The sequence below is a fragment of the Moschus berezovskii genome, chromosome 4 (genome assembly GCF_049115385.1).
Source record: "Moschus berezovskii isolate FMDL1 chromosome 4, NW_MosBer_1.0, whole genome shotgun sequence".
NCBI classification, from domain to species: domain Eukaryota; kingdom Metazoa; phylum Chordata; class Mammalia; order Artiodactyla; family Moschidae; genus Moschus; species Moschus berezovskii.
Genome location: NC_142463.1, coordinates 92,710,202 through 93,189,971, shown reverse-complemented (window position 1 = coordinate 93,189,971; position 479,770 = coordinate 92,710,202). Strand labels below are relative to the sequence as shown.

The 479,770-nt window shown below is 39.1% G+C and overlaps 2 protein-coding genes, 1 long non-coding RNA gene and 1 pseudogene across 13 annotated transcripts; 2 read left to right on the top strand and 2 right to left on the bottom strand.

Moving 5' to 3' along the window:
• Window positions 1-3,864: 3,864 nt before the first annotated feature.
• Window positions 3,865-86,942, top strand: PHTF1 (putative homeodomain transcription factor 1). 8 transcript variants are annotated; one of them, XM_088835594.1, is made up of 22 exons: window positions 3,868-4,369; window positions 4,677-4,751; window positions 5,370-5,426; window positions 35,108-35,177; window positions 35,620-35,778; window positions 50,516-50,672; window positions 51,876-52,010; window positions 53,291-53,450; window positions 57,931-58,104; window positions 58,204-58,293; window positions 59,923-60,144; window positions 63,270-63,398; window positions 63,921-64,193; window positions 65,167-65,298; window positions 65,800-65,886; window positions 73,778-73,933; window positions 75,305-75,400; window positions 76,103-76,228; window positions 76,768-78,775; window positions 83,391-84,130; window positions 84,348-84,405; window positions 86,809-86,942. In XM_088835594.1, exons 2-19 carry the CDS (start codon window positions 4,707-4,709, stop codon window positions 76,786-76,788), a joined length of 2,289 nt encoding a protein of 762 aa, XP_088691720.1. In that variant the 5' UTR covers window positions 3,868-4,369; window positions 4,677-4,706; the 3' UTR covers window positions 76,789-78,775; window positions 83,391-84,130; window positions 84,348-84,405; window positions 86,809-86,942. The 8 variants fall into 8 exon arrangements, with proteins under 8 accessions (XP_055258948.1, XP_088691726.1, XP_088691725.1 ...); XM_088835596.1 differs by lacking the exon at window positions 84,348-84,405 and having other exon boundaries at window positions 83,391-83,491; window positions 83,957-84,130; window positions 86,809-86,937; XM_088835597.1 differs by lacking the exon at window positions 84,348-84,405 and having other exon boundaries at window positions 83,391-83,503; window positions 84,069-84,130; window positions 86,809-86,937.
• Window positions 45,521-46,107, bottom strand: LOC129541218 (large ribosomal subunit protein eL29 pseudogene; annotated as a pseudogene).
• Window positions 85,204-348,603, bottom strand: MAGI3 (membrane associated guanylate kinase, WW and PDZ domain containing 3). Of its 4 annotated transcripts, none has more exons than XM_055402964.2 (22): window positions 348,136-348,603; window positions 196,839-196,955; window positions 181,873-181,992; window positions 173,375-173,584; window positions 166,765-166,942; window positions 159,693-159,772; window positions 145,465-145,522; window positions 141,373-141,467; window positions 137,836-138,024; window positions 133,995-134,600; window positions 132,765-132,796; window positions 130,610-130,766; window positions 128,736-128,827; window positions 118,563-118,755; window positions 115,622-115,810; window positions 110,064-110,249; window positions 99,390-99,492; window positions 98,499-98,625; window positions 97,401-97,544; window positions 89,674-89,812; window positions 88,772-88,862; window positions 88,037-88,172 (listed from the first exon to the last, which is right to left on the bottom strand). In XM_055402964.2, exons 1-21 carry the CDS (start codon window positions 348,449-348,451, stop codon window positions 88,813-88,815), a joined length of 3,381 nt encoding a protein of 1,126 aa, XP_055258939.2. In that variant the 5' UTR covers window positions 348,452-348,603; the 3' UTR covers window positions 88,037-88,172; window positions 88,772-88,812. The 4 variants fall into 4 exon arrangements, with proteins under 4 accessions (XP_055258936.2, XP_055258937.2, XP_055258939.2 ...); XM_055402965.2 differs by having other exon boundaries at window positions 166,765-166,939; XM_055402961.2 differs by lacking the exon at window positions 88,772-88,862 and having other exon boundaries at window positions 85,204-88,172.
• A 20,228-nt stretch (window positions 348,604-368,831) lies between these two features.
• LOC129540510 (uncharacterized) lies at window positions 368,832-391,465 on the top strand. The gene is made up of 7 exons (XR_008682670.2): window positions 368,832-371,557; window positions 372,133-372,211; window positions 384,700-384,842; window positions 384,945-384,992; window positions 387,091-388,648; window positions 389,280-389,428; window positions 390,690-391,465. It is a non-coding gene; the product is annotated as an uncharacterized LOC129540510 (long non-coding RNA).
• Window positions 391,466-479,770: the final 88,305 nt, after the last annotated feature.

The following is a 479,770-nucleotide window of genomic DNA, read 5'->3' as shown; positions in this document are numbered from 1 at the left end:
CTTGCAGAATGTGGCTATAAGTTTTAGTATTTTGTGGAGCAGAGGGATATTTTTTAAATGTGCTTATGGAAAAGGATCCAGTAAATGAGTATTCCTAACTTAGTAATTAGAATGATTTTATGGTATTCACTAATCAGGAGAAAAGTCTTCCCCTTGCCCCAGAAGTCATACTGTAACTACCAGGATGTACTCGGAGTAGAATTATGATTCAAAGAAGTAGCCCAAATTCATAAAGCAATAATAATAAAAACTACAGATTTGCTTTCCCCTCCAAAGTTTTAACTCTTTACAAATGAATTCCTCAGCTTAATTGTACTTTTAATTTGCTAATTTAATACTTAGGATTTGTTTCACTGGTACTTGTACTTCAAATTAAAGACATTTGGAAGGTCCCCTTTCCCCTTAGAGACAGCTGGAATAACGACTAATATTAAAAGCTCTTGTAGGGGGGGAAAGGAGCTTATCAAATAAAATTATTTACTAAACCTTAGGAAAAGATGTTTTGCATCAGTCTTAATAGGCAAAAAGTTCATGCTTAGTGACTGGAGAGATTTTTGCTTATAGCTTTTCCCTCTATAAATACTGTCTAGAATGAAAGCTAATTTAGGAACAAGACTAACATTCAAAAAACCCTTAGTGCATATATTTTTAATTATTATTAGCTCATTATTAGATCATTTATTTTCATCTGTATTTGCCATTAAAATTTATTTGCATTTATATCTTTAGAATAATTGAGTTTGTGTCTGTTTTATCATTGCTACAAGTTTTATAAAAAGAACCTTTCACTAGTACATGCCAGAGGTTCATATTTCTGCTAAGTATTATTTTTTTAAAAACAGATTGTCGCTGTATTTATTGGTCATGAGGTAAGTAGAGGAAATGTACAAGACAGATGTTTTTCTTTAGCACATGGACCTATCCTCATCCTGAAAGTTTGTTGCTTTAAAAGCAAGTATCTCTCCATAAATATTATGGCCTTCCATTTTCTTCATACATCTTTTAGGATTCACTTGTGCATGTAGTTGAGACCAATGTCTCTTAATATAGCACTTTTCAATTCTCTCTAAAAAACTTCTGTACTACTTCTATCACATGTTGTAAATTTTCATGTAATAGTGTTTTCTGTGACTAAACTCCATTTTGATTGGCAGCTAAGACTTTTTTTTTCCTGTGGCTTTAATTTATCTAAGAGGTCTTTGCATATAGATGAAATGTATAATTTGCCTGGCGGACTATTTGCGTTTTGTGGCCTTAGTTTGTTTATTGACATTAATGAGTGTTTTAAAAAGGTTTTTAATGAATAGTCTTAAATCTAAATTTGTGTGAATAATAATCCTTTTAACACAGTGCTTTTTTGTAGCTGTCTAAGTGTGTTAAATTGTTAAGCTATTTCTTTGTAAAATAGGACAATGGAATGCATAGTTTTTTTTTTTTCCTGTAAAGTATTTTTTTAATAAACAAAGTCTGATTTGTCCTTTACTGATGTTTCATGACAAAATGAATATCACATATGAATTTCTAGCTACCTGGAACCTGTTTTTAAAGTATTTATCCCTCTCTTATCTGTTTTTTATCTGTTTTCTATCATTTGTACTATTTTAGATCTTGACTTTTCTAAGGAAAAGGTTATAGATGCCAGGGTAAAATTTCATCCATATCAAGAGGCAGTTTGTGGGGAAGAAGGAAAACTATGCTTGGCATTGTGGCAGTTAACCCTGTTACCGCAAAAATGTTTTATATCTGAGAAAACAGTCTTAAATTTTTGATCTGAGGATGTTGATATTTTTGAAAGTACACGCAGGCAGTGTTAATTAATGAACATGCTCTCACAGACGTTTCAGATGTCATTGCTGTATTAAGTGACATAACTCAGTGGTTTTTTTTTCCTCATCAGTTCTTATTTGTGTGAACTTCTCATTAAGGTACCTTTCCTAAGCACTGATAGCCCTTGCTTATGATTAGGAAAGGAAAAGGAAAGGAACTGATGTTTTTTGAGTAACTGTTGAGGAGAAGGGGACGACAGAGGATGATGAGATGGTTGGATGGCATCACCAACTCAATGGACATGGGTTTGGGTGGACTCCAGGAGTTGGTGATGGACAGGGAGGCCTGGCGTGCTGCGGTTCATGGGGTCGCAGAGAGTCGGACACTGAACTGAATATTTAATCCTCACAGCCTTGAGTAGGAAGGTAACAATACACTCTCCATAATACAGGTGAGAAAACAGGCTGTTGGACTGAATAAATTACCTGAAGTTACATAGTGGGAGCAGGCATTTGAATGCAGTTGTGGGCTCAAAGCCCATGGTTTGTTCAGTAAGAGCCTTAGGGAGCATTGTAACTTTGTACATGGGGCTCCTGAAAGACATTTGGTACTTACTAGTTTTCCCTGACTGCAGTTCTTCCAGGAACTCCCCCTAAAGCCTCTTTGTAAAATGCTTAGTTAGTGTAACTTACATCTTGGGCTTCCCTGGTGGCTCAGAGGTTAAAGCGTCTGCCTCCAATGCTGGAGACCCGGGTCCGATCCCTGAGTCGGGAAGATCCCCTGGAGAAGGAAATGGTAATTCCCACTCCGGTATTCTTGCCTGGAGAATCCCGTGGACAGAGAAGCCTGGTAGGCTACAGTCCACGGGGTCGCAAAGAGTCGGACACGACTGAGTGACTTCACTTTTCAACATCTTAAAGCAAATATTTAGATATACAAAAAATGACTTTTTGATTAGTCATTCTTCCCGTGCTTTTCTTTAATCAGCCATTCCTCTTGAAACCCAACAGAACTTTTAGCTGTAAGGATGGGAAAAGCTGTCAAGAAGCAAAAGCAGAAAGGAAACCACTGCCAATGTGTGGAATATAAAAATAATCTGGGTAAAATGATTGTAAATTATTCTGTGGGAGTTACTTTTATCTTGGTCGATTTTCCTCATCGGTAAAACAGGGATAGTAACTTCCATTTATGTCGATTTGCTAGCTAATCCGAAATTAGCTAGCAAACATTTACAACTGCCCATTTTAGGCTTTCTAGACTGGTCTAATCATTATCTCATTAGCTTTAAACGGACCCAAATGCTGGCCAAGCAAGGACACTGCTTCAGTTGAGGTTAGAATAACCGTTAGAGGTCAGTGTTCCATTAACGGCCAAATATATATATATATATATAGGAGAGGAAAGCAGCTTACTTAAAACCTTAACCTATTCTTACATATTCATTTGAGGTCGCAACCGTTCCTTTCTTCTGACCTCTGTCAGCCTGCTTGAATTCTTAACCTACAGACAGTTCTTCCCTCGCTACCTGCCAGTATCCTAACTGGGAAAGTGTCTCGGAACTGTCGTAAGCCTTGGCTCCTCTCTTCCTTCATTTACCCTTGAGCACTCAGAAAGCTGAAGTCTCAGAGCGGTTGAGAGGCGGGAGAGATTTAATAAGCCGCAGCTTGCCAGGCCTTTCGTTCCAGATCAGCGTAAATTCACGAAAACATTTGTTCCTTCAGCAAAAGTTGAGAAACTGTAGGCCAGGCTCGTGCCAGACCCTAGTTTCTTACCTCATGGAGCCCCCAGCCCACTGAGGAAGGCCGACAGTAAATAATGAAGCACAACGAAATATAAAACACAAGGAAAGACGAGTGTTGCAAAGAAACGAACAGGGAACTACTGAAATATCTGGACCGACCTCCTTTAGACGGATGGCTGGGAAGTCATTTCTGAAGGGTGATCTGAGGGAGCTTTTCAGAGTCGGCACCACCGCGGTGTGGCTCCCCAGCCCCTCGGTCCGAAGCCTGGCCGAGGCTCCGCGGGAAGGCCCCGGGTCGGGGGTGGAGCCAACTTCACAGCAAACCCCGGAAAGCGGAAGCTGCGGCCCGGCTGCACCGTGGTCTGCGGAGCTGCTGCTTCCCAGGTCTGGGTCGGCTGAGTCACGGCCCGGCCCGGCCTAGCGAGGACGCGTGCCCGCCGCCCCAAAGCAGCTGCCGCCCGGACCTTGGGGCCTCTGCACTTGCCTTTTCCGGCCGGGCACAAAACCCTCGGCCGTTAGCGACTGACAGTCTAGCGAATACCCCCTTCACTTTTTTATCGCCCTCCTTCCTCAGTTCATTGTTTGGTTCTTTTAGGGTCAGTCCGATGACCCTGTAGGTCGGGCTTGGAGGGCGCCGGCTCTCTGGCGGCAGACTGCCCTCGTCTGGGCGCTGGGCAGCCGGCTGCCTCCGAGGCTGGGGCGGCCTCCGCGGTCTCCATGGTAACGGCCCGGCCGGCGTCTCTGCCTCGGGGGAAAGATGCGGCCTGCGGGGTCCGCCGCCTCGCCCCCGGCCTCACGGGCGGGCCGGGGCCACTGAGAAGGAAGGTCCCGGCCGCCGGACGGCGGGGCATTGGTCACCAGGTGAGTGCCGGACCTTGGGGAGAGGAGGAGGGAGGGTGCGGGTCAACTGCAGTGACCTCCCCTCCTGCTTTCCTGCATCCCTAAACACACCCGCACAAAGTCTCTCAGGCTCCGGTCGCCGCTGCGCCAGAGGGTTTTTGTTTTTGGGGTTTTTTTTGTATTTTTTTTTTCCCCTGGCAAACAGCCGGAGAACGAGACGGTCAGCAGCTTATGGAGAGGCTGAGAGAAGCGTTTTTTGACTTCTATCCAAACTGGGAAAGTACCTTTAAACTACTGGACTCACCGACTGGTTTTCCTTCGTTTTCAGTGAAATCCCGTTCTCTGGCTGGAGACACAGATGGCCTCAAATGAGAGAGATGCTATATCGTGGTACCAAAAGAAGGTAATATCAGTGTATTTTTATTTGTAAAGCATGCTTCCTGCAGAAAGCTCCCACAAAGAATACCTATCATGTTAGTTTTTAATGAGTTTGGTAGTGCAGTGTATTCTTACATGGTATCTCAAATGGAAAACCTAGTACAAGGTCACTAGGTCTTCTGAATTCAGTTCCAGGTCCCCGCATGAGATTTTCAACCTCCCATCTCCATACTACATTCACAGTGTCACAGCAGTGCTATGAGAGTTTGCTTATCATCAAATTGCTGTTTTTTTAGACGTAAAACTTTTATCTGCACAGCTCAGACTGTTACTGTCAGCAGTCTTAATGAGCTGCCCATTACCTTTTATTTCTATTTAGTTTTCTACTGATATTTTTTCTTAAGTGGAAATATCTTTTAAGCTTGATATTTAATTTGAAAAATTTTGGACATTGCTTCCAGCTAAGTTTGGAATTTTGAAAGAAATAGTCCTTGGAAATAATAATTTATCCTAGCCTCAGAAAAGCACAGACATTTCCCAAATATCATATAGACACTTTAAATAGTTTCATGACTTTTGTGAGACTTGGCCTAAATAAAAGGATTTCGTTTCCATCATTTAAGTAGCCTGCATCTTATTTCAGATTGGAGCATATGATCAGCAGATATGGGAAAAGTCAATCGAACAGACTCAGATTAAGGTAAACTGATTTCTTTGATTTTTTTTCCACTTTGTTTCTCTGCATTAATGTGTTGTGAGTACTGGATTGTACTTACTTTTTTTAAAAAAACCTGCACTTATCCACTAAGGTACTCTTTGTTCTTTGACGTTTATAAGGAAAACAACAGTACCAGTGGGATGATAAATGACGATCAACATTTGGCCTCCGTATGAGAGAAACAGAAAGGGGTAGTTGGTCTATGATTAATTTGAAATCAAATATCCAGTATAAATGGCACTATGGCTCTTTAACTGGCAGTAGTTAAGAGTTCAGAGAAGGCAATGGTGAGCCACTCCAGTACTCTTGCCTAGAAAATCCCATGGATGGAGGAGCCTGGTAGGCTGCAGTCCGTGGGGTCGCTAGGGGTCGGACACGACTGAGCGACTTCACTTTCTCTTTTCACTTTCACACATTGGAGAAGGAAATGGCAACCCACTCCAGTGTTCTTGCCTGGAGAATCCCGGGGACGGGGGACCCTGGTGGGCTTCTGTCTATGGGGTCACACAGAGTCGGACACGACTGAAGTGACGCAGCAGCAGCAGTTAAGAGTTAGTTGTGGTCATACAAGGCCCATTTGCTAGAGCTTCAAGGTTTTCAAGAGAAGCTGTGAAAATGAACTATGCAGGTTTTTTAGAGCGTCTCCTCCTCTTTGCCTCTCTCCTCCCTCTTCTCCTTTACCCTTGCCTTTCATCCCCCACCCCTCCCACTCCCTCTTCCTCTGCAAGTCAAATAAAATCCATTTGTTACCTGAATCACTTTTTCAATTACTGGTTTAGAGTATGATCTTAAGTATTTCAGGTTCTTAAACGTTTTTCTACACTACTTTTGGATCTGAGCAGTTTCTTGGAGTTATTTCATGCTAACCAAACAACCAAAATTGATGTGTAATTCAAATGCCAGTTTATTAATTTATAATAGGGGAAGGAAGGGTTAAAGAATCTAATGTTCCCAAACCAGGGCTGTGGGATCAGTATGTGTTGCGGGAGTCGGGGGGTTGGCGGGGGTGGGGGTGTTGCACATTAGCCATGGAATTGCTGCTTGGTAGCCATATGTAATTGCATAGTCTTGAGAGATGTGGAACAGCCTAAAGACCATCCTGCCCTTAAAGAATGTCTATTGACCTTAATATTTAGATCTATAGATTTAGGGTCTTACCTCCTTGGAAAGTACTGAATAATGGCTGGCAGATTCTTGTTTTTGGACCTTTCTTTTTAAAAGATCTTTCCTCAGACCCTGTGTTAACATTAAAAAAATATTTATGTCTGTGTGTTACGTTGCTTCAGTCGTGTCTGATTCTTTGCAACCCTATGAACTGTAGCCCACCAGGCTCCTCTGTCCATGGGATTCTCTAGGCAAGAATACTGGAGTGGGTTGCCATGCCCTACTCTAGGGGATCTTCCCAACCGAGGGATCAAACCCACGCCTCTTAGGTCTCCTGCATTGGCAGGCAGGTTCTTTACCATTAGCACCACCTGGGAAGCCCAGTACAACTTAATAGTTTGTTCTGTTTATCTCCAAGTCAGATTGGTTGGGCTGGGACATTTAAATCTCAGCTGAAATACTTTTAGGGTGTGTTCTTTTTATAAGCCAATCAACTAAGAAGTTATTAGATGGTACTTGGTTAACTTTTTCACAATTCTGTACCATTTCTGATGTTTTATATTAATAGGAGATGGGGTTAGTATGAGTAAATCCCCCAGTTTTATATTGTAACTCTCAAATCCTGTCCTGTTGTTCTTTTGTGAGCTCCAAAAAGTGAGGGTAGTAAGTCTGGTATAATGGAAAGCGCCCAGTACTAGGGGTTGGATTTCCTTTTGTGAGCTGTCTCTAGTTTTGTGATCTTGAAAAAGCCCTGTAGTTTGACTGATTTTGGTTTATTTATGCTTGAAAAGATTTTACCTCCTGCTATACAGTTTGTTTGTTTCGGAGAAGGCAATGGCAAGCCACTCCAGTACTCTTGCCTAGAAAATCCCATGGATGGAGGAGCCTGGTTGGCTGTAGTCCGTGGGGTCGCTAAGGGTCGGACACGACTGAGCGACTTCACTTTCACTTTTCACTTTCACACATTGGAGAAGGAAATGGCAACCCACTCCAGTGTTCTTGCCTGGAGAATCCCAGGGACGGGGGAGCCTGGTGGGCTTCTGTCTATGGGGTCACACAGAGTCGGACACGACTGAAGTGACTTAGCAGCAGTAGCAGCATACAGTTTGTTTCGGAGAAGGCAATGGCAAGCCACTCCAGTACTCTTGCTTAGAAAATCGCATGGACAGAGGAGCCTGGTAGGCTGCAGTCCATGGGGTCGCTACTAGTCAGACACTGAGCGACTTAACTTTCACTTTTCACTTTCACACATTGGAGAAGGAAATGACAACCCATTCTTGCCTGGAGAATCCCAGGGACGGTGGAGCCTGGTCAGCTGCCATCTATGGGGTCGCACAGAGTTGGACACGACTGAAGCGACTTAGCAGCAGCATACAATTTCTTTACCTACCTCTTTCCTCTGCCTGATTTAAATATTTCCACAGCTCTTATTTCCATGCCATTTTATTATACATACCCTCCTTTTGGTACACTGTATCCTGTGTTATTTGTTAACTTGTGTGTTTTCATGGACCTCAAGGACAGGAATTGCATTTGTATCCGATTTTTTAGAACATCTTGATTCATACTAGGAACTTGGTGTTTCTGTATTCGATTAAAGCTCACCTATTAGGTATATTTTTAATCATTGTTTTCTCATAAGGTAATCTTAACACCTCCTTAGTTTAGCAGTGGAAAGAATAAAATTAAAGAGAACTCTAAAATTTACCGTTAAGGGACCAAGGCCTCCCAGGTGCTAACAATACAGTCAACAAGACACACATGGTTCTTGCCTTCATGAATTTCACAATCTAATGGTAGTGGGAGAAAAGCCAACTTTTTAAGTATGTATAAGTCTTAGATGAAAACTGACAATAGTATAGGTTACAAAGAAGTATTTAATGCAATTTAAAACAGATTACACAAATATAATGATTTTTGAAAACAAAGATAAAGGAAAAAATTTGAAAACAAAAAATAACATCAGATGACAGTATAATAAAATTAGCAATTATATAATAAAAATATAATTCAAAGTTATAAAAAACATAAATTAAAAAATCTTAACTTATAAAAAGTGGTAGGCACTGTACTACAAACATTTATTGAGCTACTATGTTTAAAGCACTTTGCTCAGTGCTGATTACAAGGAGAAAAAGTATTTACAAACAGAAGTATAACAATTGTATAAGGGAAGAAGAGGTAGCCAAATCTTGTTGGAGTATAAGGTATGTAAATGAGATGATAGATCATAAGTCAGTTTGGAGCTGAGTTCACTGTTCTGAGAACTTTAGACACTATATTATAGAAAATGAAAAAAATTGTATGGTTTTGAGTAGAGGAAGCATATCATACCTGTTTTTTTGGAGGATAGAAATAAAAATGTAGTTATAACAAAATTTGTAGAGGGCTTCCAAAGCAATGCTTGATGAAATTATGTCACTCTAAATGTCTATATTAACAAAAACAATGCCTGGATTGATTAGGAAGAGTCACAATGATTCAAGCTAATATGAAAAGAATCAGAAATAAAATAAGTCAAAATAAAGGGAAAGAAATATCAAAAATAAAACTAAAACAAATATTTATGTATTCTTCATTTAACAAACATTTGTTAGCAGCTATCTATCATGTGTAGGCAATAGGCTAGGCAATATGTCTGTATAATGATGAACAGAAACATTCAACTTTTTTTTCATGGAGCTTATGGTAATGTGGAAGACAAAACAATAGTAAAATTAATCCTAGTAATGAATAAAAATTGCTTTGTGATAAATGCTAAGAGAGAAAGCTATTTTCAAGCTGTTATAACAGGGAAATGGACCTAGTCAAAGAAGCCTTCCCTGAAGAATTGATGTGTCAAATGAGATCTGAAGGATAAATAGCAGTTAATTAGGTCAAGAACAAATACACTAATCCTACACAAATTCTTGAAGCCGAGGAGAAAGTGTGCTTCCCAACTCATTTTAGGAGACCAGTATTACCCTGATTACAAAGACAGCACCAGAGAATTGTTGTAACTATACTACAAAGCTACAGTAATCCAAACAGTATGGTATTGGCACAAACAGACAAATAGATCAGTGGAATAAAATAGAACATCCAGAAATGAACCTACACTTATATGAGCAATTAATCTACAACAGAGGAGGCAAGAATATGCAATGAGGGAAGGACAGTCTCTTCAATAAATGGTATTGGGAAAGCTGAAAAACTACATGCAAAGACTCAAGCTGGACTACTCTCTCACATGATGCACAAAAATAAATTCAAAATAGATTTAAAACTTAAATGTAAGACCTAGAACTATAAAACTTCCAGAAGAAAACATAGGCTGTACAGTCTTTGACATTGGTCATAATAATATTTTTTTGGATATGTATCTTCAGTTAAGAGAAATAAAAGCAAAAATAAACAGGGCTACAACAAACTAAAAGAATTCTGCACAGTAAAGAAAACTATCAATAAAATGAAAAGAAATAAAAATCCCACCTATTGAATGGGAGAAGATACTTACAAATGGTTTATCCAAATATACAAAAAATTCATACCAGTCAACATCAAAGAAAGAAACCTATTAAAAAATGGACAGAGGATCTGAGTAGACATTTGCCAAAGAAGACATACAGATGATCAACAGACACATGAAAAGATGTTCAATGTATTAATCATAAGGGAAATCCAAACCACAGAGAAATATCACCTCACATGGCAGAAGAGCTATTATCAAAAAGACAATAAATTACAGTTGTTGGTGAAGATGTGGAGAAAAGGGAACCTTTTTGCACTATTGGTGGAAATGTATTAGTGCAGCCACTATGGAAAACAGTATGAAGATTCCTTAAAAAATTAGAACAACCATGTGGCCTAGCAATTCTACTGTTGGGTAGAAACAAAAACACTAATTATAAAAAATATATGCACTCCTATGTTCATAGTAGCTTTGTTTACAATAGCCAAGATAATGGAAGCAACATAAGTGCTCATCAACAGATGGATGGATAAAGATGTGGTATCTATATACAATGGAAAATTACTCAGTCATGTAAGAATGAAATCTTGCTGTTTGTGACAACATGAATGGCCGAGAGGATGTTATTAGTGAAATAGTCAAGAGAAAGACAAAAACTCTATGATTTCTATTAATATGTGGAATCTAAAAAATAGATGAACAAGCAAAACAAAAAATGCTATAGATGTAGGTAGAGTAAACAGGTATTGCCACAGAGGGATTACAAAGGGAAAGAAATAGGTGAGGGAGATTAAGAGGTACAATCTTCCAGTTGCAGAATGAATGAGTCACTAGTATGAAATGTAGTGTGGGGAATATGGTCGGTAATTATGTAAGATCTTTGCACGGAAAGATGATAATTAGACTTGGTGATCATCCTGAACTGTATAAAGATATGAAATTACTATGTTGTATAACATACTGTTTTAGGTCAATTATATTTCAAAAACAAACCCAGAGAAAAAGGGATCAGGTATGTGATTACCAGAGGTAGGGAGTTGGGGGAGGGGGAATTGGATGAAGGCAGTCAGAAGATACAAACTTCCAATTATAAGATAAATTAGTTCAGTTCAGCAGCTCAGTCATGTCCGACTCTTTGCGACCCCATGAATCACAGCACGCCAGGCCTCCCTGTCCATCACCAACTCCCAGAGTTCACTCAAACTCATGTCCATAGAGTTGGTGATGCCATCCAGCCATCTCATTCTCTGTCCCCCTTCTCCTCCCGCCCCCAGTCCTTAGTACTAGGAATGAAATGTTCAACATGATAAACATAAGTAATGCTTCTATATGTTATATTTGAAAGTTGTTAACAGAGTAAATCCTAAGAGTTTGCATCACAAGGAAAAAAATTTTTCTATTTTTAAAATTTTATATCTATGAGATGGTAGATGTTCACTAAATTTATTGTGATAATCATTTCATAATGTATGTAAGTCATATTATTATGCTCTGTATCGTAAACTTAATACAGTGTTGTAAGGCCTGGTGGGCTTCCGTCTGTGGGGTCACACAGAGTTGGACACGACTGAAGTGACTTAGCAGCAGCAGCAGCAGCATGTCGATTATATCTCAGTAAAACTGGAAGAAAAAAGTCCTACCTGAGACATAATACGGAGTTTTTGATAACTATCATACTGATTTATTAAAAAAAAAAAAAGAAAATTTGTCCTAAACATGCATTGGCCCAAAAATGTAAAAATTAGCAAACCAAATTCAATAACATACAAAATGGATTATCTACTGTGACCAAGTAGGATATCTGAGAAATGGATCATTAGTTTAAAATTTGAAGATGATATACCAAATAGGAAAAGGAGTACGTCAAGGTATATTGTCACCCTGCTTATTTAACTTATATGCAGAGTACACCATGAGGAACGCTAGGCTGGAAGAAGCACAAGCTGGAATCAAGATTGCCGGGAGAAATATCAATAGCCTCAGATATGCAGATGATACCACCCTCATGGCAGAAAGTGAAGAGGAACTAAAAAGCCTCTTGATGAAAGTGAAAGAGGAGAGTGAAAAGGTTGGCTTGAAGCTCAACATTCAGAAAACAAAGATCATGGCATCTGGTCCCATCACTTTATGGGAAATAGATGGGGAAACAGTGGAAACAGTGTCAGACTTTATTTTTTGGGGCTCCAAAATCACTGCAGATGGTGACTGCAGCCATGAAATGAAAAGACGCTTACTCCTTGGAAGGAAAGTTATGACCAACCTTGATAGTGTGTTGAAAAGCAGAGACATTACTTTGCCAACCAAGGTCCGTCTAGTCAAGGCTATGGTTTTTCCCATGGTCATGTATGGATGTGAGAGTTGGACTGTGAAGAAAGCTGATCGCCGAAGAATTGATGCTTTTGAACTGTGGTGTTGGAGAAGACTCTTGAGAGTCCCTTATACTGCAAGGAGATCCAACCAGTCCATTCTAAAGGAGATCAGTCCTGGGTGTTCATTGGAAGGACTGATGCTAAAGCTGAAACTCCAATACTTTGGCCACCTCATGCGATGAGTTGACTCACTGGAAAAAACTGATGCTGGGAGTGATTGAGGGCATGAGGAGAAGGGGACGACAGAAGGAGATGGCTGGATGGCATCACCGACTCGACGGAGGTGGGTTTGAGTGAACTCCGGGAGTTGGTGATGGACAGGGAGGCCTGGCGTGCTGTGATTCATGGGGTCGCAAAGAATCAGACACGACTGAGCGACTGAACTGAAGACATTACTAACAATAAATGAGTTTAGCAAGCCTTCTAGATTTAAAATCAATATACAAAAATTATTTGTGTATCTGTATACCAGCAATGAGTGTTCCAAAAATGAGATTAAGAAAACAGTTTATTCACAGTAGTATCAAAAATAGTAAAATACTTAAGAGTAAGTTTAACATAGCATATATAAGACCTGTACACTGAAAACTACAGAACATTGCTAAGAAAAATTAAAGATCTGAAGAAATGGAGTAACATTTCATGTTTGGGATCTGAAAGGCCTAACATTGTTAAGATGGCAATCCTCTCCACATATATTAATATCTATAGATTCATTATAATCCCTTTAAAATTCCAGCTGTCTTCTTTTTCTTTTGGTAAAAATTGATAAGCTAATTCTAAGGTTGATCAGGAAGGCAAAAGACCTAGAACATTCAAGGTAACTTTAAGAAGAACAGAATTTGAAGGTTTACTGCATCCCAAGGGCTTCCCTTGTGGTTCAGCTGGTAAAGAATCTACCTGCAATGCTGGAGACCTGGGTTTGATCCCTGGGTTGGGAAGATCCCCTGGAGAAGGGAAAGGCTGCTCACTTCAGTATTCTGGCCTGGAGAATTCCATGGACTCTAGTCCATGGGGTCACAAAGAGTTGGAAATTACTGAGCAACTTTCACTTCACTGGATCCAAGATTTACTGCTGCTGTTGCCGCTGCTGAGTCACTTCAGTCATGTCCTACTCTGTGCGACCCCATAGACAGCAGCCCACCAGGCTTGCCCGTCCCTGGGATTCTCCAGGCAAGAACACTGGAGTGGGTTGCCATTTCCTTCTCCAATGCATGAAAGTGAAAAGTGAAAGTGAAGATGTTCAGTTGTATCCGACTCTTAGCGACCCCATGGACTGCAGCCTACCAGGCTCCTCTGTCCATGGGACTCTCCAGGCAAGAGTACTGGAGTGGCCAAGACTTACTGTAAAGCTGTAAATAATTCAGATAGTATAGTATTAACATGAGTAATAGCCCAATGGAATAGAATAGAAAATCTAGAAATAAATCCTTAAGTTTTGATAAATTGATTTTGGCAAAGATGCCAAAACAATTCAATGAGAAATGATAGTCTTTTCAACAAATGGTGCTGGTACAATTGGATATCCACATATATAAAAATAAACTTTTAATTCTTACTTCACACTGTATACAAAAATTAATTAAAAAGGATCGTGGGGTTTAGTGTAAGAACTGAAAGTCTGACCTAAAAGAAAACATAGAAGATCGTTCTTACCTTAAGATAGGCAAAGATTTCTTAGAAAAACGGTTATGAAAGAAAAAATTTGATAAATTTGGCTTCATCAAAAATTAAAACCTTTCTTCAAAATATCCCATTTTAAAAAATGAAAGAGCAAGCCATGGACTGTGAGAAAATATTTTCAAATTGTAATATGTGGAGCATTTGTGCCTATGATACATAACTCCTACAACTCAGAAGACAAAAAACCCAGTTTAACAATGGGCTGCTGCTGCTGCTGCTGCTAAGTCACTTCAGTCGTGTCCGACTCTGTGTGACCCCATAGACGGAAGCCCACCAGGCTCCCCTGTCCCTGGGATTCTCCAGGCAAGAACACTGGAGTGGGTTGCCATTTCCTTCTCCAATGTGTGAAAGTGAAAAGTGAAAGTGAAGTCGTTCAGTCGTGTCCGACCCTTAGCGACCCCACAGACTGCAGCCTACCAGGCTCCTCCATCCATGGGATTTTCTAGGCAAGAGTACTGGAGTGGCTTGCCATTGCCTTCTCCGTTAACAATGGGCAGAAGATTTTAATAGATATATCACTAAAGACAATAGCTGAAATGATTGGGCCTGTCCAAAGATGCTCAACATTACTAGCGAAGTATGAATTAAAACCACAGTGAGATAATATTATACCCCTATTTGTTGTGTACAATCGCTCAGTTATGTCCGACTCTTTGCAACCCTATGGATTGCAGCATGCCAGGCTTCCCTGTCCTTCAGTATCATACAGAGTTTGCTCAAAGTCATGTCCATTGAGTCGATGATGCCATCCAGCCATCTTATCCTCTGTCACTCCCTTCTCTTCCTACCTTCAATCTTTCCTAACCTGAGGGTCTTTTCTGACAAGTCGGCTTTTCACATCATGTGGCCAAAGGGTTAGAGCTTTTGCATCAGTCCTTCCAATGAACATTCAGGACTGATTTCCTTTAGGATTGGCTGGTTTCATCTCCTTACTGTCCAAGGGACTCTCAAGAGTCTTCTCCAGCACCGCAGTTGTAAAGCATCAATTCTTTGTCATTCAGCCTTCTTTATGGTCCAGCTCTCACATCCATACATGACTACTGGAAAAACCATAGCTTTGACTATTGACCTTTGTTGGCAAAGTGATATCTTTGCTTTTTAATATGCCGTTTAGGTTTGCCATAACTTTTCTTCCAAGGAGCAAATGTCTTAATTTCATGGCTTCAGTCACCGTCCACAGTGATTTTGGAGCCCAAGAAAATAAAGTCTGACACTGTTTCCCCATCTATTTTCCATGAGGTGATGGGACTGGATGTCATGATCTTACTTTTTGAATGTTGAGTTTTAAGCCAGCTTTTTCACCCTCGTCTTTCACCTTCATCAAGGGGTTCTTTAGTTCATTTTCGCTTTCTGCCATTAGGGTCGTGTCATCTGAGGTTATTGATACTTCTGGCAATCTTGATTCCAGCTTGTGCTTCATCCAACCCTGCATTTCACGTGATGTACTCTGCATGTAAGTTAAATAAGCAGGGTGACAATATACAGCCTTGATGTACTCCTTTCACAATATTGAATCAGTTCATTGTTTCATGTCCGGTTCTAACTGTTGCTTCTTGACCTGCATACAGGTTTCTCAGGAGTCAGGTAAGATGGTCTGGTATTCCTACCTCTTTAAGAATTTTCCACAGTTTATTGTGATTCACACAGTCAAGGGCTTTAGCATAGCCAATGAAGCAGAAGTAGATGTTTTTCTGGAGTTCGCTTTCTTTTTCTGTGATCTGATGGTTGTTGGTGATTTGATCTCTGATTTCCTCTGCCTTTTCTAAATCCACCTTGTACATCTGGAAGTTCTTGGTTCAGGTATTGTCAAAGCCTAGCTTGACAAATTTTGAACATTACTTTGCTAGCATGTGAAATGAGTGCAATTGTGTGGTACTTTGAACGTTCTTTGCCATTGCCCTTCTTTGGGATTGGAATGAAAACTGACCTTTTCCAGTCTTGTGGCCAAGGCTGAGTTTTCCAAATTTGCTGGCACGTTGAATGTAGCACTTTAACAGCATCATCTTTTAGGATTTGAAATAGCTCAGCTGGAATCCCATCACTTCCAGTAGCTTTGTTCATAGTAATGCTTACTAAGGCCCACTTGGATGTCTGGCTCTAGGTGACTGATAACGCTATCGTGGTTATCCAGGTCATTAAAACCTTTGGTGTACAGTTCTTCTGTGTATTCTTGCCACCTCTTCTTAATACCTTCTGCTTCTGTTAGGTCCATACTGTTTCTGTCCTTTGTTGTGTCCATCTTTGCCTGAAATGTTCCCTTGGAATCTCTCATTTTCTTGAAGGGACCTCTAGTCTTTCCCATTCTGTTGTGTTCCTCTATTTCTTTGCATTGTTCACTTCACCTGTTATAATGACTAAAATTAAAAAGACTAACTTTACCAGGTGTTGGCCAGGACATGGAGCAACTAGAATTATCATGCACTGCTGGTGGGAACGGAAAGTGGAAACTAGTTTGATGGTTTCTTAAAAATTTAAATACGTACTTCTTATATGACCCAGCATTTCCATATAGTTACCTATGCGAGAGAAATAAAAACATAGGAACGTATTCAAATATTCATAGCAATACTATTCCTAATTACCAAAAAACTAGAAAAAAGTCCAAATGTCTGTCAACTTGTGAGTAGATAAATAAATGTATTATATCCATACAATGGAATATGACTCAGCAGTAAAAATTGTTGACACATGCTACAACATGATGCACCTCAAAAATGTTATGTACGTAAAAGGGGCCAGACACAAAAGACTGTATTCTGTGATTCAGTTTACATGAAATTTCTGAAAAGGCAAATCTGTAGAAATAGAAAGCAGACAGGTGTTTTCCTATTGCTGGGGGATAGGAATACAGATTTATTGCCATTCTTATTTTTCAGGTGATGGAAATGTTCTAAAATATGAACATTATAATGGTTGCACAACTCTCTAAATTTACCAGAAATCTACCAAGTTAATTACTAAAACTACACCTAAATATGAATGAGTTTTGCACAGTATTAATTATACCTCAATATGGCTATTTTCTTAAATCACACCAATAGAAAAGAAACAGAGATCATAATGTAGTACACAAGAATTCATTTATATGTCCAATGAAATTTGTCTTCTAAAATTTTTAATTAAGAGAATATGTTAAATCTAAGATTATTTTCAGTGATGAAGCTCAAATTGGTCCCCCTCCCCCACCAAAAGAATAAAACAAGAATGGTCTCTATTACTACTTAACATGCTGTCTGAGATATTTGTTAAGATTAGCAAAGCATTCTAATTACTATTATCTTTGCTTTTAAAATATTTTAAATTTTTCCTTTATTTTTCTAATTAATTTTGGAATATAAAAAAATCAGTATTTGAAAATATGATTTTACACCTAGAAAATTTTAAATGGCTAATCATAAACACAGAGGTGATTTCAGCTGTATTTGTAACATTTTATTTCTTGAGCGGGAATGGTAGGTACATGACAGATATGACTCTTCATTAAAGATGACAGTTGAAATATGTACATTAATCTCTATCTGGTTTCTTCTGAAACTCCTCTAAAATTACAGTAAATAAGAAAAAAATCAGCCCTCAAGAACTGAAAGAAATGTAAGTTTAAACTTCCTGTTTTAGAACACCTGTGTTTAGTGATTACTAGTGGGGAGAGGGAAGAAGAGAGGGGCAAACAATCATCTATAAAATAAGCTGCAAGGATTTATTGTACAACCCGAAGAATATAGCAAAATAACTATAGATGGCGTATAGCCTTTAAAAATTGTGAATCATTATATTGTATATCTGTAATTTATATAATATTATACATCAACTGTTGTTCAGTTTAAAAGTTAAGGGAAGAAAGTCCCTGTATTTAATTTCTGAAAGACTCAGGAATTAGATGCATCAGGTCTAACTGCAGGTGTAAGGTATTACAGAACTGAAAGTAGAATTGCTTGAGCATATGTATTAGGGGCAATAGACCTATCCTCAGATCCTCCTCCTAATTCTCCACAACTTCATAGCCACCCTTATCTTCCATTGACAAAAGATTGAAGTTTGCTTTATGGAGAGGCTGAACCAGAGAAGTTCCAGATTCTGGAATACCATACACAAATGAAAATGAGGTGAAATAATGGACTAGTAAAGGAGATCAAGTAAAAGGCTGTGGCCACGTTTATAATCTCTAAACAAAAGACTGGAATTTCTTTTGCATGAGCTGACCGAAAAGTTTTAAAGATATTGGAAGTGAAATGTCTGGCTATCCTCTACAGTGAGGCCATTGTTCAACAAGAGCTTCCCCTGTCCCCCCTCCACTGCGAACTGAATGGGTATTCAGCATGATAGTGCCTTGCTCTTAAGTGTAAATGGATAATTGAAAATGCTCAAATATTTGAGACCTAAAAAAAGATGGAAACATTTTTTAAAGTGATACAGGAATTTTAAGAATACTATTTTAAAAGATACAATTAATATATTTAAAATACTGGATACTGTTTTTTTTTTCAAAGTCTATAAATGAAAAAGAGAACCAGAAAATAAAAGTAACAAAAATAAATTCAGTAGAAAAGTTGGAAGATAAACTTGAGGCCATTTCCTAGAAAAATAGTATGAAAGAATAGGGAAAAGGAATATTAAAAAATGAGTACAGTTCATGCAGGAAGCCTAATATCCAACTCGTATGTGTTCCAGGAGAAAGAAATACAAGGAGGAGAAGTAATTATCAAATAAATAATATTTTAAAAAACTTCCCAGGACTGAAATAAACACATTTACAGATCAAAAGGATCTTTTGAGTAATCAGCATTATTATGAAATTTCAGAACTAAATTTAGAGAAATTCAATTCGTTCTGCTTCCTGTGTTTCTCTTGTGAGTCTCCCTTATTCACACAAAACACCACTTCTGGTCACCAAATGTGTGGAAGTCTTTTCCCACACCAGGCAATTCTCTGTGACACCAGCTGGGTGTCCTGCAGTTCAACCCAGTTGTGACTCTGTGTACCTGGAAATAGTGTCAGCTCCTACAGGTAAAGGCCTTGGTCCCACAGGACTGCTCCTGTCCCACTTGGGATGCCAGCTGCAAGAAGTAGGTCCCCAACTTCTGTCCAGTTTGGCTATAAGCAGGGGTTCTCATAACCTTCTCTTCGGGTTTGATTAATTTCCTAGGGTGGTTCACACAACTCAGGGAAACACTTCCTCAAACAATTATCAGTTTATTAAATAATATGATAAAGGGTACAGATGAATAGCTAGATGAAGGGATACTTAGGGTGTGAGGTCTGGGAGAGTCCTGAGCATAGGAGCTTCTGTCCCTGTGGAGTCTGGGGTATGTTACCCTACTGGTGTGTATGTTCACTAACCTGGAAGCTCTCTGAACCCTATACAGACTATTGAGGTTTTTATGGAGGCTTCACCTAGTTGACATGACATTAGCATGGTAGTGATATAATCTTTGTATCGGAGGTTATTGATATTTCTCCTGGCAATCTTGATTCCAGCTTGTGATTCTTCCAGCCCAGCATTTTGCATGATGTGCTTTGCATATAAGTTAAATAAGCAAGGTGACAATATACAGCCTGATATACTCCTTTCGCAATTTTAAACCAGTCCATTGTTCCGTATCCAGTTCTAACTGTTGCTTCTTGACCTGCATACAGGTTTTTCAGGAGACAGATAATGTGGTTTGTTATTCTCATCTCTTTAAGAATTTTCCACAGTTTGTTGTGATCCACACAGTCAAAGGCTTTTGTGTAGTCAGTGAAGCAGAAGTAGATGTTTTTCTGGAATTCCCTGATTTCTCCATGATCCAATAAATGTTGGCAATTTGAACTCTGGTTCCTCTGCCTTTTCTAAATCCAGCTTGTACATCTTCAAGTTCTTGGTTTATATACTGGTGAAGCCTATGTTGAATGATTTTGAGCATAACCTTACTAGCATGTGAAATGAGTGCAGTTGTACAGTAGTTTGTACATTCTTTGGCACTGCCCTTCTTTGGGGTTGGAATACAAATGACCTTTTCTAGTCCTTGGCCACTGCTGAGTTTTCCAAATTTGCTGGCATATTGAGTACAGCCTTTAATAGCATCATCTTTTAGGGTTGGAAATAGCTCAGCTGGAATTCCATCACCTCCACTAGCTTTGTTTGTAATAATGCTTCCTGAGGCTCACTTGGCTTCACATTCCAGGATGTCACACTCTAGATGAGTGACCACACCATCATGGTTATCTGGGTCATTATGACCTTTTTTGTATAGTCCTTCTGTGTATTCTTGCCATCTCTTCTTAATCTCTTCTGTTTCTATTAGGTCCTTGCCATTTCTGTCCTTTATTGTGCCCATCTTTGCATGGTATCTCTTTCCCTTGGTATCTCCAATTTTCTTAGAGAGATCTCTAGTCTTTCCCATTGGAGAAGGCAATGGCAAGCCACTCCAGTACTCTTGCCTAGAAAATCCCATGGATGGAGGAGCCTGGTAGGCTGCAGTCCGTGGGGTTGCTAAGGGTCAGACACGACTGAGCGACTTCACTTTCACTTTTCACTTTCACACATTGGAGAAGGAAATGGCAACCCACTCCAGTGTTCTTGCCTGGAGAATCCCAGGGACGGGGGAGCCTGGTGGGCTTCCGTCTATGGGGTCACACAGAGTCGGACAGGACTGAAGTGACTTAGCAGCAGCAGCAGCAGCAGTCTTTCCCATTATATTGTTTCCCTCTATTTCTTTGCACTGTTCACATAAGGCTTTCTTATCTCTCCTTGCTATTCTTTGGAACTCTGCATTTAGTTGGGTATATCTTTCCCTTTCTTGTTTGCCTTTTTGCTTCTCTTCTTTTCTCAGCTATTTGGAAGCCCTCCTTAAACAACCACTTTGCCTTGTTGCATTTCTTTTTCTTGGGGATGATTTTGATCACCACCTCCTGTATAGTGTTACAAACCTTCATCCATAGTTCTTCACACAGTCTGTCTATCAGATGTAATTGCTTGAATTAGATTGCTTGTCTAATTGCTTGTCACTTCCACTGTATAATCATAAGGGATTTGATTTAGGTCATATCTGAATGGTCTGGTGATTTTCCCTGGTTTCTTCAATTTAAGTCTAAATTTGGCAATAAGGAGCTTATGATCATCCTACAGTCAGCCCCAGGTGTTGTTTTTGCTGACTATTTAAAGCTTCTCCATGTTTGACTGCAAAACATATGATCAGTCTGATTTTGATATTGACTGTCTGGTGATGTTCATGTGTAGAGTCATCTCTTGTGTTGTTGGAAAAGGATGTTTGCTATGACCAGTGTATTCTCTTGGCAAAACTCTATTAGCCTTTGCACTGCTTCGTTTTGTACTTCAAGGCCAAACTTGCCTTGTTACTCCCCTAAGTATCTCTTGACTTCCTACTTTGGCATTCCAATCCCCTATGATAAAAAGGCCATCTTTTTATTGTATGTCTTCATAGAACCATTTAACTTCATATCTTTGGCATAAGCGCTTGGGGCATAGACTTACTGTCTATGTGATGTCGAACAGTTTGCCTTGGAAACACACCAAGATCATTCTGTTGTTTTGGAGATTGCAGCTAAGTATTGCATTTTGGACTCTTTCGTTGACTGTGAGGGCTATTCCATTCATTCTATGGTATTCTTGCTCACAATAGTAGATATAATGGTCATCTGAATTAAATTTGCCCATTCCTGTCCATTTTAGTTCACTGATTCCTAAAATATTGATGTTCACTCTTTCCATCTCCTGTTTGACCACATCCAACATACCTTGATTCATGGAATTAACACTCCATGGTCCTACGTAATACCATTCTTTACAGCGTTGGACTTTACTTTCACCACCAGACACATCCACAACAGGGCATTATTTCCGCTAACCATTATGCAAAAGTAAATCAAAGTGACAGTGAAACATCACCTCTTACCTGCTAAAATTTTCCGAGAAATCAAAAGATAATTAACATTGGTGAGGATACAGAGAAATGGGAGGTCTTGTATACTTTGTTGGAAATATAAATTGATAACAGCTGTTAGGGAAGAATATGGAGGCTCTGCAGAAACTTTTTTTTTTTCCTGCAAAAACTGAAAAATAGAACTACCTTATGATCTAATAATCCCTATCTCTGGATATTTATCCAAATAAAATTGCTTTCTTAAAGTTAAATCATGTTGTTGTTTTTTTTTTAAATATTTATTTGACTGCACTGGGTCTTACTTGAGGCATGTGAGATCTTTGTCACTGCATGTGGGCTCTCTAGTTGTGGCATGCAAGCTCTGGAATGAAATATGTTTTATTTATACCACTGGCAAAAACAAGTGTCATAAACATTTAGGCATGAACTTTGAAGTTAGACTTAAATATGTATTAAGTTTTCTGATTGTTCAATCCCTTCTCTTTAAGAAGACTGTTATGTCTACACCTTTTGTCATGTGACCCTCAGTGCCTTCCTGTGGTAGGGGAGCCCTTCCTTGCCCCACAGATTTCCAGCTTGGCCAGAGGACTGTGTTTTTCCCTCTGTTGGCCAGCCCTATGCCTTCTCTTTCCTATTCATTGAGCAGTTAGAGTGCTTGAGTTGGGGTTTGGAATTCTTCTGTGACCTCATCTTCATACTGATCCCATATTTTGAATTACCAAGACTTCTGGATTTTACTGTCTAGTATTTTGACTATGAATACTTTTCCCAGGTCATGCTTTTGATTGCCTGGACTGACCTGTTGTCTCCACTCATTTGTTTCACAAGCTATTGCCTGCAGCCAGAATGCCTGGAACACTGCAGGCTTCATGCTTTACATGTTCATTGTCTGTGTTTAAGTCAGCTTTTGTGCAGCAGCGACTGAATTGAGTATTGGCACACAGGTGGTATAGCTCACAAACCTTAAAATACCATCTGCCCTTTAGAGACAGAGTCTGTCCACTCCTGATCTAGGTTACTGGAGTCACTTTTTTAACTTTCTGTTTTCTCTGCTCCTTTTTCCCCCTCTCAACCCTCAGTAATTACTGAAGCCGGTTTATTGTTAATTTGTTTTTGTTTTTAACAGAAATATGATCATTTTTCTCATGTTTAAAACCGTTCTCTGACTTCCTTGTATCTTTACAGTAAGTGCACACTCAACATGATTATAATCTTCAAAATCTGGCTTCTCCCTACCTCCCTAGTTTCTCTCTGATACCTGAACGCCTTTTCACTTCGACTCTGCTTTAGGCTTTCTTGAATTTTATTTAGTTTTTGTCATGCTATCTTGTTTCTGGGTCTTCTCATAAACTTTTATTTTTTTATGAGTAATTTTATTTATTTATTTTTGACTGTGCTGGGTCTTTGTTGCTGCAAGGGCTTTTCTCCTAAGTTGCAGTGAGCGGGGGCTACTCTGTAGTTGTGATGTGCAGGCTTCTCGTTACGATGGCTTCTCTTGTTGTGGAGCACAGGCTCTAGGATGGCACATGGGCTCAGGAGTTGTGGCTCCTGGGCTCTAGAGCACAGGCTTAATAGTTGTGATGCACAGGCTAAGTTGCTTGGCGGCATGTGGGATCTTCCCAGACCAGGAATCAAACCCTGGTCTCCTGCATTGGCAGGTGGCTTCTTTACCACTGAGCCACCAGGGAAGCTTTCATATACTTAATTTCACCTTTTGCTACAGCTCATGTCCTTTCTTTGCAAATTTTTATACACTCTTCCAAGTCTTGGGTCAGGTATTATCTTCTTTTAGAAATCTTTGCCTTCTTAAATCTGAGTTAGATGTCCTTTACACTTATTCCTATTATGATGTACTTGCCTTGTAATCGTTGTTTTGTTGTTCATCATCTGTTGTAAACCAGATGACTTCCCTCTTTGTGCCTGACTACTATACAGTAGTATAGAATCAGTGGCAATAAAGCGAACATTTCAGCACACTTGAGAGAGTTGTGTAGCAGGGTTTCACTTGTCTTTTATCCCTTGTTAAATATGGAGTCCAAAGGTACGCATCAGTATTTGAGTGCTTTAGTTCCTCTGCCTAGAAGTAGGAACTATACTAGTCAGGTGGTTCGGAGCTTTGATGATGGTACACTGCTCTGTGGGGTACAAACAACAGAGTGGGCTAAATACAGCTGTACCTCGGTTCTGCAGAAAGTTTCCAGACCACTGCTCTAGAAGCTAGTGCAAGGGCATCTAGTTTACTCCTGTAATTGTTTCCTGGGCTGTGAGGTTGTGGCCCTGGGTTGTGGCCAAGAGGGACATTCACTCACAGCTCCCAAGGTTTAGTCCCATTGAACCTTTCAGAGGCTTGCGGATCTCTTCCTACATTGATTAGGAATGCATTTTGTACTGTATCGTGAGGGGCAGGATGTGCAGTGGTTATTAGGGAGAATGAATGTGTTAGTCTCAGTGCCTTGCTTTTCCTCATCTATAAAGTGAAGATAATAAAGCCCCCTATCTCACAGGACAGTTGTGATGACTAAGTGAATTAAATTAATATAAGTTTATGTAATAGGGGCTTCCCAAGGGGCGCTAGTGGTAAAGAACCAACCTGCCAATACAGGAGACATAAGAGATATGGTTTCAAAGTTTATGTAAAGTGCTTAGAATAGTGCCTGGCAAATGTTGCTTCTTCACATACATACTATAGAATGTGTAGGATCAAGCTGACAGATCCTAAAACAAAAGCATGACATAAGTGTTTTTTATTCTTCCTCAGCACAATCACATATGGAAGTATCTAGTGACTTTCTCATCTGACTCAAGAATGGTGGTCATCAATTACTTTTTTTGGACCATGAAACATGCAATTTTGGAGCCCAAGAAAATAGTCTATCACTGTTTCCATTTTTCCCCATCTGTTTGCCATGAAGTGATGGTATCGGATGCCATTATCTTAGTTCTTTGAATGTTGAGTTTTAAGCCAGCTTTTTCACTCTCCTCTTTCACCCTCATCAAGAGGCTCTTTAGTTTTCTTCACTTTCTGACATTAGGATAATGTCATCTGCATATCTGAGGTTATTGATATTTCTCCCAGCATGCTGCAGTCCAGGGGGTCGCAAAGAGTTGGATATGACTGAGTGACTGAACATCAACAATGAAGCATGTGGGATCTTAGCTTCCCAACCAGGGATCAAACCCACATCCCCTGCATTGGAAGTGAAGTCTAAACCACTAGACCACCAAGGAAGTCCTGGTCATCAATTTCTTAATGACTTTTGTCCTCTTCTTTTTGTTGTTCAGTTACTGAGTTGTGTCTGACTCTGCACCCCGTGGATTCCAGCATGCTAGACTTCCCTGTCCTTCACCTTTTCCCGGAGTTGGCCCAAACTCATGTCATTGAGTTGATGATACCATCCAATCATCTTATCCTCTGACACCCCCTTCCACTCTTGCCCTCAAATCTCTTCTAGCTTCAGGGTCTTTTCCATTGAGTCAGCTTTTTACCTCAGGTGGCCAAAATATTGGAGTTTCAGCTTCAGCATCAGTCCTTCCAATGAATACTCAGGGTTGATTTTCTTTCGGATTGACTAGTTTGATCTTGCAGTCCAAGGGACTTGCAAGAGTCTTCTCCAGCACCACAATTTGAAAACAATCCTTCGGTGCTTAGCCTTCTACATGGTCCAACTGTCACACCCATACAAGGCTACTGGAAAAATCATAGCTTTGACTATATGGACCTTTGTCTGCAAAGAGATGTCTCTGCTTTTTAATATGCTGTCTAGGTTTGTTACAGCTTTTCTTTCAAGCATCTTTTAATTTTGTGGCTGCAGTCACTGTCCGCAGTGATTTTGGAGCCCAAGAAGATAAAATCTGACACTGTTCCCACTTTTTGTCCATCTGTTCGCCATGAAGTGATGGGACCAGATTCCATGATCTTAGTTTTTTGAATGTTGAGTTTTAAGCCAGCCCTTTCACTCTCCTCTTTCACTTTCATCAAGAGGCTCTTTAGTTCCTCTTTGCTTTCTGCCATTAGAGTGGTATCAACTGCATATCTGAGATTGTTGATATTTCTCTTGTCAGTCTTGATTCCAGCTTGCGAATTATCCAGCCTGGCATTTCGCATGGTGTACTCTGCATAGAAGTTAAACGAGCAGGGTGACAATATGCAGCCTTGTTGTACTCCTTTCCCAATTTTGAGCCAGTTCATTGTTCCATGCCAGTTCTTACTGTTGCTTCTTGCGTACAGTTTCTCAGGAGACAGGCCAGGTGGTCTGGTATTCCCATCTCTTTAAGAATTTTCCAGTTTGTTGTGATCCATACAGTCACAGGCTTTTGTGTAGTCAATGAAGCAGAAGTAGATGTTTTCCTGGAAGTCCCTTGCTTTCTCTGTGATCCAGCAGATGCTGGCAATTTGATCTCTGGTTCCTCTGCCATCTAAATCCAGCTTGTACATCTGCAAGTTCTCGGTTTACTGTTGAAGCCTAGGTTGAAGAATTTTGAGCATAACCTTCCTAGCATGTGAAATGAACTGTTCAGTAGTTTGAACATTCTTTGTCATTTCCCTTCTTTGGGATTGGAATGAAAACTGACTTTTTCCAGTCCTGTGGCTAATGCTGAATTTTTCAAATTTACAGCACTTTCACAGCATCATCTTTTAGGATTTGAAATAGCTCAGCTGGAATTCTATCACCTCCACTAATTTTGTTTGTAGTAATTCTTCCTAAGGCCTACTTGACTTCACAATCCAGGATATCTGCTCTAGGTGAGGGACCACACCATCATGGTTATCTAGGTCATTAAGACCTTTTTTGTATAGTTCTTCTGTGTATTCTTGCCATCTATTCTTAATCTCTTCTGTTTCTGTTAGGTCCTTGCCATTTCTGTCCTTTATTGTGCCCATCTTTGCATGAAATGTTCTTTTGGTATCTCCAATCTTCTTGAAGAGATCTCTAGTCTTTCCCATTCTATTGTTTTCTTCTGTTTCTTTGCATTGGTCACTTAAGGCTTTCTTATCTCTCCTTACTATTCTCTGAAACTCTGCATTCATTTCAGTATATTTTTCCCTTTCTCTTTTCCTTTCACTTCTCTTCTTTTCTCAACTATTTGTAAGGCCTCCTCAGATAGCCACTTTGCCTTGTTGAGTTTCTTCTTTCTTGGGATGTTTTTGGTCACTGCCTCCTGTACAGTGTTAGAAACCTCCATCCATAGTTCTCCAGGCACTTTGTCTACCGGCTCTCATCCCTTAAATAGATTTGTCACTTCCACTGTATAATCTTAAGGGATTTGATTTAGGTCGTACCTGAATGGCCTAGTGGTTTTCCCTGCTTTCTTCAATTTACGTCTGAATTTGGCAATAAGGAGCCCATGATCTGAGGTACAGTCAACTCCAGATCTTGCTTTTGCTTACTATATAGAGTTACTCCATCTTTGGTTGCAAAGAATATGATCAGTCTGATTTTGATATTGACTGTCCGGTGATGTTCATGTGTAGAGTTGTCTCTTGTGTTGTTGGAAAAGGGTATTCTCTCTGACCAGTGTATTCTTTTGGCAAAACTCTGTTAGCCTTTGCCCTGCTTCATTTTGTACTCCAAAGCTGAACTTACCCGTTACTTCAAGTATATCTTGACTGTCTGCTTTTGCATTCCAATCTCTTGTAATGAAAAGGACATCTTTTTTTGGTGTTGGTTTTAGAAGGTCTTGTAGTTCTTCATGGGACCATTCAACCTCAGCTTCTTTGGCATCAGTGGTTGGGGCATAGACTTGGATTACTGTGATGTTGAATGGTTGCCTTGGAAACAAACCAAGATCACTCTGTTGTTTTTGAAATTGAACCCAAGTACTGCATTTCTGACTCTTGTTGACTATGAAGGTTAACCCCTTTCTTCGAATGGATTCGTGCCCACAGTAGTGGATACAATGGTTATCTGAATTAAATTTGTCCTTCCCATCCATTTTAGTGCACTGATTCCTAAGGTATCAATGTCCACTCTGTCTCTTGCTTGACCATGTCCAATTTACCTTGATTTGTGGACCTGACATTCCAGCTTCCTGTGCAGTATCATTCTTTATAGCATTGGATTTTCCTCTCAGCACCAGACACATCCACAAGTGAGCATCATTTCCGCTTTGGCCAAGCCTCTTCTTTCTGGAGCTATTTCTCCATTCTTCCCCAGTAGCATATTGGACACCTTCTGACCTGGGCAGCTCATCTTCCAGTGTCATATCTTTCTACCTTTTCACACTGTTAATGGGATTTTCAAGGTAAGAATACCAAAGTGGTTTGCCTTTCTCTTCTCCGGAGGACCATGTTTTGTCAGAACTCTTCACCATGACCCATCTGTCTTGGGTGGCCCTGCATGGCATGGCTCATAGCTTCATTGAGTTACACAAGGCTCTGATCCATATGATCATTTTGGTTAGCTTTCTGTGATTGTGGTTTTCATTCTGAAGACTGTGGGATTATAGTCTTGCTTCTTCTGTCTGTTCTCTGATGGATGAGGATAAGAGGCTTCCTGATGGGAGGAACTGGCTGTGGGGAAAACTGAGTCTTGCTCTGGTGGGCAGGGCCATGCTCAGTAAATCTTTAATCCAAATCCAATTTTTCCTCCTAGGAATGAAAAAGTGGTGAGGGAGGTTCAGGGAACATTTTCCTGAGGAACCCTCAAACATTCGGCTTTATTATCTATTTTCTCTTCTGCGCTGTACACACTCTGAAGATGAAGCCATGCTTTGACCTCCTTATTGCTCTTTGCTGAGCTCAAGGAGAGTGTCTGACATAGAGAAGAAGCATGTTGCGTTTGTTGACTAAGAGAATGAATGAATGTGTTTCCACTGTGAAGTAAGGTTTTCATAATTTGGTATTTACCTCTAGTTAATGCTAATTCTGATTCTATAACATTGTAGGTAAAAGTCTAGAAAGCAAGAAAGTAGAAAATTTAATTTGGCTCTAAAGTTAAGGCACTTTAAGCATCTTTAGTTAGAATAGTACTGATGCAAATATCCACAAGGCCTATGTCTGGTAGAATACAATACAATGATATTTTTACTTTTAAAATTTTCATTTCTGATTTCAAATGTAGCACAAGATCATTGTTATTCCCATGAATATTATGCATATTTCAAAAAATTAGTGCACATGTTTTTCCTAAAGGGCTATTTTTGTCCCTGAAATGTCTAATTTTCAAAATTTGATTCCTTCTTAGATTTAACTTTGTTGCATTTAGAGTTCTAAACCCTTTTTTTCTTTTGATAAAATCTACAGTTTTTAGTTAATTGGATAGAAATATAGGATTCACTTAAAAAAATTGTTTGGCTGCATCTATTCAGTTAAACAGAACTAAAGAATATTGGCTCAATATCTAAAATCGAGAAACATCAAATTATTCTAGCCTTTTATTTTTATAATAATTTTAATGGCTAAATATCTAAAAAACTTAATCAGAAACTAGCATATATGAATGTTGATTGAGCATAAAATTAAAATTCATCTTTTAAAAATCGTTTTACTTATTTAAAAATTTTTTATTTTGTATTGGGGTGTAGCCAGTTCACAAACAATGTTGTGATAGTTTCAGGTGAACAACAAAAGGACTCAGCCATACATATGCATGTATCCATTCTCCCCTAAACTACCCTCCCATCCAGGTTGCCAAATAACATTGAGCAGAGTTCCAACTGCTGTACAGTAGTCCTTTTTGGTTACCTATTTTAAATATAGCAGTGTGTTTATGTCTATCCCAAACTCCCTAACTATCCCTTCTTCCCATCCTTTGCCCCTGCCCCCCTGCAACCATAAGTTCATTCTCTAAGTCTGTGAGTCTCCTTCTGTTTTTAAGTTCATTTGTATCATTTCTTTTTAGATTCCATAATATTTCTCCTTCTCTGTCTGACTTATTTCCCTCAGTATGGCACTGTCTAGGTTCATCCACATTGCTTCAGATGACATTAGTCCCTTCTTTTTAATGGTTGAGTAATAGTCCATTCTGTATATGTACCACATCTGCTTTATCCAGTCCTCTGAGACAATTTTCCTTATTAGTACTAATGAAATAAAACTGTTAGGCAAACCAGGATTTTGAAACACAAAAGATAATTTACAAATTTGCTTGTGAGTCATCATATACAGCAAAGTTATCATGACTTTCAGATCCTGAGTCTTTCCTGCAAAACCATTTTTTATGTGTTAATAAAATAAAACATGTTCAGTAAATATGAATATACAGGTTTCCCCCATTATCCAAAAGTAGAGCTTTCCTATGAAACTTTTTGTAAGCCAAAGTAACATAGATGAAGTCATTATCTTAGGACGTATCTTGCCATCAGTTGCATAAAATACACTGGGATAGACCGTAGATGCTCACAGACACAGTTCAAAGCTATGGGGGCTTGATGCTGAGAGGCTGAGTGTAGTTCCTGGGGAAGGAGCTTGGACGATGATGAACATTGAGACCACAGGTCCCCACTTGTCAGCAAGGCCCGTTGTACAGTAGAAAGTCAAGAATGAGCAACCTATGCCCCACGGTAGGGGGACATCCTCAAGGAGCCCCCAGTGTGACTGAATTCACAACATATCGACCATATACTCAGACAGAGTTGGTCAACTTGGGTAAGCAGTTTCAGCAAAAAAGAAGGGGAAACCTTGGCAGCATGGCTTTTGCAACCCTGGGATACAGGGGTGGATGGTATCATTTGTTCCAGGGATGAGACAGAGCAGTTAGCATCTATAACTACTCACCCCTTGTTGAGACAAAGGTTGCAGAGTGCTTGTGCATCTAACCAAACACACCCTGATAGAATGGATTACGCTGCCATCCACACCATGTGGGCAAACATGGGAGAACTCCCAGATACTGACTCAAGTGATGAGAGAACTGGGCATGAAGCAGTTGATGTTTAACCTAAATACCCGAGGCTCAGATGACAAGCATCTTATGGGTACCATGTGAAATGCTATTTTGAACAATGCCTGCTCACCTCTTTTGGATCTCTGTTATTCTGCACCCTATGTGGGGTGCCCCATCTATGAGGCCACCTTGATGGTGGCTACCTTGGGAGAAATAGAGGGTGGTGGCAGGCCAAAGGTTTTAGGAGTGTGAAGATCTGGAATGGGGACCAATCTGGTAAAGACTCTGTCCGGGTGATGTAAATGCAGACGTGGGCCGATTTACTGGCAGCGGGAATTGATGGAAATAAAATTGATAAACGGCCCAATGCTATACTCCTAGAGGGGCTTCCCAGGTGGTGCTCATGGTAAAGAACCTGCCTGCCAGTGCAGGAGACATAAGAGGCACAGGTCCGATCCCTGAGTCAGGAAGACCACTTGGAGGAGAGCATGGCACCCCACTCCAGTATTCTTGCCTGGAGAGTCCGATGGACAGAGGAGCCTGGTGGGCTACAGTCCATGGGGTTGCAAAGAATCAGACATGACTGAATTGACTTAGCATGTACTCCTAGAGGTATGGGAGCAACTGAGACCCGAGCAGAAGTTTACCAAATGGGAGATGCATACGATGCCCTTTTCCACTTTGAATTGGGCTCAGGCCAACATGCCTACCCACAGTGCCCATGCGGGGATGGGAGGCCCCATGTGGAACTTGCTATTCACTGGTCACTGGCTAGCATACAGAGAGCAGTGGCCCTGGTGGACACCGTGCCGAAAGCAGGCTTGTTTATGGCAAGCCAGAACAGCTTCCGGCCATAGTGCACACACTGACGGCTGTGGCAGCCAGATGGTTAAGGTGAAAGCTGTGTCTTTACCTCTAGAAATCGGCTGACTCCCTGTGCAGGTGTATACTGTGTATGTGTCCCTGATCCTGGAATATATTTTGGGGATAAGATGTTCTGCAAGTCTTAATGTTATAGGCCTCTGTGGGGGAGTTTCATCTCTAAATGCCTGTGGTGAAGACTGTTGTGAGGGGCTATACAAAGCATCCTCCACAGTTACTGCCAGCGCCTTGGAGGGTGACAGCTGTGAGACAGTATCATCTACCAGGTGGCTATGAAGAAACAGGCGCCACCATTGTCGAGCTGGCAAAAGTGGACATTGTACAACCCGCGTATAGTCCAGTCGGTTTAACTCCCCCATGTGGCCTGTTCGGAAGCCTGGTGCTCATGGGGAATGACTGTGGATCACAGAGAACTACATAAGGTGGTGCCACCTATGCATGCCGCTTTGACACTTAGCACTGTGTAGTGGACTCAGCTAATGCTTTTTTCTCTATAGCTATAACAGCTGAGAGCCAGTGTCACTTTGCATTCACTGGGGAGGGATGCCAGTGGACGTTCCAGGTCCTTCCCCAAGGGTACCTGCATAGCCCAACTATATGCCACAGGCTGGTTACAGAAGACTTGGTGAAATGGAAGCGTCCAGCATCAGTGAAATTGTTATGTTGATGTTGTGTTTACTGTAAAGGCTATGTCCTGTGATGTAGATTTGAAACAGTATATTATAAAAGCTGTGTCCTCTGTGTGTCCTCAGATTTAAAAAATGTAATAATGTGGGTGAACTGTGAACAGCACAGAAATCCCCTCCTTGAAGGGGTGGGCCTGATGCCAGTGGGGGCTTTTGCAGGTAACATGAGTTCCAGGTTGTATCCTGGGTGACGAGTGCTATTTGTTGTAGCCTATACTGCTGTTATGGGATGTGGATCCAAGGGTCAGCGTTAACTCACCAAGGGAATATCATGGAAGATGGACTGTGCTTATATTGTGAGGCAAGAGACCCTGAAGGGATGGAATGTAGGGAAGGAGCAGTTAGCCAAGATGGCGGTGGTCTGGTGCTCTTGCCCTGCGACCTCTCACCCCACATTCTGTAAACAATGACATCACATGGTTATGTAATAGCTGAGATCATTTATAGCACTGTGCATGTACATCAGGATATACTCGCTTGGCCACGGGGCCACTTTTGTTCTGTGTGCCTATATAAGCTCACCTGAAAAGCCCTTGCAGCTTCATTTTGGCTGTGTCTGCTGGGTCAGCCATCAGATAATACAGCATGGCTGTGTTACGGCTGCCTTGGAAGCCCAGAGAGAATAAATGTGTCTGTAATTCCTACGGCTCCTCAAGTTTCCTTCCAGCTTCTCCACTCACATCTTGCCCACCCTGGGTTCAGCGAACAGTGTGAGAAGTGGGACACTTGGTTTTCCCACTTTAATAAATGTTTCTAGCTGTCTAAACCAGAAACACTTGCTTCTACATTCTCCTTAATCCTCCCCTCCACTTAATCCGTGGTGAAATATGGCAAAGTTTAGCTTCAAAAGCAACAACAAACCAACCCTGGAATCAATTCACATCTCTCTACTACACTTACTACTGTGTCCTGTCTGGACTTCATTAGGACTCTAGTGAAGGATAGTTTTGCCTTAGAGTTCACACTCCTCTGTTGGGCTGCAGCCCACAGTCCTCCAAGGTCTGTGCTCAGTGCAGCTTCCAGACCAAAGAAAGAGCTTGGAGTCAGCGACAGAGCCATCACTGGCTTAATGGATAGGGGAGATTGCCTGTCTGAAGCAAGGTCCTGGAGTGACACCCCAGCATGTGCGGTGGCTGGCATGGCAAGCAGGACAGGGTGGCAGTCTCTGCTTCAAAATGAAAAATTCAATAGAAGAATTTGAAGAAATTTCTAGAAAGCAGAACAAAAAGACAGAAGAGGTAGAAAATAGAAAAGTTAAAAGTCTTAGAAGAAATTTAAATATAAATTATAAGAAAATGTCCGTAAAACTGAAAGACATGTATTTCTATATGGAAGGGATTCTCAGCACAGTAGATGATAAAAGACTCGTATCAAGGCATATCATTATGTGATAAAGTACATGGTTTATCATGAATGTTACTTCTGTCAAAAAAGGACATCATTCTGAACACGATGGATAAAGTGAAGGTTAAGAGGAAAGAATTTACATTCAAAGGATCAGGAATCAGAATGGCATTGGAGTTTGCAACAGCAACATTGGAAGCTAGAAAACCATGGGACAGTGTCTTAATTCCTGAGGGAAAATGATTAACAACTCAGAATTCTACATATAATGTAGTTTTATTTTATTTTTATTGATTTTGGCTGCACTGAGTCTTCATTGCTGTGTGCAGGCTTCTCATTGCTATGGCTTCTCTTGTTGCAGAGCACAGGCTCTAGGGTGTGTGGACTCAGTAGTTGTGGCACAAGGGCTTAAATTGCACCACGGCATGTGGAATCTCTCCGGACCAGGGGTCGAACCCATGCCTCCTGCATTGGCAGGCAGATTCCTAACCACTGGACCACCAGGGGAATCCTCTAGTGTAACTTCTAATCAAGTATAACGGTAGAGTAAAATTTTCAGACATGCAAGGATTGAGAACATGATCTTCTGTGACCCCTTTTCTCAGGAAGCTGCTAAAGGAATGCACCCCAAGAACATGGATAGAGCAGTGACTCACTGCAGAGACGGGGAAGGGGATTATCAGGAGTGAGAAGTTCTGGGATGATAGACGTGCAGCAGGCCCAGACAGCAACTCGTCCAATTGTAGCAGCAAGACAGAGGTCCTGGGGAGGGGGTTTCCAGGAATTTTTTTCTTTAGGGAAAAAAAAGACTTCGATTAATTTTCTGGCATTTGAGTATTTGGAAACTGATAAATTATTTTCACTGACATCATAGAATAAATGGAAAAATACAGCACACAAGGAATCATTCATAAACAATCAATTACTGATTTGCCAAAAATTAATTGACTGTATTGTGAAGATAAATGTTTTTGGTTGAAAGTTAGGTTGTAGGAGTTAGTGCTGTGTAAGAGAGCTTAATTTTCATATATTAGGAGTGCATAGATTATTTTTAAAATCAATAAATTGAAAAATAGCAGTATAAACATATTATTTAGACCTATGTAAGTAAGCAACAAGAAAAAGGGCTAAAAAAAAGATGAAAGCTATTTGTTTTTAATGAATGAAATTGGGAGAAGTGGGTAAGGTGGGTTAGGGGACTACCTGTTTTTCACTTACTGACCTTTTGGTACTGTTTGATTATTTTTAAAGATACTGATACTTTACTTGATAAAACTTAAACAAATACTAATGACAGATTCCTTTAAGGAGCATTAGGATTAACTGTACCCCGTAAAAGGGAGTCAGAAATAGAGAAAACAAATGTAAGCTTATCTTTTGTTTTAAAGGTGATTCTTAAAACTTTATTTCTGTTTTTTTGCTTGTTTGTTTTATTCTAGGGCTTCAAAAACAAACCAAAAAAGATGGGTCACATAAAGGCAGACTTGATTGACGTTGACTTAATCAGAGGTGAGTTCTAAAGTTGGCTTGTTTCTTTTGGGTATATCATTATGTTATTTCCTTGGAGTGCTAAAGATTCTTCCTAATTCCCAAAAGTAGTGTTCTTCCCTCATCATTCAGGCTTTAGCATTCTTTCCCCTTTGCTTAATACTGTGTGGCTATGTAAATTGCAAGGTTTCTGTGAGGGTGAAAGAGAGATGAACTTGGAGACCTACTGCTGTGTAATGAAGAAAAATATATTGTATATCATTCAAAGGAGGCTGGCTTATTTTGAGCTCCTGTCCCAGTGACTGAGGCAAGAGGTTAGTGTATGTTTGGAACATCTAAGTGGATTCTTTTTAACTGAACAAGTTATGTGCTGATTTTTGCTCTCACTTGTTTTTAGTGTAGTGTTACAAGTGGGCGTTAGTGTATGAAAATGTTTGATATTTTGTTTTATGTGTATTTAAAGGCTCAACATTTGCCAAAGCCAAACCTGAAATTCCATGGACATCTCTGACTCGGAAGGGGCTTGTTCGAGTTGTGTTTTTTCCACTTTTCAGCAATTGGTGGATTCAAGTTACCTCTTTAAGAATCTTTGTTTGGCTGCTACTGCTTTACCTCATGCAAGGTAATTGGAGAAGTTTGGATAAACTATGAGTTTCTTTTTGCTGCTGATGCTATTAGGTCATGCAGACCTTACTGTTCTTATATTTACCCTTTCATTTGATGGTTTCATGTACAAAAAATTGAAGGGATATTCACTATTTGGAGATCATCTTAAATTTATTTGTTCAGAGAGAGCAGATATGACTGTCTAACTCTTCTCTTCGATTTCTTTCCACCTGTCTCATTGACCAGACCTTTGTAATTTTTCTTCTGACTGAGCTTTGAATCCTCAAGGTTAGATCCCAGATTCTTTTCTCTAGGTACTCTCATCAAGCCTTGTTCCTTTAACAAGGTGATTCTCAAAATAATATTTTCAGACTGACCTCTGCTGAACTTAAGGCTTGTAAAGTGAAAGTGAAGTTTCTCAGTTGTGTCCGACTCTTTGTGACCCCATGGACTATAGCCTACCAGGCTCCTCTGTCCATGGGATTTTCCAGGCAAGAGTACTGGAGTGGGTTGCCATTTCCTTCTCCAGAGGATCTTCCCAACCCAGGGATTGAACTCAGGTCTCCCCCATTATAGACAGACACTTTACCATCTGAGCCAGCAGGGAAGACATAGGCTTGTAAAGCCAACTGCCTGTTTGACATTTCCGTATAAAGATTTAATAAGTATCTTGAACTTGAGTTCTATTCGGATATAATTGAATTTTAATTTTTTACAATCTTTTATTTTGTATACACTGAACTGGACATGGAATAACAGATTGGTTCCAAATAGGAAAAGGAGTACGTCAAGGCTGTATATTGTCACCGTGCTTATATAACTTATATGCAGAGTACATCATGAGAAACGCTGGGCTGGAGGAAACACAGGCAGGAATCAAGATTGCCAGGAGAAATATCAATAACCTCAGATATGCAGATGATACCACCCTTATGGCAGAAAGTAAAGAACTAAAGAGCCTCTTGATGAAAGTGAAAGAGGAGAGTAAAAAAGTTGGCTTAAAGTTCAGCATTCAGAAAACTAAGATCATGGCATCCGGTCCCATCACTTCATGGCAAATAGATGGGGAAACAGTGGCTGACTTTATTTTTGGGGGCTCCAAAATCACTGCAGATGGTGATTGCAGCCATGAAATTAAAAGACGCTTACTCCTTGGAAGGAAAGTTATGACCAACCTAGACAACATATTAAAAAGCAGAGACATTACTTTGTCAACAAAGGTCCGTCTAGTCAAGGCTATGGTTTTTCCAGTAGTCATGTATGGATGTGAGAGTTGGACTATAAAGAAAGCTGAGCACCAAAGAATTGATGCTTTTGAACTGTGGTGTTGGAGAAGACTCTTGAGAGTCCCTTGGACTGCAAGGAGATCCAACCAGTCCATCCTAAAGGAGATCAGTCCTGGGTGTTCAATGGAAGGACTGATGTTGAAGCTGAAACTCCAATACTTTGGCCACCTGATATGAAGAGCTGACTCATTTGAAAAGACCCTGATGCTGGGAAAGATTGAGGGCAGGAGGAGAAGGGGACGACAGAGGATGAGATGGTTGGATGGCATCACCCACTCATGGACATGGATTTGGGTAGACTCTGGGAGTTGGTGGTGGACTGGGAGGCCTGGCGTGCTGCGGTTCATGGGGTCACAAAGGGTCAGACTGAGTGACTGAACTGAACTGATTCTTCTTTAGGTCTTCCCCCATTTCATTAAATGATTCCATCACCCACCTAACTTTCAAGTGAAAAATTAAGTCTTCCTATTCTACCCTAATGGCTCAGAGGGTAAAGAATCTACCTTCGGTGCAGGAGACCTGGGTTCTATCTCTGGGTTGGGAAGATCCCCTGGAGAAGGGAATGGCTACCCACTCTAGTATTCTTGCCTGAAGAATTCCATGGACAGAGGAGCCTGGTGGGCTGCAATCATGGGGTTGCACAGAGTCAGACACAACTGAGCAACTAACGCTTTCACTCCCTTTTACTCTGTCATCAACTCTCACATCCCATCTGTAACCATGCCTGTAAGTCTGACCTCCGGAATATGCTTTGAGCACCTAACACAGTTTCTGCTGCTGTACCACAGCCCCAGCATTCCTTTGCCTTGATCACTGGAACAGTGTCTATTTTGAGTTTTCTTTCTACCCATCATTCTTCTCCCAACAGTTAGAGAAATCTTTTGAAATGGAAACTATATCACATTTCTCTGCTTAAAACCCTGTAGTGACTTCTCATTGCTCTTAGAATAGAAGCCCAAACCTCCCCACCAGGGCTTCCAGTGCCCTACGTGGTTGCTCCTCTGCTGACCTCTTGGATGCCATGTCTTAGCACTTTCTTCCTTGCTCACTGAAGGCAAGAGGCCTTTTTCTTTTCCTCACCCAGGGCTTTTCTTTCTGATTGAAATAATTGTAAGGCTTTTCACATGACTGTCTTTTCTTTCATCTTTAAGATCTGCACTCAGATGTAGCTTTCATAAGCTTGCTGTGTTTGTACTTTCTAAATAGTCCTGCCACCCCTCAGTCCCTGTCACAGGGGACTACGTATCACACATCACTACCTGATGTTTTATCTCTCTTCACTGTGTGTAGGGACCCAGCGTATGCTCTTCACTATGCTCTATTGCTTACCAGAAACACTTCCTGAAAGAGGGTAGTATAGATATAGTTATTCCTGAGCAGATAGACGTGAATTAGAACAAAGAGTAGGTGGAAGGGGAAGGTTGGGTTAGGGTGATAGAATTTGGGGTGATTTTATTTTCTTTTATCTGCATCAGTTTTTTAAATTGTCTTTAGAAATATAATTGCTGCATAATGTTCCATCATGTGGACACATCATCATTTCAAACTATTGAGTTGACTAAAAAGCTTTCTTGGGTTTTCTGTCAAGATGTTATGGAAAAACTTGAACAAACTTTTTGGCCAACCCAATATTTTAAAGTCTGTATGAGTCTATCATAAGGATTTACCATAAACACTTTTTATAACTATTTAATATTCCATTATATAAAAGTACCATAATTCACAATAAGCCTTCTCATATAGCTAACATTTAGGTTGTTTTTAGTTTTTTCCTATTAATTAATGCCATCATGAACAAAATGTTTCATATATATTTGGAGTTTATTCTCTGAAATAGAATTAACAGATCAAAGACCTTAAACATATTAAGGTTTTTAGTGCATATAGTGAAACTGCTGGTGACAGTTCTTTTGGAAAGTAGTAGATTGTATTTTACCACAATCTTATAAGATTATCATAATTTAAAAAATTGTTACCTAATTTGATATACAAAAGTTAGTATTTTGCTTGTTTAATTTGCATTTCTTTGGTTATTTGTAAGGATGACATTAAATATTTTTCCACATGTTTGTTATTAAAGAATTTCCTTTCTTGTTGAGATAAATTATATATATTAAATTTTCGTGTATGCTGGGTCCATTTCTGGACCATATATTCTGCACCATCAATCTGGTTATTTTCATATCAGTGCCATATTTCTTTAATTACTGTTGCTATTTAATATGCAGTAACATTGAGCGGGACAAGTATTCCTCAATTACTCTTTTATTCAACATTTTCTCTTAGGTGTTCTTACTTGCTTACTCTTTGCAAAATAATTTAGAATATTTTATCATGATCAAAGACCAAAAAAAAATTGAAATTTGGACTGGAACTCCCCATACCCCACTCCAAAATGTAGATATATATTTGGAGGGAATAGAGAGAAAATTGATATTTTTCTCCTTTTAGTCAAGTCTATTATATGGTTTTGTAAAGTTTTGTAGGAATTTATTTTTTTCTTATAAAGCTTGCTTAGATCTTGTTAAGCTCATTTTTTTTTCCATATGGTAGAATACACATAAAATTTACCATCTAACATTTTTAAGTGTACAATTCAGTGATATTAAGTGCATTCACATTACTCATCTGCCATCACCACCATCCATCTCCAGAGCTTTTTTCATTTTTCCACATTGAAACTCTGTACCCTTAAATCAGTAACTCTCCACTTCCTCCTATCCCCAGCCCCAGACAACTACCATTCTGCTTTCTGACTATGAATTTGACTACTCTACCTACCTCATATATATAGAATCATACTGTATATCACTTAGCATAATGTCTTCAGGATTTATCCATTTGTAGCATGTGCCAGTATTTCTTTCCTTTTTGAGGGTGAATAGTAACCGACTGTGTGTATAGACCACATTTTGTTTATGTGTGTCATCCATCAGAGGATGCTTGAAAGTGAAAGTTGCTCAGTCATGTCCGACTCTTTGTGACCCCATGAACTATACAGTCCATGGAATTCTCCAAGCCAGAATACTGGAGTGGGTAGCCTTTCCCTTCTCCAGGGGATCTGCCCAACCCAGGGATCGAACCCAGGTCTCCTGCATTGCAGGCGGATTCTTTACCAGCTGAGCCACAGATCAGATCAGATCAGTCGCTCAGTCGTGTCCCACTCTCCGCGACCCCATGAATCACAGCACGCCAGGCCTCCCTATCCATCACCAACTCCCGGAGTACACGCAAACTCATGTCCACAGAGTCGGTGATGCCACCCAGCCATCTCATTCTCTGTCGTCCCCTTCTCCTCCCGCCCCCAATCTTTCCCAGCATCAGAGTCTTTTCCAGTGAGTCAACTCGTCGCATGAGGTGGCCAAAGTATTGCAGTTTCAGCTTTAGCATCAGTCCTTCCAATGAACACCCAGGATTGATCTCCTTTAGAATGGACTGGTTGGATCTCCTTGCAGTATAAGGGACTCTCAAGAGTCTTCTCCAACACCACAGTTCAAAAGCATCGATTCTTCGGCGATCTGCTTTCTTCACAGTCCAACTCTCACATCCATACATGACCACAGGAAAAACCATTGCCTTGACTAGATGGACCTTGGTTGGCAAAGTAATGTCTCTGCTTTTCAATATACTATCAAGGTTGGTCATAACTTTCCTTCCAAGGAGCAAGCGTCTTTTAATTTCATGGCTGCAGTCAGCATCTGCAGTGATTTTGGAGCCCAAAAAAATAAAGTCTGACACTGTTTCCACTGTTTGTCCATCTATTTCCCATGAAGTGATGGGACCAGATGCCATGATCTTTGTTTTCTGAATGTTGAGCTTCAAGCCAACCTTTTCACTCTCCTCTTTCACTTTCATCAAGAGGCTTTTGAGTTCCTCTTCACTTTCTGCCATAAGGGTAGTGTCATCTGCATATCTGAGGTTATTGATATTTCTCCCGGCAATCTTGATTCCAGCCTGTGCTTCTTCCAGCCCAGCGTTCCTCATGATGTACTCTGCATATAAGTTAAATAAGCAGGGTGCAAGGGAAGCCCAAAACTACTGGAATGGGTAGCCTGTCTCTTCTCCAGCGGATCTTCCTGACCCAGGAAACGAACCAGGGTCTCCTGCAATGCAGGCGGATTCTTTACCAACTGAGCTATTAGGGAAATTCCATATTAAAGGAAAATAGTTTGTTTTTATTCTTGTTGTTGCTGCTTTAGGTATGAGGCTTTTTATTTGCTTATGTATTTTAACTAATATTTGCTGTTATAATTGCAAGATTTTAGTTTGTATTAAAATTGTTATAACCAGCTGTTTTCTATACTCTCATTTTTTCTAATAGTTTTTCAGTGCTTCTCTCAGATTTTCTAATTATTCAGCCAAATTGTTAGTGTTATGAAAAGTTGGTCTTTTACCATACATTTTATTTACTTTCATAGAATTAGTCTACATATTTAGCGCAGTGTTAACAGTAAGAGTGGTCACCCTGTTTTGTTTCTGCTCAGAATGTCTTCATTAATATGATGCATGTTGATTTTGCTTGTATGTTCTTTAGTATATGTGCTGCCAAAGTGAGTACTACTTATATATTCTTTAGCATATTAAGAGCATATTTTTACATTCCTAGTATTTTAGTAAAGATTGACATTTAAGATTAATTACAAATCAGGAACAGATGTTTAACTTTATGGAACGCTTTTTCACTTCTAGTATTGGACCAGACTTCACATGTTAAAGGCACAGTCCTTCCCAAGATACCAGCCTTACTTTGGGGATCCCTGGCAACCCACTCCAGTTTTCTTGCCTGGAGAATCCCGGGGGCGGAGGAGCGTTGTAGGCTGCCATCTATGGGGTCGCACAGAGTCGGACATGACTGAAGCGATTTAGCAGCAGCAGCAGGGCTATTCTTACTCTGATCAGCCTTTCAGGGTCCCCCACTCATTCCCTCAGGTTTGATAATTCACCAGAATAACTCAAAGCATTCAGGAAAGTGCTGTATTTACAGTTTTATTATAGCAGAAGGATACAAATTAGGAGAAATGTACAGGGCAAAGTCTGGGCAGGCTCCAATCAGGAAGTTTTTGTCATCCTTAGGGTTGTGTTACCTTCTATTCCTGATGGATAGCAATATGCACAAGGTATGACCAACCAGAGAAACTCACCCAAGCTTTGGAATTCAGAGTTTTCATTGAGGGTTTATTATGTAGGCCTCGTTGATTGAGTCACTGGCCATGGAATTAAACTCAGTCTTTAGCTCCTGTTCCCTCCCCAAAGATCATGCTGATATAATGTAGCTCAGAGCCCCAGCCCTCTAATTACATAGTTGGTATTTCTGGTGTGGCTACTCCTATTCTTAGTCATTTTATTGGCATATATTACCTGGTGTGGTCCAAGGGACCCACCATGAAAACAAAGGTACTTTCCAACACTTGAGAAATTCTAAGAGTTTAAGGGTTACCTCCCAGGAATCAGGGACAAAGACCTTTTACACAGTTGGTAACTGAGATGACATGTATGCACATGATCAAAACTACATCCTATTAAAATATTAAATTTCATAGATTCTGTCTCAGTCAGCAATTCCTTAAGTGCCTAACATGTCTGTGCCAAGTACTCTTTTAGGCTCTGAGAAAGATTTCCTACTCTCCTTCTAGCATAAACCCTATGTGGTCTTGGTGAATTATTCTTTTGCTATATTGTCAAATTTACATTGAAGTATTTTAATCATTCATTCAGCAAATAATTGCGTGTGTACTCTGTGCCACATACTATCTTGGTATGGCAGCGAACAAAATAGACAAATATCCTTGCCTTCGTGGTACTTAACATTTTATTTTTTATTTTTTTTTAAAATTTTACAACACTGTAAATAAAATATAGCACAATATAAAATAAAAATAAGTAACAGAACTTTGGGGCTTTACACAGAGTTAGAGTTCCTATCAGAGGGATAACAGCACCACAGCTGTACTGAATCCACATGAAGGAGGCACACGAATGACTGGATTACAAGAGTTACAGGAATGAGAGCTGCTCACTTCCCCGAAACTACAGCTCACAGAAAGCCAACAAAGGCACGAGATACAGACCATTTACTTATGAATGTGTAAAATTCAAGAAAGTCCACGTTATTCCTACAACATGTTGAAAGTGCTTCAGAATTCACACAATACTAATTTTCTTATGGTTCTGGTTAAATTATATATACCAGTTTATAACAAATGGTAAAATCTGTAACTCTGTTCAAAGTTTTAAAAGATTACTTAAGAATGGTTTCTTGTATTTCTATGCCACCTTTATAGTTCTGGTTTCACATTTCTTAATTAGTAAATTCAGTGTGCAGGTTCTATCCCAGGCTAATTTATACACTTCTGGAAGGAACGGCCTCTTAAATCCACAGAGTGTTGAGTTGGGGAGCCCCCAACCACATCAGATTCATTTCACATATGATAATATACATGTTTCAATCCGTTCTCCTAATTATCCCACCCTCGCCCTCTCCCACAGAGTCCGAAATACTGCTCCACACATCCGAGTCTCTGCTGTTGTCTCGTATACAGGATTATTGTTATCCTCTTGCTATATTCCATATATATGTGTTAATATACTGTATTGGTGTTTTTCTTTCTGGCTTACTTCACTCTGTATAATAGGCTCCAGTTTCATCCACCTCATTAGAACTAATTCAAATGTATTCTTTTTAATTGCTTAGTAGTACTCCACTGTGTAAATGTACCACAGCTTTCTTATCCATTCGTCTGCTGATGGACATCTAGGTTGCTTCCATGTCCTGGCTATTATAAACAGTGCTGCAATGAACATTGGAGTACATGTGTCTCTTTCAATTCTGGTTTCCTCGGTGTGTATGCCCATGAGTGCGATTGCTGGGTCGTATGGCAGTTCTATTTCCAGTTTTTTGAGGAATCTCCACACTGTTCTCCATAGTGGCTGTAGTAGTTTGCATTCCCACCAACAGTGTAAAAGGGTTCCCTTTTCTCCACACCCTCTCCAGCATTTATTGCTTGTAGACTTTTGGATAGCAGCCATTCTGACTGGCGTGAAATGGTACCTCATTGTGGTTTTAATTTGCATTTCTCTGATTATGAGTGATGTTGAGCATCTTTTCATGTGTTTGTTAGCCATCTGTATGTCTTCTCTGGAGAAATGTCTGTTTAGTTCTTTGGCCTATTTTTTGATTGGGTCATTTATTTTTCTGGAATTGAGCTGTAGGAGTTGCTTGTATATTTTGGAGATTAATCCTTTATCAGTTGCTTCATTTGCTATTATTTTCTCCCATTCTGAAGGCTATCTTTTCACCTTGCTTATAGTTTCCTTTGCTGTGCAGAAGCTTTTAATTTTAATTATTTGTTTATTTTTGCTTTTATTTCCAATATTCTAGGAGGTGAGTCATGTTTTGCCTATGTTCTCCTCTAGGAGTTTTATAGTTTCTGGTCGTACATTTAGATCTTTTAATCCATTTCGAGTTAATTTTTGTGTATGGTGTTAGGGAGTGTCCTAGTTTCATTCTTTTACAAGTGGTTGACCAGTTTTCCCAGCACCACTTGTTAAAGAGATTGTCTTTTCTCCATTTTATATTCTTGCCTCCCTTGTCAAAGATAAGGTATCCATAGGTGCATGGATTTATCTCTGGGCTTTCTATTTTGTTCCGTTGATCTTTATTTCTGTCTTTATGCCAGTACCATACTGTCTTGATGACTGTGGCTTTGTAGTAGAGCCTGAAGTCCGGCAGGTTGATTCCCCCAGTTCCATTCTTCTTTCTCAAGATTGCTTTGGCTATGTGAGGCTTTTTGTATTTCCATACAAATTGTGAAATTATTTGGTACTTAACATTTTAGAGGTAAATTTGTATCCATGTTCACAAGTCTGCAAGGTCTGTAGTTTATTGTTTTCTTGTTGCTGTTACGTTTGTTCGGTATCAGGGTATTGTTGTTCAGTCGCTCAGTCATGTCTGACTCTTTGCAGCCCCATGGACTGCAGCATGCCAGGCTTCCCTGTCCTTGACTATCTCCCGGCATTTGCTCAAACTCACGTTACTGAGTCAATAATGCCATTCAACCATCTCCTCGTCTGCCTCCCCTTTCTGCTGCCCTCAGCGTTTCCTAGCATCAGGGTCTTTAGCAGCAAATAGTCTCTTCACATCATATGGCCAAAGTATTGGAGCTTCAGCTTCAACTCTTCACATCCTATGGCCAAAGTACTGGAGCTTCAGTTTCAGCATCAGTCCTTCTAATGAATATTCACTGATTTCTGTTAGGATGACTGGTATTATCTCCTTATTGTCCATGGGACTCTGAAGAGCCTTCTCCAACACCACAGTTCAAAAGCATCAGTTCTTCAGTGCTCAGCCTTCTTTATGGTCCAACTCTTACATCCATACATGACTACTGGAAAAACCAGAGCTTTGACTAGATGGACCTTTGTCTTCAAAGTGAGTGATGTCTCTACTTTTTATTTTATTTTATTTATCTGTGTCAGATTTATTTGTACAAATAGCACATGAGGACACCAGCCCCACGCAGACAGCAGCCCAGGGGGTCACACCAGTCCTTCTGTCCTCACACTGGCAGATGAAGGTCTCTACTCTGGAGCTTTGGTGGGGGCCTGGGCACCCTTGGCAGCTGGAGCTGCAGCTGTAGGTGGCTTGGCCTTGGTTGGAGCCTTGGCCTGGGACTTTGGCCGGCAGAACATGAGACCCTTGGCGATGCAAGCACGAGCACATTTCCCAAACTTGGGGTGAGTGATGTAGGCAAGTCGGTTGAGCTTGCGGCTGCCACCTGTTGGCATCTTGGACTTGATTTCCTTGGGCTTCACGAGGGCCTTGATAGCCTCAGCACGTGCACTCATGGTCTTGGCATTGTTGGCCTGCATCTTCTTCAGGCTCTTCTTGTTCTTGGCAAAGCGCATGTTCCTCAGGAACTTGGGGTCTACCCCCTTAAGAGATTCATATCGTTGTGATCGGAGTTTCTTGATGCCATTTCTATGCCATTTTTGGGACTGGTTGTGCGTGGTGTAGTTCTTGGACTTGGCCATGTCTGCACCAGAGCCCGCAGATGCCGAAGTGCGTGGGACTGGAAGAGAAAGAGGAAGTGTCTCTGCTTTTTAATACGCTGTCTAGGTTTGTCATAGCTCTTCTTCCAAGGAGCAAGTATCTTTTAATTTCATGGCAGCAGTCACCATCACAGTGATTTTGGGGCCCAAGACAATAGTCTGTCACTGTTTCCATCTTTTCCCCATCTGTTTGCCATGAAGTGATGGAACCAGATGCCATGATCGTAATTTTTTGGATGTTGAGTTTTAAGCCAGCTTTTTCAGTCTTCTCTTTTACCTTCTTCAAGAGGTTCTTTAATTCCTATTTGCTTTCTGCCATTCAGTTCAGTTCAGTCACTCAGTCCTGTCCAACTCTGCGACCCCGTGAATCACAGGGTGGTGTCATATACATATCTGAGGTTATTGATATTTCTTCCAGCTGTCTTGATTCCAGCTTGTGTTTCATCCAGCCTGGCATTTCACATGATGTACTATGCATATAAGTTAAATAATCAGGGTGACAATATGCAGCATTGATGTACTCCTTTCCCAATTTTGGACCAGTTTTTTTGTTCCATGTTTGGTTCTAACTGTTGCTTCTTGATCTACATACACATTTCTCAGGAGGCAGATAAGGTGGTCTGGTATTCCCATCTCTTGAAGAATTTTCCACAGTTTGTTGTGATTCACACAAAGGCTTTAACGTAATCAGTGAAGCAAAAAGTTTTTCTGGAATTCTCTTGCTTTTTCTGTGATCCAGTGGATGTTGGCAATTTAATCTCTGGTTCCTCTACCTTTTCTTAATCCAATTTGTACATCTGAAAATTGCCTATTCATGTACTGTTGAAGCCTGACTTGAAGGATTTTGAACATTTACTTGCTAGCATGTGAAATGAGTGCAATTGTGTGGTAGTTTGAATATTATTTGGCATTGCCCTTCTTTGGGATTGGGGTGAAAACTGACCTTTTCCAGTCCTGTGGTCACTGCTGAGTTTTCCAAATTTGCTGGCATATTGAGTGCAGCACTTTCACAGTATCATCTTTTAGGATTTGAAATAGCTCAGCTGGAATTCCATCACCTCCACTAGTTTTGTAATGCTGCCTAAGTCCCACTTGACTCACACTCCAGGATGTTTGGCTCTAGGTAAATAATCATACCATCATAGTTATCTGGGTCATTAAGACCTTTTTTGTACAGTTTTTCTATGTATTCTTGCCACCTCTTTTTAATATCTCATGCTTCTGTTAGGTCCATACTGTTTCTACCCTTTATTGTGCCCATCTTTGCATGAAATATCCCCTTGTTATCTCTAATTTTCTTAAAGAGATATCTAGTCTTTCCCATTCTATTGTTTTCCCCTATTTCTTTGCACTGTTCACTTAAGAAGGCTTTCTTATCTCTTGTTGATTTTCTTTGAAACTCTACATTCAAATGGGTGTATCTTTCCTTTTCTCCTTTACCTTTAGCTTCTCTTCTTTTCTCAGCTATTTGTAAGGCCTCCTCAGACAACCATTTTGCCTTTTTGCATTTCTTTTTCTTGGGGATGTTTTGGTCACCACAATGTTGTGAACCTCCATCCATAGTTCTTCATGGACTCTATCAGATCCTATCCTTTGAATCTGTTTGTCACTTCCATTCTATAATCAGAAAGGATTTGATTTAGGTCATACCTGAATGCCCTAGTGGCTTTCCCCTACTTTCTTTAATTTAAGTCTGAATTTTGCAATAAAGAGCTCATGATCTGAGCCACAGTCAGCTCCAGGTCTTGTTTTTGCTGACTGTATACAGCTTCTCAATTTTCGACTGCAAAGAATATAATCAATCTGATTTTGCTACTGACCATCTGGTGATGTCCATGTGTAGAGTCATCTCTTGTGTTGTTGGAAGAGGTTGTTTGCTATGACCAGTGCATTCTCTTAGCAAAACTATTAGCCTTTGCCCTATTTCATTTTGTACTCCAAGGCCAAACTTGCCTGTTACTCCAGGTATGTCTTGACTTCCTACTTTTGCATTCCAATCCCCTATGATGAAAAGGACATCTTTTTTTTGCTGTTAGTTCTAGAAGGTCTTGTAGATCTTCATGGAACCACTCTTCTTCTTCGGCATTAGTGGCTGGGGCATAGACTTAGATTACTGTGATGTTGAATGGTTTGCCTTGAAAATGAACTGAGGTGATTCTGTCGTTTTTGAGACTGTATCCAAGTACTGCATTTTGAACTCTTTTGTTGACTATGAGGGCCACTCTATTCCTCTAAGGATTTCTTGCCCACAATAGTAGATATAATGGTCATTGGAATTAAATTTGCCCATTCCTGTCCATTTTAGTTCACTGATTCCTAAAATGTCGATTTTCACACTTTTTTTTTTGATGTATAATAAGTAGAATATATTTAAAGTATACAATGCAATGCAAGTGACATATATATACACCTGTGAAAATATAATCAAGGTATATAATAAATCAAGGTAATGAGCAAATCCACCATTCCCCAAAGTTTCATTTGCCCATTTATAATTCATCCCTTTCCTCTGTCTCCTTTGTTCTCTCCTAGAAATCACTTATCAGCTTTCTACTAATACAGATTAGTTTGTGCTTTCTAGAATTTTATATAAGTAGTATAGAATTTGTGCTCTTCTTTTTGATTGACTTACTAGGAAAATTATTTTGAAATTCACTCATGTTGTTGTATGCATCAGTACTTGATTACCATTGCTGAGTAGCACTCCATTTTCTGAATAGGACATAGTTTGCTTATATTTTCACCTGTTGATGGATATTTGAATTTTTTTCAGTATGGGACTATTACAGATATAACGGCTATGAATATTCAGATACAAATATTTGTGTGCACATATGCTTTCATTTTTCTTGGTTAATACCTAAGAGAGTAATGACTTGATCTAAAGGCACTCCCAACATTCCATGTTTTTCCTTACTCCCAAGTAATGAACCTGGGCACTTTGCCTATTGTATAGAAACCTTGCAGTTTTCTAGGTTCATTTAATACCCCTACCCTTTACAATACAGTTGCCATATGCATTATAAGTACATATGTTATAAACCCCACAAGATAACAATTTTTGTTTTAAATCAGCCTATACATTTTAAGTAGAGTAAAATGAAAAATTGTCTTTAATTTTACCAAGGTATTTACCATTTGCGATACTCTTCATTCCTTCTTGAGGGTCCACATTTTAAGGAATAGAAGTAATGCAGGCCTTTGGTGAGAAATCCTTAGTTTTTTTATCTGAAATATTTTTGTTTTACTGTTGCTTAACGGTTATTTTGTCCGGGCAGAGAGTGGAGGTTGGAACATATATTGCTGCTGTTATTTTCCAGCACTGCTGTGATGTCTCAGTGTCTTCAGCCCTTCACTCCTTTGATGTTCACTCTTGCCATCTCCTGATTGACTATTTCCAATTTACCTTGATTTACGGACCTAACATTCCAGGTTCCTATGCAATATTGGTCTTTACAGCATCGAACGTTACTTTCACCACCTGACACATCCACCACTGGGCGTCATTTCCGCTTTGGCTCAGCCTCTTCGTTCCTTCTGGAGCTGTTTCTCTCTTCTTCTCCATTGGCATATTGGACACCTACTGACCTGGGAGGGTCATCTTTCAGAATGATATATTTTTGCCTTTTCATACTGTTGATGGGGTTTTCAAGGCAAGAATGCTCTTCAGGGTATTAGGGAATGAAATTAATTTTCTCCACATAGAAAAGTTCGTATAGCACAAAAATCATCTTTATGTGCAGGTCTGGAAGAACTAATCTGTAAACTTGTATCTGGAAGTTTTGGGAGATAATTTGTAATATTCTTCTGTTTCTTTCATTTTTTATATCTTTGGACACTTCATACATACAGAGAGGCAATGTAGCATAGCAGTTAACAGTAAGGACTCTAGGAATTCCCTGTTGGTCAAGTGGTTAGGGCTCCACGCTTCCACTGCAGGGGCCTGGGTTCTGTCACTGGTCTGGGAACTAAGATCTCACATGTCACACTGTGCAAACCCCACCCCCACCCCCAACCTCCCAAAAAAGACTCTGGAGCCTAGCTGCCTGGGTTCAAATCTTAGATCTACTAATTGCTACATATAACTCTGGGCCTTGGAAAATACTATTCCTCTGAGCAGAGCAACAGTACAAAGGATTATATGGCAGCTAGTTGGTGGAAATATCTAGAAATACCTAGACTATCATATTGCCAGAAAGGCATATCCTCTGGACATATCATTCTTCACTTGCTCTGTGATCTAGGGCTTCAGGTTTTCACCCAGCTAATGTGCAGGTGGATTGTATTGAAGGAAATTATGTGTTTTCACCTGTGTACTTTTTACATGATAGATTTTTGGAGAAATAATCTGTATGGTTATTAGAATTGATTTTAAAGATGAGCCCTAATGGTTTCCATTTTGAAACCTTTTCTTTTCAGTGATAGCACTCGTGTTATATTTTATGATGCCTATTGTGAATGTAAGTGAAGTCCTCGGACCCTTGTGCCTTATGTTACTCATGGGAACTGTCCACTGTCAAATTGTGTCTACTCAGATAACAAGGCCATCAGGGAACAATGGAAATCGGAGAAGAAGGTGAGATAAGAAGTTACACTTAAGGTTGTGTATTTTCTAGGAGAGGCCTTATAGAACAAAATCTTGGAGTAAATTAATAAAAAATCTTCCTCTTTTGCATATATTTTTCATTAATTTTTTTTGGCTAGAAGAAATGAGTGCTTTACTATTTTACTTTTCTCCCTGATGCTAAGAAGCTTTGTCATAAACTTTTAATTGGGAGGGGGTCATTCAGTACAGTTGTTTAAAAGGAAAATTCCTATGCTATATTATTCCTTACTAAAGTCATTAAATAATGACTTTGGTAAAGCATTCTTCACAATTCAGTCTTAAAATTTGGTGAAAATTCACTGTATACAAGGATCTTAGTATGTCTGATTAATGGTATTAATGTTCTTACCTTTTTTCAATAGTAAAAAGAATTGATTTCTTCATGTTCTGAACTTTTAATAAAGATTTAACTTTTCTACACATTGGATTCATGTCATGTCATTCATGTCATGTCTTTACTGATTATGTGCTGTGTGTGGGTTTTGGAACTGTTAAACATTTTTAAAGTGTATATGATATTATCTTCCACAAGTCATCTTTCCTCAGAGTATTGTTTTTGTTCCCCCAAGGAGTTACTATATAAGATTTTTTCATTTGGTGCAAAGAATTTCTACATATTTATACTTATTTTTGAATGTTATTTTCTAAACATGTTTTTTTTTCTCCCCAGAAAAGAATATTCCTTGAAAATTCAGTTTAATTGATTTAATGTTTTCTAAAGAAATTAAATATTTTGCTGTGTCTCATTGGTATTTACAGGATATATCTTTTCACTGCATAGGATATCCAAAAAAATGATCACTTGCTATTATTTCGTGTTTCCCTGATTAAATGTGCCAAATGGGTAGATTTCTGACATCCATATTTAAAGAAAATTGTTCTTTTTTCTTTTTTAGTGTTTCTTGAAAAGACTGTTGGTCATATATAAGAAAATTTTCCTGCTAGTAATGTTTTTGAATAGCAGTTCTGTTTCTTTAATGAATGAACAAAATGATACCCTTTGGTATCTTTGGAATCTGTTTTTGCCCTTAAATCAGAAATGTTCATGCATAAGTTATCCTCATTATGAGAAATTCATTGTACTTAATTTCAGGTGGTAAATGGTAGGGATATTCTAAGCAGAAATAGAAAAGGTCTTGAATAATCTGAAGTTGTTGAAATATTTTTTTGTAGAAAATTACGAAAAACTGTGAATGGTGATGGGAGCCGAGAAAATGGAAATAACTCCTCTGATAAAGCCAGAGGAGTGGAAACTTTGGAATCTGCACCCCTTAATGGTAGTTTTTGGAGGACTCTCTTTGGCAACAGGTGGGAAGTCTTATTAATACTTCCCACTTATTAATACTTCCCAATTTTCACATTTTCACCAAATTAATACTTATTAATACTTCCAATAAAATGGAAGGTTTGCTTGTTTTTGTGTTCATTTTAGTGTTTGCATAGTATATAACCTGATTAGGTTTTAGGAGTATGCAGTGTAAGCATATTAGCAGAGTGGTGTGATTTTTAAAAGTTCTAGAATGGTTTTCTTATTCACAGTGTCACCAGTGTTTGCCGTATTACCCATAAGTCCAGTTATCTACCATGAAAGTGTCATTCTGTTTGATCTGTAATGGCTTTTTAGACCACAAGATTATGGAAATATAAATACTCTCAAAGATTAAATATTTTAAGCCATATTGGCAAATATCTTGAGAGAAAGAAGAATTTTTAAGAGATGAGGTATTTTTCAGTGTGAGAGCTGATTCCTCTTTAGATGTGGGAGGCAGGGCAGGAGGCTGCTGTCAATGGGCTGTAGGACAGAAAGGGAGATGAATCTAAGACAACTACAACCTCCTTCATGATTTTGTAGGTCATGACAGTGGTACTGCGACTCGAAGAAATACTTATTTTTGTCATATATTAATGTTTGTGATTCAAAAGTAAAGTGTTCTGCAGCTTCATTTTTGAAGACAAATTGTGTCCACATATTTTTCTAAAGATAAGTTGACACTCTTTCGTTGAAGCATTTGAGTTCTTTGTGCTGAAGGTTGTGCTGGGCACTGCACTTTCAGACTCTTCTCAGTGATTTACCATCTTATTAGGAAAGTAAAACTAGCAGGTATGAGGCAGTCACAACAATGTAAAAATATCATAAATGGTATCTTGCTGACTAAAGGCCACACAGTTCAGCAGATGGAATGATTATTCTGGGGTGAAACAGTAGGCAGGAGTCATGGAAGAGCCGAGAGTTACTGGGCTTTGAAGGACAGAAGAGGGAAAGACACCCTGTGAAGTGGCACAAACAGGAAATGTGAGGGAGGGGTTGGCTTTGTGTTTGATTGTAAGACTGTGAACCTACTTCCTTGCAAAACCAAAAAGAACAGGATTCCTCTCAATTAACTGACCCAAGTATTTGGAGACTAGAGAGAGAACTATATTCTGGCTTCCTACACCCTTAGGAAAGCTGGAGAGCCTGAAAAACACGATTTCTGAATCTTCTTGATTTCCAGATTAACATATTCTACTCCTCAGAAGAAAAGTGGTTTCATGAAAGATATTACTTTCAGAAAACTAATTATTAATCATTTTTTTCCTTTAAAAAATAGGATGAAAAGAGTTAAATTAATATGTAACAGAGGGACAGAAACTGACTATGATTCAGGTTGTCTGCATCCTATCATCAAGAAGAGACAGTGTCGACCAGAGATCAGAATGTGGCAAACAAGAGAGAAAGCAAAATTTTCCGATGGAGAAAAGGGCCGTAGGGTAAGATTTAGATGAGTATAAATATTACCTGGTCCTTTTCTTGTGTAAAATTTTTTATTCTTCAGTTCAGTTGCTCAGTCGTGTCCGACTCTTTGCGACCCCATGAATCACAGCACGCCAGGCCTCCGTGTCCACCACCAACTCCCGGAGTTCATTCAGACTCATGTCCATCGAGTTGGTGATGCCATCCAGCCATCTCATTCTCTGTCGTCCCCTTCTCCTCCTGCCCCCAATCCCTCCCAGCATCAGAGTCTTTTCCAGTGAGTCAACTCTTCGCATGAGGTGGCCAAAGTATTGGAATTTCAGCTTTAGCGTCAGTCCTTCCAATGAACACCCAGGACTGATCTCCTTTAGAATGGACTGGTTGGATCTCCTTGCAGACCAAGGGACTCTCAAGAGTCTTCTCCAACACCACAGTTCAAAAGCATCAATTCTTCGGCGATCAGCTTTCTTCACAGTCCAACTCTCACATCCATACATGACCACAGGAAAAACCATAGCCTTGACTAGATGGACCTTTGTTGGCAAAGTAATGTCTCTGCTTTTTAATATGCTATCTAGACTCTGCTAAAAGCACACAATAGCTTCTAACAGATTTGTGTCATTTGAAATGTAAAACCAAAGGACATGAAAAGGAGAACACCGTGAAGTATAATATGCAGATTTTATCTTATTCTTCCAATTTCTAGGGCCAGAGCTTGTTGTTGTATCTGCCCCTGGTCCAGACTTAGGAGGAGGATGGTAGATTCAATGAACAGATTGGTATAGAGGCTGCCATATCATCTTCCAGAGAGGCAGGGATAGTGTGTGTTAAGGTTTGGGAAAATATTTTTATGTTTAGATAGAGCTATTATTCTGCTTTATGTCTAAAAATAACTATACTTTTATGTTATAGTCATGAAATATTTTCTTATTTGTTAGACTGTGGCATTTATGAATTATAAAAAGAGCTAATTTTTTTGAGCCATTACTGCAATCAGGCACTATTCTAAGTGATTTACATGTAGTAACAATGGCAAGCCACTCCAGTACTCTTGCCTAGAAAATCCCATGGATGGAGGAGCCTGGTAGGCTGCAGTCTGTGGGATCGCTAAGGGTCGGACATGACTGAACGACTTCACTTTCACTTTCACACATAGGAGAAGGAAATGGCAACTCACTCCAGTGTTCTTGCCTGGAGAATCCCAGGGACGGGGGAGCCTGGTGGGCTTCCATCTATGGGGTCACACAGAGTCGGACACGACTGAAGTGACTTAGCAGCAGCAGCAGCAGCAACTCACTTAATTGTTTCAGCAGCTCTGTGAGATAGATGCTTTTATTTTATTTTTTTAATGTTTTAATTGAAGGATAATTGCTTTACAGAATATTGTGGTTTTCTGTCATACATCAGCAAGAATCAACTATAGGTACACACATGTCCCCTCCCTCCTATCTCACTCCCCATCCCACCTCTACAGATTGTCACAGAGCCTTTGTTTGAGTTCCCCGAGTCATACAGCAAATTCCCATTGGTTATCTATTTTACGTGTGGTATTGTAAATTTCTGTGTTACTCTATCCATACATCTCGCCTTCTCCTTCCTCTCCTCCCCCTATGTCCATAGGTCTGTTCTCTATGTCTGTTTCTCCATTCCTGCCCTGAAAATAAATCATCAGTGCCATCTCTTCAGATTCCATATATATGTGTCAGTATACAATATTTGTATTTCTCTTCTTGACTTACTTCACTCTGTATAATAGGTCTCGGTTTGCCCACCTCAGTAGAATGGATTCAAATGCATTCCTTTTTATGGAAGGAACTCCTCAGGAAGGCTGAGTAGTATTCCATTGTATATATGTACCACAGCATTTTTATCCATTCATCTGTCAATGGACATCTAGGTTGCTTGCATGTTCTAGTTATTGTAGATAGTGCTGCAATGAACATTGGGGTACACGTGTCTTTTTCTAATTTTGGTTTCTTCAGGGTATATGCCTTGGAGTGGGATTGCTGGGTCATATGGTGGTTTTATTCCTGGCTTTTTAAGGAACCTCCATACTGCCTTCCATAGTGGCTGTGTAAGTTTACATTTCCACCAGCAATACAAGAGTGTTCTTTTTCCCCCACACCCTCTCCAGCATTTATTTTATAGACTTTTTGGTGATGGCCATTCTGACTGTTATTAGGTGGTATCTCATTGTAGTTTTGATTTGCATTTCTCTAATAATGAGTGACGTTGAGCATCTTTTCATGTGCTTGTTAGCCATCTGTATGTCCTTTGGAGAAATGTCTCTTCAGATGCCTTTCCCACTTTCTGATTGGGTTCTTTGCTTTTCTAGTATTGAGCTGTATAAGCTGCTTATATATTTTGGGAATTCTTTGTCAGTTGTTTCCCTTGCTGTTATTTTCTCCCATTCTGAGGGTTGTCTTTTCACCTTGTTTGTAGTTTCCTTTGCTGTGCAAAAGCTTTTAAGTTTAATTAGGTCCCACTTGTTTATTCTTGTTTTTATTTCCAATAATCTAGGAGGTGGGTCATAGAAGATCTTGCTTTGATTTATGTCATCGAGTGTTCTGCCTGTGTTTTCCTCTAAGAGTTTAATAGTTTCTGGTCTTACATTTAGGTCTTGAATCCATTTTGAGTTTATCTTTGTGTATGGTGTTAGGTAGTCTTTTTCATTCTTTTGCACATAGATGTCCAGATATCTCACTTATTGCCCCGTTGTATATTCTTGGCTCCTTTGTCAAAAATAAGGTACCCGTAGCTGTGTGGGTTTATCTCTGGGTTCTCTGTCTTTTTCCATTGGTCTATATTTCTGTTTTTGTGTCAGTCCTATACTGTCTTGATGACTGTAGCTTTGTGGTGTAGCCTGAAGTCAGGAAGGTTGATTCCTCCAGCTGCATTCTTCTTTCTCAAGACTGCTTTGGCTACTCAGGGTCTTTTGTGTTTCCATATGAATTGTAAAATTTTTTGTTCTAGTTCATGAAAAATGGCATTGGTAATTTTGATAGGGATCACATTGAATCTGTAGATTGCATTTGGTAGTAAAGTCATTTTCACAATATTGATTCTTCTACCCAGGAACATGGAACATCTCTTCATCTGTTTATATAGTCTTTGATTTCTTTAATCAGTGTCTTATAGTTTTCTGTATACAGGTCTTTTGTCTCTTTAGATAGGTTTATTCCTAGATATTTTATTCTTTTTGTTGCAATGGTGAATAGTATTGATTCCTTAATTTCTCTTTCTGATTTTTCATTGTTAGTTTATAGGAATGCAGTGATTTCTGTGTATTGACTGTATCCTGTGACTTTCCTGAATTCACTGGTTAGCTCTAGTAATTTTCTGATAGTTTCTTTTGGGTTTTCTATGTGTAGTATCATGTCGTCTGCAGACTTTGAGAGTTTTACTTCTTTTCTGATCTGTATTCTTTTATTTCTTTTTCTCCTTTAATTGCTGTAGCTAGGACTTCTAAAACTATGTTGAATAATAGTGGTGAGAGTGGACATCCTTGTCTTGTTTCTGATCTTAGAGGGATTTATTTATTTATTGTCATCACCTTTCTGATGAGGAACTTGAGGCCCAGAGAGATTTAATTACTTACCTAAAGTAATAGATGGGGAAACAGTGGAAACATTGTCAGACTTTATTTTTTTGGGCTCCAAAATCACTGCGGATGCTGATTGCAGCCATGAAATTAAAAGACGCTTGCTCCTTGGAAGGAAAATTATGACCAACCTAGATAGTATATTAAAGAGCAGAGACATTACTTTGCCAACAAAGGTCCGTCTAGTCAAGGCTATGGTTTTTCCCGTGGTCATGTATGGATGTGAGAGTTGGACTGTGAAGAAAGCTGATGGCCGAAGAATTGATGCTTTTGAATTGTGGTGCTGGAGAAGACTCTTGAGAGTCCCTTGGACTGCAAGGAGATCCAACCAGTCCATTCTGAAGGAGATTGATCCTGGGTGTTCATTGGAAGGACTGATGCTAAAGCTGAAATTCCAATACTTTGGCCACCTCATGCGAAAAGTTGACTCACTGGAAAAGACTCTGATGCTGGGAGGGGTTGGGGGCGGGAGGAGAAGGGGACGACAGAGAATGAGATGGCTGGATGGCATCACCGACTCAATGGACATGAGTTTGAGTGTACTCTGGGAGTTGGTGATGGACAGGGAGGCCTGGTGTGCTGTGATTCATGGGGTCGCAAAGAGTCAGTCACGACTGAGCGACTGAACTGAACAGAACTGAAAGTTACATAGCTAATAAGTAGAAGACCTGTGATTCAGACTTGACTTTGACTCAAGCCTCTGCTTCTAACCTCTACATTATTTAAATTATTTAGTTTCAAGAAAGCTTAATATTTTTCTTTATTAAGACCAACGAATATGTAGGTTTGTTCAGCTTTGACTTAGTTTACTTTTACTGCTTCTTAGTTTTTATACACACAGCTTACTAGAGTCTTCTGGGCGATCCCGTGTGAGGACATTGCCGTTCTCTTTGTAGGAGTCTTTTAGGCGTTTGGGTAATGGGATTTCAGATGATCTGTCAAGTGAGGATGACGGCGATGCCCAGACACAGATGATGATACTGCGGAGGAGTGTGGAAGGGGCCTCAAGTGACAACGGTTGTGAAATTAAGAGTAGAAAATCAATACTTTCAAGACACCTAAACACTCAGGTAATTTTTATTTTAGTTTATTAAAGTATAGGCATTAATTCCCAAGTAACAAAGTATTTAACGTATTTTCCTGTCATTTGTGGTCTTGATTTTTGGCAGGTAAAAAAGACCACTTCCAAGTGGTGCCCTGTTGTGCGGGATTCAGATAGTCTGGCTGAATCAGAGTTTGAATCAGCAGCCTTCAGTCAGGTAATGTATCCTTTTTCAAGGCTTATTCTTGAATGTAGTAAGTTTATCCATTCCTTTTTTTTTTATTGGATGCAGAGGAGGGGGCTAGCAAATATACACGTAACTTTAGGACAGCCAATTAAAAAAAAAAATGGAATGGGTAAAGGGCTTCCCTGGTGTCTCAGATGGTAAAGAATTTGCCTGCAATGCAGGAGACCTGGATTTGATCCCTGGGTCGGGAAAATCCCCTGGAGAAGGGAATGGGTACTCAAGCATTCCAGTATTCTTGCCTGGAGAATTCCATGGACAGAGCTGCTTGGGAGGCCATAGGGTCGCAGAGAGTCAGAAATGACTGAGTGACTAACACTTTCACTTTCACTTTTTCCTCTGCCTCCAACTGTCTACCTATTTAGCAGCTTTTTTTTTTAATCTGTCAGCTTTTATATGACTAGTCACACAAGAAAAAGAATGAGCTTTTTGTCTTTGATCTGATCATAAAAGTATCATAGATGATGCCCATAAAGAGATTCCTGAATCCCTAGATGATGAGAGCCAGAATACTGAAGTAGGTAACCATTTCCTTCTCCACGGGTCTTCCCAACCCAGAGATCTAACCAGGTCTCCCGTATTGCACACAGATTCTTTACTGTCTGAGCCACCAGGGAAACCCACTTAATATTCACTTGGAATATGGAGTTTATTCTTAAGCATTGTTTCTGTGTAAGTGGCATTGATGCTGATGAGGACAGATATTTGAGAAATGAGAGATGGGAGCAGTAAATCTGCTTATCATGAAAGCTAATGGACATATTGTACATTTGCTGTGTTGGGCTTAGTCATGTCTGACTCTTTGGAACCCCATGGACTATTCTGGCTCCGTGGGGTTTCTCCACACAAGAATACTGGAGTGAGTTGCCATGTCCTCCTCCAGGGGATCTTCCCAATCCAGGGATCGAACCCTAGTCTCCCACATTGCAGTTGGATTCTTTACCATCTGAGCCACCAGGGAAGCCCATTATACATTTGGGACATTATAATTCAGAGATGAGGGGAGGAGATGGTGGGAACTTTTGTTTTGATTGGCAAGGTTGTTGGGTTGTGGAAAAACTTTCATATTTATGCTTATACTGCAGGAGAGCTACAATGTCCATCCTTTCCTCTGCTTGATTACCCTTTTCCCTTTTTGGCTGGGTTCCCAGATGTAATTGTATCTATGGTCAAGCTCACAATATTTAGAATAGAAGACACTTTGGGTGTGCCAGTAGGCTCAGACACACCTACTCCCAGAGTCGGCCCTCAGGATGTGTTTGCCGGAGTCACTCCCACCCCAGGACACCTCAGCTGAACAATCCCATGACTTAGCAATACTTCTCAGAGAGAGAAGTATTTATAGTCTGTTAAGAGTCATCAGAGTTCAAGTTTAAATATGAAAGTATATTATTGTTATGTGAAGTCTTGTCAACAAAAGCATGGTGATCAGTTTATGAGAGCATGTCAGTCATCACCATCAGTTCAGTTCAGTCACTCAGTTGTGTCCAACTTTGCAACCCCATGAATCATAGATGCCTTGTTTTCATTTTATTTCAGATACATAGTTGTTTTTAAAAATGAATGAAAAAATTTTTTTTGGTTTTTGTTTTACCCTTAAAGGGCTCTAGGTCTGGCATGAGTGGTGGCTCTCGAAGCCTCAACATGTTGAGAAGAGACTCAGAGAGCACCCGCCACGACTCGGAGACAGAGGACATGTTATGGGATGACCTGCTGCATGGCCCTGAGTGCCGGTCATCTGTCACCAGCGACAGTGAGGGGGCACATGTGAACTCCCTTCACTCAGGGACCAAACGGGACCCCAAAGAGGATGTTTTCCAGCAGGTCTGTAAAGGTGATGATAGTAATAGCTAATATTTACTGTGTACTTACCATGTGCCAGGCACCGTATTATCTCTTTTAATTCTATAATAACCCTATCAGATGGACCCTTATTATCCCTAATTTAGAGATGAAGAAATTGAGTGTAATTTGTAAGTGAAGATGTTGGGCTCAGTACTCAGAAGAAAGCACTCTAATTCCCCTAACCTGTTTCTTCCTAATACCTTTTCTTATTTTCCTTAGAATGAGCCTTAATATTTATTTTATATGAGCAGGGTTGCAGTAACCTCATATTGTATTTTCAGATATATCACAGCATTTTATGTGAATTACTAGGAGATGGCATTGCTTTCTTCTATCATAATGTATAAAGCAAGTGATGCTTTTAATTTCAGGTTCTTTTAGTATCATGAAATCAGATAGCCTGGAAATGGGGATTCTTAGGTTATTTCAACCTTCCAATCAGTCTAGGAATTCATTCTTCAGAAATGTTTTTAATTTCTGTCATGTAGTAACAATAGTTCCTACTTCTTAGAAATATTGTGATATATCTAATGAGATAATTTAAAGTGTTTAGTACAACCTTGGCAAAGAGTAAGCAGCCAGTACGTGTTAGCTTGGTTATTACTGTTTCCGTCAGACAATTGGTTACTCTCTAGTTAAATACTTGTGGAGTTGCAATGATTATTTCATGAGCTTGTCCCACTGCTCGCTGGACTGAATGATTAAAAAATGGTTTTCATATCAGCCCTTCCTACATTTAATGCCAGTAATCATGACTCTTCTTAGTTTTGTTTTTTCTTTTTCTTAGTTTTATTTTTTCTTTTATTTTTTTCCACAATGACTTAATAAATAGTGGATGTTGGATATTCATTTGTTTAATTATTGAATTTTCTTGATTCTAAGGTATCTTAGATTTAGGTTATACATAGTAATGAAAAACATTCTGCTTCATTAAATGTATACAGTTTTCATAAACTACCTGGAAACAACATACACTTTATCACTAAAGTTTTAAACTTTTCCCTCCAATTTTGCTATCAAAATTTGAATCTAAATATTCTTTCTATTCAGTCTGAAGACTCATCTAAATTACATTAGCCTTTGGTAGTAATGCATAGCATCATGATGATTTCCACCTTTGTACTTTTGGGATTTATGGTATAATTTTAAGGCATATGTAAGAATAACTAGGTTAAGGTAAAACTCACTGTGTTAAATAGAGTACATCATTTCCCAGTTCCCCACCTAACATGTTCTTCTTTTAGTTCCCATATTTCTAAATGCCACCACTAACCATCCAAGTCAGAAACCTTGGGGCCATTCTTGATGCCACCACTGCCCCACCTCAATGCGCCCCCCAACCCCCACCGCCATCCCCTGTATCTAATCTGTCATCACATTTTCTTGATTCTGGTGTATAATATCTGATCTGCTCATCTGTGTCCACCCTGCTTAGTGGATGGCTCTCATCTGGATCCTTACAACAGCTTCTCGAGTCTCGTTCCCTTTTGCTTCATTTTCCACACTACAGCCGGAATGATGCTTCTAAAATACAAATCTGGGACCTCCTGGTGATCCAGTGGTTAAGAATCTGCCTTGCAATGCAAAGAACAGGGGTTCAGTCCCTGGTCAGGGAACTAAGATCCCACATGCCTTGGGGCAGCTAAGCCTGTGCACCACAGCTAGAGAATCCACAGGCTCTGGAGCCCATACACCACAGCTACAGAGCCTGTGCACTGCAACTATGACCCAACTCAGCCAGATAATTAAATAAAATAATTTTAAAAAATACTAACATTGTTTTTAAAGGTACAGATCTGATGCCATTCCCCTTACAATGCTTTAATTGCTTTCTTTTTCCTTTTGGATTGTTTGCTTCTGTTTATTTGCTCTGATACAGTCTCACATGGTATAGTTCAACTCAGCTGAACTTCTTCCAGTTTCCTCATGTACTTCTGGGTCTTTCCACAAACTGATTTATTTGCCTGAAACACACTTTTCTCCATTACTCATTCCTTTGGGTCACTCCCTTTTGTCTTTCAGGTCTTGGCTCAGTTGATACTTTGTTCAGTTCAGTTCAGTTGCTCAGTCATGTCCGACTCTTTGCAACCCCATGAATCACAGCACGCCAGGCCTCCCTGTCCATTAGGAAGTCTTTTAAATATACTCCTAAAGCATTCTTCCCTTCCCTTATCACACTATGCATTAACTTTATTTCATCATGTCTCCTTTATAAGTCTGTAAACTTCTTGATGTCAAGAACCTTGTGTCTTGTTCTCCATTATATCTATAGTTCCTGTTAATAGTGGCTGCTTAATAAATATTTTTTGGCTAAATCAGTTAATAGATCCATAAATGCTCATCAGCATTATACTAAGCATTGTTGTAGGAGAAGAAATATGCCAAATGATCTTTTTTAAAAAAACTTATGTATTAGTTGGGGGACAAGATGATTTTATGGAAAACAAGTAGAGGACACTATAAAAGCAGCAGCATATAATTAGATGCAGATTTATCTGCTATAGACTGTACCGGCTTTTGATTGATTCAGAGAAGGGCAATATGAGAGAGACTTGTGGCCATCAGAGAGGACATGTTGATAAAATGGACTTGAGTTGGGAGTTGAAGAACAAGACATGACATGGCAGAGGAAAGTGCTGGGCTGTTTTCATAGTGACCTTCTTCCCTTGTGCTTTCTGTGCTTTTCCATGTCCTGATTAGACCAGGGAAAGGCTTACCTCCTTACCATGCCTGTGATATCTAAGGCCTGTTAGTGCCTCTCCTACCTAACCTCCTCCTGCCCCTGGTCTAGTCATGGTGCTAGGGGAATACGCCACTTCCATATGCTTAGAGAGGGGAAGAGCAACTTCGGAGATCATGGAATCCTGCTTCCCATCATCACAGAAGACAGACAACCTCTCTTCAGGTAAGAAATTGGCTTAGTGAAGAGAAAGGACCAGAAGCCAGCACCGTGGAGGTGGTAGTTGGAGTGATGGGCGTTGTGAGGGAGAGAACAGAATGACAAGGCAGAGCACTGGCTAATGTGGCCTGGGAGCTGGACAAAGGGAAAATATTCTAAAGGAGGAAAGAAAGAGTGGATGGAAATATTTATTTTTTCTTCTCAGAACCATTTATTCTGGCTTCAGAACTCAAGTCCTGCCTCTGATCGAGTTAGTGCAATAATCTGGGAAGGGAATGAGTGCAAAAAGATGGATATGTCTGTCTTGGAAATAAGTGGCATCATCATGAGCAGGGTAAGGTTTAATAAGTTTTCAGAGTTTTCAAAAGATCTGTTTTATAATCAACAGCTATTTCATTGCAGAAGGAAATGGCAACCCACTCCAATATTCTTGCCTAGGAAATCCCATGGACAGAGGATCCTGGTGGACTGCAGTCCATGGGATCACAAAGAGTCGGGCACAACTAAACACACACGCACACACAGACAGCTATTTCAGATTGTATTTAATGGTCAAAACATTGACTCTGTTTTTGAGACATGAGTATGTGTACCTTAAATTTTGTAGCCAGTTTTCACTTGGTAGTGTGTTTTTTAATTTGTTACAAAGGTCTCTGTGAGCCTGATGAATTATTCAGGTAGACTTTACAAATATTTCTTATTTAATCCTAAAAGTCATAAATCTGTACATCATTTTTATTTGTATTTCTTTCAGAACAGATTTAGTTTATAATAATCTAAATAGTATTTGACAAATACTGCTTCACAACTCCATATAGCTTTGCAATAATGATAGCTGTTTTAAATTAATTTCCAGGTTAATGCATATCAGCAAGGAGTAGGTTATCAGATGCTGGGAAATGTTGTCACCATTGGATTAGCATTTTTCCCTTTTTTACACCGACTGTTCCGTGAGAAGAGCCTCGACCAGCTAAAGTCCATCTCAGCTGAGGAGATCTTGACTCTCTTTTGTGGGGCACCACCTGTTACACCTATTATTATTTTGTCTATAATTAACTTTTTTGAGCGACTGTGTCTTACCTGGATGTTTTTTTTCATGATGTGTGTGGCAGAGAGAACATATAAACAGGTCAGTAGAAAACTGAGTAGAATTTCTCACCTCTTTTTTTGTATATGATATTCTGTTGAGTTGCTTTTGTTGTCTTGATTTGTTCTGTCTCCAGAAGCTAACATGGGCAGTGGAGTCTTGATAAGCGGACTCTTGGTATTTGTGGGTTTAACACTTCTGATATTGATTATTTACAAATGACATGCTGTAATCTGAAATTTTACTGAGCCTGTATGTAGGAGTAAGTGGCTGAGCTCTCACCTGCTCCTTGATGTGCCTCGATGTGTTTTATATATGTAGAGTGTGTGGTAATTCCAAGGTGAAAATGTTTCTGAAAAATGGCCAAGTGAGAAATAAATTTATTGAAATTGGATAATAGTTTGGGATTGAGTGCTTATTATATTGGTGATATATGCAAAAAAAATACAGTTTTTGAATGGAAATGTAATTTGTGAGTAAGCTAGAATTTTGTATAAATGTTTGAATTTGTGAAGGTGGGGATTCACAGCAGTCTCCAAGGTGTATTGTTTAAAAATGTCCAGAGTGTACTATATCAGGAGAATGTGTACATGCGTGTTCAGTTGTGTCCAATTCTTTGCGACCCTTTGGACTGTAGCCCAAGCTACAAGCTCCTCTGTCCATGGGATAATTTAGGCAAGAATACTGGAATGGGTTGCTATGCCCTCCTCCAGGGCATCTTCCTGACCCAGGGTTTGAACCCGTGTTTTCTGTGTCTCCTGCATTGCAGGTGGATTCCTTGCCTACTGAGCCTTTGGGGAAACCCCCATGAAGAAGTCACTAAGACAGGAAGTGAAAAAATATTGTTAATAGCTCATTAATCTGTTGCTACAGAAAGCACATTATACATAATGATCAGAGCTTGATTCTTTTAATATTTTTTATGTGCTGGGAATATTTTACAATTATGTAAGTATGCACAGTGTGACACATATATACATTTCACTTTGTGATTTTTTTTTTTAACCTCCTCTAGAGATTTTTATTTGCAAAACTCTTCAGCCATATTACTTCTGCCAGGAAAGCTAGGAAATATGAAATACCTCATTTCAGACTTAAAAAGGTGGAGAACATTAAGATATGGTTATCACTGCGTTCCTTTCTAAAGGTGAGTTTTAACCAACCATGGAATATCTGCAATAATACGCAGAAAAGATGCTCATTGAAATTTCTGGTGGCAAATATTCACTAGGCTGGGTAGTCCTATGTTCTGGACAGATTATATCAGTGACTGACATCTGGCTCACCTGTTTGACACCAGATTGGGAATGATCTATCTGCAGAGTTGGTAGAGCTAATTAAATAAGGGTTTGGAAAGGGAAAAGAAATTTTAAACTCTTAGGGCAGAGTGGTAAGCTGAATGTTGCATCTTTTTCTGACTTCTGGGAAAACATTCCCGCTGAAAATGTGTTAGTAAATCAATCACACCCTTAACTTGAATGGCATGAGTCTCAGAGCTTAATTAAAGCTGAAGATGTCCAAAATATATTAAAATCCTGTGTCAGAAACTTCTTATAAACGTTCGTTTTCACAGCAACATAGTAAGATTGGGTCCCCTAATCTGTCTCTGGCAGGGACCTAAAACGCTAACCTGTGTCTCACTCTCTAGAGACGGGGCCCACAGCGATCAGTGGATGTGGTTGTGTCTTCCGTCTTCCTACTGACACTTTCCATTGCTTTCATTTGTTGTGCCCAGGTAAGAGTTTCAGATCTATTTCAGTGGAAAGTAGAAAATAGAACTCGCTTTCTGTTTTAAACTAGTTCACTGTATTTAAGTGAATACACTGACACACACACACACATATGCAACAGATGTTTGTTTCTGACAGCTCTGGGAACTGGGGAGTCCAAGGTCAAGGTGCCAGGATGGTTATGTTGAAGTATTGGGTTGGGCCAAAAAATTTGTTTGGAGTTTTCTGTAAGATGGTACAGAAAAACCATACTTTTTGGCCAACCCTGTGTGTGTGTGTATTTACTGTCTAAATTTCTTTCGCTATTTTGAATACTTGTTAATTTTTATGACTTTTGAAATTAGAATAAGAGTAATTTTTAGTCATTTAATTCTCTAAGATATTGGTAATTTAATTTTAATTGGAAGTTTTTGATTGGTAATAAAGCTATATATCATGATGGATACAAAATAGTGATTTTTCTAACATCATCATTTCTTCAAATTTTATTGTCACTCTAAAGTAGACTTTTCCCCATTTAATCATTCATTCATTTATTATGTTATAGATTCCTATGTTATTTTTATCCAATGGATTATAAACTATTACTATACTGTTTTGATGCATAATTGTCCCAGATTTGGCCAGTCAGTTCAGTTCAGTTCAGTCGCTCAGTCGTGTCTGACTCTCCGCGACCCCATGAATCACAGCACGCCAGGCCTCCTTGTCCATCACCAACTCCCGGAGTACACTCAAACTCATGTCCACAGAGTCGGTGATGCCGTCCAGCCATCTCATTCTTGGTCGTCTCCTTCTCCTCTCGCCCCCAACCTTTCCCAGCATCAGAGTCTTTTCCAGTGAGTCAACTCGTCGCATGAGGTGGCCAAAGTATTGCAGTTTCAGCTTTAGCATCAGTCCCTCCAATGAACATCCAGGATTGATCTCCCTTAGAATGGACTGGTTGGATCTCCTTGCAGTATAAGGGACTCTCAAGAGTCTTCTCCAACACCATAGTTCAAAAGCATCGATTCTTCGGCGATCAGCCTTCTTTACAGTCCAACTCCCACATCCATACATGACGATGGGAAAAACCATTGCCTTGACTAGACGGACCGGGAGACCCTCAAAGTGCCTTCCTATGTTCTTTGGAGAGGTCCTTAAATATTTTTTGTTTCTATTTCTGTGTTTTCTTTTTTATAAGAATTTACAGCCTTATTCTATACTTTTCCACTTACTGAGTTTTAATTCTGCGACAGTCAGAGAACATGCTCTGAATGTTTTCAGTCCTTTGATATATGTACAGACTTGTTTTATTATCCAGTACATGGTCAGTTTCATTAAATCTTCCATCAGCTCTTTGAAAGAATTTGTATTCCGTTGTTTTGGAGAGCAGTTTTCCCTCTCTATAAATTAGCCCAAGTTTATTAGTTGTAAAGCTGAAATTTCCCATATTCTTACTCATCTTTTTGGTTTGCTTATTTTATAAACCATTGAAAGAAGTGTGGTCATGTCTGCTCTGATGGTGGATTTATCTTTTTCTCCTTTTGTTTCTGTCAATTTTTGCTTTGTATGTTTTTAAGCAGTATAATTGGGTGCATGCAGACTTAGAATTGATATCCATCTCCTTGGTGGATTGACTTTTATGTAATTTATAGTCTTTTTTTTTCTCAATCCAGGATCACATATTCATTTAGCTGTCATCTCTCATCTGTCATTTAGCTCTTTAATCTCCTTTAATCCTGAACAGTGTCAAGCTTTGTTTATCTTTCATGAACTGATAAAATGTCTCTGTCTCTAATGTATCTTAAAATCTACTCTATTTGATTTTAACTATACTGTCTTTTGATTAGTTTTTGTATGCTATGTCTTTGTTTTCTACCCCTTTTCATTTATTTTTTCTTCATATTTTAGTTGCCTTTTATAGTCAGCATATTGATTGCTTCTTTTTTTTGCTGTTATTCTATCAAAGTGCTTTAATAGCTTTAGTGATATCTTTTTGTCAATGTTGAAAATGTATTTCATTTATTTTGGTAACAAATCTGAGTTTGCTACAAAATATTTTCTCTTTCTGAACTCTCTCTTTTTTATTAAAATTGAAGTATAGTTGATTTACAATGTATTGTTAGTTAAGTGATTCAGTTATACATATTTATACATGTTTATATGTAACTATATATTTTCTTTGCAGATTCTTTTCCCTTATATGGGCTTCCTTGGTAGGTCAGATGGTAAAATATCCACCTGCAATGTGGAGATCTGGGTTTGATCTCTGGGCTGGGAAGATCCCCTGGAGGAGGGCATGGCAACCCACTCCAGTATTCTTGCCTGGAGAATCCCCATGGACAGAGGAACCTGGCGGGCTACAATCTGTCGGGTCACAAAGAGTCGAACATGACTGAGCAACTAAGCACATCAGTTCAGTTCAGTTCAGTCGCTTAGTTGTGTCCGACTGTTTGTGACCCCATGAATCACAGCACGCCAGGCCTCCCTGTCCATCACCAGCTCCTGGAGTTCACTCAAATTCATGTCCACAGAGTCGGTGATGCCATCCAGCCATCTTATTCTCTGTCGTCCCCTTCTTCTCCCGCCCCCAACCTTTCCTAGCATCAGAGTCTTTTCCAATGAGTCAACTCGTCGCATGAGGTGGCCAAAGTATTGGAGTTTCAGTTTTAGCATCAGTCCTTCCAATGAACACCCAGGATTGATCTCCTTTAGAATGGACTGGTTGCACATAGGTTATTATAAATATTGAGTATAGTTCCCTGTGATATATATACCACATCTTCTTTATCTATTTGTCTGTTGATGGACATTTATATTGCTTCTATGTCTTGACTGTTGTAAATAGTGCTGCAATGAACATTGGGATACATATATATTTTTCAATTATAGTTTTGTCGGGATATTTGCCCAGGAGTAGGATTGGAGGGTCTTATGTTGTAACTCTGTGTTTAGTTTCTTAAGAAACCTTCATATTCTCCCTGGTGATAGTACCAATTTACATTCCCACCAGCAGTATAGGAGGGTTCCTTTTTCTCTACACCCTCTTCAACATTTATTATTTGTAGACTTTTTGATGATGGTCATTCTGACTGAAGTGAGGTGATACTTTATTGTAGATTTTTTTTGCATTTCTCTAATAATTAGCAGTGTTGAGCATCTTCTCATCTGCCTTTTGGTCATCTGTGTGTCCTTTTTTGGAGAACTGTCTATTTAGATCTTCTGTCCATTTTTTAATTGGGCTAATTTGGGTGTTTTTGTTATTGAGTTGTATGAGCTGTTTGTATATTTTGGGAATAAAGCCCTGTTGGTCTCATCATTTATAAACATTTTCTCCCATTCTGTAATTTGTCTTTTTGTTTTATTTGTGGTATCCTTTGTTGTGCAAAAGCTTTTGAGTTTAATTTGGTCCCATTTGTTTGCTTTTGTTTTTATTTCCATTACTCTAGAAGATGGATCCAAAAAGATATTGCTGTGATTTATATAAAAGAGTGTTCTGCCTGTGTTTTCCTCAGGAACTTTATATCATAGTATCCAGTTTTACATTTGGGTCTTTAATCCATTTTATTTTTGTATAAGGTGTTAGAGCAATTTTATAATTTTGTCCTTTTACACTTAGCTGTCCGTTTTCCCAGCACCATTTATCAAAGAGACTGTTTTTTCTCCATCGTATGTTCTTGCCTCCTTTGTCATAGATTAATTGATTATAGGTCTGTGGGTTTATTTCTGGGATTTCTATCCTGTTCCATTGATCTGTTTTTGTGCCAGTACCATACTGTTTTGATTACTGTAATTTTCTATTGTAGTCAGAAGTCAGGGAGCCTGTTTCCTCCAGCTTTGTTTTTCTTTCTCCAGATTGCTTTGGCTATCGACATATTTTGTGTTTCTATACAAATTAAAAACATTTTTTTAAAATTTTAGTTCTTTGAAAAATTTCATTGGTAATTTGATAGAGATTACATTGAATCTGTAGATTGTCTTGGGTCGTATGGTTATGTTAACAATGTTAATCCTTCCAGTCCAAGAAACCAGTATATATATGTTTATATCCATCTGCTGTGTCATCTTCAGTTTCTTTTATCAGTGTCTTATGGTTTTTGGAGTACAAGTATTTAGCCGCTTCCTGACGAGTTGACTCATTGGAAAAGACTCTGATGCTGGGAAGGATTGGGGGTGGGAGGAGAAGGGGACGACAGAGAATGAGATGGCTGGATGGCATCACCAACTCGATGGACATGAGTTTGAGTGAACTCCGGGAGTTGGTGATGGACAGGGAGGCCTGGCGTGCTGTGATTCATGGGGTTGCAAAGAGTCGGACACTACTGAGCGACTGAACTGAATTGAACTGGTGGCCCAAGGTTAAAGCGTCTGCCTGCAATGCGGGAGACCTGGGTTCGATCACTGGGTCGGGAAGATCCCCTGGAGAAGGAAATGGCAACCTACTCCAGTATTTTTGCCTGGAAAATCCCATGGATGGAGGAGCCTGGTGGGCCACAGTCCATAGGGTCGCAAAGAGTTGGACACGACTGAGCGACTTCACTTTCACTTAAGTAGGTTTATTCCTAGGCTTTTGGGTATGATGGTAAATAGGATTGCTTCCTTGGTTTCTCTTTCTTATCTTTTGTTGTTAGTGTATAGAAATGCAACAGATTTCTGTATGTTAATTTTGTATTCTGCAACTTTACCAAATTCACTGATGAGCTTCAATCGTTTTCTGATGGCATCTTTAGGATTTTCAATGTACAGTATCATATTGTCTGCAAACCATGACAGTTTTATTTCTTCCTTTCCAATTTGGATTCCTTTTATTTCTTTTTCTTCTCTGAAGACTGTAGCTAGGACTTCCAAAATTCTGTTGAATGGAAGAAGTGAAGTTGGGCATCCTTGTCTTGTTCTTGATCTTAGAGGAAATGCTTTCAACTTTTCACTGTTGAGTATGGGTAGCTGTGGGTTTGTGATATGTGGCCTTTAGTACATTGAGATATGTTCCCTCTATGTCAGTTTGATGGGAGTTTTTAATCATTAATGGATGTTAAATGTTGTCAAAATTTTTTTCTGCATCTATTGAGATAATCATACAGTCTTTATTCTTCAATTTGTTAATGTGTAGTGTATCACACTGATGGATTTGTAGATATTGAAAAATCCTTGCATCTCTGAGATAAATCCCACTTGATCATGGTGTATGATCCTTTTACAGTATTGTTGGATTCAGTTTGCTATTATTTTGTTGAGGATTTTTGCATCTATATTCATCAGTGTTATAGGCTTACAATTTTCTTTTTTTGTGTGATTTCTTTGTCTGGTCTTGGTATCAGAGTGATGGTGGCTTCATGTAATAAGTTTGGAATTGTTTCTTCCTCTGTAGTTTTTGGGAATAATTTCAGAAGGATAGGTGTTATCTCTTTTCTAAGTGTTTGGTGGAATTCACCTGTGAATCTCTCTGGTCTGGGAGTTTTAAAATCATAGATTCAATTTCAGTATTTGTGAATGATCTATTCATGTTTTCTATTTTTCCTTGGATCAGTCTTGAGAGATTGTACCTTTCTAAGAATTTGTCCATTTCTTCTAAGTTGTCTGTTTTATTGATATATAATTGCTTGTAGTGGTTTCTCATTTCTAATTAATTGATTTGGTCCCTCTCCCTTTTTTTCCTGATAAGTCTGGTTAAATATTTATCAGTTTTGTTTATCTTTTCAAAGAACAACCTTTTAGTTTTATTGATCTTTTCTGTTGTTTTCTTAGTCTCTGTTTCATTTATCTCTGCTCTGATCTTTTTATTTTCTTCTACTGCCTTTGAGTTTTGTTTGCTGTTTCTCTAGTTGCTTTATGCATAAGGTTAGGTTGTTTGAGATTTTTCTTCTCTCCAAAGGTAAGCTCGTGTCCCTCTAAAGAACTGATTTTATGTGTCTGATAGGTTTTGGATGGAGAAGGAAATGGCAACCCACTCAAGTGTTCTTGCCTGGAGAATCACAGGGATGGGGGAGCCTTGTGGGCTTCCGTCCATGGGGTCGCACAGAGTCGGACACGACTGAAGTGACTTAGCAGTAGCAGGTTTTGGATAATCGTGTTTTCATTTTCTTATGTCTCTAGGTATTTAAAATTTTTTTTCTCTTTGATTTCTTCAGTAATCCATTGGTGGTGGTGGTGGTGGTGGTTTTTATATTGGTGAGAACTCAGTCACATAGCTATACCTGGTTACAATCAAGATTGAGGAATGGATTCTAGCCTGTTCAAATTGAAAAGGTGGGGGCCCTGTTTGAAAAAGTAGGAAAAAAGTGCTGTTAATGATACCACAATATAAAGCTTTTACTTTTCTTCTGTGGTCTCTCTCTCTCTCTCAATTTGTCAGTGTTTTTTTTGTTTAATTTTTTTTAAATTGTAGTGTAATTGCTTTATAGTGTTGTGTTAGTTTCTGCTGTACAGCAGTGTGAATCAGCTGTATGTCTACATACATTCCACATTGGTTGTTTAGTAGCATGTTGTATAGCCTGCATGTGATTTTTTTTTTCATGTAGTTGATTTCTAATCTTATAATGTTGTGGTTGGAAAAGATACTTGATATAATTTCAAGTTTCTTAAATTTTCCGGGGCCTGCTTCATGCCCACTGGTGGGTAGAGTGGTTGCTGGCCCTCTGGTGGGTCAGGCTGTGTCACAGGGCGTGTCTCAAGGTGGCTGTGGGCTCAGGAAGTGTTTAGGCAGCCTATCTTTTGCTGAGTGGGACTGTGTTCCACCCTCTTGGTTGTTTGGCCTGAGGTGTCTCAACACTGGAGCTTATAGGCTTGTTGGGTGGGGCCAGGTGTTGGTGCCAAGATCCCAAGCAAGATGTTTACCTCCAGTCAGAGTTCACATCTCTGTGAATACTCCCTGCCAGGTTTTATGACCCCAGGGAGAGCCACACCACTCCCTACTTCCACCAGAGCCCCTCCAGCGGCAGCTGGTAGGTCTGGCCCACACTCCTGCAGAGTCACTGCTTTTGCTCTCAGTCCCCTTGTGTGTACCCTCCATGAGTGGAATTTCTGTTTCTCCCAGTCCTGAGGAGCTCCTGCAATCAAGCCCCACTGGCCTTCAAAGCCAAATGTTCTGTGGATTCCTCCTTGCAATGCCAGATGCCTAGGCTGGGGAGCCTGGGGGTGGGCTCAGAGCTCTCACTCTTTTGGGAGAACTTCTGTGATATAATTATTCTCCAGTTTGTGGGTCACTCACCCAAGGGGTATGGAATTTGATTATAATTACGATTGTGAGTGTGCCCCTTCTGTCATCGTACGGTGGTTTCTTCTTTATGTCTTTGAATGTGGAATAGCTTTTGATAGGGTCCAGTCTTTTTACTGATGGTTGTTCAGCAGTTATTGTGATTTTGGTGTGCTTGTGAGAGGAGATGAACTCAAGTTTCTTTTACTCTGTCACGTTAGCTCTAGTCCTCCTTGTTTTGAAAAAAAAAAAAAAACTTTTACCTGAAAACTTGACACATAATAGGCATTTGATAACTGGTGGCTGCTACTGTTATTCAGATCCTAAAGTGGGGTGAAGAACTGATCCTCAGGATTTTCTAGTCATGTAAGTGGAATGGGCAGCAGGTTTTAGGGGGCTCTGCTAGTCAAATGCAAATTTAATACTTTGAAAAATGGCCACCATATAATTGTGCGGTGGGCACACTTGTGGTTCAAGAGCTTGGAAATGCATTTGTCTTATTTCACTTATGTTTTCTTCCTTTGTTATTTCCAGATGCTTGCTGTCCCTTATGCAAAGAAGAAAATGTAGGGAAGCTTAGAGAAATACATAATACTTTATGCATATTAAAACTGCTCTGAGTATTAAAATGGTGGTATCTTGTAAATGTTTTTAAATCGGTAAAGGAGTAATTATAGTAATTAATATAAGTGAAAAACTTAACTTTTTTTTGGTCCTTTTCATAGGTACTCCGTGGACATAAAACTTTCCTAAATGATGCTTATAATTGGGAGTTTTTGATCTGGGAATCAGCTTTACTACTTTTCTTACTGCGCTTAGCCTCATTGGGGTCTGAAACCAATAAGAAATACAGCAATGTCTCAATATTACTTACTGAACAGGTATTGACTGGTCCTTGGTAGTTTGATTCAGTGGTTAGAAATGGTATAATAAGATTTGTGCAGAAGATTCAGGGTTGAGTCTAGATTCTGACACTTTCTAGCTATGTAACCTTATACCTTACAAGTCACTCTGCAACCATATAGTTGTTTCCTATATAAAATGAGGATAGTATCTTCCCCACCTGCTCCCAGGACTGGGTGCTGTGCTTCGTCGCTCAGTTGTGTCTGACTGTTTACGACTCCATGGACTGTAGCCTGCCAGGCTCTTCTGTCCATGGGGATTCTCCATGCAACTTTATAGTATAAAGATTATTTTTGGTAGTGGTAATGGAGCATGCTTTTAATCTCATGTTCTGTGTCAAGTATTAGCTCTTTAGAGTACCTGTCATTTAAGTATGTTTAGTAAGCTTCTTCGGAGAAGGCAATGGCAAGCCACTCCAGTACTCTTGCCTAGAAAATCCCATGGACGGAGGAGCCTGGTAGGCTGCAGTCCATGGGGTCGCTACAAGTCAGACATGACTGAGCGACTTCACTTTCCCTTTTCACTTTCACACATTGAAGAAGGAAATGGCAACCCACTCCAGTGTTCTTGCCTGGAGAATCCCAGGGACGGGGGAGCCTGATGGGCTGCCATCTATGGGGTCACACAGAGTCGGACACGACTGAAGTGACTTAGCAGCAGCAGCAGCAGCAGTAAGCTTCTTGACTTTCTTTTCTGTCAGTCATAGAATATATTCAGTGTTTGAAAAATACTTGCTCATTGGTATGTGAGTAGATATGACAATTGAGAAATGTTTCTTATGAATATAAAGTAGTATAGAGTTGGTTTTTGTTTTTAATTTCATGTTTATCCATAAGTTTTAAATTAAAATATCTGATATCATTAGGTTTTTTGGGGGGATGGGGTGGGGCAGAACTTAGAATTATAGTGAAAAATTCTTACCGTAAGGGAAGAAACAAGGAATTAGTAAGTTAAAAGTAGCTATCCTATCTTCTTCCATTCCATGAATGTTTGATAAGGATGTTAGATTTTGGGGGGGATACCAAGATGAATAAGATATAGTTTTTGAACTCAAGGAGTTTACATCTTCTTAAAATTAATATAAAATTTTCATTGTTTCAATAAGTTGCTTCATCATTATTTTTTCTTCACTAAATAGCCTTTTTTTCCCCATATGTGACTGATTAGGGATGGGGCTTGGGTATGTGACATATGCGCTCTGTGAAAATAGCTACTAGAATTTCAAATTTTACTTTAATTGAAAATATTGCCTTCCAAATCTGCCATATTGAATGTAATATGTATATATATACACATCATATACATATCTTTTACATGCCATTTGCCCTAATCTGTATTCCTTCCCTTAGATTAATTTATATCTTAAAATGGAAAAAAAGCCGAATAAGAAAGAACAGCTTACCCTAGTAAACAATGTGTTAAAGCTATCCACCAAGTTGTTAAAAGTAAGTAATGCCCTGTGATGCATTTTTATCACCATTTAATTAAATCAATGCTGCACTTGTTGGAGAGGACCTTAGTAACAGATAAATGCTGTGTAGATTCAAAATACAGATTTGATAGTTGGGGTTAATGACTCTATGAGAAAAGTTTCCCAACTTATTACCCAAGTTCTAATGATTACTGTTATCTGTCACGTTTAAAAATTACATTAAAAAATCACAAATTGCATATTGCTTGAATCCACCTTTGAAAACTTAGCTAGTAGAAAACTAGGTGAGAGCCCATTCCAGGTGTTTGTTTATTTACATTATTATTTTTAAGTTTTAAATCATTATCTTAAATTGATGTATAGCTGATTTATAGTGTTTCACGTGTACAGCACAGTGATTCAGTTATATATATACATATGTCCTTTTTCTGATTCTTTTCTATTGTGGGTTATTGCAAGATATTGAATATAGTTCCCAGGGCTATACAGTAGGTCCTTATTGTTTATCCACTTTATATGCAGTACTTTATCTGTTAATTCCAAATTTACCCCTCCCCCTCTTTCCCCTCATTACAGGTTTTTTGAAGGTAGCTATTGAACGTCAGGAAAGAGGTCTAAGCAGTCATCCTCACCCAAGACTCAAAAAACAGTCTGATAATCACTGATGACTATTGTGGAACCATGTATTTCATCTCAGTTCTTTCATGTTTTTTAGGAGCTGGACACACCATTTAGACTCTATGGACTGACAATGAATCCCTTAATCTACAATATCACACGAGTAGTTATCCTTTCTGCAGTGTCAGGTGTTATAAGTGATCTTCTAGGATTTAATATAAGAGTAAGTGAGATTACCACTCTGTAGCATCTGCCTTAGTCTTAAAACTTACTAGTATGTATAATAATCTTTAACTTTCCCGGTGTGTATGTGTGTGAGAGAGAGAAAGGGGAGAGGTAGTGGGGGAAGGTGGGATGGAGGGAGAGAGTGGCTGGCATGGAAATAATTCTTCAGGTAGAGAAATAAGCATTTGAAATAGACATTCAGCTTAGATTTTCTCATTTTATACAAGCACAATAGACTGTGCTCTTGAATGGAACAAAAAGTCAAGTTTGAATCTCAAGTCAGTTTAATAGCATGGGCTGGGGTGGCCTCTGAGCTAGGGCAGAATGAAGGAAAACTAGAAACCCCCATGAGCTGCAGTATATCAGTCTTGATCTTGGAATTTTTTAATGTTTTTCTCTATGATGTTCTATGGTTGCTATTGCCAGAGTTGATACTTTTTTCTTATGTAAATGGTTCTTGGTTTACATGTAAGTGTACCTATCAACCCCACCTATTTGTCTTAAAACTAACTGATTTTGGTGATTTTCTTTTCTTAGCTATGGAAAATTAAGTCATAAGCTGAGTCATGTGCCTGGACTCTCTCCCCTTGCTGGCATCAGTGCTTACCCCATTAAGGAAAGAGATGACTGCAAAACCATGAGACACCCACCTGCTTGTTCATACGCAGAGGTGCCCTCAGCTCTCCTAATCTAATGAATCGTGTTTTCAGAGGAACAGAGCCTTTTCCAACTGGGTGTGCATGCTAAAAACCTGTATTTTCATGGTTTTCAAATAGTATGAATAGTCAGGAGACTGAAGACTGTTGTGTTATAGTAACTTAAGGACAACTTTTTAAGTTAGGAAGTTTATTCTGGGCATTTCAATGCTGTGACAGTTATATTTACTGGAAATAGTCTTTTGGGTAACTATGGTAGATGCCCAAAGCATGAAGCAAAATCCTATATTGGAAATATGCAAATTCAGTACTTTTCTATTACAGTCTATAAAATTGGATATTTCATTTCTCTAACAAAGAGAAATCAAGTTTAAATTTAAACTATTTTAGGTTGAACCTGAATAAAAGAACTTTATTGGAGAATTTCAGTTTCTAGGCTTTTTTGTTGTTGAAAGAAAAAATAACCTTTAAACTGTGATTTTCTGTGAAACTATGGAGAAATTTTCAATTAGTTTATAATTTTCAAGTTAATCCTATTAACTGTATAGTTGTTGGTGAAACAGAGTCATGCATATAGCATGTACTTCAGCATAAGACATTTTTCTATGCACACTTGTCCATGTTCACCATACAATATGTCTTCCATTTTGAATTATCTGAGCTGTGTTTCCCATCACAATACTGAGTGAAGTGTTCAGCTTGTTGTGCAACTCAGTGAGTGTATTTAACCCTCAGTACAGTCTCAGGTCTTCAGTGTCTGTGCTGAGCCAAGCTGTGCCATTGATGATTTGGGTTCTCTTATCAGCATCGCCTGTCACACTTACATACATACACATATGTTAATGAAAACTAATAATCTCCATATAATTCCTGCTCATTAAGTTACCCACTTTGAAGAATCTCTTGAAGCAAATAGAAAGCCCACAGATCTTAATGATAAGATTTTGTGAATATTTGAATGGGAATAATTAAGAAACTTTATTATTACATGTGAAGTATGTACATGCAAAATCAGTGTATCATTTATACATATCCTTATATGGCAGGAAGATTTTTGAGGTTTAAAGATGAATTTCTCGAGTCCAGGGATTAAGTTTCAGACCTTTCTGGGTTTATATCCTTGGCTCTGCTACTCATTAGCTTCATAGTCCAAGGCAAGTTACTTAACATTTTGCACCTCAATTTCCTTACCAGTGTAATGGGGATGATAACTACCTAATAGGGTTGTTAAGGTCAAATGAGGTTATCGTGTAAGGTACTTAGCATAAAGTACTTAACCCTTGGTAAATCCACAGTAAACATTTGTAATTATTATTTCAGTTCAGTTCAGTTCAGTTGCTCAGTCATGTCCGACTCTTTGCGACCCCATGAATCACAGCACGCCAGGCCTCCCTGTTCATCACCAACTCCCGGAGTTCACTCAAACTCATGTCCATCGAGTCGGTGATGCCATCCAGCCATCTCATTCTCTGTCATCCCCTTCTCCTCCCGCCCCCAATCCTTCCCAGCATCAGAGTCTTTTCCAGTGAGTCAGCTCGTCTCATGAGGTGGCCAAAGTATTGGAGTTTCAGCTTTAGCATCAGTCCTTCCAATAAACCCTTTAAAAATCTTTTGCTGACAGATTTCCTAACTGTGAAGATAGAAACATAGAGGGCAAGATGACTGAACTACAAGTGGATTACCAAAAGTTTGCAGCCATTCTAAATACTGTGTGAGAGTTACAGTTTGTTTGTTTTTTTTTTAAGTAAAACCCCTTTATAGTGATTTACCTTTGGAAGGAATTGATCTGTAAAAGCACTTGAGTGTTTTGACAGGTGACTCATACAAATCATAAGGAACAAGAACAAATATCTCGAAGCCAGGATTGAGCAGCTCTGTGCAGATTTCAGGTGAAGAAAACAGATGCCTTTATCTTTTTTCTCCTATAAAAACACTGTTCTATTTTTATTTGAATTTTTTACTCATTGAATTCTTTAGCCTAAATGCAGTATTTAGGATTGTTTACTCCTGTGAGTTATTTCAGTTATGGTTTGAAGGTTTATAATTGGTTTAAGTGATTTTTCAGGTGGGTAAATTTTTCTGTATGTATACTTGCTCATGTCAGAAACTTGAAAATCATTTTTTTTTATCTGCACTGGGTCTTCATTGTGGCACGCAGGCTCTTCACTGAAGTGCTCCAGCTTTCTCTAGCTAGCAGCTTGCAGGTTGTCTAGTTGTGGCATGTGGGCTCAGTAGTTTCAGTGCAAGGGCTTAGTTGCCCCATGGCATTTGGGATCTTAGTTCCCTGACCAGGGATCAAAACCACATCCCGTACATTGGAAGGTGGATTCTTAACCACTGGACCACCAGGGAAGTCCTGGGAATCATTTTTGACTCTTGCCTTTCTCATACCTCACATCCAGTCCCCAAGTCTTTGAATAATTATCTTTTAGATGTTTTTCTGATCAGTCCATTCTTTTCCATCCCCGTTTTTACCACCCCCATCTAAGTTAATATCTCCTGTTTTTGAACAGGATTCTGCTTTTCTGCTCTTAAATATACATGGCATCCCTCTTTCCCATACCCACCTATTCATCTCAAAAACTAATGTGTATCTTTTGAAATGCAAGTTTCATCATTTAGAATCTACTAATGGCTAAGTATTTCTTTGTAGGTAAAAATCTGAAATCGTTTTAGCAAGGTATATAGGCCTTCCTTGTTGAGAAATATTTTTGAATCTTTATGTTTGAAAGATTTTTGCTGGGCAGAAAATTCCAGTTTTAGAAATGTTGTTACTCTACTGCCTCCTGAGTTGCATTGCTTCTGACAAGAAGTCTGTTGTCATTCTCATCTTTGTTCTTCTGTGTATAATGTCTCTCTCTTTTTTAAACTCTGGCTACTTTTAAGGTTTATATCTTTTTCATTGAATTTGTGCTGTTATAATGTGTATTGCTGTGTTTTTTTTTTGTGTGTGTGTGTGCGTGTGTGCTTGGGATTTGTTGTACTTATTGGGTCTCTTGATTTATAGTTTTCATAAAATTTGGGAAATTTTTAGCTGTTTTTTAAGAAAAATTTTTTAATTGGTGGATAATTGCTTTACAATTTTATGTTGGTTTCTGCTGTATAACAACGTGAATCAGTCATATATGTATATCCCTTCCTTCCCCCAGCCCTCCAGGTCATCGCAGAACACCAGGCTGGGTTGCTGTGTTATTAAAATGTTTCTGCACCCCATTCTCCCACCTGCTTCTGAGATTCCACCTCACAGATGTATCAGGCTGCTTGAGGTTGTCCTGCAGCTTACTGGTCATTGTCCCAGGCTTCTGTCTTCAGTTTTGGGTAGTTTCTGTTGCTGTGCCTTCAACCTCAATAATCTGTTGTAATTTTGCTGTTAATCCTACATGGTGTATTTTGTCTACAGAAGTTTGATACTGTTTTTTATATCTTTTATGTCCATCTTTAACATGCTCTTTCTTTTCTCTACATTGTTTTCATAACATTTATAATAGAAATAGTAAATAAGAACTTTAAAACAGCTATCTATGTCATTCTATGTTTTTAAATTGATTTCTTTTTCTTCTCATTTTGGGTCATTTTTCCTGCTTCTTTACATGCTTCCGTTCCGTTCCGTTCTGTCGCTCAGTCGTGACCGACTCTTTGCGACCCCGTGGACTGTAGCCTACCAGGCTTCTCCGTCCATGGGATTCTCCAGGCAAGAATACTGGAGTGGGTTACCGTTTCTAGTAATTTCTTATTGATGTAAATTTTACATTGTTGGGTGTTGGGGTTTTGTGTGTGTGCCTTCTTTATTCTTGAGCTTTGTTTTAGAATGTAGTTAAATTACTCAAATAGTTTGATTATTTTAAGGCTTGCTTTTAAGCTTTTGTTAGGAGGGCCAGAGCAGCCTTAAACCTGGTGCTGCTTTTTTCTACAACTGATGCAACATCTTTCTGAGCACTCTACATGATGCCCTCTTCATGATGGGGTTTTCTCAGTTTGACTGTAGGAACAGGAACTATTCCCAGCTCAAGAATTTTTGGCCTGATTCTTTTTGGTGGTCCTTCCCTGTTAAGTATTTCCTTGTGCTGATGCATACTCACCTGAAGACTTGAACTCTCAGGACATTTTTTTGAGCTCTCTCCTCTTTATGCAGCTGTCTTCTCTCTGGTACTCTGCCTGCTAATTCTAGCTGTTCTGGCCTCCCCGAATTCTTAACTCTCGCCTCCTTAACTCAGCAGGACTGCTTGACTGGATTTGGGTTCCCCTTCCTGCACTGAAGCCTGGAAACTGTCTTCAAGTAATCTGGGGTAGTCATGGGGCTCACCTCATTTAATTCTACTAACCTCTTACTGTCTCTTGTCCATTATCTGACACCCATTTTTTCATGTGTATTTTTCCTTTTTTTTTTTTTTAAGTTGTCTAAGCTGAAGCTCCAATACTTTTGGCCACCTCATGCGACTAGTTGACTCACTGGAAAAGACTCTGATGCTGGGAAAGGTTGGGAGCGGGAGGAGAAGGGGACGACAGAGAATGAGATGGCTGGATGGCATCACCGACTCTGTGGACATGGGTTTGAATGAACTCCGGGAGTTGGTGATGAACAGGGAGGCCTGGCGTGCTGTGATTCATGGGGTCGCAAAGAGTCGGACACGACTGAGCGCCTGAACTGAACCGAACTGAACTGAAGGTGGGAGTGTAAATGTTTTCCCCACCTTAGTAAATGGAACAAAGTTTACTCAATTGTTTAAGTTCAGAGTTTACTCAGTTGTTCAAAGACTTAGGGTTTATTCTTGGTTCCTCTGTTTCCCTTCATATCTAATTTACCACCCAGTCATGTCAGTTCTGTATTTTCATAGCTAATAGACTAAGCCTTCTTCGTGGTCACCTGGATTACTATGCTGACCCACTGTTCCCTTCCCGTTCTTGCCTCCTACAGTTGGTTCTCTACAGCCATGTGAATGAGCTTAAAAATATGGAGACTTTATCAGTCCTACTTAAACTCTTCCTGGCATTCCTGTGCTGGCCTCCGAGGCCCTTCATTCCAGGCCTGCCGCCCTTTCCAGCTTTACCTCCTCAGTATGTGACAATCACAATCCCTATGTTCCTTCATTACACTGAGTTCTTTTTGTTCCAGACTGTGCCTGGAATATGTTTTCTTAAATTCTCCCCTAAACGGCTTCCCAGCTGTCAGCTCCTTAGCAGGACCTTCTCTTAGTTAAAGTAGTTCCCGTCTTATCCTTGTTGTCAGTTATACAGCTCTGTTCATCCTTCATGGCATTTATCAAAATCTCATTATTTTGCTTCTCTTTTGCCACTTGTTTCTGTCCTTCCTCATTGAGTGTAAGTCCCTTAAGGCAGGGATTTTTTGTTGTTGTTTTTCACTCCTCGGTCCCCAGAATGCAGAGTACCTGACTCTATAATAGGTATATAATGTAAATGTGTAGAATGAATAGACTTCAAGTAATTTACCATTTATGCAGTTTTTGTTTTTTCTGTTAGGATAGAAGAGTTGTACTCTTTGTGCTTCATTTATTCCTGTATGGTAATTTCTAGAAACTTGGACTTTTGATCCACCAAAAGGAGTAAAACTTTAACATTTACCTGTTACTGAGAAATTAAACCAAGATGTAAAAACAGAACTAGATTATGCCATTCATACATTTGATTGAAATAATAACCATAGATGGATAAGAAAAATACCGGATTAATTACTTTTATAATTTGTTTTAGGAAAGTCTCTCTCCTAAAATTGCCATGGAGGTATAACTTCAAACTTCCTAAATATGTACATTATGCTTCATGTATAATATAATCACTTTGAAAAGTTGAATAACCAAATACTTTCTTAATTGGGGTATGGTTTTCTTGACTTTCAGAGACAAGTAGAAAAATTCTAAATATCAGGATGTCCTACAAAGTAAAGGTTATGGGTGGATCTGTGTTTTTATTTTTGGTTCATTGTATCTAGAGGTAGGGCTTCCCAGGTGGTGCTACTGGTAAAGAACCCACCTGCCAATGCAGGAGACATAAGAGATGTTGGTTTGATCCCTGGGTCAGGAAAATCCCCTGGAGGGCATGGAATCCCACTCCAGTATTCTTGTCTGGAAAATTCCATGGACAGAGGAGCTTGGTGGACTACAGTCTATAGGGTCACAAAAGGTTGGTCACGACTAAAATGACTTAAGCAGGCATCTAGAGGTAAGCGTACCTGTGCACTGTACAAACAACTCTCTTTCAAATTAATAAAACTCATTTTAGAAATGTTTTAGATGTATACACTCTATAATAGGGCAAATGGGTCTAACTCTTCAAACATAGTGTATGATTTGGGATTATCAGGAAGTAAATTCATTATCAAGAAGTAAACTCCAGGAGATGGTGAGGGGCAGGGAGGCTTGGCGTGCTGCAGTCATGGGGTCACAGAGTTAGACACAACTGAACAACAACAAAATTCTTTAAACTTAATCTCGTCTATACAGGTATTGACTAGTTTGGTCATTTAAAGTAATCCTTTGCTTCTTGCAGTTATTGGTGTGCATCTTGAATAATGAAGTTTGAGTTTCACAAATGTACAATAATTCCATACCTTTCCTGCAGTACATCCTGAGCCTATATGCTGTAATAAGGTATTACTCAAGGTAACAATTATTGTTTTATATTAAGGACAAAATAAGTCTCTTGTGTTTTCACTAGTAGTTCGCTTGGCTTTAATACAAACATTGTATAATAGACAAATACCCACGAGATTCTTTGGAAAAATATAGGTTCAGGCTAAATTAAAGCACTTGGCTATGTTTTTGTGTTTTAATGTATATATGAGAAAGGTTCAGAGTTCTTTAGCAGATAAATTCTACTCTTCATAAGCCTTCATACTCCTCTCTTACACTTAAGGTTCTACTTGTACAGAAACATTGAAAACATATCCAAGTTAGTGAGTATCTTAAAGCTAATTCAGTTAACTGAAGCAAAGATTATAGAGTTGATGTCATAATTATGGTGTGCTTTAAACCAGTCATTGTACTGCTGATAAACCTTAATAGCATGAAAAATAAAGAGCTGCCTAAATAAGTAAATCTGTTATTGTTTAAAAGTACAAGCAGTTCTCAGCATTGGAGCATGCCAGGATGATGTAAGAAGTTGCTCTGATGAATTCTTCATGCCAAACTGAATCATCACATTTTGACTGAAGTCTGTTTACACCAGTGTTCCTTAGTTCTCGGAGCTCACTTGGGACCAGACTTCAGCCTAAGCACATCTCTGTGGAGGTCAGTAGTTAAGACTGTCACACAGTTTAATTTGGATATTCCTTGCTTTCTTAAAACCCCATTCTCTTTGAATGTTGGACACAGTAATCGTGAAACTCTTCATTAGTCCATGTTGAAAAGCGTTTGACTTTTTCTACATGAAAACATCTATTAAAAACGGAAATGATCAAGATGTGCTCATGTAGAAATAAAAAAATCACATGCTTTTCTATTTCAGAAGTCTTGGACACAGGAGTTGACTCTGTGCAGAGGCTACTTGGTCCAAAAATTTTGATGTGAGTTAGAAGACAACAATATTACAGGCTGTTACTGATTTCTCTAGGAAGACAATGTGATAGCATCCCAGAACATTTTTGCTGTTGTGGTCAGTCCACTAAAACAACAAAACGATTTTGGTGCACTCTGTGGGCTTTGCTAAGACACACATCTCCATGATGGAGCTTGGAAGCCAGAGGTTTAGGGTTTATTTTCAATATGAGTCGATGTAATGGTAGGTTCAGGAATTAACTTTTCTCCTCAGGAGTATTCAGTTAACCATGGTCTTGAACTAGGTTTTAGGCATTATTCACATCAAGAATTTCAGTGAAGTCAAGTCAAAACACTTCACTCTATAAGTAAGTACAACCTGTAGTAAACAAAATGGTTTAAAAATAATGTGAAATGCCACACAACCTGATGAAATAGCATTTGTGATCTTGTGGTAACTGGACTTACATTGCTATATCCATTAGAAATGTCTAATAATTTCTCATAACATAAGTACTTTTCTCTCCCTGGTAGTGTAAGAAAGGATTGGGGGTGGGGTAACAAATTATTTATACAAAACCATTTTCCTTACAATGAAAGGTATGAAGTAGGTTCAATGATATTCAACTCAAACTAATTTTAAACTTTAAATGTATTTATAGATAAAAGCATAGCTATACAGGTAAAGTCATCATTGTAAGAGTCTGCCTGATTGTAGGACTTTGAATGTTTGTTACTCACAGGGATAAAAATCTGAGGACTCAGACCATGATAAGAATTAGCTCCACAAGCAGAAAAACAGTAAAAAAGAAATGCAAGTCATGAACTGATTTTTGTTTTTTTAATATCTATATAAAAAATAACGAGCGATTTACAGATCTCTTTCTCTAATCAGAACCTCAAGTGTATATATAAAGGTACTGTACAATATATAAACATTTACAACCAGTACATCCATATTTTGCTTAGCATTCCAAGGCCACATTGCTAAGTCAGTACAGAATCAGTACAGTGACCGGTTACTTAGAGAGGAAAGAGCCACATCGGACTGACAACAGATGACGAAAGTTATGTCACAGTTAACAATAAAAATAGGATTTTTATCACTAATTGTGGACTATAGGGAAAATAAATCATTTCTGTGGTACTAAATTCTTAGCATTTATCAAGCCTTCTAATTTGCCTCTATTCAAGTAGTTACAATAGGTAGGTAAATATAGTTCTGGATGAAAAGGGGGTTTCAAAAAATCTCATTCTGGGCAGAATGTCTTATCTACAGGGGCTTCAGTTGTTATAGTAAAGGTTTTCACAGTCAGATTCTGAGAGGGAAGGACCTGAACATGATGTGTTCACAATAACGAGATGGACCGCGGGTGACAGAACAGCAGCGTTCAAATACTCCAGAGAATGGTTTTATTCTCAGAACGTTCCTTTATTTATAGATGCTACCGGATGCTAGTTTTGGGGGCTGAAAAACCCGGATCTGTTGTATGGAGCTAAAAACTGTTAACCACCTTCCAATAAACATCTTTAGTTAGAGCTTAAAAAAGAATTCTGAAAATTTGTACAAGCTAAGCAGATGTTTACTCTGTTTTTAAATAAGTTAATCTAGCTAGAAATTAAATAAGATCTCGTAATGTCTACCACCACATTTGTCCTCAGTTGCTGAGCTAGTCTCAGGTAAGTTCTGCTTCTACACACCTGAACTCATACAGCTGCTGCCAGATGGTCCTTCATCTGGCAACAGACTGTGAAACTGGTTTTGTGATTTAAGTCTCTCTTCAAATATATATTATGTATTAATGACTAAATGACTTAGCATTAATAGTTCAATCAAAATATCCAGAAACACAAATTTGGATTTCAGAAATTACAAATAGCAGTAAGTGATATTTCCACACGCCTCTTGGTGGTTTCATAATAAAGTAACAAATAGAAGAGTGATCTGAGATGGTTTATCAATTAGGGTTGGATAACACAGCAGGAGGTGAACTCTTAAGTACTTTCTCATTTGAACATTCATCTGTAAGTAACATCTTTAACAGTTATTTTAAATGCCTTACCCAGCCAAATTACAATAAACAAAATCATAAGAAAGTCAGTATTTGACTACATTTTTTTTTCCTTTCCAGTAGTGATATTTGGGAGTTTTGTTTTTAAACGGGGACATCATCAGTAGCTGTTAGGAAAGATAACTGCCATCTTTAATAATGAGTTAACAAGCTCTTCTTCTGCAAGGGCTCAAATATTTCTGTCTGTAAACATGCAACATGCTATTGAGAATATCAACTTCCGAGCCAAACCTACTTTTTTCATTACTGTGGAAATAGCTGAGTGAGAAGGATAAAATAGACATGATACAGTAGATAACTTGGCACAAATATAAAATGAGTTGTAACCACGTTATGAATGTCAACATGTCATTTGTTCAGACACTCATGAGGACAAGCTGGGTGTCCTGAGCAGAGTGTGTCCGATGAGCACTGGGATTCCGCTCCCTCCTGAGCGCAAAGGGGGACAGTGGGCTCTGAGCAATCCTACCGGCCCTTCATGCAGCCTAGGTAACCTGATGCTCAAATTAAAATGTCCTTATATCTGTTTCAGAATTTCTGGAAAAAGATTTTGGTGGGGGTGGGGGTAAATGCTGCTTTTTCGTAAGAAAAGACTGCAGCTTGTTTTTCTTTGTTTTACACTAAAGGTCACAGCCGCTTCTCAGCCACACCAGTGGTGCCTGTGGTTCTGCTTGCACTTGGTACCTTCCAGGGCCCTGGAGTTATTGGTGTTTTCTTAGCGGGAGAACCACTTTCAGGTTTGACCCCTCCGCTCTCTTTGTTTTTGTCAGCCGCCTCAAGTTCTTTTCTTTTGTGATCTTCCATTTTGCTTAAAACCATTCTTTCATCAGGTTCCTGCTTTAGCTTCTTCTCTGATATTCTGACATTTTCTCCTGTTTTATCTTTACTAGAACTCATCTGTCCGGAGGTTGCTTTTTTGCCTTTTTCATTTTCTGGTATTGCCCTACTAGCAATGTTGTTAGTCTTTTTGGATGGAAGAGACCTTTCATCCACTCGCTTGCTTTTTTTCTCTGGAGACCTGGTTCTGTTTTTTCCAGGCTGACTCTGATTTGTATCTCTCCCGAAAACACCTGATCTTTCTTTTGCATCTGAGATCTGCTCAGCATTGTCGCTAGCATGGCCCCCTGCTCTTCGACTCGCATTTGACTGGTCTTTGCTGCCTTCAGTTTTTTGCTGCTTCTTCGGGCTTGAAGACCGTCCCCTGCTTTTTCCACAATGATCCTGTCCAGAAGCTGTCCCGATGCCGAACTGACTGCTTTTATTCTCGCCTTTCCTGGGGCTGAGTGAGCGATCTCTGGGTCTTCTTTTGGGGTCTTTTTTTAGAGGACTGGGAATCTTTTCTGCATGTTCTTCCAGATATTGACTGGCTGACTTCTTGGGACTAGCAGACCTGCCTCTTGGTGTGATGCCATTTTCCGCTTTCAAGAAATTTTTCGTATCACTGTGCCCATGACTGTTGGGTGGATCCCTTTTATTCACATTTTTATGAAGAAGAGACTTATGTTTTATATCAGACTGATTTTCATTTAAGGTGCTTTTCTTTTCAGGCACAGTGTCCTTTAATTCTTCTGCCTTTTCACATATCTGAACGCTCATCAATGATTCTTCAGTTACTGGCACATGAGACTCTTCAAATATGGAAGCAGAGTGTGAAGATGGGTGACATGGTGACTGTTCATCATAAATCACATTGGAAGATGCAGGGTTATTAATATCCCAATCACCTAAAAAAAGTGATTTTGAGTAGAACATTATTAAATTTTAGAACTATAAATAGGAACAATTAAGTTTTAAACTTTGATAGCCATTTGAATTTTACTGACTGCTTAAACAGACTATTTTATAAAGTTCATGTATATTATATCTCTCTCTATTAAGGCAGATGTATACAGACAACTGTACATGAAAGGTAGGTTGTTATAGCTAAAGTAATAGCATTCGTTTTTCTAATTACTTTTCATAAATGCGATAATATATGATGTGTAAATTCTTTATAAGTAGTAAAAGCCCAATAAAAAGCTTAAAAGAAATAATAAAATTGGACCAAATTATCTGGTCCAAGCAGCTTACTAATTTAGCTATTATTGATGGATATAGCTTAAAGATTTGCCAAAATCCACTAATAAAGGAAACCAAACTATGGTAACCAGAATGGAGTTCATGGGCATTTGTAAATAATTCTCTTGCATTAAGCTGTTAAATTTAATGTCAAAAGAAAACTGAAAAGTGCAGAAGATAGAAGTAGATGTATTTAATAGCATCATTTTTAATTAAAAAGAAAAATAAAAAAGAAGGAAGTGATTTACAAGACATGCAAATTTACCAAATCTTTTTAAGGAAAGACCAAGAAAAGCCCTGAAAGCCTTAATGTTGCTCAGGTTTCACGTAGGAGCACAGACCGGAAGGAGCCAAACCTGAAGAAGGAAGAGAAAAAGCCTAGGACTGTGTAAAAAAAAATACATCACAGTGCAGTTAGCAAAGATGTCACCGGGGACGTATGATTTACAAGCAGATGATGGAAGGGAATACAGTCAGAGAATTATAGACTGGAAGGGGACTATAGGAGATGATGTCTACACTTAACCCACAAAAGTTCTACGGGGGGAAGGAAAGAAGCTGGAAGGGACAAGGATTAAGTGGTGTGGTACTGTAAACTAGTGCACTCAGCTGAAAAATGGTGATTTTCAAATACTGTGATATTTCAGAAACATACAGTAAATCCAAGGAAGTTTAATATCAGTACAGGACTACAGAAATGGTCCCAGTCCAAATCTTTCTCTCCAGGTAGTGCTATAGGTAACTTGTTTTTGACAAATGACCAGAAAAGCCTAAGGTTCTTATGCTGTTCCTTAAGAAAGAAACTCATCTTACTATAAGGAAAAAAGTAACATTTGAAGAGATTTCAAATGTTTTTCATGACATTAAAATCCTTTGCCCCTCATGTTCTTATTTTCTCCAGGCACACTTCTCTGCAAAAGCAACTATGTTTTCTGTTGAAAGTAGCTTAACATATATTCTGTTGTAATAAAAGTCCTGTATGAGGTCACTTATTTTGTAATATTATAATTTATAGTAACTATGCTATGTAACTAACTTTAGATGGTTCTTGTGGTTACCTCTGAATTAGCTGTTAATAGTAAAATATCTGTCCCTTTCAAATAGATGTTTCCTTCTGCTGCCCACTCCCCGACACCCTCTCAGATACAGGCAAGCTACTTTACTCACCATGGTCAGGTATCAAGCCAGTTCCTGGTCTCAACAGCAGAAGAACTTTATTTCCACCAGCCTGAATGAGCTCAATTGCTCTAGTATGTGTGATGCCTTGTGTGGGTTCCCCATTGATTTCAACAATCTGGTCACCAACCTAGGCAGGAAATATTCACAGAAACAACAAATGAAATGATACATCCTCCTTCACTCCTGTTCTGTCATCCCTAGAGCCACCCAGCTCTGCTGAAGAGCTCTCATTTGTAAAATATTTAACTTGTGCATGGTGCTGTAATGCTCGATTTGAGGAGTTGAACAGGTGGTAGCAACAGGAAGAGACAATGTCTGGTTTTATTTACACAATGAAGGTTTACACGACTAGTAAGCAGGATCTGGGCATCTTGAAATCAAGAATCGAATTCCAAGTTTTCAACCAAAGCTTAAGTGGTGGGAGAGGTGAAGACTCTGACCCACGCATGGTCCCACAGAGCTACCTCTGATTAATCTGCCTGTGAAGGGTACTTTCCAACTTTAGCTGAATATCCTAAAACCTAGGAAAGTGGCTTCTCATCTTGGAAGCCTCTCCCGGCCTCCAGGAAGAACTGCCCACACCTCCCTTTGTGTTGCCACTATGCCCTGTACACATATGAGGCATTACATAAATGACTCGTTTCTAGATTAAAACTAAGAAAATTCAGCTTGGAGAAATCCATCCTAATATGAATACTTATTTAAAACCAATTGCTGGCTTACACTAAATGACTTCCGTGTACAGTGATTTCCCTAGAAAACAAAAGCTCAGATCAGCATAAATGCCTCCAGTACCATTGCTATTTACTAGAAATGTCTGTAGTTATTTGAAAAGCACAAATGACTGAAATATAACTTTTTCAAAGGACCCGCTTAAAGACAGTGATGGTAATGATTTTAAAATATAGTTGATTTTAAACTGTTACTTCAAGGTGACAAGCAACTGAAGTGTTCAGTTCAGTTCCGTTCAGTCGCTCAGTCATGTCCAACTCTTTGCGACCCCATGAATCAATCACAGCACGCCAGGCCTCCCTGTCCATCACCAACTCCCGGAGTTCACTCAAACTCATGTCCATCGAGTCGGTGATGCCATCCAGCCATCTCATTCTCTGTCATCCCCGTCTCCTCCCACTCCCAATCCCTCCCAGCATCAGACTCTTTTCCAGTGAGTCAACTCGTCCCATGAGGTGGCCAAAGTATTGGAGTTTCAGCTTTAGCATCAGTCCTTCCAGTGAACACCCAGAATTGATCTCCTTCAGAATGGACTGGTTGGACCTCCTTGCAGTCCAAGGGACTCTCAAGAGTATTCTTCAGCACCATGGTTCAAAAGCATCGATTCTTCGGCGATCAGCTTTCTTCACAGTCCAACTCTCACATCCATACATGACTACAGGAAAAACCATAGCCTTGACTAGACGGACCTTGGTTGGCAAAGTAATGTCTCTGCTTTTTAATATGCTATCTAGGTTGGTCATAACTTTCTTTCCAAGGAGTAAGCATCTTTTAATTTCCTGGCTGAAGGGTACTGGTCTCAAAACAAAATCTGAACAATTAACAATTACTGAAATTCCAAAAAGCAATTCAAATATTTGCAAGAGCTAACTAAAACAATGCAGAAATAACAGAAGAGGAGGCAGTGATTAAATAACAAAGGTGGGTAGGACAGCTCTGTACCCACAGCTGGGGCAGAGCACAGTGACTTAGAAGCTGGGTTTTGGAGCCATTATAATGTCTGTGGTTCACTCCTATTTTCCTCTCTGTTAGGTGGGGATAACATTTGTACCTACCTACTCCTGCGGTTTTGGGGAGGATTTAATGAGATAAAAATATGGTTATACAACAAGCACAAATGTTAATTTTCAAGTGATCTACTTTTTGGTTTTAAAAAAAAATATTTAAAGTGTATTAGGATGAAGATTTAACTGTAGACTGCAGCCCATTCTTATACAATGCAAAAAATATTTCAAATAAGACTACAGAATAGTTTTATTGCAATTTATAAAATAATGATAAATGGAAGATCTCACAAGACAGATGGATTTAACATACAAAGTAGAAAAAAAAGCCAGCCAAAGATGATAATAAGCATAATAAGATGAAGAAAAGTAATAAACATAATTCATAAAATTCTTCTATCTAGAATAGGTATATAAGTGAAAAAGTCAGTATCCAGATTTCCTTTAATAAGTGATTAGAGAAAAATCATTTTCATGAGGAAACACAGATGATGAATTAGCACCAGATAATTAGGGAAATAATTCCTCTGATAATTAAGGAAATGAAAATTAAAAGTAGATACTATTTGGAGCATGCTTTGGGTACATATTGTAAAAACATGATTGAGGTTATAATTAATTTCAATTATATTCTTTGGCTTAAATGCTCTGTCCAAACCTGCATATTCCTTATTCTTTCAGCATAAGTAAACTGCCATAAAACTTGTAATTGAACAGCTTTGCCACCAGATGTCATCTGTGTTTAAATTAGGGTGAAGGAGAGGAGGCCCTCACAAGGGGGAAGAGTTCTAAACTGGACTATACAAAGCTAACGATAGAAAAATCACATCTTTGAGAGGGAAATGTAACCATGTAAGTTTGTTACTTAAAAAAATTTTAATGTGATAATATAAAAAGTGAGGAATACACCTGTTGATAAAAAAATTCAAGGTCAGGTTTTCGTATTATTGAAAAATAGAATTGTGGGGGATACAGGAGAGAAAAGGAGAGAAATGAAGAGAGGAAAACATTAGGGTAGGAAAAAAAGTGTTCTTTCAAAAGCTACTTTAAGGCAGTCTTGCAATTTTTAAAACATCCACTAAAATGTATTAAAATGACAAAATATTTTTAACACATTGCTCACATTATCTTGCAATCCATTAAGAAACTGTATGCCTCCCAAAGAAATTGAGTCCAGCGACATGAGCCGTGGCCTGACACAAAGGCCCACAGACCCAGCTGAGCGACAGCAGACCTGGGTCCCCTGTGGCTGTGACTTAATCTCCCTGAGCCTCAGTTTTAATCTGCAAGTGGGGGTAATGCCACCTACCTCACAGTTTCTGTGAGACTAAAACTAATACAAGTGAAAACATGTGGTCTGGAAAACAGCATTCATATTATCTAAATCTGTTTCTGTTCTATGTTAAATATTTCCATCTATTCCCTAATATGAACTTTTTCCATTCAGCTATTTCTCATTCCCTTAGCCCAGAACCTTTTTTATTCTCTCTAAATCTTAATAAGGTTTAAGGACCAGCTGAAGACTCACAAAATTTACAGATCCTTTCAACATCTTTCCATCTGTATCAATAGTTAACATTTTCTTGTTTTAAGGAATTACACTATTAAACTTTATGAAGGAACAAGCAAACAGTGTAAGTCCTGTCTACCCAGTGATAAGTTCTGGGAGTTAAATATTAAATTCTCTCATTATCTAGAAATACAAACTGTACACTCAATTCTTTCAACAAATATGTCTGGCACATCTACTATCAATGTTCAAGGCACTGCCTCAGGTGCTGAAGATACTGGAATAATAGGTACAGGATACAAAGCAGTGTCAGCCTAACAGAAAAGATGCAGGGGAAGAGGAGAGAGGCCAGAAGGGAAGGCAGGCAGGATGTCCAGGTGGCTCCATGGGCCAGTGTCAGCTGGAGGTAAACGCACATCCTTTGGGGAAGTGGTCACCCAAGTAAGTTGTTCTTTACAACAAGGCTCCCGTGATCCTTATACCAAGTCAAGATTTTGATAATTTAGTAGCCAGAAAAATAGTTCTCTGCAAAGCTGACTTATTAGAGTTCAGAATAAACCCAGGCATAGCAGTAATAGCTTGTTTTCGTTTTCAAATTTCAGAGCTTTTTATATTAAAGCTGATTTAATCACAGAATTCTAAAGCCTCTGTTCATTATAAAGAACAACATGTTGTAGAAGTAGACTTTGAATCCTTGAAGGCCTCCTTGCTTGCCTTTTATTTAGTGAGATTGGTGTATCTGAGGGTTGAAACCAATATTTCAATTATATCCTAGTTTTTGGCTTAATTGGATTGTGATATAATACTCACTGGAAAAGACTCTGATGCTGGGAAGGATTGGCGGGAGGAGAAGGGGACAACAGAATGAGATGGCTGGATGGCATCACCAACTCGATGGACATGAGTCTGAGTGAACTCCGGGAGTTAGTGATGGACAGAGAGGTCTGGCGTGCTGTGATTCATGGGGTCGCAAAGAGTCGGACACGACTGAGCGACTGAACTGAACTGATACAATGGGAGGTTTGTTTTTTTTTTTTTTAAAAAAAAAAAAAAACACTCCAGATTTAAACAACTAAATGCTTATTTTTACAAAGGCAGGGAGTTGAGAAAAAGGATGAAGAAAACCAGAAAAAACATGCCATCCCCATAAACAGTGCCTCAAACTGCTGTTACTTACACTTTAAGGAAGTTTGCCTGAGCCATGTATTTCACATGTAGATCTACACTTTGCAGGTTAAAAAACTGAGGTTCAGAGATGTTATCCAACTATGCACAGCTGTAAGGTGGCAGAACTAGTGTTTGATCCTTGTCCTGCCTGATTTCCAAACCCTTATTCTCCCCACTTTATTAAACTGTATAAGAAAGTGAGATACTAGAGCTTCCCTAGTAGCTAGGATGGTAAAGCATCCGCCTGCAGTGCAGGAGACCCAGGTTTGATTCCTGGGTCAGAAAGATCCCCGAAGAAGGCAATGGTAACCCACTCCAGTATTCTTGCCTGGAGAATTCCATGGACAGAAGGGCCTGGTGGGCTATGTCCACAGAGTTGCAAAGAGTCAGACACGACTGAGTGACTAACACACAGAAGAAAGTGAACTGCGGAGAGAGCCAGCAGCTCAGCTTTGGCCACGCCAAGACTGGCCATCAGCCCTCTCATTGCCGTCAACACCCTCCAGCTCTGCTGCTGCTCTGCATTCTCACTCTCCTCGTCTTTTCTACCTTCTCCAGTTCACTAATTACAGGCCTTATACAGAGTCCTGCCCCAGCCCACAACTCTCCAAATCCTCTCCTTTAGTGAGCTCACCCATGGAAAAGGCGTCAGTCGTCACTTCTGTCTGGGAAATGACAACCTGGGACTTTACCTCTTGTCCTAATTGCCAGGTAAATATTTACCCCTGCTTAACCGGCTGGTCCTTCAACATGACTACAGCTTAGTACGCTATCAGTCTTCGCCAAACCCTTTCTACAGTACAGACAGGGCGAAGCCTCTAAGCCATCCTTTACTCTTTCTTTTCCTTCATCCTTCACTCATGTACCTGTCAGTCATCTAAACTGGTCTTTTCTTCATTAACAGTTGATCCCACAAGCATCATTTAACCTCCATCCAAAGTATTGGGTCAGCCAAAAAGTTTGCTTGGGTTTTTCTGCGAGATGTTATGGAAAAACCAGAACATTCTGGCCAACGCAGTATTACCATCCAAGCTACACTCCCACCACCACCACTGGACGCCTAAACTTAGCTAAGCTATCCCCTCATCCTTCGGACTCCCCCAGAGACTGATTTTATCGGTGTATTGCTCTGAAAGGAACTCTTGTGTTAAAAACTTCTGTGACTTTCTGGTGTCTTGGACCTACATATCGGTGACTGATTCTACTTTCATATTCTCATTTTCTTCTGCTCCCCTGTGTATTTCCTAAATAGGTGAACTTGACCACTTGCAGTCCGCTGTATATGACATGTACTTCCTTTTGCGCATTTCTTCAGCCTGGAATGTTTTCTTACTCTCTCCCTATTAAAATCCTCTCAAACTGTCCAATGCCACCTATTCTATGAAATTTTCTCTACTTGTACTCAGCTTTCTTTGAACTTAAAAAAGTCTAGTCCTTTAGAGAAAGGATGGTATCTTGTTTTGGGGATTACTCTTTCTCCTAACTCACTGAGTAGCATATATAAATTCTTGGGTAAAGCAAACACTTAATACATGTTTACAGAATGAGCCCTGGGAGTGGAGCAGCGATATGGATAATGGAACACTGCAACCACCCAGAAGACTTTTCTGATTGTTATTAGAATATACCATCTAATAATCTGCGAGGGAGGGTCATTTGCCTTTCTAATTAGCTTCAGGTCCATTCAGTTCAGTTCAGTCGCTCAGTCATGTCCGACTCTTTGGCTTCAGTTCAGTTCAGTTCAGTTCAGTCGCTCAGTCGTATCCGACTCTCTGCGACCCCATGAATCACAGCACGCCAGGCCTCCCTATCCATCACCAACTCCCTGAGTTCACTCAAACTCATGTCCACAGAGTCGGTGATACCATCCAGCCATCTCATTCTCGGTCGTCCCCTTCTCCTCCCGCCCCCAACCTTTCCCAGCATCAGAGTCTTTTCCAGTGAGTCAACTCGTCGCATGAGGTGGCCAAAGTATTGCAGTTTCAGCCTCAGCATCCAGTCCTTCCAATGAACACCCAGGATCCATCTCCCTTAGAATGGACTGGTTGGATCTCCTTGTGGTACAAGGGACTCTCAAGAGTCTTCTCCAACACCACAGTTCAAAAGCATCAATTCTTCGGCGATCAGCTTTCTTCACAGTCCAACTCTCACATCCATACATGACCACGGGAAAGACCATAGCCTTGACTAGACGGACCTTGGTTGGCAAAGTAATGTCTCTGCTTTTTAATATATTATCAAGGTTGGTCATAACTTTCCTTCCAAGGAGTAAGCGTCTTTTAATTTCATGGCTGCAATCAGCATCTGCAGTGATTTTGGAGCCCAAAAAAATAAAGTCTGACACTGTTTCCACTGTTTTTCCATCTATTTCCCATGAAGTGATGGGACCAGATGCCATGATCTTTGTTTTCTGAATGTTGAGCTTCAAGCCAACCTTTTCACTCTCCTCTTTGGCTTACTTAGTTTAAAAAAGAAAAAGGAGACAGAAAAGAAAAATTCCTCTTTTCCTGATGCCTACCGGTAGTAGAAGGAGGAAGTCCAAAGCTCTCTTGAAGTCACAGAAGGCTTTTAACACAAGTTCCCCTCTAGAGCAATACACTGATAAAATCAGTCTCTGGGTGTGTAAGGATGAATGAGGGGATAGATAGGAGGAAGGTTGTCCAGATTTTAAAATGTTTACTTATAACCTATCTGAATACCAGTGAATTAACTATTTCTTTAAAAATTGAGGCCAGTAAATATCTTCTATGTAAGATTCCTCTAAGTAATAACTGGAGAAGGAAGGAAAGTATCTTTTTGCAGATCCATTAAACAATCCTTCCTGAAATGTCATGAACAAAAGTACAGTGTTTCAGAGAGTCCTACAAATGATGATAAAGGTCAGAAGAGTCATGCTCGTCAATTTTTGGCTACATCTAGAAGTAGCTAAGAGAGAAAGAAAAAATCCTGGGACTCTTGTTTCTTGGAAGAAGTAGATGATTCTTTTTCATCCTGGCTTTCCCAGGATGAAAGTATACTTTATTTTTTAATCCCTTTGCCCTTGAATGTTGACTATGTAAGTAAAATTGATTTTTTCTTACCAAAGTCAAGCCGGTGCAACCAGCCTAACTGCAGTAGAGAAGAGCACCCTGCAAAGAGGAAATGAAATCACGACAAGCATCTGCCTTTCAGGTTTTAGTGATGGAAAGACTTGCTTCATAGATTCAGGAGGTTTCTGCATTCCTTTTAATCAACTATTTTCAGAAGTTTCCAGTCTGGAAACTGCCAGACTGGGAAAGGGTTGCAGACAGAAGCCTACTCACGTGAATTCTGCCGTCTTTGATGGCAGGACCATCCTCGGCAAGACGAAGGATGAACAGCCCCATGTTGTACTCCTTCCCACCCCTGAGGCTGAATCCAAAGCCCCGGGGGCCCCGCTCCAGCTCCACTGGGTAACAACCGAGGCCCTAGAGAGAAAAGTGTAAGAAAAACATGTCTGCATGGACTGCTTTATTTACAGTTTGAAGAAGGACTACTTTTATGGCTGGAAGAAATGATTTATACTCTGAATATGCACTTTTATTTAAAAAAATTGAAGCATAGTTATTTTATGATGTTGTTAGTTTCAAGTATACAGTAAAGTGATTCAGTTATGCATACACACACATACATATAAAACTGTTCTTTTTCATGTTCCTTTCCATTGTAGGTTATTGAGTATAATTCCCTATGCTATACAGTAGGTCCCTATTTACCTATTTTATATGTAATAGCATGTATGAGTTACCTTAAACTCCAAATTTATCCTTCACTCTCTGCCCCACTATCCCCTTTGGTAATCAGTCGTAAGTTTGTTTTCTATGTCTGCGGGTCTATTTTTGCTTTGAAAATAAGTTCATTTGTATCTATTTTTTGATTCCACATATAAGTGATACCATATGATATCAATATGCATTTCTGTATTATAAAGAAGGGATGTAAACTGTTTGAAGGGCTACTTGATTTCTGTAAATACAGCCTAAATAAATTTGAAGGTTACATGTTTTCTCTACTAGTTGGTCAATATACAACAGAACAGAAAACAGAATCTTGTGAAGTGTTTCCTTTAAGTAGATTTTGACTAATTTCCCTGAAAAAAGAAAACAACAAAAAACCCCCAATCCTACTTTGATTAGCTAAAACACTGCTATTTCTCAGTACTTAACTAAGGGTTCAAGTTTCTCCAGTAGAAGGTAAACTTCTCTTTCTCCCTTTCCTTTCTCTCATGGACACCAACAGAATGCCAAAAACAAAGTAGGTCCTTAGGAATGATCAAATTTGGGAACAAATTCATCTGGACTGATCTTCAATTAAAATTCATCAGTGTCAGTGACTCAGCAACAGAAAAGACCAGTCTGCATCTGGGGGGAAATCTCTTTTACCTGATTGTGCCGACCGCCTACGACTGAAATCGTCGCGGTGTCAGGTTGTGCAAGGTGCTTGTGGTCAGACCACGAGTGTCTGTAGGAAATGGAGATGTCTTTTCCAATTTCACCTTCTGTGGCACTTCTACAGGAGAGAGAAATCAAGTCATTCTTAGAACTGAGAAAAAGAAAAACAGCCTAAACGTAAAGGTAGATCAATTTATTTTCCTTTAAAAGCTGAACCTGACCATTCTACCTCTGACAAACTGCTATAAAGACAGACTGTCTGAAGCAGAAAGATGCCAGGCAAAAACTGGCCATTAACTGTAGCATGGCTTCTAGTCTCTCAGCATCTCCATGCTGGGTTTTTTTGTTTTGTTGTAAGGGTGTCTTAGCACAGTTTACATCAAGGAAAACTGCACTCAAGTCACTGAACCGGAGGGCAGATAAGCTGACCTTGTCACAGTGAAAAATGGCTCTCCTGCAGCACCAATGCCCGTGAAGATGCTGAATTTCTGGAAATTTAGTTTTTGTTTCATGGCTAATATTTTCAACAAAAGAGGAAAAAAATAATGCACAAGTACTGCTCAGGTAAGTCCCAGAAGACGGTAATCCATGTGGGTCTAGGCTTCTCTTCCAAAACTGTAAGGACCAAGGGCAGCAGAGTAGGGGCTACTGTCACATCATTCTAATCCCCACTTGTCAGGAGAATGGATGGTTACCCTGCACTCTGGGCCAAAGCTGGGAAGAGGGAGGAAGGGACAGAGGGATTGGAGGATGGAGGTTTCATCTTGACCTTACTGGCTGGCTTCTGCATAACTGTGTGGAGATGGGTGTGGGTGGGCAGGTAATGAAAAGCTGGGGAGACAAGGAGAAAAAAAACCCAAAACCTGAGAAGAGCAGCCCTACCTGTCCCCAGGTATGTGGTTGGCCTGTGACTGTCCCACAGGCCTGTGCTGCAGGGCTGGGCTTTGCCTGGCGGAGTTTGTTCCTGATGGTGGACCAAGATGCTCTGTTCAAAGGCAAAAATGAGAGAAATAAGAATTTGTACATAAAAATGTGGAGGCTGAGAAGATCTGTGAAAGTGAGACAATAACAAGTTCCCAATGGTAGGGACTGTTGTCTGCAACTGAAATGTTACTGTCTTTTCCCCTGTGGCTTCTGATGAATGTTTATGTTTGGAGAAAACAGGAATCATTCTTACTGCACCTGCTTTCCCTCTTTCACCATTGTTTTGGTCGCCTTTCCACCCAACATGAAAACAGAAGTGAACACACTCCGTTATTATTAAGAGGATGGAGCTCCAGGAACTGTCTTGTAACCTATTTATGGGTTTCTGAGGCTCACTGCTCATAACTGGTAAACTGCCCTAAGTGACAGACAGGTCTTAAGAATGCTGGAACACAGAGGCCAGTCTGGAAACTGCACACATATCCTTAACCTGCACCTTCAATACAGCAGTAGTCATTTCACCTGACTCTAGTGTCAGAGACAAACTTAGAAAATCATCCTGAGTGTTGACAAATGTTTATAAAGATTTTACTGATTCTGTTTTCTCAGAGCACAAATGAAATGAAAAAAAGAAACATTTGTTTCTGTATCATCCTCAACAGCTCCAGAACTCCTGTTGTTCCTTGACAGATTTCATAACTGAGTAACTGCTTGCATCTTGAATTAGATGCCAATTCATGGGAGATGATAGTTAAAAGACACTCTTCAGATTGTTCTGCTTGCACTTTTAAAGCTGAAACTTTCTAATGTTTTATCGCACCAAAATTTCAATTCATAGGATATTTAAAGTATCAGAGAGAAAAAGACTTCCTTGGTGGCACAGTGGGTAAGAATCCACCTCCCACTGCAGGGAACAAGGGTTTGATCCCTGGTCCGAGAAGATTCTACATGCCGCGGGGCAGCTGAGCCCCTTGTAACACACTACTGAAGCCTGTGCACCCAGAAGCCTGTGCTCTTCCACAAGAGAAGCCACAGCAATGAGAAGCCCAGGCACCGCAACTAAAGAGTAGCCCCTGCTTGCAGCAACTAGAAAAAGCCTGTACAACACAATGAAGACCCAGTGCAGTCAAAAGTAACAATTAATTTTTAAAAGAGGGAGAACACAGATTAATGATTAAGACCATGAACTTTAGAGCAAGACTGATGGGATTTTAGCCAGATCCCATTATTTGCTAGCTGTGTGCTCTTGAACACATAACTTCTCTGTGATTCTAATCATCTTATCTATAAACAGGAATTACAGCTACCTCATAGGGTTATTAAGTTACTATATGCTAGAACAGTGCCTGGTATATCATATTACTATAAAAATGCTTCTATTAAAATGATCATTATGACTATCATCATAATCATCAAAATGATTTGGGCTATATTTCTCATTTGGGGCTATATTTCTCTCAAGATGTACACTCTGAAATACTGACCTAACTTCAGCAAAAATGTCCCATGTAGGGGCCATTTTTAGGTTAGAATATGTAGAAACTGATAAAATCTGAATCTCAGAATATAATGAAAACAGAGAAAGGCTGATGTGAAAGACAAGGAATAGAATGGTTAGGAAGCAATTTCTAATGAGAAAACTGGGACTTCAGGGTCACTAAGTGCATTGCTCTTTTATGGCTTGGATTAAGTTGTTTCTCTTCAAAGTTCTTGGGACTAAAAACATAGATAAATAATTTATTCTTATTTAAGAACTTCTTGTAAATGAAAGCACTCTGAAAACACAGGCCAGAGTATAAACAGTGGTGGGAGGACAGTGATGGTATCTGACTAAGCTGTGGCAGCCCCGGAGGGTTTCTGATACTCTGACTCTGCCCGCTGGGCTTGTGTGTCTACATGGGTTTCAACACCATGTACCAGATGTATAGGTGGAGGCCCAACTTTGCAGAACTCATCCAGAGTGTTGTCTTTCCTCTGTAAAGTGAAATGATCCAGGAAGGGAGAGTGGAACATGAATTCTTTTAATTTTTGGCAGGGGTGTGCCCTGGAAACTTGTCTGCTGTGCGTTTATTCACTATCATGTATTTAATTTCCCTAATTACCTTAACAAATTACTTACACTGGCCTCCTTAACTCCCAGTCTCATCTTTATTCCGCCTCCTGGACTCCAGTCCCGGCACAGACACCGAAACATGCCACGGCCTTGCTTAGGAACGTATGGCAACTTTTTATTGCTTCTAAGGTACTATCCAAATCTGTCACCTGGCACTCCTGGCTTCCCAGTTCATCTCCTGTTCAAAAATGTCATGTCCTCTGTGAAATCTTACCTGGCTCCCTATGCCCACTTTTCACAGCAGTTACCACATTAGTCAGAGTTGAGTCAAATACCTGTCTCCCCTGCTAGACTGCGGACTCCTCGACTGCAGGAGTCACCCCTCATTCACATCCCTGTGCCCATTAAAAAGTCCAGAAGTCCTTTCACCTTTTGTTTACTGGGTATGTCAATTTCTAGTCACCTGTCTCTAAACTTGAGTACTCATTGTAGAGTTGAATTCTGTCATTGTAAATTCATGGCTACTATCAAGGCAATAGAATCTGCTGGGAAATATTACATCTATCAACGAGATGACTGGAAGATACCTGTACCTTTGTATTAATTAGCCCAACTTAGATAATTTTTTTGGCTTCACTATCTTGGCTAGAGGAATGAGTATATAACTTCAGAGCAGGACAGTATAAATAAGCTGATAAATTTCAAATTTTCCTCTACCTTCTCCTAAGGATAAGAGATGTCACTGCTAGGCAAAAAGCACCACAAATTGATGCTTATTCTTACAGTTACATGTTTTTTGCTATCCTCTTCAAGGTTAAATAGACTTTCTATCAGTATTTCTTTTAATTTTTAATCCTTCAAACCATCCTATATAATATCCCCAATTTACATATAAAAGATAGTCTACTTCTCAAATATTTATTCCACTGTATCAAACAGGCCTATTTTCCTCTGAATTTTATCTGAAAATTCTTCAAATAGTAAAGCAATTGGTTAAGTACATCTTTACCTCAATGAGAATTAAACTTTTTCTAGAGTCTCCTCATGTGCCTACTTAAGAGGAAGTGTATTATCATAGGGCTTCCCAGGTGGATAAACACACAATTCCACAGTTAAAACTATAGCAACAAACATTATAATATATTGGCCATCATTTTACCAAGAATAAATAAGAACCTTATGAGACAAGGTTCTTATGTATATGTGTGTGTGTGTGTGTGTACAGAAGAACCTTTTGAGAGGGTCTTATATGTATGTGTGTATATATACACACAGATTCTTAAAAATTATATATATATTATATACATAGAGATAATAATAAACCAGCAGAATAGGATAGAGAGCACGTTTAAAGAGGAAGCTAATATACAGAATAGATAGCTCCACAAATCAATGAGGAAGTACTACTGTCTAATAGCTAGCACTAGAAAAACTGGCTCACTCTAAGAATAAAAAATAAAACTGGATCCCTCCTAAAACTATATATAAAGTTAGGCTCCAGATGGATTAAAAACCTAAATGCAAAATTAGAAATCTAATAGATGATAATTAAGAGAAAGTCTCTGTGATATGGGGTAGGGAGCAATAACTTATTTTAAGCAAAACTTCAAAAGTATAAGCCATGAAGTAAAAATTGACTAATTTGGTGACATCTAAATTAAGAATCTGTATAATAAAGGGAGCCATAGTTAAAGTTAACATACAGATGACAGGAAAAGGTATTTGTACTTTCTAAAACTAAATTTGGCTAATGCCTATCTAACTCATAAGGAATCTCTAAATGCCAACAAGAAAAAGACAGCAGCTCCACAAGAAAAACGAGTAAAGGTTCTGAAGAGGCAGTTCACAAGAAGAAAAACAGATGCTCGAATTCATGGGTAAGCAGAGAAATGCAAATTATCTACCAATGAAGTAACACTCTCCATACTGTACCCTAGCCAACTTGAAAGCTGGATAAGGCCAAGTATTGGGGGAGGAGATGTGAAGATAAGGAATCCTCAGTGTTCTGTTGGTGGATACGTGAATGCTGCAGCAATTACAGAAGAAAATCTGATAGTACAGTACCTGGTCAAAGTAAGCAATTTCTTTGATCAATTTCACTTCAATAAATTCTTACACAGTTTTATAAAATACATATATGAAAGTATATGAGGATATTTTGTGATAATGTGGAGTCGGAAACAATGTGGATTGGGGAGTAGACAAGTACTGAGTGGTAAATATACAGTACAGAAAATGGTCAAGTAGTTAAAAGCAATCAATATGTTTACCCAGCAACTTGGATAAATCCTGAAGGCACATAATGCTCTGATAACAAAAGAACAAGCAACCAAAGCAAAGATCAATGAATTTAGACTACATCAATATTAAACTTCTGTGCATCAGAATACAATATCAAGAAAGTGAAAAGCCACAAAATGGGAGAAAAGACTCGCAAACAGTATATCTGATAAGGGTCTAAAATCAGAATATAAGCCTTATAATTCAACAATAAAAGAGACAACCCAATTAAAAGTGAGCAAAGGATTTGAATAGATATTTCTCTGAAGAAAGATATGCAAGTGACCAACAGCATATGAAAAGACAATCTCATTAGTCACCAGGGAAATACAAATCAAAACTACTACTACTACTTCACACTCACTAGAATGGCTTACACACACACACAAAAGAAAATGGTGAGGATGTGGAGAAACTGGAAGCTTCATACATCACTGGTGGGATTATAAAACAATGCAGGTGTTGGGGAAAACAGTTTGGTAGTTCCTCAAAAAGCGAAGCATGAGTTACTATATGACCTAACAATTCTACACCTAGGTATGTACTCAAGAAAAATGAAAGCATATATCTGTACAAAAACCTGTACACCATCGTTCATAGCAGCGTTTTTCACAGTAGAGAAAAACCCGTGTCTATCAAATAATGAATAAATAAGCAAAATGTATATACACATAATGAGATGTTATTCTTTAGTCATAAAAAGGACATAAGTGTGTATGTTAGTCACTCACTCATGTCCAACTCTTTGCAGCCCCATGGACTTTAGCCTGTCAGGCTACTCTGTCCATGGAATTCTCCAGGCAAGAATATTGGAGTGGGTAGCCATTTCCCTCTCCAGGGGATCTTCCTGTTCCAGGGACTGAACCTGTGTCTCCTGCACTGCAGGCAGAGTCTTTACTGTCTGAACCATAGGGAAGCCCAAAACAGACATGCTACAACACAGATGAACCATGAAAACATTTTGCTAAGTGAAAGAAGCCAGACACAAAAGGTCACATAGTATATAATTCCATTTACATGAAATGTCTAGCAAATCCTTAGAGAAAGAAGTAGTGGTTTCTTAAAAAGGGTGATAAAATGTTCTGGAATTGGTGGTGATGTTTGCACAACCTTATGAAAATACTAAAAACCACTGACTTATACTTCAAAATAATGAATTTTATAGTACATGAATTATGTTTCTGAGAGAGTCATTTCCTAGGCAGGTTGATAAGAAGTCTAGGGGACCCCACGAGAGAGGGGTCTGGAGTTCTCAAGGAGGAAGAAAGGACAAACTTTTTTTTTCCTTCTACATTCCTTAGGATTATATAACAATAATGTATCCTGCTTGAGGAAGATGAAGGAAACAAGTTCCATTTTTCCAGGTAGTTGTCTTTTATCAATTTATGGTGAATGGTTATGGAGAGTCGGGGAGCAGTAACACATGGGAAGCTACAAAGCTCTGAGGTATTGATCTGAATGTGTGATTTCTAAGAACAGCTGGTGAGCTATAAATATGCATCTGACTCTTTAGTGAAGTTAATAGACTTTATATGGAATACAAAGAGAAACTTGGACTGCTTACAAACTCCATGAACGGGATTTTATGGACAGAAGGGACACTTTCTATTTCTTTACCTAGAAAAGTAATTAAGAGATTCTGAATGTTCCCATAGTTTAGTAAAACTTACAGAGAATAATGGAATAAGGTGTAATCACTGAAAAGTGATTTTACATGTCAAACGTGATTGTATATTTTAAGAAGCTAGACGCTTACTCCTTGGAAGGAACGTTATGACCAACTTGGACACCATATTAAAAAGCAGAGACATTACTTTGTCAACAAAGGTCTGTCTAGTCAAGGCTATGGTTTTTCCAGAGGTCATGTATGGATGTGAGAGTTGGACTCTGAAGAAAGCTGAGCACCAAAGAATTGATGCTTTTGAACTATGGTGTTGGAGAAGACTCTTGAGAGTCCCTTGGACTGCAAGGAGATCCAACCAGTCCATTCTAAAGGAGATCAGTCCTGGGTGTTCATTGGAAGGAGTGATGCTGAAACTCCAATACTTTGGCCACCTCATGCGAAGAGTTGACTCATTGGAAAAGACTCTGATGCTGGGAGGGATTGGGGGCAGGAGGAGAAGAGGACGACAGAGGATGAGATGGCTGGATGGCATCACTGACTCGATGGACATGAGTTTGTGTGAACTCCAGGAGTTGGTGATGGACAGGGAGGCCTGGTGTGCTGCAACTCATGGGGTCGCAGAGAGTCGGACATGACTGAGCGACTGAATTGAACTGACACCTACATTTGAAATACACCTTAAAGCATGGATCTCCACCCTTCTAATTTTCCTAAATTTTGACTGGCATTACATAAGAAGTCTTAAGATTTCCCAGTACACAGGCACAGGTTTAGAAGTATCTGGACCAGAGTGTCAAAGTTAATCTTTTTTTTTTTTTTTTTTACCATATCCAGAGGCTTGTGAGATCTTAGTTCTTCACCAGGCATTGAACACACGCCCACAGCACTGCAAGTACAGAGTCCTAACCAATGCACTGCCAGGGAATTCCAAAATTAATTTTTAAAAGAAAGAAAAATGACCGAGTAATTTTGGACAACCTTTTAGAGAAAACACCATCAAAATAAAGGGTAATTTTGAAAAAAAAAATACTAATATCATTCAGCAGTAGAAAGACCACTTTTTTCTCTATCTCAGGGCTACTTGAAGTGTGGTCTGTTAGTCAGCAATAAGATGTGTACTGACAGAGTAAAAATTTAGAAAAATCTGTAACAAACTGACAACAATTTTCTCATTCTAATTATTTACTTTTTTATTATATTTTACAAAAATGCTGGTCTATGATGAACTGGAAAAAAAAACACTGATGCTTCTATATGAGGTTTGAGAAATACTGATCTATACTACTGCTGGTTCCACTGCTTCTAGCAGTATCTATCACTATTGCATGCCAAGCATGGTGATATAAATGTACTACATACATCATTCTCAGAACAACTCTGAAATGTCATTTCCTGTGGCACTGAGACCTGTTTTTCTTTGTGGGTCACAGAACAAATTTAAGGCTAAAAAAGCAGGCTATAGAGATCATGGTAAAGAAACTAAGATAAATCTTACCAAACTCTTATTAACAATAAGCTTCATTCAAAAATTTTTATTGAGCATGAACTATGTGGCTAACACATTTCTGGCTCTTGGGATTTAGCACCAGCTATGATAAAATCTCTGGGTCTTCCCTGGTGTCTTTTTCTGGGCTCCAAAATCACTGCAGATGGTGATTGTAGCCATGAAATTAAAAGATGCTTACTCCTTGGAAGGAAAGTTATGACCAACCTAGATAGCATATTAAAAAGCAGAGATGTTACTTTGTCAACAAAGGTCCATCTAGTCAAGGCTATGGTTTTTCCAGTGGTCATGTATGGATGTGAGACTATAAAGAAAGCTGATCACAGAAGAATTGATGCTTTTGAACTGTGGTGTTGGAGAAGATGCTTGAGAGTCCCTCGGACTGCAAGGAGATCCAACCAGTCCATCCTAAAGGAGATGGGTACTAGGTGTTCATTGGAAGGACTGATGTTGAAGGTGAAACTCCAATACTTTGGCCACCTCATGCAGAGAGCTGACTCATTTGAAAAGACCCTGATATTGGGAAAGATTGAGGGCAGGAGGAGAAGGGGACAACGGAGGATGAGATGGTTGGATGGCATCACCGACACAATGGACATGGGTTTGGCTGGACTCCGGGAGTTGGTGATGGACAGGGAGGCCTGGAGTGCTGCGGTTCATGGGGTTGCAAAGAGTCAGACAAATCTGAGCGACTGAACTAAAAAAAAAAAAAACTGAACTGAACTTCCCTGTTGGTCCAGCGGTAAAAGAATCTGCCCAGTTTTGATCCCTGGGTTGGAAAGAACCCCTGGAGAGGGGAATGGCAGCCCATTCCAGTATTCTCACCTGAAAAATCCCATGGACAGTGAAAATTGCAGGGTTACAGTCCATAGTGTGGCAAAGAGTTGGATGTGACGGCCATAAGTCCATATTCTGTCTGTGAGTCTCTTTCTGTTTTGTAAGAGTTAGTGACTAAACCACCACCACCACGACAAAATCTCTCACTTCACAAATCTTATGACTACATTCTAGTAGGGGAGATGACAATAAAGAAGTAAACTCATAGTTCAATAACCTCAGGTTGAGATAAGTACAATGAAGAAAAGTAAAGCTGAGAAAGGGAAGAGAGGAAGACTGGGGCAGATAAAGAGAGGTTTATTTTAGATCCTGTGATTACAAGGGGAAAGCATAGCAGTTACGAGCACAGATTCTGGAGAGAATGCCTGATTCAAATACTTGTTCCGTCACTAGTTTTATGACCATGGACAAGTTCTCTAACGGCTCTGTGGCTCGCTCTCTCATCCATAGAATAGGAAATTAATAGTGCTGACCTAGCATTAGTGTGAGGATTAAGAGTCAGCAGACGTAAGGTACTCAGGACAATATCTGCTACATAGTAAGTGTTTCCTAAACACTATTATTTCCGCAGGCAGTGAGACTTAGGGGAGACCAGAATGAGGAACTGGATGAGCCCCTTAGGGTATTTATGCAGATTATGTATATTTTCACCTTTAATCTTCACAGTGATCTTGAAATAGATATTATTCCCATTGCATAGAGAAAAAAAAACCGAAGGTTAGAAATGTTAAGTGACATGTTTAAGGCCTGCCAACTAGCTAATGGGTGTCAGTGAACTCTGTCAGTCAAAAGCCTTACTTCTTCTATTGGGTGTATCTTGCCTCTACTAGGTATTGGCTTGGAACTGAAAATATCCTTAATTTTGCTCATTCATCCATTTACTCATTACTTCTTTCAAAAAATATTTACTGAGTACTGATCAAGTATCAGGGCTTCCCTGGTGGCTCAGCTGGTAAGGAATCCACCTGCAATGAGGGAGACGGCAAGTATCACAGCCCACTGGTAATATTTTCTTTGTCTTCAAAGAGCAGACCCTTTTATTTGGGATGTAGTGATGTAGGAAGAGCACTCAACGAATTGCAGAAAAAAGGAATGCAATGGGGGATGGGGAAAACCCATGTACCCAGAGACTAATGAGGCCCAGTTCAAAAGAGGATTCGGGGACTTCCCCTGACAGCCCAGTGGTTAAGGTTGAAACTGCACTTCCACTGCAAGCGGTGTGGGTTTGATCCCTGGCCAGGCATTAAGATCCCACATGCCACAGAGTTCAGCAAAAAGAAAAGAGGATTTAGCAAAAAGACAGAGAGGATTTGGGAAGAACCGGGAGGAAAATTTAAAAGGCAGGCTGGGAGCAGAATCATGAAATGCTTTTTGTGCAGAGAGTGGGGAAGCACTGGAGCTTCCAGGCAAACTGCTTCCAGAGCAGCCAGGCAAACTCTTGTCCACAGAGAAATCCCCTACAGAATCCCAGACAGAAGGGAGATTAATGTAACACTTTAGAGACAAATGTATGTTAGTGGTGCAGGAGGAAGGGAAAAGAAAGAAGAATCAAGAATTTAAAAACCTGAAAACTGATAGCTTAGAGGATCACTGCTGGCGGGAGGGATGGCGTGGGACATGAACACGCATTACAGTATAAGGAATTTTAACATGAAAGACTGACTTCATAAGTTTGTTGCTTTTGGCCTCTTGTTAGTTTTACAAAATTAGGAAAAACAATTATGCATTATGTAATGGTTACCTTGTAATTCATAAATAAAGAACATGAACTGGTTGCTAATCAAAATGGTTCCATAATTACAAATACTTAATGATCAAAGTCAGCCTTATAGCAAGGCAAGACATTAAGTGTGTCTTATGCCCTATTTACCGGCCATTCCTACATATTCCTGATCCTGCATTATTTATAAAGCAGCTTCCAAAATGAAACCCTGCCTGCAAGGCAAGGCACACTATGACATGGGCCTGACACGAAAGGTTTGCTATCAACAGTGACTTTCTTTGAACTCTTTAGAGGATTTTCTCTCACTCAAGCAGAGACTTAAGACATTATTTTAAAAAAATAAGATCTGAAAAGTACTGCCCATGTCTTTCACTCTGGGTGCTTGCTCCTCCAGCATGTAAATAAATGGCCACCACTCGCTAGCTGGATTATTTTTCTTGAGCTACTGACAACTTTATAATAAACTGTCTTTTAAATTCATTAAATGGAAAAGGCAAAAAATGAGATTCCAGCACGTATAAATGGTTCTATCACTGCAGTGGCTCTGGTACTTCTGCAGGCTCTATGTCCCTCAGATCAGTTTGGGGAAGGCAGGTGTAACAGTTCCTTACCTTCTTCAGCAATGACCGTTAGTGTGACAGTGACACCAGCATCCTTGATCAGCTGAACAATGTTATCATGGGACAACTCAACAATGGGCTGCCCATTCACTGCAGAGATATGATCTCCAACTTTCAGCTTTCCACAGCGATCAGCTGGACTTCCTTCTATGACTCGGCCAATTTTATGAGGAATAACTATGAAGAAAAAAAGTTCCCAGGTTTTTCAATTATTTAACATATCTCTTAGTATTGGATTTATCATCAGCATCAAAAATTCAACCTAATAACAAAGAAAATCCTTCAAAGATATATCAGAAAAACCACAAGTGATCATCCTGTCCAAATGCAACTATCTGCATATTATCTTCCATTCTTTGTCAACATGCAGATACTCTTTACACAGCTGCAATCATGGCATATAAACCTCTTTGCTTTTCTCCACTTACCAGAAACCTTTTCCAAATTTTATATTGTCATCCTAATCATCCCATTTAAAGGCTACTGACCTCAGTGATATTTATGAAAATATCTCATGTTTCTTGTCTGTCATTGGCTGTTTAGGCTGCAACATGCTTTTGGGTATTTTAGAAACTGCTACAATGAGATCATCTTTGGTTCAGTTGAAGGGGCATTTACTCCCACAAGAAATCTTGTAAATAAATGCAGTTCAAAATCAAGTTCAGGACTCAGAATGGTCATAAATCCAGTTACAGTGAAAAGACTGATCATTAAAATGAATCATACTTACTTCTAGAACAAAATTTATTCCTCTTATTTGTGCCTCTAGATTTTTTTAATTAGAAAAGCTGAGTGGAATTAAAACATTAAGTGTTTAACGTTAAGATTATTTGGTTTATGAATAAAATCCTACCCTGAAAGCACAAAGCTGCTCTAAGACATCTGGAAAGACACTCTGTGCAATTCTATTATATCTCTAGTTTAATGCTGAAGGCTTTCTGAGAGTAACTATTAAGACTCTTCACTGTTATTATGCCTTAAAATGAGTTCTCAGACGTTCAGGAAATCTTGTGAAAATACCTTTCACCATTTAATAAGGGGCATTCATATTAAGAAACAAGTGTTCCTTCCATGCTCTCTAGAATTTCTTTGCCTACATTTATCTGGCACTTGGGCTCCTGCTAAATGTGGATTATCATCAATAAGGATAATTTAATATTTTTAAATGGCACTGTGATTATGTTTAATTTCTATAGCAAAATGGGCTCCTTACTAGTATTTCTGAATTATATCTAGGTGTATGTTAGGGCCATTTTAATAGAATTTCATTTGGACTGGAAGTTATTCTTGGCCATGATTTATGCCCCATGGACAGTAAGTGCCATTCCTTGGCTCTTCTAGGATATGCAATGGGAGATTATACCTTAAAAAAGAGGAAGTCAATGAGGAAGCAAGTGCCTTTTAGCTCTGAATTATATCAAGCACTCAACACCATTTTCCTCATTGTTGTGCTTAGTCGCTCAGTCATGTCCGACTCTTTGCGACCCCATAGGCTGTAGCCCTCCAGGCTCATCTTGTCCACGGACATTTTCAGGCAAGGACACTGGAGTGGACTGCCATTTTCCTCCTTCAGGGTATCTTCCAGACCCAGGGATTGAAACTGCGTCTCCTGCATCTCCTGCATTGATTGGCAGGCAGATTCTTTACCGCTAGCACCACGGACTTAGGTTTGATCCCTGGGTTGGGAAGATCCCCTGCAGGAGGGCATGGCAACCCGCTCTAGTATTCTTGCCTGGAGAATCCAACGGACAGAGGAGCCTGGAGGGCTACAGTCCGTGGGGTCTCAAAGAGTTGGACAGGACTAAGCACAGCACAAGCAGCACGGGCTGTGTCCTGTGCCAGGAGACGTGAGCTGACGCCCAGCTAGGACAACAGGCAGCACATCAGAAATACATGGAGAATCACACAGGGGCCCGGTGGTGACCTTCTAAATTAATATCTTAGTAACTCTCCTTCTTAGAAGAGATTTACTTGTAAACAATGTTCACTCCAGATCCCCTAAGAAGAAAATCATTCAACTCCCTGGCACACTGAAAGGGGTTTGTTCAGATTTGGGAGAGCATCAAACAAGAAAAACCTCTGATGCCTCAGTTGTTCCTTTCTCATCACGTGAGTAATGTGGTCAAAAGGAAATTGGCAAATCTTGGTGCAGAATTTCCTGAAGGGTTAGTCATAGAGGTAAGGAGAGATAAAAGTAGTCAGATTGTTATTGTCGTGGCATTTATAGCAGCACCACCAAAACAGTTAAAGATAAACAGACCAGTAGAAACATAACTTCTGAACATTCTTAAATTGGGAAGTTCTCAACGTAACTGCTTAGAGTACTTACCAGGTGGCACTAGTGGTAAAGAACCCGCCTGCCAGTGCAGGAGACATAAGAGATGCGGGTTCTATCTCTGGGTCAGGAAGATCCCCTGGAGAAGGAAATGGCAACCCACTCCAGTACTCCTGCCTGGAGAATCCCATGGACAGAGAAGTCTGGTGGGCTACAGTCCATAGGGTCGTAAAGAGTCAGACACGACTGAAGCGACTTAGCATGCACACACGCTTAGAGTACACATGGCTAAGGAAAAATCTGAAGTCCTGCCTTACTGCTGGTATACAAAGTCTATAGGTATTTGCATGAAGTCAATTTCTCCATCTTCATTCATTTTTGGCCTAAATATGTCTCACAGGCTGGCTTGTTCCGGGGCTGAGATGACTTTGGTGCTTTTAAAATATTACTTTTCAGGAAAATAAAGGACAATAGCTGAAAATGTCCCCTTCTAAAAGAAATCCTTTGCAACCAGAACTGAAAAGTATGAAAAGTGGAATGTTAAATCCTCTGAAGTGCTGGCCATGCAAAAACTAGTCAGGTCCTTTCCATCTTCAACACAGGTGTTTGTTGAGTACTCCACTCATGCAACCCTACACAAACTGGTCGAGGACAACAAGGATGCTGGGCCTGGATCCCTGACCTTTGAAGAAGTCAATGGTACAAAATTTTATAACTGGTATTAAAGATGCTAGTGGGAACTCTTCCTGTGACAAATGTCAGCAGAAAATACATTTCAGCAGCAGTAGAAGGAAAAAAACCAACAATCTACACTGTGCAGAATACCAAACTGTACCAAGGCAAGATCCATAAAGAAGGATCTATTCTGACAGACAGGTTTCTGGCCTTTTCATCTGTGCTAACTCTTTTTTTAAAACTAATCTGTCACTGTTATGCAGTGAACTGCACACTGCAACTGCTTGGTCTCTGAGGGAAAGCTCCTCATGTAATCTTACCCCAGGATCCTTCTAGCTATGAGATAAACGGAGTTCCAAGAAGAATGTTTGCAGGGCTGAGAATTTTGTGAGATTATTAACTAGCATGTCACGAAATTACGAATTCTGGTTTTGTAACATGACTGAAAATCTCAAGTACTTTATATAAAATTCATTTGACAACCTAAGCCTAATTTACCATTCAGGCTGATAATTAATGAGCTACAAACACTCATTTCCTGTCACGCATTAGCTGTTACCTCAATCTTACATTTTAATTGGGCTTTCTTTCCCATCTCATTACTCAAATATTGATAAACTTTTTAACGTTTCTTTAGAGAAAAAAAAAAGGTCAATAGACAGTGACAGTTGCAATGACAATGGCAGAAACTACAACAAGTAACAGCAGCCAACATTTATTGAAGGTCCAGGCAAAGGGCTTCATATGCATTATCTCTTTTAATCCTCACAAACATATGAGACAGGAAGTGTTAACATCCTCATTTCACAAGGGAAGCTGGAGCACTTGGAGGGTAAGTAATGTGCCCAAGATCTGACAGATATTAAAAGACATAAGCAGGTCTAGAAGCCATGTTTGTCTGATTATAAAGCCCAGCACTTAATGACACTATGTTATACAGAGACCCAGCATCTATGGTATGTAAAACCATCAAGATTATAAAAAGAAATTTAAACAAAGAAGTATAAAAAGATTTGAATTTTAAATATAAACAAATAAATATAATTACACAAATAAGATGATATATTTAAAACAGATAATGTATTAAAGTATAATATAAATTTCAAGTATAAAAACAGGTTAAACTATTTAAGTAATATATTTTATTGAATTCCTCTGTATCTCCTAGTTTTATGGTGAACACTAGACTCTCCTAATTTTTGTAGTGCTGGAGGAGGAATATGCTCAATATGGAAAGTGGTTAGCATCTATCATGCTGAGTAATAATCTTTCACTACTTTTGTTCATCTGAAAGCCCAGGATTATTGCATGGTATTAGAATCAGAATATGATTATCTAAAATGGTCATTTGTTTTTCTAGATATTGATTTCCAATGATATAACATAAAGTCCACCTAACAGCTCCTTTCTCTCATTTTTCTGACACAGGCCACATAATCATTCTCACAGCATCAGTAACAGTTCCAGTTCCAAGCATTACCATAGCAACGGCTTTTGGAAAATGGAAACTAGTATCAGTGAGCAGTGACCTGATACCACAGTAATAATTCATCCATGTCACAGAATCTTCTTCCTTTACACACTTGCATTGATTTTAGCAAGATTTTTGCAAATTGGTTTGGCTCACAATACTTCCCTGAAAGTGTTTTCATTTTTCACTAAGGTTTTAGTGACCATTTAGTCTAAAAGGATCTTGCTACTCAAGATAAAATCAAATCCCCTGGCAAAGCTAAGAGTGCATTTTCATGTGGTCAAAGATTTTCATCACTTGACTTGGAAAAATAAAGCTACCAGACAAGCATGACACATAAATATTAGTTTGCTGGTTCTCATCTTGTATTCATTTGTATTTTATATTTAAAGATGCTTATTACTTAGAAACATAAAGATACAGCAAATATTTAATTTGCTGATTCATAACAGCCCTGGACATAGAAGATGTGATTCCTCCTTTGTTGAAGAAATTAATATACATATTCATCATTCTCAGATGACATTCTACTAAATTGGGTTCAGGATATTTGGATTAATTTTTCAAGGTCTTGACAGAACTTTTACCTTTGACGAAGCATATAAGGTAAGACTGCCTCTTATCATTTAAGGTCAATATATAGTTGCAATAAGGCAATTATGATTAAATAACATGAAAGGACTATTTAAGACACATCTGGGTCAAGGTTTTTCTATTTTGCTTCTTCTTAACTGCTTCTAGCATTTCATTTATTTCTGTATATATGATTTCTCCCAATCTGGAAGAAAAAAAACAAAAACCCCTATACCTCCACAATTAAAAAAAAAATTCAGCATTGTCCTTTCACTACATCAATTAGGTCACAGCCCTGATAATACTGTCACAATATACGGTGGATGCAAACTGAGCTACTAAGATTTATTTTATAGACTCTGAGATAGATAAATAAACCAGAAGCCTAGAAGAGTGATTCAAATTACCTAATTCTGAAAATAAAAATATTCAGCGTTTAAAAAAAAAGGCACTTTATACATGATCCCTAGGTAGTTTCATGAACCCCAGTGGGTGACTCAGAAAACTAGAATTAGAGGGAGGGACACCAGGACACCAGGACAAAGGGGCCCTTACCTCCTGGAGGTGGCTTGCTCTTGGAAGTGAGAATGACAAATCCAAATCCTTCATTTTCTTTTCGTTGCAAGACAACATCATAGGGCTCCTGGGGAGCAGGCCTGGCCAGGACTTCTGCTCGGTTCAAGCGGGGAGATCCATTCTGCGTTGAAAGGAAGGCTTGAGAGCTGTCATCCTCAGGTTGTTTCTCTGTAATAAACAAGATCAATTTTGGTATTTCTGGAACATCGTAACTTTTGATAACTAAAGTGTTTTGTGATAAGCTCTTCACAAGAGCACTTTCTTCTAACATAAAGAAAAGCAGTGCCTCTGCCCAAGTGACTCTGGACACCATCTGAGTGCAGAGGTAGGCAGCAGCCCATCCAGTGGACTTCTTGAATGCTCATTAAGTACATAGTTGGAAAACTACAAAATGTTATCTCACTCAAGGAGGTTTTTCAAAGCTTCTGTGAAATTTGATGGTAAAAAATTTTTTTTCTTGAAATTATTTTAATTACAGCAAGGTTTTGAACGTGGACAAGCAAGTTTTTAAAAAGTTGATAATGAATAACAATATAGTAAACTTCCTCTTAAAAATAGCTTTAAATATAATTTAGTGGGACTTCCCTGGCAGTCCTCCAATATTCTTGCCTGGAAAATTCCCTGGACAGAGGAGCCTCGCTGGCTACAGTCCATGGGGTCACAAAGAGCTGGACACAACTGAGCACCGCACCCCCACCCCCCCGCCCCAACACACACACATACTGAATCCTGGCGGTCCAGTGGTTAAGACTCCACACTCCCAATGCAGGGGACCTGGTTTCACTCCCTGGTCAGGTGACTAGATCCTACATGCCACAACTAAGATTCAGTGCAGCTAAATAAATAAACATTTAATAAAAATAAATAATTTAGTGCAGTGACTGACACTCATGACATCTGGGAGGTCACTGCATCAGGACACAGATACTTCCCATTATAGCTTGAGAACACCTTGCCACTTACACAGATTTATCTTTTACAATGTGTTTTACAACTGCAGTTTTCTGATGGGTAATACGAGATGAATTAACCATCAGCAGTTCTCAGGCATACAACAAGTTGTCCACATGAATGGCAAACTCTCCTAGATACAGATCAGGTCACATGGAATTCCTAGCAAATGGGCAGTTAACCTACACCCTTTTCTTCTATTTAAGAGTAACATCAGAATTTGAGAAAAAATGACAAAAGTTAGTCATAACTGATTTTATAAAAAAGGGCAAATTTTGTGCCATAATTTAATACAAAACATCATAAACAACCACCACAACATGCTGTTATTGATGAACATGCATTTATAAGGTCTCTTTGTATCAAAGTCTATGGGATTCTGAGGATTTGTTTTTGAACCTCAACAAAAGTGTCAACAACTTCCAATAATTAACAACAACAACAAAAAGGTTCTTTTTGATATAATGCACGGTTAGAGTGAATTAGCTAAAATGTCTCCAATAATATCAAACTACTATGAAACGTCTTTGTGATGCTTTTCAGGAGGGAGCTAATCTCTATTTGTACAGCATCCCATTGTTTCCTCTTCGGAGTTATGTTCTGACACCAGCACAACCAAAAGGAAGCAACAGCGTTAGAATCTGCATGCATCTCAGAATGCCTGATATTTATGAAGAGAGGTGGGCTTTTACTTTGGATGCTACAAGCAAAAACACAGGGCCTCATTTTTAAGAGTAACGTAAATATTCATCAAGTCACAGATTTTTTGACTGCCCACTCTGTGCCATGTAGTCATTCTTCTAGGTACTGGGTATGCAGCATAGAACTAAATGGAGCATATAACTAATATACATTGAAACATGTATATTATCATATGTGAAACGAATCGCCAGTTCAGGGTCAATGCATGTTACAGGATGCTTGGGGCTGGTATGCGGGGATGACCCAGAGGGAGGATAAGGGGAGGAGGGAGGTGGGAGGGGAGTTCGGGAGGGGGAACTCATGTACACCCGGGGCGGATTCATGTCAATGTATGGCAAAACCAACCAATATAATATTATAAAATAATTAGCCTCCAATAAAAATTTAAAAAAAAAGAAAGAACTAAATGGATGAAAATTCCAACCTTCATGAAGCTTACATTCTTGTGGTGCTACAGGGTTGTCTTTAAAACATTTTTAAGTGACAAGAATTCACTTTTTAAAATTTCTACATAATACTCACAGAGCTATTGAACATAAAAATACAGGAGATTATCATATCTTAGTGTAATGGTTTAGACCTCAGGCTTTGTAATTAAATCATTTGTTTCAATCCTGGTCCTACTACCTACCAGCTATGTGTTTCTCAACCTTTCTGTGAGTAACTAGAATAATGACAGTGTTTACCATCATAGTGTTGCAAAGAGTAAGTAAAAGAATCCATGTCTGAGACTCAATAAATGTCATACTAAAACTTCTGAAGTAGAAACATTTTGTCCTCTGAATATTTAGAATTTTATCAGGATCCAAAATTGTTTGATATTCAGTTAACGGGATCTCTTAGTATGACTAAACAACTTTGTATTTGTTCTTCAGAAAACAGATTTAACCTGATATTCTAACTACAACATCACACTGGCAAAATTCATTGATATACTAATATAATCTTAATGTAGAGACCCAAAATTTATTTCTCTTTTTTGATAGTAGTAGCAGTATTTATGAATCCTTTCAACCTTACATGGCCTTCCACATGCAAGGATCACACTAAATAAGTTATCTCATACACTATTTTTGTTGTTGTCATTGTTTTAGTTACCTAAGTGGATTTAGTTAAAGAAACATTTCACAGACACAGTGTGGGCCGTCGCAGAGTAGTGCAGCCTCTCATACACTATTAAACATAATAAAATAATCTGAAAAAAAAAAGTGGACTAAATCTCTTTGTTTCTTTTTTAACTTATCAGAGCAAGAACAGGTTCACATACCACCGTAGAAGATCTTTCTTCTGACAGTTAATAACACGTGGCCATTTCGAGCAGCGGTTGTCATTAGGTCTAGGACTTGTTTGTGTGATTTCCCTTTAACAGGAATTCCATCAATGCACATCAGCTCATCAGCTGCACGGAGCCGACCATCTTTCTCAGCTGCGCCCAGAGGAATGATGGCTCCAATGTATATCTGATAAGATATAAAGTGTGGGTTGCTCTATATAGTCTACTAAGACTTACTAAGATTCTTAACTACTAAGTCAAGGACTTTCTGACTCAAAACTATGCATACCAACAAATTTTTGGAGTTCAACCTGAAAACAGTCATAGAAATTGACCTTTCTCTAAAATGGCACTTCAAATAACCACACCATGGTAATCTCTTCTGGATTCTTTGGGTTGGGCACAAGGAAGACAGGAAATACAAAGTAATTCAATAACTTAGAAAGGACCACTATCACTTCCATTACTACAACAGAACAAAAATATTAAACTCAGAAAAGGCAATTCTGTGGAGTAGCTACTAAAAGTAATGTCCATTGAGTGTCATCATGAAAGGTTTTTTTTGGGGGTATACTGTTCATAGCAACTGGGATAATTCTTACAATACTCCCATTACATAAGGCTATCAGTTCAAGTTCAGTATACACAAAAGAGAAATATTGCTTGTTCCTAAATTCTAAAGCAGTATATATTTTAAGGGAACAGAGTGACCTAAGATTCACTTGCAACTAGGTGAACAGATCTTGGTCATTTTCTTTGCCGGCAATTAGAATCCTATAATTGGTAATCCTAAGTATTTGGACTAGTTCCAGAGCTGTTATAACCTGACATTCAAGAGAAGATACAGTGTAAACATTTCTTCTAAGATCAGGAGCAAGACAAAGATACCCACTCTCAATACCTTTATTCAACATACTTTTCAAAGTCCTAGCTATAGCAATCAGATGAGAAAAAGAAATAAAAGGAAGACAAATTGGTAAGAAAGAAGTAAAACTCACTGTTTGCAGATGATGTGACTATATGTGGAAAATCCTAAAGACATCACCAGAAAATTCCTAGAGTTCATCAATGATTTTGCTAAAGTTGCAGGATACAAAAAAAAAAAAAAATCTACAGAAATCTGTCGTATTTCTATACACTAAATTAAGGAAATAATCCTATTTACCACTGCATCAAAAAGAATAAAATACATAGAAATAAACCCACTTAACAAGGTAAAAGACCTGTACTTGGAAAACTATAAGTCACTAATGAAAGAAATTAAAGATTACACAATCAGCTGGACAGATATACATGTTATTGGGCTGGAAGAATTAACATTGGTAAAATGACTGTTACCCAAGGCAATCTACAGATTGAATGCAATCCCTATCAAAATGTCAAGGGATTTTTCACAGAACTAGAACAAAAAAATGTAAAATTTGTATGGAAACAGAAAAAAAACACAAATAGCCAAAATAATCTTGAGAAAGAAGAAGAGAGCTGGAGGAATTGCTGTCCTTGACTTTAGACTATAATACATAGCTACGGTAATCAAAACAATATGGTACTGGTACAAAAAAGAATATATAAATCAATGCAACAGAATAGAGAGCACAGAAATAAATCCACACACTTGTGGTCGATTAATCTACAACACAGGAGGCAAGAACATACAATGGAGAAAAGACAGTCTCTTCAATAACTGGTGCTGGGACAACTGGATAGTTACATAAAAAGAATGAAGGTTAGAACATTCTCTAACACCATATACAAAAATAAATTCAAAATGGATTAAAGACCTAACTGTAGGACCAGATACTATAAAGCTTTCTAGAGGAAAACATAGGCAGAACACTCTTTGACATGAATTTTAGCAACATCTTTTTTGGATCTGTCTCCTAGAGTAATGACAATAAAGACAAAAATAAATGGGACATAAATAAACTTAAAAGCTTTTTCATGGCAAATGAACCATAAACAAAATAAAGACAACTCTCAGAATGGGAGAAAATGTTTGGAAACAAAGCGATTGAAAAGGGTTTAATCTCCAAAATATATAAACAGCTCATGCAGCTTAATTTAAAAAATATATATATATCAAAAAATGGGTGGAAGAACTACATAGACATTTCTCCAAAGAAGACATACAGATGGCCAAGAGGCATATACATAATGATCAAAGGATCAATCCAAGAAGAAGATATAACAATTATAAATATTTATGCACCCAACATAGGAGCACCGCAATATGTAAGACAATTACTAACAAGTATGAAAGGGGAAATTAACAATAACACAATAATAGTGGGAGATTTTAACACCCCACTTACATCTATGGATAGATCAACTAAACAGAAAATTAACAAGGAAACACAATCTTTAAATGATACAATAGATCAGTTAGACCTAATAGATATCTATAGGACATTTCACCCCAAAACAATGAATTTCACCTTTTTCTCAAGAGCACACGGAACCTTTTCCAGGATAGATCACATCCTGGTTCATAAATCTAGCCTAGGTAAATTCAAAAAAATTGAAATCATTCCAAGCATCTTTTCTGACCACAATGCAGTAAGATTAGATCTCAATTACAGGAGAATAACTATTAAAAATGCCAACATATGGAGACTGAACAACACGCTGCTGAATAATGAACAAATTATAGAAGAAATCAAAAGAGACATCAAAATATGCATAGAAATGAATGAAAATGAAAACACAACAACCCAAAACCTCTGGGACACTGTAAAAGCAGTGCTAAGGGGTAGGTTCATAGCAATACAGGCACACCTCAAGAAACAAGAAAAAAGTCAGCTCAACATCACTTATTATTAGAGAAATGCAAATCAAAACTACAATGAGGTATCACCTCACACTGGTCCAAATGGCCATTATCAAAAAATCTACAAACAATAAATGCTGAAGAGGATGTGGAGAAAAGGGACCCCCCTTCACTGTTGGTGGAAATGCAAATTGGTACAGCCACTATGGAGAACAGTATGGAAGTTCCTTAAAAAACTAAAAACAGAGCTCTCATATGATCCAGCAAGCCCACTCCTGGGCATAAACCTGAAAAAAAAAAAACAACTCAAAAAGACGCATGCACCCCAATGAATACTGTATCACTATTTACAACAGCCAGGACATGGAAGCAACCTAAATGTCTGTCAACAGACAAATGCATAAAGAAGATGTGGTAAATATATACAGTGGAATATTACTCAGCCATAAAAAATGAAACAATGCCATTTGCAGCAACATGAATGGACCTAAAGACTGTCATACTGAATGAAGTAAGTCAGACAGAGAAGGACTAATACCATATGATATTTCTTATGTGTGGAATGGAAAAAAAATAGTACAAATGAACTTATTGACAAGACAGAAGTGTGTGCGTGTGTGTTCAGCCCTTTGAGTTGTATCTGACTCTTTGAAACCCCATAGACCGTAGCCCACCAGCTTCCTCTGTCTATGGGATTTTCCTGGTAAGAATACTGGGGTGGGTTGCCAAGTCTTCCTCCAGAGGATCTTCCTGACCCAAGAACTGAACCTGCGTCTCCTGCACTGCAAGTGGATTGTTTACTGCTGAGCCATCATGGAAGCCCATAAAACAGGAATAGAGCCACAGATATAGAAAATAAACATATTGTTACTGGGGGAAAGGTGAGGAGGATAAATTGAGAGATTGGGATTGACATATACACACTACTATAGGGACCTCTGCTCTACACTCTGTAATTTCCTATATGGTAAAAGAGTTTAAAAAAGAGTAGACGTGTGTGTGTGTGCATGTGCGCACATGTGCACTTATAAAACTGATTCACTTTGCTGTACATCTGAAAATAACACAATACTGAAAATCAACTATACTTCAATAAAAAGATTTTTTAAATAACAAAAGAAAGACCAAATAGGTAAATATGTCTCAGAAATCACAATGATATAAAGAGAAATGCATTAAACTAAAACTAAAAAAATTAAAAGCTTCTGCACAGCAAAGGAAACCATAAATAAAATGAAAAGACAACCTATGAATGGGGAGGAAATTTTTGCAAATGATGAGTCCACAGGGGATTAATTCCCAAAATATAAAAAAGCTCATACAGCTTAATATCCAAAAACACACAAATGACCCAATTAAAAAATGGGCAGATGTGAACAGACATTTTTCCAAAGGGAATATGCAGATGGCCAACGGTCATATGAAATGTTGCTCAATATCACTGATCACCAAGGAAATCAAAACCATAACGAAGTATAACCTCATACTTGTCAGAAATGTTATCATCAAAAAAATCTACAAATAACAAATGTTGGTAAGGGTGTGGAGGAAAGGGATCTCTTGTATACTGTTGGTGAGAATGTAAATTGGTGCAGTCACTGTCAAAAACAGGATGGAGGTTTCTCAAAAAACTAAAAAAAGTGGCATACACACACATATACATACACTAGAATACTACACAGGCGTATAAAGAATGAATTTTTGCCACTTGAAACAATATGGATGGAACTGACTCAATAAGAGCAGCAAAAAGAAAAAAAAAAAAAGACGAAAATAGCAAAAATAGCCCAAGGTACCTATGGAATGACTTCAAGCAGAGTAACATTCATATTATAGGAGTACCAAAAGGAGAAAAGAGAAAGGAGCAGAAAACTTAACTTGAAGAAATAAGGTCTGAAAACTTCCTTAACCTGGGAAAAGAGACAGAATCGCAGATTCTGGAAGCCCAAAGAGTTCCCAAAAAGATCCACACAGAGACACATTGTAATTGAAATGTCAAAAGTTAAAGAGAGAATTTTAAAAACAGCAAGAGAAAAACAACTTGTTATATACAAAAGAAAGTAAAAGTTTTGCTCAGTCCTGTCTGATTCTTTGCAACTCCGTGGACTATACAGGCCAGAATACTGGAGTAGGTAGCCTATCCCTTCTCCATCAGATCTTCCTGAATTAGGAATCGAACTGTGGTCTCCTGCATTGCAGGTGAATTCTTTACCAATTGAGGTTATCAGGGAAGCCAAAAATTTCAGAACATCATAAATAATATCATTAAATGCATACTGTGTGCTGTTCTTAGTTGCTCAGTCATGTCCAACTCTTTGTGACCCCATAGACTATAGCCCACCAGGCTCCTCTGTCCATGGGGATTCTTCAGGCAAGAATACTGAAGTGGGTTGCCATTCCCTCCTCCAGGGGATCTTCCCACCCCCGGGATCAAACCCAGGTCTCCTGCATTGCAGGCAGATTCTTTACCGTCTGAGCCACCAGGGAAGCCTTTGTTACATAGCAGAACTCTTATAAGACTATGAGCAGATTCTTCAGTAGAAACTTTGCAGGTCAGAAAGGAGTGGAATGATATATTCTAAGTGCTGAAAGGAAAAATATGTCCAACCAAGAATACTCTATACAGCAAAATCATCATTCAGAACTGAAGGAGATGAGAGTTTTCCAGACAAGCAAACATCAAAGAAGTTCATCACTAATAAACTAGTCTTATGAGAAATGTAAAAGGGACTTCTTTAGTTGAAAAGAAAAGGCACTGAGTAGTAATAAGAAAACATATGAAAGTATAAATCTCATGGGCAAGATAAATACAATTTACAAAACTAGTATAAAAAGGTTAAAAGAAAAAAGTAGTAAAAATAACTGTAACTAGAATAATCAGTGAAGAGATACACAAAATAAAAAGATGTCAAATGTGATGTCAAAAATATAAAATGTGGTGGAAGAAGTAAAAATGTAGCTTTAGAATGCATTCAAACTTAAGTTGCTATCAACTTAAATTAGACTGATACATGTATATAAACTGTTATATTTGAGTCTCAGGGTAACCTCAAACAAAAACCTATTGTAGATACACAAAATATAATAAAAATAGAATCTAAGTATAATACTAAGCCATCAAACTGCAAGGGAAGAAAGGAAGAGAAGAACAGAGAAGAACTACAAAACAGCCAGAGAACAAAGAACAAAATGACAGTAAATACATACCTGTCAATAATTACTTTAAATGCAAAAGACTAAATTCTCCAATGAAAACACTTAGAGTGGCCAAATGTACAAACAAGACCCATCTATATGCTGCCTATAACAGACTAACTTCAGATGTAAGGAGCCACAAAGTCTGAAAGTAGAGGCATGAAAAAAGCTGTTCCATGCAAACAGAAACCAAAAGAAAGCTAAGCAGCTATACCTACATCAGACAAAATAGACTTTAAAACAAAAACTGTAATAAAAGACAAAAAGGGCATTATATCGGAGAAGGCAATGGCAAGCCACTCCAGTACTATTGCCTAGAAAATCCCATGGATGGAGGAGCCTGGTAGGCTGCAGTCTGTGGGGTCGCTAAGGGTCGGACACGACTGAGCGACTTCACTTTCACTTTTCACTTTCCACTTTCACACATTGGAGAAGGAAATGGCAACCCACTCCAGTGTTCTTGCCTGGAGAATCCCAGGGACGGGGGAGCCTGGTGGGCTTCCGTCTATGGGGTCACACAGAGTCGGACACGACTGAAGTGACTTAGCAGCAGCAGCAGCAGCAGGGCATTATATAATGATAAAGGAGTCAATTGAACAAGAGGATATAACATTTGTAAATGTTTATGCATCCAACATAGAAGCACTTAAATATATAAAGCAAATATTAACAAGACCTAAGGGGAGAAATTTACAGCAATACAATAATAGTAAGGAATTTTAATAACCCTATTTACATCAATGGATAGATCATACAGACAAAACCAATCAGGAAACATGGGTCTTAAATGACACATTAGAATGAACAACCTTTATATATAGATAGATAGACAGATTATACATTCAGAACATTCAGAATATTCTATGTATATTCCATACATATTCACAACATTTTATCCAAAGTAGCATATTATATACATTCTTCTCAAGTGCACATGGAACACTCTTCAGGATAGATCACATGTTAAGGTATAAAACAAGTTTCAATAAATTTAAGAAGACTGAAATTATATAAAACGTCTTTTCCAACCACAGTATATAAAACTAAAAATCAGAAGAAGAAAATTGGGAAAATCACAAAATGTGAAGATTAAACTACATATTAATGAACAACCAATGAGTCAATGAATAAATCAAGAGAAAATTAAAAAAAATACCTTGAGACAAATGAAAATGGATATACAACTTGCAAAATCTCTGGGATGCAGCAAAAGTAGTTCTAAGAGGGAAGTTCATAGTAATATAAGTCTGCCTCAAAATAAGAAAAATCTCAAACAAATAGCTTTACATCTAAAGGAATTAGAAAAAGAATGAAAGAAGTCCAAAATTAGTAGAAGGAAGGAAATACAATGATCAGAGCAGAAATAAATGAGATAGAGACTAACAAGACAATAGAAAGGATCAATGAAACTAAGAGCAGGCTATTTGAAAAAATAAACAAAACTGACAAACTCTTAGCCAGATTCACTAGACAAACCAGACAAACTCTTAGCTAGAAAAAAAGAGGGCTCAAAAATAAAATCAGAAGAGAAGTTACCTTTGATACCACAGAAATACAAAGAATCGTAAGAAACTACTATGATCAATTATATGCCAAAAATTGGGCAACCTAGAAAAAAATCGATAAATTCTTAGAAACATGCAATCTTTCAAGAGTAAGTCATGAAAAGTAGAAAATCTGAACAGGCCAATTACTAGTAAGGAGGTTGAATCAGTAATTAAAAATATCCCAGCACATGAAAGTCCGGGACCTGATGAATATAGATTCAAAAATCTGCAACAAAACATTAGCAAATTAAATTTAAAAATACATTAAATGGACCCATACACCATGATCAAGTGGAATTTACTCCAGGGATGCAAGAATATTTCAACATCCACAAATCAGTCAATGTGATACACCAAATTAACAAAATGAAGAATAAAAATATGATCATCTCAACAGATACAGAAAAAGCATTTAACGAACTTCAGCATCCATTTATAATAATTCTCAACAAAGGGAGTACAGGAAACATGCCTCAACATTATAAAGGCCACATATGACAAGCTCAGGCTTACCAGGTGGCTCAGTACTAAAGAATCTCCCTGTCAGTGTAGGAGATGTGGGTTCAGTTTCTGGGTCAGGAAGATCCCCTGGAGGAGGAAATGGCAACCCACTCCAGTATTCTTGCCTGGAAAATCCCACAGACAGAGGAGCCTGGTGGGCTACAGTGCACAGGGTTGCAAGGAGTTGGACATGACTTAGACATTAAACAACAACCAACAACAATGACAAGCTCACAGCTAACATCATACTCAAAGGTGAAATGCTGAAAGCTTTCCTTCTAAGATCAGTAACAAGGCAAGGATGCCCACTTCCACCGCTTTTACTGAATAGAGTACTGGAAGTCTAAGCCATAGCAATTAGGGAAAGTAAACAAGGAAACACACATATCACACCTTCTTTATACATACACACACCTACACACCCACTTACACATGCAATGGAATAGTACTCAGCCAGATCACATGTTAAGCCACAAATCAAGCCTCAATAAATTCAAGAAAATTGAAATTATATCACATATATCCAACCATAATGGTATAAAACTAGAAATCAATTACAAGAAGAAAAGTGGGAAAAATCACAATGTAATTTTAATCACAAAGATTAAACTACATTAGAAAGAACAAAATCTTTGCAAGGCAACATAATGTCTTGAGGACATTATGCTACGTCAAAGAGTCAGATGAAGACAAATGCTGTACCTCACTTATATCTGAAATCTAAAAAACAAACAAAACAAGACTCAGAAAGAACAGAATGGTGGTTGACAGTGGGGAGGGGATTGGGAAGATGGAGGAGCCTGGTAGGCTGCAGTCCGTGGGGTCGCTAAAGGTCGGACACGACTGAGCGACTTCACTTTCACTTTTCACTTTCACACATTGGAGAAGGAAATGGCAACCCACTCCAGTGTTCTTGCCTGGAGAATCCCAGGGACGGGGGAGCCTGGTGGGCTTCCGTCTATGGGGTCACACAGAGTCGGACACGACTGAAGTGACTTAGCAGCAGCAGCAGCAGCAGGTACAAACTTATAAAATAAACAAGTCACAGGGATGCAGTACTATAGCATGGGGACTATCACCAATAATACTGCAGTGCATGATACAAAGTTGCCAAGGGAATAACTCTTAAAGGTTCTTATCACAGAAAAAAAATCTGTCACTTTGTATGATGACGGATGGTAACTAAGCTTGTTGTCATGATCATTTTGCAGTGTATACTAACATTGAATCATTATGTTGCACATCTGAAACAAATATGTTATATATACATCAATCATAGCTCAATTCAAAAGAAAGGAAAAGAAACAATCAAGGGACTTCATATTTGCCCTACATAGGGCAACCTACCTTAAGCTTTATTTGTCTCTGATAATTATTTTAACTGTAACCAATATGACTAATTAGAACACATTTATACTCTACAAATCAAATGTTCTAGTCAGAATAGAAAGAAGCCTATAATTTTAAAAGAATATTATTATTCACCTAACTTCCAAACATGATAATGTAGTCATTCATATTATACAAAAAAGCTTTAAAATATGTTCTTAAACTCTAAGAAGCACATTACTTCTTTGTCAAACTAAGGGCAAAACAAAAATAAACCCATTATATTTGTTCTCTAAGTATGAGTGAGAATCCTATATAAATAAATTTCTAGATTTAAATGCCTTGCAAATATAACCTGTTATTATGCTCTAATTTACAGCTGACTTATTCAGCTTTTACCTACAGTTTTAGCCTCAGCTATTCCAAGTTAGGGCTTCCCTGGTGGCTCAGATGGTAAAGAATCTATTCTCAATACAGGAGACCGGGGTTCAATTCCTGGGTCAGGAAGATCCCCCGAAGGAGGAAATGGCAACCCACTCCAGTACTACTGCCTGGAGAATCCCATGGACAGAGGAGCCTGGAGGGCTACAGTTAGTCCATGGGGTCACAAAACAACTAAGCAACTAACACTTTCACATATCAAGTTAACTGAGGTATTATGACACCACTAGAAATGCAATTCTTCCTCATATTAATGAAACTGTTAGAGAAAACAAAATCTTTTAAAAAACCAAACAAAGTAGAAAGCAAAACAAAAGCACCATATTCTACCAAATCTCTATTAAAAGTTTTAACAGAAATAGCCAAATGACAATGTTTTAAACTTACAGATTGGTCAGGTCCATCTCCTCCCAGTACTCTGAAGCCAAACCCCGATTCCTGTTTCCGAAGAAAAACATCCAAATCTTTGGTGTTTGGAGCTAAGGAAAACCAGAAAATAATAAATACAAACAATCATACACAATATACACTTTGGTTTATTTTAAAAGTTTCAGTTCAGTTCAGTCGCTCAGTCGTGTCCGACTCTCCGCGACCCCATGAGTCACAGCATGCCAGGCCTCCCTGTTCATCACCAACTCCCGGAGTTCACTCAAACTCATGTCCACAGAGTCGGTGATGCCATCCAGCCATCTCAGTCTCTGTCGTCCCCTTCTCCTCCCGCCCTCAACGTTTCCCAGCATCAGAGTCTTTTCCAGTGAGTCAACTCGTCGCATGAGGTGGCCAAAGTATTGCAGTTTCAGCTTTAGCATCAGTCCTTCCAATGAACACCCAGGATTGATCTCCTTTAGAATAGAAAAACTCAACCATAAATCTTTGTTTTGTGCTGTAACTCAAGCTGAATCAAGACTGCTTAGGAATATTTATTCCCATTTCCATACACAGTATTATACGGCCATTAATTCTTGATACTTTCAAATCAATGTTTCATCTTCCGAAATATGGTCTGGGACTAGCAAGATAAACTGTGACTGGTTAAATAAGTATGAAATCAATTATATATATATTTCTACTTGTTGTGCATCTTTTCCAAGGTAGTGAAGTTGCTCAGTCATGTCTGACTCTTTGCGACCCCATGGACCGTAGCCCACCAGGCTCCTCCATCCATGGGATTTTCTGGCAAGAGCACCGGAGTGGATTGCCATTTCCTTCTCCAGGGGATCTTCCTAACCCAGGGATCGAGCCCGGGGCTCCCACATTGTAGGCAGACACTTTACCATCTGAGCCACCAGGGAAGATGCTTAGATCTATTTCTAAAAATAAATACATTTCAAAAGTTTAACCACTTAAATCTATAATTGTGCTTCAGAAAAAAACTATCATTAGTTGGTAAATTAGTACGAAAATGAATTTCTGCCTCATGCACACTCTCTTGTCATCATCTGTCCACTGGACTCCTCTAAGGAGTCTAGTCTACTCTCTGGTTTCCTCCTCAGATTACATACCCTTCTGATTCATCATCCTTTGTATTCCTGCCAAAAAATATTTTTAAATCACAAGCCCAATAACTTCATCCCTATAGTTAAGACCATTCTGTGGCTCTTTGTCATGTATATCATTGTCTCCAGCTTCCTCAGACTGGCATAATCCGCTCTCCACCAGCTGCTCCTGCCCTTCCCTCTGGTGTCCACTGCCGACCACACCCAGCTAAACTGAAACTAACTGCACAATTAAGGCCATGCAGTGTGCAAATGCTATCCTTCTCTCCCTTTTATCTGTCTCATAAGCAACTACCTCTTTGTCTTACAGCTTAACTTCCTACATGAAGCAGTATATGATACTTCCTACTACCCACAGCAGTAACACCGACCATTTTCTACTTTGGATCCCAATTCATCCAGCCTATCCTTCTATTACCGTACCCATTAGGGGCTTACTTGTATATGTATTTGACTATTTCTTTGTCTTTTCCATTTAGGTTTAACCATCTCTTTGGATGCAGGGTCGATGTAACCTATTACCTCTGTACTCCCATTACCTACTATGATGTTGGGTAGACATTTCAAAAACAGAGTTCAAAACATGGTTTTGAAGAAAACAAATGAATGAATGTTGAGTATAAATGGAAGAAACCCAGAGCTACATTAAAATGGAAATGAATAACTTCAACATGTTGGTTTCTAGAGATGGAAAAAATCAAGTTTTTAAGAAAATTCAAATTAATGTTGTTGCATGCTTTCCTGAAATATTCCACAGCTACTTACGTTTATCTTCATATAAAGTCTTAGATTTCAGGTAGACCTCAGAAGGATCCAGCTTCGGGGATCCTGACCTGATAATGCTGGGTGGAAAAGGCATAGGCTGGGGAACAGGCTCATTTATGGCCTCCAAACTTTCTGAAGTTTCCTTTTTATCTGTTTTCTGAAATGGAAAAGGGCCTTACTTAGTATCTCAAAAAGCCAGATGGTTGATTAGTGCAAAAAACTGTTGTCTGAACCAGTATGTCAACTGGTAACAGTTGCGTAAGCAGCAGGGTCAAAGCCACAGCATATTTGCAGCCTTAGAGGAGTTCACTTTCACAGTCATGTGTATTTGGTTAAAATATATTTCACTTAAATTAGAACATGTTTATAATGATGTCAATCAAAGGGCCTTAAGTAGTCCCATGTTAAGGAATTTTGCCTTTTTCTCCACCACCAAGACACAAACTGACTCTGAGAAGACATATAAGACAGCACTTCTAAGCAAAGCAGGAGGGAGACTCAGAGAGTACCTCCATTTAATTCTTGATAACCTCACCTCCCCACTCACTGAATTAATTTCCAGTGAAGATGTTTAAGGAATATTCTTTCTAAGAAAATGAAATACGAAGTGTTTAATTTAGGTTGTAATAATGACACTGCGAAAACCTGCATGATCAATTCAAATATATCATGAAAATGCTCCATGCCTAGGAATCAGATAAGGGGTATATTCATATGCTCCCATTCAAATAGAACTTGCCCAGAAGAATAGCTCAGTAAAATGACTTCTTTAATAAAATTTAAAAGTGAAATCCAATAAATAGCTTCAGAAAATAAATATTATGGCTTAGAGAACAGCTTGTTATCCTGAATTATGGTTAGGAGAGGGAGATTATAGACATTTGTGATAAAATAATTAAAGTGACTACAATGTAGGAGCAGCAGCTTGTCAGGGAGAACTGAGGGGACAGTGGCCATAAAGTGTGTGCCAGGAGGGACCCTTCACTGACCAGGACCCAGTCAGATGCCTAGGAGATAAGAGTGGTCTTTTCCTCTTTCTTCCCCTTGTCCTAGGATTCTGTCAGAAGCAGTGAGAGGTCATCAGAAACTTTTGTCAATTATAAAGCATTAGGGTCCCCATGGCTGCACTGGCATCCATTATGAAACACAGGGTAGCATAGGAGTTAAAAACAATTACTAGAGGGACCAGAGGAATGAAGAAAAATGCAGCATAATTTTAACTGAACAGGTAAAAAGAATTTCTGTTCACACTGGACCTAAATGGTACAGTCTATAAAAATGCTGAGTGTTTCTTTCCTTCTGACCCATAAAATGGCAAATTTGCAGAGGATCGTTTTCAGCGGGCTATAAAGAATTAATCTATTTTGTATCTGATGATCTTTTGTTTAGCAGCCTATGGTTTATGGTTATGGAATACCATCTTTTAACTATAAGATGATATATTCCAAGTCAAGCAAACTAGAGCTAATAGGATTATATACCTAATTATCTTTATATACATATAATTGTAAACTTAAATATTTAAGTAGCTCCACGTGCACCGAGCACAGCTTCTTTCATACCATTATCTGGTACACCCTTTGTTTAGGTCTTAGTCTTTACACAGGTCATAAACAGGCTAGTCAGTCATTCAGAACACCACAAAAAAACTGTTCCAAGTCTGACAGCCTCTTGTTCTGATAACAAGCAAACTGAGCAGAGAGGCCGCAACTGCTCTAGCTCTAACGTCCGGTTGGCTACACGTGGGTAAAGACAGTTCCCGTGTACTTGTGGGAAACCACTACATCTTCTCATTGTAGCAAGACATCTGCCCAAATTGTAGCTACTCCTTCCCCTTGCTCCTCTGAAACACAAAGAAAGCCAAAGGACCCATCAGTAGGCACCTCAGTGGGTCCACGTTTTACTATGTAGATCAGACTACTACAGGTCTCTAACATTTCTCCAACAGAAATACTTAACCAGCAGAGCACACTTCCTCTATAGATGACTTTTCTAACTTGCACACTTCCCTGAGTTTCTGTTCCAAGCCCAGGGCAGTCTGTCTTCTGACTCCTCCTGGTCTGTAAACACCCACCCCATGAGCAGCCCTCATGGAGGGAAACGCGGCATCTCTCTCCGTGTGCTGGAAAGAATTTGAGGACAACTGCATACTCACCAATTTGGCAGTTTTAGTTGGTGAAGGAGGACCTTAAAAAAAATGAGCCACATTTTAAAAACAGAGGAAGGATTCCCAGACTACAAATACTGCTAATGTTTATGAAAAAACTAGCTTCGACTTTTAGTAGGCTAGTATATCATGTCCAACATGTTCTACGTGCCAGGCATTATACATACATTTCATTTTTTATGACAATCCTAAGGCATACATGTTTTTGCCATTTTATAATGTAAAGCAAGATTCAAATAGATTAACATTACTTTCTTGTACTGTGGAATCAACCAGCAACGAGGCAGGAAACTGACATTCAACCTGTTTGACACAGAACCCTAGACACATCTGTTGGAACTCTGGATAACTCTCCAGCCCCCACAAAGAGATCTGCACTTACTCTGAGCACATTATCACCCAGAGAAGAAACAAAAACAGTTCAAAGAAATGAGAATCGAAGTTAAATTGTTCATTTGCCTCAAAAATGAAAACTAATAGCCAGTGAGATACATGTGAAGGGCTAAATTTTATTCTTTAAAATACTAGTCATTCATTGGTATGGATTTAAGAAAGCCCGTTAAAATATAACTTTTTGATTAGTCCTTGGAATTGCATTATGTCTGGGAGCAGTTCAAGTCAGTTGATGACCTTGGAAAATAAAATTATATTTCTCTCACATGAGCACTGTGGAGTTTAATTAACATTTACTGACAGATATTAAAGCTTAAGATAAAAGCTTTACGAGCACAAGCTATCATGACTGCTTTTACAGAACAGATTAACACATCATCCAACATTTTTACTTATTCACAGAGATGCTAGCTCTTTCAAAACATCCTTGGTACATTACAGAGGTCCAGATGAAGTACCACAGATTGAAAGAGTCCATTTCTATTACTGCCATCAACAGAGAAAATAAAATTAAGAGGCTATATTTCATGTGAAGTAGGACAATGCTATGACTCTGTCTAATCGTTAAAGTTATAAATCAGATTTTAAAAAGAACACAGAGGGAAAGAAATCCATAATGGACACAAATGAAACCACTAATAACTAAAAAAAAAAAAAAAAAACCTGCTACAAAAGATACTGCTTATGGAAGCAGTCAGACAGAACTTAAGGAAAATAATCACCAGTTAAGTCTTCTGGGAAAGAGATATTCTGACCTGGAAGGAAGGACAATTCACAGATATAAATGCATGAACAATGATGACTTTTCCTTGTGCTTTTACTCACCTCCTCTTAAGATAAGTAATGGTACATCTGCACCTACTGGAAACTGCTTTAGCACCTCTACCACTTGGAGATGTGTTAAATTCTGCACATTTTGATGGTAAATCTCCTTAATTATATCCCCTTTCTGTAGGCCTTGACACCACTGACTATCCAATATCATTTTCACCTTCTGTCCAGTTGGGCTGTCAGCAATTGCAAACCCAAAGCCTTTAGGGCCCTTGATCAGAGGGATAGTCACTAGCTCTGGCTGGGAGCTGCTTGACGATGCCATAGATGCTCTCTGTTCACTCAGATCTGATGCTCCATTAAAACGATCACTGATCAAGCTGTGTCCCGATTTTCCATTCTGGTCCAGCACCACGGCTCCTGACTTAAAATCCTGAGTATTCATGCAAGTCTCTCCTTTAGTTAATGACTGTCCATTGATCACAGGAGTAGCAGCAACAATGTCCACAACAGGATCTTCATTGTCATCAGGAAGCGGATACCCACGACATAGAGTGAGGTTTACATACTGATTGACAGGTACCAATTGAAACATCTGGACAACATCTGCATGGGTGTGACCAAGGACACAGTTGCCATTGATGTCTACAATAACATCACCTGGTAAAACATAAATCACATTAAAAATGTTAAAGCCATCAAATAAATTGATCTTTTGTTGGGGGAGATAAAAATAACTGAAATTTAGCATCTAAATTTGATTTCTGGAAACCTCTTACTGTTCATTAACTACTGAAAAAATAGATTTTGAACACTGACATGTCATTCTCCCTTCGGTGACTCCTCCCTAAAAAGAATATATAAACGTGTGTGTGTGTGTGTGACTCTTTGCGATCCCATGGACTGCCTGTCAGGCTTCTCTGTCCATGGAATTCTCCAGGCAAGAATTTTGGAATGGGTTGCCATTTCCTACTCCAGGGGGTCTTTCCAACCCAGTGACTGAACCCATGTCTCCTGCAATGGCAGGTGGATTCTTTACCACTTGAGCCACCTGGGAAGCCATATAAATGTATGCTTAGTGGCAAACAGTTACAACCTCAGGCTCAAGTGAATCTTAAAAAAAAAAATTCATATTATCCTTGTAAGTATATCCTCTGAGTAACACCTAAGTGGGCACACAAAGCTAGGTACACTGCAGTAGGTGTTCAGTACATAGACAAGCGGTGCACAACTCCACTGGCTACTTATACAAACAGACAAAACAGACATTCTTTAAATACATCTTATTTCATGATTTTTAAGTAGCCATTGATTACAATGTACTTAAAAATTCATTGTAGTTTGAACCATTGTTCAAGGTTAAAGATTAGAATAATAACTTATGAATGTATTTTCTTTTCACACCTTTCTTTTTTGGAGAGACTTTCAACTTAGTGCAATTTAGTTTTATCAAAAGGAGAAATAAGCAATAAAAAAATTCAATACAAGTAAAGAATATATTATTTAAGAAGCTGAAAATTCAGCTGAATTAATCCTTATAAAAGCTGGTTTTACTTTCTTGATTTTACATCATTACGACCACATTGGTTGTAGGATCTTTGCCACTTGTGTATTTTTTTTAAATGCAGTTTTGATTTTTTAAATTTGTCCTCTGATGTCTCATCCATTTGCTGCTTTTATTTGAATATGATTATTTAAAAGGTTATTGCCAAATAAAGGTGCTTCAATTTGTTCTGATTGTATGAAGGCTTTAAAAAATCAATATGAACGCTCTTTAAAAACAAATGTTGCTGTTGCTACTGCTGCTGCTAAGTCACTTCAGTCGTGTCTGACTCTGTGCGACCCCAGAGACAGCAGCCCACCAGGCTCCCCCATCCCTGGGATTCTCCAGGCAAGAACACTGGAGTGGGTTGCCATTTCCTTCTCCAATGCATGAAAGTGAAAAGCGAAAGTGAAGTCGCCCAGTCGTGTCCGACTCTTAGGGACCCCAGGGACTGCAGCCTACCAGGCTCCTCCGTCAATGGAATTTTACAGGCAAGAGTACTAGCCTGTGGAAATTCATTTCAAAATTCAAGAAGATAAAGACATTAATTAGAAACAAAGCTTTGACTTTTCCTCCCCTAGTCAAATTTCTCTGAATTTTTATGGAAGTATCATATTGCTTTACAAATTAATAACACCTTTCAGTTCAGTTCAGTCGCTCAGTCGTGTCCAACTCTTTGCGACCCCATGAATCGCAGCATACCAGGCCTCCCTGTCCATCACCAACTCCCGGAGTTAATAACACCTTTAGACAAATCTAAATCTTCATCATAAAATCCTGACAGCATATACAATAGTTTTGAGATGTGTTTTATGGACAAAAATATTTAAAAAGTAAAAACTGAGGACTTAGGACAAAACCTTAATTTTAATCTCCAGAGTTTGTTGATTTTATAAAGTTAGAAATTTAGAAAAAGTTAAAAAAATTAAAAATTAGAAAAATAATTTTCTTTATAAATATAACTTTTAATTAGTTTAAGTTTTCTAGCTTAAATTTCTATCACCTAATTTGGGAAGCATAATATGAGAGATTCCATGTTCTAACTGAAAATAAGTTGATACCTGCCATCAAAAGTAATATGACAATTGAATCATCCAAATGGAGAATGTATTTACACATAGTATGTGAAATAACAGAGAATTAGAAAAGCCTAGCAAATAGTGCTTCTGCCTCCAATGCGGAGACCTGGGTTCGATCCCTGGGTCGGGAAGATCCCCTGGAGAAGGAAACGGTAACCCACTCCAGTATTCTTGCCTGGAGAATCCCATGGATGGAGAACCCTGGTAGGCTACAGTCCACGGGGTCGCATAGAGTCGGACACGACTGAGCGATGGAACAGAACAGAACAGCAAATAGTGTAAGAAGCAACCTCAGTGGATTATTAAAATCTTTCTGGAAAAAAAGTATTTAAACCTTCCTCATAATCAGTAACTAGTCTTAAACTTCCTTTAACCTATAGCCACAAACAATCGCGCACATAAAAACATGTAACAATCACCAAGTAAAGATGTTGAGAAAACTATATAAAAGACAAATTTATACAGCTCTGTAAAAATAATAACCTGATTGTCTATAATTCTTTTATTCCCATTTTTTCTTTTCCTTCTTTTTGTATTCTTTTTTCTTTTTTTAGCTTTATTGTCTATAATTGTTAACATAGTGGCTTAACTTTACTAATAGCCACTAAGAAAGCAAAAAACAAAGGAAAAGGGTCCAACCTGGTGAAAAAATGTGGGATATACCAATTTGTTCAGTATCACTGTAAACATCACAATGAATCACTTTTCAAAAAAGATTACGGGTAAATGTTAAATAACTCCAAAAGTACCCTACATAATCAGAGAAAATCAGACAATCAAATAATTTTCTGAGATGGTTAATAAATCCTTAGCTTAGTATAGCCAAAGGGTTATCTCAAACTATACAACTACTCAAAATATTAATAAATGACCCTCCCTCAAAACTACCATGTACTTAATTTAGAAGATAAACTATTTTAATATAGGAATCTACCTCTTGGTTGTATAATTTCTCTCTCTCTCTCTACACACACACACACACATATACAAACACAAAATACAGTATGATAATATACTTATATAGCTATCATATATTTGATATATATGTTTTATATATATACATATATAAAATATTTTCACTATAATTTTTGTTATATTATCACAACTCTTTAAGTACTTTTTTAAAAAAATTTTTTGCCATGTCATGTGACACATGTGGGATCTTAGTTCCCCAACCAGCGATGGAACTCGTGCCCCCTGCAGTGGAAGTAGAGTCTTAAACATTGGACCGCCAGGGAAGACCCCTTTTAAGTGTTTCTGAAAAACCTGTTACCTGGTGCAATTTTCCCATCCTGAGCTGCAGGACCATCTTTCAGCACGTTTTTCACTTGTAGGAACTCATCAGGCCTATCCCCACCAATAATGGTAAAACCAAATCCCATTGTGCTTTTTTTCAATGACGCTCGAACAAGGATGCCTTTTAGCTGGGATGGATCTCGAGTGAAGTGCGATTTTTCTGTATCTGCACAAAAATGAGAAGCAAGAATAATTACAGTGAATATACTCCTCAAAGCTAATTTCCAAGATAATCTATATAATTTAAATACAGCAAACCATAACAGAAAGAAAAGAAGAGAGAATCCAATTTTATCAAATAGTTGGAATTTAAATTCATGTATTAAATCACTGGGAAAAAAACTTAGCTAATGAATCACTTCTCTTTTATAGGACTCTTCTATTTCATTTGAAAGGTATAAAAACATATTTCACCTCCTTCTCATTGCCTTGTCTGTACTTACTTTTTCTAATCGCAAAGAGTCCTTTAGATAGAAGTCAGAATGACACACATGAAGGATAACCTTTATTATTAAAATCCTGAAAGCCTTGGGCACTCCCTCAGATGTATATTTCATTTGAATAAGCAGCTACTGGAGCTCTATGTAGAAAACACTATACTAGGAAGATGAAGGCAACTTTCACAAACTTATAAAAGAGAATACATTGAGAACTTTTTATAACCCATGACTCAGGCTTTCTGCAGCCTTTAACTTCTATCTGATGAGTGGAGTGAACCCCTGCACTAAGTAAATAGCTTCATGCTTCTTTCCCTTATACCTGTGTTTAGTGGAAACTTCAGGAAGACAAAAAGCACAGTTCTACTGAAAAGCCTATTTTTAGAGGTTTCCTCAGATGATCCTAGCACTAAAAGTGATCCACATTTGCAAGTAATACCTGTCTTCTCTTTCCCAGAAAGTCTGCTCCACCTGGCTGCCATTAGGGCACTTATGAAAACTGTGGGGATCAAACTGTACAGATTCATAACTTAAAAAGCACTGTTTAAGTTAGCTTTTCAAAATATGGTTTAAATTTTTCTGACAAATCTCTTTTTTAACAGCTTTATTGAGACATAATCCACATATGACAGAATTATACAAGCCAATGACCTGGTAACCATCACCACAACCTAACTTTAGCACAGTTTCTCTCTCCCCAAACACACACCAAAGAAATCTGGGTGCTGATTAGCAGTCACTTCTCATTTCTCCCTAACCTGGCCTCACATCCTAACCTCAATCATTAGGCCACTTTCTGTCTATAGACGTGCCCAATCTGGACATTTAATATAAACGGAATTATATAATACGTGGTCTTTTGAATGGTTTATTTCACTTAGCATAATTTTTTGAGGTTCATCTGTGTTGTAGCATGTACTTTATTCTTTTTATTACCAAATAATATTTCACTATACAGATATATCACATTTTATTTACTCACTGATTTGTTGGCATGTTTATACTTTTTGGATATTATGAGTAAAGTTGCTGTGAACACTAATGTACAAGATTTTGTGTAGGCAAATACGTTCATTCCTTTTAGGTACATACTGGGAATGGAAATGTAGCAGTTACCATGAGCATATTAATATTATAACTATTTAATGTTCTGAAGGATTGCCAAACTTTTCCAAAGTGGCTGCATCATTTTACATTGCACCACCAATGCATGAGGGTTCTGACTGCTTCACATCCTTGCCAGCACTTGTCACTGTCTGCTTTTTTTTTTAGTTACAGCCATCCTAGTAGGCATAGAGTGGTCTCTCACTGTGGTTTTGATGCTCATTTCCCTAATGACTCAAATTCACAAGGCTGACTTGCTTCATATTGAGACCACACTAATATCAAGCCCAGAGTTATCTTTGTGTGTCTGCTGCTGCCCCTTTTAGCATGCATTAAAGCTTACTGGGTTTCAGAAAAGAGCAGTCCTTAGGGCTGCTCCGTATGGTTGCATGGCTTGTGCCGTATGCACACGGCTACTGCAGCAGTAGGGCTGTCCTGGAAATATTGACAAAGGCAGGTTTGGGCCAGGAGTAGGTCTGCTTTCTTTGCTATGTTCTTCCCAGATTTACTGATCTCTTATAAATACAAGCACTTGACATTTAAAAAAAAAAAAGTCAGCTATTTCGGGCTTCTTCTCATGGCTACCTATCCTTGCAATGTCATTTCTTGTTTCTACTATGCTCTGGTCATTCATATCTATTCTCTGACCCCTGGACCACCATTTCATGCTGCTATGATTTTATATATCCTGTTCCATCCACTCGGTATGCCATCTTGCTCCTCTAAAATTTTTATCTGCCTGATTTAGTTCTTACTGACACTTGAAGACCCAGTTCAAATATATGTCCTCTGTTTGAAAGTCCCCCTGCCCCTCAACTTCCTCCTTTAAAGCAAAGGCAATTAAAAACAATGAAAACTATCATTTTTTGGCCACCATGTGCCAGACATGTATGTGTAAGCACTTTACATGTATTAACTTGCATACTCAGAACCACCTTAAGAGGTAGGTACTACTACCATTCATATTTTGTATTAATAGATGAGAAAACTAACATTTAAAAAACTCATCCAAGGTTACACAGCTGGGATTCAACCTTGCTCCATCTCCCTGTACATTTAACTACTAACACAGGATGGCATCTATCAGCCTATATTATAACCATTGGTTTCCTGTTTTAGACTATAAACTTAAAGGGTAAGACCTGTCTTACTCTTAATCATTTTTTAATACCAGGTACCAAGGAAAGCACTGGGCATATAGAAGGTGCTCAAAAATATGTATTGATATAAAAATATTTGATAAATGTAAAACTTAAGGGAAGGGTCTACGTTTTTGAAGAGGGGCGATAAGAAAAAGCTGTTTCATCAGCAGCTGAGTGAAGAATCTCCCAGATTATGGTGATCTACCTCTCATTAACGACGCAGAAGAGGGGCAATGAGGAGGGGTGAGCGGGCTGGAACACCCTGGACATCTTTCACAGAACACACATGGCTAGGCTCATCAAACTCTCAGGACCTATGCATTTTAAAAATGTTCCTCAAATGATTCTGATATTACTAATACCCTATTATCCCAGTTGAGAATCAATGATGTAGGCAAACCATAGAGTGGATTTGCTTAGGATCTGTTCATATCGGTTAATAAAGAATCCTGAACGGTCCCTGATGTTAAATCTAAGCAATTAACTTGGGAGAAGCTCATAATGAATCAAAGATCTAATAGTGACTTGGCCTTAAACATTAGAAAACAATCCAATTTACAAATTAAAACCTTGCACCCATAACAAACTTATTCAATCCCTTCTCCCAACAATTTCACACTTTCTAGATAAGCAGCAAGAGAAAAAAAATCTCAACATTTTCAAAATGGCTAGATGTTTTTATTAAGATGATCCATATCTTTACAATGATAAAAATTAGACAGTCTCTGTTGATTTTCAAAGCCCCAGCAATTCAAAGTTCAAACTCACTTTTATTATTTCAGCATATAAATGTCACAAGTTATTCTCAGAAGACAGAGGTAAAAGTTCTACCTGGTTTTGCAGATCCAGTATCAGTCTGTCCTAACTGCTTTTTCCTTTTGGCTTCCTCCACTGGATTTTCAAACTGGGTTTTCTGGTTAAGGTGACTATAAAATGCAGACAAATATGCATTTCAGTTTAATATGAAAGAGTTACATATTTTAAAACAGACTCTCGTATCATTCCATCATCACACGTTAAGGGACAAACACGTATCCTTATGCTCTGGAACCCAGAGATGCTGACAAGTCATGGAGGAAGGGCTTTTCAGCAGCTACAGAATGACCCACAGAAGATGCCTAGAAGTCAAAGTTGCTGAAATGTTTCATACAGCTTCTCTATAATCGTTTCTAATATTGCTAACAACAGTTTTCAAAACTATAAATGAAGCCCTCATATATGATATAGCTAGAACTATTGGCAATTAATCAGTTAAGTTTTTTTTTTAAGGCAGTTAATAGCAGTAGGGTTTTCAGTTTCTCTGAAGTGAAGCAGCCGTGAAGACACTTATGAAGAAATCTGAGTACAGACGTCTTCTAGAATTTTACTATTATTTTTCCAAATGACTCACCCACATCAATTTACATCAAAAAAGCAAAATGACTTGCTTTTATCAAACTGTTATTACAGACCAACTCTTTTATAGTTAAATTTGTTCAAAATTATATAATAACTAATTACATAATTGTAAGTTCAACTCTTTTTGACAATTTAGGAACAATCATAACTAACTCTTTGAAAGCATTAAAGTCTGTGGTGGAAATCACAAAAGTATGAGGAGACGAGAGGCAGGCCATTAGATGACAGTATGTAATACACTATGGTAAGAGTATGTTTTACAGAAGGAACTGAACATTGGTTATTCTGGCAAGCCAGTTAACTGTAAGTTGATTAAGAATGCAACTGCTATACGAAAGATGTTTAAGACTGCAAATACAGAAACAAGAGGGAATTATATTCTAGTACTTCTACACTACAAATACATTGCAGCCAATTGAAATTCATTTTCCAGCAGAATCCATTTTAAAAAGTGACATTACTAAATATCAACAATTAAACATTAAATCATGAGAATTTCTGATTATGACTGTCTTTAGATAAGCTGGATATTACAAAATCTATACATAAATAGTCACACAACTTAGATATTTTCTTTGTCACTTGTGACCATTAATGGGGATGGAGGAGGGGTCGACAGGGAGGGGAAAAAAAACCCTTACAGCAAGGTATGCTAGCTTCCGAGTATGCTTCTCTATGCCTTTTAGGCTTCTAGTGGATTATTAACCCTGCAACAGATGTAGGTATTCAGTTTCAGAGCTCTAAATATAGCAAGTTCTACGTGACATTCTTTGGGTTCTGATTTCACTAAAACTCAAGTATGCTTCTGCTTCTTACTATGAGGAAGGACCTTATCAGCTGAGTTAACTGTTTAACCTTCCATGAAAATGAATATCTTTGGTGTTAAGTTAGGTCCCATTTTTAAAGTTATTTATTACATACTGATAATTTACGTATTCTTGAAAAAACAAAACTAGAAACTGACACTTCGAAAAGAATAAACCTATTCAGTAAGAACCTTGGCTTACTTGATCGTCATCAGTTAGAATGACTCACTTTGCCGCCCAGGCATTAATGCATAAAAAGGAGTAATTTATATTTATACTCTTTGTAATGTGTGGGAGAAGAGAGTAGAAGAATGCAAATGAGTAATCCTTTTCTTGAAAAGTCTTTGACAAAAGAGTGTAAGGTTTTAGAAAAAAGAGTAATTGCCTCTGTCACCTTAGACTACCCAGGTTAAAAAGCCAACCAAAAACAAAACAGTAAAAACATTCTCCTTTTCCTTTAGTTGCTTATTCCCATAGTATTATTAACAAGTAACAAATTTTGTTTTCTGTAAAACTAGCTATGGGGACAGAAGGGAACATAATAGATTATCAGAAAAAGTAAAGAAGAGTAGCAAACAAGCCTGATTAAATAGATAATATATAATTTGAAATTTCAGCTGTATTAAAATTTTGTGTAAATATATGAATTTTAAGAATTCATCTCAACAAATAAAATCATTATCCTTCATGAAAAGTTAAGATATAAAAAGCAGATGTATATTTTGACTGTGTCACCAAACTGTAGGAAGGCAATTAAAGAATACATTAAGGCAACATTTCTAAAGATATGAGCATTCTTATGGAAGGCCTGCCATTAAATTTGGGGAACAATTTTATTTCCAAAAATAAATTAATCCATTTCAGAATCTCATTTTCTAAAATAAATGCTTACCCCCAAAACCTGCCATTGCAGTTGGTGTTACTACTATAAGGCTCTTGCCAAGAGCAATCATTGCACCATCTGGTTTGACAAACTAAGAGAGCCAGAGAGTAGCCATTCAAGTAACAGCTTTTTATCTCCATCAGTAAACTCACTGCAGATTACTATAGTTGAGATTCAAAGCCTAACTAATCTGGGAATCAAGCCACACTTCAGAACTCGGCTGATTCCATACTAATGTGCATCTTGAGTACAGCCTGCTCTTTCTTAATCTAATAAATTACCCTCCAGTAAAATGAGCTCGTCTGGGAACTATCATACAAAATCAGATCGCTGCCACTGCTGTTGCTTCTAATCAGGCTGTTTCACATGCCTCCATGACAGCTGGGAGCAGGTCACTTCAGGACTGCCCTAAAGTTGCTTCAGTATTAGTACATCCTTGTTTAATGAGAACCAGATCATTTAGTGCAAGATTTTATAACAGGCAAATGAATTTCACCTCTTGACCATGCATTCAAATTTGTTGGAATGGATACTAAGAGAATGAGAATCATTATCTCAGAAATGTTCAGCAGTGTTAATGGCAAATAATAGTTGATGGAAGCCCAATTTGAACAGACTAACTATTAGGGGGAAATTTACCACAAATTCTTTTCCGCTAGCTTTCAAATATTCCTTTGATTTGAAAATTTATTTTTCTTTTAACTAAATATACTTTAGAAAAAAGTTACAAAAGAGCTACTGTATACGTCTCACATCATTGTATCAGAAAGATATGAAATAAAATTAACATATCTTTCAATGGAACTGTTAAGTTATAGATCTAAGGGTCAAACTGAGTTATTTTTCTTAGGGTATAAGCTAGACTTTAAGAAATCATTCCAAAAATCTCTCTAAGCACAGTGACTCAAGTAACAGCCTACACACTAGTATAAGAACTAGCATTATAACAGGAATCAGTTACTCACTTTAGGGAAGTGACATTCATTTATGCCAACAAATGATGAAAAACTAATTAGCAATCATAAAAATAGAAGATGCTCATGTTCACCATTTTTCCAGGTAATAATATTTTCCCTTCACTACCTTGGCAGATGGTGCAGACTCCTACTTCCCAAGTTAATAGTAACCTCTCTGATGTAACTATTTGCCTGGTAGTAGATGAGGTCAAAATTCTATCTATATCATCTGGAAAGAAAGCAATCCCAATGATCATAACAATGTAGCAATTAGATAAATGAAGAAAAGGGAAAGAAAAATCAGAAGTTGATGTTATCCTACTTTCTCTGGCTAACATAGGCAGGTGTTTGATCCTCTATTCCAACACAGATTTATGTTTAAATTTAACTATAACAGCTATGTCAGAAGCAACTTTCACCTCCAAAAAGAAAACTAAGTGTTCCTTGATTAACTCCTTAAAAAAGAGAACAGCTGTAATCATGTACTTCAAAACTTTGGATCACTATGATACAATGCCCTTAAAGTCCTTTCATTGCCTTCAGAATCACGCAGGTGTGGTGCCAAAAGTGACCTTACTAGTTCACCTTTAGTTTTCTATCCACTACTTCTCTTTCAAGAGGCCATAGTAGTACTGATGACATCTCCAGCTGTTACTCATCTGAGCAACTTCCCCTTGGCTCTCTATACTTACTTCAAAGCCAACTTCTAGGGAGCACAGACTCAATGAAGTAAATGCCCACTGTCCCTACTTTCTCATTCCCCTGGTGGCAAAACCTGAAAGCGGGATTGCAGAAGCCTAAGGTACTTCATTCATTCCCTAAAATTGTGCAATGAAAGGGAAACATTTTGGGAAAGCATAAACTGAGGTAACAAACTTACTCTACATAGTACGTCCCATATTGAGGGTCCTCTATTTTCTCCCAGCCGTAAGGAAGTTCTGCAAATTGAAAAAAAAAAAAGAAGAATTGAGCAAAATGCCAGTTTCAAAACCAACAAGAAAAGAATTTACCAAGTGAATTCCTGTCTTTTATTTCATTACACTGATATTTGGGAGACAGTAAGGTAAGAACTCACTTTCAAAATACAAACACAGTTTGACTTGAGTGGCTTCTTCAATAACTAGTAAATGTGTCAGCAAGTAATTAGAAGCAGAGAACAAAAGACAACATTAAATTCAAAGGTGTTTATTCAAATCATGAGTCATAAAAATGCTAGGTATTTAAAAAATCACCTGGTATAGTTACTTCATTTAAATAGCTTTATAGCACTGATGGGAGACACATCCTTCAAGCCAATAACAAGCAGCAGCTACTCGTTAATTTTTTCACTATGATGCAAAGGAATTGTCAATTATTTGTTATCACATTCTAACCCACTTCTCCCCCAGGAAAGTCCAGTCTTGGATTTAAACCATTTCAAGTGGGTAATTTAGATTTGCTTACAATCTAAGAAAATACCTACTTTCTCTTGAAATAACAAGATCTAAGTGTCTGAAGGAAAACTGCACAGTGCCTTGTGTAGAATCTCTATTTGTGTATGGTCACAAAGAACTATCTTACATAGAATTATTATGTATTATTACAAGTAAAATGACCAATAAAATATAACCAGAGAAATTAAAGGTAGTTGAATTTCTGATAGCTAAAAAAAAAAAAATTCTGGTCTTTTCAAGATAAACTGACCCTGTCAAGAAAGAATCCTCTTTCCCTCCCACTCTGTCTGTTTTCCAAGGTAAGGCTGCTGAAGAATCTTTTTATTAGTCAGACACGGTTTAAGCTGGCAGGAGTGTTCCTAGCAGGTGGTTTTTATTGCTATCAATTATACACAGGAGCTCAGCAAGAAGGAAGTTTTTAAAAAATCTACAGTTGTACTCTTATGATGACCACTGTTTGATTTTCAATTTCTTGTAGACTGTGTTTCTGCTATACTGAAACACAGAGACATGTGCATACATATACAAATGACACATGCTAGGCAGCAAACAGGCTTAGAAAATGTCAAAGAACCTATTAATTTCATATCATTAAGCTGCAGTACAATGTATCCACTTTGTAAGAAAAAATCCCATTGAACCTGATAAACAGTACAGACCATTACGCTCTAATAAAAAGTATTATTCCACATCCAGGACAAAGGAAGAGAATAGATGACCAACATCTGAATGAAAAGCTCTGAATCATCTCCACCCCTTTTTCTCCAGCATAGTTCTCTGCCTATGTATATAATATTAACTGCTGGTTTTGAAGTCTGGTGAGCTTTTGCGGTTTTCCTTTGAAAAAATCTGGTTGAAACGTCGAGATGGAAAAGATGAGAATAGATGACCAACAAAGGTCCGTCTAGTCAAGGCTATGGTTTTTCCCGTGGTCATGTATGGATGTGAGAGTTGGACTGTGAAGAAGGCTGATCGCCAAAGAATTGATGCTTTTGAACTGTGGTGCTGGAGAAGACTCTTGAGAGTCCCTTGGACTGCAAGGAGATCCAACCAGTCCATTCTAAAGGAGATTGATCCTGGGTGTTCATTGGAAGGACTGATGCTAAAGCTGAAACTGCAATACTTTGGCCACCTCATGCGACGAGTTGACTCACTGGAAAAGGCTCTGATGCTAGGAAAGGTTGGGGGTGGGAGGAGAAGGGGACGACAGAGAATGAGATGGCTGGATGGCATCACCGATCTGTGGACATGAGTTTGAGTGAACTCCGGGAGATGGTGATGGACAGGGAGGCCTGGCGTGCTGTGATTCATGGGGTTGCGGAGAGTCGGACACGACTGAGCGACTGAATTGAACTGAACTGAACTGAACTACTATGTGAAAACAGAGCAAAACAACTGAGAAGAACTGGGATATACTTCAGTTCACTTTGATCCTCCACAGCTACAAGGCAAACAATCATCAATTAAGCACAATATTTTATGACTCATGTGAGCAGAAAAAAGAACAAAGAGCACCACCCATCACCCAGTTCCACAAGGGTTAAGTTGCAACCACTGCATCCTGAAAGTAATTCGGGATGAAAAATGAAACAGGATGAGGCACTCTGTGCTTTGGATAAACGGATCTTAGATAATTAGCTGCATTATTGAAGGAAGAATTTCAATGACCCCAGTGACTTTTCTTCCCATACACAGAAAAGTACTAAGACCATTAACTTGAGATATCTATCGTTCTTCGTGATTAGCAGTAATCTTTTATTAAAATGCATGCTTGACTACATAGATATTCTAACCAAAAAATTCATATACATCCTGGCTCCTCTCCTAGCTCTTGGAACAGATCCTCGGAGGTACTGAGTAACTGTCTCCTGGGGCATGGTCCTTGGTTAGACCCTAAATAAGAAAGCTCACAACTCTCATTCATGTTGTGTGTTTTTCTTCAAGTTAATACCAAGCAACTGCTACATGAATAAAAGTATTTGTTGGATTGTATGAATAATGAAACGGTGAAAAATGCTCTATAATAATATTACCAAAGCAATATCATGGAGACTTTCCTATGAGAGAGAGATAACTCAATTGTGCCATGTAAGGATGAATTCTACAATGGTACCACACCTGGATTTATGCTCTGTAAGAATTTTGGAGAATTTAAGCAACTATAAATTCAAGGGATTAGCTTAAAAAGCAGAGACATTACTTTGCCAACAAAGGTCTGTCTAGTCAAAGCTATGGTTTTTCCAGTAGTCATGTATGGATGTGAGAGTTGGACTATAAAGAAAGCTGAGTGCTGAAGAACTGATGCTTTTGAACTGTGGTGCTGGAGAAGACTCTTGAGAGTCCCTTGGACACCACGGAGATCCAACCAATCCATTCTAAAGGAAATCAGTCCTGAATATTCATTGGAAGGACTGATGCTGCAAGTTGAAACTCCAACACTTTGGCCACCTGATGCAAAGAACTGACTCAACTGAAAAGACTCTGATGCTGGGAAAGATTGAGGACAGGAGGAGAAGGGGATGACAGAGGATGAGATGGTTGAATGGCATCACTAACTCAATGGACATGAGTTTGAGTAGACTCCGGGAGCTGGTGATGGACAGAGAGGCCTGGTGTGCTGCAGTCCATGGGGTCGCAAAGTCGGACACAACTGAGCGACTGAACTGAACTGAATTAAGGAACTAATGAGATAGTTGAAATATTCCATTTGCTCCCTGAAAAATTCACTAAGAAGGATGTATTAATGCCTAATAAGAATAAAAGATCAACATAAATATATTTCAGTGTTAATGTGGAAGTTGAGTCAGCATTTTAGTTAGCACTTAAAGAAGCAACTAACAGATAAAGTACAGTCCTTTGTTTAGGAGAGTAAACAAATTGGTAATTTATCTTCTGGATTACTCTTAGCAATCACTTTAAACCTTCACATGTGATAACATCAGAAAGGTTTTTGCATGGTAGATTCATGCAGTTAAAGAAGTGATTATTACTTGCCCACTTAAACCAAAGGTAATAAAACCTAGACTAAAATATCTAGCAATTTTCTTTCCTTTTTTCCCCTTTCTTCCTCCTCTTCCTCCCCTCTCCTTCCTTATGCAAAAATAAAAATTAGAAACATAGTTCTTGACATTAAGGAGTTCATAGTCAAAAAGTGAAGACAGAAAAGAGAAACAATATAATGAAATAGAAAGTGTGAAGGTGTTAGCTGCTCAGTTGTGTCCAACTCTGCAACCCCATGCCTGCCAGGCTTCTCTATCCATGGGATTTTCCAGGCAAGAATGCTGGTCTGGGTTTCCATTTCCTTCTCCAGGGGATCTTCCCAACCCAGGAATCGAACCTGGGTCTCCTGCATTGCAAACAGACTCTTTACTGTCTGAGCTATCAGGGAAGCATAATAATGAAACAAACAAGCTTTTGAGGGAGTGCTGAGGAACAACACCAATTGCTTGGTAAAACAGTTACCAGAAAAGTATTCTAGAAGATGGTGACATATGAGCAGTCTTAAAGAAAGAGTTGGGATTGGTGAGAGGGAGGCCATTTCACTGATCAAAGAGCACTGAGGGATTAAAAATGGCTGGCATTTTCAGTAATTACAAATAATTTGATAGGACTAGAGTGATGTATACATGCCAGGGGCTTGTCTTATAATAGGAACCAAAACACATTTCTGGAGTGCTGGGTTAAGGAGTTTGGCCTTTATTTTGATAATGATGAAACTGATTAAACTGGACTGTGACATGATTAAATTATATTTGGGGAAGTTATGGGTAACAGTAATAAGAAATGAAATAGATGGAGAGGAGTGAAAATAAAGGCAGGTAAATAAGAAAGTCATTAACAGCCTAGATAAGAAATTATAAAGGCTGGAGCTAAGGCACTGGTAGTGGGAATATAGAGAAAGAATGGATAATAGAGACAAGCAAGTTGAAGCAACAGAACTTAATGACTAGCATGAAGATTGTCAGGGGGAGGAGGTCAAGATGATACCCAGGTTAATGGCTGTTTAAGCATAAATATGATACATTATAAAATATTTATTGGATACCTATGGAAACAGCTGTGAGAAGAGGAAAGAAGTGTTAATTTGGATTTAGAGGCCCTTAGGAGACAGATATCTGGAGGAGGAAATGGCAACCCACTCCAGTATTCTTGCCTGGAGAATCCCATGGAGAGAGGAGCCTAGCGGGCTACAGTCCATGGGGTGGCAAAGAGCTGGACATGACTGAAGTGACTGAGACAGCACAGGAGACAGATAATAAGAAAAAAAAAATGATGAGCACCACTGGACACTTAGGAGATGGCATATTTTTTAAAGTCAGAATTGATAGAACTTGATACTTAGCTGCAATGAAGAAGATAGGGTGAAGAAAAAGTTGAGGATGATAATCAGTTTCAGGTTCACAGAACTGGGAGGATGTAAGGTCAGTTGGGGATGGCAGGAAGTGCAAGCATACAAAAGATTTAACTCAGTGTAGAAGGCGTTGCATTTGAGGGGCTATGCAACATCCTTGTAGAGATACCTAACAATTTCTTGGAAATATGAACCTGGTCAAAAAAGAAACAGAGGAAGATAAAAGATCTGGGAGACACTGCAATTAAAGCTGTGGCAGTGGACAAAATTACTAAGGGAAGTCGTGAATAGAAAAGATGGAGAATAGAAGCTTAGGAGCATTAACAATTTAAGGAGCAGAGTAAGAAAGAATAGGGAATGGAGTCAAGACAGACGAGGAGAGCATGGTCAACACGAACAGATGCTTCATAAAGCTGTCAGGACTGGAGAGAAGGGCTAAAAAGAGTCCACTAAATCTGGCAATCAGGCAGGTGGTTACGGGTAACATTAAGAAAAGCAGTTTCACTAGAAAGGTAGAGGGCAAAATTCAGCATGCTGTAGTATTAAAGAGTAAGTTGTGGAGTCCTTCAGAAATAGCCTTCTTGTTTTGTTTTGGAAACTCAGCTGTTAAAAAAAAAAAAGCAGTTTGAGAATTCTGGAGGAAAAGATAGGAAAGACCTAACCATATTTTCCTATTTTAAAAGCTAAAGCACCCCCCCCCCCCGCCCCGCCAAAAGTTGACTCAAAAAGCAAAACTATTTCTGGCATATCAAGCCGCTGATTAGTTCTAAGCCCCATGAACTTATCATTCCTCTTCTCCAAATAGCATTCTTCTTATTTAAATACATAAATTATAATTGTTTTCTCATTGTGGAGCTCTATTCAACTGATAATTTTCTTTTACCATTCTCTAAACTCTATAAAAGTATCAACATGAACACATTTTAGTAAAAATGTCTTTAGTAAAAAATTTAATCTTTCTTTCATCATAAGAGAAAAGTAGTGAGTTGAAAGTAAAATGGATTCCTGATGTTGAATTTTTAAGATAACCATTTAATTAACACATTAATTATTTTGACTGGAAGACAAACATGTACACTCATTAAACCATCAGATATGGTATAAAAACACAGGTTATGAATAGCAGAAGATTGGGGAGAAAGGGGCAAGTTTTAGGAACTGTAAAGTTTTTCTAGATCTTAAATGTTCAGCAGAAGGCAAACAATATCTTAAACTATAAAAACTTACATTTAACATAATGTTATTACTATCCTCTTTACTAGCATCTACTCTGTGCAAGGTACTATGGAGACTACAATGTGAGTTAGATATAGTCTATTCTGCAAATAGCTTATTGTGGGGCTATTTCTCCCCTATTCAGGGAAGAGACCAAGTATATAGCAAATGTGGTAATGACTGGCTGGGCATAAAACAAACAGGCTCCAGGTTCCAAATTTTGAGGTCCCCAAAGGGAAATACAGGTTACTATGTAGCTCAGTTGGTAAAGAATCTGACTGCAATGCAGGAGACCCAGGTTCAATTCCTGGGATGAGAAGATCCCCTGGAGAAGGAAATGGCAACCCATTCCAGTAATCTTGCCTGGAGAATCCCATGGACAAAGGAGCTTGGCAGGCTACAGTCTATGGGATCGCAAGAGTCGGACACGACTTAGCAACTAAACTGCCACCACAGGGAAACAGAGGTGATGTTGCAAAGGCATATCCAGTAATAGGGTGGGCAAGTAACTCTTGGATTAAAACGCTTTGAACATCCCTGGAATACTGAGTGCCATTTTGGTTGCTCTATCTTAAGAACTGAAGCGGTTTGCCATTCCCTTCTCCAGTGGACCATGTTCTGTCAGACCTCTCCACCATGACCCATCCATCTTGGGTGGCCCCATACGGCATGGCTTAGTTTCAGTGAGTTAGACAAGCTGTGGTCCATGTGATCAGACTGGCTAGTTGTCTGTGATCATGAGTGCAGAAGAAATGATGCTTTTGAACTGTGGTGTTAGAGAAGACTCTTGAGAGTCCCTTGGACTGCAAGGAGATTCAATCATTCCATCCTAAAGGAAATCAGTCCTGGGTGTTCATTGAAAGGACTGATGTTAAAGCTGAAACTCCCAATATTTTTGCCACCTGATGTGAAGAACTGACTCATTTGAGAAGACCGTGATGCTGGGAGAGACTGAAGGCAGGAGAAGGGGATGACAGAGGATGAGATGGTTAGATGGCATCACCGACTCGATGGACATGAGTTTGGGTAAACTGGGAGTTGGTGATGGACAGGGAGGCCTGGTATGCTGCGGTTCCGGGGTTGCAAAGAGTTGGACACAACTGAGCGACGGAACTAAACCGATCTTAAGAACGATACAATTAAGATCACCATGTAATGTATTCTCCACTTTTGAGAGTGAAAGGAGACACTATTATTGATTACACTGAGACAATAAGAATAAGAAGGATTAGTCTTTCACCTACCAAACATACAGTCACCCATAATGCAAAGAGCTTTAGGGGAGCACACTTTTGCAAAGAATCATTTTCAATTTCCTGAACCCCTCTACTTCGTTCTCCAAGGAAGAAAGAATGTCTTATTTGACACGTGAGTTTTAGAGAATGAATTCAATGTGTTTGGCTCAGGGACTTTTGGGTCCTCTTGCGGTTTCAGATGCTAGCCTGCCTGCAGAGAAGGTGCTATCTGGTCTTTTGCCATATCTGCCTTGTGGGAGGAGCCAAACAACTGAACACAGAGGCTGGAGATTGAGTGTTTAAGTCTCCCTCTGGTAGGGGTAAAATATTAGTAAGCCCAATATAGGTATGGCGCTAAAGCCACGTTCACTCATCAGATGGTATTCTAATCTCATCTTTGATTCCTATGTCTTATTTCTCTATTGACTCCTCACTAATGGATGAAGATAGATTTTTTCTTTTCTTTTCCTGGCCATGAGCCATGTGGGATCCCAACCTGCCACACCAGGGATTGAACGCTTGCCCTCTGCATTGGAAGTGTGGAGTCTTAACCACTGGGCCACCAGGGAAGTCCCAAGACAGAATTATTATTTTTTGCTTCCCCCAGAACCCTAAGGAGATTAAACATTATTTTCAAGAAGGATGCCTGAAGGATACAGTGGCTCCTTTCCTTTTTTTTCCCTTCTTTTCCTCCTCCTTTCCTTCCAAACATTTAAGTCTCAACTGAAGGGATATATAGATAAGACAGAATTACTGCTCTTACAGAGTATAGGTATTTAGTAACAATGCAATGTTGGAGGTGCTGCAATAGAAACATGCTGTGCACAGAGGCAAGAACACCTAATTCTGACCTGGAAGAGAACAACGGAGGAGGCTACAAAAATTATACATTTGAGCTTAAAAGGATAAACAGATACAAGCCAAGTGGACACAGGGAACAAAGTTGGTTCCTGGCATAAGAAATGGGCCTGTGGCAAAGATAAAAATATGTCATATTTATGGTATGAAAATACTTTGAGAAAGAAATAAAGAATACAGTTCAGTTATGAAAAGTCCTCAATACTTTCCCAAGGAGTCGAGACTTTATTTATTCTGCTGACAGTAGGGAGCCATTAACTAAAATGGCCATTAACCTGAGCAAGGGAGAGGTATGAAGGCAGTTATATTTTAGAAAGATTAATGGATAATATAGCTAAACTTTTTTGATCATGTAGTCTTATCAATAAAAAAATCTGACCATGTACTTCCAAGAGATTTACATATTCATGTACACAGATATACTAATCTATTGACATATACATAATAAAGCATATACAAAATGGACATGTAAAAAGAAGATAAAGACTAAATAAACAAGTATCCCAATTTTACCTCAACGAGGTTGAAAAGAGCTCTTATGAGGTGTATGAGAAATGTCAGCTCTGCCATTTTCTGTTACCTGGGCTTGCATATCTGTATTACCTTTACTCACCAGTGTCTGTAGAAATCCTTTGAAGCCACATTTTAATTTGTGCAAATTAAAAACCATGTAACAAGGTCTATAAATCCACTTAACTGTGCACAAGTAAACTGAAAAACTTTACAGGGCTCCTGCCAAAAGCAAAGGAGTCGCCTTCATTCTTCCTTTAAGACGCTGAGCAGTGTACATGATAATCTGACAAACAGAATGAAGTAGAATACCACTGCCAATCTGTATGTAAAATGGTAGAGAAGTTTATTTTTTCCCTATAAAACCATGATACTGACATTTTCTTCCTGTACCCAAACAGTTGGAACGCCACATTTTACAGACCACGGCATAAAAGATACATTGGAGGAGAACTGTAGGATAAAAAGACCAGAATAATCCAAATGTGAGGTAGTTAGAGGAAGGGAGAGGATGATATTAAAAAAAAAAAAAAAGCATGAATAGAGAATAGGGACACAGGGACCTACATGAAAAAGCAAACATAGCAAAATGATCATTATAATACATGTATTCACTGAAAAACTCAGTTTTTCTATATGTTGGGAAATTTTCATAATAATATATTGCCAAAATGTAGAAAAAAGAAAGAACAGCAGGGATTGGAAACTATATAGGGGGCAGAGCAAGAGGAGAAGCAGCCGCAAATATGACTCAAAGGATTTTGCCCAGATGATTATAAGGATGGTACCTAAGAGAGAAAGCAAAATGTGGGGACTGCGGGAGAAAAGATGCTAAATTCAGTTTTAAATATGTTTCTCAGAAGTGCCAGTAGGGCAATCAAGAAGAAAGTCTCAAAAGTAGTAGGAAATACAGAAACAGGATTCAGAACAGAGGACAACACTCGAGATTTAGATGAGGAGACTCGTGACAGCAAGTCGATAGTTAAGGCTACGAAAATAAATACATTCTACAAGGGAAGACAGGAGAAGGCAGAGAACTGGATTGAAGCCATCAGTTGGTAGGAAATGAATGAAAGGGTGAAAGGGTTAGTCGCTCAGTCATGTCCGACTCTTTGCAACCCAATGGACTGTAGCCAGCAGGTTCTTCTGTCCATGGAATTCTCCAGGCAAGAATACTGGAGTAGGTTGCCGTTCCCTTCTCCAGGGGATCTTTCTGACCCAGGAATCAAACCTGGGTCTCCCGCCTTGCAGGCAGATTCTTTATCATCTAAGCCACCAAGGAAGCCCTAGAAAAAGAAAAGGAATGGAGCCTGGCAAAAGAGACATTCTGAAAAGACTAAAACCACATTCATAATCTTTAAAAAGTCCAATTCTATAATATTACATATTCTAGATTACCTTCACAATGGCCGATTTCACCTTAAGAAACTTACTGTGAAAAGCCTTAGGGAAGGACAAGGGAAGTGTGTTATAAAAAGTTATTTTAAACATTATTTGAGGTATAATTTCTTTTCACCACAATGCACAGAACTTAAGTGCTCATGCAATGATTAAAATATCAATTTACATGCTTGTTCAAGTACAAAGAATGAGCTTTGGCAACTGCAGGTGCCTATATAACCATCACTCCAAACAAGATGGATAGGATGTCCATCATTCCAGAGAATTTATTTCAATTCACCATTCTCCCCTCCTTCCCCATCATTTCCTGACTTCTATAGATTAATATAGATTAATTTTCATGTTCTCAGACTTTAAATAATGGATAATTGAGTACCCATTCTTTTGTATCTGGCTTCTTTCATTCAACATGTTTCTGAGGTTCATCCATATTGTTGAATGTTATCGACAGCTTTTTCTTTGTATTGATGAGTACTATTTCATTGCACGAATAAACCACAAACTGTTTATCCATTATCCTGTTGAATATTTGGGATGTTTTGAGGTTGGAACTATTATGAATAAGGCTGTCATTATCATTCAGGTGAAGTCTTCGGGGGAATATTATGTTTTCATTTTTCTTGATATAACACCTCATAGGAAAGTGCCAAAATTTCTCCAGTGTTTACATAATTTTACATCCCTACCAACATGTACAAATCTATATGCTCTACAATCTCACCAAAGTTTTGTATTTCAGCGTATTTGACTTCAGCCCTTCTAGAGGGTGTGAATAAATCATAGAGACAATTAATGATAAGCACATTTTTAATTTTTTTTTTAAATTGTGGTATAGTTGATGTACATACCTCTTCATGTTCTTATTAGGTATTCCCTGTCTTTTGTAAACCATCTGTTCAAATTCTTTGGCCATTTTAAAAAGCAACTTTATTGAGGTATAATTTATACATCATATAAAACTCCACTGTTTTAAAAAATGTAACATTCATTGACTTTAATAATTTACTGAGTTTTGCAGCTTTCTACCACAATCCAGTTTCAGAAAATTTCCATGACCCCAATATGGTTCCTTGTGCTGCGTGCTCAGTCGCTCAGTCATATCCAACTCTTGCCACCCCGTGGACTGTAGCCCACCAGGCTCCTGAGTCCATGAAATCTTTCAGGCAAGAATATTGGAGTGAGTTGCCAATTCTTACTCCAGGGGATCTTCCCGACACAGGTATCGAACCTGAGTCTCTTGAGTCTCCTACACTGGTAGGCAGATTCATTACCACTGTGCCATCCAGGAAGCCTATCCCTTGTGCTATTTACAATTAATCTCTATCCCCTTCCTTAGCCCTGGATAACCACTCATCTGCTTCAGCTCTATAGATTTGCCTGTTATAGACATTTCATATGAATGAAATCATGCAATAGCTAATCTTTTGTGTCTAGTTTCTTTCACTTGGCATAACATTTTTTGAGGTTCATTCATGTCATAGTATACACAGTATTTACTTTCTTTTTCTTGCTGAATAATATTCCATTCATTGTTTGATGGACAACTGAGTTGTTTCCACATTTTAGCTATCAGGAATAGTGCTACTATGAAAATTTACATTCAAGTGCTTGTGTGGACATACATTTTCATTCCTTGTGGATAGATATCTAGGAGTGGAAATGTTAGGTGATACAGCAATTTATATTTAACCTTTCAAGAAGCTGCCAAACTCTTCAAAGCAGTTGTACTATTTTACATTCTGCCCAGAAATATGCAACAGTTATAGTTTTTCTCCATCTTTGCTAATCTTAAAGTCCTGAAGATACCCTCCTGTATTTTATTCTAAAAGCTTTAGGCTTCTAGCTATTGTGACTAGATCACTGAGCCATCTGAAATTAATTTTTGTATATGGAGTAAAGGTATAGTTGAAGTTCATTTCTCCTTCTGAATAGCCAGTTGTTTCAGTACCATTTGTTAGAGATTTTCCTCCTCTCGTTGAACTGACTTGGCACTTAGGCTGCAAATTAAGTGATCACATATGTGTGCATCTATTTCTGGATTCTCTCACCCTGTTCCACTGATCCATTTGTCTATCCTATGGACAGATAACACTCTTGATTACTGTAGCTTTACAGAATGCCTTCAAAGCTGGTAGCCTAAGTCCTTTATCTTCGTCCTTTTTCAAGACTGTTGGCTAACTAAAGCCTTTGTACACTATGTCCATATATACATACATATATACATATTTTAAAGTAACTTAATTTTTTAAGTTTATTTTTGGCTGAGCTGGGTCTTTGCTGCTGCACAGGCTCTTCTCTAGTTGCGGACAGTGCAGCAGCTCTCCGCTACTCTCCAGTTGCGATGTGCAGGCTTCTCATTGTGGTGGCTCCTCTTGAAGAGCACAGTCTCCAGGAGGTGAGGGCTTTGGTAGCTGCAGCTCCTCATCTCGAGAGCACAGGCTCAATAGTTGTGATGCATGGACTTAGCTGCTCTGTGGCATGTGGGATCTTCCAGGATTAGCGATTGAACCTGTGTCTCCTGCATTGGCAGGCAGATTCTTTACCACTAAGCCACCAGAGAAGCCTTTTCATATATATTTTAGAATCAGTTTGTCAGTTTCTTAAAAACAGACTTTTAGAATTTTGATTGGGATTGTATAGAACCTAGGTATCAATTTAAGGAGAATGAATATTATTATTAATAACATGATTATTAATAATATGTGTCATTCTATCTATATTGTATATCAATAAACACAGTATATCGCATCAATTATTTTAGGTCTTCATTGATTTATTTCAGTGATGTTTTATAGTTTTTAGGGTAGAGGACTTGAACATCCTTCAGTAGATTTACTCCAAGGAATCCTTTTATATAATTATAAATAAATTTTAAACATTTCATTTTCTAATTACTTATTCCTAGAAAAAGTCTCTCATGCTGAAAACATATGTATAAATTCTGCTTAAATTTTTTTCATAGATTGAAATTTAATCTTTAGGAGGACTACCTGAATCTCATCCTAATCCACCCATTTTTTTTTTTAAACTAAGGTAAATGATTTCTGAGAGTCATACAAAAGGAATGCAAATTTTATTCATAAATGAATAAACTACATTCAAGAAGGCATAGCAAACATTTTGGTTGGGGTAAATTCTATACTTATTTGTAAGACCATACCATTAAACAGAACCTATAATATATAAGATACAAGCATGATCATACATAAGATATATATCATATCACATATATATCACATATGATATATATCTTATATATGATATTATATATTTTATATCATATATAAGATATAAGCATTATTATTATAAAGATTCTCAGAGAAATAATTTTTCTTGCGTGTGGGGTGTAGGGTATACAGAAACTCTCACTGAGTTTCTATTGCTGCTCTAAATGGCTAAGGATTATAGATACTGGCATATCTATCTTGTTGTTGTTGCTGTTGCTAAGTCACTTCAGTCGTGTCCGACTCTGTGCGACCCCATGGACGGCAGCCCACTAGGCTCCGCCATCCCTGGGATTCTCCAGGCAAGAACACTGGAGTGGGTTGCCATTTCCTTCTCCAACGTGTGAAAGTGAAAAGTGAAAGTGAAGTTGCTCAGTCTTGTCCGACTAGTAGCGACCCCATGGACTGTAGCCCACCAGGCTCCTCTGTCCATGGGATTTTCTAGGCAAGAGTACTGGAGTGGCTTGCCATTGCCTTCTCCGATATCTATCTTAGTGATACTTAATTAAATATATTTTTGAGGGAGTAGCAGGCATTATGAGGTTACTCTGTGATTCAGAATGTACCTAACTTACTAAAATTTTTATTTAGAATTTTTAAAGTTTGTTTTAAAAACAAATGTCTAAAAAATGGCAAATTTATTTTTAATCAAGATTTTCTTTAAAGGATTTACTTGTGTATTTCTCAAAAATGAAAGACTCATAAAATTAGATGCAATAACAAAATGACCAGAATCAGCTGAGAATGATTGATATCTACCCACTGCTTATGGGCATATGCACACTGTGGTTTGTTTAGGGTTTTGGAAAATTCATTATCTAAGCAGGAAGAGCAAGAAGGGATAGAGAATAATACAGCATAAACAGCTTCTAAATCTCTACCTCCATCTTCACAGTCTTCAGGGGCTTTGGCTTTCTTACAGAGACGAGGATCCAACCAGGTGGTTGTCTTGGTATTGTGGCTGTAGAACAAAGACTTCAATTAGAAACAGTAAAGTAAAGGGGGAGAAAAGTATTTCAAAAGCAAAGATAGAAAGTGAATAAAAGGCATATGATGTTTGAACATTTATCTCCTCTAGGCTTCATTTGGATACCTCTGATTCAATAGTCCTGTTGTTCTCAGACTATTACTTCAAAATAGTCATAAAGGAAAGGTGATGCTGGAGGCACTAATTGAGAATGAAGGCTCTAAAGAAGGGATAAAATGCTAAGTGCATAATAACATGTTTATCTAAGCAGTCAAAAATGTTTCAAAGTGGGGGCACATGGCCCCATACTGTGCCAGAAAGCTGCCCTTGAAAGCCCTGCTTTCTTGCTGGCTGAATTCCTTCCTCTTTCCAAAAAACACTATATTTCTTAGGTGCCTGTGATGTGTGGGCACTGTGTTGGGGATTGGGAATAAAGAGATGAACAATCAGATAGAGCCTCTTCCTTCACTGGGATTCTCTGAGAGTGAAATAATGTAAAAAGTTTTAAAGTATCTGTTTCTGCAACATGCAAGTAAAAATCATAGGTATAGTAAAACTCAACTCTACAAAACTAAGTTTTCAACAGTGAAATGAAAGCCGTGTCCGACTCTTTGTGACCCCATGGACTATACAGTCCATGGAATTCTCCAGGCCAGAATACTGGCGTCGGGTAGCCTTTCCCTTCTCCAGGGGATCTTCCCAACCCAGGGATCAAACCCAGGTCTCCCACATAGCAGGCAGATTCTTTACCAGCTGAGCCACCAGGGAAGCCCAAGAATACAGGAGTGGGTAGCCTGTCCCTTCTCCAGCAGATCTTCCCGATCCAGGAATTGAACTGGTGTCTCTTGTGTTGCAGGCGGATTCTCTACCAACTGAGCTATCAGGGAAGCCCTCTCAACAGTCTGGACCACATATTTAACAGGAAAAAAAAAAGAACAAAAAGATCCTTCTCATCCCTTTTGAAGTAGGGCACAATGCTTTTGAAAAGCGACGTCTTTTCATTTCATTATAGGCCACGATCAGTTAGCTTCAGACCCAGGTCACCATGCAGTAAATACTAATGCTAAAACAAAGCTATAACACTGCTGAGTAGACAGAGTTATACTTTGAGTATCTGAAATACGAGGATATTAAAGAAAGAAAAATCCTGGGAGAAAATATATAGGAAGGCAATAAAATACAAATTAAAGCTATCATCAAACCAGAGGAAGAAGAACATGTGATCAAAGGAGAGACTAACTCACTAATCTCTATGTTGACCATTCTTAGGAAATGAAGCCAGTGGTTTCAAGGAATTAATCACACCTCCTGTCCCTGGGATTCTCCAGGCAAGAACACTGGAGTGGGTTGCCATTTCCTTCTCCAATGCATGAAAGTGAAAAGGGAAAGTGAAGTAGCTAGTCGTGTCTGACTCTTTGTGACCCAAAGGACTGAAGCCTACCAGGTTCCTCCGTTCATGGGATTTTCCAGGCAAGAGTATTGGAGTGGGGTGCCACACCTCCTATACCTTTCCTAACTCCGGAGCTACTTACAGAGCTAGCTATGCAGTCACTTCCCACACATTGCCAAGTCAGATACTAGTTGGTAGACTGTGGAATACTTTTTTGGTATGCTGAAAATAGATAATCTTAGTAAGAGAAATCAGGATTGTTGGTGTTACCCATTCTGTCAAAGAGATAATTTCCCCAAACCAAAACCAGTAAAATCAGTTTCAGCAAAATGAAAATGATCAGGACTAAGTTGCCTACGAGTATGTAGATTGTTCAGTTCAGTCATAAGTCGCGTCAGACTCTTTGCAACCACGTGAATCACAGCACGCCAGGCCTCCCTGTCCATCACCAACTCCCGGAGTTCACTCAAACTCATGTCCATTGAGTCGGTGATGCCATCCAGCCATCTCATTCTCTGTCATCCCCTTCCCCTCCTGCCCCCAATCCCTCCCAGCATCAGAGTCTTTTCCAGTGAGTCAACTCTTCACATGAGGTGGCCAAAGTATTGGAGTTTCAGCTTCAGCATCAGTCCTTCCAATGAACACCCAGGATTGATCTCCTTTACAATGGACTGGTTGGATCTCCTTGCAGTCCAAGGGACTCTTAAGAGTCTTCTCCAACACCACAGTTCAAAAGCATCAATTCTTCAGCACTCAGCTTTCTTCACAGTCCAACTCTCACATCCATACATGACCACGGGAAAAACCATAGCTTTGACTAGATGGACCTTGGTTGGCAAAGTAATATCTTTGCTTTTTAATATGCTATCTAGGTTGGTCATAACTCTCCTTCCAAGGAGTAAGCGTCTTTTAATTTCATGGCTGCAATCACCATCTGCAGTGATTTGGGAGCCCCCAAAAATAAAGTCTGACACTGTTTCCACTGTTTCCCCATCTATTTCCCATGAAGTGATGGGACCAGATGCCATGATCTTACTTTTCTAAATGTTGAGCTTCAAGCCAACTTTTTCACTCTCCTCTTCCACTTTCATCAAGAGGCTCTTTAGTTTCTCTTCACTTTCTGCCATAAGGGTGGTGTCATCTCCATATCTGAGGTTACTGATATTTCTCCCGGCAATCCTGATTCCAGCCTGTGCATCTTCGAGCCCAGCGTTCCGCATGATGTACTCTGCATGTAGTTAAATAAGCAGGGTGACAATATACAGCCTTGACGTATTCCTTTTCCTATCTGGAACCAGTCTGTTGTTCCATGTCCAGTTCTAACTGTTGCTTCCTGACCTGCATACAGGTTTCTCAAGAGGCAGGTCAGGTGGTCTGGTATTCCCATCTCTTTCAGAATGTTCCACAGTTTATTGTGATCCACACAGTCAAAGGCTTTGGCACAGTCAATAAAGCAGAAAATAGATGTTTTTCTGGAACTCTCTTGCTTTTTCCATGATCCAGCAGATGCTGGCAATTTGATCTCTGGTTCCTCTGCCTTTTCTAAAACCTGCTTGAACATCTGGAAGCTCACAGTTCACATATTGCTGAAGCCTGGCTTGGAGAATTTTGAGCATGACTTTACTAGCATGTGAGATGAGTGCAATTGTGCAGTAGTTTGAGCATTCTTTGGCATTGCCTTTCTTTGGGACTGGAATGAAGACTGACCTTTTCCAGTCCTGTGGCCACTGCTGAGTTTTCCAAATTTGCTGGCATATTGAGTGCAGCACTTTCACAGCATCATCTTTCAGGATTTGAAATAGCCCAACTGGAATTCCATCACCTCCACTAGCTTTGTTCGTAGTGATGCTTTCTAAGGCCCACTTGACTTCATATTCCAAGATGTCTGGCTCCAGGTGAGTGATCACACTATCATGATTATCTTGGTCGTGAAGATCTTTTTTGTACAGTTCTTCTGTGTATTCTTGCCACCTCTTCTTAATATCTTCTGCTTCTGTTAGGTCCATACCATTTCTGTCCTTTATCGAGCCCATCTTTGCATGAAATGTTCCCCTGGTATCTCTAATTTTCTTGAAGAGATCTCTAGTCTTTCCTATTCTGTTGTTTTCCTCTATTTCTTTGCATTGATCGCTGAGGAAGGCTTTCTTATGTCTCCTTGCTATTCTTTGGAACTCTGCATTCAGATGCTTATATCTTTCCTTTTCTCCTTTGCTTTTCGTCTCTCTTCTTTTCACAGCTATTTGGAAGGCCTCCTCAGACAGCCATTTTGCTTTTTTGCATTTCTTTTCCATGGGGATGGTCTTGATCCCTGTCTCCTGTACAATGTCATGAACCTCCATCCAGAGTTCATCAGGCACTCTATCTATATCAGATCTAGTCCCTTAAATCTATTTCTCACTTCCACTGTATAATCATAAGGGATTTGATTTAGGTCATATCTGAATGGTCGAGTGGTTTTCCCTACTTTCTTCAATTTCAGTCTGAATTTGGCAATAAGGAGTTCATGATCTGACCCACAGTTAGCTCCTGGTCTTGTTTTTGCTAACTGTATACAGCTTCTCCATCTTTGGCTACAAAGAATATAATCAATCTGATTTCATGTGTAGAGTTTTCTCTTGTGTTGTTGGAAGAGGGTGTTTGCTATGACCAGTGCGTTCTCTTGGAAAAACTCTATTAGCCTTTGCCCTGCTTCATTCTGTACTCGAAGGCCAAATTTGCCTGTTACTCCAGCTGTTTCTTGACTTCCTACTTTGGCATTCCAGTACCCTATAATGAAAAGGACATCTTTTTCCACCTATAATGTATACCTATAATGCTATAAAGAGCAATACTGCATAGGAACCTGGAATGTTAGGTCCATGAATCAAGGCAAATTGGAAGTGGTCAAAAGGGGATGGTAAGAGTGAACGTGGACATTCTAGGAATCAGTGAACTAAAATGGACTGGAATGGGCAAATTTAACTCAGATGACCATTATATCTACTCCTGTGGGCAGGAATCCCTTAGAAGAAATGGAGTAGCCATCAAGGTCAACAAAAGAGTCCGAAATGCAGTACTGGGATGCAATCTCAAAAACGACAGAATGATCTCTGTTCGTTTCCAAGGCAAACCATTCAATATTATAGTAATCCAAGCCTATGCCCCAACAAGTAATGCTGACGAAGCCGAAGTTGAACGGTTCTATGAAGACCTACAAGACCTTCTAGAACTAACACCCATAAAATAGCTAGATTGCTAGAGAAAAAAAAAAATCATAGACATATCTAGCTATACCAATTTCAAAATTGCTACTTAAGAAAAGCTTAACTTTAGTTCCAAAGACCCAAACTTGGTATTGCTACATCAGCAGATGGAGGTGATCCGCTAGGATTTTACTCATTATTCTCCAAAGAAAGGAAACACTCATGGGGCTTATACTCAAAACAAAATAGCTAAAGACTATCAGTTCAGTTCAGTTCAGTTCAGTCGCTCAGTCATGTCCGACTCTCCGCGACCCCATGAATCACAGCACGCCAGGCCTCCCTGTCCATCACCAACTCCCAGAGTTCACTCAAACTCATGTCCATCAAGTCGGTGATGCCATCCAGCCATCTCATTCTCTGTCGTCCCCTTCTCCTCCCGCCCCCAACCTTTCCCAGCATCAGAGTCTTTTCCAGTGAGTCAACTCGTCGCATGAGGTGGCCAAAGTATTGCAGTTTCAGCTTTAGCATCATTCCTTCCAATGAACACCCAGGATTGATCTCCCTTAGAATGGACTGGTTGGATCTTCTTGCAGTCCAAGGGACTCTCAAGAGTCTTCTCCAACACCACAGTTCAAAAGCATCAATTCTTCGGCAATCAGCTTTCTTCACAGTCCAACTCTCACATCCATACATGACCACGGGAAAAACCATAGCCTTGACTAGACGGACCAAGACTATAGACCTATATTAATAGTCTCTCTTTGCAAACTCATGATTTAACAGCAGCAGTAACACAGACCAATCGCATTAGCTACAGCAAACAAGAGAGCTTTATCTAGCAGCATATAATATTCAAGTATATTCTAGATATTAACCCTTTATCAGGTATATGGTGTGCAAATACTTTCTATCTCATGGGTGGCTTTTTCACTCTGTTGATTGCTTCTCTTTGCTGCACAGAAGTTTAAAAGTTTGAAATAGTTCCACATGTCTATTTTTGCTTTTGTTGCCTGTGCTCTGGTATCACGTCCAAGAAGGCCTTGCCAAATTGAATGTCATGAAGCTTTTCCCCTATGTCTTCTATTGCTTCAGATATTACATTGAGGCCTTTAATAAATTTTAATAACGATTACTGATAAAAACATTTATTTTATAAATTCTCCCCTCTGCCCCCAGAAAGTACTAACTTACCTGTTTGCAGGATGAAGTACTGTCAGATTCAATATCTCATAATGTGCTTCTAAAGACATCTTAGCCTCTTTCAGTGACTCTACATTCTACTTGGGGGTTTAGTTCTAAAGTTAATATGAAAGTGAAAAATCTAAATTACCCTTAAAAAAAAAGTCCTTAAATTGTCCACAGAGAAGAGCATATCTGATTTTGTCCATTTTTGTATAATCCTGATCATTAATACCTATATAAATGTATAATGTAATCAATAAAGTACCACATATGGTAAAAAAAGAAAAAAGAACACTGTACATAAAATATACATCTTTTAAACAATACATTCTCACTTGGTATAGTACAATGCTCACTGTATGGGAAAGCTGTGGAATTTGGAACATATTGAGTCAACTGGTGTAAGTCTCCCACCTCTAATTCCTTTCTGAGTACATACATATTTTTGGAGTATAATTCAGCCCCAGTATTTTAATTGTTATTTAACTGTTATAGTGTATTACCTTACTGCATTCATATTCTGCCTCTGGGCAAAGAACTTTAAAGAGAATTATATCTGCATGGCAACATAAAAATACTTCATATTGTATATTTGCAAATTATTTGTATAATATTTGTTTTCAGGTACAAATATAAAATCTTATATTGATCAAATACATATTGTATCTTATAAACCAAAAAATGTATTTATACTTGTATTAATAATGCATTTGCATAGAATAGTTTTATTTTTTGTGAATTTATATTGTACCAATTGCTCTGAGGATCAGTGATATTTTCCTCCTATATTATTTAACTATATCACCTGAATACATCAAACTGAAAGTCTAGGTCTGAAAATATTTAACTAAGAATAAACATGGCCTCCTTCCAAACGATGATAATTTGTGAAATGCTCATTAAGATGGACAATCGATCCAAAAGTTTTCAAAAAAAAAAAAGGCAAAGCAAAATACCCTTCATTCCTTGCATTTTTCATTATTAGTGATAAATCTTTTAATTCTCCTATCTTCATAAAACTAGACATCAAATACATTATTCCTTTATCCATATCAAATAAAAATGAAATATCCTCCAGGGAAACAGATTAAGAATCAGCTGTAATTTGTATGAAAAAAATTTTTTAAAGAAAGAAAAAAGAAATGGAAGTCTTGTAAAATTAGGTTACAAAAATTGAAAGGCAAGTCACACAGTGACAGGGCACGTTAGGAAAGACACAAACATTTGCTTACTCAATGAAGTAGATCATCCCTGTATCAGTGTAGGCCATTTCCCAGTTTTTGGGCAGCGGTTCCAGATTTTCATCTCGCATCATATAATTTCTAAAGTCCATGGAACTGTTTGTTTGGTTGTAACTTGGGACGGTCTTTATCCAATCAGACGGCTCAGTATGCCTCTCTCTATTTTCTGCTATTCAAACAGAAGAGTGTGAAAAGGAGATAGAAGTTACACTCTCTTCAAACAGTCCTATTTGTAACAAAATGCCCAAATATATACTGGAAATTTCCTTGTCTGCTATGTCCATATTCTGTTGAAGACAGAATTTTCTAACTGTTGAAAAAACAAATATACTAATTTTTTTTCATTTGCAAGTGACATTAACTCTGTTCAGCACCTGTGAAACTAGTCTGGGAAAGAAGCAAAAAACAACACTAGAATCAATTCTGTATATACTAAATACATAAATAAATATATCAATAAATATTATACTAACAAAAAGAAAAAAAAAAAACTAAAAAAACAAAAACATTACACTAACAATAATAGCCGTAGCAGCACCTTTACAGTTCATATGTCAGGCTCTATTTTAACTGTTTTATATATATTAACTCATAATCCTCATAGTAAACCTGTGCATATATATTATCACTATTGCCATTTCAAGATGAAGAAACTAAGGCCCAGTAAAGTTAAGTTAATTCAGGTTACACAGCTAATAAACAGCAAAGCCAGGATTTGAATTTAAATGGCCCACAGCCTTAACTGCTGTATGTATCAAGCTGCCTTGTGCACATTTAATACAGGCCTTTAAAATAATACTAGTTTTTAAAAATTAAACTCAATAGACTTCCTGTTGTTGAATTTAATTGTATATTGGTGATATTAAAATCCTTTGAGAGTCCCAAAGTTCACAATGTAGGTAAGAATACTAAAATTCGGTTACTCTCTAGGGAGTTCACAATTCATGTACATAAAACTTGTTTCTAGAACTTAAAAGATAATATAACTGTCATAATTCCACACTGCAGGCAATGCCTCAGAATCAGAGATCCTTAGAACAGGCCCTAGATATCACTATGTGCCATCCTTATAGTACTTCCACTCCAACCATCCTTTATTCAACCAAGTTCTATAAAGCCTTAATCTTACTACCTTTCCCTGTTTCTCAGCCCCATCCTTGCCCTACTTACCCAACTTAAATTCAGTGATCTACCATTATAATTGCTCCCTTGTAAAAAAACTCCTGAGGCCTTTTGCCCCACCTTACTTTTATCATACTGCTTGACTTAACTATAATTCTATTGAAATCTTACTCTCTACCTACTTTTCACCAGTGTATGTAGCTGAACGCAGGTGACACTAACTAGTTCACTTTTAACTCATGATCATTAACTTCAAGAGGGCATTTAATGATGCATGACAACCATAGGACATTTCTTTAGTCCATTCACTCTGACTCTCCTAGATAGCTTTCATATCTTCCTTCTTAAATCTTCTGCCTTATCGGGAATTTCATTTGATGACCCTGTTTCCTATTTCACCAAGAAAATATAAGAGAAAGAGAACTACAAATTCCCACCATCATATATTTACATAGTAACTGTGCCCATTTTACTCTAACTTCTGTTACTATGAAAGAACTCTGTGTTTCTAGCAGATAGACTCATCCCCTCTTGCCTACAGCAGTTCATTCTCCCTCTCTCATATATCACCAATCTTTCTTACCTAGTAGACTATATTCATCCACATAAAAACAACGTATTTCTCCATTCTATGAAAGGATATTAAACAGTTCTTTCCCTGCTTCCCAGCAACCCCATTCCATTTCTCTCCTTTTTACACCAAAACTCCTTGAAAGAGTTTATACTTGCTACCTCCACTTCCACTCTTCCATTTGCCACCGGAACTCCAACAAGGCTTTTGATCTCTCATCAATAAAACTGCTCTTATCAAGGTCACCACTTATGTCTACATAGCTATACCCAATGATCAATTCTCAGTGCCCATCTAGCTTGAGCTATCAGTAGCATCTGACGTGACGGATCACTCTTTCTTGGAACATTCTCTTCTCCTGACACTCTCCTGGTGTTCCTTCTATCGCACTGGCTCTTCTCAGTCTCCCTGATATCTGTATATCAGAGTGCTCTCCCAGGGTCCAGGCCTTGGACCTTTCCTCTTTCTACACTTACTCTCTTGGCAATCCCATTCAGTGTCACTGTTATACAAGCTATATGCTGATGGTGTCCAAATACATATTTTCAGACCAGAACACTGACTTTTAAATCCAATTTTAAACAAGACATTTCCATTTGGAAGTCTAATGAACTTCTCAAATTTAAATATCCCAACCACAGGCCCTTTTCCCAATGCAAACTGACTCCTCTTAAAACCTCTCATCTCAAAATATGCAACTCCATTCTTTTAAACACTCAAGTTAAAACCCTTGGAGGGGCCTTTTGAGGTAGGAGACAGTGGGCCTCCGGGCCAGACACCTGGTGCTGGTCAAGAGGAGTTAAACCACTCCTGAGGTCAAGGAAGCCTCCCTGGGGGTCGAAAGGGAGGGGGCCCCACCCCATAATAAGTGTAGACATGCACCCACCAGCTTCTGTGGTGGGATCCATCTTAGCAAAAATGCATCTTGGGAAGGGTCCATGGACCAGACAGGTGTGAAGAAATAAACAAGAAAACTGGCCAAATAGAAACAAAGACCCAGAAGGACTGCCCTATAAAAATGATGTAAATCACATCTTTGCTCCTCCTCAGCCAGCACACCAGCATTCCTCTCAAGGGGCGTGTCTCTGCCTAGTTTCCGATTTACTGGGCTCCTCACTCAGGACACTGATACCCTTTCCCTCTGGATGTGTATTTCTGCCTTATTTCTGTGTTAAATAAACTGTTTTTCTGTGTGTTCTCACATACACTGTGCTATGTCTCTAATAATAAACTCTGTACCTGTTTTTACAGTTTTTGCCTCCTTGACACATTCTTGCTTTCCAAGAGGGGCAAGAGCCAAGGGCCTCTTTGCTTCTAGCCTCTAGTCCCTGGTGGTCTGGTGGTGAAGATTCCAAGTTTTCATCCAGGTTCAGTTCAGTTCAGTCGCTCAGTCGTGTCCGACTCTTTGCAACCCACCATGTCCATCAAGTCGGTGATGACATCCAGCCATCTCATCCTCTGTCGTCCCCTTCTCCTCCCGCCCCCAATCCCTCCCAGCATCAGTCTTTTCCAGTGAGTCAACTCGTCGCATGAGGTGGCCAAAGTACTGGAGTTTCAGCTTTAGCATCAGTCCTTCCAATGAACACCCAGGATTGATCTCCTTTAGAATGGACTGGTTGGACCTCCTTGCAGTCCCAGGTTTAATTCCTGGGTAGGGAACGAAGAGCTCTCTTCAGGACCACTCACTGCTCTCCCTCCGTGATTACTCCGACTGCTCTCTCATACCTGATATCCAGTCTGGTGGCAAATGTTACTGACTCAATCCACTTCTTACCTCTCATGCTTTCATTGAGTATAGTGAAAGTCACTCAGTCGTGTCTGACTCTTTGTGACCCCATGGACTGTACAGTCCATGGAATTCTCCAAGCCAGAATACTGGAGTGGGTAGCTGTTCCCTTCTCCACAGGATCTTTCCAACCCAGGGATCGAACCCAGGTCTCCTGCATTGCAGGCAGATTCTTTTACCAGCTGAGCTACTAGGAAAGCCCTGAGTGTAAGGTGAGTATAAGTCATCATTTTTCACTTAAGTTACTGCAGTATCCTCCTAACTAACTCTCTTGTATGTGCCCACGCCTTCCTACTCCCTTTTCTGCACAGGGCAGCCAGAATGAGCCTGTTAAGTTAAAACCTGTTTTATCATGGTACTCTTCTACTTAATACCGTGGTTTCTCATCCCAGAATAAAAAGCAAAATTCTTCCAGTGACCTATAAGATCCTATATAACGCGCATTTCTACCACTCCCACCCCATCATTATTTAACTGACCTCATTCTATTCCCTTTCAGCACTCTGCCCCAACCACATATAATGTATTGTCTACATTGTATCCAAGCACGTTGGTTTCCTTGCTCTTGCGTCTGAATAATCCAGGGATGCTCCTACTTCAGGGCATTTGTACAGTATAATTCCCTCTGACTGGAATGTCCTTCCTCAGGATATTTTGAGTTCACGCTCATACCTCTTTCAATATTCCCTTCTTGGTGATGTCTTCTCTGATACTCTATCTAAAATTGCAGCTTTGGCCACCGCTACTTTTTATCCTTCGCCTCCTCGGCTTTTTCTCTTTAGCACTATCTAACTTACTACATGTTATTCATTTCTGCTGGATAATTCTGTCTCTCCCACCAGATGGTAAGGTTCATGAAGGCATGGGATTTTGTCTGTTTTGTTCATTGCTTTATTTCCAGCTTTTAGAACAATGCCTAGCACTTAGTAGTCTACCAGGTGCTCAACAAATATTTGTTGAATGAATAATTTGAATAAAACATATGACTTATTCTCTATGGAGAGAAAGTGACAGAAATTAAAAGGTAGCCAATGTATAAATCAATCTGGAAGGGAGTTACATTCTTGGGATATATATACTAAAGTGGAAACAACTATATGAGCAATAGTACTTTTCTGAATACAATTTCAAAAGACTGCATAAAGAAGTTCACTTAATAGCCAATGATTTGAAAATGTTGCTCATATAACACCAACTCTTTGAAAAAATTTTAGCATTATTATATATGTCATCCTATTGGGGTCTATTAGCATTCTTGTGTTAATTCTCAACAAGATATAAAATAATATACATATTTATATATACAAATAAACCTCCATGTAGCCTCTTCTGCTTCCATCTCCAACAATTTTCTGATCTTTCAAGACAGGAATTCTAGTCCCCCAAAGCAATACAGAAAGCAACTTTAAATAAAGTTAACAACTGTGGTTAGTACTTACTCAGAAAAGACCAAGGGCTTTCAGCCATGTCTTGTATTTACTTTTCCTTAAAATAGTCTGAATAGTTTCTGTTACAAAGAAATACATGTGGAAGAGTCCTATGGTACCTACACACAAGAGATAGAATACAAACTTCCCCCCACACCCTCTTGGATACATTTCCTTTAAATATTAATATCAAAGAGGCTGCAACATCTGGTTTAACAATTGTCTTACACAACAAGCATAAACTACAGCACTCACAGCTAGGTGTACCGCTAAGGGAACTGCAGGGCTCACTGAGAGGCTGTGCATTAGGAAGTTAAAAAAAAAAAAGGGCATTTTCTTTTCCTTCAAATTAAGAACATAGAACTCCCATTTGGGGGCAGAGTCATGGTTTCGAATTCCATGTCTTAAACATTGAAAAATATCAACAGATGTAAATTTGTGGGAGAGCAAACTTGACATCAACATCATAAGACTCTAGGATAACAACCCCTAAAGAAACCTAAACCTTTTTCAACCTGTTTTCAGCAAAATATATTGCTGTAATTCATTGAGCATGTATGTGACATGACAATGTAAGATGTTGTGACCATAAAACAGAACTCGCCCTCTGGAGGGGGACACAAGCAATGAATGTAATACAAGGACAGATGATAGCAAACTTGAATAACTGAAAAAGGAAGAAACCAGGATGCTTTGGGGAAATGACATGGTAACAGACTCTGCAAATTTGGAGTTATAACCAAATGCTCCCATCTACTGGTGACTGTGAAGCTCACTTAGTTGTGTCTGACCCTTTGCTGTAGCCCGCCAGGCTCCTGTGTCCATGGAAATCTCCAGGCTAGAATACTGGAGTGGGTTGCCATTTCCTTCTCCAGGGGATCTTCCGGACCCAAAGATTGAACCCGGGATTCCGACACTGCAAGTGCATTCCTTACCATATTAGCTACCATTATATATTTTTTAGCTTCTACATGTCAAGCATGGTTTATGGCTTAAGGAGTACAACAATGAACAAAAGAAGCAAAACTTCAATCCTTATGAAGCTTATATTCTAGAGTTTGGAATGAAATTATTACAATAAATAGCACTGAAATCAGTTCTGCTGTGATTAATGAGAAGTATAAAAATCTTCTAAGGAACCACTATGTTACTTAAGGATACTCAAAAGCAGAAGATTCTCTATCATTAAATTTATATTGGTTTAACATTTAATGAAAAATGTAACAGTCAAATTTGGAAATTTTCTTTGAGTGACTCAGAATTTAAACTCAAAATATTGCTAAAAACCTTTCTGATAACTTTTATCAGCATAGTTCTAAATCTTTGTTTTTGTTGAAGGTTATATCTTAAAACATCTATATTTTGCTCAAATTCTGTAAAGTAGGACTTAGATCAACAAGATTCCCATATTCAAGCATCAGAAATGAATCTCAAATCTTTTAAACAGCAGGATAATGGCATATATTAGTACTAATAATAGTTTATTACTGATTTACCAAAACTGCCACTTGGGGCAACTTCAGCTTACAAAATGGTCAACAAATATACACGATTTCACACAAAACTTTAAAAAGAACTTAGAATCCCATCACTTGCTGTTCCTATGCTTTGGGAAAAATTTTACTACTTCCAATTCAGTGTCATATTAAAGTCAACCAGGAGTAACAGCCAGAAGTTGTTCATCTATTTACAAACCTGCATTTCCACTGCCATTAACGGCTTCCTTGTCTTCATCTTCTTCCTCTTCAGGAAGAGAGCTGTCCATTCTTTCCATCTTGCTGACAGATGTCGTCCGTTTTCTCTGAGACTCTGTGTCAAATTCATTATCAAAGAGGACCTGATCAACTGGATCTGCCTGGAAAGGGCTGGGCTCTGCTGGAGGCTTGGGAGTTCCATAGAAGTTTCCTGAAGACAAATAACAGCAGCTGAAAGCGTTGAATGTTGAATTGAGAGTTAGAACAATATGGCTTACTGTGTCTCTGCCCTGTTATCTTATACTGAAGTTTCTGAACATCCACCATTGGCCAAAAGAAGGTGAAAGCACTTTTTCTTGGGAGAGGAGGAGACAGACCAGAAAGAACTAATTTCTCAAGTGCTGGTCACCATAGACCTAACCTTATCTAACACTTTAAGACTATTTGTACTAAGGCCAGGAAGTTGACTTTATATATGTAGGTTATTTATTCCTACAGGGCTTTGCTTTGCATGGGTTTTATATTAGGACCTAATTTGTGAATTTAAATGCATCAATGCTCTCGTGTAAGACTAATTGGCATAAAAAGTGGGAGTAAAGGAGGAGAAAACTAACTCAAATAATTTTGTTCTGATATGTAACATAATGAGTTATTTCAGTAAAATAAGGAAATATGCAGGCAAAGGATAAAGCTAAGCACCTACCAGTCTGTTCTGAAATGTAGGCTGCTTATGTAAATGTAATTTAAAAAAATTTTTCCGAGCATTTTAATTATATTGTTTTATCTGACAACTTACTGAACAAATAGAAACTTTATTAGCATAATTCAATATTTGCTTACTCTCAGGAAAGCAAGAAATACTTTAATATGTTGTCTTGAAAATCATTTTTACAGTAACAATGAACATTCCAGAATAGAATGAGAACAACTCAATATCTTCTCAGTTTGCCATGTAGTCCCCAATAGGCAGCCACATTATGATGGAAATCATTCAGTGAGTCTAGCTATGTTAGCAGTTTGTGGCTCCCGCTAGCTCTGACATTATATCAACCACTCTTCTGATGTCACAGAAAGATAAACAAGGACAGGGAGTAAAATATTCATGCTCTTCTTTTATTAAAAAAAATCTCCAAATTCCTTCACTCCTAAGGAGATGCTTACTCATATAAGGTAAATTAACAGGGTATAAAATGGATTATTTTTCTGAGATGAAACAAAAGCATAAAAGGTTATTCACCATTTCACAGAGGCAAAGTGAAAATCGCACAGTCGTGTCTGAATCTTTGTGACCCCTTGGAATTCTCCAGGCCAAAATACTGGAGTGGGTAGCCTTTCCCTTCTCCAGGGATCTTCCCAACCCAGGGATCGAACCCAGGTCTCCCACATTGCAGGCAGATTCTTTACCAGCTGAGCCACAAGCGAAGCCTAAGAACTGGACTGGGTAGCCTACCCCAGGTTTCCCGCCACAAGGGAAGTCTAAGAATACTGGAGTGGGTAGCCTATCGCTTCTCCAGCAGATATTCCCAACCCAGGAATCAAACCAGGGTCTCCTGCATTGCAGGCAGATTCTTTACGAACTGAGCTACCAGGGAACCACGGAGGCAAATCTACAAAGAAAGTTTACCTAGTTTTGCATGCTTTGAGGGGGAAAGTATTAAGATAACTTCTTTGGAAATCTGACTTTGTGTGTGAATTGTCATTAAAATGCTCAAGACAAAACAATGAAATCAAACTAACAATACTTTTCAACCACATCTTCCCTCTCTCAACTCAACTACTCCTTGGCTTCCAAATCGAGGTTTGAAAAGGAGTTAATCCTATCATGCAAAGTAATAGTAAAACAGACCTAGGATTTATGTAAACTTTTGGCCCATAAGTAAAGCGAGGAACAAGGAAAAAGCCAGTTCACACTTTTCTGGGACAGAAGGTACAGAAATGCTTTAAACAGAGGTTTGGTTGGGGAATAGGATGCCCTAGGATCTCATTTTTCCCTTCATTATGTCCAATAGTCACGCTACCAAGGAAGCCGGATGTACTATGAGAAAGCTGAAAGTCCCCCCCGCCCAAACTTTTCTAAGGATGGTAGTTTTACAGGAAATACTAAAAACACATTTTACTCCATAATGTTCAGTTCAGTTCAGTTGCTCAGTCGTGTCTGATTCTTTGTGACCCCATGAATCACAGCACGCCAGGCCTCCCTGTCCATCACCAACTCCTGGAGTTCACTCAAACTCATGTCCATTGAGTCGGTGATGCCATCCAGCCATCTCACTCTCTGTCGTCCCCGACTCCTCCCGCCCCCAATCCTTCCCAGCATCAGAGTCTTTTCCAGTGAGTCAACTCGTTGCATGAGGTGGCCAAAGTATTGGAGTTTCAGCTTTAGCATCAGTCCTTCCAATGAACACCCAGGATTGATCTCCTTTAGAATGGACTGGTTGGATCTCCTTGTAGACCAAGGGACTCTCAAGAGTCTTCTCCAGCACCACAGTTCAAAAGCATCAATTCTTCGTTGATCAGCTTTCTTCACAGTCCAACTCTCACATCCATACATGACCACGGGAAAAACCATAGCCTTGACTAGACGGACCTTTGTTGGCAAAGTAATGTCTGTGCTTTTTAACATGCTATCTAGGTTGGTCATGCTACCTAGGAGAAGGAAATGGCAACCCACTCCTGTGTTCTTGCCTGGAGAGTCCCAGGAATGGGGGAACCTGGTGGGCTGCCGTCTATGGGGTCACACAGAGTCGGACACGACTGAAGTGACTTAGCAGCAGCAGCAGGAGGTTGGTCATAACTTTCCTTCTAAGGAGTAAGCGTCTTTTAATTTCATAGCTGCAATCACCATCTGCAGTGATTTTGGGGCCCAAAAAAACAAAGTCTGACACTGCTTCCACTGTTTCCCCATCTATTTCCCATGAAGTGATGGGACCAGATGCCATGATCTTTGTTTTCTGAATGTTGAGCTTCAAGCCAACCTTTTCACTCTCCTCTTTCACTTTCATCAAGAGGCTTTTGAGTTCCTCTTCACTTTCTGCCATAAGGGTGGTGTCATCTGCATACCTGAGGTTATTGATATTTCTCCCAGCAATCTTGATTCCAGCTTGTGCTTCTTCCAGCCCAGCGTTCCTCATGATGTACTCTGCATATAAGTTAAATAAGCAGGGTGACAATATACAACCTTGACATACTCCTTTTCCTATTTGGAACCAGTCTGTTCTATGTCCAGTTCTAACTGTTGCTTCCTGACCTGCATACAGGTTTCTCAAGAGGCAGGTCAGGTGGTCTGGTATTCCCATCTCTTTCAGAATTTTCCACAGTTTATTGTGACGTGGTCAAAGGCTTTGGCATAGTCAATGAAGCAGAAATAGATGTTTTTCTGGAACTTTCTTGCTTTCTCCATGAACTAGCGGATGTTGGCAATTTGATCTCTGGTGCCTCTGCCTTTTCTAAAACCTGCTTGAACATCTGGAAGTTCACGGTTCACATATTGCTGAAGCCTGGCTTGGAGAATTTTGAGCATGGCTTTACTCGTGTGTGAGATGATATTGTTAGTAACTCTTATCTAATTCTAGGTTTAACTTTTTTCCAGAATGAAAACTATGAAAAAATTCAGGATATGATTGCAATATCCATAATCACTGACAAGAAATTAGAACTTCATAATAAATTTGGAAGTTGCTTTATTTAAAAAAAATATTGGCTTAGATGAAAAAAAGAAAGCTAACATTGCTTATAAGTAAATTAGATCTATTTCTCTTGAGTTGTTGGTAAATACCAAGATTTCAGATACTGAAAGGTATAGAATTACAAAGTTTGTGAACCCCAACGATAGTTAGTTACAAAACAGCTTTTCATCTTTTTGAAGCTACTTTGGAGCTTTTTCTTTTTTCTCTTTTCTGAAGTGTTTTCATTTTTATGATAGATCAACTATTAAATATTTTAAACCCATATAAAATCATGGACAACAATGCTAGACTAGTTAGAAATTTATTTACACATACCCAGATACTAACTTGGTGCCAGATTCCTTTCAGGTCTTCCCTTTTCCCCTCCTTAATGACACACATATTCAGTCATATATATATATTTCAAGTACTAATTTCCTGTCTGTCCTTTCCATTCTCTCCCTGAGTTATCATAGTGTTGGTATATGTCATTTCCTGGCATGTTATATACATCTAGGACATATCTATATGCACATATAACATAAATGTGCTTAGTCGCTCAGTCGTTTACAACTCTTTGTGACACCATGGACTGTAGCCTGCCAGGTTCCTATGTCAATGGGATTCTCCAGGCAAGAAAACTCGAGTGGGTTGCCATTCCCTCCTCCTGGGGATCTTCTCAAAACAGGGATCGAACCCAGGATTCCTGCATTGCGGGCAGATTCTTTACCATCTGAGCCACAAGGGAAGCATAACATATAAATACTACTGTTTTAATAAAAGCTTCATGGAGTGTTTATAACATTTCATATCTTTTTTTCTAAACAGTATGCTGTCCATATCCTTTTGTAACACTCTTTTTATACAACTGTATTTCTAAGACTTATTCCTGTAGATACATGTAGACTCTAATCATCTATTATATAACAGTCCATTTTTATAAACAAATTAAAATAAATTTTACTAATTCCTCTAATAAAAGACACTTTCATTCCCTTATTATTTCAAATAATACTACAATGACTATTCTATGAAGACCTACAAGACCTTCTAGAACTAACACCAAAAAAGATGTCTTTTTCATCACAGGGGACTGGAATGCAAAAGTAGGAAGTCAAGAGAGACCTGGAGTAACAGGCAAATTTGCCCTTGGAGTACAAAATGAAGCATGGCAAAGGTTAACAGAGTTTAGCCAAGAGAACACGCTAGTCATAGCAAACACCCTCTTCCAACACAAGAGAAGACTCTATACATGGACATCACCAGATAGTCAATACTGAAATCAGATTGATTATATTCTTTGCAGCTGAAGATGGAGAAGCTCTATACAGTCAGCAAAAACAAGACTAGGAGCTGACTGTGGCTCAGATCATGAACTGCTTATTGCAAAAACCAGACTTAAATTGAAGAAAGTAGGGAAAACCACTAGACCATTCAGGTATGACCTAAATCAAAACCCTTAAGATTATTCAGTGGAAGTGACAAATAGATTCAAGGGATTAGATCTGATAGAGTGCCTGAAGAACTATGGACAGAGGTTCGCGACACTGTACAAGAGGGGGTGATCAAGATCATCCCCAAGAAAAAGAAATGCAAAAAGGTTGTCTGAAGAAGCCTTACAAATAGCTGAGAAAAGAAGAAAAGCTAAAGGCAAAGGAGAAAAGGAAAGATAAACCCATCTGAATGCAGAGTTTCAAAGAATAGCAAGGAGAGATAAGAAAGCCTTCCTCAGTGATCAATGCAAAGAAATAAAGGAAAACAATAGACTGAGAAAGACGAGAGATCTCAAGAAAATTAGAGGTACCAAGGGAACATTTCATGTAAAGATGAGCTCAATAAAGGACCAAAACGGTATGGACCTAACAGAAGCAGAAGATATTAAGAAGAGGTGGCAAGAATACACAGAAGAACTGTACAAAAAAGATCTTCATGACCCATAACCACGAGGATGTGATCACTCACGTAGACCCAGACATCCTGGAATGTGAAGTCAAGTGGGCCTTAGGAAGCATCACTACGAACAAAGCTAGTGGAGGTGATGGAATTCCAGTTGAGCTATTTCAAATACTAAAAGATAATGCTGCTAAAGTGCTGCACTCAATATGAGAGCAAATTTGGAAAACTCAGCAGTGGCCTCAGGACTGGAAAAGGTCAGTTTTCAATCCAATCCCAAAGAAAGGCAATGACAAAGAATGCTCAAACTACCACACAATTGCACTCATCTCACATGCTAGCAAGGTAATGCTCAAAATTCTCCAAGTGAGGCTTCAGCAGTACATGGGCCAAGAACTTCCAGATGTTCAAGCTGGATTCAGAAAAGGCAGAGGAACAACAGATCAAATTGCCAACATCATTGGATCACAGAAAAAGCAAGAGAGTTCCAGAAAAACATCTATGTCTGCTTTATTGACTATGCTAAAGCCTTTGACTGTGAATCACAACAAACTGTGGAAAATTCTTCAATAGATGGGAATACCAGACCCCTTGACCTGTCTCCTAAGAAATCTGTATGCAGGTCAAGAAGCAACGGTTAGAACTGGACATGGAACAATGTACTGGTTCCAAATTGGGAAAAGAATATGTCAAGGATGTATATTGTCATCCTGCTTATTTAACTTATATGCAGAATTCAGTTCAGTTCAGTCACTCAGTCGTGTCCGACTCTTTGCAACCCATGAACCGCAGCACACCAGGCCTCCCTGTCCATCACCAACTCCTGGAGTCCACCCAAACCCATGTCCGTTGAGTCAGTGATGCCATCCAACCATCTCATCCTCTGTTGTCTGACTACCAGAGAAACTAAAATTAAAATGAGACCCCACTTCTATAACCATCAGACTGGCAAAATTACAAAGCTGGATGGTGCCTAGTGTTGATAAGGATGTTGAATCATTACTAAAGCCACTACGACTCCCCATGGCACTGCTTGGGGAATAGAGACTCAGAGTTACCCAAAATGACTTCATCATATAAACTATATGTTTACCTTATAACCCAACAATTCTGCTCTTGGATATATATGCCACAGACATTCTCACACAGGTTTGTAAGAAGACATGTATGAGGATGCTGCAGATTGATCTGTGGTGATGAGGAGTTGGAGGCAGATTCGAAGTCCGTCAATACGAGAAACGTTAGGTAATGGATTCACAATATGGAGTACTGTGCAATGGTTACAAAATATTGAATTATATATATTTACAGTACAGCAATGTAGATGAATCTAAAAAACTTGGTAATAAGTGAAAACAGTTTAAAACTAATAAGATACAGAACATGGTCCAGATGTAAATAATAAATACATGTACACAAGACACAATACGTATTTTGCAAGATCACATATAAACCAAAACATATATATTAAACACTTCAGAATTGTTGCCTATAAGAGGGAGGTGAATGAGAGAAGGCTATTTGCACAAATATAAAAAATAAACAGCTGTCATTTTCTCTGAGAAGTCTCCATTAGCCATCTCATCTAAATTAGACATTCCTATTATTTTCTTTAAAAATCCCTTGCTTTTGTTTCCTTCATCACATCTCAATTTAGTTATCTTGTTTGTGTTCTGACTGCCTTCCCCACTAAGATATAGGATTTATGAAGGCAGTATCATTTCAGTGTTGCTCAGCACAGCATCTCCAGTCCCTCTGGTAGTGCTTGGCACATAGTGTGAAAGAAGGATCAAATAAATAATACATGAATGAATGAGTCATGGATGCTAATCTCAGAAAGAGTGGCTAGGTCAAACTTAGCAGGCAAGAGGAAATCATTAAAGATTCTGAAGGAAAGAGAAAGGACCAGAACTGCACTTGACAAGGAATACTAGTATGGTAGCAATGAGTGGGGTAGACTGGCGAGAGGGAAGAAATCGGAACACATGAGATCAACTATCATAGCCAGCACGAGTCAGTCCAGGGAGCCTACAATGAGGTGATGAAAGTATAAAGGAAGGCAATGTGAAAGATGCTACAAAGGAAGAAAAGATTCACTGGTAACAGACTAGATGAAACTGCTGAGAAAAAGAAGGAAGTAAATGAAGACTTCCCTATCCTGAGCTCTTGCTAAAGCTAAAAAGAGAAATTATGAAGACTTACTCTTTTCAGTAGCACAAATGCATAATTGGATATGATGAATTCATGATCAGATACTTATTGAATGCTACCTCTAGGAACTGAAGATAATACTAAGAAAGACATGACATCTGCTTTCACAGAGCTTGTGAAAAAGGCAATTATAATAGCATGATAAAGCAATGATGGAGAAGTACAGGGTGCTATCGGAGTGCACAAGTTTGCCAGTGAAGAACTGTTAGATAAAGAAAAGAAAAAAGATTTAACAAAGAATCATTCAAAAGTTGAAATTGATCTTAAATCAGTACTCCCTAGAATCAAGTAAGTAGAGAAAACAGTTATGAAAAGAAAACCAATTTTTCTGGTTTTATTATTTTCCTCTTCAAATCTATATTCTCTTTTCTCCAAGAAAGCCAAAGTATAGATAGATTTTTTAAAGGGTGCGGTATTTTTATTTCCAACCACAAACAGAACTCACCAATGCTTGAATGAATACAATGAATGTGAATTATTATGAAATACTGCAAACTAGCTAGCTTTAATGATTTTAGTATACTGTCTACAATCAACTTTAGAATAACACAGAATGCATTTAATCTCAATTAGTAAATTACAAATAGCCTAATCAAAAGAAAAACCTCCCAAAGACTAACAGAAAAAACTTTTTTAAAAAGTGGTATTTTACTGATCAAATTCCATTTGAAACAATTCCAATCAATGAGACAGTTTTCTGGGCTGCTGTTGTCAATATCTGGGGACATACCATCATACGTTCCACTTTCTAATAATGTTCCACTCTCTTCCAGTGCTTTGAACTGTTCAACAGAAATGAAATTATAGTCCACCCCTGGTACTTCCCCATCCCTGGGGGCCCTTGTAGTACCTAAGGAAAGAAAAAAAGAAAAAAAATAGGTTGTAAAGTGCTTTTAAATTTACAAAATATTGAAAATAATAGAAAATTCAGTTTATAGAGAACACATGGGAAACACTATTGAATATATTGTATCTAGAGTGATAAGAGAATTTGAGGCAAATTAACATTCCCAGGTCAAAGTAGGATAATACTATAGGATGAGTAAATATATTTTAATAAAATCCATAGATAGCTATGAAATTCAAAATTACAAAGATGAAAATGTTAGTGCCCAAGAAAGCTTAACTTTCCAAGACTCAACAGTTAATTCTTCTGTTAAAGCTTAATTCTCATGCTTAATATTTAAAGGAGAGGTAAATCCACCAAGGAAAGGCTTCAAGTTCATGTAACTACTTTACATATTTTTCCTTCCTTACCAGAAATGTAAACTAATGTGCTACTTACTAGAGTTGTAAGACAATAAAAGAGAGAAACAACTTTTAAAAACTCTTTTATTAATAAACTCCACTTTAAAAATCTGAACAAATACTAATCACATAATTATTTTTAGACTCATTAACAAAGGGCTCGGGGCTTAAGGTAGGAATTCACAAAATGTAATTTTGCTTGGCCATTATTCTCTTCAAGTAATTTCAAAACATTAAGCAGTAAGCAAACTGCTTAATGAAATTCACTACAGCAACTGAGCACTAAATTTCAAAGTATTAAGGAATCAATGCCAAAGTAAAATCGTTTTCAGATCCAGGATATAAATTCAAGTTATGGCAGCACTGCTGTACTTTACTGAATTTCACTGAACAAGAATCAATATTTTTTTAACTGAAATTGGAAATGTCACTTCGAATACTAGAAAATACAAATAAGATATCTAGGTAGTTAGCCTGGAAACAGAGTTAGGATATTGTCCTGCCAAGGAGGCCTTCCCAAGCCTATTTCTCTATTTATGCTACCTATTCATTAACAGCACTCCAAGCCAGAAACCCAAGACAGTAACCTTGGGTTCTTCCTTTTACTCTACACCTAGTCACCAAATCTGGTTGATTCCATCTCCTAAATACCTGTAGGATTTATATACTTGTCTTCATTCTCACATCCACTTAATCCATATCAGTATCAATGCGCTGTATTGTTGGACTCCTGAGGTCAACTCTGTCTTCATCCTAGCTACAAACCTTAACCAAACTGCAATCTTGTCTAAAACCATCTGAGCAAAAAACCTCTAAACCTCTAAACGGTTCCCATGATCCTTGCTATAAAATCCAGGTTCTACCTCTCCAGCTTCTTTCTTGCCTCACCCCTTTCACATTCTAGGCTTTAGCCATAATCAATTTTTTTTTTCAATTCTTTTAATGTTCCTCACACTTGCTCATCTCCAAGGCCTTTGCCAAACCATTCTTTTCCTTGGAAGACTTCCTATTCCCTTTCCCTCTTACCTCAGTTAACTCCTACCCATCCTTCAGCTTCTGACTGAGAAAGTTTCTTTAGAGAACTTCCCCATCTAGGTATGGGAATATGCAGGAACCTCATCTATTTGGTTCAGAGCAATACCCCAAGTCTCTGCATAGTGTAAATCCCATAGCAGGGACTCAATAGAGATAGTTGTCAGATAAACTAAGTAAAATTTTATACAAATGTAATCATCACAGGCCCTGGAAATATGCTATCATATTATAAACTAATTCATGGGAAGCTATTAATTGCTTTTACATTCTATTATATTTTGTAATGTGAAAAAACCCACAATGATGATGAATGGTAATAATCTCAGAAACTAATGATTAAGCAAACATTCTAAGTAACAAAGGCTGTTGCATTTCTTTACCTGTTTTACATCATAGAGGATACAAAATCTCTAAAACATAACTTCCCCTTTTAACTTTTTCATATCAAATTTTTGTTTCTCATATACTGATTAAAATTACATTGTTAAGAGTCACCAAATTAACAGCTTTCAGTTGCACATTAGGTAAAAGTTAATCTTAGAAAGTAAATTCAGCAGTTAAATTTATGATTAGCAGCTGTGATAGATGGAAAACATGGCCACGGATTTTGCACCTCCTCCTATCAAGAGATGGAGCCTGTTGCCTCACCTTTTGAATCTGATCTGGACTTATGGCTTGCTTTGAATAACTTAGTGTGATGTTGTACAAGTTCAGGAGTCTAGATCTCTGTCTTTGCCTCCTTGGAATGGTCCCACCACCATGTACAAATGTCCAGACAAGACTACTGAATGATGAGCGAGAGTCTCATCCAATTAACAGCACTAAGGCCCAGATATGAGAGAGGCCAGTTTAGCCTCTCTAACGCCAGCTTAGCTGCCAATGACCAGCCACATGAATGGGTTCAGATGAGCTCAGCAAACTCATGAAATCATGAGAAATCATACATGATAGTTATTTTAAGCCATTAAGTTCTAGGGTAGTCTGTTATGTGGCAAAGGCTAATTGAAATATTATCTAAATAAACTCTACTATAAACATAATGACTACATAAAATCCAATTTAAAAGCAAATCATACTAAGGATAATACTATTTTATTAAAAAAAAAAAAAAAAAAAGCACTGACCCAGAGGCAGGAGCAACTCTGCCTTTTAGTCTAGGATAATTATTAGTGGTAAAATTTTGAGCAATCACTTAATCCCTCCGGGCTTGGTTCTCTTTCTGCAAAGTGGCACTGAGCAAGATGGTGATCATGATTCTTTCCATTAATAAACATAAAATGTGTGATTCTAGCATATATGCTTCCAAGACTTACAAAGTAGCTTCAATGTTCTCTTTACAAATGTATTATAAATTTTCACTTCTTCCCCTTCAAATAATGTACTCATACATATAAAAAGTTTTCTACCTTCCCCTATCCAACTCCACTGCCCTCAGCATTCCAGAAAATTTACCTTTCTACTCGATACTCTCTATACATTTAATGTAAAGCTTTGTACATCCCCTCCAATCAACATTATATTCCTCCTTTTTACATAAAAATTCCTCCAAGTTCTTACTCAGTGTCCAATTCCTCTCCTCTCATTTTCTCTTGAGTCCATTCCAATCAGATCACTGCCCCAACCGGTCCCACTGAGACAATCTGTGCATCAGAAGTCTCCACTTTGCTTAACCCAATAGTCAAGTGTCAGTCCATAACCTGGCAAATCAACAACTTTGACATAACTGATCACTCCCTCCTTTTTCTGTTTTATTCTGAAATGTACAGGAAAGCACATAAAACATATATATAAAGTTCAGTAGTAATAAGCAATAACAAAGCAAACTCATCCAGATGAAGAAACAGAACATTACTAGGATACCAAAAGCCCCCTCGTATGTCTCCAATCACAAATCTCTCCCTCCCTCCACCCTCAACGTGACCGTCATCTTTACATTTGTGATAATGATTTCTTTTCTTTTTAAAAATGTTTTTAGCGACTAAGTAATGCATTTCTGAGCAACACAGCTTAGTTTTGCCTGCTTTGCAACTTGATGGGGTTAGAATCATACCACATGCATCCTTTTGTATCCACATCAATACTTATGTTTTTAAACTTCTGCCAACATGTTAAGTATACAAAGGTATCTCATGTTGTACTTAATGTGCAACTATTTTAAAAGATTAAACATTATTTTTCATATATTTACCAGCCATAGAGATTTCTTCTGTTGTAAAGCGGCTGCTCAAGTCTGCCACTTCTCTATTGGGCTGCCTGTCTTTTTGAAATCGTAGTTCTTTACATTCTATATACTACATTACTTCATCAAATCTAAGCAATCAACAGCTTCTAAAATACCATTATTTTACCCTAAAAAAGAAAAAAAAAATACCTGGCAATTATAACTGAAATATTTCACATATTGCAAGATGCATTCCAATTGTAGACAGGCTAAAATGTGAAATAATTGTGTCTCAGCACTGTAGTCTTTTGCCAGATATATGTGGTTGCAAATGGGGTGTTTCTGCTACAGAAATATGCTTTGAAATACGCTTTCTTCAAATAGTGCTTTCTGCAAAATCATACACCGAAAATAAGAAAAGCTTATGGAGAAAATAGGATAGGGTTGATCTCTCAAACTCTACTGCAATTCAGTAAACAGAGCACTGGTAAAGCCAATAACAATCCCAATGAGAAATATTAATACAATTTAGTAGATGTTATGTTCCTAATAAAAAAATACTAGAGTAAATAAAATACTTCATCTTTAAAATTTTCTATGAAAAGGTAGCTTGACAGAAAGGTACAGAAGGTTGAGGACACCGAATAATAAACACAAGGCAAAAGGTACATCAATAATTTTAAGATAAAGTACAAGTTCAAACTGAGAAAAGAGGCCAAATTGAGGTGAACAGGCATCATACACAGTAAAAAAAAAAAAAAGCAACATTCAGCTATGTTTGTATATTCTGTGTTTACTTGCTGCTACTTGATGATACACAAGATTGGCTAGAGAAAATGAAACAAGAACCAATGTTACTTCTCAGTTCAGTTGACATCATTCTCCTACCTACTTACCTGCATTATTGAAACAAATGTTGCAAAACAGGCAGTATCTTCTCTCACTGTGATTTCCTTTCACCTTTTTTTTTTTTTTTCAAATAAACGGTCCTTTGATGATAGAAGTTTTTCATTTTAATGTAGTCAGATTTATCAATGCTTTCCTTTAGAGCTAATGGTTTTGTGTTCTGCTTTAGAAATCCTTTCCAAGGCCATGGAGGTATTCTACATTCTTTTTAAAAAAGCATTACAGCTTTGCCTTTCACACACAGTACTTTAATGAACTAAAGTTTTTTTTTTTTTGGTTTGATGGGAAGTAAACTCCAATACTTTGGCGATGAGTTGACTCACTGGAAAAGAGTCTGATGCTGGGAGGGATTGGGGGTGGGAGGAGACGGGAATGACAGAGAATGAGATGGCTGGATGGCATCACCGACTCGATGGACATGAGTTTGAGTGAACTCCGGGATTTGGTGATGGACAGGGAGGCCTGGCGTGCTGTGATTCATGGGGTCGCAGAGAGTCAGACACGACTGAGCGACTGAACTGAACTGGAGTATCCCAATTTCTTTTTTTTCCCCCAAATGCTTATTCAAGATTTATTGAAAATATAAGTATTTTCTCCTCTAAGCGGCCATGGCACTCCTGTCACAGGAATCCTATACAGAAATGCCCACATAAGACTGAGTGTCTACATCCCATTTCCCCACTGACCATTCCTGCACCTTTATCACAGTGCTGTAATTACTATACTGCTGTGATAAATCTTGAGATATAACAGAAAAAGTTCACTTACCTTGTTTTTTTTCCTATTCATAGCCTTTCTATACAAATTCTAGAATCAGATAGGCTAAAAATGCTGAAATTTTTATTGAATTAGATTGAATCTATTGATCAATTTGAGAACTAAAATCTTTACCATATTGTCTTTACTCCATGAACAAGAAATCTCTGTCAAAATATTTATATCTTCCTTAGTGTCCATTAATTTTACCTTATAGAGATCTTTACCCTTTATACTTAAGAGGTGAATTAGGTATTTCAACTCTTTTTATGCTAGTTTTATGCTATACATGGTATTTTTCTACAAATTTTCATTTTTTAATTGTTGACAGTATGAAAGAATAAAATTATGGGAGTTTATTTGGTCACTTTACAATAATTTATCTATAATAAAATTGACTAATACTAATTTACCTATAATACAATTCACTAATTCTAGTGATAGAATTCTATGAATTTTGGGAACCATCACCCCCAAAAGTCTCCTTGTGCCCTTGTGCAGTCTCCCACCCTATGACAGCCACTGATCTGTTGTCACTACAGTTCTGCCTTTAATAGATTCTCACATAAATGAAATCACACATTAATTTGATTTCAGTAGCAGTTTGTGTCTGGCTTCTTTCACTTTGCGTGATGCTTTTGAGATTCATCCAGTTTGTTGTTCAATATTCTTTTATTACTGAGTGGTATTCCAATTCCACTGCATAGAAAAATTTGATTATGCATTCACCACTGGTGGACATTTAGGTTGTTTCCAGATTTCCAGTTCAGTCTCCTCCTGCCCCCAATACCTCCCAGCATCAGGGTCTTTTCCAATGAGTCAAGATTTTAGACACTATATAAATAGCTGCTGTACATTTACAAGTCTTTGGGTAGATTTGTATTTCAATTTATGTTGGGTTAATACCTAAGAGTAGAGTTGCTGGGTCATATGATAAGTGTATGCTTAACTTTATAAGAAAAAGTCAAAAGTAGACATACTACTTTGCATTCCCACAAACAATATATAAGAGCTGTAGCTGTTTTACATTATTGTTTCCATGTAGGAATTCCTTTCTGGAGCTTCCTGACAGACGTACATTTTCTAAATCCCAAGAAAAATGAGTTGAAGGGGAAAATGAAGAGGAAAAAAAATGTAGTTCTACTGTGAGAATTAAAGCTTAATAATTTGGAAAAAAAATGTAGCTCTACTGTGAGAATTAAAGCTTAATAATTTAACATAGAGATGTTACTGGTTTGAAAGAATCTATTGATATCAATTGAAAGCAAGAGCAGGAAACACTGAAAGCAGAATGAAATGTTAAAGCTAATATTTCCAGGGACTAGGACAGAAGCAAAGGGGAGAGCAGCAGTCACAATCTATCCATCAGTCTTACCTGCAGCTGTTCCCATGCTGCAAGTGTGTGGTCGGGGCTCTGTTGATAACAGTGGGTTGTTCTCGCAAATATAATACTGAAGGCCAGATAAGACCCTAAGTTGGCAGCCTCAACATGATTCTGTATAACGTTTTTAACATTGGTCAGGGCATCTGAATGTTATGTGAACACTATTCAACAATGTTCTCTGATATTTTCCTCCATTTGATATTTGCTATGACTTGCAGAGCTTTGTAAATAAGAGAAGTGCAAGAAGTGAATGCTGTTGTAGAACACTTCAGCCTGAAATCAGAAACTAGCCTACAATCTGAAGTAAAAGCAACATAGACTTCAATGGCAAAAACAAACAATCAGGGCAAGAAAACAAGCACTTTCAGCATTAAAAAAGGAAACAAGCTTATATGAATGACCAGTGCAAAATGAAATATTTTTTCCTAAGTCTGAATATTTGTTACCAAAGATCAAGGCGATCAGAAAATGCAACTGATACTTTGTGTGCTTCAAATTTTCATTTCAGGAGTGCAAAATTCAAATATTAAATATGTGTAGTATTATCTTTCAGACTTTTAGATGATTTTTATTCGGCATTTATTTTGTGTTAGTGTTCATTCTTTTAAGACTTTTTGGTTAGCAAATGCCTGTATCAGACTGAGACCATTTAAAAATGTTATCAAAATCTTGTTATATTAATTTTTAATATATTAAAATAATATTAAACCATTTGATTTTATGCTTTCATTTTCTCTCTTTAAGCACTTTGTGCACTCAGGAGAAGCCATTCTACACCTCACTGTTCAGAGCCATTATTACTACTCTAATGGTCAAGTGTAGCAGTCATTAGGGTTCACAAGGTACTTGGCTCAGCTGGTACTTTGTCACAATCAGCCACAGGTTATACTAAGATTAAATGATGATATCACTTGTCACAAATTAAGGAATCTGGCTCTGTGCTCAAGTCCAAGTACACATCCAAAAGCAATCTTAAAATCCCTTCTTGGAGCATCTGTCTCCTGGGACCGCTACCAGTACCAATCCTATATCAGCCAGGGTCCAAGCAGGAGGAAGAAACTAGATGGTAACTTGAACAAGGACAACCTAACGTAAAGAATTATTAACTATTTATAAAGAATTAACTAAGGCCGAATAAAAGAGAATTCTAAAGAGTATCATCCTAGAGCTGAACAAGAATACCCAAGTAAGGAAAAAACTTGGAAGAAAGAGACGCTCTCAAAATCTGAGATTCAGACTTTTTTGGAGAAGGTGCGTAGGAGCCCACTGGATGGTAGAGAAGTATGCTGGGTTGCCTTGGGACAGAGCTGGTTCACCATCAGTGAGTTGAGGCTGGTGGGCAGGGTCTGATGGAGCACCAATAAAATTCACTAGCAAACTTCCTTGAGTGGAAGGGACATGTAGCGGGGTGTTTTGGACTTACTAGAAAATCATCTGGGAAACTGGCTGGGCTTGCTGGAAACCCACTGGAAAAACAATTGCAAGAGATTTTGCTGAAATCTGGGGAGCCTGCTGGGTTCCCCACAGAACTCATCAGGAAACTGTGAGGAACTCAGCTGGCACATTGGTGGAATTTATGAAGCCACCTATGTGAGCGTGTTCCTGAACTCACTGATGGGACTCCCCCCACTCCCACCCCTCACTCCCCTCCCTACCCCATGTGAACCACTGAACTTGTCCCTGGGTAGCTGACTGCTAGAGTGCTGCTGAAACTGAGTATCTTTTTGCAGGCAGAAGCAAAAAGAAAAAGGCACACTGAAGCCAGGAAAAGAACTCTTTTTTTCCCCAGTATCCTTCCTACACCTTCTACTGACAAAGCTCAACATTGTGCCAGATGGTAAGGAGAAAATGTGACAATATCATAAGTAGGCAAAAAGAGTAGATTTGAAGCCAAGAGGCTGTGAGTAATAAACTGGCAGGCTAGTTTTCTGAGAGATTACATCATGAACTTAAGTTGAATTTTTGTCAAATGTTTTTTCAGCACCTATGGAGAAGATCATATGGCTTTTCTAGTTGGTTACTATATTAATCTTCACATGTTATACCAACCTTGCATTCCTGGGACAAATCTCACTTGGTCAAAATGTGTTATCCTTGTTCTATATTGCTATGTACTGATTTGCTACAATAAAGGATTTTGAGCCTATGTTCATGAAAAATTTTGGTCTAATACTCAATGTTTTCATCTGGCTTTAGAATCAGGATAATGCTCAGATCACGGAGTGAGACTGGGAAATGTTCTAATTTTCAGAAGAAGCTGTATAGAATTGGCATTATTTCTTCTTTAAATATTTGGAACAATTTACCAGTACCATCTGGGCCTAAAGTTTTCTCTACATGAAAATTAAAAACTACAAATTTAATTTATTTAATAGATACAAGGCTGTTCAGTTCTTCTATTTCTTCCTGAGTGAGCATTGGTAATTTTTCTTTTCCAAGGGATTTATACATTTTATATGAGTTGTTGAGTTTACTGGCATAAGTAGTTTAGAAAATTTCTTATTATCCACTTAACCTCCGTAGGATTTTCAGTGATACTATCTCTCATTCCCAATAATGTTTATCACTTCTATTAACCTTTAAGAAGCAGCTCTGAATTTCACAGATTTCTCTCTATTGTTTCTCTATTATCTATTGATTTCTGCTTTTAATTACTTCCTTCCTGCTACTTAATTTGGGTTTACTTTGCTCTTAAGGTAGAAATTTAGATCATTGATAGAGATCTTTATTATTTTCTAATGTAAGTATTCATTACTATAAATTTCCCTCTAAATACTGCTCTAGCAACACCCCACAAATGGATACACTGTAATGAAATGTGTGATACTTTGTAATTTTTCTTGTGGCTTATTCTTTAACTCACAAATCAGTTAGAAGTGTAGCAATTTAATTTCCAAATATTTGGAGATTTTCTATATATCTTTCTGTAAATGATTTCTAATTTAATTCCATTAAGATCAGAGAACATATTTTACATGATTGAAATCCTCTTAAATGTACTGATCTTGTTTAATGGTCCAGAATATGATCTATATCTGCCTATGTCCCACATGCACTAAAGAATGTATATTCCTGTGTTGTTCGATGGCATGCTCTAACAAGTAACAGTTAGGTCAAGTTGGCTGAAAGTGTTATTCATGTTATTATCTTGTTAATTTTTTGCTTACTTTCTCTAAAGCAGGTATTGATATCTTGAATGTGATTATGAAGTTTTCAATTTTCCTTTTAGTTCTCATTCTGATATCATTTCCACGCCATCTGAAGAATTTTCTTTACTAATTTTTATAGTACAAGTCTACTGGAGAAAAATTCCCTCATCCTTCTTTTTGTCTCAAAAATTTATCTTTTTTTTATTTTTAAGAATAGTTTTACTTTATACAAATCTAGGTTGGCATCTTTTTCCTTCCAGCATTTTGAAGATAACATTTGATTGGCTTCCAGCTTGTACTGTTTCTGTTGATAAGTCTGTGATCAATCTATATTCCCTTGGATGATCTTTTTTTCAGTCTATCTTTCATATTTTCTCTTTATCACTGGTTTTCAGCAATTAGATTACAATATACATTGACTCTTTTTTTTTTTTTAATATTTCTACTGCTGGAGGTTTGTTGATACTCTTAGATCTACTGGTTTATAGTTTTCATTAAACCTGGAAACATTTCAGATATTTGTTCTGCTTCCCCTACTTTGGCTTGATAGCATGCCATAGGTCAATATGAAGAGATCACCGTCCTGTTCTGTCTGTAATCCAAGGTCTGAAAACAGATATTATAGATATCTTGCCCAATTATTTACGATAAGAGGGTAAACCCAGTATGAGGAAGTGCTTTGGGGCAAAAGTAGAACTGTCCCTGTCTCTCTCACTGTTTGACTGCTTTTTAAAAGTTCACTTTTGTATTCTGTTTCCTCTCCATGTTTCTGTTTGATTAATTTATATTGTTAGGTCTTCCAGTTCACCGATCTTTCCTGTTGCAGTTCCTAATCTGCTATATTAAACTCATCCAGTGAGTTTTTTAAGTTCCATATAGTTCCTTTTAAATATATGTATCTTGTTTTCTCTTCATTCTGTTCGTTTTGTCCTTTAAATCCTTGAGCATATTTATGAGATAACTTTAAAATTTTTGATATGGTCATTATCTGTGTCATTTGTGTGTTTTTTTTCTTTAATCAGCTCAATTTTAATTATGAGTCACATTTTTTTTGTTTTTATGCCTAGTAATTTTTTATTAGACACTAGACATTATGAATATGATGCTATTCAGAGTCTAGATTTTTTTTGTTTTCCTTTAAAGAGTTCTTATTTTTTTCCCTTTTCCTCCCTCTCTTCCTTTATTTTTGCTAACTAGATAAGTTACATGCATATTCACTTGATCCTTCTGGGACTTTTTAAATTAAACTTTGTTAAAGTGGGTCTAAATCTATGGCCTCTTTAACACTACTAGTAAGCCATGACCCTTATGGGGTCTCTCTACTCAGGTTGGTTAGAACTCAGATTACTCTTGGCCCTGTGTAAGCTCTGGGAATTGTTCACTTTACAGCTAACAGAGTTCTTTGCCTGCTTTGTGAAGTCATGTTCTCAGCTTAGTATTCAGCAATAAATCCAAGAAGGCACCAATGCAGTTTGCCTGAGCTTTCTTTATATCTCTTCTCTGATACTGAGCCCTGCAAATTCCTAACATCTCAGAATTCTTGAACACATATTTCTGTACCCTCAACTCAGAGTCTACTAAACTCAGCCCAGGCTCTTCTTCCATGTGTTATAGCCTCAAAAGTGCCTCCAGGCAGAAAGCTGATGAAATTACAGGATTCTTTTGTGTGCAGTCTCCTTCCTATTCTCTTAGGGATCACAGTTGTGCTCTGTGAAATGTCTGACAACAGTAGAAGTGTCTTTCTCTCATTAATTTCGTTGTTTAAATTGTCTCAGGTTTTGTCAGTGGCCACCCCTACTAGGTGGCTTTTCTCCTAAATGTTCCTCTGGTATGTCCCCCAAATTTTTTAATATTTTCCAATACAACTGGACGTTCCAACCTCACCTTGCACTTTCCTTACTCTAGGCTAGGAATCAGAATTTTCTCCAGAAAGATCTGTTATCTTTTAGTAAAGAATCACATTTAGAGACCAGATGTGACCATCCAATTTGCTAACTGCTACTGAGGCATAAGGGCTTCTAGATTCTTGGAAGGGTTTTAGACAGTTCAATGTGTAAGTCAGAAGTTCCTATTAGGATCTGAAATGACTATAGCCGTGTGGAACTTATGAATTAAAACAAATAAACTAGAGCTCCTTTCTAGGGCAAAACCTCACACTGGGGAGAAACTGCAAAACTAGGACAATAAATGTAAGTTGAAAAGAAGATTCAAGTAAAAGTGGCAGAGGGAAGCAGAAAGTACAAGTACATATTTTTATTAACTTGCTTTAACAAGGAAAGAGGAAGCTCTAGAACTAAGAAACTAAAAATGCTGCCCTGAGAAACTCCATGTGGGCAAAATACCCAGTTACTTATAAAGGAATAAAGCTCAGATTGTGTTCAGATTTTTTTTTTTTAAGAGCAACACTTTATGACAAAAGAAAATTAGATAATTAAGACACGGCAAGAAGTTATGAGCCAAAAATCTCATATCCATCCACACAAACTTTCAAAGTATAAAGATTACAGACAATTGATATAATGATTCTGTGAATCCTTCACGGAAACCTGGTAGAGAACAAACTTCAGACAACCAGAATTACTGACGAAACGGCAACATAGGGTTGGTAGTTTGGTTAAACATGTATCTAAGCATAGAATGGAGAATAAATGATTTTAAAGGGGAGAGTACAGTACATAATGGTTGTTTGCATTACCAATATAGATACAGATCCAGGATCAAAAAACAGGGAGGACACGGAAAGAATATGCAAAGGAGAGTAAGCTTGCTGATTACCTTATATTTGTGGGAATAAAAGATAGTAAGTACCTCAGGTCAGATGATGGGAGAGGGAGAAGGAAGGGAGAGGGAGAAGGAAGGATGAAGAAGAAATGACTATATAATTTTAGTATTGCTCACAGTAGGACCAAATAAAAGGGAGAAGGAACAGAGTACTATATAAAGGTAGCCATTAGAATAGATATAACTCTTCCTAAAAAGAGAGATCAAATAAAATAAATTACACAGTTAAAGGCTTTTTTGTGTAAGACTTGTATATAGGTAAAATGGGGATTCCCAGGTGGTGCTAGCGGTAAAGAACCTGCCTGCCAAGCAAGAGAACCCTGGATCAGGAAGCTCCCCTAGAAGAGGGCATGGCAACCACTCCAGTATTCATGCCTGGAGAATCCCATGGACTGAGGAGCCTGGCAGTCTATACTCCATGGGGTCACAAAGAGCCAGACATGACTAAAATGACATAGCACGCACCCATGCGTATAGGTAAAACAGAAAAACATGACAAAACTGGGGCTAAAGATATCACATCAATAAATATAAAGTTTCACACTGGCTACAAAATACCAAAACATGACAAAACTGAGATGAAAGGTACTGATCAAGTCAGTAAGTATAAAGTTTCACACTGGGTACAAAGTTCAACAATATTTATTAAACACAGATTCAGAAAGATAAAAGAATAGTAAGATTTATTCTTTTTGGCAAATTCTTTACCTTCTGAGCCACCAGGGAAGCAGAAAAGATTCAGAAAGATAAAAGAATAAAAAGATTTATCAGGCAAGTGCAAAAAAGGCAGGACTTGCAATTCTGCAATCTGATAAGGTAGATTTATAGGAGGATAGCATAGATAAGGGGTCATATTTTAAAACAAAAAATGTTTATACCATGTTAAGAAGTCTAGACTCGTGGTAAATAGGACTCTCTGAAGGATAAACTACAGATGTGCAAGAATCAGATGTGCCCAAGGTATGAGTCACTATAGTTCAGCTTGTTTTTCTGTTACTTGTGTTTGCAAATAATTTCATTTTATATACTTCTATATATCTTATAAACCTCATAATACAATAGTGTTATTAACTTTAACCAGAAAAATGATTAAAAGTTTGAAATTAAAGTTTAAAAAACAAAGAAAATAAATAAGACGTATACTTTAAAGACAGACTAGACTGAGGTGACATGGGAGGCAGGGGATACAGTTAGAATGGGGCAAGGGGACACTGCTTGAGTACCTACTCCAGATCAAGTGGTTTACAACTATACTCTCACTTTAATTCTAATAGCTATATGAAGCGAGCCTTATGATTTCATATTTTATACATGGAGATTCTGATACCTTAGGAAGTTTAAGTAATCTGCCCAAGTGAACCAACTACTATTATGCTAGAATCAAGATTCTGAAGTCAGTTTTACTTAGTTCTTTGCAACTACATAATGGCAAATTTTTGTTGTTGTTTAAGTAAGAAAGAGGGAGGGTCTATGATAGCGCAGAGATAGGTATTTCAGAAGCATAATTAGGAAGGCTTGGTGATGAACTGGACATTGTGTGAGATTAAATAACAAGATAAAGATATAAAGAATTTCAGAGACGGTGTAAAAGCTAGTATCCACAAGGAGTTACAAATATACTGAGAAGTACAACAAATCAGAATGTCCTTTTAGGCCCTTTTATTGTTTACTGCATTTCTTCTTCCCCAGACCTACATTAATTAAACCAAGCTTACATGATTTATTATGTGCTTTAAAACAAAAGCCAAAAACACAATTATAACAACAATCAGCTCCTATGAAAACTATTAAAACTGGAAAGGATACACCAACATCTAGGTAAAAATTCAAAGGTGGCAGGCACTGCACACTTCCTCCTGTTTTCCTTTGGGGAAAGGGCAGATTTTAAAATCAGTAATATCCTAATAATTAATATAAAATGTTTGTTCTCAGTATACAAGCATGGAGAGCAAAAGAGTCTTAACTGCATAGGCTTTAGAAATTGATTTATAGGGAAAAAATCTAGTTAGCAACAGTACATTTAATATCATTAAATTCTTAAAGTCTAATGAATTTTTTAAAGGTCACAATATAGAATCTGCTAGTTTTTCTATTTTTAAAAACCAAACCCTTGAAAGTCCTCTGAAAAATTTTCTCTTTATCCAATTTTTGTTTCATTCCAGTGCCCCAACTTAATCTTCACAATTTCATATGAGATTCTCTAGAGAATTATTTCTAGATATTTGATTAAATAAAGATATCTCGGCCACATTTCTTTGATTCTATCTTATACTTACATGGAATGGTTCTCAAGTAGAGATTATCTCTGATCACTTGCTGCAGTTTATGGTCAATTGATCCTTTCTGAAACTGAAGACTCAGGTAATGTCGCAAATCTTTATTAATGACTTTTCCTACAACAACAACAAAAAAAACACAAGACAAAGTAAATAATTGTTAGGTCTCCAGTTAAATATCAATGCTAGTTAATCAATACCCTTAAACCATTTAGCCATAAATAGGATAAAAGAAATCGGAGTATTTTATTCAAAATAACATAACTATACCAAGTTATTATAGGTACTATAATTAAAACACACACCTGTAATATACAATGTGGGCATAATTTTACACGGCAAGAGAGGGAGGAGATATGGGTCAGAGAATACGACAAATATCCAAGGTAATTTCGTTCAATCCCATGACTTTAAGTACAATCCATAAACACGTAAGTTCCAAATTCTTATCACGTCTCTATCCCCGACCTAACTCCACCAGACTCCAAATGCATCAAACTCCTTCATCTATATTGCAGATAAATAAGTACCTCAAATTTCAGATGACCAAAACAGAACTCTTAATTCTATCCTCTTCCATTACATTTCTCTCCTCTAATCTTAGAAAATCACCTCTTCTGTCTTAGAAAATTACCACAATCCTGCGGAAGCTGAATCTCCAATACTTTGGCCACCTCATGCAAACAGCTGATTAACTGGAAAACACTCTGACGCTGGGAAAGATTGAAGGCAGAAGGAGGAGAGGGTGACAGAAGATGAGATGGCTGGATGGCATCACTGATTCAAAGGACATGAACTGGGGCAAACTCTGGGAGATGGTGAGGGACAGGGAAGCCTGGCGTGCGGCAGTCCACTGAACAACAAGAACAACAATTCAATAGAATAAGCCCCAAACCTAGAAGTCATCCTCAATTTCTTTTTTTCACTTCTATCCCTCAATGCAATTAATTAGCAATTTTTGTCAGTTCTCCCTTCAACACATATCCCATAACTGCCTACTTCTATTTCCATTGCTACCACCCTAAGCTAATCCACCATGATTTCACACCTGGAATTCTGCAAAAGCCTTCTAATCCATGCCCCTGCACCCATTTTTGGTTCCTTCCTGCTTCCACCATTCCCAAAGAAGCCAGAATGAGATTTTAAAACATAAGTCAGATAAATGCTACTCTGTTTAGAGCCACCTAATGACTTCTTCGGAGAAGGCAATGGCAAGCCACTCCAGTACTCTTGCCTAGAAAATCCCATGGATGGAGCAGCCTGGTAGGCTGCAGTCCGTGGGGTCGCTAAGGGTCGGACACGACTGAGCGACTTCACTTTCACTTTTCACTTTCACACATTGGAGAAGGAAATGGCAACCCACTCCAGTGTTCTTGCCTGGAGAATTCCAGGGACGGGGGAGCCTGGTGGGCTTCCGTCTATGGGGTCACACAGCGTCGGACACGACTGAAGTGACTTAGCAGCAGCAGCAGCAGCAGCAATGACTTCTTGCTGCTCTTGAAATATAATTCAAACTTCTAAACAGGGCCGAGCAAGCCCGACATGTTCCGGCTCTCATCATCTTGGACCCAAACTCAGCCACCCTTCTCGCTCTCAAACTATATTCCGCCCACAAGTCCATCTTTCTCATCTCTAATAGGCCAAATGGGTCCTATTCAGAACCTGCTGCCTATCACTAGATGGAACAGGCAACAGGCATTCTCTGTCCATTTGTTTGACTCCTAGATACCACATAAATGAGTAAGAATGAAAGGTTTCTTCCTTATTTGTGGGGAAAATGGGAGATTAAAAAGAATATTAGGAGTATCAAAGAAATATTAACAGAAAAATAGGGAGCTGCAGAAATCTGGTAGCAGTGAATTTGTAATAATGGTTGAACTTAAAATGATTATCAAAGCAATACAAACACTTTTCATTAGATAAGATTTCAGTAACTCAAAAAGAGCAACGCTAAAACAAAACAGATTATCTTACAGTCATAAGAAATGACTGGTTGATTAAAATATACACTTTACTTCAAACAATATAGTTATGGCCAAATTAGATAATTTAAAAGGTTACTACAGATCGGTTCATTTTTTCAACTGTTATTTCATGACATAGCATTTCTAATCCTCTTTTTTCTCACATAAATAAATAAACATAACCTGTATGAGAGAGTACTAAAATAAGCAGGAAATCAGAGTGCTTCTAAAGTTTGGAGATAACATTCATGTTCTAAACTAATAAACACAAACCAAAAAGTCCCGGTTTTGCATTGTCAAAAATAGATACTGAGGAAGAGGGAAACCTTGTGATCAAAGCAGAAAACCTGAACGATATTTACAAGGATAACACTGAACAATCTGTGGTCTAAGGCTGCTTCTGTCAGTACATTTAGTGGTCCCACCAACCAAAGTCCAATTTAGATGGATTCATATTATTTCATTTTTTTTATTACAGTACTTATTCATTGCTGGGTAAAAGAAAAACCCAATTCATAATCAGTACTGTACAGTCACATTGCTTATTGAACAAAATCATACCCAATTACGAGTTTATTAAATATTTTTGAAAACTAGATAAAAAAGTGTTTTGATCGCATTGTAATAATCACTATACAAAAGCTTTGGTGGATTGTTACATAAGTGCTTGAAAGTGTTTAGTGATGTTTGTGGAGGTTTGGCTAGGGTTTTGACTAGACAGAGAACGAATCATTTTTTTCTACTTAAAATAAATTATATAGACTTCAAAACCTGCTATCCAACATATTTTCAAAAACAGATTTAATCTAGATAAAGGATAATGCCTGTTTTATTAAAGAAGACAATCTGAGTAAACACTTTTTAAATTCAAGGTTTAAAAAAGTTTTTGAAGCTTTACTATAAAATACGGCATGACTCAGAGAGATAACTAAGAAATGCTAAAAACTCACATTGAGTTTTAATCTACCAATCTATAAAAGCAACAGCCACCGAATTAGATGCAATTAAAGACAAAGCCATAATGAAAATCATGGATCACAAATTACAGCATGAGGGACTCTCAACAGGGCAAATGAATTCAATTCCTGTTTCAAGGGCCCACAAGATCCTAAGACTGAGAGAATCGTTAAAGCAGAAAGAGTTAAAGAATGACAGATTTATCAGAGTAAGAACTGCTTCCTAATCTTCACCCTCAACTTCTACAGGGACTCTGGATGCAACACTGAGATGAACAGTTGCAAAGAAAAGGGTGAAGTACAATTTCATAAATGGAATATTTTATTTAAAGTATGAAAACTATTCAAACATGTCATCACATTTCTCTGATGTTGGGAAAAAATATTACAAACATCAATAAAACGTCAGTGATAAAAGATTAACAAATTATATAGATTGGCATTCTTTGAATAATAATTAATAATAAAATATATTGGATATAGCGGTCATCATGAATGTCCTTATTTCAATAAACCAAAAAAAACTTTCGTTAAGGGGATGGAATATTACACTTCCCTCTTTGATGTAGTTCCAGGAAATTTGTTTTGTTTTGTTTTTTTAAAGTACAAATATCCTAAATAGGCAGGTGGCTATGGAATTACCAGAAGGCCAACAGAAACATTAGCTCACAGAGACAATGGAGAATTATCTATATTACTGAATTGTATACGAACTTCTGCCTTTTGTTTTAAGAAAGTTTCACAGAAACTTGACATTTCAAGAGTATGGAAAACATCTATTTGGGATTAATGCAGCTGTTAAACAAATGAGAAAAAAAGATTGTTCATAATTGCATTTTTACTTAGCCTTTGCTTCAAAGTGCTAAGATTATTCTTTGACTTTTAAGGGACTTATAAGTCAAATTGATTTATGAAACTTAAAAACAGATCTATAAATCTTAAAAATACAGCTTAGGAGAGGAAAAGTCTGTAACTGAACACTCAATCACATGAATAAATCCATAATCAAAAGAACTCATGACTCAAATTCATACTTTCTGAATGTATGCCAATTAATATTCACTACCATTACTCTTTAAGGGGGCTTCCCTGATAGCTCAGTTGGTAAAGAATCTGCCTGCAATGCAGGAGACCCAGGATCAATTCCTGGGTTGGGAAGATCCCCTGGAGAAGGGAAAGGCTACCCACTCCAGTATTTTGGCCTGGAGAATTCCATGGATTGCATTAGTCCATGGGGTCACAAAGAGTCCAGATACGACTGAGTGACTTTCACTTTCACTTTCTTCACTCTTTAAGGAATCAGTGTATAGAGTCACTGGTTATTATTTAGGTAAGCACTGTGGCATGCTGGCATAGGTGTGGCCCTGCAACCAGCTGTAAACCAATTCAATTGCCAACATCTCACTGTCTTTTCCATAAAGGTTGTCTAGGAGACTTTGGCAATCACTTGCCAAAGTCAAGATATGAGAAGTCTTTACTACTGTCTAATCCAGTAGTAATTATACAACTGAAAAGAAGAAAAAAATGAGGTCAGTTTGGCATGTCTTTTTCTTATACATTTGAGTTGATTCATGGAGATCATCCCATTCTTTTCTAAACACTTCCAATATTTTATTAATTTTATTGTTTACAATCTCTTCAAATGTTGTCGGAGCTTAAAGTCAGGGAAGTGGACTTGCATTTTCACAATCTACGCCTTTTTAGAAACTGGAACATTTGTCTCGCCTAAGTCTCTTGGTACTTCCCACATTCAATGTTTCACAAAGAATACTGACAATAACCCTGAGATCACATCTGAGAGTCCCTTTAACTCCTGGGAGGGCAACTCAACTATGTCTTGAAAATTTAGTTTCATTTAAAGTGAATGATACGCTCATGATCTCATCTTCTTAAAATTTAATTTTCCTCAGTTGAAGTTGTTTATCTTTTTCTATTGAAAAAGTAATTCTTCCAGTTCAAGACTACAGACACAAAGTAAGAATGGCAAAGAACTGACTTCTGCCTATAAAGAACTACCGATAACGTCTTCCCAAAGCCTACCTGTTCCTTCTCATTGCTCTTGCTCCAAACACAAACTTAAAAGCTCTTTGAGCTCTCCAAAGTATTTAAACTCCTTTTGAGCTTTGGCAATTCAGGAAATTCTTCAATGTTTCTTGGTCGGCTTAGCACTCTACAAATGTGATTGTTCATTCTTTCCTATTATTAAACATATACATCTTTTAAAAATCTTGAGCTGCTCAGAACATTCTTTGTACCTAAAAGAATTTCATCACATAACTTATCTTTTAGAAATCGCTAGTCTTAGAATCATACCTATAGATGCCATAAACATTAAAAAAAAAATCTGTTTTCCTCAGAGGCAAAGTACGGGCATAACTATGTCCCACTTTTCTTCTTTACTATGATGACTGTAAGATAGCCTGGTGAAATTCCCCAAACAGTTCAATCCAACTAGCTCAACACAAATGATGTTACTCACTAGTCATTTCCCATTAGACCCAGACTCAAGAGCAAAGCATTTCATCGCTTCCTCTACTTCCTAAGCTCTAGGAAATCAATGAAAAAGATACATATAAGCTTAATTTCAAACTGGCTCATTGGTTAAAGTCATGTGTTTTCTAAGAAAAAATAAGCCAAACTAAAGTCCACTTGTTTGTGAAACTGTAATCTTCTCTAGACAATCAGTATCTATACATTTCATAGTAAAACACCTTCTATAGCACAAAAGTTATTTTAAAATATCTTATACAATTATTAAACATAGAAGTTTGTCAGCTATTTTAGGGGCGAAGCCGTGGTTTTATAGATTTAATCCCAGGATCAAGCACATAGAATGTGTGAATCAGCTTAATTTTGTATTTTTTATTGTTTATTTCACACTTTCCATCATCAAATTCATGAAATTTTAGAATATTCAACTGATAGAGTATTTAATAGTCTATACAAAACTTTATTTCAAACTGTGCTTCTTAAATAACGAAATTAACTTCATTTGGACTCTCTCAAAATGCTAAAGTAAATTCTTCATCGATACAGCAAGCTCCATGTCTTTAAAAGTAAGTTTTAATGATAGTTTTTAATGCCAATTCCTCAAATTATATTCTTTGTTAATGTGTTTAAATGTGTTCATAAAATGGTATCTAGCTATCCTGAAATACAAAACGAGGCTAAATTTTAAAAAGTCTACTGTCTTCTAGTTCCACCAGGGATAGCAAGTCTAGAGGTAGGGGGAAAATAACCCAAATCCTTTTTCTGCTTTTCCTGAATGGAAGATGTAAGAATGAAAAGAAAATGAGAAGTAGAGAATAATGATGAGTAGGACTGCTATTTTATAATGATAATTATTATACTGTATATATACGTTTCCCTGGTGGCTCAGCTGGTAAAGAATCCACCTGCAATGCAGGAGACCTGGGTTCAGTCCCTGGGTTGGGAAGATCCCCTGCAGAAGGGAACAGCTATCCACTCCAGTATTGTGGCCTGGAGAATTCCATGGACTGTATAGACCACGGGTCACAAAGAACTGGATATGACTGAGCAACTTTCACTTTCACATATATGCTATACGTTTTCACTTACGCTTCATGAAAATTTTAAGGTAGATATTATTGTTATTACTATTTTATAGGTAGGGAGCTGAGGTATAGAGAAGTGACTTGGCCAAGGTTACATCACTGGAAGTAGCAGACCTGGGATCTGAACCCAGTTAACCTGGCTCTAGAACCTGAACAATAAGCACTGCGCTAGAATACCTCTCTCCCTCCCTTTTCTCCATCCATCCACCTACCTACCTATCTTTTGCTGAATCTTTTCTCTTGCACAAAGGTATAAGAATACAAGCTTAGAAGACCATCTTTCATAAGAGCTCACTTTTCCTAAAATAGTCACATTTATCATGTAAAAAAAAAAAAGATTTACGGAGCCCTGAGATTTCCTGAAGCTCGTAGGGGTAAGGCAGTGAATTAGAGTGCACCCAAAGGAACTAAAAGTCTCACAGGGAAGATGAACACTGAGAAAGAAATTTCAGAAGTGAGAGCATTGTGACTGAGCCACTGTGGGAATCTATAGCCTAGATCCTAAGTCTAGGGACTCTCCAAAGATGTCACTGAGGAATTGCACTGGAGCTGAAAACTGAAGGATAAATAGGAGACAACTAAATTAAAAAAAAAGGAGGGGGTGTTGGTAGAGTGAGTGGCACATGTGAAGGCATTTACTTGAGGTGGGAAAGAACACAGTGCTGACAGGAACTGAGAGAAATCCAGCATAGCTGGTTCTTAGAAAGTGAGGAAGAATTCACACAAGCTGAGACAAGAGTTCCAAGGGCCAGCAGGTTGAGTAGAACCTCGTAACAATAACTTAAAAGAACTTCCACTAACTCAGGTATGACACCTAGGCCCTTCATAATTGCTATAAGCGAACAACTTACAAATTTATTCTTACTGGCCACATGTATATTTCATACTTGTGTTCAAATGCCACCTTGTTATTTCTATTCTTTTATCTATAAGAGCATATTCAAAGTTATAAACTTGGATGGTCCTTACTAATATAGCTGTTTAAGTATGCCACTCTCATTACAGGCAAGTGGAACCTAGCGCATTTTTTAAATAATTTATATAACTAAATTATTATTCTGTCCCAAATTTGAAAAGCACTAGAAGTGCTAGACTCCAGAAGTGGAGTCTCCCGAGCCACTTCAGTGTTTAAAACTGGCCAGTTTTCAGTACCCTTCTGAGTTACAGTATGAAAAACACAGACTGAAGAGATCAACCAGCGTTGCTGTCTTCTGCAGAATCCTGCTTCCACCTCAGTAGTTAGGAAAATGTCTCCCACTCACAGAGGGCACATTCTTTTTTTCCTCAGCCTCTTAAGATATTATTGACATATATGTAAGTTTAAGGTATACATGTGACCATCTGATGCATGTATATGGGCACTAAGTTGCTTCAGTCAAGTCAGCCTCTTTTCAATCCTATGGACTGTAGCCCACCAGGCTCCTCTGTCCATGGGATTCTCCAGGTGAGAATACTGGAGTGGGTTGCCATGACCTCCTCCAGGGGATCTTTCCAACCCAGGGATAGAACCCACGTCTCTTACATCTTCCGCACTGGCAGGCAGGTTCTTTACCACTAGCAAAACCTGGGAAACCTGATTCATGTATATATTGCTAGATAACATATTCCCATAACAAGGTTAGTTTGCAACCCCACTTTTTCACATACTTACCATTTAATGAATGAGTGATAATATTTACGATATCAACTTTGACATATGTAATCTGGTATTATAGTCATCACGCTATACATTAAAACCCCAGAACTTAGCCACCTTAGGGCTGTATGGTTGTACCCTTTGACCAACATCTCCCCATTTTCCCTATATCCAGCCCCTGAAAACCACCATTCTGCTATTTCTATGAGAATATGAGTTTCTGTTTCTATCGCTATTACATTCTACATGTCAATGAGAAGATACAGTTTTGTCTTTGTCTGCTGGAGGTCCCATCCTTGTCTTTATTACAAGTTAGGGCAGGAGTACACATTAAAATGGGAGTGTCCATTCTCCACTGGTTCCTGGAAGCAGTCCTCATAAACACATTGGTCAGAATTCATCTACTGCCCTGGGTCCTACATCACTGACAGTTTAACGTCAAGTTTGCCGCTGCACACCTTGTTCTTGCCCAGCACACCCTAGAAAAGTTTTCTTTTCTCCCTCCCTTTCTTTCCTTCCTTTCCTCCCTTCCTTGATTATTATTTTTAATGCATTTATCATCAGAAGAACTGGGAGCACAGCTAACAAAAGCACTCTTTGGTTTAGGCAGTCTATATATCTGAAAAATCCCTGAACTACACCAAACTAAATATACTCATCCCTAGTTCCTCTGTCCATGTGGATTCTCCAGGCAAGAATACCAGAGTAGGCTGCCATGCCCTCCTCCAGGGGATCTTCCCAACCCAAGGATCGAATCCAGGTCTCCTGCATTGCACGTGGATACTTTACCACCTGAGCCATCAGGGAAGCCCAAAAGTCAGACACTATTTACTACTTGTAGAATTCAACATTATACAGCATTGAAATTGAAATTGATTCATTATATTCACATTATGTATAAATAAAACCTATTATAATGTTGTATACTTTTCTGAAAAAAAAAATTTTTTTTTAGTGTTTTTGCTTAAATTTTTTGCTTAAGCAAGTATTTCTGTGTAGAATGTATTTCCAAATAACAATCATTTCTCTAAAAATATTCTGATGCATGGCCAGGGATTTGAGTTATAAATAAAAAGTTGGTGGCCCAGAGGAAAATGCTGTTGTGTCTACACTTCTTCTTACTTCTGAGGCATCTTGTCCTACCCATCTAACCTCCACACCCAACTCTTTCCCCTACTGGTTTCAGTTTTGCATCTACTCCACCTGGAGCCCACAGCATCGTGCACATATAAATATGGTTAGAGCAAAAGGCCTGCGCGTTGACCATCTGTTCACTTCCTCTTCGAAGCCAACACCCAGACAGAACCCTGAGGTCCACATTAAGGAGCTAGTGTTCTCACCTCTCCTCTCTGCTGGTTCTTGCTACAAACAACGGGGTACCTGCTGGTCTCCCTCGCTGGATCTTAAGCTTGTGTGAAGCCAGGAATTACGCTTCATTCATTTACGTATCTGTCCTCTAAAACGCCTAGCACAGCACTGAGTAAACATTCTTTAAACACTCCAAAATGATACTTTTTGAAAATTAAACCTTTTATTTTGTATTGGAGTATGGCTGATTATCAATACTGTGATAGTTTCAGGTGGACAGCTGAGGGACTCAGCCATACATATACATGTATCCATTCTCTCCCTAACTCCCCTCCCATCCAGGCTGCCACATAACATTGAGCAGAGTTCCCTGTACTATACAGTAGGACCTTGTTGGTTATCCAACCAAAAGGACACTTGATCATGTGATTGCTATATTGATAAGAGTTTTAAATGGAATTCATCCAAGAAAAACATTTTTACTGTAATCCTCACAAAAATCCCTTCATTAAGCAGCACTATTAAAAGTAATGTTTTGATTATAACAATGTGGTCAAATGCTCATAAGGTATTTTAAATGAAAAAAGCAGGGCACAAAACAGAACATTTAGTGTGACCCCCAAAATTGTAACGTATCTGAGAATATGCAATTCTTTTTAATGTAAGGGTCATACATAAACTCATACTTATTAAACAGTTAGCAACACTTAAATATTATTGAAGGTATATTTATTGGGTGATTTTTAAAAAACTTTTATCTCATGGTTCTGAATTTTCAAATTTTCTACAATGAAAATCTACTACTACAATGAGAAAAACTTTTAAAAACTAGAAACCATACTTTCAAAATCCATGCCCTTCAAAGGTCATTTGTGGAAAAAGAAACCTGACCTACTGGAGCAGTATGACAAAAAACTTGAAAAGTTCTATGTAAAAGCTGACACTACTTGTGTAGGTTTTCCTTTGGTTCTTTGTTTTTAATAAGTATTGATAGTTATTTTCCCCATAGTAAGGTTAAATTCAAACCATTTATTTTTAGCTAAAATGTTCAACTGATAAGCTATAGAAATGGTCATTTATACTAAAATCTCTATTTGAAAAATAAAATGAAAATCATATTCTAGAAAAAACACAACAAAATTACCACAATTTTCCCTTTAAAAGTCATGTATCAGGAAGAGCATGGTAAGGTGAGCCTCTCTAGCAGAAAGGAGTAGAAAAAATCAGAAATTCTCAAAAGAGGGTCTTTTTTTTTCAAAGCTTTTATTTGATGGATCATGTAGATTTAGTACTTAAAGAAAAACAGTATTTATCAAGTGCTATCCTGAGGCTATTCACAATTTTTTTCTTTGTGGCACTCACATCAGGAATCATTAGCAAACCTGTCATAATGCCAGCTAACCAGTGCCTGGATGGCACACCAATATCTGAATCATAGTATTAATGCTTCATCCTTTTGACAAGAGGGTACAAAGCCATCTATTGTGCCCTGTCATTTCCCTGAAAACAGAATAACTGGGTTCAGTGGTCTTTGCAAATCAAATTTATATGCTTCAGCAGGATGTCCAGGACTTGAGGTAGAAGATTTGTTACTGATGTTTCATCATAACAGCTAATACAAAGACAGCTGAAAGGGAATACAGATGTGCTTGATTAGAAGTCTAACTGGGAGAAAAAAAATGATTATTAGAGAACTCAGACTGTATTTTAAAATGCATCATTATGTAAACAATCTCAACCTCCAGGTTCGGGCAGTAGGCTGATAGAATTAACCACTATTAAAGAAGGAATTTAATAGCTTCTATTTGTCTGACAGCTTTTAAAAACATAGATTTATACTAATCCTCAGAAATTTTCTAAAGTAGATAATTTAAAGGTCCTAAAAACTATATCAAACATCAAAAGTGATCTGAATCTCTGAATCTCTGGAGTCAACATTCATTACAAGATAATCTATTTCCCATTTTCATTTCTAAACTCCATGTTTAAAACAGGAACATACTTAAAAGAACTTTCTAAACCATCCTTTCAAAAAAAGTCAGAATTTCAATTTTAGAAATAAATGACCATTTCTATGCATATCCCCTTCCCCAAATTCCTCCACTCCCTCCAACTCACTTCAACTGTAAGGCTGAAAGATGAGGACCTTTCAGAAAATGTACATAAATGATACTGTCAGAAGATCTCCAGTCTCCCATTTCCCTTTTAAAGGGTCTTAAAAAAAAAAAATCCTGAAGGAAATCAGTCCTGAATATTCATTGGAAGGACTGATGAGAAAGTTGAAACTCCAATACTTTGGTCACCTGATGTGAACAGCTGACTCACTGGAGAAGACCCTGATGCTGGGAAAGACTGAAGGCAGGAGGAGAAGGGTACGACAGAGGATGAGATGGTGGGATGGCATCACCAACTCAATGGACATGAGTCTGAGTAAGCTCCAGGAGTTGGTGATGGACAGGGAAGCCTGGTGCGCTGCCGTCCATGGGGTTACAAAGAGTGGGACTGAAATGAACAAACAAAAGAACACCAAAAAAAAGTGGGGGTGGTGGGGTGGGGAGGTGAAGGAGGAAGGATGAGAAGGGAGGAAGTAAGGGAAGGAGGGAATTTGTACCCCTAAACTAAACCAACAGCAAGAAAAGAATCTTTTTCAAAAGGCAATGGGAATTTCTATAAATTCCAATATCGATTAGTGAATACTATGAAACTACACAGTAAAAACCACAATCTAAGGTATTAAATGGCCTGATCAGATTGATAGCCCTGAATTTAGGTCTAAGGATTGAAAGGGAGTTGTCTGGGCAATGTGACAACATAAATCATTTTTATAAAAGGCTCTCTAATACAGAACAAAATAGAAATAATCAAAAATAGAAGAAAAAAAAAAGAGTTACTCTTTGTCCACTGAAATATCAACTCCAAAGACTATAAAACATTTTGGATCACACTGCAAAAATGCCAGAAGCTGACACATAACACCCTAGCTTTTAAACTCAGCACATTTTGCAGACTCTTTTCAGTACAAAATATTGATACATTGAATGTATATATTTATCTATGAAAAGCAAAGGAGAAAAGGAAAGATATAAGCATCTGAATGCAGAGTTCCAAAGAATAGCAAGGAGAGATAAGAAAGCCTTCCTCAGTGATCAATGCAAAGAAATAGAGGAAAACAACAGAATAGGAAAAACAAGATCTCTTCAAGAAAATTAGAGATTCCAAGGGAACATTTCATGCAAAGATGGGCTCGATAAAGGACAGAAATGGTATGGACCTAACAGAAGCAGAAGATATTAAGAAGAGGTGGCAGGAATACACAGAAGAACTGTACAAAAAAGATCTTCAAGACCAAGATAGTCACGATAATGTGATCACTGACCTAGAGCCAGACATCTTGGAATGTAAAGTCAAGTGGGCCTTAGAAAGCATCACTACGAACAAAGCTAGTGGAGGTGATGGAATTCCAGTTGAGCTATTTCAAATCTTGAAAGATGATGCTGTGAAAGTGCTGCACTCAATATGTCAGCAAATTTGGAAAACTCAGCAGTGGCCACAGGACTGGAAAAGGTCAGTCTTCATTCCGATCCCAAAGAAAGGCAATGCCAAAGAATGCTCAAACTACTGCACAATTGCACTCATCTCACACGCTAGTAAAGTCATGCTCAAAATTCTCCAAGCCAGGCTTCAGCAATATGTGAACCGTGAACTTCAGATGTTCAAGCAGGTTTTAGAAAAGGCAGAGGCACCAGAGATCAAATTGCCAACATCCACTGGATCATGGAAAAAGCAAGAGAGTTCCAGAAAAACATCTATTGCTGCTTCATTGACTATGCCAAAGCTTTTGACTGTGTGGATCACAATAAACTGTGGAAAATTCTGAAAGAGATGGGAATACCAGACCACCTGACCTGCCTCTTGAGAAACCTGTATGCAGGTCAGGAAGCAACAGTCAGAACTGGACATGGAACAACAGACTGGTTCCAAATAGTTCCTTGAGTACGTCAAGGCTGTATATTGTCACCTTGCTTATTTAACTTATATGCAGAGTACATCATGAGGAATGCTGGGCTGGAAGAAGCACAAGCTGGAATCAAGACTGCTGGGAGAAATACCAATAACCTCAGATATGCAGATGACACTACCCTTATGGCAGAAAGTGAAAGAGGAGAGTGAAAAGATTGGCTTGAAGCTCAACATTAAGAGATCATGGCATCTGGTCCCATCACTTCATGGGAAATAGATGGGGAAACAGTGGAAACAGGGTCAGACTTTATTTTTGGGGGCTCCAAGATCACTGCAGATGCTGATTGCAGCCAGGAAATTAAAAGACGCTTACTCCTTGGAAGGAAAGTTATGACCAACCTAGATAGCATATTAAAAAGCAGAGACATTACTTTGCCAACCAAGGTCCGTCTAGTCAAGGCTATGGTTTTTCTGGTGGTCATATATGGATGTGAGAGTTGGACTGTGAAGAAAGCTGATCGCCGAAGAATTGATGCTTTTGAACTGTGGTGATGGAGAAGACTCTTGAGAGTCCCTTGTACTGCAAGGAGATCCAACCAGTCCATTGTAAAGGAGATCAGTCCTGGGTGTTCATTGAAAGGACTGATGCTAAAGCTGAAACTCCAATACTTTGGCCACCTCATGCGACGAGTTGACTCACTGGAAAAGAGTCTGATGCTGGGAAAGGTTGGGAGCGGGAGGAGAAGGGGACGACAGAGAATGAGATGGCTGGATGGCATCACCGACTCTGTGGACATGAGTTTGAGTGAACTGTGGGAGTTGGTGATGGACAGGGAGGCCTGGCGTGTTGTGATTCATGGGGTTGCGGAGAGTCAGACACGACTGAGCAACTGAACTGAACTGAAACTGCTGTTCCCAATCCCTAGAAGCAGGAGATATAAGCATTCAGAGAGAAATAGAGACAAAACTCCCAAAATGCAGTTGTCCTTGGCGCTAACTCCCTACTCCCAGGATATCAGAATTACTAAGTATTAATAGAGGGTAAATGCTTCCACATCAAGCTGGAGAGTTCATATGCTAATGGTAACAGTAAGGGTTATCCAGGTAAACAGGAACAATAGTCAATAAAAAGCATTAACAGACTGACATCATGAAAAGGTAACTTCTCTGTGTATAGAATAAACAGAGGAGGGAGCCAAGAATAGCTATGAGGCATGCAGTTAAAATGTGAGGAACGTTGTCTAGGTCAGTATTCGTAGTGGAAAGTAGATGGATTTGAGATTCACTGTACATGCCCATATATATGTAAAATTTTTTAATACCAAACACTATCCTTAGAAGAGGTTGTCATCAGATATTTGAGCCTTACAAAGTCTCAGATTACAGAATGATCTATAAGTTATTTTATTTTGAAAAATTCAAGGTACTGTTGGAAGAAAACATGTTAGCCTGAACCAACAAAACAGTTTAAGAGATAATCTAACACAATTGCTGGGGGTTGAAGAATCGATGCTTTTGAACTGTGATGCTGGAGAAGACTCTTGAGAGTCCCTTAGACTGCAAGGAGATCTAACCAGTCCATTCTAAAGGAGATCAATCCTGGGTGTTCATTGGAAGGACTAATGCTAAAGCTGAAACTGCAATACTTTGGCCACCTCATGCGACAAGTTGACTCACTGGAAAAGACTCTGATGCTGGGAGGGATTGGGGGCAGGAGGAGAAGGGGACGACAGAGAATGAGATGGCTGGATGGCATCACCGACTCGATGGACATGAGTTTGAGTGAACTCCAGGAGTTGGTGATGGACAGGGAGGCCTGGCGTGCTGTGATTCATGGGGTCGCAAAGAGTCGGACACGACTGAGCGACTGAACTGAACTGAACGGGCGGGGGTGGCAGGGTAGAAAATAAAGTGAGAAGATTCAGTATTTTTTCTTGGGAGATTACTTCACAACTGCATGTGACAATGTCACTGTTAAGCAATCTTTCAAAGACCAGGTTTTACAAGTTTGTTTTAAAGGTAGTTAAGTGTCTATATTTTCTTTTTCTGGTCATGCCACACAGCCTATAGGATCTTAGTTTCCCAACCAGGGACTGAACCTGTGCCTTTGACAGTGAAAGTGCGGAGACTTAACCACTGGACCACCAGGGAATTCCCTGGTGATCACTTTTTGAAAAAAGCAATTCAGTCCATATTTAGGTTATGAGATCATGAACATACACCAACATTTTGCTCAAATTGTACTTGTGGCTGGGACAGCATTATATACAGATTTAAAAACTACAATGTCTCAAGCAACTTAGATGGAAGAGAGGGGGAAGTAAACTAGGAAATTGTTAGGTGACTCATTCCAGTCTTGACAAAATACTAAAGATGTAAGTTGAAGAGTCTGAACAAAATTTTTACATGAAATAGTGGGAAAAACAGTATTTCTAAATTTCATTTTAAATATATGTTAATTAAATTTTAGAGGTAGAAATCTGATTATATCCCTAAAAGCTTACATGCAGACTGCCTAATCAAAACAGTATGTGTTTTTTTAAGTGTCTTTTTAAAAAACTGTGGGACAGCATAAGCTTAACTATAGGACCTTCTCCTATCTGGATATTCATGATATTATAAATAGAATCTATTAGCCTTAGCAATATATTTGATAGGAAGATTCAGGGGGAAAGAGACAACAGTAAAGATCACCTCAGACTTCTAACTTGAAAAACCAGGAAATTTAAGTTCCATTTAAAGAAAAGAAATAGAAAGGGGAAGAAATAGATTTTGAGAATTGAGGCAGGAAATCAGTATAATAACATCTCATGTTATTTGAGGTGGCAGTGAGGCAGATACCATATGAAAATAGTAATGGATCTGAATTAAGAGCTGTAAATTGGGAGTCTTTAACTCACAATAAAAATCTGGCCTTGGTAGAGATGTGGGGCAATGTAAGTTGGAACAACTTTTCTGGAAATTATGGCAGTATCTGTTAACATACACTTGCATGTCTTCTGACAGAAGAGTTCTACTGAAGCCATAGCCACACAAACATGTAAAAAACCCAAAACATAAAAGATGAATGTTTATCACAGCATTATTTATAAGGAATTTAAATGTCCAACTATAACTGGTGAGTAAATTATAAACAATAACATACATCTTCAATTACTGAGGTATGTTTTAACATGTTGTTGAATAAAAAAAGGGTTTCCCTGGTAGCTCAGTTGGTAAAGAATCCGCCTGCTATGCAGGAGACCCAGGTTCAATCTCTGGGTGGGGAAGATCCCCTAGAGAAGGAAACAGCAACCCACTCTAGTATTCTTGCCTGGAAAATCAAGAGGGAGATACAGAAGGGAACTTTCAGTGCAAGATGTCATTTATGAAATTGGTACACTTTTCCTATATGTATTTATGCAAGAATATATTCTAAATATGCTCATCTCTGAGTGACAAAGATGTTGAAGAATTTTACCCTCAACTTTGTAATATTCTATATTGTTTGAGAGATTTAAGACGACAACAACAGCATACCTTATTTTTAGCAATCTAGAAAGCATTTTTCTCTTTTTCTCATTAAGAATTGGAGCACAATATAACCTTGGAGGTAAATAATAAAAACAGGAAAAGAAGACCACTCTGGCTGCACACTTAGCTTTCAAAGCAGGGCTGCCTCACTAGGAACACATAGTCAGAACTGGACCACTACCCCAGGCTTGAAACCAAACAATTAGGCTAGAGAAGTCAGTCCTGCTTGACCTAGGCCTGTAATTTGATTACTGAAATCAGTAGTGACTTGGTGTTTAACAGGTCACTCCCAAAACTAGTTCCTAAACCCTGATCCTGGTGGCTCAGAGGTTAAAGCGTCTGCCTCCAATGCGAGAGACCCGGGTTTGATCCCTGGGTCGGGAAGATCCCCTGGAGAAGGAAACGGTAACCCACTCCAGTATTCTTGCCTGGAGAATCCCATGGACGGAGAAGCCTGGTAGGCTACAGTCCACGGGGTCGCAAAGAGTCAGACATGACTGAGCGACGGAACGGAACGGAAACCCTGATCCAGGGATTAAGTACTATAATGTCATTTAGGACAAGTTACTGTAAGACAAATTTAAAAGACATTTGCTCCTTGAAAGAAAAGCTGTGACAAACTTACACAACGTATGAAAAAGTAGAGACGTCACTTTGCCAACAAACGTCCATCTAGTCAAAGCTACAGTTTTTCAAGTAGTCACGGATAGATGTGAGAGCTGGACCAGAAAGAAGGCTGAGCACCGAAGAATTGATATTTTCAAATTGTAGAGCTGGAGAAGACTCTTGAGAGTCCCTTGGGCTGCAAGGAGATCAAACCAGTTAATCCTAAAGGAAATCAACCCTGAATATTCATTGGAAGGGCTGATACTGAAGGTGAAGCTCCAATACTTTGGCCATCTGATGTGAAGAGCCCACTCATTGGAAAAGACTTTGGTGCTGGAAAAGATTGAAGGCGGAAGAAGAAGGGGGCGGCAGAGGAGGAGATGGTTGGATAACATCACTCACTCAGTGGACATGAGTTTGAGCAAACTCTGGGAGATACTGAAGGACAAGGAAGCCCGATGAGCTGCAGTTTGTGGGGTCGCAAAGAGTCAGATGTGACTGAGCGACCGAACAACTGTAAGGCCACATCTTCAGGATTAGTAAATTACATACATGAAAACACTGACTGGAAAAAAAACAATTTTTGATAGCTTGACTCCACTGAAAATATTTTCCCATGAAAAAGAAAAAAAGAATAGAAAGATTATATGATAGAGGTCAGCCTCTCCCTTAAAGTAAACAAAACCAAAAGACAGGAGGGTAATAAAACAAAATGCCCAGCACTATGCTAGTGTTAAAGCTATAAAAATAATAACATAGTACTTGCCCTGGTGTTGGGGTGTCACAGACAAGAATAAACAACTACTAAAACCAGTGAAAAAGCATGTACAAGGTACATGAGAGCATGTAGCTAAAAAGAAAATAAATAACTATGTTTAGTGGGGAAAACCAGTAAATCTAGGCTGGAAGTATGGATGGGGAGGACAGGATTGGGAATATCACAGGCATTTCAGTTAAGGGGAAGAGCACAGTGGCAGGGTGGTGGTAGATTATAAGACTAGAGAGATGCAGGAGTTCAGGTAACAGAAGGCTTTACTTATGTCACTAAAGAGTTAGAACATAACTCTGTAGTGACGAAGTTACTAAGATTTTTATTACCAGGGGAATGACACAGCCAAGCTTCCCTGGCAGCTCAGCTGGTAAGGAATTTGTCTGCAATTCAGGAGAACCCAGTTCGATTCCTGGGTCAGGAAGATCCACTGGAGAAGGGATAGGTTACCACTCCAGTATTCGTGGGCTTCCTTGGTGGCTCAGCTGGTAAAGAACTCACCCGCAGTGTGGGAGACATGGGTTTGATTCCTGAGTTGGGAAGATCCCCTGGAGAAGGGATCGGCTACCCACTCCAGTATTCTGGCCTGGAGAATTCCATGGACTCTATAGTCCATGGGGTCGCAAAGAGTCAGACACGACTGAGCAACTTTCACTGACACAACCAGACTTGTGTTTCAGATGGATAATTCTGGCAACACTGTGGACTATGGAGACGAGGAGAAAATGAGGGTACCAAGACCAGCACAGAATAAATTTAGCCACAAACGCATTAATACTGGCAGAGAAGCAGTATTAGAAGAATCAATGCAGCAGAAAATTGGGTTGGTGAAATAGGAGGCAACTCAAGAAACATAAACTGAAAATAGGAATTTAACCAAAGAAGTGAATGCTCACAGATTTGCAGAGTGCTCTAATTTAAACTTCAAATGACAGGAATCCTTGAAGGAAAAAGGAAAATGAAATAAATAATAAATAAACAAATAGTGCAGCTGAAGTAAAGTGAAAAATTTTAAAGGAGAGAAGTTAGAAATTGAAAGGTTTACCATGTCTCAAAAAGAAGAGAAAGAAAGAAAAACAACAGCAACATAAAAGTACAAATTTAAATTCTTTAGGCATTTCCTTAAGTTTCCCAAAAGAAGACCAGATATTATTTAAAGAGTCAAAATCAAGAGAGTTTAAGATGATAACTCCATGGTAAAAAGCATGATATAATACCCATGCTCCATTTGCTTGGCAACAAAAAGTCTTTCAGACTTGTCGTGGCAGTGGCGGTTTAAAAAAAAAAGAAAAAAGTGGTTTTTTTCCATTTAACTACCTTTTCTTCAGCAAGCAATGAATGATCCAGAGCTGCATGACTGAAGCTAAAAAAAAGTACTGTAGTTTAAAGCTGCTACATGCAAATACTATATAATACTGTTACTGTGATAAAAATAAACAGATGACACACGAGAAAGAAATGATATACAGGCAAGGCAACAAGACCAACAGACATGGGAAGCAGCGCCACCCAAGCCACCCTGTGTTTCATGGTGGAAAGTCAGAGACAAATGCTTCACTGAGAAATATAAACTAATCACAATTAGGTTGGAAAAAGTTTGTGGTAAGTCCAAGACTAATATCAATCCTTTGAAGCTCCTCAAAAACATACACCTTCATAGATTATATGATTATATCACCTACTCACATTATGAGGCACTTCTAAAATACACAGAATTAAACTCTCTAATTCTTTATTAAATTTTAAAAATAAAATTCAAAACCACAGAGCACTTTTGCTGCTATTGAAGAAAACTATTCTATTTAAAAGAAGAACTAGTAGATGACAAAAAGTACCATTAAAAAGTATTCTTAGTTATCAAGGGTTTTTGAAGAGTCAGATCTAAGGATTTTAGACAAGATCTTAAAAAAATAAGATGAATTGGCAAAAAATTAAATATTTGCTAGTGATAAGATCATGGGTTACTACGCCTTGGCTTAAATTTTGTCTTAAATGTTGTTACTATTTTTACAACTCAAAATAAAACAAAACTAGAAAACTCCCAACACAAAAACATAGGAATATTTTATTTATAACTATAAAGACAAAGATATACACATTAATACTGATGAAAGGGAATTTGCAGACATGGAAATATAGTTTAATGTTCTTCTCTGTTTCTGGGCAGCTATGTACATTTATAATACAAAAATTTTATGAAAAACTGACATATAAAAAGATTCACAGTTGACTCTACAAAAAATGAAATACATAATTTTTCTTACAAAGTATGAAAATCTTTAAGCAGTAAGGCTACATTTATGTGATAATAATTTTAATCAAATTACCTAGTCAATTCAGTGAAGAACCAATTTAACTGATTTCATTTGTTAAATTAATGATTACTAATTGTCTGAGTTATAATTACGTGTCTGTCATTGAACAATGGTATACTACAAAGTTTAAAATAACAACTCTTACTTTATGGCAGAGGTTTAAAAAAAATGCTATAAGAACAGAATTGTACCTTCAAAGAAATTTTATGAGGATTTAAACGTACAAAAACAGACAAGACTGCTGAGTCAGTCTGAAAAACACAGCTCCACCAGCCATAGGTTTACCAGGTTAACATGCAGGAGGCTGCCTCAGTGCCTCAAGAGAGCTGCAACACTCCTCAGTCACTTTAAAGTGGGAAATGGAGATTTCTGTTCATATCATGCTATGTATTAGAAGGCTTCCCAAAAGTACAGTCAGTTTAGTCAGTGATAGTGCCCTGCTTTCTTCTTTTTTTCTTCCAATACACATTCGTTAAAATGTACTTAATTTTTTATATAATGAAAAGAGAGGAGGAAAAACCACTAGAAAAGAAAAAGACAAAAAGTAATGACTAGACAGTTTGAAGAAATGCAATGACCTGTAAACACAGAAAAAGATATTCAACTTCACTCATGATAATTTCAACTTCAGTAATATGATAAATACTAATCAAAACAACACAGATACCACTTCTCACCCATCAACTGATAAAACAAATCAACACCGTTGGTGAGGTTGTGAAGAAAAAGCACAGTATTGATGGGTGCAGTGGCATACCAAGAGGAGGTGATGGAAACAGCGTCCAGTGCCCAGAAGGACGTACAATGTCCACAGAGAATTTATAAACGAAAACTTGATCTGCTCCTTACCATCATGTGACAGCAATTTTTCTAAATGTCAACAACAAAACACTCTCTGAAAAAAATTTTTTAGTTTTTCCAAATTTTAAATAATTGTTGGGGTTGTTGTTGAGCTTTAATAACATATATGTAAGTTTCAAATTCAGCATTTTTATTACTTATTTTTCAAAAACTGAAGTACACATGAAGTTAATTTGAAGAACTCCCAGTTGGGCCTCTGATATACCTAGATTCAGTTCTACACATTCATTTCAGAAGTTAAATCTGTAATGTTCTGAAATGGTCCAAACGCCATTTGAGCAGAGTTTGTCTCTAGCCCCTGTGTTATATTACCTACTCCTGCATTTAAACAATAGATTCCAAATAAACAATGACAGCTGTAAGCTATTTCTCTTTTCTAGGTTATCTTTTTTCCTGGTGGGAGGTTTTAGATGAATTAATCAGACACAAAAATACTTGCAGACAGCCGGAATTAGCCTTGAACAATGACTAGTAAAGCACAAAGCTTTAAAAACAGTTATTTAAAGAATAGTGCATGGAAATGGTGGTTAAGGTCATTAACTATACAACAATAAAACATAGGAAATGGACACTTAGAAAAAAAAATCAAATTTTATAGGATGCTAGGAGAGACACCAAAAGATGTTGCTCTTAGATTACTAGAAGAAACCAAAAGGACAAAGTTTATTTGAATGTCTGGTTATTAACTAGTGGATCAAACAGTGTCCATGTTCACTATCATTCCACTATCTTCTCTTGATTTTGTTGAAAAACTTCAGAAATTTTTTTCCTTTTATCTAAACGCAATAAAAATTCAAGATGAATTTTCTGGTGGAGATATTTTAGCAAACATTTTCTATAATGTACTCTATTTTAAAATTTACTTTTACTAGTGTGATTGTCTATTCAAATGTTCAATAAAAGGAAATATTGAATGTATACATTTTGTTTCTATCACTTTTGTATTTTATTTCATGGTCATTTCTTAGAATAATTTTACAATATAGAAGAGAGATATATTAAATAATTTCCTGCTCTATGCTCAAATACACTAAATATGTCCCTGTAGAGTATAAAATGATACAACCAGCACAGATGAAAAAATGGGGACAGTTAGAGTTACAGCTATATAATAACAAACATAAACAGTTGGAGGCTAAACAAGAAATTTTAAAAAGTTACTTATGATGGAGGAGGAGAAAGGACTGAGGCAAGGGGAAGATGTAGAAAATGGAAACCAAAGCATACTTTTTGGTACAGCTTGGCTTCTGAACTATACAAATGCTTTATACATTCAAGAGACTAAAACTAAATTTCAAAATCTAAGTTAGCAAACCTTAACACTGAAGACAAATGGAAATAAATAAACTTAATTGCATATCAAACTGGTAATATAACCATATGAAGACAAAAATAATATTTCAAGTCACTTTTGAACATAGTACTTTGACCTGCATCCTTACTGGGGTATATTCTAAAAATATTAAAAATTGCAAAGAAATGTTACACTTCACATAATGGTTACAATTTTTTTTTTTTTTAAGGGAACTTTGAGATAATTTAATATGATTTCCTCATTTGAAGAACCAAAACCAGCAGAGATTAAGGGATCTGCGCAAGTTCATAGAGCTGATTAATGGAAAGGCTGAGACAAGTCCCACTGGGCCAAATAAATACATTTGGGATGGCCTAGTGAACAAATGAATGACTATTTCAACACCAGCATGAAACTAATTCCAAATCTGACCTGTTGAGCATTTGGATGCTCCATACATTTCCTCAGTCATACAATAAGGAACTGATTGTCCACAGTAAATATTCACTCAGAAGTGCCCCACTTTATAGGACATGCAAGGCTACTTTACATATAGATTTGACTAGATTTCAAATATATGAGAACAAATTTTCTTTAAGAAAAATGTCAATTTTCTTTTTTTTTTTTTTTATATCTAAAAAAGAATTTTATTAAAAAAGCACAAATGCAAAGAAATGAACAGAGGAAAATTTATGCGTCGAACCTGGACTGGTCACTTATGATAATATACATGCTACAATTCCATTCTCTCCAATCATTCCACCTTCACCCTCTCCCACAGAGTCCCAAAGACTGTTCTAAATGCCTATGTCTCTTTTGCAGTCTCTTATACAGGGTTCAGGTTACCATTTTTCTAAATTCCATATATATGCGTTAATATACAGTATTGATGTTCTTCTTTCTGGCTTACTTCACTCTGTATAATTGGCTCCAATTTCATCCACCTCATTAAAACTGATTCAAATGCATTCTTTTTGATGGCTGAGAAATACTCCATTGTGTATATGTACCAAAGCTTTCTTATCCATTCATCTGCAGATTGGTTACAATATTAATATTAGTTTTTATAATTTTGAACCTATTTTATTTGCACTATCAGATAAAACAAGTAGGTAATTATGTAAATATTATTTCAAACAAAGGTGTTCAATGAAAGACAAAGATTCAAGTAATGAACATCTCTAATGTTCATATCATGCTTTCTAAATACTCTTCTCCATTAAAAGAAACCAAAGCTTCCTGGAGAAATGACTGGTTCTAGATCTGAGGCAGGGAAAATATAAGTGAGTCTACTAGGTCATTATGTTTTTCTAGATTGGGAAAAATTAATGAAGGGCAGTCAAAAGGGCACTAGAACCAACTCTGAGAGGCTCTTGCCAGACATCTGAGAGAATTTAAGTGTTAAAAAGAATAACAGTTATAACTGACAACAAATTGAACAAATAAAAATCCATGAGTCCATAATAATATTCTAAAAAAAGAGAAAAAAAGCATTTCATATGTAGTCAGCAGACGGGACTACAGCACCAAACTTCCTATTCTCAAAACTTCTTATTAAAAGTAAACAAGCATTTATTCTTTTGGGGAAAGAACTGCTGTTCATCCCCAGTAGAAGAGGAAAAATTCTTTACCTAAGAATGCCAGCTAACAGATGTAGAAGGAATGATAGAACTATCAATGAAATAATTACCTTCTAGATTACTTCCTAATTTCAAAGGGGAAAATTATATTATTACACAGAAAAGATCAAACTCAGTATTGTTAACAGTGTGATGCTCTGACATCCTCCTGAGGTAACACAATATGAAATATATATCACCTATGACATATCCTTGCCAAAAATTTTCATCTAATTACACCAAGCCTTTAAACTGAGTTTCCCATTTACAGGAATTACAAAGGATAGAGGAACAAGATAAATGATGCTCTGAGGAAACAATCAGACAAATACAGAGTTTAGAACACTCTGGTTTCTTAAAAAGTAAATGTTCCTAACCAAAAAAAAAAAAAGATCTGGAATGAAAGAGACTAAAGAAGCATAACACCCAAAGGCAACACATGAACCTTGATTGGATTAGTTTAAGGAAGGAAAAAAAAAAATCTATAAAACATTAAGATAATCAGCAAATGTCAATATGGCCTGAATAGTAAGTGATACTAACAAATTTTTGTTAATTTTCTTGCATGTGATAATGGTATTGAAAGGTATAATATTATAAGGTATAATAGGAAATACATGCTAAATATCTTAAGAATGAAGTATCATAAAGTTTGTAATTTACTTTGAAATGATTTGACTAAACACACATACTGAAACGTGAGTATGGAAGTAAGGTAATGGTAACATTACGCAGGTATTCACTGGCCAATTCCTTTTAAGTTTTTTGTAGGTTTGAAATTTTTCACAACCAGAAATTGAAAAAAACAGAGAATTCTTGTCAACACAGTATTAACTAATCCAAGCAATATTTACTTCAATAGGGCACATTATTCACAAAAAGATATAAGAACTCATTCTATATTCTCTGCCATTCCGCCAATCAGGAAACAATCATATCTTTTACAGAAGCAAAACAGCAGTCAGAAACATCTTCCGTACCTTAGTAAGTTGACTTCTTTACAATTCTAGATTTTCTCAACAGAGGAAGAATTTTCTTCTACCTGACTGCCAATTCATCTTAGGTCAAAGTCCTCTGAAGCCCAAGTTAATGTAAATGAAGCTGTACTGAATGCTGAAAACCTTCTAAACCCTCCACTTGGCACCCAGTATTATACCCTGGCTTATGGCCTAAATCATACATTCTTAGAGATAGCACAGCCTTTTAGGCCCCTCCCTCCCTACTTTGCATGCTCTTCACTGGTCTCATCTACTCTTACAACTTTTGTAATGATCACCTATACTCTAACAATTCCCCAAAGGATATCTGAACTCATACCTTTCTCCCTACTCCGATACTTTTCTGCCTACTGAATGTTTTCACCAAGGTGTTCCCAAAGTTCCTCAGAAACAGCAAGCCTAAATGAGAAGTCACCATCCCTCCTCCCCTATAAAAAAAAAAAAAAATCTACCGTAATTTGTCTTAGAAGCCAAATTAGAAACCTAGGCATCAATCCTGGTTCTTCTCGCACCTCAATGACATATCAAATTAATAATAATAATGTTAAAAAATTGCAATATAATTGTTACAGTACCTAACAGCTACATAGTACTAACCATGTACTTGGCACAGTTCTACATTCTGTACATAAATTAATTTAATCCTCACACAATACTATGAGATAAGTATTGTGTTTCTTCTCATTTTACAATGAGTAAATGAGATTCAGAGAAGTTTTGCAATTTGCCAAACTTTACAAAGATACTAAGTGGTAGAGTTAGGATCTGAACTTGGGTGTTTGGGCTCTAGAGTCTGTTTTCTTTAACTAATACACTATACCTCCCCCTCGATCACCAAATAGTATTTGATTTCATCTTCTGAATGTTTCTCAAACTCACTCAATTCTCTCCACTTAAAAACTACTGTCCTAATGCAGGTCACCACCATCTTTTGTCTGATGAAGCCAATAGCTTCTTACCTGGATTCCTGCTACCATCCCTGTTCTCCAGTGTAGCAGCCAGGATGGTTTTCCTGAAGCACAAAGCTGATTACATCACACCTCTGTTTTCACACAGAAACTTAACGGTTTCTTACTGAACTCCGAATAGCATTCAAATCCATTAATGTGATTAACAGAGCCTCCAGCTTTCCTCTTCAGCCTCATTTCCACTCTCAATTCCTTTGTCGTTTCCTCTCCATACTCTATTACCACTGTAATTCTTATATTCCTCAAATGTTAGTTTTTCTAGCTGAAATACTCTTCCTCCAACCTCTGATCTGCCTATTTCTTAAATAACCTTTATATCTACATTCATGGACATGGATGTCATTTCTTGGAAGAACTTTCCTGATCTTCCAACTCCTAAGTTAGTTGCCATAGCAGTTAGGCAGTATTTGATTCCTTAGGGCCCCATAATATTTTTATCAAATATATACACCCATATGTTTCACATTGAATTATAACAGTCTATTACTTGTCCGTCTCACTCCCTAGACTGAGAGCATTTAGAAGAACAGGGACAACGTGCCAAAAGCAAAAAGTTCAAAAAATACTGAATAATTAATAAAATGCAATAGAACAACTTAAAGCCTTTGTCAAATAAAATAACCTTCTTAGTCTAATTGTATTTTCCTTTATAAATCTAATAAATCCTATCTTCTGAAATATTCTACTCAAAACATTTATTGTTACTAGCCATCCACATTACTCATATTATCTCCATTATTCATTTATCTTCTCAAAACTTGGGACTAAAATAGTTAAAATTATAAAGACAAAATACAACTTAACAAAAACCTGCTATCTTTTAATCTCTATATGCAGTTTTCAAAAGAACATTTTACAAGGCAATGACCCTAGACTCTTCAAAAGTGTCAGTGTCATGAAAAGGAACAAAAAAAGAGAGAGAAAGAATGAAAAGAAAAAGAAACGCAAGAAAGAGCAGTAGGCTGTTTCAAATTAACAGTCTGAAGAGTCAGAACAAGTAAAGCAAATGATTCCTGCCTGGACTCTATAGATTTTCAAAAAGACAGAAAGAAAAGAAAAATGCTAAAAAGGACATTTTTGGAGCAACTGGGGAAATCTGAACACAGCCTATATATTAAGTACTTTTCTCATTCTTACATTTCTTGACTATAAAAATGGTATTGTGATTACGCAGGGAAATGTACTTATTCTTAGGAGGTATATGGTGAAATACCATGAGTATCAATGATGCATGCCACTTGCTTTCAAGTAATTTACCTAAAAAAATACATATACACACAGAAGAAAGAAAATGCAAATTTGGGATAGGTTAAAAATTAATCTAAGTGAAAAGCAAATACTCATTGACTCTTCTTTTTCCCTTTTTTTTAGGTTTCAACTTTTAAAAAGTTGGGAATAAACAACATTTACTGAGTAATTAATATGGGCTGGACACCATTCTAAAATATTTACATTATTAACTCACTTAATCATCACAGGACACCTGTGACAACAGTTGAGCCTATAGGACATACTAGTATCATCCCTATTTTATAGATGAGTAGCCTAAGGCCATTTCCTTCTCCAATGTGTGAAAGTGAAAGTGAAGTCGCTCAGTCGTGTCTGACCCTTAGCGACCCCACGGACTGCAGCCTACCAGGCTCCTCCATCCATGGGATTTTCTAGGCAATAGTACTGGAGAAGGAAATGGCAACCCACTCCAGTGTTCTTGCCTGGAGAATCCCAGGGACGGGGGAGCCTGGTGGGCTTCCGTCTATGGGGTCGCACAGAGTCGGACACGACTGAAGTGACTTAGCAGCAGCAGCAGCAGCCTAAGGCATTGAGACGTTGAAGTAATTTACCCAAAGTTAAAACTAGCTGTATCTATGTGGCCAAAAAATAAAAAATAAACACACAAAATGGGCTCTTAGAGGACAGAAGGTGAAGATAAGCACACAAGTAACTATAAAGAAGCATACAATAAACCAAGAGATGCACATATGGCACTGCAGGAATTCAAAGGGGGAAAAAAAAGATAAATAAATAAAGTCCAAATCCAGAGTCCATACTTCCTGGTTTTCCATCTTGTGTACCTCTGTGCAGCTACAGACATAACAGAAGACTCTGACATCCAGTTAGAAAACAGACAGGAACAACCTTTTTTTTTTTTTAGAGAAACACAGACTGGAAGACCAATTCTAAGTCTATTATATTAAGGTGGTGAAATTGAAAAGAGAAATGATAGGAAACAAAGCAAAACTGATTAAAACTAGGGCTTCCCTAGTGGTTCAAATGGTAAAGAATCTGCCTTCAAGGCTGGAGACCTGGGTTCAATCCTTGGGTCAGGAACATACCCAGGAGAAGGAAATGGCAACCCACTCCAGTATTCTTGCCTGGAGAATTCCATGGACAGAGGACCCTGGTGGGCTACGGTCCATGGGACCACAAAGAGTGGGACAAGACTGAGGGACTTTCACTTTCAATGCAGGAGAAGAGGTGAAATAAAAGGCTGATGGCATGGAGGTGGAAGAACAGGCTGAAACAGAAAACAATGATAACTGACTTCTTTTCATATAAAATTTTGTATAAAATCAAATTTTAATTATGACTAGTACTGGATATTGCTTCACAAGTGGCTCAGTGGTAAAGAATCTGCTGGCCAATGCAAGAGGCACAAGGGATACAGGTTTGATCCCTGGTTAGCCCTAGATGCAAAAATGTTAAGCTAAAATTACTAAAATTATTAGTAAGCAGGCAGAACATAAACAGTGGTTTGTAAGCAGGCAGAACATAAACAGTGGTTTGCTGCTACTGCTAAGTCACTTCAGTCGTGTCCGACTCTGTGCGACCCCATAGACGGAAGCCCACCAGGCTCCCCCTTCCCTGGGATTCTCCAGGCAAGAACACTGGAGTGGGCTGCCATTTCCTTCTCCAATGTGTGAAAGTGAAAAGCGAAAGTTGAAGTCGCTCAGTCATGTCTGACTTGTAGCGACCCCATGGACTGCAGTCTACCAGGCTCCACCGTCCATGGGATTTTCTAGGCAAGAGTACTGGAGTGGCTTGCCATTGCCTTCTCCGAACAGTGCTTTATCACTCCCTAAAACTATATAATTAAATACAGTCCCTCCTTCTCTAGCACAAAAATCCAAACTCAGAATAGGACACTAAAATTTTTTTAAAAAACAAAAGTCTTAAGACTACACAGTAGTGTCTACAATAATACACAGACACATAAATAGTAGCATAAGGAAACATTTTAAAACCTCTTATGAAATATAATTTGATAAACAAAATAACATTACCTATGCTTATTTGTTTACATTTCTATCATCTTTGCTAGAACATGGACTTCTTCAGGACAGGAACCATGCCTGATGGTTCATTTCTATAGTCCAAATACCTAAAAGAGGTACACAATAGGCATTCATATGTTTGCTGAACTTACACATGTGCATGGAACTTGTGCATGAAGAGCTTTTATGTATTAAATATACAACATCAGATCCAAAAGTTGAATCGCTTGAAGTCTGAACTGACCATGTTTCAAACCACAGATATTAGCTATCATAAAACAGGCATGAATTTACTTTCATCCTTCAAAGCAATAATGATTATGATAGACAAAATTTATCTACAACTACTCAAGTTACATTGCATGTGTGCAGAAAAGAGTTAATAATATAGCAGATCTGAGACTGCTATCCTTAGAAAGGCTTGCTTCAAGACTGTTCCCAAGTTCCTTCGGGAACTTGGATGTCAAGAGAGTACCCACAATTCCCTGATAAGATTGCCTTCACTGTGCCTAAACTGTTAAAAAAAAATGTGGTGCACAGTGAATTTCTGCTTTTCCTCTGGGAGTCTAGAATTCTGGAAGGTGTTTGGCAGAGGATGCCTATGTGACCAGCTCCCATAAAAACCAGGCACTGAAAATCTAAAGAACTTCCCTGGTATACAATAGGTCACACATGTTGTCACAACTCAGTGCTAGAGAAATTAAACATTCGGTATGATTCCACCAGGAGCTTGAACTGGGTTTCCTCAGTTTCTGAACCATGTGTCCTTCCTTTTTTGCAAGAGGAAATTTATAGCTCTCAGTAGGACGCCATACTCGGTCTTGAGAGTCTTGCCAACAAATCACCAAACCTACAAGTGGTCTTGAAGACCCTGACACAAACATGCTACATCAGATAGCCTCATTATTTTGGGATAAGGAACATTATTAAAGATTTACCACATTTCCATTAAAAGTAATGACAAAAGAAATTTAAGAGGAATCATCAAGATTTTTACTTTGGACTGTGTTTTCCAATAACTACTTCTACCCCATGGTTAATATAGGCTCCCCTCATGGGATAAGGAAGCAAAAGATTATTAATTATGAGAAATTCAATTGTACTTTAAGTTATGAACCAGATCTCAAGTCTGCAAAGTAATGGCATTATTCTTGAGAAATCTCATTTCCATCTCACCCTACCCTCCAAAAGTTCACGCTGCTAAGTCGCTTCAGTCGTGTCTGACTCTGTGCGACCCCATGGACAGCAGCCCACCAGGCTCCTCTGTCCAAGGGCTTCTCTAGGCCAAGAATACTGGCGTGGGTTGCCATTGCCTTCTCCCCAAAAGTTCATAGAAAAGCCCAAAAGACATACCTCTAGAACAACTTTCTGGCACTCAAAGATTATATTTTAAAAGAAAAATTCCTGATGCCTTTGCTTCTGTTTACATAAATAGGATTAGGGTTAAGTCAGAAAGCATCAACATTTCCCCCTTTTTTCTCCTATAATGATGTGGTGCTCATAATAATAATGGAGAAAACAAACTATTATTCATTCCTCTGGAGAAATAAAATTTGGAGATAGTATATATTCAAAAATTATTTAGCTGCTTCCTGCATTGTATATTTCCATTTACATATAAGCATTTACAAGAATTCTTAGATCTTCATTCCCTCAGAATAAGCATATTTTATATAATACATTAGATAACATTCTAAATAAACTACTTTTTAAGTTAAAATGGTTAGATTAAGATCTTTAATGGCGAATGGACTGAAACATGTATATTATCATATGTGAAACGAATCTGACGTGGTTGGGGGCTCCCCACCTCGACACTCTGTGGATTTAAGAGGCCGTTCCTTCCGGATGGGATAGAACCTGCACACTGAATTTACTAATTAAGAAATGAGAAACCAGAACTATAAAGGTGGCATAGAAATACAAGAAACTATTCTTAGGTAATTCTTTTAAAACTCTGAACAGAGTTACAGATTTTGCCATTTGTTATAAACTGGTATATGTAATTTAACCAGAACCATGAGAAAGTTGGTATTGTGTGAATTCTGAGGCACTTTCGACATGTTGAAGGAGTGATGTGGACTTTCTTGAGTTTTACACATTCATAAGTGAATGGTCTGTATCTCGTGCCTTTGTTGGTTTTCTGTGAGCTGTAGTTTCTGGGAAGTGAGCAGCTCTCATTCCTGTAACTCTTGTAATCCAGTCATTCGTGTGCCTCCTTCATGAGGATTCAGTGCGGCTGTGGTGCTGTTATCCTTCTGATAGGAACTCTAACTCAGTGTAAAGCCCCAAAGATCTGTTACTTATTTTTATTTTATATTGTACTATATTTTATTTACAGTGTTATGTTTGTTTCAGGTGTATAGCAAAGTGATACAGTCATATATATATATATATATATATGAATTAACAAAAGCAGTTCCCATCTTTTGATGGGGAGCTCGTGGTTTATAATATAAATGACATTATTTTGAGTGAGGGATAACTTAGGTATGGCATTGGGTGTTTTTTCTTTTTGCAGCTTGAGGCAGTTGTAAAATAACTTAATGTAGCTTTTTGCAACTGTGTATTCTATAGTATTTTTTTTCATTTGGTGAAATTTTAACTGTTAATGTTTATGGCATTGTGCTTTGTACCATTTATTAAATAAAGATTATTAAAAAAAAGATCTTTAAAGACAACACACAATACTCACTTTTACTTATCAAAGGAAAATGTATTTGACATAACAAATGCCATGGTAATTTCACTTTGACATAATTCTGCTAAAATTCAACATTCAAAAAACAAAGATCATGGCTTCCAGTCCCATCACTTCATGGCAAATAGATGGGAAAACAATGGAAACAGTGACAGGCTTTCTTTTCTTGGGCTCCAACATTACTACAGGTGGTGACTGCAGCCATGAAATTAAAAGATGCTTGCTCCTTGGAAGAAAAGCTATGACAAACCTAGACAGCATATTGAAAAGCAGAGACATAACTTTGCCAATAAAGGTCCGTCTAGTCAAAATCATGGTTTTTCCAGTAGTCAAGTATGGATGTGAGAGCTGGACCATAAAGAAGGCTGAATGCCAAAGAATTGATGCTTTTGAGCTGTGGTGCTGAGAAGACTCTTGAGAGTCCCTTGGACTGCAAGGAGATCAAGCCAGTCAATCCTAAAGGAAATCAGTCCTGAATAAGCATTAGAATGACTGATGCTGAAAATCCAATACTTTGGCCACCTAATGTGAAGAGACGATTCTGGAAAAGTCCCTGATGCTGGGAAAGATTGTGGGCAGGAGGAGAAGGGGAAGACAGAGGATGAGATGATTGGATGGTATCATTGACTCAGTTGACATGGGTTTGAGCAAACTCAAGGAGAAGGTGAAGGTTATGGAAGCCTGGCGTGCTGCAGTCCTTGGGGTCATAGAGTCAGACATGACTGAGCGACTGAGCAACAATAACAAATACAGGCATAAATTAAAGACGTTTGCTCCTTGGAAGAAAAGCTTTGACAAACAGCGTATTAAAAAGCAGAGACATCACTTTGCCAACAAAGGTCCCCATAGCCAAAGCTATGGTTTTCCAGTAGTTAACGTATGGATGTGAGAGCTGAGCCACAAAAAAAGGCTGAGTTCTGAAGAATTGATGATTTCAAATTGTGGTGCTGGAGAAGACTCTTGACAGCTCCTGTGACCCCTGTAGTTCATGGGGTCACAAAGAGCCAGACAGACTGAGCAACTGAACAACAAATATACAGACATGTAAGAAAAGGTACAGCAAAGTTTCTTTCTAGAGATATGATTTTAACTACTCTCCTTTTCCCAACTACTATCCTGAAATTAAGTATAAGGCCAACCACATTGTTCAGTGGAAAGCCACTGCTTACATTAATTAAAAAATTACTCCTATTGAATTTATAAAGCCATACTGTAAGACATCAAAGCACAGGACACAAGCCAAGTTGAACACAGTAAGTAAAAACAATAGCCATAAATCTAAAACTTCATTCATTCACTTATTCAATCAACATGAAAGAATGCTCACTGAGCACAGAAAAATGTTGTCTTTGCACTCCACCAGCAACACTGGAGGTGTGCTACAGGTGTTATTACAGAAGCCAGTAAGATAGATTTGGGGTCACAAAAGAGGAAGTAGTCAGTTCTAGAGGTACTGAAGGATATGACAGGAGAAGGAACTCTTCCTGGCAAGCAATGAGGAACCATTAAAGGGTTAAAAGAAAGGGCACTGGAAATATGAAATTTCTGTTTTACATTTGTCTTGTAAATTAGAGAAACAATGGGAGGAATGAGACAAAACCTGACTTTGAATCCTGCCTCCGTTGTTTATTTATAGCTGGGTAAGCCACGAAGCCTGGTAGGCTGTAGTCCATGGGGTCGCAAAGAGTCGGATACGACTGAGCAACTTCACTTTCACTTTTCCCTTTCATGCACTGGAGAAGGAAATGGCAGCCCACTCCAGTGTTCTTGCCTGGAGAATCCCAGAGACGGCGGAGCCTGGTGGGCTACCATCTATGGGGTCGCACAGAGTCGGACACGACTGAAGTGACTTAGCAGCAGCAGCAAGCCACCTTGGTCCCTCACTTCCTTATCTATAAATGAAGATATAACCTACTCTGTAGGGTTGTTTTAAGGATTAAATGAGATAGTGAGATAATCACGTAAAAGGTTTCACACACGAGCACAAAGTATACATTCAGAGTCAAGTCATTTTGGAGGTCATACATAAATACAAAACAATGTTAGTTAGGTTGTAAAATTTGTTTCTTCATGTGATGAAGTTCTTGACTAATTTTAGACATTTGAGAGGAGATAGTAAAATTTACTTTCTAGTTTTCATTCTTTCATTCTTTTTAATCGAAACTCTACATCCAGCCATGCTACCACTTTTGTGACACTTGTCATGTCACAAAAATCAAATAGTCCCAAACATTACTCATATCAGTCAAATATCACAACAAAATGATAAACATCAGTGGCCTTGAGAGTCTGGTGCAAAGACTTCACAATTTTCTTTGCCATTTTTACTGAAAGAAAAAAAAAAATTCTCCTTTTCATACTTTTATTTTGCCACTGTGAAGTTCAACTAACGAGAAACTTTTTTTAAACAGCTAATGCAAACTTCATTTATAAGAAACTCAAATTAGTTGTATCATGCCATGCATTCATTAGAATACAGTGACCCTTCAGGGCTACAAGGAGAAGAGCTCACAAACTCAAAGGAGACCCTAAATCAACACCTATCTGAAAAGCTCCACAGTATCCACATCAGATTTACTTACAAAGATACATAATATCTGCTTTAAACTATCAGGCAAAGGTTGGCAGTCAGGGCACTAACCCAGAACTACTAGATGTCAAAAATGTATTACAGTATGAAAATTTCTGTTATTTGTTCTTCAAATTTTACATTTTAGCATTATTCTTTGCCATCTTTAATATCCCGGAGGTAAATTTTATGTTTGAGATTTGGATCTGTGGCTTAAGAGACCTACAAGAGTACAAATGTTTTATATCATTAAGCAGACTACTCTGAAGAGAACAGACTAAAAAGAACAGGCTATAAACATTTTACATATTTTTGAGGTGAATATTTTTTATTCCTCTTTCTTACGAACAAATATAATTTTCTAAGCAGACAGAATAAAAAGAACATAGAGCTATGTATGGCTTAGTGGCAGTTTTCTCCGTCATCTTCAAATTGAATATTCAAAGTATTTAGATCTTTAAGTGTTTGCTGCAGTAATAGAGTTAATTATGCTCTCTTCAGGGCCTGCAATTTACAATTAAAGCCAAATAGAGATCTTAACATTTCATTTTTAAGTCTTTTAGTTTTCAGAATGGAAGATTAAAGTGCTTAAACATCTACAAGACACAGCGTAACTTTGATTTAGAACTCTAACGCCTGACATACAAGAAAATGTTTTCTTCTTTATGATTCCCTTAGTCCTAAAAATATATATGAAGCATTTTTGCCCATTCTGTCTTGGTGGTGGTGCTTAAGTTGCTAAGTCTTGTCCGAATCTTGCAACCTCAAGGTCTGTAGCCTTCCAGGCTCCTTTGTCCATGGGATTCTCCAGGCAGGAATACTGGAGTGGATTGCCATTTACTTCTCCAGGGGATCTTCCCAACCAAGGAATGAAACCCCGGTCTCCTGCATTGCAGGCAGGTTCTTTACCAACTGAGCTACAAGGTTGATTTTTATTGATTTTTAAATATGGCATTCTTTTTTCTATTTATTTTCAAATTAAAGTTACTGTCTTTTCCCCCTTAAAGAACTAAATGATCTTCAAATTTAAACAGAAATAAAGACTACTAAAGGAGAAAATTTTTTATTTTTAAAATTTATCGCCCATATGAAACAAAGCCAGGAATTTCAACCCCTACTACAGTTAGGTGAGGGGACTGGGGGAGGGTGTAATGGAAAGAGTAACTTGAACTCCAATACATTTCAAATAATGAAATCTTCTTCCATATTGATACTTCATTACAGATAACATGTAAAAAAGTAATTTACACATCACTATAATCATGCTACTTTTATAACTCCAATTTGCTGCCATCTGAGAGCAATATTCCTGAAAGGTGCCTTTTTCCTCAATTATTTCAGCTTCCATCGGTTCAAAACCATTTAAGTTATAGCCCAATATCAGCTTCATTAAATATCCTTTCTTACTAATTTTCATAAAGCTACTATCGAGCCACTTACAGTAAAAAAAAAATTATATATATATATATATTTCTGATTCAGTTCTTTAAATCCATAAAGAAACTGAGGCACAGGAAAGATGAAGGACTGGCCAAGTCCCTAGAAAGTGTACATATAAATGAATTTCTTCTGAACTATTTTCACCTTACTTCCTGTTACTACTTAATACAATTATAAATTCTAACAACAGGGTTTAGAAGCCTAAAACTATTTAGAGCGAAGCAACTACAACAAAAACAAAACTATTCTAACTTGACTTCAGATCAGAGAATACCCAAATACTAGGGAGATGGTAAGCGGGAACGATTTCTGCTACTAAAATAATCTCAACTTTCAGACATCCATTTATTTAAACATTGTTGAGTGCCCAGTCTATGCCAGGCCCTGTGATAGGTAGTGGAGACAACCAGTTCCCATGTCCATAGCAACAGAGTAAAGCTACTCTTGGAGCTCTTCAATACATATTTCGTGCTGCATGCTGGGAGTGGTTTCCTTTTTTCCTTCAATATTATCTGCGACATTCAATTTAACTTGATTTTACTGAAGATGTTTCAGTCTTTTTCTGTGAGTGGGGTAAGTATTAGTATAAACATTTGCCTGACAAATGCAATTATTCAATGTAGTGATATACCAAATTTTTATGCAGTGATAGGCAAATTTTTATGCAGACAGTAGAACATAAAAATGTAATAATCCTGTAAATAGTTACTTTGTGGAGGCAGGGAAGACACCTGCCATTTCATGAATCAAAATCTAAACTAATCACCTAGAGACATAAAAATTAAAGTTACATACCTATAAGATTTGCATAGCAAATACTGAAGTTCAGTCACACTTAAAATGTGAAACTGACTTTTTGCTGACTGAAAGAAGGGAAACAACAAACCAGATGATACAAAACAAAAATGATTTTTTTCCTCCCTCTAAGCATGCACATGCTTAGAAGGGAAAAATCCAGCTGCTTCAACTGACCAGCTTCCAAGTAACCAACATGTGATACCCTGATCTGACCACTATTATCTATTCAAGCAAAAGCAAATACACAAATAACCTGGACAAGCACAAAGTTAGACATAATTTGAGAGTTTGCACAATTAAAAAATGACTACTCCTGCATTCTTTCCCAGCTTGTATTTGTATATGATCACTCTCCTGTAATATTTGTTAACTCAGTTTTGAATATTCATTACCAGGCAAATTTTAACAAGGTTTTATAGATCATACTTTAAAGATACCTCTCCCTACTTACAAATAAATTACCAGAATATTCTGAACAGGTTCTACTATGAAAGAATGTGATGGAAAGGAGATACTGTATTCCTCAGATTTTTTTTACAAATGAAAAAATTCTTTCAGGGAAAAAAGTGTTTAAGCCCTATGCTGCTGCTGTTTAGTCAATTCATTTGTGTCTGACTCTGTGCAACCCTTTGGACTGTAACCTGCTAGGATCCTCTGTCCGTGGGATTCTCTAGGTAAGAGCACTAGAGTGCGTTGCCAGGCCCTCCTCCAGGGGGTCTTCCCAACCCAGGGATCAAACCCCAGTTTTCTGCATTGCAGGCAGATTCTTTACCACTGAGCAACCAGGGAAGCCCCAGTTTGAGCCCTGTAACTGTACCTAGTTCAACATCCAAAGGCATAGGAAACATCCCTACAATACAGCACCACATGGGCACAGAAAAGAGGATTACAAAAATAATGACTAGTCTACACTTTGAAAGTCCCTAATCTAGTGGGAAAGACATAAACAACTGTAATGAAACATTAATGACAGAGATCTAAACACCTGTTACAACGATGCAGCGTCCTAGAGAAATCAAAGGACGATTGAAAAGCAAAATAATAAGAGAATGACACTCAGGGCAAGCAACGTTATGTGAAGATGGAATCAGGAAGGCAAGTTTGGAAAGGGCAAGCAATTTGATACAGTTTGATGACTGGGGGAGGATCACAGTGAAGAATATGAAGCCAGTAAATTAGGCTGAGGCCAGAATATTGAGGGATTTATATGTCATGCTCGTGATAAGTCACTTCAGTCGTCTCCGACTCTTTGTGACCCTAAGGACTGTACCCTTCCAGGTTCCTCTGTCCATGGGGATTTTCCAGGCAGGAATACTGGAGTAGGTTGCCATGCCCTCTTCCAGGGGATCTTCCCAACCCAGGGATCAAACCTGTGCTGGGTTCTTTACCAATAGCGCCACCTGGGAAGCCCAGCCTAGGGTAGGGCTTAGAATTTTTCCTCAGCATAGAGAACATTGAAGCAGGAGTGTGACATGACCATGACTCTGTTTAGGAAGGTAATCTGTCATCAGCGTAGAAGAGAAACAGTCAAAGAAGTACTTCAGGAAGACACTAAATAAACTATTAAAGTTTATTTATTTATTAAAGAAATAAATAATAAAAAATATTAAACACTTAAAATAGACTAAAAATATTAAACAAATTATTCAATAAAACATTAAAAATTAACTAATTAAAGTCTATTTTTAGTCTGAGTGAAAGAAAGTTATTAGCAGAAGGGACAGACTCAAGAATAACACTGAAAACACAAAACACATATTTGTGATTTGAATCATGGGCACATTTACACACTTGAAATGCTATGAGGGTAGATGATATCATCCCATCCAAATGTAAAAACAAACAAGTTAGTTAAAGCCCAGGATTAAGTTTATTTTATAGTTCTATTTATCTTAGCAGTTTATTGCTCTTCTGTATAATGTTTAAAAGTATGTTATCAAATAGTTACTAAGTTTCTATTACCTAAGTAGCAGTTACAATACTAACAATACACAGGAGGCTATGGTTTACAGATATTTGGTTATTTAAAAAATTGCATTTTTTAAATCTAGTCCATGAGGTCGCAAAGAGTCAGACATGACTGAGCAACTTCACTTTCACTGAGACAAAACAGGGACCATAATTGATAAACAGTGATATAAAAAATACAATTCATAGGCAACCTTTGAATAATTATTTTCTTAAGAATTACTTCTGCTCATGCTCACACACAGAAACTGCGCATGTGCAACAATGACATAATTTGCATGAAGATAACTGTGCATGACGGAGAAGGCAAAGGCAAGCCACTCCAGTACTCTTGCCTAGAAAATCCCATGGGCGGAGGAGCCTGGTGGGCTGCAGTCCGTGGGGTCGCTACAAGTCAGACATGACTGAGCGACTTCCCTTTCACTTTTCACTTTCACACATTGGAGAAGGAAATGGCAGCCCACTCCAGTGTTCTTGCCTGGAGAATCCCAGGGATGGGGGAGCCTGGTGGGCTGCCGTCTATGGGGTCACACAGAGTCGGACACGACTGAAGTGACTTAGCAGCAGCAGCAGCAGCAACTGTGCATGAAGATAACTGAACACCGTTCACTAGTGATGACTGAAACTTTATTGTGACTTCAGCTGAAAGAATTAACAAGGCGGCAAAAATATAAATACCGTATACTGACAAATACATATGGAATTTAGAAAGATGGCACTGGTGAATTTTTTTTCAGGGCAGCAATGGAAAAACAGACATAGAGAACAGACCTACGGACACGGGGGAGGGGAGGAGGGAGAGGGTGAGACGCAGGGAGAGAGTGACATGGAAACTTACAATACCATATGTGAAATAGATACTTACTGGAAATGTGCTGTATGTCTCAGGGAACTCAAACAGGTCTCTGTGACAGTCTAGAGGGGTGGGATGGAGAGGGAGGGGACGTGGGTGTACCTATGGCTGATTCATATTGATGTTTGACAGAAAACCACAAAATTCTGTAAAGCAATTATCCTTCAATAAAAAAATAAAATAAAAAATAAAGTGGAAAAAAAGGTGGCAAAAATAACCATGGAGTTGCTCATTTTAGGAGTTTTTAAAATAATAAGCTTTGGGTTTGGGATTTTTTTGTTTTTGTTTTGTTTGTTTGCCTGTGTACAGGTGGTTTGTTGTTGTTTTGCACTGGGGAAAAAAATGCCTAGATTCCAAAACAGCAATTTAATAAAAAAAAAAAAAAACTATCAAAAGTTTTAGTAAATACCCCAATGTAACAGGAAAGTCCTCACAAAGACCTTCTTGCTTACCAGCGGTGCTCACTCTTCCTCCTCCTTCAGGGTTCTCTCTCCAGCTCTTCCTTTCTCACACCTCCCCCATGGCTATCAGAACCAGCTTGGCTGACCAGGAACTGTGATAACTGCCCTAAGCAAGGACAGCTAAACAAGGTGAGTTGTGATAGCCTCAAGGTGCATTTTACTCTTTTAATGGACCTTTGGGTATGTGAGGAACAGGAGCCAGGCCTCCAAACACAGTATAGATTCTAATCCTCTGACCAAGAGATTATGACCCTCACTTGGAAAGTGGGGTGTTTACCTTTAAGATTTACTCCTTGTGATCACTTCATAGAGTCTCTATCTTTTTCCCCTTAACAAAAATACTGAGATGTACATTCCCCATGTTTACACACCATGTTTCTTTTTTCAATTTGTATTTTTTCATACATTCAGTTCAGTTCAGTTCAGTTGCTCAGTCGTGTCCGACTCTTTGCAACCCCATGAGCCACAGCACGCCAGGCCTCCCTGTCCATCACCAACTCCCGGAGTTCACTCAAACTCATGTCCATCGAGTCGGTGATGCCATCCAGCCATCTCATTCTCTGCCGTCCCCATCTCCTCCCGCCCCCAATCCCTCCTAGCATCAGACTCTTTTCCAGTGAGTCAAAGCGTCGCATGAGGTAGCCAAAGTATTAGGAGGGGTTAAAAGAGTGGAGACTTGTTTGGAAACTTAAATTCTAGTTAATCTTTGTGGTGGACAGTGAAAATTACCATTTTGGTTTGCTCAAGCTCCCTATACCTTCCCTTCTAGGAATGGAATCCGCCTCCATGGCCTAGGATTGGCCAGTCATCTTTTGGGAGTATTAACCAGTCCAAAAGGGCCAGGTTCCCCCAGTAAGCCTGAATGTAAATAACTATGGGTAGACAGGAAATCTCTCTGTCCCCCTCAAACGGGGGCAGTCAGTAGTCATATTTTCCCTCTCTTGTACAACAAAGCTATCTATAGCAGATAAAAATGATATCACATTACAAAGAGAAACTGGATCTCTTCATTCAGTCATTCACTTAACATTTACTAAACAGCTGCTGTGTGCTAAGTGTTGTGCTGGGCACTGGAAACAAAAACTAAGCAGTATGGTGACTGTATCTTGTGAATCAAAAATCAAGACATTATCTGTTGAAAGATTTTTATGTAACTTCTGGATGTGAGATGTCATCTTAGAGACAGATTATTTTTTTAATTCAAAAACATGCTAACTTCTAAGACATTTGGATAGTTAAAGAGGAAACAAAATCACTAAGATATCCAAAGTTGGAAGTAAAATAGAAAAAAGTAAAATTCACATTTGCTGTGATTCTAAGGTATCAACTGGCCCTTACATCTTCAAGTTACAGTTTTTCAACACCATGCAAAATGTAAGAATAAAAAAAGACTAGTGAAGTAAGAAGGCATCACTTAAGAAGAAAGCATCACTTAAGGCATCACTACAAACAAAGCTAGTGGAGGTGATGGAATTCCAGTTGAGCTATTTCAAATCCTAAAAGATGATGCTGTGAAAGTGCTGCACTCGATATGCCAGCAAATTTGGAAAACTCAGCAGTGGCCACAGGACTGGAAAAGGTCAGTTTTCTTTCCAATCCCGAAGAAAGGCAATGTCAAAGAATGTTCAACTACCGCACAATTGCACTCATCTCACATGCTAGCAAAGTAATGCTCAAAATTCTCCAAGCCAGGCTTCAACAGTACATGAACTGTGAACTTCCAGATATTCAAGCTGGATTGAGAAAAGGCAGAGGAACCAGAGATCAAATTGCCAACATCCCCTGGATCATGGAAAAATCAAGAGAGTTCCAGAAAAACGTCTATGTCTGCTTTATTGAGTATGCCAAAGCCTTTGATCACAAAAAACTGTGGAAAATTCTGAAAGAGATGGGAATACCAGACCACCTGACCTACCTCCTGAGAAATCTGTATACAGGTCAAGAAGCAGCAGTTAAAACCAGACATGGAACAACAAACTGGTTTCTAATTGGGAAAGGAGTACATCAAGGTTGTATATTGTCACCCTGCTTATTTAATTTATATGCAGAGTACATCATGTGAAACGTCGGGCTGGATGAAGCACAAGCTGGAATCAAGACTGCCAGAAGAAATATCAATAACTTCAGATACGCAGATGACACCACCCTTATGGCAGAAAGTGAAGAAGAACTAAAGAGCCTCTTGATGAAAGTGAAAGAGGAGAGTGAAAGAGCTGGCTTAAAACTCAACAGTCAAAAAACTAAGATCATGGCATCTGGTACCTTCACTTGATGGCAAACAGATGGGGAAACAATGGAAGCAGTGGCTGACTTTATTTTTCTGGGCTCCAAAATCACTGCAGATGGTGACTGCAGCCATGAAATTAAAAGATGCTTGCTTCTAGGAAGAAAAGCTATGACCAACCTAAAAGAAGCAGAGACATTGCCGACAAATATTCATCTAGTCAACGCTATGGTTTTTCCCGTGGTCATGTATGGATGTGAGAGTTGGACTATAAAGAAAGCTGATCGCTGAAGAATTGATGCTTTTGAACTGTGGTGTTCGAGAAGACTCTTGAAAGTCCCTTGGACTGCAAGGAGATCCAACCAGTCCATCCTGAAGGAGATCAGTCCTGGGTGTTCATTGGAAGGACTGATGTTGAAGCTGAAAGTCCAATACTTTGGCCACCTGATGCAAAGAGCTGACTCATTGGAAAAGACCCTGGTGCTGGGAAAGATTGAGGGCAGGAGGAGAAGGGGACGACAGAGGATGAGATAATGGACATGAGTTTGAGCAAACTCCAGGAGTTGGTGAGAGATAGGGAAGCCTGGTGTGCTTCAGTTCATGGGGTCACAAAGAGTCGGACACAATTGAGCAACTGAACTGAAGTAAGAAAATAAAAATGCTATCCCCTCACAAGTAGGATTGGGGGTACCATAAAATATGATGGAAATGCTCAGATGCTGAATTTATCTGATGCCAACTAAATACCCATATGCTGCTTGTCTCCCCATATGTACAGCAGGAACAATAAGAGGAGCTACCTCAAAGGTTATTTGAAAATGAAAGAATATATGAAAAACACTTGAATAACTTGCATATTGTAAATAACAAGCAGTTTTGTAGCCCTAAGGCTTACTGCCATTACAACAAAACAACAAATTGAGGGTCCAAGCATTTTCTGAAAGAATTCAAATAGCAAACACTGGAAAGCAATCTTCATCCATTATCACAAAAGACTATGAAGTCTTTGAGATTTAAATGAAAAAAGAGCTTTTAATCACTGCCTCCCTTTCAATGCACCTGTTTGCTTTTCTAATACCCTAAACACTTCTGCTTTATAGGTTTAAGGATACTAAAGTGTATTCAAATTCTAAAGTATTTACTCCGTGTGATTCAAATAGAACTCAAAGTATATCAGGTCTTTCATGATTTTCTAGTTCCATTCCCTCTACCTTCAAAACATATCTGAAATCTGACCTCCTGCTCACTACTTCCATTCAGTTCAGTTCAGTTCAGCTCAGTCGCTCAGTCGTGTCCGACTCTTTTTGCGACCCCATGAATCACAGCACACCAGGCCTCCCTGTCCATCACCAACTCCCGGAGTTCACTCAAACTCATGTCCATCGAGTCGGTGATGCCATCCAGCCATCTCATTCTCTGTCGTCCCCTTCTCCTCCCGCCCCTAATCCCTCCCAGCATCAGTCTTTTCCAGTGAGTCAACTTGTCGCATGAGGTGGCCAAAGTATTGCAGTTTCAGCTTTAGCATCAGTCCTTCCAATGAACACCCAGGATTGATCTTTAGAATGGACTGGTTGGATCTCCTTGCAGTCCAAGGGACTCTCAAGAGTCTTCTCCAGCACCACAGTTCAAAAGCATCAATTCTTCGGCAATCAGCTTTCTTCACAGTCCAACTCTCACATCCATACATCACCACGGGAAAAACCATAGCCTTGACTAGACGGACCTTGGTTGGCAAAGTAATGTCTCTGCTTTTTAATATGCTATCTAGGTTGGTCATAACTTTCCTTCCAAGGAATAAGCATCTTTTAATTTCATGGCTGCAATCAGCATCTGCAGTGATTTTGGAGCCCAAAAATAAATTTGACACTGCTTCCACTGTTTCCCCATCTATTTCCCATGAAGTGATGGGACCAGATGCCATGATCTTTGTTTTCTGAATATTGAGCTTCAAGCCAACCTTTTCACTCTCCTCTTTCACTTTCATCAAGAGGCTTTTGAGTTCCTTTTCACTTTCTGCCATAAGGGTGGTGTCATCTGCGTATCTGAGGTTATTGATATTTCTCCCAGCAATCTTGATTCCAGCTTGTGCTTCTTCCAGCCCAGCGTTCCTCATGATGTACTCTGCATATAAGTTAAATAAGCAGGGTGACAATATACAACCTTGACGTACTCCTTTTCCTATTTGGAACCAGTCTGTTGTTCTATGTCCAGTTCTAACTGTAGCTTCCTGACCTGGATACAGGTTTCTCAAGAGGCAGGTCAGGTGGTCTGGTATTCCCATCTCTTTCAGAATTTTCTACAGTTTATTGTGATCCACACAGTCAAAAGCTTTGGCATAGTCAATGAAGCAGAAATAGATGTTTTTCTGGAACTCTCTTGCTTTCTCCACGATCCAGTGGATGTTGGCAATTTGATCTCTGGTGCCTCTGCCTTTTCTAAAACCTGCTTGAACATCTGATGTTCACGGTTCACATATTGCTGAAGCCTGGCTTGGAGAATTTTGAGCATGACTTTACTAGCGTGTGAGATGAGTGCAATTGTGCGGTAGTTTGAGCATTCTTTGGCATTGCCTTTCTTTGGGATTGGAATGAAGACTGACCTTTTCCAGTCCTGTGGCCACTGCTGAGTTTTCCAAATTTGCTGGCATATTGAGTTCAGCACTTTCACAGCATCATCTAACGGTTCTATGAAGACCTACAAGACCTTTTAGATTCTAGAGACACCACCATCTCCTGATTCCCTCAGGAGTGCAGTAATCTTCCTTGCTCTTATCTTCTAGAGTCAGTTTCCACAACAGCAGCCAGACTGAGTTTTTCCACATCCAAATGAGTACAGCCTCCAATGCTCACAACCCTCCAATCACTTTCCATCACAACCAGATTAAGATCCAGTCTCTTTACATGAGTAACTATGTCCAAGTCGTCTATTCCCAGCCTCCTTCTCCCTTCTCCACACTACAGTCACTGTGGTCCTGTGGGTCCTAGAACACACCAAGCCAATCTGGCCTCAGAGCCTTCTGACTCGTTTCTGGCTGAAATGGCCTTTTTTCATATTCCCACCTGGCCAGTTTCTTGATTTCACTTAGATCTTTTGTCAAATTCACCTCCTCAGAGAAAAACTTTTCCTGACTACCTCATCTTAGATTGTCACCTCTCCTTCCTTCACCTTCCCTGACTTCTTTTTATCTCTTTTCTCCATTGTATTTATGTGACCTGAACTATATATGTGTTTATTTTAACAGGGACCTCGTATGTTTTATCAATGTAGGCCCTATAAAAATGTCTGATACAAAACAGGTGCTCAATATATATTTGTTGAATAAATAAAAGCTTCTTACAAACATCAGTTAATACACCCTATATAAGCCGAGTGAAGCAGACAATATAAAATCTATTGCTGAACTCCTGTCTTGCTAAGGTGAAGCAGATACTAATAAAATACATTTAAAAAAAATAGATAAATGCTAAGAGGTTAGCCATGGTCTCTGTTGGCATCTAATATTACCTCTGTAGTGGAGTCTCTGGAGAAGGCAACGGCAACCCACTCCAGTACTCTCGCCTGGAGAATCCCATGGACAGAGGAGCCTGGTAGGCTACAGTCCATGGAGTCGGGAAGAGTCGGACATGACTGAGCGACTTCACTTTCATGCATTGGAGCAGGAAATGACAACCCACTCCAGTATTCTTGCCTGGAGAATCCCAGGGACAGCAGAGCCTGGTGGGCTGCCATCTATGGGGTCGCACAGAGTCAGACATGACTGAAGCGACTTAGCAGCAGCAGCACAGTGGAGTCTCAAATTTAGATCTTGAATCTTGATTCCTTCCTTGAGTTCTAATCTCACATCTAATTGCCTGGTAATGCACCCCACTTTTTTCTTCTTTTTATTCCTTATTGCCTTGTTATCACTGCCCTGAAACATGCTAACCCTTTAGTATGCATTCTTCTATGTTGTTAAAAGCTAATAGTATATCATATGAATACATACATGCGTAGGTACACATACTCGTACATAAACCCACATAAAGATGTTCTGGTCATTGTTCCACAAAAGAATAGGATATATTAATATATACTTCTGTACATATTTCTTTCCTCACTCAATACTACATCACTGAAAGTCCTGCCAAGTTGGCTCATATAATGCTGTTTTTGATGGCAACACAATGTTCCATGTTGTGATATACTACAACTTTATTTACTCATTCCACTATTAATAGAAATGATTTTGTTTTTAAGTTTTGATATTATAAACAGTGCTGACATATACATCCTTGTACATACCAGTGCTTTAGTTATTAGGAGCAGATTCCCTTAAGTGAAATCATTAGGGCATAATATATCTATTTTCAATTTTAATAGTTATTACCAGATTACCTTACAAAAAAGGCAATAACAACTCATATTTCCATCAGAAGTATTCAAATAACTTCTCACATCCTCATCCCAAGTAACATGTATTTTTGATCATTTTCATTTTTGCCAATCTTATGGATGTAACATGATAGCTCGCATTTCATTAACTGCTAGTAAGTCTGACCATCCTTTGAAATATCATTGACCATCTGAATTTGCTCCCCTGAAATTCCCTATTTATATCCTTTGCCCATTTTTCTATTTGGTTGTTTGCCTTCTTATCAAAATTTAAAAGCTTCCTGAATATTACAGATATAAACCCTTTCATCTGACACCTCTGTTACAAATATTTTATTTTTAAATTTACTGTGGACTATTAATTTTGATCATGTTCCATTTTGCAATATAAACTTTTATATAGCCAAAATTCTTTTTTTCCACCTTGTCCAGCTCCTAGATGTCCTGTTTAATAAAAAAGGTCTTCCAGAGAATGATTCCTACTTAAATACCAAAGAATAAAACATGATAAATTTTCCTTTCATATAAAATATGAAAAATCCTCTTTAAGTTATACTTTAAGAACCACTCCCACTTTTTTTCTGCATCTTGTTTTTCTGACTCTCTAGTTACTATATAACAAACTGTTGACATTATAATTATGAATTTTCTGTCCATTACATGGACTCTTCTCTGCAACAGTTCTGTCAAACCATAATAATCTAACCTCTGTTGCTCATTTCCAATGATGAAATACTTATTACTTCTCTGCTGCTGCTGCTGCTAACTCACTTCAGTCGTGTCTGACTCTGCGCGAACCCACAGACGGCAGCCATTCAGGCTCCCCCGTCCTTGGGATTCTCCAGGCAAGAACACTGGAGTGGGTTGCCATTTCCTTTTCCAATGCATGAAAGTGAAAAGTGAAAGTGAAGTCACTCAGTCGTGTCCGACTCTTAGTGACCCCATGGACTATGGCCTACCAGGCTCCTTCGTCTAGACCTTACCATTTCACTTTCCAGAAGTTTCTATTCATTTCATCCTGAGTCATCTATATTTTTCATATTCCTATTGAAATAACCAAACTAAGCAAATACATGAGAATGAAAATCAGTCTCAGTAATTTAACTGTGACATTCTTAGCACCTGAAGATTATTCACTGCCTTTTCCATTTCCCCTTTCTGCCAATGAACAGCTTCTTTACGTCAACTATTAGAAATACAAAGATAAAGAAAATATAACTTTTGACCTTAAGGTCATGGAAGAGTAGCAATATATACCTATATATGCATATTGTGAATATATAAATAAATTATGGCTAGGGAAAAAAACTACTGTATAGTTTTTCACTGCAGAGTGAAAATGCTATTCAAGATCTATTTTAAGGAATTCTAGTGCATATATTTGGTAATAACTGGATAACTGGGATAATTGCATATTAAAGGAGTTAACCAAGGTAAAGATTGAAAAAAGATATTTACAGTATTGAGAGAATTAAAATTTAGCACTGTTTTCTTGAAACTGATTCAATCAATTAAGCTCTAATTATATTGACTTGAAAGTGAAAGTCACTCAGTCATGTCCGACTCTTTGGGACCCCATGGACTGTAGCCCACCAGGCTCCTCTGTCCATGGGATTCTCCAGGCAAGAATACTGGAGTGGGTTGCCATTTCCTTTTCTCCAGGGGATCTTCCTGACCCAGGGATCGAACCCAGGTCTCCCGCATTGCAGGCAGATGCTTTAACCTCTGAGCCACCAGAGAAGTCTTAGCTAGATAATATTCATGTCAGGCAATATAACACATTTTATAAGAGCTCTAAGAAGCCCCAGGCAATAGATCATATATCTTGAAAAATAATCTGGCCTAGATAAAAATTTTTTAAAAAGTGTCCAGCTTGCAAATTTATTTGCTCATTATGGTTCAGGTTTTCTTTGGTAATCAGTACTATTCCAAGATTAAGCAAAACTTTGGAAAACTAAACACAAACATTTCAACATTTTGAAAAAAAATTTTTAATTAATTAATTTAATTGGAGGATAATTACTTTACAATATTGTGGTGGTTTTTGCCATACATCAACATGAATCAGCCATGGGTGCACATGAGTCCCTCTATCCTGAGCGCCCCTCCTACTTCCCTTCCCACTCCATCCTTCTGGGTCATCTCAGAGTCACCGGCTTTGAGTGCCCTGCTTCATTCATCGAACTTGCACTGGTCATCTACTTTACATATGGTAATACACATGTTTCAATGTTATTCTCTCATATCATCCCACTCTCGCCTTCTCCAACATAGTCCAAAAGTCCGTTCTTTACATCTGTGTAAAGAACAGATTCTTTTGCTGCCTTGCATACAGGATCATCATTACCGTCTTTCTAAATTCCATATACTATGTGTTAATATACTATATTGATGTTTCTCTTTCTGACTTACTTCACGCTGTATAACAGGCTCCAGTTTCATCCACCTCATTAGAACTGACTCAAATGCATTCTTTTTTATAGCTGAGTAATATTCCATTGTGTACCACAACTTCCTTATCCATTAATCTGCTGATGGACATCTAGGTTGCTTCCACATCCTAGCTATTATAAACAGCTTCAGTGAACACTGGGGTACATGTGTCTCTTTCAATTCTGGTTTCCTCAATGTGTATGCCCAGCAGTGGACGTGCTGGGTCATATGCCAGTTCTATTTCTAGATTTTTAAGGAATCCCCACACTGTTCTCCACAGTGGCTGTACCAGTTTGCATTCCTACCAATAGTGTAAGAGGGTTTCCTTTTCTCCACACCCTTTCTAGCATTTACAGTTTGTAGACTTTTTGATTGCAGCCATTCTGACCAGTATGAGATGACACCTCATTGTGGTTTTGATTGGTGATGGACAGGGTAGTCTGGTGTGCTGTGGTCCATGGGGTCTGCAAAGAGTCAGACGTGACTGAGTGACTAAACTGAACTGAATAATGAGTGATGTTGAACATCTTTTCATAAACATCTTGAAAATTTAAACAATAGAACATTGGTTCAATGTGATTAAAAAAAACAAGATTTTAAAAAATCTCCAATAAAACACAATCATGCTAATACTAAGAAATGAAGATACAATAAATGTAAACTAAACAAAAAGCTAGAAAAACACACAAAAAACTATTTACCAATGTTTATTCCATCTGGCAGGGATTGACTTCTATGAAATTCTGAGACTGCAAATCCTTACTTGGGGTTGGAGAGTAATTTGCTTACTGATTTACTCAGTGTGTACAGTCACATTTGACAAATGCATGTGGACTTTATAGGCAGTAAGCTACCGCAAGCATTTATCCATCCATCCATCCATCAACTGACACAACCAATTCCTAAGTCAAACCTCACATTCAAAAAACCATGAGACCTTTCTGGAACAAATAAACAAAATAGTTCAGTTTATATTGACCAGAAACCTCACCCTTGGCAAAGGCAAATTTCTGCAAATTTTAAATTGAAATAGCAATCAAAGTATAATGTCTACATGAAAACATGTTTGTTGTTCAATATTAAAATACTTGAAAATCATAAAAGCATTAACAACAGGCAAAAAAGCAGCAAATTAAAGCAGAATTTATCAGATTATGAGGCTAAGATAAATAAAATTAAGTTGATAGAAAGACTTTAACCACTAAAAGCTTCAAAACCATGAGTCAGGTTTATCGAGCATATTCAAGAAAATCCAGACATGTTGTAAGATAGCACAACTATTTGCCAAAGACAGACTATAACCAAGGCAGTCTAATGGTGTCAGAGGTTTTGATTTATGTAGTCATAATACAGCTCCACTTTAATATGGTAGTTAGCCGAGTTCTCTGTTGTGTTTCTGCATTTGCTATGATTCATTATTATATACGCTTCATCATAAGTGTTTGTCTACACCTCTGTCTCTTAACTGACTCATTTGAAAAGACCCTGATGCTAGGAAAGATTGAGGGCAGGAGGAGAAGGGGACGACAGAGGATAAGATGGTTGGATGGCATCACCGACTCAATGGACATGAGTTTGAGCATGCTCCGGGAGTTGGTGATGGACAGGGAAGTCTGGCAGGCTACAGTCCATAGGGTCGCAAAGAGTCGGACGTGACTGAGTGACTGAACTGAATACAATCATAAACTTTAGCCCTCGGTATACTTCCATTATTCTTGCCTGGAGAATCCCAGGGACAGGGGAGCCTGGTGGGCTGCTGTCTATGGGGTCGCACAGAGTCGGACACGACTGAAGCGACTTAGCAGCAGCAGCAGCAGCATACTTCCTAATAATGTATATTTTACCTTCATAGACTTAGGAAGTTATGAGTTCAAATAAGCATTTTGAGCTAGCATTAGAAGTGCAATATCTTCAAATCCTATACCAAAATAAAATGGCATATTCTTTGTAAGTCTACAAGCTAAATATCTTGAAATCAGGAATACTAAAAAAGCATGTGGGGCTTGCCCTATTAAGTTATATTTATATGAGAGCCTGGCAAATGTGTTCTAAAAATATTTAGATCCTCGATGATTTTCTTAGTCTTTGCCTTTATTATTGTTCCTAACCACTTAGCAGTTATATTGGCTCCAATTGCTTTGAATCTCTTTAAGTAAACAGAGCACTGCCTGCAGATAATATAGTCCAAGAGATACTTTATAAGAATTAAGCCCTATGAAAACATGGAAAACTTAAAGTACTAACAACAACAACAAAAAACTATGAAGATTCTTTCCAACACAAATGTTGTTGTGGTTTTGTTGTTTTAATGTATGGCCTTACTTTGAGGATATATCTAAGCTAAGCTGGCATAACAAACTAAAATCAGTTATTCTTAAAAATAACAAAAACAAGTAAACAAAATCTAGCTAGTTTAAATCATTATTAACAAACCAATCAATTTGTATTGAGTATAAGAAAGTATTCACATTGGCTCTCACTAAAGAGCCTTTAAGTGACCAATCAAAATTCAAAAGAGAAAAGACTCCCTAACCAAAATTGAGTTTGTGGACGTTAAGTGAGTTGTCAGTGACTCAGACATAAAAATGTGAACAGTTCTTATAAACACTCCAGTACTAGAAAATTATTTGAGCTGTCTGCCAGGTATTTCAGAGATACTTTGATACATCATTTAACATGTATGAACTATTACTAATTTAGAGACTATAATTTTTATACACATTTTCACCTTAACCAAATGATCAAACGTAACATTACCAATGAGACAAACTGACTTCCTGACTTCTTGATGTATTCTTGCCAAAAATGTTTAATACAAAACTAATCATGAGGAAACAATTAGATGAATCCAAATTGAGGAACATTCTGCAAAACAACTAGTCTAGAACGTAAGGATGTCAATGCCAAGAAAGACCACCTTTACTTCCCCCCCATCAAAAAAAAAGCTCAGAAACAAAGAATTTATATAGTGATAAAACAAATATGGCAAAATGTATTCAACTGATAAATTCAGATAGAGAGTATACAAGTAATGATTGTTCTCTTATTTAAATTTTGAAAATTTTTCACAATAAAAACTTGAAGAGAATACTCAAATGAAAATTCTAGACGTGAAAAAGATAGTGACTAAAATTAAGAACTGAGTGGATTGGATTCACAAGCAGATTCAACAGGAGAAAAAAAAAAATCAGTGTACCGGAAGAGAATTCAGATAAAAACTACACAAACTAAAGCTCAGAGTGAAAAAAAAGGTTAGAAAATAAGGCAATGAGCGTACGAGCATATGTGACAGGGTGAAAAGGTCTAAGGGATATACTATAGTCCCAGAGGAGAAAGAGATTCTAGAAGAAGCAATATATTAAGATACAACAGCTGAGAATTTCCCCAAACTAGCCTTAGACATCAAGCTATAGACTCAAGAAGCAACATGGACACCAAGAATAACTTACAATACAAAGGAAACCACACTTTTAGGCACAGCATAGTAAAAACTGCTAAAAAGAGGTGGAGAAACTTAAAAGCAGCAAAGTATTGCCTTCAAAAGAGCAACTTAGTTTCTATCTCATCAGAAAGTAGAAGTCAGAAAACTACATAGTATATAAACTCTATATTTTATTCAAAGTGTTATGTGAAGCCATTGGAGAGTTCTAAGCAGGAAAGTGAGACAACCTGTTAATGCTTTTAAAAGAAAGAGTTGTAAAGTCTCTGTGGAGAAGAGACTTTAAAGAGATAAGAGTAGACACAGGGGAGATCATCAGGAAGCCACTGCAATGGACCATACTAAATCTAACTCTAGGAGAAAAGTAAGTTCTGACTAGGGTCAGTGAGGTGGTGAAAAGGTGCCAGAGACCAGATATTCTGCAATTAGACCCACAGAATTTGCTGATAGATTAGATGTGGAATGTGAGAGAAAGAAAGAAGTCAAAGACAACTCTAATTTTTGGCCTGAATAACTCAGCAAATGGAGCTGCTGTGTACAATAGAGGGAAAACACTTGGGAGGAATAAGTCGGGTAGAAAGATGTAATCAAGAGTCCTGTTTTAGCATGTGATAAGTGAGATGCCTGGAAAACAACCAAGTAGAGATGGCAAGTAAGGAGTTTAAGTAAGGAGTTTATAAGGATATAAACTCCTTATATCTTGAACTCAGAGATATAAATTTGGAGATGCTCCCAAGTATTATTATTTTTTTTACATCTTTTACACATCATAATAAAAAATATATAACGTAAAATTTACTATCTTGTCTATTTTTCAGTGTACAGTTTAGTAATGTTAGATTGTTCATTGTTGTGAAACAGATCTCCAGAACATTTCATCTTACAAAAGTGTAACTCTATACCCATTTAAAAAACTCCTCATTTCACCCTCCCCGAGTCCCTGCAACCACCCTTCTAGCTTGTTTCTATGAATTTGACTACTTTAGACAAATCATGTAAATGGACTCACACTGCATTTCTCTTATTGGCCCTGGCTTAGACCACTTAGCATAACGTCCTCAAAGTTCATCCATGATGCAGCATGTGTCATAATTTCCTTTCTCTTTAAGGCTGAATAATAATTGTATGCATATACCACATTTTGTTAATCCATTCATCCAATGATGGACACTTGTGTTGTTTCCACCTCTTGGCTATTACGAATAATGCTAACATGAATACAAGTGTGAGAATACCTCAAGACCTTACTGTCAATTATTTTGAACATGTATCCAGAAACGGGATTGCTATACCGTATGGTACTTCTATGTTTAATATTTTAAGGAACTGCCATAACTTTTCCACAGCTGCTACATCATCTTACATTCTTACCAACAGTGCACAAAGGTTCCTAATTTCTCCACATCCTCACCAACATTTGTTATGTTCTGCATTTTCTTTTAACAGTAGCTATCCTAATAGCTGTGAGGTGGCTACTACATTAATTTTAATAATATTTTCACATGTGACTGTGTCTGAACATGTGCTTTGTATCTTCACCAAATATCCTATAAAGACACAAGAATCCAGGAACCATAGCTACCTACTAGAAAGTCACCCTGCTTATTTAACTTATATGCAGAGTACATCATGAGGAATGCTGGGCTGGAAGAAGCACAAGCTGGAATCAAGATTGCTGGGAGAAATATCAATAACCTCAGATATGCAGATGACACCACCCTTATGGCAGAAAGTGAAGAGGAACTCAAAAGCCTCTTGATAAAAGTGAAAGAGGAGAGCGAAAAGGTTGGCTTGAAGCTCAACATTCGGAAAACAAAGATCATGGCATCTGGTCCCATCACGTCATGGGAAATAGACGGGGAAACAGTGGAAACAGTGTCAGACTTTATTTTTGGGGACTCCAAAATCACTGGCGGATGCTGACTGCAGCCATGAAATTAAAAGACGCTTACTCCTTGAAAGGAAAGTTATGACCAACCTAGATAGCATATTAAAAAGCAGAGACATTACTTTGCCAACCAAGGTCCGTCTAGTCAAGGCTATGGTTTTTCCCGTGGTCATGTATGGATGTGAGAGTTGGACTGTGAAGAAAGCTGATCCCCAAAGAATTGATGCTTTTGAACTGTGGTGCTGGAGAAGACTCTTGAGAGTCCCTTGGACTGCAAGGAGATCCAACCAGTCCATTCTAAAGATCAATCCTGGGTGTTCACTGGAAGGACTGATGCTAAAGCTGAAACTGCAATACTTTGGCCACCTCATGCAACGAGTTGACTCACTGGAAAAGACTCTGATGCTGGGAAGGACTGGGGATGGGAGGAGAAGGGGACGACAGAGAATGAGATGGCTGGATGGCATCACCGACTCGATGGACATGAGTTTGAGTGAACCCTGGGAGTTGGTGATGGACAGGGAGGCCTGGCGTGCTGTGATTCATGGGGTCGCAAAGAGTCGGACACGACTGAGCAACTGAACTGAACTGAGAAAGGGAACTGGGAAGTGATGAGGGTAAAAAACATTTTTCTGTCCATCACCATATATATGAACTACCAATTAAATAAAAAACAAAATTTTAATTTTTCTAGATTTTTACTGGGTGTAATAATTTTCCCAATGTGTCAACCACTTTTCATTTGTTTCTTATGCCTTTTTCCATATTAATATTTTATAAAAATGAAATTATATGCAGAATAATTCATCCCAGTAAACCATGAAGCACTGAACTTTTTAGACTAGATCTAATGAAAAGCTAAAATAACTTAACAGTGATCAGTTAACATAGCCACAAAATAGCAAGACAAATAATAAATAAAACATTTGGTGTGATGAATTTATCAGGATAAAAAATTTAGGTAGACCCTTTCAAGGAAAAGTTTGTTTTCTCTTTATCATAACTTTACTATTTCTGCAGTTGTTTACTCTTACATGGAATGAATTCTTTTGCTCAACAATAGGGTAAAGTTTTATTAAATAAATGCCACAAATACTCAATGTAATATTATGTAGCCAGTTAAAAAGGATTATTTTATCATTTGAGACAGACTACTACAATTTATATTTGGCAAGATCAAATGTAAATATATAACAACAGAGAAAAACTACATAAGGAAAACAGACTGAAATGTCAGTAGGATTATCTTTGAATGAGGTGGCTATAGATGATATTTTTTAATTTCTATCTTTCTATACTTAAACTTATTATATTCTTTTCATTAAAAATTATGATGATCATTTTTATTTATAATATATCACATGAGTTGTCCCCTATTTTGTTCAGTTAGTCTGAGTTACACATTGCCTTGTGCTTATTAATGCTATTAATTCAGTAAAAGTTTTATTATAAATGGGAATCTATAGTAGAAAACATGAATTTCTATTAACACATACTAACAACCCTATCTGTTCTCTTCCATCCATCCAGCTCAGTTTCTTCAGTTTTTCAATTTTCATTGCATTTTGTTACTATCTTAGTATTCTTTATATACAGTTTACTTTCATTCCTTTGTGTACAATTTATTTTCCTTGAATTCTCAGAGATAAAGGGTTACCCTCACATTTCCTAGAATACTCAGCACAATGTTATATGTTTAGTAGATCGTTAATATCTATTTTATTTTTTTAATTTTTATTTAATAAGTGGTACAAAGCACAATGCCAAAAACATTAACAGTTAAAATTTCACCAAATGAAAAAATACTATAGAATACACAGTTGTAAAAAGCAACATTAAGTTATTTTACAACTGCCTCAAGCTGCAAAAAGAAAAAAAACCCAATGCCATGCCTAAGTTATCCCTCTCTCAAAATAATGCCATTTATGTTATAAACCATGAGCACCCCATCAAAAGACGGGAACTGCTTTTGTTAATTCATATATATATATTTATGACTGTATCACTTTGCTATACACCTGAAACAAACACAACACTGTAAATGAAATATAGTACAATAAAAAATAAAAATAAGTAACAGACCTTTGGGGCTTTACACCGAGTTAGAGTTCCTATCAGAGGGATAACAGCACCACAGCTGTACTGAATCCTCATGAAGGAGGCACACGAATGACTGGATTACAAGAGTTACAGGAATGAGAGTTGCTCACTTCCCAGAAACTACAGCTCACAGAAAGCCAACAAAGGCATGAGATATAGACCGTTTACTTATGAATGTGTAAAACTCAAGAAAGTCCACATTATTCCTACAACATGTTGAATGTGCTTCAGAATTCACACAATACTAATTTTCTTTTGGTTCTGGTTAAATTATATATACCAGTTTATCACAAATGGTAAAATCTGTAACTCTGTTCAAAGTTTTAAAAGATTACTTAAGAACAGTTTCTTGTATTTCTATGCCACCTTTATAGTTCTGGTTTCTCATTTCTTATTAGTAAATTCAGCGTGCAGGTTCTATCCCAGGCTAATTTATACACTTCCAGAAGGAATGGCCTTTTGAATCCACAGAGTATTGAGGTGGGGACCCAACCACGTCAGATTCGTTTCACATATTTTAAATTATTGATAGAGTTAGAACAGAACTTGACAGGAAACATTCTCCATGTCTCAAGACTTCAGAGACCTCCTGCTTTTAATCTTCTCAAGAAAGTATGTGAACTATTAAAAAAACATCAACAGTACAAAGAGTTTAGGACCTCACATCATTTATGGATATTTTTGATGTCCAAAACTCTACCAAAAATTCACATCTTGAACTTTCTCTGGCTTAGAACTGTACTGCAGCACATTCTTTTAGAATTGGCTATGCTTTCCACATGATAAATCTTTAAAACTATTTTTCAAAATGATTTTCAAATTTGCAAAGTAACACACGCCCTTTTAAAATCATTAGCTATTTCAGAATCTGAAAACTGGGGAAATATGAACTATATAATATATAATAGTATTGCATCAATGTTAAATTTCCTGAGATGCATGCTGACCTATTTGAAAGTAAAATGTCTGCAAACAACTATGAAGTAATTCAAAATGAGAAAAATTTGTATTTATCTATCTATCTATACTTATATACACACACACATACATGTATATGTCAAAAAGAAAAAGAGCATGTGCAGAAATGCAGCAAAATATTAATTATCAATGAATACAGGTGAAGGTCATAAGTTTGCTGTACTATTCTTACAACTGAGGTGAGGTTTGATTTTTTCCAAAATAAAAAGTTGGAGAAAAATAATGAATATATTCAAAGCTCATCCCAACACCAACAACATTCACTTCATGCCTTCTGATCTTCTGGATACTCTTTAAAAAACTTAGCTTTGTGGAACTGACACTTTTATTTAGTAGCAGAAAAGAATTCACCTAACCTTCCCTAAAAAGACATAACATCAGAAGTCAGTTACTATGGACAGTTCTCATATGAAAGTGTCAGTATCAGCTTGCTTTCATATCAAAATGGAATTTGCATATGCTAAAATATGAAGCCCATTTAAACTTTATTCCAATCATCTTTTAAAAGGATAAAGAAAGTATGAGAAAAAGATCCTAGATATTCTTGTTTCTGACACTGACAGAGCAATTCAGAAAAGGCTCCATGCTTATAGCCATGCTGTTAATTCACAAATGCATAATTCTTTTCCATATAAATTATAAAAGTTGGAGAATATGGTTACAGAAAGGATAGAATAAACTAAAAATGAAACTCTCATACATCTAAACAATTAAGATAATTTTCAAAAGACTACAGAGAGCTTTCATAAGTATTAAAAGGAAACTGAGACCCTCAAAGGTTCGGCATCATAATCACCATCACTGTCACTGCCAACATTAAAACCTTTCTCTCTCATCTCCCGAGTATCACATTTAAATAAATAAATAGAGAATTGGAAACATTATGACTTAGATAAAATTATTATAATGAGATTTAGTCTCCTGTTACATAGATTAATCTCTTTCCAAATCCTAAACTAAATTTCAAATCACATTAAAGAAGATGAGGGGGTATATCGAGAAATGAGAGTTTGTCAAAATTATTTGTAATTGCTGAAAGCCAAATCATACTTTCTTTTCTATTTAGACATATATAAATATTAGAAATGGCAGAATAATGTCCCCCAGCCAAGATGTTATGCCCTAACTCCTTCTCCTCCTCCATCAACGTGGGAATATGCTACTTTACATGACAAGAGGGATTTTGTAGATGTGATTATGAACCTTGGGATGTTGAGATTGCCCTGAATTATCCCATGGGTCCAAATTAATTGCATGAGTCTGAAAAGCAGAGAGCTTTATCCTGCTAGGGGAGAGAGAAATGAAACTAGAGGAGGAGAAGAATTTCAAAGCCTGAGAGCTACTCAACCTTTTGTTGCTGGCTTTGAAAATGAACGAAGGTGGCCATGAGCCAAGGAATGTGGGCAGTCTACAGAAGCTGGGAATAGCTCTCATCTGACACCTAGCAAGAATACGGGATCTCAGTCCCACAACCTCAAGGGGCTGAATTGTGCCAACACCTAAACAACCTGGAAGTGGGTTTTCTCCTAGAGTCTTCAGAAAGGAAGGTAGCCTTGTGACACCTTGATTTTACTCCAGTGAGACCTGTGTTGGACTTCCAAGCTACAAAACTGAAAGATAATAAATTTATTCAGTTCAGTTCAGTCGCTCAGTCGTGTCCGACTCTCCGCGACCCCATGAATCACAGCACGCCAGGCCTCCCTGTCCATCACCAACTCCCGGAGTTCACTCAAACTCATGTCCACAGAGTCGGTGATGCCATCCAGCCATCTCATTCTCCGTCGTCCCCTTCTCCTCCCGCCCTCAACCTTTCCCAGCATCAGAGTCTTTTCCAGTGAGTCAACTCGTCGCATGAGGTGGCCAAAGTATTGCAGTTTCAGCTTTAGCATCAGTCCCTCCAATGAACATCCAGGATTGATCTCCTTTAGAATGGACTGGTTGGATCTCCTTGCAGTATAAGGGACTCTCAAGAGTCTTCTCCAACACCACAGTTCAAAAGCATCGATTCTTCGGCGATCAGCTGTGGTAATTTGTTACAGCAGCAACTTAAAACTAAAATAAAGAATTAGCTTTACTGTGCATATTAAGTCACTTCAGGCATGTCCAACTCTTTGCAACCCTGTGGACTGTAAGCTGCCATACTCCTCTGTACAAGGGATTCTCCAGGCCAGAATACTGGAGTGGGTTACCACACTCTCCTCCAGGAGGTCTTCCCAACTCAGGGATCAAACCCGTGGCTCTGCGGCTCCTGCACTGCAGGCAGATTCTTTATCACTGAGCCACCAAGGTAGCAATTAATGGGATTTTATGGAAAACACTGGGTTTAATCTAGAAAAAAATAGGAATGAGATATTTAGGTTATATATACACCATAAAATTGAGGAATTTGCCAAATAACAATGACAAAGTGCACGCCACCAACTTCACACACATTAAATGAAAGACTCAAACAGTAGGAGAGAAGTTTGCTTCTCTTTTTCAAAAACTTACAGTCCTCATTAGTTCAAAATTCCAAGTTTTATAAAGTGACTTAAATTGCTTACATAACTGAATGTATCTGTTGTGAAACTCATTTATTTGTTTCAGTGTGTGGTGTTCATTGTGTTATCAAGATACATAGAAACAGACTTAAACAGTAAACTACAAAGGCAGACCTAAGTAGGCTTATAAGTTGACAAGCTTTGAGAGATAAAGGAAGTAGAGATTCTCTAAAACGTATCTCTGAACCCTGTGTATTCTTTGCTGAGATGCACACTTCTAGAAAGTAATATGCATTACTTCCTAGAAAATTACTGAAGGAAACTAGGAAAATTAAAAACAAAAAACAAGCAAGAAACCAGAAAGAACAATGCCAGAAAAGGAAAGAGGAAACAAGATGTATATTACTTAATATGGATGGAGGGAGTGACAATACAAAAACAGGTTAAGAGCTCACTTTCAGATTCTAATTTTATGAAATAGTAGCACGACTGAAGTGACTTAGCAGCAGCAGCAGCATATTGAGACGGAGAAGGCAATGGCAAGCCACTCCAGTACTCTTGCCTAGAAAATCGCATGGACAGAGGAGCCTGGTGGGCTGCAGTCCGTGGGGTCGCTGAGGGTCAGACACGACTGAGTGACTTCACTTTCACTTTTCACTTTCACACACTGGAGAGGGAAATGGCAACCCACTCCAGTGTTCTTGCCTGGAGAATCCCTGGGACAGCGGAGCCTGGTGGGCTGCCGACTATGGGGTCGCACAGAGATGGACACGACTGATGCGACTCAGCAGCAGCAGCATGGCATATTGAGAATGGAACCTTTTCCTGACTTTCTTGGGCCAGGTAGTTCCAGTGATGCCACCAATCACAAAGACAATGGTTACACAGATTCATGATTCCTAGAATGATAAAAGGTCTCCTAGGGCAGATTCACGGAGAAGGCAATGGCAAGCCACTCCAGTACTCTTGCCTGGAAAATCCCATGGATGGAGGAGCCTGGTGGGCTGCAGTCCATGGGGTCGCTAGGGGTCGGACACGACTGAGCGACTTCACTTTCACTTTTCACTTTCACACATTGGAGAAGGAAATGGCAACCCACTCCAGTGTTCTTGCCTGGAGAATCCCAGGGACAAGGGAGCCTGGTGGACTTCCGTCTATGGGGTCACACAGAGTCGGACACGACTGAAGTGACTTAGCAGCAGCAGCAGCAGCAGGGCAGATTCAGAAGTTACATTAGTGAGCAGAGAGTGCAACATTCTGCTTTTGTGTTCAAACGACAGTGACGAAGACCCCCTGAGAATGTTAATGAGAGGAATGAAAATTCATCTATGAGAGCAATCTTTTCTAATTCCTCTTCATCTTCCAGATCTTTTAAGGAAGAAATGGCCCAGGGTATAGTCTTGGAGCCCTTTCCCTTAACTGCTTTAACTATCATTTTGTTAACTGGCAGCTACCAAATTAATGTCTCCAGCCAAACCATTTACCCTGGATTCAAGGCTCACATATACAATTATCTACTTTCCATCTTCACTTGCATATTAACACGTATCTTAAATTCAAAATACCTTGAGGTAAATTCTTGATCATCCCCCACACAAAATTGATTGATTTTGTCCCAGTTGCTTGGGTCAAAAAATCTCGATCCCTTCTTCTAATTAATCTAATTAAGCTCTCAGGCATGTGTGGTAGAAACCATATGGTCTTTGAAGTCTGACAGACCTTGACTTCAAATTCTAGGTCTTCTATTTACTTTCCGGATGACCCAGCTTGAGATATCCAACCCCTCTGCATCTCAGTCATGAGGAGTGAATGAGATAACAGATAAAGCATCTTGCACAATGTCTAGCATACAGCAGGCGATGAACAAACGGGAATTATTCACATGGCAGATCATCTTCCAATGGGCATTCCTCTCTTTCTTTTGAAAACAAAGCCTCTACATTTCCTGGTCTCACGTGCAGACAGATGTGTCCATGTGACTAAGTTCTGGTCAATGGGATATGGACATGAAATGCTGACTATAACTTCCAGCTCGCATACTGTATTTTTTAAAAAGCTACTTGCCTTCCACTTGTTTCTCCCTTGTCCTACAGACCAGAATGCCAATGTGGGGGGTAGTGATTCAGATTTATCTTTGTAGACAAGAGCAGTACCTTCCTTAGGAGTTGGTGGAACAAGATAAAAAGAATGAGGTCCCTGGGTGACAGTGTGGAACAGAGCTGCTCAACTCAGAACTGCCAACTCAACTGCCTGCCAACCCATACTCATGTAAGCAAGAGAAATGAACCTATTTTCTGCATGCAAAATGATACTGCCTACAAGTATATTCATTTTATTACCTAGAATCCACCTGAATCTTTTGACAGCATATTTTTCAAGCTAAGTTTTCTAGAAAAGTTAAAGTGTAAGTGCATCAGTTGTGTCTGACTCTTTGTGACCCCATGGACACAAGTCGTCAAGGGTCCTCTGTCCATGGAATTCTCCAAGCAATAATACTAAAGTGGGTTGCCATTCCCTTCTCCAGGGGAATCTTACCAACCCAAGAATCGAATTCAGGTCTCCGGCATTGCACACAGATTCTCTACCATCTGAGGCACCAGGGAAGTTTTACAGAATACCATTACAAATGTATGAATTCTCAAAAGGTATGTTACTACTGAAAAGAATCATGTGAACAAGAAAAAAAAAAAAACAACTCAGCATATACGGGAATTTGTGGCAACATATTAAAAATGAAATATATATATATATATATATATATTCCCCCTGCCTTGGACATTATACCCTGCTGCTTCATGACTATTCATTTGGTAAGATTTACTCAGGATAATGGCATACTGAATTTTCAATTAGATATGAAATAAAATTTTCAGTGGGAAATGTAATAGAAAGCTGAGGAGAAATAAACACATCCTTGTTTTTTCGCTTCCCCCTAAAATACCTTATATCTGTCACTGGGCAGTTGATTCTTGAGACCCCAAAATACGTGACCATCTTGTTTTGTTTTCCCAGAAGCCAAATGATAATTTCACTTATGCCCTACCAGTGACAAGTTATATGTTCTTCTGTGAGTTGAAAAAAAAGTCACTAAAAAACAGTATGAGTTCATACCAAATGAACTAAAACAAAAACTGTAATTGCTGTGCTTTAACAAATCTTAAAGCAATTAGACTGCAATTCCTAAACAAATTTTCCTCATTTCAGGAAAGCAAAGTTCCCCAAGCCCAATGCTGCCCAGGATTCATTCACATAAATTCCTTCATACCTTGAGAGTGTCAACTACAAATTAGCACTTGCCATCTATATTAATACCCCTACGAGGATTAAATCAGGTGCTGCTGCAGCTGCAGATTTTCAACACCCTCTGAAAAGAGTTCAGGGTGGAGAGCAAAAATGAGGCAATCTGTGCTCAAGAGGGTAGGGAGGGGGACGACTGACAGGACAGGTCTTCAGATAGTTAGATATTTTCAGGAGCTTGATTTCATTTATGACCCCAATTCTTGTATCTCCTCATATCTAGAAAAGCACTAAAATCTTTCATGGTTACGACTGTTCTCATGACTAGCAGAAACCTGCAAAAAATACGCGCTTGGTTACATGTGCTCACCCCTCACCAAAATCACATATATACTGACCTTGCCTCCTACCTCTTTGAAGCAGTTTTTCAGAGCTTTCTGAAATGCTGTCTCCTAGGCTGCAGCCCTCATTTTGCCAAAAATAAAATTTCATTCGCAACTTTCACATTGTACATTTTTTAAGCTGACAAGAGTAATTAAATAATCATGGGTGACTATAATTATATTACTATATTACTTTACATGTCCTTAGCATAGTGGTAAAAAGTACAAACTATGAAGCCAGATTGCCAGAATTCACAGCATGGACTCACCAGTTAAAAATTTTGTGTCTTAGTTAATTTCTCTGCCTCAGTTTCCTGAAATGGGGACTATAAATAGAACCCGGCTCATAGATGTTGTTATGAGAGCTTAATGATTCAATTAGATTAAGTACTCAGAACAAGTGTTATTATTGTTGTCTTCCTAGGTCTCTTAAACTCTACTTTTATGTGCGGGTGTTTTTTCATTATTTATCAATCATATATTGAAATATACTGTGAAACAGACATACACCTATAGACCTGCAAAATCAGTTGCCTTAACCTAAAGTTTCAAATCCTCAAAAGGCTCACGGGTACTAGTTTCTAGAGACTACTTATTTCATTAATTCCACAACTAGATATTAAGCACTTGCTATGTAGAAAGCATGGTAATGGTTGTGATAAAAATGAAAAGATAAGTTCCTTCCTACAAAGAGTTCTTTATCAGAATAGCACTATCCCAAGAAATATAATGTGAGCCACAAAGGTGAGACGTGTAGAATTGTAAACTTTCTGGTGGCCACTTAAAAAACAAACTAAAATGAAATAGGTAAAATTATTTTAAATAATATATTTAATTTAACCCACGATAGTCAAGCTATATTTCAAGAGATAAATCAATATTAAAAAAAATTATTAGTGACAAGTTTACAGTCTGGTTTTTTTTTTTTTTTTGGTCCTATGTCTTCAGAACTCAGTGTATATTTTATCCTTACAACATATCTTAATTCAGATGCTAAAATTTCCTTGGAAACGCTGATTTTTACCCATGTCTTTCCTTATTCATTCTTTTGGCACACTACAAAAGCTGTAAACCATGTTGTCCAACAGAGTAGCCACTAGCCACATGTGGCTATTTATCTTTGATTTATATTAAACTGGCTTTGTGGCTCAGCTGGTAAAGAACCTGCCTGCCAGTGCAGGAGATGCAAAAGACTTAGATTCAATCCCTGGGTCAGAAAGACACCCTGGAGTAGGAAATATCAATCTACTCCAATATTTTTGCCTGGAAAGTTCCATGGACAGAGGAGTCTGTTGAGTTACAGTCCAAGGCATTGCAAAGAGCTGGACATGACTAACTGTGCATACATGCACACACATATATTAAATAATATTTAAAATTCAGTTCCTGATAAACAGCAAAGTCCTACTGTACAGCACAGGGAAACACATTCAATATCCTGTGACGAACCACAATGAGAATACAAAAAGGATGTATATATATGTACAACTGAATCACTTTGCTATACAGCAGAAATTAACACAACATTGTAAATCAGCTATACTTCAATAAAATAGATTTTTAAAAGTAAAGAAAAAAAAAGAAAATTCACTTCCTCAGTTGCAGTAGCCACATTTTTAAGTGCTCAGTAGCACTTGAGGCTAGTGGCTACTGGAGGTTGAGAGAATTCTAGTGTGTAACAACTATACCCATGATTTCTACAGAGGAAGCATTGGCAAAGTATAGTAGGAACATTTAAATGGCAGCACCAGGAATTCTGTGGCAGTCCAGTGGTTGGGACTCTGCACCTCCACTGCAGGAGGCATGGGTTCAATCCCTGGTCGGGGAACTAAAAATCCCACAAGCCCATGTGGCATGGCATAAAATAAAATAAATAATAAAAAACATCTAAAATAAAATGTAGCACCAAAGTCGGCCCAAGGGAAACACACAACAGAGGAGGTGAACTATCAGCAGAAACATAAAGAATAAATAGAAATTGCTAGACAAGATAGGTGGAGAAGGAAATGGCAACCCACTCCAGTATTCTTGCCTGGAGAATCCCAGGGACGGGGGAGCCTGGTGGGCTGCTGTCTATGGGGTCGCACAGAGTCGGACACGACTGAAGCAACTTAGCAGCAGCAGACAAGATAGGAGGCAGTATTACAGGTGAAAGGAATATAACCATGAGAAATGGCCTAGGAGCTACAGAGCATTTATTGTTGTTGTTGTTGTTTAGTTGCTCAGTTTTGTCCGACTCTTTGCAAACCTATGGACTGAAGCTCATCAGGCTCCTCTGTCCATGGAATTCTCCAGGCAAGAATACTGGAATGGGTTGCCATTTCCTCCTCTAGGGAATAATCCTGACTCAGGGATAAAACCCACATCTCCTACATTGGCAGATGGGTTCTTTATTGCTGCCTGTAAATAGCTCAAGATCACTGAAGACATGAAACAGGCCAGGTTCTGGGCAAGGACTAAATCCTAAAGCGCTTTACAGCCCATGATATAACAAGGCAGGGTACTGGAGATGTGTTGGAGGAAGCCTTTCCTCCCTAAACTTGTGGTGAAATTAAGGAAGAAAGAAGCCAGTATTATGAGAGGGAAAAGGGGGAGAACCAAACAAGCTGTATCTTCAGTCTAAGAGGCTTTAAAAGTAATGTTAAAATACAAAATTTATGAGCATAAACATGTAAAATAACTCTTTGGCAAATATTACCTCAAGTAAGTTTAACTCAGCATTTTATCATTAACACCAAAGAATTTTCAAATTGTCGATATTAAGAAATTTTGAGATCTTGCTTCTTTGGAGAGTTTTAGAAACTAGGTTTCGAAATTGGTCTGAAGGGACTTCTGACAATGATGCTAAATAATTTCTGCATCCAACAACCTCATATAGTGGAAGCTAATCATGAAAATATCAAGAACCAAAAGATATCTGTACTATTTAACTGCCATTGAGTTCCCAGAACATTACCTGGAATTGTTCCATAAAGTCTTATTTGTACAATATTGAGCTATCACATATAACACAGAGGATTAAGATTTTAACACATAATAAGCAAAATTAAAATGAAAAGTTGTAAAGAAGACATTTTTATTTCCTTAAATAAGAAAATAATGAAGGTAGCACAAATGCATATCTAAAATAATCATTTTGCAAAAATTATACTCTAAATCTAAAGCAGATAAAGAGAAAAGTTGTGAAATTAGTCAAATTCAGAGTCAGCATCACTAGATACAACCCTAACATTCTCTAGAGAAACATTAAATTTTTAATGAAACTGAATAATACTCAACTAGTATTTTAAGTATAAGTTCTAAGTGCTCCAAAATGGTCCATTCAATAGATATCTAGTTAATCAGTCTCTACAGTAAAGGTTTACAACACGGCCTCCATTTTAATTATTTATATCTCAAAACATAAAATATATTTCAGAACCTTTGTTCTTCATAATTATAAGCAACATTCATGACAAAAAAATAGCTAAATGTGAATTCTACACTATTCTAAATAAAATGCTATTTCAATTCATCTTATCATTTAGATAGCAATTGTTACAATTCAACAAGTCCCAAAAGATATGGCGATCTAGCTGGCAGATAAATGTCACTTAAAGTATTAAATGTATGCCAAAAAACTGGGATTTAATTAACAAAGATTTCATTTTTTTCTTTTGATTTGCATCGTAGAGTCACATGATGCTACTGCTAAGTCACTTCAGTCGTGTCTGACTCTGTGTGACCCCATAGACAGAAGCCCACCAGGCTCCCCCATCCCTGGGATTCTCCAGGCAAGAACACTGGAGTGGGTTGCCATTTCCTTCTCCAATGTGTGAAAGTGAAAGTGAAGTCGCTCAGTCATGTCCGACCCTTAGAGACCCCATGGACTGCAGCCTACCAGGCTCCTCCATCCATGGGATTTCCTAGGCAAGAGTACTGGAGTGGCTTGCCATTGCCTTCTCCAGAGTCACATAGGCAAGCCAATATTCAGTGTTTTTGTCTCTAACTGGCAAAAGGTAAGTAAAAATCCTAGCAAAAATTTTTAGCATAAATAAGACAGGGGACAAGGGGGGAGAACCTGAGCAAGAGCTGTTCTGCTCCTTCCTGGAGAGTATTAATCTGCAAATATTAATATAGAGCCTTAATATGTTGATTTAAGGTACTAATAGCTCCCTGGCTCACACCCCCAATTCTAGGTACTAAACCAACTCCTCTCAGTCCCCCAATGTGTATTAAAAGAAACCCCTACCAACTACCATTTTTCTGACTTTACAGCAAAATCTACTAAATGAGCTGCCTCTACTTTTTATTTCTTCTTTCTCAATTCCATCCATTACAAATAGGCTTTTGGCTCTATCACTTCAATGAAAAAGCTCTTCTCAAGGTCATCAATGATCCCTATTTTTGAAAAAGCCAATGGTCACCCTCTCTGACCTCCCTGGAAAACAAAACCAAAAACCTCTCAGCATCCTTTGATCTGACTGATTACTTAAAACACTCTCCTCTAAATGAGAGCTTAGGTTCCTATCTCACTGTTTGCATTCTCTCCGTAGCTTTTTCTTCACCAGACTTCTAAAGCCTGGAGTGCCAAAGAAGCCTACTCCAGGCTCTTTACTGTTTTCAATTTATACTCCCTTCCCAAGCAATCCTGTCTAGACCCAATGCTTTAAATACCACATATGTGTTGATGACTCTCTAACTGAAATCTTCAGCCTGGATCTCTTGCCAGAGCTCCAGACTCACAGAAACAACCACTACCACACATCTCCACTAGGATGTCTAATAAGCATTTCAAACTTAACCCCTGCTAATTAATATCATCAGGATCTACTAGATCCAAGTTTTATTTTTAAATGTCTTTTCTGAACAGTTCCATTTGTAAGGATTGATATTTTATGACTTTTTTTTACAGGTCTTCCAAAGAACAAAGATTATAAATATACAAAGAATATAAAAAAGAGGTATATATGTGAGCACCTTGCTATATAGTAGAAAGTAACACAACACTGTAAATCAATAAAATAAAGAATCTGGACTATCTCACTTAACTAAAGAAATATGTGATCGTATTCTTTCATCTTTTGTGATTGTGCAACAAATTTTAGTTAATAAAGTTCAAAGGTGGATAAATGCTGAAGGCAGGTATTTATACAAAGGTGTATGGAAGGAAATAGATGATGTAGAAATGAAAAAACTCACTGATCATACTAGTTGAAGTTTATAAATCTGTTGTTACAAATGTACCAACACAGTGGGGAATGGTTTCATAGAGGAGGCTGTGCATGTGTGTGAACTCTGTACCATCCTCTCGATTTTACTGTGAACCAAAAACTGCTCTTAAAAAAAGTATTAAAAAAAAAATTGAGTTTGCATTTGTTATATTTAAATTCTTATTAAAATTTCTAATAGTTTTCATTATTCCTGTACACTTATTTCTATAAATTATTTGCAAAATAACTGAAAATGTAAAAAATTGAAAGTAAAAAGGATGCAATGGATTAAAATGGCAAATAATGATGACTGTTTTCCTTGGTACACTGAGGGTCAATATGATCCAAACAGTGTTCTCACCACTCCAAACCTTGAAATCCAACTTTCAAGACTTGTTCAATCCAGCAAATAGCATCGCTATGCACTTAATTACTGAGACCAAAAAAAATTAAGATCATTTTGACTCTTTTATACCATTCCAATCTATCAAGTTTTACTACCTTTAAAATCAACAAAATATACCCTGAATCCCACTACCACCACCTTGATTAAAGCTTCCCCATCTTCCCAGGAAACTACAGCAACAGCATCCTACCTAGTTTTCCTGCTTTCATTTTTACTCTCCTCTTGTCTGTCTTCAACATAGATTATAAATACCTCACTTTGGATATTTTTCAAACATGAGGTTTTTCAAACTCCTTCCTGTGACCTACCAGTGTCTATGTAACCTGGCCTCCAGCTCCAACCTTAGGTCTGATTGCTCTTCCCTCCTTGGCTCACTGTTCTTCAGCCTCAGTGGTCTCCTTTCTGTCTCTGAACATACCAGATTTACTTCTGCGGGGAACGATCTTAGAGCAGATCACCCCATGGTTTCCTCCTCTCTTCCTTCAGGTCTCAATTCAGGTATCACCCCTTTAATGAAGGCTTCTCTGACTAGCTAAACAGCTCTCACCATACTCCACGCCTTCACAATAGACTAATACCTGCTCTATCTTCTCCATGTTTATCAAGTTTATCTTACTGAATTACTTTTGTGCAGGTTTACCATCTATCTACCCACCTCTCCATAGATGGAAAAACAGTGGAAACACTGTCAGACTTTATTTTTTTGGGCTCCAAAATCACTGCAGATGCTGATTGCAGCCATGAAATTAAAAGACGCTTGCTCCTTGGAAGGAAAGTTATGACCAACCTTGATAGTATATGAAAAAGCAGAGACATTACTTTGCCAACCAAGGTCCGTCTAGTCAAGGCAATGGTTTTTCCCGTGGTCATGTATGGATGTGAGAGTTGGACTGTGAAGAAAGCTGATCGCCGAAGAATCGATGCTTTTGAACTGTGGTGTTGGAGAAGACTCTTGAGAGTCCCTTATACTGCAAGGAGATCCAACCAGTCCATTCTAAAGGAGATCAATCCTGGATGTTCATTGGAGGGACTGATGCTAAAGCTGAAACTCCAATACTTTGGCCACCTCATGTGACGAGTTGACTCGCTGGAAAAGACTCTGATGCTGGGAAAGGTTGGGGGCGGGAGGAGAAGGGGACGACGGAGAATGAGATGGCTGGATGGCATCACCGACTCTGTGGACATGAGTTTGAGTGTACTCCGGGAGTTGGTGATGGACAGGGAGGCCTGGCGTGCTGTGATTCATGGGGTCGCGGAGAGTCGGACACGACTGAGCGACTGAACTGAACTGACTGACCCACCTCTCCAATCTTCTTACGACTAGAAACTACTCTCCAGTTCACCACTGCATTTCTATCACCAAGAACAGGGTCCAGACACTTAAAAAGCACTTAATAAACATCAGTCATGTAACTGACAAAAGGGAATCCATGAAGTAGCCATATACTCCTTGCTGAAGACAAGATGAGAGGTGTACAGGTCAATTCCACTCCCCTACTTACTGAATATTCCTTACTGAATAAGGAACAGAAATGTCTGTAAATCACTCCAGCATTATCTATAGTCTCGAATTCAAATAGTCTAGCAGTATTAATATGCTTCATGTGTATGGGTCAAGTAGGAAATTACACAGTATATATTTTTTAAAAACAATGACATCTTTGCCCTCCTCCAAACTCCTTTCCGTAAAGAAAAGCCTGTTTACAAATATGCCTGTTTACAAATATCAAGCAAATGAAAAGCTGCCAAATTTTGATCTCTCTCAACATTCATGTTGGTGTAGTTCCATCGAAAAGAAATATGACTCAGAATATTGTAGGGGCTGGTCAGGCTCCTTCTCCTCCCCTAACTCATGACTGCACACTCTGAAGCCAACTTTCAGCAAACAAAATCCAGGAAGTACAAGAGGGCTTGGAAAGTCTTTCAAAATATCAGCTCAAAACCATCTGCACTACCAGAAAAAACAACTTACAGCATGTGCTCAACTGACTGTAAGTAGTTTTAATTTTCAAACAGTAGCAGTTACAAATACCTAGGTATTTCAACAAAAGTGTATTAGTACGCTAAAATACTCAGTTATTCTTCTGAACCCATGATGGGAGAGCAGTATAAATCCTATGAAGCCTATTCATAAAAACTGATTAATTAAAACCCATCATTAACACCAGCATCCCATGCTTCCCTAAATTACTGAAGCAAGAACTGATAAATGTAAGAAACTAATTATTACATCCTTAAAAGCAAGTAGAGGTAAAACTTATAACAGCTATAAATGAAATGTCAGTACTACCTTGAAATTTAAAACCACAGAAAGAACTTTTAGATAATGAAAACATTTTATCATAGTTTTTGTTTTACTCCACACTTTTCCATAAAAGAACCCTTTCTCTTAAGCACAATTTTCTTTTTTAGATAGGTCCAAAGGAATATGAGTGGCAGCTTCTGTATCTTTTTTAAAATGCCATTAAATTTTTAAATTTCATATTGACGTAGAGCCAATTGACAATGCTATGATAGATCCCCTGGAGAAGGAAACGGTAACCCACTCCAGTATTCTTGCCTGGAGAACCCCATGGATGGAGAAGCCTGGTTAGGCTACAGTCCACGGGGTCGCAAAGAGTCGGACACGACTGAGCGACGGAACAGATGATAGTTTCAGGTGGACAGCAAAGAGATTCAGCCATACATACAAATTTTTTAATCCACCTGTTTACAGGACAAAGCTATTGCTATCTATAGAATGTAATATACCAAACTCTACTTTCTCTCCTGACTTACAACCAGAATTTGAAATCAATTTCTGGGGCATAACCTCCATTAAATTCCTCAATTAGTGCACAAAAGAAATGTACGCCCAGATTCTTACTCAGATTACATCCTGGCCATTCTTAGTCATTTGAAGCTGTTTTTACCCCCTCCCAAACCAGCTGCTAAGATGAACTCTGGTCCCATGAATTGCTACCCTGTTTCTTGTATTAACCTCTTCCTTGCCAAACTCTGGGTTCCAGAGCTCCTAGGATTTTTAAAAAGGAACAGGGACTGAAGTAAATAAAAACACTCATATCTCTATCTATAAAGAGATCAAACAGAGAGTTTCTCAACATTCCCAAACCAAAAGGGTTTCGGTTAAAAGGGTCACAGACTTTGAAAAGAAAAAGGAACTCTAGGAATCATTCAGTCTATCTACCTACCTACTTTTACAAACAAGGAAACTCAAAGTACTACATATTAAGCTAATTCCCTTATAGCAAATCCTTTAAATTCCATATTTTAGATGAAGAATATTTACTGGACAATGTAAGGAACAGAAATAGTACAGTACCCCGTTTCAGAAGCTTATCCCAGTTGAGTTTGACTTTGATCTACACGGAGTACAAGTGAAAGGATTTCATTCATTCCACAAATATATGATGAGCACCAACCATGGCAAAATAGCTGGGCTAGGAAGATGTACAAAATTCTCTGCCCTCATTGAACTTACCTACTAGACAAGCGACAGAGAAAGACAGAAAGGAAACAGTAAAACATAGTATGTTAACTGGTAGCAAATGCTGTGAAGAAAACAAGGCAGGAAAAGGAGATGTGGAGTAGGTTCAAAGCTGGCAGTGACTTAAAAACAGTAGCCAGGGAAGGATCCCTGGGATGGTATATGTAAGTAAAGATGTGAAGGAGATAAGGGAATGACTCATGTAGCTGTCTTTGGGGGAAATGTCACAGGTAAGCCAATAGCAAGGTCAAAGGCTCTGAAGTAAGGGCTCACTCAAGGAAAGGCAAGGAAGGTAATGCAGTTGGAATGCATGAGGCGGAGTCAGAGAGGTATTAGGAAGCCAGGTATGTAAGTTCTTATAAGCCATTATAAAGACAATAGAGTAAGGTGGACTTACTCTAAACAGGATGTACATCAGGCAAGGTATTGAGCAGAAGAGTGATGTGATTAAACCTCTGATTAAACAGGATAACTCTAGAACCCAATTAATCTGAAGCCAGGTGTGGCACTGTGGGACCAGTTAAACTCTAGAACAATTATCCAAACAAAAGATCATGGCTGCTGCTGCTGCTAAGTCGCTTCAGTTGTGTCCGACTCTGTGCAACCCCATAGACAGCAGCCCACCAGGCTCCGCCATCCCTGGGATTCTCCAGGCAAGAACACTGGAGTGGGTTGCCATTTCCTTCTCCAACGCAGCAAAGTGAAAAGTGAAAGTGAAGTCACTCAGTCGTGCCTGACTTGTAGCGATCCCATGGACTACAGCCCACCAGGCTCCTCTGACCATGGGATTGTCCAGGCAAGAGTACTGGAGTGGGTTGCCATTGCCTTCTCCCAAGATCATGGACGCTTAGACTAGTATGGTGGCAGCAGGAATAACAAGAAGGCATTGAGTTCTGGGTACTTTCTCAAAGTATAGTCAACAGAATGTGCTGAAAAGTGGAATCCAGTAGATGAGAGAAATACAGACAAATATATAATACATATGTACAATACAAACATAGATACATAATAAACTACATCCATTTAAAGTGTACAATTCAAAGAGTTTTGACAGATGTATATACCTATGAAACTATTGCCACAATCAGGATACAGATCATTTCCTTCACCTCCAATTCTCACACTCCTTTTCAGTCCCCAGACAAACACTGATCTACTCTCTTTCACTACAGATGAGTTTGCAGTTCTTAGAATTTTACATAAATGGAATATTGTAGTATAAAGGCTTTCTTTAGTGTCTGCCATCTTTCATTCAACATAATGATTTTGAGATTTATTTACACTGCTGCATGTACCAGTGGATCATTCCTTTTTATTACTGAGTAGTAGTATATCCCCTATACAGACATATCACTTTTTGTAATCTGTTTCCCTGTTGATGACATTTGGGTTGTTTTCAGTTTGGGGCTGTGATATTTTGGTATAAAAAATATATTTTCAAGACATGGAAGCAACCTAAGTGTCCATCAAGGGATGCTAAACGTTGGAATATTATTCAGCCAGAAAAAAAGAAGGAAACTTTGACATTGTGACAGTAGGACTGGACCTTGAGGGCATTATGCCAAGTAATAGAAGTCAGACAGAGAAAGATAAATACTGTATGATCTCACTTATATGTGGAATATAAAAACAAAACACTGAGCTCATTGATACAGAGAACAGACTGGTGATTAACAGAAGAGGGACTAGTGGTGGGCGAAATGGGTGAAAATTGTTAAAGTCAAAACTTTCAGTTATAAAATACTGTATGGTATATTTGAAACTTGCTAAAAGAATTTTAAAAGTTCTCATCACAAGGAAAAAAAACTCTAATTTTGTGTGGTGACAGATATTAATTAGACTTATTGTGATCATTTTATAATATATAACAAATATCAGAGTACTAAAATGGACTGGAATGGGTGAATTTAACTCAGATGACCATTATATCTACTACTGTGGGCAAGAATTCCTTACAAGAAATGGAGTAGCTCTCAGGTCAACAAAAGAGTCCACAATGCAGTACTTGGATGCAATCTCAAAAACGACAGAATGATCTCTGTTTGTTTCAAAGGCAAACCCTTCAATATCACAGTAATCCAAGTCTATGACCCAACCAGTAATGCTGAAGAAGCTGAAGTTGAAAAGATCTATGAAAACCTATAAGACCTTCTAGAACTAACACCCAAAGAAGATGTCCTTTTCATTACAGAGGACTGGAATGCAAAAGTAGGAAGTCAAGAGATAACTAGAGTAACAGGAAAATTTGCCCTTGTAGTACAAAACGAAGCAGGGAAAAGGCTAACAGAGTTTTGCCAAGAGAACACACTAGTCATAGCAAACACCCTCTTCCAACAATACAAGAGAAGACTCTACACATGGACATCACCATATGGTCAATACCGAAATCAGATTGATTATATTCTTTGCAGCCAAAGATGGAGAAGTTCTATAGAGGCAGTGAAAAAAAGATTAGGAGCTGACTGTGGCTCAGATCATGAACTCCTTATTGCCAAATTCAGACTTAAAGTGAAGAAAGTAGGGAAAACCACAAGACCATTCAGGTAAGACCTAAATCAAATCCCTTATGATTTACAGTGGAAGTGACAAATAGATTCAAGATATTAGATCTTACAGACAGAGTGCCTGAAGAACTATGGGTGGAGGTTTGTGACACTGTACAGAAGGCAGTGATCAAGACCATTCCCAAGAAAAAGAAATGCAAAAAGGCAAAATGGTTGTGTGAGGAAGACTTACAAATAGCTGACAAAAGAAGAGAAGCAAAAGGTAAAGGAGAAAAGAAAGATATACCCATCTGAATGCCGACTTCCAAAGAATAGCACGGAGAGATAAGAAAGCCTTCCTCAATGATCAATGCAAAGAAATAGAAGAAAGCAATAGAATGTGAAAGACTAGGGATCTCTTCAAGATAATTAGCGATACCAAGGGAACATTTCATGCAAAGATGGGCACAATAAAGGAAAGAAATGGTATGGACCTAATAGAAGCAGAAGATACTGAGAAGAGATGGCAAGAATACACAGAAGAACTATACAAAAAAGATCTCAATGACCCAGATAACCATGATGGTGTGATCATGAACCTACAGCCAGACATCCCGGAGACCAACGTCAAGTGGGCCTTAGGAAGCATCACTATGAACAAAGCTAGTGGAGGTGATGGAATTCCAGCTGAGCTATTTCAAAGCCTAAAAGATGATGCGGTGAAAGTGCTGCACTCAATATGCCAGTAAACTTGGAAAACTCAGCAGTGGCCACAGGACTGGAAAAGGTCAGTTTTCATTCCAATCCCAAAGAAAGGCAATGTCGAAGAATGTTCAAACCACTGCACAATTGCACTCGTCTCACACACTAGCAAAGTAATGCTCAAAATTCTCCAAGCCAGGCTTCAACAGTACATGAACCGTGAAAATCCATATGTTCAAGCTGGATTGAGAAAAGGCAGAGGAACCACAGATCAAATTGTCAACATTTGTTGGATCATCGAAAAAGCAAGAGAGTTCCAGAAAAACATCTATGTCTGCTTTATTGACTATGCCAAAGCCTTTGACGGTGTGGATCACAACAAACTGTGGAAAATTCTTCAATAGATGGGAATACCAGACCACCTGACCTGCCTCCTGAGAAATCTGTATGCAGGTCAAGAAGCAACAGTTAGAACTGGACATGGAACAATGGACTGGTTTCAAACAGGGAAAGGAGTACATAAAGTTTGTATACTGTCACCCTGCTTATTTAACTTATGTGCAGGGTACATCATGCAAAATGCCGGGCTGGATGAAGCAAAAGCTGGAATCAAGATTGCTGGCAGTAGTATCAATAACCCTAGATATGCAGATGACACCTCCCTTATGGCAGAAAGCAAAGAGAGCCTCTTGATGAAAGTCTAAGAGGAGAGTGAAAAAGTTGGCTCAAAACTCTACATTCAGAAAACTAAGATCATGGCATCCAGTCCCATCACTTCATGGAAAATATATGGGGAAACAGTGAGAGACTATTTTTTTGGGTTCCAAAAATCACTGCAGATGGTGACTGCAGCCATGAAATTAAAAGACATTTGCTTCTTGGAAGAAAAGCTATGAAAAACCGACACAGCGTATTAGAAAGCAGACATTACTTTGCTAACAAAGGTCCATCTAGTCAAAGCTATGGTTTTTCCAGTAGTCATATATGGATGTGAGAGTTGGACTATAAAGAAAGCTGAGAGCCAAAGAATTGATGCTTTTGAACTGTGGTGTTGGAGAAGACTCTTGAGAGTCCCTTGGACTGCAAGGAGATCCAACCAATCATCCTAAAAGAAATCATATTCGGTCCTCAATATTTATTGGAAGGACTGATGCTGCAGCTGAAACTCCAATACTTTGGCCACCTGATGTGAAGAACTGACTCATTGGAAAAGACCTTGATGCTGAAAAAGATTGAAGGCAGGAGGAGAAGGGGACGACAGAGGATGAGATGGTTGGATGGCATCACCAACTTGATGGACATGAGTCTGAGCAAGCTCTGGGAGTTGGTAATGGACAGGGAGGCCTGGTGTGCTGCAGTCCATGGGGTCGCAAAGAGTCGAACACAACTGAGCAACTGAACTGAACTGAACTCAATAAAAGTGAATCAAGAATTTTTTTTCCTAGTGAAAGTATGTTTACAGTATACTGTAGTCTATTAACAATATAAAGTACAAAAGCTTCATGGACAAAAAACAATGTACATATACCGAAATTTTAAAATGTGTTTGTATGTTAGTTGCTCAGTGGTGTCCCACTCTTTGCAACTCACTGGACTGTAGCCTGCCAGGCTCCTCTGTCCATGGGATTCTCCAGGCAAGAATACTGGAGTTGCCGTTCCCTTCTCCAGGAGATCTTCCCAACCCAGGGATTGGTAAATCAAAAAATACCTTATTGCTAAAAATACTAGCCATCATCTGACAACACAAAGTTGCCACAAACCTTTAGTTTGTAGAAAACTGCAATATCTGTGAAGCACAATAAAATGCAATACAATGAGGTATACCTATAATGGGAGCCTTATCCCTAAGTCCCATTTTTACTTCTGCTATGTTTTATTGCATTGACCAGAACTTAACAACAACAAAAAATGTTGTGGTACAAAAAGCCAGTAGTGGTATCAGTGAGCATTTGTCTTATCTATTTTCACAGAAACGTCTCTAGCGTTTCATCATATAGCATGGTATTGGGTATTGATTTAAATAGAAATTCTTTCTTTTCCCCAATTAAAGCAGACTTCATCCTATTGATGTCTTAATAAAGAAGGAATATTGAGTTTTATCAAGCTCTTTTCTGGCAGTGGTCAAGGCAACCATGTAATTTTTCATAGTTGACCATATATTCACTCAAGATTTCTTATTCAATGGATAAATTCGATCTGATTATGACATTCTGTCTTTTAATATTCAGTTGAATCTGATTTGCTGAAAGTTTATATTGGCTTTTCCCATGACTGCACCAAATCTATAATAGTACCTTTTGGTAGTCTGTCAAGTTTGATATTGGGACAAAATGAACTATATAGCTTTGTATATGTACAGTATGAAACCATTTAATATAGAATATTATTTTCTAGAAAGCCTGGAAAAATGTGTCCATAAAACCTTTCAGATTTTGGATATGTTTTCACTTGAGAAAATGGGTTTATAATTTTCATAAGTAAAGAAGAAATGGAAAAGTTATTTGACTACAGTTATTTATTCATTCAGCAATGATCCATTGAGTACCCATCTACATGCTAGGCATTGGAATTACATTGTGTGCAAAAAAGCCTTCAAAGCTACCCTGAAAAAGAGTATGGTCTAGTTGAGGGAAAAGAGACACAAATACTCAGAAATCATGGCTAAGAGTGTTAAGTATTAAGAAAAGATATAAGAATCTAGAAGAACAGATGGTTTGGGGACCCAAACATAGTCTGAAGATTATGGAACAGTTTCCCCATGGATGTGAAATTTTGAGTTGAAACCTAAAGAAAAATAGAAATTAACTGTTCAAAACAAGTGTAACAGCATTCCAGGAAAAATCAAGAGGATGTGAAGAGGTCCTGTGTGAAGGAAAGCAGTGTTTAGCGGATAAACAGATCAGTATGTCTAGAGTCCATGAGCTAAAAGAGTAAGGGCAAGGGGTGGGGAGAAGCAGGGAGTTAATAATACTATATCGTGTATTTGAAATTTGCCAAGAGAGTAAATCTCAAATGTTTTTCACCACACACACAATTATAATCATGTGGGGCGATGGATATGTTAATTAGCTTGACTGTGGTAATCATTTCACTATATATATATATATATATATATCTCAAAACATCACATTGTACACCATTAATATATATAATTTTTGTCAATTATACCTCAATAAAGCCAGGAAAACATGTTTAATGGTCTTTCTCATACTTATCCCACTACATTCCTATTCTCTAACCTATCAATTTCCCTTGTTTTAGTATTTCCTTTTTTTCAGTTTATGTTTCATTTCTACTTTGATACAGTATTTATCTTTTAATGAACAGGAAGTAGAGCCCCAACCTATGATGACAAATCTAGGCAACATGCTACTTCTTCATGTATGCCTTCCCTGGTTCTCCTCTCTCTCTCTCTCTCTTAGTCACTTCAGTTGTGTCCGACTCTGTGTGACCCCATAGACGGAAGACCACCAGGCTCCCCCATCCCTGGGATTCTCCAGGCAAGAACACTGGAGTGGGTTGCCACCTACTTCTTGTTTATTTCTGTACTTAATTGCCAGTATTGCATATCTGAAGGTCATCTCTCTGGGCACATTTTCAACAACAACCTCTCCTTTTCCAAAGATGATAAGGTTAATGGTAACTGTCATTTATTGAGCTCTTCTATATACCAGGCACTGTTCAAAGAGTTTTACATGAATTAATTTATTTAATCTTTATAGAAACTGTGTGACAGATACTAATTCCTATTTTATAATGATGTAAGTGAGACAAGAAAGCTAGGCAACTTGCCCATAGTCTCTCACAGCTCCTAAGTAAAATAAAAATGTGTGGGCTGGACATTACATGTTAGACTGACTTCAGAGCCTAAGCTATTGCCTCTGGGTAAAAGGTAGGATACTTCCTTCTCTTCAGGAACTGAACAGGCTAAAGGCTGGGCTAAACCACCCCCACAAGAAAGAAGACTTTGACACATAATCTAAAACAAGCAAAATATCCCTCTCAAATAACAATCATCAACCAAGTGGGTTTTTTTAAGTGTTATTTCACAATTTCATATTTCTATTTGGATTTTTGTCTGCATAAATGGTTTGCATAATGTCTGTTCAGTAATAAAACCACTATCTTGACAGACGGTCAGTTTCAGTAATTCTTCCAGAGGTATTTGAAAAGATAGTAAACTGGTTTTTAGTTCATTTAATAGGGAGAATAAGTCAAAATTATATATTATTTTCTTTGCATCATTTCTTTCTTATCTACTTGAAGTATCCTGGACATAGAGTATGCTAATACCACCCACAAGGGGACGCTGTGAGTGCACAATGAGCTCCAAAATCATATTGCCTGCTGCTCTCTTATTAACATGTGTATATTTAGCTCTTTAACAGCTCTCTGCATCAAAGATCATTGTCAAAGGTCTTAACCATCAGGACCTATCACAGCTAACTGTACCTACAGAAGAATACAGGCATCAACTAAGTCAAACACAGCAGGCACTTCCCAAGTGGGCTGGAAACTAAATGCTTGACTCAAATACACTATTCCATTAGCAATATACTGTCACATTCTATTTCCCCAAATTAAACTATTATGCTGTGTTCATTCTCATCCCTTTTATGACGACACTTTGTGATTACATAACATTTAAATATTGTGATGTGAATACAAAAAAGAGTGTTTCTATAAAAACTAAGATAAATGCTTTGGGAAAACACTGAAATCTCTGGAAAGCCTCTAAAAATTAGAAAAGAGAATTATTTTAAAAATAAAAAAAGCAAGTAGGATTCCATACCAGTTTGATATGCAGACGTGTAAGTTCGTGTTCTACTTCAAGGAACTTGGAATTAGAATTATTATAATAGATCGATATTCTAGGTTATTTATGGAAGAAAGATGACAGCAGTCTCCAGTCATTAGACCCATACTCAGTGAAACAAAGCTGAACTTTACTTCAAAAGATTTGAAACTAATGTATAATATATGCTTTAATTTAAAAACAAAATGTTTATAGAATGTATATATCAATTTGTAATTCTCTAACTAGCATTTTCAATTCATCAATCAACTGTTGGCTCTATTCATATCCCAGACATACAGAAGAGCACCAGGTAATATTCAAGCAATACTGGGCTGCTTTCTCTTAAGAAATCTATAATGCATACCAATATTTATGCTTATATACTTATAATTTATAACATGCAATTGCTTACTCATAAGGTCCTGACTGTACCTGCAAGGCAAAATTTATCAATTTCCCAACCATCTATCGATTCTACTTTCACTTGCTTGATAATGAATAATCAAAGTAAGAATTTCAACCATATTCTTTGGGGTTGGTGAAGAAGAAACCCCTTTCATGACTTTTAGTAAAATTTTTTCACCAAATCTTTCCAATCTTGAGTTTTCTTTTGTTGTATTTTCCTTGTTTCTCCCTCATCTTACTTTAACCTTACTATTTGCTAAATAGTTGATTCACCCTAGAGGTGGTTCAATCTTTACTCAAATCACAGAGGAAAAAAAATACAGAACACAACTGCTGTGTTTGTGACCCTCCTTTTGTCGCTATAAAATATTAAAGCAGTTGCATATAAGAGACTGTTCTGAATCATCAGTCATCACAAAAGGTTCTGACATACTCTTAAAGACTGAAGAAAAATGAGAACATCTTTGTTGTCCATGCAAACGCACAGTACTACATTTCCACGATTTATACTACAATGTATAAAGAAAAGTTCAGTTCAGTTCAGTTCAGTCGCTCAGTCGTGTCCGACTCTCCGCGACCCCATGAATCACAGCACGCCAGGCCTCCCTGTCTATCACCAACTCCCGGAGTTCACTCAAACTCATGTCCACAGAGTCGGTGATGCCATCCAGCCATCTCATTCTCCGTCGTCCCCTTCTCCTCCCGCCCCCAACCTTTCCCAGCATCAGAGTCTTTTCCAGTGAGTCAACTCGTCTCATGAGGTGGCCAAAGTATTGGAGTTTCAGCTTTAGCATCAGTCCCTCCAATGAACATCCAGGATTGATCTCCTTTAGAATGGACTGGTTGGATCTCCTTGCAGTATAAGGGACTCTCAAGAGTCTTCTCCAACACCACAGTTCAAAAGCATCGATTCTTCGGCGATCAGCTTTCTTCACAGTCCAACTCTCACATCCATACATGACCACGGGAAAAACCATTGCCTTGACTAGACGGACCTTGGTCGGCAAAGTAATGTCTCTGCTTTTTAATATACTATCAAGGTTGGTCATAACTTTCCTTCCAAGGAGCAAGCGTCTTTTAATTTCATGGCTGCAATCAGCATCTGCAGTGATTTTGGAGCCCAAAAAAACAAAGTCTGACACTGTTTCCACTGTTTTTCCATCTATTTCCCATGAAGTTAAATAATTTAAAATTAAATGTTTATGGAATAGTAAGATTTCAGTGTGTAGTGCTATGTGTATGCATAGAAACTCATCCAACAGAATTAACACATCAATACTTGGCTATATCTGATGTCCTAATGGAATAGTTACAGAGAGATCTTTTAGAGACGTCATCAATCTTCACAACAGATTTCAGAATAAAATTCTGCAACAAGGCAGCCAACTGCTTCAAAACTCCAAAAATGAGTTAGTGCCAAATGACTTCACTGCACTTTAATTGAATATAGAATAGAATATAGAATACAAACGGAATATTGTTATGGCTATATACCTTGACATCCTAAAAATTATATTAGATTTCGAGGATAGCAACGTTACTGCAGTTAATGCTAACTGTGCTCCATTCACCTTTCTCTCATTCTTTCACCTTCCTGGTAGAGGAAGTTGAAAATAAGCAAGGTCCTCCTTTTGCAGGAAAAAGAAGGATCAACAAGTCACATTTCTACTGCTCAGGAAAGAAAGACACTGTGATCTCACTTTTCTCTCTATAAGCAAAGACTATCCCTCTAAAGCAAAAAGTGGTCATTTCAGTATGTTTGTAACTGACTATTTCTGTGAAATGGAATATTTCATAATTGCTATTGAGAGCTAAGGAAGTAATAATCATCAAGAAACATTTATCCATCCATGCTCATTTTTTCTTAACTGCCTGGGGAACTGGCAATGGCAGATAGATGGGCAGAAGGAAAAATTAACGTGTACATACTGACACACTGCCATTGCATTTAAAAAATAAATGTGTACATACATGGCACAGTGCCATGGTTTATTTCTACTGTATGTTTACTTTCTCTGTAGAAAATGTACAAAAATTAACAAGAAAATGTTAGAGAATGAAAACCACTCACGATCCTATCATAGAGAAGAAACTGTTAATATTTTGGCTTATTTCTTCAGTTCATGCTCCATCCCCCAAGGAATGCCTGACTGTGCTGCCTAACTCCACCTCAAAAAACCCTCCTTAACTGATGTCTATTTCTTTTGAGGGACAAAAATCTGAAGTATAAAACTGTTCCTGCAGTGATATTCATTATGACACATTTAAGAATACTTGGTATCAAAAAGTGAACCTACGGAGCATCAAAAATAAAAGAGTAACACGACTGCATATGTGGAAAAAAGTTTTAATATGTAACACTGTATGAAATTTTAAAAACCTACAATGATGTGACTATTTTCTAGAAAATATAAATTACCAAAAGTCATTCAAGAAGATGAAGAATATCTGAAGAGGCCCAGGGCAGAGATTGGAAAGTGAAGTGAAGTTAAAGTCACTCAGTTGTGTCTGACTCTTTGCAGACATATACAGTCCATGGAATTCTCCAGGCCAGAATACTGGAATGGGTAGCCTTTCCCTTCTCCAGGGCATCTTCCCAACCCAGGGATCAAGCCCAGGTCTCCCACATTGCAAGCAGATTCTTTACCAGCTGAGCCACAAGGGAAGCCCAAGGATACTGCAGTGGGTAACATATCCCTTCTCCAGGGGATCTTCCCTACCCAGGAATTGAACCGGGGTCTCCTGTCCTGTTTTGCAGGCAGATTTTTTACCAACTGAGCTATCAGGGAAGCCCAACAGATTGGAAAAAAACAGTCAATTATCCATATAGCCCAAGAGTCATTTAGGATAAGATCATTTTTAGAAGTTAAAGCCTAAAATAACACATAATCCTTACAGGAAGTTTATCAGCTCACTCTATAGAGTAAATTGGTAGCAATTCCCTTCTCCAGGGGATCTTCCTGATCCAGGGATCAAACCCTATTCTAATACTAAAACTTTATCCTTATCTTTATATACATCCACAAGAAATATTTGAAAAATTGGTCAAATAAGGTGTATATGCTCAAATAGGGAAAACAAAAACCCAGGTATGACTTTCACCATGGAGAACCATTCAAGGGACTCTAATAGCCTTCTCCATACAATACAGCCTTTAAAGAAACTTCTTGACTATAAGCAAGCCCAACTGAAGAAAATGATTCAAAGCATTCTTTGCTCCTTCTTCACAAGTTATCTGTCTATTTAAAATAGAGTGAACTCTGCTAAAACTAGCACAAAATATATTTTCCTATTATAGCTTGTTTTCATTTTTGTCATTTAAACTTCTACTCCCCATTTGTGTAATCCTACTAAAATGCACCATTTGCACATACTTGAAAGGGAAGGCTTAAAATATTATTTAAAATACACTTCTAATCCTATTAGAATCAGTGTGAATGTACTGACTAGAGACTGTACATCAATCGTTCTTTCATAATTGGCATACACAATAAAAGAAAAAGCAACATTCTATGAACCTAAGTACTTATGCCTTAAATATATAAAAATAGTATCTCAAATTCACTTAGGTGATTGGAGTACCAGAAATACACATGAAACATTTACATGTGCAATTTTTTAAAACAGTACATAATTTCGTGTATCTAGAGCCAGCATTAGTAATTAATAGTAGGTTAAATGGGCTTCCCTTGTGGTTCAGCTGGTAAAGAATCCACCAGCAATGAGAGAGACCTGGGTTCGATCCCTGGGTTGGGAAGATCCCCTGGAGAAGTGAAAGGCTACCCACTCCAGTATTCTGGCCTGAAGAATTCCATGGACTGTATAGTCCATGGGGTCGCAGAGAGTTGGACATAACTGAGCGACTTTCATTTTCCTTCACTTCAATTATTTAATAACAGTTATAGAAGGTTATAGGAAAGTTTACTTTTCTATAAACTGTAAAGTGGAAAATAATTATTCCCTTCATATTACTTAACACTATGTTACAAGCAAACTCACTATTGTAGAGCTCATTTCTCACCCACAAAAAGACAAATAATAACAAGTGTTGGTGAAGATGCGGGGAAATTTGACTCCTCATATACTGGGTGTTCATTGGAAGGACTGATGCTGAAGCTGAAATTCCAATACTTTGGCCACTTCATGTGAAGAGTTGACTCACTGGAAAAGACTCTGATGCTGGGAAGGATTGGGGGCGGGAGGAGAAGGGGACGACAGAGAATGAGATGGCTGGATGGCATCACCGACTCGATGGACATGAGTTTGAGTGAACTCCGGGAGTTGGTGATGGACAGGGAGGCCTGGCGTGCTGTGATTCATGGGGTCGCAAAGAGTCGGACACGACTGAGCGACTGAACTGAACTGATACTTCTGGTGGGTACATAAGATGTTGTCATCTTGGAAAACAGTCTGGCAGTTTCTCAAATGATTAAACATGGAGTTACATATTATTTAATAATTCTGCTGCTAAGTATATACCCGACAGACAGGGAACATAGCAACATAAAAATCTGTATACAAATGTTCATAACAATATTATTCAAAATAGTAAAAAAGTGGAAACAGCTCAAATGTCCATCAACTGATGAATGAATACCATGTGGTATATTCATACAATGAAATATTATTCCTTTATAAAAAGCTGTGAAACTGATAATGTGCTACAATGGGTATGACCTTTAAAAACATACTAAATAAAAGAAGCCCAGACACAAAAGGCCACATGTTGTATAACAATATATGAAATCTCTAGGAGAGGCAATAGAGACAGAAAGAAGATTAATGGTTTCCAGGGGTTAGGCAGAGAGGAAAGCGAAGTGACTGAAAACAAGCATAGATTTCTTTGAGGGTAATAAAAATGTTCTGTAATTACAGATTGGTGATAGTTGGGCAACTGTGTAAATACATGAAAAGCCACTGAGTTGTACACTACAAAACAGTTTAAATTTTATTGTATGTGAACTATATCTCAATTTTAAAAATGAATTAACACAAAATATGTATTTAGTGAAACTTACTTAGATATTAAATGAAGCATATTTTAAATATTTCATCTATTATGAAATCTAATCCATCTAATAACTCTAAGAAACTTGCTTTTACAATGTAAAATTTTTGTTAAAAATAATGCCACATTGTCAAAAACTTTTACCATGTTTCAGTGTGCCCATCAAAAAGACTTCAAAACAAAAGTTGCTAATTAAAACAAAGTTAAGTATGGATTTATACCAGTAACATGATTCCCTCAGAGTGGTTCATATGAATCACTGGTATATTTTGAGCATCATAAATGCTTATGACTACAGACTTATTTGAGAGAACTCAGGGAGTTGGTGATGGACAGGGAGGCCTGGCGTGCTGTGATTCATGGGGTCGCAGAGAGTCGGACACGACTGAGAGATGAACTGAACTGAACTGAAAATTTATAAATCTTTGACGAGAAGTCAAATTTCTAACAAGGAGACGACAACTGTTTGTTTTTATTTTGTACCAAAATTAATGTCCCAAACCTAGAATTTCTCTCTTGCTGTGTCTCAATTCTGCTAATTCCCTTCTAAAAAAATAAATAAATAAAAGACAATTCTACAGGAATGCAGAACAACTGCATGTAATAGCTTAAAATCATATTAATTCAAATTAATATTACTGGAGGATTGTGTGACTTATTACTATAATAAAAAAATGTGTGAACTGTTAATATACTAAAATAATCTTATTATTCCTGTTACACAGATTAATTCATTTTAATTCTAGAAAAGTATACTTAATTGCCAAGCCAAGAACCTGCCAAGGCTACTTCATTCATTAAGTCATACTGGCTGAGCAGTTATTTTGTTTACAGTATTTTTTAAATTGGAGGATAATTGCTTTACAATGTTGTGTTGGTTTCTGCCATTTGACAATGTGAATCAGCTATAAGTATACATACACCCCCTCCCTGTTAAGCCTTCCTCCCACCTCACCTCTCAAGGTCATCACAGAGCACCAAGCTGTTCTCTTATATAGAAAAGCACTAAAATCCTTCATAGTGATGCCTGCTCCTCATGACTAGCAGAAATCTTCTGCAAAAGAAATACATGCTTGATTGCACGTACTCCCCCCTTCACCAAAATCACATATGTATGACCTACCCGCACCCCTGCTTCTTTAGAGCGGTTTCTCAGAGGTATCTGAGGTGCTGTCTCTCAGGCTATAGTCCTCATTTTGCCCCAGGTAAAACTGAATTTCAGCTCTCACATTGTACATCTTTTGCAGTTGGCACTAGATAAGGATGATGAAAAATCTAAATTAAAGTAATGGCAGAAGAAGGACAGCTGAATAAAAACTCTCAAGTCATATTCAGGAGGTAAAAATCAGTGGCACTTGGGTGACTCCATATAGAGGAAGCAACACCATCTAGAAGACAAGGCTTGCATAGCCTTTCAAAACATACTCCTGGGTTAGAGATCTGCCTCTGACTCCTTCCAAACTGTGTATGTTAGACAAATGACTCCATCACTATAGGTTTCCATTTCCTCTGTAAAATGGAGATAGCAAGAGTACCTACATATTACTGTCATGAGAACTGAATTAGAAAAGAACACATGTAAAGCACTTAGCACAGTGCCCATTACATAGAAGGACAAGGTAAACTGATCCCACTGACCACAATAGAAAATACAGGAAAGAAGCTTCTCCGGTGGCTCAGTGGTAAAGAATCCACCTGCCAGTGTAGGAGACACAGGTCCAATCCCTGATCCGGGAAGAGCCCACATGCTGCGGAGCAACTAACCCCATGCGCCACGACTATAGAGCCTGTGCTCCAGAGCCAGGGAACAGCAAGTACCGAAGCCCATGCTCCCCAGAGCCCATGCCGGCCTGCAACGAGAGAAGCCGTTACAGGGAGAAGCCTGTGCACTGCAGTGAGAGCAGCCCTGCTCACTGCAACTAGAGAAAAGCCCACACAGCAGGGAAGAACCAGCACAGTCAAAAATAATAAAAACAGCTTTCAAATAATAAAATAAAATAATTTAAAAAGAAACTATAGCAAGAACTGTAAATGGGGAGAAGGGTGCAGATTAGCTAGGGGCCAACAGATAGGATTTATAATCCTAGAGAATGGTGAATACTACAATATGATTTGTGAAAGTAAATTAAATAAAACTAAACATTTCTATCTATGAAAGCCTTGAATACCACACTATAGGATTTGAATTAAATAAATTTACTGTCTCTTAAATACAGAGTTTAGAGCTCATCTATTATACCATGCCTTTTACTTTTTAGATGAGGAAACTAAGACCCACAGGATGAAGGAACATCTCAAAACTCACACCAACCACTGACATACACAGTATGAGCTCACTAATAAGTTAAGTGCTATGCATAGTCTTCAATTTCTTAACAAAACTCTGAGTGCTTACACAAAACTTCCTCCCACCTCCATTCCTAAGACAGTGGAAAATTTGAAATGACCAAGAGAAGAAATGAGAAGATTTAATGTAACCCAGTAATGATGGTTATAATGAAGGTTTTCAACAAATATTATTAAACCTCTTGCTTAAAAAAAAAAGCAACTACAGAATTTTATGTAAACTCAAATGCCTTCCATGTGTGAGGGCTGCCTCTTTTACTGATGACATGATAGATTTATTACAGTATGTAAATTTACCTTTAATGATAATTTTTAAAATATTTTTTAATCAAGTAAATATATTTCCTAAAATTTGTTACAGAAACTCAATTAACATCTGATTCCTTTATTTAGGTAAACATAACTACAGAGACAATAACTATTACAAGAAGCTTCCTTTCTAGAGTCCTCAGTAAGACCCCAGATCACAAAGACACTGCGTGAATTAATGGAGTATCTAGAGGGCCATGCAGTAAGTCTCTAAATGCCAATAATGACTACTGTTTTCCCTCAGACTCTTTCCTTTCCCTTTCTGTCATATACTCTTTTCACTGCATGTGGCTCTCCCTCTCTGTCCACTCCCTCAGGTTCATATGGTGCTGCCGGATTGGTGCTTAACCAAAAGATTTTCAGCACTAAATGAGGCAGAAGTTACATTACATGCATAAAATATTCTTAACTCTAATCCAAAGCAGAGCTATACAGGCAAAAGCAAGACCAGCCAAAACACGAAGACACCATAACCAGAACAATGTTATAAACTGTGTGGGATGCCAAGACCCACAGATCCTCAGCTTAAAAATAAGTTACATATAGAAACTTGACCACTCTAATTAAAGAATCTCTTTTCTGATCCATAGTATTATAAGAACTTCTATCTTCACTTAAGTTTTTAAATCAAAGTAGAAGTGTTTTCAATTTGTTGAAATTAATAATATGAATTCTAAATTTGGGGTCCTATAAGGACCCCAAAATGGAATGGAATATTATTTTAAGTACTGAAGAGTGAACTTTTAGCCTAAATAGGCCACTCTAAAGAGCCTACCACCTACTCAATCAAAGAGGAAAGGTCTGTAGGATGAGAAAGCTCTACCTCTTCTTAAAGAAAATCATGATGGTAAAGGTCAATAACACTATACTTTGTAGTTAAATGGTCATATACCTAAATGGGCAAAGAAGCGTTTCAACAGAAAAAATTTAATTAATAGCAGGAAAGAATTCAAACAAGAACTGAAAAAAATCTGTTTCATGACAGACAAAAACACTAAAAGTGTTCATATTTATATACACCAAATGGAATTTATTTCACTGAAATAACATTTTTTCACTAATTCAAGTGCTAAGATATGTAATGTTAATAGCTGAGAATGAAGACAGTAATGGGTTAACCTTTTTTTGATAACCTTGGTATGACTTACCCATAACGAAACCAACTTCTCAGCAATACAGATGGTAGACTAGACACTGCCAATGTTTTAAGCTTAGAAAATGTTTTTAATTTTTTGTATTTCCCCACGCTGTGTTTACTGCTTTACATATGTCTCTGACTGCCAAAGAATTGTTAACTAATCGGCATGAGATTCATTCTGTTAGCACACAGCTGGGTACTTCAGTCATACAACATCTGCTTCTCAACATATCTTCTGCTTTTCTCCCTCTATTTCAAAATCTTTTCTAAAAGCTGTTACGGTAAAGTATATATGCCTCTCAATGTTTGGAATTTGATAATCATCATTATGTTTACCATTGTACTAAATTATCAGTAGCTTCTGAATAACTGATTGTACAGTGAATCTAAGTTCCAGAAAATCTGGCATTAACATCAATTAGTAAAACAAGAGTTGAGCCTAAGAATGAAACTCAGTAGGAGTCATGCAACAATCAGATGTTATTCTTTCTGTATATATCACTAAGCTGAGTGAAGACTTAATGGAAAAATAAATGAAGCTTCAAAATAAAAATATTAAAATGAAAAAAATGTAAGACGTACCCACAGGAAAGAACATACTGCATTCTGCAATGAAGACTCAGATTTTCTATATATTTTACTTTTTATTATAGAAGGAACAATTAACCAGCATATGAATTATCTATTTTCCTTAGCTTCTCTTCCTGCTTTCTCACTTTGGATGAGTGTTAGTTCTGCATGCTACCAAGACAGGTGAAACCCAAGACAATTCAACTCATGATACATATTCTGTTCCAAATGTTTGTTTTTAAATTGATTGGAAGTCATAAAATATTTCCCTGTTGGAATTATGGATAACGGCAGGGAGATCTCATTCCTCAAAAACCAAAATGTAACTAAACTAGAGAACTAGCAATAAATAGAATACAATCCTAACATCCTTCACACCACTATTTCTACAGCAAAATTCATTCTAGAATCCAAATGAGCATTTGAGTAACATATCCTCCCAATCACTGGCAAAGCAGCAAGAGCTGCACAGTTCTGCTTTCCTTTTCTCTCCCAATCGGCCAAAAAACAACAGAGAGAGCAGGTGAAAGGAGGCCTAATAACTGTGAAAGATTCCAACAACAGGAAGTTGGGTGATAGGAGGCAGAAGTACAGGAGATCCCACTGTTCTCACTGAATCTGATGAGGGTGGCAGGGGAAATCCCAAACATGAGGTACTAGGGGAGAAGTGGCTTTAAGAACACCATGAGCTTTGGGCAGCTGAAGCTAAAACTCTGGGTCTCTCTCAAAAAAAGGCAGTAGCCATCAAACTATCAGAGGGACTCCAGTGATGTTATGACGTTTGCTGTTGTCTGTCTGGTGGTGGCTGACATGTTGGCTGCGGGGTAAGCGGACAGTCAGAGTGGTAAAAATTTTTTGCAAGCATTCTTAAACCAGTGAGATAAGAAAATGGTTAAAAAAAAAAAAAAGAAAATGGCTGAAGAGTTAGTTTTGCAAAATGACAGCCCCTAAATAATAAGATAATAAGGACACAGCTAATCCACTACTCTTAGCTTTAACTTGACATGTATTATAACAAAGCCCAATGATTACTGGTTAGGTGCGCCAGGCTATTTAAGTGATAAGCACACCTTGTGACAGTTTTCAGGGTTATGTCATCACACAGCAGCAGCAGCAGCACAACCACTGTGGAAGATACTTACAATATTCTCACCCCTAGTTAAAGAAAGACTGCGGGTCAAAGCACAGTTACCCCATTCTTGACTTTCCCAGTCTGCCTTAGAGCTTGGATAATGGCAAGACTATGATTAGGAGAGCAGCTAAGCTATTATTGGAGCTCATGCCTTCTCACTTTGCCCAGCTTTTGACATGATAGCTGAGACTTCACAGACATCCTACAACTATGAGAAAGATAGGAAACTTAAGTCACTGAAGACTACCTCCAGACTGTACATTATGACAAGCCATTTAATTTTTTGTTGTTGGTTTAAGCTTTTGCTAGTCAATCTTCCTTTTGCTCATAGCTATATATATATCTAAAACTACCACAGCCTATAAAGTAGATCATATGCTAAGCATTGTACAAAACCATCTTCGTATATTATTTAATTCTCACAGCAATCCTCCAGGTAATGCTATTAACCAAATTTTACAAAAGGGAAAACAGAGTCACAGAGATTATGAAATTTGCCAACTGTTGGCTAAATGACAAGCTAGAATTTAAACCAAGATCGACCTAATGTCCAAATCCATGTTTTTTTACACTACAGTGTACTACTGTCCATCATCAATTATTACATTTGTATGGTTGAGGAAGCAGCATGGTAAAATGAAATAACCAGAGACTGTGGAGTCAAACAGGACTGGATCAAATCCTGGCTCCACCACTTACTAACAGTTATCACTGGGCAAACTTACTTCAAGCTTTCTGAACTATAAAATGGAGGTACTAACAAAATTCTAGAGAAATCGCTGTGGCAACTGAATTCATTCAGTTCTGTGCAAAGCATAAAGAAAGAGAGAAGGAGACTTTGCTCTCACAGAGCTCATAGCCAAGAGAGGTGACAAACAATACAGTGCAGTAAACTTGGAGGCTTACATAGGATGCTATGGAAGCACAGACTGCAGGAAACGTCGTGAACAGAGTCCAGGAAACGATCTGTGAATATGCTGAAAGGAGCTTGCCAGGTGATGAGAAAGGGAGGGGGCGACAGAAGAAAAACACTCCAAGTAGAGGGAATAGTACATGCAAAGGAAAGGGGCGGGGGATGGGGGAGTGGTAAAAGGAAAGCTATATGTCAGGAACTAAACATAATTCAGCACAGTTGGGGCCAATAATTAGGAAGTGACAAGAAGGGGCTGGAGAGTTAAACAAGGGACAAACAAAAAACAATGACTGCCATGAGGGTTGAGCGGGTATATTGGATACTGGAGAAGAATTGCTCAAAAAAAAAAAAGTAGTATACAATTAGAAAATATAAGGAAACAAGGCTCTGAGCTTCTAAACTATTAAGGATAGTGCTCTAAATACAAGTAGAAAAGAGATTAATTCTATATGTTTGGGGAAAGAGTAACTGAATACATGTAGTTTAATGTATTATTCAATACAGACAAAGGCAGGAGAGAAATATTCCTGCCAGTGGCAAACACAGTTAAATAATAAATAAGTGAATGAAAATCAAGTAATCCTTTTCTACCTTCATTTCCTTTCTGTTACAGGGCAGGAGAGAAACACTAATTAATTACAAGACAGCAAGAGATAGAAAAGAGGAAAGCAAGGATCTAGAAAAAACAAGATACACAATTAATTATGAATGAAGGAAGCAATAATCAATTTAAAAGATACTACGCATTTGCTCTAATTACAACTTTACTATTCTTATTGAGGAGAAGGCACTGGCGACCCACTCCAGTACTCTTGCCTGGAAACTCCCATGGACAGAATAGCCTGGTAGGCTGCAGTCCATGGGGTCGCCAAGAGTCGGACACGACTGACATGACTTAGCAGCAGCAGCAGCATTCTTATTAAACATTAATAGTTAAGGAATAGTTCAATTCCAAGCAGAAGTGGGAAGGGGGAAAGAAAAGACTAAAAAAGAAATATTAAAATTTATACAATATTAGCCTAAAACAACAGTTACATAAAAACTAGGCTAAGTATGGGAGTGGGGAAGAAAATCAAAGAAATAAGATTTCTGAGATTGTTACTTCTAACAAACTCATTTTAAGACAACCTTACAAATACCTGGTACAATACTGGTGTTATTCTTACTTGAAATCCTATTAATGTCATGTTCAAATAACTATAGATGCATATACCTCTTCATAAAAGTTGGAATGTCTTACGGGGAAAAGGACTACACTTTTCTTTTTATATACATTATAACATAGACAAACAGGATACATGTGCTTTATATACACAGTGTAATATGTGGACAGACATATGGGAATAGATCAGGGCATCTGGTCCCATCACTTCATGGCAAATGGATGGGGAAACAATGGAAACAGTGGCAGACTTTATTTTCTTGGGCTCCAAAAATCACTGCAGATGGTGACTGCAGCCATGAAATTAAAAGACGCTTGCTCCTTGGAAGAAAAGCTATGACCAATCTAGACAGCATATTAAAAAGCAGAGACATTACTTTGCCGACAAAGGTCCATTCTAGTCAAAACTATGGTTTTTCCAGTGGTCATGTATGGATGTGAGAGCTGCTACATAAAGAAAACTGAGGGCTGATAACTGATGCTTTTGAATCGTGGTGTTGAAGACTTTTCAGAGTCCCTTGGACTGCAAGGAGATCCCATCAGTCAATCCTAAAGGAAATCAGTCCTGATTATTCACTGGAAGGACTGAAACTCCAATACCTGGCCACCTGATGTGAAGAACTGACTCATTAGAAAAGATCCTGATGCTGGGAAAGATTGAAGGCAGGAGGAAAGGGGACGACAGAGGATGAGATGGTTGGATGGCATCACTGACTTGATGCACACGAGTTTGAGCAAGCTCCAGGAGTTGGTGGTGGGCAGGGAAGCCTGGTGAGCTGCAGTCCCTGGGGTCTCATATAGTTGCACACTACTGAGAGACCGAACTGAGTATGTGGACAGATACACAGAAGCACAGATTAAATAAGACCTAGTATCTAACTCATCTGGTCAAAGTAAAAAGGATAATACATCATCATTGCCCTTCCAAGGAATACTTTTTATAGTAACAGATTTTTATTTTGAAATAATTTTAGAATTTATAGACAAGTTATAAAATACAGAGTTCCTACATATCCCCACAAGTTTCCCCTAATGTTAGCATCTTACATTACCAAGACGCTTTGTTAAAACTAAGAAAACAACACTGGTGTATTACTAACTAAGCTCCAGATTCTATTTGGACTCCAGCTGTTTTCAGTTCCAGGATCCAGCCCAGGGCACCGCCGTGCCCTCAGTCACCATGTCTCTGAGCACTCTTTAGTCTGTGATAGTTTCTGGTTTTCCTTGTTTCTCATAACCTTGATGATTTTGAGGAACATTTACAAGGTATTTTGTAGAATGTCCCCCAATCTACAAACCATCCAGAGGTAGGATTTTTCTGGTGTTTTTCTCATGATTAGAGTGGGGTAATGAGCTTTTAGGAAGAACCCTGAAGAGGTAAAGGGCCTCCTATCACATCCTGTTAGGGGTAGGAGATATTAACCCGACATCACCAGTGACGTTAACCTTGATCACTTGGTTAAGGAAGTGTCTGCCAGGTTTTTCCACTGCAAAGTGACTATTTTCCCCCTTTTCCAAGGAATACTTTTGAGTATAAAAACTTGTATCATGAAAAATAGAAATGAACCTTTAAATGACTTTGTTTAGACAGCTTTTCAATAAAATTTTCCAAAATACCAGAATTTTAAGAATGACCTTGCTTTACTATAACAGGTACAACTACCATTTCATTCCCAAAGATTATAAGCAACACACAAAAAAGTGGTATTTGTTTACTAAAGGAGTACCAAAGGGGAAAAAGTATTTCACATTCCCTGTGAACTATTAATATTACACAGATCAATGGTTAAATAATATCCTTTCCACTTTAACTAAATGAAAAAAATTAACCCTCCAAAATAACCCCACTTTCAATTTTTGAATATTTTAAATCTTCATGCTGATCCATAGACCATAGATTAATTTATTAGTCATATGTAAATAAAAATAGAATAAAAATCACTTAGGCTTGTAAATGTATGTGTTGCTGTGTAGCCTATTCACCATCCTTATAAACAAAATGACCTTTAAAGAAATCTGCTTTTATCTCTCTAATGTCTTCAGATCTTGATTTGGCCTTCTACAGGTTTTACAAAATACAATACTGAAAGCAATAATGTGATTTCACTTATAGTATTTGCCTTACACAGCACACTGGGATTACAGAGGTTAATAGAGGAAAATGATATATAACTTCTTTAAATATGCAACCAAAACAATTTAATTACTCTATAATAATTCTAACAATTATTCATCATTTTTAATAGCTCAGAAAGCTCAAAACATCAGTTTTCATAAGGTAATATATTTATATGCACATTTTCAACAATCTTTATTTGCAAACATCTAACTGAATCCACACAAACTCACTGCAACAAATATAAGACACTTAAAGATTTAGACTAATAACTAGATGATATTAACATTTCCAAAAATTCTTCATTTATAAAAGATCTATAGTCTTTTGCTTTCAATCCAAAATATCAGAATATCTTCTGCTACATTTTACAAGATGGTCAAAGAAGACTCTTTTATAGGCTAAAATTCCACAAAGTTCTTCTTTGCTTTCCCTTTTCAAACAGATGTTTATATTCTAGCCTCCTATAATATGCCAAATCTTAGATTTAAATATAAAGACCTTCCTCCACATTATCATCTGTATTTAATCCTTCTTTATATCTTTGCATCTTTCACAGTGAAATGTATATATAGTAAGCACTCAAAAAATGTTTAAAGTAGGTGAATGACTGAACCAAGGATGAAAGAATAAATGACTATCCAATAACCTCTTAAGATGAATCCTTCTAAGGTAATGAATCCCTTCTCTGCTGCTGCTGCTGCTAAGTCGCTTCAGTCGTGTCCGACTCTGTGCGACCCCATAGACGGCAGCCCACCAGGCTGTCCCGTCCCTGGGATTCTCCAGGCAAGAACAGTGGAGTGGGTTGCCATTTCCTTCTCCAATGCGTGAAAGTGAAAAGTGAAAGTCAGGTCACACAGTCGTATCCAACTGAGTGATCCCATGGACTGTAGCCTACCAGGCTCATCCATTCATGGGATTTTCTAGGCAAGAGTACTGGAGTGGCTTGCCACTGCCTTCTCCAAATCCCTTCTCTAAATTGGCCTTAATTTCATTTCTGGAGGTATTAATTTATAAAATTGTATGCATATTTTCAAAATGTTTCTAATAGGTTAGCTACTGTGAAATAGAGACATTTCCAAATTTACACACTAATATTTTTTAAGAGTCAAATGGGGAGAGAAGAGAAAAAGTGGGTACCATTGTGACTCATAATGGAAAAAAGCTATTATTGTAATTATGATACTGAAGGTCAAGAATTTATTTAGCCATTTAAAAGTCAGTCAAGAATAATTATCTTGGGTAAAATTCAATGAAACAGAAAATCAAAGAGGCTATTACCATGAACAAATGTCCCTTATATATTTGCCACTAAACTCTAAAATCTAATTTTCTTCAAGGAAAAATTATTTAGAACCTCAAACCTATATTCTAAAATGTATATTCTAAGACATACTGTCCCTGGAGACTGAATATCAAGAAAAAAACTGAATAACCAAGAAGAGAGTGAACTACTAATCAAAACAGTATTTGAATTTCAACATAAAGATTTTAGCACACTTAGTTTTCAAAACACACACTGCATAACAACTAAAGATGCAACTGTAAAAATCAAAAAGTATATACTAAATGCTTTAAAGATTAAATTTCACAAGAATAAATATATAAGAGAAGATTTATGGATGAAAAATAGTTTGGAGACATAATAATATATATATCTCTCTATACTAATCCTGTTAAAAAGCAGTAAAAATACCACCTATACTGTGTTATCTGTGTGTGTGTGTTCTGTTTTGTCTGACTCCTTGAGAGCTTATGAACTATAACCCACCAGGCTCCTCTGTCCATGGGATTTTCCAGGCAAGAATACTGGAGTGAGCTGCCATTTCCTCCATGAGGGGATCTTCCTGAAGGATCTAACCCTCGTCTCCCGCTGCTTCTGCATTGGCAGGCAGTCTCTTTTACCACTGAGCCACCTGGGAAGCCCTACCTACATACTACATGAACACAAGAATTTTCCTTGTCTGTTCTGCTTGCTTCTAGCACTCAGCACAGTGCTTGACAGAGTAGAAATACAATAAACATTTGTTGAATGGAGATATATCAACAAAGTACCAAGATACCAATCATTTCCTCAAAAATCTTATTAAGTAAGGAGTTATAAAAATACTAATCACAATTCATCAGGAAGCAGTGCTATTCCACAGCATGTTAGTGAACACAGAGAAACAACACAATGACAGGAAATACCTTGAAAAAGGTGAGCCGGCGTGAAGGAAAATGGAGTTAAGCAACCAAGGGAAGTTACACTATTCTTTCATTTTGTAAGATTTATAAAAGCATGGCTCAAAGTAGAGGGAAGGGAAAAATCAGTTAGCATTCAGGGACATACAACTAAGGCAGTATGGCTGAATAAAGGGGCATACTCAGGGGGTATAATGAAACATGAGAGTTTATTGCTATTGACAAAATGTATACTCCACAATGGCAGAAGCTTTTTGTCTGTTTGTCCACTCCGTGTGGCAAACGGCAAAAACGGCCATAGTTTGTCTCCTCCTTTTATCTATGTCTCCTGAAATGTGAGTCTACATTCCTCTTATTAAAAAATGGAGGCTTTATCCATCTGTTGAATTTCAGATGGCTCTGTGACTTGCTTCTGCCAACAGAATATAGCAGAGATAAATTATGCTAGTTCTAAATTTAAGCCTTGAAAGTTTTTATTCTTCGACCCTCTTTGGGAACCCTATTTCTATCATGTGAAGAGCCCAGTCTAGCCTATTAGATGATGAAGACACACAGCCCAGTCAACACCTATCATCTTAGACCTGGGATCAGCAGACTTTTTCTATAAAGGGACAGATAGTAAAAACTTTAGGCTAAAAACTTTTCATCACAACGTTGGTTGTTATTTGCTACTACAATTTAAGAGTGAGTTAATCATCAAAAGCTTACAGATATACTCAAGTGGCACTAGTGGTAAAGAACCCACCAGTCAATACAGGAGATGCAAGAGACGCAGGTTCAATCCCTGGGTCAGGAAGATCACCTGGAGTAGGAAATGGCAACCTGCTACAGTATTCTTGCCTGAAAAATTCCATGGACAAAAGAGCCTGGTGGGCTACAGTCCATGGGGCCTCAAGAGTCGGACATGACTAAGCGACTGAGCATGCATGCACAAACACTCTTTCTTTAGTACTTAAAACAGTGTATGTCACTTCAGTTCAGTTCAGTGCAGTCGCTCAGTCGTGTCCGACTCTTTGCAACCCCATGAATCACAGCACGCCAGGCCTCCCTGTCCATCACCAACTCCCAGAGCTCACTCAAACTCATGTCCATCGAGTCGGTGATGCCATCCAGCCATCTCATTCTCTGTCATCCCCTTCTCCTCCCGCCCCCAACCTTTCCCAGCATCAGAGTCTTTTCCAGTGAGTCAACTCGTCGCATGAGGTGGCCAAAGTATTGCAGTTTCAACTTTAGCATCAGTCCCTCCAATGAACACCCAGGATTGATCTCCTCTAGAATGGACTGGTTGAATCTCCTTGCAGTCCAAGGGACTCTCAAGAGTCTTCTCCAGCACCACAGTTCAAAAGCATCAATTCTTCGGTACACAGCAGCAAAATGAACTGCCCAAGTTTCTCATAGGATGTGCATGCTAATGAGATACAGATAATAAGAATCACAAATATATGTAGTTTTTCAGGAAGTGATGAGTGATATAAAGAAAAATCAAGCAAGGCAAGGGGATACAGAGTGACAAGGAAATGCTACTTTAGGGAGGACTGGCCAGAGATGACCTAACTGGAACGGCAGCGGGTGAGCAGAGCTGTGAAGGTAAGAGGGAGCAAACCGTGCAGAGGTCTGACAGGCAGAGTGTCCCAGGGAGCGGAAATAGCAGGTGCAAAGACCCTGTGGTGGGAGTCAAAGGCCATCTCATTCTCTGTCGTTCCCTTCTCCTCCCGCCCTCAACCTTCCCCAGCATCAGAGTCTTTTCAAGTGAGTCAACTCGTTGCATGAGGTGGCCAAAGTAATGCAGTTTCAGCTTTAGCATTAGTCCTTCCAATGAACACCCAGGATTGATCTCCTTTAGAATGGACTGGTTGGATCTCCTGCAGTCCAAGGGACTCTCAAGAGTCTTCTCCAGCACCACAGTTCAAAAGCATCAATTCTTCGGTGATCAGCTTTCTTCACTGTCCAACTCTCACATCCATACATGACACTGGAAAAACCATAGCCTTGACTAGACGGACCTTGGTTGGCAAAGTAATGTCTCTGCTTTTTAATATGCTGTCTAGGCTGGTCATAATTTTCCTTCCAAAGAGTAAGCGTCTTTTAATTTCATGGCTGCAGTCAGCATCCTCAGTGATTTTGGAGCCCCCCAAAATGAAGTCTGACACTGTTTCCACTGTTTCCCCATCTATTTCCCATGAAGTGATGGGATCAGATGCCATGATCTTTGTTTTTGAATGTTGAGCTTCAAGCCAAACTTTTCACTTTCCTCTTTCACTTTCATCAAGAGGCTTTTGAGTTCCTCTTCACTTTCTGCCAGAAGGGTGGTGTCATCTGCATATCTGAGGTGATTGATATTTCTCCTGGCAATCTTGATTCCAGCTTGGGCTTCTTCAAGCCCAGCGTTCCTCATGATGTACTCTGCATATAAGTTAAATAAGCAGGGTGACAATATACAACCTTGACGTACTCCTTTTCCTATCTGGAACCAGTCTGTTGTTCCATGTCCAGTTCTAACTGTAGCTTCCTGACCTGCACACAGGTTTCTCAAGAGGCAGGTCAGGTGGTCTGGTATTCCCATCTCTTTCAGAATGTTCCACAGTCTATTGTGATCAACACAGTCAAAGGCTTTGGCATAGTCAATGAAGCAGAAATAGATGTTTTTCTGGAACTCTCTTGCTTTCTCCATGATCCAGCGGATGTTGGCAATTTGATCTCTGGTTCCTCTGACTTTTCTAAATTCAGCTTGAACATCTGGAAGTTCACGGTTCACATATTGCTGAAGCCTGGCTTGGAGAATTTTGAGCATGACTTTACCGGCGTGTGAGATGAGTGCAACTGTGCGGTAGTTTGAGCCTTCTTTGGCATTGCCTTTCTTTGGAATTGGAATGAAGTATGGAGAAGGAAATGGCAACCCACTCCAGTGTTCTTGCCTGGAGAATCCCAGGGATGGGGAAGCCTGGTGGGCTTCCGTCTATGGGGTCACACAGAGTCGGACACGACTGAAGTGACTTAGCAGCATGTCACTTAGTAGATACTAAAAACTTAGTGAATAAAATAATGACTAGAAGAGTTATAGGTATCAGATGATGACAAGTTTATGCTAGGATTTGAAAACTCAAAGGTCCACGTGGGCCAGGCCCATAGACAATAATTGAGTGAAGCAACCAGTACAAAGAGATGTGAGAATGGCGGAAGAGAATCCCCATCAGGAAAGTAAGGAAACATCTGAAAGGCCTCTGACATTCCAGACAAGGACAAAGGCAGTGGGAGAATAAAAAGTAAACAAGGAGAAAAGTCAAGGACTTCTGAGGAAGAATCAAAAGATTTTAGGCAAAGATTCATTCGGATAAAAATCAAGACTTTCAACACATCATTATTAATTGACTATACTCTAATATAAAATTAAAAAGGTAAAAAAAAAAAGAAAGAAAAAATTGACACTTTAACTATAATGTTGTCTGCAAATGACACACTGTAGATCCCCAAATACATACTTTTCAATAAATAATGCCTATAGAATTTGATATCCATATGTATGCAAAAAGATGAATTTGGACCTCTGTCTCACATCACACAAAAAAATTAACTCAAAATGGACCACAAACCTAAGTGTAAGAATTAAATTATAAAAACTGTACAGGAAAATATATGAGTAAATCCCTGTGATCTTGAGTTTGGCGAGGACTGCTTAAGTATGACACCAAAGGCAGAAGATGAAAAAAACTGATAAACTGCCCTTAATCAAACTTTAAAACTTTTGTGTATCAAAAGACAGCATTCAAGAAAGTAAAAAGGCAGAGTAGACAAATCCATACAGAGAAAATGAAGATAAGTGTCTGCCAGGGTCTAGAAGGAGTGAGAAATGGGGAGTGACTGCTAATGGATATCAAGTTTATTTCTGAGGTGAAGAAAATATTCTGGAATTACATAGTGGTGATGATTGCACAACCTTGTAAATATATTAAAAACCACTGAATTGCATACATTAAAGAGGTGAAAGATGTGAATTACATCCCAAGTTTTTGAAAAGAAAAAAGTGAAAAAACCACCCACAGATTGGAAGAAAATATTTGCAAATCATATCTGGTAAGAGACTTGCATCTAGAATATACAGAATACTTATAACTCAGTAATAAAAAGACAATTCTCAGATGGGCAAAGGAAGATATATGAATGGCGAATAAGCACACAGAAAGATGCTCAACATCATTAGTCATAGCAAACAGATATCAAATACAAGTCATATAAAATATTGATACAAATAAAAACCAAATGAAATATCACTTTTCACCCTCCACAATGGCTATACTCAAAAAGACAATACCAAGTATAAGCAAGACTATAGAAAAACGAACCTGTGTACACTGCTGGTGAGAATATCAAATGGAACAGCCACCTTGGAAATCAGTTTGGTCCTTTCTTTAAAAAGTTAAACATAGATTTGCCATATGACCCAGCGATTCTACTCTTAGAATTTCAAGAGAAATGAAAATATATGTCTACACAAAGACCCACAGATAGGTGTTCGCAGCAGTATTACTCACAACGGCCCAAATACCAATCAACTGGTGACTATATTAAAAAAAACCTCACATATCCATACCATGAAATGCTATTCAGCAATCAAAAATAAAGTACTGATACAAACAACATGAAGTTCAAAAAATGAATCTCAAAAAACAACACGCTGAGTGAAGAAAGCCAGACAGAAAAAAAATATATTGTTTTATTCCATTTGCATGAAATACTTTTAAAAAAACAACAACAAAAATGGGCAAATATAGAGACAAAAAGTAGATTAATGGTTGCTTAGGAAGGGGGTGGGGTGGGAATGAGGAGTGACTATAATGGGTAGGTTGTTATTCAAGATGTTGAAACTGTTTTTATAATTAGATTTTATAAACTAATTTTATAATTAGAATGTAGTGATGGCTATATAATTCTATAAATACACTACAATTTACTGAACTGTACCCTTAAAACAGGTGCATTTTATGACAAAAATAAATCATACCTTGATAAAGTTGTTTTTATTTTTTTTTCACCTTAAGTTTTTTATTTTAGGGATTTTTTTTCCTTTTTTTAATTATGTATTACATTTATGTTTCAAAGCCAAAATCATATAACAAAAGAAACAGGCATTGATGTCGCACCTCCAATTATATCTCACATGTTTTTCTCACTTCCCCTATAGGTTTCTTACTTAGTATTTGGTTTTGATAAAGCTATTTTTTAAAAAAGAATCAGCAAGGTTTGGCAACTGATTAGCTGTCCTAAAAAAGAAAAACAAACAAACAAAAAAGAAAGTGGGAGAAATCTAAAAAAAAAAAAACAACCTAAATTTTCAACTTTAACAATGGTGTGGATGGTACTGAAAAGCAAGGTGAAAAGACAGGGAGTAGGTTTATTGTGGGAAAATAAAGAGTTTGGTTTGGGGGCATACTAAATATTATGTATTGATATAAAGATGTCCTATAAAAAGCACCATGAAAACCAGATTTAAAATTCATTCATTCAACAAACATATACTAAATATACCAGGAACTGTTAGGGAAAACACTGACTGAAACCGCCCACCTTGGCCAACCACCATAGTAACCATCTGTGTGAGTTACTTTATGACAGGAGGTCCTGGTAAGGAACATGGAACTAACAAGTCACCACCAACCAGACGAATTCGGGAAAGGTCAGAAAGACACACTATATGTCGTACCGGCCTCCCAGAATCCTCCTTGCTGGCATCCATCTTGGCTAAGCAATACACACACCACCGGAAGGATCCTGAGTCAGAATGATTGGCTAAAGACAACCCAGAAACTAACCCCATTACCATAAGAGACATCAAGCCATGTGGCAGAGTAGTCCTCCTGGGTTCCCTTACCCTCCTGCAAGAGCACCCAGATGCTCCTTCCCAATAAAGTCCCTTGTTCTGTCAGCACATGTGTCTCCTCAGATAATTCATTTCTGAGTGTTAGACAAGAGCCCACTCTCAGGCATGGAAGGGGTCCCCCTTCCTGCAACAGCATCATATTTGAACCTGGAAATAAAGTAGCTGGCCAGAAAGATCCAGGCCCTGGTTTCATGAAGCTCATATTCAGTGGATAAAAAATTTTTTAAGGAGAAGACTTATTGGTTACGTTATTATACAATTGAGAAGAATCAACAAAGAAGTGCCAGGTTAGCCACTCAGTTCGGTTCAGTTGCTCAGTTGTGTCTGACTCTTTGCGACCCCATGGACTGCAGCACGCCAAGCTTCCCTGTCCATCACCAACTCTCAGAGCTTGCTCAAACTCATGTCCATCGAGTCAGTGATGCCACCCAACCATCTCACCCTCTGTCTGTCCCCTTCTCCTCCTGCCTTCAATCTTTTCCAGCATCAGGGTCTTTTCCAATGAGTCAATTCTTCACATCAGGTGGCTAAAGTACTGGAGTTTCAGCTTCAGCATCAGTCCTTCCAATGACTATTGAGGACCAAATATATTTCCTTTAGGATGACTGGTTTGATTTCCTTGCAGTCCAAGGGACTCTCATGAGTCTTCTCCAACACCACAACTCAAAAGTATCAATTCTTTGGCGCTCAGCTTTCTTTATAGTCCAACTCTGACACACGTACATGAGTACTGGAAAAACCACAGCTTTGACTAGATGGACCTTTGTTGGTAAAGTAATGTCTCTGCTTTTTTAATATGCTGCCTAGGTTGGTTGTAGCTTTTCTTCCAAGGAGCAAATGTCTTTTAATTTCATGGCTACAGTCACCATCTGCAACAATTTTGGAGCCCCCAAAAACAAAGTCTCTCACTGTTTTCATTGTTTCCCCATCTATTTGCCATGAAGTGATGGGACCAGATGCCATGATCTTAGTTTTCTGAATGTTGAGTTTTAAGCTAACTTTTTCACTCTGCTCTTTCACTTTCATCAAGAGGCTCTTTAGTTCTTCTTCGTTTTCTGACATAAGGGTGGTGTCATCTGCATACCTGGGGTTATTGATATTTCTCCCGGCAATCGTGATTCCAGCTTGTGCTTCATCCAGCCTGGCATTTCACATGATGTACTCTGAATATAAGTTAAATAAGCAGGGTCACAATATAGCCTTGACGTACTCCTTTCCCGATTTGTTCTGTTGTTCCATGTCCAGTTCTAACTGTTGTTTCTTGGTTTGCATACAGATTTCTCAGGAGGCAGGTCAGGTGGTCTGGTATTCCCATCTCTTTCAGAATTTTCCACAGTTTGTGATCCACACAGTCACAGGCTTTGGTAGTCAATAAAGCAAAAGTAGATGCTTTTCTGGAACTCTCTTGCTTTTTCGATGATACAACAGATGCTGGCAGTTTGATCTCTAGTTCCTCTACCTTTTCTGAATCCAGCTTGAACATCTGGAAGTTCATAGTTCACATACTGCTGAAGCCTAGCTTGGAGAATTTTGAGCATTACTTTGCTAGCCTGTGAGATGAGCGCAATTGTGTGGTAGCCTGAACATTCTTTGGCATTGCCTTTCTTTGGGATTGGAATGAAAACTGACCTTTTCTAGTTTAGCCACTAGTGTGACTAAAATCAACAAGAAAGAATGAGTACAGAAAGGAAAAAGAGGACCAAGGATTTTAACAGGGATTTATACGACTGTACATACAGAGTGGAGCCATGAAGAAGACAGAATTAACCAGTCAAGAGGAAATATCTACCTCTGAAGGAGCAGAGAGTTCAAGAAACAGGGAGGAGTAGTCAAAAGTATAAAGCATCAGGGAGAGGAAGGAGGAAAAAATGCATTTGGATGGATTTGATTTAGCACTTCATTCATTCAACAAATATTTCTGGAGCACCTATTATGCGCCAGGTAGTCTGGCTTTTATTCTGAACAAAAGGCAGGAGCCACTGCAGAGATCTGAAGAGAGTGATGATATGATTTAACATTTTAAAAGGTCACTCGGGCGCTGTGATGAGAAGATTAAGGACAGAAGGGCAAAAGTTGGGAGACCAGTTAGGAGGCTCCCACAGTAAACTGAGCAAGAGATGATGATGACAGCAGGGGAGGGAGAAAGAAAAGGTCAGATTCTGAATAAATTGGAAAGGTAGAGCCAACAGGACTTCCTGATGACTCCATTTGAGGTCTGAGAGAAACAGGCAAGTCACACAAGATTATAAGATTTTGGCCCTGCCAACAGGGACTGCCATCAAATGAAGATGACTGCAGATGGAAATGGTGAGAGGATGACAGAGATCAAGAGTTCATTTGTAGTCGTACTAAGTTTGAAACATCGACCAGAGATCTAACGAAGATGTTTAACAATCATGTAGATAGATGAGTGGGGCGCTCAGGGGAGTGGTGTGGGACGTTAAGAAGACAGGAAGAGAGGAACCAGCAAAGCAGAGTGATGAGGAGCACTAAGTATAAAGACAGAAAACCAAGAGAAGTGATATGCCCAAAATCAAGAGAGGAAAACATGATCTAGAAGGAATAGTGTTCTGTTATACCTCAGGTTCTCAACCAGGGGTGGTTTTGTCCCCAGAAGGACATTTGGCAATACCTGGAGACATTTCTGGCTTCCCCGGTGGATCAGTCAGTAAAGAATCTGCAGAAGACCCGAGTTTGATCTCTGGGTTGGGCAGATTCCCCAGAGGACAGAATGGCAACCCACTCCAGTATTCCTGCCTGGGATATTTCATGAACAGAGGAGCTCGGCAGGCTACAGTCCATGAAGAGACAGCCATGACTCAGGAGTTAGGGTGTGCTACCAGCACCTAGTAGGGCCAGACCAGGCATATGTTACACATTTCATAGCGCACAGGACGATCCTCCAACTCCTCCCCTGCAGTTCTCCCACCCACTGGCAGAAATTCAAAGCTCTTTGGAGACTGTGCAGCTTTAGTCCTCTATATGACAGAAGTGCCACGGTTAGTCACTGGCAAGCCAAAATCACCCACTAGGGCACAGGACCACCTGTGGGATGATGCTGAGACTCTCAAGGAGGTGAGTTTACTGCTGCTGCTCCCCCCAACCCCCATCCCATGTAGGCTGAGGGTCAAAAAGCAAGACGGAGGAAAGTATCAGCAAACCAGGAAGAAAAATCCTTCCTCCTGCAGTGTTCCCTCTAGCAACCTCGACTGACAAAACTTAGTAATATGCCAGTTGGCAAAGAAGAAATGTTTCAGGGCACAGTTCCAAGATTACAAACCATTGCGATGAAGGTGGATTTAACAACTGGCACATGTTTTCACAGTTCGTTTTTCATAACTTTAAAGAAATAATAAATCACTTCCCAGGAAAACCAAAGAGAAAATAGGAAGATATACAGTAATCAAAATTGGACCACAAATTTTGACTCAACTTCCATGTAATTTCTAAATAATAATAATTACTACTTTTTTAGCATAAGAAGTTAAAGCTCTTCTTTTAAATTGGGACTATTATTTTTAACTATATACATAAAGATATAAAAACCAAAGACCATAAAGAAATACGCCATGTTTGGTCACAGTTGTCTAAATTGATGGGGTCGCAAAGAGTTGGACACGACTGAGCAACTGAACTGAACTGACCACCTACATGTTTGTATTTTCCCCAATTTTTTTCATGAGTATGTATTACTTTGAAAATTAGGGAAATTTTAAATTTTTGAAGTATAACTGGTCACTAAATATCAATGGATGGGATTAAAGCTGTATAGCCTCTTATGTAACAGGATTCTGAATTCCTTTGAAAGAGCATACATTAGAAGGAAATAATTTCTGCAAAGTAAATCCTGAAGTTTTAGGTTATTTCCTAATAGCTGTGGATTTAGAGAGAATAAATCAAATGTTAATCCTTTCAAATGTTATGAACTATACCAGCAAACTCAGCATTCTAGTAAATGATTTAACAGTACAGTCTGAAATAAAGATAAATAAAATAATCAGTCAGATAAGCAGATCTAATCATGGGTGCCTCTCTGATAAAATTTATAGACTGAGGAGTGCCTGGAGGTAGAACATACTCCCCAAAGTATCAACTGGTCAGCTCCATGTCCTATCTCCTACTGGCTCTTCACTAAAATAAAACACACACACACACACACACACACACACACACAAATGACCATTAACATGGGAATTAGTGCTTATTCTAAAAATCAAAGATTGCAAATTAAAACCACAAACATACCATTTTATGACCATTATGATCACAAGACATTCCAATCATGGAAGGAAATACAGAGCAACAAAACTTTTAAACATTATAGCACACAAGAATTCTTTATACTTATGTTTATATAATCCTTTCTTGTTAGACATATTACAAATATCTTCTTCCACTTGGCTTTTCACTTTCTTTATGGTATCTTCTATACTGCAAGGAGATCCAACCAGTCCATTCTAAGGGAGATCAATCCTGGGTGTTCATTGGAGGGACTGATGCTAAAGCTGAAACTGCAATACTTTGGCCACCTCATGCGACGAGTTGACTCACTGGAAAAGACTCTGATGCTGGGAAAGGTTGGGGGCGGGAGGAGAAGGGGACGACGGAGAATGAGATGGCTGGATGGCATCACCGACTCTGTGGACATGAGTTTGAGTGTACTCCGGGAGTTGGTGATGGACAGGGAGGCCTGGCGTGCTGTGATTCATGGGGTCGCGGAGAGTCGGACACAACTGAGCGACTGAACTGAACTGAACTGGACTGATGGTATCTTCTGACAAACAGAAGTTCTTAATTATAAGGTAACCAAATTTATTGATTTTGTTCCTTTATGATAAACATAAAACTATTCCTGAAAAAAATCCTTCCCTATCCTGAGATCATAAAGACATGCCTCTATATTGAAAAATTCAGAGTCTGTACTGCACATTTAAGTGAAGGGAACAGTATAGGATAGTGTTTAAAAACAGAGACAGCAGAGCCAGACTACCTGGGTTCAAACATGGCTCTGCTACTGTGACTCTAGCCAAAGTACTCAATTTCTCTGTGCTCACCTGTTCGCTCATATGAAAAAGAACGAGATAAAAATAGCACCTACTATTAAAGATAAATGTAGTGATCAAAGAAGTGTGTGTAAAGTGCTAGACAAAGGTCAAGTATATCCTAAGCTGTTTTCATTAAGCCTTTAAACTGTCTGAACTTGATATGTATAAAGTATGAGGAAGAGATCTTATTTCATTTTTTGCCGTATAGATAACCAATTATTCCAGCAATATAGAGTGAATAGTTTACCCTTTTCCCTGTAATGTGCACTGTCACTCTGACATATATTCAGTCCCCATAAAGGTCTATTTCCATTCCTCTCTTCTGCTCCACTGGTCTATTTATCTATCTCTGTGCTGCCACCATACTGTCAAATTACAAATTACTGACAGTAATTATTAAATTACACAGTGTAGACCAAGCCCTGTTCCAATTTATTCTTGTTTCTAGGATAACTCGTCCTTACAAATTTTAACATAAGTTTTCAAATTTCATATTAAAAGCTTTCGGAATTTTGAACAAAGCAACATGAATTTTCAAGTCAATGTGAGAAATTACGTTATTCAGCTTCCCTATCCATAAACATGATCTATTTATGACTTTTTATTTTCATTCAATGAAGTCTAACAGTCTCTGTAAAGGCTGTATGTCTGTTTAACTTATACCTACATGTCTTTTTGTGGAATTATAAATGGTGTCTTCAAAAATTTTTTTCTGGCTTATTTAAATGCTATTCACTTTAGTCATTCCTTTACATCTAGAAATGTAAATAATTTTTCTTCAGATTCCCTGGAATTTTCTATGTAGACAATGCTATCATCTACAAATTTTTTTGCCACAAAATCTATTCAGCCTGACAAGATATTTATTTTTTCCATTGTTTACCTTTAACATTTTTCCATTCTTCTTTAGGTGTTCTCTTATCAACAGCATGTATTAATAGCTATATTCTATTTTCCTTTTCAGTTTGACCTGTGTCTTCTAACTTAAGAACTGAATCCATTAATACTTAACTTGATTACTGATAATCTGGATTTATTTCTACCATTTTGTGCTCTCTTTCTCACATTTTCTGTTTCTTTTTTCTTTGTTGTTATTGTTGTTCATTAAGTCCTGTCCAACTCTTTGTGACCCTGTGGACTGCAGCACGCCAGGCTCCCCTGTCTTCCACTGTCTCCTGGCATCTGCTCAGTTTCATGTCCATTGAGTCAGTGATGCTATCCAACCATCTCATCCTCCGCTGCCCTCTTCTCCTTTTGCCTTCAATCTTTCCAGCATCAGCATCTTTTCCAGTGAGTCAGTTTTTCGCAGCAGTTCAGTTCAGTCGCTCAGTCGTGTCAGGTGGCCAAAATATTCGAGGTTCAGCATCAGTCCCTCTAATGAATATTCAGGATTGATTTCCTTTAGGATTGACTGGTTTGATCTCCTTGCAGTCCAAGGAACTCTCAAGAATCTGCTCCAGCACCACAACTCAAAAACATCAATTCTTTGGCGCTCAGGCTTCCTTACGGTCCAACTCTCTCATCTGGACATGACTACTGGGAAAATCATAGATTTGATTATATGGACCTTTGTTGGCAAAGTCATCAATTCATTTAAAATTACTTTCTTGAAGTAAGCCAGAAAGAAAAACACCAATACAGTATACTAACGCATATATATGGAATTTAGAAAGATGCAAATGATAACCCTGTATACAAGACAGAAAAAGAGACACAGATGTATAGAACAGTCTTTGGGACTCTGTGGGAGAGGGTGAGGGTGGGATGATTTGGGAGAATGGCATTGAAACATGTATATTATCATATACGAAACGAATCGCCAATTCAGGGTCGATGCATGTTACAGGATGCTCGGGGCTGGTGTGCGGGGATGACCCAGAGGGAGGATAAGCGGAGGAGGGAGGTGGGAGGAGGGTGCAGGAAGGGGAACTCATGTACACTCGGGGTGGATTCATGTCAATGTATGGCAAAACCAACCAATATAATATTGCAAAATAATTAGCCTCCAATAAAAATTTAAAAAATAAATAAAATTAAATTTAAAAAAATAAAAATAAAATGACTTTCTGTTGTCATGCTTTAAAAAAAAAAAATCAAGCATGTTTTATTACTTAAAGATTCAGGCAGTCATACTGTCAAAAAAAAAATTCAGTGAATGCTTTCTTGATTGCTTAACCTGAAATCCAATAGATGTTTTCTTGACTGCTCAACCTAATACCACAGCCATCTTGAGTTTTAAAATATTTTCTGACTTAAAAGAACTGTGTGGAAATTACTTTAGAATACATTCCAATGGAAAAAAATTTCTTTGGAATAAGAATTTAGTAAGTTAGTTCACAGGAGTGGTGATGAAATCAAAGATTTAAATGTGGCAATGTTTGAATTAGAACAATTAGCCACATAACTGGTCTTCTGTGACTACAATTTGGAACTATTTAAAAAAACATGAGATGATTTACTTTAATAGTGTTCTATTCAAATCAGGGCAATTCACTTTCTAGTCATACATCATGCATCATGAGTTACACCAAATTATACAGTAATTCTGTTATAATTATGTCCCCAAACACCTCTTTTCACATTTTAAAGAAATGCCACAAAGCCTAAATGTCATATATTACTTTGTATAATATTACTTGGCCATTTTAACAACAACAACAAAAAGTCAGTTTGAAGTAGTAGAGGGCCTAGCTTATGAACAAATACAATGGCTCCACATCTGATCGAAGAGTTTGAAGTATATTTTCTCCATCTATTTATTCAAATATTTGAATGCCAAACTGTACTTAGCACTAGAAATAGTATACAGAAGTGAGAAATTTCCAATACCAGCAAACTACTCTCACCTCTCCTTTGGGCCTTACACTTTCTTAGGCTCCACTCTCTAATAAAATAAGAGGAAATAGGAAATGGTTAATTTTTTTCGTATTCGGTATGATATTTTAGGAGAAGGAAATGGCAACCCACTTCAGTATTCTTGCCTAGAGAATCCTGTGGACAGAGAGGCCTGGTGGGCTGCTGTCCATAGGGTCGCACAGAGTTGGACTTGAGTGACACGACTTAGCATATATTCATGCATTGGAGAAGGAAATTCTTGCCTGGAGAATCCCAGGGACAGAGGAGCCTGGTGGGCTGTCATCTATGGGGTCGCAGAGTCGGACACGATTGAAGCAACTTAGCAGCAGCAGCAGCATGATATTTTAAAATTATACCTCATCTGTGACTTGAATAACTGATATTCACAATGATCTTGAAAAGCCCACATCACCTCAAATGCTTTATAATTTTGCAGAGGTGCAGATAATGAATTGGCAGGAACAGCAATGCTGATGCTTCAGAACTAGTTGCTTAGCTAGGAAAGACCAAAGCAACTAACTTGCCAACCTCCACACCTTAATATGCTTTGTTTCTCTTGTTATCACATATGCAGAGGACATTTAGAACAGCAGTAACTACGGAAAAAATGCTAATGGAAGTTGACGAGGTGATTCTAAAATGTATATGGATTTTAAATATAAAGGATTTATAGGATTTATATATTAATTTAAAGATTAATAATAGCCAAGAATAAAGTTGGAAGACTTTGTACCACCAGATATCAAGACTTATTTGGAGAAGGGAATGGCAACCCAGTCCAGTATTCCTGCCTAGAAAATTCCACGGACAGAGCAGCCTGGAGGGCTACAGTCCATGGAGTCCTAAAGAGTTGGACTGGAGGAGGAAACAGCAACCCACTCCAGTATTCTTGCCTGGAGAATCCCATGGACAGAGGAGCCTGGCAGGCTACAGTCTATGGGGTCACAAGAGTTGGACACAACTAAGTGACTAAGCACAGCACAGCACATCAAGACTTAGCACACAGTTATAGTAATTAAGACAATACATAACTGGAGCAAGGACAGACAACAGAACAACAGAATAGACACTGTCCAATTCAAGTAGCCACCAGACACATATGACTATTGAGCACCTGTAATGTGGTTAGTGCAATTCAGGAATTAAATTTTTAATTTCTCTTATGTGAATGAAGTTAAATTCAAGAACTAACAACTGACTCAGTTACTGGACAACTTTTAAGCACGGCTTGGACCAACTGAAGTATGTGAAGCTACTTTTTCAATTGCAAATTTTCTGAAACCTAAACAAATATCAACTTTGTGCCTGAATTAGATCTGCTTTAAATTTAAAAATTATCTCAGATATCAAAGATATAGTACCAAAAAATGTAAGATACCTCAATAACTTAAATTTATTACTTATCAATATTTTTGTATATTTGATTAAATAAAATATATTGTAAAAATAAATCTCATTAGTTTCTTTTTGCCTTTTTTAATGTGGCTATTAGACAATTTATAGTTACACATATGGCTCACATTTGTGACTTAAATTATACGTCTATTATCAGCTCTGGTATAATGTGTCCAGAAAAAGACTCACTTTTAGATACCTGATTTTTTTTTTAAACATTTATTTATTTGGTTACACTGGGTCTCAGTTGTGGCACGTGGGATCTAGTTCCCTGACCAGGGATTGAACCTGGGCCCACTGTATTGGGAGAGTGGAGTCTTAGCCACTGGACACCAGTGAAGTCCCAAGATATCAGATTTACAAGAAAAATTATATTGCAAGTGTGGTGAGGAAAAGATGGTCTTTTGAATAGAGTTGAGTGAACTGAATATCCGTACAAAGAAAAAAAAAAGGAATCTTGAGCCTTTGCATAATAAACAAATATCAATTTCAGCTGGACTATACATCTAAATGTGAAAATCAAAACTACAAAGCTGTTAGAAGAAGAAAACAAAGATTATCAACCTGGGCTAGGCAAGGATTTCTAAGGATATGAAATGGATTGATCACTTTTAAAAAATGATAAATTGGGCTAAACAAAAATTAAGAACTTCTTCACATCAAAAGAAATGAGTCCTAAGATAATGGGCACTAAGATAATGAAAAGATAAGCCAGAGTTGGAAAAAAGCATTAGACCAGGGCTAATACATGCAAGAGAGATGACTGTGCCACACACACATACACACACACAGAACATATCCATTGCATATACACTAACATCTCAATATTTGACCATTGTATTCCTGTTTCTACTTAAGTTTACCCATTCAAAAAACAAGAATTCTATTTAGCCAATGTGGATTTACTTCAGAAACACATATATATTCAAAGTAAAAGTAACACACATAAAATCGACATTTACATGATCACATAAGGTCATTGCTAGAGTCAATATATAAGAAGTATACACATCCTCAAAAAAAAAAAAATATTAACATAGTTGGGACCTTCAGTCCAGACAAAATGGCTTAGACCAGTTTCTCCCTGCTTCTCTCTAAGTGTAACTGTAAAACCTAAAAATAATGAAGACGACAATCAAAAGATACTCTGGAAGGTAGTAAAAAGAAGGCATATTGGTTTGGGACCCCAAGATGAGAGAAAGGGCATCTTAGATGTCAGGTGCCTCTCACTCAACAGAAGGGTATAACTCAGTCCTGGCACATCCTAATCCCCAACCTAGCATAGAAGGTGGTCAGGCAGGCTCACTCCTCTCCAGGATTCAACAAGAATCTCTCCAACAGTACCAGATAAGCCACCATCAAAAGCAATGGGGCTATGACTGAAAGTCCCACTAAGAAGCAGCAAGCAGGGGAAGCAGTTTCCTTCTCAAAACCTGAGACTTCTCTGATCTACTGAGAGATAATGAGACAGCCAAAGGGCACTGGCAAGACAAATTTCACCACAACAAGTGACCAATCTGGAGAGTATCTTTGGCCCCATGGGCCTGAAACTTTCCTCTTCTATACAGAGACATGAGTTTGCCTAGTACAGGGAAAGTCCTCCCACCTCCTCTAGCAGAACCAGCAGGGACCAGTGGGAAACCCACTGGTACCAGATAAGCAGAACAAAAAAATACCAAAAACACTCTAACCATCACTGGAATCAAAGGCCAGAAGAGGAAGCAAAATGCCATGCTAAACCTTAACAGGATAACTACCCATTAAAACAAAATATTTAAATAGGACTCAAAATACTCAACATAATAAACTAAAAGGTGAGAATGCAATAAAAATAATCACCTGTCATTGCAAAAGCAGAAACATCACAACTGACATGAGAAAAGACAATGAAGTGAAGTGCCATCTATACAAAGGTGAATCAGACGTTGGGATTATATTCATTTGTTCACATTATATATAATAAACAGAACTATCATACACTCTCAGTTCAGTCGCTCAGTAGTGTCCAACTCTGCGACCCCATTGACTGCAGCACATCAGGCTTCCCTGTCCATCACCAAACTCCCAGAGCTTGCTCAAACTCACGTCCGTCAAGTCGGTGATGCCATCCAACCACCTCATCCTCTGTCGTCCCCTTCTCCTCCTGCCTTCAATCTTTCCCAGCATCAGAGTCTTTTCAAATGAGTCACTTCTTTGATCAGGTGGCTAAAGTATTGGAGCTTCAGCTTCAGCGTCAGTCCTTCCAGTGAATATTCAGGACTGATTTCCTTTAGGATTGACTAGTTTGATCTCTGTGCAGTCCAAGGGACTCTCAAGAGTTTTCTCCAACACCACAGTTCAAAAGCATCAATTCTTTTGAACTGGAGAAGGGAATGGCAAACCACTTCAGCATTCTTGCCTTGAAAACCCCATAAACCATACACTCAAGCAATTCCATTTCTGGGTATTTATCTGGAGTAAACAAAACACTAACTCAAAAAGATATATATACCCCTACATTCATTGCAGCATTATTCAAAATAGCCAAGATGTGGGAACAACTTCAGTTCAGTTCAGTTCAGTCACTCAGTCGTGTCCGACTCTTTGCAACTCCATGAATCACAGCACTCCAGGCCTCCCTGTCCATCACCAACTCCCAGAGTTCACTCAAACTCATGTCCACAGAGTCGGTGATGCCATCCAGCCATCTCATTCTCTGTCGTCCCCTCCTCCTCCTGCCCCCAATCCCTCCCAGCATCAGAGTCTTTTCCAGTGAGTCAACTCTTAGCATGAGGTGGCCAAAGTACTGGAGTTTCAGTACTTTAGCATCAGTCCTTCCAATGAACACCCAGGATTGATCTCCTTTAGAATGGACTGGTTGGATCTCCTTGCAGTCCAAGGGACTCTCAAGAGTCTTCTCCAGCACCACAGTTCAAAAGCATCAATTCTTTGGCGATCAGCTTTCTTCACAGTCCAACTCTCACATCCATACATGACCACAGGAAAAACCATAGCCTTGACTAGACGGACCTTGGTTGGCAAAGTAATGTCTCTGCTTTTTAATATGCTATGTAGGTTAGTCATAACTTTCCTTCCAAAGAGTAAGCGTCTTTTAATTTCATGGCTGCAGTCAGCATCCACAGTGATTTTGGAGACCAGAAAAATAAAGTCTGACACTGTTTCCACTGTTTCTCCATCTATTTCCCATGAAGTGATGGGACCAGATGCCATGATCTTATTAGTTTTCTGAATGTTGAGCTTCAAGCCAACTTTTTCACTCTCCTCTTTCACTTTCATCAGGAGGCTTTTGAGTTCCTCTTCACTTTCTGCCACAAGGGTGGTATCATCTGCATATCTGAGATTATTGACATTTCTCCCGGCAATCTTGATTCCAGCCTGTGCTTCTTCCAGCCCAGCATTTCTCATGATGTACTCTGCATATAAGTTAAATAAGCAGGGTGACAATATACAGCCTTGACGTACTCCTTTTCTTATTTGGAACCAGTCTGATGTTCCATGTCCAGTTCTAACTGTTGCTTCCTGACCTGCATATGGGTTTCTCAAGAGGCAGGTCAGGTGGTCTGGTATGCCCATCTTAAATGAGGTTAAAAAAAAAAAGGAGGGGGGGTTTGGGCGGTGGGGCCCTGATCCAATAGGATCAGTGTCCTTATTATAAGAAGAAACACCATCGAGTGTTCCACCCTCTTTCCACCCACAAAGAGGTCATAAGAGCAAACAGCATTTTTTTAAATGAGGTTAAAAAAAAAAAGGAGGGGGGGTTTGGGCGGTGGGGCCCTGATCCAATAGGATCAGTGTCCTTATTATAAGAAGAAACACCATCGAGTGTTCCACCCTCTTTCCACCACAAAGAGGTCATAAGAGCAAACAGCAACAAGGCAGCTGCTTGCAAACTCAAGAGATGTCTTGGAATGAAAGCAGACTGAAAGCAAAAGGATAAGAAAAGTTATACTACACAAACATTAACTTTTTAAAAAGCAATAATGACTATATCCTATCTAATGAAGAGAACTTCAGAGCAACAAAAATATCAAAAGGGATATTAAATAAAAATAGCTATCTACCAGGAAAACATAATTATCCTAAATGTGCATGCACCAAAAAAAAAAAAGAGCTTCAAAATTAGGAAGCAAAACCTGACATCTGAAAAGAGAAACAGAAAAAATCCACAATTATAACTGGAAACTTTAATACCCTACCCTCAGCAACTGACAGCCACCAGAAAGAAAATCAGAAAGGATACAGAAGATCTGAACAACCACAATTAACCAGGATCTAACTGACTAAAGTAAATAGAACACTTCATCCAACAGCGGAATACACATTTTTTTTTCAATGCTAGAACATTCACCTAGAGGCTATACATTCTGACAAATTTTTAAAAATTAAAATCATATACAGTGTGTTCTCTGATCATACAGAATTAAATTCAAATCAATAACAGAAAGACAAAAGAACAATATCTAAACATGTGAAAAATCAAGCAATACATTTGAAATAAATCTATGTGCTAAAGATGAAATCTCAATGGAACTTTTTAAAATATATAAAGCTAAATGAAAATGAAAATACAACATCCCAAAATATGTGGGAAGCAGCTCATGCAGTAGTGACAGGAAAATGTGTAGTACTAAATATTTCCATTAAAAACAACAAGAGGTCTCAAATCAATAATCTTAGTTACCACCTTAAGAAACTAGAAAAAAAAAAATAAACCGAAAGCAAGCAAGCAGAAGGAAGGAAATAAAGATAAAAGCAAAAGTCAGTGACATTGGAAACAGCGAACTGAGAAAATAAAAAGTTAATTCTTCAGGGGAAAAAAAAAAAATCTTTGAACTGAACTTCCACCTGCAAAGAATAATAAAGAGAGAATAACTCATTTCATCTAAATTCTTGAATTTATGAGTATAAAGTTTTTCATAATAGTTCCTGTATCCTTTTAATGGCTGCAGAATCTGTAGTTTTATCCTCTATTTAATTCCTGATATTAATAATTTGTAATTTAATTCTAATAGTAAATAATTCTAATATCAGGAATTGTATTCTAGAAAATGGAAAAGGAAGAAACATTTCCCATCTCATTTTATGAGGTCAGTATTACCTTTTCATTTATGTTCACAATAAATCCTATACATGAATGTTCATATAAGCTTTACTTATGATAGCCAAAAACCGGAATCAGTCCAGATGTTCTTCAACAGGCAAATGGTTAAACAAACTGTGGTACATACAAACCAGGGACTACTACTCAGCAATAAAAAGGAATGAACTATCAATACATACAACAACTTAGATGAATGTCCAGGAAATTATGCTGAATGAAAAAAGTCAGTCCCCAAAAGTTTCAAACTGCATGACTGCATTTATATAACATTTTAAACTATCAAAATTAAATAAATGGAAAATAGTCATGGTTATAGGGTTGGGAAGAGGGAGGGGCCAGAGGAGGTGAGTGTGTTTACAAAAGGGCAATTGGAGGGATCCTAGTGATAGAACTTTCCTCCACCATGTCTATGGTGGTGGATACACAAACCCACACAAATGATAAAATTGTACAGAACTAACTACATACATTTACACACACTAATACAAGTAAAACTGGGATGAGACTGATGGACTGGATCAACACTGAGATCCTTCCCAACTGTGATACTGCACTATAGTTGTACAAGATGCACCATTGGAGAAAGCTGGCGAAGAGGCACATGGGATCTCTATTATTTCTCACAACTATATGTAAATTTACAATTCTCTCAACAAAAATTTTCAATTAATCAAAAAACAGTAATTGCTAAGTTCACTCTCTTACTGACAATAGAAGGGTAAAGAGAGAGTTGGACAGGTGACGTTTCATCTACAGCTATAAAATCAGTTCACATTTATGGTAGGAGGGAAAATTCCAAAACAACAACTTCCTAGGAAGCACACAGTCTGGCAATCAGGCCACCAGACAATCACTAAGCAAGGCCAAATATAAACAGCCAAGGTAGTTACAGGCACTAGAGTATAACAAGAAATCAAGATAGGAGCAGACCAGACACACATCACAAAGCAGAGGACCAGGAGTAATTGCAAAGTCAACTGTCCTTTATATCTGGCTTACTGACCACAGATACTGTCCACTTCTGAGATTTTTCCTAAAATAATCAGAACAGCCTGTGAGATCTATTTAACTACAATTATTGGCATCCATTATTATAGTAACACTACAGTTCCCTGTTTTAAGGTTGGTTAGAGTCTGATGCTAGGAGGGATTGGGGGTAGGAGGAGACGGGGACGACAGAGAATGAGATGGCTGGATGGCATCACCGACTTGATGGACATGAGTTTGAGTGAACTCCGGGAGTTGGTGGTGGACAGGGAGGCCTGGCGTGCTGTGGTTCACGGGGTTGCAAAGAGTTGGACACGACTAAGCGACTGAACTGAACTGAACTTCCTATAAAAGAAAGTGAAAAGTGTTAATCGATCAGTCGTGTCTGACTCTTTGCGACCTCACTGACTGTAGCCCACCAGGCTCCTCTGTCCAGGGGATTTTTCAGGCAAGAATAGTAGAGTGGACTGTCATTTCCTTCTCCAGGGGATTTTCCCAATTCAGGGATCAAACTCAGGTTTCCTGCATTGCAGGAAGCATGTTTGCCATCTGAGTCACCAGGGAAGATCTGGTCACTTCCTATAGGCTGTATATAAATCAAAAAGCCAAGAGTGTTAGTAGTTATATTAAGAGCAAAGTCCAATGCCTAGTACAAACATGACACATAATACTTATTATAGAAGAGAAAGGAGGGAGGGAATAATTCATGAATTAATTAATAAAAGTCTATGGACCCTTGTGGGCTTCCCTGGTGGCTCAGCTGGCAAAGAATCCACCTGCAATGCAGGAGACCTGGGTTCGATCCCTGGGTTGGGAAGATTCCCTGGAGAAAGGAAAGGCTACCGGCTCCAGTATTCTGGCCTGGAGAATTCCATGGACTGTACAGTCCATGGGGTCGCAAAGAGTCAGACACAACTGAGCGACTTTCACTTTCCATGGGCCCTTGTGCCATTAAAAAGACACATTTACAGAAATTTTGCAGCTTCAGAGGGTTCTTGAAGGCCCTAAAATCCAGAATTTACAAAACCTAGCTTTAGATTATGCATCTTGAGAAACCTACTCTAGCAATTTAGGTCATTTGTCTCTTTAGATGGTAAGATAAGAATTTCTCAGAGTCCTTTCCAATGCTGTAATTTACTGATTTATACCCCAGTCACACCCTCAGATGGGATTACCTCTCTTTCCCTATCATATGTAATGGCACAGAACTTTTAACCAAGCATTTGGTTTACCTAACAGGATACCTAGGCATATTTACTGTCCGGGATAGGTCTGAAATGAGCTTCCCTGCTGGTTCAGAGATAAAGAACCATGTGCCAATGTAGGAAACGCAGGTTCAATCCCTGGGTTGGGAAGATCCCCTAGAGAAGGAAATAGCAACCCACTTCAGTGTTCTTGCCTGGGAAGTCCCATGGACAGAGGAGCCTGGTGGGCTACAGTTCATGGGATCAGAAGAGAGTCTCACAGGACTTAGCGATTAAAAACAACAAACTGAGGTCTGAAATATAAGGAGGAAGCTGGGAGAAATATCATTTACCTCAGATATGCAGATGACACTACCCTTATGGCGGAAAGTGAAGAGGAACTCAAAAGCCTCTTGATGAAAGTGAAAGAGGAGAGTGAAAAGGTTGGTTTGAAGCTCAACATTCAGAAAACAAAGATCATGGCATCTGGTCCCATCACTTCATGGGAAATAGATGGAAAACAGTGGAAACAGTGTCAGACTTCGTTTTTGGGGGCTCCAAAATCACTGCAGATGCTGATTGCAGCCATGAAATTAAAAGACGCTTGCTCCTTGGAAGGAAAGTTATGACCAACCTTGATAGTATATTAAAAAGCAGAGACATTACTTTGCCAACCAAGGTCCGTCTAGTCAAGGCTATGGTCTTTCCCGTGGTCATGTATGGATGTGAGAGTTGGACTGTGAAGAAGGCTGATCGCCGAAGAATCGATGCTTTTGAACTGTGGTGTTGGAGAAGACTCTTGAGAGTCCCTTATACTGCAAGGAGATCCAAGCAGTCCATTCTAAAGGAGATCACTCCTGGATGTTCATTGGAGGGACTGATGCTAAAGCTGAAACTGCAATACTTTGGCCACCTCATGCGACGAGTTGACTCACTGGAAAAGAGTCTGATGCTGGGAAAGGTTGGGGGCGGGAGGAGAAGGGGACGACGGAGAATGAGATGGCTGGATGGCATCACTGACTCTGTGGACATGAGTTTGAGTGTACTCCGGGAGTTGGTGATGGACAGGGAGGCCTGGCGTGCTGTGATTCATGGGGTCGCGGAGAGTCGGACACGACTGAGCGACTGAACTGAACTGAACTGAGTGAAACTATGGAAATCTATTGTGGAGTCTTAATACAGTCACAAGATCATTAGATAATAGAAGGCACAATTGCTTCAGGAAAAAAGGTAAATGTCATGACACTGGACTGGTTAGAAACTAGGCTCAGTTTAGCTCAATTTCAGCAAAAACACTCCTCAAAGCAAATGCAGCAGCCCTCCCCTCAAAAGTTTTAATCTATAACACTCATTAAAAATGTATGAAGGAAACGAATTTGGTAAAAAACACATCATGAGATGTCTAAAAGCACAAAAAGCACACCAACTTTTTCAGGTATCCCAATGCAATCTTCACTGACGAGCAGCAAAAAGCTACTCCCCAGTATACACACCTTTATCTTAGATTCGCTGAGCTGCATTATAGCCTTTGGGTGTACCTGAAAGTGAACTACTAGATCTTGCAATTGAAACCATAAAATATTTAGCATGGATAAACTGCCTCTATCTTACTATATGCCTCACCTTGAGTCTTCACATGAGACCAGTGATTTCTAAAAAAATTTTATCCCCTATTAGGAAAACTGAAGAATTAAAAATTCAAACTCTTTTCAATATAACTTTAGGAATGCCATCTATTCTGGGTTTTTTTTTTAGGATGATTTTTTTACCTGATTAGGATGATTTTTTAATAATTGGCATTACTAAAATACGTGAAAACATATTTAATCCACAAGAATTTTTACCAAATAGAGTTGGGTCACTGTCTCAGCAATGAGTTCCTAAATCTATAGCCCTTGTTTTCAATCTCTCTTTTAGGCCTTGTCACAGGGTTGAAAGAGTGACGACAAAGCAATAAAGCAACTAATGGACTCAAAGTTCAATTGCTAAGATAGAGGCCATGTTTCAGACCCAAATGCTGACAGCACTGGACTACACAGAGTCACTCATTCTCAGGGCTAGCTAAAAGCTGTCACTTCAGTCGTGTCCGACTCTGTGCAACCCCATAGACGGCAGCCCACCAGGTTCCCCCGTCCCTGGGATTCTCCAGGCAGGAACACTGGAGTGGGTTGCCATTTCCTTCTCCAATCTCAGGGCTACCAAAGGTCTAAATCTTGTCTGCTGCTGCTGCTGCTGCTAAGTCACTTCAGTCGTGTCCAACTCTGTGCGACCCCATAGATGGCAACCCATCAGGCTCTCCCATCCCTGGGATTCTCCAGGCAAGAACACTGGAGTGGGTTGCCATTTCCTTCTAGATCCAGCCAAAGCTTAGATTCTACCTGTAACAATTTCTGTATGAGATCTTTCATCTTCTGTTCAACACTGCCAGTGTCTGGGACATGTTGCTTTCTGAGACTGCCCACTCCATCCTCACAGCTCAGTTACAAAGTTCTCTTACAGTGGGTACAAATCTGTCTCTCTGTAATTTCCACCCACAAGTTCTAATTCTATCCCCTGGGACCACACAGAAGAAGCCTAATCCTTCTTCCAGCTTCCACTGTCAGCACTTCAAATATCTGAATACAGTTATTAAGTCTCCCGTGACTGTTGTGGTAGGCTGAATACTGGTTCCCCCAAAGATGCTGGTGTCCTAATCCCCAAAACCTATCAGCTCCTGCTCATGCTCAGCCCTGTCTTTGTGACCCCATGGACTATAGCCCACCAGACTCCTCTGTCCATGGGATTTTTCAGGCAAGTATACTGGAGTGGATTACCATTGCCTCTTCTAAGGGATCTTCCCAACCCAGGGATCAAATCCACATCTCCTGCATCTCTTGCACTGGCAGGTATATTCTTTACCACTGAACCACCTGGAAGCCCAAAATCTACCAGAGAAGAGAGTCTGAAGATGCGATTAAAGATCTTGAGATGGAGAGATTATCTTGAATTATCCTGGTGAATCCAGTGTAACCACAAGGGTCCCTATAAGAGGCAAGAAGGAGGATCAGAGAGAAAGAAGATCTGATGAAGCAGAACTGAAGTGATACACTTCAAAGATGGAGAAAGGGGCCACGGGCCTAGGAATGCAGGCAAACTCTGGAAGCTGAAAAAGGCAAGAAAATAGATTCTTCCATACAGCCTCCAGAAGGAGTGCAGCCATGTGTGCACACACAGACTTATGACCATTAGATCTATTAAGAGTATAAATCTGTTTCTTTATGCCACTGAATTTGTAATCATTTGTTACAGCAACAGAAGGAAACTAACAGAAGGAGACTCATTCTCTTTTCAAACTAAAAGATTTCTTTAACCACTCTTCAAATAACAGTTTCAAGTCTCACCTCAAGACATTCCCAATCTCTATTTTGTCAAAAATCTCATGCTTCCTTTGACCTATCCGTATATCCTATTCTCCTGGCCCAAAATAGCTCTCAACTTTCTCTCCAGCAATGATGTCTAAAGCCACATCCCTCTTGGTCCACTTGCTTTTACCAAGCTCATTCCAAGGGCAACTGCTCAATAAATAAGTTGAAAGTAAACAATCATTCAGAATTCCCAACAGGTCTGATAATCTAGAAGCTTAAAAGGCCTTATTCCTCCTCCTCATTCTCCTGGAGAAGTCACAAATTCTTCCCCATCTATTAAGATTTTAAGAGATTACATAGATGACTTCTCAGTTGAAACATCTAGTCATATAACTCCTTGTTAGTAAAACCACTGCAGAAATTAAAAAGTAAAAGCTCCCTATATTATATGACTAATATTTCCTAATACTGTGCCTCCTAAACTCTACATTTATGTTTAATTATCATACAAATTGTATGCTGCTGCTAAGTTGCTTCAGTCGGGTCCGACTCTTTGTGACCCCATGGACATAGCCCACCAGGTTCCTCTGTCCATAGAATTCTCTGGGCAAGAATACTGGAGAGGGTTGCCATGCCCTCCTCCACTGGATCTTCTAAACCCAGGGATTAAACCCTCATCTCTTATTTCTCATGCATTGGCAAGTGGGTTCTTTACCACTAGCACCACCTGGGAAGCACAAATCGTATAATTTATGATAAAAAGTAGTTAAACAAAAGTACAGTATTAGTTTAGCCAAATGTTTTACAAAATATTTAAATGGCTAAATAATAGCTTTGGGGCTTCCCAAAGGTGGCACAATGGTAAAAAATCCTCCTGCCAATGCAGGAGACACAAGAGACGTGGGTTTGATCCCTGGTTCGGGAAGATCCCTTGGAGAAGGAACTGGCTGCCAACTCCAGTATTCTTGCCTGAAAAACCCCATGGACAGAGGAGCCTGGAAGGCATGGGGTTGCAAAGAGTCAGACATGACTGAGGAACTGAGGACACACACACACATAATAGTTTTATCTGTCAATGTTAACTTCTTCTAGCAAAATAATAATGCACTGCACTGAACACTGTACCTATAGTATAACTTACAAACACAAAGGCTTTTAACACTTCTATTTATGGATGCTAGAATATAGGATGTGATGGTGAAGGTGTGAAATAGAAAGCAGAGGAAAAGTAGGATCACAGCCATTTTAAACAGTCTCAGCATAAAGTGAAAAGAAACTGAATAGTGGAACAAAAGTTAGGGAACAAGGAGAAACTACTCATTATCAGCTATTGCTGGTATATATAAAATTCCCAAAAGGACCGATCAGACAGTGTTATGTGTCCCACCAGGAACCTGTGTAGGGGTGGGGAGCACGGTTTCTAAAAATTCAGCCACACAGTATTTGAATAACTTCTGTTAATTTTAACCAATCTGGAAAGCTACAACTTAGATAAAAACACCCAAAATTCCTTTCTTCTTTTGGCAGAAAACTACTTGAATTATAATTGCTTATTTTGGCTATTAGTATTATTTTTGTTCCTAAAAAACCTACTAACTAAGCATTTAGAAAGCTACCTAAAAACATAATACAGAATAGAATCTAGGAATTAAAACATGCCCTATTTTTTGAAAACACCAAAGGTTTGCTTCAGATTTTCATTATTTGGCCTAGCAACACCTTTACTTAAATACTAGAAAATCTGTAATCATAATAATAATGTTATCTCATTAAGAAAATGATACATCAAATTTCACACAGCAATCGAAATTAGTTAGAAATAGGGAAGAAACTCAAGTCTTAATTATAGCACCTAGTAGCATCATTATTTGAATGCTTCAGTAATGCAAGTTAACTTGGATTGAAACAAGTTACTTTGTAGAACTACTATTATTACTAAATAGTATGTATATTTTTATTTTTATGTAGATATTAAATAGAAAATTCAACTTCTTTAAAAATTATTTTTTGTTCAAGTTTCAGAGGAAAGCAATGAATTAATCAATTCCCTTCAAAAAGTTTTGTTTAATTCCCAACAAAATGTATAACTCATTTAACTCAGTTTTTCAAGAATCATTGGGACTTAAAACATCACTTTTAGATATTTACTTGAGGTCAGAATAGATTATGGAAAAGTAATCAGAGGCAGTAATTCACCAATGTACAAGGATACACATGAAAACCAGCCTTCTGCATAAATTAGCCTTCTGACAAAAGATACAACAGAGATGCCTAATTATACTTCATACTATCATAAGTAGCTAGTGGAAATTAAGGTTTAAAAACAACAATTTAAAAATAAGGCATGTTGTGAATACTAAGATGAAGGCTGTGTATGTGTCAATTTTTTTTTTTTTAATGTGTCAATTTAAAAGCCTACTTTTTTCAGTGGTAGATTAAGGTCAATGTACCCAAAGAGCTCAGCTTTAATACTGAAACATTACCATTCATCAAAGAGGAGATTAAGTTTTTGAGAGTTATATCAGTTATATATATGATGATTTTATATTTGTCAGGTTCGTATATTGAAATACTTTGGCAATTTATTGGTAGTTTATCCCAGGTTTGGTTTTGGTTTTTAATTTACTTACTGACTTGAAATTTAAGACTGATTTAATTTTTTTAAATGGTTGTATAGCCAGGATTACTTCTGCTTTTACACAAGATCCATCTGGCTATCTAAGGGAGGGCTTGAATTCCAGAGATGCAAATTAGAGATGTTTACATATGGAAAAATGGACTATACTTTGAGCAGTTACCTGTGGCAAAACTTCAGGTGTAGAAGACAGAATATAACCAATGACTAACAAGTACGAGCATCCTTACTGGGCCATTTAACTTCCTAGGAAGGGTTAACATCCTGCTACATCCTGATTGTTTATCAAGTATGACAGATAATCCTGTGAAGTAAGGCTGGAGTTTTCCTGTACAGTTAATAATTTAGCAAATAATCCAAAATAATGGATGACCTTTGGAACCAAAAGAGGAAAGAATCTCTTTATAGCAAAAAGATCTGACATTTGTCTAAAACAGAAAATAAAACTCCAAAGATATTGAAATAATATAGTATTCCAAAAAAAAATATCAGTCCCAGAACCAGAAAGATACAACCTGTTATCATGATCCCAAAAAAATGTTCACATTTTTTGAACTGCAAGTAACCCCATGCCTAAGAATGTCATAGCCAAAGTTCAAAATAGTTAAAGAAAAAGTAATTACTGTGACTGCTTCTGGGTGGTAAGTGATTAGCAGTCGTTTTTTGTCCTGATTCTTTAGAATTGTGCTAGGGCTGGGATTCAAATTTAGATCTAGTAACAAAAAACCCAGGCACTAGACCTCTTTGTCAACCCCAGCAAAGGACTGTTACTCAAGGAAGATGAAGCTGACTTACATTTCAATTCTTACAAAGACTCTGGAAAAATATAGGGAACTCCCTCAACTAACTGACTTGGAACAAAATACTGTTACCGAAAGCAATCTGTTAAGCAGACAGACCAGGAAGATAACCCTTACACAAAAGAGGTGGAACTGTCTGAGAAATGTGGTGACAAAATGGAGCTAGGAACCACAGATACCTCCCTTACACTTTCTGGATTCAGTTAAATTTGGCAGAATAAGTTTTGCTGTTGTTCAGTCACAAAGTCGTGTCTGACTCTGTGACCCCATGGACACCAAGAGTCCTCTGTCCATAGGACTGCCCAGACAAGAATACTGGAGTGGGATGCCATTCTCTTCTCCAGGGGATCTTCCTGACCCAGGGATCAAACCTGAGTCTCCTGCATTGGCAGGTGGATTCTTTACCACTGAGCCACCAGGTAAGCCCAGAATAAGTTTAATAGGGTAATCTGAGGAAAAGTTCTTACAGCATCACTTGAAATTTTCTTATTCTGAGTCATGTAGGAGGTTAAGGGGGAAATATCCCTGAGTGGGTTCAGCAATCACATCAGTTTAGTAAAACTGAGTATAGAACAGGTTAATCAGATAACTTTCCTAACACCTGTTATATAATGGAAGAATGCCAAGCAGTGGGGAGTGCCAACCAAGGAGAAGATGCTGAGACCAGACAGTCAGGAGACAGTGTACAAACACTGGAAAGCAACACTAAGAGTGTAAAAATGAGGATGGGATAAGAGAAGAAAAAGGGAGGGAGAGGGGGTTACCAAATGTTAACTCGACTTTATAATCTTACCTGTGTCTAGCCCTAAGCTCTACCTCTCCCTAATACAAATGACGCTGTTAATGAAGTCTTATCCCAGACATCCTACTTGAGTTTGATGAAACTGGTACTAATCATGACCAAATTATCCCGCCTTCCTGTGTTACATATACTGGGAATAAGTTAGAGATATCAAAGAAAAAATTCATATGATAATTTCATAGTTTATACAACCATGTCTATATTGTTTATGGAGAACTATATAGAAAGCAATGTTACATCTTTCTCTTACTGCACTTTGTTTTCAAAGCTTAAGTGGAAAAAAAAAAAGACACATAACTTGCTTAATTCAACAGGGTAAACTCATTTTCTGTTCATGCCATGGTTTTTTTAAGAGGAAAGGTTTTAGAAAGTCAATTCCAAGCTTTACATGTATCCCAAATAAGTTCAAACTGCTATCAATTTTGGCTTCTTTTTCCCCCCTATACTTTCCTAATTCATACTAACAAAGAGTTAAATTCCACTCATTTCTCTTTTTCAAATCTGGGAGAGTGAACTATGTATTCCTCTGGAACCTTTCCATCAAGATAAACCTCGTCAAAGGTACAGAGTTGCCTTCCAGGCTACAAAGTGCTTCATTGATTAATGTGAATTTGAACATTTTCTCAACATTGGTAATAGACCAATTCTATCATCATAGCCTGCTGGGTGGAGTCTAAATTACTGGACTAAAGAGCTGTTAAAATTAATAATGTATAATGGCAGAGTACAGAACTACTTAAGTATCCTGGGGTTTTGTAAAGCACAGGAATAAAAATGGCCATAGATTAATCCTAGAAAAATCTCTGAAGGAAATAATCTTAGCATTTGATTTAGAACAAGTGTGGCAAATACTTCAGTTTGGCTATAATGGAGTATCCACAGAGGGTATTAACAAAATAAGTTAGGAAAGAATTTGCAAAGAGTAGAGAGAAAGAAGTTGGAGGATATTAAATGTCAGGACAGAGACAAACCACAGCAAGGAAAGAACACAATGCTCTCTTGGGTTAACTTCCTTAAAATCCAAGTGACCGGAAGTCAATAAATAGTGAATATGTTTATTTGACAAGAAAGCAGAAAAATAACATCAATATAAAATATAATTAGTTTGACTTTTAAGGACAAACACACCTCATATTTCAGTACCAATTTCAAATATTATTTACTTCCAGCTTACTTAATTGATAACCAAGCTAGTTAACACTATCAGACAAAAACTAAAACGAATTCCTTAGAAAATATTCTAAGGTATATTCTCACTCCTTAGAAAATAAGCTGCCCATACAAAGCAAATGAAAAACCTGCAGCCTATGTCTATACACATATAACTTTTACCACAGAGCCTAAAAATTTTTCCTAGATTGAATCAGCTTCTTTACCTTTTCAAACTTCAGCTTTTATTACATTTCTACACAAATGTACAGCAAAAGATGGAGAGAGATTTTAGGAAACTGAACCAGAAGTCAAAGGCTAAATTCCTTGAAAGAAAGGAACTGAATCATTCCCTCCCATATCTCAGTCTGGCATGGGGTTTAGTGCATAGTAGGCATGTGAGGAACATTTGCTAATTAAATGCAAAGGCTTGCCAACTAGAGGATTAATGCTTGAAAGAATCCCAAGCTACATTCCTGGACCAAATATTTAAAACTGTTCGCAGTTCAACAACATCATATTGTACTTTCCAACAAGTTCTAGGTCTGTAATCCAATCAAATGCAATAGTAGTACAAACATCCTCTGCATTTTGTCTTTGAAATTTGGGTCCAAGTATTTTTTTCAGCACATAAACTAGTTGGCAGCAAAACTTACCTCATTTCCAAAATTTATTTTTTCTTATAAGTTAAAATATACAATCAAATCATAACCCTAGACTAATGATAACCTGCATGCTAGTTCTAGATCCATCAGGATCTTGAACATACTTTCTACAAGTCTCAGTATTGTCATCTATAAAATGAGGAAAACGGGCATTTAAAAGTTTTCCTTGAAGAAATATATTGATGATTGCAATTTCCTTTGAAAAAAATAAAAAAATACAGTAAGTAATAGGTAGATAAATATATAATTAAGCAAGTAGAGTAAAAAGTTAAGAAAATAATCTAGGTGGTAGATATATCTACTCTACAGAAAAAAATCTGATCAATCCTCTCAAACTCCCATCCTTCTGATACCTCGAGATGGCACCAGTTGCTCAAAACAAAAAATTAGAAGTTATCCTGAATGCCTTTTCCTCCCTCACCTATAATCAATCAGCAAGTCCTATTACTTCCTCCTTCAAAACATCTCAAATCCACGCATTTCTATTTCCCTGTCACTACTCTATAGCAGTCCAAGTCATCGTCATCTATCACCTGAACTAAAAGGTCTCCTTTCTTCCACTCCTGCCTCCTCCCAAATCACAAATGATGACTTTTTGAAATGTACACCAATCATTCCCTAGGTTTACACTTTCCAGACGCACTAAGAATAAATAAACCCAAGCTCCTTACCATGGCTTACAGACCCTCGCTGGGGCCTATCTACCTCTCTGTTCTCATCCCTATCACTATCACCCATTCCTTTACTAGGTGCCAGTCACAGAGGCCTTTCTATTCCAATGGCACACCAAATTCTTACATTAAGCTCCTTTACTTTACAAATTTCTTTAGTTTTTTTTTTCTCAAAATTTTTAAATGGCAGACTCCTTCCTTCTAGTCACTCAGCTTGCCTCCTCAGGGAGGCTCTTCCTGACCACCCAATCTAGACAAGACAATCTCATCATCCGGATCTGTTTTAGAGCAGCAGAGTACCTCACTTATGAGCACAGAATCTGCAGTCACACTGCCTGGTTTCAGAGTCCAGCTCTTTAGTTCTTAATTGTCTACTAATTTTGTGACTTAGCTTTTCTGTGCCTTCATTTGATCATCTATAAAAAAGGAAATAGGGTCACTGGCACATAATAAGAGCTGGTGAAGTTTCTGCTATGGCATTTGTTTTTATTTTTCTTGTTTATTATCTACATTTCATGGGGCTTCCCAGGTGGTGCTAGAAGTAAAGAACCTGCCTGCCAATACAGGAAACGTAAGAGACATGGCTTCGATCCCTGGAGAAGGAAATGGCAACCCACTCCAGTATTCTTGCCTGGAGAATCCCATGGACAGAGGAGCCTGGTGAGCTACAGTCCATGGGGTTGCAAAGAGTTGGAAACAACTGAAGCAACTGAGCACACATCTATATCCCAATGAAATGCTAACCCCGTAAGAGATCTTGTTTGCCTTGTTTATTGTATCTCCAATGTCTAGAACGCTATCAACCTCAAGTAACTTTTAAATATTTGCTAAAAAGTTACTAGATTCTTACATTTGATCATGGTATTACTTCATTTGCCCTCAGTAAACACCTACTTACAATGTAGTTTTTCTTTTGCTTAATTCCAGAAATTATTTGGAAGAAATGAAGATAAAAAGCAATATAAACATGGAATACTAGAGATTGCATTAATTTCTTAATTTGTGATTTTAAAATTCCTCAATTTGATTTTAAAATTCCTCTCACTTAAAAAAAAAAATTAAGTCGTTTAAGAGAAAATGAGCCAGTTTCCTTTTCTTTCCTATGTTACCTAAAGCATTAAAAGATAGGTTGAAAAAACGCTCTCAGTTCCTCCTTTTCCTAACAAAAGTACAATATCTGCATATCACCCTCCTTAGGAAGTTCACGGAAAGGCAAGTTAAACTGGAGTCACAGTGCTGAGTAGAGGGCGGGAGCAGGGAAACTGTTCTAAGGAAGGACATCACCTTCTCTACAATACTGGAGCCCTTGAGCCTTAGGGAATTTATACAATAATAAGCTTTCATTATCTATCATATTAATTGTTGAAAGAATAAAAATTATTTGGCTACCCAAAGAACATGAATCCACAATTTAATATGCTATAAAGATGATAATGTTAATGAACTGAGATGTGTCTTAAACAACAACATGGACATATTCACCATTAAAATATATAGAAAAATACATATATTAATTTCCTAGGGCAGCTGTTACAAAGTACCACCACAAACTAGGTGACTAAAACAACAGAAATTTATTCTTTCATAGTTCTGGAGGCCAGAAGTCCAAAATCAAAGTATGAGCAGGGCCATGCTCTGAGTCTCCAGGTAGAATCCTTCTTTGCCTATTGCTAGTATCTTCTGGTGGCCATCCATCCCAGGCACTTGTCTTATAGCTGAAGCCCTTCAATTTGCCTCCATAGTCACAGGGTATTCTTCCCTCGTGTTCCTGTGTCTCTTCTGTTCTCCAGGGCCTGCCTTACTCAGGAGGATTTCATCTTCACTAATTATGTCCACAAAGACCCTACTTCCAAACTGTAGTGTGCTAGCTGTTAGGACTTCATTGGGGGGCACATAATTCAACATATAACATACACCTAGGTATATACCACATTATTACCTAAAGTTACAAACTTTCAACTTGTCATGATATTATTTATCCTTAAGGTAGACACGTTTATTTCTGAAGTCTGATGCTTAATAAGACGGGCCAATAGCCAATGGGAATTTGCTGTATGTCTCAGGAAACTCAAACAGGGGCTCTGTATCAACCTAAAGGAGTGGGATGGGGAAGGAGATGGGAAGGAGGTTCAAAAGGGAGGGTACATATGTATACCTATGGCTGATTCATGTTGAGGTTTGACAGAAAACAACAAAATCCTGTAAAACAATTAACCTTCAATTAAAAAATAAATTAATTTAAAAAAGAAAGAAGAAGGGAGGGGATATATGTATACCTTTGGCTGGTTCATGTTGAGGTTTGACAGAAAACAACAAAATTCTGTAAAGCAATTATCCTTCAATTAAAAAATAAATAAATAAAAGAAGGGCCATATTCTTTCCGGTTTCAGTTCTCCAGGACTGTGTTATCTATACAGGTGAATTAACAACTTCCTAAGTTTGAGAGATATAATTAGCTCAGTGATCTCAAATCATAAATACTTTAAACCTGTTATAGGCTAAACAAATGTCATGACTAAAATAATAATGAAATTCCATTAAACTTCACTAAAAATCCATTTGGATTTATTTGGCTAAAAGATGGGCTGGAGGTCATAATTTCTCCTGTCTCTTATTATCTCTATTGATATAATAATTAGTCCTAAACTGTGATATATAAAGTAAATGCACATGTATCAAATCCTGTATTTATTTAATTACATTATTTTTTAAAAAACAAATAAGCAGCAGCAACAACACACAGGTACTCTTGTTCCCCCTGGTGAAAAGATTTCTATAATAACTTGATGTAAAAACCCTGGGCAAGAACTAAGTGGGACACACAGACTACACTCCAGCACAACTGTTCTTTCAGGAAAATCATTCTGAGCAGTAAACTTGTGAATACCTCAGTGAGGCTGTGGTGGTGGTGGTTTAGTCACCAAGTCGTGCCTGACTTGCGACCCCGTGGACTGCAGTCCACCAGGCTCCTCTGTCCATGGGATTCTCCAGGCAAGAATACTGGTGTGGGTTGCCATTTCCTTCTCCAGGGAATCTTCCCACCCAGGCAGATTCATTTTACTGCTGAGTCTACGTTACTGCTTAAAGAGAGGGGTGTCCACAGGAGCACAAAGAAGAGATTCTGATCATGTCCCCTCATCTAGTCAGGCCCTCAGAGTTAGAAAAGGCTCACAGAAGAGCTGTGAGCTTCTAATATAATTTGCACAGATGCTTCTTCTTCAATCATGTGACCATGATGAAGAAAAACTGTATATTAGGAGGTAAAAAGTTTGCAATCTGCAAGAAGAAAATTTACATATTCCCACTTAGTATTTCCAAAACGATAAAATATTTAGATAATATTTACTTACAATAAAAGGGTCCTTAATACATTAAAGGTACTGATGAAATTCCCATATGCATTACAACACTGTGACAGTGGATTAATATGCTACAATTACACAATACTATGGACACCTGAAACAGTGTCAGACTTCGTTTTTTGGGGCTCCAAAATCACTGCGGATGCTGATTGCAGCCATGAAATTAAAAGATGCTTACTCCTTGGAAGGAAAGTTATGACCAACCTAGATAGTATATTAACAAGCAGAGACATTACTTTGCCAACAAAGGTCCGTCTAGTCAAGGCTATGGTTTTTCCAGTGATCATGTATAGATGTGAGAGTTGGACTGTGAAGAAAGCTGACTGCCGAAGAATTGATGCTTTTGAACTGTGGTGCTGGAGAAGACTCTTGAGAGTCCCTTGGACTGCAAGGAGATCCAACCAGTCCATTCTAAAGGAGATCGATCCTGGGTGTTCATTGGAAGGACTGATGCTAAAGCTGAAACTCCAATACTTTGGCCGCCTCATGTGAAGAGTTGACTCACTGGAAAAGACTCTGATGCTGGGAAGGATCGGGGGCGGGAGGAGAAGGGGAACGACAAGAGAATGAGATGGCTGGATGGCATCACCAACTCGATGGACATGAGTTTGAGTGAACTCCAGGAGTTGGTGATGGACAGGGAGGTCTGGCGTGCTGTGATTCATGGGGACGCAAAGAGTCGGTCACGACTGAGCGACTGAACTGAACTGAACTGATGGACACCTGATGCGAAGAGTCAACTCATTAGAAAAGACCCTGATGCTGGGAAAGACTGAGGGCAGGAGAAGGGGACGACAGAGGACAAGATGGTTGGATGGCATCACCAACTCAATGGACATTTGTTTGAGCAAGCTCTGGGAGATGGTGAAGGACAGGGAAGCCTGGCTTCAGTCCAGTGCTGTAGTCCATGGCGTCGCAAAGTCAGACACGACTGAGCAACTGAACAACACAATTTTTTAATTATCCTAAGAGCTTAACTACTGGCCTTTCAAAGATCTATTTCCAACCACTACGTTTTAAATGACTTTTAAAAAGATAGTTTGGTTTACGTAAAAGCAGCTTAATTGAACCTCTAAAACAAGGCTATCAAATAAAAAGTAAAATATTATCTGTCTAAGGCCAGACTTCTGGAATATTTCCAAATCCAGAAATCCGGAAAAATCCAAAACAATCATATACACCCATGTTCTGGGTGTAAAGAGCAGCAAGGACAAACAACAGAAGATAAAGGAATACCACCTTAGGTTTACACCTGACCCTGTGAGACTGGATAATCCACCAGGGAGAAGTTAAGGGGCATTGCAATTGGCTGGCAGGATCTATACAAGGTCGGGTTTTTCTTTGGAAAGCAGAGAAGCATGGGAGAAGCAATCAGAGTTAAGAGAAAAAACTGGAGCAATGAGCAGAGAGCAGCTGATCAAAGGCAGCTCAGCTGAGATTGAAGTGGTGAGCTACAGACACAGACAATTCAGATCCAGAGTGGGCATCTCAGCAGTTCCTGAAGGCACAGGCACAACATGGCCCAGGCCTTAGGCATGGCCCTGAGGCTTAGGCATGCATGCATGCGTGGTCAATCGATAAGCTGTGACCAACTCTTGCGACTCCAAGGACTACAGCCCACCAGGCTCCTCTGTCCATGGGATTCTCCAGGCAAGAATAGTGGCGTGGGCTGCCATTTCCTTCTCCAGGGGATCTTCCCGACCAAGGGACAGAATCTAAGTCTCCTGTGTCTCCTGCATTGGTAGGTGGATTCTTTACCATGAAGCCACCAGGAAAGCCCTGAGGCTTAGGGCACTTAAACAATAACAAGCCGCTCTATGAACAACAACTACAATAGTCTGCGCATTGTATACACATGAAAAATTTTAATATATTTATATGAATATATATATTTATAATAGTCATCCCTTAATGGAGCTTTCAACATTATTCTAATGTAAAACGTACTGGGGGAAAGGGTATGGACCAACCCACCATTCCCCACCCGGGAAATGCTTACGCATCACATACCTCTCTCCTTACCTCCATCCCTATCCCAGGAAACCTGAACCCAAAATTTTAACATTGCTGTCTCCTCCTCCTGAGAAAAAGGCATATAAATGCAATAAAATAAAATTCCAGAGTGTTCTATTAAGGCTGGTAACACAGAAACTCACAATTTTGCATAACTCCAAGACAGGGCAGTAAAACAGGGCTGGATCTCTTGGAGACTGGAGCTGTATGTACAATGAGTCCAGAATGATTCTGGACCTTGGGAAGAGGAGTGTGGGGCCCTTCCCTCCAGTGCTCTGCTATTAACACCAATCAGCCTTACATCATGCGTCATTTTTTTCTGATTACTCATAGTTTCTTCTCCCATAATTTCAGTTTGTATACGGTTCAGCGTGGCCTTTCCAACCTTGACTCTCCCTCCCCACCCCCACAATCAGGAGTGTGTTTGGTAAATGCTAACAATTCCCACCACAGCAGTGTCAACAGTGCAAACAGCTGGGAAGGTAAATGCCATTTTACACACACACACACCATTATATAGTATTTCTGCCATAGAGATAGCATGGATGTAAAGGACGTGGAGAACACAGATAGGAGTAAAATAAAGTGAAATAATTAGGATATGGCATGGAATCTTAAAAAAAAAAAATAGTTGAACTCTAACAGTAGAATGGTGGCTGCCTGGGTCTGGGAGAAGTAGAGAAGTAGGCAGAGATTGGTAAGAAGGTTCAAAGTTTCAGTTATAAGATCAATGAGGTCTGAGGACCTAATGTATAACATGGTGACCAAAGCTGATTAATACTATACTGTATAACTGAAATTTGCTAAGAAAGCAGAATTTAAATATTCTCACCCCCCAAAAAAGGTAAATATGTGAGGTGATGGATGTGTTCATTAACTCAGTTCTGAGAATCCTTTCACATTATACACGCGTATCAAATCATTACAACTGTTTGCCTTAAATATATCACATTTTATTTGTGAATCATACCTCACTGAAGCTGAAAAATCATATGAAAATGATTAATTTTGAGTAGTGCCTGTTTTAAATAAAATTTAGTTAATCATTTTATACAACTTACCTTTTTTAATGGCTGTGGTGGACAACCAATTTAAAAAGTTCCTGAAAATTTAACAATCTTACAAAAAGAATACAGCCCACTCCAGATAATCACTGAAAAACCTCTCAGCTGAGGCTTCAATCCCAACTGAAAATTCTTTCCTTTCTGTCTTAGTTCATATTTCCAGGAAAGAGTCTTACTGGACCCATTTATCTTTTTAAGCCACAGAAATCATATGCTGCTGACCAGCCTCTGAATTAGCTGCTTCAGTCGAGGGCCTTCCCTGGCCTGAATGCCTGAGGCTTGCAGAGGAGGTTGAGATCAAGTGATAGAAAACACAGAAGTCACAGCAGCAGAGACGGCAGGTAGGACAGACACGAGCTAACCTTGTACAGGGGATCACTACAGATGTGAAAAACCCATCAGCCCTAGATCATTCCACCTACGGGCCACTTCAGAAAGAAAAGCTTGCAGAAATGACAGTGAGTTATCAAGGAAGGGTTATATTGTACTTAACATACTACATCTAATAAGATGCATTCAGCATCCACATCCTTCTAGAATGCCTTCCTGAAACACAGAGGTTGGGAAATCAAAAACTACGTTCTCCAGGCTCCTTGACAACTAGTAATCAGGATGAGAATTTGAGTCTACCCTTAAGAGGCACGACACAAAATACAGGAGGCAGCAGTGAGGCAGAGTCCAATCAGCCTATAGCTTGTAGCTGCTTTCAGCTAGCAAAGAAGGTCACAGACATGTCAGTGTCTAGTCTCCAGCTCCGAGGGTGTTGAGGGACAGTGGCAGAAGCAGTAGTGCCAGATTGAGCATTCCCGCTTCTAGTCACTAGTTCACAGGCGTCAAGGAGAAGTTGTCACAGCAGTGCCCAGACACTAAATTTCAAACTTCAAGCACTTTTGATGGCAACAGCCGTGGCTGCTGTGATTCCCCCTGATCACAGCCACAGTGGTATTTTCTTGCTGTGATTTCAGTGGGCAGCCTCCTGATTGCCATTTTCCTGACACTGGCAGAGGTGGCAGCTCCCATTGTGACCTGTTCCAAGGTGTCCTGGAAGTCACATTCTCAGAGGCCTGGCCTGGAGCCCAGCCCTCCAGCTCTCCCAAAGATTCCCCAAGCAATAAATTCCCTGTATTATATCCCTCCGTTTCCTGCACTGAACTCTGGCTAATACTGCAAAGAAGTACATGGGGAATGACTTTATACAGAAAGGTTTTGTTCATGTCTGCGCTCATGCTGTTTTTTCACAGACTCACACAAAGGGCTCAAGGGAGATGACACCATTCCCATCAGTCTCCCCAGAATGGCCACCTCAAGTCCCTTTCTTCAGCGTTGCCTCATATGGATGACACCTTCGCCTCTGCCGTGGCCAGCTCTCCATGACCTGAGACATCTGCTTGCCCAGAACCCAGCAGGAGCACACAGTCCCTCAGTCGTGGCAGTCATGTCAACTCTCATTACAACCAGACGAGCTCAAGGACCCTGAATCCAAAGTGCCCCCACTGGTTCATCCACCACATCCCTGAGTAGTCTCTGGCCCTCAAACTCATCTTCTCCCACTGCTCCCCCTAGTCAGTCAAGGGGAAAACAAGAAATCAAAGCACTGCTGCTGCTGCTGCTAAGTCACTTCAGTCATGTCCGACTCTGTGTGACCCCATAGATGGAAGCCCACCAGGCTCCCCCGTCCCTGGGATTCTCCAGGCAAGAACACTGGAGTGGGTTGCCATTTCCTTCTCCAATGTGTGAAAGTGAAAAGTGAAAGTGAAGTTGCTCAGTCGTGTCCGACTCTTAGCGACCCCACGGACTGCAGCCTACCACTGGCTCTAAATCAGAGGAATTCATCACCCCTCCAAGGAGGGGCAAGGAGAGGCCGGCAACAGCAGTCTACCACACAGCAGCTCCCATTCAGAAGGACTCTCCTGAAAGGACTGTGAAGAATCTTTTTGGTAAGAAAAAGAAAATTTTCAAAACTAAAACAACTAAGGGCAAAAAATACTTAAGTAGTCAGTGGTTACACCAGCTAAGAATTTTCTGACTATTTAAATCTTAACCCTCATAGCTCAGTTGGTAAAGAATCTGCCTGCAATGCAGGCAACCCAGGTTCAATTCCTGGGTCAGGAAGATCCCCTGGAGAAGGGAATGGCTACCCACTCCAGTATTCTTGCCTGGAGAATCCCATGGACAGAGGAGCCTGGGAGGCTCTGGTCCATGGGGTTGCAAGAGTCAGACACGACTTAGCAACTAAATCTGTTAGTCACCAAGTCGCGTCCGACTCTTGAGACTCCATGGACTGTAGCCATGCTCCTCTGTCCATGGGATTCTCCAGGCAAGAATACTGGAGTGGGCTGCCATTTCCTTCTCCAACCACAGCATTATGGAAGGCTAAAATTGCCCTAAAGACCTGAAGCATATAATGAATGCAATTATTTATTATGCTCCAGCTTCCAGATTACCACGGCCTCTAACAACACTCATGCATGCTGATGGCCTAACAAACTGAGTCAGCATGCTATACTTAATTCCAAAAGAATGCAGATTTCATAAAGAGACATAATATGTCAACAAGGTTAATTCTTGTTTCACAAGTTTCTTACAGAAATTCTTCTGCCAGAATCCAAAACAAGAGGAACCTGAGTTCGAGTATCCGCTCTGCCAGCTTCCTGCTCAGCACAGTCACCTGCCATTTCTAAGCCTCAACTTATTTGTCATCAAAGGGTATAGGTTGGATCACTCTGGTTCCTTCCAGTTGAGTGATTTTGAGCCCAAACAGAAAAGAACAGAACAAACACTTGGAGAATAAAAGGTGCCCATACTCCACAGCCAGCTTTAACTGCCTCTTCAAAGGAACCACCTTACTGTGCGGTACTTGAAGGCTGGAAGAAGAGATACTGACTTCAATACCATGAGTAATTCTGTCTAGCTTGGCTAAGAGTCTGCATATTTATTAAAAATTCCTAATTCCAAAATGCACTCTTGCATTGCTCAGACCATTTTCTAGGCTACCTGTTTCCAGATAAGGTTGCTAACACCCACCTTCCCAGAGAGTGAATTTTAGAGTGAGTGAACAGTAAACACACGAACAAGATAACATTTCCAGTATCAAGTATACAATTTTCACAAGTATATTTTATCCTAAAATACCTGGGCTTTTACTTACACCTGCTAAAAATATTCTCTGAGAAAGGTAGCTGGAATTAAGGCTAACCTTTTGTTTGATTAGGAGTTCTTGGGAACAACTTGAACTGTAAAGATTAATCTGCACTGCCACAACTTTGTTTAGTAACAGAACCAAGCAATGAAGCTTTTATTTTAAGGACTTGGCCAGAGTTTTACCGCATTTAACACCCACTCAAACAATTCAGAATTGTGGGGTTTTTCCTTTTAAGAGAGAAAGGGGAAGAGAGATTTTTTTCAGATATAATGAAATACTATTCTATCTGGAATGCAAAGAAGGAAGATTCAAAACTGTGTCAGTTCATAGTCCTCCTTTGAGTCTGGGTGGCCTTCTGCGTGCTAATCTTTCCAAACCTCGGTTTCCTCATGTGTTAAAGGGAGAAGGTAAACCCCAGCTCATGGAGAATAACAACATATGAACTTTTTACAGGAATATACGTCTGCCAACATACACATTCTTATCAATCAAATGAGACAATGTCCTGACATCGGACAGTTATTCAGTAAATGGCAGTTAGTGTTATCATGACAAGTCCCCAGGTTAGAATATTTCTGCTAGACTTAGCAGCAGCAACTAGACTTAGAGCCAGGTTGCCACCAAAGGGAAGTTGAGGTGTCACTTCACTCATCAACATTACACTGAGGTAACTCTAGCTGGCTGCACCAAAACATGCGGCAACTGGGATGGAACCACGCCCCCTGCAGTGAAAGTGAGGATTCTTAGCCAGTGGACCACCAGGCAAGTTCTTAGTAAGCAAATCTAACTCTGTCTAAAGGGAACCAAATCTTTGAGTTAGAATGTACATGCTAATGAAACACTAACATTAGTGAATAGCATTCACTGCTAAAATTAATAATACTTTACAGAATGTTTTTGCCAAAAGCTACAGAAGTGGGTTAAGAGATAGGTTTGTGAGGAAGGTTACATTATTTTAACAGATTTCATGACTTAATCAATCAATATATGGAATTAATATTGGAGAATTCTGTTTGTGACAGGCTTCTGGAGTAGGAGCAGAAATTTTCCAAGTATAGTCTAAAGATACTCCAAGAGGGACATAAGCTACTCTAAAAATCAAAGCCCCTGTGATGATTCTTATTGACAAATCACACCCAATTCCATGAATGTTTGTTTCTGTGCACAGTGAGTATATTTACCAAAAACCTCCTAACGCTTAACATTCCCTAAAGGTTCAACTACCAAACACTTGACAAAACTGCAAACTCCTACTGTGTGTGTCATACATAAAGTGAAGGATGATTTTTTTCATGGCGAAGTAGAAGACATTAATACAGTAACTAGACCATAAAAATAGTGTGAAAAGATATTCAGAGAATCTGCCCCTCTCTTTCAACCCTCCACCTCTAAGTAACACTGTAAAGGCAGGAAAAAACAGATTGTCAGACTTGATCCAACAAACGCTAGTAACCTTTCTGGTGATTAAACAGATTCACATTTCACTCTTTAAGTAGTGTTTCAAACTTAAGAGTCAGTGAGGTAGCTTCTTTATGTATGACTTCTATGAGATCACGATTACAAAGTATTATTAGGGAGCCCTTGGAAATAACACAATAATAGTTATCTCAATTTATGCTTAAAAAGACCATTGTTTTAAAAGCAAAACATCTTAGAAAGCAATTGGTTTAGAATTTCATTTTCAAAACTGTACAACATTAAGTTTTAAAAACTGCATTAACTGGACTAATAATCATTTTCTCAATGTCAAACACAATGAAATGATCCTCCAAAGTATTCTAGCTACCTAACAACAAGCAGTACTGATTTAGAAAATTTTATTTGGTATAAAAAAAATTCAAAGAAAATGTAAGAAAAACCCAAGCAGCACTTTTAAATTGTGCCCATTTAAGGTATAGGCTTTGTAATTTTTAAAAGAGCCAGCATTTACAAAAAGCAGCTTTTAGATAAAAACATCAAAATTGATATATTTAAGGAAAATATTTGAGTAAAATCAATGCCTCAGTTATGGTCTACAGCCAATATCTGGTCTTTAAAAGGAGAGTTTTATGACAATTGTGTACTGCTGTTGGCTTCAAAATAGGAGAAATTGAATGTTTTAAAAGAGGCCATTTCCTGCAGTGCTGTCCCCCCAGCATCCATCTTTCAAGGAGCTACCCCTCCCTTATCTCTTGGGGTTCTGTCTAGTTATTAATCACACTGTGCTTTCTATACCCACCTGCAAAAGTGGACATGTCACTCAGGCCTGACCAATCATGTTACCCCATGGCCCTGTCCCCACAAGTGGTCTGTGATGGGCACAAAGCCAATCAGACTCTAAGCATGAGATCTGATTTATTACTAGAGTCCAGAAAAAAAAGATGACAAGCATTAAGGACTCTGTTTGACTTGGGGAGTTGAGTGAGAGCCACCTTTCCTCCTACCCAGAGCCAAACTCAGAAAGAAGCCAACCTGGAGGAAAGTCAAGTAACAGTCCTTGAGAACGTGAGTTAAACTCTCACTGTCCATCCAGTACCTGGGTTTTCATGCACATAAGCCAAGACATTTCTTCTTAGCCTCAATTAATCTCAGTATTGTTTCTGTCAAGATTCTCAAAATCCTAACCAATATAGAAACTGACGTAAATTCGAATTTCTTTTTCCCGTTTCTGTGGAAATCTAAGCTACATACCACAAGATATCTGTTACAAACTGATAACCATATCCAAAGAGTAATGTGAGGACTACTTCATTACAGTGGATTTTTTTAAACTGGAATATAGTTATTTTACAACGTGTGTTAGTTTCTGCTGTACAGTAAAGTGAATCAGCAAGATGTATACATATATAGCCCCTCTTTTTTGGATTCTCTTCCCATTTAGGAGGCCAAAAGCACTGAGTAGAGTTCCCTGTACTATACAGGAGGTTCTCATTAGTTGTCTATTTTATACATAGTATCAATAGTGTATATGTGTCAAGCTCAGTCTCCCCATCCATCCCACCACCTCCCTTCCTTCCATGATATCCAGAAATTTGTCTTTAGGTCTGTGCCTCTTTCTGCTTTGCAAATAAGATCATCTATACCATTCTTCTAGGTTCCACATATATGCATTAATATAGAATATTTGTTTTTCTCTTTCTGATTTACTTCACTCTCTATGATAGTCTCTAGGTCCATCCATGTCTCTGCAAAGGGCATAATTTCTTTCCCTTTTATGGCTAAGCAATATTCCACTGTATATATGCACCACGTCTTCTTTATCCATCCCTCTGCTGATGGACATTTAGGTTGCTTCCATGTCCTGGCTATTGTAAACAGTGCTGCAATGAACACTGGCGTGCATGTATCTTTTTTCTCTGGGTATATGCCCAGGAGTGGGATTGCTGGATCATATGGCAGTTCTATTTTTAGTTTTTTAAGAAGCCTCCATACTGTTCCCCATAGTGGCTAGATCAGTTTACATTCTCACCAAAGTGTAAGAGGATTCCCTTTTCTCCATACCCTCTCAGTATTACAGTGGATTTTTTAGAAGTTATTTTCTTTGTTTTTTCCTCTAAGTTTAACATAGTTCTATTTAAGTTCAGAAATAGAGCATTTATTAATAAATGCTTATTTTTTCCTCCCTTTTAGAGTATTTTTATTTTATAAAACTACTTGTTAAATGTCATCATGTATAGTAAAATCCCATTTTTCACAGTCACACGTAATTCCCAATCACAATGAGATACAGAGTAACCTCTCACAAACTTCCCTGAAGCAAGGAAAATAATTATGTGTTTAAAATTCTCTGCAAAAAAAAAAAAAATAGAGCAAAGGGCCTAAGATGCCAGAAAATTTTAATTAAGTAGATCAGTTACTGTTCATATTTCATACCCAAGACGAGAAGAGAAGACTCTAAATAGAATGGATCCTAATTATTAACTCTGAAGCAAAATCTTTCCATTTCCCATTCCATAATATTAAAAACCTAAAGCCCAAATAAATTATAACAGAAAAGTTTAACTCTCTATAATTCTTACTGAGTCTCTCAAACGATATGTCCAGTATGTGTGCGTGTTAGTCGTTCAGTTGTGTCCGACTCTTCGTGACCCTATGGACTGTAGCCCACCAGGCTCATCTGTCCATGGGGTTCTCCAGGCAAGAATACTGGAGTGCATAGTCATTTCCTTCTCCAGGGGATCTTCCCAACCCAGCGATCAAACCCAGTCTCCCATACTTCAGGCAGATTCTTTACCGTCTGAGCCCACCTGGGAAACCCATGTTAATAAAACAACACACAATTTATGAGCATAGTCTCTCCTTTCTCTATTATTTAGAGATATCACAAGTCAAATAATGGTCCTTGAAATGTAGTCCGTGCTCCCCTGGCCACGCCAGGATGTCTGAAACTGGGAATGGGCATCTTACACTTTGGTGAGAACATAAATTGATATAGCCACTATGGGGAACAGTATGGAGGTTCCTTAAAAAACTAAACACAACACACACAGAAACTACTGATAGGGACTATAGTGTAGACCTTTCTGTATCGAACATTGCTGCCCCGTGTTTTGCTCCTCTTCTGCTTCTTACCTACTACTGAGACCATCTCAATTCCACTCAATCAATCCATATCCATCTTTCAAAGCCAGGCTGAGTTCAAAATTCTTCCAAACTCCCTCCCCAACCATCCAAGGCAGAAAATAAGAGCTGGTGGTAAGGACACTAATAAGACATTAAAAAAGAATGAAACCTTCCTTTCACCTCATATATATACATTTAACTTTTATAATTCACTATGCACACCCAGGTAAGGATTTTTCTGAATTAAAAGATAGATTTTTTTTTTAAAAAACATATCTCTTTAATACAAGCAAACTACCTCATCTGTTATTCAACCAAAATAAAGGAACTGATTCTAGCATGACTGGAAAAGTGGCATGTAAGACTCCTCCTAAAAATGAGTATAATACACACACAAGGTATAAAATACACTGTAATATAAACTACAAACTATAGTATAAAATGCACTGCAAACAGAATATAAATGCAATGTCTTTTAAGGGTAATTTACATTTGAGGACTTTGCAAAAGATAATTTTGTTTATATTTGACTTCCCTCTTTTCGTCATGACTTAAAACACTTTCTTGTACTGCAAGGAGATCCAACCAGTCCATTCTAAAGGAGATCAATCCTGGGTGTTCATTGGAAGGACTGATGCTAAAGCTGAAACTCCAATACTTTGGCCACCTCATGAGAAGAGTTGACTCACTGGAAAAGACTCTGATGCTGGGAAAGGTTGGGGGCGAGAGGAGAAGAGGACAACAGAGAATGAGATGGCCGGATGGCATCACCGACTCGATGGACATGAGTTTGAGTGAACTCCGGGAGTTGGTGATGGACAGGGAGGCCTGGCATGCTGTGATTCATGGGGTCGCGGAGAGTCGGAGACAACTGAGCGACTGAACTGAACTGAAACACTTTCTAAGATGCAACTCCACACCACTTTTTAGAACAGCATGCTGGATAGCCAATTAATGACCCCAGTTTCCACCAAAATTCATACTAAAACTTACCTAAAGAGTTTTGTTTAAGTACTGGAAGAAAAGTGGAAAAGGTAAAATCCTTACTACAGGTACTGCTTACCAATGAAACAGGACGCTCACAATAACTTGAGAGCTTCCTAAAGACAGAGACCATTTTTGACTCATTTTTACATTTTATGTTTTTCTATCACCAGTGCTAGCTCACATGGTAGGTTCATCACTAAATGCTTGAGGAGGGTTGAATGCGTGCCAGTAATAGAACTCTTCCTTTTTCTCTTTATAAAGAAAAAGTTCTCACTTTGGGAGAACGCATTCTGAATAATATTTGTTCAAGGAGAAGAAGAGCAATCAACTTGCCTCTCTTTCCATACAACCAAGTCTCTCACACCACCACCCTCGGAGCTACTGAAAATCTTACCTTTAGGAACAGCTTTACATTAACGGCATTCATTCTCTCTACCGAAATGTAGTATTGCAAGAAAACTATTTCTAAAAATTTTAGAAGAGAAATTAATTAACTAATTAAAGGAGACACAGCTCTACTCTTTAATACCCAAACAGCTGTCCTCTGTCAAATCACAATCAACCAAAAACTGTCTTGGAAATTGGTAGAGTTTGAAACTGGCAAAGTTTTAAATTGGCAGGTAATACTGAAGTGGTTCATAAAAATGAAATTCTCCTATAATACACTCCCCAAATACTAAGTGCCCACAAAATTTACAGAGCACTTCAGGGTTATATAGTAAAGACATTATATGAAACTATTCACCCAAGAAGATTATGCACTGACTTCATAAGTCAGATACTTGAACAAATGGAGATTTGTTTTACCATATATATCTACACACCATATGTATATATATATATGTGTGTGTGTGTGTGTGTGTATACACTTACAGAGACCAGGAGGAGGAAAAAATAAATCACTGAAATCTGTCTCTTACAACAAGAGGTTTTATGAAGAGAATCCCAGGATCTCAGAAGAAAAATACAGAATTACGTTGCATAAAACACAATTCTGTTGCATAAAAGTCAGTTTTAGCACTAAACTGCATAAAGTAAAAACCATGTGAAAAGTGAAAGCCAAATGTTAAAGACTTTGTTCTACCACTGTGGTATAAGCCCAATATGAATTGAAGGTACCAATGAATAGAGTTCAGAACCCAAATCCTGAGTTATTAAAACCAACCTGAGACCCAAAAAATTGTTACCAAACTTTCAAAAAGCAGGAATGTTTCAAATTTAAAGTTTATCAAAATTTGATGCTATTTTCCCCAACAAAGGGGCTCCCCAGCCCAGTCTCTTGTTTCTATTATTTTAGAAAAAGTAACAAGAAATTTTTTGTTTTGCAAACTTGGGAGGCTAGCAGTCTCTCTCACACTTCCCTTCTTTAAATTTTACAACCACCTAAACAAAATTCACAGTAAGTCCCAAATTACCCACTAAGCCAAAAAGACTAACAAAGATTCAAAAGTAAAGAGAATAAAGGGGCAGTTATTCACTACCGGCATAACATAAACATCCTTACTTAAAAGCATTTAGTAATGTTTCTTCACTGATGAGAAAAATATTTCTAGGAATGTGCTCATTTTAACAAAATTCTCTTATAAATTGGATGTCTCAAAGAGTCAGTGGTAAAGACTTTTACCTACATTTGATTAGCATTAAACAAGATCTGTTTCAAATTAGCTTTTTTTTCAAACAAACCAAAACACTGCTCATGATTTTCATTTCCAGATATAGTAACTGACAAGGTAGCTGTAATGCACTGTGTGCATGATAATGCAGTAGACAAGGATTTCATGTACTTATTGTATCTGTCAATATATAATTTCTGGAATAAAGTCCACATAATTTACAACCGCTGGGATATGTGTCTAAGGTATATGAAGCAGACATTCCATAAAACTCTGCACGATAATAGACTTGGAAATGGAATTTTTTTAGAATAAAATTAACTACTTCTATCATTAATCAGAATAGAAGTTGTTTAAAAATATACTTTGAAGTAAAATCAAAGAAACTAATCCTGGTCACAGGACAATAAATACCATGAAACAATTCCACTAGAGGTTCAAAGTTCAACTTCCTTTACTACCAGGAAAATACAAAGTTCAAATTCAAATGAAAAGTTATCTCTCTGCAGAAAAATAAATGACAAGGTTGTAGTTATGAAACAGGTGTCGATTTGGGCCAACAATCAGGTGGGGCAAGAGAGTCCTGAATGCTAAATACTACATCAATAGTAAGAATTCAGTAAGAAATTTCCTATTCCTCTTACAAAACTCTCAGATTAGGAACCATATTTTAAAGAATTACTTTCAAATCTCCATTAAAGACTAGAACAGAAGAAAATATATAAAACCCAAGACAAAGCTAAAGACAGACAGTGCCATAAAACCATTGTTAAGTCATCTGGGTGATGGTACTGACTTTGGCTGAGCTCCCTTTAACACCTACTAGATGAAAGGAGAAATCAAGAATGAAACGGCACTGGGTCAGTCATAGCCTACAGTCCGGCTCATTGTCCCACCATGGACTTTGTCAGAAGACAATATGAGGTCACTCCCTACTAATAATACATCTTACAGAAATGGCTGAATCCATGCTTGCATTGTGCTAGTTTCTAAATGGCATGTTATGAACACAGTTTAATAAAGTTAAGGTTAACAAATAAGATTAATAATAAATAATGTAATAAGATTTAATAAAGTTAAATCAAGAGAAGAGACAAGATACACTTTAAAATACCTCATCACATTGAAAAATACATTTCTCACAAAAGGAAGGGGGAAAGACCCCAATGTGAATGGCAAATTTTTAAAAAATTCCCTTACTCTGTATTTTCATACTTCAAGTTTAATCCTAACGGGATAGGATCTTTGTCTCCTCTGGAGATAATATATATGCTGCTTTAATCACACTCAAAGTTTTACAAATAACCTCTTCACGTTCTCAGTTTCTATCTAACGTTTAAAGTCATGTGCTTAAATTACAAAAAGTTGCTATTTTATAGTAAATGTTGTTTTTGTAAAGCCATTTAAGAAAGCAATTTAATACAATGCTAGGGCTTTAACATAAGGCTAGGGCTCCCCAGATGGCTCAGTGGTAAAAGAATCCATCTGCCAATGCAGGAGACACAGGAGACTGGTTCGACCCTGGGTTAGGGAGATCCCCTGGAGGAGAAAATGGCAAACAACTCTAGTATTCTTGCCTGGGAAATCCCATGGACGGAGGAGCCTGGTGGGCTAGAATCCATGGGGTTGCAAAGAGTTGGATGTGATTTAGCAACTAAACAACCACAACAAAGGCTATTAAGGAAATTTTAAAAACGCACTCTTTTTTTAAAAGAAATCAACAACTTGCTTAGAAAGAAGAACATTAATCTCAGATGACATACAGTAGTATCCTTTAGAAATTAATGAAGCAGAGTGTATCTTTAAAAATTAAGTATACTATTTGGAACTTAATCATCAGTGATTACAAAATGTATTATACCCAGTACACTTTATTTTGGCTAAACATTTAAGACAAGACAGTATGCAAGAGGGAAATTTTTTATTACTACAAAAATGTCAGCTACATTCTGGGGTATGTGATTTCTTTAAGTTAATTAACATCACTGAATACATTCTAAACTTTTGAATTATTTTCATAAATTTTATATAAAGGCTGAGAAATGAATAACATGTGGACTAGACTAGACTAATAACAATGGAAGACACAATTTCCCAGTCTTCTAAAAGAATCACAATAACTTGAGATTATAACAACTTCCTCTTCAATCATTTTTTAAACTATTTCAGAAAATAAGTAAAACTTTTATATATACCCCTAATTAAAACAAAACACAAAGCAATAATGCAAATGTTCTCAATATTCCCTGATTCATGATAACAAACTAAACGGCACTTAGACCAATAATACTGTATATATAGTATCTTGCATATTACAGAGAGTGCCTGACTGGCTGAATTACTGTCTCCAAAGCCTTTCCTCTACCTTTCACCAATGGCTCTAGAAGTTTGAATTAAGAATTTTTTTTAACTCAAAAAAATGTAAGATGTTTAAAGTCTGCCAAAGTTTTTTTAATTAACAATAAAAAGAAAATCTCACATAAACCCATAAATTGAAAATGAATGTAATGTAACAGACCATATGAAGAAAATCTTAATTAAGATTGCAGGGACATGTGAGTATGTGTGTGTATACATCCACAATATACACACATATGGATACTGCACCACAAACCATCAGTTTGCATTAAGCCTAACGAATACTAAAAAGATATTCCCAAAGTGAGCTGCTGAGAAAAAAAAGTGAGAGAGACATGTTAAATTTTTCTCCAGAATTTTCCAGCATTTTGCAGTGTAGGGATGGACTGATTTTTTTCCATCGCAAGTCATTATTAAGCAGACCATTATAATTTGATTCACTGTATATTCAGTATAACACACTCAGGAAAAAAATAATAATTTCTAGTAACGTTACAGTCATAATTCTCTCCCCTTCAAATATCTCAGGAAACAAAACCACATTCCACCAATGCTGAAATGACCAGCGATGTTATCGACAACAAATACAATGAGGGCTATTACCTCCTATCAGATTTCACTGTACGCAGTCTGATCGATGCTTTGAAACTGGCAAGTATGCCATAAACGTAACGAGCTTTGCAGTAGATTTTAGTAGCATAAAAGATACCAGGGCAACGGGGGCCTTTGCAACCCACCACTTCAACAAAATTCCGTAAAATCAAAGATTTACAGAAGATTTTACTCCGGGAGGCATCTAGATCCTCCTCCGAAACCCAGACTACTCGGCAGCTCCCTGAAAAAATACACCGTTCTGCCACAGATCGCATAGTGTACACCGTCGGTACACAGCCACCTGAACCACCTGAGCCGACAAGAGTTAGGCTGTCAGCGCCGAGGTGCTGCTAGTGTGCAAGAAACACTGAAGCAGCCAAGCTCTCTCAGGTACACTAGGTGGTAACCTTGGCACCAAGTGCCTTAGTAAGAAAGATCCTTTCCTCTATAAGAAAATGCATTAAGACTGTTCCAAAGAATATGCTACAATCCTGAGGACCTCGTCCACAAAGGAGAACAGAAGAACGCTGGTTTATTCCTCTAGTCAAAAACTGCGGCGGGAGATGGAGCTACGAACTAAGGAAACCGAGCTTCTGGTGGCAATCCTGTGACAGCTAGCAGAGCAGCCCGCCCAAGCCAGAGCTCAGTTTTCCTACCCGCAAAATGGGACTCAGCACCGCCACCCCTCCCCATTGACAGGGAGTCCGGCACACCCTGGAGGTTCAGGATTATCCTGGATGATAAGCGGTGGGGCGGGGCTGCCGCTCCCCAGACGCCCACCCCGCACTCCCCCCACTCCGCGACAGGAAGACAGGGCCGGCGTACCTGGCTTCACAGTCTTGAGACGGATGGGCTCGCGGAAGTGGCGGATGACAGCCAGGGTGTCCCGGTTGGTGAGCCCGCTGACAGGCGTCCCGTTCACCTCCAGCAGCACATCCCCGGGGCTGGGCGCCTTGCCCGAGACGACGCAGCAGGTGCCCCCGCCGGGCTCCTCGCGGAGCCGCCCCAGGTAGGGGAACTCGCCGCGCTCCGCACCTCCCCGGATCTCGGCGCCCAGGTCGCCCGGGGCCCCGGCCCAGGACACCGCGCACTCCTGCACCTTGCTGAGCCAGTGCTTCTTCTTCTTCAACGTCTTCGACATCACGAGCCCCGCTGCACCATGGGGGAGACCCCGCGCGGGCGGCGGGGGCGCCGCGCTGGCCCCCTCTCAGCCTGGGCGCCCCGGGCGGCCCGCGCAGCCCGGCCAGGGGGGCCTCGCCGCCCCGGCGTCCCCCTCGCCGACCACAGCCCGCTGGGGGCCGGGCCGCTCCGAACCCCGCGACGCCCCTCGGACACCTCTCCCGGCGGCGATCTCCGGGTCTGAGCGGGCTCCGCGAGGGCCACCCGGGTCAGGCTGAAGCAAGGAGAAGGGGGCTGTCCCGGGGCGGCTCCGGAGGGGTTTCGGGCGGGGTCACAGCCGACGGCTGGCCCCCAGGCTCCGCGAGGGAGCGGCGGGAAAGGCAGAAGCAGGGGGGCGGGGAGGCGAAGCGCGAGAGCCGGAACCGGGAAAAATCCGTCGGGGGCGCGCAGAGGCGTGCGTAGACCCGTCGCAGGATCGATCGTGGCCGCTGCGGAGCTGGATCGCGGAGACCAACGCCTGCCCAAGCTGCCAGGAAACTGCCGCTTTCAAACCCGCCGCAACCTCCTCCTCCTCCCTCTTCCCTTCCCCCCGCCCTCGCCCATCCCTCATCCAGAGCCCCGCCCCCTCCCGCCGCGCGGCGCCCGGCGCGCTGCCGTCACGGGCCAGGCGCTTGGGAAAGAGCCCAAGCACTCGACACTCTCGCTGGGGATTGGCCCTCGGAGGAAAGGGGGCGGATCCCCGACGAGAACGCTAACCACCGATTGGCTGGTGGAAGTGAAGGAGGCGGGTACTAGGATGACTGAAGTTTAAAGAGGGTGGAAGAAAGTTTGAAGAGTCAGGGAGGGCGAGGAGGAGGGGCTGGGGAGTGGGACCGGCTCCAGAACACAGGGCCGAGAGAGGCCCTCGGTGCGGCGGCCGGAGCAAGGAGAAAACCCAGGGTAGAAGAGCTGCCGAACTCCCCGAGGTGGAGGCATGGCTGGCGGGTTGGGTGGAGTGGGGGCGGAGCCTGGGCGCCTGTCTTCTCGGGGCACTGAGACTAGCTGGGGTACTTTGGAGGGCAAGCGTCGTCCTGAGTCCGAGGACAGAGGTGGCAGAGCCTCGGGGTAGCCAGTTACAGTCGACGACTTAAAGTGAGTCAACATTTCTCGTTCGTTCATTTCTTCAGCAAAAGTTATTATCCTTTGAGGCAGACTCTGGAGTCTGGTTGATGGAAGGTAAAACAGAGTCCTGCATACCGCTTTGTGATCTCAAATTGGACAACCTCTCTGAGCCACAGCATCTTCGGCTGATAAGTGGAGATGATTTTACCCTCCCAAGTTGTTGTACATGAGTTTGAGCAAGCTCCAGGAGTTGGTGATGGACGGGGAAGCCTGGCGTGCTGCAGTCCATGGGGTCGCAAAGAGTCGGACACGACTGAGCGACTGGAGTTGTTGTAATGATTACACGAGGTACCTATAAAATATCAGTATAGTGCCTGGCAGGGAGTAGGTACTTCTTACCATTTAGTTGCTGATGAAGAGGAGGACGACTTTATGTCAGACACTGTGCTAGAATACTGGGGTTCAAGACTGAGGAAAACGGAAGTCCTGTTCTCAAGGAGATCACAGTCTAGTAGGAGAGACTGACAAGACTGCTGGGGGCGGAAGGGGAAGGAGGTGGAGGGGACGGGGGCAGGGCGGGGGTGGGGGAGGAGGAAGATAGGCTATAATGTGGATTAGGAACCAGCTTGCAAACCTGGGCTGGCATCCTGGCATGCTACTTACTTGCTATCTGACCTTGACCAAATCTCAGTTTCAAGTTCACTCACCTGTAAAGGAGGTGGAGAGAGAAATAACGGTGAATAAAGGACATGTTAGGCCCATCTAGCACTAATTTTTCACAACCTCTTCTTAAGCTTTCTCTCCTCCCTGATTTGGCTCACACTCTCCCCTGTCTTTGTATTGAAAACAATCCTATCCATCCTCAGCCCAAATGCCAACTCTTCCAGGTCACCTTGTCCTCAGGTGGAAAGTGTGTCCTCTGAGCTAGGATACTTTCACTTTTGAAGTAAGACATTTTTATAGTCTCCTGTCTTCCTTTAATGGTTGGGGAAAGCCCTTGTTTAAACTATGAATAACTCCACAATCTCACCACATCTCAGATAGACTGGCCTAAGCTTCAACAGCTGCAGTAATTTTGTTCACACCATTATATCAGTCAGGGCCTCCGCAGGAAACAAATGGTACTTTACAAAGATATGGGCAAGGTGTGGGAAACCACAAGGGAAAAATGGAACCCTGAGGCTACAAGCTGCTCCGTCTGTAGAAAGCAAGGTGAAGGAACAGGACCAAAACTCATCACAGAAAGGGCAGCCTGACAGGAGCCTGTGACCTTCAGAGAGGCAGTCAGCCTAAGTAATCACCCAAGGACAAAGCCAGAGGATTTCTTTTTCACTCACCTCTCTCCTCCATCCTCCTGGTACATCCCAATAGACAGATCCAACCAGGAGCCAGAGAGCAGGAGAGCCTTTTGAAAGCCCCTATCAGTCAGTCAGACAGAGAAGAGGAAGCAGCACATCCAGAGAGAAAAAGGGAAAATAACCATCAGAGAGATCATGTGGATTGCTCAAATTTACACAGATCTGAGACATAGCTGGAGTATTTTTTTCTAAACTACTACCTACACTAACAGATTCCTGGATGAAGTCTTAATAATCTCCACTTCATTTATTTTTGCAGCAATTCTGGGAAGACATTTTTTCTTGCCCAGATTGTATCTATCAGGATATCTTTAGCCACAGCGAATGGAGTATCTAACAGTAACTTAAAGCATGGAGTTATTTATTACATCTTTAACATGAGGTTCAAATGAAAGTAGTCTTGGGCTTAGTTCAGCAGCACAATCACATCATTGAGGACCCAAGCTCTTTTTGTACCTGTTCTCTAACATCATATTCATGTTGGGTTTTATCTCCAGGCTTCTCACCTCTAGATTGCAGTGTGGCTGCCATAGCTCCAGACATCACATCTTCAGAGGTCAAGCAGGAAGGGAAGGTTGTACAAGCAGGAAGGGAAGGAAAGGCACTGCTGCTACCATTTTTCTGAAGGAGAAAAATCTTTCCCCAGACTGCCCTCACACCTGCCATAGAATCTTCCTTATTACCCAGAAAATGGTCACATGCCCACTGCAGACCAGTCCCTGACAAGAAAATGGAATTGCCGTGGTTCAGTGACATCATGAGTCACTCTGAGCAAAATAGGGTTCTGTTTCTTGAGGAGAAAGGGGGAATGATTGTTCAGTACATGTCCAACAGTGTCTGCCACATGCCTCAACCACAAATAAGTTATATTGACCCTTAACAGAAAACTGCAGTAATTAGGAGCTTGAGTTCTGGAGTCAGACTGGAAATCTCAGCTTTTCTACTTACTAGCTCTGAGATCTTGAGTAAACTTTGGTCTAACCTTGGTTTCCTCATCCACAAAATAGGTGTAGTAACAGTACTCACCTACCTGAATTGTGAGAACTGAATGGAGCTATTTGAGTCAAGCAAGCACTTAACATATGGTCATATAAACACACACTCAAGTTATTTTCAGTTCAGTCGCTCAGCCATGTCCGACTCTGCGACCCCATGAATCACAGCACGCCAGGCCTTCCTGTCCATCACCACCTCCCGGAGTTCACTCAAACTCATGTCCATCGAGTTGGTGATGCTATCCAGCCACCTCATTCTCTGTCGTCCCCTTCTCCTCCCACCCCCAATCCCTCCCAGCATCAGAGTCTTTTCCAGTGAGTCAACTCGTCGCATGAGGTGGCCAAAGTATTGGAGTTTCAGCTTTAGCATCAGTCCTTCCAATGAACACACAGGATTGATCTCCTTTAGAAGGGACTGGTTGGATCTCCTTGCAGCCCAAGGGAGTCTTCTCCAGCCCCACAGTTCAAAAGCATCAATTCCTCAGCGATCAGCTTTCTTCACAGTCCAACTCTCACATCCATACATAACCACGGGAAAAACCATAGCCTTGACTAGAAGGACCTTGGCTGGCAAAGTAATGTCTCTGCTTTTTAATATGCTGTCTAGGTTGGTCATAACTTTCCTTCCAAGGAGTAAGCGTCTTTTAATTTCATGGCTGCAATCAGCATCTGCAGTGATTTTGGAACCCAAAAAATAAAGTCTGACACTGTTTCCCCATTAGTTTGCGCTACATAGTAATATCTATGACAAGGCCAAAAGCATTGCTAAATCACCTTTATAACTCTCTATTTGATTCACCCCTCTTAAAAAGCTTAGATTCAGTTTTTAAATAGTCTAGAAATAAGCTGCAAACCCCAGTGAATTAATTCTGGTAGGACATTAGTCTGGAAATTACTGCATAATTAAAGAAGTCACATTGCAAATGTCTCTCTCTAAAATGGCACCTAACCAAACAATCAGATCATATCCATATTGATCATTGTTTCCCAAACCTAATGGTTGGCTCAATAGTTGTGATTTCCATTGGGGAATATTATAATCTAAACAATATGGAATCTGGCTTAACAAAAACAAATGATACAGTTGAATATGATGATCTCCAAGGTTTCTTGGGGCTACCTCTATCCATCTAATCTATGGAAACAAACATAGATGTGTGTCAATATGCAGAACTCATGTATTGGGCCCCACAATGGCTGCAGTGGCTCCAAATAACAACATCCAATGACAGGAAGGAAGTGTGTCTCCTTTCCTCATTTCCTTTTAGCAGATCAAGGAAACTTTTCCCCAAAGGCCCCAGCAACAGTTTTCCTCTGTCTCACTAGCTGGACTTGCCCAGATGCCCTTTCCTGAATCAAAGAGGCAAAGGGTAATAAAATACTTTTATCCAGTTTCCCCTTCTAGTGCTCAGAGAGGAATCCAACGTCCTGTAAACTGCATGGCTGCATAATATCTGAACATAGTTTGGCAGGGAAGGGATCACTTAGCAAATCTGAAGAGGAGAGATTGCTTGATTTGCTCCTAATATATATTACATATGGGCTTCCCTAGTGGCTCAGACAGTAAAGAATCTGCCCGACAATGCAGGAGATCTGGGTACCATCCCTGGGTCAGGAAGATCTCCTGGAGAAGGGAATGGCTACCCACTCCAGTGTTCTTGCCTGGAGAATTCTATGGACAGAGGAACCTGGAGGGCTACAGTCCATGGGGTCGCAAAGAGTCAGACACGACTGAGCACACACACACATAGTATACTACATACACTCACATACATGTTTTTTGACAAGGTGGAAAGTTTATTTTGTTGTATAATATTGTTGAGTGTTCCTAATGAAAGTTAAGTATTCCCTAACACTTTCACTTAAGTGGAAAACTTCAGAAGGGCAAGTGTAAATTCCCAAATTCTCTCAAATGCCCCAGGCTTACTTAACTCCACTGTACAGAGATGCATCATATTGAGGTTTGTGTGCCAACAAGTCTAGGGGCATCTCTCCCCTGAGTAGTTCCCCTGGAGCAGTGCATGGCTCTGTGCCAAAGCAAAGCAAGTGTAGGGAGAGCTTTTTACTTACTTTTACATTCTCACTATTTCTTCCACGGAAACCTCAATCTCTAATAACAGTAAATCAAATCATCATATTCAAAGTCATTCTCAAGTATTAAGGTGGCAGAGCATGGGGGAGAAGTGGAGTGTAAAAATAAAAACAAATATTTGCCTTCTACGCAGAATACAGGAACATTTATCCTGCTTTTATTTCCACAGTTGATAATGAAATCATCTTGGATTTTAAAAATTCTGATCCACAAAATCTTTCACTGCCTTAGAAAATGTTCATGCTTACCTGTATTGTGGAAATGATATATGTAATGCAGCCTAAGATTAATAACCTAACTGAACTCAGGATTAATATTCTATTGTATCTTTACATTTTATTAGCATTTTTATTTGCCTAGGCCTGTGGGCTCATTTGTATGCTAATGCTAAAATATGCTCACTTATAAAAGCAATTACATGGAAAATTTTATTTCAGTTAGACAAACTAATTTATTGTCAAAATCTGTATCACTGTTTATACATAAATGTGCATTTTTGCCTGTAGGTGCACTTGCCTGCAAATGACCAAACGCATCAAGCCCAAAATCATAGAACAATAGGACCATTCAGAACCAAGTGCAGTGCCAACATGCTTTCAAAGAGGTTAGTTAAGCAGTCAGATGTCAGGTTTTCCAGACAAAGCAGGACAAAGAGAACACTGAATGAAAGAGAAAATACCAAAATACCCATCTTTTATCTTTTAGCTTAACTATAACCAACTCAAGACCAGCTTTGCTTTCCCACAGCAGGATGCCATCTCATCCTTCTCCAAAACCAATAGCATGTTGTCTCTGTTTTCGTTTCCCATAGACCTCAAGGTCCTTGAGAACATGGTCCCTTTTTGATTCATTGGTGTATCCTCCATCAAGTTGAGCACTTTGTCTTTAGTGAGCATTCACTTGTTCAAATAACAGAAAGTACCTGTTATGAGCAGGCATTGTTTTAGGTGCTAAGTCGCTTCAGTTGTGTCCAACACTTTGCGACCCCATGGACTATAGCCCTCCAGGCTCTTCTGTCCATGGGATTCTCCGGGCAAGAATACTGGAGTGGGTTGCCATTTCCTTCTCCTGTTTTAGGTGCGGGTTACAGCAATGAACAGGTTTACAAGGTCCCTCCTTTCTTTGGGAAGAAGACAGTGTAGGGGAGGAAAAAGTTTTCCCCAAGCCTCTTAGGGTCCCTAGCTGGGTCCAAAAATTAGATTGGCAAAGACAGATTAATAGGGGAAAAGTATACACCTTTATGTAATATAAGTTGTAGGTGACATGAGAGCCTTCATAAGGAAATGAAGACCAGGAGAAATGGTCACCCTGAGTGTTTTTATGCTACTGACAAAGAGTGGAAAGACCTGGAAAGATATGATAAAGAGGATGAGCTAAGTGTAGCAAACTGAGGGAATTTAGCAAGGCCTGTTCGCCCAGATTCTTCCCCACTATCTGTCCATCTTGGATGTGAGGATGATTCTTTCTTTCCTTCAGGCATAGGGAGAGTACCTCTCACCTGAGGGCCAGACAAGCTGCTTCGGGGATGAAGGACTGGGGGACAGAGAGAACTTCCTGCTTCTGCCAGTGTCTTCAGATTCCTTCAGCTTAAAATAGTCAGTGTATCAAATGGTCATATTTGGGGGTATCATTTCCGGAATCCCATCAACAGCAAACCCAAAACAAGTAAATGATCAAGAGAGTTTCCCGTAGTAAATAGTACTGGTGGTACTTAGTCGATTCGTTGTGTCTGACTTTTTGCAACTTCATGGACTGTAGCACGCCAGGCTGCTCCGTCCATGGGATCTCCCGGGCAAGAATACTGGAGTGGGTTGCCATTCTCTTTTCCAGGGGATCTTCCTTACTCAGGGATCAAACTCGTGTCTCCTGCGTTTCCTGCAGTGGCAGCCAGATTCTTTACCACTAGTACCACCTGGGAAGCCCCTGCCTCTCATAGTAATAGTACTATAGTTAAAAGATGAAATATAAGTGATGGGTGATCAGGAAAGGACAGAGGTTACATTAGATGGAGGTCACAGAGAATGTCTGGCTGAGAAGGTTACAGTTTGCCAAGACCTGAATGACAAGTAAGGGGAAATTAACTGAGGTCCTGAGATCTAAGAATTCCAGGCCAGTTTCAGAGCTTGGGTCTGAAATCGAAGAACAGAGGAGTACTAAGGTGGCTGGAGCCTGGTTACCCAGGAGAGAGTGGTAGGAAAAGAATTCAGAGAGGAATGCTAGAGGCAAGATCACATAGTCCTTTCAGCCAAGGCAAGGACTTTAAAATTTTATTCAGAGCACATTGAGTTTTAAGGAGAGAAGTAGACTGATGGCTCTGATTGCTACAGAAGGAAGGATGGAGGTGACAGGAGAAGCAGGGAAGTCAAAGAGAAACCTGGTATAGGCGCCCCATGATAGATGACCGTGGCATGCAGGGTAGAAACAATGAAGATGAAAATTTGTTGAATGCACTGTGGAAATCAGAAATTATAGTTTTAATTTCCTAGACTGATCACAGTTAAAGAAATATGTTACAATTGTATTTAATAAGAAGCTTTGTGGAATGTAATTGCTTTGTTGAAATGTCCCTTCACAGTAAGATAAGGAGGAAGTTAGAAAATAAAGTGGGAGAAATTCTTAATTAAGTTTAAATTTATACAGGTTCTTTTATTATGTTTATTGAGAAGAGCATCCAGAGAGATGGAATGTTAATTTCAAGGTTTTTGTTTAATCATAGGAAGGTAGCATCCACTCAAAGCATATGATGCTTATGAAACAACATATATTGTTTTTTTTCATCTATTGGGTGTGTTGTTATAAGAAGTGAAATTTGTTTCTTAGCTTAAAAAGGAGCTCACAAACTTGGTTTCAAAAGAGCTTTTCCATCATATAAAAATCTAGGTTCTTTGACTAGTTAGAACTTCAGGCCCTTGAGTCTTATTTTCTCGTTGCAGACTGAAAGCTAATAAACAGTGCCTTCGGTGGATTCCAATACAATGCACTATGTGAAGTTCCCTGTCTTCAACAGAAGGAAAATTCTCATTTACTTGGCTGAGATTAGGTGAAGCGTTTCCAAATGCACACTCCCAAATTTCACAGTAAAAATGATTGGAAACATACCACATGAGCTTAAAATAAACACACCCCATTCAAAAACCGGGTACTGTGGCCTTTCTTATACTTAACAAAAATATAAAATCTCTATTCCCCTTTATTCAAAAAGGAAGAGTAACCTCATTGGATTTGGGGTGAGGGAGGGAAGGACTGAGTTTCAGTTCAGAAGCAGGGCAACATGCTAGATAGTATGGGTTCTGATGAAGTGTTTCTGTGCATAGAACCTAAAGTTAATCTTGGCACATTTAAATATGTAATAGCTGTCTGTTAAGAGAGTATATCTGAAAAGATCTCTTCGCAAGAGAAAAAAATTGTAACTGTGTGGTGATGGGTGTTAATTAGACTTATCGTGGTGCTCATTTTGCAACATATGCATATATGTATATTAAATTATGCTCTACACTTGAAACTTATATAATGCCATGTCGATTATATAATAAACAACTGTCCATTCACAGTTTGATGGGCACAAAGGACAAAGAGAGCAACCGGTTATATCAATAGCAAGCTTTCAGAAGAACTAATACGAAAACTACTTGGTTAATGTTCAAGGTTACCACTTCAGTCTTGTTGTGTTAGAGAATGTTAATAGGTTGAAAATTTCACCTTTGCAAGCTGTTACAGACTGAACAGTGCCCCCCCACCCCAATTCATATGAAGCCTTAACCCCAAATTTGACAGTATTTGGTAACTGGATCTTTAAGGAGGTAATTATGGTTATGTAAAATCATAAGGGTGGGGCTCTAATTCAATAGGATTGGTGGCCTCTTGAGAAGAGAGATTTCCCTCCCACTTGACTCTACTCCAGCTACACTAGCCTTCTTGCAATTCCTTCAACATGACAGAAATGCTCCTGCTTCAGATCTCCCTCTGCCTAAAATGCTTTTCCCCACCAGGGTGTTTTCATGACTCATTCCTTCGCCTCCTCTTGACATTGGCTCAAGTGCCACTTAGGCATGGACTCCACTTGACCTTACTATATAAAAATGTGACATTCCCTCAACTACTAAATCTCCACGCCCTCCTCTCTCTTTTCTTAGTCTACAGCATTTACAACTTTCTGATATACTATATAATTCACTTATTATGTCTCTTATTTTTGTCTGCCTCTGCCCTAAAGTATAAGTTCCATGAGGGCAGGGGTCTTTGTTTTGTTCACTGATTTATTCACAGTGCCTAGAATAGCGCTTAGCTGAATAGTTTGGACTCAAATAATACTTGTTTGCTCAAGTGCTTTCCCTTCAGAGTTCTTTCAGATATATTAACTATGCTCAGTAATTTAATCTTCACAATAATTTTGAATTAATGCAGTCTTTAAAATAATCCTGTGCAGTAGTTGTCATGCATATTCCTATTCAGTAGCGGGTCAGAAAGGTCACTATAGTCATCTGCACATTTTTCAACATTACATGTCAGTCAAAGCAAACACATATTTTCTCCACATCTAGAGTCTTTTCCTCAGAGAAGGCAATGGCAAGCCACTCCAGTACTCTTGCCTAGAAAATCCCATGGATGGAGGAGCCTGATAGGCTGCAGTCCATGGGGTCACTAAGGGTCGGACTCGACTGAGCGACTTCACTTTCACTTTTCACACATTGGAGAAGGAAATGGCAACCCACTCCAGTGTTCTTGCCTGGAGAATCCCAGGGACGGGGAAGCCTGGTGGGCTTCCGTCTGTGGGGTCACACAGAGTCGGACACAACTGAAGTGACTTAGCAGCAGAGTCTTTTCCTATACTGTGGTGATCATTCTAAGAAATTTTCCTGTGGAACAATATGTTAAAATACTCAAATTTAGAAATAGTGGTCTCTAGTGCAACTGCATCAGAATGGTTAAAATGGAAAAAAAACGGACCTTATTAATCGCTAACAAAACAGTAGACACCAGAGAACTCTTATACACTGCTAATGAGAATGTAAATTGGTTCAACCACTCCTGTAAACTGGCAGGTTCTAATAAAGTTAGCAAATGTATACCCTAGGATCCATCAATTCTACTCTTGGGTGTATACCCAACAGAAACAAGTATGTATGTTCTCCAAAAGATCTATACAAAAATTATTCATAATAGCCCTACACTGGAAGCAACCCAAATGTCCATTAAGATTAGAATGGCCACATAAATCTTGGTACACTCTTAGAGTACTATACAGCAATGGGAGCAAAAAGCCTAACACAAAAAAATGGATGAATGTCATAAGCATAATTTTAAGCAAAAGCAAACATACACAAAAGTACACACTATATGATTCCATTGATATGAATTTCAAGAACAGGCACAACCAATACATGGTGATTAAGTTCAGAATAATGACTACCTTTGAGGGAATATTAGCCTAAAGAGGCCAAAAAGGACTTTCTAGGGTCTTGGTAATGTCCTATATCTAGATCTGGGTAGTGTTTTAAAGGCTATGTTTGAGGGGTATGTGTGCTTGGTTGCTCAGTCATGGCCAACTCTTTGCAACCCCATGGACCCCCATGTGACCCCACTGGGCTCCTCCATCCATGGGGATTCTTCAGGCAAGAATACTGGAGTGGGTTGCCAGGCCCTCCTCCAGGGGATCATCTTCCCAACCCAGGGATCAAACCCAGGTCTCCTGCATTGCAGGCGGATCTTTATTGTCTGAGCCACCAGGGAAGCCCTTTAAAGAGTATAAATATATGCATAAATTAATCTAGCTGTATACTTAAGACTATACACTTTATTGCAAGCCATGTGACCAACAAGGGCTTAATTTCCAAAATATACAAACAGCTTATGCAACACAAAAAACCAAACAAGCCAACCAAACACAATGGCAGAAGAGCAAAATAGATATTTGTCCAAAGAAGACATACAGATGGTCAACAGGCACATGAGAAGTTACTCAATATTGCTAATTATTAAAGAAATGCAAATCAAAATTACAATGAGGTACCACCTCATACTAGTCAGAATGGCCATCATTAGGAAGTCTGCAAATAACAAATGCTAAAGAGGGTGTGGAGAAAAAGGGAACCATTCTACCCTGTTGATGGGAATGTAGGTTGGTGCAGCCACTATGGAGGTTCCTTAAAAAACTAAAATTAGAGTTACCATATGATCCTGCAATCCCTTACTCCTGGGCATATATCTGGAGAAAACTATAATTCAAAAAGATACATGCACTCCAATATTTGTAGCAGCACAATTCACAACAGCCAAGACATAGAAGCAACCTCAATGTCCACTGAAATATGAAAGGGTGAAGTTGTAGTAGATATACACAGTGGAATATTACTCAGTCATAAAAAAGAATGAAATAATGCCATTTGGAGGAATATGGTTGGACTAGAGATTAACATACTAAGTCAGACAGAGAAAGATAAATATCATATATCACTTCTATGTGGAATCTAAAAAATAATATAATGAACTTATTTACAAAACAGAAATAGACTCACCATCACAGAAAACAAATGTATGGTTACCAAAGGGGGAAGGGAGAGAGAGGGATAAATTAGGAGTTTGGGATTAGCAGGTACAAACTATGTATAAAATAAACAAGATCCTACTGAATAGCACAGGGAACTATATTTAATATCTTGTAATAAACTACAATGGAAAAGAATCTATGTATACATACGTACAGTTGAATAACTTCTCTGTACACCAGAAACTAACACAGTGTAAATCAACTATACTTCAATTAAAAATTTTTGACTACAAAAATTGTTAAGTATGCATGGCAAAACAATTACCATAAACAAACTTTAAAAATACAGTCCTGGGACAAATATCTACACTATTTATTGACAAAGGCAGATTTCCTTCTTATAAAGGAAGTTCTTATAAATTAATAAGCAAGCTAGGCAAATCGAAATAAGTAGTCCATTGGAAAGACAGGCTAAATTAGATTATAGAAAGATAATAAACTGATTTTATATGAAAAAGTGTCAATTTTCAAACAACAATAAAATTCCATTTTTCTCCTGATGGGCAAAGAACAAAGGTTTGGTAATATGATGTTGCTGAAATTCTATAAATTAGAATATTTTCGTGGGTAATAAATTTCAGTACACTTCCGTTACTAAGACTTTTCAAAGACTTATGTACTAATAAGTATATTGCAGCACTGTATGCTGTGAAAATGTCTACAACAGAGACTGGTTAAATGAATTGTGAAATATACATTCAATAGAATATTGTGCAGAATAAGTTGGAACTTTATCTACTGTTGTGGAAAGCTCCTTAAGATATATTTTTTAAAGATACAGATGTGCTTCCTCCTATTTGGATTAAAAAGGGAGGAATATGATAGATACTTGCACATACTCCTACAGACCTATATCCTCTGGAGGACAGAGTTAAATTAATGGCTGTGGTTGTCTCTAGGCAGTAAGACTGGGAGGGTGAAAGGGAGAAATACTTCTCACCAAATATCCTTTTGCCCTGTGAATTATTATTTTTACAAAGTATATGTATTACTTTAAAAAAAAAAGAAAAATAGAAGTACTATGTTTAAAGAAGAGAAGGAAGTGAAGTGAAAAAGGGAGGTGGGGAGGGAAAGGAGGTAACTGAGGACAAAGAAAAATAATCAAGACCCGCGTTTCTGCCTGCCCCATGTGGCGGAGCCCAATGTCTGACACAGGATGCTGAGTAAATAAAACTCCCAAATCTATTCTACCAATCCTGAATCTCATCCAAGCTCAGATTAACCTTTTAAAACCAGACAACTCAGGCCAAGAGATAATTGGGCCAGGGAATTTTCTGGTTCTTAGAGATAGTCTATTCTAGTAAGAAATTAAAGTTTACCAAGTGCTTACTGACTCTAGATGAGATCAGGGCAAATCAACATTGGTGGAAAAACACTATTATCCCAAAGCAGCACATTACAAATCTGAACTGGGGACAGTCATGTTAGAAGTCACTAGGACAATTCAACAACTCTATGTGTGCCAATTTTGGTGCTTCTAGCAATTTAAATTTTTTAAAAAATGAATAGCTTTACTTTCTGTTTAATTACATTTTAATTAAAAGCTGAAATTGAAAAAAAGAGGTTACTGGGAGACCACCATCTGGCAGAAATGTCATCAGTATTAGTTTTAGAAGAGATTCATGGTTCAACTGATTTCCATATTGGGGATGGCTTGCAGAGAGCATTCCTGCCATGTTTTTCTTGATCTAGGGGGTTAATCTGTACCAAAAGGAAGCTATTTTCATGTGAATTTTAGCAAAGTTTTTATAGAATATTAATAGAGCAATCGGAGAAGGAAATGGCAACCCACTCCAGTACTCTTGCCTGGAAAAGTCCATGGATGGAGGAGCCTGGTGGGCTGCAGTCCATGGGGTCGCAGAGTCGGACATGACTGAACAACTTCACTTTTTTTCTTTCTATAGTTCCTGTTGGAGAAGGAAATGGCAACCCACTCCGGTGTTCTTGCCTGGAGAATCCCATGGATGGAGAGGCCTGGTGGGCTGTAGTCTATGGGGTTGCAAAGAGTCGGACACAACTAAGCAACTCACACACACACACACACACACTACAGCAATAGCCAATGAAAAGAGGTAGTAAAACTTAGAAAATTCTCAGAAATTTATTTTAATGTATTTAGTGTCAGATTCGGAGAAGGCAATGGCAAGCCACTCCAGTACTATTGCCTAGAAAATCTCATGGATGGAGGAGCCTGGTAGGCTGCAGTCCGTGGGGTCGCTAAGGGTCGGACACGACTGAGCGACTTCACTTTCACTTTTCACTTTCCACTTTCACACATTGGAGAAGGAAATGGCAACCCACTCCAGTGTTCTTGCCTGGAGAATCCCAGGGACGGGGGAGCCTGGTGGGCTTCCGTCTATGGGGTCACACAGAGTCGGACACGACTGAAGTGACTTAGCAGCAGCAGCAGCAGTGTCAGATTGGCTGCTATTACTGAAATAGGTCAGACAGAGAGAGAAATAAGTACTGTATAATCTCATTTATATGTGGAATCTTATAAAAACAAAACAAAACTTGAACTCATAGAAACTGAGCAGATTGGTGGTTACAAGAGGTGAGTGAGGGGTCAGGGAAATGAATGAAGGTGGTCAGAGGTATAAACTTCCAGATATAAGACAACTAAGTTCTGGGGATATAATATGCTGGATAGTTACAGTATGGTTAACAATAATATTACATATTTGAAAGTTGCTAGGAGAGTAGATCAAGTTTTTCATCACAAGAAAAAAATTCGTAACTATGTGGGGTGACAGATGTTAAACTTACTGTGGTGATTATTCCACAATATATGCGTATATCAAATCATTATGTTGTACACAAATACAATGTTGTATGTCAATTATCACAATAAAACTAGAAAAAAATTTTTAATGATCTTTTTGCTTAGACAGATCTTTCTGTCACAACCAAAACAGTTTTAGAGCCTTTGCTGATTTAAAAACTATCATATAAAATTCACCTGAGTAAGAGGGAAAACTGGGTTAATTATATGTGTGTATGTGTGTGTATGTACATATGTATATATATGAATGATTTTTTTTGAGGAAGATTTAACAAACAAACCCAGAAACTCAGAATCTACTGGCTATGTCAGCTTGTCCCACATACTTGCCACAATTAATTGTCTCAAAAAGAGACTAAAGACGCTAGGTGCTGAGTATTCTAAAAAAAATCCAACTAATCACTTGGAATATTCCAAGTCTAAGAAATTTACCCAGCCCCTTACTCTCTGCATCAATGATGCACTACACGGAGAGCAGTGACTCTGAGTAGTGACCATGAGACAACAGAAAGCCATAGTTATCTGAGAGCAATACATAGGCTCACAGATTTGTACACCTGGAGAAGTTAAAAATCACTTACTGCCTACTAATGCAGGGAGTTGGACTCGTGCCATTTTCAACACAAAGTAAAATATATATTTTAGACTAATCATTAAGTAACTGAAAAATTAAATACATAAAAACAAGGGTCTTCCAATTCCTCTAGTAACTAAGGCTCTACAAGAGAATTTTACCATGACGGGCTTGCTTAGATATTGGGGAACACAGAAGCTTACACCACCCCTCCTTTTCTCCATCCTATAACTCAGATGAAGGGACAAATATTCTATTTTTTCAAAGTAATCTTTGAGGGATAGCATATGTCTTGCTTTAAGTATTAGGAAACCTGTGCAGGAGAATCCTAGGGACAGCAGAGCCTGGTGGGCTGCCGTCTATGGGGTCGCACAGAGTCGGACACGACTGAAGCAACTTAGCAGCAGTAGAAAGTGGAAGAAACATAGTTACTAGGTTTTTATTTGGATCCTAGTCCTATTCATCCATAGTTGTGTGAGTTGAGAACAAATCAAACTCAAAAAAGAAAAAAAAAAGATGACTTTTAGAAGCTTGGTAAAAAGAAAAAAAAGGACAATATTCATCTATCACGAATAAGAATCTTTCTAGCTGTTAAAAAAAAATTTACTCAAAATAATTGACATACAAGAACTGTTGAAGTTTAGAAACATTGGAATTATATTTTTTCTGACCAAAACTATAACCTCTCCAAGTTGCAAAAGTGCAGTGAATACAGCATAGCTGAACTAAGGACAAGCTTACTCCTAGATCCGAATTCTGGAAGTGCGTGACACCCTGGTCCTTTGGGGAACCTCACACTCCTGTACTCAGCCAATGAGGTCCACTATTGCTTCTTCCAACACCACTTGAGAGAAGAAACAAATACTGCAGAAGTGCTGTGACTCTTAGAGGCAGAGTCTCACCTTAAATTAGTTTTCCAACAATGCCTTTCAGGCTGAGATGCATTCTCTTGATTTCTTTTCATGGATCTCAGCACAATGCTTATATCATAGCTTGGCCTTTTCACAAAAATTAAGCTCTGTGCCGGGACAAGTTGTATCAAGAGTCTTAAACTTTGAAATCCCCAAATAAATTATTTTAAAGGTCTTGAGCACTCGTTCAGATGATAAATCATGACATTTATACACAAACCAATCTGAATTCAAACATAGGGGATCCCGAGGGGCTGGAGTATTGAGGGGTGGAAGGGTCTATGGAGACAATGTAGTAGAAAGAATTCTGGGAAGAATATTGGAAGACCTTGAATGTCAAAGAGGCTTGACTGTCCTTGGTAACTGTGGAAAGTCCTAATGGATTAGAAAGCAGAGTAATAGTATAACCAAAGTGATGCTTTTAGGCCACAGAAGAAATGAGAAATTGAAGAAGAAATTCATTTTTTTAAATTCATGTATGTAGTAAAGATTATTGAGAAGGCATCACAACAAATTAACAGTAATTCAGTAATTATGTGATGGAATTATCAATGCTTTTTATTTTATCCATCTGTTACTTAATTTTATTAATAATACATATGTGTTGCTTTGCATAAAAGAAGGCCTAAATTATGTGATTATACTGAAAAAAGTCAAACAAATAGAAGAAAGAATAGTAAAATGAACCCCATAGTCACCCAAATTAAACAATGATCAAGGTTGTCATATTTGCTCCCTCTCTTTCCTTTTATTCCTGTATCAATATCCTAACCTGGCTGGTTCCTGTGTCTTTCTGACCTGACTCTTTAGTTCCTGTTAGCTTCCTTGCTTTCCAGCACAGCAAAATGTCCAGACTCCTCTTAATTTCCTGCCACAGGTCTGAAATCAGCCTATCTTTCAAGGTGCTCTGTTTCCTTTCAATGGGTGAAAAATTATTTTAAGAAATAAAGGTTAAGCTAACAGTCAATTTTATATAGAAGCAATTCCTGGACCACTGCGGGGGCTACCATCTTGAGACTTGTGGGGAAGATATTAAAAGCAGCATTAAGTAAATGAAAATATGTAAGCGGTCTAAAAATGAATCTGCTTTTTAAAACAAAACAGATCTGTCAGCATTAAAATCTTGCCCTAGTAGGCAAATAGATGGGGAAACAGTGACAGACTTCATTTTCTTGGGCTCTAAAATCACTACAGATGGTGACTGTAGCCTTGAAATTAAAAGATGCTTGCTTCTTGGAAGAAAAGCTATGACAAACCTAGACAGTGTATTAAACACAGGTCCATCTAGTTGAAGCTATGGTTTTTCCAGTAGTCACATATGGATGTGAGAGTTGGCCTACAAAGGAAGCTGAGCGCCAAAGAATTGATGCTTTGGAATTGTGTTGGAGAAGACTCTTGAGAGTCCCTTGGACTGCAAGGAGATCCAACCAGTCCATCCTAAAGGAAGTCAGTCCTGGGTGTTCATTGGAAGGACTGATGCTGAAGCTGAAACTCCAATACTTTGGCCACCTGATGGGAAGAGCTGACTCTTTGGAAAAGACCCTGATGCTGGGAAAGATGAAAGGCAGGAGGAGAAGGGGATGACAGAGAATGAGATAGTTGGGTGGCATCACCGACTCAAAAGACACGAGTCTGAACAAGCTCCGGTGAAGGATGGGGAAGCCTGGTGTGCTGCAGTCCGTGCGGTCTCAAAGAGTCTGACATGACTGAGCAACTGAACAACCACCACCCAGTAGGTAACCCTTCTCCTGAGTATCCTTCTTCAACTTAGGAGATATTCAGGTTCTTTGTGAATATTTTAAGTAAAAATTTCCAGCCAGTTCTTACTGGATAGAACTTAGCCTCTTCTATAATATCACCTTCATTTCATTTTCATACATCTTAGCAAGATGTTAAGTAATAAATAACACCTTCTCCTTTCTGCTTGAGGGACATTTTTGTCCTGTAGTCTAAGCTTAAACAAAGTAGCACTGCTCCCTTCACACCATGGGAGCCAAGATTTTTCTAACCTTTAAAGCAGCGATTCTTAATTTTTTTCTCCCCACTGCACATGAGAAATACTGAACATGTGTGTGTTTAAATAATACCTAAACCATAAGAAGTGTTTACTGAGTACAACAGCACTATTCTCAGTCCTTCCATGCATTAACTCTTCAATTCTGGCAACAACCCTATGAAGTAGGTTTTTAAATTTTTCCCAAGGGGCACTAGTGGTAAAGAATTCGCCTGCCAATGCGGGAGACATAAGAGATGTGGATTGGGATCTCTGGGTTGGGAAGATCCCATGGAGTAGGAATGGTAACCTACTCCAGTATTCCTGCCTAGAACATTCTATGGACAGAGGCGTCCGGTGGGCTACAGTCTATGGGGTTGCAAAGAGTTGGACACGACTGAGACGGTTTCTACTACTCTACTATAGTTGATGTACTCATTTTTATAGATAAAGACCGGAGAAGGCAATGGCACCCCACTCCAGTACTCTTGCCTGGAAAATCCCATGGTCAGAGGAGCCTGGTAGGCTGCAGTCCATGGGGTCGCAAAGAGTCGGACACGACTGAGCGACTTCACTTTCACTTTTCACTTTCATGCATTGGAGAAGGAAATGGCAACCCACACCAGTGTTCTTGCCTGGAGAATCCCAGGGACGGGGGAGCCTGGTGGGCTGCCGTCTATGGGGTCGCACAGAGTCGGACACGACTGAAGCGACTTAGCAGCAGCAGCAGCATAGATAAAGACACCAAAGAGTACAGGGGAATAAGTAAGGATCCCAAGACCGTTCAGCCATCATGTGATGGAGCCAGAATTTGAACTCAGGCAATCTAGTAACAAACTCACTCAGGTTCCCCCCATCCCCCACCACCTCCCTAAACAAATAGAAAATTCCCAAACTTCAAAACCACCACTGGAAAGAAATTACTCTGTTCCAGGGTGAAGTACCAGCGCTTCCCTGGTGGCTAAGTGGTAAAGAGTCCGCCTGCCAATGCAGGAGACACGGGTTCAATCCCTGAGCCGGGAAGATCCCACATGCCTTGAGGGATAACTAAGCCCATGAGCCAGAACTGTTGGGCCTCTGCTCTAAATAGCTTGGCGACCACAACTACTGAAGCCCACGTGCCCTAGAGCCCATGATCCACAACAAGAAAAGCCACCACAATGAGAAACCCTCACACTACAGCTAGAAAGTAGCCCCCACTCTTCACAACTAGAGAAAATCCCTGTGCAGCAACAAAGACCCATCATAGTAAAAAAAAAAAAAAGTGAGGTACTAGAGCTCCTCACTTTATAAACAAGAAAGCAAGGTGCCCACTGTTACCATTATACTGTTCTGGCTAACCCCATAATAACATGATCAGTTGGCCACTGTATTGTTACCCAGGTGGCACAGTGGTAAAGAAACCACCTGCCAATGCAAGAGATGTAGGTGCGATCCCTGGGTTGGGGAGATCCTCTGAAGAAGGAAATGGCAACCCCCTCTCCAGTATTCTTGCCTGAGAAATCCCATGGACAGAGGAACCTGGCAGGCTACAGTCCATGGGATCACAAAGAGTCTGACACAACTAGCATACAACAAACACACACACAGTTGTTACCCAGGAAAGAACCAAACATGTATTTATTTGGGGGCACTTTTCTCCTTGTATTACACGAGCTCCATTTAGGCAAGGACCATTATCTTCATCTTTGGAGCTCAAACATTCCTGGCACACAGGAAGGAAATATATAATTTTTGAATTAAAGTTAAGAGCTCTGGCTTTTTTTCTTAAATGCCTATTGCACCCATGATATCTATGTATAGGTAACTATATTTTGTCTAAATCCAGACACTTCTGAAAGTGAAAGAGGGTCCTAGAATTAATTATACTGGAACAACAACAACAAAACCAAAGCCTTCTTATTTGAGCAGTTTTGCTGCATAAACCAGCAAAACTAATCAAATAAGCAGAGTCCCAGGGCAGGGTAATTTATGAAGTTAGTGTACTATATTTGAGAAGAAAAAAGGCTATTTTGTAGTGTAAATTTGTCAGACAGAACTGTAGTTCTTTCCTCTTTACCTGTTTTTATGGCCCATTGGTGGAAACTTGTCCTGTCATCTTTTTAAGTCCCTTATTTATGCTGCTGTTCTATTCCAAACAACGTAAGTATCTGCAGATATCTGCTAATACACTTAGTCTTTGTTCTCAGTTGAAGTTTTAAAATAAACTATAAATTCAATGGATATGTTCATAATCAAACTCTAGGAGCACTTACATATAATTAGTATTTTTAAGGTTAAGCTAAGTTCACCCATATATGTTAGGGGTGGAAAAACTTGATGGGCAATTCAGAGAAGTCTTTATTCTTCCTTTTTTTTTTTTTTAAGGTATTCATTTTTCAGTCTTTGTGACCAGAAAAATCAGTATTTATGGTTTCTATGAACTTTTCTCATATTCCAGCAGTGGTGGTGAAAATCTGGTTGTCCATATTCCCATAAATGATTTAGCTTTCCTGCTTTGTCAACTCAGCCTTTTACGTCTCCTGTGAGCTAGAGCAAGAATATAATATCATTTGCAGTGTTATTTGCAAACATAAAAGGAAATGTCGGTATATGGCTCATAGACACCACTTACGTTCTATTGTAGACAAGGAAGCCAGAAACATAATCATAGTAGTTATAGATTAAAATGGTTTGCCTGTTGTTCCATAAAACACTTGTTTTCATTTACCCCTCCAAGTCTGTGCAATTCAGCCCAGCTACTGTGAAGCAGAAAATATTATCAATTAGAGCCCCAGCATGTTAGTCCTGAATCACAGGGCTTCAGTACCCTGGTGTGTTATGATACCCAAAGCTACACCCTACTTCCCGCCCCAGCACACATATCACAGCAGGACTAGATGTGTTCAAAGGCTAGATGTGTACTGAAAATTAATAGAGAGCAAAACTGAAAAGGTTAAAAGTTAAGGAACAAGATTCTCAGAAGGTAAAAATCGGGAAATTCAGAACAATAGGAATAAATAATTGACATATGACCCACCACTCTTGTCCCCTTTTAGGACAGGAAGACCTCCACCCTTAAATGGGCAAAATTGGGAGTGACTAACAGGTCAATTAGTACCTCACAGCAAACTCAGTATGTCTAAAATTGAATTCATTTTCTCCTTTCTCTCTCACCCAACTCCAGCTTCTTGATCAATGATGAGATCACTGGAAAGGCTAGACATTAAAGTCATTTTAACTGAAGACCAAGCCTTTTTCAGGGTTTCCCAGGTGGCTCAGTGGTAAAGAATGTGCCTGCCAGTGCAGGAGATATAAGTTTGATCCCTGGGTTGGGAAGATCCCCTGGAGAAGGAAATGGCAACCCATTCCAATATTCTTGCCTGAGAAATCCCATGAACAGAGGAGCCTGGGAGCTACAGTCCACAGGGTCACAAAGAGTCAGAAAGGACTTAGCAACTAAAACAAAAACAAGTCTTTCATATGCATAGCAATTCATCAACAAGTGCTATGGGTGGGTTTTTTGCTTTGAAATATTTATTGTATCTAAAGTTTATTTCTCATTTCCATTGCCTCATTCTTGTCCAGCCTTCTCTGATTCATCCACAGACCATTAGAACAGCTTTCCAGCTGGTCCCTCCATCAGCAAGTGATCCTCCATTTCTAATTCATCCTACGTACTTTGTAAGTGGCACTCTTCCCAAAATACCACTTTCATTATCCTCGTCTAGGGAGGTTCAGCAGCTCCATCATTTCAGGTCAAGATTCCCCTCCATCCTCCTCAGTCTTACTCCTTTGGTTCTAAGTATTCTCCTATTTCTTTGATCTGGTCAAGTTCTTCTCTACACAAGCCCACAAACCACAATCTCTCCCAGCAGTTCCTCAGGCACATCCTTTTTTTCCCCTCTGCCATCAAAATTCAGCAAGTTCAAGACCTACCTCTAACCCTTTCTGTCTCTGAAGTATGCTGTTTGGCCAACATTGGCCTCATTTTGTCCTCAGGCAAAGAACTGCTGTCATTGTGGGTGGTTGATTCAACCTTGAACAGGAAAGGCAGAAGGAAGATTGTAGTGCTTCAGGGTAATTCCTCAGTCCTATGTCCTCTTTTTAAAAAATGTGACCTTGCATTAGTTACTTAACCTCTCTCAGCCCCAGTTTGTTAATCTATAAAGTGGGAATAATAATAGGAGCCACCTTATGGAGGCCTTGAGGGATTAAATGAGACAATCCAAATGAAGTGGTCATCTTAATATGGGAAGTGTCCAGTAAATGCTAGAGGTTGTTCCTCTTCATGCAGCATTTGTGGAGTCCAGGCTCAAGGGCCCTGCCTCCAGGAGTTCACAATCTAGTAGAAAAGAAAGACTCTGTGTGTGTTTGTATATGTGTAACCACAGGGCAAGAGAGGTGGAGTCGGGAATGACAAGGTAACTAAGGAATCCAGAGGAAAAGTCACGTCATGTTAACGAATGAAAGTCTATGTGGTTGTTTTGGAAAGTATTGAGTTTGACATCAACTGCACCATGTTTTGCTTTGCCCCTCCAGATCGGTTTTTTTTTGGCTGCACCACTCGGCATATGGGATACCAGTTCTCTCACCAGGGATCGAACTTGTGCCCCCTTGCAGAGGAGGCACAGAGTCCTAACCACAGGACCGCTGGGGAATTCCCCCTGCAGATCTGCTTTTCGTCTTCCCCTACTCTGCCCTGGTTCTCCTGGAGTACAGATCTGAAGAACAACATCCACAGCCTGCCATTTCCTCTAGCTTTAGAGTTTGGCCAATGTGGAATTGAGCAGGAGGTAGGAAGGATGGGGGAGAGTAAGGTCTGGATATTTACTTCTCTAGTTTGTTTGTTGTTGTTTTTTTTTTTAACCAATAAGACCACTTTGAGCTGCTTGCATCCCTGGGTGAAAGTGTTAGTCGCTCAGTTGTGTCCAGTTCTTTGTGACCCCATGGACTGTAGCTCCCTAGGCTCTTCTGTCCATGGAATTCTCCAGGCAAGAATACTAGAGTGGGTTGCCATTCCCTTCTCCAGGAGATCTTGACCCAGGGATCGAACCTGGGTCTCTTGCATTGTAGGCAGATTCTTTACCGTTTTAACCATCAGGAAAGCCAATTACTATTCTCTCAAGGCAGTCTGCTCTCCACCATTATTCTAGGTTTTAAAAACTGCTCCATCTCCTCACCCCTAGGGATTTAGAGCCAGTGAAAGCCCAGCTCTCACTAGCTCCCTACAGTTCCTCTGCCCCCAAACCTTTGTAAATAGTGTCTTGGTAAATAATCCCTCCTGGAATTATCCCAATTTGCATATGCCATCTGTTTCCTGTTGAGACCCTAAGTGGTATACCATGTTGATCTGGCTATGTGATTTCAGGTCTAGAATCTGGAAGAGATGTTTCTAAATTGAAGCTGGCGGAGGGAACAGGATCGCTGACTGAGAGGGAGTAGATGAGGTAAGGAGCATTAGAGGAAGAACCTGGGGTGACCTCCATGTACTCCAGACAGTGGGAGAAAGAACCAGTTTCAAGTGTGAAAGTAATAATAGCTCCCTTTTCTTATGACCCTGATGATCCTTAACAACACCTTTCCAGAAGGATGTAGAAATGCAGTAAACCTATTGACAGAACAATCATTTTAAAACATTAGGGTGCCTGATAGCTTGGACTTGCAAAAAGATTTTGAGTTTAGTATGCATACTTATTTGTATAGGAACTTCACTTTTCACATTATTTTTTAATAGGTAAGATATTTACATGATTCAAAAATAAAGAAGGTTCAATACTGAGCCTCTTTCCCATCCATCCCCCTTCACCTTGTTTCTCATGAGTGCGTGCTAAGTCACTTCAGTTGTGTCCGATTCTCTGTGACCCTTGGACTATAGCCCACGAGGCTCCTCCGTCCATGGGATTCTCCAGGCAAGAATACTGGAGTGGATTGCCATTTCCTTCTCCAGGGGATCTTCCTGACCCAGGGATTGAACCTGCATCTGTTAAGTCTCCTGCAGGCTGGTGGGTTCCTTACCACTAGCACCACCTGGGAAGCCAGCCCCCTGCTTTCTCCAGGTCACTTTTTATTAGCTGTTTATCTCTTCTTTCTGTTTCTTAATGTAAATATAAGCTAATATAACTATACAATATATTCCTATATTTCCTCTGTCCTATACAAAAGGTATTATACTAGATGCACTATATCTTTTTTTTTTTTTTTAATTAGTTTAGAGAAGGAAATGGCAACCCACTCCAGTGTTCTTGCCTGGAGAATCCTAGGGACGGGGGAGCCTGGTGGGCTGCCGTCTATGGGGTCACACAGAGTTGGACACGACTGAAGCGACTCAGCAGCAGAGACATAGGACATCTCTAAACTCTCCTCTGAAGTGTTTCTTCATGTTTTTTATAACTGCATAAAATTCCATAGAGCAGAAGCAGCATCATTTACCCACTGGGATGCAGGGGAGCTTTGATGAGTCTGCCTTCCAGCCGCGAGTTAAGTCCCTCATTACAGCTCTGAAACCTTTCTCTTCCTCACAAACACCCAGTGTCCGACCACTGGCTTCTCTTCAGGACTTTTTACCTCTCAGTAGAGAAAGTTGAGGCCTCCAGAAGGAGCCTCCTCAGTCTCCTGTTGTTGCTGTTCAGTCATTAAGTGGTGTCCAATTCTTTGCGACCCCATGGACTGCAGCACACCAGGCTTCCCTGTCCTGCACCATCTCCAGCAGATAATTCCTGTTATCGAATTTTAATACCCACCTACATCTACACGGAGCGCCTTCTCCCTTCATGCTGCAATCGGAGACTTTTCACTTCCTGTTTAATGCCGATTCTTTCATATGTGATAAGGACCCCATCTACCTCCTTTCAGTTTTTTCACAGCCTTCTGCTGCTACTGACCATAGTTCCTCTCATATTTTAACCTTCTCCCTCACAATACAACTGCCTCCATCACTGCCCCCACCTCCGGTTACTGCCCTATCATTCTGTTCTTCTTGAACCAAACTTCCTGGGAGATCTGTCCACAAAGTTTCAATTTCCCTGCTTGTTACTCATTCCCCAGTCTGTCTCAGCCCAATTCCACGCCCATCAAACCACCCTCAGGTCACTCAACAAATGTTTCAGGCTTGGCTGACTTCACAGCAACACTTGACACTCCTCTCTGATCCTCTCCCTTTTGGAAATACTCCCTTTTAATGACACTACACTTTCTGGATCTCTTCTTACATGATTACTTCTATGTGGGAGGAATGATTCTGAGGCCATAGTTAGGTGCTCAAGAAATAGGGCCCAAGCAGGATGAGGTAAGCGAGACATCCAGACGCACTCACTCAGGTGCAAAATTTAAAGGTGTGATAAATAACTCCATAAATAAGAAATAACATTTAATGCAAGATTTTTTAAAAATTCAATTAATGCCCAAGAATCCACACTGAACAAAATAAAAAAATTTTAACTAAGGCCAGTGCTATGCCGATTCAGATTGGAGCCTGAGGCAAAAGAAAAAATGAATGCCTCTATCAACATGCTATTATGTAGTTTGTAACAATTAGGGCTTCCCTGGTGGCTCAGAGGTTAAAGCGTCTGCCTCTAATGCGGGAGACCCGGGTTCGATCCCTGGGTCGGGAAGAGCCCCTGGAGAAGGAAATGGTAACCCACTCCAGTATTCTTGCCTGGAGAATTCCATGGATGGAGAAGCCCGTAGGCTACAGTCCACGGGGTCGCAAAGAGTTGGACACGACGGAACGGAATGGAACAATTAGTTTGTTCCCTGAACATTAGAATGTTGTAAAAGTATTGAAAGTTTGAAAAGTAAATGTAGTAACATATTTTTAAGTTTAAATATGTTCATACCAAAAAAGAAATGATTATGTGGATGAATACAGAGCCTCTTATACAGAGTGAAGTAAGCCAGAAAAACAAATATCATATATAAATGTCATATAGTAACACACTCTAGCAAGATGATACTGATGAACCTATATACAGGGCAGCAATGGAGACACAGACATAGTGAACAGACATGTGGACAAAGGGTGGGTGGGGACGAGAGAGTTGGACTAATGGAAACATATGCACTAACGTATGTAAATTAGATAGCCAGTGGGAATTTACCGTATGACTCAGGGAGTTCAACCCCATGCTCTGTGACAACCTAGAGAGTGGGATAGGGTGGGAGGTGGGAGGGAGGCTCTAGAGGGAGGGGACCTATGTATATCTATGGCTGATCCATATTGATGTATGGCAGAAACACAGTAATTATCCTTCAATTAAAAATAAAGAAAAAAAATAAATGCAAATATTCCCCCTTCAAAAGAATTGATTATGATTTGACTTCAAGTTAATTAAAACTCATTTAAGATTGTCAACTGGTCAAAAGAAATTTTAAAACATGGCAATTCTGTTATCTCATTTGAAAAGTAAGGTAATCGAAGGAGTTCAGTTCAAAAATATTATTGGCAAGTTTGCTTCCTTTAAAGCTAAGGGTGCTTTGGCATAGCAAAGGAAACCATAAACAACATTAAAAGACAACTCTCAGAATGCGAGAAAATAACGGCAAATGAAACAACTGACAAAGGATTAATCTTCAAAACATACAACCAGCTCATGCAGCTCAACACCAGAAAAACAAACAACCCAAAGCAAAAATGGGCGGAAGACATAAAGAGACTTTCTCCAAAGAAGAGAGACAGATGGTCAACAAACACATGAATACATACTCAACATAGCTCACTATTAGAGAACTGAAAATTAAAACTTCAGTGAGGTATCATCTCACACCAGTCAGAATGGCCATCATCGAAAAAATCTACAAACAATAAATGCTGGAGAGGATGTGGAGAAAGGGAACCCTCTTGCACTGTTGATGGGAATTCAAATTGACACAGTCACTAAGGAGAACAGTATGGAGATTCCTTAAGTAACAAGGAATAGAACTACCCCCATATGACCCAACAATCCCACTACTAAGCACATACCCTAAGAAAAAAAAATTGAAAGAGACACATGTACCCCAATGTTCATTGCAGCATTTTTACAATAGCTAGAACATGGAAGAAGGCAATGGCAAGCCACTCCAGTACTCTTGCCTAGAAAATCCCATGGATGGAGGAGCCTGGTAGGATGCAGTCCATGGGGTCGCTAAGGGTCGGACACGACTGAGCGACTTCACTTTCACTTTTCACTTTCACACATTGGAGAAGGAAATGGCAACCCACTCCAGTGTTCTTGCCTGGAGAATCCCAGGGACGGGGGAGCCTGGTGGGCTTCCGTCTATGGGGTCACACAGAGTCGGACACGACTGAAGTGACTTAGCAGCAGCAGCAGCAGCAGAACATGGAAGAAACCTAGATGTCTGTGGACAGATGAATGGATACAGAAACCGTGATACATATATACAATGGAATAGTATTCAGTTATAAAAAAAGAACACATTTGTGTCAGTCCTAATGAGGTAGATGAACCTAGAGCCAGTATACAGAGTAAAGTAAGTCAGAAAGAGAAAGACAAATACTGCATATGGAATCTAGAAAGATAGTACTGATTGTAAGGTCGCGGAAACGGGTGTCTCAAGCTGTAAGGAAATAACCCAGACACCAAGGGAAAGGAACAGGCTTTATTGGCAGTGCGCTCCCGGGCAGAACCCACTGACCGCAAGAATGGCCACGAGGAGTTCTGCCCCGAACAAAGGCAGGGTGCGATTTTTATGCCTTCGGGGCAGGAAGTGGTATCATATAACCTGGACAGGCCTAAGATAAGGTAAAGCTCGGGAATGCGAGATTGTGAGTGGTCAGCTAGACCGGGTTGGTCACTCTGGAGGTCAGGAAGGGGGGGTAGATCTCGGCAGAGGGTTATTATGTCAGAAATTCCTCAGCGGTTTGGCGGGACTTTTTTCCTCCAGCGGGGGATGGAGAGGGGAAGAAGGAGACAAGATAGCCACCGGGAAGGGGAAGCCAAGAAGGCCACCAGGGTCCGACCTTACATTCTGACCCTTATGATAGAATAAGGGGCGACGTAGTCGTCTCTGGCTGCTTCCTGCTGAACTGGGGCGTCGTGGGAAGGGGTCATGGTTGGACTCTGGTGTTCCCAGGGGCCCAGGGTCTTTAGGCAGGAGTCTGGAATTGGCGGTCATCATCATTTTCTGTCTGTTGGCATTTCAGGTCATCTTTTGCAGCTGTTGGTATGTGGGCTGAAGAGCAATGTGAGTAAAGTGACGTATTGCAGCTCGAATGGCATGAGGCCTGTCTTGGAGTGGGGAGTCGTTCAGATGTGTGTGAGTGTTGCCGGCAGAAGGTGACTTGTTTCAGCATTGTCTAGGGGTTGGTCAGGGAATATTCTTGTCATACTATCATTTGGAGATTTGTTGCATCCTGGAAGAAACAAACTTAACAAGAAAGTTAAGGGTACGTGGCCCAAAGATTAATAGAAGTAGAAAAGCTGCTCAGGGGCTATCAGGAGAACCAGGACCAGACATTGGTTTATGATGTTAATGTTTTTCTAGGTACAAGAAGATGCAAGAATTTGGGCTCATAAAATCTTTACCTGAAGACATCTGACTATCTGAAGGCTGGTTCTTCTGGGTTTTTCCCAGAGCACAGAGTGCCTTATTTCTGATTTCCACCCTGAATTCCCTTCAGGGGGTGTTGAAAGTCAGCAGCTTGCAGTGGTCATGATGTAGTCTCTGTAGAGGCATCTGGCAAGTACCAACTTCTAGTCAGCAGGGTCCCTTCATAGCCACATATTTGACCATGTTTGGGGGCCATTTCATGGCCATTGTGTCCCGCAGTGCTGGGAAGGCTCATTCCCAGGTCTAGGGAAGATTCCATGGATGGGCAACTCAGTGTGCTAAGATTGGACCAGGCCTTGCAAGTAGCAAAAGTCTCTGGACCACTGTCTTACTAGCCTCTTGGTCCAGGAAAATATTCCCTCTTGTTGCTTCTTCCCATATCTAGAGTTACATTATTACAGTCATTGATCTCATATGGAATTGCATATCAGCATTATATCACAGGCTCAGTCACACATTTGTTAAAGTAAGAAATAATCTTCTGACTTTCCATTAAACCTTCTTTACTGAACATATATATCTTACTTCTCGTAAGTGGGGACCTCGGTGTCCCATATTGTGGGGTCTATAAAGGAAGATTCAGAGGCATAAAGGAGGAGTAGAGGTAGGGTTGAGGAGTAAAGGTGTGAGAAGGGTAGAGGTATGGTGGCTTTGAGCTTAGTTAGAATGCCTCGTCCTAATAGCTGAGTGGGACATGAAAGAAGTGTTAGGAAGGAGTGGGTGAATAGGTGATGGTCGAGCTGACAAGGCTGTAGTCCAGTCTGTAGGGGGTGTGAGGGCTTGCCATCTATACCTATCACTGAGATCTGGGAAGGAGTCAGAGTGCCCCCGTAAGAGGGAAGAACCTTGGGAGAGGTATTTTTCATCTCCTCCAGCAGGAACTAACAGGCGAATCCATGGGAGGAGGTGTTTTTGGAAGGGGTGGATAGAGAGAAGGAACGGATGGGGGTCTCTGATCTGTTTTTGTTGGAGAGGGGGATCGAGGAGCGAGAGTAGCGATTACAGGACGTTCTGGTGGAATTGGAGAGGTAGGAGGTGTTAGAGGAGGAGGAGTTGCAGCCTCCTCAGTGGCGGGGCCACTGGAGGAGGAGGAGGAGGAGGGGCCACCAGGTCTTCCGGAGGGACTGTGAAAGTAGAACTCTCATCAGCGGGTTGCCGCGTTTGAGCTCGGATGTTATCGGAATAGAGAGAGCTTGGAGTTGTCGAGGAAACAATTACTGAGGGGGTGGCGAGGGGCAGAGTTTTTCTCCGTCTGTTTGGACAGATGTTTTAGCTGGCGGCGAAGGGCCAGAAGGGGAAAGGGAAGGAAGGATTTGGGAGGAGGGGAAAGAAAGGATAGGGGGAGGGGCGGGAGCACAGCAGCCAAAAAGCCTGTACATAGGGTACCTCAGACCATTTTCCTGTCCTTTGACAGTAATTATCTAAATCACGGAGGATTCAGATTAGATATTAAAATAGAAAGGATTTAGATATTAAAATAGAAAGGATATTAAAATAGAAAGTTCCCGCTGAGGGTCATTTTGAGCCATTATCAAGAGAATATTGGCGCCAGGCCTCAGAACGAGAAAAATCAATTGTTTGCGTCGTATATCGTTTGAGAGACGCAGAGTTTTAAGGTTGGCCAAAAGACAATCTAGAGGAGTTGACCAACCCCGGTCAGGCTTGGAGGCAGTTGTCCCCATTGGTGAGCGACAGAGGATAGGCTTAGGGGTAGATCAACCAGGCGTCCCCAGGAGATCTGTCACCCCAGCGGAGGAGGCTAACCACAGCTGAAATGGACGTCTCCGAGATCGACTGGTGCCCAGGAAGCAGGACCTGGCCTGCAGAGGAGGCTATCGCAGCTGAGGTGGAGGTCTCTGACTCAACTGGTGCCGGAGGAGGGAGCCAGACACAGCGCTGTGATTTTCGTGACGGGCCTGGCCCGCAAGGACTGGACTCCCGTGGATTACTCACCAAGGGGGAGGGCTACTCCAGGATTTAGCCTAGGGAACTTACCCCGTCTCCTGTCGGACGGTTGAACAGTCTCAACGAGATGGTGGATCAACCCAGGGTGTGGGCCGGGCCCGAGGGAGCCGCAAGCCCCATGGCCAGCGGGGGAGGGCTCTCACCTCGAGCCCCATGTTGGGCGCCAAAGGTAAGGTCGCGGAAACGGGCGTCTCAAGCTGTAAGGAAATAACCCAGACACCAAGGGAAAGGAACAGGCTTTATTGGCAGTGCGCTCCCGGGCAGAACCCACTGACCGCAAGAATGGCCACGAGGAGTTCTGCCCCGAACAAAGGCAGGGTGCGATTTTTATGCCTTCGGGGCAGGAAGTGGTATCATATAACTTGGACAGGCCTAAGATAAGGTAAAGCTCGGGAATGCGAGATTGTGAGTGGTCAGCTAGACCGGGTTGGTCACTCTGGAGGTCAGGAAGAGGGGGTAGATCTCAGCAGAGGGTTATTATGTCAGAAATTCCTCAGCGGTTTGGTGGGACTTTTTCCCTCCGGCGGAGGATGGAGAGGGGAAGAAGGAGACAAGATAGCCACCGGGAAGGGGAAGCCAAGAAGGCCACCAGGGTCCGACCTTACACTGATGAACCTATTTGCAGAGCAGCAATGGAAATGCAGAGATAGAGAACAGACTTGTGGACATAATGGGGGAAGGAGAGGGTGGGACAAATTGCAAGAATAGCACGGAAACATATATTACCATATGTAGAATAGATAGCCAGTGGGAATTTGCTGTGTGACACAGTGAGCTCAGCCCAGCGTTCTGTGACAACCTAGAGGGGTGGGGAGAGTGATGGGAGGCGGGTGACATGTTTACACAAGGCTGATTCATGTTGATGCATGGCAGAAACCAACACAGTATCGTACAGCAATTATCTTCCAATTAAAAAACTAAACAAAAAACAGAAAACAATTCACAAAGTAGTACTCAGAGGCAGAAAGAAGGCCGTGCTGTGCCTGGGTTCAGTCAGGGCCTGTCTGCCATGTTTGTTGAATGTTACCAAATGATCTTTCTACATCTCTTGAAATGACTGCATAATTTTTCTTGTTTATTCTATAAATATAATGAGTTATATTGATTGAATTTTGAACATTGAATCAAACTTGCATCATCAAAGGGCACATCATTTTTCCCTTTGTCTCATATTCCAGTAGGGCACATCAGGGAACTCTCAAGAAATATCACATTTTATTCTCCTTTTAAACCGAAGTTCAGACATTTTCCCCCCTATCCCACCAGCCTGGTGAAAATTTTAAACTTAATAATTTTTGGAGTTTCCCATCAGAGAACTGGGCAAAGATCTGGAAGCATTTATATCCCTAGTGTATGGGAGAGAACCTTCTGCTCAGTGGCCATCAATTCTCGTTCCCTCCAAAACATGCTTCCGCAGGTCCACCAGTGTCTGCAGGATCACAGGTTCTGCTGCATCTCAGGTCTCTGAAAGGTCGTGGGACTTTTGCTAAGGTTGGGTGCTTAAGACTTCAATTCAAGACCCTTCAGGCCTCTCTCCTCATGGTTTATCTTTGCCTTCTGTACCTTTACCAAAAACTGCAAGATGCTTTAACTTTAGGATCCTTTTACCTTAGGCCCTGCCAAGATGCCTGAAACCAGGAATAATAACCCAGGCTATCAGTTTAAAATGGAAGGAAAGGGGAAAATAATAGTGAAAACAATTCCAGACAATCCTGCCACATCAGCCTCATTTGCAGGCTCATCTTCCTCCATCCCCTGGTCCTCCAGAGCAGGAGTCCTGCAGGCCTCACTCCACGGTCGCTCCCAGGTAATCTCATTCATGTCCCTGGCAGAGATTCCATCCATAAGCTTCAGTTCAGTTCAGTCGCTCAGTCATGTCCGACTCTCCGCGACCCCATGAATCACAGCACGCCAGGCCTCCCTGTCCATCACCAACTCCCAGAGTTCACTCAAACTCTTGTCCATCGAGTCGGTGATATCATCCAGCTATCTCATTCTCCGTCGTCCCCGTCTCCTCCCGCCCGCAACCTTTCCCAGCATCAGAGTCTTTTCCAGCGAGTCAACTCGTCGCATGAGGTGGCCAAAGTATTGGAGTTTCAGCTTCAGCATCAGTCCTTCCAATGAACACCCAGGATTGATCTCCTTTAGAATGGACTGGTTGGCTCTCCTTGCAGTCCAAGGGACTCTCAAGAGTCTTCTCCAGCACCACAGTTCAAAAGCATCAATTCTTCGGCGATCAGCTTTCTTCACAGTCCAACTCTCACATCCATACATGACCACGGGAAAAACCATAGCCTTGACTAGACGGACCTTTGTTGGCAAAGTAATGTCTCTGCTTTTTAATATACTATCTAGGTTGGTCATAACTTTCCTTCCAAGGAGTAAGCGTCTTTTAATTTCATGGCTGCAATCAGCATCCACAGTGATCCATAAGCCTATGACTCCCTAATTTGTTTCTCTGGCCCAGACCTCTGACTGAGCCCCAAAACAGTATGTGCAGCTACTCAATACCTCCACCTGGATAGATCTCAATGATGGCAAACTAAATATACGCAGTGTCACACTCACAGTCTTCTCCCTCCAATCCAGTCCTTTCACAGCACAGAGTAGTCACCCTAGATTCCTCCTGCTGCCTTGCCTCCCATTTTGCATCATCTTTGAATCCTGTCCACTTTCTCTCCCACAAAGCTCTCAAATTCTAAATAGCTCCATTTCCAGACTTCCTTGGTGGTCCATTAGTTAAGAATCTGCCTGCCAGTGCGGGGAATATGGGCTCGATCCCTGGTCCAGGAAGAGTCCGCAGAATCTTTGGCAGAGCAAGTAAGCCCAGGCGCTACAACTACTGAGCCCAAGTGCTCTGAGCCCTTGCTCAGCAGCAAGAGAAGCCACCACAATGAGAAGCCCGTGCACCACAACTAGGGAATAGCTCTCTCACCGCAAGTAGAGAAAAGCCCACGTGTAGTGACGAAGACCCAGCACAGCCAAATAAAATATGTAATTCAAAAAAAAGCGCCATTTCTGCTGCTTCCACTCCACCTCAGCCTCGTGTCTTGCCTATTGTTAAAACTTCCTCGTTGCTCTTCCCTGCACCCTCCTGGGCCTCCTCCAATCTCATCTCCATGAATTCACCTCACAACAGTCTTCTGAAATACATAGCTGTTAACATGTCACCTTCTGGCTTAATCTCTGCAAGACTTTCTGTTCTCCTGGAAATACACCAACCTGGGTGACGGGCCTGCTTGATCTGGCCTCCGCGCCCCTCTCACCCATGGCTCACCTTGCTCCATCTTCTTCCCCTCGACTCCCTGAGCCCCAGCCACACAAGCTGTTCTTCCCTATGCACCCGCACCCGTTTCTCCTTTTTGTCATTACATACTCGTTTGCATGATTATGTGATTAACGTCTGATGTTCCCTCTAGTCTCTCTGCTCCATGAGAACAGAGTCTATGTGTCCCCAAGGCCTCACATAGAGCCTGCGACATTATGTCTAAATGCTTGGGGGAAAATCATTGAATATATCGCATTATTTCTCTGAGAGTAAAACCCTTCAAAGCTTAGAAGTACATTTGTAAGGAATTTTTTAATAATAATGGAGAATTGTAGTGTTCCAGACACAGCTTTTAAGTGCTTTACATGTATTAACTCAGTTAATCCTCACTGTAAGCCTAGAAGGTAAATGCTATTTTTATCCCCATTTTAAAGATACTGAAACTGAAGCACAGAGTGGTCAGATAACTCGCTCATGATCTCATAGCTAATACGCAGTGGAGCTAAGACTCTAATCCCCAAATTTTGCACTGGGCCTTGCGTCTATTTGGCAAATATTACTGAGCAAACTACCAGGCACCATGACAGGAATGAGCTAGAACATCTTTAATAGAAGGATGTATAGAAAAGAAAGAGATTAATCTCTGCTAAAGTGTAAGAGACATTATGGAGAGTATATACCCCATCTTACATAACCCTCTCAAAAACAGAACAAGCTAGGCATAATTATTCCCATTTTATAGATAAGGAAGAGGAAACAGAAAGTTTGCACAACTGGTCAAAAATCACATAAGCAGTAGAAGGCATACCTGGAATTCAAAGTCAAGTTTGCACAGCGCTAAAGCTAGTGCCCTTCCCAGAGCGTGAGGTTGCCTGTAGAGAAAGCTGCTTGAGATTGCGCCCACAAACTCATCAAAGGGATTTATCTACTGGTTCAATGATCCACAGATGTGAGCATGCATAAGAATCACCTGGAAAACTTGTTGAACTCATGGATTCCCAGGTTTCACCATTAGAGATTCTAAAGTGGGGTAGAAACATTTAACCTGCAGGCTTTTTTTTTTTTTTTAATTAAAAAGCACTCCAGGTGATTATGATATAGATGATTCTAGTCTGGTGGCCCCAAAACTTTTGCATTAAAGAGAATCACCTGAATGAGTTAATAAACACCAGATTGCTGGACTCCACTCCTAGAATTTCTGATTCAGAAGATCTGGTGCAGCCTGAGATTTTTCATTTCTAGCAAGTTCCTTGGTGATGCAGAGACAAGCTTTTGTACTCCACTAACTGTCCTAGAACAAGACTCTGCAAGACACTTCACTGGTTTTATTTAATTCATGATTCCATCACTTTTAAAGAAATTTCCAAAATACACAAGGCTCCACTCTGCCATCCCTCAACATACTCCTCTTGAGAACTGCAGAAAAGAGCAAAGTTGGGAACTTGGGAGAAAATTTATCTTGGGATGAAATCCTTTGGCAGCTTTAGATGGAGAAGTTCCTACTTTCAAAGTAACATGACCTTTGACCCATGTACAAAATGCCAAAAGAATTATATATCTCTAAGTAGGACTGATTCCAGATAAATAATAGAGCAATATTTCCATTTTTAAACCTGTTCTGTGTTTGTGTGTATATTCAATAAAATATAATTTTTATTTAAAGTTGTTTAGCTTTTAGGAACCTTGGAGGAAAGTGTCAGACATATCCAATTTAATAAAGGGGTATATTTTAAATTAAAATAAAAAATAGAAATAAAGATTTAATCTTGTTCCACTGGTAAAATCATCTTAAGTTACCTAATGCTGTCCAAAATTCAGAAACATAATTCATGTGTGTGTGTGTGAGAGAGAGAGTATGTGCACAAGTATGAGTGTGCTAACTTTGCCTGAGTTCATGGTCCAAACTCAGTAGAGTGCACAGAATAAGCAAAAAGCATAAAAGATGAAGATTCCATGATCCAGGGCCCATTTACGTGATGAATTTTTGATATGTTAGGTAATCTTTTCAGCATATGTGATCTATGAAGAGATTTTCCATAAAGCTATTTGGTAAATGAGTTTCTGAAGAAATATACTTCCAGATTTCAGTATCTTCAGAAATAATTCCATCCTTTCATCTTTTTGCGTTTAGAAAATGATTTATGTTCCTTCCAGGTATCCGTGAGGAGGGCTGTCAACATTCCATCCTGGAAAACCTTTACTAAGATCGATGTTTCCACAAAGCCTCCTGTTTTGACCCTCCCATTCCTCATTCCAAAACAATGGACTCACATCACCCAGAATTCCACTTTTCTGTGGTAATGAAACTCAGACATCTGATTTACCTTTCTAACTCGCGAATAGCTTTATGCTTGAAAATCAACTCATCCTCATTTATTTTCCCTTTCTATTACTTTCAGCTTAAATACACATAAAGAACTCTTCTTTCCTATAGCTGTCCACAGGAAGTAAGTATTTTAAAATTATTGAATCAAATGTCTTGGTGTGTAGGGAATTACGTTTTTGCAGACTCTTGATGATTAAGGTTTCTGAGAATGTCAGTAGCCATTAGAGGTTTTTTTCTTTTCCCTACTAAAATAGACCCAACTTCAGGAAAATGTGAGAGAAGTATAAGGCTGGGCTAACTTGACTTTTACACACAGGCAACGTGGCAGAGGACAGAGCTATCAAGCAGACTGTGTGAGTTCAAATTCTGGTTCCTATAGTTACTTGTCATGTAAACTTGTATAGGTTACTTTACTTCTTTGTGTCTTGTCTGTAAAATGAGATTCTAAAAGCACCCACCACAAGGGGTTACTCTGAGGAGTAAAAGATTCTTGGAACAATGCCCTGAACATAATGAATGCTCAATAAGTGTTAGTGGTGCTTGTGTTGTTATCACTGATATTAAAATTTTCATACCATGTTAGCACAGAAATGAGAAGCAATTTGATTTAAAAGGGATAAGTATCAATCATGGCTTGGTTCCTGAAAAATGTCACTAACACTTGTTTAAAGGAAAACAAGATACTTATTAGTTTGACTCCAAATTAAAATGAGAAAGTTTCTTTCTGTCGGAAGCTACTTTAAAAATAATTTTTATTTGTTTATTTATTTATGGCTATTCTGTGTGGCATGTGGGATCTTAGTTTTCTGACCAGAGATCAATCAAACCTGTGCCCCCTTCCATGGAAGAGTCCTGACCACTGGACCACCAGGGAATTTCCTAAAGCTACTTCTTAATGTTAAGAAAGCATTAAATGTTATAAAATGTATAATAAACACAATATAACTAAAAAATATTCCTTCAGCTTCAAAAGTGAGGGGATATAGGTGTACCTACGACTAATTCATGTTGAGGTTTGACAGAAAACAACAAAATTCTGTAAAGCAATTATCCTTCAAAAAATAAATTAATAAAAAAGAATAACAAAAAAAATTCCTTCAAAAAAAAAGCTTAGAGTTTAGTTATGATGAGAAGCCATTACATTACTACCTTGAGACATTTGCTGAGAGGGAAGTACAATTATATAATCAAGTTTAATGAATGCATATTCATTTATTTATATTGCAACTTATTCTAGAAAGAAGTAGAAGCTGCTGTAATGAGTGAATCATAAGAGAAACATAAAGACAAGAAAATCTTCTAACGTAGTAGGCTAGCTTTCAATGCATATAGAATACGTTGTGAAAAAAAATGTTGCAAAGGAATACAAATAAAAAATAGAAAATGCTCCTTCTATGTTTTTATTGCTGGCCCCACATTTCCTTTCTTGAAGAATCAAAATTTCATTTGAATCTTTCCCATCCCTCATTCCCCATATTCAGTTGGTGGCCATGACTTCTTAGTTTTGCCTTTGCAGTATTTCTTGGATCCACATCTTTTCTTTATTTCTACTGCCAAGCCCTAGTTCATGATCTCTTTAATATTAATAGTTTCCTATTCATCTCTTTGCCTCAGCCTCTCTCCTCTCCATCCTCTTTCCCTTTACTGCTACCACTATAACTCATCCAATACAATGCTACTGCCGCTGCTAAGTCGCTTCAGTCGCGTCCGACTCTGTGCGACGCTATGGACTGCAACCTACCAGGCTCCTCCATCCATGGGAGTTTCCAGGCGAGAGTACTGGAGTGGGGTGCCATTGCCTTCTCCTACTGAATTAATTTTTCTAAAGCATTAATACATCTCTGGTTTTGTCATTTGCTTATTAAAAACCTTCCATGGCTTCTCACTGCTTTCTGTTTTTGATACATTTTTATTTGTACCTCTTCTTTGTAATGTTTTCTTTCTTATAATAAATTTTATATACATTTGAGCTTCTTTACTAGATAGTAAATTCCTTTCATCATTTCTCCTCCCCCGACATCTAGCATATTGTCTTAAGTTATCAGTAAATGTTGGGGGAAAAAAGAGTAAATAAAACCTGAGTAAAAAAATTTATCTTGTTTATTTGCATTTCTAATTTCTATAACTATATCTTTGTAATGACATAATTTGATGAAGACAAAGATAGATAAAAATTACCAAATTAAGAAAATGTAACTAATCTAAGATCTTAATTACAGATCTGCAAGATGGTCACATAATTCCTTTAAATTGAACAGAACACATTTTCATCTTGTTGCCTGCTATGTAAGTTGTGCCAACCCAAATATTACTCAAAAGTTAAGGAAAGGCAGTAGAATGGAAAAAAACAACAACCAGTAATTGAAAATAAAAACACTTTGAAAGATGGCTTGAGGCTAGAGATCCTAATGAAAATGATAAGCCAGAAAGCCTTTACACGTAAGGTAGCAAGCTATTTAGTAAGTTGGATGCCTCTGAGAAAATTTATTAATACTTGACCAATGAAAGAGAGTAATTCATTTATGCAGACAAACAGCATTCTTGGCTTGTGCATTTACATGTTGTGTGACCCCAGAGTATGATTATATGAAGATGAATTTTTAGCTTGTGTACAATTTGCATTGTAGCATGTTCAATCTCAGAAGAAAATCCATCTGAGGATTTCATCAGATGCTAAAAAGAGCTTAGAAGAATAAGCAATCGTTTTAATAATAGCTCAGGTAAGGTAAAGATAACCATCTCTTAGTATCTATAATCATTACAAGGATTAAGGTTTGTGTCTTTCCGTAAGATGGTAATACCCACAGCTACTTCTAGGCATTACAATTGTTGCTATATAAATTTCTGAAATATTTCTCTTCGTGGTATCCTAAAAATTTATTGAGTTGAATTTGAATGAAAGATAGGAGCAATATTACACTCAAATTTTTCATATAAGGAATGTATTTGCGAAACAAACCCCCTTCTCCCCATGAATGTGGGCTAGATTTAATGACTTGCTTCCAAAGAATAGAGTAGGGAAAGGGGAAAATAGTAACGTTACAGTGGACCAACTCAGCAAGCATCATCCTAACCAAGCGATGAAGATTAACACCTTCAGAGATGCCGTAAGGATCACTGAAGAACACTTCACCTCTGTGGGATTCTTTCCCAAAACCTGTATCTCCGGTTTCATCATTTTAAAAGGTCAGATGAAGCCAAACTGAGGGGCACCCTACAGAATGCCTGGCCAAAACTCCCCAAACCATCAAGATTAGAAAACAAGGAAAGACTGAGAAACTTTCATAATGAAAAGGGACGGTGGATACATGCGAGCTAAGTGCAATGTATTCCCTGGATTGGATCCTCAATCAGAAAGAAGACTCTGACAGAAACCTGGTGTAATCCAAACAAAGTCTAGAGTTCAGTCAATAGTAACGTGCTAACATTGGTTTTTTAGATTTAACAAATGCACTGCGGAAATGGAAGGTGTTAACAGAAAGGGAAGCCGGGTGAAGGGTACGACAACTTTGTAGTATCTTTGAAACTTTTCTGTAAATATTAGATTTGCAAAATAAAGAGTTTATTTTTTTAAATCTCGGTTCTTCTGCCACTGACACACAGCAGACAAATTCAAGTCACTCTCTGCCATTGCCGTCTTGTGCTGTATTATATCCAGGAGCACTGGTTAATGATGCCATTTGGTGAAATGGACAAGAACGTGTATAGGAAAAAGCAGTTTTAAGACAGGACACAGAAATCTTGAAGAAAATCGAAAGCTTTGGAAACAGTGTCAAGGTAATACAAATTCATTCCACTGTATTGTGATTCCATTTAAATACAAGAAATTTCTATGTTTATGCTTTTCTCAGGAAAAGTTATATCCTCTTATCACAGTGTAAAGTCTTAAACTACTATTACCCTCTGGGGAGAGCTATGTTTTGTTGGATAGTGATAACAAGGTTGCAGCCTACATGTACCCTCTGAAAGAATATCTGAGCATTTCAAGTTTTTTATTTTGCTTTGTTTTTGAGTAGAATTTGGCTGCTGACTTCTTTTAAATGTGAGCAAAGGAGATGCCATTTTAAAAGCTGATATAATCTTAAAACTGAAGATCAGAAGAATAGGTCATAGCATTCTCCATCCCATCCTTGTTTCCTCGGTGATGGATTGTCCTTGCTGAATATTCATGATACCATGACTAACTATTCTTGAATGTTTACAAGAATATAATTTTATTACTGCCTTTGGGAGGCTAGTTTACATTCTTATTGTAAAATTTCTTCTTGATTAATTTTAATAGTCTTATAAGTGAATTTTGCTCATTATTACCAGTTTACCTTTTACCACTACTCTTAATAGATTTTAATCCTTGTCATACATTTGCAAACACTACTATCATGGGTTAACCTATATTTTTCTTTCAAAGGGAAAATTTCAAGAACTACTGTGTTTTCTGCATATGTATCAAGAAGAATGCTTTTGTATCAAATCCATTACTGAAAGATTCATTCATCACTGTGCTGAGATAATTACAGATACCTCCTGAAATTCACAAACTCATTGAGTTTGCACTAGGTAAAGTGTTGCAATAACAAGCCTTATTTTCCTGTGGATTCAAGTAACAAATGTTACCTGATTCTCAGTAGAGATACAGTGAAGAAGCAACGTCTCTTTGGACCAGGACAAGCAGTGACAATCAGAAGTACAGAATGTCAGGACATCAGGATTCCTTAGAGCCTGACCCCCCAAAGAGGGAATGATTCTGAAAGACAGGCTGTTTGTTTTCCAAAGGCTTTCTTCTTATCTGATACTCCCTGTCCTCAAGCATAAAGGGACCTTGGTGAGAGGGAGAAAAGACTTCTGAGGAACAGGACAAGGGGGAAAAAGCTCACCATCCCTCCTTCGTTTTCCTCCCTCCCTCCCTCCCCTGTCACCTGGGCAACAGGGCAAGGCTCCATCAGAAAGTTGGCCTCAAAGACTTGAACTCATCGGTGTTGCTGGCTCTGCTCTTTAGTATGGGCTCTAGAACAACACCTGCTGTGCCTGGTGCAGAGCATGGCAATATTTACCTTGCAGGCAAGAAGAACTTTAGAACTTCTGTTCAGTTGTTGAAATACCAAATAGCTGCTATCTCCAAAAAGATATGCCTGATTTTCCTTACATTAAGACTCATTCGTGTCACCTTAAAAAGCAGCTTTCCACGTGGATATATTTCCTTACATGCAAAACATTCCTGCTTCTAAGAGAGCAGCTCTGCTTCACTGTAGTATTCCTTGATTTGTATTTGATGCAGGCCCTGGTTCTTCATGGGTTCCATGTTTGTCTTTCTTTTATAGGTAACTTTGCTTATATTGGTGGTGATTTTGTTTCTGCTCTCTCTCTGCATTTGGCAAGGAAGCCCACCAGAATGGACGCTATGAAGAACGGAGACAATTTCTTACTTACAAATATTTCATATCTCCAGAGTCTAACACAGTGCTTGATACATAAAATCTATTTCATTCCTATTAATTAAAATATACAGAAAGTCATTTTCATATCCCTTTCTTTCTATAGATGTCTGTCACTGCAGTATGCACCAGAATTCAGGGTTCATACATTGGACAATTTTGTGATGTCCAGGGTTCTACATCACTAATAGGTTCTGAGCAAATTTACCAAGTGTCTGTCCTGTTGGTTCAACACGGGTTCTCACAAATGACCTGATTCTACAGCAAATATCTGTTACCTCGTGGTGTCTGTTATCTACTGACCTGTTTCTCTAGGGGCCACTCCTTTTCTAACTTCTCATGTTATTGAAGTGTTTAGTGGCTTCTATTTCTGGACTCATTTGCAGGAGAAGTGGAACAACTTAGAAAACCTAAAGCAGACTCCAGAGAGTTGAAAGCAGACTGGTGAATGACATCATAACTCCAGTGAAGGGATTCAACAAAGGTAGGACCTAGACCAGCCGAAATTGTGGAGCAGCCATCTAATCATGTCCACCATCTATCTCGAGAGGAAGGAATTTCGTGGATACAAATAAAGTAGTTGGAACCCTATGGCAAGTGAGTTGCAAACTTCTCTGTTAACTAAATTATTCCGCATTGACGGGACCCCCTTCCCAGTTCTAACGTATCCTTTTAACAATCTTGGTGGCTTTGATGCTGCTGTTTCACTAATGCGGGCACACACCTCCCCATCCTTATCTCTTTCCACCAAATCACCCATTAATAGCTCAGCATTGTCTCAGTCTAGATTCCCTTCACTTGCCCCTTCTCCCTCACCCCCAACACCTTTGACTATGTTGTTTGAAAACAACATTATACTGTGGGAAAATGTATTCCATCTTAAGATTCCAGGGCCTCCCTTGTAATTCTCTCTGGACCCTGTTCCTTTCCCTAACTCCTGTTGACTCAGTGGGCTGGGGGCAGTGTCTGCTCCCCATTTTCTTTCCTAAGCCACTGTTCCTCCAACTTGTGTCTCCATTGTCTCCACAATGGCCCTACTATGCTCAGTATTTCAAAGGCCCAAGAGCAACTCCCAATCTTTCATATCCTTTCCTACTGCACCACACTCAGGAACTCATTTCTTTCTCCAAATTATTTTTATGCATGCCAACTAGTCACCTTGATGCCAGTCTCTCGTTCTCCTACTTTGAACCCATTGTTCACTCCACATATGACTTATTTAATGTAAAAGTCAATTTGATCTAGAAAGGAAAAGAGGAAAAAAGAAGAAGAAATAAAAAGAAGGGGGAGGGGAGGAAAGGGAGTGGGGAAGAGAAGAATAAGGAGAAGGAGGAGGAGAAGGCAAAACCAAAGGTTTGTTTCTTACTGGTGTAAGCTCAGACTCCTCAGCCTGACATCCAAAATTGCCTATAATGTAATCAGAACATTTAACTGGAGTTACCATTCAGTGTTCTCCCCTTCAACTAGTACAGACTACATTCTTTCCCCCTTTTGTGAGATTTTCTGCTTTTAGTAATCGTAGTAATAGCTGCAATGTATAGGGCACTACATCCAGGCATTGCATTAAGCACTTTACACTTCATCAATTGAACAACAGTATGAGGTAGGAACTATTACCCAATTTTAACAGACAAAAATATTGTTATAGGGAGTTATAGGCATTCCTAAATCACATAGCTATTAAGTGACAGATCTCAATATGAACCCATTCATCTGTTTCCAACACCCAAGTTCTTCCTTTATTTGAAATGTATGTACCCCTCATAAAAATTCTTCCCTTCCTCCAAAAACCATCTCAAATGCATCTTCTTTCATAAAGCCATTTTTAACCCTCTGACTAAAAGTGATCCTATACCCTTCACAATGCTTAGATTGAACCTCTTCTGTACCAGAAAATTTCTGCCCTAGCTTACAGTTCTATAGATACTTTACTTAATCTTTTCAAAGCCAAATTGATAATAGGATATGGTTGCCGCCCCACTGAGGCTTACATTCCATGTGTTTCTTATTGCCTTTTGTATTCCCTTTGAGCATAGTAGGCATTTATTACATGGTTATTGCACTGAGTCAATATCCATCTGTCTGTCATCAATCATCCATCTAGACACTGGGCTATTTTTACAGTGAATCTGACAAAATGCTTTCCTAGTCCATCGTTCTCAGGATATTGCAGCCACAATGCCATCCTGAAACCCATTTTCACAGTTGTCATTTGTGTGGAAAAGAACATGCTCTATACTCAAATTTTTTGCTCAACTAAAATAATAAGCTGTTTACTTATCTCTCTACGTATAATCAAAGGATCTATGTCATCAGCTACTTTTTTTAAAGTCCCACTTCTAGAATCTGATGTGAAGACAGCTTGTTTTTCACACAACAGCACTGGGGAAAAACCAGACGTGAGGAATGAGAGGGCGAAAGTGACAGAAAGTGGCAGAATCAGGATCTAAAACTAGGTGCACTTGTGTTGCCTACAAGTGCAATCTTGCTATTTTGACAATACATCTGGCCACTGGGATTAGAATTTGTGTTTTCCCAAAGCAATTTAGCTGCCCATTGGTAATTTAAGATCGGGGTTTCCTGTTATATATTATATTGGTAATTTAAGATGGGGGTTTCCTGATATATATTGTTTTGATTTTAACTTAGGGGAAATATCTTACCATTTGTCCAAGGAGAATCTCTTTTAAAAACTGTTTCAGATTATATAACTGCTGTGGATTAACACAAACAGTTAATCTTATTATTTGTCATTTTTCCTATTACATTTCAGAAGACAATTTCAAGTCTGGGGTTTATCCTCCTGTCTTCATTCCTGTATCTTCTATTCATATAAACCAAAATTAAGTGCACCTTAAAGAGCAACATTTAACTGTCCCCATATTCTGTCTTTAACCAGCATTTTTTTGAACCAGAGACAGATCTAGTTTGCAGCCCAGTATAGTACATACGGGACCCAAAGACAAGTTTAATTTGAGTGAATAATTAAGAAATTTACTAAAATGGATCTTACAGTAGGTCTTTATTGCTTTCAGTGAAAGTGAAAGTCGCTCAGTCATGTTCAAATCTTTGTGACCCAATGGACTGTAGCCCTCTTCCATGGACTCCTCTTTCATGTAATTCTCCAGGCAAAAATGCTGGAGTAGGTAATTGTTCCCTTTTCTAGGGGTCTTCCCAACCCAGGGAGGGAACCCAGGTCTCCCACAGGTGGGTTCCTTACCATCTGAGCCATCTAAGCCATTCAGAATGGCACACAAATTTCTTTAGAAGGTGCATACTGTTCTTCATAAAATTGTCCTTTCTTTGCCATTTCAGACTCTTCTCTCACCATTTTCTCTTCTCATTTGTATTCCAGACATGCTGGACTTCAGGTCTTCCCAAAGATATGCTTTTTCTCCCCTCTGAAACTCTGCACATGTTGATCTTTGCTTCTCTTTCTTACCTGCTGCTGCTGCTACTGCCAAGTCACCTCAGTCGTGTCTGACTCCGGGCGACCCCATAGACGGAAGCCCACCAGGCTCCCCCATCCCTGGGATTCTCCAGGCCAGAACACTGGAGTGGGTCGCCATTTCCTTCTCTAATCTTTCTTACCTAGCTAACCCCTATTAGTCTTTCAGGGCTAAACTAACACTGCACTTCTTTCTGGGCTTCCCGACTCCACCAATGTCATAATAATCTGGCTTACTTTGCTAATTTCCCACTGGGAGCACATGTCCTGTTTATTTGCAATTGCCTGTTAGCTTGCCTGTCTTCCCAATCAGCAAGTGAACTTCCCTGAGGGCAGGAACTATGTCTTATCCACTGTTCGAGTCCAGGACCTTGGTTGGTATTCAGAACATGGTAGGTTCTTATTACATTTTTACTGGGTGAATGAATAAGTGGATGAAAGATGAGACAGTCAGCTTCGTAGCTTTTAGGTCTAGATATTCTCCATGACCTTATTATTCCCTAAAGGATTTGAAAGACTGAAATACAGTAGTTTAGCAGCATCCAGGTTATTAAAGTATTTGGGCAACTGCCAGATTTCTTTTTATCACATGCATATTTTACATCTGGATATTTTATTTGCATAGGAATAATTCTTCTTGGAAATAATATAGACATTCCTAGTGAGTACACCATCCCAAGAGATGGATCAGCCTAAATTAATCTAAGAAACTAAATATAACTGAGTGGAAAAGAAATAATGCTTTACCGTTATTAAGAGGAAAAGCACATTCTATATTTTTTCTGTAATCAATTGCAAATTTACATATGATAACTCTGGCTGTTGTTTAATCAAAAATGATTATCTCCCTTGATTAGGAGTATTTTTTTTAAGGAAAAGGAATTGCTAATTAGTTTGCTATCACTCTGTTGAAGGTGTTTGCAATTAAATTGAGGAGGTAACGAAAGCTGCAAATGATTCAAATGCTGAAATGTAGTTTCTAAATATTGAAGGAGTTCCTCTTTGAAACTAGATGAAGTTTTAAACCTCTTTTAAAAAATGCAAACCTTACTACCTAAACAGGCATTCTTATAGAAAAAAAAAAATCAGTAAAACTCCTGGTTGAGATGAAAGAGGCTGCTCATTCAACATTTTTTAACACACCAGTATCTAAAAAGGAAAGCAAATTGCTATTTTGTATTTAGATACATGTAGACAAAGTCGTGATATTTTGCCATTTTGAATTTGTTCATTCTCTTCATTTATATGGCACTGTCGACGTATAACAGCTCGGGGATGAAAAGAGTTGGACATGACTTAGCGACTGAACACCAGCGTATAACACCTACTCCTGATTAGGTCACTTCAGATCTGGTGCCTGCGTGCATGCTAAGTCACCTCAGTCATGTCCAACTCTTAGTGACCCCTTGGCCTGTAGCCCACCAGGCTCCTCTGTCCAAGGGATTCTCCAGGCAAGAGTGCAGGATTGGGTTGCCATTTCCTTCTCTGGGCCTGGTGCCTGAGTCTCCACAGAGCCTTAAGGTTCACACATCATACGACTTTTATTTCTTATTCTTTTCACATGGAGACAATACCAAAGGAGTAATCTGCAAGGATGCATCAGCTTCTTTGATAGCAACATTTGAAGATGTCTCCTTCTTGGAAACATGAATTGTCTAACATTTTTTAAACTGTATTTTATTAAAGATAGCTGATTTACAGTGCTGGGCTAGTTTCTGGTGTATAGCAGAGTGATTCAGTTATAATGAATTGCCTAATTAATTTTGTTCCATCTTAACCATTTTTAAGTCTCCAGTTCGAGTTAACTGTATATACACTGTTGTGTAACAGATCTCTGAGATTTTCTTCAACTTGCAAACTTGAAACTTTATACCCATTGAACAATTTCCTGCTTCTACCCCAACCACTCCCAGCCCTGGAAACCACTATTCTATTGATACTTTCTGGATTTTTTCCTCAGTTTAAAAAAATTGTGGTAAAGTGAAAGAGGAGAGTGAAAAGGTTGGCCTGAAGCTCAACATTCAGAAAACAAAGATCATGGCATCTAGTCCCATCACTTCATGGGAAATAGATGGGGAAACAGTGGAAACAGTGTCAGACTTTATTTGTTTGGGCTCCAAAATCACTGCAGATGCTGATTGCAGCCATGAAATTAAAAGACGCTTACTCCTCGGAAGGAAAGTTATGACCAACCTAGATAGTATATTAAAAAGCAGAGACATTACTTTGCCAATCAAGGTCCGTCTAGTCAAGGCTATGGTTTTTCCCGTGGTCATGTATGGATGTGAGAGTTGGACTGTGAAGAAAGCTGATCGCTGAAGAATTGATGCTTTTGAACTGTGGTGCTGGAGAAGACTCTTGAGAGTCCCTTGGACTGCAAGGAGATCCAACCAGTCCATTCTAGATGAGATCAATCCTGTGTGTTCATTGGAAGGACTGATGCTAAAGCTGAAACTCCAATACTTTGGCCACCTCATGCGAAGAGTTGACTCACTGGAAAAGACTCTGATGCTGGGAAGGATTGGGGGTGGGAGGAGAAGGGGACGACAGCAAATGAGATGGCTGGATGGCATCACCGACTCTATGGACATGAGTTTGAGTGAACTCCAGGAGCTGGTGATGGACAGGGAGGCCTGGCGTGCTGTGATTCATGGGGTCGCAAAGAGTCGGTCACAACTGAGCGACTGAACTGAACTGAAAGTACACATAACATAAAATTAGCCATTTTTAAATGTTTAGGGCAGTGGTATTAAATATATTCATAATTTTCTTCTATCATTACCACACTGATCTCCAGTATGCTTATCATCTTATAAAACGTGAATTCTATACCTATTGAACAATAACTCCCCATTTATCCTCCCCCAGGCCCTGGAAACCACCATTATAACTTTCTGTCTCTAAAAGGCCTACATTTTGAGGGGGAAGAAATTGACAACCTGGTCTTAAAATTCATATGGAATTGCAAGGGCCCAGAATAGACAAAACAATCCTGAAAAAGAAGAAAAAGATTGGAGAACTCACACTTTCCAGCTTCAAAACATGCTACAAATCTACAGTAATCAAGACAATGTGATTTTGGCATAAAGATCAATGAATAGAATTAAGAGCTCCCAAATATACATCTATGGTCAATTGATTTTTGACAAAAGTGCCAAGAAAAACCAGTAGGAAAAGAATAGTCTTCTCAACAAATTGTGCTGAGACAGTTGGATATGCACAAGCAAAAAAATAAATTTGAACCCTTTCCTCACACCATATACAAAAATTAGCTTGAAATGGATCAAAATCTAAATGTAAGAGATAAAATTAAAATTTTTATAAACATAAGAGAATATCTTTATGAGCTTGGATTAGGAAAGGAAAAAAGGAAAAATTGATAAATTCGATTTAATAAAACAATACACTATCAGGAAAATTATAAAAGACAACTCACAGACTTCGATAAAATATTTGCAAATTATATAACCACTGAGGAACATATATCTAGAATATATTAAAAGGTCTTATAACTCAATAATAAAAAGACAACTAAATCTAAAAATGAGCAAAGAATTTGAATTGACATTTCTCTAAGGGAAATATATAAATGACCACTAAGTATATGAAAAAATGATCAATATTATTAATCATTCAGTTCAGTTCAGTCACTCAGTCGTGTCCGACTCTTTGCGACCCCATGAATCACAGCACGCCAGGCCTCCCTGTCCATCACCAACTCCCGGAGTTCACTCAAACTCATGTCCATTGAGTCGGTGATGCCATCCAGCCATCTCATTCTCTGTCGTCCCCTTCTCCTCCTGTCCCCCATCCCTCCCAGCATCAGAGTCTTTTCCAGTGAGTCAACTCTGCATGAGGTGGCCAAAGTATTGGGAAATGCAAATCAAAATCACAATGAGATACTACATCACATTCCTCAGAATGACTATAATTAATAATTAATCAGACAGACAAAAACTAGTGTTGGTGAGAATATGGAGAAATTATGCCCTTCATACTTGCTGATAGTAATGTAAGTGGTACAACCATTTGGAAAACCAGTAGTTTCTTGAAATGTTAAATATAAAGTTACTACATGACCCTGAAATTATATTCCTAGGTATCCGCCAAGAAGAAAACAAATATCCTCACAAGGACTCGTGTGCAAATGCTCATAGCAGCATTATTCACAATAGTCAAAAAGTGGAAATCACACACATGTCCATCAGTAGTGACTGGATTAAAAAAATGGAACAATGAAATATCACCAATTCACCAATAAAAAGAATCAAGGTACTGATACATTTCAACATAGATGAATTTCAAAAACATCTTGTTCAAAGAAGTCAGGCACAAAAGAACACATATTACAGGATTCCATTTATACTGTATATCTAAAAAAGCAAATCTGTAGAGGCAGAAAATACTTTAGTGGTTCCCTAGGACTGGGGGTGGGAATGGAAAGTGACTAAATGGGCATGAGATTTCTTTTTCTGGTGATGAAAATATTCTAAAATCAGACTGTGATGATGGCTGCACAACTTTGTAAATATACTAAAAGTCATTTAATCATACACTGAAAATGAATGAATTTTCTGAAATATATATATACAATGGATAAAGTATACCTCAACAAAACTACTAATAACATTTTTTTAAAAACTATATTGGAAATAGAAAGGACCTAGAGATCACCCAGTCTAAAACATCTCATTTTATAGATGAAGTAAATGAGGTCAAGTCAGGCTCAGTGAGGTGCCGAAGGTCATAAGAGCAACTATTATCCTAGTATGATACAGAACCCAGGCATTTGGAAGTTAGCATATTTACCAAGCCTCTTTCCTGGATATACATTCCTAGACTGCTGAAACTAGGAGGGGTCACCTTTTACAATGTCAAAGCACTGAGAATATTTCCTGTATGGCCTTTCATGCAGCTTGTCATTGTCCTTTTTCTGAGAGGACAGCCAGCTCCATGAGAAATGATCCTTTTCCATTTTTGCTCACCGTTTTATCCCGAATGCCTAGTACAGAGTGCAGGAGCAAGGTGGACTCTCAGTAATAATAATATTTGTTAAATGAGTGAATAAATGAATAAACGGATGAATCTGAATAGGTCACATAGTTTATTCACAATAGTCATTGTGCAGTCATGCTCCAGGGAAATCTTCTGATGGCAAAACTGGGTGCACCGTGCACAGAGGTCTGCAGAGATACACATTACCCGCTGCAAGGCAAGGCTGAGTATTTCACTGGATTTTATAATAAGAATAAATAGCTTCTTTGGATTGACAGGAGGGGCAATATCAAAGAAAAAAACCCTCTTGGCTTTGGCTAACTATATGGAAAGAAGAAGAGAACTTCTGGAGAGCATTCCCCTAAGAGAACAAAAGCTTGTAAAAAGCTTAGACCAGGACAGCTGATGTAGGAACTTCATAGGCTCTGCAGCTGCTCAGCTGGTTACTCTTGTTATCTTTCTGGTAGAGGAGGAGACATGTAAGAGGGCTGGGAGGGGAGAATCCAGGGATGGGCCAGAGTCACACAACTTTAAATGTTTTTTAATTGTCTCAATTTGAAGTATCATGAAGCTGACCAAAAAATTAGCCAAATATAGAACATCCTACTCCTTGGAAGGAGAATTATAACCAACCTAGGCAGCATATTAAAAAGCAGAGACATTACTTTGCCAGCAAAGTTCCTTCTAGTCAAGGCTATGGTTTTTCCAGTAGTCACGTATGGATGTGCGAGTTGGACTGTGAAGAAAGCTGAGCACCAAATAATGGATGCTTTTGAACTGTGGTGCTGGAGAAGACTCTTGAGAGTCCCTTGGACTGCAAGGAGATCCAACCAATCCATCCTAAAGGAGATCAGTCCTGAGTGTTCATTGGAAGGACTGATGCTGAAGCTGAAACTCCAATACTTTGGCCATCTGATGCGAAGAGTCGACTCGTTTGAAAAGACCCTGATGCTGGGAAAGAGTGAAGGCGGGAGGAGAAGTGGGCGACAGAGGATGAAATGGCTGGATGAGTCCATCACCGACTCAATGGACATGAGTTTGGGTAAACTCTGGGAGGTGGTGATGGACAGCGAGGCCTGGTGTGCTGCAGTCCATGGGGTCGCAAAGAGTCAGACACAACTGAGTGACTGAACTGAACTGAACTGGTTATTAATAAAATATAAGACTATGAATGATTTCTCCTAATTAAACAACTTTTGGGTCTCTCCATTGGCAATGTATTGTAGTTTTCACAGTTCCCATACCAAGAAACATGATGCTAGGGGAGGATAAGTGCTGAATCCATTCAGGCTCTTAGGGTGTAAGTAACACAGGATAATCTGCTGTCTTAGGGGAAATTTGTGTGTGTGTCTATGAGGCAGCTCTTAAAACCTAAGGAAAAGGTGAGGAAGCAGGACTGCAAAAGGAAAAGAAACTTGAATAATTCCAAGGATCCAGAAAACAGAAAAGAATAGAGGGCCGCTTCAAGGCATCACAGTTGGAACAAATCTGTCCCATCATTTCCCGACATTGTGTCAATCACTTGCAATGCAAATTCCAGAAGAATCTGATTGGTCAAGATTGATCACATGCCCATTACTTGGCCAGGGAGTACCAGGCAGCTTCACTAATGATCCCATCAAGACTGCAAGTGGCAGGGAGGGACAATTTCCCAGGAAAAAATGAATTTCCAGAATAAGGGTGGATACAAGTTACAGACATCCGCATGAAAGTGTTAAATAGATGAGCCATCAAGCCAGAGTTGGAGAAGGAAATGGCAACCCACTCCAGTGTTCTTGCCTGGAGAATCCCAGGGACGGGGGAGCCTGGTGGGCTTCTGTCTATGGGGTCACACAGAGTCAGACACGACTGAAGTGACTTAGCAGCAGCAGCAAGCCAGAGTATTATAAAAGCATAGTCCTAACCAATTTGTGGAGGGTTACAGTTACATTTTCAAAGCAAGTAACATTTAAACAGAGAATTTCTGGGATCATTTTCTGTAAAATCCTTCCCATCACATATTCAGAATCAAGCAAAATTAGACCTTCTAATTCGACGTTCTCAAAGTTCAACAGTTTTTTTCTTAAATAAATTATAAATCTTGAGGTAGTCAGAAGGAACTAAAATTCTTAAATAAATCAACATGTGATGATAATAATAATAAAAGCCAACCTACTGTTAAAAATATGCTTTTTTGTATTTCAGACACTATGACCACATTATATCATTTAAACCTGTCAAGAACTGGTAAGGCTGCACTGGATCCCTTTATGGGAGAAACTCCAGTTTCTCCCTCACAAAAGGTAATGATCAAGAACTTGCCTAAAATGCCCACAAAAGGTAGTGCCTTGGGATTCAAACTCAGGCTGGTCTGATTCCAATGGCCATTTTTGTAACAAACATGCACTAAAAACTCCTGATATCTTTACCATAACAAATCAACTATATGTTCTTTTGTTACTTTTGTTTGAAAGTCCAAATGAGTTTAAGTTGACTCATTTCTATTTGAATGGTAATATTGTTAAGACTGTAAAAAAATCTAAAAAATTTCGAAATTAAAAATCAGTCTTAGGACCTTAACCTTACATATATAAAAATTAACTCAAGATGGAATGAAGACCTAAAGTAACAACTGAGACTGTAATACTTTTAAAGGAAAACATGAGGGAAAATCTTCACAAAGTTGGATTTGGCTATGATTTCTTGGATATGACAACAAAAGTACAGACAGTTAAAGCAAAAAAAGACAAATGAAACCAAATTGAACTTAAAAACTTCTGCACATCAAAAGAAACAATCAATAGAGAAAAAAGCAATCTATGGAATGAAAGAAAATATTTACAAATCATATATTTGATAAGGGATTAATACCCAGAATAAATAAAGAACTTCTAAAACTTAACAACAACAAAAATAATCTGGTTTAAAATGACAAAGAACTTGAACAGATAATTCTCCAAAGAAGATATACAAACGGCCAAAAAATAGATGAAAAGATGCTATTTATCACTAACCATCTGGGTAACACAAAGCAAAACCATGATCAGATACCACCTCATTTATGTTAGAATGACCATTATTAAAAAAAACAAAAACAGAAAATAACAGGTGTTGGCAAGGATGTGGAGAACTTGGAACTCCTATGGATTGATGGTGAAAATGTGAAATGGTATATCCACTATGGAAAACAATATGGAGCTTGCTCAAAAGATAAAGCATACAATTACATATGATACAGCAATTCTACTTCTGGGTGAATATACAGAAGAATTAAAAATAGAATCTTGAAGAGATTTTTATACATCCATGTTTATTGCAGCACTATTCACAATAGCCAAGAGATGGAAGCAACTCAAATGTCCACAAATAAACAAAATGTGGTTATATATTTACAATGGAATTTTATCCAACATTTAAAAAGAAGGAAATTCTGTCATATGCTATAACATGGATGAACCTTGAGGACATTATGCTACGTTAAATAAGCCAATCACAGAAAGACAACTATGATTCCACTAACATGAAGTGTCCAAAGTAGTCAAACTTTTACAAACAGAAAACATAATTGTGGTCACCACAGGCTGGAGATGGAGGGGGAAGTGGGTGATGTTGCTCAATGGGTGTAGAGTTTCAGTTTTGCAAGATGGAAAAGTTCTAGGGATCTACTGCACAACTGTGCATACAGTAACACTACCATGCTATATACTTAGAAAAAGTTAAGATGCTAAATTTTTTTTTTAAACTACAGTTTAACTAAGTTTAACTAAGTTTTTTTTAAACTAAGTTTAAAAAATATTTATTTATTTAATTTATTTGGCTGTCAGTTCAGTTCAGTCGCTCAGTCGTGTCCGACTCTTTGCAACCCCATGAATCACAGCACGCCAGGCCTCCCTGTCCATCACCAACTCCCGGAGTTCACTCAAACTCATGTCCACAGAGTCGGTGATGCCATCCAGCCATCTCATTCTCTGCGTCCCCGTCTCCTGGAGCATGCGGAATCTTAAATTTTAGTTGGAGCATGTTGGATCTAGTTTCCTGACTAGGGAACCTGGCCCCCCTGCATTGGGAGCGCAGAGTCTTAGACACTAGACCACCAGGGCAGTTCCTAACTACAAGTTTTTAGAAAGCACTGTTGGCTCAGGTTAAGTGTGTGGTCACACGAATTCTCCAGTTCCTAAGACATAACTTACCATCAAGTCCAGGCACTGTCATCCTGTATCTGTGAGACTGGTCTTTTATTTTTAATCTTAATGGAGGACTTTGCAGTTATTGCTTTGAAATTTCATCATTCAGCCTTTAACTCATCATTCTAAATTTGAGATAACTTAGCCCCTTTATGTCATTGATGAATCCCACCAAATTTGTATGATCTAAAGCATTTGTTTAATACATTTCATATAATTCTATCCAAGTTACTGAAAATAGGACTTAGAAACCAAGGTGAAGGTCTACAAATGACCTCTCTGCTAGCACTTTTTCTGTACTTTTGTTTCTAATATACTTGTTCAACCAACTCAGGTATTTGTTTATTAAACTTTTATTGATTATCTGCCATGTGCCAGGCACTGTGCTTGGTGTTGATACAATTATAAACATTACCCACTCACACACACACACATAGACTTCATTGTCTCTTTCTTCAAGTAGTCCATATTTCTGCAGTTATTAACAAATATATCATAAGAGACTATAAAATGCTTCTCTGAAATTTCAGAAACAATGATCCTTAATATCAAATACTAAAATAGCAGTTGTATAGCAAAGGTGAAGTCTGCCTTCCCCTCAAATCCAGGTTGACTGATTTTTTCTATGATTGCTATGATAAATTCCTATGAATACATTTAATTTTGCTTCATACTTTTATGGTCTAGCTTGCCCTAAACTATTTTTTAAAAATTTTAACCAATCGTTAAACAATTTTTATGCTGAACTTAAATATTCAGCAAAGAAGTAAAGAGTCTGTTTGGTTTGAATTTGTACAGTTCATTAAACCCACGGTTTTCATTACAGTAATATTTAGAGGACTAATTATCCCTAGTAATTACAGAGTATGAAGCAATTTAAATGTCATTACAGCACAGGTTAGAAGCAAATTTACCTATTAAATTATGAATGTTTTACTTTTACTGGTCATTGAATAATTAAAAAATGCACATGACACAATTTCAAAGATGAAAAAATAGATGCAATGGCAGTAGCTTTGCATCAATTCAGAACAGTCTGAACTTTTATTAAAAAATTTAAAAAACTTTTCTTAAAAATGTCAAAAACCTTTGTATTTTCAAGTTGTGGTTGCAAATGTGATTTTAAAGTAATTTATCTCACTAAAAGTTTTCAAAAAGTTAGATTCTATTTAGAAGCTGAATGAACATTTAAAATAGAAATTAGCAACTTTTATTCCAAAAAAGGATTCAGTTTGTTAACTGGACAATGATAATACAGTATTCAGTTCAGTTCAGTTCAGTCGCTCAGTCGTGTCCGACTCTTTGCAACCCCATGAATCACAGCACGCCAGGCCTCCCTGTCCATCACCAACTCCCGGAGTTCACTCAAACTCATGTCCATCGAGTCGGTGATGCCATCCAGCCATCTCATTCTCTGCCGTCCCCGTCTCCTCCCACCCCCAATCCCTCCCAGCATCAGACTCTTTTCCAGTGAGTCAAGTCATCGCATGAGGTGGCCAAAGTATTGGAGTTTCAGCTTTAGCATCAGTCCTTCCAAGGAACACCCAGGATTGATCTCATCTAGAATGGACTGGTTGGATCTCCTTGCAGTCCAAGGGACTCTCAAGAGCCTTCTCCAACACCACAGTTCAAAAGCATCAATTCTTCAGCCATCAGCTTTCTTCCCAGTCCAACTCTCACATCCATACATGACCACGGGAAAAAACATAGCCTTGACTTGATGGACCTTTGTTGTCAAAGTAATGTCTCTGCTTTTTAATATGCTATCTAGGTTGGTCATAACTTTCCGGTTTAACCAAATATTGCAATGATTATTAAGTCAGAAATGATGGAAAATTGGCAATTTCATACAGTATATATATCCCAGCATATTGTAGGGCTTTACAAATCGAAATTAATTTTTAAAAACTTTAAATAGAATTTAAAACATTACGTGAGATTTGGAAAAATCTAATTTCACCACATAAATACAAATTCTATGATTATTTCTATACTTTCCCTCCCATTGTTTCCTCTTGCACATTTTTACACACTTACAGTCATAGTGTACATCAATGTTTGCATACACAAAATTTAAAATCTTACATCATTTATATTTTAAATTTTGATATAATCTTTGTCTTTATAATTTTTAATAATTGCATAAACCACTAATTAAATTTATTGTATTTACTTACTCATTCACATATTATTAAGCACTTAGGTTGCTCCTAGCTTTTTAACATTACAAATGCTGTTTTGGTGAACATTCTGAGTTGCTAAGAAAAGCTGCCTTATATTTATATAATCCATTAAAAAAAAATCTATGCCTCTGTATTTTTCCACTGTTTGTATTTTTTTAATCAAGCAAATTATGATGAATACTCCAGGTACATCAGGAGATAGAAAGCAACTCCATAGGTTTTTCTCTGTAATTTGCCATTACCACTCAAAACTGATTTCTTTTATAGTCATTAATTCATAATGACAACATAATAACAATTTTTCAGAGCTCACATTCTATCACCAAACTTTACACAGAGCTTGTAATTAAAATGTCAGAATTCATTCCTGTCCTTAAAAATATTTTTTTTTTTTGCTTCTGATGAATGATTCAAAACTCAGTTTTATAAATCTTAATTCTCACATCTATTTCAGTTGCAAAATGAATCCTCAAGATAAGAAAGAAAGAGTTTAGAATTTAAAATTTGTTCTTATTAGGTTGACATAGACAACAGGGTCAGCTGTTGTTAGTTTTTGACATTTTTGTTACATTGGAAAATAAAGAATTGTGCAACCAGAAGTTTACACTTTTCTATCGGACTATTGATACATTAGAATTATTAAATTCTAAAGAGTGTTGTTTTTGTGCATTTTAAAGAGAATGTGTTCAGTTCGTTCTTAAGTTAGAGTCATACAACATCTTGGTCTGGCCCAGATTTTATATTCTCACATGTGAAAGTAGAAAAGACTGCCAAAGCAATGGAGACACAGACATACAGAACAGACCTGTGGACACAGCGGAGGAAGGAGAGGGTGGGACAAATTGGGAGAATAGCATGGAAACATACACATTACATGGAAACATACACATTACATTACCATATATAAGCTAGATAGCCAGTGGGGGATTTACTGTATGACTCAGGGAGCTCAAACCCTCTTCTCTCTGGCAACCTAGAAGGGTGGGATGGAATGGGAGATGGGAGCGAGGTTCAAGAGGGAGGGGACGTATGTATACCTGTGACTGATTCATGTTGATGTATGGCAGAGAATAACACAATATTTTAATTGTCCTCCAATTAAAAATAAATAAATAAAAAAATAAAAGACTGCCAAAGTATAGTGTAAACTAGAGATAATCACAGTGCAACCTATTATCCACCTCTGGGCCTCACTTCCAGCATGTCAGGAGTCAGCGAGTTAACTGGAGTTCTAGAACTCATGCTTCAGTGGAATAACTATGCACCATTATTCTACCTTCGAAGTGTTGTAAGATGAGTAATATGCAGGCCTCTTTATTTTGATTGTTTAAGCCAGAATGATGGAAGTAGAAATACACGTCATCTTTCACTCATTCCCTTTAACAATTCTTGATGCTAATACTCAATTGTTGGCAATACCTACATAGTTAATAAGAACCCAGTATCTAGAATTAGAATAAGCCATTTTTATAGAGAATGTTCCAATCTACTTTCTGTTCACTGTCAAATACTCTATGAGGACACACCACTCAATCTGACAAATATTTGAGTGCCTTTTCTATGTAGGGTAAGATGTATGTCAAAGAAAGCTGTGCCCTTGATTTTTTACATTTTCCCCAGCTTAACAAAGGGCTAAATTCTTCCAAAACACATCCTGTGGCTGAAAATGTTTTTGTTAGTAGTTATGCAACCTTATGAAAAAGCATGGTCTTCTCCAAATTGGATACACTATAAATTGAAAACATTAGTCATAGCTGGTGCTTTTTTCTTCCATTTAAAATACATACACTTTAATACTTTCTTTCAGGCCAAATTTTAAGTGGTGTATTGAAATATTGGAGAAGATATACTGTATGTTAAAAAAAAAAAACTTGGACAGATAATACTTTAAAAAGCAATATGCATCAGAAGGAGAAGAAATAGCAGTGTAATTTTCTCACATTTCAACCCGCCAGGCATCCACGTATAATTTAACAAAATGCAATATGATACAGTACTCATTTGTATACTCAACATGTAATTATTATGAGCACTTGTCATGGATGTCACACTGTAATCATCACTGTGGGGGATACATGGGAAAGAAGGGTCCATCCTTGCCCCTAAGCAGCTTACAGCACCTTTGGGGAAGCAAAACAAGCATAAAAGGTTTAATAACAGAGTGGACTGCTAACTCTATGACACAGATAATAGTGCTTCAGGAAAGCATGGGGGAGTGGTCCTGGGAGGGCTGTAGAGAAGCAGTGGGGCTTGGGCTGGATCTTAAGAATGAGTAGGATTTAGCTAGGGGAGGAAAGCTGGGGAAGGCACCCTGGACTGAGGAGAACATTTAAGAAAAGGGGAACTGTGTGATGACAGTGTCCAGGGACTGGTGAGTGAGTTATGGATAAACTGAAGCGGCGGGTCATGCCATGGAAAAGCGAGGTGGAGTGAGATTTGGGATAGGGAGGACCAGGGAAGGCAACTGGCTCATTGACACCCACACTATGCCAGACCCTTTATTTATCTTATTGAATTCTTCCAAAAACTCTATTACTTCCCAGCTTCATAGATGAGAAAACTGAGGCTCAGACAGATTATATGATTGTTTTCAAGGTCCTAAGACTGGCAGGTGACAGCAACAGGATTCACACTCAAGTCTGTTAGCATACCCTTGGTCTGTCAACTATTCTAGTTCCTTTAAAGGTTTTGCAGAAGGCCTTGAATTTGCTTTTGGATGAATGTGTGAATGTGGAACTGAGCAAGGCATAACCAAACCATGTTGTCTTGTCCTGTGAGTGCATTAGCCTCCAATGGCCCGAGATCCTAAACAAAGATAAAATCAGTCCAAAATGCACTAATTTTGTTAGATCACAAATCTCATGAATCTCAAGGTTTATGATAACAAAAAAGAGTCAGGTTGAAATTCAAAGGTGCTTGAGTTTTACATATTATGTAATTTAACATCACATTTTAATTTAGTTTTATAGAATATAGTCCTAGTTAAACTCTGTTCTGAAAAGTTTTCAGGTCTTCTCTGAAATTATCTAAGCTAAACTTCATGCCAGTAAATTTTTGGGAGGAGGACGAATAATGGATTTTTTGTTTGATAACAATATTTACAGGCATCATCTGGTCTCAGTTGCTGAAGGCTGGTATTCTGAAACCATGAGACAACATAGGTTCATTTTTTTTTTCTAATTAAAAAAATAGCTGACTCTTGACAGTAAAAAGAAAAGAAGAATCCCCTTTTTGTCTGCAGTGCTTTTTCACTATTCCTTCTTTGCTGGACATCACAATAGCTGTAATATATTGTACACTAAAAAAGGAGTGTGGTGGTTAAATATTCATGGCCACTTGCTATTCAGTGTGTGTTTTTATTATATTTGGCAAATAGCAGTCTCTCTAATGATTCATTTAACCCAGTTTACAAATGTCCAGTATCTAATTTTTATCTATCACTGACAGATTTCTGCTTTTTCTGAAAAAGAAGGCATCAGCCTTGCCTTTATGTAGCCTTTCAGCCTCTTGGACGTCCATTTGAAGGTCCCAGGTACTTAGGTTTTAGGATCTCAAGTCTCAAGAGTGAGCAGAGTGCAGCAAGTGTAGACCAGAGGGAACGTGGAGACAGACTTTCGTCCCCAGGAGTAGAGTCCCTCCAAAATACAAACCAGGGTTAATGGGATAGAAAGGTCAAGGGAAAAATTCTGCTCCTCTGCTTTCTGTTTTATTGTTATAAAAAGGATGGCATTTTTCAGAGATTATTCCCTTAGCAAAGCAAAGAGAAAACAAAACAGAGAAAGGGGGAAAAGATTTCCTAAAATGTATTTATCGTTGGGCCTAGCAGGGCTGGCTTCCTGGGCAGCCATGTGACCTGAGTGGTCATGCAGTGCCCTGCATTCAGAAGGGTCTCATACTTGGTTTAATGCATTACCACATCGCTGTCTAGAAATTCTTGATACTATTTGAACCAGGCACCTCATGTTCTCATGTTTCACTGGTGCCTACAAATTATGTAGCTGGTCTTGCAGACTACTGAAGTACCTGATGAAAAAGCAGCTCATTTTGCTCTAAGCAAGAGGCTCCTATCAAGTTGGCTGAAGAAGGCAATACCAGAAACCAAAAGAAATGGAGGAGGGAACAAAGGAAACAGTTAATGGTAACGCACTTTCTCGTGACTAATAGTGATGCAGAAGCAAACTGGTCTCAAGGGAAAAAGAGAAATTTGGCTGAAAAGAGACTCATATCATTTGCCACCTCTTCCCATGTAGCCTCTTTTTATCCAAGTTCTATATTCCTTGTTTATACCCTCCCTGCATCTGCTCTGCTCTTTGCTAATACTCGTTTGGACATAGTCTGTAACCTTGTTTATACAATCCACAATTGCGACTGATATTAAAGGTAAAGGATCTTATATTGATACTATTAAAACTGAGAGTCTTATCATTATTTCTTTGTTCTCAATTGTGGACATAAATAAAAGAACAACCAGATGAGAAAAGCAAAGGCTATTTATTCTAAGCAAGGGAGTCAGCTACCGTCACTAGCATTTTGGCAGAGACTCAAAGGCAGGCAGAGGAGTAGGAAAGCTCTGTAGTGGGAAAAGAAAGGCTTCAAATGTGCCTTGTTGGGAGGCTGCTGGCCTGGGGAAGCTGTAGGCAAGCCAACGAGAAGCGGGGCATCCTATGCAATTGGTTAGGGGGCCCTATTTGGTTTTCTCTGGTTGGTCCCAAGCTGGAAGTAGAGACATAAGTTAGAGAGGCTCTCAGTGATTAATTAAGTCCTGGCTATTTGGGGCTGACTGTTACAGATGATAACAGAGATAGGTCATCTGACTTCATACCAGTCTGACTTCTGATAGAGTTGCTTTCCTGGGCTATCTGTTATGGATAAGTGGTTGGCTTCCTGGGCAAGTTGGCTGCAGGTTGTGGGTCAGAGTTCTTTTTTAACATGGTCTGCCATTCTCTATTTTTGTGTATTTAGTCTCTCACAAGACACCCCTTAATAACAGGGTCTTTTTGGTCTGGTTAGAATAGATTTCCTATTTCAAATGATCCCTATATAATGTGTTTTCTTCCCTCCTAGTCCAGGTGGCATTTATTTTTCATGCTTGTACCAGATAATGTATTGCTTATATCATAGTCTTACTAAAGAGGCAATATTAGCCAATTAATTCCTAGAGTTAATGTATTAGGAGAAGAAAACAACCTGATTAAACGAAGCCTTTCATAATTCCTTTGTTCTGCTTCAGGGAAAACAATATGTGTCCCTCAATTTTCCCTCAAATGTATAAACTGCAGTCATCAATTGCCTTGGAGATGTCACCACCAAACTTTTTTGGAGACAGACCAAGGGGGCTGACCTTGGGGGCCAGGGCAGATATGGCCCGAACCTCCCGGCCAGTGCACCTCAGGTATAAAATATGGATCTCCTCGGGGTCAAACAGGAGGCATGGTGGAGGTGTCTGGTGTCAGATGAACCTGGATTTGGAATGAAGGAAAAAAGCTGCACCTTGGTCTCCTCCTAGGCAAAAGCCAAAAGCTAGCCATCAATTCTTAACAAATAACTGGGCATCATTTTTCCCTGCTTTAACTCTGTAGACTGACTATTGTGTCTGATGGAGTTTTTGTTGCATCATGATTCCACTTGATAGACATGGATTTCTGGCTGATGGTTATTATGATTGATAGTTATAATTCTGATTGATGATGGCATTGCAGGCAAATTCTTTACCAACTGAGCTATCAGGGAAGCCCAGTTATAATGGTAGTTGAGTTTTAAAGTCTTAACTGAATTAGTAGAGTTAAGCCCCAAAACCATCAGGTTAAAAAATATCCATAATTCATATTAATGTCATCAGTAGACTAAAAATTCAAGGCCTGGATCATGAAATAAAGTAAGGATTGTTGTTCTTACCAAGATTTATTGAGTAGCACTTAAAAATAAATGTTAAAATGCTTGATGAAATATACAATTATTCTAAAAATACATATAATTTATAGAGTAGACTAGAAGACATAGAATATGTGTAATTCTAAAGCTTCTAGCAGCCACATTCACTATTTCTACTCATGCTGCTGTGAGCTCATTGTTTTCTTTCTTTGCCTGCTCTCATGCCAAAGCCAGCATCCTAGGCCAAGTTCTCACCCTTTCAAGTCTAGGTTGTTGCAATAGCCTCTTCCCTACCTTTACCGCAGTTCTTCTATACAGATATCAAGAAGAGTTTTCACAAACATTTTCCCATTACATCCTCAAGGCCTCAGCAACTCGGTGACATAATAAACATAACTAACATATCTGGTTACTTCATATGTACCAGGCATTGTGCTACTTTATGTGTACCATAGTGTCAGGAGGTGAGTTCTACAATTCTGAGAAATAGAAACAACTACTGAGAAAGTTAAGCAACTCATTGAAGATCATATCACCAGAAGGTGTGGACCTCAAAGCCAAATCCCTTCTCTTAACCACAAGGTTCTTCTGTATAGCAGAAAGAGCATCAGAGAGGCATAGACTTGAGCTGTCTCTGCCATTTGCTAGTTATGTGGCCTTGTGCAACTTAACCTACACTGGTCGCTGTTGTTTCATATGTAAAATGTGAACATTTTGAGGACTGGAGGATGTAGCAGACCTGGAATTCAAACCAGGTATCAAGTCTGCCTCTTAACCACCATGCAAACAATTTAAGCGACCTGCACCAAATCTGGAACAGAGTAGGTTCTCGATAAAGCTGGTTAACTAGAGAAAATAAATTCTTAGACTAGTTCCCAAGATTCTCCATTGGGTACATCCTCTTCCTCCCTACTAACTCTTCAATCTCTCCATGTTAACCTCTCTAATCTCAGCAGTTCAAGAAGCAAGACTGAAAGAAAAGAGAGCATTCATGAGGGGTCAGAACACCGGGGTACCAGTCCTGGCTCCACCTTATGAGGATGATCAGTCATTGGCCTAAGGGAATAATGCAAAATGTCACCGATGTGAAAGCTACATAGCTCTGGACCCGAGGAGATTTAGAGGCGATGTAGCGCTTGCCTTCATGTGTTAAAAAGTTGCCATGTGGAAGAGTGAGTATATGTGGGTCATATGTATTTTTGGAAACTGCAGAAGGCAAAGTGACATTCATCATGTATTCAACAAATATATAGTAACTGACTGATATATACCAGTCACTGGTCTAAACATTGGGGATATAATAGTGAACAAGGCACATAAATTCCTTCCAGTTGCTATGATTCCATATATAATTTTTCTCTTGACACATTTATGTTGTCTTTGTTACATCTAGTTAATAAACTCCTTATGGGTGTGAAGCTTGTTTTCTCCCTCTCAAACATCTCTTCCTATTACCTAAATATAAATGGTCAGCAGTTTCCTTAAAATATACTCTTGTTAGGGAGATCAAGTAGCGAGGCCACCCTAACATTATGAAGGAAAAGGAATTGTCCCAAGGCACCAAAAGTAGCTCTGCTATTTCATTCTAGAAAGAAAGTCTAGCCCACTGGCAATATCCACAAGATAGTGTAACTTCAGTTCAGTTCAGTTCAGTTCAGTCACTCAGTCGTGTCCGTCTCTCCGCGACCCCATGAATCACAGCACACCAGGCCTCCTTGTCCATCACCAACTCCCGGAGTTCACTCAAACTCATATCCACAGAGTCGGTGATGCCATCCAGCCATCTCATTCTCCGTCGTCCCCTTCTCCTCCCGCCCCCAACCTTTCCCAGCATCAGAGTCTTTTCCAGTGAGTCAACTCGTCGCATGAGGTGGCCAAAGTATTGCAGTTTCAGCTTTAGCATCAGTCCCTCCAATGAACATCCAGGAGTGATCTCCTTTAGAATGGACTGGTTGGATCTCCTTGCAGTATAAGGGACTCTCAAGAGTCTTCTCCAACACCACAGTTCAAAAGCATCGATTCTTCGGCGATCAGCTTTCTTCACAGTCCAACTCTCACATCCATACATGACAACGGAAAAAACCATTGCCTTGACTAGACGGACCTTGGTTGGCAAAGTAATGTCTCTGCTTTTTAATATACTATCAAGGTTGGTCATAACTTTCCTTCCAAGGAGCAAGCGTCTTTTAATTTCATGGCTGCAATCAGCATCTGCAGTGATTTTGGAGCCCAAAAAAACAAAGTCTGACACTGTTTCCACTGTTTTTCCATCTATTTCCCATGAAGTGATGGGACCAGATGCCATGATCTTTGTTTTCTGAATGTTGAGCTTCAAGCCAACCTTTTCACTCTCCTCTTTCACTTTCATCAAGAGGCTTTTGAGTTCCTCTTCACTTTCTGCCATAAGGGTAGTGTCATCTGCATATCTGAGGTTATTGATATTTCTCCCAGCAATCTTGATTCCAGCTTGTGCTTCTTCCAGCCCATCATTCCTCATGATGTACTCTGCATATAAGTTAAATAAGCAAGGTGACAATATACAACCTTGACGTACACCTTTTCCTATTTGGAACCAGTCTGTTGTTCCATGTCCAGTTCTAACAGTTGCTTCCTGACCTGCATACAGGTTTCTCAAGAGGCAGGTCAGGTGGTCTGGGATTCCCATCTCTTTCAGAATGTTCCACAGTTTATTGTGATCCACACAGTCAAAGGCTTTGGCATAGTCAATGAAGCAGAAATAGATGTTTTTCTGAAACTCTCTTGCTTTCTCCATGATCCAGCGGATGTTGGCAATTTGATCTCTGGTGCCTCTGCCTTTTCTAAAACCTGCTTGAACATCTGGGAGTTCACGGTTTACATACTGCTGAAGCCTGGCTTGGAGAATTTTGAGCATGACTTTACTACCGTGTGAGATGAGTGCAATTGTCTGGTAGTTTGAGCATTCTTTGGCATTGCCTTTCTTTGGGATTGGAATGAAGACTGACCTCTTCCAGTCCTGTGGCCACTGCTGAGTTTTCCAAATCTGCTGGCATATTGAGTGCAGCACTTTCACAGCATCATCTTTCAAGACTTGAAATAGCTCAACTGGAATTCCATCACCTCCACTAGCTTTGTTAGTAGTGATTCTTTCTAAGGCCCACTTGACTTCACATTCCAAGATGTCTGGCTCTAGGTCAGTGATCACATTATCGTGACTATCTTGGTCGTGAAGATCTTTTTTGTACAGTTCTTCTGTGTATTCCTGCCACCTCTTCTTAATATCTTCTGCTTCTGTTAGGTCCATACCATTTCTGTCCTTTATCGAGCCCATCTTTGCATGAAATGTTCCCTTAGAATCTCTAATTTTCTTGAAGAGGTCTCTTGTTTTTCCTATTCTGTTGTTTTCCTCTATTTCTTTGCATTGATCACTGAGGAAGTCTTTCTTATCTCTCCTTGCTATTCTTTGGAACTCTGCATTCAGATGCTTATATCTTTCCTTTTCTCCTTTGCTTTTTGCTTCTCTTCTTTTCACAGCTATTTGTAAGGCCTCCTCAGACAGCCATTTCGCTCTTTTGCATTTCTTTTCCATGGGGATAGTGTAACTTAGCAGGACCCTATGGGGCCTTCCCAGGACAGACCTTCCCTGTTACCTCTGCTTTAGCTCCTCCGATAATAGTATCTGATGCACACTTCCTGAATTGGTTTATAGATGCTAAAACCATCACCAAATGGAAGAAATTAACTATTGATACTTGATGAGCATGAGACCTATTGTGTCTAAGGATTGACAATGTTAAAGCCCATTACACTGCCCTACTACCTCAACATTAACCACAAGCTGATCTCATACCCTGAGACCCCCTATTCCTGGCTTTTAAAAATGCTTTTCTGATATCTATGGAATCCGGAAAAATGGTACTAATGAATATATTTGCAGGGCAGGAATAGAGATGCAGATACAGAGAACAGACTTCTGGACACAGCAAGGGGAGGAGTGGGTGGGATGAATTGAGAGAGTAGCACTGAAACATATATATTACCACACATAAAATAAATAGCTATTGGGAAAAGGCTATATAATATAGGGAGCTCAGCCCAGTGATCTGTAACAACCTACAGGGCTGGGATGGAGTGGGGGGTGGGAGGGAGGTTCAAGAGGGAGGGGAAATATATATACTTATGGCGGATTCATGTTGTTATATGGCAGAAACCAACATGAACCACCAACCTGAAGGATAATTGCAAAAACAATTATCCTTCAATTAAAATTTTTTTTTATTAAATGCTTTGCTCAAACCCTTCAGGGAGTTTGGGGCATTTTGAGCACAAGCTACCCATTCTCCTTGCTTGGCCCTGCAACAAACATTTCTCTGCTCCAAATTCTGAAGTTTCAGTTTGTTTGGCCTCACTGTCCATCAGGCACATGAACTTGCATTCAGTAACAGCAGCTCAGTAGCTGCTTAATAAAGTCATCTTGATTTTTTAAAGAAATGATATGTGGGATTAAGGACAAAATGTTTGAAATCTAAAGATGAAGCGCTTGCTCCTGGGAATACACCTAGGCCAAGAGTAATGGAAACAAGTAACTCACCAGCCAAGAGGGGCTGGTCCAGCTCTCAGAAGTGAGAAGATTCAAACAGGTCACACATTTGAAGGACTGAGGACTCTTATTTCTAAACAGTTAATTACATCTCTTTTAATGAGTAAGAAGGACATCTGCACAAGATACAAACCAATCTTCTTCTTATTGAAAGAAAAAAAGCAGCAAGAGCTTCATCTCTACCACACAAAACCTTGGAATTTGAAATGCAAACAATCTTTGTTTTCTCACATGGAGAACAGAGCGCCGGAAGAACAAGACTGAGACAAAGCACCAGTTCTTTAAAGGAAACTTTGGAAGAAAAGGAAGGGTTTCTTACTTAACAATAGGCTCAAGATCCTGAAAATGATGAGCGAGAACAGGGGGCAAGAAGGGGCAGAATGTTTCTCTGAGTGATGAGCCAGTGCCCCTGCTGCTGGCTTCCAGAAAGCAGGTTTCCCTCTCCTGCTTTGCCTTCATTAACAAAAACGTCAGCTGGACTTCTACTGTGAAAAATGCTATCACTAAGATCAATAATGAGAAACAGATTTTTTTTTTACTGAAAATTTTAAAATCATCTTCAATTCTTCATCTAGATTTTCTCCATACAAAAAATTTAAATTAGAGATAATTAGTTGGACAATTCAAACAAACAAATAAAAAAATCCCAAATCTGCTTTTTGTGTTCTTTGCATAGATCTATTAATAATTATTCAGAAAGCCTAAAACAATGTTCAGTTTGCCTCAGCAATTGCTTTCCATGGGCAGTAGCAATTACTGCAAAATTATTAGCTTCCTCTGTATCTTCAGCAATATGTTATAGTGACATAATCAGTTGAAATAATTTTGTAGATTTTTAATAGGATTGTTGCATAAAACCTTTGCTTCTGGACCCTAACTTTACAAAATCCTCCCAGAGCACCCTTTTTCAAGTGTACCTAGGCTAATGACTCTTTGGTATGTGACTGTTCATTTGTATATACACACCTATGGCTTGTGTATCACTTAAGGCAGATTAGTCTAGCTGACCTTTACAGGCTGCATGGTGAGTGACAAAACAAATGCCACCTTATTCTTTTTTACAGAGGAGAGGCAGAGCACTGGTGAAGGAGGTATAAAACCAACAATCAACCTGGCACAGGCCACTGGATACCTCTGAGCTTCTGTTTTTTTTATCTATACAATGCAAATAGTAGTATATAGAGATATGTTACCAGAACGAACAATTTTAACATCATAATTGTGAATGGACTAATTATGAATGGATAGCACAGAAAGCATTATCATCATTATAAAATACTTTGTCTTATACTGGACCCCAGATTTCCTTGGAATGATTCGATGGGGAAGAATACGTTCTCAATCAGTACTGTCCTAATAAAAAAATACAGATGATCCTTGAACCATCCATGTTTGAATTGCATGGGTCCACTTTTTTTTTTTCCAATAAATAAACAGTTCACTCTCTATCCTTGGGTTTCACATCCATGGATTCAACCAGCTGCAGTCAACTGAGGATCAAAATTTCTATCCTCTGTTCATTGAATCCTCTGATGCAAAACCTGAGGCTACAGAGGCCCAGCTGTCCTAGGAGTGACTGTGAACACTGAGACTTCATCACCAATACAGGAGAGCCTGTGGCAGGTCTAGCCATTTCTTACAGCAGTTTGCTTTCCCCAAATTCCTCTAAATATGCCTTTAAAAAAAACAAACAAAAAAACTTGGAGCTCTGATGTCCACATTCTCTAAATTTGAAACAAGGGTATGTAGTTTGACCTGGGACTTTTGTGCTGTGACCAAGTATAAGAGAGATTTTACGGGACCTACTATACAGCACAGGGAACTATACTTGGTATCTGTAATAACCTCTAATGGAAAAGAATCTGTATACACATGTGCATGTATAACTGAATCACTTTGCTATTCACTGGAAACTAATACACTGTAAATAAACTGTACTTCAAGTTTAACAAATAGGCATTTTTGTGAGAGATATATATATATGTTTTTGATTGCGCTGGGTCTTCACTGTGGCGCGAGGGCATCTCTAGTTGCAGCATTCAGGCTTAGCTGCCCCGCAGACATGTGAGATTTTAGTTCCCCGACCAGAGATCAAACTGAGCCTCCTGCGTTGGAAGGTGGATTCTTATCCACTGGACCACCAGGGAAGTCCCTTGTGAGCTATATTGTGGACACCAAATTGCTGGAATTTCTGGGACTTTTTTTCATGGGAAAGAATCACAATATTTGAAATCTAGAAAGTCCCTGATGATCAAGTACTTAGGGACACAATAATCCTTATGACAGATAACCCACAAATGGCCAGTTTTTATAAGCAGAGTTCAACTTTAAGTGCAGAAAGTGCATCTGCAACTTGGCTAATACCAGCTTTAATGAAGCAAAAGTATTTTCTATCTAGCAAATTAAAATGAAGAGAAAAAAAATAGAATAGAAAACACCCCTTTATCATCAAATGATGATCTCAGAATTTCCTTTTGAATCTTGTGACCCAGTGAAGGCATTGGCCCCCTTTCTGATTTGTCTTTGCTTAATAAAAGAGGTCTGGGTTAAGAGGTGGGGAGGAATAGGGCAGGAATTATTATTAAAAAGGTAAGAAGTCTGTACTGAAAACCATACAGATCAAATATTATAGAACATTTCACATGAATGACTACTGTTCTTAGTTATTTAAACTTTGCAAATTTTGAATAGCATTTGGGTCTATCTGATTTAGTAGGAGTAAAGGCAGGGAAGGGAAAGAGAGATGAAAATTATATTTTAGCAAAAACATGGAAGAAGAAAGGGATAGTGTTTGCATGCAAAATTTAGCTTCCTAGTAACCAAGGCAAAGAGGAAAATACGATGAGTTATATAAGTTCTTTTTTTCCAGTGGAAGCCAACAGGCCAATTATTCAGGAGAGACAAACTTTTTTGACACTCAGCTCTGAAAATAATTTGTCACAGAGGTTTTTGCATAAAGAACCTTGAACAATTTAATGGATATTTTTTCCATTTAGGAGATTTTATATGCACATTAGGGCCGAGTTGTTAGAGAAATGCTCTTTCATGTAGGCTAGAAAAGGTAGAATCTTTCTCTTTGTCTCATCCCCTATTTACTGGGCCCCCATCCAAACACATTCTAGTCCAGGCACACGTGCCTTCAAAGGGCATGTAGCCCAGGTGGGGCAGGGCCATAGAGAAACCACAATTAACATCATTATCCACGACTTTTCAGGGAGGTGTTAAGAGGTATACTCCCTTTGAAGCTGGCAGACCATTCATCCTGTCCCAGCAGCCTACACACTGAAGGTGGGATTTGTAGCAGCTGTTTCATTTTTGTTGCCTGTTCTGCCATTCTTTCTCCCACAGAGGAGTAAGAAAGAATAAAACGGAGGGGAGAAAAGTTGCTCACATTATCTCTTCCACCCAGCAAGGTCTGTGGCTAGAGTCACTCTGGGCCTGAAGGAAAGATCTGAATCTCCATGCTGTGATCCTAAGGGGGCAGGGAGGTGATGGCAGATGTAGATGAAAACCGTAGGCTCCCTGGGCTCTTGGTGTTATAAAACATGACAACTTCATAGAGAGAGAGGTAAGAGAGCAAAGAGGTATATGTTTTTCAGAATGCTACCTTCAGCGCTTGACTGCTTATTAAAGACCCATCAAAACAAAAACCTGAACAGGCTGCTAAATGGTGCTTTGGTGGATTAACACTGGGCTGGATCCCACATTCTGAGATTTCAAAGTTCCTTTGAAGTTTAGCATATTAGAAAATCACTTTGAAAATAGTACCACTGTAAACTGTGGATGTTTTCTACTGCATATTAAAAATGGATAGCCAACAAGGACCTACTATTCAGCACAAGGAATTCTGTTCAATATTATGTGGCAGCCTGGATGGGAGGGGAGACTGGGGGAGAATGGATACATGTATATGTATGGCTGAGTTCCTTTGCTGTCCACCTGAAACTATCACAGTATTGTTAATCGGCTATACTCCATTATAAAGTAAAAATTTGAAAAAAAATTTTAGATGTTTCCTAAAAGCTCTCTGATGGAAGAAGAGTTGACTCATTCTTTAGGATTTAATAAGGGGGAGAAAAAAATCTTTTATCATAACAAGCATAAAAATAAAATATCCCACAATGAATGAAAAAAAGAACAAGTAAGTCAGATAAATTTGCCAAAGGTGATCTTTTTCTCCTAAAGATTCAGTTCCTTTCAGAAAGTTCATACCACTTCTGTTTCCTTGATAGGGCCCTACACCTTAATAGTCTTAGTATTAGGGTAATTTCTATAAAATATTCAATGTGACTCTCATTAAAGCAGCCATCGTCATCATCATCCTTGATTCTGTTCTTGTTACTTTACTGGCTTCTCAGTCGGACGGCCCTGATGTCCTCAGTAGGAGAATGAGTCTCCTATTCCTTTTAGGATCACTCAGGTTGATTTGGGGATTAAGCTGTGAGAGGCCTGGGGGACACAAAAGTGAGAAACAGTGTTCTGTCCTCAAGGCCCTCTGGGATCAGATCCTGATTCCTGCCCCAAGCTGGAAGTTACCAGCTTTCCAGGCATGGAAAAGGAACACAGACCAAGTTCCTGAAGGAGCCTTCTTTACATCAGGGCTCCTTAGAAAAGCTAAAAACAAATCACGCAAAAGTAAAACTAAAAACAAACCATGCGCCCCACTCATTAAAGAGTATGTAATAGAAATGCATTGCTATTTAAGGTAGCTGTTGATGTGAATTTATTTAAGGTTGATGTGAATCTAATGACTTTCCTGTTATCACATCTGTGTATATTTATAAACTTGTCTTAGCACAGAAACATGCGTCACCACTGATCCCTTGAAAGTAGCTGAGGTTATGGTGTGGGAGATGAACATGAAATTTAACTACAAGATGAAGCTCCTTAAAAGGTCAGTGGGGTGGAGATTAGCAATTGTTCCAGTAGAGCAACTCTCCACAATACATTCTGATGCAATGACTAATTATTGTGATTATTTTCATCAGCAAAGGCTCCTTTAGAGTTAAACATATTCATTTTCTCTTTACCTCCCTCAAAAGCATTTCAAACCTTGGAGAAATTCCATATGTTTTCTACCTATACTTAGGAAATGTGCTCTCGTATTTTTTCCACAAAAGGCGAACTACCTTTCTTCCCACTGCTCTGCTGTCTGTGAAGCAGTAGTTTTCTCTTCTCTGGATCTGTTCTAGAAAACCAGATGGAGCTGAATGAAAACAATTAGCACCAGAGTTGATAAAAATCCTCATCTGACCTTTGGGGGAACTCCTGGGCTCACAATCTATAGCCAATAAGCTACAGGTGACCATAATGAGCTGACACACTGCAACAAAAGGAAGTAGTAAGTATAGATATTATAGATTTTTAAAAAATTATTTTTAGCCCCTAAAAATACTCTCTACAGTTTTACAGGTTTATATTAAATATGGCTTCTTTACTGAGCATTTTTCCGAAGGAAAACCTGCAGAAGAGGGTGTGGTTTTAGAGCTGACTCACCCACGTGGTGGGAAGAATGAAAGATTAACAGAATAATTAGTTATAAAAGATCACTTATAACACCATCATCATAACTCCTTAAATTCCTATAATGCCTTAGATTTTTCAAAGGGATTTCATACATGTTCTTGTTTGCTTTTTGTAGACCTGAATTTGAAACCACACAAGCGTAGATGAAAAGCATACTTCTCTCAAGACATGACCTGGGAAAAACAGTCCAGTTTTCCAAACGGTGAGATGTCTGCATTACCATAAAGACAAATATTACGACTCAGTATTCAGGAGCAAAATGGAGAAGAGATTTGGGGGAATATTAACCAGACTGTCATATTCTTTCTCTTTCTAGTTCATCCCCAAATTTTAATTGAGAAAACAACTGTCTTGGCTTGTCTTGTTTTAATGCATGTTGTTGCTGAATTCATCTGCATTGTTTGAATTCATGCTATAATTGTCAGCTATTTGTTTGTTCAGGCGACTAGGTGGTTAATTTGATTTTTCAGTCTTTGAACAAAATCTTTGATAGTTTAAAATGCCTGATGAGTGAAAGATATTGGGACCACCCATCTTTTTACATGAATGACTTTTGAGAGAGCAATACATAGAAATCAAATTTCATTTCAGCTTAAATAAATCTAAGCATAATATATTCATTTGGTCAATGATTTTTAAATTCAGAATCTCAGAATTTTTTAATACTGGGACAGGGTAGAAAATCAGTAATATCAGGGATATTTGCTCACTCAATGACAATATGTGAGAGTAGACAAAAATTTATGAGTATAGATTTCAGAGAGTTTGGTTTAAAATGGCATGGGAACATGCTAATATCTTAAAAGAAGACTGTAAATGTCAGCATATTTTATATTGCCTTCACTCATAATATCTCCCCTATCCTCAAACTATGGCTATTTATTACTTTACAAATTGTAGTGTTTAAATGTCTTCAGCCTTATCTAGAGATACAACAAGAACCCACCATTATGAGCTTTCCTCTCAGACATTTTGGAAACAATCCAAAAATAGACTGTTTATCTTTGACTGCATAGCATGTCTTAATGGAATAGTTATAATGGTAATTATTCATATTTATTGTATTTTCCTTAAAGATGCTTTAAATGCATATTTTACATTTCATTACTCTGTGTCATAATGCAGCATCATAAACTTAAACATGAAACCACTTTGTGTTACTGCACGAGTACTAAATAGTTCAATAAAATGGGAGATTCTCTTTAAATGGCACCTTATGAAGAACTATTTTCCCATCTTTCTCTAGGTACTGCATTTCATAACTCGATTCTTTTCAATTTTAACAGCAATTGGCTTTGCATAAAATCTTAAAGTTGGGAGGTATATTCATTTAGAGGATTTCTTTCAGCTACCAGCAGCAAAAAACTTGACAAACAGTAGCTTAAAAAAGTAAGAGGTTTATTGGGCCCTGAAGACTTCCATTCATCCTCTTTAGTAAATGGCCTTTGTCTTCATTATCATAACGGGGCCACCATACCTGGGCCTCCCCTCTGCACATCAGATCAGAAGAGAAGGAGTGGGCAAAGGACAACAGGAAAGAGGCCTTACTGGTAAGCCAGCTGAGTCTCTCTGCTTTCCTTTTTAATTGAGATATAATTCACATACCATTAAATTCACCCCTTTAAAGTGTATAATTCAATGGTTTTTAGTATGCTGCTGCTGCTAAGTCGCATCAGTCGTGTCCGACTCTGTGCGACCCCATAGACGGCAGCCCACCAGGCTCCCCCGTCCCTGGGATTCTCCAGGCAAGAACACTGGAGTGGGTTGCCATTTCCTTCTCCAATGCATGAAAGTGAAAAGTGAAAGTGAAGTCGCTCAGTCATGTCCGACTCTTAGCGACCCCGGCTTTTAGTATACTGCTATCCAATTCCAGAACATTCCATCATTCCAAAAGGAAAGCCATACTCGTTAGCAGCTTCCCCTCCACTCCCTTTCTGTAGCTACTAGCAACCACTACCTACTCTCCATTTCTGTGCTTGTTCTGGACATTTTTCATAAACGAAACCGTACAATGTGTGGCCTTTTGTGTCTGGATCCCTTTGGGTCTGGCTTCATTGATTCAGCATAACATTCTCAAGGCTCACCCACTGAATGGAAGTATCGGTACTTCATTTCTTTTTATGATCAAATAATATTCCATTGTATGGCTATAGCACATTGGTATATAGAGTTGTTTCTACTTTGGGGCTACTATGAATAATGCTGCTATGAATATTTACATAGAAGCTTTTATGTGAACATATGGTAACTCAATGTTCTAGTTTTTCGAGAAGCTGCCAAACTGTTTTCCAAAGTAGTCACATCATTTCACAATCTCACCAGCAGAGTACAAGAGGTTCAATGAGTCTGTCTCTTTTAAAACCTCTTCTCAAAAGACTCTCCCACCCCATCCCCCACCCCAGAGACTTCTACAAACAAGTCATTGGCCAGAACTGAGTCATGTGGCTATTCCTATCTTCAACTGAGTCTGGGAAAGTGGGCATTCTAACCTTCAAACCTCTATTGTAGAGAAGCAAGGGAGGTTTGCATCTCTGTTAAAGAAGTGATCCAGGTCACTGTTTTTTTATGATAGGAAATCCCCTCTTCAAAACCCCTGACAAAGGGGCATCTCACCTCTGCTGGAACACAGTTCAAGATAAGACTCCTATCTCTTGAGGGAACTCCCCCCACCGACCCCACATTTGAATGGATCCCATTATTAGTTCTTCCCGTGTACTGAGTAATGTATCTGATATTTTCCCTTCAGAAATAATAAAACAAAGGGAATACAGGAATGCAAATGAAATAGAGTCATTAATAATGTAAATGTGATGTTCCAACTATTATTGCCGAGCTCACAGGAGGGTTCGGTAATTGTTTATCTTCCTCCCTTCCACCCCCAGCCCACCTCCTGTCTTTGCCTTCTTTCCTCTGTAATGGCATGGCAAGAGGATACATTTTGTTGTTCTGTTAAATTATACATTTCTAGGACATCAGGGATGGTGTTGTCTAATTGACTTTGGTCCACACCTGCTACAACTTATGCGTATGCGAGCATTAATGACTTTTTCCCATAGAGGAGAAGGAAGACAACTGGTGACAGAGGAAACCACTCACAGACCCACCACTGGATTATAAGCATGCTGGGTGCTTAATGAGTTGCTGAATAATATAATACTGCTTGAGTTCTTTAGCTGCCTCATGATTAAATGCTATAAATATTTATGATTTATTACTGATGCTTTGGATAGGATAGGTTTTGGAAGACTCATGGATCACAGTGATTCTAAAGGAAAATAAGAAAATAAAACTATATAAAGCTGCTTATTTATAATGCTGCTCAAATGGGTTATGCAATTTTCCAGAAGCTGGAGGAGGTAAAGCTATTCAGTGGCCATGCCATTTAAATGGTTTCTTCTATAATTGGTAATATATTTCTCATAAGAGTATATGTATAATAAGTGGGCATTATGGTTATCACTTTCTACTAAGAGCCCACTCATCTTTGAAGGTTTCAGTTAGGCTGCAAGATCAAAGAACAGAGCATCAGGTTTACCGCAAATCCTTTCTCGCTATATGAGCCACATGCATACTCAGTGGCTAAGTTGTGTCCAATTCTTTGCGACCCCATGGGTTGTAGCCCGCAAGGCCCCTCTGTCCATGAGATTTTCCAGGCAAGAATACTAGAGTGGGTTGTCATTTCCTTCTCCAGGGGATCTTCCCAATCCAGGGATTGAACCCATATCTCCTGAGTCTCCCTCATTGGCAGGTAGATTTCTCACCACTGAGCCACAAGCCCATTGTATGTGCCAACCCAGGACTAATAAATGGGGGTCTTTCCCCTAAAGTCAGAGATCAGGTCTCTGAGAAGCAAGGTGAGCATGTAGCTGTACCACTGGCCCCAGGTGCACCTAATTATCCACTTACACTCTGCTGTTTCCTTAGTTCTGCTTGGCTTAGAGAATTCGTACTCAAAAAATGAGCATTTGCATGAGGCACGTGGCAGTGCTCTGTGGGCACTGTGATGTGAACTCCAAATTCAAATAACTGGGTTTGATCCCTAATTCTATCAAGTTGCATGGCCCTCAGCAAGCTATTTAACCTCTCTGGGCTTCAGTTTCTTCATGGCCTTCCTGTGGATTGAGTGAGTTAATATATGTGAAGCCAAGACCAAGTGCTTGATTAACTATTATGTGTTGTTATCTCCATTAAAAGGAATCATAAGCAAACCTTTTGACGTACAATGTGTCTTAAGACAGAGTAGACATCTCTGAACATTGTAAATTTAGCATATACAGAAAAAGAGAAGCATTAAAACTTTTTTGCCTGGAACTGTTTCTGTACCCTAACATATAAACAGAGAAAAAAATTACTGAGTTTGGCCTTTTCACATATCCTATCTCATTGCATCTTTATACACACCCTTTGAGATGGTTATTTGTTATTATTCTCCTCATTTTACTATAAATATAAGGAAACCAAGAACTTGAGAGATGAAACGGTTTGCCCAAGAGCACAAAATTACTAAGCAGCAGAGTCAAGATTTGAACCCAGTTTTTTCCTCAATCAATCTATACACAAAGTGGTGACAAGAATATGTTTTCATATTGTCTTTGTAAGAAATGGAAAGGCACGTTTGGGGTTAGGGGAGAGGAGGATGGAAAAGAACACCTTCACATAATTCTCAATGAAGGAAAAGATGGATTCTCCTTGAGAAAGGGTCAACACAGCCCTTCTGTCGTGCAGACATCCTTTGCACGATTGCAGAACAGATCCCCTTTTTCCTGGGTTTCCAAAACCAACTACTTTTAAATACAAAGCGCCACTGGTTTGAATCACAAAGGCAGGGTGCTCAAACAAAATTATAGTTTCTCTTTAACTGATAAGTGTAGTCAGAATCTAAGAAACCTCTATGTTATAAACTGAAGTGTTTTACTATTGCATTTACTCATGCCATTTAAGTGGAGGATAAACAGTTCACAATTTCTAATACGTTAATGCCAATGAAGAAAGCAAACGGTTGCTGGGAATTTATGACTGACAGCCCGGTGCTCTCAGCCAGCTAATGAAGTCTCTCCCTCACACACAGCTGCCTCGTGTACCAAGGCTCAGGTCAAGTATTCCTGTCACTGAGGAGATGTCATCTGGTTCCTTATTTGAAAAAGGATTCTTAATACCGCATCACTCTCACATCTCCCTAGTTTTGTTTCAGACAAAAAGAAATTAGATAATCAAGTCACATACAGAGAAGAGAATATTTATAATACTCATGAGAGTAAAACCTTTTCAGGTCTGAATGGAAAGTCATGCAGTCTCTGTGAAACATAACATCCTGACTGGAGGGAACAAAAAAGTTAGCAAAAGCAACTGGCTCACTTTACCCTTCTAAAAGGCCCCAGAGTGAAAGGTGTAACTATTCCCTTAGGTGAGGTCCATGGTGACGGATAGCACTTATGAAACATTTCCTACCTGCCACATATATTGTTTATGTGGTTAACGAACTCTACCAAATACTATATCTTGTTTACTCCTACAAGCAGCACCATAAGATAGAAAATATTGTCTTCATGTTAGAGATGTGGACAAGCTTCCCAGGTGGTGCTAGTGGTAAAGAACCCACCTGCCAATGCAGGAGACCTGAGAGATGTGGGTTTGATCCCTGGGTTAGGAAGATCCCCTGGCAACCCACTCCAGTATTCGTGCCTGGAGAATCCCATGGACAGAGGAACCTGGTGGGCTATAGTCCATGGGGTCGCAAACAGTTGGACAAGACTGAAGTGACTTAGCACACAGCACAGAGATATGCAAACTGAGGTTTAGAGAAGACATGGAACTACCCCCAGGTCACACAGACACTAAATGGTATAGCAAGGACTCAAACCCAGGGCTATCTGTTATCTAAGTCCATGCTCTTTTCAACTTCCTACATCTTCTTCTTTCTTTGGAATGTGTGACACCCTCCCCATATTTATCATTGAGGAGTTTAATAGTTATCTATTGGTTCAGTTCAGTTCAGTTCAGTTCAGTCGCTCAGTTGTGTCCGACTCTCCGCGACCCCATGAATCACAGCACACCAGGCCTCCCTGTCTATCACCAACTCCCGGAGTTCACTCAAACTCATGTCCACAGAGTCGGTGATGCCATCCAGCCATCTCATTCTTTGTTGTCCCCTTCTCCTCCCGCCCCCAATCTTTCCCAGCATCAGAGTCTTTTCCAGTGAGTCAACTCGTCGCATGAGGTGGCCAAAGTATTGGAGTTTCAGCTTTAGCATCAGTCCTTCCAATGAACACCCAGGATTGATCTCCTTTACACATTACCCCACACTTAGTGGTTTAAAGCAACACACATGTTAGCTGTGGGTCAGGAATCTGGGCATGACTTAGCTGATTCCTCCACTTTAAAGTCTCTCACGAGATTGCAATCAAGGTGTCAGCCAGGAGTGGTGGCTCATCAGAGGCTTGACTGGGGAGGGATTTGCTTCAGAGCTCACATGTTTGCTGGTAGCACTCAGGTCCTGGCAGGTTGTTGGACTGAGCAGCTCAATTCCTGAGCGGCTCTGTCAACCAGAGGCTGCCCTTAGTTTCTTGCTTTGTGGGTCCTCTCCATGTGGCAGCTGACTTGCTTGAAGCCATGAATGGAGAGTCAATAGGGAGAGTCTGCTGGTGAGATGGAAGTTATGATCATGTGCAACATAATCATGATGGCAACCTTTCCACCTTTGCCAAATTCTGTTGCTTAGAAGCAAGTCACAGACCTTTCTCATATTCCAGGAGACAGGATTACATAGGATGTGGATGATGAAAGGTGTTGGGTACCTCTTAGTATTAGCTACAGGAAGTTAGGTCAAATGTTCTGTGTTTTCCTTTATATTTCTACCAGCTCCATCAACTTGTCATAAAGCTCCTTGTCCAAGGTCAGAAGAAGGCTTATAGGGCTTCCCTGGTGGCTCGGTGGTAAAGAATCTGCCTGCCAATGCAGGAGACATGGGTTCAATCCCTGGTCTGGGAGGATCCCACACGCTGTGAAGCAACTAAGCCCGTGTGCCACAACTATTGAGCCTGTGCTCTAGAGCCCGGGAACCACAACTACCAAAGCCCACGTGCCCTAGAGCCTGTGCTCTTCAACATGAGAAGCCACTGCAATAAGAATACAATGTACCGCTGCTAGAGAGCAGCCCCCCTCACCGAAACTAGAGAAAGCCCACACAGGAACCAAGACCCAGTACAGCCAAAAATAAATAAATAAAATTACTAAAAAAGAAAAAGCCTTATGATTAAAAAAAGTTTTAATCCCAACTGAGATGTTTATCTCTTGCCAGTTGTTTAAAAAAAAACAGTATTATTTCTTAATACTTGGGCCTTAATTCTTATTAGTTGCATTACCATCTTGTTTCTGGAAATAAAGTCATTACTTGTAGCACCCGAGGGAAGTGTGTATTTAGTGGGGTTAGCAGGGTCATGAAACAAATATATGGCCTTAGTTCTAAACTCTGTGTATGAGTTCTAGTAGCCTTCCAGTCCAGCCTTCTATCCAGACCCAAGCAGAGAAGTCCTACAGAATGGCTCTAGCACAGGGCTTCTGGATACCTAAAGGTGCAGGCTTACAGGAAACAGAGAACGTAATACTTACAATGAGAAATTGGTTATAGAAGTTATAATTCATTGCTTTTTAGTGTCTCAAACCCCACTGTACCATTGGAATGTAACCTGCTTGAATTATAGCAGCTTAAAAAAATCTTTCCCTCACTATTACCACTTGCATATATCTGTGTGTATATATATATATGTATGCATGACACTCAAAATTTAGCACTATGAATTCTCACTGCTGCTGCAAAACTGTTCCTTCTCCAACATCTTGACGTACACTGCATCCAAAAGAGGCTTTGGAAGTCTTCCAGAGCCCAGTCACACTGGGGGAATGAAAACCCACCCATCGTCCGTGTCCTGTAATTTCTTCAATAACTTCAGCATAGAGTGACATTGGTATACCAGGGAAAAGCTGACAGATTTTTTTCTATAAATAACTGGTTGGCAGGGCTGTGGTGACAATTTATATAATAGAATTCATGCTTAAATAATAAGGTAACAGCTTTGGACTGTGATGTTTTAAATGTTTTATTGAAATGTAGACTGATTAACAGGCAAGATTCTTCTTCTAATTATTTTAATTATAGGCTCTTAATGACAGGAAGCTGTAGAAATAAAAACACGATAAAATTTCATTTTAATGAAGTGGCACCTGGAAGTCCCAACTTCTCCAAAGCAAGTAGGGATAATCTATTGTTACCTAGAAACAAAGCACATATACATAGAGGTTAAGATGTTCGTTGAGGGAACAGGATTATTTATGCCCCAATTTCTCTGAATGTAAGTAGAATGAACAAGACATATAGTGTGATAAAAAGACACTGGACTCAGTCAAGAGGCTGATTTTTAGCCAGGGCTCTGTTAAACTGCTTGTCTGTGTGACTGTCTCACCTCTTTTGGTCTCAGTTTTTCATAAGTAAGATGCAGAAGTTGAAATTAATGAGCTTTTCAGTATTCATAGCAGCACTGTTTGCAATAGGACATGGAAGCAACCTAAATTTCCATCAACAGAGGCATGGATAAAGAGGATGTGGTACATATACACAGGAATATTACTCAGCCATAAAAATGAAATAATGCCATTCACAGCAACATGGATAATTATGCTAAGTGAAGTAAGTCAGTCAAACATATCATACTTATATGTATGATGGAATCTGATATGTATATATGGAATATGTATATATGTATATACGGGATCTGAAAAATGATACAAATGAGCTTATTTACAAAACAGAGATAAACTCACAAACATAGAAAACAAACTTATGGTTACCACAGCGGAAAGGGGGGTGATAAATTAGGAGTTTGGGATTAACAGATACACACCACTATATATAAACTAGATAAACAACAAGGACCTACTGTATAGCATAGGAAACTATTCAACATCTTGTAATAACCTATAATGAAAGAACTCTCAAAAAGAATATGTATATATATATAGGGAAAGGCAATGGCACCCCACTCCAGTACTCTTGCCTGGAAAATCCCACGGACAGAGGAGCCTGGTGGGCTGCAGTCCATGGGGTCACTAAGAGTCGGACATGACTGAGTGACTTCACTTTCACTTTTCACTTTCATGCATTGGAGAAGGAAATGGCAATGCACTCCAGTGTTCTTGCCTGGAAAATCCCAGGGATACGGGAGCCTGGTGGGCTGCCGCCTATGGGGTTGCACAGAATCAGACACGACTGAAGTGATTTAGCAGCAGCAGCAGCAGCAACAGCAGGGACTACCCTGATGGTCCAGTGGCTAACACTCTGCCCTCCTGATACAGGGGTCCTGGGTTCAATCCCTGCTTGGGGAACTAGATCCCACATGCTGCAACAAAAGTGATTCAGTTATGCATATACATACATATATTGTTTTTTAAAAAATCATATTTATTTTTATTTATTTATTTGGCTCTTAGTGTGGCACATCCGGTGCAGCAGAAGATCAAAGATTCTGTGTGCCACAACTAAGATCCGGTGCAGCCAAATAAATAGATAAATAAAAATAAATATGATTTAAAAAAAAAACAATATATATATATGTATATGCATAACTGAATCACTTTTTTTGTACACCTAAAACTAACACCTGAAGAAGGAAATAGCAACCCACTCCATATTCCTGCCTGGGAAATTCCATGGACAGAGGAGCCTGGTGGGCTACAGCCCACAGGGTCACAAAGAGTTCGACACGACTTAGTGACTAAACAAAACTAACACAGTATTGTAAATCAACTATGTATCAATAAAAAAGAAATTAATGAGCTCAAAACTCTCATAAGCTTTATAATTCCATGATTTAATTATTCTATTATAGCGATAAACTTTTAAGGAAAATAGATTGATCATATCTTCCACTAAATATTAATTCACATGCACACATAAAGATGTCAGTTTTTAGGATACAGACAGGGCTTTGCATAGAATTTATCAAAACCAAATGTTATTTGGATGTGTATCCATGTACCTAACACTGCTGTGAGTGAGTGGGTAAGATGGTGAGGTAGGGAAAGGACAGTATTCATCCTCCCACCTACTCATTCATTCATCCATTTGCTTGTATTAGGCAAGGGCTCACTAATAAGATGACATTTGAAGATAAAAGAAAATGAGGGAACAAGCCATGCAGATCATCTTGGGGAAAAGCATTTAAACAGAAAGAGCAAGTACCAGAGGCTCTAAGGGAAAAGGGGTTTGTTTTGTCCAAGAATGAGCAAGGAGGCCAGTATGACTAAAGCAAAGTAAGTGAGGAAGAAACAGTGGGAGACTAGTCGTGGAGCTGGAAGAAGCCAGGACATGGGAGGCACGACAAGCAAATGGATCCTGCTTAGCACTGGTCGTGCACTGTTATCTGTCTTCAAGTCCAGAAAACCATCAGTCATAGTCTCACAAACACGTCTCATCTGCCCCCTCTCCTTCTCCTTTTCAGTAACTCCTATTAAGTTGGAGCTGTTCCACCTATTTTCTGTTTCCTAGCTGACATTTCTTAGTTTTAATCTCTTAGCATTCAATACTGCCTTCTGGGTGGGTTTTCAACACAATTTTCCAATTCTTTATTTGTTCCAATATGTTCAGTCTAGAGTTTATCCTATTTGTTTTGATTTTTATTTCAATGATTGCACTTTTTACTCCTAGGGTTTCCAATTAGTTATTATTATTTTTTTTTATATCCACTTGTTCTTGTTTCATCTTACTATTTTGTTTCCAAATTTTTTGTTCTTGTTTTTTAGGAGTACTATTCTCTCCTTTATCTCTGTGATGATCTTAAACATATCTGTTTCAGCCATTTTCATATTAATCTCTTATTTTTATCTCATCTGGAGTAAGTATATCTCCTAGTTATTTATATCTTTTGTTTCACTTTTCACCATGTGCTTTGGAATTTGAATTTGAAGGCTCATCACGGGTAGGAGGTGTTATTGTTTTTCTCTCTTTGTTTTCCCGAGATCTGATAATTTGGTGGTTGCTTTATCCTGGCCCCCAAGTCTCAGTGTAGGCCTCAGTCTTTCTCCTTCCTGCCTCTTTTCCTCCCTCTCTCCTTTCCTCTTTCTTTCCCTTTTCTCCCTCCCTTCCCTCCTTTTTTCCTTCCTGCTTTCGTTCCAGTTCAGAAGCTTCTGTCTCACTGAAATTTTACAACAATCTAGTTACCAACCCAGTGAGCTGTTGAACCCATCTTCTTGCTTCAAGGTGAGAACCATTAATTCCCACCTTTCAGCTTCATATGCTCCACTGCTCTAGGCGAGAGTCCATTGCATATTTTTCATCTTCCTTTTACGGGTGGAGGAGTCCACAGAAGTACAGTTTCATTCAAAGAAACTGGCTCTCTTCTCCACCTCTCAGAGGACATGTCTGGTCCCTGTTACCACACAGATACTAACATTTCACAGCCTGTGCTTGCCTTCACACCTATCTGCCCATGACTTCAGCCTTGTTTATGATATTGTATTTTTCTTTTGTCTTTGGCCCATAAAAAGACTTATTATGTTTCTCAACGTGGCCATTTGTGTTTAGGTTTCTTCGAAAATATTTTTATCTGCACTGTTTGCGTTGGGAGCCCAGGGATAGGGTGTGGACCTAAAAGTGTAAGCTTGCATACCATCTTCACTAGAAACCTCTTCAGGAGGAATTTGAGACACAAGATAGGCCAGAAAGAATTTATAGGCCTGAGTGGGCCGGGTGAAAGTATAAGCCCAGACCTGACGTCAGGAATATGTAGGACGCGTGCATGAAATGGGTGGAAACGATCCGGCTAGTGGGAACAATAGCAGTGCAGACCCAAGGGATCCCAAAGTCAGGGTTACATGCCCTCTGGGTGTGCTCCTGTAACACACTGTTCCTCCTCTCTGGTCACACTCATCATTTCTTTGTAATGATCTGAAGGAAGACCTGTGTATATCTTTTTTTAATTGGAGGATAATTGCTTTACAATACTGTGTTGACTTCTGCCATACAACAACATGAATCAGCCATAAGTATATGACCCCTCCCTCTGGACCCTCCCTCCCATCCCTCTAAATTGTCAGACAGCGCGGGCTTCAGCTCCCTGTGTTATTCAGCAACTTCCCACTAGCTATCTATTTTACATATGGTAATGTCTATGTTTCAATGCTACTCTCTCAGTTCATCTCACCCTCCCCTTGCCCTGCTGTGTCCACAGGTCTGTTCTCTATGTCTGCATCTCTAGTCCTGCCCTGCAAATAAGTTCACCAGTACCATTTTTCTAGATTCCATATATATGTATTAATATATGAGATTTTTCTCTTTCTGATTTACTTCACTCTGTATACCAAGCTCTAGGTTCATCTACCTCATTAAAACTGACTCAAATTCACTCCTTTTATGGCTGAGTAATATTCCATTGTATATAAGTGCCACAACTTCTATCCATTCATCTGTCAATGGACATCTAGGTTGCTTTCATATCCTGGTTATTGTAAATACTACTCAATGAACATTGGGGTATATGTGTCTTTTTGAATTCTGGTTTTCTCAGGGTATATGCCCAAGAACTATGTATATCGTATACCACTGTGTCTTCTCTGCTACAGCACCTGCACAGAGAAAGTATTCAACAAATATGTGTGAGATAAATGAATAAATATTAGACAGATAAATCACAGTGTGAAAAAAACACATGGACCACATGTAACTTCACCAAACACCAAGCAGTATTAGTCTTTTTCTCTTCAGCTGATCAAAACCCAGTTCCTGTTCTCTTTTTTTTCCAGCAGTGCCTCATAATTTGTCATCCATTCTTAAAACTGCAATAAAAATGCTTCACTTAAAAGTCTCCAACAGCCTTCCAGGCACCAAATACACCTGTCTCTTTCAATTTTTGGCTCGTAAACCTCTCTATAGCACACTTCTGACTGTGGCTTTGATGCCACCAAACCGTCCTGTTCTGCAGGATTCGTGACAGTTGCTGGGCTGGACAGCTGAAGACACAAATACCTGCTTATGAGCAAGCATCTGACCAGGAGCCTGAATGGGGAATGACCTGCTGAAGCTGGGTGTTAGAAAATTCAATCTGAATGTGAGAGGCAGGGCCGACTGAAAATGGCCAGATTGGAGGCAGGGAAAAGCCTGAGACACGTGCGCATGACTTAGCTTGCAGGTCTGTCTGGTATCTTCCTTCTCCATGAGGTATATCCTGATCCATGCCTCCCCTCGGTGCTCAATTGTGTTGCCTGGGATTTTAGTTCCTCTTTCTAGGATGGGAACCCCTTTGATTGATGCTTTGCAGAACTCTTGCCAGACCCGTTTTCTGGGATCCAGTCTTGTTTCTGAGATCCCAGCCTACTGTCTGCAGCACCAGTGTTTGTGAGTGAAGCCTGGGTCACCTCCCTACCAAATGCCCCTATGTCACTCTGTCCCTGCACTCACTGGGACTTCTGAAACAAGGCCTAAGATGCTGACTGGGCCACCCAACTTCCCTCTTCACACTTAGACCTTGCTTCCTGTGTCCAGGTCCCTGCTCCCCTGCTGAGGGCTGGCAGCTGTTGCTGGCCTCGGCCTCCCTATTGGTTCTGTCCTTTGTTGCTTCCCAGGTGGCACTAGTGGTAAAAAACTCGCCTGCCAATGCTGGAGATGTAAGAGTTGCAGGCTCAATACCTGGGTTGGGAAGATCCCCTGGAGGAGGGTGTGGGAACCCACTCCAGTATCATTGCCTGGAGAATCCCATGGACAGAGAAGCCTAGCAGGCTACAGTCTGTGGGGCTGCAAAGAGTCAGACATGACTGACACATGCATGCATTTGTTGCTGAGCACCTAAAAGCCTTGCACTCCATGACTGTGTGGAGTTGGGACAAAACGGGGGTGAGTGGGGCTTATTAGAGTCCAGTTTTAGAAAAATTGGTTCGGATTATCTGGACAAGATCTCAGGCAGAGTGTTCCTGAGTTAGAAACCCATTAGCGATCCCTGAACCCTTTAGTACAAGGAGATGATGGGGGTGTTTTAAGTAATACAAAAAGCCTAGTTATCCAAATGGGGGCACAGGGCCAGGGCTAGACTTGTGGTTGGATGATCTGATGGTTCACTCCAGGAGGCTGGGTTGTAGCTCCAGAAATTCCTGTTGTCTGAGGTCAGAGCTGGTCACATTTATGAGAGCAAGGGCTAAGCTTCGGTAGGGATCTAAATGATTAGCTATCCAGATTGAGACCAGTAGCAGAGCTAGGAACCAGGCACAGCTTGCAGAATGCCCTGTATACACCAGGACATGTGTATATACACTTAATATAGAAATATAGCATATATGTACATATATAGTAAGCAACTCACATAGAATTTTACATATCAAACTGTTAAAGGTATAAACATTGTGACTCAATCTAAACACCCCTTCTCTCTCAGCAGGTGCTCTCTTATCCTAAAATTATTGTCCTGTAGTATTCCTGTTCTTTTTTCAGTTCCCTGAATTACTTGAGAGCTTTTTGTCCTGGGACCTGCCTGTGGTTCTTAGGAGCCCCCTTTAAAGGCAGGAGTCAACAGATGACTGACATAAGATGAAGATTTTTCTTACAGCAGCCCATGCAGTGGAAGCCCCAGTGTCCCACACTCAAATGTCTTCTTACTAGTTTTATTCTTTCCTTCCTTTTTTGGTCCTAGGTTACCTTGTCTAACCCCTGGTTACCTGAGTGATCCCTTTTCCCCTCTATGTTGCTCCCCACTATCTCTTTTCTTGTTTTTATTAGTATCCCCTATTTATTTAGGGGCAGTGGCTTATTTGTCTTGGCCTAAGCAGTGGGGCACTGCTGGGAGCTGGGTGCATAGAAAGAGTTTGTGAATCCCAAGCTTGGCCCATGAGATGAATATCAGGGCATTTGCCCAACCTGCTTCTCATAAGACACCTGACAGCATCTTTTTATTATTTCTGTTTCCTGATGCCTTTGTGGAGTTTGGGCATTTTATCTCATTGGGGTAATTGATCCGTTATCTAGTTCAAATCCCTGTATTTCCCAAGTTGATGATACAAGCCATTAAAAAAGCAGGAAGCTGGGTCTGCTACAAGAAACTGACACTGATTTCATGTTCTCTTGGACTTATCTACTTGCAAATTCTGAGTCCAAAATCACTTCCACTCTTCCTGGCTCCGGGTTTCACCTGCCTTTTTTATTTTCCTTTGAATCTGATTAAGTTGGCTATGTTATACATTCATATAGAAAAATTTCTCCTTGAAATTGGCTGATGTGGCCTGAAAGAGAATTGAACTTTTTCTCCTTCTCTCCCTTCAGCCTTCCTCCCCCTCCTCACTTTCTCCTCTCTGCCCCTCATTGCCAGGTTAGCACAGTCTTCTAAAGATATCCTGGCTATTTCTGGAAATGCTATTCTTACAAACCAAAATGGTTTGGATGCTTTAGAAGAAGTAAAAGAACTATAAAATGATTCATTGGCTCCTCTTCAGCTGTTCCCTCCTTCAGATGTGCCAGCCACTGTGTTAGGTACAGATTTGTTTATAACCCCTGAGTATAAATTAATTTCCCCTTTTCTGATTTGTATAACTTAGGGTGAAATTGTCAATGCCTCCAGCACTAACTTTTTCCATTTGGCACCCAGCAACCATTCATTGGAGCTGTAATTAATTAACAATGGCCACCACAGAGCCCTCTATTGGAAACTTGGTATCTAGGACAAGAGGTACCTGGAAAAAACCCACAATAGTACCTGTGTGGATGCAGCGCAGAGTAAAGAATTCATTTAAGTTTTCTACAGGGTGTACTTTTTATGTAACCAGATTATTCCCTCTGGTCTCTCTGAAGCTCTCTTTACTTCCCTGCTCATTTCTGTTCCTTTATATAATCCGTGAGAAATGTTTTTCTCCTGCTTTGTCAGGGCTCCTTACACACCCATCTTCGTGTCCATCTCAGCTTCCGCTCTGATCTCTCTCCCTCTTCACAGTCGTGAGCAGCACCATCCTTGCCCAGCACTGAGGTTTTGTGTCTTTCGTGGGTTTTTTCTTATCTCTGATTACTTTGTGTGCTCTCTTATTCACCTCCTGCCTTGCAACACACAAAGCCCACCAGACAAGGCTGTGCAGTGTTTCCCTGCTTACACCATGTGGGTTTGGGCTTTCTGATTCCGATTTGTTTCAAGTGTTGGAGAACAGGGCTGGTCAAATTTGCAAGGAGGCCCTGTGGACCTACCTGGTTGCTGGCTCACACGTTCCCTCCACAGGGGCCCCAGCCTAGAGTCTGTCCTCCTCTGTTTCCTTGTCCATCATCTTCCCGCTGAGACCTAGTGGCTCTGCATCTCACACCCAAGGTCCCTTGTGCTGTCCCAAATATACAAGGGGGCAGCTTCAACTCACACTGGTGCCTAGCCCTGCTCTAGGCACTGGGGATACAAAGACAAACAGACTCAGGCCTTAATCTCAAGGCGCTCCCAACCTTGTGTGTAAGAAACACACACAGACTCAGCAATCAGAATCCAGCAGTTGTGAGGGGTCATGACAGCTGCATGCATGGGGCCATGGAGCACGTAGGAACACGGATGATTTTCCAGTGGAAACATGGGAAATGAAAGTTCAAAAAGTAAGCTCTTTAGCTTTGATGCATTCCACACTTTGGTGTAAAAGTGAAAATGAAATTGGAAGCAGTGGGAAGAGAAGGAGTGGTCTCCCAGAGAATATGCTATTTGAGCATATTGACTCATTTACATGCTGAGATTAAATAGTGGGGCTTCCCTGGAAGTTCAGTGGTAAAGAATCCGCCTGCCAATGCAGGAGACACAGGTTCCATTCCTGATCTAGGAAGATCTCACATGAAGCAGAGCAACTAGTCCTGGGTGCCACAACCACTGAGCCTGTGCTCTAAAGCCTGTGAGCCGCAACTACGAAGAACACGTGCCACAGCTGCTGAAGCCTGCCCGCCTAGAGCCCGCGCTCTGCAACAAGAGGAACCACGGCCGAGAAGCCCACCTGCCACAACCAGGGAGGAGCCCTGGCTCCTCACCACTGGAGAAAGGCCTGAGCAGCAGTGAAGACACAGGACAGCCTAAATAAAATTTTTTTAAATTAAAAAGATTAAATAATGGAGTAGCACTTACAGCACTCGTAACAAACAGGAATTTCCCAGATAAATGAGGAAAGAAAGATTGTTATTATTAGAGGAAAAAACAAGTGCAAAGGCAGAGCTGGGGTCTTAGGCTGATGGTGGTATATTGGGGCGTAGAGGGCCATGTGGGTGGAGACTGATGAGGTCAGGGGGGAACGGGCGAGCCCTAGGACAGAGCTGCCTATGAGGGCTCACCCTGGGGTAGGGTGTGAGGACCCTGGTGAATCTGGGGCAGTATAGCCTCAGAGGAGCCAGAAGAAGATATATTCTAAAGTGGTATGTTTTCCAACTCTTGACTGTGTTTCACAGAAAAATGTGATACAAATATACGTGTGTAATAATGAAATTATGAATAATGAAATAACAAAATGTGAAATGTGTGTAAAAATATTTGCATGGCAAATCAATATATACACATTAAAAATTTATTCTCACACACAATTCACTCTGATATTTTCTACTTCATTCTGTTCTTTTTTTTTTTTTTTCTATTTCAGCTTAAAAAAAATGCTAGTCATGACTCTCTAAGCTTATCTCATGACCCAATGAGTTGTTATTCAAAGTTTGGAAAACCACTGGTCTAAATAAAAGGTGAGTTTAAATTACAGTCAAAGATGGCAGTATGGTCATTCAGAGGGTCAACAAGAGCAAAGAAAACCAGGAAATTATCAGGAAAGAAACAAAGTACAAATTTTAGGGTATTATTGGTGAACCAGACAAGGGTGTCAGGAAGCAGTTTTTACCGTGATAGCTGCACATCATGAGAGTGGGCTGGTTAGTCTAAATGTATGGAGCTCAGGATGATGATGAAAGACCTTATGCATAAGTTAAGGGGTTTTGCTGGAGAAGGCAATGGCAACCCATTCCAGTACTCTTGCCTGGAAACTCCCATGGATGGAGAAGCCTGGTGGGCTGCAGTCCATGGGGTCGCTGAGTCAGACATGACTGAGCGATTTCACTTTCCCTTTTCACTTTCATGCATTGGAGAAGGAAATGGCAACCCACTCCAGTGTTCTTGCCTGGAGAATCCCAGGGACGGCAGAGCCTTGAAGGCTGCCATCTATGGGGTCGCACAGAGTCGGACACGACTGACGCGACTTAGCAGCAGCAGCAGCAGCAAGGGGTTTTGGCTTCATTGTGGAGGCAATTAGAGGCACTGCAGACTTTTAAGTAGGTTCATCAGAAAGCTGTTGAACAAAACATTCCAAAGCTTAGAGATTTCCAACTTTTTTTCCCCACAAGTCTACTGTGCTGCCCTGGGCTGGGCTTGCTATGAATGTAGGCAGCTGGCAGGTAGGCTGGGGCCTGGCTCATCTAGGATGGCCTTGATCAAAACAACTCATCTTTCTCTACATGTCTTTCACCTCCCTCAGCAAGCTAGTATGGGCATGTTTTTTATGACACTAGCAGAGGTCCAAGGAAGGAGAAAATATACAAGTGTTTTTTGAAGTCTCTGCTGTGGCAAGTTTGTCATTATCCCCTTGGCAAAAGCAAATCATGTGCCTAAGTCTAGAATCAATATGGAAAGGGACTGTCCAAGGGTATGGGCAAAGAGAGTCCTGAAAGATTGGGTTGCTAATGTAATCCATCTTCACAGTAGAGAAGAAATAGGACAGATTCGTGTTTTAGAAAGACTGGCTATTTGGGATTGGAGGGAGGTGAGGCTGGAGGTAGGGAGGCTAGGTGGGAGGATGTTTTAGTGATCCAGATGAGAGATGATAAGGGTTCAAATTAAGGGGCTAGGCTGTGGAGAAAGGGAATCCTGGAGTTCTAGGGAGTCTTCCCTCTTGAGTTCAGAACCAATTGAGAAATGGACACATGGGTCAAACAGAGGCAGCCCATCAGAGAATACGGCTTTACATCTGCTGCCAGAAGAGCTTTCTCAAATTCTCTGGGCCCTGCTAGCCTCCCTCCCCTAGGCTAGACTGTGGGATGACTCCTCCCAGGGCAAGTCAGGGTCTGAAGAGTAGATATAGAAATAGGTTCGTTGGAAGGACTGATGCTGAAGCTGAAACTCCAATATTTCGGCCCCCTCATGCGAAGAGTTGACTCATCGGAAAAGACTCTGATGCTGGGAAGGATTGGGGGCGGGAGGAGAAGGGGACGACAGAGAATGAGATAGCTGGATGGCATCACCGACTCGATGGACATGAGTTTGAGTGAACTCCGGGAGTTGGTGATGGACAGGGAGGCCTGGTGTGCTGTGATTCATGGGGTTGCAAAGAGTCGGACACGACTGAGCGACTGAACTGATTGACTGACTCAATGGTCTAAGGAAAGAAGAAATGGAAAAGAGGATGAAATCTTTCAGTCTTTAACAGACTGGATCTACTCAATCAAGAGATTCAGCTGCCAGCTAAGAATGAGTAAAGAGTAAAGAGAAAGGCCAAGAATGGTATCTAGGACAGGGGTCAAGATTTTCCTGTAAAAGGGCCAGAGAGTAAATAGTTTACACTTTGCAAGCTATTTGGTCTCTGTTGCGGCTACTCAATTCCGCCATGGTACTGTGCAAGCAGCCATGGGCAATACATAAATGAATGAATACGGCTGCATTCCAATAAAACTTTATTTATAGACACTGAAATTTGAATTTCCAAGTGTAACAAAACATTCTTTTGATTTATGTTTCACTATTTAAAAAACACTAAGAACCATTCTTAGCTCACGGCTATACAAAAACAGGCAGTGGGCTGGATTTGGTCTGCAAGGACTTGCCAAGTGGAAGTCCCTCCACAAGAAAATATGAAGTCGGGAGACGAGAGTTCCTCCTTGTGTGAGTCAGGGTCTCTGCAGGCAATATATTCAAACTCTGTCCTTGGGGAAAACTTAACAATGGGATTCTTACCAAGGTATGGGCAGGGTTCAGGGAAACTAACAAGAGACAATGTAGTACCCTGGGGATGGCGACATTGCGGATGTCTAGTTTTTTCCCACCTGAGGCCTGATTTGGCAAGGGAAGGAGTCTCTCTTAGATCCAGAGAGAAGAGCCATCCTGGAGAAGCCTGCCCCACAGAAGCATAGCCTTTCAGAAGCTGTGGTGACCTGGCAGGGAGGCAACCCAGGATACATATCAGTATTCTGACTTCACACACTTTGTCTTTCGATCCACACTTGGTGGTTCCTGTTAGCCAAACATAACTAGAAACCAGAGGGCAAAGGAGCCTACTGATGTCCAGACAGGTGAGCCTCCCAGGTGAAGCAGGAGGTGTGGTAGGGTAGAGAGTGGATCTGGGACAACTGGACAACTTCCAGCACATCCCCTAACAGGAACCAACTAGAGAGACGGTAAGAAGAGAAGGGTAGCAGGACTATTCCGTTCTCTTAGGAACCTGAGCTTCTCATCCATAAAATGAGAAGCTAAGGGTAAGTGGTCTTTAAGAGCCAAGTCTAACATTTTTTGGTCTATGACAATGTTCCTGACATTCTCCAGGTCTAGAAAAGGAAGGTCTTTCTTTCTTGATTCCTGGCTGCATTCTGATTCCCAGCAGCCTTCACTTTCTTCTAATGCCCTCACTCCAGGATTAGGTACTGGTGTGACCACCACACAATGAGAGTTGTTTCTTAGGCCAGTGTTGCTGCTACCTCGTAGGAATTGACTTCTATGATGAGAAGTTCAAGTCAAGTCAGAGGGCGAGGGTGAGGGGGCCGGGAGATGGGAAAGGAAGACGGTCCATTGACCTTTACTAGTGTCTCTTCTGTGTAAGACACAGTGCATGTGGTATTAATCTGTTCCAAAACCATGTGAGGTAGTTTTTAATGATCCCCAATTTGCTAGTGAGGAAACAGAATTTCAGAGAGGTTAACTACCTGAACTGCCCCAAGGCTACACTGTGAGTGGGGGCAGAGCTGGTTTTTAAATCTAATGCTCCTTCGTTCATACAATGGTGTTCTGGTCAGAAGAGCCTTTGGGGTTCCCAGCTCTCACCAAAAACCTTTCCAGTGAAACTGCTCTTTGCTGGACTTGTGTCCTAACCCAGAATGGTCAGAGAATGGCAGAATTTTCAAACTACCAAATGTCTACTAATAAAACAAGAGAGTTGAGTTACTCTCATGGCTAGTTTCGGCCCCCAGATGCCCCTTCCTTTCCAAGCGTTAGCCTTTTCTTCTTCAGGAATGATGAACAAAGATTCCCAAGGACATGGGGTTTCTCCTTTCTTGTTTTGTGCCTCTTTATAGCACGTTTTTAAAAAACTGATATGAAATTCACATAACATAAAAATTTACCATTTTAGGGACTTTCCTTGTGGTCCAGTGGTTAAGACTCTGCTTTCACTGCAGGGGGCGTGGGTTCCATTCCTGATCCAGGAAGATTCCATATGCCATGGAGCAATTAAAGCCCATGAGCTGTGACTAATGAAGCCTGCATGCCCTAGCGGAGAAGGCAATGGCAAGCCACTCCAGTACTCTTGCCTAGAAAATCCCATGGACAGAGGAGCCTGGTGGGCTGAAGTCCATGGGGTCGCTACTAGTCGGACATGACCGAGTGACTTCTCTTTCACTTTTCACTTTCACGCATTGGAGAAGGCAATGGCTACCCACTCCAGTGTTCTTGCCTGGAGAATCCCAGGGACGGCGGAGCCTGGTGGGCTACCGTCTGTGGGGTTGCACAGAGTTGGACATGACTGAAGTGACTTAGCAGTAGCAGAAGCATGCCCTAGAGCCTGTGCTCCACAAGAGAAGCCACCACAATGAGAAACACTCGTGCTACAACTAGAGAACAGCCCCCACCTGCCGCAAGTAGAGAAAGTCCACACAAGGCAATGAAGACTCAGCACAACCAAAAATAAATAAAATTTTAAGTGTACAATCGGTGATATTTATTAATATGACATTTGCAAAGTAGCACAACCATCAACTCTATCAAGTTACAAACGTACAGTACATTTTGCCTCATATTTGGTAGATGTTTAGCTACCACATCAGAGGGTTCATTTCTTGAGGCCCAGGACTGTGTCTATTTCATCTACACATTCTGAGAGTATCTTGTATTCCACGTCCTGTAAATTCTAGTTAAATGGAATTCCAGATGCCCTCTTCCCCATTTCTTCTTCAGAAGAGCACTTTAAAGGCTGGATTTGGCATCAGAGTCTAGACCTTCTTGCCATGTACCTTCATTATGTCACTGAGTCTAAACAGCAGGCTTCATGGTGAAAAAGACTCTCTGTCCTATATTCTTTGAGGACATCCTTTTCATCCTTTTTCATCTGACTGCATTGCCCATGTGGGTATTAATTTGCATTGAGCTGTGGTTAAAATTTAAATGTGTCTCCAAATTCATAGTCTGTTTCTTAGCAAACAACCATAAATCTGAATATTGGAACTCATTAAATAATTAATTTTTCTAGGATGTCTTCTACTTTGGAGAAACAGCAAACTTTATAAGTACACAAATATGAACTGAGATCTTGGAAATTGAAGTAGATGATATGTATACATCTTCAGTATGGAATTAGAAGAAAAACTAGTGCATTTTGTTTTTTAAATTGCAGTTTATTAGTCAAGAGGATAGCTTTGAAAAAAGAAGACCCTAACCTATTTGTGTTTTCTACAAATGATTAAATAGAAAGTAAATCTTTCAGTTACTGTTACAGAATATTTGGTCTCTAGAAATAGCTATAAATTAGACCCATTCACCATCAGAAAGCTCTGAGTTTTCTGCATTATAATTCTATACAATTTACATGCTATGCAAATCATGCTCCACTGAATACCATCTAATACATTTATTCTTCTTCAAAATTAGTTAAACACTGCCTTCCCTTCCATTACATCAATCCCCCTGCAAAGACAGATGTAAGAGCTCTTGTCTGACACGTGCTATTGCTTCTTTGCTCCTCTTTGCCCAAAAAAATATACCACTGGACGATGGCAAAACATCTGGGGCCTCATTTTGCAAAAATCTAATTTAACATCTGGATGAAGCTCAAGGTATGTTGGAGGAAAGATTAAACAATAGAAGCCAAGTTGCCTGGGGCTGGAGGTGGGGATTTGGGAACAGAGCACAGAAGTAGAAGGACTAAATTTACTTATATTGCTGTGATTTTTTTCTCAATGTGTATAGGGAAATTGACTTAATTCTAGAATAGCACTCCTCACCCCCTTATCTCATCACAATCATCTAAAAATAATCATATTATTAGAATAACTCCATTACTAGGATGTATTGGAGGGCAGTCACTCTGAATCCCCAGGCTTCAATTATGCTATTTGATGGGAAGGAACTGGCATAAACAGAGGATTGTTTATGCCTTAAACCGAGGTATGCTAGGCTTAGCAGCTACGTCACTGAGAAACATAAGGGATAACACCATAGAACTGGGTCACCTGGGAAATGGGTTTGATTTCTCTCAAGCAGAATTCAGTTGAAGCAGTCTGAAAGTGCTCTCTGCAGGAATAATTTAACTGGGAAAGGGTCCCAGAGCTTAATTAGGAAGCAATCAACCCCATCATCAACAAATCTTATGCTGTGAGAACTAAGGAAGCCACCTCCCTCCCACTCACTCTCCCAATTCCCTGTGGATGGCTTTGAAGTCCAGGGCAAGGAAATTGTTCCAAAAAGGACAGCAGACAACAACAGGACTTTACGTTTGGATCGATGGGCCTGGGAGAGATATCATTTCATGGGCTCCATTTATCTGTCCCATGTGATGGAACAAGTAACATCACCTCGTGTATTGCTGAGGCTCCATAGACAGACAGGGCTCAAGTCCCTTCTCTTTTAGCTGTGTGAGCTTGGGTAAGTTAAGCTTTCTAAACCTCAGATCCCTCTTTTTGTAAAGTGGAGATAAGATTACTACCCAACTCACCAAGTTATTCAAGGCTTAGAGAAAAGAAACCCATACACAGTGGCTGAGAATAAGCACTCAGGAAATGCTAGTTACTCTTAAGACTGTCAGAGCTGCCTTACTGTCTCCTACTTGTCAGGACTGGAAAGACCAACCCGATTTATTTAACCCAATAAAGGCCTCACCTTCCCCTCTAGCAGGAGTCCTTTGGAAGGGCCCTAAACGCAGTTGACAGGCCTCATGTACAGGCCTAGGCTCATTTTTGAAGTATGCTTGGTTTTACCTTTGGGATAATGCTTCAGTACACTGGCCATGCTTTTCCAGGGCTAATTGATCTGTAAGAGGCTTATATTACTGCTCTGTAGCTATAAATCTCTGACAGATTTTCTTCCTGGTAATGGGTTTGACTTGACACCTTCCCAGGTAAATCTCATTTTTCAGTTAAAGAAATGATGTTTACCTTGTGTGAAAGACCTTTACAGTCATGGCCCTCAGTGGCTCTCACCTCCCTAAACTCACAGCTTTGGGCAGTGCCTGCCCATAACATATGACTTGCTTTGGCTAAAGGGAATTGGCAAATTTGATTCAAGCTGATGATTGAAGCAGGCTGGACATTAGGCCTGACTCTCTTGGCTTTTGTGTTTAAAAAAAATTGGGGGGCGGGGGGGCACCCCCTGCAGCATGCGGGATCTTAGTTCCCCAACCAGGGATTGAACTCATGTCCCCAGCAGTGGAAGCACAGAGTCTTAACTGCTGGACCATTGAGGAATTTCCTGACTCTTGCTTATTCCTGGGACTCTTTTGGCACCATGTGAAGGAATTCAAGTTAGCCTACTGGAGATAAGGATTTAGCTGAAGACCAGCACCAACCTCCATACATAAGAGTGAGGCCATCTTAGATTACCATCAGGTCCCACCTGAGTTGTCAGATAACCACAGCCCCATGCATGACCCTGGGCAAAACAAAGCCCAGAAGAGACCCGCTGAGTTCAGCCCTAATCGTTGACCTACTGAATAATAAGGAAAGAAAATAGTGGTTGTTTTAAGCCACTAGGTGCTGGGTAGGTTTGCCAAAGCAATAGATAACTGATAAAACCGAAATTAAAATTTATAAATACAGTGGCAGACATTTTCAGCCTCTTCAATGTGTTTCCAGCAAAGCAAGGTAGAATAAACAGCATTTTACTGCTTGATAAAAGATTGAGATTCACTGTAGCAAGTCCAGAACGCCCATTTATTCATTTTAGTTGATGCTAGATAAACAAGAATAAAAGTGGAGTCTGCGTGACTTTCAGTGTGATGATGAAACCTGCACCTCAGCAGAGTGAGAATTTCTGAGTGGCAGAGAGTGGAGAGAGCTTTTCTGGCAACAAGGACACACCAGGCTCCTGGGAACAGCTCCCTGACATCACACTGTGAGTGTGCAGGACACCGTGCCCCTGATGGCTAACATGTATGATCACACAGGCACTTTCAGCAGTTTCTGAAGAACACGGACTTTCACCTGGCAAATTAATGTAACCAAGTGGCTGAGTAGAATCTGGGGGACACAGTTGAGGAATACAGCTGCATCACCTCTACTTATGATGAGGCAGTAAAGGGGGGATTTACTCGAAGAGAGTCTAAAGGACTCAAAATAATGATGAGAAACAAAAGAAATAGATGTTTTCTGAGCAGAGAGAGCCTACAAAAGTCTCTGCCTTCCATGTGGTTCTGGCTCAACGGGTCAAAAAATAAACAACGGTCAATACTCAGCAACTTCCCCAAACAAAAAAGCAGGCAGAATGGGAAGGGAGTTGTATTCTTAGGTTAAAGTGAAAGTGAAGTCGCTCAGTCGTGTCCGACTCTTTGCGAGCCCATGGACTGTAGCCTACTGGGCTCCTTCGTCCATGGGATTTTCCAGGCAAAGGGACTGGAGTGGGATTGTCAAGACTGTGGGTGGGGGAGGTGGCAACATAAATAAAATGTTTAGGATTCAGTAGGGAAGCCAAGACTCTATAACATCCCCACAGAGAACAGAATGAAATATTTGTTAAACACTTTGTTCTGAAGAAGACACCAAGGGGAACTGAGTTGATGTTGGTGGAAACAGAGGGGAATGGAAAGGTAGAGAAGAGACGCAAATGGGGAAAACACTTCATTTAACTTTCTTCAAACAATCACTAATTATCCTTTTTTTTTTTTTTCTATTGGGACACCTCCTTGAAGTAAGGAGAGATTTTTACCTGGAGGGATTCAAAGGTTATTTTTAAAACTTAATTTTAACACTACAAAGTTAGCAAGGCCATTTATTGTGTCCCAGTCCCAGTTCACTAGCCTTTTATGTCATCCTACTTCAGCTCTGCACTGAGGCAGCCACCTCCCTACTCCCTCCCTCTGCCCTCAACTCCCCACAGCCCATATCCTTGAGTAAAATGCTCCCACACTGGCTCCCAGGTTGGAAACGTGACTGAGGTTAAGCCACAGGCACATTCTAGTCACCAAGGATGAACACATGATCCTACCAGAGCCATTGAGATGCCTGGGCTTGAAACATGTGCTCTGTTTTGTAGGAAGCTGAGGGTTGCAGCTGCTGCTTCCTATCCTGTGCAGAGGAGGAAGACGGCTATATCATATGGACCATTGCTTGAGATGTGAATCCAGCCACCTCCAAACCTATGCTTACCCCTCAGGATGTTTCTTTTATAGAAGCCGATATATCCCATTTTTGCTTAAGTCCATTTGGATCAGATTTTCTGTCCCTTGCAACCAAGAGAGTACTAATGACACATCCCTAATCAGATTTTTCATCTACAGGATGGGGGAAGTCTGCTGGAACATAATATCTATCTGTGGCCTATAATTCTGATTTTAAGAGCATAATGGGGGAGTAGAAGCCTTCTAATATTCTGAAGCAAAACAGGTCTTTCCAGATAAACTGCTTTCCATGCTTATAATCAATTCAATAAAATGTATTGAGTGCCCACTAGAAGTACATATTATCTCTTCCTTTCCGCATCACTGTGGATAGTAAATGTGTATAATCACTTTGAATGCCATTTATATCATGGGTCAAAATGTGCCCTTGAGCATGATGCTATTGGTACAGTGATTTGAATCTAGTAGGAAAAAAAGCAATTAAAGTGAGAAAGTGTATTATCACCTTTTAAATAGCTTTTGTTGAACCTGTGTGAATGTAGCCGATACCTTTATAAATATTGCCCAGTACTGTGTGTTTTAACTAGAGCTCCGCAACCATAAAATATTCTTGTCTTGCAAATTTTCTATTAACTTTAACATACCGGGAATGCTTAGCAGCAATAAAATACTGAAAATGCCAAGGAAATGAATGGCTTTGTGCTGTACTACTGAAACATGTCCACTGATGTTTAAAATCCCACATCCCAGGACATCACTCATCTCTGCTGACGCAAGCTGAAAGGCCTGGATCTCTGAGGTGGCTCAGGCCGTTTCTCAAGTCTCTCCCGGTTGGGCATGTTGTTTTTTCTCTCTCTTTCCCTTCCTTTCTCCCTCCCTCCATCTTTCTCCCCTACCTTACTCCCAGTTTCCTGGGATTAATTGAGAATGTTACTCATAAGAGATCAAAAAAGGTTTATACATATGGAACAGGTTATAATTTGTCAGGATATACTTCATATTTCTTAGGGGAAAAAAACCCCAAATGTACTAAATACCCATGTCTCATTTTAAATATTCATGTGAAATCTACATTTATCGCCCTTGAAATCCACAGTTTTCAGTGTCCTTGAGGCAGACCTCACAGGCCCTGTGCGACATTCATGCGGTCGTACATCAATGTCATATCTGAGCATGGCTGTCTGAGGCCTCCCGCTTCCTGCTGTCCTGAGGGTGACGGTCTGTCAGGGAAGGCCGGGCGACAGTGCCAACCAGGCCACACACTGACCTACTTGAGGACCCTCAGCATGTCTTTTGTGCCATCTCACATCACCAGAAGCACTGGTGCATACTGCCTTCTTTGTTGCTGAGAATAAGGGCATGGTCTTACACGGAGAGATTTAATCCACTCGTGGTGGCTTTATGCCTACATTGTACGGTCTTCACTTCATTTCTCCACAAACATGTGATAAGCACTCTCTGGGCGCCAGGCACTGAGAGGCGCCAGAAATATTTACCTGCTGCTCAGCCTCACCTTTAACTTAAAACACTCACCGTTATCTCATTCCCGCCCCACCTGAACGTAGAGGAACAACAGCCAGAAGGACTCACCTCTCAATTCTCCACCTGCCCTAGTCCCTGGAGGGAAAAACCTCCGCCAGGAGTCTTCCTAACTTTCTCGCCACAGCCAATCGTCTATCAAGTCCCACCATTCCTCCTCCTCCTTCCCATACCTCAGATTGACAAACCTTACCACCCCCGTGAATCTGGCCTAGGCTCAGGCCCCCAGAATCTTTCCTGGAGACTCTCCGGAATCTCCCGACGCAGTTTATTCACAGGCCACTGCCAGAGCTAATCTCAAATTCAAATCTGACCGAGTTGTTTTCTTGCTTGCAAACCTCCATGGCCCCCTCCCTGCCTGTAGGATCCATGCCCATCTTCCCTCCACGACCAAGGCCTTCTAATCTGGGCGCCGCTCACTTCTGCAGCCTCGTCCCTGGTCCTTTCCCACGTGCTTTGCTCTCTCACCGCACCGGGCCTCGCACCTACAGTACCTGTCTCAGGTGCTGTGAACATGATGTTCTCTGCTCCTCAGGCAGCTTTCTCTGCCTCTTGGCTTCGAGAGCTCCCCTTTGCTATTCATCCTTCAAGGGTCAACTTGGGGTCACCTTGGGAGGCCACCCCTGGTTTCGCCAGGGAGTTGCTAGTTGCTAGTGTCCTTCTCTGTTCTCCCCTAACCCTTTACTCCAGCTCCTTTCATACGAGCCATGATGGTGTGTTTACATGTCTGGACTGTCAGCTTGTGAGCTCCCAATGTGTCTTTTCCTCTCAGTTTTCCCAGTAAGCAGTACAGCGCTTGGCGTGCAGTAGGTGCCCATTTGGTGCTGTGTGGGAGGCCTTGTGGCAGAAAGAGAAGAGGAACTCAAAAGCCTCCTGATGAAAGTGAAAGAGGAGAGTGAAAAGGTTGGCTTGAAGCTCAACATTCAGAAAACAAAGATCATGGCATCTGGTCCCATCACTTCATGGGAAATAGATGGAAAAACAGTGGAAACAGTGTCAGACTTTATTTTTTGGGGCTCCAAAATCACTGCAGATGCTGATTGCAGCCATGAAATTAAAAGACGCTTGCTCCTTGGAAGGAAAGTTATGACCAACCTTGATAGTATATTAAAAAGCAGAGACATTACTTTGCCAACCAAGGTCCGTCTAGTCAAGGCAATGGTTTTTCCCGTGATCATGTATGGATGTGAGAATTGGACTGTGAAGAAAGCTGATTGCCGAAGAATCGATGCTTTTGAACTGTGGTGCTGGAGAAGACTCTTGAGAGTCCCTTATACTGCAAGGAGATCCAACCAGTCCATTCTAAGGGAGATCAATCCTGGATGTTCATTGGAGGGACTGATGCTAAAGCTGAAACTGCAATACTTTGGCCACCTCATGCGATGAGTTGACTCACTGGAAAAGACTCTGATGCTGGGAAAGGTTGGGGGCGGGAGGAGAAGGGGACGACGGAGAATGAGATGGCTGGATGGCATCACCGACTCGATGGACATGAGTTTGAGTGAACTCCGGGAGTTGGTGATGGACAGGGAGGCCTGGCGTGCTGTGATTCATGGGGTCGCGGAGAGTCGGACACGACTGAGCGACTGAACTGAACTGAACTGAACTGGGAGGCAGAGAAATACAAAGCATGCTTCATATCCCTGCTATCCTCCTATCAGAAAGGTGCGATAAGGACTTCCCTGGTGGCACAGTAGATAAGAAGCCACCCAGTCCATTGGGTTGCAAAGAATTGGACACAACTGAAGCGGCTTCGCATGCACACCAGTGCAGTGGACATGGGTTCAATCCCTGGTCTGGGAGGATTCCACGTGCCGCCGAGCAACTAGGCCTGTGTGTTGCGACTAATGAGCCTGTGTGCTGCAACTACTGAAGCCCAAGCACTTAGAGCCTGTGCTCCACAGCAAGTGAAGCCACCACAGTGAGAAGCCTCCACACCGCAACTGGAGAGTAGCCCTGCTCACCTCAACTAGAGAAAGCCCGTGCAAAGCAACAAAAACCCAGCACAGCCAAAAATAAATAAATTTTAAAAAGAAAAAAGTGCGATCAGATACACACATTATTTGTGACAAATTAATGAGTGACGTGTGGTAATAATCAGAGGCCAGTATGGATACTTTCACGGATTTGGGAGAAGAGAGGTGAGAGTCAAGGAAGAATTTGATTTAGACCTTGGAGAGTTGTCCTTCAGTCGGTAGAGAGGAGGAAGAGTACGGACATAAAGGAGAACAGGAAGATGGTGAGCTCAGGTGCAAAGGCAAGAAAACACAGGGCGTGCTCGGGGCTGGAAGGGGTGGGAGTTCGTAGGGCCAGGCTGTGAATGTGTAAAGCCATGTCAGGCTTCAGAACATGGACTTTCCCCCACAGGCAGCTGAAAGTTTTTGAGTAAGGGAGGAACTGTTGAAGATGACATTTTAGGAATAATCAGCAGGATAGGCTCAGATTAGACAAGTTAGGAGGCTATTACACAGTCGAGGTTTGAGGGAATTGGAAAGAAAGGGTAGGGAACTACCTTGAGGATGAAACTGAATGGCCAGGGTGGTTCCTCAGGTAGAAAGGAAGACACAGATGACCCAGAGATTTTAAGTCAGGGAGGAAAAAATGGTAACCCTGACAAATAAAAAAGTTAATGGAAATACTGTAGCTTGAGAGATGATAGTGAACTTTGTTTGAGACTGGCTACATTTGAGAGAACTGCACAGTATATGAAAAGAGATGTCTAGCCAGCCGGGTGTGCATCGCGGTTGCTCCAGGTACTAGATGGGTGGTTTTAGGCTCAGTTTCCTCATCTGAAAAGGGACATAAGTGTAGTACTTATCTCACAGGGCTGTTGCGAGGATAAATGAGACAATGTACGTAAAAGCATCCCTCAACGCGTAACGTCTGGCATGTGGTAAGGGCTCAGTAAATATTGGCCATTATCATTGATAACTAAAATTGATAAAATTTCTTTAGAGTGCAGAAAATATTTTTATTCTATTTTCCTAAAAACTATGTAAGGTAAGGATTATTATGATTATCCCATCTTGGAGTGAGGAAACCATAGCTCAGCAAGATTAACTTAACTAGTAGCATTATTGCTGTTCAGTCGCTAAGTCGTGTCTGACTCATTGTGACCCCATGGACTGCAGCACACCAGGCTTCCCTATCCTTCACCGTTTCCCTGAGTTTGCTCAATCTCATGTCCATTGAGTTGGTGATGCCATCCAACCATCTCATCTTCCATTGCCCCCTTTTCCTCCTGCCCTCTTTTCCAATGAGTTGTCGACCCTTCGTATCAGGTGGCCAAAGTATTGAAGCTTCAGCTTCAGCATCAGTCCTTCCAGTGAATATTCAGGATTGTTTTCCTTTAGGATTGACTGGTTTGATCTCCTTGCAGACCAAGGGACTCTCAAGAGTCTACTCCAGCAACACAATTCAAAAGCATCAATTTTTTACTAGTCGGCCTTCTTTAACTAGTAGGTAGCAGAGTCCAAACTCATACTGAAGTTTTCTATGTCCATGCCTGTGCTATTCTACTGAACTTGCCGACTGTGATTTAGATAGTGGGTGGGGGTCGGAGGGGAGAGGAAAGGGGGCCAGTCACACAATCTCCAAGTACCACTCAATTTTAGGACTGGGTTGGTTTTTTTGTTGTTAATTTATTTTAATTGGAGGCTAATTACTTCACAATATTGTGGTGGTTTTTGCCATACATTGACATGAGTCAGCCATGGGTGTATATGTGTCTGGACTGGGCTTTGATATAAGGGTCTTATTGCCACAATGATGATCCCACTTGAAGTATACCAAAGCTATCAAGTTCAGTGAATAATAAATTTTTAGAGAAGCATGTTCTTAAAGGTTATTTAGTCTCTGCCAAGTGTTTGTTTGACTTGGGTATTCCAATGCCCATCTTACTCCCATCAACCTTCCAAGGCTTGGGTATACATTCAGAAATAAGTCTTCTCCTTTAATTTAGAACATAGAATGCTAATAACAGTCTGATACCTGTCAGCAAGAATTTCACTTGGCTGGAACAGCCACCTATAAATCTCACATTTCAGGTAATTCCTCCACCATTAAAAAGATTGAGAAATTGTGTTGAAGATGAAATTGACAACGAGTTTCTGCCTGGTAGCTGTGTACTCTTGCCTAGAAAATCCCATGGATGGAGGAGCCTGGTGGGCTGTAGTCCGTGGGGTCGCTGAGAGTGGGAAACGACTGAGCGACTTCACTTTCACTTTTCACTTTCACACATTGGAGAAGGACATGGCAACCCACTCCAGTGTTCTTGCCTGGAGAATCCCAGGGACGGGGGAGCCTGGTGGGCTTCCGTCTATGGGGTCACATAGAGTTGGACACGACTGAAGTGACTTAGCAGCAGCAGCAGCAGCTGTGAAAATGGTAATGGCTGACCCCTTTCTGTCTTTGAATTACTGCTTAGCTTTCTGTCTGAACATATGGAAAGAAGAATTCTTTGGGGATGTTGCCAGATAAAACTGACTTACCTTGGATTCCTGAACGGATGGTATGTCTAAGAATAGACTCCTTGGGGAGATGCAATAGAGCAGAGTGGAACCATAAGAAATGGGCATTTCGTTCACTTTTTCTAATAACTCTTTTGATTTAAGAAGCGAATAAAGTCATGGCATAATGCCTTACAGAATAAACAGTGAAGAGTCCTGGAGAAATGATAGGCACTTTTGAGAAAGTTCTATTATTAAAACAATGTGAGGCTTGGGATGGCCAAATCACATTCTTTCATCACGGTATCCAGGTAGGAGGCTGGTCTGTTGGTTTTATGAAAGGTAGAGACAGGAAATTTCAAATTCTAACCCTACATCCTACTTTGGAATGCTGATTTCATCATGACCAAGGGCATTTTTAAAATTATTTCTTTCCCTCTTTTCCCACATCTATAAAAAGGAGTTAATCAAGGGTGTTGCTGAGGTTTAATTAGTTAATACTGTAAAGTGCTTTGAAGATAAAATGAAGATTATAACTATCCACGGTTAAGTCCTCTTTTAAAATATGTGGGGTTGACATATACAAATCATATTGTTCCCAAGTAGCTTGGGGCAAATGAAGGTGGTTTAGCATTGACAGGTAACTTTCCCTGACATTATTTAGAAATTGTAGTTGGGGGCATGAGGGTGGGATAATAGGACCATCTTCTTGGGATTTTCAGAATTTTGTTGAGAAGAGGAAAAGGAAATAGTTTGTCTTCATCATTGAAACAGGGAAATAAAAAGAGAAATTTTAAAAATTAAAATGGATTTTGAATTTGTTATTGCTACATGTAGAACAAAAGGTGGTTTTTGGCTCTGAAAATCTTATTTCTGTTAAAATTTCACTTCATCTCTCCTACAAAATAAAAATGTATTTTGCAACCAGATAAAAAAGAAATAGAAATGGATAGAAGTGTCTGTACTAAGTCTCCACTCCCCTTGACTCCTCCCCTGTAGGAGAATCTGGTCATGAACTCAAAGTGAGCCCAGGTTTGCCTCAACACTTCCAGCTATGTGATATTGAGCAGGTCACTTTATTTCTTAGAACCTTAGCTTCTTCCTCTGTAAAATGGGATCATTTGTTCCTCCTGGGGTGCCTGGTAGCTGAAATCATTGGTATTAGGTACCTGGCTTATAGTTCCTCTCTGACATTTTACAGTGACTTTCATCCTATTTCTCTTCCTTTTTTCAGCCCAGACTGTCTTTCTCAGTAGTTTCTGAAACACCAACATGGTGGATTACTATGTTCACTTCAGAGCTGGTGGTGGTGTTCTACTTACTTTCCATATTTTCGTGAAAGAATCCTGAGTGCTCATTTCCACTATGGAACAGCATTCCAGGAGAGGAGACTCTGTTTTCAGCCAAGTTTATTTCAAGAGGAAACTCAAGTCAAAAAAAATTTTTAAAGACCCTAGATTATTTTTTAAATCCCTGATCTCAGTGCAGCTGTCTTTCTATTCTACTTTCTATTCCACTGCCTTACAACTGATATCCTGATATTAAATTCCTGAGAATGAAAGCTCTCTGAAAACATAACTCATTGTAAAGAGGAAGGACCCAGGACTGCCAGGTATGTGCTTTTAAGACTGTCTACTGTCAAAGTGACCGAGGCCCTCTTGTTTGAAGGGAAGGAGCCCAAGCAGGCATTCCTGCGGGGCTCTCCTACCTCTGCACCATGTTCCAAGTCATCCTTTCAGGTCCAACTCAAATATCACCTCTTCTAAGAAGTCAGCGTGCCATGTATTTTTCTCTGCTATAACTTTATCAAATGGCATAGTGCAAACATTTATTTACATGTGTATGTTTCTCACAAACTCCAAGTTCCTTGAGGACATAAAATCTGATATTCAATTTTTAAAAACATTCTATGATTAGTACACTCTTTGCTATATAAAATATATCTAGTGACTTGCCTGGAGGTCCAGTGGTTAAGGTTCTGTGCTTCCACTGCAGAGAACATGAATTTGATACCTAATCCAATTCAGGGAACTAGGAGAAGGGGACGACAGAGAATGAAATGGCTGGATGGCCTCACCGACTCGATGGACATGAGTTTGAGTGAACTCCAGGAGTTGGTGATGGACAGGGAGGCCTGGCGTGCTGCGATTCATGGGGTCGCAAAGAGTCGGTCATGACTGAGCGACTGAACTGACTGAAGACCCCTCATGTTACACAGTGTGGCTACACACACATACAATATATATAATATGTATGTACATATACATACACACACACATAATAAATGTCTTCAGAATGAAGAAATGGATAAAAAAAAAAACCCACAGTCAAAAGTAAGGTAACTGACAGGGGAACCTATTTTCAACAAATATAAGAAATGATTATTCCCCATAATCTATAAATATATTTTTCAAATAATAAGAAAAATATGAAATAACAATGGAAAATAGGCAAAGAACAAACATTGACAATTAAAGAAGAAATACAAATAGCAAAGAAAACCTATGAATACATTTCAACTTCATTTATTATCAGAGATGTAAATTAAAACAGTGAGGACATATTTTTCCTCTATCGACTTGGCAAAGATAGAAACATGCATAATGTTCAGTATTGTTGAGGGTCTAGTAAAATTGGTTTCCTGGTGAGTATGAAATATAATATTTCTGGAAAGCACTTTGTATACACTGTATGCAGGCATCAAAAGTCTTAAACGTGTTTTGTATACTTTGACCTAGTATTGCCATTTCTGCCAGTTCTAGGCATCTATTATAAAGAAATAAGTAGAAATGTAGTATATATATATATACATATGTGGATGACACTTAAATATAATATAAATTTTATAATATCAAAAACTTGAACATAAGTGTTCAAAAATTAAAAATGGTTTAAAACTTAACTCCATGCAATGCCATTTAACAGCCATTAAAAATATGTTTTCAAAAAGTATTTCATAGGAAAATATTTCTCATATAACATTATGAAAAAGAGTGAGATGCAAAACTATCTGTCCTATGTTTTTAGTTTTATAAAATATAGATTGCTAGACAGATAAATATTGATATTTAGAAGAAAAAATTCCCAGAAGGATACATACCAATGTGATCTGTATATGTCTGGGTAGAGAGAATACGAGTGATTTTTATTTTCTTTTTTATAATTGTCTAGTTTTCTATGGTTTTTGTAATAAGCTTTTATACTAGGACAAAAAAGAGCTAATATGTATATGCTAATATTAAAATTTTTGAAAGGAAATATATTACTGCCCAACTATCAAAATGTCTTAAAAATAACAATAACACCTAATGCTGGTGAGGATGCAGGAAAAACTGGGTCACTCATATTACATGGTGGGAATGTAAAATAGCACACCCATTTGGAAAAATACATAACACTTTCTTATAAAACATGTGCTTGCCAAATAGATCAGCAACTGAAGTTTTGGGCATTTATTCTAGTGAAATAATAACTTCATACAAAAACCTACACACAGGTGCTCATAGAAACTTTATTTGTAAGTGACAAAAGCTTGAAATAATCCAGATGTCATCCACTGAGTGAACAGTAAAACAAACTCTGGTACCTGCATTCCATGGAACACTACTTGGCAATAAAAAGGAAAAACTAAACTACAGATATTCATGACCGCTTAGATGTATCCAAGAGCATTACACTGAGTGGGGAAAAAAGCCAGTCTCGAAAGTTTACCTACTGTATGATTTATATGGCATTCTCTCTCGCACACTTTTTTTTTTTTTTTTCTGCATGGGGTCCTAGTTGTGGCATGTGGAATACAGCTCCCCAACCCGGGATCAAACCTGGGCCTCCTGCATACACAAGATTTAAGAGACATATCAATCCATTGCAGTGTGTGTTTTTTATTTGGATCCCAATTCAAACAAACAATAAGAACATGTAACTTGGCCATCATCAAAAAATCTACAAAGCTGGAGAGGGTGCGGAGAAAACGGAACCCTCTTGAACTGTTGGTGGGAATGTAAGTTGATACAACCACTATGGAAGATAGTATGAAAATTCCTTTAAAATCTAGGAATAACACTACCAGATGACCCAACAATCCTACTACTGGGCATATATCCTGAGAAAACCATAACTGAAAAAGACACATTTTCCCCAATGTTCACTGCAGCATTATTTACAATAGCTAGGACATGAAGCAACCTAGATGTCCATTGACAGATGAATGGATAAAGAAGCTGTGAACATATATACAACTGAATATTACTCAGCCATAAAAAGGAATGCATTTGAGTAGGTGCTAATGATGGATGATGAAATTAGAGCCTATTATACAGAATGAAGTATGTCAGAAGGAGAAAAACAAATACCGTATTTTAACAAACATATATGGAATCTAGAAAGATGGTACTGAGGGACCTATTTGCAGGGCAGCAATCGAGACACAGACATAGAGAACAGACTAATGGACATGGGGCGGGTGGGAAGGAAAGGGTGGAACAAATGGAGTGAGTAGTGTGGAAACATACACAGAGGGGAAAAGAGGACAACGTGGTGATTAGTTAAGCTTGGGCTTCCCAGGTGGCTCAGTGGTAAAGAATCTTGCTGGCAATGCAGAAGATGCAGGTTGGATCCCTGGTTGGGGAAGATCCCCTGGAGAAGGAAATTGCAACCCACTCCAGTATTCTTGCCTGGAGGATCCCATGGACAAAGGAGCTTGGCGGGCTACAGTTCATGGGGTTACGAAAGAGTCAGACGTGGCTTAGTGACTAAACAAGTTAAGCTTAGCCACAGGCAGATATGAAATTGATGGACGGTATGAAAGTGAAAGAAAGTGTCAGTCACTCAGTCGTGTCCGGCTCTTTGTGACCCCCATGGACTATAGCTTGCCAGGCTCCTCTGTTCATGGAATTCTCCAGGCAAGGATACTGGAGTGGATTGCCTTTCCCTTCTCCAGGGAATCTTCCTGACCCAGGGATCGAAACCAGGTCACTTGCATTGCAGGCAGATTCTTTACAGTCTGAGACACCAGGGAAGCTCAATGTACAGTATAACAGAAACTTTTTGTGCATTTGCTAAATTCTTCATAATAAAACTTTTCTTAAATAGAGACAAAAACTTAAAAGGCCAACTCTCCAAGGAAACCCTTCCATGGTACTTATCTGCTTATCAGTAAAGCATGTGGCTTCCATCTGAATACCTTGACTACCAGGATAAGGCCATAAAGAAGCTGCTCCTTCCCAGAGGTCAAAAGCTAGTAGGAGCAGAGAGACTAAGAAAACAAATAAGCACATTTCTAGATGGTATGTGCTAATAAGGATTGTACACAGTCAAGGAACTGCCTGGTCTTTGCACCAGTGAAACGGTCTCTGCGCAGAATCGTGAAGGACAATGCCATAGCCCGAGTCTATCACAGTGGGGAGAAGTGTTCTTTAAACCCGGATTTGATTCCTAAGTAGGACTGAGCATCACCTGTTCTCACATCAGTGCTTTTCATTTCAGAGCCCCTTCCAGCCCAAATTATATTACATCCTTATTGTCAACTGACTCTGCTGTCACCTTCAGGGAGTAGCCGAAACAAGGCTAATGATGTTTACTGAAGTCTTTAAGATCTCATAACAAGATGATTTGAGCTCAGATTCAATCTCTCTCATCACAAACTGCCACCTCCAAGGTCCTTGAACCTTTCATCTGTGGCTCCATTATCTGGATATTGAATCAGAGGAAAACTGTTAAATGAGCCTTTCAAAAGAGGGAAACTTGCTTAAATATATCTTGGTTGTGGAGGTAGGGGGGTGGGGTACTTTTTTTGGCATTTGATGAGGAGAATGATTCATTTCACCTTATAAAATGGAAAGGCAAGTGAGAATAAGGTGTCTCACTCCTTCATTCTCTTTCCCTCCCTCTCCCACCACACCCCTATTCTTCTCTCTCTCTCTCAAATCACATTATGGCTGCTGCCTAATCAGTTGTAAGAGTGCAAAGAATGCCACATGGTTAACAGTATTAAGGCCATAAATTAAGTTTCATAGAGTGGTTTCTCCACAAAGCCACTTGGCAAGGCACACTGTGATTAATGTCACACTAGGGAAGGTGTGATGAAGGTGAAAACAGAAAAGGAGGGGTGGCAGCGCATGAGACAAGGAGAAAACAGTGGCAGCAGCCTCTTCGGCACTTGGCCTGAGGGGCCAGTACTCGCAGACTTCACACCAGTGGATGACACCTGCCTAGCTTAAAAAAACAAACTACCCAGCCCTTTAGAAAAGCATTAACCTCAGTCCTGCATATTGTTGTTGACAGGCATTATTTATCAGTGCTGTGTTGCATTATTACTAAATAGAGAATCAATAGATTAAAACATAAAAGACCTGCACAAATCACAGTCACCAAAAAAAGGTAAATCTGCTGGGACTTACCACAAGCCCCGGTCACTAGAGCAAAGCATTTTTTTCTGACTTCACCATTTGTCACTATTCTGCCTGTGGGAGAGGGCAAACACCCACAGCCATGACAAAGAATGATTTATCCTCCCTCACGATACAATTTGCAACTTTCAGTATCATTTGAATCCTTACCTCAGCAGTCTTTGATAGGAGAAACCATAAAGGAATTAGGCTTTTGGCTCAGAAGCCTGCCTATAGTTACTTTCAGTTTCAAATGATTCTAAAAGCTGAAACAGAATGATTTTGAGGGATACAAAGCCTGGCCTCTGATAATCTGAATATAGTACACAACCGGCTGTGCCTGGGAGCAGAGAAAGGCAAGTCTGCGATGCTACGAATAAGAGAAGGAAAATGCTCTCACTTGGGTCCACTCTAGAGCTTTGCACCTTTCCAAAGAGTTGCTCACTTATTATCTCCACGTGGTTTAACAGCCTAGTCTTCCTGTTAAGAAAAACCTTTTTTTGTTTTTGATGTGTGTTTTTTGGCGGAGGGGGAAACGGCTTAATTATCCCAGCTGTCTTTTATTTTGAAAATAAGGAAAAACAACCCATTCTAAGCAAGTCGTAATTGGTGAGATACAAAATATTTTCCCAACATAATTCAATAAACGCCTGTAGGTTTCTATCAAATTCCATGACTAGGTACTAGGAGATCCATGTTCAGGCATCAATATTTATGGAGTGCCTGCTCTTCCTCAGACAGCTATGTACTGGGGACACAGTGATGAGCAAGATAATCCCTCTGTCTTAGTCCATTCAGGCTGCCATAATGAAAATATAGATTGGGGTGGTTCAGTTCCGTTCAGTCGCTCAGTTGTGTCCGACTCTTTGCGACCCCATGAATCACAGCACGCCAGGCCTCCCTGTCCATCACCAACTCCCGGAGTTCACTCAAACTCATGTCCATCGAGTCGGTGATGCCATCCAGCCATCTCATTCTCTGTCGTCCCCTTCTCCTCCTGCCCCTAATCCCTCCTAGCATCAGAGTCTTTTCCAGTGAGTCAACTCGTCGCATGAGGTGGCCAAAGTATTGGAGTTTCAGCTTTAGCATCAGTCCTTCCAATGAACACCCAGGATTGATCTCCTTTAGAATGGACTGGTTGGATCTCCTTGCAGTCCAAGGGACTCTCAAGAGTCTTCTCCAGCACCACAGTTCAAAAGCATCAATTCTTCGGCGATCAGCTTTCTTCACAGTCCAACTTTCACATCCATATATGACCATGGGAAAAACCATAGCCTTGACTAGATGGACCTTGGTTGGCAAAGTAATGTCTCTGCTTTTTAATATGCTATCTAGGTTGGTCATAACTTTCCTTCCAAGGAGCAAGCGTCTTTTAATTTCATGGCTGCAATCACCATCTGCAGTGATTTTGGAGCCCAGAAAAATAAAGTCTGACACTGTTTCCACTGTTTCACCATCTATTTCCCATGAAGTGATGGGACCAGATGCCATGATCTTTGTTTTCTGAATGTTGAGCTTCAAGCTAACCTTGTCACTCTCCTCTTTCACTTTCATCAAGAGGCTTTTGAGTTCCTCTTCACTTTCTGCCATAAGGGTGGTGTCATCTGCATATCTGAGGTTATTGATATTTCTCCTGGCAATCTTGATTCCAGCTTGTGCTTCTTCCAGCCCAGCATTCCTCATGATGTACTCTGCATATAAGTTAAATAAGCAGGGTGACAATATACAACCTTGACGTACTCCTTTTCCTATTTGGAACCAGTCTGTCGTTTCATGTCCAGTTCTAACTGTTGCTTCCTGACCTGCATACAGATTTCTCAAGAGGCAGGTCAGGTGGTCTGGTATTCCCATCTCTTTCAGAATGTTCCACAGTTTATTGTGATCCACACAGTCAAAGGCTTTGGCATAGTCAATGAAGCAGAAATAGATGTTTTTCTGGAACTCTCTTGCTTTCTCCATGATCCAGCGGATGTTGGCAGATTGGGGTGGTAGGGACTTATAAACAACAGAAATTTATTTCTCATAGCTCTAGAGGTTAGAAGTCTACGATAAAGGCTCCAGAAGATTCAGTATCTGCCAAGAGCCAACTTACGGTTTGTAGACGTCTGTTTACACATATGCGCACATGACGGAAGTGAGGAGGGAGCGATCCAGAGTCTCTTTTATAAGGGCACTAATCCTGCTCATGAGGGCTCCACCTTCATGACCCAATCACTTTCCAAAGACCCTCTTCCTTCACCATTCACACTGAGGGTTAGGATTTCAACAAATGAAGTTTTAAGGGGACACAAACATTCAGTCTACAGCACTTTACCTCATAGAGCTTATGGCCTGGCAAGGAAGATAGTCATTGAACAAATAACTACACAATTGAGTAACTCATTGAAACTGACATCGATGGAAATATACAGATGCTGTGAGAAAGTATGATGGGGGTCTGGCTGGTCTGAGCCCTTGAGAAAGGCTTCCCTCAGCAAGTGATGTTTAAGCTGAGAACCAAAGGAGTTAACAAAGTGTGGAAGGGGGTAGATTGGGGAGTGGGAGGTAGTAGGATCTCTTTCTTCAAAAGCTCCCAGTGGGGCTGGATGACAGGAACGTGAATGAGTAGTTCTGACCCTATACTGACTGTGCAGTGCTCTATGGGTGATGTGCTGTGGGACTGTGCATGGATTCCTGCCGTGTGAGCCTTCCTGAGTCTCATCCTGAACACTGGGCTGCAATGTAGGACAGAGCAAAAGTGAACATGGTGACACCATGGACAAGAACAAGAGAGAATTATTCTCCTTGGCTTGTCTGCTGAGGTCCTGTTCAGTTCAGTTCAGTCGCTCAGTCGTGTCGAACTCTCTGCGACCCCATGAATCACAGCACACCAGGCCTCCCTGTCCATCACCAACTCTCGGCGTTCACTCAAACTCATGTCCACAGAGTCGGTGATGCCATCCAGCCATCTCATTCTCTGTCGTCCCCTTCTCCTCCCGCCCCCAACCTTTCCCAGTGCTTGATAAACAGGAAATACATGCTGTCCTTGTTATTATTTCCTCACTGAGATAAAACTTTAGTTTTTAATCTCTTTTGAAAGATAAAAGTGAGGACTTAGCAAAGATGCAACATATTCTAGATCTGAAATATTTAAAAGTTTCCTCTTTTAGCTCCAGTGCAGCAAAATATGACAAATATGCTTTTTTTTTTTTTTAAGTTCACGGTGGTTCTATGAGGTGATGTAACATGTGACTGAAAGCAGATGAAACATGTGAATTGATTCTGCAAACTTTTCATTCAATTCATCTAACAGCTATTTAATGAGCATCAGCTACATGCCTGGCAAACAAGGTACTTGTCCTCACGGAGCCTGCACTCTTGTAGGAAAGATCAGAAACAGATATAGGTTTAGGCAGTTATAAGAGCTATGAGAAAACAAAGCAGATCCAGATAACAGAGAAAGATGGGAAGGAAGATAAGGAGAATCTACTGGGATACATGAGTCAAGAAAGTCCCTCTGCAGGGCCAGCTTCATCAGTATGTTTATCAGCGCAATTGTACAAACTACCACGTTCAGCCACTGTGCCTGGAGTTTCATCCTCTGCAGTTGACATCTTAAAATTTAACTAACATTATTTTTGAGTTTGTGATTTGCAGGTGAAGTCTCACGGAACATAGGAGCATGTGCCCTGGGCTTGGAACTTCAGATCCTTCTGGGTCATTCCTCCTGCCACCTCCCTTGGGTCCTTGGCTGCCTGCTCTCCCAGGCTCCAAGCAACTGGAGACACCCTCTGACTCAGTGGGAGCCCAGGTGCTAGTACAGCAAGAGTGAGGGCGGCACAGGTAGGGGGTACTTACGAAGGCCTGCACTTAATCCACGAATATCCTTGTGCCCAAAGGAGCATGGCATTAATTGGCAAGCAAAACACAGCACAACAGGTCAAGAAAGACCACGGAAGGGAAAGATTTTCATCCTGCTTTTTGAACAGGGGCCCTGCGCCACATTTTTACGGTGCACTGGGCCCTGCAAATTATGTAGCCCTGCCTTCCTCAGGAAGGACATTTGAGCAGGGACTGAAAGAGGGAAGATGTGGGTGTCAGCACACCAAGCAGGAAGCTTTCACTGCAGAGGCCCTCAGGCTGGAACAAGCTGGACGGGTTGGGAGAACAGTGGGAAGGTTGGTGTGACTGGAGTGTCGCCAGAAAGGGGGAGGGTGGGGGGATGAGTGGAGACGTAGCCAGGGGCCAAGGCTGTGGGACTTTCTAGGTCATGATAAGGAGGCTGACTTCCAGTCTCGATGGAAGCTGGGGGAGCATTTTAGGCAGGAAAACTAAAAGGTCTGATTTGTATTTTTTAAGGCTGTTTTTTTTTTTTTTTTTAAAGATGGTGAGATTGATCTTATTCTTAATTTATTAATGAATTGACTCATCCCATCTTGTCATTGAAGGAGTTGGGTGACCTTGAATGAAGACAGTGATAGAGGCATGGATACCAGTGCTGTGAAACAGACGAGACGGAGTGACATGAGCCCCATCCCTCAGATCCTAGGGGGAGCAGGTGTGAGTGGAAGCAGGAAGGAGTGAGTTGAGGGAGAGAGTCCAAGGCCTTCATTCTCTTCCGTGAAGTGACAAGCCAAGTCATGTGTGAGGAGAGAGGGTGGGTGGGGAAGAAGAGAAGGTATGGAACATCTTTTGAGAGAAGTAGGGGAAAGTTACCTTAGGACAAGAGGAGAGGACCTGGCCCATCTCTGGTGAGAAATCCCTCTCCTTTCTGAAAGTGACTTCCTCACCTATGTTCTGGACCCCACTCTTTACCGTTGCTGAAGGATCTCCCACACTGAATCCTACTCTCCTTAAAAATGCATGGATTAAAAAAAAAAATTTTTTTTTTTTTTGCCACACCACCTGGCTGGTGGGATCTTAGTTCCCTGATCAGGGATTGAGCCTGGGACCCCGCAGTGAAAGCACCAAGTCCTAACCACTATGCCACCAGGGAATTCCCAACAGCTTTCCAATTTTTAAACCACAAAATGCCTTATGACAGCCCTGTTTCAGTCATTTTCCTGTCTTATGTTCCATCTGTATCTTTAAACACCTGGCAGTTTCTCCACCTGCTTTTCTATATTCCCCCTACTCATTCCTTCATCTCTTGCCATTTGATTTTACTCCATCATATTATGGAAATTTCCCTTAAAGATCACCTACGATTTTCATCCTATGCTTGTCTTAGATTGTATGTGTGTGTGAAGGCTTCTTTGTTTTTGCCTTCGCCTCTCATTTAAAACTCTTGTTCTTGGGATTTCCCTGGTGGCCCAGTGGTTAAGAATCTACCTTGCAATGCAGGGGACGTAGGTTCAATCCCTGGTCTGGGAACTAAAATCCCACGTGTCACAGAGCAATTAAGCACGTAAGCCACAATTAGAAAGCCCGCATGCCAAAACTAAGACCTGACGCAACTAAATAAATTTAAAAAACGAAACTAAAACCTATCGTTCTTAACTTGCTGGATGTTGATCTGCTGTGACTGTCTTCCTACCTATCTGATCACAGTGACATGCAACTTCCTTGTAGCTCCTGGTCTCTCGTTGTGGGCACCAATAAACACTCAGTTCCAGATCATTTCTTGGCCTAAGCCTTAGGAGACTTAACTATCTTTCTGTCATTAATTATCTCAGCGAACACTGCCTCCCAGCTTAATGACCGACTCTTGGTATATGATTTCCCAAATATATTTTAGTCCAAACTTCTCTCTGCCAGATTCTGTTGTCATATTTCCAAAATCATCATATTCAAAAATGTGCTCAAAATTTTTCCTGCAAAAGTACTTTTAGGTTCCTCAAAAAATTAAAAATAGAGTTAACATATGATCCTGTAATCCTACTTCTGGGTATATTTCCAAAATAGCAAAGCAGGGATTCAAAGAAATATTTGTACATCCCTGTTCATAGCAGTTTATTCACAATAGCCAAAAGGTATTAATATAAGCAGTCCAAGTTGCTTCCCATTGATGGATGAAAGGATAAATAAAATGTGGTATATACATAATAATGGAATATTATTTAGCCTTAAAAAGGAAGAAAATTATGGCACGTTCTACAACATGGACGCTGGCTTCCCAGATGGCTCACTGGTAAAGAATCCACCTGCCAATGCAGGAGACGCTAGAGACATGGGTTTGATCCCTGGGTTGGGAAGATCCCCTGGGAGAGGAAATGGCAACCCACTCCAGTATTCTTGCCTGGAGAATTCCACAGACAGAGGGAGCCTGGCAGGCTACAGTTCATACAGTCCATGGGGTTGCAAAGAGTTGGACACAACTGAGCACATACACACACATGCAACATACACACAACTTGAGGACATTATGCTAAGTGAGCAAGGCGTGAAACGACAAATATAATGATTCCATTTATATTAGGTACCTAGAGCAGTCAAATTCATAGAGACAAGCAGAATGGTGGTTGCCAGGGGAATGGAGGATGAGACAATAGGAGTTAATGTTTAATGGATGCAGAGTTTCAGTTTTGCAAGGTGAGAGTTCCATGGAAGGACGGTTATACAACAATGTGATGTACTTAATCTGCTGAGCTCTACACTTTACACTAGTCAAATGGTAAAAATTTAATGGCATGAGTATTTTTCCATGGTTAAACAAAATCCCTTTCCAGTTTCCAAATTTGGATTTTATTATTCTCGAGTTCACCATGCTTAACGTTCATGGTGTCCTACCTTTATCCTCCACATATGATGTGTCTCATCTGTTTTGTCTTTCAAGCATGTCACAGATACATTCCTTCTTCATCATTCCGATTGTTTCATCCACCCAAGATACAGACTTTGAAGTGATGTCAGAGGTCTAATTTCCCCTTCCTCCTATGACCAGAAGTCTCTCTAATCCTCTTGGCCGAGATGATTCGATCGTTCATTCATTCAACAATTATTTATTGAGAATCTATTATGCATACAGGAACAGAGCGCCAGACAGAGAAGGTAATGTTCCTGCTCTCATGAAGTGTATATTGTAGTCAGGCAGATAGATTGAATGAAATGAGTGAATAAATGAAATCATTTCAGATAGTGAAGTCTGGTAGAGAAAAAACAAAACACACTCTAATGTAGGAGAAAGGGAGGTTGGAGGAGGTAGCATGGAATTCTTTAGACTGAATGGTCAGAAGTCCTCTCTGAGAAAGTGACATTTCAGTTCAGACCCAGGTGATGAAAAGGAGATAATCATGCTGAGCACCAGGGGTAAATAGGCTGGGGACATCTGGTGTGAAGGCCCTTGGGCATGAACCTGGCTTGTTTGCTGCTGCTGCTAAGTCGCTTCAGTCGTGTCCGACTCTGTGCGACCCCATAGACGGCAGCCCACCAGGCTCCGCTGTCCCTAGGATTCTCCAGGCAAGAACACTGGAGTGGGTTGCCATTTCCTTCTCCAATGCATGAAAGTGAAAGTGAAGTCGCTCAGTCGTGTCTGACCCTTGGCGACCCCATGGACTGCAGCCCACCAGACTTCTCCGCCCATGGGATTCTCCAGGCAAGAGTACTGGAGTGGGTTGCCATTGCCTTCTCCCTGGCTTGTTTAGGGGGAGGAAAAAAAAGGCTGATATGGCTCAACTGCAATAAGTTAAGAGAAGAACCATAAAAGATGAGTTTGGAGAGGCAGCTGAGGCCAGACCTTGGCCTTTTAGGTTAGGTTGAAAAGTTGGAACTTTATTCTGAGTTCATTGTGAAGCCATAGGAGGGTTGAGGCAATGATGTAAATTGTTTTCATTTTAGAAGATGGCTACTGATGAGAGGGAGAGCAATCAGGAGGCATTTGCAGGAGGCCAGCTGACAGACAATGGTTGTCTAGACTGTGTGAGAGCAGTGTAGGTGGAGGAAATTGGGCAATGACATGTTCAAAATATTATGGAGACAGAAATTATGGGATATGTTGATAGGTAGGGTGTGGGATAAAGGAATGGGAAGAGCTAAGGATAACCCTTAGGTTTTGGCACAAGCAATGGACGGAGAGTGATGTTATTTCATGGAGATAATGAAGTCTGGGGTGGGATTGATTAGGGTGTGGTTTGCACATTCCTAATAATGGGACAATCACTGCACAGACAGGGTCTCATGCCATTGATAACAGAAGAGTCTTATATTGAGTCCAAATGTTTCCCTGCAAATTTACTTTCATCCTAGTTCTTCTCCAACAAAATGAATTCTTTCCTCTTTTCTACATGACAGGCCTTTCCTTTGCTTATGTTGAAGAGAATTATTATACCCCTCTAGGTTTTCTCTTCTCTGAGCTAAAGATCCCTAACTTACTTAATTTTTTTTTCTTATTCCTGGATCACTGCAGATTCAAGCTAGTCTTCCTTCAACCCCATACCAGTCTATCATGCAAAATTCAGCTAGATCTATCCTCCTACTATACTAGCTATTAACCACCTAGGGCTAGGCATTGTCCTGGGAAATCATATGTAATAGGTGCTAAAATTGGAGTTTTCTATTTCAGTTTTGTCAAGGCAAGAAGACAAGAGGTGCTATATCTTTAAAATACTATCATGCAGAATTTTCATAGTTAGCAGCTGAGAAAATCCTTAAACATATTTGTCCATGTCTTTAAAACATGAGTTGAAGGTGGGGATTGAGAGATTTGGGGCAAAGGACAATGTGTGACCTGGCTGTGAATCCTGTTCCTGCCAAGAAAAGGGGGAAGGTTCTTGCCTTTCATGTAAGGTCAGGAGTAAAGGGCTTCAGGGAATCATTTAGCAAGTTTGATGCATAAGCAGCAAGGTTAGAGGGCATCATAGTCTGGTGACTGACTCCTGCTTGGAAAATCTAAAAGGTAAAGATGGGCTGGCTAGTTGTTCTGATGGCCAAGGTAGAGCAGCAGTGACTGCATTGGCAGCCTGTCCAGGGAGTGTAGGGGTCAAGAATGCAAGGCTATTTCTCATGGAATTGGATCATGAAGGGATGAGGGCTGCCTTGGAGCCATTTCAAATTCTGCCCAATAGAACCACCTGGAGGTCTGTACAGCAAGGGCTGCTGGGAAACAGGCTGCGGAGGGTGTCATTCAGAGGAAATTGCATCGTCTGTGTCACAGGCAATGCTGTTGCGTCTTCCCAATGAAGCCTCCCAAGAACCTCTTAAAAGGCCCAGAAGAGAGTCAGCTTTAAAATAGGTCTTGCTTGTGACTTCCCTGGTGATCCAGTGGTTAAGAATCCACATTGAAATGCACGGGGTGCAGGTTTCATCCCTGATGTGAAAACTAAGATCCCACATGCCACAGGGCAGCTAAGCCTGCATGCTGCCAACTATGGGGTACACACTCCCAAACTAGAGAGTCCATGCACCACAAGGAAAGATCCTACATGACGCAACGAAGATCCCACGTACCACAACACCTGATGCAGTCAAATAAATACAAAAGATGATGCTGTGAAAGTGCTGCACTCAATACGTCAGCAAATTTGGAAAACTCAGCAGTGGCCACAGGACTGGAAAAGGTCAGTTCTCATTCCAGTCAAAAAGAAAGGCAATGCCAAAGAATGCTCAAACTACTGCACAACTGCACTCATCTCACACACTAGTAAAGTCATGCTCAAAATTCTCCAAACCAGGCTTCAGCAATATGTGAACCATGAACTTCCAGATGTTCAAGCTGGTATTAGAAAAGGCAGAGGAACCAGAGATCAAATTGCCAACATCCGCTGGATCATGGAGAAAGCAAGAGAGTTCCAGAAAAACATCTATTTCTGCTTCATTGACTATGCCAAAGCCTTTGACTGTGTGGATCACAATAAACTGTGGAAAATTCTGAAAGAGATGGGAATCCCAGACCACCTGACCTGCCTCTTGAGAAACCTGTATGCAGGTCAGGAAGCAACAGTTAGAACTGGACATGGAACAGACTGGTTCCAAATAGGAAAAGGAGTACGTCAAGGCTGTATACTGTCACCCTGCTTATTTAACTTATATGCAGAGTACATCATGTGAAATGCCAGGCTGGATGAAGCACAAGCTGGAATCAAGATTGCTGGGAGAAATATCAATAACCTCAGATATGCAGATGACACCACCCTTATGGCAGAAAGTGAAGAAAAACTAAAGAGGCTCTTGATGAAAGTGAAAGAGGAGAGTGAAAAGTTTGGCTTGAAGCTCAACATTCAGAAAACTAAGATCATGGATCATGGCATCTGGTCCAATCACTTCATGGCAAATAAATGGGGAAACAGTGGAAACAGTGGCTGACTTTATTTTTCTGGGCTCCAAAATCACTGCAGATGGTGATTGCAGCCATGAAATTAAAAGACGCTTACTCCTTGGAAGGAAAGTTATGACCAACCGAGACAGCATATTAAAAAGCAGAGACGTTACTTTGCCAACAAAGGTCCATCCAGTCAAGGCTATGGTTCTTCCAATGGTCATGTATGTGAGAGTTGGACTATAAAGAAAGCTGAGCACTGAAGAATTGATGTTTTTGAACTGTGGTGTTGGAGAAGACTCTTGAGAGTCCCTTGGACTGCAAGGAGATCCAACCAGTCCATCCTAAAGGAGATCAGTCCTGGGTGTTCATTGGTAGGACTGGTGTTGAAGTTGAAACTCCAATACTTTGGCCACCTGATGCGGAGAGCTGACGCATTTGAAAAGACCCTGCTGCTGGGAAAGTTTGAGGGTAGGAGGAGAAGGGGACGACAGAGGATGAGATGGTTGGATGGCATCACTGACACAATGGACATGGGTTTGGGTGAACTCCAGGAGTTGGTCATGGACAGGGAGGCCTGGCGTACTGCGGTTCATGGGGTCACAAAGAGTCAGACACGACTGAGTGACTGAACTGAACTGAACTGAAATGAAAACAAAATAAAATAGTTCCCGAAACAGTGAAACCATGTTGGAGTAGTACTAGTCAAGTAGGAACCTCACTGCTTCCTTTAGCTGTTATCCCCTATTCAACTTCAACCTCACAGAGGCCAGAAATTACACTCAGCTACAAGGGTGAGGAAAGGTGAGAGAAGGAGGTGACGAGAGACAGTAGACCCCTCCATCTCCTTTCTGCAGAAGGACCAGCTGGGAAATAAGAGGTTCAACTCTGAAATTCTGATGATTACATGTTAGCATGATCAGTTGCTCAGATGTGTCCGATTCTTTGTGACCCCATGGACTGTAGCCCACCAGGCTCCTCGCCCATGGGATTCTCCAGGCAAGAATACTGGAGTGGGTTGCTATTTCCTCCTCCAGGGCATCTTCCCAACCCAGAGATTAAACCCGTATCTCTTGTGTCTCCTGAATTGGGGGAAGGATTCTTTACCACTGTGCCACCTGGGAAGCCTGATTATTACATGACCTGCACACTATTAATTACTGAGCTAAAAGTGTGATTATGATTTCAAGAGACTCTAAGGGTTAGCAAAACTTGCCCCATTTTTAAGACACAGTGGGAGTTCAAAACAAAGTTTCTTTCTGATTACATTTCAAGAGTCCTCTCTGTTCAACATTCCGGTTGCGCACAGATGAAAGAAGCTTTCACTTTGACATTCTCTTGCTTTAAGAACTTCCTTCCTTCAATGTCTTTGCCTTTTAGATTAAATTCAAACTCCTAAGCATAGAGTTTGATGTCCTCTATGACTTGAGCTCACATGTATTTTTTAACTAAACCTCCCGCAATTCCAAATAGAACACTTGACTTGAGTCTGGTGTTCTGTGTTTTATAATACCAGTTAATATTTATTGGACATTTATTATACTTAGCATTATACCATTTAATCCTCAAAACAATCTTTTGAAATAAGCATTATTATCATTAATAATAATAATGTTTTTATCCCCATTTTACAGATGAAGGATTTAAAAGAAGTAATACATGGTAAGGCTGTAATTGGAATCCAGGCAGGCTGACTCCAGGGCTCACAATCCTGACAGCTAAACACACTGCTTTCTCTCTACATAGATACACTCTTTGTTTTCAATATACTTTTGGCATATCCCCCTGCCCTCCTCTCCTTGGCTTATGCCAGAAATTCCAGCTCAAATTCTTCCTCTGCTGCGAAGCCTTCCCTAATTATTTCAGTTATCGCCACTATCCAAACTCTCAAAACATTTACTCCATGTCAAGGACTTTAAAACTTGAACTCATGCTGTTTGCTTCCCTACTATGATTTTGGGCATATCATTTGGATAAGTTCCTTCAAGGATAAGGCCTGTTGGGACTTCCTGGCAATTCAGTGGTTAAGATTCTACGCTTCTAATCCAGGGGGTGCAGGTTCAATTCCTGGTCAGTGAACTGTGCCTTGAGGTACAGACAAAAAGTAAAAGGCCTGTTCTTGTATTCACCAGGACAGTTTCTGCAACTTTAGTACAGAAAGATAGCAAAGAACAGCTTACAGAGTAAGGTATGCAAATGACACTTAAATGTGCAAAAATATGCTGGACCTCATTATAATAAATAACTTACAAAGTTTCACCGAGTTACTCTTTATCACCTGTCAGATAGACAGCAATCCAAAAGTGTGACAACATATTCTGATGCCAAGGCTGTAGGAAAATAGGACCTCTCATACATTGCTAATGGGAGTGCAAATGATACAACACTCGTGGAAGAAAATTTGGCAGCCAAGCAGTATTACATGTGCGTTCCTTTTGACCCAGTAATCCAACTTCTGCGAATTCATCCTAAAGATACACTGGCAAAAATCTGAAATGCAGTATGTTCAAAGCTATACTTTGCAGTAATATCTGTAAGAGTTAACAACTGGAGAAAAACCAATGTCAATCAATAGAGGCCTGGTTGAATAACTCTGGTACATTCACGTAAAGGAGGACTGTGTAGGAATGAGGAAGAATTGCTACAGGGTGCTTTGGATGATCTCCAGAATCTATTGTGACGTGAACAAAGCAAAGTGAATAATAATATGCACAGTACACTACTGTTTTTGTAAGAAAGGTAAGAGTATGACTATTTATATATTTGCTTATTTTTTCAAAAGGAAACAATGTAAGAATAAATTAAGCACTAAAAAAAAGTTATCTCTCAGGGGGAGAAATCAGTGGAGAGGAAACTGGAATGAAGGTAGATCTCCCTAAATGCACCTTGCTTTATAGTTTCAACCCTGAAACCAAGTATTTTACATGATTCCAAAATAAGAGTAAGCCAAAAGAAAATATTGGAAGCAAACTGAAATATTTGTGTGTGTGTGTGTGTGTATACACACATATATGGGCTTCCCTAGTGGCTCAGACAGTAGGGAATCTGCCTGCAGTACAGGATACCCAGACTTGATCCCTGAGTCGGGAAGATCCCCTGGAGAAGGGAATAGTTTCCCACTCCAGTATTCTTGTCAGGAGAATTTCATGTACAGAGAAGTCTGGTGGGCTACAGTCCATAGGGTTGCAAAGAGTTAGACATGACTGAGTAACTTACTTTACACACACAAACACACACATATATATTTACTTATTTATATTTTTATTTACAGGAATGAAACAATTGGTTTCTCACTGTTTGAGTGGGAGATTGCAAATAAGCAAGAGGAGGAAGCCATAATTATCCTTGTGGTAATAAATTAGAGTTGGAGACATCAGTGTAAACTCATCTTTAGCTCAATATAGATACAAATCGTTATAAGTAGAAGTATTTATAGATATGTGTATATACACACATTAGTATACATGCATTGTATTTCCTTGGCTTGTCAATTACTTAGAAGCAATGACACCCCAATAGCAACAAGCAGACCTAACACCCAGATCTTGCTTTCTAATACTATTCTCTAATAGAAGGAACCAAGGCTCCTTGGGGAAATGGCCAATTTTAGGACTAGGGTGAGAAGTATAGAAAATAATCCTGGAGCATCCAGTAGTGCCAGAAAGTAAGGAAAGGGCATAAAAATTTATAAAAGTATGTTAAAAGGACACAAAAGCCAACTGAAGATCTCCCAATGGCCAAAATGGAACCAATGTGAGAAACAAAATTAATGAAGCAGAACTGGATTACAGGGTAAAGTATAAAATAAATAAATATAATGTTAAGTTAATTAAATATAAAAACAAACATGGGAGACAAATCTCCCATGTAAAAGAATTCCAAATAATTTATGTAGATACTCAACCTCAAGGAGATGGAGCATACATAACTCCCCACTCCTTAAGCATGGGTTTGAGTAGTGACCTCCTTCCAAGGAGTCCAGTGTGGAAAGGGAAAAAAAGAGTAACTTCATAGCAGAGAAATCTGACAAACACTACCTCAGCCAGGTGATCAAGGTTGACATCAACAGTGATAAATCATGTTGATAGTATGTACCCTTGACCTGGTACAGTGAAAATGACACTTTACCTCTGTGAGTTTTCCTCCTCAAAACATATCGTTTAATTTCATTATGAGAAAAATATCAGACAAATTCCAATTGAGGAACTTTATACAAAAACCTGAGCAGTACTTCTTGAAACTGCCAAGGTCATCAAAAACAAGGAAAGTCCAAGAAACTGTCATAGCCAAGAAAAGCCTAAGGAGACATGGTGACTAAATGTAATGGGAAGTCCTGAGTGGGATCCTAGAACAGAAAAAGGACATTAGATAAAAACTAGAGAAGTCTGAATAAAGCATGAACTTGAATAAGGTATCAATATGGGTTCATTAATTGTGATGAAACGTACCACATTAACAATGATGTTAATAGTAGGGGAAACTGGATGTTGGATATATGGGAACTCTTTGCCCAGGATTAATGAGCAACTAGTACCCTGGACCCTAGATTGTAATCTCTACATACTTTTTCCCAATAAAAGGAATCAGGACTCCTTAGAGAAACAGCTGATTACGATTCTGAGGTATATAAGCCTGGAGCATCTTGCTATACTTGAAAGAAAGAAAATTATGGAGACTATGGAGTCACAAGAAAAAAACACCCAGCAATATAGGAACCAAATTGAAGTGGCTCCCATTGGCCAATGCTAGGACAATTGGAATTTGAAAAAGAGTAATAACTACAATGGATTAAAATATATCAAACATTATATTGTACAACATGGGGAACATAGCCAACATTTTCTAATAACTATAAATTTAGCATACCCTTTGAAAACTCTGAATCACTATATTGTACACCTGTAACTTTACAATACTATACAGCAGTTCAGTTCAGTTCAGTTCAGTCGCTCAGTCGTGTCTGACTCTCCGCGACCCCATGAATCACAGCACGCCAGGCCTCCCTGTCCATCACCAACTCCCGGAGTACACTCAAACTCATGTCCACAGAGTCGGTGATGCCATCCAGCCATCTCATTCTCCGTCGTCCCCTTCTCCTCCCGCCCCCAACCTTTCCCAGCATCAGAGTCTTTTCCAGTGAGTCAACTCGTCGCATGAGGTGGCCAAAGTATTGCAGTTTCAGCTTTAGCATCAGTCCCTCCAATGAACATCCAGGATTGATCTCCTTTAGAATGGACTGGTTGGATCTCCTTGCAGTATAAGGGACTCTCAAGAGTCTTCTCCAACACCACAGTTCAAAAGCATCGATTCTTCGGCGATCAGCTTTCTTCACAGTCCAACTCTCACATCCATACATGACCACGGGAAAAACCATTGCCTTGACTAGACGGACCTTGGTCGGCAAAGTAATGTCTCTGCTTTTTAATATACTATCAAGGTTGGTCATAACTTTCCTTCCAAGGAGCAAGCGTCTTTTAATTTCATGGCTGCAATCAGCATCTGCAGTGATTTTGGAGCCCAAAAAAACAAAGTCTGACACTGTTTCCACTGTTTTTCCATCTATTTCCCATGAAGTGATGGGACCAGATGCCATGATCTTTGTTTTCTGAATGTTGAGCTTCAAGCCAACCTTTTCACTCTCCTCTTTCACTTTCATCAAGAGGCTTTTGAGTTCCTCTTCACTTTCTGCCATAAGGGTAGTGTCATCTGCATATCTGAGGTTATTGATATATCTCCCAGCAATCTTGATTCCAGCTTGTGCTTCTTCCAGCCCATCATTCCTCATGATGTACTCTGCATATAAGTTAAATAAGCAAGGTGACAATATACAACCTTGACGCACTCCTTTTCCTATTTGGAACCAGTCTGTTGTTCCATGACCGGTTCTAACTGTTGCTTCCTGACCTGCATACAGGTTTCTCAAGAGGCAGGTCAGGTGGTCTGGGATTCCCATCTCTTTCAGAATGTTCCACAGTTTATTGTGATCCACACAGTCAAAGGCTTTGGCATAGTCAATGAAGCAGAAATAAATGTTTTTCTGAAACTCTCTTGCTTTCTCCATGATCCAGCGGATGTTGGCAATTTGATCTCTGGTGCCTCTGCCTTTTCTAAAACCTGCTTGAACATCTGGGAGTTCACGGTTTACATACTGCTGAAGCCTGGCTTGGAGAATTTTGAGCATGACTTTACTAGCGTGTGAGATGAGTGCAATTGTGCGGTAGTTTGAGCATTCTTTGGCATTGCCTTTCTTTGGGATTGGAATGAAGACTGACCTCTTCCAGTCCTGTGGCCACTGCTGAGTTTTCCAAATCTGCTGGCATATTGAGTGCAGCACTTTCACAGCATCATCTTTCAAGACTTGAAATAGCTCAGCTGCACTTTGCTGGAGCGGCTGTGAAGAGATTTTCCACGACCAAGGTAAGAGAAACCGAAATAAGACGGTAGGTATTGCTAGGGGGCACCAGAGGGCAGACAAACTGAAATCATAATCACAGGAAACTAGCTGATCTAATCACATGGACCACAGCCGAATGTGGTCCCCTGGAGAAGGGAATGGCAAACCACTTCAGTATACTTGCCTTGAGAACCCCGTGAACAGTAACATAGGGCAAAATGATAGGATACTGAATGAGGAATTCCCCAGGTCGGTAGGTGCCCAGTATGCTACTGGAGCTCAGTGGAGAAATAACTATAGAAGGAATAAAGGGATGGAGCAAAAGCAAAACCAATACCCAGTTGTGGATGTGACCAATGATAGAAACAAGGTCCGGTGCTGTAAAGAGCAATATTGCATAGGAACCTGGAATGTTAGGTCCATGAATCAAGGCAAATTGGAAGTGGTCAAACAGGAGATGGCAAGAGTGAACGTCGACATTCTAGGAATCAGTGAATTAAAATGGACTGGAATGGGTGAATTTAACTCGGATGACCATTATATCTACTACTGTGGGCAGGAATCCCTTAGAAGAAATGGAGTAGCCATCATGGTCAACAAAAGAGTCCGAAATGCAGTACTTGGATGCAATCTTAAAAATGACAGGATGATTTCTGTTCGTTTCCAAGGCAAACCATTCAATATTACAGTAATCCAGGCCTATGCCCCAACCAGTACTGCTGAAGAAGCCGAAGTTAATCGGTTCTATGAAGACCTACAAGACCTTTTAGAACTAACACCCAAAAAAGATGTCCTTTTCATTCTAGGGGACTGGAATGCAAAAGTAGGAAGTCAAGAAACACCTGGAGTAACTGGCAAATTTGGCCTTGGAGCACGGAATGAAGCAGGGCAAAGGCTAATAGAGTTTTGTCAAGAGAATGCACTGGTCATAGCAAACACCCTCTTCCAACTATACAGCAACTATACCTCAATTTAAATAAGTGAAATAAAAATAAATAAGACACATCACATATATAAAAATCTATGAGCCCATAATTTCCCTTCCCCTCCAAACTCCAAACAAGAAAGAAAACTTCATTTGTCATCTTTTTGGGAATACTAGGGTATTGATCATTCTGAAAAATATAAAAGTGATAAATAAAGGGAAAGAATAAGGTTTTTATCTTGCCTGCCCTGTACAGATTGTATTTCTTGATAACCAAATAGTTTGTGAAGGAAATTTCCTCTGTATGAAAGAATCATAGCTAATAAATGCAGGAGGAAAGATAGAACTGAAAAAAAAAATCACCATTTTGTAACCTCTAATGAAACAGTAGAATCAGGCAATGATCAAATTGGTTGCTAAAGCCATTAAATAAAATGTTGATGCAGAACTTCAAAATAGATGGATCAGACTGAAAACATTTAAACCTGTTGAGCATCTTAACTAAAACTGAAACAGCCGACTATAATGTTTTTCACTCGTGGAATATTTTTATCAAAATATACTGAATCTAATCAAGCTTCTGACTATCCACATATAGAAAATAAGAGAGATGGGGGAATATGTCAAAAATACACACTACCATACATGAAATAGATGGCCAATGGTAATTTGCTATATGACAGGGAACTCAAACTGGGGCTCCGTAATAACCTAGAGGCATGGGATGGGTGGAAGGTGGGAGGGAGATTCAAGAGGGAGGAGATGCATGTATACCTATGGTTAATTCATGCTGATGTATGACAGAAATCAAACCAATATTGTAAAGCAATCATCAATCAACTAAAAATAAATATTTTTTTAAAATAGCTCCAGGAGGATACACGCACTCAAACCCAGAATGTGGCAAAATCTATAGAACAAATAGTATAATTTCCTCAGCAAATAAATAGCATTAACATAATGGAGAAGGCCTGCTACAGATTTAAAAAGACATACCAACCAAACACAACATGTGAATCTTTTTGGATCCTGATTTGAACAAACCAAATAAAGAAAAAAAAGACATTTTGAGACTACCATGGAAAACTGAACAAGGACCTGAAATTTGGTAATGTTAAAAAATTATAGTTAATGTTTAGTATGAGTATAGCATTGTGGTTATATTTCTTAAAAATTGAAAGTCCCAGGCTTCCCTGATGGTCCAATAGTTAAGAATCAGCTTGCCAAGGCAGAAGACATGGGTTCCATCTCTGATCCGGGAAGATCCCACATGCCACGGAGCAACTAAGCGTGTGTGCCACAACCTCTGAGCCTGTGCTCTAGAGCCTGGGAGCTGCAACTACCGAGCCCACACATCCTAGAGCCCATGCTCTTCAACAAGAGAAGCCACCACAATGAGAAGCCCATGCACTGCAGCTAGAGAGTAGCTCCTGCTTGCCTCAACTAGAGATAAGTTGCTGCTGTGTCCACGCAGCAACAAAGACACAGCACAGCCAGAAATAAGTAAATAAAAATTTTTAAAAAATCAAAAGCCCATATTTGTTAGAGGATCATTCTGGTAATGGATAAGATGTCTGGGATTCATTTTAAATTTGCTGCCCCACCTCCTCCCAAAAGTAAATTGAACTGAAGCAAGAAAAACAAAATATTGCTATTAAAGATGAGTGATAGGTGGGTATATGAGGTCTGTTATACTGTTCTCTGTAATGCTGTGTATGTTTAACTGTTCACGAGAAATGGTTTTAAAAATCTTTTTTAATTAAAAAATGGTGCAGGTTTGGGGGCACCAAGGAGATTTTGATTCTAGCCTGGAGGACTTTTAAACAAGCAGCCCATCTGGTTCTGACCCAGAGAGTCTAGGACCACATTGAAAGAATTTGCTCTAGTGTTACACTACTCCAGGTAGTAAACAAACCCTCAATGGATATTTATTGATAGACTGCTTTTGATCAGGAACTGAAGCTGGGAAATTCTTTCCATACGGAAGAAAACATGGGAAAGATCAAATGTGAGAAGAACTTACAAAATAAAGTATTTCTCAGACCTGACCAGATGCCCACCTCCTAGGGTTTCATACTGTCATCATTTCTGTAGGAGCCCGTTTTATGACAGGGCATTCTGGAAGCTCCAAACTCATTAACTGAAGGATCAGTTGGATTCCAAAGATTTCCCCAGTGGGTGCCAATTCTGCAATTCTCTTTCCTCCAGCTGTTGGGCTGTTCATAGGTACAGTTTCTTCAGTGTGGTGAGTTGCAGGGTCCAGTGGTCTCCCTTTGTCTCCTTCCCAGATGCCAAGAAAAGCAT

Bases quoted from the DNA above. Each gene is read 5' to 3' on its own strand.
- PHTF1 (XM_088835594.1), top strand. From the start codon at position 4,707: ATGGCCTCAAATGAGAGAGATGCTATATCGTGGTACCAAAAGAAG. The intron at 35,178-35,619 runs GTGAGTTCTAAA...GTGTATTTAAAG, and splicing joins TGACGTTGACTTAATCAGAG to GCTCAACATTTGCCAAAGCC. The intron at 60,145-63,269 runs GTCTGTAAAGGT...TTTTCTTCTCAG, and splicing joins AAGAGGATGTTTTCCAGCAG to AACCATTTATTCTGGCTTCA.
- MAGI3 (XM_055402961.2), bottom strand. From the start codon at position 348,451: ATGTCGAAGACGTTGAAGAAGAAGAAGCACTGGCTCAGCAAGGTGCAG. The intron at 196,956-348,135 runs GTACGCCGGCCC...TTGTTGTTGTAG, and splicing joins TCTCAAGACTGTGAAGCCAG to GAAAAGTCATTAATAAAGAT. The intron at 130,767-132,764 runs GTGAGTATGCAG...TTTCCATTTCAG, and splicing joins CAACTAAAACTGCCAAATTG to AAAACAGATAAAAAGGAAAC.